Consider the following 522460-nt stretch of genomic DNA (forward strand, 5'->3'; position numbering starts at 1 on the left):
CTGCTGCCAATAAATAAATAAATAGAATACAAAATGTAGTCACCCAAAGCTGGAGGACACAAGTGGGAAAGGAGAGGAAGTCAAAGTGGAAAGAGACAATAGTCTTCAATCAATTGAGTAAAAACATATTTTACCTTTCCAAACTGTACAGAAACACATGACCTTCTAAACCAAGGTCCTCTATGGGGCCTGTGCAAGTGTGAGGCCACCCCTGTTGGAGTCGAGTGCAAGGCCTGCACAGGAGATGTGGGTATTCTGAAGCGGGAGCAGGATCCACCTCCCCAGAAGGACCTCTCCCCCAGACCCTCCAGCACTTGCAATCTGGAACTGAATCCTGACTCCCTGAACTTTTGTGTGGTCACATCCCGAGAGCTAAGAGTCTACGAATCACCCCACCAGATCTACTCAGGAATCCTCCATCCCACCCGGTCCACCCTCCACTGCTTTCCAGGTTTGGAGGCCCAAACTCTTAACCCTCAGGAAGACTGCTCTGCCTGGATGGCCTCCCTGGGCAGTGGTAGCATTGTGTGCCACCCACAGACCTTTAGCCAGTGCAGAGTTGTTGTCTGAGCCCCTAAAGTGCTGTCAGTCTGTTGTCACTCACCTGTGATCAGAACAGATGGATACATCTGAGCTCCTTCTCTTTTCTGTGCTAAGTACTGTGGAATGCCAGTACCACCCTTTGCTAACTTACAGTCTGGTGGTCAGGTGAGACATGGACTAAGACTTAACATTTTTAGGGCTAAAAGGAACTTAGATATCAATTTACACCAAGTGGTTGTCAAGCTTAACCACAGCAGTGCATTGGGGGAAGTGAGAGAAGCAGGAGGGAAGCAGCAGGAATGTGGGCATGCAGAGGTGGGTGGTGGAGATGCAGAGGTGGGTGGTGGAGAGGTCCATGTGCTTGGCTTCCCCCAGCCTCCCTAAGGAAGTATAAGTTGGATTAATTGCTCTGTTTCCAGTTGTTTGCTTTAGCAGATGAGAAAACTGAAGCCAGGCTAAGGTAAGAGACTGGGCTGTCTGGTGGTCTCTTTGCTCAGCTTCTGTACTGGATGATGGGAGCTGAACCATCCCTTCCCACCCCAGTCCACCTCTCCACAGATTCTCCATCACTCAGCAGAATTGGGTGGAGAAGAGAAGCTCAAAGCGGTTCCCAAAGCCCATGGCAGTGAGACAGAAAGGAAAAGGCCAAGCTGGAGCCCCACCCCACTGGGATGGGGACAGGGACCAGACCTTTGTTTTATTCACTGCTTACCTTCACTGTGAGCACAGAGCGTGGCACACTGCAAGCAATGAATGTAGTTGAGTTAATGAATTTGAGGCAGCTCCTCAGGAAATCATCATCCCCACCTCTGACACATCTCTGGGGAGGGGATTCCTGCAGGTCTCAGTGAAGAGTTTTAGCTTGGCTGCTTCTTCCTTCTCTTCCTCCTCTGAAGAAGCAGTTGTGTGACTGTGGACAAGTCACTTCCCCTCTCTGAGCCTCCATCTCATTTGTTAAAAAAAATACTTACTTTGGGTTAGAGATGTGACTCAAGCAGTAGAGCACCTGCATTGTAAGCATGAAGCTCTGATTTCAAACCCCAATATCACAAAAAACAAAACCCTCACTTTGGCATGCCAGTGGTCTAATGACAAGGGAAGTTGAGGCAGGAGGTTCCCTTGAGCCCAGGAGTGCCTCTGAGCTGGCCTGGACAACACATTGGGACTCTACCTCTTAAAAAAAAAAATATATATATATATATATACACACACACACACACTCACTTTAAAGTGCTTTGGGACTGAGGCTTAGGTCAGTGGTAGATTACCTACACTACCTAGTGTGCATGAGGTTCAATCCCCCAGCACCACACACAAAAAAGCTATATATATGTATGTATATATATATATATATATTTTTTTTTTTTTTGTGGTATCAGGGCTTGAACTCAGGGCCTACACTTTGAGCCACACCACCAGCCCACACCCCTCTTTTTTTGTGATGGTTTTTTTCAAGATAGGGTCTCGTGGAAATTTTTTAAATTAAAAGTAAAATGTTTTAAATTCAATTAAAATGGTTTATTAGCCAGTCACCTATAATCCTAGCTACTCAGGAGGCAGAGCTCAAGAGGATTGCAGTTCAAACCAGCCTGGGCAAATAGTTTGCAAGACGGTGTCTAGAAAAAACTCTTTATGAAAAAGGACTGGTGGAGGGGCTCAAGGTGTAGGCCCTGAGTTCAAAGCCCTGTACCATAAATAAAATTAAATTAAGATAGTTATTAGGACTTTTCATGTGCCACGAGGCATGAGGAATTGAGACAACAGCTCTAAAGAACAGTAGTGCCTAACACACTTAGTGAGTGACCATTTCCTGCCCTCCCTTCCCCTTCATTTGTGCCCCTCTTTCACGAACCAGTTCAGTGGACAACTCCAGAGATGGGGGTTGGGGAGCAGGTGGTTGATGTGTGACAGATTAGAAACTAAATAAGGGTGCTAGTGCAGCATATGGCCTGTAGGTGGCAGCATTGTCCGTGAAATTAGCCTGGAAACCTGGTCTAAATTTCTTTAGGCTGAGCTGTTTTGAGTTCTTGGATTCCAACACGGCTCGTGTTAAGTGAGCATGTGCCTACAAAATGCGTGTGCACACCTGTAGTATGGACAAATGTGTGCTGGTGTGTGTACAATATGTATCGGGGACCACGAATGAGTTTGCGTGTGAGAACAGAATGCACCCAAGGTGTGCGGTGCACGTGTGAATGTCCGTGTACCCAGTCAGGTGTGTGCATGCGGAGCCTCCAGGTTAAGGTGGGACCATTTGCAGGTTCATGATCCTGCAGAAAAGAAGCACTGTTCAGAGGGCACTGGGACCACCTGTGGGGCCCCCAAAGATCCTCTGGGGAAGGAAACACAGCAAGATGTTAGTAGAATGAGGACTATGGGTGCTATTTTACCCTCTTTTATTTGTTTATCAGGTTTTTCAAGTTTCTGTAATATGCACATATTCTGTTTTACGTATGTATTTATTTAGAGACAGTCTTGCTAAGAATCCTAGGCTCGCTTAGAACTTGGAACTTGCTCTGTAGCCCAGGCTGGTCTTGAATTTGTAATCATGCCTCAACTTCCCAAGTGCTGGGATTCCAGGCATGCATCACCACACAGGGCCCTAGCACATATTTCTTTCATGTGGGACCAAGAAACCCCACAAATGTTATGGAAAAAATTCAAAAGCTCTAATGTTCCTTTCCACTGGTCTTTCATTTTCCTTGGGAGCAGAGGGTCCATGTGCCTGGTGAGGTTCTCAGCAGCCTACTGAGAGTGAGCAGGTCTTCATCAGTTGTGGCACCCTGACAGCAGCTGTGGGACATCCAAGCAGGGATCCAAGAGTATGGCTGCAGCAATCGGGGAAGTCTTCCTACAGGCAGAGGGAATGCAGCTGACCTGGAAGGATGATGCTGGCCTATGACAAGTGTCAGCCCTGCCTGCTCCACTTCACCGGGGAGAGCTGCCATCCTGAGCTGGGCTTTCACAAACCTCTTCCTGTTGCAAGTCTCCTCATTCCTCCAGGGGAGCTTGAGGTTGCAGGCAGGCAAGTTTGAGCTTTGATCCCTAGACTCCCATTTGGAAGGACCCTGAGACGTCATCTAAAAAGCTATTGAAGGTTAAAGGCAGTGTGTCTTCCCTATTAATAACAGTGTGCCCTAGTTACCACACACAGCTGTTGACTCTCTGAGTCCTCAGAAGAGCCCTGGTTATAATCACCAGTCATTCTATTTCACAAAAGAAGAAAGTGAGGCCCAGAGGGATCATACAAACATGATTTTCCTCAGGGCACACACAAAGGTGAATTTTTAAAAATGTCCACTCAAGCCAGGCACTAGTGGTTCACGCCTGTAATCCTAACTACTTGGGAGGCAGAGATCAGGAGGATGGTGGTTCAAAGCCAGTTGGGGCAAATAGATTGCGAGACCCTATCTCAAAAATACCTAACACAAAAAGGGCTGGCAGAGTGGCTCAAGGTGTAGACCCTCAGTTCAAGCCCCAGTACTGCCAAAAAAAAATCTCCATTCTGCACATATATACAAACTTTCAGATTCTGTCTCTCACACACATACACACTCACCTTTAGAGCCATGCTTCTCAGCCTTGCTGGGGATTGGCTCTAGGAGAGCTAATGGGCCTGTGACATCTCTTTGACCTGAGTCCCTCTCTGAGCAGGGGCAGGCTAAGCAGTCCCCACCCCTGGACAGCTTGGTGGCCCTATCCACATAGTCTGCACTGCAATGTTCACATCCCTCTGGGTCAGGACTACCCTTATGCCTTGGTGCTCATCACCTTGGGGCAGGCAGGCCCCAGGGCAGGTAACCTGGGCTGGGATCCTTCCTGATGATGGCCTCAGGGGAGAAGTAGGGGCTTCAGGCCCTGGGGGGCCTCTTAAGAATGAGTCGGGTAGGGAGGCAGAACTGGGTCAGGAAGGGATTCCTTTCCTGAGAGATACTGTCAGGACCAGCCAGAATTGGAGAACACTAGGGCCTAGGGCGGGCTCTAGGGAGTGTCCTCTCTCCTATCAGACTGGGCTCCTAAGGAGATGTCGCATCTCTAGGAGGCCCCCAGGCCATGCTCCCCTCACTGTGAGTGGGAAGTCTTGTCACCCCCTGGTTGGGGCCCTCACAAGAGCAACATGGAAAGTGTGCAAAAGAAACAGCCAGAGATGTGGGTACACATGACAGTGCTCAATTTATTGGGGAAACAGGTTAGGACTTGGTCACATGTAGTCACATCTGGATCAAGAAGGGATTCCTTTCCAGAGTTACTTAGTAACTCTCAAGGCCAGCCAGTCTTGGAGGAGAATACTAAGTGGATAGAGCAGGTCTTTTGGGACCTGGGGACCTTCATACACCACAATCCAGGTGTGGAAAGCAAGCTTCATTTGTGACATGTCTGCCTCGCTTACCCCCAAAGTAGGGCAGTGTGGATTACAAACGCCAGACCCCCAGGCATGCCTTCCCTGTCTGGACAAATGCCTAGTGGATTTTACCAACAGATGTTGGTTTCAGGGATCAAGAACATGAAGGAAATATCCCAGCTCTCTTCCGGAATGGCAGAGCCTTCAGGCAGACCTCAGAGTGGGCAGCACGTCAACTCCTACCTCTGCCTGTCCTTTGTGCACAGGCCCAGAGAAGAACAGAAACCTGCCCATCACGGAGCAAGAAAGAGGAGGGCACAGAGTCAAAACCATATCCCCTGTCTCCTGTCAGAGAAAGTTCTAGACAGGTGAGTTCCATCAGATGGATGTCACCTGCCCCACCACCCACCAAGACTCTCCTCACTCAGATCACAAGACCCAGAGCAGGGCCACCAGGACCCTTCTTTCCCTTCCAGGTTGTCCTCCACTCTTGGGACCCTGGGAGGAAGGAGAGGCCAGACACGTGTGAAGTGGGAGAAGACACCCTCTTGAAAGTCTCCTTTTGATGCTCCTGACTCACCTATGGTGTAAGAAACCCACACTGGAGCAGGTGAGCAGGTGTAGCATAAAACAGGAGATAGTATTAGGAGGGTCCACTGCTTGAGCATTTGCTCTCTGTATCAGGTTCATTAGTCATCCACTGGGTAGAGTAACTCCTTTGTACCCGCTTGAATTTGCTGGAAACTTTTTTTCTGGTTTGAACTCAGTGCCTCATGCTTGCTAGGCAGGCACTCTACCATCTGAGCTACTCCACCAGCCCTGGAAACTTTCTTGACCAAAGTACACAAGGCCCTTCACTCATAGCTTCTTTCAAAATCACATAAATTTCTCACCAGCTAAGCACTGTCATCCACAATTGAGGAAATGAGCTTAGAGAGTGAAATGGTTTGCCCAGAGTTGCACAGCAAGATATGTCAGGTGGTCAATCACAGAACAAGAAAGCATTCCAAGGAAGGAAGGGAATAGATGGGGAGAGACCTGCCAAGGTCATAGCAGTTTTTTAGGTTGCTGGCATGTGTTGCTGAGGTGATGTGACAGAACCTGCTGCTAAGGTGACAAGGCACAGAACCTGGTACAGGGAATGCTTGGTCCATGGCTGAGCGCTAGGTGTGAGTTTCCTTGGGACCCTCTTTGTAATCAGAAAGCATTTCCTTCTGGGAGGCTGAAGGAGTAAAGTAGAGGAAGTGGACTTGACAAACCTAAGACTGATCCTAGCTGGGCCAACCAAGGACAAGCTATGTGGCCTTTGGCAAGCCACACCCTTCTCTGAGCCTCAGTTTCCTCATTGTAAGATGAGATAATAAACATGAATCTTTACTCCTATTTCCTGCATGGGGAACGGGAAATGTTTTTCTCTTTTTTTTCCCCATTTCTCCCTATTTGATCCTGCTATACTAAAAACCTTGCTAAAGCTCCCCTTCCCCCCCTCCAATCATAATACTCAGGGTGGGAAGACTACTGAGTTATTCTATGTAACTGGACACAGGTAAGTGCTGCCTGTCACCTACTGTCAGCATTACACCAGCCTCTCAAGGAGGTGGAGGTGAGGGGTGAAAGCACTTTGTGAACTGTGCACCTCTGGTGGTGGTACTGGAACTTCCCAGCCCTGCATCCTGCTGTATCAGTCCCTCCATCCTGTCAGCTTCAGTTTGAATTCTCAAGCTGTCTGCAGCCACAGCCTCACAGCCATGGTCCTGGTCTCCTGACCACACCATCACGGTAGGGGACCAGGTTCCAACTCCCCCCATCACTCCTCCCAGCTCCTGGCACTACCTACCTGATGCTCAGAAGTGAAGGAGTAAGAATAAGTTAGGATGAGGAAAGAAAATTGTGTGTACAAGTTTTGTGTGTGAGCCCCAGAGCCAGGACCTGGTGGGGGTCATGTTCTAGGGGCTCTAGAGTCTCTGGGGCTATTCCCAGTCCCCAGATCTGCATTCCCAAACTTAAGATCTGTCACTGATACAAAGAGGGGGGCTGGTCTTTGGACTGAGTTCTAGCAGGTGCCCGGCTGGACTCTTGATGCTCCTAGAACTGTCTAGATGCTAGTGACCCCTGTCCACTGTGAGAGGCATTTCAAATTCCAAGCTAAGCAAAACTCCTTACAACAGTCCCTAACCCCTATGTGATTATCAAAGAACCCTGTAGAGGGACCTACCATATGCCAGGCAGTTTGGTAGGTACTTGGCTTGCAATACCAACTTTCAGAATGGCTTATGGAGTTAAAGTGAATTTGCCTAAGACCCAACTACTAGCAAGAATCCAGCAAAACAGAGAATCTTATTAGACCTGACCACCTTATCAGAGATGGACACATGTCTGGTCTTAGATGTAGAAGGGATCAGAAGCTCAGGGAGGGCAAATCCCTTGCCTAGTTCATGCCCAGCCATTTAGCTTCGGAGCTGAGAACTGAAGCCAGCTTTGGGGGAAGCCAGGGCTATGTCAGAGACTGAACTGGAGGGCTCTGGTTTACTCCCATCACCCTCCTGCCCTCCCTACCCCCTCCTCTCTCATGACACTTGACATTATCCATCACTCCCTCCCCCTGGGAACGCCCTCCTCCTCTAGTTCCCATGGCAACACATTCTCCCCATCCTCCTCCTGCTTCTTCAGCGGCTTCTCCCTCTCCAAGGTGGTTCCTGAGCCTCTCAGGAAAGGGGATCCCCAGGTCAGTCCCCAGTCTCTTCTCTCTTCATTGCTACCCTTGAAAGCCCATCTGCTTTTCCCTGTGGCTCTCTAGCCTTGACCTTGCACTCCAGCTCCACTTTTAGTAACACCTGTTTACCATGTGCTAAAAGCCTCCTTATGAAATGGACCCTATACTGTGCATTCATTACCTAATTAAATTCTCACAAATACACCATGAAGGAAGTCCACTTTATAGATAAGGAAACCGAGAACTGAGGGGAAAGCCAAGATGTGATTCCAGTCTTTTTTTTTTTTTTTTCCAGTACTGTGGCTTGAAATTATGGCCTTGCTAGGCAGGCACTCTACCACTTGAGCCAGCCACTCCTCCAGCCCCTGATTCCAGCCTTAACCACTACTTCTATACATCAAGAATAGATGTGAACTGTAGGACATTTTTTAACCAGGGGCAAAAACTTCCCTCCCACCTCCTGAAGAGAATGGAATGGAAATTTTGGGGGAGAGAGACCTATTCTGCAGTTTTTAGAACCTGTGATAATCTAGAATTACTCTGTCAATTTGGAGCTTTAAAAATGCATCACGCACAGTTACATTTTGAAAAGCAAAGATTTGGAGAGCTTCAGGTGGAACAAAAGTTCATGGAAAATTGCCCTTTTCCTTTGGAATTTTAAGTCCTCAAAAACCTCATCCCAGAGTTTGAGCTACTAGTCTCCCTACTTCAATGGTGCCTGGAATTAACTGCAAACTTAGACTTTGGAATTTTCCCTGGAATTCCATTGACTTGAGTTCCACCACTACTGACAGGCTCTGTGACCCCGGGGCAAGTGGCTTGACCTCTCTGAGCCTCAGCTTTCTTGTCTGAAATGGCATTAGTACTTCCCCCGATGTCATGGGATCAGGTAGTATAATGTGCGTGAAACACTGGCACTGAGCCTGGCATAGCACAGTGCTCACATTGCTCATCCTGTCTTGGGTTTGCCAAACACTTGACCCTCCCCATGCTTTTGCATACACTGTTCCCTCTTTTTGGCGGCCAACTCCTATTCATCCTCTGAAGCCCACAGACCCCTTTCCATCTCTTATAGAATTGCTGCAAACATGCTTTTAGTAAAAAGCTAGAAAAGGCACGTCCCTGTGACACCCTCTCTGGGGCTTTGTCACTTGCCACACTGAGGTGGCAGTCATCTGTTTATGCTTTGTTCCCCAGCACTGGCTCAGGCTTTCTGAGGGCAGGCCATGTCTCACTTATTTCTGGGTCTCGGTACCCAGAGTGCACAGCCAAGTAGAAAGTAGATTTCAATATGTTTGCACTACCTTCAGTGCAAATGGTCTGGACCCAGGACAAATGTATGTATCAGGAGGAGCAGAAAGCCAGGTCCCTTGTACCCACAGAAGATGGTAGTGAGAGGGCTTGCAGCAGCTTTGAGACAGGCCTGTCCTGGGTGCAGGCAAAGACACAGTCTTAGCAAGGAAAATAAACAGGCTGGCTGCAATGTCACTACTTCCCTATTTTTTCTTTTCTTTTCTTGTTTTTGGCAGTGCTGGGCTTTGAACTCAAGGCCTCACACTTGCTAGGCAGGTGCTTTACCACCTGAGCCACGCCTCCAGTCCATGTGTCCCCTTCCTTGATGAACTCCCTCAAACAGAAATCTCACAGTCACAGAACCCATTTGGGAGGTAAGGGTGAGCCAGATGGATTGAGATCCCAGGTTAGCAGGCTGGGTTTCAGTGGTGGTCACTGTGCCACACTCCAGAGAAGCCATTTTTTATAGGAAAATACACCCAGGTCCAGGTCTACCTGGTGCATCACCCAGAAAAGGGGACCCTTACCCCTCACCCCCACTCCCTGAATGCTACTTCAGTCCCTGTTGGGAGTGACAGCCTTACAGCTTTTGTTCCAAAGAAATGGCTGTCAAGGGGGAAAAAGGTATATTGTTTCTTTCTTCTTCTTCTTTTTTTGTTTGAGACGAAGACGTCAATTTCTTCCCATCTGTCCCAAAAAGGGAAGAGAGTTAAATTTGTTTTTACAAGGATGTCAGCACAGCTGCTTCAATAGGGAGTCTGGGGTGCGTTTCTGAGGCAATGCGGAGTGGGGTGCAGGGAACAAGGACAGACTGATATTGGGGAAAGCAAGGGCCTGGGGGGGTGCCTGGATAAAAATCTTATGCCCAACTCTGGATGGACCCACCCTCAGCAGCATGAAGAGTAGAGGGTGGGTGAGTAGAGCAGGTGGGGGGCTGGGAGGCAAAGGGAGAGGGGAGCAGGAGCCCCGCTAGTATTGCAATAAATACCTTCTCCCAGTGCCTGCAGTCAGACCGCATGTGGGCAGTTCCGATTCAGTAGAGGAGATGCATGGGGTACAGCCAGGTGTCAGAAGGGGAGAGAATTCTTCCAGCTTATTAGGGGCCCAAGGGCCTGCACTGGCACTTTTGATATCCCCCGCCCAATTCCAGGTGCCTCTCAGCATACATGGGGTTCTAACTAGGTGGGATTCCATGCTCCAGTACCGGGGCATAGCTGCCAGGACCCTGCGGAGAGGCCACTCTCAGGCTCCAGGACCTAACCTCTAAGCGGAAGCCCCGCCCCTCTGCCTCGGCCCACCCCCCGCCAGCCCTTGGCACACAAGCCTCCTAAGCTTTGGAGCCCAGACTTAGTGGCGTGCCTGTCTCCAAGGACATAGTCCAAGGGAGGAACGGTACGTTTCTCTTTTTCGATATTTCTTTATAAAGAAGTGAAATTGGACCTAGACCTCAGCGGGTCCCACCCGCGCTAGAACTCGGGGCTGGGTCTCCACCTCAAAGTTGAGATCCCACCCCCGGCACACAGGTCCTCTATCTGGAAACCAAATCTTGAACCGCAGCTACCTGACCGTCTTGGTTCTCCGCCTCCCCCCAGAAGAGGCTCCTCGCCACAACACAGAGGACCAATTTTGCACCTCCATTTTCAAGCCACCGTCTCCACCACTGCTCCTGGGTCCTGAATCCTCAGGTCTCAGATTGGTCCCTGATGGTTTAGGGTAAAAACTCGAGGCTGTCCCAAGGTGGAGGTCAAGGCTGTCCTAAGGTGGCGGCTCCGCCCCACTGAAGAGACCCCATCAAGGGACCCAGCTCTAGATTAGCAGGTGCCACCTCCCCCTCCCCCCGGAGTCACTAGTCCCCACCCCCGCTTAACCTAAAACTTTCGACAGTGCAGCTCCAGTCGGAACCAGAGGCCACCCCTCTGGACGGGCCCCATTCCGGATCGTGGCCCACGGGGGTCGGTGTGGCCGCCGGGTCACTGCGGAGGGGTGCGCGCGGGGCCGAGCCGGCCTGGTCACGCGGCGGCGCCACCGCCAGGGCCGTCGGATGGGGTGCAGGCGGTGACGCGCTCGCGGGCCGTGGCTTCCCGCGCGCGGCTGAAGCTGCTGGGCTCCGGGCGGCCGCAGGGCGAGCGGCAGAGCTGGCGGAAGCAGCGCTTGAAGTTCTCGTCGAGGAAGGCGTAGAGCACGGGGTTGAGGCTGCTGTTGGCGTAGCCCAGCGCGATGCACAGGTGCAGCGCGGCCACCACGAGTGGGTCGCGTCGGTCGATGTCCACCAGTGTCCAGACGATGACGAAGATGTGGATGGGGGCCCAACACACCACAAAGGCGCCCACCACCACCAGCACCATGCGCGTGATGCGCCGCAGGCTGCGGTCCTTCTCCTTGGAGCCCGACAGCAGGCGCACACTGCGCAGGCGCAGCAGCATGAGGCCGTAGCACACGGTGATGATGAGGATGGGCACCACGAAGGCGAAGAGGAAAACGCAGATCTTGGTCACGGTGTCCCAGTACCAGCTGGGGCTGGGGAACTGGAGCATACATACCACTGCCCCATCTGGGTCAGAGAAACAAGGAAAGACAAAGGGGGTGAGGGGCCTGTGCAACTAAAGGGCCCTACCTGCTCATCCCCATTTTTTTTTTTTTTCCAGTACTGGAGTTTGAACTCAGGGCCTACACATTGAGCCACTCCACTAGCCCTTTTTTGTGATAGGCTTTTTGGGATAGGGTCTCTTGAACTATTTGCCTGTGCTGGCTTTGAACCTCGATCCTCCTGATCTCTGCCTCCTGAATAGCTAGGATTAGAGGCGTGACCCAGTGGCGACCAGCTTCATCTCCACTTCTTGGCTTGGTCAAATGCCATCACTTCCTCCTGGCCTTTCCTCAAGGTGATTCTTCTGCCTGGAATGTCACCCCACTACTGTGCTTGATAAACTCCTACTCATCCTTAAGAGCCCAGAGGATTGGCCCTCCTCTTCTGGGAGGTCTCATCTTTATGCCCTCTCCCAGGCCCATAATAAGCTATATCCATGGATAACAGTAATGAAACCATTTATTCCAGTCCCCTCAGTGCCAATCACTGTGGTAACTCAACACCTCACCACCCCCATTTCCAAACTTGCTCCAGTGGGATGGTTCTGAACACTGACTCAGATAGGAAGAGTGAGGAGAATTCAGGCCCTCAACCTCTTCAAGCTTCAGTAGAGTGGGACTAATAACAATATCTAAATCTATATGGAGGGTGAAATAGGTTAAGGTAGTGAGGCATTTAGCACAGTGGGGTTCAAGTGCTTAGTGCACCCACAGGGAAGAGGGGCACATAAATACGGCAGTCCAGAGTGGGATTAGATCTGAGCTAATGTCAAAAACAACATGCCAACACCACAGCTGCCCACAGATAGGACAGGCACCAGGAGGGAATACCCTCCCTATATTTGGGGTGAGGTCATGGGCTGGATAAGCACATCAGAGGATGTGAGGCTGGCTTCAGGGGACTCCTGAGATCTCTTGAAGCCACACAGTGGACTTAGAACCTTAGCGCTAAGAGACAGGGGCTGAGGGTCCACTGACAAAGTGGGTCCCAGGACACTGGGCTGGCAGGACCCCCAGGGACACTGAGTCCAAGATCTTCATCATACAGATGGCAGAACCAGGCCCAGAGAGGAACAGTGCTTGCTTATGTCACAGGGAATGACATACAGAACCAGCAAGTGCTGACGGCATACACGTGGAGAGTGTGTGTGAGAGAGATAGAGATAGAGATAGAGAGATAGAGATAGAGATAGAGATAGAGATAGAGATAGAGATAGAGATAGAGATAGAGATAGAGATAGAGATAGAGATAGAGATAGAGATAGAGATAGAGATAGAGATAGAGATAGAGATAGAGATAGAGATAGAGATAGAGATAGAGATAGAGATAGAGATAGAGATAGAGATAGAGATAGAGATAGAGATAGAGATAGAGATAGATAGAGATAGAGATAGAGATAGAGATAGAGAGAGAGAGAGAGAGAGAGAAGAAACAAGGAGGACCGTCTGGCCCAGCCCCAGCGGTGCTGCAGTTAATTGCTTGTAAACTGAAGGCTGACAATGAGGAATGGAGGCCTGTGCTGAGTCAGACCAATTACTTGGAGGTTGTCTAAGGGCACCAGGGGTTATGCCCTTGTAGGGGCCAAGAAGCCTCCCAGCAAGGCTGTTCCCCTCTTCCACCCACAGTGCTGAGCCTCTGCAAATCTCTACCCAAAGGGCTATATGAGCAACAGACCTGAGGGCAGAAACCTTGGGTTACAGGCCATTCCACCAAATTCCTGGCCATGTAGTCCTTAGTAAACTACCTGACCTCTCTGATCCTTTTTCTTACAGTCAAAGAGAGGCAGGAGTTCCTGCCTTGTCTATGGCATAGACCTAATCATTTAACAGCTACATTTATGAGGCCTTGGCAATGAGCCAGGCCTTTTCCCAAGCATTCTACACATATTACTTCATTTAACCTCCACACTCTGCCAGTTAGAGTGGCTCAGAGAGGTTAATTACTAACATTTTAGGCACCTATTTAGATTACATTTGCCACTTCCTTACATCAAGGTGAAGCCACGTGACCAGCTATCACTAGGAAGGGAAGGGCCGTGACATTGAAAAGCGGCTGTGCTTTCTCCCTACTCCCTCTCCATATTCATCCACTGACCAGATGCCAACAGTGGAAGATTCAGGAGCTTGGATCCACTCGTGACTGTATTCCTCCTACTCCCAGTGAATTGCGACGTGAGTGGGCTCTGGGGATGTTTGTTAGAGCAGCTACAGTCAAGAATACAGGTAGTGACTGTCACGATTACCCTTGTACTCTAGGAGGCACACCTGTCTTTTACAGTCTGCAAGTCATTCTCTAGGCCTTCCTTTGATCATCTGGTCAATGGTTTTCTTTTTTATGTGTTTTTTTTTTTCTTTTTTTAACTTATCCTTTTTGGCCAATGATTTTCAAAGTGGGGTAAAAGGAGTTTGGGACTGCAGATCATATGATGTCCATTGCTCATGGTCAGTGACACTCTCACCCCATTGGCCATCTGTCCATCTCCCTATGGGTTAGTCATCCACACAGTCCTGGCTGGCCATCTGTATGTGGAGACCAGCTATCTATAATCTCATTATAAATTCCTTTTGGCCAGCAACCCATCTGACCACTGACCAGTCATTCATCCTCACATGGTCCGCCACCCACCTTCCCCATTGGCCAACCACTCCCATTCCCATGGGCTGACCTTCCACACACCCACTGGCCAGCCCACACCTCCACTCGCCCTGTTAGGGACCCTCATGTGGCCTCCTGTGGCCAGGGGCCTGGACCACAACTCCCTCCCTCACTCACCCCGGGGTCGGGTCACAGCCATGACCATGATGGGGACCCCAACACCCGAGGCCAGGACCCAGATGCAGATGTTGATAAGCTTGGCCTTGGCAGGTGTGCGAAAGTCCAGAGCCTTGACAGGGTGGCAGACGGCGACGTAGCGGTCGACACTCATCATGGTGAGCGTGAAGATGCTGGTGAACATATTGTAGTAGTCAATGGAGAGCACGGCCTTGCAGAGCAGCTCCCCGAAGGGCCATGTCTCCATCAGGTACTTGGCGCTCTGGAAGGGCAGCGTGCTGGTGGCCAGCGCATCGGCCAAGGCCAGGTTGAAGATGTAGATGTTGGTGGCTGTCTTCAACTTAGTGTACCTTAGAAACAAGTACATGGAAAATTATCCCACTTCACAGACCTCAGGTTCCACTAAACGCAGGGAGATGAAGTGACTTGCCCCAGGTCACACAAACCGTCAGGGGCAGAGGCAGGACTAAAACCCAGAGCCATCTGGTTCAGTATCACTCCTTCTCACTACAGCAGATGTGAAAGGATTTCTCTGGTGGGTGACTTTGGCAGAGTATTTTAGGAAAAGCCCTTATCTTCCAAGAGGTACTATGAAAGATGGTTACAGAGAACAATAGCTCTAGAGGAAATCAGATAGGAGTTCTAATCTTCCCTCTACTATCTATTAGCTGAGTGACTCTGGGATAGTAGCTCGAACCCCGAGCCTCAACACCCTTAACTGTAAAATAGGAGATACACTTGTAGGGAAGGTTGTGAAAATTTAATGAGACAATCTAGAACTTAGCCCTGAGCCCAGTGATTTGTAAACATGTAGGAAAAGGGCTGGGGGTGTGACTCACTGGTAGAGCACTTTCCTAGCAAGTACAAGGCCCTGGGTTTGATCCCCAGCACCAAAAAAAGAAAGGGAGGAAGAGAGGGAGAGAAAGAGGGAGGAATGGAGGGAGGGAGGGAGGAAAGAAAAATCCCACACAGGATAGGAATGAGCTGGAGGCCAGACCTTCTACCACTGACCTAGTCTTTTGGGACATGGCTGAGGAAGAAACTCTGCCTGGACGTTGAGAGTCCTCTGAGGGAACACACAACTCTTGGTCATTTCTTGGCCCCATCACCCCTCTGTGGAAGCCATTGTACATCCCCCATGGTGTGGGGAAGGTAAGCCATTGATAGTGTCACACATCCAACCCAGGGCCTAAGCCCAGGTGTCAAGCCAGATGTGTGCAACCAAACTCCACACCTGACATCCTGCAGCTGCCTATCCCACAACTGGCCCCTTGTCTGGCTAACATTTATAGTCATGGGCTGAGCTGGACACTGGGTAGCCTGTGTATTTCAGAAACAGTTCCCCAAGACTTATGTCATGCCTAGACTGGTATGAGAGCCAGAAAAGGACTCCCAGCTTGAGTTTCTCCTCACAGATCAGAGCAGAAAGAGGCCTGAGAGATGGTCTGTGTGTGTGTGTGTGTGTGTGTTTGTGCTGGGGGGTGGTTATTAAAGACTCCCTTTGCAACTACTGTGAGAAATGCAGATTCCTGAACCCACCTCAGATCTGCTTTTATCCCTGAGAGCTGAGGATGGAACCCAGGGTGTAACGTATGCTAAGAAAGAACTCTACCACTGAGCTCCAACCCCAAGCCCAGATCTGTTCAATCTTAATGTCTGGAACTGGGGCTTGGGAATCTGCATCTTTAAAAGCACCCCCCACCCCCCCAACACACAATCCAATGATTCTTATGAACTCAAGTCTGACAATCATTATGCAGCCTAAAACTCTTATTTGGGAGACAGAGAGAGAGAGAGAGAGAAATTGAAGCATAGAGAGGCAGCACAACTCACCCAAGGTCACACAGCAATAGCAGCAGAACAAAGGTGAGAACTTAGACCTCCTGATTCCCTGTGCTCTCTCTCCACTCTACCCCAAGGGTGGCACCACACTGTGTGCCTCTCTACACCCTTTCAGTTTTACAGTCCTTCTGCTACCACCCAGGATGAGGGCACTCGGTTTTTGAAGGACTGAACCAACACATCTGCTGAAGTTGTTCCTTTATTATGTGATGGGGTTGGGTTTTTGGTTTTTGTTTTGTTTTCCTTTTTAAAAAGGACTCACTCATTGTCCTTCAGGATTTCTGTCCCACTCCTTCCCAAAATAGTTGCTATTTGCTCTGGGGCTGGAGAAACAAAAAGTTTTGCTGGGTGACAGCAGAATCACAGGTCTCAGAAAGTCTGTCTCCAGTGGGGTGCAGATCACAGCTGTGTGGGAGGCGGTCCCCAGCCCACAGCTGACTCGTCTAATTTCCCTGCTCTTAGGCAGAACAATTTAAGGCTGTTCTTCGCCTGCTATTTTGATTTGTGAAGGATCCTTCTATTCCCAGAGGGGGCTGGGGTGTTGGGAAGCCAGAGCTGAAGCTACTGGAGTTTGGAGCCCCTCCCCTCGCCACCCCTCTCTTGTCCCCCACAGCCACACCCTGTCCCAATGGCCTCCTAGGCTTCCTTCTCCAGCCCCAAGACAAATCATGTCCTACTCCTGTTCGCAGCCCCATTGACTCCCCAAAGTTCCCTTTCTGTTCCACAACCTGGCTCCAACCACCTCTAGGACCCCAGCTCCCCATGCCATTCTGTCATCTGATATGCCCCACCTGCCTACACTGTCTCCTTGCTGCTCCTTGGACATGCCAGGCTAAGCTCACCTCAGGCCTCTCCACTGGAACCCTCATCTCCCACACTGGGTCTGGCTTGCTCCTTCACTTAATTTAGGCTCTACTCAAATGTCACCTCCAAATAGAGGCCCTCCCTGACCACCATATCTAAAGGACCTCTCTGCCCCTATTTCCCTAATCTTTTTTTTTTTGCAGTACTAGAATTTGAACTCAGGGCCTCACGCTTGCTAGGCAGGTGCTCTAGCACTGGAGCCACTCTGCCAATCCTTTTTTGTATGGGGTTTTTTTAAGATAGGGTCTTGCAAATCATTTTCCCCAGGCTGGCTTTAAACAGTAATACTCATCTCTGCCTCCCAAGTAGCTAGGAAAACAGGTGCGCTCAGCTGCTGCTTTACTTTTTTTTATAGCACAAACCATCTCCTTGCATTATCACTAAATACTTGTCTCTGTGAGCTGGGCTCTTGCTCATGTGAGTTCCTTAAAAGTAGGGGACATTGTCTATTCTGTTCCCTATTAAAAGTGCAGACAGCAGGCTCCTGTAGACACACTTATGTTCCCCAAGTTAATTTCCCACACAAGTCAGGCTGCTTGCTCTGAAAGGCATATCTGCTCAGGATACAGTTCCCCACGGCCACTTTGGCAAACAGGCCACAGGGTGCCTCCTTCCTACCGCGCCTTCCTATGCCTGGTCACATCTATGCTTCCTCAGACCTTTCTAGCAGGCCCTCCTTCACCAGGGACAGCCACTGCAATGGTTTGGGGGATCTTTCCAAACTCCCTATATGAAAGTAGCTTTTGAGAAAATGTTATTCCTGTAATCCCACAAGAGTGTAAAATGTCAACTGTGGTCCTTCTTCTCACTCTCTTTTCTCGTCCTCTCTTCTCTGTCCTGATCCCCAGAGGCAAAAACTGTTACTGTTTTTAACTATTTTTGGTGATTAGTTCCATAATAAAGAATGTGCTAGAAGCTGGGTGCCAGTGGGTCACGCCTGTAATCCTAGCTACTCAGGAGGCAGAGTGGTGGCTCACACCTACTATCCCAGCTACTTGGAAGGCTGAGATCAGGAGGATCACAGTTCGAGGCAATCCCAGGCAAATAGTTCACAAAACCCTTCTAACTCCAAAATAATAAGATGGACTGAAGGTGTGGCTCGAGCCATAGAGCAACTGCTTTGCAAGTGTAAAGCCCTAAATTCAAACCCCAGTCTCATCAGAAAAAAAAACGTGTGCTTAGGTTATTTCTTGATTTGTCAAGTTTAGACAATACTTGCTAAAGTTTGTATTTGATTAAGCAAGGGTATGCAGCAGTAACAATCCCAAAAATCTCAATGGCTCAACACACTGAAGGTTGATTCTTCACTTTTGCAGAGTCCTTTCAATATCACCAGGATCTCATATTCCCCAAGGAAGTTCCAGGCTGCTTCACTTTCGTGGCTCTGCCATCTTAACTCACCACAGAGGAAGAAGACGCAGCTGCAGGGTCATCTAAGAATTTGTCAGGCAGCTGTATATTTCTTCCACCTGATGCCTAATGGTCAGCAGTAGCTTGGTCCTGCCCACCTGCTAGGGGCTGAGAAATAGTCTTCTCTGTGTCCCAAAGCAGGGAGAATGAGAAAAGCATTAAAAAACAGGGTTTACATTATTTTGTGTGTGTGTGTGTGGTACTGGGGTTTGAACTCAGGGCATACACCTTGAGCCACATCACCAGCCCTTTTTTTGTGATGGGTGGTTTTTTTTTTTTTTTTTTTTTTTTTTTTATCAGATACGGTCTCCTGAACTATTTGCCCAGGCTGACTTCAAACCTCGATCCTCCTGATCTCTTCCTCCTGAGTAGCTAGGTTTACGGGCGTGAGACACCAGCACCCAGTTTTTTTCTTTTTTCTTCCACCCCAGCCTCTTGAGCAACTGGGTGTACAGGTATGCACCACCATGTCCAGAGCTTTCTTTAGGGTTTATATTCTTATCACTTTGTTGTACATTGTCTACTTCTGAGTCAAAGAGTATACTATAATTACATTTTTTTTTTTGGCAGTAATGGGCCTCACTTGCAAGGTAAGCATGCTACCACTTGAGCCACTCCACTAGTCCTGTTTTTTTGTTGTGTATTTTTTGAGGTAGAGTCTCAAGAACTATTTGTCTTGGCTGGCTTTGAACCATGATCCTCTTGATCTCTACCTCCTGAGTAGCTAGGATTACAGGCGTGAGCCACTAGTGCCTGGCTACATTGGTTTTCTAGTACAGGGTTTTTGGGGGTTTTTTTCCCCTAGAATAATTGCCTCTTATTTCATTTGTTTAGTTCTATGTACATATTGCTAAGTCTCCTCAAACACATCAATAGACCTGTAAAATGCCTTTTCCATTTAGTCACATAATCTATCAGTGATCTACCTCCCAGACCCTTACTCCTCCCCTTTCACCCTGGAGTCTGGTTACTATCTTAGACCAACTGTACACCTATCCTCCTCTGTTAGAGCATTTGTTTCCTGACTCAAAAGTCTCTATGATGGTTTACACCCTCATTTTAGTGGAGCACATCCTCTAGTCACTTCTGGAGAAAGGGCACAAAGGAGGCAAAGTTTTGATTCCCTTGTTCGTCTGACAATGTTTTTATTCTATCCTCACTTCTGATTCCTTCAACTGTATACAGAATGATAGGGAAATAATTTTCCATCCACAACCTGAAGGCTCAGCTCTTTCATCTTCTAATTTCCAGCGTTGCCACTGAAGTGCCCAAAACCATTCTGATTCCTGATGCTTTGTATGTAATCTGTCCTCAAAACTCATAAGATCTTCTCCTTGTCCTGGGTAGCCTGCCATTTGGGGGTAATATGTGTTGAGGTGGCTCTTCTTCATTTGTCCTGGGCCCTCTCAGTCTGAAGAGTCATGGCCTTCAGAATGAAATGTTCTCACTTCATTTCTTTGATAATTTCCTCTGTCTGCTTTTCCTGGAGTCTCTGGAAAACCCATTAGTCAGATATTAGGCCTCCTGGATTGATCCTCCAATTTTCTTGTATTATTTTTTGTTACAGCCTCTGGGAAATTTCCTTTTCATTATTTCTGAACCCTTCTATTGACTTTTAAAAAATCATCTTGACTTGTGTTTTATTTTCTCAGTGTCCTTTCTTCTCTCATTGTTCCTTCTTTGTATTACATTTATAGCATCTTATTTCATGGACACGATATCTTCTCTTAACTCTCTGAGGGTCCTAGTAGTTTTTGTTTTATATTTTCTTCTGGTCTTTTCATTGTCTACTTGCTTCAAAAATCTTGGGTTATTTGTCTGTTCTTTGACCTTCCTTCAAATATCTGGTGAGAAATGACTAGAGGTTAATCTTTGAGTAAAACACTAAATAATGAATAGGCTGCTGAATTCTGTGTGTGTTGGGGGGGTGGCTGTCAGCCGGCAGGTATCACTATAGGGGGACTAAGTGATGCTTTCACACTAAGAACATATAAATATCAGTTCCTCTAGGTCTCTCTTCTCCATGTTGCACACTTCTGGCTGTCAGGATCCAGTTACAGAGCTGAAAAGGGACCTATGGGTCCCATTTTCCACTTAGTATTTTGCTATGATCCTTTCTGTGCTGGTCATGGGTTCAGACTTCTTCCAACTGAACTTCACTAAGGAAAAAACTTTGCTGTCTTGAAGAGAGGAGGGATAGACACCTAGCTGTGCCAGGTGCCTAAGGGTCCCACTTCCCCCTGTTGACAACCAAACCCCTGCCACTGTTTTCAGTCCATACTTCACCCTCCTCAGTTTGCTACTTTTCTACCAATCACTTCTCATCTTCCAAGATGTGTGTTAATCTCCTTTAGAGAAGATAAATTGAGGCATAAGAGGGGGAAGTGACACACCCATAATCCCAGATACTTGGGAGGCAGAGGCAGTAAGATCACAGTTCAAGTCCAGACAGGTCAAAGCCAGAGTGAAGTCCTATCCAAAAAACAAACTTGAACAAGCAGCTCATGCCTTTAATCCTAGCTACTTGAGAAGCTGAGATAGGAGGATCCAGGTTGAAAGTCAGCTCAGGCAAATAGTTCAAAAGACCCCATCTCCAAAATAACCAGCACAAAATGAACTGCAGGTGTGGATCAAGGTAGAGCACCTGCTTTGCAAGCACGAAGACCTGCGTTCAAACCCCATCTCTATACACATGAAAAAAAAAAACCCCAAAAACCTCAGGGCTGGGCATGGTGGTTCATGTTTATAATTCCAACTACTTGGGAGGCCGATCGAGATTAGAGGCCAGGTGGGCAAAATGTTAAGAGGCTCCATCTCAAATCAATAAGCAAGATGTAAGTGGTACACACCTGTGACCCCAGATACGTAGAAGGCTTAGGTAGGAGGACCCGGGTCTGAGACCCTACCAGGCAAAAAAATGTAGATCATACCTGAAAAATAACTAAAGCAAAAAAAGGGCCGGGTGTGTGTGTGGCCCAAGTGGTAGAGCACCTGCCTAGCCAAGCACACGGACCTAAATTCAAACCCCAGTACCACAAAAAAACCTCTAAAAACAAAAGAACTGAAATTGTACTCAAATGGTGGAACACTTCCCTAGCAAGCTCAAGACCCCGAGTTTAATCCTCAGTACCACAAAACAAACAAAAAAAAGGGAAACTTTTCCAGGTCAAGAAAGCAGCAGAGCTGGGCATTTCACTCTGGCAGTCAGTCTACTGCCAAGACCTGGTACCTGCTCATATAAGAATGACTTTTAGACTGGCAGAGTGACTCAAGCGGTAGAGCGCCTGCCTAGCAAGTGTGAGGCCCTGAGTTCAAACCCCAGTGCCATCAAAAAAATATATATATAAAAGTGGCTTAAAAAGTGTTCTTTTAGGTTCAGCACCTGTGGCTCACAGGAGCAGCCTGCAGTGCACAGTTTAAGACTTCCAGGTCCAGCCAGGCACCAGAGGCTCACAACTGTAATCCTAGCAACTCAGGAGCAGAGATCAGGAGGACTGTGCTTTGAAGCCAGCCAGGGCAAATAGTTCACAAGACCCTATCTTGAAAAAACCCATCACAGAAAAAGGCTTGTGGAGTGACTCAAAGTGTAAGCCCTGAGTTCAAACCCCAGTATCCCCCTTGCACTCCTCCACAAAAAAAAAAGTTTTGTTGAGCCAGGGTCTTGCTATGCTACCCAGGCTGGCCTTAAACTCCTAGGCTCAAGTGATCCTTCTGGGGTATGGGGACGATCTGGCTGCGACATCTGTCACCCCATTGAACGCCAGGGTTGATTTGGCTGATCTGGCTGGCTTAGGCGGGTGTCCCCTTCCTCCCTCACCGCTCCACGTACATCCCTCCCGAAGCTGCGCGCTCAGTCGAAAAGGACGACCATCCCTGATAGAGGAGGACCGTTCTTTGATCAAGAGTATAGGAGTACTGTGCTCCCCGGCTCGAACCTCCAAATGAGCTCTCAAGTGAACCTTGTCCTCAGCCTCCTGAGAAACTAGGACTACACGTGTGTCACCACACCATGCATAAAATGGCATTTTTTTAGTATTGTGTACATTTTGCCTATGTGTGCTGGATGAGGATCAAACTGAGCATCTCTCTTAATCTTCCATTCATTTTTATTGGCAATATACTAATAGTACCTAATACTGGCTCTCATTATGACACTTTCATACCTATCTATAGTGTACTTTGATCATATTTGTTCCCCCATTGCCCTCTCTTGTCCCCTCTTCCTCCTTCCCCCCACTGGTCCCTCTACTCTTCCCAAATAGCCCTTCTTCTCCTTTTTCCCTCTTAATCTTCCCTCCCTCCCTGCTTCAACTTTCACATGTCTTAAACTTATATTCCAGATCTGAGGGAAAACAAGTAGTTTCTATCTTTCTGAATCTGGCTGCTTCCACTTAACATGATCTCTGCTCCATTTCACACTGCACATGTTATTGGAAGAAAAGCCCTCTGTTGATATAGATACTGAAAGAATAATAAAGTCAGGAGACAAAAACCAGGTGTTGGGTTTGGGGCTGTCATATGTAAACTACAGAGTTAGGCAGAAGTTAGTTTAAAACTGAGTTTAACAAACTATAGAAATGATCACTGAAAGTACAGTCTTCTGAGTTTAAAACTATACTGAGGGTTAGGGCTTATGTTGAAGCCAAATTTGTTTGTATGTTGACAAATTAAGAGACACAAGTTGTAATCAAGAGCTATCATTGTCCAAGTGTGGTGGGGCACACCTGTAATCCCAGCAGCACTCAGGAGGATGGAGAGTTCAAGGTCAATCTGGGCTACATAGTGAGCCCCTATCTCACAAAGAAAGGAAAAACAACAATAACAACAAAAACCACAGATCTTGACTCTTAACATACGTAGCCAAGTGGTGATCCTAAACAAATGGCTGTGTAGGGCTAAGCTGTGAGAGCATCCAGCTTGCAGCCAGCTTCAAACTGTACTTCTGATTTCTGCCTCCTGAGTACCCCACCACGTAGAAGAGAGCTGGCAGTCCTTTTGCTCCCTTCCTCCCAACATTGTTCTGCTTTCTTCTCTTAGGGTTTAGTCATCTACTGGGGCTGGAGATGTAGCTTGGTGATAGAGCACCTGCCTAGCACACACAAGGCCTGGGTTCATCCTCTCGATGGCTTTGCAAAAGCAATCATCCCCCATTGGACCAGACCCAGGGGTGAGGCTGGGAAAGCTCTGGCTGAATGGCTGTTGACTACGATGCTTTTAGGAAGCCCGTGCTTTTCTCTTAGAATCCCCATTAGCTCATCTTGAATTATGAAGCTGCTAGGCACCTGCTCTCACCCCCAGCCAAGCCCTCACTTCACTCAGAACACCAAGGGACCAAGTATGTCCCTATTGGGGCCCTAAACCCATTCCACCTGCTGTCAGACCAGCCCCACAGCAGGAGGACCATCCCTACCTCTGCTGAGGGTGTGCTGTGAGTGAAGGGTCCCCCTCCCTGCACTCAGGGGCACAGCCTAGGCTCTGGGGCCAGCTTCTCAGCTGGACACCTGCACCTTCGTGCACACTGGCAATACGCATCTGGGAAGGGTTTTCTCCCCAGGCAAAGCCAGAGCACCCAGGTGGCTGGCATCCTAACACCCAGAGCCCAGAGGAAGGCCTTGGTACCCGGCATCAATGGGACTGCTCGGCCAGCTTGGGCAAACTGTTTTCTACTTTTTTAAATTTAATTTAAATTTCCAATTAGCCTACATTAGTTAATATGGCAGATTTCATTGTGATAATTCCATACATGCATACAGTGTACTCTGAACAAGCTCACCTCTCCATCATAGTCTCATTCTCTTCCCAAAATTTATTTTTGGAGGAACTGGGGTTTGAACTCAGGGCTTCATGCTTGCTAGGGAGGTAGCACTTGAGCCACACCTCCAGTTCTGGGTTGCTGGTTTTCTTTAAGCAATATTCTGAGTGTTTTTTTTCTTTCGAGAGCTGGGCACTATGCCAAAAGCTGTGGCTATGTCTCATTTCATCCTCACTTCAAGCTCGTGTTAATACCATCCTCCTGCCAGGCATGGTGATGCCTGTCTGCGGCAGGAGGATCACAGACTTAAGGTTATATAGCAAGACCCTACCTCGAAAATTAAAAAAAAAAAAAAAATCCACTCTCCTTTTACAGATGAGCTATGCAGATGGCTCACACTGAAAGCTACACACTAAGAAGGAACAGTGCCAGGATTCACTCTCAGATCCATCTGGTCTCCAGAGGGCAAGGTCAAAACCACTCAGGTCATTGCTGCAATGTTCACTTTCCCTGCTGTTCACCTTGCCACCTGCCCTGGTTTTCCTAATGCTGACCCTGATGAGGGGCCCGGGCTGGAGGGCAGGACCTGTGCCGTGAAAAGGACGTTTGCTCCATGACACTCAGCTATTCTTCACACATTCCTGGGCCTGCTGTGGCCCGGGGATTTTCAGATGGTCCACTCACAGCTTGAGAAGAGTGTCAAGGCCCAGTAAGGCTAGATCAGCAGAGAACAAAATGTCTACCTCTAACCAGTGTTCACGGCTGCTTTTCCTGGCAAGATTCATGTTCTCCTGCACCTGTGTTCTGTTTTGCTTTAAGCAGATAATAAACATGCATTGTACATATACTGTGTACCAGGCACTGGGGCAGCATCTTACATCATTTAATCCTCACAGCACCCCACGGGGTAGAAAGCATTTATTATCCTCAATTTGCAGTCAGTGGTAAAGAACGTGTTACGATTACAGAGTTGTGCAGTGGGCTAGGGTGCAGCTCAAGTGGTCTCACACTTGCCTTGCACATGTGAGGGCCTGGGTCCAATCCTCAGGATCTCAAAAAAGAAAGACGCAGAGTAGAGATTCAGACCCAGTGGTCTTTCCTGAGACCCGGGGTCTTCCCTGCTCTCGCTTTTTTTTTTTTTTTTTTGGCAGTACTGGACTTTGAACTCAGGACCTTGCACTTGGCTAGGCAAGAACTCTACCGTTTGAGCCACGCCCACAGCTCATTCCTTTGACTGTGGTTTTAGCTTCTATCCTGTGGGTTTGATGTGCTCTGTGTGCCCCTACGTACAGATAGGTCTTGCCTTCCTCATACCTGTGAGATGAGAGCTCACAGCAGTGTCCGGTGCAAGACAGGGGCACAAAACACCTGTGTGGAGTAAGCACAGGTTAAAATGTCTGTCTTCTGCCTTAGGCTGTGTCCTGCTTACACTGGATCCCAGCAGCAGGCTGATCCCTCCCCTGTCAATGAGCCCTGATCCCCACAGGTAATCAGCCACAGACCCAAAAGCCCAAATCAAGACATCTCTACCCCCCACTCCTCCTTCCTCACTTCTCCCATCCTCAACCTGGACCAACCCAGGTCCTCTGAAGGACGCCTGGGCCTATTTGCCCTAAGTCTGAGTGACTCAACCCTGCAGGTGTCAACAGAAATGTTCACTCAGACCAAGTATCCAAGGGAGCTAATTTGTTTTTAACTAAATGGAGATTTTTGTTTTGTTTGCTCCCCAAAGTTAGGGCAAGAGACCTCAAATCAACTAACAACATTAGCATTGATCTGATTGACCTTGTAGCACTGAATCCAGACTGAATAAAATGGAATCAGACCAGATCAAAACTCATTTGGGCCTCAACCACATCCAGTGGGGACTGCTGGAGTATTTGGAGTTGATTTTTTTTCTTTTTCCTAAATGCTTTTTAAACTCTCAAAAATAATATCTGCTCCCTAGGGCTGGTGGAGTGGTAGAGTGCCTGCCTAGCAAGTGTGATGCCCTGAGTTTAAACTCCAGTACGGCCAAAAAAAAAAAGAGAAAAAAATCTGCTCCCTATAAAATGTTCAAACAATATAGAATAATTTCATAAAGAAACTTGAAAAACCACTATTAAGGTTGGGCACAGTAGCTCACATCTGTAATCCCAGCTACTCCAGAGGTAGAAACTGAGAGGCTCATGGTTTGAGGCCAACCTGGGTAAAAAATTAGCAAGATCCCATCTGAATCAGTAAGCTGGGCATGCTGGCGCATGCCTGTGGTCCCAGCTACACAGGCTGGAGTAGGTAGGGGTATTGTGGTCTGAGGCCAGCAGCCCCAAGCAAATCACAAGTTCCCAAATTGAAAAATAACTAAAGCAAAAAAGGGCTGGAGGTGTGGCTCAAGTGGCAGAGCATCTGCCTAGCAAGTGTGAGGCTCTGAGTTCAAACTCCAGTACTGCCAAAAGTCCCCGCTGTTAATATTACAGACCATCATTACAGGCATCATACAAACACACAACTACCATTTTATGTAATTGGGCGCTTGCTCTAATACTGTTATATAACTATTTCTCTATCTCAAAACTATGTTAATCTTCCTATATTCATAGATGCGAATTAACTTAATTTTTAGCGATTGCCTTTTATTATAGCCTAAGGACCAATATCCTTTTTCTGCAAAGGGCCAGAGAGTAAGTATTAGAATTTGCAGGCCACGTAAGAGCTCTGTTGCATATTCTTCTTCATTGGTTTTTATAAGCCTACAATAATGTAAAAAGAAAATTTTAGCTCAAGGACCCTATGAAACCAGACTGTGGGCTGAATCTGGTCTTGTCTGTGGCCCTTGAATAAAGTCACCTAACAAATCCACTATGGTATGTTGTTTCAACTTTTTTGCTATTATAAATAATGGTAAGATAAACATCTCAGCACACAGCTCTCTGATGTCTCCTTGGGGGGAAAGTTCCTAGAATCTCAGAGCCAGAGGGCACATTCTACAGTGAGGGATTCCTTCTACAGTGTCCCAGACCAGTGGCGGCAGCTTCTGCTTGAGTGTCCAGGAACAGAGGCCTCATCCCCTGAACACACACTCCAAGTAAGCAAGTTCTTGCAAGTTCTTTCTCTCTTTTGAACTAAAGGCTGCCTGGCTGGGAACACAACTTAGTGACAGAGCACTTGCCTTGCATGCACAAGACCCTAGATTCTGCTGGGCACTGGTGGCTCACCCCTATAATTCTAGCTACTTGGGAGACAGAGACCAGGAGGATTGCAGTTCATGGCCAGCCTGGGCAAACAGTTCATGAGACCCTACCTTGAAAGTACCCAACACAGAGCCAGGCACCGGTGGCTCACACCTGTAATCCTAGCTACTCAGGAGGCAGAGATCAGGAGGATCGAGGTTCAAAGTCAGCCTGGGCAAATAGTTCTCGAGACCCAACAACAAAAAGTACCCAACAACAAAAAGGGCTGGCAGAGTGGCTCAAGTGGTAGAGCACCTGGCTAGCAAGTGTGAGGCCCTGAGTTCAAACCCCAGTAACCCTCCTCTCTCCTCCCCCCCAAAAAAAGACCCAGGGTTTTATCTCCAGCAATGAAAAAAAAAATCCAATAGAACTCCCCACAAACTACCTCCTTCTCACCTGCCAACATTTTTCCTGATTCTGCTCAGGAATCACAGAATGGAAACCTAATTCTTCTCCCTTCCACATAAGGGAAAATGGCTTCTGAAAAAAGTGATTATACAGTACATGCCTCTCTAGGTATGGTGACAGGGTGGACACATGGAGGTGCTCAGATGGAGCTGTGTGGCTGACCGCTGGGCTGCCTTCTCAGCTTGGAGTCACTCCTGGTTTGTTCTTGTTCACTCAGGGGAATATCTGAATCCAGATGAAGCTTCCCCCTGAGGCTACAGGGGCCCGAGGAGCTGCAGGTAACTCATTCGCAGGCTCACAGTTGGTGAGCAGGCCTTGGCCTCCCCTCATCTCCCCAGGAGAGTAAGAGAGGCCTAGTCCAATTTCCTTGGAGTCTATAATCTTAAATCCATGCAGGTGGACACAGGCCCTAGCCAGCAGGAGTGGTCCCCGGACAGAAGTCCAGGTTTCTGCCTGGTGGCTACTGCAGCCATTCAAACCCAGCTACAGTTTTCAGGGTTCCTGACCCCACTGGCCTCACTGCCAGTGGCTATGAGCTCAAGGGTGCCCATAACAAGCCCCCTCAGGTCAGTTTGGCCACCTCATCGCCACCATGGCCTAAGCCTCTCTATCTCACTTGTTTATTTCCTCTGCTTCTAAGCCACCCCAGAAATTCCCCGCTCCCTGCACTCCACAGTGTGGATCAGGGTCTCCACAGGCAACTGTCACCAAGGTTGGACTGACAAACCCACCTCCCAGCCCCTGTAAGCATGGCCTTATTTGGAAAAAGGGTCTTTGCAAACAAAATGAAGTTAAAGGGACTGAGGTAAAATCACCTGGGTTACTCATGTGGCCCCAACACCAATGACAAGTGTCCCTGTATGGGATCCACAAGGAAGCAGAGAGGTCACATGAGGAGGGAAGCAGAGACCAGAGTGATGCAGCTCTAAGCTGAAGAGGCAGGGAAGAGTTCACTCCAAGGGGCTTTGGGGGGAGTACAAGCCTGCTAATACCTTGACTTTGGACTTCCAGCATTGGAACTGTGACACAACTGTGGGACACAGAACCCTGGGTTGGATCTTCAGCACCAGTGAACAGGCTCTGATTTCAATGAAGACAAACCTCCCCTTCCACTGTACAGATGGGGAAACTGAGGCCTGGAGAGGTGAAGACAGTTGCACATGGTCAAACAGAGAATTGTTTCTCCTGACTTCTGGAAACCAAGTTCTAAGTGGTCTTCCCAAGAGCTAAGGCTTAAGGAGAGGCTCAAAGAGATTGAGGCCAAGGGGAAAGAGAGGTCCTGTGTAAGACCCAGGGCCTCAAGCATCTAAGCCAGTGCTTTACCACTTAAGCCACGGTTTTGTATGTATTTTATTCGGAGATAGGGTCTGTCTTCGAACTTGTGATCCTTCTGCCTCCACCTCCCAAGCAGCTGGGATTACAGGTGTGTACCTCCACACGAGGCCTCCCACAGGAGGTCTTTCTTCATCAGGAATACAGCATATTAGCACTAAAAGTTCAGGTGGATAATAACAGTATTTACAGGTTCTTACTGTGAGCCAGCTTCCTTTCGAAGTGGCAGAGCTGTGCTCATTCTCCCACTCACTCTGCACAGTCCCACAGGAGGCGAGGGTCATTATCCCCACTTTACAAGTGGGGAGTGTTGTGTCTCAGGGAGGTGATGTAACTTACCACAAAGCCACAGCGAGGCCTAGCAGGGCCTGGGGTGGGCCTCAGGTCTTTGGGGTTCTAGAACCCACACTGCTAACCACTACCCTATCTTCTCCCAGTATGTCAAGCTCAATGCTTTGTTTTATAAATGAAGGATCAGAAGCTGATTACTGCAGTGATCACAAAGTCTCTGCCCACTGCCAGGGAACAAATCGCTTAAACAAAGTGACTGCCAGTAGCCAGTCCAGCTGGGGCTCCCTCTATTTGCAGACAAAGGGTGATTGCTCTCCCAATGGGCAAAACAATCCCAGCTGGGCAGAAGGGCTGCAAGCTGTGTCCCTGCCCACCATTTAACAGGAGTGGCAGGTAGCCAGAGATTAATTAGCAAAGTTTTGGCAAAGCTTGAGGAAGGAAAGTGCTAATTATAACGAAGTCCACGGAGTCTGTCACAGGAGAAGATGAAGGGCTGGAAGGTGGAAATAAAGGGTCCCCGAGTGGAACTCCAGGTTTCACTCAGCAATAAACAGGCCAGCTCCATTCAGTTCCAGAGCACGGCACTCTCAATGAGCTCTTCTCCATGCCCGGGTCCTGCTTCTGGCTTCAGGATGGCTGGACCAGAGTGGACAGCCAGACACAATGGATGCTCCGAGAGCAGAATCCTTTCAATGTGGCAAGTCAGTGCCTAGGTCTCTGGAAGCAGGGCATGACCTTCCTATAAGCCACTTACTGACAGATCACCTGAGTGGCACACCCTCCGCCGGGGTCTCGCCCCCTGCCCCCAGCCACCTACACATGGAGGCAGAAAGATGAGTAATCAGGTGTTTGAAATAGTGCATGAGGGCTGGTGTAGGTCAGTGGTAGAGCTCTTGCCTAGCATGTATGAGGCCTTGGTTCCATCGCCAGTAGAAGAGAGGAAGTTACTTAGTAAGCTGAAAAGGAGTTACTCTCAGGTGACAGCAGCCTGAGGTCCCAGTACATACTATTTCCTGCTTGTCCAGTAGTTAGGGGACCAAAACAACTCCGCAGAGATTCCAATAACACAGTACCAATTTAAGAAATTCTTATGATGCCTCCTTAAGGTCCAGGATTGAGCTAGGAATACAATAGAAGATGAACGGAACCAGTTCCTGCCCTTCAGGAGCAACCAGAAAAAAGGGAGTGTACACACAGGCAGCAACAGCACCACAATTACAAAATATCACTGCGTGACCATCTCTTTTTGGTATGTCTCTGCTATGGTAGGATATGATTTGAGTGTGTCCCCCCAAGGCCTCCTGTGTTGAAAATTAACCTCCACCGTGAAGTATTAAGAGGGGGGAGATTTAATTCAAATATGGAGTTTACTGGTAGGACCTTTGGGAGGTGGATATGATTGGAGAAGGTACCCCAGTCAAACAAACAAAAAAGATTAGAGAAGGTCCTAGGGGAGCCCTTATGATGGAATCCTGATTGCTTTAGAAGAAAGCTGGACACAGTGGTGCTTGCCTATAGTTCTCAGCTAGTAGGGAGGTTGAGGTAGGAGAATCAATTGAGCCCAGGAGTTCAAGGCTACCCTAGGCAACATAGTGAGATCCTATCCATTTAAAAAAAAAAAGCAGGGGCGGGTAAGAAGAGGAACAGAGACACAGACACCATGTATGTCCCTCTTTCTTGCTATGTGATGCCCTGCACCTCAGAACTCCACCACCAAGAAGGCCATTACCAGCTGTGCCCTTTCAACCTTATGCCTCCAGAATGTGACCCAAAATAAACCTGTTTTCTTTATAACTTACCCAGCCTGTAGGATTGTGTTATTAGCACAAGAAATACACACTAATACTGTCTCCTTCTTCCTATGTGACAGGCACTGGACAGAGGCATTGCGGTGAGTACCACCCCAGCATTTGGCAGATGGAGGGACTGCGGCTCAGAGAGTAAAGTGCCCAAGGCCACCCGCATTATAGGCTGTGGACACTGACTTGAATCAGTGTCATATCCTGTCTGACGCTGTGATGATTAGTTGTACATGTGAGCGTGGCTAGACTCTAGTATACAATTACTTAATCAAATACCAATCCAGGTGTGGCTGCAAGGGTATTCTGTAGGTTTGGTTCACGTTACTTTAAGTAAAGGGTATTATCTTTAATAATTTGCATGGGCCTCATCCCATCAGTTGCAAGGCCTTCAGAACAACCCTGAAGCACCTGTGACTCACACCTACAACCCCAGCTACTTAGGAGGCTGAGATCAGGAGGATCATGGTTCAAGGTCAACATAACATAATAAATACAACATAATAAATACATTATCGGTAAAAAAAAAGGCAATGACAGCATCACCAGACTAGGCTGCTAGGAGAAGAGGTCAAGGTGATGAGAGGCAGGGGACAAAATGGCAAGAACACACACTGCCCATGTGTCTTGGGGCAATGGCTTTGCTCTTTCCCTTCTAGCTCTTCGCCTAGAAGCTGGGCACATGAACTCAGTGCTGCCTCACGGGAGGGTTGTGGAGATGAAAGGAGTTTGTGTGTGACAGGTCCACCATTTGGAGCCTTCTCATCTTGTCAAATGCATGCCCATTTTTGCCCTCACTATAGTGTCTGGGTTCTCAATGACTTTGAGTTAATGATTCAATCCCATAATTCCACATAAAAACAATGCCCAAAACGTATCATTCTTAGTGATTGATGTTTGAGTGTGACACAGTTTGCATAACCTGTCCCCGCTAAGGGGCACTTTTTGAGGCCCAAGGGCCAGGCAGGCCCTGTGCAGAGCACTGTCATCACATTCTCTCACTGAAGTCATGCTCACCCTGCCTGGGAAGTGGATCTCAGCAGAGCCCAATTTTGTCCACAGAAGGAAAACTGGGGCCCAGAGAGGTGAGGTGTGCACCCAGATGTGGAAAGCAGACAGAACTGGATCCAGAGTCAGGTGTTCTGTGAGGCCCAGGGAGGAGGAGTGTCTCATGGCTATCTGTCCTGCACCCCCCACCCCCAAGGAGGATGGAAAATCACCAGATGTGGGCCCTTCCCGGCACTGTGGGAGGATGAGCTTTGTAACCAAGGGAAGCAGATGAGATGACCTCCCTCTGCCCAGCAGGGGTATCTGGCCTGGTGGGGAGCAGCAGCTTCTGTCCCTGATTTAATCCCTGCTGGGCAAGAGCCCACAGGCACCTTTAGCACCTACAGCTTCCTACTGTGGGCAGGCCTGGGTCAAGGCCAGAGATGCCTCATCTCCCTTCATCTTTGCACTCACTGTTCCTCTGCCTAATACGCAATTCCTCCCAGCAACAGGCCTCTCTACATACAGCTGCAGCCTCGCTGACCCTTGCCCATGCCTGTCTGTTTCCTTCATCCCCCAGGCTGGTCTTGCATCAACAGTCGTCTGTCTTTTCTCCACTTACAGTAGTGGTTCCACAAGGGAGTAACTGTCTCCCTCACTGCTGTGTCCCCAGCTCCTGAAGCGGTGTGTGGTACTTAGGAGGGGCTGCAGAGTGGGTATTGCCACCACCTTGGGATGTAGGTGTTTTTCTATCATCCCATTTCATAGATGAGAAAACAGGCTTTGCTCACTGAGCCCAAGAGACTTAGACTTGAACCTCAGCAGTTGGGGCTGCCTCCCTAGCTGTTGGCCCTGCCCCAGGGAACTTGGGGTTCTGTGAGTATGGAAGGTGGTGTCAGTGACCCCCAGGCAGTGCCAACTGGGCCAGAACCCACTCCTCATGCTCCCATGCACTTTTTTGGCCAGTCTTTGGCTCTCCCTTATCTCAGATGATGCCAAGTGTACCAAGAGAGGCAAGGAGGGGGCGTGAGGTTAGGAAAAGTGAGCTCCCCACCTGCCCTGCTCACTAACTCGAAAGACACAGAACCTCTTCAGGCTTCAGATTCCTCATCTGTAACGATCTGCACATTTATAGATAAATCATCTTCCATGATTCAAAGCCCTAAGCTTGGTACCAAGGTTTCTTCTGCAGGGCAGGGGAGCGTCACCTCTCCCTGTGTGGGCTTCTTTGAACAGGGCTCTTTTTGGACATCCTAGGACTTTCAAGTTGAAGTTCTTCCCACTTATCAAGAAAGGCTAGGACAGTGATAGAGGACAGGGTTCTTTCTACACCAGATACCCTTCCCAGCCAGAGACAAAGCCACTGATTTCCGCAGCTGTGCTGGGAGCTATAAATCAGTAGAACACAGCCAGACGCCCCAATCCACCCCACACTCCACAAAGGGGGGCCGCCACAGCCTGCATGAGGGTAAATTGCTAATTTAAGCCAGGCTCACTGTTCTACCCTGCGATTATCCCGTTTCCTGTGCATGTTATGATATTCTGAGTATCCAATTTGATTTCGAGGTCCCAGGATTGTGAAGCTAATGAAATCATGCCTTGCCCTTGCACAGTCCCCTGGCTCTCAAAGTCCAGGCATCTGCTGGGGGAGGAACCCTGAGGTCACAGCATTGAGACTCATTCTTCTTTGCATCTCAGCTGCTCAGAGCGGCAAGAAACTGGGCTTGGCTTATCTTTTCTCCAGCACCAAACCTCTACGTGGTAGCTTTCTAGCATCTTCTTGCATTCCTTCAGGGACGGGAAGCTCCCTACATTACATAGCAGCCCATACCTTCTTGGAGAGTTCCTTCCTTCCTCCCTCCCTCCCTCCCTCCTTCCCTCTCTCCCTCCCTCTCTTCTTCTCTACCTCTCTCCCTCCCTCCCTTCCTCTCTACCTCCCTCTCTCCCTTCCTTCCTGGCAGTACTGGGGTTTGAACTCAGGGCCTTGCACTTGCTAGGCAAGTGCTCTACCATTTGCGCCATGCTCCAGCAGGAGAGCTCTGGCTGGGGGAATTCCTTGTAGAACAACACAAGGTGTGCCATACGCATGCATCTAAAATGACATTTAGATTGGCATATTACTGGAAGTCATGTATGTCTCCCTCCAAATAGAACTCACTCCTACATAGCAAGACCTGATCCCCCCCACCCCAAAAAATCACCTTATAAATACATATACTGTGATTCTGATTTCACTATGTGATCCTGGGTGTGTGTGTGGGGTGTGTGTGTGGTGTGTGTGTGTGTGTGTGTGTGTGTGTGTGTAGACAGAGCAGCAGAAAAAGAGAAGGGAAGAAAAGAAGGAAAAATGATAAAGCTTTTCTGTCATAGGATTATGGGTAATATCTGCATTGGCTTAAACTTCTCCATATGTTCTAAAATGACTACCTTGTTATTTTTATTGAAAAAGAACATTTCTAATATTGAGCTGATAGTTTCCCTGTAGCATCCATCCAATAATTCTAGTTCTTCTGGGGCTAAATAAATGTCACTCAAGTGAATAAAAAGCAAGTCTTGCGCCTCTTCTAAATAGTGATAATTATAGAAACTGTTTATGAAATATTTACTAAATGCCTGACTCTGTGCTGACTTCCTTTATGTCACATCTCATGACCTCCTCCTAACTACCCTGTGAGAATCTATAATATTTTCATCCATTTCACAGATGAGAAAACTGAGGCTGGGCTCTCCCAATATAAGGATTGCTCAAGCTCACTCTCCAGCTGGGTGAGGACTCCAGATCAGCCTGGCTCCAAAGCCCAGGCTCTCAATTGGCCTCAGAGATCTGCAGACAGTAACTGCCCTCATCCCTGCTGTCTGTCCTGATTCTCTGCTCAGACATCCTCACCTCCATTCTCCATGCATCTCATGACCAGCAGAGGCAGAGTGGAGGTGAATGAGTTTGAGTTTCCACTCCACCCCTCTCTCAGTGAGAGGCACTTGCTTGCTCTGAGACTCACGGGTGAATGAGAACAGGAAGCCCCCAATGCAGGCTTGGAGTGCAGCTTAGAGAAGCCCTGGCACAAAGCAGGGACTCAGGAAGAGGCTCAATGGTGTCTTTGGTGACTCCTCTGAGTCACACACACTCCTCAGGAAATGAACCCGAGACCTAGGAGTTTCCAGGAGCCTTGCAGTTTCCAGGCAAGACAAGGAGATTTGGTGGGAATGGCGACAGGGCTACTGCTTGCTCTCCCTCACCTGCAGCCATTGGCCAGCCCCTGTCCTCTTGTCAGGTCCAGCAGCACCGCATTTCAGAAACAGAATATGGAGGAGGAGCCCAATGATCTGTCCAAGGTCACAAGGCTCCTTCTTTTGCCCTAGCCATGCTCTCTCCTCATCTAATGCACCTACACAAAATTCGTCCTGCTGAACACCATTCTGCAGAGATGGCCCTCAAATCTTTATCCCCTGAATTGTGACCCAAAGCTCTCTCATTTCCCAGCATGGCTGGCCAAAGACCAGTCCAACCATAGCTCCCACATCCAGACTGACAGCTAGAAACTCTGCATAGCCCCTGGTCCCTCACACAGCCACGATGGCCTCAGTTCTGCTCCTCGCTGCCCACCAGAATGACTCCCTCATTACCTGGGGCTTGAGGCTGGTTCATGGAGTGCCTCCAACATTTGCACCTCCTGGGGATTTTTGGGAGGTGGGGCTAAGTCGGCAGACTTGTCAACTGGTTCCCAGGCCCCAGGCAGTTCAGCACACAGCAGGTGCTCTTGACAACCATGGGGAGGGGGACGGTGCTTGTTAGGCCTTTCTTGCCTTTGTCTCTGCAGTCACCCAGCCCTGGTACTCAGTTGGGTCCAATGAGCCTCCCAGCCTTGGTTCTCTGCAGCTCTCCATCGTCCCACTGCCTGGAATACCCTGCCCCACCTCTCCTTGTGACCTCTCCACAGCCGCTACTCCTTTACTACTCAGCCTGGCATCACCTCCTGGCTGGTCAGGTGCCTGCACTGGACCCCACAACCCCAGGAAGCAGCGCTTGTCCCTAGAGTTGTACCTCACCAGGGGACACTGGGGCGTGGCTGTGTTAGGAGCTGTATGAGGCTTACACCGAGAGTCTGGACAGTGGGAGCTGAGGCTAGACCAGCCTGGCTTGGCAAACATCAGCAATATGCAGAGGGTGCTGATGGGAACTCTGATTGGCCACTGGCTCTGCCTAGGTAGGGTGTCTAGATTTGGTCACCATGGCATCTGCAAGGGCAGCACAGAGTCCAGGAGCAGAGAGTGATGCTCTGCCTTGGGGACCAGGTATCCAGAGAAATCCGGCTCACAATTCATAGAAGCTGCGTTGCAGGGAAGCACGTGCTATCATAAAAGCACATTCCCAGAGGTCCCTCTGGCGCATCCAGGAGGATGAGTGCATGAGCAGTGGTCCTGGAGAGGGGAGAGGCCAGCTACACGGGCTGAGGGATGGAGGGCGCTTTGTGATCTGGCATTCGGAGACTCCTGCATCTCTCTCAGGCCCTCCTCCATGTCACACTTCTCTGACACAGTTCTCTCTCTGCCTTCAGCTGTCGACTTGGCTGCCCCTCTCCATCTCCACTGAGGCCATCTCTGATCTCTCCAACCACGTGAGACCCCACCACCACCACCACCAAGAGCCCCAGGCCCTTTGCACAGCTATACACATTTCAGCTTTTTGCGCACAGGACAACAGCAATTTTCCTTTTCCTCAATGCTGTACCTTAGCATCTAGCACAGGTCTCCACCAGGGTTCTGGTTTAAAAGACTCAGATCTCACACTTCATCTCCTCTGGGCCTCTCCCCAGCCCTGGATGCACTGTTGATATTCCCACTTTATAGATGGGGAAATGAGCTTCAAAGAGGTGAGGTGGCTAGCCCACTCCACAGCAAGAAAGTGGCTTTGAACTCACATACATGTGGCTCCAGAACCCCAGCTCTACCCACTTATACTACCCTGCTTTCCTTCCCCAAGGGTTCCCTGGATCTTCTTTTGCAAACCTTCTCCTACCCCCGCCCCAAACGGCCTAAGCTCAGAACTGACAGGCAGAATTCATCCACTCACTCATTCAACCAACCTAATGATTCATTTGTTGGTGGTGCCAGGTCCCACACAGGGCTGGGGAGTCACAGATAGACCAGAGTGTGAGGAGACTTTAAGGGGACCAGGGGCTTTTCTCCAGCCTGAGCTCCTCCAAGGACAGCAGCCTAACACTCGTGGGCTGAATAGCATATAGGGTCACAGTCCTCAGGTTCCATCCCGCTCTGAAGATCCTATGACAAGAGGAGGACAGGGTTCTGCCACCCTTCTTCCCCACCCCTGGCAGCTCCGGGAAGTTTTGGTGCTGGGTCACAATAGTGCTGGGTCTAATGCTGGCCGTGAACTGAGAACAAGTCACCTTATCTCTCTCTGAGCTGCAGATTTCTGGTTTTATCTGTCCCATGGGGGTGGGGTGGGGTGACTGTGTCTTTCACACTGGATTGTAGGTGAGGGTTAAATCCTTCGGCCCAGGGATAGCTATCACACAGAGGACTGGCAGGGGAAAGTCCTAGCGACATGGGCCCAGCTGTGGCCTTTACATACACCTGACAGTGCAATTTCAGGAAGGCTGGTTGGGAACACACGGGCACACTGAGCCCAAAGACTCTACAGAGTGGCACCTGAGAAGGGGAGGCCCTCCCCTTGCTCAAAATGGTAATGGGAAGCTGTGCTGTCAGCGCAGCAGCCAGAAGACCCTGGAGAAAAGGGAACACGAACGCTCAGCTTTTCCCAGACTGGAGCTCCCGACGCTCACCTAGAGAGAGCAGTGCCAGGACCCAGCAACTCTCAGGTCCTCCTTAGGACTGCCTCCCTCATGCTCCCTGCCTTAATCTCACAGGATCTACAAAATTCCTCCTCTTCGTTAGGTAGACAGCTTCCATTAATTGGGTTCAGGCACCAGGCCAGTTGTCTTATATATGCTGTCTCATTGACACCACCCAGCAACCCTCTGAAGAAGGTTCTAGCATGAACCCATTCTACAGATGAAAAAACAAAGAGGCTCAAAGAGGCTAAGGGATTTGTCCAAATCACAGAACCAGTGCGTGGCAGAACAGGGATTAATACTCAGGCTAGCCCAACTCTAAACCTAAAGATGGGGTGGGGACAATCGCTCACAAAACCACAAAGCACAGGTCCATCCTCCTAGCTCGGGAATTTTCCCACCATAGCTGGGGATGAGTCACTGGAAGCCTAGGGAACATGTGTATCCCCACTCTTTCTGGGGGAGCAGAGATTCCCAGAGGTCATCAGTGCCAAAGTCACCTGACACCCACACACTCCATCCTGTGTGCCAACACAACACATTCTGTACTGCAAACACTTTGCACTCCAACTCATACTTTCCAATTGAGGAGACTGGTTCTCTATTCTCTGACAGGGAAACTGAGGCAGGTGAGCGCTGAGTAGGGGGGCTGGGACTTGAGCCTCAGTAACTTTCCTGGGACCAAGTTCACAGTTCACAGCTCCAACCTGAGTCCATGATTGCCTTGTGCCCTGTCTGGTGACACCACAGCCCAGAGAAGTTTAGAACAAGTGACCTCAGTCAACCAGCATGGGAGACCATTTCCAACTAGTAGCAAATGCTAGTGCCACCTCAGGCTGGCCTCAAAGTCTTGGATGCTCCTGCCTTTGACTCCCTAGTGCCAGGATTACAAGTGTACACCACCATGCCCAGCTATCAGGGCATCTTGTTAAAGGATGACAGTTCCTTTCAACCCTCTTTGCCCATGTCTGAGCTGGTGGGGCTGATGAGGTTTTAGACTCAGATCCCAGCCCTGGACACAGATACCAAGAAGAGAACCTCACTCCCCAGGGAGAAAGCATACAGTCCGATCCTGCCCAGGCAATCACCACTGTCTTTGGTAGCAATAAAGACTTAGAAGGAAAGAGAATGGGAGGGGGTGTTTGTGAGGAGGATCTGAGGTGTCTCTGAATCATATCAAGTTCCTGACCAGATGGCCACCAGGAAGGGAGCAGAGAACCAGCTGCCAGTCTACTGTATCCAGGGACCACCATCACAGCCCAAGCACAGGTGCCAAAGCCATTCCGGAAGTCCACCTCCCCTTGGGGTTTCAGAGGTTTGACAAGAACAACAGTCACATCGTCATATGCACATACAGAAATACAAACTGACAGTCTGGGAAATGCACACACCAACACAGCAACCTCAAAAGCTGATCACCAAATGTGACTTGCCAAGTGTGCCCACCGCATGGTGCAGACACACAATCCTTCCCGTCCCCACTGCCTGCACAGTGCCCACACTCAGCTGTCTCCCAAAGGCCCAACGCTCTGTGAAGCATCTCCGCCCACCCCTAGGAGGCTTCAGAAGCCCAAACGCACACTTGTACTGTCACAAACAATCACCCACTCACAAACTGCGACAGACACACAAACTGTTGCCAAACTGTCCCACAGCCCTGGTGCCCAAGCAAGGGGGATGCCAACAGATGACTGACTGAATGTTACAATGTATATTAAATGTTAGTTGGGCAGGTTTAAGTGTGTACTCACACACACACACCCCTGAGATCGAGATGTACATTCCCTGTCCCCATCTGCATGGAAGTGGCCTCCCCGCTGGACCTGGGCGACCCTGAGGGAAGTGCCCAGGCCCGGGGCCCAGGTCCCCCGGGCCAAGCCCCGCGGCCCGGCGCGCAGCGGACTCACCGGACGATGCCAAACATGACGAGCACGTTGCCCAGCAGCCCTACGGCGCACACGGCTGAGTAGAGCGCGGTGATGGCGACAGCCAGGGCGAGGGACGAAGCGCTCCGGGCGCCCGGTGGCCCCGACGCGTTGGCACCCGTGCTGGGGAAGGCGTCCGAGACGTTGGCGAAGAGCGGGGGTTGTAGCTCCGCGCCGGCAGAGGGGGCCGGCTCCATGGCGGCCGGCGCCAAGTCCCGCGCCACCGTGCGCCCTGGGCGCAGCAACCTGGCGCGAGGGGCGCGCGGAGGGCCGAGGCTGCGGCCCCGACGCCGGGGGCTGCAGGGCCCGCGTCGCAGGCTCTGTGCGCGCCCTGCCGCTGCCTCCCCTCCCGGCCCTGCCCGGCCCGCAGCGTCCGCCCGAAAGCCGGGCCCCCAGCGCAGTGAACCCCCAGCCGCCGCGGGCTCCTCGGACGCACCCGCCGCGCACCACGTGGCCCGGAGGCGGCCGCCAGTCTGCGCCCGCGACCGGGGGCGGACGCTGCACCACCGGCCTGGAGCCCGGCCTCCGCCCCCGGGCCTATCCCCCCTGGCCAGCTCTGCTGCGCCGGCCGCTTGGGGCTTCAGGGCGCCTCCGCCCCAGCCCGGACGCGGCGCCCGCCCCCTCGCCACTGCAGTCTGCGTGCGAATCCCGCCTCCCGCCTGCGCCCGTCACCAACCAGCACAGTAACCTTGAGCAAGTCACTTAACCTCTCTCAAGTTCACTCTCCGCACCTGGTGGACGAGGAAAATCTCAAGATCTCTCTCAGGTGGTTGTTGGGCAGATGAAGATGGAGAGGGCTGGAGGTGTGGTTCAAATAGTAGAGCACCTGCCTAGCAAGTGCGAGACACTGAGTTCAAATCTGTTACCGCTAGAAAGAGGAGAGAAGTACCAGAGAAGGACACCTGTCTAGCATACGTGAGGCCTTGGGTTCCACCCCCGGAATCATACCAAAAACAAAACAAAATTAACTTAAAGATTTTTAATTTATTAAGAATTAAAGAATTTGTGTGTGTGTGTGTTGAGGCAGACTCCTGCTTCGTAGCCCAGGCTGGCCTAGAACTCATGATCCTCCTGCCCCAGCTTCCCAAGTGGTGGGACTGCAGATTGGCACCAACACTGCCACCTCACAGCAGCTGTGTGTGTGTGAGCGTGCGCCAATATTCTCATTGCTTTCATTTGACGTACTTTTTGATGATATCCTTGGCCTGAGATTCTTTGCCACAACCCTTAGCTACTCAGCAGCTGCAGCGAACCACTTTACAGAGTTTTCCCTCTCCATAAGTTTTTGAGTTCTCTCATCAGCCTTAATGAGGTAGATCTGTTGCTCAGCCCAGGCTCATCACTGTTGGATGCAGGCACACTCAGATAGACCTGGCCCTTGCCTAACGCTTGGCGAATTCCCCACGTGGGGCCATCATAGCTGAGGGCAGCGGCAGCATCACTTGCAAAGCAGCCCTGATGTCCACAGTGCCTCCTGCACAATGCCTCCCTCAGGGTAGCAGTGGGCACCAGTGACTGTGCCCCAGCTTTGCCTGGGTGGTGGGGAGCAGGGAAAGAGTCCACCACAGTTCCTGTGCATTGCGGCCCCCTACCTCGGTCCAGTCCCGGCACCCAGGTGCTCACTGTCTGTGGCTGACCTTGGGGAACTTGCATTTGTTGAGGGAGACGGGCCAGGTATAGCTTAACATGGACTGGAGAATTCTAAGCAACTGAAATCTTTTGTATGATAGACTCTGTGCTATGATTTGGATCTGGTGTTCCTCAGAAGCTCAAGTGTTAAAGCCTGGTCCCCTATGTGGCAGTGCTCAGAGATGGCACCTCTGAGAGGTGACTGGACCTTGAGGATTGTCACCTCATCGATGGGTCAATCTATTAATTAACTCATAGCTCAGTGGGCTAGTGGGAGGTGGTGGAAACTCCAGAAGGTGGGACCTAGCTGGAGGGAACAGGTCACTGGGGTGTGCTGTACCCCTCACTCCTGGCCACGATGCTCTGCCTCGCCACAGGTCCCAAAACAATACAGCCAGCTGACCATGGCCTGAACCTTCTGAAACTATGAGCCAAACAAATCTCCCTTCCTTTTTTCTTCCTTCCTTCCCTTCCCTCCCCTTCTCTCTCCTCCCTCCCTTCTTCCTTCCTTCTTTCCTTTTCTACTTTGGTAGTGCTGGGGATCAATCCCAGGGCCTCATACCTCTAAATCTTTCCTCCTTTAAGTTGTGTAACTCAGATATTTCGTCACAGCAATGGAAAATTAGCATACTTTTTTTGTTTGGTTTTTGGCAACACTGGGGTTTGAACTCAGGGCCTCATGCTTGCTAGACAGGCACTCTACCACTTGAGCCACCCTCTGTTCTGTGCGGTTTTCTTCGAGATAACGTTTCTCAAACTATTTGCCTGGGCTGGCTTTGAACCTTAATCCTCCTGATCCCGCCTCCCTAGTAGCCAGGATTACAGGCATGAGCCACTGGCACCTGCACCTTAGCCCTTTTTAAAAGTTTTTTTGAGACAGAGTCTTGCTAACTTGCTTGAGTCTCAAACTCAATCCTCCCACCTCAGTCTCTCAAATAGCTGAGATTACAGATGTGAACCACCACACCCAGCTGTTTTTAATTTTATTTTTATTTTTAATGGTGCTGGGGATGGGATCCAGGGCCTCACACAATGCCAAGCAAGCACTCTACCACTGAACACACCCCCAGCCTTCCTCTCTTTGAAGATCATTGTAGAAGCCCCATCCAGTTTCTGGGAATTTTTTTTTTTTTGTGGCACTGGGGCTTGAACTCAGGGCCTTCACCTTGAGCCACTCCACCAGCCCTTTTTCGTAAGGGGTTTTTCGAGATAGGATCTCTCAAACTATTTGCCTGGGCTGGCTTTGAACCGCAATCCTCCTGATCTCTGCCTCCTGAGTAGCCAGGATTACAGACGTGAGCCATGGTGCCCAGCTTGGGAACTCTTTTGATGTCCACTGTGGGGACAATGTGTGAACTTGGCAAGTTTGTTTTCTTAATGATTATTCTGTTCGTACTCTTGGTCACTTGCATGTCTTTCAAAAGTTCTTGATTTTGAGTTGTGTTACAAGACCCCCATCTCCAAAATAACCAGATCTGGTGGTGTGGCTCAAGTGGTAGAGTGCCTGCTTTGCAAGTGTGGAGCCCTGAGTTCAAATCCCAGTCCCACCAAAAAAAAAAAAAAAAAGATGTAGCTCACCAATAGGGCCCTTGCTTAGCACTTGCCCTGGGTTCAGCCCAGGGCAATCAACTCTCCACATCCCTGGGTTCTAAACCTTTCAATTCAACCATCTGTGGATGGGAAACCTTTTTAAAAAGAATGTATTTGTACTGACCACGCACTATCATCCCCTAAACAATACAATATAAGAACTCTTTATGTAGCACTCACATTGCAGCAGGTGTTACAAGTGATCTAGAGATGGTTTAAGATATGGGAGAGGGTGTGCACAGGTTCTATACAAATGCTACTCCATTTTCTATAAGGAATCTGGCATCAGTGGACTCTGGTATCCCAGGGGAATCCTGGAACCAATCTGCCCCATAAATACAGATGGAGGCCTGCACTCAAACTAATCAACTCTTCCATAGATGTGAACATTCTAGTCTGTTTGTCTTTAAAAGGGAGTCTCATCCCCAGCATGTGGGAGGCTGGGACAGGAGGATGGTGAGCTCAAGGCCAGCCTGGGCTACTTAGCAAGACCCTGTCTCAAAAAATAAGAATATAAAATAAACAAAAGGGAGTCTCATGTTTGTGGTCACAAACCTGTGTGTGATCCCACTGGCTGCCATTTAAGGAGTGCTTGCACTGGACCAGGTGCTTTGTGGATTATCTATGACATCATCCCTCCAGGAGCCCGTGGGCAGGCGTTTCTGTACTGCTATTGCATCTGGGGAAGGTAGGTCACCTGCCGAGCCAGGTTTCCCCAAAACCTTGCCTCTCTCACCCCCTGGTTTATCCGAGTGGCTAAGAGGAGGGCGTTGGCATCAGCTCATTCGGATTTGAGATTTCCGCTCACCTGGCTGAGGTGCCACGCCAGGTCTGTGTGACACAACACCCAGTCTCCAGATTACTAGGCTAGGTGCCTCCCAAGACGAAGACTAGGAAGTCACTCAAACATGCTCTGCCCACCTCTGTCCAGCAGTTTCCCCACCCTGGGGGTAACCGAGTCCCTCGGAGCACAGGAGATTCTTTACTTTTTCTTTTCTTTTCTTTCTTTTTTTTTTGGAATGGTACTGGAGTTTGATCTCAGGGCAAGCATTCTACCACTTCAGTCACACACCTAGGCCTTGGATTTTTAGTTTGTTTTTCAGATAGGATCTTAAGAGAAATGTTGCCAGGGCATCAAACTCCTGATCCTTCTCCTGAGTAGCTGGGATTATAGGTATGCACCACCACACCCAAATTCAGGAGATTCTTGAGTCCATCCCCATTCATGATAGAGCACAGAGTAGACAGAGCCCTCCACACCTGGTTACTGAAAACTTTGGGCTCTGACCAGGGTTTGTCCCATCCCTAACCTCAATAAAAGCAAAATCCAAACCAGAAATCCACCCCCCCCCCCCCGCCCCAGGAGCATCAGCAGGCGTCAGCAGCAGAGAAACAGAAATCACTGAGGAGTGAGAGCAGAAAGGAGCTCCCCGGGGAAGCTATTAGCAATTTAGTACGTGGGAATGTGGCTCCCATCAGCCAGAGACGGATCTGACTGATGAAAACTACAGTAGCGGCTGTGCTTCGGCAGCTCCTGGGGTTGCCTTTCCGTCTGGCTCCATCTGTAAGTCCCAGGAGGGAGGAGGACCGTAAAGATAACCATAAAATAATAACCACTTACATTTGCAAAGTACTTTTGACTTTCCAGAGCACTTCCAGATTGATGATTTCATCTTCTCTTGACACATGATGCATGCGGAGGTCAGGTTTCACCATCTTCATTTTAGAGCTAGGAAGATAGATAACTAGAAAGCCTGGGTGTCCCCAGGACACCCAGCAAATTGGTGGAAGAAACAGAACTGGATCCATCCATCTAGTTGATTGAGCTGGAACCTGAGCACAGAACTCCCAATTTCTTTCTCTTTCCCCATCTCTAAGCTTCAACCAAGCTCTGTCCATTCTCCCTTTAGGACCCTCATACTCCACCAGCATTCTTTATTCTTACTCCATCTTCTAATAGGACACACCAGCACTTCTTGCTGAAATGTCACGAAAGCGACCTCCAAGCATCCAGGCTTCCTACCTTCAGGCAAGTGACATGGCTAGAGGACAAGGGAGGTCCATGTTTTCTCCTCTCCCCACCTCACTGGCCTCTTGGACCACCTGCCCTCTCCCATACTATGTTCCGGCCCAAACAGCCTGCGTGTGGCTCTCTGAATAACTGGCTCCACTCACTTCCAGGCTTACCTGAGTGGTGAAGAGAAGAGCTCTCTCCTCACATTGGTCGGACTTGAACTCTCAGCTCATCCATTTGCTAACTGCATGACCCCGGGCGGGGTACCTACCTTCTGTAAGTTTCAGACATATGCCTTCACTCATAAAACGGGGGACCCGCGGTGTGCCAGGTGTCTAGGCAGTGCTCAGTTCGTGCTGGCTCTCACAGGGACAGCGGTTCTTCTGAATGGAACAGTCTGGCCCCTTCCCAGCCCCTTCATCTCCCAGCAGAGCTGCCACCTCCTTTCCTACCCCGCTAGATGCGTTTGTGTCACACTGTCTCCTCTCCTAGGGCACACATCCTTCCTGGGTGTGCAGTCAGGCCTCGGGTTCCCGGAAGACCACCTCATCCAAGTGTTTCTGGGGAGGCTTGAAGGGAATGGACTGGCAAGGAAAGGTGACCCAAGGCAGGACAGAGTTGAGCTGTCTGAGAGGGGAGAACAGAGAAGGCGGTTAAATCCCTACAGTGAAGATTCTGATGGATGGGAAGAGCCTGGGAAAATTCTACAAGAAGTTCCGATCCACAGTGAAGCAGAGACGGTCTCCTGCCTTTGTTCGTTGTTGTTTGTTTGTTTGTGTGTTTTGGCGGTACTGGGGATCAAAGAACCCAGGAACTCACACCTACTAAGCCCTACTTCACCACTGAGCTACATCCCCAGCCCAGCCGCTTGCTTTTGAATGGACCCTGAGGCTTGGGATCAAATGCCGAAGATCTGTGCTCTGTTTCCTGGATCGTGTAAACCTCGAAGGAGCAGAAGGACTTGACCGCCACCCCACTCTCCAGTTCCCACACCCCCGGTGGGTGGAGCAGAGACAGAGTTCATTGGATTTTCTCTTTTATTTGTTATGTAGTTATTTATTTTGACATAGGGTCTCGATAAATTGCCCAGGCTGGCCTCAAACTTTCGACCCTCTGACCCTCAAACTCCCAAGTGCTGGGATTACAGGCACGTGTCACTGCACCTGGCTCAATTTATTTTTAATTTGGTTTCGTGTCTGAATGTCATGAAGGAGCCATCACAAGGCCTAGACTAGGCATCGACAAAAGACAGACAAGAATCAGTCTTTTTAGAAGAAAGACAGTAATTTGGAGAAACTGAAGCTGCAAAATGGCCGTCACTTCCTGAGCCTGGGACCGTGGGATTGGCCCCCTGTCCACACACTTTCAGCTTCTGCCCAACAGAAGCCCCCACGTTAACTCATTTTGCATCACTATAATAAAATCCTGGAGGCAGGCTTCTTATGAAGAAAAAGGTTTATTTAGCTCATCGTTCTAGAAGATCAGGGCATGGCACCCACACTGGATTACTCTGCTGAGGACACGCTCAGCCACGTCACAGCATGGCAGATGGCAGTGGCAGGGTGTGTGTGGAAACAACCAATCATGTCTCAAAACAGAGCTCTTAATCCCTTCTTTTTTCTGTGGTTTATTTTTGGTGGGGGGTGGTACTGGGTTTGAACTCAGGGCCTTTTGCTTGGTAGGCAGGCACTCTACTGATCGAGCCACTCTTCTAGCCCTAGTTTGTTTTTGTTTAGTTTTGCTTTGATGATAGGGGGGGTCTCACTATGTAGCTCAGGCTGGTCTTGAACTCCAGATCCTCCTGCCTCAGTCTCCTGAGTGCTGGGATTCCTGGCAGGTGCCACCATGGCCCCGCTCCTTAATCCTTTTGAGGACAGTACCGCAATAAATGATCTAAGAACTCCCACTCGGCCCCACCTCTTAAAGAGTCCACGTCACATCTCAGTAGTGTCACCTGGGGACCATGACCTGTGGGGTCCACACTAAAAAACATATTCAAACCATAGCACGCCCCCATTCCCTACAACCGTATTCCCCTGCTCACGGGATAGGGTTGTTCCCTTGGCTTGGGGATGGGAGACCCTTCTCTACCTCTGGACACGAGACGGTCCAAATAGTCATGGAGACCTGGTGCCAGCTCCTCATTCCTCTCTGTATCTGTGCCCTTCACAAGGTGATTGTACAAAAAGTGGCACCATCTCTTTCTCATCCTTTGACCCTGCCGGCTTGTACTTGCTTTGGTCAATGAGATGGGATGGAAATGACAGTGCCACTTCAGGGCCTTGGTCCTCAGAGGCCTGGCCTTCTCCCACTCAGCCTCTTAGAACCCTACTATCACCATGGGAACAAGCCCAGGCTAACAAGTTAGACAAGAGGTCCAGTCGTCCAAGCACCCCAGTTGACAACCAGACATGAGTAGGGCACCCCTCGACAAGCCAACAACCAGCGGATCCGACAGACACAAGGGAGGTCAGCCGAGATCAGCCAGGCCTGCCTCACACCAGCAGAACTACCCGGCCATCCATGGACTTGTGCTGACAATAAATGGTGATTCTTTCAAGCAAGGAGGATGGGGGGGTTAGACAGGAGTCATGATAATATGTGTCTTCCACATTAGTGATCAGTCGGGAGGACATATATGACCAACAAAAGTAGAGAGAGAAATCTAACGGTTTTCTTCCAGGATGAAAATCAAAGCCCCATCATGAGAAAACTGCTTGTCCCTGCCCCTGGAATGGTGGAATGATGTCTGGAGCTGTAGAAGCCATCTTGCAGTCATGAGGCAGTAAGTGTGAAAATGAAAAGCCAGTATGGTGAGGTTGTAACCATGGAAAGACAGAACGAGCCTGGGTCTTTGGTGATGCTGTGGAACTCTAGGCGCACCACCTCTCATCCAGCTGCTTGGTTAAGTCAGCTCTTGTCATGTTTGGGACAGCATCCCAAAAGGATGACACAGGAATTAGTCTCTCTCTCTCTCTCATTCTCTCTCTCTCTCTCTCTCTCTCTCCCTCTTCTGGTGGTACTGGAGTTTCAACTCAGAGCCTGAAGCTTGCTAGGCAGGTGCTCTGCCACCTGAGCAGTCATAGTTTTTGTTAAGGTTTATTTTGGTTTGGTTTGGTTTTGGTGAGACTGGAGTTTGAACTCAGGGTTTCACGCTTACAAAACAGGTCCTCTACTGCTTGAACCACCGATCCATCCTATTTTGCTCTGGTTATTTTGGAGATGGGGTCTTGAGAACTATTTGCCTGGGCTGGCCTCAAACCTCGATCCTCCCAATCTCAGCCTCCCAAGTAGCTAGGATTACAAGTGTGAGCCACCGGTGCCCAGCTTTTAGTTATTTTTGAATAGGGTCTTATGTTTCTACCTGGGCTGGGCTGGATCATGATCCTCCTATTTCTGTTTCCCACTAGCTGGAATGACCACCGTGTGACACCATGCCCAGATTTGTGTTGGTTGAGCTGAGGTATCGCAAACTTTTTGCAGGGACTGGCCTCAAACCACCATCCTCCCACCTATTGAACAGCCGGATTACAAGCAGGAGGCATAGCACCTGGCCATGTCTGTTAGTAATATGACATCAGCCCTCCTTTCCTGATCTCAGGGGCCAAAGTGACCCCAGCCTTAGATCCCACCCAGGGACTTAGCTAGTGTTGGGCACAGGTCTTGCATAGGGCTGGTCTTGCGTGGGGTTCACTCACTGATGTCTATCAAATTGCAGGATTTGTTTGCTCATTTGTTTAGGATGGAGGGTGAACTGGGGAAGGTGAGAAGAGAAGGTGGGACAGACTCGGAGTTCCCCAGCCCAGCACCAACTGGAGCTCCAGGAATGGAGACCTAGGTGTTAGGGCCCAGGTCCCCCTGCCAGCCTCCTGAGAGCAGTGAGCAAACACTCTCTGAAAGCTTCCATCTGCCTCCTGGCTTTTCTAGCCAGCTGTCATTTTCCTGGACAAAAATCAGGTTTTCTTCCCTTTCTTGGCTCCTTCTCCTCTGCCCATCCCCTTCCACTTCCTGCCCCATGCCACCCTCCCCTTGGCCAAGGGTTCCCACCCCCTTCACTGACTGGCATCCTAGTGCCTCTCACTGCCCCCCCCCAACCCCGGTCCTCAGTGATAACCATCTGGGGCGTCGGATCTGCCCAGGCCTGACCCCCACACACTGATGCTTTCAGTGGATTTTGTCAGCAGTACTCCTGAGGGAATGTCCTCCCGAGGGAGCTGTCTCCCCAGACTCTCCCTGAAGAGCACAGCAGGGTCCTGTTCCAGAGGTGGCCCAGACCAGAGCTGATACCCAGCCACAAAGTGCGTCCCTGCCCTCAGAGTCACCTCTCCCTCAAAGGGCCCTCCGGCTCTGGTGCTGGTCTCCTGGTTGGGCCTGAGGGCCAGTTGGAGAAGGGGGGGGTGTGGTGAAAGAAACAACTGTGTCCCCACACTATGTCGGTGACCTTGGACAACTGCAAAGTCCCGGGCACTTGGTGAAACTCGTTATGACTATGGTTTCCTTTAATCCTTCATAGATTTCTTTCAGGGAAGGAGGGCTCCATTTACAGAGCTTGAAAATGGTTTCTGTGCTGCAGCACCACCCCAGGGCGGAAGGTTGTCCCCTCGTCCCCCGCCCCCCAGGTGTGCAGAGTCCTCACACACACGTGATAGTTGAATAGGGCACTCTCAGGGACTCTCCCCATGTCACCCAATAATGAGGCAGCTGGATCGGAACCCAGGTCTCTCTGGCTCCAGAGATGCCTCTGGCCAAAGCACAAACACTGTGTCTTCACTGGCAAAGGGAGGCATTGAGCTCCACGCTCCGAGACCTCCCGCAAGGCATCGAGAAGAATGTTGGGAACCACCTGTTCCATGCTGGCTGTCCACAGAAGTGGGAGAATTTCTGTTTTCCTTATTTGCTCCAAAACAGCTTCTCCCTAGGTTTACTGAGGAGCAGCCCAGGGAGATACCATGGCAACGCAGCAGCTCTGGGGAGCCGGAGTGGCAAAGCAAGTGACCAGAGGCCTCCCCTCTCCAAGGGAGAGGGGAGGCAGACCCAGAGTTGGCCCAAGGTTATGAACCAGACCCCTGGGGACCTGGGGGGAGGTTGAGCGGCCCACATTCCATGCCTCGATCCAGCAGAGACGAACAGAACACGGGTTACAGCCTGAAAATATGACTCGGTGGTCAGTTCTGTGCCATATAAAGTTGGGGACCTTGGACCAATCACTGTCTCTGAGCCTGAGGATGTTTTTCCCCCTCACCTAGCACATAAAGTATGCACAAAATAACAACAGCTGCTAATGCAATTCCTAACAGCCAAATTCTGAAGCGTTAGATGCCCCTGAGATAATAAACTTGAAGATACCCGGTGTAATTCCACCCAGCTGCACAGAGGACGAGGTTCGCATGACCCAGGAAGAACAGGTGTGCCCCACAGGTGCACAGAGCCCTTTTTGTGCATGTCATAATTCACCTGAGACCCCCTGGGGAGCAGTACAGTGAATCACACATGAATCCATCTGGAAGGTGACATCCAAGACCCAAGGGAGACAGCAGTGTGATGAGAGAGGTTGGTAAAGCTGCTGGGAGTTGAGAGGCAGAAACCATTAACCGAGTCAAACAGTGCTGGGGGGAATGGAGTCATTGGGTAGGCCACTGTTCCCCACCCCACGGCTACACCCCTGACTGCAGCCTCCTCCAGGAGGCAAACCCATCCTGACTCCCAGTTATTTACAGACATAGTCAGCTGGGGCCCTGTGAATGCAGGAACCAGAAACTGGCACAGCTAATTAAGCAGATGAGGTTTGTCAGGAGAGTGGGGACGTCTGAGACTCCCCGGCGGGGTACTGATGCGCTGGAAGAAGGAGGTGGGACCAGGAACAGCTTCGGGCAGACTCGCTCTCTGCCTCTCATTTCCCCCCACTCTGCTCCTTCTGCTGGGGCAGCCACATTGATGGGGCTGTGGTGTTGGGTTTCACATTCAGCCTGGCACACAGGACACAGGATGGATGACCAGCGCTGCTGGTTTTCCCACACAAACCTCTCAGGCCCTGGAAAACTGGGTCAGTTAGTCACCCCAACAGTATGTGCGTGAGAAATAATTATTAGATAAATAATCTTGTGCCAGCCACAAGCAAGGGTGGTATTTGAACCCCTGTTTGGTGGTTCTGAGTTCCAATCTAAGCTACATTCCACCACCACCCTACAGCAGCCTGTTCGCAGCCTGTCGCTACTGCCTGGTTTTCTTCCCAACACTTGTGACCACCTGAAAGTATCTTGCTCAATGACTGCCTTGAGTCCCATCTCTTTTCCCAATACTGGAATGTGAGCTCCAGAGGACAGGGACCATTTCTGTCTTGTTTATCACTTTGTTCCCAGTGTAAAGGGTGCCTGCCCTGTTGTGGGGACTTAAGAAATGTGTATTGATGTATAAAACAGATGAAATGTAGAAGAAAAGAGGTAACTTCCATGTGTGGGAATAGCACCAGGTAAAACACAGAGGAAGGAGGCAGGTATGGTGATTTATGCCTGTAATCCCAGTGCTAGGGAGGCTGAGGCAGGAGGATGGTGAGTGTGAAGCCACCCTAGGCTATATAGCAAGCTCCTGTCCCAAAAAACAAAAATGAGTGTGGCTCAAGCAGTACAGTGCGTGCCTCGCAAGCGCAAAGCCCTGAGTTCAACCTTAGTTCTACCTGAATGAATAAATTAATTACATTACATTAAATAAAAAAGGAGCAGAGGAGGGAATCCCTGCAGGCTCTGTACTGGGCACAGGGGCAGCTTGGTTGGCTGGAGGGTGGAAAGCACAGAGAAGAGGATTGGTGGTTAGGCTTCTTCTAGCCCGTAGGGGGTTGGTTTTAGATGAGCCCTATAAAAGAAACTCTTCTCAGCTGGGTGCTAGTGGCTCACACTTATAATCCTAGCTACTTGGGAGGCTGAGATCAGGATCATAGTTACAGGCAAGCCTGGGAAAATAGTTGGTGAAACCACCATCTCCAAAATAACCAGAGCAAAAAGCAAAATGGACTTGCTTGAGCCACACCTGCTTTGCAAGTGTGAAGCCCTGAATTCAAACATGAGAACTACCAGAAAATAAAAGTCTGCGATCCCACCTCACAGACTTTTGGACTTGGCCACCTCCATAATCACGTGAGCCAATTCCTTAAAATGAATATGTACACATGTCCTATTGGTTCTGTTTCCCTGGGGAACACTGCCTGATAGAGCCTACTGTGTGCTTAATTCTGAAGGCAAAGCATGAGCGTGACAGACAAGGTCTGTGGCCTCACTGTGCTCATATTCTAGTTGGCTTCTGGGTCAACAGGGGTGTACAGCGGAAGGCCTCACACAGTCGCTCGTAAAGCTGACCGGGGCTCTCATCTGGCCCATGGAGGGCTTGTGCTGTCTGACTCGTGATCATGACCTTTCCCCTCCATCCTCCATGCCTCCTGACACCGCCCAAGCCGCTGGCAATCTCGGTCATCATTAGGGTCCCAATGGCGTCCTCCTCGGGGAACTGGCCTTGAGTGTAGGTTTGGGCATTTAGAATGCCCACAGGGGCATGATCTTCCAGCCACTTTAGAGCCACCAGATACGGCGTCACTCCTCAGTATTAAATAAGATCAGAAGAAGCTATCGGTAGTCTGTCCAGGTGGGCTTATGAGTTTGGATGATGGACTGCATTAGATCAATCAGAGCCTGAAGCTTTTCCGTGAAGGAGTGGGTATGGTGCTTCCTATTTAGGAGGTCTGTGGTGGTCAAAGGCTGGTAGATGAATGTCCGCCTTCCTCCTTGTATCTGACTGTGCTGGTCATAATATATTTGGCCCTGGACCTCTCTCAGGGGCATCCGCAGGGTGTTGGGTTCTGGGGGAGAGGCTAGGCCCATAATGGGACTGTTCATATGTTCCTAGTTGAACCCAGGGGCCAGTCTTGCAGGGAGCTGTGGAGTGAAGACTGATGGGCTCAGAGTGAGGCCTGAGGAAGGTGGGGTTATTGCAGTTTCAAAGACTCCTGGGCCCAACCTTGTAGGCATATTTGCTGTGGGGCTTCCCCATCTGATGCTGCTTCCCCTTCTAAGGGTAGAGACAAAGGGGCAGAAGGTGGTGGGTACAGTAGCACATAAGGAGGCGGGGTCTCCTTGGGGTGGCCCCGCTAATATGGGTTTCTCTGGCATTTTACGTTTTTCCCTGCACTTGGAAGCTGCTGCCACCCTGGCTACTGTAACCCTACATGCTTAGGTAGGGCTTTAGCCATGTGGGCCGCCTGAAGACTGCATCCTGCCAGCAGTCAAAAGAAACTGATCTGGGTGTCGAGGCTCCCCTACAACAACTTCAAAACCTCTGTTGACTATGACCTTATCTAATGACCCCTCCCAAGGCCATCCTACTGGCCTGCTGTGACGCAGGCCAGTCTGTTTCACAGAAGGTCCTAAGCTTACAGGAGTCAGCTTGACCTTGGAATCTCCATGAATTCCCCCTTTAAAGTTCTTAAGCATGCACACTCTGGGGGGTGTTCTGACCTCCTCCCACTCTTGCCATTTGCCAGATGTCAAGACAGAGACAGAGATGGATGGATGAAGGCTGTTGAGAGGAGGTAAGGGGTCCTCCTCTCCGGAACACAGGGGAAAATAAATAACACCACTCAGTTTGTCCATCTCCAGACACTCCCTCATGAGGATTGTGGCATCTCTTAGCTGTAGTGAGTCCATATAAGACCCAGACCAGAGGCCCTGTTAGGACTCACCCTAGACCATATGAGTTCGCCATGGACCTATGGATCAGGACTCCACACTCACTTTGTAACCAGACTGTGTCTCAGGCTTGCACCTTCACATACTCTCACACAGCACAGTACTTCTGTCCCACTCTCTGAACCTGAAAGACATGGTTTCACCCCCAAAAAGGGGTTACTCAGGTGTCTTTGGGAGTTGATCAGACTCCCCTTCTGCCTCCTGAAGCAGGACTGAATAAGAATCTGAGTTCTTACCAGTCTGATGAGCAGGGCTCCCAAGTTGGTTCACGAGCCTTTCCAGGTTACTTTGTGCAACCGGAACTTACCTCCTTGGTAAGAGGCTCCCTCCCCTTGGATCAACACAATCCAGTGACACCTGGCAGGGGCGGTCCTCCTGGCAGGCACAAGGAGTGAAAACATGCCCTCTGAATCCTGGATGAGCCCATAGAAATGTTGCAGGAGAGCCCAGAAAGAGACAGAGAGGGTGCCAAAGCTTTCAAGAAACAAGTTTATTAAGCAAGCCAGCAGCAACTGCAGACTGAGTCCAAAGGCTGAGCCCCAAGAACAAAAGAGACCTTTCCTTATATACCATTTAGAACAGATTACAGAAATGGGTGTTACAGGTTGTCCTATACATAATCACGTTAATTCATTGGCCGCTTTTAACCTCTGGGGTAAGGTGACCCTTCTCTGGTCTCCAGGTAATGTTCCCCAATTCCAGTTTTTCTTTGTTTTACTGTAGCACTCATTATCTCCCTTCCCCCTCCCTGCCTTCCTGCCACAGAACTGTACTCACAAGATCTTGAAATCAGAAGCTGATGGGTTAAAATGTGGCCTGTCTAGCTGGGGGCCATGCTGGAAGTTTCCCTGAGAGATGGGGAGAGCCAAGGAGGAAAATCTGGCTCAGCACCTTGGGTCTCTCATCTCCCACTTCCAGGGGTCTCACACTGGGCAGTGAAGTGCCTTTGGGATGGGACTGAGGATCATAGAAGTCTGTGCCAGCATTGTTGGTAGGAGGCAGAGCCAGGGTGAGAGTCTTGGGCTCCTGCCCTGCCTGATGCAGCTTTCACCCCAGGCCCTAGAGCACCTTGTGCAGAGCTGGAAGAGACACCAAGGACAAGGCTTCAGGGCTCTGATAGGGTCCTCAGAAGACACCAATGAGGAATTGGTTTTATTGGTGGTACTGGAATTTGAACTCAGGGCCTTGCACTTGCAGTCACTTTATCATTTGAGCCACATCTCCAGCCGTTTTTGCTAATGTTATTTTTCAGATAGGGTCCCACATTTATGATCTGGTTGACCTGGAGTGGCAGTCCTCCTGTTTATACTCCCTGTGTAGCTGGGATGACAGGCATATGCCACCTTGTCCAGCTTTTATTGATTTAGATGGAGTCTGGGGAAGTTTTTGCCAGGGCTGATTCCTCAGATCTCAGCCTCCTGAGGAGCTAGTATTACAGACATGAGCCACCATGCCCACCCAGCTAAATGAAGAAATTCAAATCAGTTATTGGTGCTGGAGGTGCAGCTCAGTGGTAGAGTGCTTGCAATGTATGAGGCCCTAGGTTCAATCCACAGCATCATAAAAAAATAAAATCAATTAAGTACTATTTAGTACACAATACAATTCACACACCACAGGCTGTGAAATAAACCGATGGAGGAGCTTGGTAAGAGATGGGCTTGTCAGAAGAGACATCTACCCCAGTGTGGGAGAAAAGAGCCCTGAATAGGGAAGGGGATGATGGAGCTTTGCAACTGGCTCATGCCCTCCTGGCTGTGTCTCCTGGGCAAGTCCCTCTCCCCAAGCCTCTCTTACATTTAAGGCCCCTTCAAATGCTAGGACTTGGTGTCAGGCTGGAGGAGAGGTTGGAGAAGAGGGCTCCAGAGGCAAAGCTGAGCTCTGAGAAGGGGCAGCTATGGCAAGGGTGAGGAGCTCAGAGGAGCTGCTGCAGTGGCTGGGAGGGGTAGGCAGCAGTGGCTTGCATTTGACACCCTGGTGGCATGCACCTGAAGCTCCTATTCCTCCTTGTCTACTCAGTCTCTAGCACTTACGAATTGGTCTCAGTCCCAGAACCTCCCAAACTGCCTCCTCCATGGTTACCAACCACCAGGGAACCAAAGCCCCTTCTTGATCCCTCAGGGACAGCTGCCACTGCTGCTCACCTTGTTAGCTGGCCTGTGTCTAACTCTACCTGCTTCACACCAACCTCTGGTGGGTGTCAGCTTATTTTTCCTCGCTGCCCACAGGTTTAAGTGCAAACTCATCACAGAGGCAAGCAAAGCTCTTCAAACAGAGCCTCTACCTGCCCCCAGCTTTCTCTTTCATGACTCTGTCCTCCAGGTGTTGTCCCCCAGCCACACCCTCACCATCCTCTCCACTTCTGCTTTTGCTCATGCAAGGATTTCCCCCTGAAATCTCTTTCCTCTGCTAGTTAAACTACCTTCCATCATCCAGGTTCATGATACCTTGTCCTGAAAATTTGGTCTGTTACTGGGCGTGGTGGTATATGTCTGTAATCCTAGCACTTGGGGAGGCTAAAGCAGGAGGACTGACAGTTTGAGGAAAGTGTGAGCTACACAGCAAGACCCCGATACAAAATACATACATAAATAAGGGCTGGAGGTGTGGCTCAAGTGGTAGAGCACTGCCTAAGCAAGCACAAGGCCTTGAGTTCAAACTCCAGTACCATGCACAAATTAATTTAATGAATAAATATATAAAAAGTCAGCATCAATCGTTGCCAAACTTAACTGTTTAATAGATAAGCTAGGAAAGGTAGGGCTGGGGTATAGCTCAGTGGTAAAGCACCTGCCAAGCATGTGTAAGGCCCTCCATTCCATCCCCAGGACCACAAAACAAAACAAAACAAAACAGAAAAGCTATAAAAACAAAGCCTTAATAAAAGACACTCTACAATTAAATAAGCCTTCTGATTCCTGACTGTTTTTTGACCCTCATTCTCCAGTTTTCCTTTTGATTCGGTGATCTATTTGACAACCTCGCTTCTCTGCCCAAGTTCCCAGAACTGGTTTCTGTTGCTTGCAATCAGTAACTGTGACTGACAGTCCTGCCTCCCTCCTGGATTGCTATTGAGGGAGATGCTGTGCACACAGGTGTGCTGTGAACAGCAAAGTCCACCAGAAACGTGGTTATCATCCACTCTGCACCCCCGCATCCATCCCTCCCACCATCCAGCCACCTCCAACAGCTGAGAAAACAACTCCCAATCACATCAGCCAAAGGGAGTGGAAGGGCCAGAAGAGCTGCAATGAGGCCCAAAATAGAACACTCATGTTACACTTGATAATTACCTCCCTGACCATGATTTTTGTGATTACATAATCCTAAAGGGTTTTTTTTCTTTTTTTTGCATTGTAAACAAATAGCAAATAATCTCCAAAACCACTTACTGATGATTCCTGACTCCATTAAGAGAAGTTGAAATGCTTTGTTTAGCTTCCTCTGTTGTGAGCCACCAAGGGAGAGAAAGTAGCTATTACCCCCCTGCAGCTCTTCCTCCCTGGCTATCCTGCACTGTTTGTTTAGCTGGAAGAAGTAACTCCCTTCTAGAAACTCCTCTAGGGTTTGTTTTCCCCCAGACATAGTTTACATAAAACTTTTTTTTTTTTTAACTCAGGGCCTCATACTTGCAAGGCAGGCACTCTACCACTTGAGTCACATGTTCAGCCCCCACAAATCTTAAGAACACTGTTGGATAAATGTTTTTTTAGGTGCTGGAGATTGAACTCAGAGCCTTAAGCATGTGTCAGATGAAGTTTGATGTATTTTGTATAAACCTGGGCATTCTCTGTCAGATTAAGCCAGAGAACATTTCTAACACCCCAGAAACATCCCTCTGCCTCCCTCAGTTAATACCCTGCAGGAACCACTCTTTCCACAGCTTTTTTTTTAATTTCAGCACTGGGGTTTGAACTCAGGGTCTCCACCTTGAGCCATTCCACCAGCCCTTTTTTGTGAAGGGTTTTTTTTCCAGATAGGGTCTCATGAACTATTTGCCCGGGCTGACTTCGAACCATGATCCTCCTGATCTCTGCCTCCTGAGTAGCTAGGATTACAGGTGTGAGCCACTGGCACCGGCTTCCATCCCTGTCATGATACTGAGCACATCTACTGAGCAACTCATATGCTTACAGTGGTCCTATGATGCAGGTATGGCTTAGTCCTTGTTTTCCATGTGAAGAAGCAGAGACTTGGAAATATTAATTACTTCCCCCAAGTCAGCTTACCAAGAAGTGACAGGCTTAGACCCCAATCTGTCCATCTCAGAATCCAGACTGCTAACCACTACCCCATACTGCCTCACCATCAGAAAAGAAACTAACATGACTTGCCCCAGGTCCCTTTGAAATCTTGAACTCTTCCTCAGGCCCAGCAATGCACATAGTATAGACCTGTGACAGGTCGGAAGGCTGAGAATCAGAAATACTGGAGTGACCTGGCCCCACAACTAGCACATGAAAGACTGGAAGCCCAACTTCAATCTGTGCTCCTCCTGTGCCACCCTTGGGCCACCTTTCTGCAGGATGAGTGCCTGAAAGGGCACTACAGCAGATCTCTCTGTACAGCCTAGGTATTCACTTTCCCAAGTCAGGAAGACATCAGGGGTCACTGGTCTCTTGAGAGCAAGCATTGGAGAAGAGTGGACTTGATTGTTAAAGACTTTGGCTGGGGCAGCCATGCCTGTGGCAGTATTTAACACATTCCCCTCAGTGCTGGGAGGGTGTAGCTCAAAGGAAGAGTATTGCCTAGCATGCACAAGGCCATGGGTTCAATTCCCCAGTACCACAAAAAAAAAGGACAAAGAATATCCAAGTGAAAAATTCAAGCAGGCTATTGGATGTGATTGTCCAGAGAGAATGCTACAGAGAGAGCTTCTGTAGACATCTAGATGGTCACTGAAACCACAGGGAACAATGAGGGGACCAGGGGAGACAGGAAAGAGTGAGCGGAGGCCAGTGGCTGGAATTCAACCCAGAAGGGCTATATAAAAGAAGAGAAGCTGGTAAAGGAAAACAAGAAGAAAAGAGAGGTAGGAGACAGACTGGAGTGTACAGGGCCACACACAGAGGAGGGTGAATGTTTCGGGACAGAAATGATCTTGAATTATTTTAAGAATGAGGATTATAGGCGGGTGCTGGTGGCTCACGCATGTAATCCTAGTTACTCAGGATGCAGAGATCAGTAGGGTTGTGGTAGGAAGCCAGCCCCAGCAAATAGTTCTTGAGATCCTATCGTGAAAAAAAAGACATCATAAGACAAAGAGTTGGTAGACTGGCTCAAGTGGTAGAGTGCCTTGTCTAGCAAGCATGAGGTCTTGAGTTCAAAAAAAGAAAAAAAAAGTGAACTCTAGGCTAGTGGTGTAGCTCAGTGCATGCTTAGCATTTGTGAGGCGCTGGGTTTAATTCCCAGTACCTAAAAAAAAAAAAAGAAAAAGGAAACCCTCAGACAGCAGAAATTTTTTTTCCTCTCCCACCAAGCCAGGATAACCCAGCCATTCTTTTTTTTTTCTTGGCTATACTGTGGTTTGAACTCAGGGCTCACACTTGTTAGGCAAGCGCTCTACCACTTGAGCCACTCTGCCCACTCTGACAGCCCTGTTTTGTGTTAGATAATTTTTTTTTTTGGGTGGTACTGGGGCTTGAACTCAGGGTTTACACCCTGAGCACTTCACCAGCCCTTTTCTGTGATGAGTTTTCTCAAGATACGGTCTCTTGAACTATTTCCCTGGAGCTGGCTTCGAACCTCGATCTTCCTGATCTTTGCCTCCAGAGTACCAAGGATTACAGGCGTGAGCCACCGGCACCAGGCTATCTCAGACATTCTTGGTGGTTCACGCTTCCCCCTATTTAAGCACCATCAGTCTGTCCCTTCTACCTAGGGCCTCACTCCAACCAGACAAATCCTCCTCCTTTCTGGGCCCAACTCTGGTGTCATCTTTGCAAATTCCAAATTCCTTAAACTTAGCCCTCCTAAAGGTCAGAATAGCACTTGTCTTCCTTTACAGCGTTATTTCAGTGTGGGGCTACAGTATTCCTGGTTCAGCTTTGCCTCTTAAAATTCCTTATTAAATTTGTCAAAAATCACCTGAACTGGGCTGGCGGAGTGGCTCAAGTGCTAAGAGTGCCTGCCTAGAAGTGTGAGACTCTGATTTCAAACCCCAGTGCTGCCAAAAACAAACAAAAAACAAAAAAACAGTACTGTCAAAAAAAAGAAAATCATTTCACTCTTTACCCTGGTCAAAATAGGGCTGTGCACCTCAACCACAAGGCTCAAGCTGAGCAGTCACCTCAGAGATGTTCCTCTAGTGCCATCTGCTGTCTGGATGGGGAATGTCAGCTCCTGGTTCTGGCCTTTCTCTGTTCTGGAGTGTGTCAACTCTTCTTTCCATCCATCCAGCCTTTATTTCATACCAGGCTTCTGAGTATCCTAGTGGGCAAGACAGACCCAGTTCCCAGCCTTAGGGAGTTTGGAATTTTGAAATGCAATGTTACATGCCACAGGCAAGGGAGCTGCCCTGCCTGCCTCTAAAACTGCTTCCCTGAGAGGCCATGGGCTAAGGCATTGGTCTCAGCAGAATGTCACCTTTTGGCTATACAGGCTTTCATTTAGGGTGCCCATCTGTGGCTGGGCCCGTCCTCCACATTCACCATCTACACAGTCAATCCCTTGTCACTCTTAACTTTAAGCTTAATAATAACAACAAACTGAAACAGTATGTCACACTATGAAATAATTAGTGTCTCAGTTTCTCTGAATGGCTGGCAGTACTGGGAAGTGAACTCAGGGCCTCACACTTACTAGGCAGGCGCTCTATCACTGAAGCCCCAAGATTAGAACCACAATGTGAGAGCTGGAAGAGATCTTCCTTCAGTTAATTCATTTTGTAGACACCTACTGAGCACTAATTAGATGCCACATGTGTTTTAAATGCTAAGGACATTAACAGTGAACAAAAAGGATATGGTATGTGCTCTCAAACCTATTGTTCTTCCTAAGGAGATAGGAAACAAAGCAAGTATACAACTTTTAAATGTTTTTATTCATAGGTGGTACATTATATGATTCAAAATGCAAAAGGGTGCACAGTGAAAAGTCCCACTCTTGTCCCTAGCCCCCTGGTCCCCCAACCCCGAGGCAAGCAATTGATGTCTGTACCCATCTGGAGACAACATATGCACATACGAGTAATTATGTCTCCTCTCATACAAATGGTGCTATTCTATACACCCTGTACTGTACCTTGAGTTTTTTTCCACCATAGAGATCATAGAATTTAGATCAACACATAGATGTCTTTTTTACAGATGTATATTATTCCACTGTGTGAGCACTGATGGTTTAAAATAATGTTGCATTGTGATGTTATGACCAAAGAGAAAATAAATAGGGAGCTGAGTTTTATTTACCTTTATGGTGCTGGAGATCAAACCCAGGGTCTCTCACACACTAGGTAAGTGTTTCAACCACTGAGCTACATCCCCAACCTGGGAACTGGTTTTAAAATAACAGGTGAAATCTAACTTTAGGTAAAGTTGTCAGAAAATGAGATTGACTCTGAGTCCTGAAAGATAGAAGGAAAAGGAAGAATTTCTGAACAAGGTGGCCAAGGCAGAAACGAGAATCCTAGAAGGGCTGAGAAACCTAGAGGCAGGTGGTAAGGTGCACTGTAGGCCAAGTTACGGAGCACAAGGGTGAGTCTAAGTACAACAGGAAGCACCTGGAGGCCTCACAAGGGAAAGAGGCACGCATTGATTTATAGCTAAAAAAAATTCACATGGTAGCTGTGAGGCTAATGAAGAGAGAGACACCAGTGAAGAGGCCAGCAGAGTTGCCCAGGAGTGACAAGGGACAAAGGGATGGAGAAACTATACTAGTGTTGGGATTTATCGTGGAAGTGGAGCTGACAGGACACACTGGTGGAGGTGGAGGTGGGTTAGATGAGATTTCACCCAGGATTTTCACTTCCCACACAGACCAAGCCTAATGACTTGTCTGTGGCGGGTCACAAGAGCTCCACAGCGGTGAACTCAGGCCTACAATCCAAGGTTTCTGACTCCACCAGTGTGCTCTCACTCTAGTAAAGCAGGAACTGGGATTGGAGAATAGAAACTGTATTTTTAAAATTCTGCTAACTAGCAATTACTGGTATGTTCAATTTTTTTTAATTGCAGCTTTTTATTAGCTTTCTTGACACTCCACCTCAGAGTGAGAGAGACAGACCTGGAGTGGGTGGAACCTCAGGTCCATCACTACTTATGTCATCCTGCAGCAAGGGGAAGACAGAGTGGGAAGGTGAATGCAGATGCCGTAAGTGGAGACCTCTCTGACAAGGTAATGACCTTTGCCAAGAAACCTGGAGGAGGTAGAGGAGCGAGGGGTCCTGCAGATATATGGGGAAGATAGAGCTGGGCAGAAGACCCTCTAGCAGGGCCTAGCATGTCTGGAGTAGCAAGCAGGAAGGCCAAGGTGGGTAGAGCAGAAGGGAACAGTGGGAGGTGAGATAAGGGGTGGAAGTTGGGGTCAGATGGCTTAAGGCTTTGTGGCAGTTAAAGGAGAGGGTGCAAGCTGTGAAGAGGAAGGAGAGACTGTAGGAGGCAACAGTGAAGTAGACTGGCTGAGCAGCCTCCACAATCACTAGGTGAGACCACGGTGACTTAGTCCAGGGTGAGTATGATGCAACACAGCCAACCAGTATGACAGACTACTATGATGCAGAATGGCAGAGCCTAGCATTACTCCCCAAGTTTGGAGAAGAAATGGAAGGATTAGTCTGTTATTAAAAAGATGGAGCAGACCAGGAAGGATTTGGGTTTGGAAGTATTTGGCCAGAGAGACTGGTGACATCCAGTGGAGTTTGTGGTCCAATACAGAATTCAGGAGGCAGCTCTGGTCTATCTATATGTGGCTTGATACCTGAATTAAAGTCACAGGACTGGATGAAATCTAATGAGTATAAACAGAGTCAAAAACTAAGTCTTGGGTCACTCTGACAATGAGAAAGAGAAGAGGAACCAATCAAGGCCACTGAGGACAATGGGTGAAACAGGCAAACCAAGAGACGCGTCAACAATGTTGTATGCTGCTTGTAAGTCTAACGAGATGGGGACTGAGAGGCAGTAATCTGGAGTCATAATGACCTTGACAAAAGCAATCCCAGTGGAAGGAGATGAAAACCTAACTGGAGCGTGTTGGGGAGAAATAGTGCCAGTAACAGCTTCCCTTTGGGGAGAAATGGGTAAATAGGGCATATGGGCCCCCATACCTGTAGTTCTAGTTACATAGAGGGAGAGGGAGGGAGGGAGGGAAGGGGACATAAATGGTGGAAAAAATGGGAAAATTGATGGGGTCATGTTTTGTTTTGTGGTACTGAGGGTTGAACTCAGGGCCTCATGCTTACTAGGCAGATGCACTACCACTTGAGCCATTTTGCCAGGCTTTTGTTTTCTGAGACTGGATTTTGCTTTATATCTGGGCCAGCCTGGGCTTAATCCATTTTTTTTAACTTTCAGCTTTTAATAAGATTTTTTTCATGTAGCAAAACTTTACCCATCCTCGTGTGTGCTTCCCTGTGTAGCTGGGATGACAGGTATGAGCCACCATACCCAGCCATTGGTTGAAATGGGGTCTTGCAATCTTTTTGTTCAGGCCAACCTGAGCAAGTCCTCCAGATCTCCACCTCCCAAGTAGCTGGGATTACATGTGTGAGACACCTTGCTCAGTCCTGGAGCCATGTTATTGAGTTGAGAGATGGAGACCCAGTGCACAAGTGAAGGAATTTGTTCCAGGAAGAAATATGCAATCTGTGGGTACTGGTTCTCACAGGCAACTGGGCCTCACCCCCAGAATTTCCAATTTAGTACATTAAGGTTGAAGTCCAACAACTCAAATTTCTGTCAAGTTCCCCAGAGGTAGGGGTGTTGCTTGTCAGGAATACAGGCTTTGGGAAATACTGATCTGTAACAAGTGATAAGACAGCCTATGTGAGAGGAGATGTAGTGGAGACGTCTGTGATATTTTCTTCTGGTTGCTTCAGTTTTCATTAGTCAAGTAGGAGGTCATTAACTGAATAGGAGAGAAGGTGCTGGCAGTTTAAGGAAAGGGATATGGTATGAAATAATTGTTTTGAGATTAGGAGATTGAATAGATGGAAAATGATTTTCCTCCTGGGGTTGATGATTATGGGTTTAAAAGGAGACATTAGGAGCTAGGGGTGTAGCTCAGAAGCAGAGCCATGTGCTAAAGCATGCATAAGGCCCTGGGTTCAATCCTCTGCACCCCACAAAAATAAGAGACACTGGTTGGTTTTCTCCAGCCACTCTAAAATGCAAAAGTGCACGTGGACAGTTAGATGTAACTAGGATTGTAGTTTGTCAGTTAAAAATAACCAGGGCATGGTGGTTCAAGCCTGTAATCCCAGCTACTACAGAGGTGGAGGCAGGAGGATCCAGGGTGCAAGGCCAGCCTAGACAAAGTTATTGAGACTCTCAAAAACAGGCTGGGGGCATGCATAGTTCAAGTGGTAGTGTGCTTGCCTAACATGTGGCCCTGGGTTCAATTTCTAGTCTAAACACACATGTGCATGCACACACACAAACTCAAATCAATGAAGGTGTAGAGTGTGAATACAAAGTAGGAGGTAGGAGGGGAACTGTGAGGGGTCTGGAATTTAAGCTAGGGAAGGAAAAAGTACAAGTGATGAAAGGGAAACGAAATATGCTTTTCTCAAAAGTGGGTGCTTTCTTCTCAACACCTTACTCAACTAGTGTTTACCTCTCTGAGCTTCTGGTAGCATGGCTCTCCCTTCCAGTCTCATATTCTTGTGCTACTTCTCTTTATAGCGCTTTTCAGTACCTGACAAATGTTCATTTTCCACTGAAGGAAGAGGCTTTTAGCTCTCTGCCATAGCTCAGCACAATGCCTGGCGTGGAGCAGTCCTTCTCCACACTACCCTCCACTCTCAATTTACTTAATCCTGGTCCGATTACTCTTCAACCATTTCCTACACTTCTGCATCAAAATGCCTCCATGTGGATGGAGCAGCATTTACCTAAAACTCCAATGCCTAACTTTTCAGACTGAGAAGCTTCTGGGAGTAGAAATCTGGAAATGTTTGGGTTCAGTGCTCAAGAACAAGACTCAAAAGACAGGCTTCTGCAAAGTTGTTTTGGATAACCGAACCTCAAGCCATGGCTCAGGATCCTAGAAGGCTATCCAGATTAGGTTATCATGGTGGAAGCTCTGGATCCTTCTGGAGTAACCATAAGAGAATGCTCAAGGAGGGCTGGAGGAGCAACAGATGGTTTTTTATTACTCCATGTTTGAAAAGAATTTAAGATTGTGTGGTATGTGTATTAGGGACACACACATGCCAAGTATACTCATCTTACATGCCATAAAACATGACAGCAAACTTACACCAAAGTGTAGGCACTTTTCCTCTATGCAACTAAAGTTTTTAATTAGAGAAACATTACTAGTTAAAATTTAAATCCCTGTTTTCTTTTTTTTTTTTTAAAAATAATACATTAAGTGGCTTCAGAGGTCATTTTCTTTTTCCAGTGAGATGTATGCAGGTTTGCCCTGCCCCCACAGTTCGGCAAGAACTGAGCAGTATGCCTGAGTGAGAGCTGATACCGGCAAAGGATGACCAGTTAAAAAATTACCTACGAAGAAAAATCCAACGAAGCACAATTTTCTGCCCCTCAGTTCTTATAGCACTGTCTGCCTCCCACAACTGCAAACTGTGTTACAAAATTAACCTAAATTCTGTCAAGCTTTCCTTCTTCTACTGTCCAGTAACAGCACCAACGTAACACATACAGGTTAAATGACTAAATAGAAGGAAAAAAAAAAAGCAGATGGCACACAAAACTGGACAGAGCAGCAAAACAGGGAGTTTCCCCTGGTGCTGCCCCGAGGGCTTTTTCCTTTTTGCTTAGAACAGCCCTGGCCAGCAGGTGGGGCTAACAGAGTTCCAACCTGTAGTATTATTAAAAATGCTACAGAAAGCAATTAAGTACTTATGACATCAAGTATCCTCTTTGCCCGCTTGCAAGGTGGCACGAATTCCCATTTCCCATCTCACCTGGGAAGTAAGGCATCTGGCCAGGGAAAACGCTTTTGCGCGGGCACCATCTTCAGCCCAGCTATCTCTGAGGTTAAAGAGCAGCTGAGCTAAGGGAAAGGCAAGGGCTGGACAGAGCAGGACTGAGCTCCACGGAAGGGGATGCCTTCCCACATGCACACCAGCAGCTTTGATGTCCAGCTTCCACAGAGGCTTCTCAGGAGGAGGAGCTTCTTCATCGATGAGTGATAGTCCTAAGAAGGTGGCACTGCTTCCCAGTACAGGAAAGATTGATTGTAAAAGGACCTTTTACTTCTTTCATTTTCAGTGCATTCCTGATACACAAATCACAAGGCTTTTCAAATAGCAGCCAAAGTAAGTGTAATACTCATGCTCAATATATTAGCTGCATAATGAGAAATGAAATTAGTATATGACTGCTTTTTCTCATGGGAAAAGTTCTGAACCTCTAAGAGTTTCAGAACCAGGATTTTCAACATTTGGTGCTTCTATTTACAAGGCTAAAGATAAAAAGTTACAGGATACAAATCAATCCATGCTTGTGTGGAGCCCAATTCTGGAAATATTAGGTCAAATAAAAGTTCTCTCAAGCTCCAGAAGATTCATTCACATATATGTGTTTTCAAGGGAGATGAATATGCTAGATAATTCTTCACTCGGATCACTTAAAAAAAAAAAAAAAAAACTAAAAACTAAATAATCCTGGTTTTAAAAAACACCCATGGATAGTTTCTAAGTATTCTCCAATAAAAAGAACCATAGTTCCTTGGGAAAACGTGAAAGTAGCCTGGAAAACCTTGTGGTACTACAAAGAAAAAGCTCCAAAAATGCCATGCACAAAGCCGTTTGGTTGGATCCCCAGCACCATCAAAGAAACACAGGAGCTGAGTTGAAGGTGCTCCCATGGTCAAAGCTGGGACAAATTTGAGCAACAAAATAAATGATAGCACTGACATGAGTCCATATTGATATAATTGAATAAATAAATGGGGAGAAGTAACACATCCTCCTTACAGAATCCTAATTAGTAAGTGTAGAAGTAATAGAAATAGTGAATTAACACTTGGCAAACACCACAGTAATATTTGTTGCAGGCAACAGCAATCCATAGATGCCAAAATTAGGTCAAAGAATAAGAGTATCAAAATATATCCCCCCACAAATTACTTACTACAAAGAAAAGATTAATAATTTACAGTGGAGAAATCTGGCAGATATCACTTTAACCAAGTGACCAAAGTTATCAGTAGTTAAGTCATATCAACATCATGTAATATGATATAATGCACTGAGAAGGGCACATTACTTTTGTGACACTCTTACCAAAGACTAACTTCAATCTAATAATGAGAAAATATCAGATAAATACAATTCAAAGGGCATTCTATAAAATAACCAGCCAGTACTCTCCAAAAGTGTCAAGACTGAAGAAGCTGGTCATGGTGGTGCACACCTGTAATCCCGCTATTAGGGAGGCTGAGGCAGGATTGCAAATTCAAGTCCAACCTGGGCAACTGAGTTGAGAATCTGTCTCAAAATAAAAATAAATTTAAAAAGACATGCTGAACCCATGCCATTGTGCCACAATGTCGTAATTTCTATCATATTTTAAAAATAATAAAAGACTGAAGAACTGTTACGGGCCTAGAGGAACTAACTAAATGAAATGTGGGGTCCTGGATTGGATGCTGAACTATAAAAAGAGACAATGGATACAATTCAAGTAATGTGTGTACCTTAGTTAATAGTACAATATCTAGTCAATATTCACTGGTTTTGATAATTTTACTATGGTTATATAAGATATTAACATTGGTGGAAGCTGAGTCAAGGGTATATGAGAATTCTCCATATAATTTTTGCAAAAGTCTACAATTATTTCAAAATAAGTTTTAAAAAACAGAACATGTTGAGAAGATAGCCAATCAAATATAACTAAAATTAAAGTTAGTGGATGTGAGATTTATACATTTTGTTCATACAAGTTTGAAATTCATTGAATTATGACACTCATGTGGTGAGATTGCTCAGTTTTACCTCATCATCAACAAAAAAGTAAATAAACATAGCTATCCAAAGTTATGACACTCACAAATGACAAAACAGAACTAAATTTTGACAATAGTTAAAAGCGAAAAATTTCCAATGGCAAAGTTATCTTTAGTAAGTAAGAGAATTGGTTTAGCTGCATTTTGACGTCTCCACTAATTTTTGTACTACAGAAAGAGCCAATGTGGTTGTTTTTTTTGGGATTTGGGGGGAAGGGGGCAGGATTGGGGTTTGAACTCAGGACTTCACGCTTGCAAAACAGGTGCTCTACCACTTAAGACCTTTCAAGGCACACCTCCAGCATATTTTGCTCTGGTTATTTTGGAGAAGGAGGGCTCAAGAAACATTTGCCTGGGCAGATCTTGAAAGGCAAATTTTCCAATCTCAGTCTCCCACATAGCTAGGATTACAGCACAGGCATGAGCCAAAGCTCGTGGAGCTTTGTTTTGAATGCACAAGTCCAAGATCCTAAACCTGTCAACACTGGGGGGAGAGCAACCTCATTAGGAGTTCCAATTCTTTCAATCTATTCCCAAAGCTGTAAGAATACTTAATACGTGTAACATGAAAAGACCGAGAAGCACTGGCTTAAATTACTGAGGTGCTAACATTTCAAATTACAAAAATAAAAAAACTGAAATCATCTCATATCCAACTAGAATTCAACATGGGAAAACCTAGGTAAAATTGCCTTTGGATTTGTTTCTGTCTGGTTATTTTCCCTTCTGAAGGCAAAATATTATGCAATAATCCCAAGGGAATCCTGTGGAAGCCATGGGAAGTTAGGGCTCAAAGTAGAATCTGGCATATTCATACTAATGACAACACCAAGAACTCCCCAGTTTGGGGAAATATATTTCAAAGGGCTTGGCAAATAGAAATATTTAGGAATACTGTACTATACCTCTCATAAGCAAAGTTCTTCACTGAAAGTTGTCAACTATAATGCTAATCAGAAATCATTATTGACTCAACTCACTGTATTGGCTCTCGTGATTTAACAGCCTGGACTGTACAGAACAGTATGCATTACAGGACAAAACTGTCTGCCAATATTAAAACCAATACTCATAATCCTCCCCTACTACAGATGTTTCCCCAAATTTAATAAAAATTGGGACATCTTAAAAGCTAAAAATCCTTATCGCAGAGAAGCCCTTCAAATAAGTAAGAATAAATCAATGTCAGTATGGTTTTACGTTTCACAAAGACCCAAGCCCACTGGCATTTCATTTTTAGGGCCCTGCATCTATGTAGAACACTGTCTAAATAAACCACATTTTGGATTAAGCACTTATGTCCTTGGATACTGGGTGCTACCTCCTTTGTATTTAAGATAGCTGGTGAGATATCTATGGAGTTTGTGTGGCACCTTATTAATAAACACAAATATCTGTTGAATGAACGATTCAGCAATGTCTCTATCTTCTCTGGGAAGCATCCAGAAACTAAGCATTTTGAATACTGGCCCAACTTGCTTTGCAGAGGCCATGCTAATCCAGCCATGGGTACAAAGCAAGCCTGAACAATTTCAACACAAACTTTCTAAAATGATTTGCTATCTCAGAACTCCAAACCTCTCTCAAAACATAGCAGACTCAAATAATACTAAATGGTACTAAAAGTGATGCGCAACAGGATCTCACGTTTATTGAGAAGTGATTAATGGTAAAAAGAAAGGCAATGCCCTTTCCTCATTGGCTGAACAAGAAACTGAAGAAACATTCACTACACGCTTTACAATATTTTTCTCTTCCAAAATGCATTTCTGAAAACGAGTTTTTACCACTGTTCTTAGCTTTGAAATCAAATTAATCCTGACTTCATCAGTATAATGTACAAGAACAGAACATTTCTTAGGACGCCTAGTACTTTACTTTGAGTAACAAAGGGTCAGAGAAAATGAACCACCCTTATAGACACAACCTTGGGTAACACTGTTAAATTCTCCTAGACAAATATTCTTCATAAAAATGTTCTTCCAGTTCGGAAGGGAAAAATCAAATTCCCACTTTCTGGGGTGGACGCCCAAAACCTTCGAAACTCAAGTGTTCTCCAAGTGCAAATGTCAAATGGGAGGAAAGGGTTTAAAAATTAGAGAAAACTGTATGCACTTACGGACTGAAAAATCCGAAAAACATAGTAAAAAGACAAACAAACAAAGCATTATGCTCTGAAATCACAACCAAAGCCAAAATAAAAGGGACATTTCTCACCTAAACTACCTAGAGGGATTTTTTGTTTAGTTTTTTTCTTTTTCTTTTTTTTTTCCATTTTCCAGTTAAGTCCTATGTCTTTTGTGAAATTCCAATACTTAAACTGCAAGTTTGCAATCGTCTCTGAAGTCAATGAAATTAAGAAAAAGTCCTAATTATCTTGAAGGTCATTTTTTTCCTCTTAGGATATGCAGATGCAACCGTTGCTGCAGTCTGTGCAGAACTGCTTTTTATTTCCCACGACCTTGACGTTCCTACAAAGGTTAAAAAAAAAAAAAGTGAAAATGGTTAGTTATTAACTTATCTGGAAATGTTTCAGCATTAAAACTTCATAGAACAATACAAATTTACTTGTGCTAGATAATATTTCTACATATTGGCTTTTACTTCTCAGATTTTAAATCAAAGTAGCAACACACATCCCAATTAATACAAAATAACTTTTGTTTGACTGAAATCCATTACATGATTAAACAGACAGTTTCCTGTAATACCTGGTTTAAGATAATGCTTAACGGAAGTAACTTCAAACATACACCAGTGTCCAGAAAAAAGGAAGCAGCATACCTGGTACCAGAACAAAATCCCCAGAATACTAGAGTCATACCAACCTACATTCAAATACCACATAGTCTACAAGGCCTTCAACATATTCATGGGCCTCAAATTCTTTTTCTGTAAAGTAAAGATAATAAGTACCTCACAGGGCTGTGAAGAATTAGTGAGTAGTTTTACAGAAAGTTCTGAGTCCTTTGTTAGGCAAGAAAACCACCTACTTCCCCTAAGGAGAGTTTAAAATCCACTTAAGAGGTAGATTTTGAAAACTGACTATATTACTGAAATCTAAATGCTCATTTTCTTAGTAAGAGCCAAGTCTGAATCTTTCACAAATTTATGCTGAACAGCCACTCATTTCACACATTACCTCACATCCAGGAATTTTTAAACGTGAATGACTCAGGCTGGGGATGTGGATTAAGTGAGCTCTGGGTTCAATCTCTAGTACCACAAAGGAGGGAGGAGGAAGAGAAAGCTTTTAAAACAAAAAGCATAACATGAACAAGAGTATACAGTCCTAAACTTACACATCTGTTCCCATTCATCTGTACTAACCATGATTCTGATGACAGAATGATTCCTACCAAAAAAACCCAGCAACTACCACTTAGGGGCTTTCCATGTCCAGGTACTGTGTACACTATTAACAATCTTCATAGTCACTGTATAAGAACTACCTTTTATTCCCCCACGCCCCGTCCCCTTTTGAATAGGGACATATCCCAGGCAGGCCTCAACCTCACAATCTTTACCTGCCTCAGCCTCCTGAGTACTGGTATTATAGGAATGTACCACCACACCCAGACGTTATTTGTTTTAGAGATAAACTAAAGTTCAGAAGTTACTTGCCCAAAGTTACTAAGCGAAGACAAAAAGAACCAAGATTCATACCAAGTATCATGTGGCTACTACATCTGTGCCCTTTAAAAATATTATCAACATTCATGTAAAAATGAACAAAATCAGGCTTTGGAATCACCAAACTACCCTATCACTAAATTAGAAAACAGTAAACAGGAAGTTACTGGAGGAAAAGGGATAAGCAGGTAGTAAGGGACAGTAAATATGATCATATAACCTTATATACATGTATGAAAAAAACAAAGTCTATTGTTTTGTGCCCTTAATACATACTTTAAAAAATCCAGGGCTAGTGGAGTGGTTCAAGTGGTAGAGCACCTACCTAGCAAGCGTGAGGCCCTGAGTTCAGACCCCAAATTACTTATCCAGGGAGCTGTTTTTGTGATGACCAGGTTCATACATCTGGATTTCAGAGAAACCCACCAACATGCCAAGATCAGGAATATTATTTTTAAAATAAATGATTTTGAGGTCAGGCACTGGTTGCTCACGCCTGAAATCCCAGCAACTCAGGCGGCAAAGATCAGGAGGATTGTGGTTTGAAGCCAGCCCGGGGAAATAGTTCTCAAGACCCTATCTCAAAAAACCCTTCACAAAAAAGGGCTGGTGGAGTGGCTCAAGGTGTAGGCCCCGAGTTCATGCCCCAGTACCGCAAAAAAATCCCAAAAAACCCCAAAAAACCTTCTGAACACTAAACATCACAAAAGCCACAAGGTGGAATGTTACTTCAAGTCTTCATGTATGGAATCTCTGGCTATAAAACATGTAACTAGTCCCTCACCCTTGGTAGATATAGTCCAAGCCCTCCCAATGGATGCCTGAAACAATAGATTGTACCAACCCTATAAAGTTTTTAGATTCTACTCATACAGACTTATGAAAAAGTTTAATCTTTAAATTAGGTACATTAAGAGATTAAAATTGAACATCAGCACTATATCATTTAAATCAGCATTACATAATATAAATTATGTAAATGTGGTCTCTGAAATTTTTTGGATTGTAGCTGACCAGAAGGCTAGCCTCAAACTCAGTCTTGAGGTACTGGGATTACAGGTGTATGCCACATACCCAGCTCTGGATCCTTCCTTATTTCTTCTACCACCCCTCTTCCACTACTTTTTAAAACAAATATGTATCTACTTACTGATTTTTGTGGTGTTGCATTTGGAGCCCAGGATTTTGTGCATACTAGTTAAGCGCTTGGTCACTAAACTATACCCGCCCCCCCAGTCCTCCCTTCACTTTTTAAAGTGGACCATAAAGCACAAGAGGCATATTCACAATTATTTATTGAATATAATTTTATTAATTTAAAAATCTGATAATCTGCATGCTGGTGGCTCATACTTGGAATCCTAGCTACTTGAGACTGGGAGGTTCAAGGTTCAAACACCAGCCCAAGCAACCCATCTCCAAAATAACCAGAGTAAAAATGGACTGGAAGCTCAAGTGGTAGCATGGCTGCTTTTCCAAGCACAACGCCCTGAGTTCAAACCCCACTCCCACCAAAAAAGAAAAAAAAAAAACTGTTGATACCATTCCACATAAATTAATATAGTTCCCAACTAATCAATCTTTAGTCTTCAATGCTATGAATTAGTTGCTAACCAAGTCTAACAGCAGAAAGACTGAGTTATGTGTAATTAGTAGCTTCATGCCTGTATACATTTCATTGAAAGAGAAATAAACCCCAAAGCCTGAAAATACTCAATGCCTGGATAAATACAAGTAATTTCTCAAATTAGAACAAAGGGCAAGATAAATTAAGATTGTGTTTTACTGTAACTAAAAATAAAACTCAAAAACACTATTTCCAAATCAAATGAAATGGTTTGCCAGACTTGACTATTCTCAGAATAATTCCTTGGCTCCACTAACAAAGAGTTACATTTGAACTGAAACTAATTTCACAACCAGTTTCCCAAAAGTTTGGAAATACTGACTTTGAGTTGTATTATAATTATAGTAGACAAATATTTTTAATAGCTGGTCAATCCCACCTCCAACCCCAGCTCAACGATACTGGACAGGTAAATCTAGAAAGAACAAAGCAATCATTAGAGTGTTTCCCAACTAAGATGAAAAATATTTTCTCCAACTCTACCTTATTTTTGGAATCCAATCCTTTTCATTAACTTCATTAATACCATCTGGTCCAAGTTACTGTTTCCTCCAAAGCCCCTAGCCTTTCCACTACTATCCATATGTTAACAAGACCACAAAATCCGTAATTCACACTTGATCAGTAATATCCACCAGATAAGATACCTAAGTCGTTTTTGTTTTTGAAGATTTTTAAGGACCCATCATATGCAATATACTTCAAGAGTCCCTTCTCACTCTTTAAATATTAATTAGCTTTAAAAAAAAAAAAAAAAAAACCCACCTTTAGGGCTGGCAGAGAGGCTCAAGTGGTAGAGCACCTGCCTAGGAAGCATGGCACCCTGAGTTCAAACTCCAGTACCACCACCAAAAAAAAAAAAAAAAAAAAAAGTGTGGCACATGCCTGTAATCCTAGCTACTCAGGAGGCAGAGATCAGGAGGATGGAGGTTTGAGGCCAGCCCAGGTAAAAAGTGAAACCTTATCTCAAAAATACCCAACACACAAAAAAAGGGCTTGGTAGAGTGGCTCAAGTGGTAGAGCACTTGCCTAATAAGCATGAAACTGAATTCAAACCCCAGTACCATCAAAAACACCTTCAGAGTCAAGTATGGTGGCTCACACCTATCAGCACTCGAAGGGCTGAGATTAAGGGACCTCAAGTTCCAGGTCAGCCTGGATTACGTAGTGAGACCCTATCACAAACATACAAAATAAGAACAAACAAAAAATAGCTTTTAAGGCACAGTTTGGGTAACTTCAAAATGGCTAGTGGCCACTAATCTTCTGGTTTAAAATTACCTAACAAAGTAATGTGCTTAAAGATACAATAAAAGGAAGGGGGTGTAGCTTAGTGGCAAAGCACATCCTTAGCATGTGCAAGGCCCAGGATTGGAGCCCCAGAACAGAAAAGAAACAATAATGTAAGCCATTAAAGGCCATTAGAAGTAGCTATACACTTGGGGCTGAGAGCATAGCTCAGATGGTAGAGTGCCTGCCTACCATCATGAGACTATGGATTTGATTCCCAGCACTGAAAAAAAAGCAGCCATACAGCTGCACACTGGTAGCTCTTATCAGTAATCCTATCTACTTGGGTGGCTAAGATTGTGAGGATCAAGGTTCAATGTCAGACTGGGCAAATAGTTTGTGAGACCACCATCTCCAAAATAACCAGAGCAAAATGGACTGGAGGTGTGGCCCAAGTGGTAGAGCACCTGCCTAGTTAAGCACAAAGCTCTGGGTTCAAACCCCAGTATTGCTCTCCCCCTACTCCAAAAAGAGTAACACCACATGGAGGCAATAAAGACATCTGCTACATTTTAATGGACAAAATGTACAGTCAACTGATTAGAGGGTCATAATCTTCTAGCTGATTTTAAAAAATGATATTCATAGCACAGCTGGGCCTGGTGGCACAGACCTGTAATCTCAGTACTTAGAAGACAGAGGAAAGAGGATCGCTATGTTCAAGGCCAGAGTGGGCTGCATAGTGAATTCTAGGCCAGTCATGGTATAGTGAGACCCTGACTCCAAAAAAAAGATTTAGAACACAATATTCAGACACATGAATTCTAGCACTGTTTCTAATGATAAAGACTAGTAGGTAACAGAGGCTAAGGCCACTTACTATGGGAAGGACATAAAAAGAACCTACTTTCAAAGAAACATTAGAAACCAAATGTGCTAGAAAAAGAGGACACTGAGGCAGAAAAATGGATATGGAGTCAGGGGGGCCATCAGGGGACATAAGACATTAATTATACACAGAGTCAAGGTCTCAAACTTTTATATGCAGATTCCAAGCTCTCTCCTCCAATCATGTTCATTGAAGTACATGAAAGAGGAAAATAATAGCAATGTAAAAAACTCCAGAAGCAGAAATTGGGAGGATCAAGGTTTGAGGCTAGCAAGGGCAAAAAGATGTAAGACCCCCATCTAATCAATAGCTGGGTGTGCTGTTTGCTTTGGCAGCACCTATACTAAAAAACTGGAACAATAGAGAGAAGATTAGCATGGCCCCGGCACAAGGAAGACACGCAGAGTGAATTGTTCCATATTAAAAAAAAAAAAAGGGCAAAAAGCTGGGTGTGGGCAGTGCACACCTGTCATCCTAGCAACATGGAAAGCATAAATAGGATTGTAGTCTAAGCTGGCCCAGGTATAAACACGAAACCCTAGCCAGGCACAGGTGGCTCATGCCTGTAATCCTAACTACTCAGGAGGAAGAGATGAAGAGGATCCCAGTTCAAAGCCAACCCGAGGCAAATAGTTCGAAAGCCCCTTTCTCAAAAAAAAAAAAAAACAAAAAAAAAACAGCCCAATGCAAAAAAGGACTGGTGGAGTGACTCAAGGTGTAGGGGGGCTGGGAACATAGCTTAAACGGTAGAGCATTTGTCTAGCAAGCACAATGCCCCGAATTCAAACCCAGTAATGCCAAACAAAATCTCCAGATAATAATTTGTACAAACTGAGAAACTTCTCTTCAATCATTTCTTTTCTTTCTAAAGAATATTTTTATTTTGGTGGTACTGGGATCTGAACTCCAGGCCTCACGCTAAACAGGTGCTCTACCTCTTGAGCATGCCTCCAGTCCTTGTTTTTGGAGATTAATTCCAGTGGCACCCACCTGTAGTCTCAGCTACTCAGCAGGCTGAGGTGGGAGGATCAAGCTAGAGTTTTTGAGGGGTAATTCAACTATGATATACTGTGAGAATTACAAAAAGACTAGTTTCAGGTATCAGCAGACAACAAAACACCATTAGCTACTTTAAGTGATAAATGTGAAGGCCTCACATGGCAAAAGAAAAGAACTTTGGAACAAAAAAAATTTCAGTCCTACTTCCTAGGTAGGGGGTCTTGAGAAAGTTATTACTTTTGGATCTAAGTTCCCTAACTGTAAAAGAAAGGTAATCTTAACTATTCTGCAGGATCACTGCAGAGATTGAAAATATACAAAAAGAGACTATTATAGAGATTATCTAGCAAATGTCTAAACTTTTGCACTTGGGTCTCATACTGTAATATCAGCACTTTAATATACACAGCCCTATTCTATTTCATGTGGTATCATATCATAAGGAATCCTTGATACCTTCTCCTTATGGCTAACTGTAATTAAATTAGTTCAAGTAGAGATTATTTATTTAGGAGGGCTGAAAAACAAAGACAATATTTAAGCTACTTTCGTTGAAACTAGAATTTTGTCCAGAAGGTGGCAGCAGTATGCTTTGAAGGAGAAAGAATTATCTGAGCTGCCACTTGTTCTTGCTTATTTGCAGACTTACAGGGTTCTATGGTAAGGAAATGGAGAAGTAGATCCTGAGTGCCCTAATTGAGGAGAGAACCTTTTTCTTCTCTACATGAAAATCCTAGAGCTACAGCAAAGTCCCTTATCACACTCTTAAACCAAGATATTCAAAGTAAATGCCGTATTCTTCCACAACCATCCCCCACTAAATAATCCAACACACACAGAAGAGATACTGAACTTGCAGAATTTTTCCTCCCTCACATTTCCCCAATTTCAAAAGATTCCCTCAACTTCCATGTATCATTTCCCCACTTTCAAAACTCACATCACCTGGGCTAGAAGTGTGACTCAAGCAGTAGAGCGGCTGTTTTGCAAGCACAAAACACTGAGCTTAAACCCTAGTACTGTCAAAATTAGTTAATTAAAATAAAATAATAAAGGAACAAACGAGGGAATCCCTGCAGGCTCTGGTTGGTCTGGATCATGATCCTCCTACACAAGCCTCCTGAAAAGCTAGGATTACAGGCCACTGCGCTTGGCCCCGATCCCCATTTTCCAAATCCTAACCCTAAACTGTTGCTCCTCCCATATTCTCAAATTATTTAAGACCTAGTCAGAAAATTATACCTATCATATTCAAATCTAACTTCCCATTCCCACTATTTTTTGGTTCACTCAGGCTCTCCTGTCTTGTTCTCCCAGACTCATTTACTCTGAGCCACCTACCCACCTCTGTTCACTTACAGGTAAGTTTCAAACAGTTGCTACCTTGAGTTTCCATGTCTCTATAAATACAAGGTATTACCTCCAAGGTTGGTGAAGTGATTAAAGATAGACTATGAAAGTTCCTAGCCAGGTGCCAAAGTCAGTATTCAGAAACTGTTTCAAACTTCCCAGAGGTCAGGCATGATGGTCCACACCTGTAATCCTAGCACTGACAAGGCTGAAGCAAGAGGATCTTGAATTTGAGGCCGCTCTGGGCTGCATAGTGTGAGTTCATGGCCAGTCTGGGGAACACAGTGCCAGAGTGTGTCTCAAAGTAAATAAATAAATAAATAAAATTATCATAAGGTAAATTCTTCTACATCACTGAAGAGATGTTGAAAAGTCAACTCCAGTACTACTTATTAGCTTTGAGACCCTGGATAAATAACCTCTGTTGGGTCTCCTTCATGTGAAATCTAAGCATGACTGTATTCAATAAGAAAGCTGCAGTTTAGTTTGTTTTTGGTTTTTTTGGAGGGGCAGGGGGAGTGGGGTTGGGTGCTGGGCTTTATGCCATGTGCTTGCTCTACCAAAGCCACACACACTTCCAGTCCCAACACAGCTAAACTTTTATGTGCACTGCGCCACACACTGTACTACCATTTGAGTGCTTATTAGTTATCCTATTTACTATGGCTCAAATGTTATCTCTAAAGCCTTCCTTAATTTCCCTAAATTTCTCTCTCCTGCAGAAAAAGAAAAATCTCTTTATTCCTTTATTATAATTCTTTTTCTATATTTTATCCATTTTTTTGTCCTCGAAACTCTCTGATCTTAAAAGTTGTTGATCTTTCCTATCTCCACAATTAAAATAAATATTTGCTGAAAGATAAAATACAAAGGGCACAATTCAAAGAGATCCAAATTTAATGTCATCTATTCTTTTCTAGATCTCTTTTAAGAAAGCTGCATAAAGGCATTTTATCCACAAAACAAGGAAGTTGAGTAACAAACAGAATTTCCTCAATCCTTTGTCAGGAAAACAAGATTATCTGCAAGACAGCAGTAGTACACATAGCTGTGGGATTTTAAGAAATGTGCAGGTTTGCTGTCCTGATTAAAACAGGATGCGCCTCACAAATAATATAGTTATTATTATGTTTCCATTAAAAACAAAAACGTAAGAGAGGTGTAGTTCAGTGGTGGAGCACTGCAAAAAAACATATAAGCCAGATATGGTGGCTTATGCTTGCAATCCCTGAATTTGAGAGGCTGAAGTTAGAAGATGTCAAGTTTGAGAGCAGTATGGGCTATTTGCTGGGCTCATGCACGTTAAAATGAATAGGATGCCTTCATACTAGTTCTAAAGAGACAACTTAAAACAGTGGTAGGGCAAAGAAATGCTAGATAGGAACCAAAATACTCCCAGTTATTTACTTCCTAAACATTTAGTAACTTAAAAAAAAGTTGGCTAAAGCTGTTTTCTTCCTCTTGCATTTTTAAAACTTGAAAACACAGCCAAGGTGGATCACTTCAAATGGTTTAGCAAATGTCCAAATTAAAAAGTTTAGAGGAGAAAGATTATTCCCAAACTCAGGAGGCTGAGGCAGAAGGATCAGAAATTTGAGACTACATAGGAAGACCAGTCTCCACAAAAAGAGAGAACTAAGATGGTTTTAAGGGGAAAACAAACAAACCTCTTTATAAGGAGAAACTCTGCACACATGAAAGACTCCAAGTTCCATCCATCACCAATACTCAAACATCCACACACACACACACACACACACACAAAAACTTGAGTTACAAAACATTTCTCCTAAACAATCACCTCCAAATTTCTTTACTAAGCAAATCTTTAGTACAGTTTAGGTGAATTTTTTCATTATTAATAACAGCAAATACATTAAAAAAAAATCACCCACATGCCTAATTTATACCAAGATTGCCTGGGAATCAACCAATCCTTTCTGTCATCCATGTCCTTTAGCCTCAAAGTAATAAATACTTAGATCAGAAATTACTGAATTTGGGGTTTTTTTTAATACTTTTTTGTGGTACTAGGGATTGAATCCAGGGCTTCCAGCATGTTAGACAAGACCTTTACCACTGAGCCACACCTCCAGGTCAGAAATTATCAAATAGAAGCAATAACCTTCCAAAAAAGACCCATTTGGTAGTATTAATTTCCGTTTTTGGTCTATACTTCAGCCTCTCCTTGACTAAGACCACTCTCCACTGTTTCTTTTGCAGTGCTGGGGATCCAACCCAGAGCCTTGCACAGTGCTAGGTAAAGTATTCTATCACTGTGCTACATTATTTCCACGTGTTAGCCATTTTAGAAAGTTTTCCCTTTTATTTAGAAAAATCTCCCTCCTTACAGCTTCTATCCATTGGCTCTCGTGCTATTTTCTGGTATGGCGAATAAACCTATTTATCACCTTAAAAAGATTTGAAAATAGCTATCATGTTCCCTTTCTAAATCATCTCTTTTAATCTAAACAACTTGTTCTTCACACCAAAAGCATATTATAAGAGATAACATATCTATGAAACACAACATAAGAAGAGGCCCTTACTCTTTGTCACTTCATTTCTAGTTTTCTGCTTTGTTTTTTTTTTTGGGGGGGGGGGTGGAGGGGTATTGGGACTTGAACTCAGGGCCTCATGCTTGTTAGGAAGGCATTCTACCATGTGAGCCACTCTACCAGCCCTTTTGTTTTTCTAACCAGTTTTGTGCTTGTCAACAGATGCCTTCTATGTCAAACTAACTACATAAACCTTTCATTCAACACCCCCTTCTCTAAATCTACCCTCCCAACTTACTTTATGGTATACCCATTCCATAATTACAACTCTTTTTCGGTGGGGTAGAATGAGGAGTACTGGAATTAGAACTCAGGGCACTATGCTTGTTAGGTGCTCTACAGTTTGAGCCACACATTCCTTTTTGCTTTATTTTTTCAATAGGGTCATGAGTTTTTGCTCAGGCTCACTGGGACCATGATCAATCCCCCCCTATTTACACTATACCACTCTCACAGTTGGGAAGACAGGTATGTGCCATGCCCAGCTTACTGGTTGACATGGGGACCTTGCTAACTTTTTGCTCAGGCTGGTTGCAAACCATGATCCTTCTTACCTTCATTCCCTTCCTCCCAAGTAGCTGGTCCCTACAATTGTTCTTGACTTTATTACAGATCACAAACTATCAAGCCTGGCTTCTTCTATACATTCCTTAAGGCTCAGCTCAGAGCTCACTTCTTCCAAAATTCTATTAGGATCAATCCACTACACCCCAAAATGGATTAGGCAATCTCCTACAAGCTTACGTATCAGCATCTTGTACATATGAGAAAAACACTGTTCTCTGCCACTAATGCAACACAGTATCATGTTCCCTGACAATACACTCTTGATTTCTCTGTAGTGTCTAGCATAAAGAGGTCAAAGAAAAGATAAACAGCTTTACCTTTATTCTTAAGTAGTTTAATAAAGTTTTGAAAACACTTCCCAAGCACTGGGAATGTGGCTTAGAATGCTTGCCTAGAATGTACAAGACCCTGGGTTTGGTTTCTAGCACCACAAAAACAAATGGGGATGGGGATGGGGACGGGGATGGGGATGGGGACGGGGATGGATGGACACACACACACAAAGACAAACAAAAACTCAAAACTATAAACCTCTCAGATGAGTATGGCCCTTGTTTTTTGGTATATAGTAAAAGAGAATGACCAGACTTAACCTTGCTAAGCAAGTTTGATCATATACCAGCTTTTCATATTTTGTTTGTTTTTGGCAGCACTGGGGTTTGAACTTTGAACTCAGGGCCTCATGCTTTGCTAGGCAGGGGCTCTTACCACTTGAGCCACTCCCACAAACCAGCTTTTGATGCCTTCCTTTTACATGAATTACTAGAGTCATTTGGATGATCTCTTACCCCTTCCCTTCCCCTTTAAAATCACAAGATCACCAAAAAAAGAATGGAAGCCAGATTGGGTATGGATTCTTTTTAATACCTCTTCTAGCATCATGTATATACCCAAATGGTAGCTATTTTCTCAAGTTATCTAGAGCTAATTTACAGCTATTGTGAGAGACTTATGTAGCTCAAAAATGCATCCCAGATCTTTGAGATATAAGTACACATGAAAGTATAAATGAATTTACATACCAGGTTTGTAACTTTGTCTCTAATAAAAATTAAAAACTGGCCTCTTCCTAAGCATACTATTATTTCTTCATGGGTTTGTATGCCTCCCTAGAAACTAATAACTGAGTTGATAAAAATGGCTACATTTTATCCAGTAACTATTTTTTTGTTCTCAACTTTAACCTACCTCTTAAAATTTGTAGTTTAGACATGCATGGTAGTACACACCTGTAATTATTCCAGCACTTGGAGGCTGAGGCAAGAGGGTCTAGAGTTTTAGGTCAGCCTACTGGGCTACATGGTGAGAGTCCATCCCCATCCTAACCTCCCAAAAAAACCCAAATTTTAAATCACTGTAACTTAACATTTGCATAGTGAATGTATTCCACTCTAACCCTTTCACTATCATTCCCATTTTATCACAATTCTGTTTATGTTGAAAAACCATATAAAACATTTGTAGCAGTTTAAATATAAAATATCCAAAATTAAAAAAAGAAAAAACATACCCAAATGGCTATGGAGTTTATCACTAGTCAGGAGGTTTTAACAGAATTATAGTCCTTAGTCCTCTCTACTAAAGTACTTCCCTTATTCTTCCCTATAAAAGGCTAGAAATATAAAACAAATTAAATTAACTATTTTATGAGCTTTCTAAAAATTCATCACTAACTATCTCTTTCAGCCAAACTTTTCCAAAGCTGAGTCAAAAATGTTCAAATGCGGTCTGAAGCCAGCCCGGGAAAATAGTTTGAGACCCTATCTTAAAAATACCCAACACAAAAAAAAAAAAGATTGCTTGCCTGGCCTGGTGACATGCACCTGTAATCACAGCACTGGGGAGGCCTGCCTGGGCTACCTAATGAGATCCTGTCTCAAAAAAAAAAAAAAAAAAAAAAAAAAAATACCCAACACAAAAAAGGGCTGGCAGAGTGGCTCAAGTCCTCTTGAGCTCAAGAGGGCCTAAGTACTGAGTTCAAACCTCAATACCACCAAAAAAAAAAAAATTCTCAACTTAACTTCTTCTAGATAGTACTTTCACACTGATTCCCTCAACAACAAAAAATTTTAGGAAAAACAAAAAAGGTCCATATGCCAATATGTGACACAGCCAAGACCTTAAAAAAACATGCCCTCAAGCCCAGCTGAAACACTAGGAAAAATGTGAATTGATATTTATGTGAAAGGATGTTTAATGTTACTTTAATTGGAAAAAGTTATTTTAAAAAGTATGAAATGTTGGGCTGGAGGTGTGGCTCAAGCACTAGTACAGGGCCCAGCAAGTGTGAAGCCAAGTTCAAATCCCAGTAGTGTAAAAAAAAAAAAAAAAAGATAAACTCTGAATTGCTGACATTCAACAATTAGAGATTGGTAAATTGACAAAATCCTATTAGGCCATGAAGAGTGATGTTACAGGACAAAGTAGGGACAACTAGGGAAAAGGTTCTAAATAAATGCAGAAAGCAGTTTACAGAACAGGATCTGTACATACAATCAAATAAACAACCCTATCAAAGATGTTATTAAAATTTACTAGAAGTACCAAGCCAAGCAGATCCAATGTTTGAAGGTTCTATGATACTGAATGAGTTCACATGACAGAGTAAGTCAGTAGTAATACTAGACAAAAATGGCTGTGGCTCTGCCAAGACACATGCCTAATCATGGAACTTTAGAACAGCTGTGACATCATATTCAAGATGAAGTTTAAGTATTTTTGTACTTACAGAGTTACTACCCCTACTTGCCATGAAGGAGTTTTTGTGAATCTTGTAAATAATACAAAGGCACACAAACACCCCACCTAAGAAAGCCTAATGCCTCGATGAGCTATGCTTCCTTTTGGAAAACTAATAGAGACTACAAGAACAGTTTACAAACAGTTATGTAAGGATGTTAAGGGTAATAGTAACCAAGAAAGGAGTAAGGCAAAACTGACTGAAATAGCAACTGGGCCTAGAACCAATCATAGCAACCTTCCTGAAACCCCAGCAACTCTTCTTACAAAGTAAACTAAAAAGTAATCTGACACAAGTATAATCAAAGCTTTTATTTCTATTTTTTATCCGATGATTTATTAGCCAGTCTGAGAACAATTAGGATATTCTTTTACCAGGAATCATTATGGAATAGTTTTGAAAAACAACCATTAGTTATCTTTTTTTTTGTTTGTTTTTTCGGGGGGGGGGGAGCTAGAAAGAGCACAGGACCTGATGCATACTAGGCAACCACATTATCACTGAGGCCTAACAATTAGGATTTTTTTTCTGGCGGTACTGGGAGGTTGGAGGGATGGTCAGGGTTTAAACTCAAGGCCTCACACTTGCTAGGCAGGCAGTCTACTACTTGAGCCACTCCACTAGCCCTTTTCTGTGTTGAGTATTTTCAAGACAGGGTCTCCTGAACTACCTGCCCTGGGGCTGGCTTCAAACCTGATCCTCCTGATATCTGCCTCCCAAGTGATTAGGATTACAGGTGAGAGCCACTGTTGCCTGGCTAAAAATATGATATTTGTAATCTTTGTGTGTGTGTGTATGTGTATATTTTTGGTGGTACTGGTATTTGAACTCAGGACTCACACTTGTTAGGCAGGTACTCTTACCACCTGTGCCACTCTACCAGCCCTTTATTGTGTTGGGTATTTTCAAGATAGCATCCAGCTTGCAACAATGATCCTCCTGATCTCTGCCTCCTGAGTAGCTAGGATTACAGGCATGAACCACCAGTGCCTAGCCACCATTAATTATCTTAACAAAGACCTTCCAACATAGGAATTTTACTCCTGTTTATATAAAGTTCAATTATAACTCACTGAATCACTCTAGTGAATTTAATCCAAATAAATCCTTGATAAAAAGGGCTGGGGGCTTAGCTCAGTGGAAGAGCACATGTGCAAGACCCTAAGTTCTATCCCTAGCACCAAAAAATAGCAAAACAGCCAGGTGTAGTGGTTCATGCTATAATTCCAGAACTTGGAAGACTGAGGCAGAAGATTAAGTTTGACACAAACCTGGACTACACAGATTAAATAGATAAATAAAAGCATAAAGTAACTACCTAAATTTGTTACCTCATTTAAATTTTTTTTTCTACTTCATTTTTAAACCCAAGTTTCTCAACTGAGTCCTAACAAAGAAGTTTACCTGGATTAGTATCAATGATGCTGTGCTCTCCTTAAAAAAATTCATCTTTGCCTTCCTGTTTTTAATCACAATATGTAAGAAATTTGCAAGATGAAGGAAAACAGACTGATGAAATAGAAACTATAACTTTTAACTTTCCAATGTTAAACCAAGCATCTAGATGTTCCTTTAAGTTCATAAAGCTGTTTAAAAGGTCATGGCTTCCTTTCCTCTTCCTCTAGAAACAGTAGCCTGGGAGGGTATTTTTAAAGCCCTTCAGATAATTAGCAAAAAAAAATCAGCAGACTATCTTTTGCTACAAGATCATGGCAGTTTTGGGGTAAGGAAAAAAACTTAAGGAGTATTAATTCATTTTCAGTAATTTGGCACTTAGTTCCCAATGCTTTTTGCATCACTGGAAAGTGTTATCTCCATCTTTTTGTGTTTGGCTGTACTGGGGTTTCAACCTCCACCAGCTATTTCAGCTCTCCATTTCTATCTGTTGCACTAAAAGGCACCATGCATCTCCAAGTAGAATCCACTGAAGAGCCTACCTACTTCCTACTGCTCAAAGGAATTAAGTTTTCATAGAGAATTACTGAATGCCTCAGATTCTCAACCACATTCAAGATTCCTAAAAATTTACGACAAATTTAAGGAAAACATATTTATATAGTTATATAAGCTTGGTATGTTTCATTTTACATTTGAACCTAACCAGCTTGGAATTCTCTCAGACATTAAGAAAAATGCTCTCTTTATACATAATCTATTTATCTATTTCCTTCCTACATTTAAGAATGTCTAAGTTAAAATAGTTTCTGCCGGGTACCGAGGGGGTGGGGGGGAGAAGGAGGGGGTGGGGGAAGGGAGGAGAAATGACCCAAACATTGTATGCACTTATGAATTAAAAAAAAAAAGTCTAAATTAAAACAACAACAAAAGTCTTAAATCCTACATAATGTATGATGTACCCTAACTAGTTTTGTTTTGTTGTTTTATTTTGAGAGGGGTCTCTCTCTCTATCCCAGGCTGGGTTCAAATTTTCAATCCTCTTGCCTCAGCCTTCCAAGTGCTGGGATTAGTGTTGTCCCACCCTGCCTAGCTCAGTTCATTGTTCCCCCCCAAAATCATTGTCCTAAGTCACGTTAATACCCCAGAGTAAGCACTATCAACTCTTTCAGGTAAATTCAACACCCCTTTAGATCCATTCTCCATCACTCTGTTCAAGATTCCTACTTGTTACAGACAAATTAGAAAAAAGTGGCTCTTTAGTAGGAATGTTAAAGGCAAGAGATTAGCCTTTTTCTGATGATCTGTTTCCAAGATTTATATAATAAGCAAACTTTTCTGTGGTTAGGGATGTGACTCAGTGGTGGAATGCATTCACAAGGCCCTGGGTTCAATACTCAGTGATTAAGCTGAGTACCACATAGAAGGAGAGTCTGAAAAACTCAACACTGCCAACTATCATAGGAAAGATAAATTTCAGAGGCTGGTTAACACACCAGTGTCTTGAAAAATAACCACAAGACTCCACCAAAGTCAAAAATTAATTTTAACAGAGAACTTTCCACATTTTTCTGTGATAATACAGCATCCATCTTTTCATACTTTAGTCTCCATCACTCTATCATTTCAATTATTTTTCACTCATTCTACTTTTTTGTATTATATAACTTTAAACTTGTATTTCTATTCTCCACTAATGTTCTCACATTTCCTTCAGTATTAAAACCAATTATGTCTTCATAAAGCTTTGACTGTTAAACGATACTGTGTTATTTATCGAGCTTCAATTAACCATTCACCATAACACCTCTCCTGTTTCTCTAGTCCCACCTTCTTCCCTAAAAGTCTTAAGAATGGTAAGCTGGTTACCTTTTTAACACTTTCTTCTTCCTCCTGGCGTTTCTCATAGTGTGAGAAGTCATCAAAAATGGAAGTGGTGTGCTTGTAGCTGGCTATGATTTTCAACACTTGCTTAGCCTTTTCCAGAGGCACCTCCTGAGTGTCCCTAGAGTTGGTCACTGGTTTATTCTCATTATTCTCTAGGCGAATGTGTCGCAGTTGGCTATTGGGAACGTCCTTCACAAAAATCCATCTGACATCAAAACGACCCTTCCATTTGTCCTGGGACCACACGCCTGCACATGTGTTGTAGTCCACAGCAGATTTCATTTCTGCAACGCCACAGAAGTGTCCACTGCCGTTGACACTGAAAAGTAAGTAAACGGGGCCTTTCCCGTTCATGGAACGGTAAGCAGCATCCAGTCTCTTGTTACCATGCTCTGTGCTGCACCAGATATTATATTTAATGGAACGGTGGATATCGTCCTCAGAGTAGCTCTTAATGATGAAAACCCGGCCATGTTTCAGATTCCAGTCAAAATCCTTAGGGTTATAGTTATTAATGGACCGCAGTTTCTCCAACACCGGGTGAGGTTCTGAAGGAGCAGATCCAGAACCAGCCTGTGACTGTCCTACTCCATTACCATCCACCCCATTATGACCGAACCCACTGCCACGGTTCCGAGGTGCTACCCAACGGGTTGGCTGAGCTGCCTGTTGCTGGACTGAGAGCTGGGCAGGCTGAGGTGGAGGTGGAGGCAATGGTTGTGTCTGCTGCCCTACTGATGTCTGAGCCACTGGTGGGCTATTGTTGGCCTGCTGACCTACAGGCTGGGGAGACCCCTGGGCTGGCTGACCTATATTCTGAACCAAAGCCTGTGAGGGGGCCTTTGCAACAGGACCCTTATTATCCCAAGTTCCAATATCCATGTTATGCTTTATTGGGGGTGGTGGAAGACTTGACCCTGCAATGCCATTCTTCGTCTTCAACTTAGGTTGCTGTTTTGCAGGCTTGCTAGCAATATCAGCCCAAGATGCTGGTTTTGGAGGAGCAATGGTAGCTGGAGGCAAACTACTGGAAGCCACGATGTTACTAGTAATGGACCCACTACCAACAGCAGAACCTACAACTTTTGGAACACTGCTTGCAACTTCTGTGCTGCCCAGCTTCAGAGCTGCCATCCCTTGGTCTATAGTATTCATGCCAGGAGCCTTATTGAGGGTCTCGTTGGCAAAAGCTGACTGTCCATCAATCATGGCTCCACCTAAGGAGCTAGGTGCATAAGCGTAATTGCTACTATATCCAGAGCTCTGAGTAGACTGTCCCTGAGAACTGTTATTTCCCCATGCTGAGAAGTCAATCCCACTGGGAAAGAAATTAAAACCATGCTGGCCAAGAAATGGAGTGCTACCTAGGGCTCCTGGTTGCCCAAACATTGCATCTGGTAAAAAGTGGGGCTCTCCATTGCTGAGCTGTCCATAAGAAGTTAGATAGGGCATGGCTGTGTCACCCCCAGTAGACCAAGCAGCTTCACCCAAAGAATAGGAAAAGCCAATGGAGGGGCTATAGTAACTGGGTAAGTAGGAGTCTGACATGGCAGTATATGCATTATTCTGTGGAAGAAAAGAAAAAGACAAATAAATCAAGAGTAACATCAGGACATTTTCTTCCCCATTAATCACACAGTTCAAGTATTTCACCCATTTCTGCCAGGTGCTGGTGGCTCACAACTGTAATCCTAGCTACTCAGGAGGCAGAGTTCAGGAGAGTAGCAGTTCAAAGCCAGCCTGGGCAAACAGTTCAAGAGACCCTATCTGAAAAAAAAAAAAAAAAGCACAAAAAAAGGGCTGGTGGAATGGCTCAAGGTGCAGGCCCTGAGTTCAAACCCCAGTACAGCACCCCCCCCAAAAAAAAAATTCTACGTAAAGAGTTGCACTGCATATTCAAATGATTTCACTATAAACTCAATGGTACTTTAGTACTATATGAAATTTTGGTATAATAATTAAGATATTTAAAATTTTAAGGTTAGGGTAATACAGTAAATATGTATCTTTGTTTTTTGGTTGGGACTTGGATTTGAACTCAGGGATTCCCATTTGCAAAGCAGGTGCTCTACCACTTGAGCCACACCTCTAGTAATGTATCTTAATTGTAATACTACAATTCAGAAAAGTGAAAATGGAGCCTTTCACCCACAGCAGGTCTTGTCCTGTAAAAATGCTGAAATGATGCTTTTATTAAAACCAATTAGCTTTGGATTTAAAATGTGAGAATTTTGGAAGATGAGTGTTCAAAAGTATCCTACCAAAACTAGACAATAGATCCAACAAGAAAAAACGCAAGAAGAACCAGAAATTTCAAGATCTAGCCCAAACGTCTGTATAGCCATTTCTCACTTGTAAACCAAAAAGCAAGGTTCACTGCATACACCTTCCAGTGTTAGCTTAGCCTGTTGGCAAGCCATCTGCGAAACATCAATATATGCCACTTTTAAATTATAACCTGGAAAAGAAATACTCATTGGCTTCCAGAGAACTTAAAATGAGGAAAGAATATTGCTACCTGTTTTGCTTCACCCAAAAAACTAATGGCTGTGGGAAAATATAATTAAATTAAAAAAAAAGAACCCTAAATAATCAGAAATATAAATTTATGTACAACTAGCCTTCACATGAGAATACAGATTATATTGTGAAATGTTTAATCATGTGTGTATTGAGCACCTTAAAAAAATAAATCCTACAGCTCACAGAGTAATCCTTTAATTGAAAAGCCAGAGATATATAAAACTGGTCTCTCAAATTAGAGTAGTGTGCCCTAACTCCAATAGTTGTGGACTTTGTTCTTAAAGTTGGGTGAGCATTAAGTACCTTAGGCCCTGTATTTGTATTACCAGGTAATACAGTCCATAGTACTGTACTCTTTAGCCACCAAAATGTATCTCTTCAATATTAAAATATTCAACTAAAAGAATTTTATTATTATAATATAGGAATATTCAGCTAATGATAAAATGGCTTTGCTTTTCTTTATCAAATTTACATTTTTCCTTCAAAACAAAAGTGAAGTCTCTCCACAAACTTTCACCTCTCAAGTTCTCAAACATAGTGCTAAAATTTTAACAAACACTATGTCTAAGAAACTCAGTTTATCATCAAGGGATTAAATTTGAAATATTTTTCCAACATAGGGTAATAAAAAAATCGATTTCAAAGTACATGAATTGGGGCTGGTGGCATAGCTCAAGTAATAAGAGCACTTCCCTAGCAAGCTCAAGACCCTGGATTCAATGCCCAATCTAGTGCCACTAAAACAACATAAAGAACACATGAATTAGCAGGTGAGCCCCTGGGTTCACCAGCAACATACATAAGATCCCTTTTTCTTTGATGGTACTGGGATTTAAATACCAAGTTTCATCCTTGCTAGGCAGGCGTTCTACCACTTGAGCCACTACACCAGCCCTGTTATTTCCCATTTTTTAATAAACAGGCTTTTAAGCTTTGATTTACAAGACAAAGAAAAACAAAATGCACTTGATATTACAGATTATGCCAAGACATAGGTGAATATCTACACTTGAACTGGCAGGTTCCCACATGCCTCAGAACTTGAAAATCTGAATTACACAATGTTTTACAAGAACTACCTAAAATTATGTTTTGCTAAATGCTCTCACTCTCCCTATTATAATGATTATGTAATAAGTAAACTACTTCAAAATCAGAAACCTATTAATACTTCATTCCTCTATTTCCCTACTTTTTCTGATTAGAGGGTTGTCTTCTGTGGAAAACTTTTTTTTATAATCACTTGCTTAAGTAGTTTCCATACTTCCAATGTAGAAAATTTCTCCAAAGATTAAGTCGTCCAAATATGGGTATATGCACTAATACATCAAGTTACTCAAGACTATCAACTGTATTTGATACAGCCTATGATCAGACTTATGCAAATGTTCCCTGAACTTCTTGATCTTTTAAGCGATCTTGAAAGAGGTATTGTCAATTGTCTTTTTCATCTATCAATCTGCAGAGGTATCTTACTAAAACTTTGTTTCTATCTTTGGGAGCTGAGATGATAACATAAAAGAATTGCTGAAGCAAACAAGTTTCAACATGAACAGGTCATATGAGAAGTATCTGAAGCCAGACGCCTGTGGCTCTCACCTGTTATCCTAGCTACTCAGGAAGCAGAGAGCTGGAAGATCACGGTTTGAAGCCAGCCTGGGCAAATAGTTGAGACCCTATGTTGGAAAAAACCTGTGGAGTGGCTCAAGGTGTAGGCCCTGAATTCTAACCCAAGCACCTCCTCCTCCCCCCACCCCAAAAAAAGAAGTATCTAAATCTACATGCAAGTAATCTTCACATTAGAAGACATACTGCAGGGGCTGATGGAGTGGCTCAAGTGGTAGATCACCCGCCTAGGAAGCATGAGGCCCTGAGTTCAAACCCCAGTGCTGCCCAAACAAAAACAAAAAGACATACTCCAAATACCTCAATCTTCTTTTCTGAGTGATGCTGGGGATTGTACTTGCAGACTGACACAATGGCCCCACAAACCCTGTATCATTGAGCTACACTCCAAGCCCCTATCCTCAATTATCCCTGGTCTGATTTTAGTTTTTGCTAAACAGTATTTTAACCTTCTTTAACTCCATATTGTAAATCCTGAAGTTCACTTCAGTGGGAAGTCAAAGGTACACTAAGTTGGCATGTATAAATGTTAAATAAAATTCAACTCAAAATACCAAATATCCAACTCCAAAATAGTTCTGATAAATTAAAAGCTCATTAATTTGTGACCAGAGGGAAGGAAGACAGCCAGTTCTGTAGCACTGAATGAAGTTCAGGAGATTTTATACAAGAAAATTTCCCATCACATTAACTCAATTTTCACAAAAGAATACATTTTCTGGGGTAAAAATTCAGAACATTTAATATTTATGCTGAGTATTCTTAAGTTTTGCACTGCTATGCTATATGTCCTAGATAAGGAACAATTCAGACGTTACTGTAGGTGTACAGTAAAATGTCATAAACACTAAGGTCTTACTGTACATTATGTTTGCTGACAATACAGAGCTAGGAATCCTAACTAACGGCCTATAACATCTGTAATAACTGTTTTTATAACACATTCATAGGTATTAAGGAGGTAACAACCCCCCCCAAAAAAAGATTTACTGATAGGTCAGAGAAAGACTAATAGTACACTACACACTTCTATCAGATAAAAATGGTCAGCTACTCACGGGCCTTGCCTGTGGACTCAAGTAAGGTTCAAAGTCATCATCATTCAGCCCATCCTTTTGATGTACAGATCCATTTTGTACTAAAGAAAAAAAAATTCAAATTAGCAACGTACCAACCCTGACATCTCCCTCCCAAGTCAAGAGAACCACCCACCTCACTTACTTCAGAGCGCCACTAAGTTAGAACCCGCAAAGGCTTAAAGATGAGAGCAAGAGTTGCTAGTGAAAATGTCTCCCTCCACGCAGCACGAAGTCGATCCAAAAAGGTCATTTTATTGCCTCCTCTGGATTTCAATTCCCTCCCGCTCCCCCTCCCCCATCACGTGTAAGTTACTTCCAGAAAGTGATCCACGAGGATCAAAAACAAAGGCCTGCTCGGAACCGACCACAGAAAACGAAAAAACCCAACGGTGAGGGTCCCCCAAGCCTTCACCAACTCCTCCTAGTGGACCGAGGAGCTGCCGGCCAGCTGCGAGCGCTCCGGGGCCAAATCCCAGGCGCGAGGCACCTGCGGCACCGCGACCCGGCGGCTTCCGAAAGGTCCTCACCCCAGGAGCGTTCCCTGAGACCGAGACCCCGCCCCCGCGGCCCGGCGCCCCCCGCTCGACCCGGATCCCCCACCCGGACCCCCGCCCGAACCTCCTTACCTTTGTTTCCTTGACCTTTCGGTCTCTGCGGGCGAAGGGGACGTCGCCAAGCAGCAGGTCGTCCGGGAAAAAACGGAAAAAAAGGGAGAGACAAGTGAACGCAGGGCCCGACTAGGGAAGAAAAGGCGCAGGCCCGAGGGGAGGCGTCAGGAATGGAGGTTTGGGGGAGGCTGAAAACGGGAGGCGGGGAAAGGAAGGAGGCCAGCGGGGCCCGGGCAGAAAAACGCGGGGGACGCGCCAGCCGCGACGCCAGAGAGCAAGCGCTTCAAGGAAGGGGAAAGGAAACGAGGAAGGAAAGCCAGGCCCGCTGCTGGGAGGAAGAGAGGGAGGGAGGGAGCGCGGCGAGGAGCGGGAGGAGTGGAGCGGCGCGGCCGGTGGGCTGCCAGGCCCGGGAAGAAGCGGGAAGAGCGGGCCCGGCGCGAGGCGCTGGGCGCGGCCGGCCGGAGAGGCCCGAAACCCGGCCCGCGAGAGCGCCGCCACGACTCGGCCCGACCGGGGGCGGCTGGGCCCGGGCCTAGTCGGGCTCCGTCTCGCCTCACACAATGGCCGAGACATGCGGGCTTGGGCCTGTACCTGCTCCAAGAGGCTGCTGGCCGACATGGCTCTCGGATCCTCAAGGGTAACGACGGCGGCGGCTTCTTCTCAGGGCGGCGACAGCGAATGAGCCCCGGCGGCGGGAGCAGGCAACGCGGCGGCGGCTTTTGTCCCTGACACTCAGGAGCCTCGGCGGACGCAGCGGAGACACAGCGCGCGGCTCAGGCTCCGGCTCCGACTAGGCGACGCTCTAGCCCGACAGCTCAACGCCCGTCTCTATGCTTTTGCGCGCGCGCCCGGCCTTCACAGCCGGAATAAGTGCGCCGAGCAGTGGAGGCGGGAGGCGCGCGCGGCGCGAGCGCTGACTCTCACATTCACTCACCCACGCGGAAGGGGCCCGGCGCGAAGCACCCCGGGAAGGAAGGGGCGGGGACGCTGCGCCCTCTGGTGGGCTGGAGGAGCGGAAGCGACGCGCGCGGTCTCCCCGCCCCCACCGCCTCGGGATTGGGGCCTAGGAGGGTGGGGGGCGGCCTGGGTTGCTGCACGAGGTTTTGAGTAACACCTGGAGAAAGGACCTTTTAGCTTGAGAAAAGCTGCAAAAGCCAATTTGTCAATGAGAGAGCAGCCTCTGCAACCCGCAAGACCTTAAAATAACCCTGCTTCCCAGCTGCATGTGACACCCCACACAACGCTTAGATGGGAACCCGAGGAGAGGTCACAGAACCCATGGGAAAACTTCACGGGAGCCCTGCTCCGGTGAGACTCCCCCGCCTTTAGGAGCATGATCACCTTTCCCTATTAGGTGCTACAAAGAGGGGCCAGAGAGGAAGACAGACAGACAGACATAGAGACATACACAATCGAATACGGTCCCGGCCCTTCCTTTTCTCCCCTGCAAAAGAAATTCACCCCTTAATATTGGAGCGAAGATAAAATATAGTAGTCCTTTTTCAGGGAAATTGCTGACCCCAGAATAATGTGTTCAAATATAGGCTTTATTTCCAAGAGAAAAACACACCTACATGTGCACAAATCTTTGCAAGTACTTCCAAGGAATCCAGAGAACCTATAAATCTATGGACCTCAAGAGAAAATGTTTTTGATTGAGGAAGAAAATGAAAATTAACACTATTCCAATATCTGCTGTGAGCCAGGCTTTGTCTTTAAGTGCTTTCAAACACATTAAAGGCTTTCAGCAACTTCAAAGTAGCTATCAGCCACTCCATTTTACAACTGGAAAACAGAGGTTAAGTAACCTGGCCAAGGTTAGGACAGGTGTATCCGGCAGGAAAAGGAACATAATCCTCTCAGTCCACCCACTCCCAGGAGAGAAATCAGGTATTCAGGAACAAGAACCCAAAGGATGGACAAAAGCACTTTTAATCAGATGCAGGGACACTTGATACTAGGAACATCCATTTCCTAGTAGTAAACAGATAAGTAATGCACCATTAATTGTCAGCCTAATACCTTCCACTCACTGTATACATGAGGCTTTGGTGGACTAAGGAGTAAAATAAATGGTATCTTGGATTTTTACATCATAATTTGCTGAAAGTATTTTCTTCTGCCCATAATCACATTTATGGTTGGACTGAATAAGATCAGGCACCAAAGGTGAAGGACTTTGAATGGAGTTTGTAAAATGTCAAGCCTGAGTGGAGATCCCACCAAGAGAATCAAAGAAACCTAGCAATACTTCCTATTAAAGATAATCAGCCAGTTAACCACATGGACCAGATTTATATATAAACTGTGTAAGCAGTTGCCTACACTTACCCTCGGAGGCAGCATGGTATTGTAAAAAGAGAATTAGACCAGGAGTCATATAGTGGGAGGGGGAGAGAGTCTCAATATTACCCTCCCCATCAGATGTGTAACCTTAGGAAGATTACTAAATCTGTCTCACATTTCCTCATTTAATCAAAGAGATAACGACACCTACCTAACAGGTTTGAGGCAAAGATAATGTTAAAAAAAAAAAAAAGACCTTGAAATGTCTGGCACACTGTAGGTACTTTTCCCATAACCTCATTAAGGGATGTGAGTAAAAATTCTTTTCTTCCAATAATAGCTTCATGGTGCAAGGAGTTTTTCTGATTAGTTTCTTTGGGAATACCTTCCTTTCTCCAGGAATTCTCATTGGGGAAAGGGTAATCTCTAAACCTGAATTAGTTTGACAGATTGGATTTAACACCTCTTGAAGAAACAAAGCACATAAGACTAATGTATTTAATCACCGGGAGAGGGAAGGAAAGCCTGGAGAATAAGATATCATTTTATGACTTGGAGGAAAAAAACACTATCTGAATTGGATTTGAGTTCCAGTTTCAGCTCGCCACTGGGCAGGTGAAGCATTCAATCTCTTTCTTAACCAGCATTTATTGAGAGCCAGGCAATGTGCCATGCTGGGAAGAAACTTCACTTTCCCCTGAAGTTTATAGACTAGTTAAGAAAACTGAGACTATGCAAATAGTTATTCAAATAGTTATTCAATTATAGTTGTGCAAAGTGCAATGAGGAAGTAGAAACAGCCTCCTCAGTGGAGCAAGGGAGGTTTCCCTGGGGAAAGATCTTCCACTAAGGCCTAAAGGAGCATGAGGAATTGGCCAGGCAAGGAAGAAAGGAAGCAAGAAGACAATATGTACAAAGTCCCTAAAAGAGAAAGAAGGTTGGCATTGGTGAGGAACCGAAAGACCAGCATGACTGGCACAGAATGGCAGACTGGGTGGTACCTAATGAGACTGGAGAATTGGGTGGCAAAGAGAAATACATGGACTTTATTCTTTTGCTACAAACAGTGATCAGATAAAGGGTTAATAGCAGGTGGATCATAAGTTTAATTGCTGTCAGGGCTGAAGTGTTGGATTCCAAATTTTGAAGTATTTGGTACACAGATGTTTGTGAAGGGCAAAGGAGTCTGTGACATTTGCTCAGAGGAAACTGAGAAGAGCAAAAAGCCCAGACCCAGAAAGGAGGGAAACCAAGTGAACAAATCAGCTTCCTTGCTCTTTTTTTTTTTTTTTTAAGTGGCACTGTGGTTTGAACTCAAGTCCTCATGCTTGCTAGGCAGGTGCTACTCTACCACTTGAGCCATTCTACTAGCCCTGTTTTTTATTGGTTATATTTGAGATAGTCTCTTGAACTATTTGCCTGGGCTGGCTTCCAACTGAGCTCCTCCTGGTCTCTGCCTTCTGAGTAGCTAGGATTACAGGCATGAGCCACCAGTGCCTGGCTATCTTCCTCACTCTTGACTATATTTCCAAAACCGTCAAATGAGGAAGTTGGAGACATTAACATTAACTACTACTTCCACCATTTCCACCTCTGGTGGAATCCAAAGGGATCCTTCTGTATATATGGGGCAGAAATTGAGGGAAGAGGATAAGAGAAAGAAAAGAAACAGAAAGGGAAAGAGTAGATTTTAGATACTCTAGAATTTTGCCATGGGCTGGCCTGGGCCCTAGAACTCAGGTTACCATTTGAGCCATACCCCTATCCTTTGATTTTTTTTTAAGTTTTTTTGTTTGTTTGGTTTTGGTTTTTGGTGCTGGGGTTTAAACTCATGGCCTACACCTTGAGCTACTCCATCAGCCCTTTTTTGTGTTGGGTTTTTTCAAGATAGGATCTCACAAACTATTTGCCTAGAGCTGGCTTTGAATTGTGATCCTCCTGATCTCTGCCTCTTGAGTAGCTAGGATGACAGGCATGAGCCACTGGTACCCAGCTTATAGTTTGTTTTTTTTAGATAGGATTTCATTAACTTTGTCCAGACTGACCTCAGACCACTATCCTACTACCTCTACCTCCCAAGTAGCTGGGAGGTGTGTTTTTTTGTTTGTTTGTTTGGGGGATAGAGGGACTGGAGTTGAACTCAGATTTTCAAACTTGCAAAGCAGGTGCTCTGCTGCTTAAGCCACACCTCTGTCCATTTTGCTCTGGTTATTCTGGAGATGTGGTCTCATGAAGTATTTGTGCAGGTTGGCCTCAAACTGAGATCCTACCTATCTCTGCCTCCCAAGTAGCTAGGATTCCAGGCATGAGCAAGGGAGCCCACTCATCTCAGCCTGTTCAATAGCTGGGACCACAGGTGCAGGCCAGTGTGCCCAGCTTCATGCCATTCTCTAGCCCCATGTATGTCTCAAGCCTCAATTACCACCTCTCCCTACACACTCCATGCTCCAGTCCCACTTTTCGCCAAATACACATTTTTTCCCCAGAGCCCATGAGTTTTCGTATGCAGTTCTTTTTGCTTCAATTGACATTTTCTAAGGGCTGGAGGAGTGGCTTAAGCAATAGAGCGCCTGGCTTGCAAGTGGGAAGCACTGAGTTCAAAGCCAATTCCTACCAAAAAAATGAAAGTATAAATTGCCATCTTCCTGTCCCACTACTGTCTGTCCTTCAATATCTTGATCAATGAAACCTATTTCTTTCCTCAGGCAGAAAGAAAGTACTCTATTAACTCTTTTTTTTTTTTTGAGGGGGGTGGTACTGAGGTTTGAACTCGGGAACCAGGAATTCATTCTTGTGAGGCAGGTGCTTTAACACCTATGCAACTCCACCAGCCCTTTTTTGTTTTGGGTTTTTTCAAGATAGGGCCTCTCGAACTATGTGCCCAGGCTAGCTTCAAACTGATCCTCCTGATCTCTTGCCTCCTTAGTAGCTTGGATTACAGGTGTGAGCCACCAGCGCCCAGCTGTTAACTCTTAATATTGATCATATTTCCTTATGGTAATTTGTCTTAGTATATAAACACTATTTACATCAATATTTCTTTTTCTTTTGAAGTCTTAAACTCAGTTAAAAACCTAATGAGTCTAATGAACCTTCTCTCCAGAAAAATCCACATATACTCAAATTTCTGCCTATGACCTCCTCACTGGCCACCCCCTCCTCTAGGTACATCCCTCCTATGGACTCCACAAGGAGAGAATCCTTTGTTTACAAATTGCTTCTCCAATACTACAACTGTGCATAGGACAAAGGCCATTTTTATTATTAATCTTTATAATCCTAGGCAAATGTTGAATTCATCAATTTCATTCACTTTCAGTTTTCTCCCTAGGAATGTCAATCCCCATTTTGTAGATGAAAACCTGGTTGAGCCAACATTAATGTTAAAAAAAATTAAGGTGGTCATTTTTTTAATCTTTACACTCATTTCCTGCATGGGGATCCTGTGATACTTTCTTTTAAGAAATTCCTGCTTTAAAAAATTTAAAGTGGTTATGATGGCAGCATGTACCTGGGGTCCCAGCTACTTGGGAGGCTGAGGCAGGAAGATCTCTTGAAGGTAACCTAGGCAACATAGCAATGGAGACCCCATCTCTTTTTTTAGTTGCTGTTGTTTTTAGGTGTTGGTAATCAAACCCAGGGCTTTACTTCTGCTAGGCAAGCATTCTACCACTGAGCTATATCCCCAGTTCAAGATCCCCTGCCTCTTTATAAAAAAGACAGTATGAAAGAAAGAAAAGAAAAGAAAGGAGGAAGGAAGGAAGGAAAGAAAGAAAGATGAATGAAAAGAGAAAAGAAAAACAAAAGAGAAAAAGTTTACAGTCTTGCTGAGGGAGTGGGTACATCCCTGTAATCCCTGCACTTGAAGGCAGAGGACAGCCTGGTCTACATAGCAAGTTCAAGCCTCGCCTGGGGTTACATAGTAAGATATTGCCTTAAAAAAAATGATATAGTCAGGTACTGGTGGCTCACATCTGTAATCCTAGCCACTCAGGAGGCAGAGATCAGGTGTACAGGGGTTTGAAACCAGGCTAGGCAAATAGTTGTTCAGACTCTATCCTAAAAAAAACAACACAAAACAGGGCTGGTTAAGTGGCTCAAGTGATAGAGTACCTCCCTAGCAAGTGTGAGTTACTGAGTTCAAATCCAAGCATTCCCAAATATATACATAATTATAATATATATATACATAGTTACCAAATAAAATGTTGGGAACTGCATGTTGGTCCCCAGTTTTATTGATACATGGGATGTAAAAGTTCGAGTAGCACTATGCTAGGGACCAATTTACAGTTTCAATATAACCTAGTAGGCTGAGGTAAAAAATGGAGCACAAACAGGATTTCTGGAGATACTGCCAAAGGGAAGTGAAGCAAGAGAACCAAACGCCTGGAAGGAATGGTTCAATTTAAAATTTGTGCCAGCAAAAGTCTAGGTAAATCCAACACATGTGCCTCTAAACTATGTGTGACAATGTTTTCAGGGTTTTTTTTTTTTTTTTTTTTTTTTGTGGTACCGGGGCTTGAACTCAGGACCTATACCTTGAGCCACTCCACCAGTCCTTTTTGTGAAGGGTTTATTAGAGATAGGGTCTTAAGAACTATTTGCCCCGGCTGGCTTCAAACAGCAATCCTCCTGATCTCTGCTCCTGAGTCAGTACGATTACAGGCACCGGTAATCGTGCCGGCTATGTGTAGCAATGTTTTACAGACAAATCCTTCTGCTTTAATCCTTGGGTGGCAGCTACAGAGAGCTTAAACAGGGCAAAGACAGGGAGCCAGTGTCCAATTTGTTCAGAAAGGCTAACTAGATGAGTCAGTCAATGGAAGGGTAAATTTAGCATCTCTGGAGCAGAGGGGTCCCATTTTTGTTCCTGGAACGGAAATATTTGCTTTTTGCTCAGTTGGCAAAGACTTTACATAGCTATACATGTTCAACAAAGTAGGATCCACTGGCATGTGGGGTTAGGTTTTGTGCACAGCAGAAAGTTGGCAAAGAAGCCAAATTTTAGCCAGGGACCCTAGCTAGCATTAGTATCATCTCAAAGATGGCCTTAAAGGGGTGATAAATCAGCACTTCCTGTGACACACAGCTCTCTGGGTGTGTGTCATCAGATGCTCAAATTTTTTCTCCCTCTCTCTGGTATTTCCTCCCCAGAACTCTGAGAAAAGGTGAAGGGAACTTGTGTCACAGATAGCAACATCTTACTAGCTACCACTTCCCTGGCTTTCTGAAATTCCAGCCAAACTGCACCTCAATCTACCTAGTGTAGTCCACAACTAAAAATTATGACTTTACAGTGAACTCTACCTTGACGTACAGAAATTTGAATGCAAATAAGACTTGAGGAGTGACTACATGTTCTCTAGTAAATACAGCATTAAAAATGATTCATTGGGAGCTGGGAGTGGAGCTCTGTGGTAGAGGCCTAGGATGTGTAAGGCTCTGGGTTGGCCCAGCACCACCAACAAAGTAGCTATTGCTTAGAGTAAAATATATCTATATTATCCTCACTGTTAAAATGGGGCAAATAATGCTACCTACCACATAGAATTGTGAAGATCAAATGGATTCAGACATGTAAAATGCATAGAACCTTGGCACAGTTACTTACTCATGAGTATTGGCTCTTTTTTTTTTTTTTTTTTTTTTGTGTGGTACTGAGGTCTGAACTCAGTGCCTATACCTTAAGTCACTCTACCAGGCCTTTTTTGTTTTGGGTCTTTTCAAGATAAGGTCTCTCGAACTATTTGCCCAGGGCTGGCTTTGAACTGTGATCCTCCTGATTTCTGCCTCCTGAGGAGCTAGGATTACAGATGTGAGCCACCAGCACCTGGCATATTGGTTATTATTTATGTCTCAAAAATCTACCAAGCTTCTACTATATGCAGACATTATTCTAGGGATTGTGGAAACCACAGGGATTAAGAGACAGAAAGGTTCCTGCTCTCATGGAGCTTCCGTTCTAGAGGGAAAATTAATGGTGGATGATAAGTAAAGCAAAGAAAAAGAAAACAGAGTAAAAGGAAATAGGAAGCATGGTACAGGGGGAAGTTGTCATTTTTTTTCATAGGGTGAGTGGTTAGGAAAGTCCTCTCTGATAAGGTAACATGTGAACAGACTTGAAGGAAGTGAGGAAATAAGCTTTGCAGTTATCTGGAGGAAGAATGTCCTAAGAGATTATAAGAATGGGACTGGAGCTGGGTATTTGTGACTCACACCTGTAATCCTAGCTATTCAGGAGGCAGAGAGAGATCAGGAAGATTAGGGTTCAAAGACAGCTTGGGCAAATAGTTTGTGAGACCCTATCTTGAAAAAATTCATCACCCTTCCCCCGCCCCCCCCCCCAAAAAAAAAGGCTGGTGGAGTACCTCAAGGTGTAGGCCCTGAGTTCAAGCCCCACTACCACAAAAAAAAAAAAGGAATGGAACTAGATATGGCTCAAACCATATAGCACCTGCTTTGCAAGCGTGAAGCCCTGAGTTCAAACTCCAGTCCCACTCAAAAAAAGAAAATTCCCCATTTAAGACATGCCTCAGAGCAGGGCACCTTAGCTAGGATCACACCTGTAATCCTAGCTACTTGAGAAGCTGATATTGGAAGGATCGAGTTTTGAGGCCAGACCAGGTAAATAGTTCATAAGATCCCATCTCCAAAATAACCAGGGCAAAATGAAGTGGCTCAAGTGGTAGAGAACCCACTTTGCAAGCATGAAGCCCTGATTTCAAATCCTAGTCCCACCAAAAAAAAAAAAAATAGACATGTCTCAGTAACACTCAAGTAGCCTGTGAGATGTGGACCCACTGTTGGCAGATCTTCTGGTTGTTGGTGGGTTTTTTTTTTTGTTCTTGGTGGTACCAGGTTTGAACTCAGGGCTTGGGTTTGCCAGGCAGGCAAACTACCACTTAAGCCTCACCTTTAGCCCTTTTTGCTTTAGTTTATTTTTCAGATAGGGTCTTGCTTTTTGCCTTGAGCCAGCCTCAGACTACAATCCTCTTATCTATGCCTCCTGAGTAGATGGTAATACAGGTATGTACCACCACTGCCCAGTTTGTTGAGATAGGGTCTCACTAACTTTTTGCCCCAGCTGGCCTCAAACTGCAATTCTCACCATCTCAGCTTCCCAAATAGCTGGGATTTCAGGATGTGCCACTGTGCCCAGGTTGGGTTTTGTTTTGTTAAGAAAAAGTGTATTTTGAGTTTTTCATGTGAACTGTAGTAATGTTTGAAACTCTGCAGGCATATATGCAATACATCTATCTCTCAAAGACAGGTACAAGAATGTTCATAGAGGTATTACTCATTACTCCAAACTGGAAACTCCCTAAGTGCCCATCATTTGTAGAATGGATCAGTTGTGGCATAGTTACAGCTTCTATGGAGCAATGAGAAGGAACCAACAACTTCATACAACATTATGGATGAATGTCATAAACATAATGCTGAGTGAAAAAATCCACTCACAAAAAGACTTCAAGAAGAGGCAAAAGAAGGTATCATGTTAGAGAACTAGATTGTGGCCACCCTTGCAGGGTGAGATACTGATTTTTGTTTTCCTTGGTCTGGAACCTGGCTTCATGGGTGTGTGCAGCTTGTCAAATTTAACAAGTCGTGGCCTGGGAGTGGGGCTCAAATGGTAGAGCACCTGCCTAGAAACTGCTAGGCCTTTGAGTTCAACTACCAGTTCCACCTCCTAAAAAAAAAAAAAAATACAAAAAAAATGTATCAAGTTGTACATTCCTATATGCAGACTGAATGAAAACTGAAAAATAAGGAAGGTTGGGGGAGTGGCTCAAGTGGCAGAACTCCTGCCTAGCAAGTGCAAGGCCCTGAGTTCAAACCCCAATACTGCCAATAAATAAATAAATATATAAGTAAATAAAAGACAAAAATGTGGGTCAAAGTAAGTCTGCAGGCTGAACATGCTGTGGACTTTGAGTTTGCCAAAAAAAAAAAAAGGCAGTAAACTTGTGTGTGTGTGTGTGTTTGCCCAGTGGGGAACCCAGCTTTCTCTCTGGGTCCTCAACCCCACAGTTCCTGGTTTTTTAAAAATTTTATTTATTTTATTTTTTGGCAGTACTGGGGTTTGAAATCAGGGTCTCATGCTAGGCGGGCACTTTACCACTTAAGCCACTCCACCATTCTTTTTTTTGTGATGGGCTTTTCCGAGATAGGGTCTCATGAAGTATTTGCCAGGGGCTGGCTTTGAATTGTGATCCACCTGATCTCTGCCTCCTTAGTAGCTAGGATTACAGGTGTGAGCCACGAGCATTCAGCTTGCATTTTGTTTTTTGTTTTTGTAGACAGTCTATGTAGTCCAGGCTGGCCTCCAACTCGTGATTCTCTTGCTTCAGCCTTCCCGAAGCTAGGATTACAGGTGTTACCACCTGTAACTTTTCCTTTTTTCTTTTTTAGTACTGGGTTTGAACTCAGGACTTCTGGCTTGCTAGGCAGGCCCTCTAGCACTTGAGCCATCCCCCCCAGCCCTCACATTTATCTGTGATCCAGACATATAGTTCATTGTTGTTCTCAAACTATGAAAATTAATCCATATATACCATGTTCTAAACCTTGACTATCAGCAATTGTGCAGAATTGGAAACTAGACATGCATGAGAACCTAGACGCATTTCACAAGGCAGGGTGTGGGCTCTGTTTTGTTGAGCCTCACAAGATAATAGAAATTGCAGATGTCAACAGATGGGATTGCTACTGGGCCTAAGTAATTTATCGAGTAATTGAGGTATGTTTTAGTCTGAGCCATTCGATGTGGGTAGAGAGTCAGGTGTAAAAGATAGGCTTTAGCGTGAGGCCCTGAGTTCAAACCCCAGTACACCCTCCTCCACCCTCAAAAAAAAAAAAAAAAAAAAGTAGGCTTTTAGAGTCTGTTTACTCTGGAGAATTTACCATGTGACCATTACACAAATACATCAAAAAGGTGCTTCCGTTCAGTTGATGATGGTGTTAGAAAGGCTGTTTTAGTTATCGAGACTGCACGTCTATGACTGTATGCTCACATTTTAGTCCTGGGGGGTGCCTTGAGTTAGGAAGAGTGTCTCAAGATTTCAGTCACTGTACTGATAGAAAGGCAGAATGTTGGAACCTAACCATGGTTCCTAAAAGCAAGAGCTAGAGAGGAAGGATGAAGTAGGAGTGTGGATGGGGGAATTTGAAGGTCAAATCTTCTAGAGGAAGTCAAATTACATAATTGAGGGCTAAGAAAGGTGTTCCAGAATTGGGAAGGGAATCTGGAAAGAACTCAAATAGGGCTAAAAACAGAAATTTTAGGAGCAAAGAAAGTCAAAATCCAACAGAACTGATCCTCTGGGGTTCCTGACAAAATTTTTTTTTGAGTTGGAGTCTTGCTGTGTAGCCCAGGTTGGCCATGAATTTAAGTTCCTCCTGCCTCTGCCTCTTGAATGCTAAGATTACAGGTGAACATCACTATGCCTAGCCTACCTTGAATGTTACATAGCGCATTATTTTTCTCCAACGGTTTTATTGTTATTGTTCGGTTTTGATGCTGGGAATGGAACCAGGGCCCTGTACATGCTAGGCAAGCAATCTACCACCAAACTACACCAGTATTTCCATGGGAGAATTATTCCAGGTGTAAGGTATCTGCCCCATCACTAGGAAAGTGATGAACTGTACTAGAAAGTTGTCTGAAAGCTAAGGAACAAGGCTGCACTTATGCCTGGGTGAATTTTCAGAATTCAACTTTTGTCCTTTTCACCTCCTACATGGTTCTAAATCATGGGTCAGTTATAACTCAAGAACTAGTAATTTCATACTAAACTTTTTTATTTTTTGCAGTACTGGGGCTTGAATTCAGGGCCTTCTCCTTAAGCCACTCCACCAGCCCTTTTTTATGTTGGGTATTTTCAAGACAGGGTCTCTCAAACTATTTCCCTGGGCTGGCTTCAAACCTCGATACTTCTGATTTCTCCCTCCTGAGTAGCTAGGATTACAGATGTGAGCCACCAGTGCCTGGCATGTACTTAACTTCTGCTATCTTTATAATCGATACTCTCCACTATATACACTTACCCTCAGTATCTTTTGTGAAATGGGATAAAATGCCAACCTTAAAGGGTATCAGAATCATCAGAACTGAATATTAATTTCTAAGATATGTGGACTAACATTGGACCTCCTTTTCTAATGTGGCAAGAAGTGTGGGTTGGGGCGGGGCACATTCTGAAGTGGTTTTGAATCTTGAATATTCATAGCTATTGTCCATTTTTTACTTCAGAATGACAGTTTAGGGCTGAGGGATGTGACTCAGTGGTTAAAGCTCTGGCCTACCATGCATGAAGCCCTGATTTTATCCCCAGCACTGACAGAAAAAAGAAAAAAAAAAAAGAAAAAACCCAGAATTATGGTTTTTGTTTTGATTTGGGGGGCAGGAGCCTAGAAATTGAGAAGGGAATGGAATAAGACATGGATCAGAAATACAGCCAAGACAGGTGTACTGCTGCCTAAGGTCTTGGTGGAAACTATATGGCAGGAAGGTTTAGGCCATTTACCCTTCACCAGCTAGACTTTAGTCCTGCACTGGATTCAGCCCTGGGTGACAGCTGACGGCCACCCAGAGAAACCTATGCATGACTCAGCCTTCTCTAGTGGGGTGCTCTCAGGAGACTACCATACTGTTGACTTGCCTGGCACTGTTGGCAGAAGCAGCAAAAGGCTAAAGGGTTTTTTCCCTTGTATAAATAAGTCCAGTTACTTGGAAATGAAGAAGCATAATATCCAAAACCAGTCTCTCCTAAATCACCTTCTCCAAGAAGTGCTCCCTCATTTGCTGCTGGGTTAGGTGCTTCGTCCTTTGTTTGCTCAACTCCAGGCCAACAGTCCTGTAGCTGCACTTATCCCAAAACAATGACCTGTTTCAGTATCTCACCAGTGGCTTCTTTACCTTTGTGCCTTTGGCAATCTGCTAAAATCCATGGGCCATTCTCAGACTAATATTTTTCAATGTATAAAATAAAATACACAGGATTATGAAAGAAACTAATAATATTGAAATAGGCTTTTTCTTTTCTGTTTATGGAGACAGGGTCTCATTATGTAGCACAGACTAGCCTCAAACTTGTGATCCTCCTGCCTCAGCCTCCATACTGCTGGGATTATAGGCATGCCCCACCACACCCATCTTGGAATATAGTTTTTAACTGCAGAAAAGGTCTGGGTGGGAATTCCTTGAGTTCAGGGACTGTGTCTTCATCTCTACGCTTCCAGTACCTTTCTCAAAACCTGGCACACAGATGGTAAACAGCTACTGTCAAGTCAGCCTGAGGAATGATTCACTGTAACTGCTTATGCTGGTATCACTGGCGTGTATATGTCTCACCCCATCTGAGCAAGGCTGTGAGGGAACCCACCCTCAACAACAGGTACCATGGCAGCTAGCAAAGACAGGCAATTGGAAGACCAGGAAAACAACAAAGCTCATATATTTCACCAGCTAGAATATTCAGAGTGAAAGTAAATAGGCTTTGTCTTGAGAAGGAGATCATGATGCCCACACGACCTTAAAACACTACCACAGCTCTGATGGGGGAAAGAAAGAAAGGAACCTGAGCTACCTCATCTTTTTCTCTAGGGCTCCTCCCCTATCCTGAATTGGTCCTCTCATCTCTGGGAAAGAGAAAAGCGACCCGAAGACCACAATGGGGATGAGATACACCCTTCTATGTTGAAGTAGTAGTTTCAGTCTAAGATAAAAATTTAGTTTTTGTTCATGTACCAACAGAAAACCTATAGAAATAGGAAAGAAAATTCACTTCCCTCACGAAAGATACATAAAGGGCCAAAGGTTTGTTCTAAACTGAGGGCTAAGTGTATTAAATATTTTGAAAAGAAAAATAAAACCCAAGTTTTAAATTTGAAACCCACTATTATATGGAGTTGAGAAGTCTCACTATTAAGGAGTACAGCCGTCTGAGGGATGGAAGGACACAATTTTCAATTGCTAACTGCTTGACAGGGTTTCCAACATGTGATGGTAGAAACATGGCTTTTGGTAGGTACCCTCTTAAAAAAAAAAAAAAAAGAAACTACAGGTCAAAATTTTGCTTTTAATTTAAAAAAAAAAATCCCTCCCACAACTAAGGTATGTGTGCTTTTTGACCTATTTTTTTCTTTAAGTTGTGTGCAGTTTCCCTATATTTTTCCTAGTGCAGTAAACAATGTAATCAAAGAAATAAAAACCAGGATCCACTCTTGCCCCAAACATTGAAGAGGGTCAAAGAGAAGGAATCACAGCATGGAAAATGGCCTAGTTCTAAATATACAAACAACATTAAGAAAAAAAAAAGAAAAAACTCTGAAGACATTATTGACATTCCTGGTACATTTCCTATGATATAATGTCACAGACACTGTTTCTTTCCCAGGGAGTCCAGCTCACTCAGGAGGAGACATCTAGTCGATACCTCAGGAGAGGCTGGGGGTGTTACAAGTCTTCCCTGCCAAACCTAAGGCTTTTTATGAGCTCAGTATCTCACAAAAACATCTGTGGTATAAATGGTATAACTGAATCTAAAAGGGGATGAAGGCAGGCAGCATCTGTCACTGTTCTCCAAATCAGCCAAAAAGCTGAAGAGCGTAGGATCCAGGAGACAGATGCCCAAGAGTTAAGGGGTGCAGGGGAGAATAAGAGGAAGCACCAAATAAGTGGCTGCTTTTGGTTTCAATGCCAGAAAAGGAGGGGGGGACACCAAAAATTGTAGCTGGTCTGGATAAGGAACTCCCCTTCTCCTGGAATCATGCAATGAAAATGATGGCCTCGGAGTCCCACCCCCAGGACAGCCACAGTCCAAGAACCAGAGCAATTTATACCACATCACACCGTTTGTAAATGAATAGACTGATCCTAGGCTAGGAGAGCAAGTGCTTTGATGAAGTGAGGCAAGGCCAACTATCATCTTGGCCCCCAGAGCACAGGTGTGCTTTCTATTTCTACAAAGCCAGGGCCACTGTGGCTACCTGCTCTGTGGAAAGGTACCCTTCTACATGCCACTGACATCTTAAAATGGCATACATGGTAGCAACCCTCAGAAATCTCAAGAGGCTTTGGTTGCATCTCTGGAAGTAAGACAACTTCCTTGCCCCATCCTCACTGAAGCACTTCCTCTTTTTAGCTGCTGCCACCATGCTACTTTCCCGTCTAGGCATAGTCCAACTACCTTCTGACTCAGAGTTTTGCACTAATCTCTGAGGCCCTTTCCAGGATGCAGAAGAAAGAACACTTCTGTATCCACATGCAAGCAGGCTGCCTTCCAGTGTCAGATCTGTGTTCCAGAGTTTGGTCAATGCATCTGTACAAGAATAAAACCACACATACATACACAGAGTAGCCTGGAAAGTCCTGGTTATTCTCACCTATCCCCTGAAAGAAATCTTTCTTGGGTTAAGATGATCGGGATGTTGAACGACCTACTATCAGCTTCTGAAGGGCAGCTTATCTGTCCAATTTTCAATGAGGGGGAAGAAGGAACCCAACATTTTCACTTACAACAAGACTTTGTTTTGTTTTGTTTTGTTTTTTTTAAAAAAAAAATGATCCTATGTGGAAATGAATGGGACAATGATAAAAATAAACAAATAATTAAAATTTCAAACCAAAACATATCTCCTGGCCCCAAGATCCCAAGTTAATCCTCTAAGACCACAATCTCCACGTTGTGGACTTGATGCTGGTGTTCTTCCATCTCGGTCACCACTTTCTCCTCAGTCCTCAGCTCTGTCTCCAAGATGACTGCTTTGCCCTCAGTGTCTTCAGCCTCAGGGTCCGGGGCTGGGTCAATTTCAATGATGGTCTGCCCATCCTCTGAGGTGCTTTCAACAGCCTGGATTGCTGAGGTCAGGCCGGACTCCATGGCCACCAGCTCTACAGGGCTCACCATGGTGGCCATGTTGCCCAGGGTACTTCCATCCTGCATGGTGGTGGAGCTTAGCAGCGCCAAGCTAGATGAAGGGTGAATGGTCACTGTGTCTGGTGAGCTGCTCTTAGCAGAAGAGACCACCGTGGCATAGCGGAAGAGCTGAGGGCCAGAAGGCAGTGTGTGGACAGTCACAGGACTGGAGCCCTGGCTGAGGGTGGCCACTGGAATATTGCCCATGGAAAATGACTGACCCACTGGGGTGATGGTGATGGGTGAGATGACTGTGAACTGAGGCTGCTGGACAGGAGGGGAAGGGCTCAGGACAGTAGTGGAGGCTGGCCGCTGGAGCCGGGGTCTTTTTGGAGGCTTGGGAGTGCTCACAGGCATCAATACCACATTTTGAACCGTCTGGGATTTTAGCCTTGGATCCTGGGCTTGCTTCTTTTGCTCTTCCAACTGGCGTTCCAAGTCTTTGGAGGGGGGGAGAAAAGAGACTTTATGAGGAGGGAAGTGTAATGTCGGGAATATTAAATTGGGAGTTAGAATCTGGTCCTGATTTTGCCACTATGTAGCCTTAGGCAAATCACTCCAGAGCTTTCAAAATGACTAGACTGGAGGATTTTTCAAATTCCTTGAGTAATTACATTTCATTGTGTAATTACAGGCTTCAGAATCTTCTTCTTCTTCTTCTTTTTTTTTTTTTTTTTTTGGTCATGTCAGTACTAGGGTTTAAACTCAGGCCTCACCCTTGCTAGGCAGGTACTCTATCACTTGAGTCACTCCCCCACCCGGTTCAGAATCTCTTTTTATGTTGTGATTCTACTTTACCTAGCCGTAGAAGCTCCTCTGGCATTTTGTCACCCATCACTAAGAGGCAAAACAAAGAAGCTTCTTTTCACAAGTACATGGTTTAAGCTCAGGGCCTCAAGCATGCTAAGGACATGCTCTACCACTGAGCTACCTATCTAGCACTGATATGCATTTTTTTGGGGGGGTACTGGGGCTTGAATTTAGAGTCTACACCTTGAGCCACTAGCCCTTTTTTGTGATGGGTTTTTACAAGACAGGGTCTTGAGAACTATTTGCCTGGGCTAGATTATAGGCATGAGCCACCGGCGCCTGGCTTGCTATGTGTTTTTAATTGTACATATTTATGGGGTATTGTGTGCATTTTTTTTTCTTTGTTTTGAGATAGGGTCTCACTATGTAGCCCAAGTAGGCCTCAACTTGTGATTCCCAAATGCTGGAATTACAGCTTTGTGCCACCATGTCCTGCATAGTATGGCATTTCTCTCCCCGAATCCCTTTTTTGTGGTGTTGGGGATTGAATATAGGGCTTTGCTCATGTTAGTGAAGCACTCCACCACTGAGCTCCATCCCTAGCTCTTGTGCATTTCAATATACGAATATAATGTGTAATGATCAGATCAGGTAATTGGTATATCTATCACCTCATATCATCTTTCCCACATAACATTTCTTTGTGTTGGAAATATTCAAAACTCTCTCTGTTAGCTATTTTGAAATTTGAATTAATTGCTGTTAGTCATAGTTATCTACTGTATTATACAACATCAGCGTTGCTCCTCCTATCCAAATGCACTCCTGTGCCTTTCTCCATCCCTCCTTGCCCTGTATCCTTTCCAGACTTTGGTAACCATGATTCTATTCACTGCTTCTTTGAGATCATCAAGTTAATCTTATAGCTTAAATATGTCCTGCCTGGGTCTGCATATGAAATAGGGAATGTCTCCACAATAACTTTGGAAACAACATATATCTACAAAGGAGGTACAAAGGTCACTCCAAAACAAAACAATGGTTTTCGAACTGTCCTTCAAGGCAGGATTTACCTTGCTCCATTGGCAGGAAAATTTCTTTGCTGGTGGCCTAAATTACTACAGTCTACCATTAGCCCAGAGAAATCAACAGAAAGTTACAGAGGAAGTCCTTAAGAATTACAGAACGGAAAGAGGTCTTAGAGTTCTAACACATTTATTTTAACAGAGATTCAGAGAGGAAAAGTGACTTAATTGCCAGGCGCTGGTGGCTCACACCTGTAATCCTAGCTAATCAGGAGAACTGATGTTCAAAGTCAGCCCAGACCAATGGTTTGTGAGACCCTATTGAAAAAACCCATCACCAAAAAGGGCTGGTGGAGTGACTCAAGGTGTAGGCCCTTAGTTTAAACCCTAGCACCGCAAAAAAAAAAAAAAAAGACTTAATTAAGGTTACAGAGCTGGGACTAGAACAAAATTCTCCTGATGGTAAATTTAATGGCTTTTTTTTTTTTTTTTTAGCAGTAAGCAACATTCACTGTGCCAGCACAGACACAGTGGACTCATGTACAAAGGCTGATCCCCGAGAACAAAGGGGTCTCACCTTATATACCCTAGCAAACACATTACAGCGGCAATAAAATTAAAAGACAAGGTTTAACCCATACATGGTTACATGCAACTCCATAGGTTACTTCAGCCTAGTTGCTTAGTACCCTTCTACCCCTAGTGCTATGTGACCTTCTTCACCTTTGAATTCTTTAGGTTTTATCTCTCTGTTATGCCATCCCTTCCCCCCTGCTACTTTATCAGGACTCAGGCCTGTCTGTTTTCTTCTGATCCTCCTCCCTGCTACATTATTCCCCTCTTTGATGCTCACATCCACCCAGGGTCAAAATTAATGGCTTTTTCATTACAACAAACCTATCACTATCCTTCCAATGTTCAATCCAATCTTGGACACCAATGTGAGTCAGGCTCCATACCATAACTTCTCTATTTCTTATACCTGATAAGCAGATAGGAAATAATTGGTTACCACTAGTAGAGGACTTTCCTCCCTTCGTGTGACTTTGTGATACAAAAAGAAATACATAGGGTTCAGGGATATAGCTTAGTGGTAGAATAATTGCCAAGCAGGCATGAGGCCCTGAGTTCAATCCCTAGGAAATACACACATACACATGCATAAATGTATACATAGATATATTGTGTGTATATATATATATATATTATATATACGCACATGCACATGTGTGTATTTGTGTGTGTGTAGTCTCCTCCTGGTTCCTGGCATACAGCTCCTAAAATCCTTGGAATCTCTGGAATGATGAGTGTTTTTTGTATGCTGATGAGATGACTAGTGTCTAGGGGGCCCCTGAGTAGCTTAAGGATGGGTGCATCATTAGTGAGAAGGGAAAAGAGGCTAAAGGTTGAGTTAATCACCAATAGCCAATGAGGTTATCAGTCATTTCCAAATAATGAAGCATCTATAACCACCTAAAAGGACAGGAAAGGAAAGCCTTCAGGTTGTTGAACCCATGAGGTTCATGGAGGATGGCATATCTAGAGAAAGCATGGAAGCTCCATGTCCCTTCTCATATACCTTGCCCTATGCATCTCTTCCATCTGACTGTTCACCTGTAACCTTTGTAATATCCTTTATAATAAACCAGTAAAAGTAAGTTAGTATTTCCCTGTGTTCTCTGAGCTGTCTTAGCAAATTAATAGAATTCAAGGAAGGGGTAGTAAGAACTCCTGACTTACAACCAGCTGATCAGAGCACAAATTACAACCTGGGGCTTGTGACTGGCATCTGAAATGAGGGGTAGAATCTTGAGGGCCTGAGCCTTTAACCTGTGGGATCTGATACTATGTCCAGGTTGACAGTACCAGGAGTCAAATGAACTATGACACCCAGTTGATGTCCATTGGAAACCGACTGCTTAATGTGTAGGGGAAACTGCACAAACAACTAGATTTAGTCACAGATCTGCATTCTGTGCAGATCATCTAGTTTATTTTTTCCTTCCTCTTATACTATGGAACATCAAGAGAAAGTCAACTCCTTCCTTAGAATAAAAGAAACAGATAGGGATCAACAATACTTTTAAGGGCTGGTGAAGTGGCTCAAGTGATAGAGTGCCTGCCTAGCAAGCATGAGTCCCTGAGTTAAAACCCCAGTACTGCCAAAAAAGTTACTGCCAAAAAAAAGTTACAGTCAAACAAGTTCATTGCAGCTAGGGGTTTAGCTCAGTGGCATAAGACGCTGGGTTTGATCCCCAGCACCAAGAAAACCAGAAAAACAAAACAACAATCATTGTAAAAAACAAGCTACTGAAGACAATTGGGATTTTTTTTTTTTTTTGGAAATAGTATGTACCCCAGTCTGGTCCCAAACTCATAATCCTCTAGTTTCAAGTAGCTGTGATTTTAGGCATATACCACTACACCTGGCAGAAAATTCATAAAATTTAAATGTCATCCAGGCAAAGTACTAGGTAGCAACTTGGAAAAATATTAATTATGTCATGGTAAAAAAAAGCAGAAAACAAAACTTTATGTTATACTATAATTAAAATGAAACCATGGCTGGGCGTGGTGGTACATGCCTACAATCTCAGTACTTGGAAGGCTGAAATAGTAGGATCATGAGTTTTAGGCCAGCCTGGACTATACAATGAGACCCTATTTCAAAATATAAAAGTCTGGGGTTGGAAGAGTGGCTCCAGTGGTAAGAGTGCTTGCCTTGCAAATGTGAAGCCCTGAGTTCAAACCCTAGTACCACAAAAAAAAAAAAAAAAAAAAAAAAGCTTGGGGGAGAGAGGCTGGTCTGAAAGTAGTGTTCACAGTCAGTTACAAATTGAACTCCTTGTTCTATACTTTCTCAACTTTTCACTAATGTACTTATTAGTCTAAAAACAAAACAAACAAAAAAACAGAAAAATAAGGCAGCCACAATGGGGCACAACTGTCATTCCAGCTATTCACAAGGCTGAGGCAGATAGATCCTTTGAGCCTAGGAATTCAAGACCAACCTAGGCAACACAGTGAGAGCCCACTTCAAGAAAAAAGAAAAAAAAAGCTGGGCAAGGTGGCACACAGCTATGATCCTAACACCTGGGAGGCTGATTTAGGAGGATCATGAGTTCAAGGCCAACCTGGGCTATACAGCAAGACCTGTCTCAATGAAGTGTTGCTCCATGTATGAAACCCTGGATTCACCCCCAGCACTGAAAAAATGAATAAATTAATAATTAATAATGAATAATGTGGACAAGGAACCAGAGATTCACATTTCTACAAAAACCATTTCATTGTTACTCACTACTACACCTCACATGGGCTCATTTTCTTTCAAAATATAAAATTTTTTTTTTTTTCTTCAAAAAACAAAATCTGAAGCTGTGTGCTAGTGGTCCCTGAAATCTTAGCTACTTGGGAGGGATGAGATAGGGAAAAGGATATGGAGGCTTGAGGTCAGTCTGGGCAAATAGTTCTCGAGATCACGTCTCCAAATTAAAGTGGATTGGAGATGTGCCTCAAGCATCTCACTTGGAGTGGCTCAAGGTGTAAGCCCTGAATTCAAACCCCAGCACCACAAAAAAAAAAAAAAAAAAAAAAATCTGATACCATGTGAATTTAAAAATCAAAGTCAGCCTCAACAGACGTCAACAAGGATATTAGCATAATATCTCCTAAGAAGAAAGATAAGTTATACACACCTGTCAGAGTATAGAGAAACTGCTCTTCTCCCTGCTCTACTTGGTTTCTTCTATTGTCCAAAACCTTCTTGACTGTGTCCATTAGGCCAAATGTATGTGCCACGTTGTTGAGAACAGCAGCATCTATTTAAAACAAAATGCATGCCTGTAGAATTAAAACAGAAATGGGCCACAAGCTCTCTACTGTGCTGGTTGCAAATATGAAACAACCCAGAAATTATGGGACTTTCTTTAGTGTATTTTAATAAATTTTTTACAAAGATCTCTCTCTCTCATCCTATATATATATATATACATACACAAATACCATATTTTAGGCACCGGGTGGCTCACACCTGTAATCCTAGCTACTTGGGAGGCGGCGATCAGGAAGATCGAAGTTTGAAGCCAGCCTGAGGCAAGTAGTTCACAAGACCCTATCTTGAAAATACCCAATCCAAAACAGTGCTGGTGGAATGGCTCAAGTGATAGAGCACCTCCCTAGCAAGCGTGAAGTCCTAAGTTCAAACCCCAGTACCATCAAAAAATAAATAAAAAATTATAAATATCATATTTTAAGTTTCAAACATGGGGAATGCCATGCAATATTATTATTGATAGCATTATTTCTGTTGTCCTCTATACGAAATTTCTTGAAAGAGTTGTCAGTAGTTATAGATGATTCCTTAACTCAGACCACTTTACCTATACTTCTCCTCTAGTTCTATGAGGCTTTTTTGTTTGTTTTTGAGACAGGGTTTCATTGTGTACTTCAGGCTGGCCTCAAATGTACAATCCTCCTGGCTCTGCCTTCTGAGTGTTAGATTACAGGTCTGGCTTTCTTTCTTTCTTTTTTTTTTAAGATGAGGTCTTGCTATGTTGCCCAGGCTGGTCTTGTCATAGGTTTAAGCATTTTTTCTGCCTCAGTCTCCTAGGTAGCTGGGACTACAAGGCTAGTTTCACTATACCTAATTCTATGGTATTTATTTAATTTTAATTTTATATTATTTCAATACTAGAGTTTGAACTCAGGGCCCCACACTTGGTAGGCAGGCACTCTAGGCACTTGAGCCACTCTGTCAGCACCAACTTCTATGGTTTTAAACAACACATACATACTAACAATCCCCACATGTAGTTCTCTGGTCCTGACTTCTTTCCTATGTTGTATATTTATACTTCTGTCTAATATCTCCATTTAAAGATCTTATAGTTACCTCAATTTAACAGGTCAAAAACTAATTTGGGGCTGTTGGAATGAGCTCAGTGGTAGAGCACTTGCCTAGCTTGTGTAAGGCTCTGGGTACAATCCCCAGCACCACAAAATAAATAAATAAACAAGCTAACTAATTTTGATTTCCCCTCTAAATCTGTTCCTCTCTTGATGATCTTCATTTCAGTAAATAGCACCATGACTCACAGGTGAGGCCAAAAAATTGAGTCATCCTGGACTTTTTTTTTTTTTTTTGCAGTACTAGGGATTGACCTCAGAGCCCTCACCTTGAGCCACTCCACCAGCTCTATTTTTGTGAAGGGTTTTTTTGAGATAGGGTCTCTGGAACTATTTCCCCGGTCTGTCTTTGAACTTGGATCCTCCCGATTTCTACCTCTTCAGTAGCTAAGATCACAGGTGTGAGCCACTGGCACCCAGCCATCCTGGATATTTTTCCTTCTCTTTCACCCTAAATCCAATCAATTAGCAAGACTGGTCAGTTCCTTATTCAAAATACACCCCCCTGGGCTGGCAGAGTGGCTCAAGTGGTAGAGCGCCCACCTAGCTAGTGTGAGGCCCTGAGTTCAAATCCCAATACCACCAAAGGAAAAAAGATAACCAAGATACATCACCAATCTGATCACTTTCCAGGTCTACCACTACTGTTCTAAACCATGCCACACCATTTTTTCCTTAGACTAATTCCTTCACATCTCCTAACTTTCCTTTTTTTTTTTTTTTTTTTTGCAGTACTGGTGTTTGAACTCAGGGCCTATACCTTGAGCCAGTCCACCAACCCTTTTTTATGTTGAGTTTTTTCGAGATAGGGTCTTGTCAACTATTTGCCTGGGCTGGCTTTGAACTGTGATCCTCCTGATCTCTGCCTCCTGAGTAGCTGGATTATAGGCGTATAATCTCACCCATAAAGTCAATTCTCCACACAGCAACCAGAGCAATTTATTTATAAATCTGATCATTTCATTCTCCTCAAAATCACAATCACCTTAGAATAAGACCCAAATTTCTGTCTAAGACTTATTGTCCCTCTTATACATCTGTACACAACTTTATCTATCACCATACCTTAAGTTCACTGCAAATGCTCTAGCATTCCTATAATTCTTTGAACCCACCAGTGTCAATGACACTTCACGATTTTTTTTTTCTGTCTGGAATGTTCTTTCTCCCAGTTTATCACATGGCTAGCTCTTTCAATTTAGGTCTCTGTTCAAATGTCACCTACTTAGATAGATCAAGGCCTTCCTTAACCATTGCTAATATAATCACTTCCGCTTCCTATATAATTTGCCTTCTTTTACTCCAAGCACGTGCTGTTTTAAATTTAAAAAAAAAAGACTTCAGAGCCATGTACTGGTAGCTCACACCTGTAATCCTAGCTACTCAGGAGGCAGAGATCAGGAGGATAGTGGTTCAAAGCCAGCCTCAGGCAAATAGTTCAAGAGACCCTATCTCGAAAAAAAACTATCACAGAAAAGGGTTGGTGGAGTAGTTCAAAGTGTAGGCCCCGAGTTCAAACCCCAGCACCTCCCCTGCAAAAAAACAAAAACAGTTATAGGCTGAGGGCACGGCTCATGGCTCAGGTAGTAGAGAGCCTGCCTAGCAAACAAGAGGCCCTGAGTTCAAACCCCAGTACCACTTAAAAAAAAAAAGAAAGAAAAATTAATTAATTAGTAAATAAAAACCAGTTATAGGACTGGGGCATGACTCGAGCGGTAGAGCACTTGCATACCAGCTTGAGGCCCTAGTTTCAGACCTAGTACCCCCTCCCAAAAAAAAGTTATGAGCGGATACAACTGGAGATCATCATGTTAAGAACAGTAAGCCAGTCCCACAAAGACAAATACTATGTTTTCTCTCATTTGTGGAAGTTAGGGGAAAACAAACAAAAAAAAAACCAAGGTCGTGAAAATTGGGGCCACTAGGGAACTAGAAGGGAAAACAAAAAGTGGGAGGGAGAAAGGGGCATAAGGAGGAGTAACAGAGGGTAAATATGATAAAAGTACATTGTACGCAGGTATAGAAATGTCATTTTGAAACCCCTTACAGATGAGTAAAATATCCTTTCACATTCTACACAGCAGCAAGCACCCTGAAAATATTTTAAAATAGTTATAAGTGAACACAATAATCCACCCTATTTCAAAAATACCAAACACAAAAAAGGGCTGGCAGAGTACTCAAATGGTAGAACACCTGCTTAGCAAGTGTGAGGCCCTGAGTTCAAACCCCAACACGGACATTATGAAAATAAATAAATAATAAATAAAATAAAACCCAGTATGAACCTTGAACAAATGACGTAACTGTTATGAACCTTACTTTCCTTATTTGTAAAATGGAGATAATAATACCTGTATCTCAGAGCTGTTGTGAGCCTAATAGGATCTGCCTGCAATTGTGACTATTCAATAGATGATAGCTATTATTAGATTTAGTGCACTTACCTGTGACCTGGAAGGGAGCCTGGATGAGCCTTTGCTGAACTCCCCTGAGAAGCTCCTCTATTTCCTTCTGTATATTGCAGACAACCTCTTCCATCAGCCCTACATCAGCTATTCCTTTCCAGAACATCAACGTGTCCTCTGGCACAAGATGGAAAAGACAGAGAATAAAGAATGTTACCTAGATGCTTAGGCATGTGTCTACTATGTTAAATTCAAAATTACTGCCAATTCAAAAGGATTTCTTCTTAGGCCATTTCTAGGAAAATGGAAGGAACTTCTGGAACACTAGCTACCTCCCGGAGTTGGTACCTAATTATTTTGCCCTTTAAGCCACTTAGGGCCTTGGGATTATTGCCTCAATTTGTCATGCCCTCAAATTTATTATAATTTTGGCTATAAAAACAGACATCTTATTCCAATAAAGATATTAAGTTAAGGGCTGAGGATGTAGCTCAGACGTACAGCACTTGCCTAGCATGTGTAAGACTCGGTTCAATCCCCCAACATCATAAAAAAAGAGAGAGAGAAAGAGAGAGAGAGCGAGAGAGAGAGAGAGAGGTTAAGTTGAATATTAAACATTAACTATTTCACATTAAATACTATTTAATTAAATTCAAATTTAATTTAACTTTAAATGAAGTATCGTTTGACATTATAAAACTTTGCTAATAAAGATATTAAAGTAAATATTAATTATAAGATATACTCTTCCTAGTCTTAAGAAAACAAAATAAAGAAAATGGGTTGCTAGGACTTTAAGCTCCCTGAGGGTGTTCCTAGCAACAGTACCAACTAAAAATAGGAAATAATAAATAATATTTATCAAATGAATTAATAAATGAATATGAAGTCTTGCCTGGTTCCCTCTGCATGAGACATTAATCATCATCTTCTATACCTCCTGCTATTTGATTTTTCTAATACCTTGAAGCTTAATTTATCTAAGAAATACACCAGAGTTGGGGCAGTTTGATAGGAGGAGAACATGAATTACGGAGTCAAACAGGTGAATTCAGCTCTGACACTAATTGGTTGTGTGACTGGCAACCAATGAACCTTTCCAAATCCTAATTCCTTCATGTGTAAAATGAGACTTTGCATTCACAACTATAATTACTATTCATATACATGAGAAAAACCAGCAAAAGTAATTAAGAAGTCTTCTTTGTTTATAATCACAATGATGATAAGGCTCTCAGAGAGAGAGATCTTAGTTATACAGAAAAGTACCTGAAATTTCCTCTGAGTCTCTTTTCACACCCTCTTCTGTGGCCATGGTGACGGCAGCAGTGAGAGCTGAGTTCCATTCCAGTCCTGCCTCTTCCATGCTCTCTTCTGAGATGGCAATCTGTGTGATGCTACCTAAAAGGAGTCCATTAAATGGGAGGCCAGTGAATTTTATGAGAAAGTCATAGTTCATAGTTCTCCTCTATTTCATACAGCCACTTACACCTGTTAGGCAGGTGCTCTCACCACTTGAGCCACTCCACCAGCCCTTTTTTGTGATGGGTTTTTTTGAGATAAGGTCTCCCGAACTATTTTCTTGGGACTGGCTTTGAAACAGATCCTCCTGATCACTGCCTTCTGAGTAGCTAGGATTACAGGTGTGAGCTACCAGTGTCAGTAAGTCCTTGTAATTTTAATATGCTGGCCAAGTACATATTTTATTTGTTATCTTTTCTTTGCAGGTCCATATTTTAAGAACTAGACTTCTAGCTGGGTGTGGTTGTATACTCCTACAATCCCAGTACTCAGAAGGCAGAGACAAGAGGATTTTTGAGTTCAAGACCAGCCTGAGCCACACAGCAAGATCTTACCTCAAAACAAAATAAAAACAACGGAGCCAAGCATGGTGGTTCATGTCTGTAATACCAGGTAGTTGAGAGACAGAGGCATCTGAAGCAAGTCCAGGCAAAGTTAGGGAAACCCTAGCTCAAAAACAAAGTATAAAAAAAGGGCTGGGGCATGGCTCAAGTGGTAGAGTGCCTACCTAGCATAGCATAGACAAGGTCTTATGTTCAATCCCCAGCACCAACGAACAACAAAAACAAAAAACTAAACTCCTTAGTAAACCAAGATGAGTATAGGATTTACTAAAGAAAACATTTTCATATTACTCTGAATAGAAAGTGAAAGATAACTCATAAAGTCACAACAGGGCAATCTGCAGATGTTTTTGGTGATACTGGGGCTCAAACTCAGAGCTTCATGCTTGCTAGGTAAGCACCTTTATCACTTGAACCATTCTGCCAGGTCCTATGCAGATGTTTTTAAAAGAGACCAAATGTAGGCATGGTTGCCTGGCTGCCTGACCCAGACTTACTGAAGATTAAGGAAGAACTGAAATAATTTAAAAGTAGGGTGCTTTACCAGGAGCCCTACTACAAACACAGTTGATGCTAAGCATCTAGACTATGTGAAATTGCAAGATCTTCTAGCCTGTGAAGAGAAAGCAAGAAAACTAGAGACCAAAAAAATCAGGTAAGAGATCCATGAATAACAGATTCATGGAAGAAAAAAAAACCTTTTGCTATCAATTATATATGAAGATTTAAAACAGAGAATTGATAAGCCTCAACGTGATCCAGACAGCAATATAGACAACTGTGAACTCTATACACTGGAAGATATCAATACTCAAACAGGAATACCAATATGGATAATCAAGTAAAGGAGCTTTGACCAAATAAAGAGGAAATAAGTCATTTCAAGGCATTTTTTCATTTTTGAAGTAAAAGAGTCAAACATCCAATTTCAAACTGCTAGATATTTTATACTTTCCTGAAGGGGATTTAGGTTCCATAAAACTTGGCTTCTTCTCAACCAGTGGTTAAACACAGAATATTAGGGCTGACCAAAAGAAAACTGAAGCACAGTACTTCTCTATTCTTTCAGATCCTTGAGGGTTCTTGAGACTGTTGGGTGTATTTAAAGTTTTATGACAGTATTTGAGACACATTTTATACAACCTAGTAAGTCTCTAAGGGGATGACTAAATCCACTAGAATAATCTCACATGGTTACATCTTCCCTTAATGGTAAGGCAGAGCCTTAGATTCAAACTGAATAAGACTGAAAGTTCATCTGTGAGGAAGCCTCAGCTTGGTAATCGGGAGCCCACACAGACAGAGCTCTGTGACCCTCTTAGCAAGGTCACCACAGTCCAGCCTAGCCAATGACATACTATTAGTTGAAAACCACTGGTCATTCTAATCTGCCTTCCTGTCTTGACCATAAGTAGAGAAAAGGATTTTCAAAACAGTCTAATTTCAACCTTGATATGCTAAGTGCTATGAAAGGGAGACCTCTAAATAAGCATATTAAGTTCTGAACCATCTTTATTTTATTTTATTTATTTATTTTTTGGTGGTACTGGGTTTGAACTCAGAGCTTCACGCTTGCTAAACAGGCATTCTACCACTTATGACACTCCTCCAGCCCTGAACCATCTTTCTAATACTTAAACAGAAACAAGGAAGAAAGTCTGACCAATAAAAATCATCTAAGAGAAACAGGAAAAAAAAAGTCTGTTTCCAAGGCATAGAATCCCATCCAACCCACAGAGTGGGAGAATATATTTGCCAGCTACACATCAGACAAAGGACTGATAACCAGAATATATAGGGAACTTAAAAAACTAAATTCTCCCAAAATTAATGAACGAATAAAAAAATGGGCAAGTGAACTAAACAGAACTTTCTCAAAAGAAGAAATTCAAATGGCCAAAAAACACATGAAAAAATGCTCACCATCTCTAGCCATAAAGGAAATGCAAATTAAAACCACACTAAGATTCCACCTCACCCCTGTTAGAATAGCCATCATTAGCAACAGCACCAACAACAGGTGTTGGCGAGGATGCGGGGGGTGGGAAAAAGGAACCCTCTTACACTGCTGGTGGGAATGTAAACTAGTACAACCACTCTGGAAAAAAATTTGGAGGCTTCTTAAAAATCTAAACATAGATCTACCATATGATCCAGCAATACCACTCTTGGTGATATACCCAAAAGACTGTGACACAGGTTACTCCAGAGGCACTTGCACACCCATGTTTATTGCGGCACTATTCACAATAGCCAAGTTATGGAAACAGCCAAGATGCCCACTACTGAAAAATGGATTAAGAAAATGTATTTAAACACAATGGAATTTTATGCAGCCATGAAAAAGAATAAAATCTTATCATTCGCAAGTAAATAGATGGAACTGGAGAACATCATTCTGAGCAAGGTTAACCTGGCCCAAAAGACCAAAAATCGTATGTTCTCCCTCATTTGCAGACATTAGATCAAGGGTAAACACAAGGTGATTGAACTTTGATCACATGATAAAGTGAGAGCACACAAGGGAGGTATAAGGACAGGTGAGACACCCAAAAAACTAGATAGCATTTGTTGCCCTCAATGCAGAGAAACTAATGCAGATACTTTAAAGTGACAAAGGCCAATAGGAGAAGGGGAACAGGAACTAGAGAAAAGGTTAGTTCAAGAAGAATTAATTTAGAAGGTAACACACATGTACAGGAAAGCAATGTGAGTCAACTTCCTGTATAGCTATCCTTATCTCAACTAGCAAAAACCCTTGGTCCTTCCTATTATTGCTTATACTCTCTCTTCAACAAAATCAGAGATAAGGGCAAAATAGTTTTTGCCTGGTAGCGAGGGGGGAGGGAGGGAGAGGGAGGAGGAGGGGGGAAAGGGGGAGAAATTACCCCAAACATTGTATGCACATATGAATAAAAGAAAAAAAAAAAAAAGAATCCCATCCAAGATTACCATACTTTACAACAAGGTACATCACTGCTCCCAAGAACTGAAATTAAGAACCACAAAGGAAATAAATGAAAGGAAAAGTGGTGCTGAAAAACACAGTGGGTTTTCAGGTGGTTTCCTACCCCCTACCATCGGCCGAAGTGGGTGTCTGCACCACACTTGTCTGCTGTCCTGGCACTGGAGCTCTTGCACTGCTGATGAGAAGATCAAATTTGGTGCTTCTGCATGTATTGGAGCAAACTTTGTCATGCTGGTAAAAATCAATCTGTCCGGAGTCCATCATTTTCCTGTACACAGGGAGACAAGAAGTACCAGTTCAGCCTACACTACTTCTTCAGAGACCTGGGCCTCAGGGACAAATAGAGACAACATTGCTGAGGTGACTGTAGGTTAGTGAAACCTAATAATATCAGAAGTTATTAGCTGGCAAAAATTCTATTTGGGACTATAAAATGTTGAGTGGTTCTGCCCATATTTACCAGTGCTCCTCTTCTCTGTGTTTTCTTCTTGTAAGTAAGTACTCTCTTCTACATGTTGTTATCACTAAACTTCAGGTAAACATAAGAATGTCATTGAAACCAAACCTAAAAAAGTGAAAATGCTAGCTCATATCCCAGCACAACTGAGAAAAGCTCCAGGGGAATTAAAATTTTGTGATGAAATTCTCATGTATTAGTATTCCTAGACCAGCAAGATCTATTGCCACTTTTAGACATAAAGTTTCAGTAAACTTCTTTCATTTGAAAAAAAAGGGAAGAGGGCTGGAGGGGTGACTTAAGCAGTAGAGCACCTGTTCTGCAAGCACAAAGCCCTTAGTTCAAAAACCTCAGTCCACCAAAAGGGGGCGGAAAACGAAGAAAGGAAAGAAAAAGTAGGGGCTGAAGGTGTAGCTCAATGGTAGAACTAGCATATACTAGCATATGCAAGGCCCTCAGTTCAATCCCCAGCATCACAAAAAATAAAGATAAAATTGGCAAAAACACTCCTAGAAATACAGAGCAAAATTGATCATACTAAATCCCCTTTGAAAAATGTCCTTATAACTGGATTCACAAAACATTGTTTTTTGTTGCTGTTGTTTGGTTTGGTTTGTTTGTTTTTTTTTTTGATGAGACGGGGTTTGAACTCAGGACTTTGTATTTATAGAGCAGGCATTCTACCACTCGAGCCACACCTCCAGTCCATTTTGCTCTGGTTATTTTGGAGATGAGGTCTCATGAACTATTTGCTTGGGCTGCCCTTGAGCCATGATCCTCTGGATCTCAACCTTCCAAGTAGCTAGGATTATAGGTGTTGAGTCACCAGCAAAACCATGCACAAAACCATGGGGTATTTGAATTACAGTAAGTTCAATGATATAATGTTACTTGGCTTTCACTAAAGAATTTTTAGAGGCTGGGATATAGCTCAGTGGTAGAGTGCTTACCTGCCATGCAAGAGTCCCTGAGTTTGATCTCCAGTCCCAAAAAAGAAAAGGACACACACATACACACACAAATAATAATTAGGCATTCTGACTCTTTTTTACATTTGGGGGAAACTGGCATATGCTTGTCTTTCTAAGGAGATAAGGTCAGACCAGCATGTCTTGCAATCCTAGCTACGCAGGAGGCAGGTATCAGGGAGATGGTGGTTCAAAGCCAGTCCAGGCAAATAGTTTGAAAGACCCTGTTTCAAAAAACCTAACACAAAAAAAGGCTGATAGAGTGGTTCAAATGGTAGAGTGCCTACCTAGCAAACATGAGGCCCTGAGTTCAAACTCCAGTGCTGTCAAGAAAAAAAAAAAAAGAGGCCAAACACAAAAAAGTAAAAAGTAAAGATATTCCTCCCCAAATCATTCAACTCTGATTGAACCCAGGGCCTTGTGACACTAAGCATGTGCTCTATCACTAAGCTACATTCTCAGATCCTAGAATCAATTTTTTAAAGTTAATGTTTCTATGTCTGTGACTATAAAAATATGAAGGAAATATTTAACATATTTTGGTGGGAAATATAGAAAACTATAAAAAAAAAAACTGCCCTTTAAAAAATAAATTCCTCACACATGTCAACATTTTAGTATATTTTCTCCACTAAATTTTACTTTTTGTGTGTATGTGTGTATGTTTTAACACAGCTAAAATAGTAACACTGTTTAGTCAAGTTTTCTTTTTCTTATTTTTTCTAAAATTTTTGCAGTTTTGGAGATGAAACTCAGGGCCTTGTGTACGCTAGACAAGCATTCTACCTCTGAGCTACATCCCCAACCCCATTTAAGTCAAATTTATATTTGTTTTTCACATTACATCATAAACACTTTTCCACGTAAAAACTCTTCAAAAATATTTTAATGACGGCAAAATCACCCATTATATATCTTTAGACAAGCCATGATTTACTTTAGAAACCCCTTGACTATATACATTAAAGCAAACTATAGATAATATGCAATGAATACTTAAAACTCCACAAGCATTACATATTTTAGCTTTCTTTCTTTCTTTTTCTTTTCTTTTCTTTTTTTTTTTTGTGGTGTTGGGAACAGAATCCAGGGCCTCATGCACACTAGACAAGCATTCTACCACTGAGGTACATGCCCAACCCTGGATAGATTTCTTTAAAAAAAGAATTAAAAAGAAGAAGGTTAAAATATTTTTATATCAGGCATAGTGGCAAATGTTTATAATCCCAGCACTTGGGAGGCCATGGCAGGACTGCCAGTTAAGATGCCAGCATGGGCTACAGAGCAAGACCTTATCTCAATTATCTCAAAATTTAAATTTTTTTTTTTTTTTTTTTTTTTTGCTGGTACTGGGGTTTGAGCCACTCCACTAGCCCTTTTTTCTGAAGGGTTTTTGAGATAGGGTCTCGAGAACTATTTCCCTCGGCTGGCTTTGAACCGCAATCCTCCTAATCTCTGCCTCCTGAGTAGCTAGAATTACCAGTGTGAGCCACAGGTGCCTGGCTTTGAGAAGACTTTTGCGCCAATCCCAACTTAAGTGTGCTGGCATATGTGTGTCAAGTTGGTGCTTGCTGAGCACTGTATCAACCTTATTAAGGCTGATGACAGTACAAAACTAAAGGAATGGGTTGGCCTCTGCAAAATATATTGAGAGGGAAAACCCTGTAAAGTAGTTGGCTGCACTTATGGAGTGATTAAGAATTATGGCAAAGAATCTAGGCTAAGGATGTCATTGAAGACACTGAAGACTTCAAATAAATTTGGCTGATTTAAAAAAAAAAAAAAAAAAAGGAAAAGCAGCTCACCCTTGTAATTCTAATTGTAACTACTTGGGAGGCAGACATCAGGAGGATTGCTTGGACAAATAGTCCTCAAGACCCTATCTCGAAAAGACCTAACACAAAACAGGGCTGGCGGAATGGCTCAAGTGGTAGAGCACCTGCCTAATCAGTGTGAGGTCCTGGGTTCAAACTTCAGTATCACCAAACAAAAAAAGAATACCAACAAATATTAATCTTCAATGAGGAAAAACTACAAATAGTGCCAGGTGGTGGTGGCTTACACCTGTAATCCTAGCTACTCAGGAGGCAGAGATTGGAAGAATCAAGGTTCAAAGCCAGCTCAGGCAAATAGTTCTGGAGCCTCTATCTCAAAAATACCCTACATACAAAAAGGGCTGGTAGAGTGGCTCAGAGTGTAGGCCCTGAGGTCAAAGCAATAACACCCAGGAAGGTGGGGGGTGGGGTTGGAGTTTATGATAGTAAACTTGTTGCAAAAAAGGGGTTGGCTGGGGGATATTACATAGCAGATGTTTATTTCTGTGGTAGTGATGGCAAAGATTTCATTTGCTGTGTGTAACTGATTTCTCAGAAGCACCCTTCTACTTTACCAGATTATTCTAGGACTTTTCAGTCAGCCTACACTTCTCCATGATTGTTACATTTTGCACACACCAGGCTTCCCTGTCTCTGCCTGGTGATCTCAAGCAGGACTGTCAGCTACTCTGAGCTTCTCTGCCAAAACACAGGATCCTGTCTAGCATCTATTTTTTCGGTGGTACTGGGGTTTAAACTCAGGACTTCACACTTGCTAGGCAGGCAATCTACCACTTGAGCCACTCCGCCAGCCTCATTCAACATCTTGACATTGAAAAATTTACCATAGATTCTGGGAAAAGTTAACTTACCTCAATCTTCTTTCTCTCCCAGGGATTTTAATACAGGTTAGGGGCTGGGAGTGTAGCTCAATGATAGTCTGCCCTGGAATGCATGAGGCCCTGGGTTCCACCCCCAATCCCACAAAGAAGCTAAGAACAAATTGATAAAAGTGAAATAACGTATAATTTGCTCAAGTCAATCCTTTAGACAGATAGAAATGTCAAGTTAAAGAGAATGGATTCTGCCATAATTAAGTGCCCCAAAGATTGTGGAAGGCTATGTGATTGCCACTGAAGTTTACCTGAGCATGATTCCACCCAGACGAATGGCTCTCTTCCAGTCCTTCAGAGTAGACTTGCCAGCCAGATGAACAAAATGCTTGGGACTGATCAACTGATCATTGAACTAAAGTAAAAGAAAAGTTTAAAGCAGTCAATGTCAACTTAGGGAAAAGAAATAACTACTCCATTTGTCTGGGTAAAAAATACCCAGATTTAAAAAAAAAAAAAAACCCAGATAAGCTGGGCATGGTAGTAGACACTCGCAGTCCTAGCACTTGGGAGACTGAAATAGGAGGGTAGTCTGGGACACTGAGCACATATGGGGCCAGTCTGGGCAATACAGTGAGACCCTGCCTTAAAAACAAAACAAAACAAAAACAGATAACATTGCAAGTCATGTCCTATACTATATAACCTCCTATTCTATTGTATCAGAAATGATCCTTCTCTAAGCACAGTGACCATTCCTAGGACAAAGTTACAGAGGAGGATACAAGATCAATATATTAATTAGCATCTATAATCCACTTATATTTTGAATTAGGTGGTTGGGTTTGGTATTGCAAAGGCTGATCAAATAAACTGAAGTAATCTATCCATCCCTAATAAGATTCAGGATAGTGGAAAGAATAAGTACGATAGAAACCAATAATGATGCACAGCCTCAAAATTCTGTGATTCTCATTAATCTAGGATGATGTGACTAGGGTGACTACTATCTTTGGGTATAGTTGTGGCCACCAATAGGTTCAGAATGAACAATTATATCCACATTATGGTGTCATAAAGATTATTTTTATTGAGACATTGATGGTCTAGAACTCTCGAACCTCCAGCCTCAGTCTCCCAAATGCTGGGATTACAGGTTTGCGCCATGACACCCAGATGATTATTTTTATCATAATAATTTTAGGCCAGGTGCCCATGGGTAACACCTGCAATTCTAGCTAATCAGGAAGCATAGGTCAGGAGGATCTCAGTTTGAAGCCAGCCTGGGCAGATGGTTTATAAGACCCTATCTCGAAAAAACCCAATATAAAAATAGGGTTGGCAGAGTGGCTCAATTGGCAGAGTGCCTGCCACCAAAAAATAATTATAATAATTTTACATATATGACCTCATTTAATCTAGCAGCCTTACAGTATATGTATATTTTTTTGTTTATTTTTCTTTTTACATAAGTGCTTATATTGATAATGATGATTACTATTTTAACATGTTAGATTTTGAAACATTAAATAAACTGCATAAGGTCACTTACATAGTCAGTGACAGAGATGGGACTCCATGCATTCATTCATTCACTTACTGAACAAATATTTATTGATCACCCATTTTACAGCAGGCACCACTTAGTCTGGGGGTATAGCACATGGTGAAATATATGTTTAGCATGTACAAGATCTTGGGTTTGATCCCCAGCAACAATAACAAAAGAAAGCACCATTCTATGAGTTGGGTTTACACTGTTGGAAAAAAACAGACAAGTTCCCTACTTTAATAGGACTTGTATTCTAGTGGGACTTACACCCAGGTTAATTTTACTTCAAAATCTTTATGTTTTCTACTATGACATGATAAGACAGTATCTGTAAAATCTAAAACATTGATATGGGATGGGAGTGTAGCGCAATGGTTTCACTTGCCTAGCATGTTTAGGGCCCAGGGTTTGATCCTCAGACCCACACAAGAAAAAAAATTTTTTTTGATTTGGTGGAAGAGAGAGGGGAGGCACTGAAACAACCCCCTTAGGAAACAGAGTTCCAAAATAGGCCTCAGCAAGACAATTACCTTGACACACTTCACATTTATTCCTGGACATACGAACTTCTTCCAGAGGAGGATAGCTTTGCTTTCCCCACAAGTTATGGGGTAAGCAATCTCCATATCCTCATTTGCTTCTATAGTGCTTGCATCTGAAAATGGAAGAAAAAAAGTCAGTTATTTATTGAACAACTCTTCCCCAAAGCCTAAATTCCAAATTTATAGTCTCCTGCTTCCCTTGAGAGACTGAGCAGTCACTCTTATAGGTGTACAATATTGTTGGCATTGCTTAGGAATTCTCTTCAAGAAGTCTGGCATATAGGGCTGGTGGAATAGCTGAAGTGGAAGAGAATCTGCCGAGCAAGCCTAGGAAGCATGAGGCCCTGAGTTCAACCCGCAGTACTACCAAAAATTAATTTAAAAAAATAAAGTCTGGAAAATCTCAAGTGTAGAGCACCTGCCTAGCAAGTGTGAGGCCCTGAGTCCAAACCCCAGTGATGCCAAAAAAAACGAAGAAGTCTGGCATAAGTTATTTCTTACCAAATTCTCACTATGTGTAAACACTATACCATACTTTTTATGTGCTTATTTAATTTTTTATATTGATTTAAGACAGGGTTTTGCTCCAGAACCCATACTGGTTTCCTCCTGCCTCCACTTCCTGAGTACTGGCATTATATAGGCCTACACGTCATGCCCAGCTTGATTTTTTGTTTTTGATGGTACTAGGATTTGAACTCAGGGCCTCACACTTGCTGGGCAGGTACTCTACCACCTGAGCCACTCTGCCAGTTCTGTGTGTGTGTGTGTGTGTCTGTGTGTGTGTGTGTGTGTGTTGGATATTTTCAAAATAGAGTCTCAAAGCAGGTGCTCTACGGCTTCTGCCACATCTCCAGTTCATTTTGTTCTGGTTATTTTAGAGATGGGGTCTTATGACCTATTTACCTGAGCTGGCTTCAAACCTCAATCTTCCTGATTGCTGTCTCCTGAGTAGCTAGGTATAGGCATGACCCATCAGTGCCCAGCTTTTTGTGGGATTTTGAAAGATAAAAAGTCTTTTTAGCTACTGTTGCAGGTTGGTGTTAAATAATCAATTGACAGCCAGGCACAGTGGCAGAGCTTGAAATCTCAACACTCAGAAGGCAGAGTCAAGAGAATCTTTAGAACAACACCAGCCTGGGCAACACAGGAAGACCCTGTTTCAAAAAATTTGGTAGGCCAAATTTTTGAAACCCTGAGTTCAAACCCCAGTACCACACACACACACACACACAAATTCAAAACAAGAAAAACAAAAGAAAAATCAACTGATAGTCCTGGTATCTTAGTCTGCAGTGTCTCCAGATGTGTTACTATCAAACTGATAGCTGCAGTATCAGAGGGGAAAACATAGGGCACAGGAGGCAAAAATCTCAGCCTGAGGGCATAGCTCAGGGGTAGAGCAGTTGTCTTAGAATGTAAGAGGCCCTGGGTTAAATCCCCAGAACCAAAAGGAAGCTAACATGAAAGGTACTAGAATAAGAAAAAGACTTACCAATCCCTTCTTCAATTTTGTGTATCGTGTGAGTTTCTACTGCTACAACTGCTGTGTTGTTCTCCGACCCAGCTTCGTAAATCCTGTTGTAAAAGTGTCCATCGATAAACAAACTACATAAATCATGAAAAAATTAATATTCACAGCATGGGGTTACAAAATCTGTCTTAATCTATCTCAAAAGGAGTAAAAAATATATACTTTACAACTCTACTTTAGTACTTTGATCTGTTTTCCCTTGTATTTAAACTCAAAGTAGCCCATAACTGCTTAGCACCCACCACCATGGAAATTAATCAACTCTCCTTACCCCATAGGAAAGTAATTGTTGCTACTACACACCACGTGCTGCTATACTACACCAGACTTATCCCCTTCATAACTTTAAATGATCAAAATGTACTGTGCTTCAAGTATAAGACTAAGTCATATTATAAATTAACCTGAAAAAAATACTAGCAAATAGTTCAATACAAGAAGCAGCATGTTGACCCTAGAAGTTAATGCCCCTTGTTGAAATCTAGCCTTTTTATGTTTTGTTTATTTTTTTAAGAGAGAGAGAGATCCCAGGATTGCCTCCAACTCACGATCTGCCTACCTCTGCCTCTTAAGTGCTAGGATTACAGGCAGTTTTTCTGTTTGGTTGGTTGAGTTTTAGCACTTTAGTATCTTTTTTTTTTTTTTTTTTAACAGTACTGGGGTTTGAATTCAGGGCCTTTACCTTGAGCCAGTCCACCAGTCCTTTTTTGTGATGAGTTTTTTTGAGATAGGGTTTCACGAACTATTTGCCCAGGGTTGGCTTTGAGCTGAGATCCTCCTGTTCTCTGCCTCCTGAGTAGCTAGAATTACATGTGCCAGCCACCAGCACCTGACATTTAGCATCTTTTAATGTATCATAACCAAATTTTTTTTTTGGTGGTGCTAGAGTTTGAATTCAGAGCCTCACATTTGCTAGGCAGGCACACTGACCACTTGAGCTACTCTGCCAGCCCTATTTTTGGGATGGGTTTTTTCGAGATAGAGTCTCTCGAACTATTTGCCAGGGCTGGCTTGAACCGAAAGACTCCTGATCTCTACCTCCTGAATAGCTAGGATTACAGGTATGAGCCACCAGTGTCCAGATAGTTATTTTTTGAGACAGGCTCTTATCATTAACCCAGACTGGCCTTGAATTCATGATATTCCTTCTTTAGTCTCCAGAGGTTGGAATTATACACAAGAGCCACTATACCCATAATCATAAGGAAATTATTGACATAAGCAAAGCTTAGGGAAAAAAACTAAAGAGAAACTCTTCAACAAAACCCAGCAATAACTATAGGTACCACTTAATGGAAGGTTATGTAATACAGATCTCCTTAAAATACCTCTACATTTTAGGCTCAGATAATCTAACATGATACCTTGGAGTCCTTTGTTTAATTTCTTTTTTTGAGGCAGGGTCTCTTGGGTTTCTCTATATAGCCTAGGCCCTGAATTTGCAATCCTCCCGCCTCATCCTCTCAAGAGCTGGGATCACAGAAGTACCCCGCCACACTCAGCCCTGTCTGTTTAATTTCTATAATAAACGTAATGTGTTAATTCATGCACCTTGTTATGTGAAAGCACTGCCTGAACACTCTCCTGTTCTGGACGATCTACCTCCATGGTGACACCGCCAGTACAGACTTCCCTTTTGAATTTCACACCACAGCACAGTTAACTGCTAAGTGAACAAATACATTTGGACTTTGTTGTTCCAAAGGAGGTTGCTGAATTCGTTATGTCTAAAATAACCACGAAGGTCTCACTACTCTTCTTCCTATACTTTCCATCCTCATTACTGGCACCACCCAGCACTGTAGACAAAAATCTGGGCATTAGTCTAGATTCCTCCCTTTTCTTCCTTGTCAACTCCTACATAGTCATCAAATCTTACCAGATGTATCTCTTTAACACCAGCAGTTCTTCCTATCTCTGTCTCCATTGCTATGGCCTTAACTCAGGCCTCATTATCTCTATTATCTCTACGCTGGAGCAGTCTCTTTGCACCCAGCTGATCTTCTACACTTCCACCACACTGATCATGTAATTTCCCCCTAAAAACCTTTCAAGAACCCTCTTTTGGACTAGTACTGGGGGTGTGGCTTCAATGTCAGAGTGACTGTCTAGCAAGCATGAAGTCCCGAAAAACAAAAATACCAACTCTCTCTCTTCAATGTTAAAATAAATCCTCAAAACTTTAATATATTTAAGCCCCTCCAAGATCTGCCTGCTGGTTTCAACTCTTTCTAAACTCTGCTTTACAATCATGCTCCAGTCATAACAAACTGTAGGTGATTCCCAAAATTGCCACCTTCTTTGATACCTTCTATCTTTGCCCTTACTTCTCCCTCTTCCCAGAACCTCCTTCCCCATATGTCTCTTCATAAATAGCCTCTATTAAAGTAGCATCAGCTTTTCCTTCCATCCCAATTCCTCCAGTATAATCTACCCACTTCTTCCTTTGCAACATAACTCTACCTTGGGCTTCTGTCACAACATGTATGATGTTTAATAATACAAACTTGTTTATCTATCTCCCCTTGGGCATAGTTTAAGAAGTCCCCTGGGGCAGAATTTATGTCATGTATTCACTTTTGTAAGCCATGGCAAAGCACCTAATAAATGGCTTTTCAATAAATAAGGAATGAGCTAAAGAAAGAAACCATTGCTTCAAGAAAGGATTGAGAGGCTAAGCAGGAGAATCTCAAGTTTGAAGCCAATTTGGGTTATATAGTAAGAACTTATCATAAAATTTTAAAAAGGAGAGGGGAGGGGGACTCAGTGGTAGTGTTTGCCTAGCATGTGTGAGAGGCCCTGTGTTCAATCCCTAGGACTGAAAAAAAAAGAAAACAAAACTCATTGCAAATCAACCAATATGGACTGGGCATAGAGGTCAGAAGCAGACAGCTTGCCTAGCATGCACAAGGCTGACAGTTTGAGCAACCAAAATGTGAAATATCTCTTAAAAGAATAAAACCCAGCCGGGCACTGGTGGCTCACACCTGTATTTCTTGATACTCAGGAGGCAGAGATCAGGAGGATCAAGGCTCTAAGCCAGCCCAGGCAAAACAGTTTGAGAGAACCTATCTCAATAAAACTCATTACAAAAAAGGGCTGGCAGAGTGACTCAAGGTATAGGCCCTGAGTTCAAACCCTAGTACCTCAAAAAAAAAAGAGTAAAATCGTGTTTACTCATAATTTTAACAACTAGTATATTGCATTTGGAAGTGAAAAGTAGGGACGTAATCATCTACATGTATCTATCTATTTATCATTTTTATTTTTTATTTTTTGAGAATCTAACCTAGAACTTGCGATCTTCTTGCCCCAGCCTGCTGAGTGTTGGGATTATAAGAGTGTATAACCATTCCCAGCCTCAAAAATCTATATTTTTATGAGTAAAGAACATTTTATCAGGAAACAATTATCTAGAGTAACTCAGGGTAATGATGCATCTAGTCTACACTGCTATGGTCAAAAGTCATAAAACGCTAGTTGTGATGGATGGCTCAGGCCTGTAAATGCTTGCAATTCAGGAAGCAGAGATCAGGAAGATCACACAGTTCAGGGCAGCCTGAGCAAAGTTCCCAAGACCTAATTTCAACCAATAAAACCTGGGTGTGGTAGGAGTGTCTGTTATCCCAACTATGAAGGAAGCCTAAATAGGAGGGATTGCAGTCCATGGCTAGAGGCATGGCTCAATTAGTAGAGTACCTGCCTAGCAAGCACAAGGCCCTGAATACAAAAAAGAAAAATAAATCAGGATTTTTTTTTTTAAGATTTCAAACTATATATGCAGCAAGGGATTTTGAGTTTTGGGGTTTTCTGTTTTTTATTTTTGCCTCTTTTTTGTTTTTTGGTAGTTCTGGGATTTGAACTCAGGGCCTCACACTAGGCAGGTGCTCTTACCACCTTTCTATTGTTTATTTTTGAACTAGGGTCTCACTACCTGGCTGAAGCTGGCCTTGAACTCATGATCCTCTTGTCTCAGCCTTCCCAATGCTAGGATTACAGGTATCCCCACCATCCTTTGCTAATTTGAGAGCTTTAAAGTTAAGTCTATATTGCTGTATTTCTCTAAAAACTCAAAATCCATATATAGCTACGTTCTTTTTATCCAAGGAAGATATTCTGATGAACTGAATGTTAGATTAAGAATTTTTGTCAGGTGTAGTGGCTCACATCTGTAATCCTAGGTACTTGGGAGGTAGAGATTGAAAGAATCTCACAGTTCAGCGCCAGCATAGGCAAAAAGTTACAGAGCTCCTATCTCAACCAATAATGAGCATGATGGTACACATCTGTCATCCCAGCCACCGTGGGTATTAATGCAAATCCCTGTTGAAAAAATAACTAAAAGCAGCCTGTGGAGTAGCTCAAATGGTAAAGCGCCTGCCTAGCAAGCATGAGACCCTGAGTTCAAAGCCCAGTGCTGCCAAAAGAAAAAAAAAGCTTGTTTACAAAAAATAACTAAAAGTAAAAAGGACTAGGAAGGGATTTGACTGAAATGGTAGAGCACTTGCTTACCCAGAATGAGACCCTGAGTTCAAACCCCCAAACCAACAAAAAAAACAAGACATTAAAACAAAACAAAAAGAATTTTCAAAGGAGTTGTGCACGATGGCATACACTTGTAATCCCAGCACTCCAGAGACTGAGGCAGTAGGATCATGAGTTCATGTCCAGTCTAGGCAACTTAGCGGGATGCTATCGCAGTATAAAACTTTTTTTAAGCCGGGCACCAGTGACTCATAAGGCAGAGATCAGGAGGGTCGAGGTTCGAAGCCAGACCTGGGCAAATAGTCTGCAGGACTCTATCTTCAAAAACGCATCACAAAAAAGTACTGGTGGAGTGGCTCAAGGAGTACAAGTGCTTGCCTAGCATGCATTAGGCTCTGAGTTCAAACCCCAATGCTGCAAAAAAAAAAAAAAAAAAAAAAAATTTTTTTTTAAAAGGGATGGATGGAGAGAGGGGAGCTAAAGAGAATGATGGAGGGGGTGAATTCAACTATGATATGTATTGTAAGAACTTTTATATATGTCACAATGTACCCTCAGTACAACAATAGCAACATAAATAATAAAAAGGGGTAGAGGTTGGTGAAGTAACTCAAGCAGCAGAGTGCCTGCCTGGTGAGCATGAGGCCCTGAGTTCAAATCCTAGTACCACCAAAAAAAAAAAAAAAAGAGAGAGAGAGAGATTTTAAACAATTGTTTGGTTTGGGTTTTTTTTTTTTTTCAGTGCTGAGAATCAAACCCATACGTTGTGCGCACTAGACAAGTACTCTGCCACTGAGCTGGATCCCTAGCCCTTGGAGTTTTTTTTCTGTTTATTTGAGATAAGTTCACTATGTAGCTCAAACTAGCCTAGAACTCCCTATGTAACACAGGATGGCCTTGAATTTGAGATCCTCCTGCCTCAGCTGCTGATATTACAGGCATATACCACCACGCCTGGCTCCTATTCTTTCTTTGTTTAAAGAAAGCATATGATGGTTGGGGGGGTGTGTGGCTCAAGTGTTAAACACCTGCTTAGCCAGCATGAGGCCCTGAATACAAGCACTAATACCACTAAAAAAAAGTTAGGAAAAAAAAGAAAGAAAGAAAGAAAGAAAACATATGTGGAATAAGCCACCTAAGGCTCCTGGAAGTATTATTTTTTTGGGGGGGGTGGTACTGGGGATCAAACTCCATGCCTTGCCCATGCTAGGCAAGTGTCCTACCCCTGAGTTAACCCCCCAGGCCTTCCAAGATACCTTACTGTTATGAAAAGCCTTCCAGATACCTTACTGTGTATAGGGGAAAAAAAAGAAAGGTAGTACTTAGACATACTTTAAAGGCAATCTGCTGTTAACATGAAAGTAGTATCATCTTAGGGCTGGTGGAATGGCTCAGGTGGTAGATCCCCTGTCTAGCAAGCATGAGGCCCTGAGTCCAAATCCCAGTACCACCAAAAAATAGAGAAAAGGAAAAAAGAATTTTTTTTAAAGTATCATCTTACACAATGTGTCAGGTGCAATGCATATATACGGAGAGACTGTTATCAGCCTCCATTTTGGACTAATGTACTCCTGCAAACATGTATACAATGAATACCTAAAAAAGTACAAAATGACATATATATAAAAACTAGAAAGACATACAATAGGAGTTTTGCATATTGAAATCTAAAAATTTTTATATGAAATTTTTATTGATATATTCATCAATATGTTCCCAGAATCTGATATGTTCATTTTTTGTTTGTTTTGAGACAAGGTCTCACTATGTAGCCCTCAAATTTGAGATCTTCCTGCCTTTGCCTCCCAAGTGCTGAGATTACAGGCATGTACAGCCATGCCCATCTATGCATGTTTTTTGAGTATTTCCTTCTTTCCTACTTGTCCCTACAACCAATCAGATTAAGTGTGACCCCAGCTGAACACTGGTACCTGATGTTACTCATCTTTGTCTCAAGTAAAAACTTCTAAGACATGTACATCTAATTACTGGTAACAATTATTATGCTCCCCCACTCATTTTTATGAAGCTAAATATAATAAAATATTCAAATAATTGGATAATACAACTAAAGAAATCAATTTGGCATCAACTAGTAGGCATCTCAAAATTCAGTATCTAGCTTGGCACTGGTGCTCACGCTGTAATCCTAGCTACTCAGGAGGCAGAGATCAAAAGGATCACAGTTTGAAGCCAGTCTGGGCAAAAAGTCCCTGGAGACCCTATCTCAAAAAAGCCCATCACAAAAAAGGGCTGGTGGAGTGGCTCAAGGTGTAGGCCCTAAGTTTAAGCCTCAGTACAGGGAGAAAAAAAAAAGGGGTGGGGAGGGGAGGGGAAAGGAGGGAAAGGGACGGTGGGAAGAGAGATTGGCCAAGAGAAGTAGACTCTCCAAAAATGTTTAAATTACCTTACTTAGATTAGGACTGGATTATGTCTCTCCCCAGGAACACTGCTAATCCTATAAGGAATCCTCTATAGTTCCCAAGAGAGAAAAATTACTCCTCCTTCTCTTTGCAGATCTAATTCTTAGTTATTTTAAGATCCCCTTTTAAAGCTGAGGGCTAGAAGTGTGGCTCAAGTGGTAGAACATGGGCCTAGCAAGCAGAAAGCCCTGAGTGCAATCTCTAGTACCACCAAAAAAAAAATAATATAAAATAAAACTAGGCATGGTGGCACATGCTTGTAATCTTAGTACTCAGCAGGAGGGATAGTGACTTTGAGGCCAGTCTGAGGTACGTAGCACCAATGGTAAAGCATTTGCTTGGTGCTTGGTATGCAAGAAGCCCAGAATTTGATCCCAGTACCACAAAAACAAAGGAAAAAATTTTCTTCTTAACCATAACCATGTCACTTCACACTTCTCAGTTTTTGCATTTAAGTGATTTTTTTCCCCCAGAACTGGGAATTGAATCTGGGATCTCATGCTTGGTAGGCAAGCGCTCTACCTTTAAGCAATGCTTTAGACCCAATTTCTTTATTTACATATATGTATTTGGGGTTTTTACAACTGGACTGCAAGCCTAATGATGGTGAGAACTTTGTGCTATATTTATTCTAACACCTTCATAATACACTATATTATATATTATACTATATTATATGTTACAGCAGGTGGCTGACAGAGACTTTTTGATGGACTAAGCTTGACAATTTGCCTATGTTTGAAAGTTTAAAGAGCTTATGGTAGAGATACTTTTGTAGTTGCCTTATATAATTTCCTGACTCTACACTACCTTTGAGAAATATGTACCAAGGCCCTATGCTAAATAGAGTAGATTAATAAGATGAGGAGCCATACAACTTACCCTCAAGAAGCACACAGTACGGAGAAGAGAGAAATACAAGGAAATAGATAACTGTTATAATAAGTATTAAAATGACAAACACAGTGTACAATACATCGAGATAAAAACTCAGCCAGCTCTCATTGATGTTAAATGTTCTATTGTACTAAGCAATCACAAAGTTACAATTTTTCCAAAATTTTTCAGAATATCCAAATTTCTAGCCACTTACCCCTGCTGCACAGGTTGCAACTGCAAGATAACTTGGGTTTTAGTGTCTTCAGGGTTCTCCCCTTCAGTTCCTTCAGTGGGTACCACAACCACATCTCCCACTGGGACACTCACTTCTGCATTAGCCATTTTTCACATGAAGTCAGGTAGCTGGGGCTGCTGCCAAACAAGAAGCAGAAGTAATTTCATGTAGTTTAAAAGATGGCAATAGGTAAGAAATGTCAAAATAACGACCAACCATTCAAGGGTACCATGGATTCGTGGTCCTCTAAAAAGGATGGAAACTTTGACAGGAGGCTGACATGGACTCCAGTCTTACTAAGTATGTTTTCATACCCAGTGGTGTGCTGAGAAAACCTGTGTACATCTCTTCTTAGCTTTGACCTTAGTGACATCAAGTTGGTAGTTTGAGATCAGTGATTAGTGATGCTGGAAATACATACAACACAGAAATTTTTTTTTTTTTTTTTTGGAAAATGATGTGTTTTTATTGCTATGTTTGCAGTGGCTTTTTAGCACAGTAAGAACGTCCCCAGAGGCCCGCACCCTCACCCAGCCCCACCCCTGTAACCTAGGTCTCTGTCCCCATGTGAAAGCTTTTCTAGGGGCCACTCGGCTGTCTTGGGCTTGATGGGACACAGATGTGGGTTAAAGCTGCTACACAGAAGACTTAAGATGTGGAAAGTACATCAGCCTTAATTAAGCTTGGAGGTGGGAGCCATGCCCGGGATCCCTTCCCTGGCTTGTGCCCATGGATGATCCCTGCAGTTGAGCCCAGCCCAGGGAGCAGGTGTGGGCAAGCCAGGTGAGCAGCCCCAGATCCCTGGGACAGAATCCCCACCCTGTGAACTTGGGGGCAAAGGGTCAGTGTGGGGACACCCTCAAGGCCCCCACCATGTACTTTTCCACCCCAATCTGGGGATGGAGACCACGCACGCGTACACACACACACACACACACACACACACACACACACAATCCATACATCCACACAACAGACTCATACACTCAGCCTGAAGCTTTTGTTTTGCCTATGAAAATTAGATCTATAAATTCACACTCCTTGGCTAGGGGCAGAAGAGGAAGGAGGGACTTCGAGGAAGGGAGGGGTAAGGAGGGGATGGTTTGGGCTCTTCTCTGTTTAGAAATATACAAGCAGAAATCGCCTCAAGTTTTTATAAAATGTGCAAAATACAAGCCTCCTTGGCCCAGAGGCACCACTTATATCTGGTATTTGCCTTTGCTAAGAGAAAGAGATCTACACATCCTCTACACATTCACACACACGTGTACTCGTACCCAAGCTCACACAATTGATATTGGTAGCAATTGGCGCAGGAACCAAAAGGTTCCCTTGCTGGCTGGCTCTCTAAGCTTCTAGAATAGGGATGGGGGGGGGTCTAGTCCAACTGAAACTTTTCACCTTGGTTCTGCTGCCCCGCCCAACCCTCCCACCCCTCCCTACTCACCCTTCCCTCCTGTTCCCCAAGCTTCCACTGCTGCTTTTGGGGTGAAAGTGTACAACACAGAAATTGACAAGCACTACAAAACAGGAGTCTGAGTTTTTGTTTTTGTCCTGAGAACTGGTATAAACCAGCATAACACTAGTTCCATTTCAAACAGTAAGCTGTTGGAAAGTAGGATCCATACGTATTTTTTGTGCAACTAGCCATTATACCACATTAAGTGCTCTGTCCTTTACAAATACTTAACATCTGCTGACTAACTAAACTCAGCTGAGTGGGAAGGGGGAAGATGACTTGCATTACACAATTGTTTAATGATTTTTTTTCTTCTTTTGTGGTACCGGAGTTTGAACTCAGGGCCTCATGCTTGGTAGGCAGGCACTCTACCTCTTGAGCTACTCAGCCAACCCTGTTTTGTGTTGGATATTTTTGAGTTAGGGACTAACTATTTGCCTGGGCTGATCTCTGCCTCCCAAGTAGCTAGGATTACAGATGTGAGCCATCAGTGCCTGGCAATAAATGGTGAATTAGTTTGTATGACCTTTGTCTCTGATTGAATGTGCCTTTGTTATTCCCTAAACCTCAAACACCTTTCTCACTCATTTCTTTTCCCTTCAAGGTCCAATTCAAAGCCCACTCCTCTATGAAGCTACTATCAAAGCATTTTCTGTTCTGTATTCCCCCAACATTTGGCCTATAGCTCCCTCCTAGTGCTTATACACTATGCCCTGTATTGCAGTTAATTGAATAGACTTTTATCTCCATAATGGCACTATACCTTCTGCAAGGACAGGTGCTGCCCCATCTTCCACGCTTGGAATTAAACCCAAGTCCTTCTGCAAGGACAGGTGCTGCCCCATCTTCCACGCTTGGAATTAAACCCAAGTCCTCACACATAATGCTAGGCAAGTGCTCTACAAAAGCTACATCTCCAGCTCTTGGGTTTTTGAAACAAGATCTCCCTATGTAGCACAGACAGGCCTCCTCATGATCCTCCTGCCTCAGCCCTCCAAGTGCTAAGATTACAGGTGTATACCATCAGGCTTAGCATTTACAAGTCTTTGTGTCTCCTATAGGAGATCCCATAGATCTACTCATCTTAGGCACTGATGTATGTTGGTTTGATCAATTTTGCTTGTTACTTGACCTAGTCAAAATTCTTCATATCTGACCTTTAATTCTGTACTTTATGATTCTCACAATTTTTTTTCATGAATTATACATGCCTTCAACAGCCTCAACAGTGTCTTACAGGCTCATTAAACTAAATTCATCTCCCTCTCAAACCTGCTCCCATATTTCCTATCTTAGTAAGAGGTGCTACCCTCTACCTATTTTTGAAAGCAAGAAACTAAGGAGTTATTTTTGACTTCTCTCTTTTTAAACCCAATCAAGCACCAATCCAATCCATTCTACCCCATACATGTGTGTCTTTTAATCATCCTCCCATTCTCCATCTGTGCTGCCACCACCGTATCTGGGCCACCAGTCTGTTACCTGGGTTTTTCCAGCTGCTTCTCTTCAATGTTCTAATCTCTGGTCTTAATTTCCAATTCATTCTCCACATGGCAACCAAAGTGATCCCACTAAGGGCCACAGGCCATTTCTCCCTCAAAAATCTCACATTGTTGAAAGCACAATAGCATGGCTTACAAAATCCTCCAATTCAGCACCCAGCCTACTCTGTCTCACTTCTCATAGTTTTCACATCATGGTCTTCTGTCATTAAATTTTTTCTAATTTCTCAAATGTGCCATATTTCTTAAACTGAGTCTTCGAACTGTTTCCTCTATTCTAGCTTTCCCTTTCTTTCTGGCTAGCCCCTCATAATCTTTTTCTGATACTTTTCAGTGTCAGTTTCCTTGGGAAGGTCTTCTATGACTTCCTTGACTAGATTTAAGCTGGTGTTTTTGTTTGGTTTGGGTTTATTTTGGTGGTATTGGGGTTTGAACTCAGTACCTCACACTTGCTAAGCAGGCACTCCACCACTTCAGCCACTCTGCCAGCTCCTGAGCTTGTGTTCTTGCTCCCAATCAGGCTGTACATCCTAGGAGAGAACTGCATTTTTCTTCTTTCTTCCTTTTTTTGGGGGGAGGGGAGCTTGAGGTGAGGGGGAATGATGCACTGAGGATCCAACCCAGGACAGACCTCACACATACTAGGTGAGCATTTTACCACTAAGCTACACTGCCAGCTCCCTCCCCCTGCTTTTTTTTTTTTTTTTTTTGAGACAAAATCTTGCTGTGTTGCCCAGGCTGGTCTTCAACCCACAGACTCAAGAATCCTCCCACTTCAGCCTCTGGAGTCATGGGGACTACAAGTCTAAGCTATTACTTCTTTTAATTTGCAGCACTTTTTAGAGTAATAAATCCCCTAGGTTTGCTATATACTAAATACTAGCCTTTCAATAACTTAAAGCATGTTTAAAATTTAAATCCCAGGCAAGATTACTCCAAAAAGGTGCTTTAAATTTTTTTGGAGGGGGAAGTGGCCCAAATAATGTATACACATGTAAGTAAATGTAAAAACAATAAATTTTTTTAAAAATTCTAAAAAATTGTTTAGGTATATTAATGGGTTATAGAAGCAGAATTAGGATGCTTCTAATTTCAACCTCCTACCCTAAGGTTGAGTGCCCTCTATGACATTCTAAATAAGAGGTTAACTAAGTTCTTGATTAACACCTTCCTCAATAAGAACTCGTATTTTACTCCTGGTCCCTCCCACACCTTGGAATGTTCTGGCTTCTAACCTTCTGAGACTATCAGAAGAGATAATTATAATCATCCACAACATATCTTCAGTGTCAGTCAGGGAGAAGGGTCTGATTCAACATGGCAATTCATACATTCTTTAGAGAAATAAGTTTGTGTTGAGTATCTCTCATTACTCAAAATACTGTATTTCTAGTGAGTAACTCAAAATCAACTCTATAGAATATACTGGTCCAAATGCAAGGTCATGTCTTTGAGTTGAGTCTTAACTGAAAGTATTCCCTGTTTATAGCAACGAAAACTCCTGAGGCAAGATGAGTGAGTTGATCTCTTGGGTATTTTGTGGAAGAGGCCTTAGAGCATTCCTTGTGAAATCACACTACTCTTTCTGCAATCCTAGAGGAATGCACATAAAGAAAACATGTCAAATTTACATGGAAAACCAGGATTTATTTCAGGAGTTAAGGGTGTATTTCAGTGGTAGAGTGCAGGCTTAGTATGTGTGAAGTCCTGAGTTCAATCTCCAGCTTATAAAAAAAACTATTTTGTAGCTATTTTTCAAAGACAAAAAGACAATGAAAGTAAGCACATGACTGTTCACATGAACTGTAAGAAAACTAAACAAATAACATCTGACCTACTTTAAATTCTTTTTTTTTTTTTGGCAGTAGTACTGTGTTTGAACTCAGGACTTCATACTTACAGGCAGATGCTCTGCCACTTGAGCCACTCCACCAGCTCCCTAAACTCAATTTCGTGTGTCCTTGAAAAAAATATCTAGCTGGCAATGGTAGCTCACCCTATAATCCTAGCTGCTCAGGACGCAGAGATCAGGAGGACTGAGGTTCGAGGCCAGCTTAGGCAAGTAAGTTAGCAGGACCCTATCTCAAAAATGGCCAACACAAAAAAGGGCTGGTGGAGTGGCTGAAGTGGTATAGGCACCTGCCTGTAATCGTGAAGCCCTGAGTTCAAACCCCAGGACCACAAAAAAAAAAAAATCTAAAATATGACAAGGTACAATGTTTTAAGTAAGCACAAGTCACATGATTGTAGAAATACTGGAATTGGTAGCTGAAAAGGATTATCTGAAATATTCTGAAATTTTCTAACCCTGAAACTATTTATTTCACACTCTTAACATTTAGACTGCTTAGTCTATTCTTATGACATTTCCAAGTGGAAGCAGGGCACCAGTGGCTCACATACTATAATCCTAGCTACTTGGAAGGCAGAGATCACAAAAGCTGCAGTTCAAGGCCAGTCCAGGAAAAGTTAGGGAGACCCCATCTCCAAAATAACCAGAGCAACAGCGACAGGAAGTGTGGCTCAAGCAGTAGAGCACCTGCTTTGCAAGTGTGGTGCTTTGCAAGTGCCTGTTTTGCAAGTGTGAAGCCCAGAGTTCAAATCCCAGTTCCATCAAAAAAAAAAAAAAAAAAAAGAAAGAAATTTCCAAGTTGAAACTTTGTTACTTGAGGCCAAAACTCCTTGAATTCCTTCTCTCCTTTACTCCTCATGCATTTAGTAGGTGATCCAGAGTACTACTAAAGGTAGTAAAGCCAAGTAGATTACACAGAACCCCCCCAGGAGGGAAATATCCAGCGCAAATGAAGTCTGGATAAATCATAGATTGGAGACTACTTGGCAGGTGTTTAGAGAAGCAAAACGATAGAGGTTTTTTGAGTCATTCCACTAGAGTGAAGGAGACCAAAGTAGGCTCCAGACTAACCTAGAGAAACGGTTAGAAGTTAGCTATTCAATGTGCTTGCTGCAGTAAAGATGAATAAAATTCATCATTAACTCAGTGGACAGTAAAAATACAAAGGTGATATAAGACTGACAAGTTATAAAGCCACTTATGAAAATGTCCCACAAATGCACCTTGGTAAATATTAGCAGAGTAGAGGAGTGGGCAGGTGGAAAGAATCCCCCAGGCATGGAGGAAGACCCTACTTATTGGTTCTCCTGGACACCATGAGATTTTCTCTCATTTGAACAGAATTCTGGACTCCGCTGCTCCTTGGTCAGCCGAGCTTCCTCTATACCTAGGGTTGAGTCTGGTGGAGCCTCTCCAAGACCCTCAGGTAGGATTCTGCCCTAATCTCTCCTGCCCTTCAATTAGCTGACAGCTGACGAATTCCCGTCATCTCAGAAGGCAAGAGTACATGCATCTCCCCCTCAACTGTCTTCTCCCCAGCCCTCAAAAAGATAAGGCTTCGAGTCCCCTGGCCGTGCTCTCTACCTGTGCATCAAGAGGGACTCCGACCTTTTGGTGTTCCTCCCAGGTGGACTGTGCTCACTGCTACTTCCGGAGGCTCTAAGTGTCTTCCCACTGCCCCCTCACCTGGGGGAAGCCCCGGGCCCGCTTACTCTCCCTGAAAGCTCCTAGCCTGTCCCCAGGCCCTCGGGAAAAGGCCTGCCTCTCACTCTGCGGCTCCATGGCCGAGGCCTCTCACGCGCCCCTCTCGCGAAGGCTGGTCCCTGATTTTTCAGTAGAAGCCCCTCTCTGCTTTTACTGCCACAACGCTCCGAGGGGCCCCTGCCCCGGGCGGAACCCAGGCCTGTCGCAGCAAACATCAAAAGGCCGGAGCACCCAGACCCCGCCTTCCCGGGTACCCCCAGGCTTCCGGGACCCCTCGCCAGGGTTCTGGGCGCCCGGACGTTTCAGTCCGCAGTCGCTCCGGCCCCTCCTGGCCCCTCAGCCAAGGACTTCCGGGCCCCTTGGTCCGGGGGCGCCGGGGCCCCCCCAGTGCCGGGCTTGCTGGCCCCGCCGCCAGCGGCCAGGACCCGAGCCCAGGCGACGCGGCCAGCCGCGCTGGGGGCGGCCCGGCTGCTCGGGCGGACCCAGCGGCAGCGTCCCCCCACCCCCCCGCGGCGCCGCGACGTCCGCTCGCTCCCCGGCGGCGGCGGCGGCACGCACAGGGCGTGGGGAGGCGCCCGCGGAGGCAGCAGCCCCCCGCCCCCTGCGCGCCCGCCCGCCCGCCCTCGCCGGCCGCCGCGCGGCCCCCGCGCCCGCCCCCCCGCCCCCACCCCACCCCGCGCCCGCGCGCCCACCCCTCCCCCTCCTCACCGTCTCCGTCGGGCGGGCGGGCGGCGAGCGGCCAGGGCGGGCGGGCGACGGCGCATGCGCAGAGGCCGCCACGGCTGCTACCGCCACCGCCGCCGCCAGGCCGAGCTTCAACACTTCCGGCCGCCGCCGCCGGCCCGCTGGCGCCTTAAAGGGGACGCGTCCCTATTGCGGACCCCGCGGAGAATAAACCTCAGCTGACGGATTTGGGCCTTTCGGAAGCAGAGATATTTGGCCCTTGAATGGCTGTGTTGTAAAGGTAGCTGGGAACCCCAGTAATTCTTCTTTATAGATAAATAAGATCTAAAGAATCACCTTATTCATAATCACTGCCGAAGCAGGATTCTTCTGGAGAACTGTACCCCTTTCCCTACCCAAATCCTATTTGATGAGCTGATTATCAGCCGTTCAAGGTACCATCCAGTTACCAGTTGGGAATCAGATCGTCTGCCTAAGCATAGATCAGAAACTGGCCATCAGTCCTTGAGCAAGCCCCTTGCATCCTCTGACCCATATCTGTTTGCCCAGACTTTCCTACCTGTGAGGTTCTGGGTTCAAGTCTTGGTTTCAGTGTTGGACCTTTCACGACTCTGGGGAAGTGTCTTGACAACTCTTGAGTCTATTTCCTAGAAGGCACAATGTGCGCATTCAAAGAGGTGATACGTCGAAGTACTAAGGAAAATTCCTGCAGCCAACAACATTGACTAACAAGTATTAAAATTTTCAGTAGAAGGCCTTCAGGAAAATACTTTTCTTTTTGTTTTGTTTTGTTTGCGGTACTGGGCTTGAACTCAGGGCCTTCACCTTGAGCCACTCCACCAGCCCTTTTTTTTTTGGTGAAGGGTTTTTCATGATAACTGATCTCTGCCTCCTGAGTGGCTAGGATTATAGGCATGAGCCACTGGCGCCCGGCGATACTTTTGTTTTATCTAATTCTCACAGCAACCTTGCTAGTTCAATTCTTTTCACTCCCATTTTACAGACTTTAAAAATCATAGCTGGGCATGGTGGTGAACATCTGTAATCCCAGCATTGGAGAGGCAGAGGCAGGAGGACCGAGAGTTCAAGATCAGACTGGAGTACAGAAATGAGACCCTACCTCAAAAGAAAAAAAATCAGGAGGTCAAGAGAAGCTAAATAATCCCACAGAGTTATATAATCTGTAACTGGTATAGACAGGATTTAAACTCTGGCCACAGTCCATGGTTATAACCGCAAAAATGGTTGCTGCTGTTATTAAGAACACATGAGGTGGTGGTAGACCTGCTCTGCCATCTTGCCTCCTCCTGTGAGTTGTATCTTTCCTCTCCCCTTCATGTTTTTGTTTTTGGTGGTACTGGGGTTTGAACTCAGGGCCTTGCACTTACTAGGCAGGCACTCTACCTATTGAACCACATCGCCAAATAGTGCCCTTCTGAACAGACATGAAGAAAGGAGGGGATTTTATGGGTTCTTGTGTCAAGGCAGTCAGAAAAGTACAGGAGTCAAATAATAGAACTGGATTTGGGAGTGAGACAACCTGAATTCTAGGCTTGGCTTTAGCCACTCTGGGATCTTGGCCATGTCACACCTTTCTGAAGCTTTGCTTTTCTCATCTGTAAAACAGAGATGATTAGCTCACTGTGCTCACCCCATGGGCTATTAACAGGGTCTAATAAAGAGACTTTAGTACCCATAAGTCTGCTTATAAGTCTGCTCTTATAATCAGGAATTTACTCTTGCCTGGCATGCTGGCACATACCTATAATCACATAAACACAGCACTTAGAGGGCTGAGACAGGAAGATCCAGAGTTCAAAGCCAGCATGGGCTACATGCATAGTGAGACCTGTCTCCATAAATAAAAAACGAAAACAAAACAGGCACTGGTAACTCACGGCTGTAATCCTAGCTACTCAGGAGGCAGCAATCAGGAGGATCATGGTTCGAAGCCAGCCTGGGCAATAGTTCTTGAGATGCTATCTCAAAAAAACCCATAACAAAAAAAGGCCAGTGGGGTGGCTCAAGATGTAGGCTCTGAGTTCAAACCCCAGTACCACACAAAAAAAAGAAAAGGCCAAAGGCATGGCTCAAGCAGTAGAGCACCCTTCTAGCAAGTGTGAAGCCCTGAGTTCAAACCCTAGTACCGCCAAACACACATACATACGCACAAGAATTTACATTTTAGCAGATTATTCTGAATATAAAGGGTAGTAAGTCACTGATTCTAGTGAACTATTCCCTGGTGTGAACATCTATACCTTTTGCTTATGCATCACACACTCATTGAACATGTAGCAAAACCCTGTTCCTACCTTCCAAAAGTTATTGGTCCACCTTTGGAGACAGATTGTAAATGGGCACAGGGCTGTACCGTGTGACAGGTGTTACCCTAGAGGTACAAACAGCTCTGAAAAGGTACAAAGGACTCTCCCTAGAGGATTCCTGAAAGGCTCCACAGAGGAGACTTGGCATTTGAGCCAAGTCTCAGGAAATGAATGAAACTTCATCAAAGAGGAAAAAAAGTGTTCCAAAAAGAACAAACCATATGCAAAGACAAATAAGTAGGAAATAATGGGAAATGGGGCTGAAGAGGGAGGCTGGAACCAGATGGTTGCCATAGAGAGCTACCTTGTAGGAAGTCAGTACCCAAGGGTTTTTGTTGTTGTTGATTTGCTTCTCTTCGGTGCTGAGGATTGAAACTAGGTTTGAAGCTGAGTAAACACACACTCTACCACTAAACTACACCCCCACCACCTCAAGAGTTTATTTTGTTTTGTTTGAGAGTCTCCCTATGTTGCCTATTTTGCCCAAGTGGAACTCCTGATTTTCCTGCCCCAGCTTCCCCAGTATCTGGGACTATAGGCTTACACCCTGGCACCCAGCTCAGTGGGGGTTTTAAGGTCCTCTCCGTCTACCCTAACACTCTGTTCAAGTCCACAGGACTATCCTATACCACTGCAGATATTTCTTGTGCTCAGCACCCCTACCACCCCACCCTCAATTGTTATGTACCCTAGACACCCTAGGACAAGTAATCTTTTTTGGCGGCACAGGGGTTTGAACTCGACTTCATACTTGCTAGGCAGGTGCTTTTACCACTTGAGCCACTCTGCCAGTCCTATGACAGTTTTTTTTCAAGATTGGGGTCTCACAAACTTTTTCCAGTGTTAGCTTCAAACTCTGATCCTCCTGATCTCTGCCTCCTGAGTAGCTAGGATTACAGACAAGAGTCACTGGTACCTAGCCTAGAACAAATAATCTTTTAAAGAGATAGTCATTATATTTCCTCCCTGTTAAAAACCATTTATTTATTTATTTATTTTTATTTTAATTTTCACTTTTTTGATTGTAGTGGGGTTTGAACTCAGGGCCTCACGCTTACAGGCAGGTGCTCTACCACTTGAGCCACTTACCAGCCCTAAAAACCCTTTAATACCCCCCATTTACTTAGAATAACAGCAGACCCCTCACCAGGGTTGCCATGCATGATGCAAGACCTCCTTTCTACTCTCTGCTCCCCTGCCCTTCATCACTGTGCTCCAGACACCCTGGGCCTCAGTGGCTCTTTCTTTTCTGGAAAGCTCTCCTTCAGGTCTTCAGTGCTCATTCTATCCTTCATTCCTCACAGGCTTTCCCAAGCTCCCAGTCTCATGTTGAGTCCCAGCCACATTCTTCTCTATCATTGTCATCTCTGGTTCTATCAGGGCCCCTGACATGATCACTACAGAGAAATCTGAGAGAACTCCCACCCTATGACCTAGCTACCATCTCTCACATCCCTGTGCCTACCTGCATAGCTCCATAGCAGCCCTCAACTGGTTTCTTAGTGGTTTTTGTTTGTTTGTTTTTTGTAGTACTGGTGTTTGAACTCTGGGCCTCACACTTGCTACTTTAGCCACTCCAGCAGTCCTCTTGGTATTTTTTTGAGACAGAGTCTCTTTCTCTTATCCGGGCTGGTCTCCTAGGCTCAAGAAATCCTCTCTCCTCAGCTTCCAGGTTATCTGAGACTGCAGGTGTATGCCACCACATCTGACTAATCCTCACAATTTGAAATCCTCAGGGGGGGAGAAATGACCCAAGCCTTGTATGCACATATGAATTAAAAAAAAAAAAAAAAAAAGAAATCCTCAGGATTATGTATTGACCTATTGTATGTCAGTCTTTATCACCTGCCTCATTCAATATTTGGAGCAGAGTTCAATGCATAGCAAATATTTGTTGATGGAATGAATGGATGAATGATCAGATAAGTTGTAAGAAAATATGGACGGGGGTGGAGGAAACTGGGGATATTGCTCAATGGTAGAACTCATGTTTAGCATGCACGAGGAGGCCCTAGTTTCAGTCGTCCATTCCCATTTTAGAAAGTAAAGTGGAGGACTGGAGGTGCGGCTCAAGCTGTAGAGTGCCTGCATTGCAAATGCAAAGCCTTGAGTTCAAACCCCATCTCACAATAAATAAATACATAAATAAATAAAATATGGAGTGGAGAGGGGAAAAACCAAGTAAAGGAAGCTGGGAAAGATTGCTGTGTGTGGTCATCCAAGCAGGAAAGAGTGAGAGCCTTATGCAATGCAAATTCAGAGCATATCAACAATGAGGAGTTGTAGACTGGGATGAAAAAACGACACTGAGGGCCTTCATACTGGGTGCAAAAGTGGTTGTAAATTTTCTCCATAAGCACAATTTGTTTATGTGACTTTGTCACAAGTCCCAACTTTGGCAGCATCAAGGACATCAATGTCTGCTTGCTTTGCAATCATACCCCTTAGAGACCTTACAGGTCTCACAGCCTAAGATTCTTTTTCTCTACAGGCTTTGCTCCTGCCTGTAATCCTATCTATCTACTCAGGAGACAGAGATCAGTAGGATCATGGTTTGAAGCCAACCCTGGCAAAGGGTTGTGAGATCCTACCCAACACAAAAAAGGGCTGGTGGAATGGCTCAAGTGGTAAAGCACCTGCCTAGCAAGCCTAGAAAACCTGAGCCCTGAGTTCAACCCCCCAAAAAAAAATCTGAAAAGAACCCATCAGCCATAAATTGATATAATCCAGGTATATCAACTTCCAAATTGGACCGAAAGTATTAGTCATCAACCAGATGTGGGGAGGGTTGAGGGTCACAAAGAGACAAGGTTGATTCCAAGTTGAAGGAACAGAGCAGGAAGAGTTTATTTGACAAATTGGGAATGAAAGGAAACTAGAAAGAAATGAACTTGTGGAGTCTGGAGTCCTGCCAGGACATCCAGATGGAGGTGTCCAGAGGAAGTGGATTGACTGGTCTCAGGCAGGAAGCCAGGGTTGTATTTGGGACTTGTCATGTTGATGGGCCCACCAAAGCCAAGAGTAGATGGAGTCACCCAGGAAGAGAGTGCAGAGAGGGCAGGAGCCAGAAGCCCAAACCTGGGGAGCACCAATGTTTGAGGAGCCTGCATAGACCAACCAGAAATGTCTGGAATGCTTGGCTCTCTGGACATAGAAGAGAATGGAAGCCCACTGAGCATGCAAGGAGTTTCCGAAGGAGGGGTGCCTCCAGCAATATCAGATACTGCAGAGAGCGCTGTCAGGAAAAAGGAGAAGCCACTGGGTTTGGCAACTGAAAGGTCATTGATCATCCTGCAGATGGCGGGAAGTCCTCTCCATCTCCATCTCTGGGGAGAAGGTCAAATCGTAGAGGGTCAAGTAGTAAGTGAGAGTCAGGCACCAGTGGCTCACACCTGTAACCCTAGCTACTCAGGAGGCAGAGATCAGTAGGATCAGGGTTAAAAGAGAGCTCGGGCAAATAGCTTCATAGACCCTTATCTTGAAAAAACCCATCACAAAAAAAGGGCTGATGGGGTGGCTCAGGTATGGGTCCTGAGTTCAAACCCCAGAACCACAAAAAAAGAAAAGTAAGTGAGAGAAGTACAAAATCAGTAATCAGTGAGTGGTGCCAGATGTGGTGGCATACTCTGGAAATCCCAGCTACAGCTACTTGGGAGGCAGAGGCAGGAGGCAATGTTGGAGACCCCGTATGAAAAACAAAATAAAAAACAAAAGGAATGGGCTAGGGGTATAGCTGAAGTGTTCGAGTGCTTGCCTACCATGAGTGTGGCCCTGGGTTCAATCTCCAGTACTGAAAAAAAAAACACAGAGTGGAGACAGTTAAAAGATTTTTTGCTAAAAGGGAGGAATATAGCATAAGGCAATAAGATGATTATTTTTGTTGAAAGCTTTTTTTCTTTCACTTACTATTCTTCCTGTAATTACACACTGAGTACTGAAAATTGTGACGTTCATAAAAGGATGGAGAGGCACAGGGAAAAAAACATCTATTTATATCTGATATATTTCCTTCCAGTCTTTTTTCTATGTATTTTCCCCTTTACCTTGATGAATTATCACGAATACACAATTTCATGTTACACTTACTTTTTCTGTTTCCTAGGCATTGAAAAAAACCTTTTTTTCTTTTTCTTTTTTTTTTTTTTCTTTTTTTTTTTGTGGTGCTGGGGTTGGACCCAGGGCCTGGTGCATGCTAGGCAAGTGCTATACCCATGAGCTACATTCCCAGATTTCTTCCTTTTTTACTATGAAGGATTTTTGGGCACTGGAGGTGGATACCTCCTGGCTTTTTGAGAGGCAGAGGCAGGAGGATCAAGAGAGTTCAAGGGAAGCCCAGAGTTCACAGTTAGCCAGACCCTATCTCAGAAATAAAATACAAAAACAAAAGATGTGGCTCAAGAGGTAGAGTGCAACGTGCAAAGCTTTGAATTCAATCCCTAGTATCACAAAAAAAGGAAAAAAAAAATTGGGTGTCCAGTTTTATCCTCCAGTACTCTAGGGATTTCTCTGCTAAGCAATTTTATTTAGATCATTCTGTTCATTTATTTTTTGTTTTTTGTACATTACTGAGGTTTGAACTCAGGGCCTCCTCTTGCTAGGCAGGTACTCTACCACTTGAGCCACTCCACCATTCTGTTCATTTGGGTAAATTAAAAAACTGACGATAGAAGGACCAAAAATAACTTTGGGGAAAACCAGCAGGGTTAGGGGAAGTCTCAGTGTACAGTTTAAGACTTCCAGGTCCAGCTGGGCACCAGTGGCTCACTCCTATAATTCTAGCTATTCAGAGATCAGTAGGATAGAGGTTTGAAGCCAGCCCGGGCAAATAGTTCACAAGACCCAATCTCGAAAAAACCCATCACAAAAAAGGGCTGGTTGAGTGGTTCAAGGTGTAGGTTCTGAGTTCAAACCCCAGTACAAAAAAAAAAAAAAAGATTTCCAGGCTCCCTTGGGGAGATTGTAGCTGGACACAGGCCTTTCATGGCTGCCAGCCAGTTTGTCAAGAGTAGGAAGACTGTGGGGTGCTGTCCAGACTTGCTGAGAGCTTGCTACCCTCCAGGCACTACCCTAAACACTTTAGATCTATCTGATCCTACAGGTACTATTGTTAACTCTTTTTAGGGTGAGAAGTTAAGAGACTTTCCCAACATAGATGTTAAGCAAGGTCTATGTGGTGGGATGGGAACACAGACAGCTGCCCTCACAGCTCCTAATTCCCTCTACTGGGAGCACCTGTCCCTGGCTGCATGTGGACTCACTTGGGGAGACTGTATGAAATACTCAAACCAGGGAACAGCCCACATGAACTCAAGCCAGATCTCTGGGGTAGACTCACACATGATTTTTTTTTTTTTTGGGGGGGATGGGTTCTTGCCAAGTCGCCTCAACCTTCCAAGTGCTGGGATTACTTATGTGCACTGTACACACGTAGTTTTTTGAGTTTTTTAAGACAGGATCTCACTAGAGCTGGCCTAGAACTTTCAACATAACCCACACTGGCCTTGAAACCAGATATTCCTATCTAGGCCTCCTGAGTGCTGAGGTTATAGGTGCATACCACCACACCTGGTTATGAATTTTTTTTGGCGGGACTGGAGTCTGAATTTTTTCTTTTTTGGCAGTACTGGAGTTTGAACTCAGGGTCTCACGCTTGCTAGACAAACGCTCTGCCACTTAAGCCATTCTGACAGCCCTATTTCGTGTTGGGTATTTAATTTTTTTTATTGTTTGTTTATATTTTTATTTATTTTTATTTTTTGGTGGGACCAGGGTTTGAACTCAGGGCTTCACACTTGCAAAGCAGGAGCTCTACCTCTTGAGCCACATCTCCAGTCCCTATTGTTTGTTTATTTATTTTGCAATACTGGGGCTTGAACTCAGAGCCTATACCCTGAGTCACTCCATCAACCCTTTATAGGATCTTTTGAACTATTTGCCTAGGCTGGCTTTGAACCTTGATCCTCCTGATCTCTATCTCCTGAGTAGCTAGGATTACAGACATGATCCACCATAGCCTGGCTTTTGTTGGATATTTTCGAGATAGGGTCGCTTGAACAATATTTGCCTTGGCTGACTTTGGACAGTAATCCTCCTGATCGCTGCCTCCTGAGTAGCTAGGATTACAGGCATGAACCACTGGTGCCAGGCTGAATTTTTTTTTAATGCCCCTAGATGACCATCATGGCTAGTAGGTTAAGAATCATGGCTTGGCTGGTCATGAATTTGTTTGTTACAAGCCAGATGAGAACAGCAGCAGTGGCAGTAATAAGAATGTCTAATTCGAATGCCAGACCCTGCGTTAAGCATTTCATATGTATACATTTATTTAATCCCCAGAAGGTGATTGCCAGCAGGGCCCTATCTCATAGGTAGGAAAGCTGAGATTGCATAGGTGAGAAGTAGTACAGCCAGAGTCTGAGCTGCTTCCCTCAGTCCATGCTGTAGCCTCACCATTGTGATTTCCTGAGACCTGCCACAGATTAAGAGGAAAAATCAGCCAACATCTCTTGAGCCTTTTGTCTGTGCTGGTATAATGTGTGGAACTCTCCACAGACAGAATTCCACTAGGGCATTTCCCTTCTAGGTGGCCAATGTTATTCCAGAAGAGGTGAGACAGGCTCTGTGCAGTTAGGGGACAGATCCAGGTTGTAAAGCTGTGAAGCCACAGAGCTTCCCCTCTCTGTGAGTTCATATGAAGTCCAGGGTGTATTTTTCTCTTTCTGTGGTGTCACCTCCTTCCTGCCCAGGCCAGAGGTTAAGACTCCAGTGTCTCCAGGACCGGGCCTTGAGTGGAGTCTATAACAGGCCTGCTGGGGTTTGACCATCTGGAGAGTTTGAGCCCTTTTTGGACAGGCCACAGCTCCTCTATTGCTGTGTCCTTCCTGGCACATGGGCCCAGTGAGGCCAGAGCATGCAGTCTGGAAGAGGAGGCAGGTGTTATTTGGTATCTCTGAACTTGCAAATGTTGATAACTAAGCAAAACAAAACAAGCTTCAAGTACCATCTAACTTCTCAGTACTCATCTGTGAGGAGGTATAGCCTGGGGTCCTCTGATCTCTCCTCCCAGGTACGACTGCCAGTCTGGAGCAGTCTCCAGCTGCTCAGCCAGCCCCTGACCCTCCAAACCCAACATGTCCACACCTGAATTCATCTTTTGATGCCCTCCTACAAGGGATGACCTCAGGGAACGGCGCCTTTATCTCACAGTCACCTCACATAGATCCCCATACACACCTCTTCTCTGAACTCCACTGGGTCAAGGCCATCATCACCTGCCCCTGGTACACCAGAGCCTCCTAGCTGGTCTCCTGCTTCCTGTCCTGCTGCTTTGTCTGTCTTCCTTCTTCCAATGGCCTCCCCACCCCCTAAGAGCCAAATTTGAACTTGTCATTAATGTACACAAGGCTAAATGACCTGGCACTGACATCTTCCCTTGACTCTCTTTCTGTCCTGCTGCTGTTCCACACTGGTCTTCTCAGTGTTCCTGCAACACATGGACTTCACAGCCTTGGCACACATTGTTTCCCCAGCTTGCACACTGTTCCTCCAGGTCTTCAGCTGCCTCTTTTCCATCCCCCAGGCCTTCCTGTTCTCACGGTCTCAAGTAGTGCCCCCTCCCTGGTTACTCTCTGTCACATCTGTTTTAGTGCCTTATTCACACCTGACAGAGCTCCTTTCTCCTCTAACCCCTCTCTATAAGCCCTGTAATGGAATCTCTGTGACAGCAGTAAGGTTTCTTAGTCACAGAGGACCCAAATCCTAGAACACTGCCTGCAGCATGGAGAGCACTAAAAACCATTTGTCTGTTAAGGACTGCCTGCACTTTTGGGTCTGTCTCCCCATCCCCCACAGCTTGTCCTCTCTTTTGTATCATCCACATCTCAGAAGCCAGAAACCACCGACAGATGGGGAGTGAATCAGAAAAGGAGGCAGAGAGAGAGAGAGAAAGGGAGGAAGTTCTGCTAGTTGGTGGAAAAAAAAAAATCTGGGATGAATCAAGATGAAGAAGGTGAGTCACCTCCTCCCCATGCAGGTCCAACCTTCACCCACAGTCCAGCTCCAGGACCAAAGCAAAAGGCTGACTTCTGATTTAAGAGTCAGAGAGGATAAGACTCAAATCCTTCTGGCTTGGCTCCATGACCTTGAGCGAGATGAGGCCTCTGTCTTAGTATCCTTGTGACTGAAAGGGAAAGGTACCTTGCTCAAAGTGGGGCTGAGAAGAGAAAATGAAGTGATCCACGTACAGAATAGGTCTCACAACTGTGTCTGGGTTAGTAAGCAATCAATAAAGGCCAGCTGGGATTTAGTACTCCGCTAGCACTGACCACCCTCCTGTCTCACAGAACTCAGCCTCCGATGGCTAAGGACCTTAGTTAAGGCCTCTCTGAGCCTCAGTCTCCTCACCTGTGATGGGGACCATAGCAGCTACAGTTAGGAGTGTCTGCCCCATACTGGGCACTGTGTGAGCCTTGCCCCCTGGAATGTAAGTCCCAGCCCAATGCCAGGGATGTCATAGCCATAGGCACACCTAAAATCCTTCTTTGCCATCTTTTCAATTTTATTATTTTTGCTATTATTGTTATTATTATTAGTGCTGGGAATTGAACCCCAGGCCTTCATCACTGAACTCATAGACTTCTTTTCAATTTTTTATTTTATTCACTTCTAACATTAATTTTTTTATTTTGATAAAATATACATAAACATAAAATTCACATTTTAATCATTTTTTAAAATATAGTGCAGTGGCATCAGTACATTCAAATTATGCAGCCATCGCCACCCATCTCCAAAACTTTTTTGTTTTATTTATTATTTATCTTTTTTTGTGTGTGCAATGGGGTTTGAACTCAGGGTCTCATGCTTACTAGGCAGGCTCTGCCACTTGAGCCACTCTGCCAGCCCTTATTATTTATTTTGAGATAGGGTCTTGCTATGTAGCCCAGGCTTGTCTAGAACTCTTGATCCTCTGCCTCTTGAGTAGCTGGGATTACAGGTGTGCACCACCACCTGGTCTCCTTTGCTGTTTTTGTATTTAGTTTGTTTATTTGTTAGAGTTGTAGAACCTCCTTACATATTTTAGATATTAATCCCTTATCAGATGTATGATTTACAGATATGGTCTCCCATTCTGTAGGTGTCTTTTCATTCTCTCCATAGTCTCCTTCAATAAACAAGTTTTTAATTTTGATGAAGTCTAATTTCCTTTCTTTTTTCGGTGGTACTGGGGATTTGAACTCAGGGCCTCATACACTTGCTAGCCAAGTGCTCAACCACTTGAGCCACATCCCAGTGCCCAGTTTTTCCTTTGTCAGCTGTCTTTTGGTTGTCATACCCAAGAAGTCATTGCCAAATCCAATGTCATGGGGCTTTTGTTTTCTAAGAGTTTGATAGTTTTAGCTATTATGTTTAGGTCTTTGATCCATTCTGAAATAATCTTTTGTAAGTGGTATAATGTTCAGAAAGAGTTTGATACTTATGTAGGTCATTTTAACTTCTTTTGCTTTTTAAAAACAATGTAATGAACACTCATAGCCCTGGGACGGGGTCTCAACAGCCTCTTGAGGAGACAGTGTGGCTGCCTTGTCACCTCATGGTTGTTCTTTGGCCATGTTGGTCTTTCAGGTCCTGTAAGGAAGCATGTCTCCACCTTTATGGGTTTGCTTCTGCTTGCTTTGCCCTTCTCCCACCCTTCACCTAGTAGTTTTCTATTCATTCTGTAGATTTTAGCTTTGAGGTGACTGTCTCAGGAACACTTTCCTAGACACTAAATTCAGTGCTGTACTCTGCTGTTCTCCTCACAAAACTATAAGCAGTGAGAGGTTAAGTGCTAAATCTCCCCTTTGTGTGTGTGTGTGTGTGTGTGTGTGTGTGTGTGTGGTGTTTGCTAGGCAGTCCTTTTGTGCTTTTTTAAATAGGGCCATGTGTTTATGTTTTTGCCTGGACTGGCATGGACAGCAATCTTCCTATTTATGCTTCCAGCATAACTGAAGTTTTTTCCTTCTACCACTCTTTTTTTTTTTTCCTGGCAGTACTGGGGTTTGAACTCAGGGCCTTGCACTTGCTAGGCAAGTGCTCTATCCTCTGAGCCATGCCCCCAGCCCTTCTTCCAAGCATAGCTGGGGACAGGTGCATCCCACCACGCCCAGCTACAGTTGAAATGGGGCCTCTTCAACTTTTTGTCTGGACTGGCCTTGAGCTTCTAGTCTCCCAATTGCCATCTCCTAGTAGCTGGAATTAAAAGTGTGAGCACAGCAGCGAAATCTCCTCTGAAACAGTTTTAGGGCTGGCAGAGTGGATCAAGTGGTAGAGTACCTGCCAAGCAAGCAGGTAGGCCCTGAGTTGAAACCCCAGTACCAAAACAAGAAACAAAACCATAGTTTTACCTATAAGGATTCATACCTAGGAGATGAATTTTGTTAAGGTTTTAGGGTTTTCTTTTGTTTTGTTTCAGACAGGGTCTCACTATGTAATCCAGACCGGGGTTCTAACTAGCAATCCCCCTGTCTCCACCTCAGAAGTGCTAGAATTACCTTTGCCCCACAAAGGTTTTAAATTTGGTGCCTGTTGCTGAGTTGCTGTCCAGAAAAGTTGTTGCTATCAGAAGTGGGAGAGTGCTACTTAATTGTTTGGAACTATTGCTTTTTTCTCTTTAAAAGACAAAAGCTTTAGAAAGAGCATCCACTCTGCTTTAGAACATTAATATTGGTATATATAAAATATTATTCAAAATATGTTTTTATATATTAAACAAATATTTTACATGTGAAATACAACATTCTGATCCTCAGTGAGGGAATCAGTGAAGGCATCCGAAGGAGTAGGGATATTCCTTTTGGTGCAGAATATAGTGCCCTTTGTTAAACACTATAGTACTTAGCTTGCTTAAACCTCAATTTTCTTTTTTCTTTTTTGGCGGTACTAGGGTTTGAACTCAGGGATTACACTTGAACCATTCCCCCCGGCTGGCTTGGAACCGTGATTCTGCTGATCTCTGTCTCCTGGATAGTTACGATTACTACAGGCAGGAACCACCGACATTGTGAACAAAGACCCAGTGCTGGCGGTGCTTCTCTTAGCGTCTACCCGAGTTTGAAAGGAAAAACATCACAACCAGTGGAAATTAAAGCCCTTCTCTTGGCAAATACACAGCAAAAAAAAACTATAAGCGCTTTCAAACACTGGGGAGAAAAGAACTACAACACACAGAAGTTCCAAAAGAGATAGAAAAAAAAAAAAACAAACCTAACTATTATTAGCCAACTCTATAAAAGGGCGCCAGGACCAACGATCACCAGCTGCCCAAAAGTCGAAAAATTATGCTTCCGAAATCTCTTGATGTCGATTCCGCACGTAGAGCACTCAAGTTGCCCTACATGTGCCACTCACGACAGAAGCCCTTTTTGCCCAAGTACTGCCACAAACAGAGTGGCAGTGCTACTCAATCCATCTTTTGGTATAGGTGAAAACACAGCCAAAACAATTTCCGATTCTGTATTCCTTAATTTAAGGACGGAACTCCAGAATCTTCTGAGCAGGAGGGGAGCGTTCACAAAGAGTATCTATTATTTTCCTTTTGGTTTTTATTTGGAAGTAAAGGCCAGGACGGGCGTTTATATGCAAATTTGAGCAGTGCTTGCTGGGAAGGCGCTGGCGGGCGCTGGCGGGCGCCGAGGGCGGGGCGGGAGGAGCGGCTGCGGGAGCTGGCTGGGAATCTGCTGCCGGCCGCAGTGCTCCGCGGGTTCCTTCCGGGGGTTTTAACAGCTCCGCGCAGATCGCGCTGCGGGAAGGCGGCTGTGGGTTTCTGTCTGGGGCCGACACGAATCCCAACCTGTCAACATTGAAAATGCGTAGATTTGTGCCACTCAGCCATCCACCCTGGACCTGACCTGCCGCCTTCCAGAGGAAGAGCTAAAACTGGTAGCGGCCTGAACACCGACATCTAGGGATAAGCAGCGTGCCACATATGGTGTGCGCATATGGTGCCGAATGTGGTATAGCCCATCATTGATAGAGAGCACGTCGGCGTGCAGTATCAGTGCAAAAGCCAGTGCGTGTATATGTGTTTACATTTTAAAAGATCTGGAAGAACACCTATCCCATTACCTCTGGGAAGGGGGAGGAGATCAGGATGAGGGCAGTGACAGGAATTTTTAAAAAGAGAATAATGAATTCTCTTCTTATTGTGTTACTTATGTAATTAAAATATTTTAAAGTCCTTACCTTCTATAATTTCTCCACATAATAGGCTTATTAAGTTATAATTAATACACAGTAAATTCACCTTTCCCCCCCCCCCGTTATCTGTGAATTTTAACAAAATCATACATTCAAGTACCTATTACCATAACCAAAATATTTCTATCACCCTCAAAACTTCTTTTGGTTCTATTTCTAGTGCTATATTCCTAATCCTGGCAACCAGTGTTCTCTTGCCCTATAGTTTGCCTTTTCTGAAATGGCATAAAAATGGAATCATTCATACTCAGTTCAACTTTTTTTTTTTTGAGATGGGCTCTTCCTACGTTGCCCAGGCTGGTCTTGAACTTGTGGGTTCAAGTGATCTTTTAGCCTCAGTTTTCCAAAGAGCTGGGACTACCACCATGCCTGGCTTCCACTTTTAATATAAGCTAGGTGTGGTGGGGCACACCTGTAATCCCAGTACTTGAAAGGCTGAGTCAAGAGGATGACGAATTTGAGGCCACCCTGGAATACATAGTGAGACCCTGTCTTGAAAATTATAAATAGATAAACAAATGGATGTACCTCAGTGGGAAAGAGCCTGCCTAATATTCACAAGGCCCTGGGTTCAATCCTCTGTACTGAATATATATAATATATATAATTGTAAAGAAATTAAAGCAGTACAGAAATTATGTAAAATGTAAAAATGCTTTCCCAAAATTGCTATTAACTGTTCAACGTTTATTTTGTTAAGACTTTTTTGTATGTACATACATGTCATAAACGTACATATTTTTTAGACAAAAGTAAACTGTTAAGATACTTTATTTTAATGGTATATGGAGTTCTTTGTCCTTTACAAAGCAGAAATTAACAAGAGAAGGGAGATAAATAGCTCTTCCACTGCTGCAATAGGAAACAGATGTGTAGCAGAAACTGGTGGGAAGCTCAGAGATGGGTGCTGTCAATTGTTGGGGGCTCCTCCTATAATCCACCAGTGTTAACTCTTAAGTCATTTCACTCCTCTCACTAACCCTTAATGCCTTTTCTCCACACTGAATAAAATCACAAGTCCCCACCATAGTGTACAAGATCTGGCATGAAATGAACCCTTTCCTATCTGTTCCATCTCATTGCCTCTTCTTGTCATTAAACTCCAGCCACCTTGGCCATCTTGATCCTTGAGTAAGCTCTTCTCTAATGCAGAGTGCTGGTTCAGGCCGTCCATCACCCAAATAGATAAACCTAACATGTTCTAGTATTCTTACTCTTCTGTGCACTTACTATAGATGGTAATGTCTTAGCCACCAGTATGAACCCAGCACATAGCAAAAGGCTTGGCATGCAATGAAAGAAGGAACATTTCTTGAATGAATACATATTCAAACAGGGTCTTAAACTTAGAGGAGTCCAACAAAAACTGATATGCCAGGCTGGGGTGCATGGCTCAAGAGGTATGATATGCCAGGCTGGGGGCATTGCTCAAGAGGTAGAGAACCTGCTTAGAAGGCCCTGAGATCAAATCCCAGTACCACCAACTGCCCCCCCCCCCAAAAAAAAAAAGCCAAACTACAGAGAATGAACAGAACAGTGTCAGGTAAGTCTAGCAAGGCAGTTAGGCACCTAATGGTTATGAGGCCTGGGATCTGAGAATTTGGATGGGTGGACTGGAACGTAGTAAGATAAAGCTGGGAAGATAGTAAGATGGAAGGTTGCTTCACTAATCTGGGCAAAGCTTCTTCATTTTTGCTGGCAGCTTGCTCTGGGCTATTCCAGACCTTTATACATTCTTTTGATGTTTGTGGATTATCTATTTTACTGAGAACTCCACAGATCCCAAAACTGGTGTTACTTATATGCTTAGCATCTAGAATACGGTAAAAAGTACAGCAGTTGTCACCAAGCATTTGATGGATGAAAAAACTCAAGGATCAGAGTTTGTTACAGACAGGCTCAGGCTTTGGAGTAAGAATTCTCAGTTCTAATTGAGGCCCTGCAGTTATTAGCTAGCTAGTAATAAACTTGCTGAATTCTCAAAGGCTTTCTCTAAATGATCATATGACATATGGGGAGGGTTTAAGAGAGCTCCCAACACACAGTGAGCCCCCAATTGTTATCAAACTGCAAATTCGCAGGCACACCGGTCTCTTCCCCGAGGCTTTCGTACTGCGAAGTTCCCTGTTGAGAGTCAAACAGGATACCTATGGGGTACAGCAGTTCCAGGTGATATCCCCGTCCAGATAGCACGACAAAGGAACCAACCAAAAATGGCGACTTCGAAGCCATCTGACAGCGTCAGTTACCGGTCACGCTAGCGAAAGATACAAGATGAGTAGGGAAGAAACAGCTAGGGCAGGACTCGATGCTGAGGTAGAAAACGCAGAACTCGCCCACGCCACCATTCAGCCACAAGCAGGAAACGGCACGACGGGCAGAAACAAGCTACAGCTTAATACCGCAACCACGTGTTGTAGTGCAGTCTGCGCCTGCGCAAGCCAGGCGCGCGCCCGCCGGCCGGAAGAGCCGCGCGTTTCCGGGTTGGAGGCGGGGAGCGGTGCCGGAAGTACTCGGGGAGGGCCGCGCAGTCGGACCGGCTGCTGAGACGAAAGCTTCACTGGGGCAGTCTCCGCATATCATGGGGAGATAGACGCTGCTGCCTGTGAGTCTTGGGCCCTGGCAGTTGAGGAAGAAGAGCGGGAGGAGGGAGTCAGGACCCAGACCCACAGTGGGTCAGTGTTTGAAGAACCAGGTTGTGGAGGAGACTGGGCTGTGAGGAATCAGGCTCTTGGGACGGGACTTGAGGGGATCGGGCTCGGAGAAGACGCGGCTGTGGGGAGCCGGGCTCCGAATGAGACTTAGGGAACCGGGACGGATGTGAGTTCTTTGGCACCTGAGGGAAAGCCATCCGAGAGGGACAGGATTGTGAGGACTCGTACTTTTAGGAGGAGAGGGTCGGAACGAAGCGGGGCGTGAAGACACGGGCTCCAGAGAGGTAAAAGTGGAACAGCGAGGACTCGGGGCTCCTAAGAGACAGAAGCGGGACAGCGAAGACCCGGGCTCCTAAGGATTCAGAAACAGGGCAACGAAGACTTAGGTCCCGGAGAGGCAGAGAAGACGAGTTTGGGAGGGAACCGAAGCGGGCAGTGAAGACAGGGACTGCTGTGGGAAAGGGATCGGGACTTGGAGACTCCGAGTTCCTGAGAGCACAGGGCTGTGAGGTCCCGAGCTCCTAAAAGCAGAGGATGGAAGGGGCCGTGGCTGTGAGATCAGCCTTCAAGGCAAAGGGAGAGGAAGAGGATTTGGAAAAGAGTTAGCGATCAATTTTTTTTTTCTAGTATTCTCTGTACCCAGAGTGATAAAGGATGTATTCAGGGGAAGACAACTCCTCGCTGCCTGCTTGGCTTTTTGGCAGGCAGGCTTTTCTTGTGTCAGATACTTAATCTAGGAAGCCCACATGCAAGCATCTTCGTTTTTTGCTTCGTTATTTCGAATCGGATGTGAAGTTACAAGCAGTTTGAACTCAGTTTTATACTTGATAAGTCCATTCCACTCAACCGCGACTGAGCACAGTTCGCTGCATCTCAAATAGAATGTCAGAGATGGAAAGGCAGGACAAGATCATCTTTAAACTCCTGTTTTATTTTTAAGGAGATGAAGGTCCAAAGAAGGCTTAGGACCACAGTGAGACGACGAATAATCAGGTCCTCTGCTGTGTGTGGCAAATAAGAGATGTCTGGCTAATATTTTTTTTTTAAATAAATGCTTCTAGAATATCTACCTTCAAACTAAGGAAGGACATTTTTACCTTTTCTAAGACTTCATTTTGACTTTGGTTACTCTATTGACATAGATACAGTGAATGTCACTTAACCAGTAAGGAAACGTTTAATTGAAGCCCAATGTTATTTATTTTTTTAATAAGCTATTTAGAAAGTCACAAATAAGTAAGTCGTGCCCTATATTTTTAGAACAAGTGTTTACTAGAGGTGGCTGATTTTAGAAAAAGATGGTAAAGAGACTTAGACCAGTCACTTCCCTTCTCCAATAACATCTTTTACTGAAGCCTACTCAGATTAACCAGGCACAGCTTAAGCACTTTCAAGTATTATATCAATTATCACAGCCCCACAAGTTAGGTATCGTTAGTCCCATTGTACAGATAAACAAATAGGTTCAGAGAGATTAACACAGGACTGAATTTTAGTGTCTCCAGTTACATGTGCCTCTAAAACTTTTTCTGCTTCTTTTCCCTTATTTTTTCCAAAAACCAGACTCATATTTCACCCTATTCATGGCACAAGCAAACCATGATGTTATGATCACAGTCATGCTATTGAACTGTATCTGCACAAGTGAGCATGAAGTCTTGATATCTGCAAAAGTTTTTAGAACTTTGATGTTACAGCTTCCCCCTCCCTACTTTTCTGAGAGGACTTCTCTCCATCAGCTTGACCATAAGCAAAGTAGAAGTAATAGTTATACAAAGCATGTCATTGAATTGAAGCACTCCCACCCCCCTTCTTAGGACTCCTCCTAATGTAGAGGACTATAATTTATTTGGGTACTTATGTAGTGTGATATTTGAGGAGAACTAAATTCCTGTGTTTTCACAAAAACATAGATATTCAAGATGGAAAAGAGGAACATTTGTAGAGTTTTTCCTTGCAATAGAGTAAGATACATTTTAATTTTAAATTTAGAAGGCCAAGAAGAGGCAACTTGAAGACCAAGGGCTTAAATTGGATTAATTTTGCAATTAATTGTTAGCATGTACTAGATGTTTGGGCAACTGGGCTAACTTAGTTAAAACTGGTTTTTCCCCAGTGGCTTAGCCTGTACTAGCTTCAAGTTGCCTGTATACAAGTGACCAGAACTTACTTACACCTGGTTGTGAGAGAAAGCATGCCCATGTCACTATTTCAGTGATAGATTAATTAATGTAATTTATTCCTGAGCTAGAATCTGTATCTACATTTGTGAAATATAATCAGTTTCACTTATTTGTAACTATGGCATTAATTGAGTTATTATAATAGGATTTCATAGTACCTGATCAGAAAATTACTGTGTGAGAAATAGAGCAGGTATGTACATAAGACACTAGTTTTTTTTTTTTTTTTCAGTACTGGGGTTTGAACTTAGGGCCTACACACCTTGAGCCACTCCACCAGCCCTTTTTTTTTTTTTTTTTTTGGGATGGGTTTTTTTCAGATTTGGTCTGGTAGAACTATTTGCCTGCGCTGACTTCAAACCTGATCTTCCTCATCTCTGCCTCCTTAGTAGCTAGGATTACAGGTGTGAGCCACCAGCACCCAGCTAAGACACTACTTTTTTTTTTTTTTTTTTTTTTTAATGGGACTAGGGCTGGAACTCAGGGCTTCTTACAAAGAAGATACTTCACTGCTTGACCCACACCTAAGACATTACTTCTGACTGGAGGTCTTCATGGAAAGCCCCAAAATACACTGGAGGCAGTACATCTACAATGTTTAGTCCACAGTGTGAAATAGATGTATTGGAGGTGAACAAATTTTGAAATCTGCACATATTGACTTAATTTAAAATTTATACAGATTGTTAGAGCTGAAAGACACTAGAGTTTGCCTGGTCCAGCTCCTAATTATGAATGTAGAAACTCGTTCAAAGATGGCTCTCTTAATTGGGCATGTAATTGCCTATAATCTTAAGTACTTTGGAGGTAGAAATAGGAGGATGGAGGTTCAAGACAGCCCAGGCAAAGTTACTGAGACCCCATCTCAACCAATAATAAAAGCTGGGCATGGTAGTTGGTGAGCACCTGTCATCCCAGTTACTTGGGAAGTATAAACAGCAGGATTAAGGTTCAAGCCTGCCAGAGCAAGCCTGCCAGAGCATAAAATCCAGACCCTATTAGAAAAATAAAGTAAAAAAGGACTAGTGGCATGGCTGAAGTATTAGAGTGCCTACCTAGCAAGTTCAAGGCCCTGAGTTCAACCCCAGTACCACATATACACACAGAAAAATTCCTCTTACCAGTCTTCTACTGACCACTTACTGCTATCATTTTTTAATTCACTGTTCCATTTTTTAAAAATTTTTTGAGGTAGTATCTCACTATTGTTTCCTAAGCTGCCCTCAAACTCTTAGATTCAAGCCATCTTTCTGCCTCAGCCTCCCAAGTAGCTGGTGGCCCATGCCACCACATAAAACTTTATTTTTTTCTCTTTTTTTGCAGTTCAGAGGATCAAACCTATGGCTTCACATATTTGGGCAAGCACCCTACTACTGAGCTATACCTCCAGCCCTCCCTGTTCCTTTTTTAAAAAATCTCTTATAGAAGCCAGGTGTGGTGGTACACAGTGGTAATCTCAGCATTCAGGAAGCTGTTGTGTTCAAGGCCCTCATGGGCTACATACAGACACCTGTCTCAAAAAAATACACAAATAAAAGAATGATTTGGAGTGCTACCAACATATTGGTAGGTGTATTAGTTAAATAGCAGGATGAGTGAAACCTCTTCATACACTAACTATAACTAAGACTTAGAATAGAGGACATATATAATTTTAGCAAACATGTTTTTTACATTCTTCTAAGTGCTTTAGTTTCATGAGTTCAGTGAATTACCACAAAAATTCCACAAGATACACTTTATTCAGTAAAAGAAATTGAGGTACAAAGAGACTATTAGGTAACTTGCTCACCAACATATAACTAAGTGACGGTATGAGAACTTAAACTCAGACACTGCCACTAGAGTCCATTTCTTGACTACTGTACCGTATTCATTTTTGTTCAGTCAAAATTACCAGTATAGGATCAAACTAGACAAAATGAATATTAGTTTCAAACTGCAAAAAAGAATCCCTGTTTCTGTTGCTTTCTGGTCTTAGACTACAAATAATTGATTCTTGGCCAAGTGCTAGTGGCTCATACCTGTGATCCTAGCTGCTTGGGAAGCTGAGATTGAGAGGATCCCAGTTGGAAACCAACTTTGGCAAATAGTTGAAGGGATCCCATCTCCAAAATAACCACAGCAAAAAATGGCCTAGAGGCCTGGCTTAAGCGGTAAAGCACCTGCTTTGTAAAGCATGAAGCCCTGAATTCAGACCCCAGTCCCACAAAAAAAAAAAAAAGAGATTCTTTTTATTTTATTTAGACTGGGAAATAGGAATTCCTTTAGATACAGCAATAAGCCAGACAGAGAGGAGAGAAACAGCCAGATTGCCATTAGGCTGGTAGTCCCCTTGTCTCTTGTTTTTTGTTTTTTTGGCAGCAGTGAGGATTGAACTCAGGGCCTTAGGCCTGCTAGACAGGCACTCTTACCATTTGAGCCACTCTGCCAGTACTAGTATTGTGTTTAAATAGGTTTCTGGCAGGCCCCAGTAACTTACAGCTGTAATCCCTGCTTCTTGGGAGACAGAGATCAGGAAGATCAAGGTTCAAGGCCAGCCCAGGCCTTGAGTGAGTCCCCATCTTGACCAGTAGCTGAGCATGGTGGCATGCCCTTGTCATCCTACCCATGTTGGAAGCATATATAGGAGGCTTGAAGTCCAGGCCTGCTGGGGCAAAAATGCGAGAACATACTGGAAAAGCTGGGGCCATGGCTCCAGTGGTAGAGCATCTGCCTAGCAAGTGCCAGTCTCTGAGTTCAACCCCTGTTACTACAAAAATGATTAACAATAACTTCCTAAATATTTTTATTTTTTTAAAAAAAAGGTGATTAAAACAATTTGTTCTTTAATACCCTATTTCCATCACTTTTTTTCCCCCACCATACTGAAGATTGAACACAGGGCCTCATAAATGCTAAGCAATTACTCCACCACTGAGCTTCATCCTCAACTCTAAATATTTTCATTTGTAGCTCACTGAGGCATAGACTTTCTGGAGTTACTTGCAAATCTCATAGCATATAATTTCCACATAGGTGCCAGTAAAGGTTAGTTATATAACTTTTCTTTCACATGGCCCACAGTTAATGCCTGTTTTTTACCTATCACTTTTTTCTTTTTTTTTTCAGTGCTGGGGTTTGATCTCAGGGCATCACATTAGCTGGGGAAGAACTCTACCACTTCATCCTTATCCCCAGTCCTGTTTTGACATATCTCTTGACATTGTGAGGAAGTGAGAGTTAGAGATTTAGGTAACCCAAAGGTAACCATGGTACATTACATAATGGAATTCAAGTTATTTGCAGTCACTTCATATTCATATTTGCAGTGCTTGGTAAGTATCATCCACAGTTGGGTTTGATGAAAGTTGTCAGTCAACAGTAATCTGGAAATGGAGTCATTGACCTTTCTGATCAGGCTGTGTTTTCTTATACTTTTTAAAATTCACATATATATTTACATTTTATCTACTTTTTTTTTTTTTTGCTGTATTTATTTTGTAGTTCTGGGAACCAAATGCAAGACCTCAAGTATTCTAGGAAAGCACTTTATATTACTGGTTTTTTGTTTTTCGTTTTTTATTTTGAGAGATAGGGTTCTCACTATGTTACTTAGGCTGGCCCTAAACTCTGGACTCAATTGATTCTCTTGCCTCAGTCTCCCATGGAGCTGGGACTATAGTCATGCTTCACTGTGCAGGCTTAAATATTAACTTTTTCTCTTCTTTCTTTCTTTTTTTTTTTTGGCAGTACTGGGCTTTGTACTCAAGGCCTTGGCTTGCTAGACAGAAGTAGGCAGGAGATCCTAACACTTGAGCCACTCCCCCAGCAATTTTTCTTCTCTTCTCCCCTTCCCTCCTCCCTCCCTCCTCATCCCTTTCCTTTTCTTTTCTGAGACAAGGTTTCTCCTGTATAGCCCAGGCTGACCTCAACAGCAGCTCTTCACCAGGTCCCCATTTACACCAGTTGTTTTACTGAGGATATTGATCTTATCTTCTGTGAAGGACCTCATGGATGTGTGGTATGAGAACAGAGTAGATCCAGACTCTCAGGGAGATGGAGGCCATGGTGTGTGGGTGTGCTGGGCTGGTGCTGCCTGCCACTAGGCAGATGATGCTACTCACTGGATAAAGTGAGAGCCTCTTCACAACTTATCCTTAGCTTCCTCAGAAGGACTGAGCCCTTTGGTGGTAGCTGAGGGAGTTTTATAAGGCTTATTCTTAAAGTGGCTCTAGGAAAATTGTTTGCTTTTGTAACATTAGAAGGACTGTTACCATGTTAATCTTTTCCTGTCCTGACTCTTCTCTAAGTAACATCTGTGGGTAGGAGAGAGAGAGGCATAGGCCACATATAATTAAAAAACAAGTGATCCTATGCTCTGCTGTCCCCATTAGCTGATCTTGGCCAACAAGTCAGCCCAGTTTCTCTTGGTCATTTAACCAGTGCATAGTTAGTTGTTTTTATTAAGTGTAAATCAGAACATAATATCTTGTATTAGATAGTCAGCCAGGCGCCAGTGGCTCAGTAATCCTAGCTACTCAGAAGGCAGAGATCAGGAGGATTGCAGTTTAAAGCCAGCCATTGCAAATGGTTAACAAGACCCTATCTCAATAATACCTGGCACAAAAAAGGGCTGGCAAAATGGCTTCAAGCAGTAGAGTGCCTGTATAGCAAGCATGAGGCCTTGAGTTCAAATTCCAGTACCACCAAGAAATTTTTTAAAAAATTAAAAAAAGACAATGTGTTGGGATAGAACTCAGCAATAGGGACAAGAGTAGGGTAGATAGAGATACACATCCAGGAAGCTAAAGTAGGGCTGGGAATGTGACTCAGGCACCTGCCTATCAGTGCTAAGCCCTGAGTTCAGTCCCCAGTACTGCAAAAATAAATAAATAAAAATCACAGATTGCCAAACTTTGTCAGTCCTGAAAGCCATTGATGTGACATGATTCCTGCAGGTTCAAACCCCATAATTTTGTCAAATTATTTTACAAGCTGATCTTCATCCTTAACAATGGAACACTGTGTGTGTGTGTGTGTGTGTGTGTGTGTGTGTGTGTGTATGGTACGGGGGCTTGAACTCAGGGTCTACACCTGCCCAGCTCTGACTCTTTAATTTTTAATTTAATTTTTTTTAATTTGCTGGGTGTGGTGGTACATGCCTGTAGTCCCATCTACTCAGGAGGCAGAGGCTGGAGTATCACTTGAGCTCACAAATTCAAGACAACACTGGGCAACATAAACACTCTCCCCAAAAAAAGTTTTTAAAAATTGTTTTAAATATTCTTGATACTAGGGATTAAACCCCAGGGTCTTGTGCATACTAAGTTTGTGCTCTACCGCTGAGCTACACTCCCAGCCTCATCATTAATTTTTTGTTTTTTGTTTGTTTGTTTGTTTTGAGGCAGCATCTCACTGTGTAGCCCAGCCTGGCCTCAAACTCATGATCCTCCTGCTTCAGCCTCTTGAGTTCTGGGATTATAGACGTGTCCACAGTACCTGGCTATTTTCTTTTTCTTTTTTTTTTTTTTGAGACAGGATCTCACTCTGTTGTCTAGTGGTCTCAAACCTCTGGACTCAATTGATTCTTTCACCTCAAATTACCTATTACTAGGATTATAAGTATGTGCCACCATGCCTGACACCATCAATCTTTTTTCTTTTTATTTGTAGCAGTACTGGGGTTTGAACTTGGGTCTTCACATTTGCTAGGCAGGCACTCTACCACTTGAGGTACTCTATCAACCCTTTTTTGTGTTGGATATTTTTGAGATAGGATTTCATGAATTATTTTGCCCAGGCTGGCCTTAAACATCAGTCTTCCTGATCACTGCCTCCTGAGTATCTAGGATTACAGACATGAGCAATCAGCACCTGGCCTCCATCAATTTTTTTAATATTCATTTAAAAATTAGTTAAAAATATTCATTAAAATAAAAATATTCATTAAAATTTTAATATTTATTAATGTGTATGAGTCTGGTGTGGTAGCACAAGCCTGTAATTCCAGCACTAGGGAAACTGAGGCAAGTGGTTTGTGAGTTTGAGGCCAGCCTGGGCTACATTGCAAGACCCTAAACTGAAAAAAAGAAAGGAGGAAGGAAGGGAGGAAGGAAAATAGATACTTTTCTTGGTACCCAGTAGTGACAAGGAGATATGTTCCTATGACTCTAGTTTGCCTCAGTCCTGGTTGGTGAAGATGTGCCAAGCCACACATCTGGAATGCTTCTGTGGCAAGGGTGGTACTTGATGCTAGTTGTTCATTTACAGGTAGCTTTTGAAAATGGCTGCCTCTCAGTTCACCGGGCTCACAGCTGTTGCTGATGTAATTAAAGATCTAGACACTCAGATAGCTGTAAGTAAAGTCCTTGAGGCCACTGGGCAGAGCTTGGTAAATGTGCTTCTGATACTGATGACAAAGATGATGTCCACAGAGTCATCTTCATGACTCTTAAGATTTAGGCATCTCAGCTGCTTCAGAATAAGGTCTCTGCATGTACTTACAGATTGCTAACACTCAGAGAAAAATTGCTCTTTATGATAAAGAAGAGCTTGATTTTAACAGTTGCTAAAAATTGTGTTTACTGGGCAGAGCCCTGTGTAGACTCAGGTGTGTGTGTTTTGAAATGGGAAAATGAACTAATCTATTTTCTTAAGCTTTGAGACTGAGTTTTAAGTATATGATTGTGTCATGATTTATTTGAATTTAACATTATTTGATATTTCAAAAATAATGCATGTAATGCTTAAGTAAGTATTCTGTTTATACAGAATCCTCAAAAATGTCTTGCTTATTCTGGTTTATTTTTGTCCATAAGATTCCTCATTTCATTTATTTTCTTCCTTATTTTAATTTTATGGACTATTTCATGTAGCTTTTGGAGAAGAGATGGTTTCTAAATACCAGGTGAGAGCATTCCTTCCATTTTAATGCATAGGTATCAAATGGTTACCATCCCAGATATACTGAAGACCCCTCAAAGTCAAAGTCTGACAAATCTCATCTAAGCTTACTTTCAAAACTCACCCTTTATCATAGGTGTTTCTAGAGCTAATTCTCATGTTTTCCTTTTCTAGTCCATTGGCCTTGGTCCTCACAGCTCCAAAAAGAAACAGGATCTTGATAAGCTCTATGAGCTGAAGTCCAAAGCTCGACAGATTATGAACCAGTTTGGCCCCTCAGCCCTAATCAACCTCTCCAATTTCTCATCCATAAAACCGGAACCAGCCAGCACCCCTCCACAAGTCTCCATGGCCAATAGCACTACAGTGGTAAAGATACCAGGCACTCCTGGGACAGGGGGTCGTCTTAGCCCTGAAAACAATCAGGTATTTTCTTCCTACCCTTTCCTCTCCATAGGCACCTCTTTCTGTTCTTTGAACCAGTAATGCTTTCAGAAATGGCCATCTTAGGCACTGCCTCTTCCTCTCAGTTGAAATAGAAGGTCTTTTTCCCTGCTCTGGAGCTCTAACATTCTTTATCAAATTATACTAGTTTTTATTCTGTGTTGTATGTGGCTGTATATGCATATTTACATATATCCACACCCATATATATTAACACAATACCTTGCATATGGCAGGTGTTACATGTTAGCTATACCCTTGTCATGTAATATAATAAATGGGTTCTTCCTAAAATGAAAATGCTCTTGTCTCCAGTCATTTCTTTTAGTTCATCCAGTGGCTACCATTATTAATTTCTGCACTGATTCCAAAATTTGCTCCTCTCTCTCAACCCCTGATTCTAATTCTACCCTCCAGAGCCATAAAAAATAAGTATAATCCCTTTGCTTGGGTTTTATAGTTTGAGTAGTCATGGGTGGAGGGACTAGCAAAATTGAATGGGGGAAGGTTGGGCAGAGAGAATCAGGAGACCAGCCTATGTCAAATATGGAGTCTAATGAAGAAGAGCAAGAGGTAAAGCTGTAGATAGGATTACAACAGGACATAGTAGGTCTATACTAGAAAGTTTTCATTGGAACTTTTAGGAAGTAGACAATCTTGGCAGGTAGACAACAGGGAGTAACATTAACATAATAATAATTGTCTTAGAGGGATTATCTTGACAGTAAGGAGACAAAAGTGGTAGGAAAGGGTAGGAAAGAAGGTAGACTGGAAGAAGACCAATTCTAAGACTTGCAGTAAATCAAGACGTGGTAAAGGGTTGAATTAGGTAATAATGGTAGAATGGGGAAGAATGGATGGATGTGAGACATCATTAACAATTTTTTTGTGTGTCGGTGGTACTGGGGATCGAATCCAGGGCCTCCTGCATGCTAGAAAAACATTCAACCACTGAGCTACATTAACAAATATTCATTTATTTATCTATTTATTTTTGTGATGCTGAGGATCCAGTCAAGTCCTCATACATGGTAGGCAAGTGCTGCACCACTGAGCTACAACTCTGGCTCCTCTCCTGTAACACAACACTTCCTTTATGAAAGAGGGATGGTAACTATGCATACTCGTACAGTATTTAGTTATACAAAGATGAACACATGTTCACTGCCCTCACAGAATTTTTAGACTATTAAGTCAGACATGGCACGTTTATAAATATGGACAGTGATAGAAGGGTGCATAGTGCACAGAAGAGGTCAAAGAAGAAGTGCTTGCTTTACCTGGGTAGGCCAGTAAAGGCATTAGAAAGGAGTACCATGAGTTGAGCATGTGGGAAGAAGGGAGGAAGAACACGTCCATAGGCAACAGGTATGAAGGGTACAGTTTGTCAGAGAATTGCAAACTGCTTAATGTAGAGGGGGGTAAGAAAGCGATGAGGCTGAAATAAACTATCTAACTTTTGGATGCTGGTCTTTCTTCCAAACTACTGCTTTTGTCCTTCCCTGGGATACTTCTGTCTTGAGAGTATAGTTTTAGGACAATACCACCGAATAGGCCAGATTGTGAACTCTGGAAACTTGAAACTAACCCCAGCAATTTGATTACCTTTCTTTAGTATGGGGTGATGGTTGTTTTGCCTCCTTACTCACTGAAAAATCTTCCCCCAATTAACTTTAGGTATTGACCAAGAAGAAATTACAGGACTTAGTAAGAGAAGTGGACCCTAATGAGCAACTGGATGAAGATGTGGAGGAGGTAAGGTGGGTTTGGGTACCTCAGACACTGTGTGCTTTTTTTGGAGACAGGGTCTCATTATGTAGCCCAGGCTGGCCTTGAACTCAAAATATTTTTGCCTTAGTCACCTGAGTGCTGGGATTATAGGCACAAACTACCACACTGACTTCTATCTTTTTGGGCTTTTTCACTTCAGTTATTTCTTCAGTAAGGTCTTGTGTTTTTGCCTGGGTCTGGCCTCACACTGTACTCACTCCTACTTATGGCCTCCTGCATGACTGGGATGACAGACATAAACCACTGTGCTAGGCTTATTTATTGAGATAACATCTTGCTAACTTTTTGCCTGGACTGGCCTCAAACTGTGATCCTCTTGCTCTCTGCCTCCCAAGTAGCTGGAATTACAGGTGTGAGCCACTGTGCCTGCCTCATTCTATGTCTCTTTTGACATTTAAAAAAAGACATTTTATGCTATTTTGATTCCACCCTTTTATGATCTTTTTTCTCTTCTGGATTTTCATGTAATAAGTCTTTGTGTTTTTTTCATTCACTGTTCTGAGGTATTGGAGGCCTTTCTTTCTTTTCTTTTTTTTTTTTTTGGTTACAGTTTTTTTTTTTCCCCAGGAATGGGGTCTGAACTCAGGGCTTCATGTTTGCTAGGCAGGCACTCTACCACTTGAGTCACTATGCCAGCCTCAAGGCACTGGGGTTTGAACTCAGGGCCTCATGTTTGATAGACATTTTGGTTATTTCTTCTTTTTTTTGGCAGTACTTGCCTTTCACTTACTAGGCAGGCGCTCTGCCTCTTGAGCCACTCCACCAGCCCTGGTTTGTTGGGACAGGTCTTGATAACTTCTTGTCATAACTGGTCTTGACCTCCCCATCTCCTGAGTAGCTAGGATTATAGTTGTGGACCACTGGGCTGGGCCCTTGTTTTTCCTTCTTAGCTTTTATGAGTAATGTTACTGTAAACATTCACATACAAATCTGTTTTCCTTGTTTTAAAAATTTGTGTGCAAGTTTTTTTTTGTTTTTTTTTTTTTGCAGTACAGGTTTGAACTCAGGGCCTACACCTTGAGCCCACTCCACTAGCCTTTTTTTGTGAAGGGTTTTTATTTTTATTTTTATTTTTTTATTTTATCATTTTTACATTTACTCACATGTGTGTACATTGTTTGGGCCACCTTCCCCCCGATCCCATGAGTTTTTTCTAGATAGGATCTTGAGAACTGTTTGCCCAGGCTGCTTTCGAATCTCGATCCTCCTGATCTCTGCCTTCTGAGTAGCTAGGATTACAGGCTTGAGCCACTGGCACTGGGTTATTTTGGATTTTTTTGTTGTTGTTGTTTTTACAGTACTGGGGTTTGAACTCGGACTTATGCTTGGTAGGCAAGCATTCTACTACTTGGCCACACCTCTAGGCATCCATTCTTAAAAAATGAGCCACTAAACTGGTTGTGTTGGCATATATCTGTAATCTCAGAATTGCAGGGGTAAGGTAGGAAGAATGTGAATTCAAGACCAGCTTGCACAACAGTCAGATCCCATCTCAAAACAACAAAATAAACAAAAAAACCCCAGTTTATTGGAATCTCATATCCATTGAGTTTTTTTATCCTATTTATATTGCCCTGTGGATTTATATTTTTTTCTTTCACTATCATTTTATTGAGCTTAGGTTTTGATATTCTATGTTCAATCAGAAATCTTTTCTGTAGATGGTGTCCATTTGATTTCTATCAGGAAGATGACAAGGAATTAATGGTGCAGCAGAGCAAGCAATGCTTGTATCTATACAAACATCTATGTGGCTGTAAATTTAGCTGGTTTATTTCTGTTTTGATATGCTATGTTCAATCAGAAATCTTTTCTGTAGATGGCGTCCATTTGATTTCTATCAGGAAGATGACAAGGAATTAATGGTGCAGCAGAGCAAGCAATGCTTGTATCTATACAAACATCTATGTGGCTGTAAATTTAGCTGGTTTATTTCTGTTGGTCAGCAGAGAAAGCCACAGGAAATGTATTAACTCACCAAAATTTCCACTTTTTCATGTAGATTTTTATCTTCAGAGTTCTAATCTTGCTCCTCATATTCTGTCCAGTAATAATTGATAGTAAAGCGGAAAGCCCTCAGACAAGGTTTAGACTCAACCCTTGAGGTTGACGACTGTTTCTGCTGCTTTCTATGTACAGGGCTATGAGCAAATTGGTCTTCCTGATTTGTAGCATTTTCCTCTAGACACTGAAGATAAAAATCCATGTCCCAATTTCTTTGCAGGAGCATTATAATGACTAAGTAAGAGAATGAGAATGGAAATACAAGTTCTTTAAGTGACTGTGAGTGAAGAATTACATCAGTCCACTTTTGTTTTCCTGTCTAATTCAGAAAAAAAAGTATGGAAAGGAAGAATTGTGCAGTTGATCTCTACTGAGTAGAAAGAGCAGAAAATAATGCTCAGAATAGGTTGTGCTTAAGCTGGGTAATGAGGTTTTTTTTGTTTGTTTGTTTTGTTTTTGTTTTTGCAATACTGGCGTTTGAGCTCAGGACCTACACCTTGAGCTGCTCAACCAGCCCTTTTTTGCTATGGGTTTTTTCCAGATAGAGTCTCTTGAACTATTTGCCAGGGCAGGTTTTGAGCCACAGTCCTCCTGATCTTTGCCTCCTGAATAGCTAGGATTACAGGTGTGAGCCACCGGCTGGGTAATGTTTTGATTGTCCTCCTCATTCCTCATCCCTGCCATAACCCAAATGCTGATTCCAGGCCTACTAATAGAAGACCTAACTAAAAAGGGCTGGGGATACAATGTAGCTCAATGGAAGAGCACTTGCTTGGGTTCCATCCCCAGCACTGCAAGAAAAAAAAAAAAACCTGACTAAATATGTGATTCCGGCAGAAAAACAGTTGTCCCAGCAACAGGAGCCTAGCCTGCCAATGTCATGGTTACTCTCCCCCACTTTGCCTTCTGCAGATGCTGCTGCAGATTGCTGACGATTTTATTGAAAGCGTAGTGACAGCCGCCTGCCAGCTTGCTCGGCATCGCAAGTCCAGCACCCTGGAAGTGAAAGATGTCCAGCTACATCTAGGTATGTGGTCTTGTTTTTATGAAGTATCTCCATGATTGCTCCTTCAGGACTCAAGGAAAGCAGAGTCGGAGGAACCTTTGTGCCAGGACCAGACTTTTGGGTCCTGGGATTAATATATTCATTCAGGAGCAGCACTAAATAGAGGACAGAATCATTCTAGTACTGGATTTAAACCACATTCTTCCACTTTCCAGATGTATCACTTTACCCTTTCTACTTGATTTCTCTTAGAGCCTTTTTCTTCATTTGTAGAGTAGGGATCATAATATCACTCTTATCCAGTAATTGTGAGAATTACAGATTATGTTTGTAAAGTGACTGCCATAGGGCATGGCACAAAGTAAGTGCTTAGTAATTACTACCGTTATGTCTCTACCATTGAAATGAAACTGCTCCTCAGGGCTGGGACTGTCGCTCATTGGTAGAGCACTTGTTTAGCAAATTCAAGGCCTATATAACACTTTGTTTCTCAGTATTCCCTTGTGGTTTTGAACCTATTTATGCATTTTTTTCTAAGAAAATTACACTCACAGTTGGGCCTAGAGGCTTATGTCTGTAGTCTCAGCTCTGGGGAGACTGAGGTAAGAAAATTGTGAGTTTGAGGCCAGCCTGGGCTACAAAGTGAGTTCAAAGCCAGCCTGAGCTAGCTGTCTGGTGAGACCCTGCCTCAAAACACACACATGCACACAAAGAAAATTGTAATTATGATCTATAAACACTTTGAATTCTTCTGTCCCACTCAATGGACATTAAATTTGAGCTTGTTTTTTTCTGGGAGACACCTACCACTGATAACCATAATCATTTGAAAAGAGCAAGCCCACTTCTGCATGTGTTATAATGTAACCAAAACAAGGAGGAAAGTCTGTGACTACAAAGAGTGCCAGCCTAGTGAATGAGGCAGAAAATATTAGGAGATTTAGTGCAAATCAGCCCATGACAGAGTATTGACAAGTTTTCATCCCAATGTCAAGAAACCGTTGCTCTGATAGTCTAAGTAGAGTAAGTAACACACTTCTGGCTAGCACTGCTGGTACTGACAACAGAGAACAGATATTCCAGCTATCATATAACTACCCCAAAGCACTGGCTTGAAACAATAGCAGGAGTTAAGGGTGTAGTGCAGTGATAGGACATTACCTAGCATTTGGGAGGCCCTGGGTTCAATCCCCAGATCACACTAAAAGAAGCAAACAAACAAAACTGATAACAATTGTTAGCTGGGTGTGGTGGTGCATACTTGTATTCCTAGCTACTTGAGAGGCTAAGACAGGAAGATCACTTGAGTCTACAAGTGTGAGGCTAGCCTGGGCAACTAGCAAGACCCCAAGTCAAAAAACAAAGCCAGCTGGTCACTGGTGGCTCATGCCTGTAATCCTAGCTACTGGAGAGGCAGAGATCAGGAGGATTGCAGTTCGAAGCCAGCCCAGGCAAATAGTTCACAAGACCCTAGCTCGAAAAAACCCAACACAAAAAAGGGTTGGTATTGTGGCTTAAGATGTATGTCCTGAGTTCAAGTCCCAGTATCTCAAAAAAAAACAAAAACAAAGCCAGGTGCTGGTGGCTCAAGCCTATAATCCTAACTACTTGGGAGACTGACACTGGGTGGATCACAGTTTTGAGTTTTTTGGTAATTTTTTTATTAGGATATAGTCCTTATACTAGGGGATTCCTAGTGACAATTTCGATTAGACTTATATTGTACATTATTTACACTTCCCACATCGCCTCTCCCCCTCAGCCACCTCCCCACCCTGGATCATGGTTTGAGGCCAACCCAGGCAAAGAGTTTGTGAGACCCCCTCATCTCCAAAATAACAAAAGCAACATGGACTGGAGCCAGGTGCCGGCGGCTCACGTCTGTAATACTAGCTACTCAGGAGGCAGAGATCAGGAGGATCGTGGTTTGAAGCCAGCCCAAGCAAATAATTCTCGAGACCCTATCTTGAACAACCCATCACAACAAAAGGGCTGATGGAGTGGCTCAAGGTGTAGGCCCTGTGTTCAAGCCCCAGTACCGCCAAAAAAAAAAAAAAGAGAAGTGGAGTTGTGGTGCAAGAGGTAGTTTTGCAAGCCCAAAGCCTTGAGTTCAAATCCCATTCCCACCAAATAATAAATAAATTTTGTAAAACAAATTTTGTTTTCTGTGCTTTAGGGGTACTAATAAGGAGGGGGAAAGGGGTCCATATGTACATGATTTGGAATAAGTCAGGAACCATATTTTATGCCTGGGATCTCAATATCTGAGGGAGTCTTCAGTTGAAGTAAATCAATAATATGGTACTTAGTTCTTTTCTTCTTTAAATGTAATCTCATTTCCTTGTTATTAATCAGGAGATAGGGTAATATGCAAAAAGAAAAAGAGGGGTCCACAGGTAAATCCTTTTGAACAGAGACTTACTCCCTAATAATCCTGTGTAAGTTTGATTTTTTTGTATGTATGACTGGAGTTTGAACTTGTGCTCTACCATTTGAGCCATACTTCTAGTCCATTTTGCTCTGGTTATTTTGAAGATAGGGTCTTGCAGACTATTTGCCCAGCCTAGCCTTGAACTTCGATCCTCCCAGTAGCTAAGATTGCAGGCAAGAATCACCATTGCCCAGCAAATTGTGAAAATTGGATATGTTTAAAGTACATTGCACCTTTATTTGTGGGAGCACAATATTATGGAGCTGTAGAGTGGATTTACTCTACATTTATCCCAGACGCTGGTCTGGGATATACATATGTCATTGAATTCCTAGCCCCTCCGAGGTGGTTATTAGTATTGTTATTATCATGTAAAAGATGAAGAAATTGAGATTCAATGACATATAGCTGTACAGTAAAGCAGCAGAGCAAGGCTTTGGCTCTTTTGTTGGTGGTACTGGGGTTTGAACTCAGGACTTCACACTTGCTAGTCAAGCACTCTATCACTTGAGCCACACCACCAGCTTTTTTACTGTGGTTATTTTTAAGATGCAGTTTCATTTTTTGATCATGCTGGCCTAGACTGCCATCCTCCTATTCATGATTCTCCCAATACCTAGGATGACAGGTGCATACTGCCATGCCCAGCTTTTTCTGAGAGGTGTCACGAGAGGGGTCTAATGAACTTTTTGCACATGCTGTCCTGGAACCACAGTCCTACCAATCTCAGCCTCCCAAGTAGCTAGGCATGAGCCACAAATGCCCAGCTGGCTTTGGCTCTTAACTCCAGGATGCTAGGAATGCCTTTCTATCCCTCATCTTTGGGTTTTCGAGAGATTACTTTGAGTATAAGAAAGAAGTAAGACAGCTGAGCAAAGAAATGACTTTATTTACTGGGGACTGGTGGCTCAGCCCTGTAATCCTAGCTACTTGGGAGGCAGAGATCAGGAGGATCGCAGTTTGAAGCCAGCCCCAGGCAAATGGTTTGTGAGACCCTATCTCAAAAATACCCAACAGTAAAAAGGGCTGGAGGAGTGGCTCAAGTAACAGAGCAAGTATGAGGTACTGAGTTCAAATCACAGTACTGCCAAAAAAAAGAAGAAATCATTTTCTGTGGGTTAGATGAGCTGTTGAAATCCTTAGGGCTCAGCACTGACAGCTTCAACTAATTTACCCTATTTTTCTTTTCCTTCCTTCCTTTTTTTTTTTCGTTGTTGTTTTTGAGATGAGACCAGGCATGTTCAGGGTGGTATGGCTGTTAGACAGTTGTTTTTGAGACAGGATTGGACTATGTAGGCCAGGCTGGCTTGGAAGTCCAGTTCTCCTGCCTCAGCATCCCGAATGCTGGGATTATAGTTATGAACCACCACACCCTTGCTTTTACCCTTTTTTTGTTTGCAAGAGGCTCAGATTGTGTCTTTTAAAACCTTGGAGAAGTGACATGCAGTTTTCTCATTTGTATTCCATACAATCGCTCTGTAGGGTTAGTGTTAGTAGAGTTGATACCTAGATTCATCCTCCTTGATGCTTGCTTGCACTCCTGACGCTGCCTTCCTGGTACCCTTATCTCTGTGCTGGCTTCTTCCTTACAGAGCGACAGTGGAACATGTGGATTCCAGGATTCGGCTCTGAAGAAATCCGACCGTACAAAAAAGCTTGCACTACAGAAGCTCATAAACAGGTGAGGAGCCACCAGAGCCCTGGTGCTCTTGAACCTCACCTTAGACTGGATGCTCACAGCTTCCTTCTAGGAGGTCTCACTTCCCCCACACAGCAAGCTTCACTGTGGCCCAAAGGTCAGAGAAGACAGAGGCAGCAGCAATCAGATATTTCTTGGTGCTGTGCTGTTCCCACATGGGCTCTCAGTTTTTTCTCTTAAGCTCTGATGTGTCACTAAAGCTCTTGATTCTAGGCCCTTCTGATATGGATGGAGCTCATCCCTGCACACCTCCTTAAACAAATCTTCTTTGTTGCTGATTTGAACACCCTGTATGGCCCTAGGAATCCATAGGGCAGGTCGAGGAAAGCAGAAATATACTGTACTTGAGCATCCTGGCTTGTGTGCCAGCTTAACCTTTGTTCTCAGCCCCTCTTAACAAGGAACCTAGGGGAATTGTGAGAATACTGCTGCTGCTGTGGCACAAGTTGTTCCTGTCATTGATCTGTCCAGTAGCAGTGTTGACCTCTCTAACAAGGCTGCTATCTTTTTTTTTTTTTTCAGTACTGGGATTTGAACTCAGGGCCTACAACTTGAGCCACTCCAAGCCCTTTTTTTGTGATGGTTTTCTCAAGATAGGGTCTCAAAAACTATTTGCCCAGGCTGGCTTCAAATCCACACTCCTCCTGATCTCTGTCTTCTTAGTAGCTAGGATTACAGAAGTGAGCCACTGGTGCCCAACTTCTTTCTGTCTTAATTTAACTGGCTACTCTGATTTGAAAAGTGAGCTGTTTCCAAGCTTGATAGACTGGGCAGTCCTGGATGAGTGTCCCTTGTGTTTCCATGGCCTGGTATCTCTGCAGTGAGTGTTTACAAAGCTTACGGAGGAAGCTCTACCAGAATGCTGTCAGTAGGCTAAGTCAGAGGTTCACTGTTCTCCAGAAGGGAGTTTCTCTATACTGCCACTGTGACTCCCCTCCCAAATTACCCACTTTTCAGCCCTATTTATTTGGTCAACAAATAGCATAATGTTGGGACAATCTCTTGATAAGAAAGAGTGAGCAAAGCAAGTTAGTAATTTGGCAAGTGGCTGGGAATTTTTACTAAAATGGAAACACATGAACTGAAGGTGTCCATGATGGGCTGTGCTAGGTGTCTTGTTTCCCTCCACTGCAGGTCTTTGGGTGTGAAATATGTGGCGATGTGTCAGAAATTGAGGCCCTTTCTCTATTTTCTCTGTTTCCACAGAAAGAAGAGATTGGGGTGGGGAGAGCATAGAAAACACATGCTTGCTGGCCTGTCCCTTTTTGCCCCAAAAGACAAGATCTGTCCCCTTCTGCATTTAGCTTTTTTGCCATCCTCTATCCTAGAGTAGGTTGGGAGTTTTGGTTGGTGAAATAGGCCTACTGGCCTATCTGACATCTCTCAGAGCTCCGCAAAATTCTCTCTGTTTAGAAGGAGCCTGCTGAGCTGTCCTGTGACTGTATATAGGTCCTCAAGGTTCCAGCCTATAGTGTGGACCATGCTGCCAGCTAGCTGCATGTCGATGGTCCAGAAAGCTTCTTTTTTTTTTCTGTGGTAGTGGTATAGGAGTTTGAACTCAGGGCTTCACGCTTGTGAGGCAGACACTCTACCACTTGAGCCACGCCTCCAGCCCTCCAGAAAGTTCTTGACTCTAAGCTGTGTAACTGTTTATTTTTCTCTTCTTTCAGAGAATGGCATTGATCCGGAAAACAACCAAGAAATAACACACGGAAAGGTCAGGAAATGGACAACAATGTATTTGGAGATACTTGAGCTGAGACCTCAGCCATCTCATTCTTGGAATTTTTTTTTAAATGCTTTACAGAGAAGCATATATTTTTTATTAACAGTGCAGCAATATCTATAATGACTGAGATGATCTGCCAAAAGAATAAAGCCTCCTACCCTACTTCTGGTCCCTTTTCCCTGCCGTCTCAACGAGGAGCATTATATCTTCCAGAGAAGATTTTATTTGTGGTTTATTATAAGTGATTGAATATGGGACAAAGCATCATGGTCTTGGGTGAGACAGTATTAGCAGGATTTGTAGAGGGTTTTGTTTCCTCCTCTTTTCCCGTGTTCCCTGTACTTTGTAATGTCAGTGTTTATATGAACATGAATTTGATTTGCTTTTCCAGAATAAAGAAGTTATTAATTGAAAGACACAGGGTGCATGGCTTACAGCCTTCAAAATGCCAGAGGGAGTCAGAACAAGCAAGGCTGGACAGAGCTCTCTAGTCAGCAGGTGGCAGCACTGGCATTGATTTCTGCAGTTGAGAAACAGGGATTTTTCCATTGTTTTACTGCAAGGGAGGATACCAGCAGCAGGAGTTTGAGTCCAGGTTCTCCACCATAGGCAGGGTGATCTCTCACCAGTCCCAAGCTGAACAGGCATCCTGCTTTTGTCAATGTCATTGTACCTAAGATCCCTTTTTGACCTCTTCTGGAACACCTAGAGAAAGTTGTGTTCATCCTTGGCCCTGAGGAAGAATGGATGTATCTTTGGGAAAAGGCCTGTCTGTTCTTAGTTGTCGGTACCCCTGACCCTGGTATTTCCACCATTGTACAGAGAAAACCAGGGCCCATCCAGATCATATCCTTCCATGGCATCATCCTTCCCTGGACCCAGCACAGCCCTTGTGGATTTTGAGTGTTCTCTGGGCTTCAGGGAGGATAGCTGCCCAGTGAGGGGTCACCGCCAAGGTGCATCCACCTTGCCCTGCTTTGGTCCTTGGCCTCCTGAGGCTTGGCCCAAGATGGAACCCTGCTTTTCACTCCCTTGCACTCTTTTTTTTTTTACAGTACTGGGGTTTGAATTCAGGGCCTAAACCTTGAGCCACTCCACCAGCCCTTTTTTGTGAAGGAGTTTTTTGAAATAGGACCTCAAGAACTATTTGCCCTGGCTGGCTATGAACTATGATCTTTTTGATCTCTGCCTCCTGAGTAGCTAGGACTACAGGCATGAGCCACTGGTGGCTCCCTTGCACTCTTGAATTGAGCCCCACAGCTCATAGATCTGTGGGATGAGCAGCTGAAAGACTGTGCTGATGTTATTGTTGATCTTGACTGAGGTTTCAACATAGTGAGCCTGCAAAGGGGCAACCTCCTACTCCCCCTCCCCTGGCGTCACCTGATGCTTAGCCCACCAGGTCTCTCTTGTGACCTACCTCCAGGGTGAGGATGCTGAAGAGTTTTAGCTTTCTCCAGAACTTCCTGCTGCCATGGGCAATGCTGTCAAAGGATGTTCTGTTGGTGACATCAAAGCAAGAGGCTCCAGCTGAGTTCTGATAGCATGAGCAGGTTACTGACTCGGCAGCCAAGAAAGAATCCAGAATTACTTTTGAGTCCTGCATTGAGGACAGAAGGGAACGGGGAACTGGGGAAATGTGAATGAAAGAGCTGAGTAGTCAGAAGACTTCAGATCAGCCGTGTGACAGGTAGGTGGCTTCCTCTATCACAGTCATATTGTCCTATCTGCACATTGAGGGGTTTGTCCATTCATTCAGCCAGCCGTTATAAGCTGTGTCTATGCCTGTGCTAGGTAGGGGGCTACAATGATGAATAAAAACAGATTCAGGAGCAATCCTGCCTTTGGAGAAACAGATGAGCCACAAGGGAGATCTCAGGCTGGGGGCGGGATCTGGGAAAGTAGGGAGAAATGCTGGGTGAGCCTAGATTTGAGGGATCCAAGCGAAGGAGCTGGGGGTTTCTTCCAAGGAAAGACCTGCATGTTCACAATCCTGAGGCAGTGGAGAAAGGTAAGTTGGGCTAGGTCATGCAGTTCTTTGTATGCGCCAGCAGAGTGGTCTTTGTCCAGAAGTAACAGGGAGCCATTGACACATTTTAAACAGAGGCATGGCACGTGCCAAGGCCCAGAGGTCTACTGATGTCAGTGTGTTAGGAACTAGGGGTGTGGGTCAGTTCTGATGGCATGAGCTTTCATAGGTAGAGCCTGTGCTTAGCATTTGCAAGGCCTGGGGTTCAATCCCAGGCACTCAAAAAATAGCAAGGGGTGGAGAGTGTGACTCAAGTAGCAGAGTGCCTGCCTAGCAAATGTGAGGCCCTGAGTTCAAATGTCAGTACCACCAAAATAAATAGCAGCTGGGCACTGGTGGCTCACCCCTGGGAGGTTGAGATCAGGAGGATCCCAGTTCCAGGCCATGAGACCCCATCCCAACAGAAAAAAAAAACTGCATGTAACTGCATCTGCCTGTCATCCCTGCAACAACAGGAAGCTTAAAATAAGATTGTGGTCAAGGCCTGCCTAGGGAAAAGGCAAGACCCTATCCCCAAAATAACCAGAGCAAAAAAGGTTGGGGGTATGACTCAAGTGGTAGAGCACCCGCCAAGCAAGCATGAAGCTTTGCGTTCAAACCCCAGTACCACCAAAGTAACAACAACAAAGTCAGTACATCAATGTGGCTGAAGTACAAGGTGCAAGGTGAAAAGAGAGTGGCTAGAGATGAGCAGAAAGCTGGGGGAAGGGGTGGGCAGTCCTCTGGTTTGGTGTGGCGGCTTGTGTGGGTGCCCATGCTCAGAGGCTTTTGTGTTGCAGGGAACAGAAGGAATTGGAGGGTGTAGTGGGGAAGGCCCCACAGATTGGCTCTGGGTTTTTCATCCCTCTTTCGCCTGAGCAGCATCTTTCTTAACTGTTGGGCTATGGAAAAGCCCATTGGACAAAAGGATTCTGGCCCTTTCTGACTCCACTGCCACTGTGGTGCTTGTGACAAAGCTTGTGGTGAAGGAGACCAAAAACAAGCAGGTTCTGAAGTTCACCTTGATTCCATAGAAGATGGAATCATGATGCTGCCAGTTTCCAGCAGTCTCCAAGAGAAAGGGAATGGAAAGGCTGGAGTCCTGGTGGAGGGGCTGTAACCATCTAAAGGAGCAACAGCAACATCTCCGTAACTTCTGGGGGGATTTGTCCTGAAAGGTATTTGAAATAGCTCACTGAGAAATATTTGAAGAAGGGGTTGCAGAGTGGCTCACACAGCAAGATCACTGCCTAGCAAGTGTGAGGCCCTGAGTTCAAACCCTTTTTTGCTGCCAAAAAAGAAGTAAATGAAGAAATATTTGAAGAAAGGGCTAGAGATATGACTCGATTAAAAAACACCTACCTAGCAAGCACAAACCCCAGCACTGCCAAAAAAAATACATATATATATATATATATATATATATATATATATGTTCAATATTTTATTGAAGAATCTATGAATCCCATAGATTCTGTACTTGGTAACAGCAAAGAAAATTACAAATCATGGTACTTCCAGATTAACCATGATAAAGAGGAGGAAGATGAGGAATAAACTCATGTATCTGCCCTGGGTTTGATTCTCAGTCCTGCAAAAACAAATAAATCTAAAACTCATTTATCTGGAATATTTTGTTTGAGTTCTTCAATAAAACTTGGGAACCAAGAAAATAGAAGATTCCAGTGCTCAGGCCTAGCATATGGAACTAGGGTAGGGCTCATGGTGAAAAGCGCCTGCCTAGCATGCAAGCTGTACACTGCCAAAAGAGAAACTGGCCAGGCCATGGGAAGTCGGGAGGTCGAGGTGAAGGACCATTGGCTGTATTGTATGGTAAAGCCTGGCCAGGGAGTGTAGAGTGGGGAATTGCAAGCAGGCAGGAAATAGTTGTTATTATTAAGACTAAAAGTAGCCAGGTGCCGGTGGCTCACGCCTATAATCCTAGCTATTTAGGAGGATCGAGGTTTAAAGCCAACCCAGGCAAATAGTTCTTAAGACCCTATCTCGAAAAAAATCCTTCATAAAAAAAGGGCTGAGGCTGGTGAAGTGGCTCACATGGTAAAGTGCCTGCCTATCAAGCCCGAGGTCCTGAGTTCAAACTCCTGTGCTGCCAAAAAAAAAAAAATTAAAAAAAGAAAAAGAGCTGGTGGAGTGACTGGAGATGTAGGCCCTGAGTCCAAGCCTCAGTACCACAAAAAAAAAAAAAAAAAAAAAAACTAAAGGAATAAAGCAGTTTTCCTGAGGAAGGCTTAGCCAAATCAGGGTAGGGCTAGCTGTAACAACAGTTCTAAGGACAGAAGGAGCCACTTGGGACCAGGAAGCGACCATGAGAAGATGAAAGAAGGGCACAGCTGAACTAAGGTTTTACAGTTACCTGGAGTTAGGAGGGCTGGCAGAGTAGCTCAAGTGGCAGGGGCCTGCCTAGCAAGTACGTGACCCTGAGTTCAAATCCCAGTACTGCCAAAAAAAAAAAAGAATAAATATGGGTTCATACACTCTGTTTTGGAAGGCAGCTTAATTCTTTTGCCGGGCACTGGTGTTAGGCAGAAATCAGGAGAATCACAAAATGAAGCCAGCTGGGGCAAATAATTCACCAGATCCTATCTCAAAAAATCTCATCACATAAAAGGACTGGTGGAGTGGCTTAAAGTGTAGACCCTGAGTTCAAACCCCATTACCACAAAAAACAATAGAAAAAAACCAAAACAAAACAATTATCTGGGTTAGGAGAGAAAAGGCCTTCAAAATTCATTCCATTCAACTTGCTCACCCCTCTTTTTTTCTTTTTTTTTTTTTTTTTTTTGGCAGTACTAGGGTTTGACTCAGGGTCTTGCACTTAATAGGCACTCTACCATTTGAGCCACTTCCCAATCCTTTTTTGCTTATTTTTTGGATACAGTCTCATGTTTTTCCCCAGAGCCACTGCTGGATCACAGCCCTCCTACCTATGCCTCCTGTGTAGCTGAGATTATAGATGTGAAGCACCACACCCAGTTTATTTGTTGAGATGGTGTCTCGATAACTTTTTTGCACAGGCTGGCCTTAAACCACTGTCCTCCTGATCTCTGCCTCCTGCCTGAGTAGATGGGATTGCAGAAATGAATAACCACATCCAGCATTTCACTGGGCTTTTAAAAACTTATGGAACCTGGTTTAGTGATACATGTCTGTAATTTCAAAACAAAAAATTTATGGGAGTTTTCAAAATACTCAAAAATAAAGACAATATTATGAAGTAGTAAATAGTATAAATAATTTTTTATACCCATACCTCAGCTGCAACAAATAATCAGCAGGTATGGGAATTTTAATTTGGTTTTGTTTTTCGATGCTGGGAACAAACTCAGGGCCACATGTGCTAGCAACCGCTCTACCACTGAACGGCCCCCTGCCCCTGGCCAACCTTGCTTTACTATCTCCCTTCCTTTATGAATGTTTATCTTAGGCCCCTGGCCCTGGCACAGAGCACGTGCTCAGCTGTTGTCCATAGGTGTGGGAGCACCTTCCCTGGACTCCTGGCTAGAACATGTCCTCCCAGCTGTACTGCCAGTCCTAGTGTAGGACAGGCAACCCTTGTTCCTGTAGGTCCAGGCCCAGGGTGGATCTCAGACCTGTAGGGAGATAGCCACACTCTCAAGGCAGCACCAGGGGACTGCTCAGGATGGGTAAGGATCAGGTCTCTTGCAGGGAAGCCCTGCTTCTGTCTTGACAGGGCCCAGTTCTGTGAGGTGGTTTAAAATGGCCTGGGGGGGGTGGTAAGGGAGGGGGCAGGGGGAAGGGGGGAGAAATGACCCAAACATTGTATGCACATATGAATAAAATAAAAATTAAAAAATAATAATAAAAATAAAAAATAAAATGGCCTTCCATGGCATTTCCTTGCAGAGGTATGCTGGCAGCTTCTCTGAGCTGGGGTCTGGGAGCATCCTGGGGAGCCCTGGAAATCCTGATCACCTTCGGCTTCTGGCCCCACTTCTGCAAGACTGAAGCAGACCCAGGGCCACCTGGTATGTGCCTCAGCTCTGGCCTTGTTTTCCTTCCTGCCTGGCCTCAGTGTCTTGCTGGCTTGTGTACCATGGATACCATCTGCAGTGGTTTCCTGTCGTCCTTAGAATCTTCCTTTCTGAGGCACTGCTCAGAGGGACTCTAGTGGAGAGTGTCACCCAGCATCGGGTGGGCTTCTCCATGTCCTTTGTGGAGATGGAGCATGGGGCCCACGTGTAGCTCCAGTTCTGGGACACAGCTGGCCAGGAAAGGTTCTGGTGAGAACAGGGGGCAGCCCTGGGCTTGGCCCCCACTCCCTGCCTCCAATTCCAGGCCAACCATGGGGACCAGGAAGGGATCCCATTCCCCAGAAAGGGGAAGGCAAGAGAAGGGCACTGGAGGTCTTTCAGAAGCATGGACTCTGGAGGGAGGGAGGGAGTCTGAGGCCTGGCCCACTGGTGCCTGATCCACACCTCAGTATTCCCACTTGTACAATAGGGGCCATATCCGAGCACAGTGGCTCACACCCAGTGTTCCCCTGCCTGAGGCAGCCTCCCTAAGAGAGTCAATGACAGCTGTGGCCTTGAAGAGTGACAGTCTAGCAGGACGATAAGTTATAGACCATAGAGCCCAAAGCCTCCAATGAAGACAGCCAATCAGCACCCTGACAGCTCAGAGAAAGAGCTGGTCCATTAGGTAAGATGGCTTCTAGGCTGAGCCTGAAGGATGAACAGTTTGACAAGGGTACAGGACATTCTAGGCAAGCCAACAACACATGAAAGACACAAAGGGGACTTCTTAGCAGAAGGAATTTATTGGGCACTTACCACGTCATCCTCATTTATTCTCTCACAGTGGTGCCAGGTCATTGTCATTTTCCCATGAAGACACTGAGGCTCAGAGGTAGAGGGCAGAGGCTGGCCTAGACTGTCAGTTCCAGCCACACCTAGTGGACAAGTGATTCTCCTCTCTTCAACCACAAGGTTTCAGAAGCTCTGAGAGCAGAACAGGGTCCATGGGCAGCTAACCTTGATTTAGTACCTTCTCATGGGCAGAGGAGATACAGCCAAGTCTTCAACCTTGCAATGGTTGAAAAGAAGTGGTGGGAGGCCAGGGTGTTTCAGGTTGAGCAAGCAACTCGAGGAACGCTCTAGAGGCCAGAGAACCTGACTTCACCATAGCTGCTACAGATAGAGGGTCTGGCCAGGGTCCTATCTTGGACAAGGAGCTTTGCTTACACGGAATAGCATAGGGATAGACCCAAAGGGAAGATTCTGGAACATCACACTTAGTTAGAAAACAGAGCCCAGTCCACATCTCCAGATGGGGTCAGTCCTTTAAGAACTTTGTTAGAGCCGGGCTCACTTCTGTAATCCTAGCTACTCAGGAGGCAGAGTTCAGGAGGATCACAGTTCGAAGCCAGCCAGGCAAATAGTTTGCAAGACCCTATCTTGAAAAACACTTCACAAAAAGGGTTGGTGGAATGTCTCAAAAAAAAAAACAAAAAAAAAAAACTTTGTTACAGTCCAGAATCCTTATTTCTGCCCCATGTTTGCTTTGATAGTCTCTTCCCTTGCAGCGATTAATAATGACACTCTGGGGAAGGAGACAGGGACTTCCATTTTTTTAAATCTCTTTTATGTGGCAACACAGCCCTAGATTTCTCACTGAATCCTTTTTTTTTTTTTTTTTTTTTGGTGGGACTGGGGTTTGAACTCAGGGTTCACACTTGCAAAGAAGGCGCCCTACCACTTGAGCCACACCTCCAGTTCATTTTGCGCTGGTTATTTTGGAGATGGAGTCTCAAGAACTCTTTGCCTGGGCTGGTCTCCAACTGTGAGCCTGCTGATCTCAGCCTCCTAAGTAGCTAAGATTACAGATGTGAGCCACCAGTGCCTGGCTCTGAATCCTTTCTAAATCTCATTTTACACAAGAGTCCGCTGAGGCTTTGAATGACATCTACCTGAGTGTTGCAGGCAGGTGAGTGAGATGTGCAGCAAGAGGAGAGGACTGTGGCTGTCCAGATAAAGGCAGGGCACTGTAGAGCCCAGAGCTGCAAGCTCCGAATGTGGCCAGAGTGGGGTGGAGGGCCTGGCCTGGGGTGAAAGGATTTGGATTCATCCTGTAGGCTGTGAGGAGTCAGCAAAAGATCTGTAGAGAAAAGCCAGGACAGAGCTGTACTTTTTATTTTGTTTTTTGCTGGTACTGGGGTTTGAACTCAGGGCTTCATGTTTACATGCTGCTTCAGCCCAGATCTGTATTTGGAACCCTGCCCACAGAACCAAGGAGCTGTAGCCATCTGAGCACAGTAGTTTTTCCTTGTCTAGGACTTCACATGGCAGTTTTAGTTACCCATGGCCAACCATGGTCTGAAAATATTAAATGGAAAAATTCCAGAAAGAAACCATAAGTTTGTAGGTACACACCCATTCCAAGCAGTGTAACAAATCCTGTTTTATCCTACTCCATCCTGCCCAGGGTATGAATCATCCGTGCTGCCTACACCACTGCCCGTTACTCAGTAACTAGCTCAGTCATCTGAGTGCTCTATCGTAGTGTTCATGGTTGAGTAACCCTTGTGTCGCAACCTAACCCTTTTTTTTTTTGCAGTACTGGGGCTTGAACTCAGGGCCTCCACCTTGAGCCACTCCACCAGCCCTTTTTTGTGTTGGGTATTTTCGAGATAGGGTCTCACAAACTATTTGCCTGGGCTGGCCTTGAACCACAATCCTCCTGATCTCTGCCTCCTGAGTAGCTAGGATTACAGGCATGAGCCACTGGCGTCCATTGCAAACTAATGTTCTATGTCATTCATCTCCCTTCATCCCGGTCACATTGGCATTCATCATCTCACATGAAGAAGGGTGAGAACAGTACAATAATATATATTAAGAGAGAAAGACTACACCTATGTATATAACTTTTATTACAGCATTATTACTTTTTTATTGCTCATTCTTTTTTTTTTATTCATATGTGCATACAATGTTTGGGTCATTTCTCCCCCCTTCCCCGACCTCCTCCCTTACCCTCCTCTGCCCCCTCCCTCTTCCCTTATTGCTCATTCTTGCGCCTAATATATAAAGCAAACACTATCACAGGTATGTATGAATGGGAAAAAATCTACACAGGGCTTCAGAACCACCTGCACTTTCAGGTCTCCCTCAGGGAGACCTGCAAATAGGAAGGAACTGTTGTATTTTACAGGTCATCTAAGGGTAATCACTCACTGGATGCAATAATGTCCTCTAGGACCACACCTGATAAGTTCTCATCCACATTGGCTTAAACATTGCACATAACAAGAAATGTGCCTCTTCCCAAGATGGTCCAAACTATCTTCGGTTGCTCTGTCAGAAGCTTACATTTAGCCCAGACACAGCTCTCTATAGCTTCTACCACTTTCTTATTTTCCTAGCAGAGATCAGGAGAATTGCATTTTGAAGCCAGTCCCAGGCAAATAGTTTGGGAGACCCAATCTCGAAAAAAACGCATCACAAAAAAGGGCTGGTAGAGTGGCTCAAGGTGTAGGCCCTGAGTTCAAATCCACTGGCTTTGCTGCTGCCTTTCCTCCAGCCAAGCAGGGCTGCCTCCTGCTCCAGCAGGCCCACACAGACTTGGCCACACTTGAGGGCCTTCCAAGAGGGGCAGAGCCCTGAGGTGTGAGGAGAACCCACGCTGGGCCTGGTTGTGGGAATGCAGAGCTAGCTGGAGTTCCCACCTGGACAGGATAGCCATGTTGATGAACTTTTCAAGATCGCTGGACCTCACAGGCTTGCTGAGGGGTAGGGAAGCCCTTGTCTTGCAAAGCCCTTGGGTGGGGGCCCACAGTGTGAGAGGAGGAATTCACTTAACCTCAGAAGAGCCCTGTGACACCCAAACTGTTAGTATTCCCACCTGCATTCGGGAGCCAGGCTGAAAGAGGAACAGGCACGTGATGCCAGCTGGCTGAACCCAGTGGGAAGGCACTGGCACAACTGTATTCTCTCCCCAGGCCTTCTGGGACTGCTGCTCCCAATCCCCACCAGGGATCTAAGGCTTTGCTTTGAGCACCTGACAACTAACTTCATGCCGGTCATCAGGACCAGTGAGGTTCAGTGGAGACCTGGGCTCCTGAACAGAGAAGCTGTAGGGAACCAGAACCACACACAGCAATGGGCTGCTTCCTGTTTTCACAGCATCCCAGCTGTGCAGACCTCCTGTAGATTTCTAGAGAAAGCACCCTCCTTCCCAGCTGTGCTACCGTATGCAAGTCACCAGTCTCCTCATGGGTAAAGGGAACATCAGTATTGCCAGATCACTGTGAAGGTCAAGGTGACACATGTAGGCCACCTAGTACCCCTAGTACCTGGCACTCACTTAGTGCAGGCTTTGGTTATTGTTCCTCATGCATTGACCTCAGTTCTTAGCTCAGCTACTCCTGCTCCATCAGGACTCAATTCAGAGGCTCTCATCAGAGAGCCCCCTTCCCTCCACCAACTACCTGATCTACAGGAGCCCCCTCACTCAGCCCATCCCCCATTGGAGCTTATCAAAGCCTTTCCACAACTGGAAACCATTTTGTTCATCTATTTACTTGTTTTTTCTCCCATCCACTAGAATGCCAGTCCTGCTCTTTTTATCTTTTTCTTCCCTTCTTTTTTTTTTTTTTTGAGATAGGGCCTCACTATGTAGCCCAGGCTGGCCTTGAACTCCTGATCTATAGGTAGATGGGATTACAGGTTTGAGCCACCATCTCAGGCCTTTAGAGGAACCTTTATAGTCATAGAACAAAAGAAAGTCATGAGTCAACCCATTTGCCAATCACAAGAAGGGAGTATCATGCAGACCCGCTCAGCTTGGGAAAATCTCTTCCGTGGGTCTCAGATGGTGTTTAGGCTTTGTGATACATTCTCAGAGGTTTATCTGTTGGTCAGGAAAATGTTAAGTCACACACAGAAGGTGTGACTTAAGGGGTAGATAACCTGCCTAACAAGCACCAAGCCCTTAGTTCAAAACCCTAGTACCACCCAAAAACAACAAGAAGAAAAGGGTAAGGCACATATGAATAAAATAAAAATAAAAAAAAAAAAGGGTAAGATAATTTGGTGAAGGGCCAATTACCATCTCTGCCAGCAAGCCTTCCTTGATTACCCCCAGGACCTTCCCACCTAGCCACTCCTGTTGCAAGGCAGGATCCCCAGGAAGCAGACTGTGAATGGAGATCAGTGAGCAGACATTGATTAGGGGCATCTTGACACCCACACCTGGCCAGAGAAGGAAGGGAAGGAAGCAGGATTGGGCAGGGAGAGAACTTGGGTGGACGTCATATTGATGATGAGGCTGGGTTAGGCTTTCAGGGTTGGCCAGCACTGGGGCAAGAGAGCAAGGCCTTTAACACTGCCAAAGAGCGATGCTGGATGTGGGCTGCCCTGAGTGTGGGTAGTTCCCAGGAGCGCTGCAAGCTGAGGTCCTCCCCAGAAGCGCTGCAAGCTGACGTCCTCCCCAGCAGAACTTCCAGCAGCTGGCAGGTTTGTGGTGGCTCACCACAGGGTCCCCTGTGTGCCCAATATGTTTGCTGCTCATTTGTGTTCACCCCTGCCTCCCAGATCCACACACAGCCCCTGGGATTGGGGTGAGCCATTGGGCAGCAACCCTGGGTTGCAGGCCACCCCTCATTTCAAGCCCAGACAAATCCTGGCCTGAGGACATAAGGAGGCACCAAGCCAGGTGAAATCCCATACTCCTCCTTGGCCAGGGCAGATGCGTCTGGACGCTGACCACCTATCTGAGCGTCCAAGCCCAGGAATGCTGCCAGAAATGGCCACATCGCAGCCAATCAAGGGATAACAGCTTCCCCGGCACTTGGGGGCTATGTCTTGTCCCCCATTCATGAGCACACCTTCTTGTGCAGTGGGACCTTTTAGGAACCCCTTGCCAGTTGAGGAAACTGAGGTTCAAGGACAGAAGTGGGCTGAGCTGAGTCCCCAAAACCCAGGGGGCATGACCTGGGTTATACTGGGTCAATACTGTTGATATTAATCCTCTGTCATTTGTCATCCAGTGACCTAACACTTCCGTCCCACCAGGAGTTTGAGGTTGGTGCTCTTCTCACCCTTTCTCTCCCAGAGTCAACACTGGCATGGGCCTGGGTGCTGCCTCCCACTGGGGACCTGGGGGACATGGGCCTTGTGGATGAGCCGGACACCCCCCCAGCCCTCTTCCAGCTTGATGTGGCCCTGCTGCAGGGCCTGCTGGATGGCATCTGTGAGGGTGTCAAAGGCCAGGTCCACGTTCCAGTTTGTTTTGGCTGAGGTCTCCATGAACGCCATGCCCAGGGAGGTAGCCAGCTCCTCTGCCTCCTGGGTGGAGACACAGCGGGTGCTCTGCAGATCACTCTTGTGGCCTACCAGCAGGAAGATCACCTTGTTGGGTCCCTGAGTGGACATGACTTCCTCGTGCCAGTCTTGGATGTGTTCAAAGGATTCCCTGTTTGTCACATCAAAGACTAGCAGGACGCCCACCACATTTCGGTAGAAGGACCTAGTGATGCACCTATGGAGGGTGGGGGTAGGTAAGAGAGACTTAAGTCTTGGAGACACCCCAGACTACCAAGGAGACACCCCAAGATCTACCGCTGGGGTCCACAAAATGCCTCCACTTGTTCTAGCTTATTTCACCTGCCCCTGGCCTCTCTGCCTCCCTCACAGGAGAGACCCGGTTCTCCTGGATTAGAAGCAAGAATAAGTCACAAAATGGCGCATTCCTGCAAGGGCCCTGACATCCTCCTGATTGAGGCTTTGCCCTCCATCCTGCCTGGCAAACTCCTACCCATCCTTCAAGGCCTACACTAATCTCTGTTCCTTGGATATCCCCCACCCTTCCCCCTTGGGCTCTGTGGGCTGTCTTCAACCCCAGGCCGTCCATTCCTCCAAGTTCAATGTCTGGGTACAAAATCCCCCCCCCGGACAGGATGCTCCTCTTGGACTTGGGGGCTGGAGATGAGGCACAGCGCTGGCCCACCCCACAGCGATCACAGAACGAATGACAGAGAGGGGATGGCCCAGTGGACGGAAGGCCCAGGGCAGGGACCCCACACCAGGTGGGCTAGCATGGACCCCTCCCTCCTTCCCCGCCAGCCCCCTGCCGCACCTGAAGCGCTCGTGGCCCGCCGTGTCGCAGAGCTGCAGCTTGACGCGCGGCCCGGCCGGGAGCTGCAGCGCTCGGCTGTAGAATTCGACGCCCGCGGTGGGCTCGGGCGCCCCGGGCTCCGCGATCCCCGCGTAGCACCGCAGCAGCGACGTCTTGCCCACCGCCGCGTCCCCCAGCAGCGCGATGCGGAACTGGTAGCGGCAGCGCCCGGCGTCCATGGCTCCTCTGCCCTCGCCGGGTCCCTGCTCCCCGCGCAGAGCCAGAGCCCAGGGTCACCGCGCCAGGTCACCCGGCGCCTGCGACGTGTTCAGCACAGACCCCAGGGATGGGCCGGCGGGAAGTCACTGCCTCCGTGTTCTCCTCTGTAACATGGGACAATGACAAACCCCTTCTTCCCGGGCTAAAGGGAGGAAGCGGAAAGCGCGGGGAGGGGGCTCTGGGCCACCTTCCCATCCCTTTCCTGCCCCGCCCGCTGGCTGATGGCTCCTGGCTCCTTTCTCTCTGTCCTTACATTTCCTGCATATCTAGGATTCACCACAATGGCCACGAGATTGCATTTCACTAACTTTTTGCCAGGGTTGGCCTCAAACAGTGATTCTTCCCATCAACACAGATTCTTCCCATCTATGCCTTCCGAGTAGCTGGGATTAGAGGTGTGCGTCACCACGCCCGACATGCAAACAACTTTAGTCTCTTGGTTTGTTCCTTGATCAATCCCACTATGCCACTGTCTTCATGCAATCTTATGAGTGGGGCTATGATACTATTATACCCCGTTTTTTTGGTACTGAGGCTTGAACTCAGGGCCTCATGCTTGCTAGGCAAGTGCTCTACCACTTGAGCCACTCACCAACCCTATTATGCCCATTTTTATAGATGGAGTTAAATAATTAGCAGAAAGAAGGAAGGAAGGGAGGGAGGGAAGAAGAAAGGGAGGGAGGGAAGAAGGGAAGGAGGGAGGCAGGAAGACAGAGACCAGCTGCCAGGTCTACCCACTGCCAAAGCTTTGCTTACCATTTCTGTTTCTCACGGAACAGGTTGCAGAGCTGGAAAAACCCAGTTTCCTCCCTCTGATTCCAAATAAATCAACCAGAAGCTATTTTATTAGGTCTCCTAGTAAGCCTGGCCAGCTGAGGTAGCCCGGCAAAAACAGAAAGGCATAAAACAGCTGGAAATGCAGCTGGAGCTCAGGCTTCCCTGCAGACTTTCTGGTCAGTTCACGTGGCAAGTACGCTGTCAGCATCAGAACCTTTAACTTCCTCCGCTCCTGCTGGGACTGGAGCTGGGATCATGTGTCTGCCTTTGACTGCTTCTGGCACCAGAATCCAGATGTCAGCTGACCTCCGCCACAGATTCACTGTGTGACCCAGGGCAAGTCATTCCCCTTCCTTGAGGCCCGCTTCCTCTTCTGCTAAGCAAGGCGGATCTTGGCAGCCACAGTGCTCAGGGAGCTGGGGAGGAGCTGTGTAGACCAGCAGTGAAGCTCTGCACATTTCCACTAGACAGATCTGGGCTGTAGCTCCAATGGTCACTCAGTAATCATGTGATCTTGGCCAATTTCATTCACCCATTTATTCATTCATTCATTCACTTGGCAATTTTTTTTTTTTTGGTGGGAGTGGGATTTGAACTCAGAGATTCATACTTGCAAAACTTGAAACACATCTCCAGTCCATTTTGTTCTTTTATTTTGGAGATGGGATCTTGAGAACTATTTGCATTTAACAATTATTTCAATAAGTGCTGGTCATCTTTTATATCCAGGCAAATATACAGCAGTGGAAAGTACAAAAGAGAAAATACTTGCCTGGGGGAGTTCATATTCTGATGAAAAAAGACAGGAAACCTGGTATCTATATAAGGATTCAAGGAGCAACAAGAGCTGTCAAGTAACAATCAAACAGGACAGCGGCTTCAGGGTGTAGTGGGAGGCTGATTGAAGCAGGATGGTGCTTAGCACCGTTGGCTCATGCCTGTAATCCTAGCCACTCAGGAGGTTGAGATCAGGAGGATTGTGGTTCAAGGCCCTATCTTGAAAATACCCAACACAGAAAAAGGCTGGTGGAGTGGCTCAAGGTATAGGGCCTGAGTTCAAACTCCAGTACTCAAAAAAGAAAAAAATAAAACATAAGAAAAAAAATTTTTCTCTGGTGCTGGGGATTATCCCAGAGTCTGGCATCACTCCTACTGAGCTGTGCCTCCAGCCCAAAAGTAAATCCTTTTCTTTCTCCTTTTTCACCTTCCTTCCTCTTTCCCTTCTTCCCGCCCTCCTTCCCTTCTTTCCTGTCTGTTTTTTTTGGAGTCAGGATATGGTTATGGAGTCCAGATTCTCTTGACTCAGCCTCTAGAGTGCTGGGATTACAGCTGTGTGCCCACCACACCCAGCTTCCAGGAGAAAATCTTAATGTATTTTAGTTAGGTAGAGAGTTTTTTTTCGTTTTTTTCCTTTTTCTTTTCTTAGGTAGAGAATTTTAAAGAGGACAGAAAAAGCACAAACTACAACAACAACAAATCAGTATGTTAGATTTCTCAAATTAAAAACTGTTGCTAGGGCTAGTGGAATGGCTCAAGTGGTAGAGTGCCTACCTAAAAACTCCTGTTCTTGACATCTGGGCTGGTGTGTTGACAGCAGCCTGTAGGGGCAAAGGTCAAAGCTGAGAGACTAGCTAGGAGTCTGTTGCCATCATCAGGACCAACAGTACTCAGTTCTCCAGGCATCAGTAAAAGTTGTCAGGTTCTTGACACATTTTAAAGGCAGGGCACATTGGATTTGCTGGTGGATTGGACGAACAATGTTGCAGGGCACAGGTGATCTCCAAAGACTACTTAAGTGGGGAAGGCAGGTCTGGAGGGGAAGCTGCCTATGCGACACCCAGGTGGACATGGCAAGCCACCTGTAGGACATCAAGTCTGGTCCAGGAGAGGCTGGATCTACACATTCAAAAGCCATCAGTAGGGTTTTCTTTTGTTCTTTCGCAGTACTGGGGTTTGAACTCACGGCTTACATCCTGAGCCATTCACCAGCCCTTTTTTGTTGTTTTTGTTTTGTTTTTGAGATAGGGTCTCATAAGCCAGCTTGGAACTTTGATCCTCCTGCTCTCTGCCTCTTGAGTAGCTAGGATTACAGGTGTGAGCCACCAGCACCTGGCTGTTCAGTAGGTTTCTTATGCTATCAGAATCTTTCACCTTCTTCATAAAATGGGAATAGTAAAACCTGCCTTTTGTTTTGTTTTGTTATTTGGAAATGAAGTCTCCCTCTGTTACTGGTTTCAAACTCTTGCGCTTATGATCCTTGTGCCTCAGTCTCCCTAGGAGCTGGGCCTACAGCAGAGCACTACCCTGCCTGGCTAATCTAGCTAATTTTTAAAATGTATGTAAGAGAGAGCTCCATTTCCCTCAGGGTCAGCCCTGAATAAGCCTGTTTCCTTTCACCAAGGTCTGTCTCCTGGGTTTTGAGTAGAGTGGACCTCTGACTCAATAAAATATCCTTTGGTTTTCTTTCTTTGGTGGACAGTACAATATTCAGAAGTGACCATGTCAAAAATTTAGTTACTAAACAAATGGTTACTGAGTGCTTTTACTTCAACTTTTCTCAGAATTAAAAGTATTAAAAAAAAATCAATTAGGCTGGAGGTGTGGCTCAAGTGGTAGAGAGCTTGCCTACCAAATGTGGGGCCCTGAGTTCAAAACCCAGTACTGAAAAAAATTAAAAATCACTGCTTTATAAGGGCTGGGGAGGTGGCTCAAATGGCTGAGGCTAAGAGCCAGGTCCCATGTTCACACCACAGTACCTCCCCCAGCCCCAAAAAAAAATTCGGAGAAAAAATTAAAGTGTGTGTGTGTAAGAACAAAACTTAACACAGAAGCACCTGGCAGTCACTACATTTGTTTTTTTGGGGGGGTACTAAGTATCTTTATTTGAAGGAATGTTACAAATTAAAGAACTTAAATGGATTTTTGGTACAACTTATAGAGAAGGTAAAAGTAACCCCACAATATGCATGCTCTGCCTTGATGACCAGAAGCACTACATAGCTTTGGGGAAGTCAGCCTAAGGCTTAGTTCTGGTTATCACTGACTCCCAGCGTGTGCTTGTCAAAGAGATACTCTGCCATTCCAGATTCAGGGGCTCCCATCTTGCGCAAGTTGGTAACATGGTCACCCAATTCTTTGATGGATTTCACTTGCTCGTTTAGGTAATGAGTCTCAATGAAGTCACACAAGTGGGGGTCATTTTTATCAGTGGCCAGCTTGTGCAGTTCCAGTAGCGACTGATTCACGCTTTTTTCCAAGTGTAATGCACACTCCATTGCATTCAGTCCCCTCTCCCAGTCATCACGGTCTGGGTTCTTGATATCCTGCAGGAAGATTCTGCCACCTCGTTGGTTCTGCAGCTTCATCAGTTTCTCAGCATGTTCCCTGTCCTCATGAGATTGGTGAAGAAGATATTTGGCAAAGTTCTTCAACGCCACATCATCTCGGTCAAAGTAGTAAGACGTGGACAGGTACACGAAGGAGACGCAGAGCTCCAGGTTGATCCGGCGGTTGATGGCGGCCTCCGAGTCCTGCTGGTAGTTCTGGCGCACCTGCGGGGTGGACGTGGTAGTCATGGCGGCGCCTAGGAGAGGTGCGGTGCTGCACGGCGCTGGAGCGGTGGCGGTGGCCTTGGGGCGGTCCGAGGACGCTGCGAGGAGGTGGTGAGGGGCTTCTGGCTTTGAGCGGCCGGCCGGGGTCGGGGTCGAGCGCCGGGTTCCGTTCAAGCACTGTTGACGTAGGAAGCCGCGGCGACTCTTCCGCGAAGAACGTGTCAGTCACTGCATTTTTATGTTGATGCTCATTCATTCATTCTATGAGCCAAAAAATAGCACATGGCAGCGAATGAGAGACAAGGATTTGTCTATGTCGCTTACCTGCCGTGTCATTCATTCCTCAATTTCCCTATCGGTGAAACGGAAATAATTACGAAACCTCTCCACAGGCTATTATGAAAACGAGATGGGTGACGTGACTCGGCGCAGAGTAAACAGTAGACGCTCAGTAAAGTTGACATGCTAGCGGAGGAGACAGTTCCTGAACGCGTCCCCTAAGAAGCCTTCCCACGACCTCCTTCCCAACGTCTCTCGGGAAGCCCACGCGATCGCTGCTCCCTGCGTCCTCAGGCGCCTCGCGTGCCGAGGTGGATCCCAGCTCCAAGGCCGGATCCCGGGCCCGCTGCGGTACGAGCCTAGCGCCGCTTAACCGAGGTGCGGGGCGACTTCCCACCGAGGGAGCATCCGGCTCGCGGTGGCGCCTGTGGACTACAACTCCCAGTAGCTTCGCGCGCCGTGCGCATGCGCAGCAGCCGGACCGGGTGTATATAAGCTTTCTGCAGGCTTCCGCCTGTCCTTTCTGCCGGTCGCCGTGTTTGAGGCTTGTCAAATGGTGTGAAGCTTGGCCTCTCTCCCGTACCTTTTCCCCCCACCTCCCGCGCTCGCTGGTCGCCGCCCGTATCTGCGGGATGTGGAGGCCTCGCCACCTGTGCGGCCCAGGGCCAGAAAGCCACGACGGTCGCATGCGCGAAGAGAGAGGCCGGAGCCCGCCGCGGCCCGCGCCGTCCTGCGCTGGGGTCTGATCGGTGAGTGACCCGTGTCGCCGGCTGCGTGCGCGTTGCGGGCGGGAGCCGGTAACCATTCCTGGGCGTTGCAGCGATCGCGGCCTGCACGGTGCCTGATGTGACGTAGTTTGGGTGTGACACCAATTTAATGGCCTGGGAGCTTCCTGGTAGGTGAAGGTGACCTTGGGCAAGTGCTTCTGGTTTTCAGGAGGACCAGTTTTAGTCATTTAAACTTTTTGTTGCGGTGCCACGGCCCTAGCGCATGCTAGGCGAGCTATGCCACCGCTACATCTCCAAGCCCCAAAGCCTTCTGAATTCCAACTCTGCAGACTGTTACGCTGATAAGCAAGTGACTCCCTATTTTTCTTAGGTACTGAGGCTGGAACTTGGGGCCTTACACACGTTAGGCAAAGCTCTCTACCACTGAGCCACACCCTAGTCCTGAACGTCTTTTAAAATAGTAAGGCGAAGATTGAGATAATGCGCACAAAACACTAGCGCGTAGTACACCGTAGTGGTCCTTGGGACCTAATGGTCACAGGATTTGTGAGTCAGGTGGCTGAATAGCTATTGGGGTTTCACGTTGTGATGTCCATCGCCCTGTGGCCCTTATCGAAGCTGCAGTTGCTTCCACATAGCTGCTGTGGTCAAAGAGGAGCCCAGATTAACAGCTTTTTCCTTGACGGTCGCCGTTCTGTTTGCTGTAACTGATCTGCAACATTTTGGGAAAAGACAGAACTATTCTATCTACTTGGCTGAGATGGTTAGGATCCAGGTTCAAGGTCAACCCAGGAAAATAGCCAGAGCAAAAGTGGACTGGAGCTGTGGCTCACGCAGTAGAGTGCCTGCTTTGCAAGCAAGAATGAATCCCTGAGTTAAAACCGTAGTCCCAGCAAAAAAAAAAAAGTCACCGGTATAGAGAAGTAGCTTGCTGACCTAAGAACCAGTATGCAGGGGCGATTGAGCATCTTGGATGTAGGTCCTGGGAACATTCAGTGGCGCATAAGGCAATGCTCTGTCAAGACCAAAGGTCTTAGGGAGGGGGAGGGGGTGGGGGCAGGGGGAGAAATGACCCAAGCGTTGTATGCACATATGAATAATAAAACAATAAAAAAAAAGACCAAAGGTCTTGTTTTTGAGGACCAGGTGAAGGGAATAATGAGATTTAGGATAATTGTGTTCTCATTCACATTAGCTGTCCCCAATGAAGAGTCCATGAAGACTGGCGAATAAGGACTTCAGGAGACCCGACACTGATAGAATGCAACAGGACCTGGTAGGTTTCTTCCAAAGACTTATTTTTGGGAACTACCTGGTGGGCCTGTACAGCATGTTCCCAAGGGCTGTGGCTTCTTGTGGCCATGGGATCTCCAACTGCATGCAAGAGAAACCTGGAGAGACTTTGACAGCTCAGGTCACCCCAATATCTGCAGCTGCCACTCGCCTTTCCTATAATGTATTAGGACATGGTCTGGAAGTCTTCCACCTGAGTCCAGGTGACCCAGCTGCATGTACTACTGAACCAGCCTGGTTAAGTCGTCACACTAAGCTTTTATTCTTGCAGGTTGCCCTCAGGCTTTCTGGCAGTGTCTGATACTTACTGAGCAGACCATCTTGTTGTCTCTGGAGCTGTATTTTAGCCTCAGGTAAAGTTGATACTAAGGCTTTCTCAACCCTCTGGTTCCCTTTCCCATCAGATCTGAATGCTGGTCTTGGTGGTCGTAAAAGGAGGGAAAGTGATACTGAAGCTGCCTCACAGCATTGCAGCCTGGCATAGCATGTGGGCTAGTTTCAAACAGGACTGAATTTTCTTCCCAGGAAAATGGGGATAATCTGAAGACATGAGCATGCAGCTCTGGGTGGCTAATGCAGTGATTGGTGACTAATAACTATATTGGGGAATTTTCTTTTGATAAGTGTCTTTTTAATTTTATAGATCTATGTAACCAGTAAAGCAGTCACATCTGATACTGGTCTGCAGAGTCGGGTAAGTTAGTGATTGTGAACCCAGTCCTTAAGCTGTTTAACAGATAGAATTAGAAGGGTATTCAGATCTATATAAAAGGATTAGCATTTTAGTAATTTACATCTGGCTTTCCTTGTGTGCTGTATTTGTAAGCTTTTTGTGAAGGGGGCAGATAACTTGTTTTACAGTATGACTTGATCAATTAAACATTTGCCCACCCTAAAGAGGCCATGCTGGAAGTAGAACCGCCCTGTACCCCTGGCAGCAAGGACTGAGCTACAAGTACTGTACATGGCTGGAGCTCATGACAGAGTCTGATACGAACTCATCTCCCGCAATGCCAGGGGGAGTAGAGACAGATTGAGATTAGAAATGAGTATTAAAGATTTCCAGGCTCACTGGTCCAGGATGAAACCTAATCTGAGTGGACATCTTTGGATGAGGAATGCGGATATGGGACTGAGACCAGATTTTAGGAAAACGTCAGGGTGGGGACGAGTCGGTACAGAACTAACACACAGGCTTCCACTTCTTCTTCAGGAGCAGAGGAAGCAGACAAGGAAAACACAAGTGGAAGAATGAAGCTCTCCAAACAACCTTTTGCTAAAGCTGTTTCTGGTGTACACCTGTAAATATAGGTGATCAATAAAAGCCTTTGGAAGTGTTAGATCTTGCCTCTCAAATTGTTGGCTATTCCTGTTTCCATGTGTGGACCCAAATTAGTGTCAGTTCCTTCAGTGCATTTTATACAAAGTTCTTGTGCTGGTCCTGAGACTGGTTTAGGTCCTTAAGGGATACTTAAGCATTGTTTTTGGTGGTACTGGGGTTTGAGTGAAGGGACTTTTTTCAAGATAGGGTCTTGGAAACTATTTACCCAGGTTGGCTTTGCTAGGATTACAGGTGTGAGCTACCAGTGCCCATCAGAAATGTTTGAATTGTGTGATTAACAGGGAAGAAAATGCCTGGCCAAGTGTTCTTATGCCTTTTGACCTCAGGTAGCACCCTCCCTACCCCTACAGTGAAAAGTAGACAGATCTTTATCATAAACTACAGAATCTTTCAGGAAGGGCCAGCACATTATCACACAAATACGGAATTGTATAGCAGGTCAACTTTTGTCATGCTACCCTTTTTTAGGAGGGCACTGGGGTTTGAACTCAGGGCCTCAGGTTTGGTAGGCATGTGCTCTTCCACTTGTACCAGGCCTTTGTTGTGATGGGCTTTCTTAAGACAGGTTCTAAGAACTATTTGCCCAGAGGTGATCTCTGCCTCCTGAGTAGCTAGCATTATAGGTGAGCTACTGATGCTGAACTATTTTGCCCAGGCTGGCTTCAAACTCCTGGCTCATTCTACCATTTCTGAGCCACTGTTTCTCCTTCAAAATAACTATTTGTGGTGAAATTGATGTCAAATGGGATTCAAAGTCTCATCACACAGAAAAAAACACTTTAGCAGGCCTTGCAGTTAACTCTAGCTGAAGAGAACAGCCCAAGTCTTGAGCTTTTTGTTCTTGGTCCTGCAACCCTTACCACTTCCACCAGTGTTCAGCCATGCTCCTCTAATTCAAGCTGCTGGACTTAGAGCCAGGTTGTTGGTGTAGCAAGACTAAAATACCATAGACAGGTAACACTGCTGAAAATTCTGGCCCAGGGTCTTCTCGTGCCTGAGAAGGGCCTCTAAACCACAGGATTTAGAAAATTAGCGGGGGCTTGGCCAACACCTGTAATCTGAGCTTCGCAGGAGAGGAGAACCCACCATTTTGGCGCCCCCCCATTGACTTTGGGCTTCTGGCCTTGAAACTCAATACATGTGGTTGTGCCAGGCAGGTGTCTGTAATCATAGCAGAGATCAGGAGGATCACAGTTTGAAGCCAGGCAGGGCAAATGGTTCACTGGACCCTATCAAAAAACCCTGTAACAAAAAATTGGGCTGGTGGAGTGGCTCAAGGTAAAGGCCCAGATTTTAAGCCCCAGTACCACACACAAAAAAAGTTCCTGACCTCAACTCCACCAATAAGAAGCTAGGTGTGGTGGTGAATGCCTGTTAGCTACATTGGAACAAACAGGATTACAATACATGCTGGTACAAAAATGAGACCCTATTTTAAAAAATAAAGCAAAGGGCTGGCATGTGACCACAGTGCCTGCTAAGCAAGTGTGAGCAAGCCCCAGTACCACCAAAAAGAGATCTAGCAATTCACTGGTTAATCCCAAACTTGTCTCCATGTGGCTATCTGGGTGAAGGATGACTCAAGGAAATAATCTGTTTGAACCTTGCTCTACAGCTGGTTTCTTGGTTTTTGCGCTCATGGCTCTATCAAATGACAGCAATGGGGTTGCAGAAATACTCTTAGAAAACAGTTGTCATTAAAATCTTACAAATCATTTCCAAAAAGGTAAAAGTTTTCACAATTAAAAAAAAAATGAAGCCATCTTGACACAATCCGTCCTGGCTACATCATGGCAGGGATCTCTGAAGACACCGTGTCCAGGGGCTGCCAGTGACAGTCCATCAGCGCATCGTACAGCTCTTCGCTCTGTTCCATGAACTCCTTGTTTGCCTCCGTCACGTCCAGCTGTGGCGTGGGGTCTAGAGAGAAGCAAGGGTGGGGTGAAGGTTAAGGGAGGAGACAACAGCCACAAGGGACTGGCTCAGCTTTGCAAGCTCAGCCTCTTAGAGTAAGGTGCCTGAGAGGAGGAAAACTGGCTGACGTAGTTAGAGAATGTAAGAATGGCACTGTTTCCAAAAGCTGCACCTGTGCTGCTAGTCATTGCAAGCCCTGCATTTTCTGTTCTGGTTCACAGGTTCACATTTCGAAAATCTGATCAATGTTGCTGAGTCCGGGGCTGCAGGTGTGGCAGGCTGCTTTGCAATCTTGAAGCACTGAATTCAAACCCCAGTCTCACAAAAAAAAAAAGGTGGCTCACACCTGTAATCCTAGCTACTCAGGAGGCAGAGATCAGGAGGATCTTGCCAGTCCCAGGCAAATAGTTTGAGACCCTATCTTGAAAATACCCAACACAAAAAGGGCTGGTGGAGTGGCTAAAGGTGTAGGCCCTGAGTTCAAGCCCCAGTATCGCAAAAAAAAAAAAAAAAAAAGTTGCTGAGCCTAAATCATCACCTCAAGAACTGACAACCAATGTCTGGTGGAGAACCAGTCACATATACAGGGGCTGGGAAGACAAGTCTTTATTTTTCTGACAGCACTGAGGCTTGAACTCAGGGCCTTACGCTTTATGGATTGCAAAAAGAAACAGGCAGACAATACTAAACCACATTGCTTATGGATGCATTGCTAAGTGATAAACTATAGAGAAGAAAATAGTACAAAAATCAACACAGTAGCTTTTCCTAGCAGAGCTGCTGTGGCAGGAGGATGGCCTCTGGGCTGGCAGTTCAGTACTTGACGTGGATGAAGGGTTCACAGACAAACACTTCATGATTCCATGTTCCCCTGTGTGTTTGTGACATATACTACTACAGCTGTGTATGTAAACAAATTAAAAACAAAACAGCTGGGGACTAGCTCAAATGGTAGAGCACTTGCCTAGCATGGGTGAGGCCCTAGGCTCCATCTCTCAGCACCACAAGACAACACAAACATTTCTGTCAAAGGACATAATGAAGAAAGTAAAGCAGGGTGCAGTAGTGTCCTTCTGCAATCCCAGTTCTCAGGAGGCCCAGGCAGGAGAATCAAGAGTTGGAGGCCAGCCTTGGGCTACAGAGTAGGTTTGAAGCCAACCTGAGCTACAGAGTGAGACCTTATATATCAAAAGAAAAAAAAAAAATTGTGTCAATATTTTCTTGTGTCAATATTCATTAAAAAAAAAAAAAAAAAGCCATGATTTGTTTGATTTTGGTTTTCGGACTAATCTTGCCCTGTACCCCAGACTGGCCTAGAATTGCTATGTAGCCCAGGCAGCCCTGAAATGACAATCCTCCTGCCCCAGCCCCCAGACTCCTGAGAGTTGGGATTACAGGTGAACACTGCCATGCCTGGTTTTTTACAGAAACAGAGTATTTTAATTCATGTTTGGTTATTAATAGTAGTAGAGCGATGATTACATATTGTGTTAACTGGCTAGGCTATGGTGCCTAGTTGGTTGGTCAATACCAGTCTAGGTGTTTCTCTAAGGTCCTCTGTAGACAAGATCAGGAGAGGATCCTCAATGCTATCAGTTGAAGCCTTAAGGGCGAGAAATTGTGCCTGAAATTTGCCCTAAGCCTTACACTACAAATGATGACATCAAGGGCTCTTTGAGTTTTCAGAGTTCAGACTTGCCAGACTACACAGTACTTCAAGCCAATTTCTTTCTTTTTTTTTTGTGCTCTGGTTATTTTTTGAGATCTGGTCTCACTTTTTGTCTTGGCTGGCCTAGTCAACAATCCTTCTCCTTATGTTTCCCACAGCAGCCGGGATGACAGGCACAGACTACCACATCAGTTTTTTCTGTTGAGATGGGATTACAGTTGTGAATGGTGCCCAACTTGTGAGTCAATTTCTTAATAAAACATAACTAAAAACATTCTTTTTTGGTGGCGAAAATGATAATAAAGTTTATTAGGAAAGGAATACACTTTCAACAGACTGAAAGTGGGTCGTGTCTAGAGTGAGAACAAGAAAAATCAAGATTTACTTTTTTGGTGGTACTGGAGTTTGAACTCAGGGCCTTGCCCTTTCCAGGCAGGTACCACTCCATTAGTCCAAAAAAAAGAATTCAGAAAAGATTTTTTTTTGAGACAGGATCTCACTTTGTAATCCAAGCTGGCCTTAAACCTGGGCTCCTCCTGCCTTAGTCTTCTAATTTCTGGGATTACAGACATGGGCCCATTGTTTTTTTTTTTTTGGGAGACAAGGTCTTACTATATAGCCCAGGTTGGCCTTTCTCACTGGCACTGCAAAGAAACAAATGAAAACCTCAGTTATTATTATATGGTAACACTAGAGGTGATTTCTAGTTTCTTTATTATATTTTATTGTATTTTGTAAACTTTTAATACTCTTACTTCAAAATCAGAAAAACATGCAATTTAAAATATGTATAGGCCTGGGGGATTTAAGGCAGTGGTACAGCGCTTACCTAGCCTGCCTGAGGCCCTGGGGTCCATCCCCAGGACTAAAAAAATAAAAACAGGACTGGGGCATGGCTCAAGTGATATGGCACTGCCCAGAGTTCAATCCCCAGTACTTCAAACAAACAGACAAACAAAACCCTGAAAAACACAAAAAGTTACAATATAAAATAAAAAATGAATTTCTCAAACTGAGAAACAAAAGCTAACAGCATCATTTTTAGAGACCTACATCCTGGAATCAAGTGCCACACATCGAGGGAGTGATGGGCTCCCTGGGAGCTTGCTCACATGCTGGGTGACACATGGCGGTTGCTGTAATTATGTCTTTGTCTGTTCTCTCATTTGAACACAAGCTCCCTTACAGCAGAATTAACCTGGCATTCCTTAGTATCCAGCTGAAGGTACTGTGCCAGCCACAAATGTCACTTGCTGACGGTGACAGAGGAATGAATCAGTGAACAGACTCTTTCTTACCTTCCAATGCATCATCTCCGACTTCTTCATATGTCTGTCAAGAGACCAGAGAGGCAAATGAGGAGCCTGCTGAAATCCTGGCCCTTGGGAGCAATGGCTCTTTTGTTTTGTTTTGTTTTCTTTTGTTTGATATGGGGTGTTCCTATGTAGCCCAGGCTGGCCTCAAACTTGGGATTCCTCCTACTTTTGCCCCAAATGCTGGGATTACAGGCATGAGCCACCACACCCAGCCACAATGGCTTATTTTAACAAGAACTGGGTCACTTTAGCTTTCCTGTTTTTCTGAAACCCAAGCCCCTCTCACCAATCCTATTCTAGGGAAACATGACCCAAGAGGGCCAGAGCTGCCAAGAAGCAATTACCTGCATGGTGCTCTGGGTGTAGCCATACTGGGGGTAGCTGTAGCTGTAGCTCCCTGTGTTCTGGTCATAGCCCCACTGAGCATAGTAGTTCTGGTACTGCTGGTAATACTGGTTGTAGCTGTAACTGTACATCTGACTATATTCCACGGGCTTCACACGGCTCCTTGAGTGAAGAAATAAACAAATGTAAGCAGACATTTCCACATTCGATATGTGGCCAGACTGTTCTAAGTGTTTTACGCAGATTGACTCACTTAATTCTCACGCTAGCCTTGGCCAATCAGCATACCATTATTCCTACTTTAGAAATGAGGAAACTGAATAGACAGGTTAAGTAACTGGTCCAGAGTCACACAGCTAAGAGGAGATTCAATCAAACCCAGGAAGTCTGTCTCCAGAGACCATGTTTTTAAGGTGAAAGCTTTTACTTTTTTGGAGACAAGGTCTTACTACATAGTCCAGGTTGGCCTCAAACTGGTGTTTTGAACTCAGGGACTCATGCTTACTAGTCAGGCACTCCAGCACTTGAGCCACTTAGACAGTTGAGGACTGACTTTTTCTCCCTTGTCAAGATCTTGGAACTGTTTTCTCTGCCAGTTGCCAAAGCACATGAAATCACAGCAAGAATCTGGATTTAGGATGGTTCAAGAAGCATTTCAAACTACAGAATATCAGATCACTTTCCCCCCAGAAGAAGAAGACAGACACTCCAGTAATCTTTATCAACTTTGTGGTAACATTATTTTTGTTTTTGGTGCTGGGGATGGAAACAAGTTTCACACATGCTAGGCACGCTGTATCACTGAGTGACACCACCAGCCATGGCTACCATTTATTTGAGGGGTTAACTGAGATTTGTACCAATCACTTTTCATCTATGGTCAATTATTTTAAGTCCTGCATAGCCCTTCAATACAGGTATTATTTATAATTCCCATTACACAGATGAGAAAACTGAGTTTCTAAAAAGTTAAGTGATTTGCCCAACTCCATGCCTAGGACTGGAGTCAGATTTAATGCCAATACTCACTCTCCTAATACCACACTCACACCACCCAATACCTGTGCTGAAAAGCTCACATCTTACCAGTTTTCTACATCCTGCATTCGCCAATCAGGGCTGAGGTCCAGGGTTGGAGAAAGCTTTCTTCCAATGCACAGTGGGCATAGCCACTGGTAACACACACACACACACACACACACACACACACAAAAAATGGAGATACCATCCAGAGCAAAGCTGTCATATATCTGTGCAAGAAGCCTGCTTGGACTTGCAAGGAGGGATTTTCTACCTTCTAGGTAGAGAAGGTTCTACCTAGTATGAGAGACGTAATCGTGATGTATATTCTGTAAGGGTTCTGGAATTCTCCACCATTCCCATAGCAAAGGGCATTCGTAGGAGCTTTGTAGATATAAATAAGGACACATGTGGAAGTGGCTCAGTTCTTAGAAATGCCATGGATAAATTCCCAACAGCACTACTCCTGGGCAAAGAGCAGAGACTTTAGGTATAAATGGCCAAGCAGCTTCTCCACTGCTGCTACCAGCAATGTACCAGTCAGCACTCTAGCCCAACTAGAGACTTCTGGAGGAGTGAGGTTTTGCTAGTTCATCTCCCATTGCCCAGTTCCTGGCAAAAAGCAAACGGTCAGCATGTGAGACTGGAACTTAATCTCCTTCTAGCCTCCCAGCCAGCGTGCGGATTCCCTGATTCTCAGCAAACAGACAAGGAGGGTCCAGGTGGGATGAGTCCAGGGTCCTCCCTTCCTCTCTTCAGACTCACGCTTTTGGGATGGCCACGCTCAGTCGCACGGGTTTAGACCCCAGTCCTACTGCTCCCTGGCACTCTGTCAGGGCTCGCTTCTGTTCCAATTCGTCTGTGAATTTTACAAAACCATAACCCCTGCAGGAGAAAAAACCCAAAGCACCATTTAGATCACAAGCACGCTAGAGTCTGAGAATGGAAGAATGGGAAAACGGGGAGGATAAGAAGATGGACAGGAATATGGAAAGGAAAGGGGGCTGGGAGGGGAAGTCCATCAAACTACAGGAAAGGATGGGAATCCCATCACTGGAGGTGTCCACACAGCAGTGTCAGGGTTCACATGCTGTACAATCCTGAAATCTGTAGGAATTCCCACTTTTAGTTCACCACTCTCCACACCTTCACTTATGGGGCCCCTTCCCAAATAGTATTTTCCCTCCCAGTCTACTGCAAAGTAACAAGCTGTTATCATTGCCATGGTGTGGCAGCAACAGTAACAGTGGATCTGCACTCTGCACTACACACACTCTCCCAGCCACTGCCTGGCACTGACACAGGATGCAAAAGTCACAGTACGTTTGGTTACTGCTCTCCTCACGTCACAGTCTAGTCGGGAATAAACTAATGACAGTTAGCATTTAGTGAGCACTTATTATTTGCCAGGCATTGTCCTGACCATTTTCTCAGGGTCATCTCACCACACAGTACGACAACCACGTGAAGGCAGCATCCACATTTTACGGATGAGTAAAGTTCAGAGAGGTTTGACAACTTGCCCGAAGTCATACATAAAGCAGGATTAAAATCCACATCTGTTTGACTACCAAAGCCTGAACATATAACTACTATACTGACCAAGAATGAGCCTTGTGCCAGGTGCCAGTGGCTCATGTCTGTAATCCTAGCTACTTGGGAAACAGAGATCAGGAGGATCTTGGTTCAAAGACAGTCCAGGCAAATGGTTTGGTTTGGAGGATTGTATCTCGAAAATACCCAACACAAAAAACGGCTGGTGTGGCTCAAGTGGTAGAGTGCCTGCTTAGCAAGTTCGAGGTCCTGAGTACAAAACCCAGTACCACCAAAAAAAAATAAATACATAAATAAAAGAATGAGCCTGGCTACATGGTGCTGGTGAGTCACATCTTTAATCCTAGCTACTTAGGAGCCTAAGACCAGGAGGATTGTGGTTCAAAGCCAGCCTGGAAAATATATTGTTCACAAGATCCTACCGCAAAAACACCAAACACTAAAAAGGGCTAGCAGAGCCAGGTGCTGGCAGCTCACATCTTTAATTCTAGCTACTCAGGCAGCAGAGATCAGGAGGATCATGGTTTGAAGCTGGCCGTGGCAAATAGTTCTGCAAGACCCTATCTAGAAAAAACCCTTCACAAAAAAAAAAAAAAAAGGGCTGGTGAAGTGACTCAAAGGGTAGGCCCTGAGTTCAAGCCCCAGAACCACTGGAAAAAAAAAAAAGGGCTAGCAGAATGGTTCAAATGACTGTGAGAACCTGAGTTCAAACTCTAGTACCACAAAAACAAAAACAACAAAATAGTTGCTGGTGGAATGGCTCAAGTTGCAGAGCTCCCAGCACTATGAGGCTCCCCAAGTATGAGGCTCTGAGTTCAAACCCCAGCACCTCTGGATGCCCATGGCCCAAGTCTGTCATCCTAGCTACTTGGGAGGCAGAGATCAGGAGGATCACAGCTCAAAGCCAGTCCTGGCAAACAGTTCGTGAGACCCTATCTCCAAAATTCCCAACACAAAACAGGGCTGGTGGAGTGGCTCAAGTGGTAGAGTGCCTGTTTAGCAAGCATGAGGCCCTGAGTTCAAATCCCACACCACCAAAAAAAAAAAACCCACAGTACTACCATAAAAATATTAAATAAAAATAATAAATACAATTACAAGCATCTATAAAGCATTTCCTATATGACTCATTGATATTATATCCTTTAATCCTACAAGGATCCTATGAAAGATATTCTTAGTTAGATCCCTTTTACAGATGATGACGTTATCTATTGCATTGCCCCTCATCAGTACTGGAGTTGGGATTAAAACTAGCTGGCGTGGCTCCAGAGCCTAGCTCTGAGACACCACCCTCCTGGTCTCTTAACACCTCCCCACAGAAGACAAGACTGCTGAAGCTAACAGGGTAGAGGTCAGTAACAGGTGAGGCCTTACTTAGACACGCCTGTCTGGTCCAAAACCACCTTGCCTCCTCGACAGGAGGGATAGACTTTGACGAAGAACTCATACAGCATGCCATCATCCACATCTGGAGTCAGGTCCCCCACAAAGAGGGAGTACTCAGGGCTAAGAGGAAAGAACAAGAGTCAGTGACAAAGACCAAAACCCCACTCTGCAGAATTCTTTTGGCACATTCCAATTCCAGGTAAACTTCTCCAGGGCCTTCTTAGGGAATATCATGTCTGATGGTGAATCACTTAACCAGGTTCTTTTTTTGTGTGGTACTGGGATTTGAACTCAGGGCCTACACCTTGAACCACACTACAAGCCCTTTTTTGTTTTTTTCATTTTTCTTTTATTATTCATATGTGCATACAAGGCTTGGTTCACTTCTCCCCACTGCCCCCACCCCCTCCCTTACCACCCACTCCGCCCCCTCCCTCTCCCCCCCCCAATACCCAGCAGAAACTATTTTGCCCTTATTTCTAATTTTGTTGTAGAGAGTATAAGCAATAATAGGAAGGAACAAGGGTTTTTGCTGGTTGAGATAAGGATAGCTATACAGGGCATTGACTCACATTGATTTCCTGTGCGTGGGTGTTACCTTCTAGGTTAATTCTTTTTGATCTCACCTTTTCTCTAGTTCCTGTTCCCCTTTTCCTATTGGCCTCAGTTGCTTTAAGGTATCTGCTTTAGTTTCTCTGCGTTAAGGGCAACAAATGCTAGCTAGTTTTTTAGGTGTCTTACCTATCCTCACCCCTCCCTTGTGTGCTCTCGCTTTTATCATGTGCTCATAGTCCAATCCCCTTGTTGTGTTTGCCCTTGATCTAATGTCCACATATGAGGGAGAACATACGATTTTTGGTCTTTTGAGCCAGGCTAACCTCACTCAGAATGATGTTCTCCAATTCCATCCATTTACCAGCGAATGATAACATTTCGTTCTTCTTCATGGCTGCATAAAATTCCATTGTGTATAGATACCACATTTTCTTAATCCATTCGTCAGTGCTGGGGCATCTTGGCTGTTTCCATAACTTGGCTATTGTGAATAGTGCTGCAATAAACATGGATGTGCAGGTGCCTCTGGAGTAACAGTCTTTTGGGTATATCCCCAAGAGTGGTATTGCTGGATCAAATGGTAGATCGATGTCCAGCTTTTTAAGTAGCCTCCAAATTTTTTTCCAGAGTGGTTGTACTAGTCTACAGTCCCACCAACAGTGTAAGAGGGTTCCTTTTTCCCCTGCATCCTCGCCAACACCTGTTGTTGGTGGTGTTGCTGATGATGGCTATTCTAACAGGGGTGAGGTGGAATCTTAGCGTGGTTTTAATTTGCATTTCCTTTATTGCTAGAGATGGTGAGCATTTTTTCATGTGTTTTCTGGCCATTTGAATTTCTTCTTTTGAGAAAGCTCTGTTTAGTTCACGTGCCCATTTCTTTATTGGTTCATTAGTTTTGGGAGAATTTAGTTTTTTAAGTTCCCTATATATTCTGGTTATCAGTCCTTTGTCTGATGTATAGTTGGCAAATATTTTCTCCCACTCTGTGGGTGTTCTCTTCAGTTTAGAGACCATTTCTTTTGATGAACAGAAGCTTTTTAGTTTTATGAGGTCCCATTTATCTATGCTATCTCTTAGTTGCTGTGCTGCTGGGGTTTCATTGAGAAAGTTCTTACCTATATCTACTAACTCCAGAGTATTTCCTACTCTTTCTTGTATCACCTTAAGAGTTTGGGGTCTGATATTAAGATCCTTGATCCATTTTGAGTTAATCTTGGTATAGGGTGATATACATGGATCTAGTTTCAGTTTTTTGCAGACTGCTAACCAGTTTTCCCAGCAGTTTTTGTTGAAGAGGCTGCTATTTCTCCATCGTATATTTTTAGCTCCTTTGTCAAAGATAAGTTGCTTATAGTTGTGTGGCTTCATATCTGGATCCTCTATTCTGTTCCACTGGTCTTCATGTCTGTTTTTGTGCCAGTACCATGCTGTTTTTATTGCTATTGCTTTGTAATATAGTTTGAAGTCAGGTATTGTGATACCTCCTGCATTGTTCTTTTGACTGAGTATTGCCTTGGCTATTCGTGGCCTCTTGTGTTTCCATATAAATTTAACAGTAGATTTTTCAATCTCTTTAATGAATGTCATTGGAATTTTGATGGGAATTGCATTAAACATGTAGATTACTTTTGGGAGTATCGACATTTTTACTATGTTGATTCTACCAATCCATGAGCATGGGAGATCTCTCCACTTTCTATAGTCTTCCTCAATCTCTTTCTTCAGAAGTGTATAGTTTTCCTTGTAGAGGTCTTTCACATCTTTTGTTAGGTTTACACCTAGGTATTTGATTTTTTCCGTTTGCTCATTGTTAGTATATAGAAATCCTAGTGATTTTTCTATGTTGATTTTATATCCTGCTACCTTGCTATAGCTATTGATGATGTCTAGAAGCTTCTGAGTAGTTTTTTGGGTCTTTAAGGTATAGGATCATGTCGTCTGCAAATAGGGATATTTTGACAGTTTCTTTACCTATTTGTATTCCTTTTATTCCTTCTTCTTGCCTAATTGCTCTGGCTAGGAATTCCAGTACTATGTTGAATAGGAGTGGAGACAGTGGGCATCCTTGTCTGGTTCCTGATTTTAGAGGGAATGGTTTTAAATTTTCTCCGTTAAGTGTAATGCTGGCTGTAGGTTTGTCATATATAGCTTTTATAGTGTTGAGGAACTTTCCTTCTATTCCTAGTTTTCTTAGAGCTTTTATCATGAAATGATGTTGGATCTTATCAAAGGCTTTTTCTGCATCTATTGAGATGATCAAGTGGTTTTTGCCTTTGCTTCTGTTAATGTGGTTTATTATGTTTATTGATTTTCGTATGTTGAACCACCCCTGCATCCCTGGGATGAAGCCTACTTGGTCGTGGTGAATAATCTTTTTGATGTGTTGCTGAATTCGGTTTGCCATTATTTTGTTGAGGATTTTTGCATCAATGCTCATTAAGGAGATTGGCCTATAGTTCTCCTTTTTGGAGGTGTCTTTGCCTGGTTTTGGGATAAGTGTAATACTGGCTTCATAAAATGTGTTGGGCAGTTTTCCTTCCCTTTCTATTTCATGGAACAGTTTAAGGAGGGTTGGTATCAGTTCTTCTTTAAAGGTCTGATAGAATTCAGCAGAGAATCCATCAGGTCCTGGACTTTTCTTTTTGGGGAGACTCTTGATTGCTGCTTCAATTTCATTTTGTGTTATAGGTCTATTCAGGTGATTAATTTCCTCTTGGTTCAGTTTTGGATGATCATATGTATCTAGAAATCTGTCCATTTCTTTTAGATTTTCAAATTTATTTGAATATAGGTTCTCAAAGTAGTCTCTGATGATTTCCTGGACTTCCATGGTGTTTGTTGTTACCTCCCCTTTGCATTCCTAATTCTACTAATTTGGGCTTTTTTCTTTCCTCATTTTAGTCAGGTTTGCCAGGGGTCTATCGATCTTGTTTATTTTTTCAAAGAACCAACTTTTTGTTTCATTAATTCTTTGTATGGTTTTTTTGGTTTCTATTTTGTTGATTTCAGCTCTTATTTTTATTATTTCTCTCCTTCTATTTGTTTTGGGATTTGCTTGTTCTTCTTTTTCTAGGAGTTTGAGATGTATCATTAGGTCATTGATTTGGGATCTTTCAATCTTTTTAATATATGCACTCATGGCTATAAACTTTCCTCTCAAGACTGCCTTAGCTGTGTCCCATAGGTTCCGGTAGGTTGTGTTTTCATTTTCATTGACTTCCAGGAACTTTTTAATTTCCTCTTTTATTGCATCGATGATCCACTCTTCATTAAGTAATGTGTTATTTAGTTTCCAGCTGTTTGCATGTTTTTTGTCTTTACTTTTGTTGTTGAGTTCTACTTTTACTGCATTGTGGTCAGATAGTATGCACGGTATTATTTCTATTTTCTTATATTTGCTGAGGCTACAAGCCCTTTTTTGTGATGGGTTTTTTCAATATAGGTTCTCTGGAACTATTTGCCCAGGCTGACATTGAACTTTGATCCTCCTGATCTCTTGCCTCCTGAGCAGCTAGGATTATAGGTGTGAGCATGGGCTCCTGGCTAAACAGGTTTTTTCTTTTTCCTGTACTGGGGACAGAACCTAGGGCCTCATGCATCCTAAGGTATAATCACGTTCTAACTTACTTAGTTTTGTCAAAAGAATTATGACAATATTATGCCTTGAATTCCTAAGCCACTACAAAAGCCTGTCTGGCTTCTAATATTCAAGTATGAATACAGATGGAGGGATGGATCAGAAGTACATCCCTGAAGAGCTCAAAAGATAAAACTTGTTTTTGAAAGAAATTAAGACATTCTTCGTCCATTACATTTTTCTGTTATTCATTTATTTATTATTGTGCTGGATGTGGGTACACTGTCGCCTTTACAACATATCAAATATATTGTACTTGAATTCATCCCATTCACAATTCTCCTTTATCGCTCCCCAATCTGCTATTTTTTTTCATTTTTGTGGTACTGAGGTTTGAACTCAGCACCTCATGCTTGCTTGCTAGGCAAGTAAATACTCTACCACTTGAGCTACACCTTCAGTCCAACATATTTTCAATTTAAACATTGATAAAGAGAAAATGAAAGAGAAAGAGACAAACTGGCCCTTATCCCCTAAAGACCTAAAGCTTGCCTAAAATCCAATCTTCAAACTTTTAAAACATAAGTTAGCAAACTTTTTATTTTTGGCTGTACTGGGGTTTGAACTCAGGGACTCACAATTGTTAGGTAGGTGTTCTACTGGTTGAGCCATTCCACCAGCCCTGTTTTGTGGTGGGTATTTTCAAGATAGAGTCTCTTGAAGTATTTGCCTGGGTCAGGCTTCAAACCTCGATATTCCTGATCTCTGCCTCTTGAGTAGTTAGTTGGTGGCATGAGCCACAAGCACTCGATGAGGTTAGCAAACTTTTTGTGTACAGGACAGATAGCAAATATTTTAACCTACGGTCTCTTTCCCATTTTGTCTACCTATTTGTACAATCCTTTAAAAACATAAAAACCATGTTTAACTTGTGGATGATACAAAGCAGGCCACAGTTGCCCAATTCATGTTTTTTTTTTCCTTTTTCTTTTTTTTTTTTGGCGGGGGGGGGGGGGGGGGCGCGGGTTACTAGGGAATGAATTCAGGACTACACCTTGAGCCACTCCACCAGTCCTTTTTTTTTTGTGATAGGTTTTTTTCAAGATAGGATCTCATGAACTATTTGCCCAGGTGACTTCAAACCAAGATCCTCCTGATCTCTGCCTCCTGAGAAGCTAGGATTACAGATGTGAGCCACTGGCGCCTGGCTTTTTTCTGTTTGTTTGTAGTACTGGGCCTTGTGGTTGCTAGGCAAGCACTTTTACCACTTGAGCCACCCTGTTAGCCGAAGCTAATCCTGTTCTAGAAGATTAATTAAATGAGGGCTGGGGGGTGTGTTCAAGTGGTAGAGCTAAGTGCAGGGTTCTGATGTCAAACCCCAGGACAACAAAAAAATAAATAAAAACAAAGAAATACTAGCTAAGTAAATACATGAGCTGGGGATGTGGCTCAGTGATAGAATGCACGCTTAGCATGCAAAAGGGCCCGAGTTTAATTCCCAACATCAAAATAAGGAAATAAGCAAATTTTTGTCACTATTTTCTTATTTCAAGTATGATATATATTCCTTGTATAAAATGAGAATCTAAAAAAAGTACAGGCAGGGGGGAGAAATGAACCAAGCCTTGTATGCACATATGAATAATAAAAGAAAAAAAAAATTAAAAAAGTACAGGAAAGTCTCCAGTACCAAAAAAATAAAAGAATCTAGAAGCTAAAATAGCTTAGCCATTAGAGCAAACATAAGTTCCCTTATAAACTTTCATTACTATCAGTCTTACAGTAACAGTAACTTTACTAATTTTTGGTCTGGAGATGTGTCTCACATGGAGCCTCTGCCTAGCAAGCTTATAGCTCTGAGTGCAAACTACAGTTCCACCCAAAAAAAAGGACAAAGAAAACTGAACTTGCAGTCCTCCTGCTTCAGGCTCTTTACTGCTGAAAATACAGGTATGCACCACTATGCCCAGTTTTTTAACTCTCTTTTTTCTATGGCTTTTCTTCTGAATTCACAAAAATTGAATTTGAACCATCATGTTTTCTTTCTACCACTTTGTTTTAATATATCACCAATAGCCAGGTGCAGTGGCTCACATCTGTAAGTCTCAGTTACTACTCAGGATGCTGAGGCAGGAGATTGCTTGAGGCCATGAGGTCGAGGTCAGCCTGGGCAACATAGCTATACTGTCAACGTCTTGAAATATCAGTATTCTGCAACATGACTTGTTTAAAGGCACAAAGCATTCTAATTAATGAACATATTATAATTTGGCCAGTTCTCTATTAGATTATTTGGGTTTCACCCAGCTTTTCCCACTGTAAGCTTCAGTGAACATTTATCCTTCTATACTTCAGTGGCCACTTGTTTTTTGGTGGCACTTGAACTCAGGGTCTCACACTTTCTGGGCAGGCACTCTACCACTTGAGCCACTCCATCAGCCCTGTTTTGTGATGGGTATTTTCAAGACAGGATCATGAGAACTATTTGCCTGGGCTGGTCTCAAACCAAGATCCTTCTGATCTCTTCCTCTCCAATAGGTAGGATTACTGGAATGAACCACTGGCACCAAGCCACCGGTGAACTTTTCTTTTTTTTTTTTTTTTTTGCAGTACTGGAGCTTGAATTCAGAGCCTACACCTCAAACCACTCCACCAGTCCTTTTATGTGATTTTTCTTTTTGAGATAGGGTCTTATGAAGCCTGGCTGGCTTCCAACTGTGATCCTGCTGAGCTCTGCCTCCAGAGTAGCCAGAATTACAGGTGTGAGCCACCAGCACCCAGCCAGTGAACACTTTTCAGGCTACTCTTTACATACCTCCAACAAATCCTGAAATTTGTTTTTTGTTTTTTGAGACAGGGTCTCACTATGTAGCCCAGGCTGGCCTTAAATTAGGTAACCTTCCTGCCTCTGCCTCCCAAATGCTGGGATTATGAACATGCACCACACCCTGCCTTTTTTTTTTTTGAGCTAGTGATTGAGCTCAGGGCCTCGAGTACAGTGAAGTGCTCTACCACTTAGCTACATGCAAGCCCTTTTTATATTATTTCTTATTCATTTTGGTGGTAGGGGGGTTTGAACTCCAAGCTTTGTGCTTGCCAGGCAGATGCTCTATCACTTTAGCCATACCTCCAGTCCTTTTTACTTTAGGTTATTAATAGTGATGGGACTGGGGTTTGAACTTGTGTTTTTTTTAATTTATTTTATTTATTTATTTATTTTTTGCATAGCTGGGTGCACTGATACCAGTTTTTATGGACTGAGATGGAGTTTGTCAAGGCACAATCCTCCTGTGTGCTGCCTACTAAGTAGCTAGGATTATAAGCATGAACCACTGCACCTGGTCCTCTATTTTGAGACAGGATCTTGGTAAGATGTCTGGCCTGGAACTTGTGATCATTCTACTGCCTCAGCCTCCCAAGTAGCCGAGATTACACACACAGTGGATACAAAGGGTTTTTGCGTGTGTATCCAAACTGGGGTTTGAATTCAGGGCTTCATGCTGCAAAGCAGGTACTCTACAGCTTGAGCCACAACTCCAGCCCATTTTGCTCTGGTTATTTTGGAGGTGGGATGGGGAAGGCGGAGTCTCTCAAACTATTTGCCTAAGCTGAACTGGAACCAGGATCCTTCCAATCTCAGCCTCCAAATAGCTAGAATTTACAAAGGTTTTCAAAGCTTTTGATACACTGCCTTAAAACATTCAAATAGCAAGCTGAAATGCCACCAATCTTCTTTGCTACAACAGGTGGAAGGCTGGAGAAGGGACCACATATAGAAAAGACATGGCCTTGACACAACCCACCCAAGGAAGGAGCACCAATGTGGGAGTGGAAAGTATCTTTCTTTAGGAGGGGCAAAGTACAGCTAAGCTTGGCTCCCCACCATAGTTTTGGCAGTGGTTGGCACACAGTGACACATGTCTAGACATATCCTGGGGCTTATCTGCACTTACCTGTTATCTGGTTGTTTCCCATAAGTGGCATAGTTCAATTTAAATCGTTTGGCCTAAAAATTTAAAAACAAACAGACTAACACAGAGAAAGGTGTTTCAGGAGTCAAACAGTATTTGAAAAAAACTGAAATAAGTTACCTTGGGCAAAACATCTCCCCCTCTCTAAGCCTCAGCTTTTTCTCCTGCATAAAATGAGGGGTTGCACGGATGACCGTTAAGGGCACTGCCAGCTCCATGGTTCTATGAGCCCAGGTATGCCAGCTGGTGCAGCTGTAAGCTAAGTAACTGTGGGAAGAGCAGAATGTAACTCTCTTGAAATGTGTTCTCGCTGCTGCCAGCCTGTTCTAGTTCCTCAATCAGGCAAAAGACCTAGAGTTTCAAGTCTTCTGGTATGGGAGGCAGCACGCAGAGCACAAAGGGAAAGGGTTTAAAAGTAACCAATCTTCCGTCTGATTCCTGGCTCTGCCACTTACTACCTGTGTTGCCTTGAGCAAATTATTTCTCTTCCCTGTACTTCCGCTTCCTGGTCTGTCAAAGATAACAATAGCTACTGTACAGGTTGTTACACGACTAAATAAAATGATGAAAGTATACAGTAGGGAATCAATAGATGGTGGTAATCGGTGACAGTAAGAATGGCAACATCACCATTATCTAAATGTCCTTACAGGTGTGGCTCCTGGAAGGGGTTTCCCATTAATTTTATGCAAACACTTCTCTGCTGTGGCCAAATCTGCGAATTCCACAAAGCAGTAGCCAGCTGGGATCCTGAAAACAAACACAGAAAGAGAGTGGTTAAAGATACTGAGGTGAGCTGGGGCGAAGGCTCACCCCTCCAATCCTACCTACTCAGGAGGCAGAGATCAGGAGGATCAAGGTTCAAAACCAACCGAGGCAAACAGTTTGAGAGACCCTATCTTGAAAAAACCTATCATAAAGAAGGGCTGATGGAGTGGCTCAAGGTGTAGGCCCTGAGTTCAAATCCCAGTACTGCAAAAAAAAAAAAAGATATTCAGGTGAGGACAAGAGGCAAGGCTGAAGCATTAAGGCACCTATGTTCAAATCCCAGTACTGCAAAAAAAAAAAAAAAAAAAAGATACTGGAAGATACTCAGGTGAGTCTTGGCCCAAAGAGGGAGGAACCATTTTTGAGCAGAGTTCATGTTGTTCATTCTTTAACATATTCCAGGCAAGGTTGGGGGAGACCCTGTCTCAAAACAAGGGAAAAAAAAAAAAAACAGGAAAGAGGAAGAGAATGACAGGGAAGGAGGGAGATGGGAGAAGGAAAGGCCAACATGCCTTGGGTTTAATCCCCCTCCACTGCAAAAAAAAAAAAAAAAAGTTTTTGGGTTTTTTTGTTTTTGGTAGTACTGGGGTTTGAACTCTGGGCCTCTACCACTTAACTCACTCCACCAGTCCATGTTTTTGATGCTGGTGACTGAACCCAGATCAAGCATGGTAGGCAAGCCCTCGAACACTGACACACCCAGTCATAGTAAGTGTATTTGTGTGTGTGTGTGTGTGTGTGTGTGTGACCCAGTCATAGTAAGTGTATTTGTGTGTGTGTATTTGTGTGTGTGTGTGTGTGTGTGTGTGTGTGTGGTACTGGGGAATGAACCCAGGGCCTAAGCTTGCCAAGCAATTCTGCACCTCCTGAGCTATGCCCCCAGGCCTTTGTTTTAATTTTGGTTTTTGATATAGTGTCTCACTAATTGTACAGAGCTGGCCCCCTGGGTAGCAGGGAGTACAGAATGCACCACCATACCCAGCGTAGCGTAACGTTTTTGAGACTCACCCATGTTGCTTTATCAGTAGTTTGCTCCTTTCTATTGCTGAAAGGCAGTATGCCATGTGAGTTTGCTTCTCTAGTCCCTTATTCAAACACCTGGGCTGTTTGTAGATTTTAGTTATTGTCCAGCCAATTCCTACAAGCAATTTTTCCAAGTCCTTTTTGGTGTATAAAACACATACACATTATTGCTTCTCTTAGGGAAATAAATAGGCCTGGACTTGCCGGGTCTTAGGGAAGATGTGTATTTACTTTTATTTATTTATTTGGAGGTACTGGGGTTTGAACTCCAGGTCGTGTGCTTGCTGGGCAGGCAGAACAGGCACTTATGCCACTCTGCCAGCCCAATATATTTACTTTTCAACAAAATTTCAGGATACCTGCTCCCAGTTGTATCATTTACTCTCCCACCAACAATGAATGAGATATGGTTGCTCCTCATGGGAGTGCATTTTTTGAAATTTAAATTATGGCTAAACACCTAACATAAAAGTACGCACTCCTGTGGGATCAAATATATTACACTGTTGTGCAACCATGGACTGCATTCTTTTTTATTTTTTTTTTTCCTGGCAGTTTGAACTCAGAGACTCATACTTGCAAGGCAGGCGCTCTACCACTTGAGCCACTCACTCCACCAGCCCTTTTTTGGTAAGGGTTTTTTTGAGATTTGGTCTTGAGAACTATTTGCCTGGGCTGGCTTTGAACCACGATCCTCCTGATCTCTGCCCTCTGAATAGCTGGGATTACAGAGGTGAGCCACCAGCCCCCGGCTTGGACTGAATTCTTTCTTTTTTGTGTTTTTAGTTTTTTTATTTTCATATTATTGTTGTACAGAGGCAACATTGTGACATTTACAAAAGTTCCTACAATGTATCATAGCTGAATTCACCCCTTCTATCATTCTCCTTTACTCCCCCTTGGACTGCATTCTTAACCACTATAATCTATTGCATTGTATTTTTCCTTAGATCTTATCTTTTCACCTTATTTTCTCTGATTCTGATTTTTTAATCTTACATTTCTTTTTTCTGTTTTTTTTTTGTGAATGCTGGCCTCTGTGCTTGCTAGGCAGGCACTCTACCACTAGAACCACTCCTCCAGCCACATTTATTTCTTTTACAGTATTTTTGTAAGCTACTTTAAAAGCCTTAATCAAATTAAACAAAATATGTCCAAAGGCACCATCATAAGTAACAGATAAAGGTTAGCAGTCATGGGTAAGATAAGATAGTTCCAAATCTTGTTTCTTTTTCTTTCTTTTTTCTTTTCCTTTTTTTTGTCAGTACTGGAGTTTGAACTGAGGGCTTTGCACTTGCTAGGCAGGTGACAGACTGCTTGAGCCACGCCTCCAATCCCAAATCTTTATTTATTTATTTATTGTTTTTGTGGTACTGGGGATTGAACCCATGGCTTCATGCACGCTAGGCAAACACTAAACCACTGAGCTACATCCCCAGCCCCCAAATCTTATTTCAGTAAGATTAAAATGTGAGAACCTATACCAATGTTTTAAAAAGTTAAACGTAGTGTTACAGAATGAGTTTGCATGCTAATAGTTGATTATTTGGAGTTTTCTGTCTACAAGAGCAGGAAGAGAAATACTTAGGCAGGCCAGAAAATGTGTTTCTGGATAATAGTGTAGGGCCCCATTGCTCATCTTTTTTTTTTTTTTTGAGACAGAGTCTTGCTGTATAGCCCAGGCGGGCCTGGAGCTCCTAATCCTCCTGAGTGCCACCACACCAGGTCTTCATTTCTACTTTTAAATCATTTTAGGGGATCACCGGTTTCGGGTCCCCCTGCATTCTCCAATATGCAGTCTTTCTCTTCTCTTTTCTCCAACTAAATTCTCTACAAATAAAATCTTTTCGACCCCTAAAAAAAAAAAAAAAATTAAATCATTTTATGTTTTGGCAAGCTAACTGTACTTGGCAGAGAGCAGATGTTCAGTCAACACTGTCAAATTTAAAAAGGAATCCTCTTTTTTTGGAGGTACACTCTCTCACTTGAGCCACACCTCCAGAATTCTCTCCTATCTAACAGAACCCTAGGGAAAATGAAGACTGCAAAGAGAAACAAGCCTTCTGAAGAGCACGATCTAAAAATAATCTGCATTTTGTCTTGTTCCCCCACTAGGATGTAGTAAACTCCACGACAGCAAGGATGGTTTCTTATCCCGGGGATCCAGAACAGCAGCACACAGTGTCTCTATGAGCAATTTTTAAAAATGAATGAATAAGAATTAAGGGGCACTCAAGAGCTTTGAGCTGGGTGCTGGTGACTCACAGCTGCAATCCTAGCTCCTGGGGAGGCAGATATCAGGAGGATCGAGGTTGGTGGCCAGCCTGGATAAATAGGTCAAAAGACTCTATCGTGAAAATACCAGTGCTGGTGGAATGGCCCAAGAGGTAGAGCATCTGTATAGCAAGCACAAGGCCCTGCGTTAAAATCCCAGTCACACCAAAAAATAAATAAATAAATAAATAAATAAAAGGGAAATACCTAACACAAAACAGGGCTAGCAGAATAGTTCAAGTGGTAGAGCGCCAGCATGAGGCCCTGAATTCAAACTCCAGTACCACAAAAAAATAATGAATTTGGGCTGGGGGCATGGCTCAAGTCGTAGAGCACTTGCCTAGCAAGCATGAGGATATGAGTTCAATCCCCAGTACTGGCAAGAAAAGAAGAAGAAGAAAAAAGGACTGTGTAAAAAATAATGAATGTAAGGTGCTTATTACCTAGGAGATAATATCTGTTTATACTTACTAAGCATATGCCAGATACTGTTCTAAATACATGTGAATTGACTAATATAATCTCCACGTATAGGGTAGGCGCTATTACTCTCATTTTCACAGTCAAGGTGAATGAGATAGTGTAGTTAAATAACTTACTCAAGATCACACAGAAGAAATAGTTTTCAAACCCAGCCTGGCTCCAGCGTCCTGACCTTAACAATATGCTGTATTTCCACTCAAAAAGCCCACAAAATGTTGCTGTGATTTTTTTTTTTTTTTGGTGTGACTGGGGTTTGAACTCAGGGCTTCACACTTGCAAAGCTCTACCACTTGAGCCACTCCTCCAGTCCAAAATGTTAGTTTTTATAACACTAACTACTATTATTTGGGATGGTGACTAGCCTTGACTGACAGCAGCAGCACGATCTATTAAGCAGAACTGGAAAGATGAAAAGAAAGATGTACCCAGTGAGGCGGTTTCGGATGATTTTGACGCTCATCACGGTTTCCCCCATGGTGGCAAAGGCTCTGGAGATGAAGTTCTCATCCATGTAGGGTTCCAGCTGTGTAGAACCGAGAGGGAGCGGCTCAGGCCGGCGTCCAGACCCCGATTTGGGGCGCCAAGCCCCTCCCCCTAGGGGCAGGGTAGCCACAAGTTGTAGCGGGGACAAGGGGCAGGCTATCCTCCAGAGCGGTGTGAACTCCCGTCTTTCACCTCAAACCTGTTCCCCTTTAGGTCCTAGAACTACACAACGCTCCTCAATCCTGGGGTTCCCTTCATTCCGTCTCTCCAAAGAACCTTCTTTCTCTTCCATGCACCCAAGTGAGGCCCCAGGATCCCTAACCCGCAGACTCAACCCCTTCACTCTAATGCTGGGACGCGCTTTTCTGTGCCACCAAAAAGAATCCTCGCTTTCACTGCCACTCTTTTGGGATCCGAAATCCCCTCCCCCTCAGACCCTTTCTCCCTCGAGACACCGAGATTCCTCCTCCTCCTCCTCCTCCTCCTCCTCCGAGCCGGGGCGACCACCCTCACTCACGTCTCCCATCCACAGGCTGGCCGCCATCCCGCACCAGGGCAGGGACCTTGTGGGCCTCCGGGGCGCGCGCGGGCGCCAATCCGCGCTGCGAGATGGCCCCAGAGCCCGAGCCTGCGGCGCCTTCTGCGCACGCTCGAAACCTCGGCAGCCGGTCCGTCCGACGCTCCGCTCCGGGTTTTCCGGGCGGTCTGGGCGGAGCTTCCGGCGCGCAGCGGGCGGAGCGTTGATTGGGGTCCTCGGGAGGGGGCGCGCGCCGGTGCTGCTCTGGTGTATTTCCTACTTTGTGTATTTCACAAAACCACACGGGACCACTTTTACACATACGTATATAATTAGAAAAGTAACATATGCTCGTCGTAAGAAGTTGAAAATATAACCCCATAAAAAGAGGAAGCCTGGAGGTCCCGGTTCCACCAGCTGTGGCTCTGGAGAGGCCACTGAGCCGCTCAGCTGTCCCCTCCCCTGCACTACATGTTTCCCAGTTGACAGAACGTGAGATCTTTGAAGCTGGAATAGGATTCTCTCGTCATTCCCAATGGCCCTGCGGTGGAGGGAGAGGAGGGCCAGAGGGACTGTAAACCCGGATCCAATCAGCCCCAAATCTGTTCCCTTAGTCCCAGAGGCTCGAACCCGTCCCACAACGATGACCTGCCCACGAAGCCTCCAGTTAACAAGGGTTTGGACGGCTGGTTTAAATCTGAGGGCCCCTAGGCCCCAGCATAACGTTGGTATCCAAACTTCTGTTCCTGGAACCAGGCATCTGCCGGCGAAGCTCACCACGTACTTGAGGGGCATCAAGGTCCTTCCAGACCAGTCCGCCTATTCCGAGCTTAGGATGGGTCCCGAGGCTAGGAACTCATCAGTGAGAAATCCGGAGGCTCAACCACAGTTCCCACATTTCCAGTTTACCCTGTCACTTTGGTGGTCAGAGGCTGTGGCTACAGATTCAAACCATGGGAGCCTTGGTCCCAGCCCCACCTCTAATTATTTTGGCAAGTTATCCTAACTCCAGAGCCTAATGTGCTGAATAGCAGTGCTACCTCCTAGCATGAGTGGAAAAAATGAGACACTGGGAAGCACTGGGACCAATGCCTGGCATCCAGAAAATTCCCCAACATGCAGTTGGTGGCCTTCAAATTATAACTGGTAGCTATTTATTTTGCACCACTTGCCAGTCACTGTGCTGTGCTCTTTGCTTAGTATTTTTAAAATTTAATTTTAGATGTGGAGATTTTAGATACCTTTTACAAAATTAATTCATGAGACAGGACTCTGTCCTTTTGTTTTTTTGGGTGGGACCAGGTCTTGAACTCATGGCTTCACACTTGTAAAGCATGCGCTCTACCACACCTCCAGTACATTTTGCTCTGGCTATTTTTTGGAGATGGGGATCTGGTGATCTGGCCTCGAACAGTGATCCTCCTGATCTCAGCCTCCAAAGTAGCTAGGATTATGAGTATGAGCCACCAGCACTTGGCTCCATTCTGTTTTCTAATCAAATTACAATGTCTGGACATTGGAAATATCTGAATTTTATGACTTAAGACTTCAGTCCTTTGCCCCATCTACCCCTGCTGCCTTCCACTCCCTTTATTTAAGTGACTGTTTTGTCCTAGTCCATGTGCACACTTCTGTAGTGTGCACACTTTAAGATGGCACACAGTACCATCTTCATTTGTAGCATATGTATAGGTCCTTATACATTTTTCTCCATTTTCTAATTATAATTTTTGTTAAAGTATATTCAACATTTACATAGACTTTGTAAACATTTCTGAGTCATTTGTTATACTATGATTACATCTGTTCTGAGGTAACCAAGGCAGATTGGAGGAGGTTGGAGGAAAAGGTAAAACTGAAAGTACTTAATGTGTTTGAATGTACAAAGGGAGATTTACCCTTCTGATATACTGACATTCAACAACAGCACTTACACAAAACTAAGCACATGAAAATCAAGGTAGGGCTAGGATTTTAGCCTAGTAGTAGAGCACTTGCATATCATGTGCAAGACCCTGAGTTTCTTCCCCAGCACCAAAGAAAAACAAAAACAAGGTAAATATTACCTACAGAGAATAAAAATGGTACAATCTTGCTGTATAAGCCAGGATGGCATGGAACTCACAATCCTCCTACCTCAGGTTCTGGGATTACAGGTATGTATCACCTTGACCTGGCACTGTGACAAAGCACCTCGTAAGAGCTTTACAACTCTTAGATTAAATGAAGCAAAGAAACAGGTTCCTCCAGGGCCCAGGATAAGGCTGGCTGCAGGCTAGCTTATACTGGGCACCTGGTGCCTGGACCTCAAGCAAGTCACTCCAACTCTTTTAGAGGGATGGCAGTTACTTTCCTGAAGGGCTGGAAGGATGAAGCAAGCTTGCAGGTTAAGAGCCTGGCCCATGTTAAGTTCCAATGCTTCAGAACTGTTAAAACAAATGGGATAAGTCTGGGCTGGAGGCGTGGCTCGGTGGGAGAGCAAAGAGCAGGTGGCTAGCATTCATGAGAAAACAGGGTAATTCTCACCTCCAAAATCCCAAAGGGCAATGCCTGGTAAATACAACCCAAGTGGACTTTTTCTTGTGTGTGGAGGGTAACATACGTAATTTCCACAAGGAAAACATGAAAACAGAACTTGAATCAAAATTAAATTTCAGGGATGGGAAACATAGCTCAGATGGTAGAGTACCCAGGTGTGAGGCCCTAAGTTCAAACACCAGAACCACCAAAACAAACAAGCAACTAAAATTTCAAGCCAGGAAGGGTGATGCACACCTGTAATCCCAGCACCTGAGGTAGGCTGAGGTATGAGTTCCATGCCAGCCTGGCTTACACAGCAAGATCTTACCTCAATCAAAATCCTAAAATTTCAAGGGGGAAAAAAAAAAAAAATCAGACATAAATTTTTCTTTTTTTATATCATACTCATTTTCTCCAAGAATAAGTGACATCCAAGAGTCCTTCTAGGGTTAATAAAACTTTGTCACACAGACCTTTACTTTTGAGAGTCTCAGTACACACCCCTCTGGTTAGACATTCAAAATCCTCGTGCCTCAGCCTGGGATTACAGGCACGCACCAATACACCCGGCCTACACATTTTTTTTTTTTGAGGTACTGGGGCTTGAACTCAGAGCCTCACACCACCAGCCCTTTTTTTATCATGTTTTATTTCGAGATAGGATCTCTCAAACTATTTGCCCAGGCTGGCTTTGAATGGTGATCCTCCGACCTGTCTCCTGTGTAGCTAGGATTACAGGTGTGAGCCACAGGCACCTGGCTTACATACTCTTTACATAAGCAGCTGTAACTTTCCGCATGGACAGATAGGCATGAGTCACATGTAATTATCAAGTACTTGAAATGTAGTTTGTACAACAGAAAGTTTAAATTAAAAAAAAACTTAAGGCTGGTGGAGTTGCTAAAGTGGTAGAGCACCTGTTAGCAAGGGTGAGGCCCTGGATTCAAATCCCAATGCCACCAAAAAACCCCCAGAAACTTAAGTTGATTTAAATGTAAAAAGCCACATGTAGTTGAGCATTATATTGGGCAGGTTAGCACTGTGATTTGGTTGCTCAAATGAAAACCTACATTAATACATAAACTGTCATAAGGTATAGTTAATGTTTATTTATTTATTGGAGCTGGGGGATGAAACCTAGAGCTTCATGCATGCCAGGCAAGCATTCTACCACTGAGCCCCAGCCCCAGCCCTGTAATTAATGCTTAAATAAATTTATCAGCTTTGAAAACAGTAAGGCAGCTTGATAAGCATTTCTAGAGATATAATGTACTTACAAACCTTGATCTGGGATTAAGAAATTAAAAGATCCATCCCATTTTTCTTGTATTATGCAGCATGATTAAAAAAAAGAAAAAATCCAGTGATTCCCAAATAATGAACACCCAAGCACCTTTTTCTCCTTCTTGATGGATCTGAAGTCCTTAGAGCAGCCAATGGCATCTGGTTGGCTGGCAGGTACACAGAGCAGTGGGATATCTTGATATCCTTCACACTGTATCTGTGACACCAGGCTCACAGGCATGTGTTTATTCTTCCCTTTGCAACAGAACCCGCATCTGGCATGTGCTCCCTCAAGAAAACAGGGAGGGTGTAGAAAACAAGTGGCCTGTTTTACAAAACTCTAATTTATTCAAAGTTTTAAAAGATTTCACTCTCCCCTCCAAAATATCTTACAATTTAAAAAAAATCAAAACTATTTTCTCAGCCACTGTACAAGCCGCTGCTTCCTTTTCTTAGGACCAGCCTCTGTCCCTCCCTCAGTATTGCTGTATATTTATAAAATCCTCCCTCCTCTCTCCCCTACAACCCTGTCCACATAGCTTTCTGGTTCTTGGCTGTGGGCAAGCAAGCCTGAATGGCTGAGGGAAAACATGGCAGGTCTGAGGAACAAGATCTGCTTTGTGCTTCTGGGATAACAGCGAGATGGTTTGTCTCCTTCAACTGGATCACTTTCTTTTGCTCCATGGACACCTGCTTAGAGCCAAATATTTGGCTTGGGGTCACCCACGGCCCTATAGCCCTGCCTTTCTCCAGATTCCCCCAGCTGAGTCAGCCGTGACAGCTGAGTCTGGTGACCGCACCATCTGCTGTAGAAGGGCTGTATGTGGCCTGAGTAGGGCTTGACGGAACTCCAACTTCTCAGAGTGTGACCACCAAATCCCCAGGGGAGGAAGTTCTGGTTTTTCGGTAGGCAAAGCCAAGACCAGCCAGGACCATGGTAGGTAGGGAAGTGTGAGCAAAGGTCTGACCACGTAGGTCTGGAGGGAGCAGCGTTCCTTCCAACGACCCTCCCCCTCCCTCTTCATCCTGCAGGTCCCAGGATGACTCCAGAAAGGAGGAAGAAAATGAGGACAAGGATTCTGCTGTGTTGATGGGAAAAAGGCAGGAGGTGACAGTGTGCTCAGGGCTGGGGAGAGGCCTTCAGGAATCTGTAGTTGTCTTTGCTTCCCTATTCTGTGAGGGAGGGTGGGGGGGGACCAGAAGCCAGGCCCTCAGAAGCTTCATCAACTCTGTTCCTTGTCTTTGACTAATAAGACTGTGTGCTGGCCCCCGCTGGACACAGATAACACCACACGGTTCTCCAGTTGCTTGCCAGTCATCTCCACGGGGCTCCAGGCGTCCTCGTCCTGTCCTGTGCCCAGCTGGTAATTGGTGCCCATGCCCCAGGCAAAAACACGACCTGCAAGGGAGAGAAACAGGCACCTACCTTGAGGATCCCTAGGCCCACCTGTGAGAAGTCTGGCACATGGCGGGGGGTGAAGGGGAGTCTGGTTTTGGGCAACAGCAGCCTGACAACGTCCCAGCCCCTGGGAGCTCAGGGAAATTGGAAGAAGCCAAGGAAATGACGTCCTTACACAGTGCCAAAGACTTCTCCCTGCTCCTAGGTGTGGCAACTAAGGCCCTATTACTAGTCACTCCCTAGGCCCTCCACCAGCAGCTGGTCTCAGGACCAGCCACCTGTGATACTGCTATGAATGCTCCTCTGCCTGGGAACCTTCAGTGCAATGCAAGTCCCAGGACCTCAGGGCATCTCTCGGATCAAGCACCTCGGCCAGTCTGACTTCTAAAGGACACCCACGACTGTCCTCACCACTCAGGCTTTGGTAGCCACTGGCTCACACTCTTCTTTCTGGGCTGGCCAGGACCTTGACTACTAAGCCTTCTTTTCCCTAAAACTCTAAGTACAAGGCACTGGAAAACATAAGAGGTCACCTTGGTGGAAGGAAGCCTGAGTTAGGAGTCTGCAGACCCTGAGTTCAAGTCCACTGCCTCCCTGGGCCTCAGGGATAGCTCCTTCTTTGCTGTTTATCCCCTCTGCAAAATGAATCACCTATTACAGTAACTTCTTACTTATTTATGTTCAACAGGCTAGAACTTCTAAGAGTCAGGAGCTGTGTCACTGTGAACTCTCTGCCTCTCAGCTCCACCTGATGGTAGACGTCACAGTCTGCTAGGGAGTATGCTAAGAACCAGGACCCTCCCAGGCCCCAGCCAGACGTGTGGGCAGCTCCACTCACCATCCTTGGACACGGCATACCCCACAGAGGCTCCACAGGCTACTGAGGAGACAGTGGGCAGCCTGGAGATAAGGGTGGGTGTGCTCTTCTCCTCAGCACCCTCCCCGAGGCCCAGCCGCCCATACTCTGCCCGGCCAAGGCTGTATGCTTTTCCTGTGGGAGGAGGGAGAAAGATGAGCAGCTGGGCACCAGTGGCTCACACCTGTAATCCTAGCTCCTCGGGAGGCAGAGATCAGGAGGATTGTGGTTCAAAGCCAGCCCTAGCAAATAGTTTGCGAGACTCTATCTCAAAAATAGGTGGAATGGCTCAAATGGTAGCGTGTCTGCCTAGCAAGTGTGAGGCCGAGTTCAAATCCCAGTCCTCCCCACTCCCCTGCAAAAAAGAGAGAGATGAGTAATAGCAGAGATCATGCTCCAAACAAAATAAGTGGCAAGCCAGGTGCGTCCCCATGTCCTTGAGAGCTTATCTCCAGTCCCAGGGTGGTCAGGAGGAGGTCTGCAGTGTCTCTTCCTCATCTGAGGGATGAGGAGAACCTGCACAGAGATCCCCAATGCTTTGAAGTTTCAGGAATCTGGGGGACAAGGGTGGCACTCATGGATCCACATCTGGCTCAAGCCCTGGAATAGGCCCAGGTTTCAAGGCTATGATCCCAGGAGTCTGGCCAGGCACACGCCCAGGGAATATTCTGCCTCCAACATGGAGAGGGACTTGGAAGGCCTACCTTCTGAATCCATGCAGACTGTATGGTGCTGGCCACCAGAGAAGCCCACCCAGGACTTAGTGGAATTCTTGAAGGATGTCAAGTTCTGGGGTACGAAGCAAGATTCTGTGCCTGGTGTTCCTGCCATTAGGGAAGGAGGTGTTCTCAACCCCCTTCCATGACAAGACCACCCTCACCACAATACGGACATTCTTACTCTCAAGTAGCACACACTGCGGCTCTGAGGGGTTAGGTGGCTCCACAGTGGATACACACTGTTTGAGTGGTGGAGTCAGGATTGAAACCCAGGTCATTGGGTCACGCCTGACGCTGGGCTTGGGACTCACCAAGCTGATGGTAGTTGGAGAGCCCAAAGCCATACACATGGCCCTCGTGGGAGATAGCAAAAGTGAAATAGGCACCACAGAAAGCATCCTGGAACCTCACATGGCCCCGGCAACCCCTGGATTTCAAGAGCACACACTTGGGCACCAGTAGTCGCTCTGTAGGCAGAAAGGAAGCCAGGGTCAATGACAGACAGACACAGGGGGTCTTTCTTCTCTCTGACCCCGGGTCTGTTTCTCTTCCATTACAAAAGCCCTTACAGAGAGGCTAAGCAGAGATGCTTATCCCTAATTTACAGAAGAAAGTGAGCCCAAAAGAATTGCCTAGCTCAGATTCCCAGTCATGAGAGGTAACACTGACAGAACTTCCCAGACACCCTCCTCATTAACTCACTGATCCTCACAGCAACCCAATGAAGTAGCATTAGTTGGGGAGGTGACGAGAAAAGGAAACTATATCCAGTGTCCCAGAGTCAGTAGGTGGCAGAACAGGATTCAAAGCCAGGGCAGGAAGTCTCCAAAGTCTGAGTTCTCAGCTCACACTACAAGTTCATTTGAAGTATGTGTGAATGGAGAATCCCGAGCTCTTTCGCCTTCACCAGGCAATAGCTTGCCAAGTTGTCCCACTGGAGGTCCTAAAGCCACTTACCGAGGCCCTGCCGGCCACCACGGTTGGCAAATAACTCAGGCACACGACCCAGTTGGCCCTGCTCCCCGCAGCCCAAGGTATAGAGGTCACCATCAGCTGTGAGCATCACCAAGTGGTCGTTTCCTGTAGATAAGAGGAGGACAGAAGAAGAAGGGCTTTTCTGTGCAGCCTAACATTGAGCCAGCCTCAGAACAAGGTTCTCTAGCTCCAGCCTGCAGACAGTACCCCCAACTCACCTGAGGCCACCTTCACGACGGGCACGTCCAGCTGCACTTGCACAGGCACCATGCTCTTCTTCATGGGCTCCAAGAGCCCAATCACACCATTATTGTCCTGGAAGGGCAACAGGGACAAACACTTACCAGGCGGTCCTGCCCAGTCCAGCTTGCAAGAGACCACACAGCTACCTGGTGAAGGGTACTGAGTGGTAGCAGATAGGGATAAGGACATAGGCAGGAGCCTGGCCACTTACTGAAATACTTGTGAGTGAAATCACACATGGCCTGGCAATTGTGTTAAAGTAAGTGGAAGAGTAGATGTAAGTAGAGAAATAATAAGTTAGTAATTGTTGAAGCTGTGTAGCAAATGGATGGAGGTTCAATACATCATTCTGATTACTTTTATGTGTATTAGGAAATTTCCATAAAAATTTAAAATAATCTTGCCAGGCACCTATGATCCTAGCTACTCAGGAGGTAGAGATCAGGAGGATCATGGTTCAAAGCCAGCCAGGGCAAACAGCTGTGAGACCCTATCTCGAAAATACCTATCACAAAAAATGGCTTTAGTGGCTCAAGGTGCAGGCCCCAAGTTCAAACCTCAGTACTGCAAAAAAAAAAAAAAAAAAAAATCTTAATGAGGACACCATTGAGCCATTCTGCCAGCCCTGTTTTGTGATGGGTTTTTTTGAGATAGGGTCTTGAGAACTATTTGCCTGGCTTGTTTGGGGTGTGTGTGTGAGACAGACTTATTGTACAGCCAGGCTCGCCTTAAACTCTCAATCCTGTCTCAGCCTCACAAGTGTGGGGATTACAGCTGTGTACCACTATGCCAGCACGATTCCTTTCTTTTTATGACACTTCAAAACAGAAGAAGAACCAAAGCACCAAAAGAATTTTAATGCTGAACTGCTTTAAACATTGATACGTGACAATCCCCACCTCCATGACTTCCTCCCCGCAAGCCTCTGCAAAGTGTGGAAGGGGCTGGGAGAAAAGAGCAGCTTCCTGGATCAGCTCATCCAAAGGCATCCTTGACCCTCCCCCATTCCCAAGACATGCCCTTTCCATCAGATTTAAGGGACAGGCAGTGGTGCAGACAGGTGCAGATGAAGAAGCCAGATTTGGATCTGAGTCCCAGCTCTGCCCGTGGGCCTTCATCTTCCCACCAGGAAGCAAGCACAATGGGGGCAGGGAGGGGGACAATTTGGGGAAGCCCAGAGATTTACTTTGCCTGCCAGGTCCCATGCAGTCTTCCAGACCAGACTTACCCGGAAGGAGCCCCAGAGGAAGACGCGGCCATCCTCGGTGAGGGCTGCCGTGTGACTATCTCCTGCTGACACCTGTATCACCTTCTCTTGCAGTTCCACCTTTCCAGGGACCATCTCTGAGCCCTCCACTGATGTGTCCCTTCCCAGGGCACCCTCATCGTTGCAGCCGAAGGAGTAGACCTGTGGCCCGGACGCCTGCATTAGCGCAAGGTCTGGCCCCTCATGCTACTTCCTGCCTGGCTAGCCAGCTCCACCTCCAGTGGAATGTGCCTGGTGCAAACTCCTGCCCACTCCCCATTCCTGGCCCCCAGGCCCTGTCCAACCTGAGTCAACCCTCCAACCTACCTGGCCACTTTTGCTGAGACACACAGTGTGCATGCCCCCCGCCTCGGCCTGCACAACAGCCTCCAGAATGGGCACCAGGGCCGGCTTCTTCCTCTCCATGACGTTCTCACCCAGCCCCAGCTGGCCCACGTCGCCCTGGCCCAGTGTCAGCACCAAGCCTGGTTCTGTGTTGTGGGACCTGTGTGAGACTAAGGGGCAGAGAAGACAGCCCCTGAGTGTGCAGGATGACAGGAGAGGGGAGAGGTCACCTCACAGGCTCTGGGGTCACACAGACCTGGGTTCAAGCCCCTGCACTGCTACAGGGCACTAGGATGACCTTTCTCAGCCTCAGTTTCCTCATCTGTGGAACCCAGCTAAGAGAAGTACCTCTCCCACAGGGCAGTCTCAAGATCAAAACCTGAGCACATTATTAATGTGAGAAGGAAGAGCCACTCCACAGTGTGAGATGAAACTTAGCGGGGAGGGGATGAGGAAACGAGATCATTTTCCTGATTAGCTGACATTGGTCAGGAGCCGTGATGTCAACAGTCCCGCTCAGATGGTAATGTCTCCCCTTTATTACTGTCTGCTGTGCTACTTCTCGGTTGTTCTGCAAACCCTTCAGATTTAGGATGAACCTTCCAGAGGCCCCATAACTTTTCCAGCACTTCTCAGGGAGGCTACCTGGGCTGGAGCAGTCCCCACACTCCACCCTAACCACCCCCTCCCCAGGCTATGAATTTGTTGTGGTTTTGAGAGAAGGTCTTGCTATGTAGCCCAGTGAGTCCTTGAACTTGTGATCCTCCTGCCTCAGTCTCCTGAGTGCTGGGCTTATAGGCATCAGTCACCATACCCAGTGATCAGGCTGTGATTTTCAACTCCTGGACACATTCAGAGGACAGCTAAGTCCTTCTTCCTATTGAGCAGTGCAAGAGGAAGGGGAAGGAGTAAGGAGAGCTCATAGAAGCATTTGTGGATTAGTTTGGGTCAACCAGTGGGCAGTGTAAGGCCTCTGCTAGCCAATGGCGCCCAGCCCATCCCTCTGGGGTGTGGCCATGGCTGTCAGGGCCACTGCAGCTGCGCAGAGGGTGCACTGGACAGGGAGCCCTTGATTGGGTTTTCTGGTCAGGAGGGCTCCGCCCGCAGGCACCTTGGCAGGAGTGGGTGCTGGGATGGCAGCGGGTGGCAGTGGCCCTCACTGCCTGGTTACGACAGTCTGCAAAAGACAGACACTGTCTGAATGTGTGTCCACCTCCCCCCTCCTGGACTATGGTGGGGGGGGCTTTCTCTTGTCCCTACTCCACTCTGGGGTCATAAAAGAGAGGAAACCCATAGATGCCTGCCTCAACTGATACCAGAGAGAGGCTGGTGCTGTGTTCACATCATTTTTATGAAGTAGGCAATCCATGTTCAGCCAGGGAAAGTGACTGCCCATGGTCACATAGCTAGAAAGTGGCAGAGTCCCCTGCAATGCATTGTCACAAGCCAGTACTATGACCCTTCTCAGACTCAGTTTCCTCATCTGTGGAACCCAGATAACAAAAACTACTTATCCCACTGCCTGAGTGCTTTTAGCCAAGTCTGTCCCTTTTGTGATTCCCAAAGGGTGGGATTCAACAAGCTATCAGAGACCTCCCAGCTGGGGAAATCACCAGACATCCACATCCAGTCCCAGCTTCTCAAGGATCCAAGAGGCCACCTACTGCCAGAAAGAGGCAAAGACAACTTACCCTTCACCTTCTTGTTTTTGGGGATGGCATCTTCTGAGGGTGATCTTCTCTTGGCTATGCGTTTGGGTGGCATCTTCCTGTCCTGAAACCCCAGCCAAATATTACAGGTCAGAAACGGCAAACATTGTCCTGTGCCAATTAGGCAATATTTATCAAAAATCTTACAAAGGCAGGAGTTAGCGATTAGGAGGATGGCGGTTCAAAGCCAGCCCCAGGCAAATAGTTCACGAGAGCCAGCACTGGTGGCTCTTGCCCAATCTTAGCTATTCAACAGGCAGAGATCAGGAGGATCCCGGTTCAAAGCCAGACCGGGCAAATAGTTCAAGAGACCTTATCTCGAAAAAAACCCATCACTGGTGCTGCACTGGGTGCTGGTGGCGCACACCTGTAATCCTAGCTACCAAGGAGGCAGATCTCTGTTTGAAGCCAACCTGGGCAAATAAGTTCTCAAGACCCTCTCTTGAAAATTCCTAACACAAAAAGGGCTGGTGGAGTGGCTCAAGGTATAGGCCTTCAGTTCAAGCCCGCAAAAAAAAAAAAAAAAAAAAGAAAAAGTGTTCATGAGCCCCTACCTTGAAAATACCCAACAGAATAAAGGGCTGCTGGAGTGGCTCAAGTGGTAGAGTGCCTGTCTAGCAAGCATGAGAACCTGAATTCAAACCCCAGTACTAGAGGAAAAAAAAAAAAAACAAACAAACCATGAAAAGTCAAGAAGGAACTGCTCAGTAATTCCACCTCTCAAAATTTACTCTAAGAACTGAATATGAATGGATAAAGACTAAATTCCAAATATTCCCAATCATTAATAACAAAAGGTCAAACTTGGTGGCTCACCCCTATAATCCCAGCTACTTGGGAAGCACAGATCTGGAAGATCAAGATTTGAGGGTTAAGTCGGGCGCTGGTGGCTCACACCTGTACTCCTAGATACTCAGGAGGCAGAGATCAGGAAGACCAAGGTTCCAAGCCAGCCATAGTTTAAGAGGCCCTATCTGGAACATACCCACCACAAAACAAGGCTAGCAGAGTGGCTCAAGCGGTAGAGTGCCTGCTTAACAAGCATAAGGCCCTGAGTTCAAACCCCAGAACCACCAAAAAAATAAAGTACACAGGAGAATGCATAAGTTATTCGCAAATACAAGCGTATCATTCTATACAGTGCTTAAATACCCAAGGATTTTGGTATCCACAGGCTGTGTATGTCCTGAGTCCCCAAAGATTCCTGGGGAAACTCATAAATAATATTAACAACCACCTTTCCCCGACACTCATAATTTTGGTGACATGTTATCACTATCATCAGCCAAAAACAGTGCCAGGCAGGGTGGAGGCATGCACCTTATAATCCCAGCCTTTGGAAAGCTGAGGCAGGTCAGGAAGACCACAAGCAGCCAGGGGAAGTTAGCAAGACTCTGTCTCAAGATTTAAGAAGGGGCTGGAAAGGCAGCTCAGTGGTAGAGCGCTTGTTTGTAGCAAGTGGGACTGTGCATTCAATTCCCAGTAGCACACAAAGTTATTTTCAATAAAATCAAACCACACCACCTGTGCCTTTTGGTCCACAAGGGATTTTGGGACCACTTGAGCCACGCCTTTAGCCTTTGTTTTACATTTTGTTTTTGTGGCTGACCTAGAACTCTAGATCGTCCTGGCAGTGTCTCCCTACAGCTGGGATGAAGTGCCAATCTTGGGAGGAGCCTGGTTTTCCTAAACAGTCCAGTAAGAGACAAAAACTATATATAGATCCTCTCATTAACTCACAAGTAGCCTGTGTTACATGTGGGACAAGGAAATCACCTAAGGGTGACAGGGCAGGTTGGACCTAAGAAGATCCAGGATAGCTGACTGCTTCACCCTATCCCCTCTGTTCCCCGCCCCCCCGGCCTCCATGACTTCTCCATGCAGCTGCAGATTCCAATCCAGCCCAGACTGTGTCTAAAGCTCTTCTTCTTCCACATGTGCAGCTGTGGAAATAAATCTTTTTCTTTTCTTTTTCTTTCTTGCAGTGTTAAGAGTTTGAACTCTGGGCCTATGCCTTGAGTTGCCCCACCAGCCCTTTTTTGTGAAGGGTTTTTTCAAGACAGGGTCTCGAGAACTATTTGTCCTGGCTGGCTTTGAACCTCGATCCTCCTGATCTCTGCCTCCTGAGTAGCTAGGATTACAGGGATGAATCACCAGGCACCCAGTTTGGAAATAAATCTTTACTGAGCTCCAGTCTTTAAATGAAAGACAAGCTGAAGGAGTAAGGTTTGAAGCCAGCCCTGGGCAAATAGTTCTCAGGATCCTATCTCCAAAAAAAAAAAGAGCAACCCATTACAAGAGAGGGCTGATAGCCCTATCTTGAAAATACCCAACATAAAACAGGCTCAAGTTTTTGGTCGAATGGCTCAAGTGGTAGAGTGCCTGCCTAGCAAGCTCAAGGCCTGAGTTCAAATCCTAGTACTGCCCAAAAAACAAACAAATAAACAAAAAAAAACTGCAAGATCCCTTCCCAGTCTCGCTGGGGACCTGCCCAGCCTCTCCACTTCTTCCCTCCAGTAGGTTCTAAAGCCCCAGCCTTTCCAGCTGTCTGCTTCAGGTGCTGCAGACACGTGGTCAGGTACTTTGTGCTGATTATTCTAGAGAAGGTGACAGGAAGTAACCAGTGGCCTAGTATCTTGCTAAGCCTGGACAGGTTGTGCCAGGCCCAGTTCTGACTTTGATGAGGTGGCAGTTCTAAACGCCACCCAGTTTTTATTCTCCCAGCTTGCCTCTTTTTTTTTTTTTTCTGGCAGTACTGAGGTTTGAACTCAGAGCCTCATGCTTGCCAGCCAGTATCTCTCCATCTCGAATGCCTTTTGGATCCGTTATCCCATTGGAAGAACTTCTCCAGTCTCAAACTCACCTTCTCTGATTCCTGTCCCCAACCTGATCACTCTCTCCAAAGAAACTGGGATACACTTTGTGTAAGTATTTATTTGCAGCACTGGGGTTTGAACTCAGGGCCTCATGCTTGTTAAGCAGCACTCTCACTGCTTGAGCCACTCTGCCAGCTGGCATACACTTTGGATCATAATTACTCTACTTTACATGCCTGTCCATCATTCCAATCTACACCCCATATGAGTCTCACTGGGGATCTCAGCTGCTCACTTTATCTTCCTCCCTATGCATAAACCTTTACTTCTCAAAACAATAGCTGAAGACAGCACTAACATTCACTCCTATCTCAGAGTTGAAAGAACTGAAGCTCAGAGAGGAAAATTTAACTTGCTTAAATTCAAAAAGCAAATAAAAGAGAGCCAGAAAAAGAATCTAGGTATATCTAATTGTTAAGTCAGGTGTCAGTCAGGCTCACTCCTATAATCCTATCTACTTGGGAAGCTGGGAACTGGACGATCATGGTTGAAAGTCCCCCACCTGTAAAATAACCAGAACACAAAGTGGACTGGAAGTGTGGCTCAAGAGGTACAGTGTCTGCTTTGCAAGAGTCAAACCCTGAGTTCAAACCCCCCTGGTTCCACCAAAAAAAAAAAAAAAAAGAAAGAAAAAGAAAAAAAAGTGCAGGACTGGAGGTAAAACTCAAAGGTAAACTGCTTGCCTAGCAAGTGCCAGGCCCTGCGTTCAATTCCCAGCACCCCAAAAATTAAAAGTAAGTTGTATATGGTGGCAAATGCCTGTAAACCCAGCACTCCAGAGGCTGAAGAAGAAAATGGCAAATTCAAAACGAGTCTGGGGTACATGATGAGATCCTAAAATAAATAAATAAATAGATAGATAGATAGATAAATAAATAAATAAATAAAATAAAAGACATCAGGCACTGGTTGCTCACGCCTCTAATCCTAGCTACCCAAGAGGCAGAAATCAGGAGGATTCTGGTTTGAAGCCAAACCAAATAGTTTGCGAGACCCTGTCTCAGAAAAACCCATCACAGAAAAGAGCTGGTGGAGTGGCTCAAGTGGTAAAGCAACTGCCTAGCAAGCATGAAGCCCTGAGTTCAAACCCCAGAGCTGCCGAAAACAAAAAACAAACAAAACAAAGAAACATGACTGGAGGTGTGGCTCAAGATTCCAGCTACTCAGGAGGTGGAGGAGGTTTAGAGAACTGGGGTTCAAGGCCACCTTGGGCAAAAATTAACAAGATACCATCTCAGCCAATAAGCTGGGTGTGGTGGTTCACACCTGTCATCCTAGGTACATGTGATAAATAGGAAGATTATGGTCCAGGCCTGCCTGGGCAAACACACCCTATCTGGAAAAGTAGAAGAGGGACCAGGTGTCAGCGGCTCACACCTAGCCACTTTGGAAGGCTGAGAGTGGGGGGGCATCCATTGTGGCTTGAGACTAGCCTGGGCTAGGTGTGACTCAAGTGGTAGAGCACTTGCTACGCAACCACAAAGCCCTGAGCTCAAACCCCAGTCCCACCGAAAGAAAAGAAAAGGAAAAGGTGTGGGGCCTATCTAGCAAGAGTGAGGCCCTGAGTTCAAACCTCAGTGTCACCTCTGAAAAAAAGAAGGTCAGCTAAAGGTAGACCATGATCCAAGCAGTCTGAGCAGGATCCCCAATGACCCTGGCCAAACAGAAGGAGTGGAGCACAGAAGCAAACTGAAGGAGAGGAGGCAGAAAGGAAACACAGCCAGTTGGGACCCATGAGTGGGCCAGTGACAGGTGCAGACAATGGCACAGCTCCCTACTGTGCTGAGCACTGCCTTGAGACCTGACAGATCAGAGTTGTCTTTGAGCTCCATTCTTTATCTGTAAGACGGACACTCTAAGAGGACCATTGTGTACAACCCCAGAGGCAGGGCAGGGGGATAACATGGCACCTTCTTACCAGTTCCCCACCAGTATCTCCTCAAGCATAAAACTGAGTCTTTTCTGCAGATCAGACAACTCTGATCTGTCAGGTCTCAAGGAAGTGCTCAGCACAGTAGGGAGCTGTGCCATTGCCTGCTCTCTGTGTTCTGTTTCATTTATTTGGTTCTGGGGATCTGCCCATGCATGCACTCTACCACTGAACCACACCCCCAACTCCTGCATCTATTTTTTTAAGTAGTGTCTAGATTGAGAATAAGAACTTGACTTTTAGCTGGGCGCTAGTGGCTCACACCTGTAATCTTAGCTACTCAGGAGGCAGAAATCAGAAGGATCAAAGCCAGCCTCAGGCAAACAGTTCTTCCCAGGACCCTATCTCAAGAAAACCCATTAGGGTGATGGAGTGGCTCAAGTGGTAGAGCACCTGCCCAGCAGGTATGAGGCCCTGAGTTCAAACCACCCTTCACCCCTAGCATCTAGCTTTCAAGAGTTTATGATCTGGGTGAAGAGTGAGATACAATCACAAATAAAAGTCAGATAGGAGTCCACTTCCAGGCAGCCCTGGTATCAACCTGACCTGGAGAGCTCACACCTGCCCTGTGGGAAGTGTAACCACCCTGTTGATAGATAAGGGAGATGAGGCTCAGGGAAGGGGAAGGTGCTGCAGGCCATGCAGAGGTGGAATGAGATCCCAGGTCTCCAGGCCACTCTCCACAAAAGCAGGAGCTGTCCCCAACCTGTTGAATGAAAAGGGTAGGCAAACCAGACTATACAGTCTACCAGGAGCCTGGTGTTTCTGCCACGACCCCGTGACCTCCCCATAGCCTCCTTTCCAGAAAAAGGACAGGGAGCACTCTCGAGACCAGAGCAGCTGTCCCTTCCGTCCTCCCCACTAGGAGGCAGAACTTGCCTGCCAGACTCAGGGGCTGAAGAATGTCTTTGTGTGAAAGGTTCGAAGGAGGGAAGAGAGGATGGGGCTCTCCTGTCAACATTTGCTGAACAGCTGCTATGTTGTGCCAGCCATGCCAGGCACAGAACCGGCACACTTCACAGCAAGAGTTCCTTACTAGGGTCCCAAGTACAGAGGGCTGTGCCTGGGCCTCTGTGTTCATTTTTCCCTGGAGAAAGAGGCTACAGCTTCCACCAAATGTTAAAGCCACTGCTGTATGGAAATGATAGGATATTGGTAATCTCACCAAATGCCTCTTACTTTCATTTCACTGACAAGGAAACCAAGGCTCCCAGAGGTTGGGTGTGTGGCCCAAGAGCACTGGAGGAGGGACATGGTGAGCTAATTCAACTTTCCAAGCTCCACTGATGCCCTTCTTGGAGGAAGCCTTGCCTGCCTCCTCCACCCCCATCCACTGATCCTTGGTCCTGCATCCAACTCTCCACATCCAGCTCCTGCTGCATCATCAGTTCCCTTCCTCCAGACTCTGGTCTCCTGTGGGATCTCTAACCACAACATTCACCTATACCTTCCTGTCTTTGCACATGCTGTGCCCCCTTGCCTGGATCACCCTGACCCTGTTACAACCCCATAGCCATTCTGCCTCTGCACTTCCATGGAAACCAGATCTTCAAAAGTCACCTCACCTGGAAAGCTATCCCTGACCTTCTGGGGCAGGATTAGGGAGCGTCCCCCTTGGGGTTCCTGTAACACTCCATACACTCAACTTCGTATGGTAAGGCACACAAGTCACACGTGGTCGGAAATGTTCTTTAGTCTGATGAATGAGTAACTTGCCAGCAGCAGCGCCCAGACTCCAAGAGCATGCTTTAGTAATCGCACTGAACCAGAGCTGTGACCCCACAAGTCTCCCCAAGAAGACTAGACAAGGGCCACACGAAGCCCACCCTTGTCACCATCTTTCCCCAGCAGTTCAGGAGCCTCACGGGACGGCCAGCAAACAATTTATTGACACACTGAGTGGACACGGAGTTGAGGGCACACCTCTCCGTCCGGGAGAAGTCAACAACCAACTGGGTGCCTGTTGTCGCTGAGGTTTCTGTAGCTGCGGCGGACCCTCGCCACCCACCCTCGATCTCCAAAAGCAGACCTCTCGCGGGCAGAGACCAGCCCCCCGTCCCCCCTCCCCGCTCTGCAAACTGCTTTCTCCAAACGAAGGCGGGACAAGATCCCTTCCCGCGTCGGAGACGCAGCGGATTCCAGGCGGCCACCTGAGTCGGCGCGGCGCGTGGGACGGGGCCCCGCGGCTGGGGAGGTCACCGCGGCCGCGCGCATTCGGCCCCCCGCGCTCGGGCCGTTTGAATCTCCCGCCCGCGGGGCCGCCGCGGGGCGGGCTGGCGACAGAGGCACGGCGGCGGAGGGGCTGCGCGGCCCCTGCTAGCGCGAGGCGGGGCCGGGCCGGCCAGCCGCTCCGCAGGTCTTGGGCACGCGCGATCGCACCGCGCCTTCGCGCCGCCAGCTTCACGCAGGGTCGGCGCTGCGCGCCCCGGGGAGCGCGCGAGCAGCGACCCCGGCCCGCCGCGGATCCGCGATGCTCCGCCGGGCACCCGCGCGCCTCCCTCCTCCCGGCCTCTCCGCACGCCGACGCGCGACCCACCTCGGTGCAGAGCAGCCACAAGGAACTCCAGCGCTCGCCCGCCGGGCCGCGAACTGCCCCGGAGCATGCGCTCTGTAGGCCTCCGGCCCCGACCCTGGCCAGAAGGGAAAACAAAGAGCCCGGCGCCCCCTGGCGGCCACCCCTGGAAGTGCAAGTGGCTGCTCCTGGGTCGCGAGCTTTTGGCCAGGCTTTTGCTACTGGCCCAGCTGCAGTGGTTGTGTACTTTGGAAACCTCAAACCAGGCCAAGTGGACTGACAACTAGCCAGCCCGAAGAGTACTTGACTCAGGGTTTGTTCTGGAAAATCTGGTGAGGAAGGGTCTGTACGAAGCAAAAAGATACTGATCTTTCCTTGCCCTCTAGAGTATCTCCACACAGAAGGATGAGAAATCAGACCGTCAACCACATGGGGTCATAACAGAGGTACACACTGGGCCATCTGACTCAGCCTGCGCTTAAGAACGGCCGTCCAAGTTAAATCTAGGAGGAAAAGGCATCCTAGGAGGGCGGCACTTGGAATATCGGCTAGCGGGGAAAGCCGGGAAGGGTGCAGGAAACTGCCGTGAAGACTGGAACAGCGGTGCCCGGGGAATATCACAGGGTGCACGTGGCCCTGTGGTACGATGAAGTGCCGCCTCTGTCCTGAGCAACGGGGAACTGTGGAAGGGTTCTGCTCCACATGATCAGGGTTTTGTTTGAGAACAAAGTGGAGAAGGGTTTGGGGTAAAGAGGGACTAAGAATGGGGGAAGTAAAAGGAAAGAGACCAGAAGAAGATGGGGGGAGTGGGCTGAAGGCTGAAGGTGTGGCTTAAGCAGTGGAGCACCTGTCCAGTAAGCTCAATGCCTTGAATTCAAACCCCAGTATCGCCCCGAAATAAAAATAAATAAGAAAAGGCTGGGTCCTAAGTACTACATGCCTGTAATCCCAGTTACTTGGGAGGCTGAGGAAGGAAGATCACAGCTGTGGGCCAGCCTAGGCAATTTACTGAGACTCTGTCTCAGAATAAGCATTAAAGGGCTGGTGGAGGGGCTCAAGTGGCAGAGCAGCTGCCTAGCAGCATGAGGCCCTGACTTCAAACCCCAGAATGGGCAACAAATAAACATTTAAAAAGGAGAGGAGCACAGAAAGAAAAAGAAAGAGAAAGAGAAAAAAAGAGAGAGGAAGGAAGGAAGGAAGGAAAGGAGGAAGGGAGGAAGGGAGGGAGGATGGAGAAAAAAAAGAAGGGAAGAAGCTAAAAGCACAAATTGGGGTAGAGCTGAAGCTGGGAAGCAAGCATCAAGCAAAATCCTTCTTGCTGGCACACCCTCAGACGCACACAACCAGCTCTTCAAGATTTTGCCTATTCCTGAGGTGACTACTTAGGCCATTTGATTGTGTCACTTTTCCCACGAGGGCAGCAACCTCTGCAGAAGGGCATTTTTGTGTTTCACATTAATTCTGATTCCAGACATCATCCTACATGGATATTTTAATTTTTTTTTCTGAGACAGACTGTGTAGCCCAGACTGGCTATGAACTTGCCATCCTCCTGCCTCCACCTCTGGAGTAGTTGGGATGACAGTTGCACACCACAATATGCTTATTGGTTAAGGTGGGTCTCTCTAACTTTTTGCCCGGGCTGACCTCAGACCTCCATCCTCCTGATCTCCACCTCCCAAGTAGCTGGAATTACAGATGTGAGTCACTGCACCTGGCCAAGATGGTTTTTTGTTTTTTTTGGTACTGGAGATTGAACTCAGTGCTTCATGTTTGCTAGATAGTCACTCTACCACTTGAGCCACATTGCCAGCCCCACGATGGACATTTTTTCAATCATTTTTAATTAGGATATATTCATTATACAGGGGGGGATCCATAGTGACAATTCTGATTAGACTTATATTGTACATTAGTTACATCACCCCATCTTCTCTTCCCCTCAACCCCTTCCCTAAGAGTGACTTTTTTTTTTTTTTTTTTTGCAGTACTGGGGCTTGAACTCAGGGCCTACACCTTGAGCCACTCCACCAGCCCTTTTTTGTGTTCGGTATTTTTGAGATAGGGTCTCACAAACTCATTTGCCTGGGCTGGCTTCACACCTTGATCCTCCTGATTTCTGCCTCATGAGTAGCTAGGATTACAGGTGTGAGCACCAGTGCCTGGTACAAGATCTACATTTTTAAAAAATTTTTTATTTTATTCATATGTGCATACAATGTTTGGGTCATTTCTCCCCCCTTCCCCCCACCCCCTCTCTTACCCCCTGCCCCCCCAGCCCCCCTTACCCCTCGCTACATGAAGATCAACATTTTTGATGAGTGTTTTCCAATTGAATTTCTCCTACTATGTAGTGCCCACCCCAGTGCACTCACATATTTAGTCTCTTACCTCTTCAAGTTTACCTCTGCCTCCATTGTGGGTTCCTCTTCTGGATGATATACTTTGAGGTGTTTCCAAGTTTTAACCGTAGGACCTCTGATCTTTCTGGGTTGTCTTCCTCCAAGATCTTACTCACTCACATGGCTTAATGTAATTATAAAAATGATTATTATTACCTATTTTGTAAAAGGCATTTGTAACTACAGAACACATCCATATGCATAAACTCATTTGTTCCTTAGAGAAACCTCAGGAGAGTTAGAAAATGAGATTCAGCCAGGTGCCGGTGACTGGTTTTCCAGTAACATGAGTTCAAGCCCCAATACTGCCAAAAAATAAATAAAAATAACCACAGCAAAATGGATGGGAGGTGTGGTTCAAGAGGAAAGCCCTGAGTTCAAACCAGTTCCACCAAAACAAGGGTTGGTGGAGTGGCTCAAGAGGCATCTCACACAGGTGCTAGTGGCTTATGACTGTAATCCTACCTATTTAGGAGGCAGAGATCAAGAGGATCACAGTTCAAAGCCTGTCTGGGCAAATAGTGAGACCCTGTCTCGAAAATACCTAACACAAAAAGGGCGGGTGGAGTGGCTCAAGGTGTAGGCCTTGAGTTCAAGCCCCAGTACCACAAACCACAACAACAACAACAACAAAAAAGGGGAGGTATCACACCTGCTTAGCAAGCATAATGGAAGCCCTACGGTCAAACTCCAGTACCACCAAAAAACAATGACAAAAACACACACAAACAAAAGAAAAAAAAAAAAAAAGAAAGAACAAAAATAAAACAAAGGCTGGGCACAGTGGCTCACATCTATAATCCAAGTTACTCAAGAAGCAGAGGTCAGGACTATCAAGGTTCAAGTCCAGATTGGGCAAAAAGTTAGCAAGACCTCCATCTCAACAAGAAACCAATATCTGAAAAATAACTAAAGCAAAAAGGGGTGGGGATGTGGCTCAAGTGGTAGAGCACTTGCCTAGAAAGCTCAAGGTCACCCCCCCCATATACACACACAAATCAACTAAACAATTTTGGAAAACTTCCAAATGTTTAAAAACTAAATAACACACTCTTAGTCCATAGATCAAAGAAGAAATCAAAAAGGAATTTTTTTTTGGCAGCACCAGGGTTTGAACTCAGGGTCTCATGCTTGCTAGACAGGAGTCTCTAGTTTTTGCCCTAGTTAAAAAGTATCTGGAATCACAGGTGTGCTCACCACACCCAGCTCGTTCTTGAGATGGGATCTAAGATTTTGCCAGACTGGCCTTTAACTTTCTTATCTCACTGTTCTGAATAGCTGAGATTGCAGATTTAAGTCACCATGCCTGGCCCAAAAGAACTTTTAAGCCAGGCACTGGTGGCTCACACCTGTAATCCTAGCCTCTTGAGAGGCTGAAATTGGGAGGATTGTAACTAGCCTCAAAGTAAACAGAGAAAAGGAGTACCAAAATAGGAACTAATGAACCTGATCACAGTAAGACAATAAAGTCATCAATCAGTGCCTTCTCTATATGCCAAGTATGGTACAAACACAGCTCCTTTCTTTGAGAACCCTTCAAGTAGTAGGTCAGATGGACATTAATTAGAAAATAACCATACTGTCAGGCTTGGTGGTTTACATCTGTAATCCCAGCTACTGGCAAAGTGGAGATTGGGAAGATTGTGGTCTGAGGATAACCTCAAACCAAGCAAAAAGTTAGCCAGACCCTATCTCAAAAAATAGGTCAGTTATAGTGGCAGGTACTTGTAATCACAGCTTTGTGGGAGGCATAGGTTGGAGAATTGGAGGTCTGAGGCTTGCCCTGGTAAAAAATCCACCAGGCTCCCACCCTTCCCCCCTAAAAAGCCCCCAACAAACCCATCTGAAAAATAACTAAAAGGGGTGGGGCACTGTGGAGATGTGGTTTAAGCAGTAGAGCACCTGCCTAGCAAGTCCAAAGCTGACTTTAAACCCTAATATTGCCAAAAATATAAAACAGAAAAGTGCATGGCTCAAGTAGTGGGTAGAGAGCATGCCCACCAAGTGCAAGTTCCTGAGTTTTGAGGCCATTTTGATGCTTAAAGGGGAGATGAAGACAGTGATTCAGGGTTTAGGCTCTGGAGACCAGCAGTCCTTCAAACCCCTCTCTGCTGTGACTTGGACAAATAACCTAACCTTGTCTTCCTTACCTGTAAAACAGATTGAATAAAGTCCCTGTACCACAGAGGTGTTGCAAGAATTAGAGAATGCTATCACATAGTAAATCTCATCATGGGGGAAAAAAAAAACAACAAAAAAACATGCACAAAGACCAGAGAGTGAGGTGTTGCCCTCACTCCCCAGGAAATTGGACGTGTGTGTGTGTGTGTGTGTGTGTGTAAGAGAGAGAGAGAGAGAGGAGAGAGAGAGAGAGAGAGAGAGAGAGAGAGAGAGAGAGAGAGAGACTGGGATGTGAACTCAGGGCCTCCACCTTGAGCCACTCCACCCACCCTTTTTTTGCAATGGGTTTTTTAGATAGACTCTCTCAAACTATTTGCCCCAGCTGGCTTCCAACTGCCATCCTCTGATCTCTGCCTCCTGAGTAGCTAGGATTATAGGCATGAGCCACCAGCACCTGGCTTCAGTATTCTATTTCCAAGTCAAGTAAGGCTAGGCACATAGCACATTCATATTAGCTGACCCTCTATATCCATGTCTTCTGCATCTGTAGATCCAATAGCTGATCAAAAACACTGGGAAAAAGGTGCACCTGGGCAGAATATTGATTTCTCTTGTTATTAAGCAACTACAATTACATTAATAGTTATGAGCAAAACTATTCACATAGCATTTACATTGTATACTTGATTTCAAGCATATGGAAGTGCCTAGGTTCTATGTAAACACTGCACCAGCCAGACGCCTGTAATCCTAGCTACTCAGGAGAGGTATCAGGAGGACCCAGGTTCAAGCCACCCTGGGCAAATGGGTTTGCAAGACCCTATCTAGAAAACACCTATCACAAAAAGAGGCTGGCAACACATCAAAAAGATTATTCACCATGACCAAGTAGGCTTCATCCCAGGGATGCAGGGGTGGTTCAACATACGAAAATCAATAAACGTAATAAACCACTTGATCATCTCAATAGATGCAGAAAAAGCCTTTGATAAGATCCAACATCATTTATTGATAAAAGCTCTAAGAAAACTAGGAATAGAGGGAAAGTTCCTCAACATTATAAAAGCTATATATGACAAACCTACAGCCAGCATTATACTTAATGGAGAAAAACTAAAACCATTCCCTCTAAAATCAGGAACCAGACAAGGATGCCCACTATCTCCACTCCTATTCAACATAGTACTGGAATTCCTAGCCAGAGCAATTAGGCAAGAAGAAGGGATAAAAGGAATACAAATAGGTAAAGAAACTGTCAAAATATCCCTATTTGCAGACGACATGATCCTGTACCTTAAAGACCCAAAAAACTACTCAGAAGCTTCTAGACATCATCAATAGCTATAGCAAGGTAGCAGGATATAAAATCAACATAGAAAAATCATTAGCATTTCTATACACTAACAATGAGCAAACTGAAAAAGAATGTATGAAAACAATTCCATTTACAATAGCTTCAAAAAAAAATCAAATACCTAGGTATAAACCTAACAAAAGATGTGAAAGACCTCTACAAGGAAAACTATACACTTCTGAAGAAAGAGATTGAGGAAGACTATAGAAAGTGGAGAGATCTCCCATGCTCATGGATTGGTAGAATCAACATAGTAAAAATGTCGATACTCCCAAAAGTAATCTACATGTTTAATGCAATTCCCATCAAAATTCCAATGACATTCATTAAAGAGATTGAAAAATCTACCGTTAAATTTATATGGAAACACAAGAGGCCACGAATAGCCAAGGCAATACTCAGTCAAAAGAACAATGCAGGAGGTATCACGATACCCGACTTCAAACTATATTACAAAGCAATAACAATAAAAACAGCATGGTACTGGCACAAAAACAGGCATGAAGACCAGTGGAACAGAATAGAGGATCCAGATATGAAGCCACACAACTATAAGCAACTTATCTTTGACAAAGGAGCTAAAAATATACGATGGAGAAATAGCAGCCTCTTCAACAAAAACTGCTGGGAAAACTGGTTAGCAGTCTGCAAAAAACTGAAACTAGATCCATGTATATCACCTTATACCAAGATTAACTCAAAATGGATCAAGGATCTTAATATCAGACCCCAAACTCTTAAGTTGATACAAGAAAGAGTAGGAAATACTCTGGAGTTAGTAGATATAGGTAAGAACTTTCTCAATGAAACCCCAGCAGCACAGCAACTAAGAGATAGCATAGATAAATGGGACCTCATAAAACTAAAAAGCTTCTGTTCATCAAAAGAAATGGTCTCTAAACTGAAGAGAACACCCACAGAGTGGGAGAAAATATTTGCCAACTATACATCAGACAAAGGACTGATAACCAGAATATACAGGGAACTTAAAAAACTAAATTTCCCAAAACTAATGAACCAATAAAGAAATGGGCACGTGAACTAAACAGAGCTTTCTCAAAAGAAGAAATTCAAATGGCCAGAAAACACATGAAAAAATGCTCACCATCTCTAGCAATAAAGGAAATGCAAATTAAAACCACGCTAAGATTCCACCTCACCCCTGTTAGAATAGCCATCATCAGCAACACCACCACCAACAGGTGTTGGCGAGGATGCGGGGGAAAAAGGAACCCTCTTACACTGTTGGTGGGAATGTAGACTAGTACAACCACTCTGGAAAAAAATTTGGAGGCTACTTAAAAAGCTGGACATCAATCTACCATTTGATCCAGCAATACCACTCTTGGGGATATACCCAAAAGACTGTTACTCCAGAGGCACCTGCACATCCATGTTTATTGCGGCACTATTCACAATAGCCAAGTTATGGAAACAGCCAAGATGCCCTACCACTGACAAATGGATTAAGAAAATGTGGTATCTATACACAATGGAATTTTATGCAGCCATGAAGAACGAAATGTTATCATTCGCTGGTAAATGGATGGAATTGGAGAACATCATTCTGAGTGAAGTTAGCCTGGCCCAAAAGACCAAAAATCGTATGTTCTCCCTCATATGTGGACATTAGATCAAGGGCAAACACAACAAGGGGATTGGACTATGAGCACATGATAAAAGCGAGAGCACACAAGGGAGGGGTGAGGATAGGTAAGACACCTAAAAAACTAGCTAGCATTTGTTGCCCTTAACGCAGAGAAACTAAAGCAGATACCTTAAAGCAACTGAGGCCAATAGGAAAAGGGGAACAGGTACTAGAGAAAAGGTTAGATCAAAAAGAATTAACCTAGAAGGTAACACCCACACACAGGAAATCAATGTGAGTCAATGCCCTGTATAGCTATCCTTATCTCAACCAGCAAAAACCCTTGTTCCTTCCTATTATTGCTTATACTCTCTCTACAACAAAATTAGAAATAAGGGCAAAATAGTTTCTGCTGGGTATTGGGTGGGGGAGGGGGGGAGGAGGTGGTAAGGGAGGGGGTGGGGGCAGGGGGGAGAAATGAACCAAGCCTTGTATGCACATATGAATAATAAAAGAAAAATGAAAGAAAAAAAAAACCACTAATGTAATACCATAAAAAAAAATCTTGAAATACATAATATTGTTCTCAGTCATTTAAAAAAAAAAAAAAAAAAAAAAGAGGCTAAGTGGTTCAAGGTTTAGGACCTGAGTTCAAACCCCAGTACTGAAAAAAACAAAAAACAAAATAGTACATCATTTTATGAGACTTGAGCATACAGATTTTGTTATCTGCTGGGGGTGTCTTAGAACCAGTTTCTTGAGCATATTCAGAGATGACTTATTTCATCACACTGCAGTTGAGTTTTAGGTAGTTTGCTACACTTGACTACTATAAATTTGGTTTGTAGTCCTAGCTCAGTGGTAAAGCATTTGCCTAGCATTGGTGAGGTCTTGGGTACTTGGGGCAGGGTAGTTCTAAGGCTTAAACCAGTTGGAAACACTTTGAGGTGTGATATGTGGTGCATGTCACAGGTTGCACTGGACTACATGCTGTCATCTTATGGCAGAATTTGGGCATTTCTTCAGTCCTACTTCCTCACCTGCAGACACCCAGTTATACATGGAGATTAGATGAAACAATGTATCTATAACCTTATCACTGCAACTGGTTTTCACATGACTTTCTTAGGTAAATTAATTCCTGAACTACCTCCTTCTCTTCCCTGGAAAGGTAGGGTGTTTTCTGTGATCAAGCCTGGCTTGATAGTTGACTTTGTTAGAAGTCCATAATACTTATGTGCTAGACTGTAAAGATATTTTTATAAATTTGAGAAGACTGAAGTTGTAATTCCTCAAAGGTCCCATGGACAGCAAGTGGTGTTACCAGGATTCAAATCCAGTACTCCAAAGGTTGGCAAGTGAACCCAGCACCTGTGGCTTTTGCTTGTTCACACTGGCAAACACAGGAGAAACCTCATTTGCTCTAGGTAAACAGATCACAGAAGGGCAGGCAGAGTGACTTCCAATTGGGAAGTCCTACTTCACACCTCTGAATGACTGAGGTTCTCACTAATCACTAGCAGGCAGTGTACTTTCAGCCATGTGCAAAAGGGCACTTGCCACATATATCCCTACTTTCTCCTAACCAGACTATAAAGCTGGTTAGCCAACAGAGGAGCTACAATTCACCTGACTTTACCTTCTAAGTGGTTCCCATCCTTCAGGGCCTTGACTTTTCTACAATGCTGGCAGCCAGTGTGGAGGGTTGAAAATATCTATTATGACAGGTTTCCCACATCATGAGGCGTGCTGGTAATTTTAGGCTCAAGCCTCATCACATTAAAGGGCATAAGTAGCTGTGAAAGCAGACTGCCAGCTGCTCAGCTCAATTTCCCCATGTATTTTGATTGCATCAGTCAACTCCTCTGTGTTCCAAACTTAGTATCTATGATTAACACCCTATTGACAACTTGACCATTTTAAGTCAGTAAGGCAAGATGTCTCAATCCCCATCTTTGGTGTTACTCGTAAGCAAGTTACAGGCAGGTCCTACTTCATCATTTCCCAAGCAAGTTTTTATGAACCAATTCTAACTAGCACCATTTGCAGAAAACTGGTCAGGCATCCCCCAGTGTACATGATAAAAAAAAAAGTACCACATACTCATTATTTCAATTCTTATTTATTCAATCTCAGATGTTAGGTGTAACACAAAGAGTGAAAAACCCAAGCCAAAAGGATCTAAGGACATCTAGCTATGTGCATGTACAAGTCATTCAAATACAGGACTTTCAGAAATGTCATGGCTGAGATTGGCAGGAGGATCCAGAACTTAAAAGAAGCCTGTGCCACATAGGGAGACCCTGCCCCAAAAAGTAATGTGCCAATGTTTCTAAATCCTGCATCACTAAAAATTAAAATTACTTTACCCATTCCCCATTGTAATAATTAAAACGAGCACAAATCAGTAACTCAGTCAATTTCCAGTGTGGTTCCTCTTCTCTCCTGAATGAAAAACAGAACAAGATCAGACTCTCGAAGGTCTTAAATCTAAAAAACTCTTAACACAGCATACATTTGTTTCCTGCATGGTTTATCTCCCCAGTCATTGTCCAGAGGACTCTGAGAAGTTGTAGGAATATGCAGACGCAGACTCAAGGCCCGGCTTTTTCTACAACGTTGTGGAAAGGGACTGTACATCATGGGGCAGAGCCCTGTGCTCCCGTGTGCCACTAGGACAGAGCCCGGAAAGAGTGACCTCCCGGGGTGTCCACGTTGGAAACTAGTGCTAGATCAGACCGAGAACAAATGCAATATTCCCAAAACATCCCTCAAAGCATCTGCATGGGCTTAATGCCCCTCATCTTCTCTGCTTGTTACTCCAACTGTTCATTTGAAAGTAGCTTCTCTCTAAACCACGTGACAACAAGGAAAAAAATCACATATTAGGTAAGAAAAAAAAATAGAGGAATTTACTAACCTCAAACAAATCGTCATTTGGAATGTGAGTTCTGCAAAACAAGGCATTCATTAATGAATATGAAAGACAAATCTTTACATTTCTGGGTTTGAATTCAGGTTGTTTGTTAAGCCGTACCCAAACCAAGCAATCTCTCAAAACACATACTAGTGTTTCCTGCATGGTTTATCTCCCCAGTCATTGTCCAGAGGACTCTGAGAAGTCGTAGGAATATGCAGGCGCAGACTCAGGGCCCGGCTTTTTCTCCAACGTTGTGGAAAGGGACTATACATCCTGGGGCAGAGCCCTGTGCTCCCGTGTGCCACTAGGACAGAGCCCGGGGAGAGTGACCTCCCGGGGTGTCCACGTTGGGTGTAATTTATCTAACACGCAGACTATGCTAAAAAACAATTTCAACTGCAAAAAAGACATTTCTCTTCAAAACCAATGGGTAGTCATGGTCCATAATTAGCTTTCAGCAAATCTAGAAATTCAATATTGAAGCAGAATAACGGTCGTTAGCCTATTCCACTATTTTTACCACTATATTTCAAGAAATGGACTGCTGTGTGCTGATGGTTCACACACCCTAATCCTAGCTAATCAGGAAGATTGAAGTTTAAAATACAGCACCGGACAAATACTTCGAGACACTATCTTGAAAATGCACAACACAAAAAGTGCTGGTAGAGTGGCACAAGCCATAGAGCGGTGCCTAGCCAAGTGCGGAGCACTAGCATCACAAAAGAAAGGAAAATCTAAAGAACTGGAGGTGTGGCTTAGACGATAGAGTATAGAGTACCTGCTTTGCCAGCGGTAAGCCTTGCGTTCAAACTAGTCCCAACCGACTAAATCTATCTTCTGAGACTCATCATTTGCTCTTTTCGATTGGCATACTGCAAAGGGTGGCAGTAGTATTTTCACCCTAACAATGGGGCTACACTAGCACTAGCAGAGTTATAACATAAAAACCAAATGTTAGCGGAATGAGGAAAGTTTAATTAGTAAACGCGTATGGGAGCTGGGCGTGGCCATCTGAGCCTGTAATCCCAGCACTCGCGCCTTCATTTCGAGCTAAAACACTGTTTTAAGAAACACATACAAAAAAACCAAAACCGCACACGGGGTCGGAACGAAGCTTCTACACGTGTGTCCAGACACGTTGTGTCCAGTAGGCAGCTGTTTAGTACACTACGCCAACAATCATAGTGGCGGGCGGGGTGGGGAAGCAGCGCCGCCTGCTCCGGTCTCCGCGGCCCACATCTGACCCAGCACAGCGCAGACATCAAATATACCATATAGGGACGCCGTTCTAAAGGCGATCTTCCTAAATAATGTTACCGTCAAGAAAAGCGACTTGCCGAACTGAGATCCTAGACTCAAACTAAAGGAATCGAGCAAGAGTGGCTACTCACCAAAAACATCCAGAGAGCAGCAGAAACCTTACGCCGAAAGACCGAAGAGCGCCTATGCGTCCGTATTTATACTTTACGAAGAGTCCGGAAGTCTGTGGATGAATTCTGCGCCTGCGTAGGGGCATGCGCAATTACGGACTTGGAAATTCGCAAGGGCTGCTGGGATCTATGGGCGGTTCCGCACCACCCCTACTTGGATGAGAAGACTCTCGCGATACTAGCAACTTGGCGTGGGACTTTACCGGGGAAAGTAAATTGCAGTTTTGTAGGTGTGTTGCTGGTTACTTAGAACCAGATAGGAAGTTTTTTTTTTTTTCTCTACAATCGATTTACCCTTACATAAATTGGAAAAAAAAAATGGAATAAGTGCGCAAAATAGGAAAAGGCATCTAGAGAAATTTAAAAGATACAAAAAGAATTGATTCTGCTCTATACCGTGTGACAGAACCCCTCCACATACAGACTGGGAATCCGCCAGCACTGGGAATTAAACCCAGGACCTTGTGCATGCTTGGCAAGCTATATTCCCAGACCTTTTTTTTTTTTTTTTTTTTTGTAGACAGGGTCTCTAAATTGTTCAGGTTAGCCTCCTGAGTGCTGAGACTACATGTAAGGCATGCACCACCAAGCCGGGTTGAAAGAAACATTTGATAAATTCAGGACATAAGTTCTTCTAGATGAATTGAAATTTAAAACCTCCTCTGCACACCAATGAATATGTATATAATGCCACTTAACTGTAAACTTAAAACTGGTTAAAATGGGGACTAGGAGTGTAGCTCAGTGGTAGGGTATTAATTAGCCTAGTATGCAAGGGCCTGAGTTTGATCCCCAGCATCGCAAAAACCAAGAAAAACACCCACTCCAGAGCCTAAGGTAGAAGCATTGGAAGTTGGAGAGCAACCAGGACTACATAGAAAGACTATGTATCAAACCAACCAACCAATCAACAAGCAACAACAATAAAACCTTAACAAGGTTTTATGGTAGGTGTATTTTATCACACACAAACCCCAACAAATACAAAGACATAAGCAAGTAAAGAAGGTTGAAAAAAAGCTCACATCCGTAATCCTAGCTACTCAGGAGGCAGAGATCAGGAGGATCGTGGTTCGAAGCCAGACTGGGCAAATAGTTCAGAGACTCTATCTCATAAAAACACATCACAGAAAAAGGGCTGGTGAAATGGCTCAAGGTGAAGGCCCTGAATTCAAGCCCCAGTACCACAAAAAAAAAAAAAAAAAAAGTTGAAGCTACAAGATCAAAATGCTCTGGGGTGTAGCTCAGTGAGAGTCTTTTTCATAAGAGGTTCCGGGTTTGATCCCCAACACTGCAAAAACACCACCTCCACCAAGTGAAGTGCTGAGAATGTGATAGAATTTTAAGTATGAGGTTAGGCAAATTAAAAAAAAAAAAGCTATTTGGCTCAAGTGGTAGAGTACCTGCCTACCAAGCGTGAAGACATTGAGTTCAAAGAAAATAAGATTCACTAAAGATTAGGTGAATAAATGGTAAATAAATTGACATAGAACCATCAGAACTAGACTCTACCGAGTAGAAACATTTACCACAGTCCTCCTACTCCTGCAATTAGATTTTATGATTAATGCTTTACATACATTATTTGCTATCATAGCAATTCTAAGACACTGATATGATTACCTTTTTTTTTTGGTGGTACTGGGGTTTGAACTCAGGGCCTTACACTTGCTAGGCAGGTGATCTACCACTTGATCCACTCTACCAGCCCTGTTTTTTGTGAACAGTATTTTCGAGATAGGGTCTTGCCAAGGCTGGCTTCAAACCAAGGTCCACCTATCTCTGCCTCCTGAGTAGCTAGGATTACAGGTCTGAGCCACCAGCACCTGGCTGATTGCCCATTTTAAGATCTGAAACAGCCAAGTGTCAGTGGCTCATGCCTGTAATCCTAACTACTCAGGAGGTAGAGATGCGGTAGAGATCAGGAGGATCACAGTTCAAAGCCAGCCAGGCAAATAGTTTGCAAAACCCTATCTCAAAAAAAAGATGTGAAAATGTGAAACAGGTCACCAGATCAGTGCTCAAAAAGGTCAGCAGACCTCAGTGCTCAAAAAATTCTCAGAAGACTGAGAATTTTTTTTTTGAGGTGCCAGCAGTAGTATTTATTGTTATTCATGAGTGGTCAAAGACTTAGAGGTTCATTATCACTGGTACAACCACACGTATGAAATGTCAACACATGGACTGAAAGGGTAGTTGTATATTTATATTAAAAAACACAGACATACACGAATGTTCATGTATGCTGCTACAAAAGCAGGAAGCATCAAGCTGTAGGAATCCTGATATACACAGCATATGGAAGTATCTCAAGCATAAAAACTGTACTGTACTCAAGTTGCAAAAATAAAATTTCTTTAAACATTTTGATCTGAGTTTGAGCAAAGCAAATAAAGAACACCAATGATTTTCATATGATTTCATGTACTTTAAAATAATCAACAAGAGTTAACAGCTGCAAAAAACCAAATCAAATGAAAACAAAACAACAACAAAAAACCCTGAAAAAATGGAAGTTACAGGAACATACAATGCATTTCATCCAAAGTAAGTCTACAGCGTATCTGGCTTTCAGATACCTAAGAATCGTAATTTACATTATTACTCAGATGACAAGGTAAACCAGAACAAGCATTGTGATAAACAGAAGAATCATCACTGCAAACAAGGCAGCGCTGCGCCTCGGTTTCTTCAGTTTCACTAGTGCAAGAGCATCATTTACCTGAAAGATCATAAGTCACAATTAAAGAGAGCTCATGCAAAACTATTTCCTTTTTCCTTTAAAAAGTGCCACATACTATACTTTTCATTTAAAAAGAAAATCCAACACGTAAGCTAATGAAGGAATGTTTGTCTCCATCTCTTGTCGATGAGGAACGGCCAGAGTGACTCTTTGATTCCGACTCGAAATGGTGTCCGCTGGCCAATGCCCAGCGTCTCCAATTTGGAGCAGTCAAGCTGAGCATTTCTTGGACGTTGCGCGCCTATGACTGGGCTGTCAGTAATAGGTCTTAGGTGGCTGCTGGGGAGGTTGAAAGCATCTGCTGCCATTTCGTATTTGTCATCTGTTCATTGCTGGACCAGTGAAAGTTTCCCTTAATTGACAGATCCAGCATCCTCTTCTCTGCCAGCTGCCGGCACACGCTTGCCACATCCTTGATGTGGGTGGGGAACTTCTGCTGCCAGTGGTCCATGTTTGCTGACTTGTTGCTGAACTGCACTTTATCAAACATGGCAGTCACAGCACTTTCTTCAAGCTTTTCAACTTCCCCATACATAACAGGAATTCTCAAAACAGCAGCTCCTGTGTTATTCTCCAGGACCGCCTTTCCCCTTCTAATTTTGTTTTGCCATACAAGTTTAGGGGATTTGGTGTGTCTTCCTCTGTATATGGTGGATTTGTTCCATCAAAAACATAATCTGAGCTAATGTAGATGAGAAATGCTCCAACTGCAGCTGCTTCTGTTGCTAGATTTCCAGAAGCAGCCACATTAAGCTGAGAAGCAGCGTCTGGCTGACTCTCTACGACATCTGGTCTTCTCTCTGCTGCACAATGCACGACAACATGAGACTGAAAATCATGAATGATGTGGTGAACTGCTTCAGAATCCAACAGATTAGCTTGTTCAAATTGTGGTCTTGCTCTTCTAAAACCACAGCCGACAGCATGCCTGTTATTCTGCTGAAATTCTTTGTAAACGGTTCTGCCAAGAAGCCCAGTGGCACCAGTAACCAGAACTTGCCTAGTGGGGATGTTTACTTCCTCCTGTTACATGTCCTCTGGCATTTCAGGCATGATTCCACAAAAATTTCAGGGCCAGAGGATTGGAGGGATGGATCTCAACATCTGCCTCCTCTGGCTGGGTCTTTCTCTGCTCTGCCTGCAGAGAGCACAGGCAGCCAAAACGTGAGCACTGGCTTCACTTGACCTTTAAAATTCTGAGAATTTTTTTCTGCCATACTGGAATTTGAACTCAGGGCCTCCATTTGTTTTTGTTTAGTTACTTTTTGGATAGGGACTCAAGTTTTTGCCTTGGACTGGCCTCACACTGCAATCATCTCAGTTTCTACCTCCTTAGTAGCTAAAATTACAGGCTTGAGCCATCAAGGTTTTTTTTTTGGTGGTCCTGGGGATTGAACTCAGGGCCTCCCACTTGTTGGGAAGCCCTATACCACTTGAGCCACACTCTGACCCTTTGCTTTTTTAGTTTGTTTTTTCAAGCCTCAGACAACAGGTCTGGGACAGCAATCCTCCTACCTCAGATGCCCAAGTAGCTAGGATTACAGGCCTGTACCATGATGCATGGCCCTGAGATTTCAAGGGTCCATAGTGTCAAAACCATTTCATAATTATACTTAGATTTTATTTGCTTCCTTTGCTTCATTAACATTTATGCTGATGGTGCAAAAAAAAATCACTGTTTAAAACTGCTAGTGCCTAATGCAATTGAAGGGCTGGTCATCAACTGCAATAGTAATCATTGTAGTCTTCATCATCATCAAATCAAAGTTTAAAAAAAATCAAAGATAGTTGTGGGTAATGCACACCTGTAATCCCTGCAGCTAGGGGGGCTGAGGCACGAGGGCATCGAGTTTCAGGCCAGCTTGGACTACATAGCAAGATCCTGTCTCAAATAAATAAAAAGGATGGGCTCAGTGGCTCAAAAATGTAATCCTAGCTACTCTGGAGGCAGAGATTGGGAGGATCGAGGTTCAAGGCCAGCCTGGGCAAAAAGTTCTTTTCTTTTTTGCTAGGCATGCATTCTATAACTTGAGCCACTCCTCCAGCCCCCCAAAAGTTCTTGAGACCCTATCTCAACCAATAAAAAATGGGCATGGTTGTGTATCTGTCATTCCAGCTACACAGGAAGCATAAATAAGAGGATTATTGTCCAGCACAGCCTAGGCATCATTGTGATACTATTTCAACATAACTAAAGCAGAAAGGGCTAGAAGTGTGGCTCAAGCAGTCGAGTGCCTGCTTTACAAGCACAAAGCCCTGAGTTCAAACCCCAGTTGCACCAAAAAAACCCCCCAAAAAACATAAACCCAGAAAACAACCACAAAAAACAGCTGGAGGAGTGGCTCAAGTGGTAGAGCACCTGATTCACAAGCACAAGTTCCTGAGCTCAAACTACAATACCACCTAAAAAATCAAACGAAATTTGTTGGGCATGGTGTGCATACCTGCTATCCTAGCATTTAGTAGGCTAAGGCAGGAAGATCTTGATTTCTAGCCAGTCAGGGTAAAATAGTAGGACACTGTATCAAAAAAACACAAACAAAACAAATCTGTTGGCTTTGAACGTGGATGGTAGTCAAGGTGAGGAGACAAAGGAACTGTGAGATTTCTGAGATAGGGAATGCAGAGAATTTGCTGTCTCACTAGAACTCAGAGGAGAGAGAGGAACTAGAGAATGATACCCAAGTTTCAGCTTTGAGAGGCTGAACTATAAGGTGGTTAAGTCTGACTGAAAACAGGCAGGTGTGGGAGAGGTAGAGTAAGGCCCATATGGGGGCTGCATTGTTACCTGGCTAACATGGCAACTTCATATATGGAGTTGGAGCTCCAGCAAGAAATCTGAGTTAATAGCCAGGCACTATTACCACTGTAATCCTAGCTACTCTGGAGGCAAAGATCAGAAGGGTTACAGTTCAAAGCCAGTTCCAGGAAAATAATTCATGAGACCCTATTTTGAAAATACCCCACACAAAACAGGGCTGGAGGAGTGGCTGAAGTGGTTGACACCTACCTAGTCAGTTTGAGGCCTTGAGTTCAAACCCCTAGTACTGCCAAAAAAGAAATCTGAGTTTTAAGATGGATGTGGTGTCACTTGCCTGTGATCCCAATACTCTGAAAACTGAGGTAGAATTGAGAGTTCAATGCCAGCCTGGGATACAGGTCAGGACCCTGTCTGTAAAAAAGGAAAAGAAATATGAGTTATTGATAAAAGATTTAGATGTTGTCAGAATAAGGGTAGTAGAGAAATTACCTTGGGAGAGCAGAGAGTGTGATGAGAGGACCCGAGACCCCAGCATTTACATGGTGGTCAGGGAAAGTCATCAGGACAGAGAAAGCACTTGGAGAAGCACCACCAAGAAGTATTGAGAACTTGGACATTAGTCTACTGTGTCAAATCCTGTGACTAGTCAAGTGGATTAACTGAACAGAGGCCTTAGAATGTGGTAGTCAACTGAGATGTCACTGGTGACCTTAGGAAAAGCCATTTTAGTTTGAAGGTAATTTAGATTTAAAAACTTTTTATTAGCATATGTGGCTTGCACAAAGGGGTTTCATCGTGATATTTATAATATGCATAAAATGTACTTGGATCAAATTCATCCCATTTGTATTACCATTTCTTAACCCTGAGCACTATATTATTATTATTATTGTGTTGGGGGTACAATGTGACATTTACAAAAGTTCCCACAATATATCTTAGTTGAGTTCATCTCCATCAGTCTTTATCGGACATGATTTTAGACAAGGAAAATAGTGTGTATAGACCAGCCAGTCATAAAGTGATACCAGGAGACCTATCCATTACTTTTTTCACCTGTTAATAATTTAGCTTTAAGCTTAACTGTCTGGACTGCATAGAAAGTTTTTTATTTTTATTTTTTTGTAGTATTGAGGTTTGAACTCAGGCCCTACACCTTGAACCACTCTGCCAGTCCTTTTTTGTGAAGGGTTTTTCTGAGACAGGGTCTCTTGAACTATTTGCCTGGGATGGCTTTGAACTTCGATCTTCCTGATCTCTGCCTCCCGAGTAGCTAGGATTACAGGTGTGAGCCACTGGCACCTGGATTGGAAGTAAGTTGTTTAACTTTAGAATAGATATATGTGAGGGGAATTACAAAAAGCAAGAGATAGGGTAAGAGGTTGAAGAAAAAGGAGGGATTAGGGTAGAATTTTTTTTGGGTGGGGACAGAAGTGAACACTATTCATACTGAGACAAAGATAAAATAAAGAAAAACAAATACAAAAAAGAAAAAGAAAAAGAAAAAAAAGAGATAGTATAAGAGATCCAGGTTGCTGGTGGTTCATGGTTTTCTTTGCATTCCTCCCAGGGCTGGAATGAAACAGAACCTTGAAGCAGTGGGTTTGGCTGTTTTGTGGCTTTGGGACTATTATTTTCTTTGTTGTACATTCTCACCTTTTTTTTTTTTTTCTTGGCAGCATTGAGGTTTGAACTCAGGACCTCACGCTTGCTAGGCAGGCACTCTACCACTTGAGTGACTCCTTCATCTCTGTTTTGTGTTGGGTATTTCGAGATATGGTCTCGAGAACTATTTGCCTGGGCTGGCTTCCAAATGTGATTCTCCTGATCTCTACTGTGAACAGCCATTCTCATCCTTCATAAGATTTCCTGCCCATTTGGTGGTACTCACTGGGCCTTCTCTGATTGTGGTTCTTCTAAGCCTCCTTCATCGGGTGTAGTTACCTAAGTTCACAAAGACCCAACATTCATTCACTGATGCAGCAAACACTGGTCAATATGCACGATCAAAACAGCCTCTGGAGACATTTAATCCCAAAAGAGGAATAGAAACTTGAATCCTAGCAATTTCAGCAATAGGAATCTGGGAGCAGGGGAAATCCAATGACATGAGCAGTTCTGACTCATACCACACCTCCAGCCCCCATTTTTTTTTAGTGTACTGGGGCTTGAAATTTGAACTTAGGGCTTTCAAGCGCTCTACCACCTGAGCCATGCCCCAGTCCAGTATTTTGGGTATAATTTTAAACTGACTTTAATCTTCTGGAATGAAGCAGAACATAAAAAACAACAGAACAGAGTTGCTTGGTAGTTTAAACTTCTAAAATACTTTAATAATTAATATTGGTGAGAAAACAGATATACAACACAATTATTTATTTTACAAGGAGATTCTGTACACCAGGAAAGCATCTTGATGTACAATACACCAGGCTTTCATTTCTTTACACTATGATTGTGAGCATCCAACTTACACAAAGGGAACAAAAATCCATTTTTATACATAAAAACAAAACAACTGAATAGACTTCACCCTCTAAGTATGAATGAGATGAAAGACAAACCAGAATCCTTGATGGCACACAAAAGCAAGTAAGTAGCTCAGGAAGTCACATTCTATCTCAAGCTTGGCACAGTAAGGGACAAAAAGGCAGTGAAGAGTTTGAAAATGTCACCTTAGCCACCGAGAATAGGGCACAAGCCGAGCAGTCTCCAAAGCAAGAGCAAATGGTTTAAGTCAGCCTAGCAGTTCAGGTGTGGCTCAGACTAATAGGAGAAGCCTCACTGACCTTCTCTCAGCTACCCCAAGTGTTGATGAACTCTAGGGAGATGCAGACCCAGTATTCTTCCCATAGTTACAAAACATCTGACAATAATGGAGAAATCCAAATCTTCCTTCTCTACACAGAGAGGAAACACTACAGTCTTTTTTGTTTTTGTAGTGCTGGGGATTGAACCCAGAATTTTGAGCATGCCAGGCAAGTGCTCTACCAATAAGTTACATCCCCAGCCCTGAAAACACTACCTTTTAAAGTCACTTTAGCTGGGCATTGGTGGCTCACACCTGAATCCTACTGAAGAGGCAGAGATCAGGAGGATCACTGTTTGAAGCCAGCCTGGGCAAATAGTTCACAAGACCCTATCTCAAAAAAACTCATCAAAAAAAGGGCTGGTGGAGTGGCTCAAGGTGTAGGCTCTGAGTTCAAACCCCAGTACCCAAAACAAAACAAAAATAAAGTCACTTTAGCCTTTGTTTTGACCAGATATTCTGAAAGAAAAATATGCTAAAATATTATATATAGAAAAAAATGACAGAACCACAGAATAAATCAGAAGAGATGTATAAAACAGTCCTAAATACTAAAGTGAAGAAGAAAAGCCACATTCATCAGTTAAATAGGAATTGTTTTTCCCCACTTACAATGTAGGTAAGAATTAAAAGGGAAATAGTGAAGCTCTATGGTTTTCAACAGAGATTCAAGAAAAGTAACCAAACCTTCTGTTTTAAGAGTCTTTATCACAAATACAAAATGGGGCAGGAGCTGAGCCAATGCCTAGGCATTAACCACACTGGCTACAGATTAGAAATGGAAGGCAAATGAGGTGGGAGCTGCGAGGGTTGGCAAGCAGACCATGTGGGAGTGAAGAGGGAATGTGCAGCAGGGAAGGGCCAACAGCACTGAGGGACAAAAGCAGTGGGCCATGACTAGGCCCCTCCTTTGTGCTTTTCCAAAGATCTTTTCCTATACAGCACCCCACATCCCTTAGGACCTTGCTGTGATTCTGGCTGAAATGTGGGGTACTCCCACAGAGTACCTACAACTCTGCTTAATGGAGGAGAATACATCTATTGGTTGAAGTGATATACAAAATCATTTGGTACAAGAAAAGTATAACAGTCTAGCCGGATGTGTTGATGCACGTCTGTAATTCCAGCATCAAGAAGACTGAGGCAAGAAGATCATGAGTTTGAGGCCAGTCTGGGCTACATAGTGAGATTCTGTCTCAAAGAAAACAAACAAACAAAAAAACCAAAAAAGTACATGGCCTATAAAATTTAAGCCATAAGTCAGTTTTCTGCCAAGGTGGCATTGATATTAAGGCCTTTTTCTTATTTTTGTATACAGAAAATATACATGGCTTTCTGGTTTGAACAACTTAGATTCTGGTTGCAGCTCAGACTGTTTCTTCAAGATCATTTAAAAATTAAAACCAGGATGACAAGTGCATTGGAGGAACATGTCAGATCCTGAGCTTCCTCTCAGGCTCACATACCTGAGAGGACCATGTTGCTGTGTTACAAGAGGTGCAGTGCAATGCTTTCAAATGACATACAGTGTGGTTCAAAGGTTTCCTCTGCAAGAGGGGGACCTTTGCCAGAGACTGGGGACTCCAGAAGGCTTTCTCCACCGACAACTGGATTGGATGGCTGGAAATTAGTGTCCACACAGTGGAGTCAGGGCAGGTAAGGCTAACGGTGCAAACTGGGCCTCAGCACAGATAGTCATCTTAGGGCAGATGTGGTGCAGCCAGTAAAACTCAGAACCTGATAGTGGCTCAAAATTTTGGTGGCTGGCGAGGGAAAACCCCTCAAGAATGCTGCAATGTTAAAAAGTTCAAAAGCAGTGACAAAATACTCAGTTTTGCCCCAGGGGCAGCACAGGAGAAACCGTTCCAGTGAAAGGCTACATTCATAGAAGTGCTGTTCACCCCAAAACCACATCCCAGAGGATGCAATTCTGGCTGTGCTGGGAAGTGCTAAAGTTCCCTCCATATGTAGCTCTGAAGAAAAGCAGCAAAGCAGCCTGGTTTTTGGAGGAGTCGTTCCTCTCTCCAACTTGAGCATCATGGACGATGGTAACTAAAACAGACAATCAAAATAGAGATGTTACAAGATAATGCAGGTTTCTTTGCAATTCTTTAAAATAAAAATAACAGTACTTGATTATGTTTCATTTTTTTGAACATGGGGTCTCATGATTACGTGTATATTATATACATTATATTATGCTATATATATTATGTATATATTATTGTATGTGTGTGTAGACATATTGTACACATATAGCCATGGCAATTTTACTTTTATTTTTGGTGGTTACTGGGGTTTTGAACTCAGGGCCTTGTGTTTGCTAGGCAGGTGCTCTACCTACCACTTGAACCACTCCCCAACACACATAACTTTATATATCACTACATATTATAAACTCAGGTGGTACGAAGGATTGAACCCACCAGGGTCTTGCATATGCTAAACTCATTCTCTACCATACCCCCTACTATGCTATTTTTTTTTTTTTGGACAGTCTGGGGTTTGAACTTAGGGTCTCACGCTTGCTAGGCAGGTGCTCTGCCACTTGAGCCACTCTGCCAACCCTTTTACGTGTTGGGTATTTTCAAATAGGGTCTCAAAAACTATTTCCCCAAGGGCTGGCTTTTAACCCCAATCCTCCTGATCTCTGTCTCCCAACTACCTATGATTACAGGCATGAGCCACTGGTGCCCAGCTCTATCTGCTCTAATTTTAATTCCTTTCATTACATCTGATACTCCTGTTCTCACTGAACTCCTTTCCTTTTTTTAAATTTTTTTATCCTACTATTGTTGTACTGGGGTTACACTGTGACATTTACAAAGTTCTTACAATATATCATAGTCGAATTCACCCCCTCCATTCCCCCTTCCCCCGCCACTCTTCATTTTTTCTTGAACTCTCTTTGGTTAGTTTCAGTAACACTATCTCTTCCCTGGTTTTCATTCTTCTTCCATTGCTTTTCCTCAGTATGCTGACCTGGTTTATTTTCTTGTCTAGCCTTCAAACAAAAAACAACTTTCCCATTAAAGATGCATTTTTTTATGCCACATATGGTGGTGCATGCCTATAATCATGCCTATAATGCCAGCAGCACTCAGAGGCTGAGGTAGAAGGGCCTTGAGGCCAGACTGGGTTACACAGCAAGTCCAAGGTCAGCCTGGGTTACACAGCAAATCCAAGGTCAGCCTGGATTACATAGGGAGATTGTCTTTAAAAAAAAAAAAAAATCTTCTAATCTCTGCTTCCTGAGTAGCTAGGATTACAGGCGTTGAGACACTCACACCTGGCAAGTGTTTTCCTTTTAATGATGTTTATAGAGGTCTTCATATTTGAACAATTTGGTATGTTTGTTTGCTGGGGGAAATTTTACTTTGCTCACAGTATTTGGGTCTTTTGGATCTTACCGTGTAAAATGTTTGCTCTCTTCATGAACCTCCATCTCTGAGCTTTTAAATTCATTTAATTCTTTTCTTATGGCAGCCTGTAGCATAGAAATAAGATTTCACCATCTTTTATCTGCTGTACAGCAGTGTGATTTGCAGTCTATCTTTATTGTACTTCGTAAATGACCACAACCCTTGGCCAGCAACTCAGAAGTCAGAAGCCAGGTTAACACTGAGCCAAGATCTGAGCCCAATATATACCACTTTCCCTAACACCATTAACTTCAGAGGAAAGCTAAAATCTCAAGTAAATTCAAAATACTCAAAAAACTTAACAGCTATTATAGCTCTTACAGTTTCAAAGCATGTAACAGAAGTGTAGAATTAAGTATGTGTAAGTAGTGAAATATACCTCCCAAACTCCCTCTAACCAAATATCACTGCCATTAAAAATACGTAAGCTTTTGTTTTTTCTTTCAATGTTGATGGTGAAGTCAAATTTTGGTTGCATATCTTGGCATTTTGTATGTAGCTTTGAAGTTTAACATTATATCTAAACGAGAGGATGGGTGGAGAGAGGAGAGAAGACAGATGAGAGAGAAGAAAAGGACATGTTTTCCAATCACCTTGTCAGCAGGAGTCAGTTTGGTCCAAGGTTTGTCTGCTCGCCGGTCATAATCTTGGGCATCTGTTACCTCCACATATTCATTAAATCTCAGAATCTTCCTGGCAAGTAGTTCAGCCACAGTTGGCCTTTGACTGAGCTGAAAGAAATGTAAGTCTCTTTGTCCACTACACCAGGAATTAGCCATCATCCATTCAGATTGACTCTAACCTTCACCAAACATCAGAATCACCAGGATAGCCTTAACAATTACTAATCCTGTGTTCCACCTTCCCCAGAAATCCTGGTTATGAAAAGTGATTAACTGATTGACTGACTGCAGTACTGAAAAGTGTGAATTCAGGGTTTTGTATGGGCTAGGCAAGTGCTCTATTGCATGAACCACTCCACCAGCCCTTTTTTTCTTTGGTTATTTTTCTTTGTTTTTGTTTTTAGGGGGTGGTACTGGGATTTGAACTCAGGGCCTCACACTTGCTAGGCAAGCACTCTACCACTTGAGCCTCTCCACCAACCCTCTTTGGCTATTTTTGAGACTGGCCTGGACCATGACCCTCCTATTTTATGCTTCCCACTATTGCTGGGATGAGAGGCGTGTGCCACCACACCCAGCTTTTTTACATTGAGATGGAATTCCAAAAACATTTTTGCCCAGGCTGGCCCCAAATTGTGATCCTCCCAAATCAAATACTGAAGAATACTTGTATGAACCACTGGCACCAGGCTTATTTATTTTTTTAAAAAATCACTTCATTGCACAGCTATGATTGAGTACTACTGTTATAATCCAGTGCTTCTTAAACTTTATTGTGTGTACAAATCATCTGGTGATCTGGTTAAAATGTAGATTGTGGGCTGATGATATTGCTCCGTGGTAAAGCACGTTTAGCACAATGGAGGACCTGGGTTCAATCCCTAGCACTTCCCCCCAAAAAAGTGTAAATTCCGATTAAACTGGTGTGGGACAGAAACTGAGATTAAGCATATCTTGAAACTATCAAGTGTTATAAATGCTGTTGGTCTATGGATCACATTTTGGGTAGCAAGGTTGTTAATGTGCTCTATTTCAGCATCAATAATGTCTAAGATAGATTTTGTGACAAATTATGATTTACAGTTACCCAATCAGATAAGTTGCTCAGTTTGAAGGTATGGCTTCTAATCAGCAAAGACAAGTCCTCATTCCTTGGGAAGGGAAGATGCGGGATAAATCCAGAAAAGGGTATCTGGATCCTTTCCTCTCCTGGGAATTCTTCTTTCTTTCTTTTTTTTTTTTTTGTTGGTGTACTGGGACTTGAACTCAGGGCCTCAGGCTTACTAGGCTGGCTAGGCAGGCATGCTACCACTTGAGCCACTCCAACAGCTCTCCTGGGGGTTCTTAAAAAGAGTTTTAAGAACCATCTAGAGAACTTAGACCAAACAGAAATCTATAGCAGGCAATTCCAAATTTATAGTGAGATGGAAAAAAAAGGGGATTAATATCAGAGCTAACACAGGACTGGTTCTATCCTAACTGATCTGGGACCACAGAGAAAATCATGTTTTCCTCATACTTTTCTGGTGTTACTCAGGGCTAGTTCAATTACTTTCCTGATCAGAAAACAGTCTAGCTGGGCACAGTGGCTCATGTCATAATTCTAGCTACTTGGGAGGTGGAAGTCAGGAGGATTGTGGTTTGAGGGCAGCCCATGCAAAAACTTTGTGACATTTTCAATCAATAAAAGGTGGGTGTCATCTCAGCTATATAGGAAGCACAAATAAGAGGATTGAGGTTCAGGCTGGCCCAGGCATAAATGTGAGACCCTATTAGAAAAATACTCAAAGCAAAAAAGGCTGGGGGTATGGCTCAAATGGCAGAACACATACCTTGAGTTCAGACCCCAGTACCACCCTCCCCAAAAAAGAAAGAAAACAACCACTGCGCTTTTGCAAAATTGAATGTTACACATTTCTCCTGTTATTGTTTCTATCACAAATAGTTTTTTTTTTTTTTTTTTTTTGGCATTACTAGAGTTTGAACTCAGCCTCACACCTGAGCTACTCTGCCAGCCCTTTTTGTGCTGGGTATTTTTCGAGCTAGGGTCTCAAGAACTTTGCCCAGGACTGGTCTAGAACCGGGATCCTCCTGATCGCTGCCTCCTGAGTAGCTAGGATTACTGGTGTGAGTCTCTGGCACCCGGATACCAGTTTTAAGGGCTCAATAGTATAGCACTTGCCTAGAATGCAGAAGGTCCTGGGTTTGATCCCCAACACCTGCAAACCACCCCCCAGTGGAACAAAAAACCCAAACAAAAGGAACCAAGCAAAACAAACAAAACCCCACCAAGGTCTATCAAATAAAAGGCTAAATGTATCAAACACTTTCTTGTGCAGATCTTTTCAAATATTAAAAATGAAAGAAAAAAGCTCTGGATAATGTTCTATTATTTTCTACATATAGGTATTTATTTTCAGAGCAATCTATAGCACTACAAGTTAAATTCATTTATTTTTAACCAAATAGATCATCCAAATACAAGACATCTAGTCAACAGACAGGGTGAAATCAAGCATATGGGAAATAGTACCTTCCTAGTGAGCCGACGTTTAATCTCTCGTTTCTCTGCCTGGCGATCAGCTTCATTTTTAGCTATAGTGGCCAGAAAACAAAGGATATTACTTCAAAATGGCAATGTGCATAATATAAAATACTTCAGTAATTATGTCACAAATATTTCTTTCAGTTTTATTTTTGGTGGGACTGGGGTTTGAACACAGGGCTTTGTGCTTACAAAGCAGGTCCTCTACTTGAACAACAATCCTCCCAAATAGCTAGGATTACAGGTGTGAGCCAGGGGTGCCCCAATTATTATAGATACTTCTTATCGGATTAAACCAGAATACTACCTTTGGGAATGGCTAATCAAGATGATTTTTTTTTCTTTTCTTTTTTTGTTTGTTTGTTTTTTAGGATGATTTTCTTGTTAGCTGATATAGTTACTTAATAGCAAGGGTCAACAAAGTATGGCACCAAATTTGGCCAGCTGCCTGTGTTTATTCTGCCCATGAGCAGTTCTTTACATTCTTAAACAGTTTTCTAACTGCTTACATAATCTCCATTTGCTTACTGGCCTACAAAACCCAAAATATTTACCATGTATTCTTGAAGAAAAAGTTTGCAGATTCTTGATCAAGAGTAACCACTAAGAGCTGGGCAAAGTGGCTCAAGTTTGTAATCATAGTCATTTGGGAGGTGGAAATCAGGAAGATTGCAGTTCAAGGCCAGCCCAGGCAAAAAGTGGGATCCTATCTCAAAAATAACCAGAACAAAAGAACTTGGAGACATGGCTCAAGTGGTAGAGAGCCTGCCTAGCAAGATTAAAGCCCTGAGTTCAAATCTCAGTACAGAACATACACACACAAAAAGTAATCCCTAAGAATGGACAATGGATATCACACCAAGTTTCATGTAATGTGTTTATAAAGGTTCTCACACTTTAAAACTCACTAGATGACTAAGCTGAGTATATCCAAATAGTACAGAGAGCGCAGGTCATAATGGGTTAGTGAGAAGCATGCCCACAAGCAACCCTACGGAAGCTTAAACCTTTTCATGAGGAGATCCTTTTGCCATCTCTGCACTAATCCCCTTTGTCTGTTTTTGTTCTCACAGTTCCTTGCCCAGGAGCACACTCGGGGTGTCTTTCCACACCTACTGCCTCCATTTTCATCCTCTACTTCCTTCTCCCATTTTCTCCCTCTTGGTCTCTTCTCTTCATCCCAGGCCCCTCTTTAACATCCATGCTCCAGAAGAGCTAACTTCCCAGGGGTGGTGAGGAAGGAAAACACTAGCAAGTTCAGCCAGTGGGATGGGATTTAAGACACAAGGACGCTGGGAATGCCAAAACAGAGATGATCTCTCCTCCAGGGGCTCAGGGTTCTACCTGAGGAGGGTACCACAAAGGACAAAGACATGGAGGGGCCTCAGGGGAGTATTATAGTCTCAAGAATCCCAGGGGTGCTTTGAGTGGTTAAGAGGAGTGAGGCTAGGGTCAAAGGGAGAGAATTCATGCTAGTGGTAGGGACTGACACGGCATGGAGTGGAAAACCAAAGGTGAAGGTCTGGGGAGATGGTTTCTGGCAATGTTAACCGAAGCAGAAGCAGCTGTGTGTGTATGTAGGTCCTAGAGACACATGCTGGGGTGAGGGCTGACATCTGTGGGAGCCCCAGACCTGAAAGTTTTTTTTTATTTTTTTTTGGTGCAGTACTGGGGCTTGAACTCAGGGCCTACAACCTTGAGCCACTCCACCAGCCCCTCTTCTGTGAAGACTTTTTTCGAGATAGGGTCTCAAGGAACTATTTGCCTGGGCTGGCTTTGAACTGTGATCCTCCTATTCTCTACCTCCTGAGTAGCTAGGATTATAGGCTGTTAAAGGGTTTTTTTTTAAGTGTAAATTTCAGTGTCAATTCTGCAAAACATATCAGTAGTACATCAGAATGCTATTTCAGAAAGTTAGTTATGTACACAGAGAACAAATTCAATACATGGTCTTATTTAGTGGCTACAGAGGTAAGAAAGTCTTAAGGGATGAAAACAACAGGAAAAATAGGAACTTGGGGACTTGCTTTGGGCTCTAGCCCTCAGATTCCATCAGAACAGGACTGTCTTATGCATACCCACTACGTTGGGTCCCTGAATACTAAGAAAATTTGGGTTATGTCTCCCATACACTGTCAAATTCCCAAGATACTGCCAGGATACTGTGAGAATATTAAAACAAAAAGTTTCTAGACTATCACAGTATACTAAAAAATACCATGATGGTATATTCCAAAGGAAGCTTGGGTGAACTTTCCTTCAGGGAAGTTCCTAGTGAAACACTCTCTACTTGATCCTTAAAGCAAATTTTTCTTCCTTTAGGTATATTAAAATGATAAACATAAGAACATCTGGACTCACGTTGTAGAATATTCCGTTGTTCTAGTTCTTCCGGTGTTGGTCTTTGACTCAGTCGCCTAAAAAGAAGATGCACAAGGATATTTATTACCCATGTGAAAACCTCCCAATCTTGATTCTAAGTTTTTGTTTGTTTGTCTTGCCATAGTTGGTTTTAGGCCTTAAACAAGTAAAAAATAAATAAATTTTCCAATGGTTATATTTCATTCCCTCCATTGATTGTTTATGAGGCAATTTTCACACTGGAAGTATAAATATAGAAATCACATTATAAAGAGGAATTATATATGCAGGATTCTAGTTCTAGCTCTGACATCAATACAAGCTATCACCACCACAAAGTTCAGTTAGACCCGGAGTATCCATGGGGCTGGTAGAGTGGCTCAAGCATTAAGAGCTCCTGCTTAGACCCTGACTATCCTCATCTACAAAGTGAAGGTGTGGACTGCACTGGTGGTTCCCACATGGATCTGCCCTTCAAAAACACAGAAGATTTAGTTAAAAACACAGATTCCTGGGCTGGGGGTGTGGCTCAAGTCATACAGAGCCTGCCTAGCAAGCACGAGGTCTTGAGTTCAAATACCAGCACCACCAAAATTCCCAGAAACTTGGGCTGTGGACATGACTCAAGTGGTAGTTTGTGTCTAGCATGCACAAGGCCCTGGGTTATATCTCCAGCAGCAGCAGCACAACCACCACCACAAAAAAAGTCCCCAGAAATTTATTATCTCAGCTCTAGAGGCAAGAGGTCCAAAATCAAGATGCTGGTAATACTGGTCTCCTTCTGGAAAATCTGGTCTATTCCATGGCTCTCTGTGAGCTGCTCCTGGTGGCTGCCAACAATTTTGGATTCTCCTTGGCTTAAAGATACATTCCAATTTCTGCCAGTGTCATCACGTAGTGATGTTCCTATTTGTGTCTGTGCCCAATTTCCTCCTTATAAGGACACCAGTCATGGGATTAGAGCCCACTTTAATTCAGAATAATTCCATCTTGAGTACATCAGAAAAGACCCTACCTCCAAATGAGGTCCCATTAACAGGTACTGGGAGTTAGGACTGGAATATACGTTTGTGAAGGACACAATTCTACCAGTTATAAACTCTATCTCATTTCCTCATGGCCATTTAGAATCTCACCCTCTATAACCTAATGTGAACACTGGTCTGTTTTCTTAACTACGTATTCTATAAAATTTTACATAAACTAGGGTTGGCAGAATGGCTCAAGTGGTAGAGCTCCTGCCTAGCAAACATGAGGCCCTCAATTCAAACCCCAGTACCACCAAAAATAAAAAAGAAAAAAATATATACATATATAATATATTGCAAAAATATTATATAAAGTTTTTGTTTTTTAAATCTAAGTTCTTTCACTCAACATAATTATTGAAATCTACCAAGTTGTAACATTACAAATAGTTCATTCTGTACTGAGTACTATGTCACTGCATGAATATCCCACAAACTGTTAATCCATTTGCCTATCGATGAGTATTTGGGCTGTTTCCAGTTTTGGCTATTACAAATATCAGCGGATGGAGTAGCTGGATATTTACATCTACATTTAATTTTGAAAGAAACCATCAAATTGTTTTTCTAAAGTACTGTTTGACATTCCTATCAGTACTACATGAGAGTGTAGTGTCTCCTCATCCTCAGCAACTCTTGCTATTGCCAATCCTTAAACTTGGTTAGTTTTAGTCAGGTGTGGTAGTAAACGTCTGTAAACTTGCTTAAGAGGTTGAGGCAGGAATATGTCAGGTTTGAGGACAAATTCCACAATAGCCTGGGCTACATAGTGAGATCCTGTCTCAAAAACGAGATCCAAGGCCAGTCAGGCAAATAGTTTGAGAAAGCCCATCTCCAAAAAAACCAGAGCAAAAATGGAGTGGAGGTGTTGAGGAGGGGGAGAAAGAGGTTTATGCGTGATGACTAATTTCTACAGAGCTTTTGAACAACATTGTGTTTATACTTAACAATACTGTATTATATTCCTAAAAATCTGTTAAGAGTCTTGTGGAGTGACTCAAGTGGAAGGGAGCTTACCTAGCAAACATGAGGCCCTGAGTTAAAACCCTAGTACCACCAAAAACAGAAGAAAAAAAAAAATCTGTCAAGAAAGATAAGATCACATGTTAAGTATTCTTACCAAAACAGAATAGTCTTCCCTTATCCTCAAACCTCAGGTAGTACAAAATTCTATGTACTTGGAGACAGGGTCTCCGTATGTAGGTCCAGGCTGTGCTTGAATGTGTAATCCTGTGTCTGCTTCTGGAGTGCTAGAATTACAGGCATGAGTCAACATGTCAACTATTTTTAATTTTTTGAGGAGCTTGCATAGTTGTTTTGCATATGGGCTGTACAATTTTGCCTTCCTACCAACAGTTTATATGGGTTGCAATTTCTTCATATCCTTGCCAACACTTGGGCTTTTGTTTTGTAGGTAACAGCCATCCTAACAGGTGTGAGGTTGATTTTGTTTCCTTGATGACTAATGATGCTGAGCACATTTTCATAGATCTGCTGTCATATGCATGTGTGTGTTCTTCATGAGGTTTTAACTTGCATTTCCCTAATAGCTAAAGATGTTAAGTATCTTTCCATGTGGCTCATTCACCATTGTATGCCTTTTGGTGATGTGTCTGTTTGTATCTTCTGGCTTTCGTTTTTTTTTCTTTTTTATTGGTGGTGCTTAGGATTGAACACATGGCTTCATGCATGTTAGGTAAGATCTCTACCCATTGAGCTTGTTTCCAGCCCTGTTTGTTTGTTTTCAGATAGGATTTCACTATGTATATTCCAAGCGGACTTCCAATTCTTGATATTCCTACCTCAGCCTTCCTAGTGCTAGGATTACAGGTGTATATACTTCCATACCCAGTATTTTTGTGTGTGTGTGTGTGTGTGTGTGTGGTACTGGAGGTTGAATTCAGGATCATGTGCTTGCGAGGGAGGCGCTTTTCCGCTTGAGCCACTCCACCAGCCTTTTCTGTGATGAGCAATTTTTTTTTTTTAATTTGATGAGTACTTTTGAGATAGGGAGACTATTTGCTGGCTTGCTTTGAACCCTCCTGATCTCAGTCTCCTGAGTAGCTAGGATTACAGGTATGAGTCACCAGCACCCAGTTTGCTTTGATTATTTTTGAGATAGGGTCTCACTTTATGCCTGGGCTGGCCTGGTCCATGATCTTCCTATTTATGTTTTGTGTTTAACTGGAATGTCGGGTGCACACCACTGAATCCAGCTTTTATTAGTTGAGATGGGGGTCCTGCGATATTTTTTCTCCAGCTAACCTCCAACCTTAATCCTCCTGATCTCTCTCCCCAGTAGCTAGGATTATAAGCTTGAACCATTACACCTGGCCTTTTTTAAAATTCAGGTTTGAAAATTCTTCATATTCTAGATAGAGTATCTCTATCAGATATGTGATTTGCAAAATATCCCTCTATTCTGTGGTTTGTTTGTTTGTAGTACTTAGGGATTGAACTTGGCCTTAGGTAAGTGCTCTACCACTGAGATACCTACATTCCTAGCTCTAAGGTCTTCTTCATTCTTAACTAATTCCAAATCCTGATGTTTTCTTGCTGATACGTTGAGAAGGCCATAGTTCTGCACAACTGCCATCTTGGCTAATGATAGTTACAAATTCTTGGCAACTAGATTCCAAAGGAAGGGAAGAGGGTACAGTTCAGTTTGTTTCTCTAGACTTCTGGATCACCTATTCACAAAATCAAGGAATAAATTATCGGATTAATAACAAATGTAATTTGCCACTCCTAAGAAAGGTAAGAGGGTCAGGCTGGTGGCTCATGCCTGTAATCCTAGCTACTCAGGAGGATCAAGGTTCGAAGCCAGGCCAGGCAAATAATTCTCAAGATACTATCTCGAAAAAACCTAACACACACACACACACACACACACACACACACACACACACACACACACACACGGCTGGTGGAGTAGCTAAAGGTGTAGACTGAGTTCAAACCCCAGTATGGTGAAAAAAAGAAAAAAAAAAAAAAAAGCTGAAAAGACATGAGATCTGGCAGAAGCCATAGTAGTCACCCTTTTCCTGAGGCTGATTAGATTGAGCAAGGCCCTGTTGTTTCTGAACTCTCTAATAAAGGTATGTAATACTGGGAATCAAGCAATAACAACGCTGTCCTTCATACGAAGTGGATGATAGTCTTCCATTAGTTGGAGTAGTGGAGATAATTTTACCATGAAAAGCAATAATTTAGGAGGAATATATGTGACCACAAATACTGACTATTTAATAATTTACCACAAAAATGGAGATGGGGGCCAAGCACCAGTGGCTTACGCCTGCAATCCTAATTACTCGGATGCAGAGATCAGGAGGATTGGGGTTTGAAGCCAGCCTAGGCAAATAGTTTATGAGACCTTATCTTAAAAATACTCAACACAAAAAGGCTCGTAGAGTGGCTTGAGTGGTAGAGCACTTGCCTAGCAAACATGAGGCCCTGATTTCAAACCCCAGTACTGCCAAAAAAAAAAAAAAACAACAAAAAAACCCAACAAACAAACAAAAAAAGACTTTTACTTAGAACAATGGTTCTCAAAGTGGTCCCAAGACCAGCAAGAAACAGAAACTATAAGGCTCCACTTCAAGGCTAAAAAAATCTGGGTGTGGAAACCACTTTTTTTTTTTCTTTTGGTGGGGACTGGGGTTTGAACTTCGGGCTTCACACTTGCAAGGCAGGCACTCTACCACTTGAGCCAAGCCTCTAGTCCCCCTCCCCCTACCTTTTTTTTTTTTTTTTTTTTTTTTAAAGACTGCCTAAAGTGGTAGAGTGCCTCCCTAGCAAGCGTGAGGCTGGGAATTCAAATCCCAGTACAACCAAAAAGTAGTACCAAAAAGTAGAAGTCTGTCAGGTGATTCAGGTCTGCCATATGAATGCTAAAGCTTGAGGATGTCTAACTTAGAGTAGCCCAAAATTAAAGGCAAATATTCAATAATAGGGTTATGATTCAATTAATTATACAATATCAACTCTTGGATAACATCTCCCAGCCCTATTTTTACTTTTTATTTCTTTTGGTACTGGGAACAGAACCTAGGACTTCGTGGACATGCTAGGAAGTGTTCTACCATTTCAGTCCTACCACCAGGCTGCCCATTTTTACATTTTTAAAGGTTGTTCAAAAAACAATAAATGACAAGGGCTAGGAGTATAGCTTTGTGGTAGAGTGTTTGCCTAGTACGTCCAAGACCCTGGGTTCCATCCTCAGCACTGCAAAAAGAAAAGAGACTGTAACTGGCAGGCAAGTCATAAAGTATTTATAATTTGGCCCTTTACAGAAAAAGTCTGTTAAATCTTGGTTTATCAGTATGGGCTTATGAATGACTTTTTTTTTTTTTTTGGTGGTACTAAGGTTTGAGCTCAAAGCTTTGTGCCTGATAGGCAGATGATCTACCACTAATCACCCTGACAATTTTTAGCTGTAATTATCTAAATACAATATAATTAACATGTATTTATTTTTACTTAACCGTATACTAAATGCATTTGTAGGAACAGAAGAGATGCAACAGAATTAAAATTTATAGGTTAGACATTGATTAAAGAAGTTACTCCTACTTCTGTCTTTTCTATCTTCCTCAGAGCAATGAATAGCAGTTACTACTCTTATAAACTAGTTCTGTGTTCAACAGCAATTGTATCTTTAAGTTTCACATCATTATCAATTATACCGTTTCACAGTAAAGTTTACTCAATTCAGTAGAGCCCATAGATGTAGAGCAGGTAGCAGTCAAGTTCAGGTGAGCAAACGTTAGAGCTCCAAGAATTTAAAATACTAAGTAGACCCTTAGTACATTGCAAATTTTATTTTGATAAAAGAGAGGATTATTTTAGGTTTTTCTCGATAGTGACTAAAGCTATAGAAGTGTGTATTCCTGGAGTGGGGGCATGGTTCAAGTAGTAGAGCACCTGCCTAGCAAGTGCAAGACCCTGAGTACAAACCTGAGTACAGTTAAAAAAAAAAAAAAGCCTGTACTCAGGCATTGTGAATATTAATAGTGGACAAGACAGAAAAGTTCCCTGCTCTCATGGAGCAGAGGGAGGGGATGACATGGGATGAAGACAATTAAATGAGAATAGATGAAAATAAATAACCAAAATCCTATCATGAGGAAAAAATCAGACAAATTCAAATTTCAAAGTAAGTGGCCTACATTCTTTTATTTATTTATTTATTTATTGCAGTACTATGGCTTGAACTCAGGGCCTTCACCTTGAGCCACTCTACCAGCACTTTTTTGTGAAGAGTTTTTTGAGATAGGGTCTCATGAACTATTTGCTTGGGCTGGCTTCAAACTGTGATCCTCCTGATCTCTGCCTCCTGAATAGCAAGAATTATAGACATGAGCCACTGGCACCTGGCAAGTGGCCTACATTCTTAAAAAATGTCATAAAAGAAAACAAACAAATAAAACAGATTAAAGAAGACTGAAGAGATATGACAACTAAATATAACTTGTTATCTTAGACTGGAAGCCAGCTTTGGAGTAGTGATGGGGAACTTGCTATTAAAGATATTACTGGGAAATGGATGCAGTGATACACACCTGTAATACCAATGCTAGGGAGGCTGAGGCAGGAAGATTGTAAGTTGAAAGCCAACCTGGGCTATACTACATGAGCCTGTCTCAAAAAAACATACAAATTCCAAAACTGAAACTGACATGAGATGACTTGGTGAAATTAAATATGGAAGCATAGCAGAGAAAAGTATTATATTGATGTTAAATTTCTTTTTTTTTTTCCCCCTGGTACTGGGGTTTGAACTCAGGGCCTACACCTTGAGCCACTCCATCAGCCCTTTTTTTTGTGATCGATCCTCCTGATCTCTGCCTCCTGAGTAACTAAGATTACAGGTGTGAGCCACCGGCACCCACCCAGAGATGTTCAATTTCTTTAACTTGCTAAATTTGCTGTGGATATGATAAGAGAATGTTCTTCTTCACAGATTACACACTGAAGCACTTAGGAGTAAAGAATCACAATATCTTTAATTCTCATTCTCATTCTCTCTCTTTCTCCCGCTCTCTCTCTCCCTAAGGTCTTACTATATAGCCTGGGCTGGTCTCAAATTCACAATCTTCCTGCCTCACCTCTGAAGCACTGGCTTGTAATTTATTCTCAAATAGATCAGGAAAAAAAAAAAAAGGAATGTATATAGAGAGTGAGCACAATTATTAATAAAGCAAACATAGAAATGTTAGCACTCTACTAGGTGAAGGGAATATATTCTCACAACTCTTCTGAAATTTCAATTTAAGAATTTGTAATCTTAGCTACCTATGAGGCTGGTTTAAGGCCAGTTTGGGCAAATAGTTCACAAGACCCCATCTCCAAAAAATAACCAGAGCAAAAAGGACTGGAGGTGTGGCTTACGGGGTAGAATGCCTCTTTTGCAAGCATGGGTAAGTTCAAACCCCCAGCCCCACCAAAAAAAGAGAAAAAGGATAAATAGCCACGTGCCGGTGGTTCACACCTTAATCCTAGCTACTTGGGAGCCTGAGATCAGGAGGACCATGGTTCAAGGCTAGCCTGGGCAAATAGTTTTTGAGACCCGGTCCCCAAAATAACCAGTGCAAAATGAACTGCTGAGGCTCAAATAGTAGAGCACCTGCTTTGCAAGCATGAAACCCTGAGTTCAAACCCCAGCCCACCAAAACAAAAACAAAAAAAAGATAAATACTCAACCACAAGGTAAGCGTGTAACATACATACCAGCACAATCAAAGCAAATCCAGCTAATCTAAGCAAAGGCCTACCGGATCAGTGTGTTCCCAATCTGATGCCGTATTTCATTCCACTCCTCCTTGCTTTTATGAGGCCAAGAATTCAAGTTCAACTCTGGTTCACTGGATCTGTGGCTCAACTTCATTGCTAGTGTGTCCTTCCTCTTCACTTTGTTCGCCAAAGCACCTTTACACAACAGGAAGAAAAAAAATGTAGAAGCAAGAGCCAAAGGTTCAACCTCACATGGACCTAGGCAAGAGTCTGAGTGACTATAACTCTCAAGATTCTCACTTGGCTTCAAATGATTGAGCCAAAATTGTTGCTTAGCTCAAGTGGTGGAGCACTTATTCAGCAAACACTGAGGTCCTGGATTGAACCTTAGTGTTGGGGGAAAAAAAAATCTACTTAAAACACACAGGAAGGAGTAAAGCAGAAGATATCCAAAAATCTTTTCAGGCAGATGGGCTCAGATAGGCAAAAAGATACCTTCTCTTTTCTACCAGCCCTGTAATTTTCCTCCTTAATAAGAGTTGCTACAGGAGAGCTCAAGGTATGGAACAGTCCTCTGAATTAAAATGTAAAAGCGGTCATATTAACACAATTTGCCCTCCATCCAGCCCCTCTGCCCTCTCCCTTCCTTTCTTTGAGATGGTGACTTTCTATGCTACCAGGCTGGCCTTGAACTCCTGATCCTTTGCCTTAGTCTCCCTAGTAGCTGAGACAAGTTGCATGTACCACTGCACTTGGCTAATGTATGGGGTGTTTTCTTTTTGTTTTGTGGTATTGAGATTTGAACTCAGGGCCTCACACAGGCACTGTAACAATGAGCCACACCTCCAATCCAAGCTAACAAGTGATTTTAAAGCGGCTTTCCCACTTTAATGACACAGGATTCTATTATTCTGACATAAACATGTTTTATATTTCCCCTATAAGTTAATTATATTGGAGGAAAACACTACTTTCATCTGTTCCACTAAACTAATGTACCAGTTTTTCTCCACTCCATATTATTTGGTGCTGGAGACTGAATCTAGGGCCCTGTGCATTCTAAGCACATGCTCTGGGACTGAACTGGGTGAGCAGTTTTTCAAATAAAAAAATAAACAAAAATTTGAATGACCCAATCTTTGTGGCTCCCTCTTATGACTTACTTTAACATAGGGATAATAGCAGGGAGAAGGAGTCCTTTACAGTGGTTTCTAATAACAGCTAGATGACTTGATGGAAGAGGCTATCTATTTACATCCATCTTAAACTTGCTAAGACCAGAAAGTAGCTTTATCTTTAACAGACTTTTCTTTTGCTTTTCCCTTCCTTTCTTACTCTGATGGCTTTCATCTTCGTCCTCTTCATCTCGGTATTGAATGGGACCCTCTGAATCTGAGTCACTCTCCTTCTCTTCCTCTTCCTCTTGCAGACACTGTGGTAGTTTAGGAATGACTGAGGTAGATGTCACATCTTCAACAAATGCCAAAGGGCAGGTTTGCTCCTCTTCTTCTTCATCGTCTGGACTAACAAATTAACACAATTAATTATCTTTTCAGAGACAACAGGGATTTGCAAGACAAAGCACTGAAATATCTATGGAAAAGTCCACTAACAAAGTAATTTAAATTCCTCCCTTAACTTTTACAATCTTTTTAGCACCTATCAATCTAATGGGCTCTGGGTTCAAATCTAGAGCTGTTTTTTGGTACCTTCCAATATTTGTCTAATTTCATTCTCACAGATATAACTCTCATTTACAGATGACATAATTAAAACACAGAAAGGCTAAGTAAACCTCTACACAGGAGTGGTAAAGCTACGATTTGAATCCAGGAATATGTTACTACAAGGCAAAGGCTCTTAAGCATCACTGCTACTTTTGTATCATATAAAACTAGTGGTTTTAATTTTTATGTTCATAAGTGTGTGATTTTTATGTCATCATGGAAATCTTCATTTAAAAAAATAACTAGAAAGTTACAGAAATCGGTAGGGTAAATAGTCCGAACTCTAGAACTTCTCCTTTTGGCAGAATATTCTTTGTACTTTAAATTTACTAACATTTTCAAAGTATATTTTTCCAAATGGGAAACAGAGTAAAGAGAAAGAAACCAGAGGCAAGTTTTAAAGGCACTCACACTTTCAGCATTTCAATAGTGATGGGAAGTGACCTGGTCCGACCCAGGGTATTACTGTCCTCAGAAAAGTTGTCACTGTTCTCGAAGAGCAATGAATGAGCTCTATGAGAGCCCTCCAAGGGAGGAGTCATGGGAAGGGGACTAGTCAGGGCTTGCTGAATTCGAATATGCAATGGGACTGGGGGAAGCCTAGAGGGTATATGGGGCTCCCCAAAACTCTGGTCCAATATCTTCTTGGGGACTTCCTCTTTCTGATCTTCCTTCTGGGGAACCTCATGGAGTAGATCTGAAGAAGGTAAAAACTCAACCTCTGGCACAACTTGAAGAAAAGTCTTAGCAAGGAATGGAGGAGACTGAGGGGGCTCTGGAGGTCTGTGAGTAGGCAGTGGGGGTGATGGGGAGGAAGGTGGGATCATCAGCAGTGGTTCAGAGCCCACAGAGCACATGTTCCTCTCTCTTTGATCGCTCGGTGCTTTTGTGGTGATGGCAACAGCAGACTCTGAGGAGGGCACCAAGGTTGAAGGAATGCCTCTCTTAGGTGGTAAGGGTGGGGATGGCTTTGATAACAATGTGCCACTGTTTATTGCTTGAGACAGTTCAGCTGGAAAAGAGAGAGGAACACCTTAATTTAATATTGCTTTACAATGCATTGAGGGGCCAGTCCAGGACTAAAATCAGAGTTGAGTTCAGTCTTAATCTTTGAGGCAAATTATATAATTTCATGTCTTTGCCATTCCCTATATATCTCATCCTGAAATAAAGTTAATATTTAGTACAGAGAAGGACTAATGAATAGGTGTAGGAAAACTGATGAGTATCTTATTTCATCAGTACGATAACTTTATGTTGATATAGATAAAGTTAATATGAATAGACAGCAAAAAAGCTGAAAGTGGTCAGGTGTTGGGTAGCTCACACCTGTAGCTACTTGGGAGGCTGAGAATCGGAGGACTGCAGTTCCAGGCCATCCCAAGCAAAGTTTGTGAGACCTGATTTCCAAAACAACCAGACCAAAATGGACTGGAAGAGTGGCTCAAGAAGTAAAGTGCTTGCTTTCAAAGTGTGAAGCCCTGAGTTCAAACTCCAGTCCTACTAAAAATAGATAAATAAATAAATAAAAGCTGAAAGTTCTTCTGTACAAGAAATTTAAGACTGGGAGGGGGGTTGTGGCTCAAGTGGTAGAGCACTTGCTTGTTCGTTCAATCCCTAGAACCACAAGAAAAAAATAAATTAGGAAGAAAAAGAAAAATAAACATTCAGATTGTAATTTAAGAAAAAAATCAAGCATTTTTACCATATGCTGATAATGATGCCTAGATATATTAGCTTTGTATTATAAAACTGTCAATAAAATTGAGTAAAAATAGTCAATAAATCTTGAATATTTATAGCAAATGCAAAGCCCTTTGAAGAAATTAAAGTGCTTTTCTATCCTTCACGTCAGATTTTCCTAAGGTGACAGGAGAAATTTTTCAGAAAGAAAACTGGAGACCACAGACATTACGTAATTTGCCCAAAAGCCTACAACAAACTGGCAGAGACTCGGCTAGTATCCAGTTTTTGATTACTAGACTATTATTCCCATCTCTGGATCTCACTTCTCTGACCTTCATTTGTGCACATACCTCTTATGGTTCCTTTGTGCTCATGTTCACTTCCTGTTACAATATGGGCTCCTTGATGGCAGAGCAACCCTTACCTCCACAATCATATCCACAGGGCTGTGCAGATTGTTTGGTACATAGAATATCCCCAATATATGTTCTTAGATGAGATACCCTCACTTTGAATCACAACAGTATATATCCCTATTGATGTTCCCAAAGCCTATAATGACTCAGACATTGACACAGCAGTTACTTCTTTGGATTGCTCCAAATGATATTTAAGAAGTGGATCACAGGACTCAGAGCATGACTCAAGTGGTAGGAGGCTTACTTGGTATTTGTGAGGCCCTGGGTTCAATCTCCAGTACCACAAAAAATAAAATTAAAAAAAAAGTGATCATCACATAGAAACTAACCTTCAAAAATAATTAGAGAAGTTCTCTTGACCATCAACCTCTAACCATCTAATAAATCCTTTATTTTAGTCCACCTAGTGTTCTCAAATGGTCTCATAAGCTTCCCCAAAATAAAATTTTACTTGCCCCAAATCTTATTCCATCAGGGGACATCCAAAGTAAAAGGTTAGCTAATCTTGGGTTTTAATATCATCTGTCATAGGTAAATTTTAAAAGGACATACTAGAAAAACACTGCATACATACACACAAAAAAGATAAATTTCAGGATCAATGAAAAGAGACATTTTTGGGGAAGTCTGGATTTTTGCCACCTCTCTAAAAATAGCAGTTAGCTATCCCATCTACAAGAAAACTCAACCCTAATAAGACTAGTTGAGTATTTAACTTTTAAATTGACAAGGTAAGTTGCCTTTGGTAACCTAGGAAGGCATATACATCAAGCTCTCAAGAAAGTGAACACCAGGTATATACCCTGTACCCAATCAGCAGCATCAACTATTGGTTGTAGTTTTTTTTTTTTTTTTTTTGGTAGTACTGGGGTTTGAACTCAGGGCCTTGAGCATACTAGGCAGGCACATTACTATTTGAGAGTCTCACATGCCCAGCCCTGATTGTAGTTCTGTGACAAAGATTCCAGGTGTTCCTGGGATAGGTTGTGAATTCCCTTCACCTGCTCAACTATCGGTAGTGGTCCTTCCTTAGTCCTGGTACTTCATGGTATGTCTACGAGAAGATAGCAGTACTTCTCAAGCAGTGGTTTCCAAACTTTTGGAATTTAAGGACCAATATAATTCTTCTAAAAAATTCTTTTTTTGGCCAGGCACCGGTGGCTCTCGCCTGTAATCCTAGCTACTCAGAAGGCAGAGATTAGGAGGATCGTGGTTTGAAGCCAGCTTAGGCAAATAGTTTGAGAGACCCTATCTTGAAAATACCCTTCACATAAAAGGGCCGGTAGTGTGGCTCAAGGTGTAGGACCTGAGTTTAAGTACTACAAAAAAAAAAAAAAATTCTTGTTTTGGCAGTACTGGGGGATTGAATTCAGGGACTCCCTCATGCCTGCTAGGCAATCACATTATCACTTGGGGCTACTCTGCCAGCTCCCAACTAAAAAAAATTCTTGACCAACCTCAAGCTGTCATTTTTTTCCTTATTTTTATTTACTTATTTTTTGTTTCAAGTTGTCATTTTTAAAGATTTCCAAATGAGGACTGAAATTAAGTTAACCATTTATGATCGCAATCCGCTTGTGAAAGAACTGCCATTTTGGTGGAGTATGTGCCCGAGGGGAGGGTCCACAGTGGCAGTAGGGGCAGGAAAAAAAAAGAAATGTCATTTTTGCACCAAAGAATAAGAAAGGTCATAGTTTCAGAAGAAGATTTAGTCCTTCAAATGAAATCTGTTTAAGTTTAATAAAAATTCTGTGACTGTCCTATTTTTCTGTTGCTGAGTACCCATCATGGACTGATGTTGGTTCTTCAGTCTCAAATCCTGCTGCTGTGGGCTACTTAGCTAAGGCTGGGAGTGGCCGCTAAAGTTTAGCTCAAGCTACTGTTATAGCTACCTGTTGCTATAACCTGAAAAGGGCGGAAGAACCACTGGTGTAACAAACAGCCCTCAACATGTGGTCTCTGGTCTACATCCTCCTCCTCACCTGTGACTCCATTACAAATGTAGACTCTCAGGCCCTATCTTGGACTTACTGTAACCAGAAACTGGAGGGGGTTGGATTGTGGCTCAAGTGGAAGAGCACTTGCCTAGAAAGTGCAAAGCTCTAAATTCAAGCCCCAATACCAAAATCACCACCACCATCACCAAAAGCCCAGAACTCTAGGAACAGGGCACAGCCATCTGCATTTTGCTAAGCCTAATGGTGATCCTGATGAGCACATCAGTCTTGACACCAGTATAGATAACAGAGGTTTGGACCTGAGAGCAGAGCTTCTGTCTCTCACTGACTATAACCTTGTCATAACATCTTCATGTTATAATTGCCCTATCTATACAGATAAAATCGGTTTCCTACAGCAAAAGGTGGTTTTGAAAATAAGTACATGCAAGCTCCTCATGTTCCTCAGAGAGAAGTCAACATGACATTAACCACCCAAAGTAGTGATAACAATAATAATCTTCATCCTGTTATCAAGCTACTCCAACCTGTCATATAATATATTCTAAGCCTGTTTTTCAGGTTTAGTTACTCCACCCAACTTGGGGGTATTAGATTTTTAATGAGTGTATTTTTTATTCATTACTCACTCAATAACAAGAACTTTAAGCAGTAATAACCCGAAAAACTCCATTTTTCCTGAAAAACTCCATTTTATTGAATGCTGAAGCACTCATTAGCTTTCCCTCTTCTCTTCCTTTTCTTGAAAATTCCTCTAAGATGGCATCATTTATGTAAAGAAAATAGACCTAAATAAGACTTTAGGTAAATGCAAAAAATTTGCTAATGTATAAAAATGGACTGATCAACTTCCCTGCTTTCTTTACTACCACTTACTTTAATGTAAGAGTAGCATTCTTAACTCTCTCAAGATAAAACATGATTTTATCAGAACAATTTAAAGAATACCTTCTGCAGTTCTCATGAAAATACTATGTCAGGCACTGAGTCACGGTTATACAGGCATAAAATCATCTTTGTAATCTTCTAGACTTGTTTATGCTTAAGGAAGGCATTGGTAGATGAAAGTAGATTTTTTATTATAAACCCCAACTTTTTATTTGAGGTCTTGTCTGTCCCATTATAAGTTGTGGGATTTTTAAAATGTTCTCAGTAAGTGCCACAGATAATTCCATGCAAGTAAAATCTGTTATGGTTTTTACATATCCAATCCTCTAACTATATAGTGTATATAGTGTTCTGAAACACTACTACAGGAAAGTAGGCTTTAATCCTCCCAAATTGGATCTTAATTTTAGTGATGTTATATTCATTGTCATCTTTCTCATTTAAAAAACTTTTCTCTAAATGGAAGCTATTTAAAGGGACAAGATATGGAAAACTATTTCATAGATCAAGTCAATATTGAGTTACTTATTCAATAAAATAATCTTCTAAAACTAAAACAACCCCAAAACACAAAAGCCCGAAGACTTACCAATGACAGGTATGCTATTTCTGTGAGCTGGTTTAGGGGGAGGAACTGGGGGCTGCTTGGCAGGGACCATATGAGTAAGGCTCGGGGTAGCAGTAGTGTTAGTGCTGGCAGAAGCAGCAGGCACAGTCCTTGGTGCTGGGGAAGGGGTGACAAAGGAATTAACAGTCTTTGCTAGGTTTGTGGCAGCAGTGGTGGCAGCAGGTGCTATGGTGGTGGAGGAGGCGGAGGTGGAAGAGATGGACCTTGCCATGCTGCCAGAAGTAACATCCTTTGCTTGCCCTTCACTTGCTTCATGAGAAGAGGATAAGGGTCTTTTTGGGGGGAGTAAAGGTTGTTTGGGTACATTCTCAGAAACAGACTCTGCTTCAGAATTAGGCCAGCTTCCAGTTGAGCCTGTGTAATAGAAGATATGATTTAAAAGGGAAGACAGAATAACGAGAGACTGAAAAAGCTAATATAGCTATGAATTAATGGTCAACTGCACAGATTATTTAATTTATAGTTCAGGTTATTGACTATAATTCACAACATTTGCCACCCTCAAGATACTTAAAAGACTGTCAGTAAAAGAAGCTCAATGAAAGGCTCATTACAGTAGTGATCTTCATACAAGAGCCAGGCTACTGAGGAGGTGCACCAAAATTTCTTGGGGAGGGCTGGAGGCATAGCTCAAGTAGTAGATTATCTGTCTAACAAGTGTAGTGCAAGGTCCTGAATTCAAACCCCAGTGCTGCTGGGGAAGTACCTTGAGTGGTAGGTAAAGCAGCTGTCTAGCTGGTGGCTCAGACCTGTACTCTTAGCTACTTGGGAGTCAGAGATCAGGAGAATCATGGTTTGAAGCCAGCCCGGGCAAACAGTTCTCCAGACACTATCTTGAAAAGACCCAACACAAAAAAGGGTTGGTGGAATGGCTCACGTGGTAGAGTTCTTGCCTAGCAAATGTGAGGCCCAGAGTTCAAACCCCACTATAGATAAACTCCAGTATTGTCACCCAAAAAAAGAAAAAAAAAATTTTCACTTGGGTACAGCAAAAGGAGTATGGGAAGTCCTACAGTACCTACCTAGAAAACACAAGGCCCTGAAGTCAAACCAGAACCAAAAGAAAACAAAAAGAGAGTATCTTACAATAAAACACATTACCAAAAAAAAAATCCTACAGGAAGCGATATTTAACATTCTTTTCCTATTTAAGAATCACAAATTTAGCTGGAGGAGTGGTTTAAGAGGCAGAGTGACTGCCCAGCAAGTGTGAGGTCTTGAGTTCATACCCCATTGCTGGCCCCTCACCCCCAAAACAAGACCACAAGAATCACAAATTTAGAGTGCTGCTTTGCAAGCGTAAAGCCCAGAGTTCAAACCCCAGTCCAACCAAATAAAAAACAACAGCAACAAAAAACCCCCAAAACAACAAAAACTCCACAAATTTAGGTATTTTGTGAATGCAAAAATGAGAGGTTTGAGGATTCCACTTAAAGTTGCTAGTAGGTAATTAGTTTCTAAAGAACATAAATTTCCCTGGATTTTATTTCTTCCTATTCTCTTATAACCCTGAGGTAAATGAGAATGAATGGTCCATGGCTTTTAAACCCAAAAATCTAGTCTTAGCCAGGTATAGTGCAAATGCCTATCACCCCAGCACCAGGGAGGCTGAAGAAGAAAGATCATAAGTCTAAGATCAGCCTGGCTACGGAGTGAGACCTAGTCTCAAACAAACAAACAAACAAATATATAAATAAAAATTTAAAAAGTAAAAAGTAACAAACAAACCAGTATTACCTAGTTGTTTCTTTGGGTCCTCCTCATCTGTAATAGGATCCCTAAGACTTGATATTCTTACTGGCTCTTCTTCTATTGGGACTGGACTAGATGATCTGGTACTCCCTATGTGGGTGGTATGGCCATTCTTTAACATAGCATGGCTCAACTTCCCTGGATCCTCACCACCTGCAAAAAGAAAAAGGAAGAGGTAACTGATGGCACTGACATGGTCAGACAGGGAGAAGAGCTGGTGGTGTCTAACCTGTCCTATCCTTTTGCCTCCTTCTTCCTGTTTTAGCTTATTATTTAGATCTAGATTATCTGGATTCTTCCAGTAATAATGGAAATAAGTAATTTCTTTTTCCAATAAACAATGTTATTGCCTATCATATTCCAAATACCTTATTACATGAATAAGATGAATATCACAAACTTATTATATGTAAGTAATTACAATGTTAAATGTTAAGAGCTATACTGAGTGAAGGGCTATGGTAAGGAATGAAGAAAACAACTATGGAGTAGGAATTTGTTTGGTAAAGCTTCATAGAAAGTGGCATCTAAACTGGACTCTACAAGAAGTGCAGAAGCCTACCACACCAGCGTGGTAGTACCACTTATGTGGTAGGCTTCTTTAAAAGAAGCCTTCTTATATATAAGGGTGTGAAATCATATATAGAGGACTGGCAGTTAATGTGGTCTGGGAGGAGAATAGATGTACATAAGAAACAGTTACAGGTAGAATGAGGAAGCCAAGTAAGAACCAGGCTATGAGGGATCCAAGCATCATGTAAAGGAGCTGAAAATTAATTCTATAGGAATCAAGAATCCAAAGAATTGGAAGTAGTACAAGGGCATGATCTGTTTTTTTTTTTTTTTTTTTGCGGTATTAGGCCTACACCTTGAGCCACTCCACCCTTTATTTTTTATTTTTGTGAAGGGTTTTTTTGAGATAGGGTCTCTTGGAACTATCTGCCTGGGCTGCCTTCAAACCATAATTCTCCTGATCTCTGCCTCCTGAATAGCTAGGATTACAGGTGTGAGCCACCAGCACACAGCAATCTGATCTATCTTACTGAAGTTTAGCTCTGAAAGTTCTGAGGATGGATTGACAATAGACAGGAAGTGGTTGGGACAGGGAAAACAATAATAAGCTGATCCAATGTACATGACAGATAGCAATGGGTGACTGAGGGCAGTAGAAGTGGAGAGCAAAGAGTGGAACTAATGGACAGATCAAGGGTAAACATGACATACATGACAATTTCTTACAGACCAACTGAAAGAATGATCACTAGGCTGGAAGCTGTGGAAAAACCTGTAATGACCACCCACTGTTGTGAAAATTGTAGATGAAATTCCTTCACTTAGCAATTAGACAAACATTCCCAGTTCCTAGACTCTTTTGGAAGACAAAGCTGAAAATACTGAACTGAGAGACTAAAAGCACCGTCTCATCTCCTAGTGTCATGAGAACTGGAGCTAGTTATTTTTCTCTTCTTTACTTCCTATAGTGAGATACTTTCAGTAATATCATTATCAAATGTCTCTTGACATTTTATTGAGTTAGTCCATTGAGTTCTTACAGACAAGTCCTTCTCACCCTGACCAATCACCATTACCTCTTACTAGGAGATTAGAGAGTGTAATTCTTCAGGCAGTCTCAACAGGAGGTGGTGTTTAAGCTAAAAATACTAAAGCGTCTAAGGCAATAAGGAGTAAGTGCAAATGTACTTCTAATGCTAAACTGATTTAACAACCACTTTTTATTTTTAAAATGGAGGGAGCAAGATGACAAAAGCTATGCAAAAGTAGTAAGTTGCTACTTAATGAAATGAAATACAATCAATGTATGGTATTAGAGTTTTACAGTTACAATAAAACTGCTTCATAAAAGTCATAGACTGGACAAAGTCCTGACATTATTAAACCATCAATAAGTGTTGAAATATCAAAACAAGATCTTGGTGACAAAAAGAAGATCAGGGCAACAGTATGGACATAGAGACAAAGTTAATCAAACAAAGGAAGTAACAGCCACTACTGCAGCTGGCACAAAGCTGAGGATGTGCAGAGACACAGAAATGTTTGCCCAAGGATCCTTTACCAGACATTCTAGTTTAGGATTAAAAACCTAAGCCACACACCTGGAAAAGAAGAGTGAACTTACAGCATAACTTTAGAAATATCAAAACAGAGGAAAAAAAAATCAAAGGCCTAGTTAGACCCAATCAAAGCCAAGTGCACAGAGACAGGCATATGCTATTTATGTGAAACTCACCCTGCTCAGGGTCTTCCAACAGAACCCCTCTTTTAACCAGCTCTTCTCTTGGTTTTCGCATAGATATTTTTCGCTCTAAAACTAACATTGAATTGGAAAACAGCACTCAGAAATATGTCACTTGAAAGGTCAACATTATTCTTAGCATTTTAAATCCATAGGTAAAAATATAAAGTTGTTCAAATTTCTTGTATGCCTATGAAAGAAGAGAAACTAAAGGAAAACTAACTTCAGATATAAAAAGTTATTTTCTGAGACTGAGGATGTAGGTCAGGGGTAGAATGCTTACCTATCATATTTGAGGTCCTGGGCTCCATCCCCAGCAATGAAAACAAAAAACAAACAACAAACCCCTTAATTTCTTTTATAGCCTTTGCTATTTGGGAAAGTATTATTTCCAGAGGGAGGCATAACTGTAGTTTAGCTGAAATTTCAGTAATAAAGGTTTTATGAATAAACTTTGTGTTAATGGAAAGTGGGCAAAGTAGAAAAGAAGCATCTTATATCTGCTACATTGCAGAATTTGTTTTTTTGGCAGTATTATGAAGTCAGGGCCTTGTACTTGCTAGGCATGCACTCTACCACTTGAGCCACTCCACCAGCCCTTTTATTTTGTTGTTGGATATTTTTGAGATAGAGTCTTGTGAATTATTTGCCTTGGCTGGCTTTGAACCATGCTCCTCCAGATCTCTGCTCCTGAATAGCTTGGATTATAGATGTGACCACCGGTGCTCAGCACCATTAAATAGATTTTTGATGGAACTGAGGTTTGAATTCAGGGCTTTGCACTTGCAAAACAGGCATTCTACTGCTTCAGTCAACACCTCTGGTCCATTTTACTCTGGCTATTTTTGCAATGGGGTTTCAGGAATTATGTCCCCCCAGCTGGCCTATAATGCAATCCTCCTGATCTCAGTTTCCCAAGTACTAAGATTGGGAGCTGGGGGCATGGTTCAAGTGGTAGAGTGACTGTCTAGCAAGTGCAAGGCCCTGAGTTCAAGCCCCAGAACCACCAAAAAAAACCAAAAAAAAGCAACCAAGAAGCTAAGATTACAGGTGCGAGCCACCAACACCCAGCTTTAAAAAAAAAAAAAAAAAAAAATGAGACAGTCTCATGCTACATAACCCAGCCTACTGTTTAACCCAAGATTCTCCTGCTCTGCCTTCTGAGTGCTGGGATTAGAAGAGTGTACTGAGAGTACAACATATACCACTGTGCCCAGCTCAACCACTGAACAGATTTTAATCCCATCAAAATATAAACCTAGGAATGAGGCTATCAAATATAAGGCTCAGAGAATGACTATCTGTTTAAATTCTAAAATATTCAATTCTTCAAGTAGGGGGCTAGAGCTTGGGAAGAGATGAAAAAGGTGCTTCTAAAGTAGGGAATTCTGTAATTCGGAACCCATATTTAAATCTTAGTCTCTCACCTTCTGATGTCTCTTTGAATTTATCGCTACTTTTTTTTTTCCTCCATTTCCAGGGCTTGAAGATCTTGCCAAAGCCTGAGAACTTGCTCTTTCTTTTGGTGGGAGGTGTTGTGTCTCCCACTTCCACACTGTCCATGAGCATGCCTGGGTCTCCAGTAGGCTGGTCTGCTTCCTCTGTTACATAGAGAGAAGAAAGGGAAGGGAACAGCTCATTTATTTCAGCATAATCTCTAAAACTTCCCCTCTCTTCCTGTGGTAGTTAGACAGGAGCAGAGCAATGATAAACAATCATGCAGACAGTCAGACTCCTGATATCACATGGACTCCAAACATCAATATTCGTAACAGATACATTACTAAAAGGAACCAAACCAAGCTAACATCATTTTAGGGTAACATTCAGTGAAATGATCAGATTCAGGTCAAAAATCTTTCAAACACACACACATACACAATCTGGATGTCTTCTGAATGTGTATGAGTGCTTTGATCACTAAAGCAAGGAATTCCACTATTAGTGAGTGACTCATAAACATTATCCTCTTCCTGCCCTTTTCAGGATTTAGATAGTTCAGGGAGGGGTAACTCCTCAAGTGCTGATATCTTACTTGTGTCTATTTATCAGATTTACTGCCTTTGCAAAAAGGACTCAGGTAGTTTTGTTGTATTGTAAGGTGACTGAGGTGGGGGTAGGGACACAGTAGAAAGTAGGTATTTTAAAATGGAGGGAAATATTTGGGAGAGCAGAAGTGAGATTCTAGTCTGACTATTGTGCAATCCTGATTGACATGAAACATTAACTTGACATGAAACATTAACACAATACATGTATGTACAGGACTGAAATGAAAGGCCACAAGACCCTACTAATGACAACACATGCAGAGTTTAGTTAGTTAGCTAATGTTAATGGCAGAGAAAGGAGCAGCCAAGGAGACAGAAATTAAAAAAAAAAAAAGCAGGAAGGCAACAACAAAAAGCAGGAAGGCAACACAATACAGCTTTGCACTCCACCTACTGTCCCAGGGTTTTCTGGAGAAGTCTAGAGGGGAAGAAAAAAAGAGTTATGTGGAATAACTTCTGTAATTAAAGTGGAAATGCTATTTTAAAGAAATTCATCAAGGAATACATATTTTATTATATTAAAAGCAAATAAAGCCTTTTGAAGGAAAGGGGTATAATACACTAAAAAATTATCTCCTTTTAATACTGTAGAGTTTTGGTTTTTGTTTCAGATAGTGTCTCACTATATAGCCTAGGCTGGCCTTGAACTTATGATCTCTTTGTTTTAGCCTCTTGAGTGCTGATATTATAGGTGTTCGCCACCTATATCTGTTTATTATATATATATATTATTATATATATATATTCCCCCCCTCCCAGACTAGGGTTTGAACTTAGGGCCTCATGCTTGCTAGGAGCAAATGCTCTACCACATAAGCCATGCTTCTAGCCCTGCAGATTGTGTTTCATAAGAGAAAATATACACTCCAGTCCCATCAAAAAACAAAGAGAGCCAGGTGCTGGTGACTCACGCCCATAATCCTAGCTCAGGAGACAAGAGATCAGGAGAATAGAAGTTCGGAGCGATCCGGGCAAATAGTTCCGCAAGACCCTATCTCAAAAAACCCTTCACAAAAATAGGGCTGGTGGAGTGGCTCAAGGTAAAGCCCCCAAGTTTAAGCCCAAGCCCCAGGATGTCAAAAAAAAAAAGAGAGAGAGAGAAAGAGAGAAAGAGAGAGAGAGAGAGAGAGAGAGAGAGAGAGAGAGAGAGAGAAAGTATACAATCTGTAAGTACTAATGTTTTAATACTTTTTTTTTTGTAGAAAAAGAAAGATACAACAAAATGAGAACAAAAATCATGAAAATTCTTTCAAACATATTCCTGCTACCAGCTTATAAGCAGAAAACAAATTTGGCTTTTATTAAAAAGTCCAGCAGGACTGAGGAGGCTGAGGTAGGAACTAGTCTAGGTTACATAGCAACTCTACTTTTTTTTTTTTTTTTTGGTGGTACTGGGGCCTGAACTCAGGGCCTACACCTTGAGCTACTCCACCAGCTCTGTTTTGTGAAGGGTTTTTGAGACAGGGTTTCTCGAAACTATTTGCCTGGGTTGGCTTCAAACCACGATCCTCCTGTTCTCTGCCCCCTAAGTAGCTAGGATTACAGGCGTGAGCCACCACTGCCCAGCCATACAGCAACTTTTGAAAATAAAAGTTCAGTGTGTTACGTCTATTAGCACCTCCTCTTTACGTAAAGTAAATCACTGAATACTTAACCAACACATTTTTTGTTTCTCTATGAAAGTATATTTAATTTTCATGTTTACAAAACTATTAGAGGACACACCTCTCTCCTCATGCAGCCCTGTCCCAGTTATTTTTCCAACTCACTCATTTATATTTTTATATTCTTCCTCCCTTCTTCCCCTTCCCTCCCTACTCAATGGCAAACAAAGCATGTTATTTCATTGACTCTCAAATCTGTCCAAATACTTGGAATCAGCCCAATTCTTTTTTTTTTTTTGGCAGTACTGGGGTTTGAACTCAGAACCTCATCCTTGGTAGGCAGGCACTCCATCCCTAGAGCCCTTCTGCCAACCCTCCACCCACCCCCCCCCCAGTTGCCTTTTCACATTTAGAATCTCCAGGAGGTGGGACCTAGGAATATGCTTAAAATTCTCTCCAGGTGATTCTTATGTCAGCCAGTTTGTTAACCCAATCCAAGATTATAACCTGGAAACCTCATGAATGTTCAAGGAGATAGAGGCAGACATTTCCTGGTATTGACACGTTAAAGAGAATAGATTTGGAGTACCTAGCAACACTTTCTAGTCACACAAGAAAGTGTTCTTGTGGGGAAGAAGTTATAGACTTAGACCAATTTTAAGGAGATCTGAACACACCAGGTGGAAACATGTTAGCTACAGAATGAAGAGTTTTATAGTATGTATAAATCCTCGGCTGGAGAGGTGGCTCTGTGAGTGGAGCATCTGCCTAGCAAGCATGAAGCCCTATGCTGCCCCCCTCAAAAAAGTAAGTATAAAACTTTGAATAAGTGGCTAGCTAAATCTCATTAAGCCGTAAATCTCTGCAGAATTTTTAGATACATTACAATTGATTCAGTGATTGAAGCTTCTATTAATTTGTGTCAGACAGGAAGAAAACAACTGCATCACTTAAAAAACTAGAAAGAAACCTGAAGATGAACATATACAACAAATAGTATACTCAGGTAAATGTTCATTTTTTTCAAAATAGTATCATTATACCTCAAATTTGCCATATACTAATAAATAATGGCTGAAAAAGGAGAGCTTGAAACTCTTTGTAAGTAAATTTTCACACAAACTTTTGTTTTCAGCATCTCTGATTTTATGACCAATTTCAATTTGACTGAAGAAATAAAGGCTCAGAGTCATAGTTGGATATACCATTGTTTCTGTTTAAACTATTTATGGAATTTTAAAAGGTCTATGGCCTCATTCTGCTTTCTACTAGCAAGAGAAAAAAAAAAAAAAAGAAAAAGATAGTTTTCCCTCATTTGCCAGAAAATGGAGTGAAGAATGTTCCTATAGTTTTATGATTGTGTGTTCCAAAGAAAATGCCTTTTTCTTTGAATCATGCAGCTGTAGGCCACCAATAAAGCATGTCACAGAATTGGAAGTCTTGGTGTTTTTTGGAGGGGCAGAAGTTGGGAGAGGACGGTAGCTACCTAAATTACAGTTTGAGTTTCCTTTTTGTATAGTACCCTGAAAACCAGGCCCAGAATTTAAACTTCTTACATACTCACTCAGGTTTGCTGTAGCACCTCACATTTCACCATTTCAGAGCTTTCTTTATTTTTCTTCTCTTTTTTTTTTGAAAAAGAAAACATTTATTAAAATCTTCAGGTTTTTTGAAACAGTTAACTCTTTTTTAGAAACATGAATGAGAAATCTTGTTTGGAGAAAATAAACATTAAAATGTGAAAAACAGGCTGGCAGAGTGGCTCAAGTGGTAAGTAGAGCATTTGCCTAGCAAGTGCAAGGCACTGAGTTCAAACTCCAGTACCACCAAAGGGAAAAAAAAAAGTTCATTATTAAAAAAAGTGAAAAACAGGGGCACACAGAGTAGTTCAAATGGTAGAGCACCTGTTTAGCAAGCACAAGGCCCTGAATTCAATTCCCAGCAACACCAAAAAAAAAACCCCAAAAACCCCCCCAAAAAAAAGAAGAATATAAAATTCCATAAACAATGCCATTTCTTGCCTGGCTGGTTCACGCCTATAATCCTAGCTACTCAGGAGGCAGAGATCAAGAGGATCACAGTTCAAAGCCAGCCCGGGGAAATATTGCAGCAAGACCCTATCTCAAAAAAACCCTTCACAAAAACAGGGCTGGTGGAGTGGCTCAAGGTGAAGGCCCTGAGTTCAAGTTCCAGACTGGCAAAGAAAACAACAACAAAAACCACTTAACACTTTTCATCTTCAAATAAGACATCCATTAACTATTTTTAAGTTATATCTGCATAACTTGACTATAAAAAAAATACAGGGTCAAACAATATGCCCTAGGTCAAAGACTACGTTCATTTTAGATTCAAAATTACAACTAATTCTTAATTACTGATGTTGAAATGGCCAAGTATAGCACAGCAACTGAAATTCATAGAAAATTTAGTCTTTGACATCTTTCCCTACCTTCTTCCTTCACTAGATTTGGTGATAGGTGACAAAATTATACAGTATTCATAAATTCTACATCAATCTTTCATACCTTATCAGGTTTTTTAATTATTATTTTTACTTTTTAAAAATGGGTTACGAGAATTTGAACTCAAGACCCTGTGCTTTGCTTGACAGGCACTCTACCACTTCAGTCATACTGAAAAGCAGGCAGCCCTACCACTTGACCCACACGTCTGGTCAATTTTGCTCTGGTTATTTTGGAGATGGGATCCTGTAAACTATTTGCCTGGGCTAGCCTCGAACTTCAGTCTTTCCCATCTCAGCCTCCCAAATAGCTAGGATTATAAACGTAAGCTACCAGTGCCCAGCTTTTATTTATTTATTTATTTTTCTTTTTTGGGTGGTACTGGGGTGTGAACTCAGAGCCTTACAGTTGTTAGGGAGGCGCTCTACCACTTGAGCTACTCCTTGCCCTTTTTTGTTTGTTTGTTTGCTGTACTGGTGTTTGAACCCAAGGCCAAACCTGAGCCATTCCACCAGCCCTTTTTTGTGATGGGTTTTTTGATTGGTACCTGGCATGCCCATAAAAATTTTATATAATCAGTTATTTGTCTAAAATATATAGTTCAACTGGGTGCCGGTGGTTCAGGCCTGTAATCCTAGGTACTCAGGAGGCAGAGATCAGGAGGATAGAGGTTTGAAGCCAGCCTGGGCAAATAGTTCTCAAGATCCGATCTTGATAAAACCCATCACAAAAACTGGCTCAAGGTGTAAGGCCTGGAGTTCAAACCCCAGCACTGCAAAAAACAAAAACAAAACCAAAAACTACAGTTCAACACTATAAGTCAGTATCAACACGTGTCAAATATCTTGATAATCTAAGGATTTTGTCTGTTTAGTATGTATTATGCCGCCTAGTGTGAAACAGACCTCAGGGTAAACAGCACTTCACAGCATCAGACCTTTGTTAATGGCAGAACAGTAATTTATGGCACTTATACTATGTTGCACTTCTGTTCTCTAGAACAGGATTATTATAGGATTTAAGAAATTGCTTCAGAAAACTGCCACAAAATTACAAAATGAAATCTGTCACTAATGAACAAAAGCAGACTTTGTTCTGGGAAGGACTACAACTTCTCCTGGAAATCTTGCATACCTCTGACCCTTGAGAACTGGAAAGGATTGGCCAAAGCACTCAAGAGAAGATAGCCAGGGAGACAGTCTCTCTACACTTCAAGTACAGTTAGGTCTAAGATTACCCCCTGGAAAAATGTACTTTTCTGACCATCAAGAAGTGGTATTAGCTGGGGGGTAGCTCAGGGGTAGAGTGCTTGCCTGGCATGCATGAAGCCCGGTGCTGGTAAGTAAGTAAATAAATATCCATGCAAAATCGGATAAAAATTCCAGGCTAAGGATAAGTTTTTATAGTGAGGGTTCAAAGTGTAAGTTATAGGGTATTTGGAAAATCCCCTGGTCAGCAAGGAATCAATAATTTTTGGTTAATATTCTGAATTCAGTTAACAAGTGAAAATCTTTTAAGGAATCCACGCCAGAACCTTTTCATGTCACTTCGCCCTTAGTCACAGATCACATAGGAAAGTATCTGAACAGCAGATTACATAAGGAAAGAATGCTGTGCCCTCTTGTTCAGAAGAATTACTGTTAGCCCCAGATAGTATGAAAATGTCTCCGATAATTCTGATGGCCAATTATGAATTATTTTATTTTTAATTAAACCGTCTATTACTTGAAGGTTTTTTATTTTGTTTTGCTTTTTTGAGACAGGGTCTTGATATGTAAGCTCGAACTGGCCCTGGACTCATTATGTAGCCCAGATTGGCCTGGATACTTGTGGTTCACCTGCCTCAAACTCCTCAGTGCTGGGATTACAGCAGTATACCACTATGCCCAACTTTGTTTTGTTGTAATTTTTCTGTCTCTTTGTTTTGAGATGGGAGTCTCCCTGTGTTGCCCAGGCTGGCCTTGAATTCAGGCTCAAATGACCCTGCTGCTCAGCCTCTTGAGTATCTGGTACCACAGGCATGTACCACACTGGGTCTGAGACTTATTTCTGTTGTATTGTTGCTATGTAGCTATATTAAATTTTATTCATCCAGCAGTCTTATGATTTTGCCTCTAAATGATAATATATTTCTTTCACTTTCCCTTAAATTGCATTATTATGAAGGTGAGAACCAATAACCATAAATTTCAGAGCAAAATCAATCAAATGACAATGGGAAACGAGGGTTAAAAAGAAAATACTGTATCTTTTAGAGCAGTTTGTCCCTATGTAAAAGAAAAGCAGAACAAATTCAACTAATTAGTGAATGCAAAAGGGGGGGGGGAAGCTAGAAGAGGAAATGGAAAGCAGAGAAAAGGGAAAGTTCCAAACTAAATTGTTAGGAAGAACTTAACAAAACTGTTTGATTTTATACTGAACTTAAGGACATATACTAGCTGGGATTTTTTTTTTTTTTTTTTTTGGTGGGACTGGGGTTTGAACTCAGGGCTTCACACTTGCAAAGCAGGCACCCCACCGCTTGAGTCACACCTCTAACCCAACTAGCTGTTTTAATATATGGTAAAGGATTCTAGTGAAGACACAATCAGCTTTTATGTTAAGAACTACAAAATTTTTTTTTTTTCTGAGACAAAGTCTTGCTATCTAATTTAGCTGGCTTTGAACTTGCAATCTTCCTGCCTCAGCCAGACAGCTGTGATTACAGAAGTGTATAATAATTCCTGGAAATATTTGAAAGTTTTATCTGGGTAAATCTATAGGCCTCTCCTATGAACGCATTTCATTTAAGGATAATTTTTTTCCATAAACTGATGCATTATTCCTTTGAATGGACATCACAGCAGAAATTCCTACTCTGCATTCAATATTCAGTTCATCAGTTGTTTAAATATTCCATGGTAAAAACTGGTTAGATACTGATAATAACTCATAAATTTGCATTTGGTCCTCTTGTAAAGGTTATTCATTTGAAAACAGACTCCTGATGGGCTTGGTGGTGTATGCCTGTAATTCCAGCACTTGGGAGGCTAAGGCCACAGGATCATGAGTTCAAGGCCAGTATGGACTACATGAGTTATGACCTACAAAACAAGAACCTATCTCAAAAAAGAACAAACAAGAAAACAAATGAAAACAGACTCTTCTATGTGACTAGCTCTGACCTTCTATCACAAATCAAGGGAGTCAAGTAATTTAATAAAAGGACAATAAACCTGGTATGGTGGCATACATTTATAATCCCAGAACTCAGGAATTAGAGGCAGAAGGATCTTGAGTTTGACCTGGGCTAAGTATAAATTGGAGAGAAAGAGAGTACAGAGAGGGAGAAGAGGAAGGAGAGAGGGGGAAGGGGAGAGGGAGGGAGAGGAAGAAACTAGCCCTTATCTCCTGAGGACCTAAAGTTTACCTAAAACGAAATGTCAAATTCTGGGGCGGTGGGGGGGGGGGGAGAAAACACTAGATGGAAGATATCACAGTCCTTTGTAAACTTAGCTACTTTTCCTTTTTCTTTTTCTTTTTTTTAGCAGTAGTGAGGACTGAACTCAGGACCTTACACTTGCTAGGCAAGTGCTCTACCACTTGAGCCACACCCTCAGTCCTACTTTTTTTTTGGGGGGGTAGTACTGGGAGTTGAACTCAGGGCCTTAAGCTTGCAAGGCACTCTACCACCTGAACCATTCTGCCAACCCTCACTCCTTTTGTAATATTTTAATTTCTCAACTAGAAACCAAACTTCTTGAGGGCACAGATATAAATTATGTCTACACAGGAACCTCTATGTCATTCACAATGCCTTGAAAATAGTAAGAAACCAATTCAGGATGTTCAGTAATACATTTGCATCACTTGACTTGCCAAACCTAGTACTATTAATTTCAAACTTCAAAACAAAGTGCTACATTTTGGGCACAGAACATTCAATAAACAATTTAATTTTAATTTGCTTTATTTTTCCTTCCAAAGAATCTAGTAAGACTTTCCAAACAGCTATGCACTAAAACATTTTTAACATTTCATCAAGATGCTGCTAGGTTTGATAAAAGCCTTTAATGGAATGGTATAATTCTCAAAGTTGTCAAGGCTAAACCTCATAACCTAGTCCTGATCTGCTTATATAGAATACACCCTGAATTAGATATAATATAGTAACGTAGTCAAATGCATTAAAATTGCTTATAGTCACCTTTCAATTATTTAGGTAACAGAAAAATAAAACCAAAATATTAAATTCAGAGAAAACCTAAAAATCGTAGTTGGGTTCCTGAGAGTTGTCTTTCCCCTGTTGCACTAGGGATTAAATTCAGGGCCTTGTACATGCTGCGCAAAAATTCTACCATTGAGCTGCATCTCTACATCTCTAGTCCCTCAAAGGTCTTTTATTTGGACTCTCATTGGGTGAAAATTCACAAATTTGGTTTTTGCTTAAAAGCATATGAATACCATCAATATACTCAATGGATATCCTTCATAAATAACAACCACCCATAATTAAGCTGTACCTGCTTAACAATTTTGGGTTTTTGAAAGCCCTTTCATTTCTATCACAGAGATAAATGTCTAGCATTATTTGAGTTCTTACTATACTTGTTAACAAAGAACTAATCTTTGGAGCAGGAAAAATTAGTGGTCCATAAGTGAGTTATTTACTAAATATAGGAGAGGTTTGACTCTAGGAAGAAAGCAGCAAACTGTCATGAAAAGAGAATGCAGACACAGGAAGAGGGTGGAGTGGGGTATACCTCAGTCTTTTAAATTTTATTTCTTAAGCTAGAAAGTGGTACTGAAGGGTGCTTTATATTTTTCTGTATATCTTTTTCTACTTATGAAACTTTTTTTTTTTGATCCAGCTATTGAATTGATAAAGACCCAGCTCTGATGATCAAAGTAAAGTGAATCAATTGTTGACTTTGGTCCTAAAGCTCTGATTCTGAATAACTTGCTTTGGAAACCATGTGCCTCAGTTTCAGGAATACATAAAAAAAGACTTTTTGTAGATAGGTTTTTCTTTTTTCTTCCTTTTTTTGGGGGAAGGGGGAAAGGGTGGGCAGTGCTAGGGATCAAAGCCAGAGCCTTGCACATGCTAGGCAAGTGCTCTACCACCGAGCTATTATGTCCACAGCCCACTTTTTATAGATGTTTCACCTGGGAAGTTCTCAGTTGAAAACATTTCCTTTAGAAACTAAATCACATCACATTATGAGGCACATTATATGCATGTTGCCTATGTTCCCAGGCTTTTAGACTTTCCTTTAAAGTAATCAACATTTTTTATTTCCCCAACAAAAAGAAAGCAGCATAGGACTGAACATGTTTTAATAAATCAGTGAAGGTAAAATCCTTTTTAAGTAGTATAATGTGCAGAAATGATTTATAGGCTTTCTTCCACTGTGCTAATATTTATCCACTCCTCCACTTAAAAGTATTTTTCCCACTTTATGATTGGGAAAAATTTATGCCATCTTATTCATATATGCAATCCTAAAAAGTTAGGAGGATGTGCTCGTAGTGATGACAGACTGCCATTTCAATTTAAGTGCTGAGACTCTAAACTATGAACTCAGCCTGCTCTGTGGCTATCCCCTGGGACAACTCTTCAAATGTAAAACACTGACTTCAGGAAAGTTTGTGTGTCAAAGTGTTGTCTTATGACAAACGGAAACATTAGCACAATGGGAAAAGTCTGAGATTGACTTGGAAAATGTATAACCAAGTCTAAACACTTAATTTTAAAAAGTGGAGCTGTTTTTAGAAGTCAGCAATTTTATTTGTATACCACGTATTTAGCGATTGCCTAAGTCCTGCAAATAGTAAAATCACCTCTGAATTCTAAGTAACAGTTTGGACAGCACTTGTCTTCTACAAGAACAAGATCTAAACAGATAGGTAACTTCCTAGCAATATAATCTAAAAAGCTCTTAAGAGGATCAAGTAAAACAAAACTGTGAGTGGTAAATTAACATAACTGAGTGAAAATAACTTACACATTTTCATTCATTCCTCACAAACTTACAAACATTCCAAAGTTATCAACATCAAAATTCTTGCATTCAAATCCCTATGAAATACTCACTTCACCTGTAAATCTGCCTTGCCTCTGCCAAGATTTTCTGTTTCTTTGCCTTCTATTACTCACCAAGTGCATCTGGATTTACCGGTCTGGAGACATCAGCTTGCCCCATGATTATATTCTCTTAGATGTATCTCACGACAACAAACTGTCCCACACGAAAAGAAACTTCTCTTAAAAGATAAATCCACATAAGGAAGATACTAGCAGTTCTCTCTGTGTCACTGCCAAACATCAGGAAATGACATGAGGTCGGTTAATATGCTGGAGTTTTGTTTCTCTGTGTCCTGGCCTGAGCTCTTGTGACTCTTACAAATATGTCTTCACGCTGGCTCTCTTCAGACCGGAATGCCTGTCATTCCAGAATGCATACTGTGTAAAGCTAAAGTGCGGAAGGGGAGGAGACTAGCTGCTAAGCAGTACAGCCCCAAAGTCCACACCCCCTTTTCCTGACTTTAAACTTGGTTGAAACTCTCCAGGCTCAGAGTCCCAGAAGAAATGGAGCCTGCTCAAGAGTATGTCAAATAATTTGTAAACTTAATCATAAAAAACCCCATCAGGGTGGTTATGAGTAGCAGTGCAAGGGGTAGAAATCCATTCAAAAGATGTATTTCAGATACAGGCTTACCTTGAAAGCATGATTATTCTAGCATTTCACCGTGCTATGGACTGAATATTTGTTACCCCAACCACCACCCATATTGTATTTCCTGGGATGTACAACTGCTAAATTCATTGGAATCTCTGAAGTAGTAGTTTTTTTTGTATGTTAATAACTGATTGATAGGTGGCAGCCCCTAGGTAGCTTCAGGATGGGGGCTGGTCAGAAAGACTAAGGCATGATTATAAAGTTGGGACTTGTACCACACCCTCATCACATCGAGAAGAGAGGGGTTGAAGGTTACGTTGATCACTGATGGCCAATGAGTTAATCAATTATGCTTATGTAGTGAAGCCTTCATAAAATCCTAAAAGGTCTTCATTCAGAAGCTTCAGATAGGGGCTGGTGGAGTGGCTCAAGTGGTAGAGCACCTGCATAGCAAGTGTGAGGCCCTAAGTTCAAACCCCAGGGCCACAAAAAAAAAAAAAAAAGAAGCTTCAGGTAAGTGAACACCTGGAAGTTATGGGAAGCTGGCCTAGGGAAGGTGTGGAAGCTCTGCACTTCTTCTCCCAGACATTCATCTCATATTCTTTTTTTTTTTTTTTCATTTTTCTTTTATTATTCATATGTGGATACAAGGCTTGGTTTATTTCTCCCCCCTGCCCCCACCCCCTCCCTTACCACCCACTCCACCCCCTCCCGCTCCCCCAATCTCATATTCACTAATATCCTTTGCAATATCCTTTTCTGGGGGGAAGCTGGGGTGGGACTGGGCTTTGAACTAAGGGCTTCACACTTACAAAGTAGGTACCACCACTTAAGCCACACCTCCAGTCCATTTTTGCTCTGGTTGTTTTGGAGATGGGGGTCTTCTGAACTATTTGTTTGCCTAAGCTGGCCTCAAACTGCAATCCTCCTGATCTCAGTCTCTCCCAAGTAGCTAGGATTACAGGTATGAGCCACCGTATAATAAACCAGTAAACATGTTTTCCTGAGTTCTGTGAGCTGCTCCAGCAAATTAATGAAACCCTAGAAGGGATTGTAGGAACTGATTCATAGCCAGTGCAACAGAAGGTCAGGCAAAAGAACCTGAACTTTGTGATTGGCATCTGAAGGTGGGGGGACAGAGGGTGGTAAAGTGGCTCAAGTGGTAGAGTGCCTGCTTAGCAAGTGTGCAGCCCAAAGTTCAAACTCTAGCACTGCCAAAAAACACCAAAAAAAAAAAAGGGGGGGGGGTTGAGGACAGTCTTGGGGACTGAGCCCTTGACCTATGGGACTGAAGCTATTTCCAGGTAGACATATTAAATTGAATTTTATTAGAGGACACCTGGCTGCAGCATTTTCGGTTTGGTGGGTGAGGGACTCCCTATACCACATACACAGTGTCAGAAGCATCTTGTGAGAGAGTACATTAGGAGAAACTGAGTGTGGATTCTACCCCCTCCCATTCTCAGACTTCCAAATTCTTCTTATGTTGAAATCCTATCACCTAACATGGTATATGTAATATCCCGTAATTATTTACTTCAATAAACATTGTTTCTATAACAACAACAAAAAGAAATTCTACCACCTGCAGAGCATAGTGGCTCATACTTGTAATCTCAGTTACTTGTGAAGTGGAGATCAGTAGGATCACAATTTGAGGACAGATCCACAAAAAGTTAGTGAGAGGTCATCTCAACCAATAAAAAGCCTTGTATTATGTGGAAGGTTAAATAGGAGAATCGTGGTCCAGGCTTGCTGGTCAAAAACATGTGAGCCTATCTGGAAACCAACTAAGGGCTGGAGGTATGGCTTAAGCTGTAGAGCATGTGAATGCATGAGGCCCAGTAATATAGCTCAGTGATAGATTCTTGCATGTAAAAGGCCCTTTGCTCAATCCCCAGTACTTAAAAAAAAAGGGAAGAAGTCCTACTATCCAATGTGATAGTGACGGATGTGAGGGCGATCTGGCTGCGACATCTGTCACCCCATTGATCGCCAGGGTTGATTCGGCTGATCTGGCTGGCTAGGCGGGTGTCCCCTTCCTCCCTCACCGCTCCATGTGCGTCCCTCCCGAAGCTGCGCGCTCGGTCGAAGAGGACGACCATCCCCGATAGAGGAGGACCGTTCTTCGGTCAAGGGTATACGAGTAGCTGCGCTCCCCTGCTAGAACCTCCAAACAAGCTCTCAATGTGATAGTGACAGGACAGGGCCTTTGGAGATAATTAGAGCACCAGAGTGGAGCCATCATGAATGCTCCTTATACAAAAGGTCCCAAAAGCTAGACATAGTGGTACATGCCTATAATCCCAGCACTTGGGAGGTAGAATTCAAGTTACATGGGGAGACCCTGTAAAAAACAGGAACAGAACAAAACAAAAAAAACACCTCAGGGAACTCTCCAGGTCTTTCCACCCTGTGGAGGTTACATTGAGAAAACAGCTGTTCAGGAAGAGGGCCTTCAAAGACATAAATCTACAGACACCTTGATCTTAAGATCTGGATTTTTAAAAGCTACATATAAGCTAAAAAGCTAACAGTTTTTAGCCATATATTCTGGATTACTTCACTAATACCTGAAGGTAAAAGAGAGAACTAACAATTTGAGCACCGTATTAAGGAGTTTTATACTTTATATCACTTAATCATCACTGTAACTAATTCTGCATTATAAGGATGTATTATTTACCCTATTTTCAGATAAGAATTTTAGAGATTGTGAGGTCAAATTCTATGTCTTATATCACCAAGTTTGTAAGCATCAAAGTCCTATTATTCTCTCAAAAAAAGACAGCTTCCAAAAAAGTGGAGCTTTTAGTTTAAATTTTTGTTCTCTAAACATTTTAGCTCTCAGAAAGATTTCTAGTATTTGGACTTTCCTTTAGCTTTTACTTGGTACCTTCTCTTTTTTTCTCCATTATCTGATTACTATTACCAGTTTTTGATAGAGGAAAAAAAAAGCAATGGTAACAAATAAGAGAATTATAATGGGCTGGGAGAAGTGTCTCAGGCCTCTAACTCCAGCTACTTGGGAGGATTGTGGTTTGAAGCCAACACAGGGGAAAAAGATCTGGAGAATCCATTTCAACAATAAGCTGGGAGTGGTGACTCAGGTGCCTGTCATCCCAGCTACTCATGAGGCCAGAGGTAGGAGGATGGTGTTCGAGGTTGTCCCTGAGCAAAAATGTGAGACCCTGTTGGATAAATAACTAAAGCAAAAAAAGTGCTGCGGGCATGGTTCAAGTGATAGAGCACCTGCCTAGCAAGTGCAAGGCCCTGAGTTGAAATTTCAATACCACCAAAAAAAAATGATGCTAGACATTAGTCAGAGAAAAAGTATAGAAACACATAGACCAACATTCAATTATTAATACTGTAGCAGTTCAGAAAAAACATTATGCTACTGACCATTAACGCAGGAAAGAGAATAAAAGGTAATTCATTCTGAAAGAATGATCTAATTTAAGACTGTTCAATACTTTGAAACCTAGATGCTTACATTTACTAGCCTAAAGTCAAGTCATGAACAATAGGAGTTTCCTCTACTGTAAAATTGGGGTGAGAAAGGTAGAGAATGCATTGGTTAGCACCCAGGACATACTCAACATATTGTAATTATCAACGTCATTTAAAACCACCATCATCATGAGCAAACAAGCCTATTGCTTAAGAGGATCAGCTTTGTGGGCTGGGGTGTAGAATGCTTACCTAGCATGTGAGAGGCCCTAGGTCCAATGCCTAGTACTGCAAAGAAAAAGAACATGAGCCTTGAGGTGAGACTAAAGTTTTAACTCTAGCCCTATCACTTACTGGACACTAGTGTTAGGTATGCTATTTCTCTAATCCTCAGTTTTCTTCTTCTTCTCCTTTTTTTGGTAGTGGGGATCAAATCTGGGGCCTTGTGCTAGGCTGTATATGGCTGGGCCTGGTGCATTCACATGCTATACAACTCCAGTCTCTGAGCCTTGGTTTTATAACCTATAAAAAGAACATAGCAATAGTTACCCACACAAGACACTTGTAAAGATTAAAATATAAAGCTTTGGAGGCTGGGCCTGGTGGTTCACACCTGTAATCCTAGCTACTTTGGAGGGGAAAGCAGGAAGATCGTGGTCTTGGGCTAGCCTGGGGCATAAGTATGAGATCCTATTTGGGGCATGGCTCAAGTGTTAGAAGTTCTTGCTCAGCAAGTGAGAGGCCCTGAGTTCAAACTCTAGTACCACCACTCCCTCAAAAAAAAAATTTTTTTTAAAGAGCTTTGAAATGTGCCTGGTACTCTGAAAACTTATAGTAAGTGCAAGCAATAATTATCCCAGTTGTTATAGTAAAAAGGCAAATCAAAAATGAGAGGCCAATTCAAGTGCAGCAGGTAATGGCACACAGCAAAAATTACAGTCATTGCAAACACGTTAGTGAAAATGGGAAGAGACTGACATTTCTTTACTATGAATCCAGAAAGCAAATTGGAAGAAGCAGGCCAAAGCAAGTCTGAATACAACCATAGTTGGTATATAGCAAATGGAAGGACCTAAAAAAGTATTACCTTGACTATTTGGGGTAAGTTCAGACCAGGCACACTAGCAAACACACACAACAGAGGCCAGTTTACAGAGGCAGGACCATATAAGAGAAGAACAGATTTACCACCCCAATGTACCTACCACATCTTGGCTTGTCTCACTATTGTGAAGGTGGCAATAAAACTGAAAAGAATGAAAAGATTCTTAGTGATCATTAGTCTCATTCTCCTACTTATTACAGAGGAGGAAACTGAGGTTTAAAGAGGTTAAATGTTTTGCTCAGAGCCAGGATTAAAACCCAAGTCTCCTGATTCTGACTCAAGAACTAATTTCATTTCTTGTGTAATTGGCCAGGAAAATATTTAAACTTCTAAACTGGGCACAGTGTATCAGACCTATAATCCCAGCACCTGAGAGGCTGAGGCAGGATTGTGGGTTCAAGACCTATCTGGGTTACATTAAGCAAGTTCAAGGCCAGCCTGTGTTACATACTAAGACCGTGTCTCAAAACAGAAAAAGATTGCATGCATGAGGCCCTGAGTTCAAGCCCCAGTACCACTAAAAAAAAAAAAAATTATTTTTGAGCTTGTGAGATCTCTCTGTAGCCCTGAAGGGTCACTGTATTCTATATGAATGAATGGCATGAAACAACTAATTTAAAAGTCTTTTATAAATAAAGTTTGCATTAACTAAAAAAAAAATTTTTTTTTAAAAAGAGAGAAAAAGAAAAAAGAAAAGAAAGAAATGCAAAGGGAAGCCTTACTTTAACTTACTTTAACTAAGGTTTGAACTCAGGGCCTCATGCTTGTTAGCTAGGGCACTCCACCACTTGAGTCATTCCTCCAGCCCTTTTTGTGTTGAATATTTTCAAGACAGTCTCTGCAACTATTTCCCCAGTTCCCTCAAACCATGATCATCATGATCTCTGCCTACTGAGTGGCTAGGACTGAAGAAGTGTTTTTAAACACTGTGTATAGCCTATAAAGAGCTGAGCAAACAAACAATACTCTTTTCCTAAAGTCAGAACTTGGACAGTTCCATTGGTAGTGCTCAACTCAGAAGCTCAACTCAACTGAGACCAGAGGCTAACAGCACAAGCTGCTTCAAAGCAGGTCACATAAACATGAACTAAATTTCCTATCAGCAAGCCATGGATTGCTATATTCCTTCCTTCCATCAATCTAATCTTGATTTGCTAAAATTTTGATTTTTAAATTTTTTATTTGCTAACATTGTTTATAAGTAGGAAAGCACTGTGGAATATCTATGCCAGGTTCTATGTAGAAGATGGGGAAGACTTTACCCTCCTTTTCCTGAACAATGGTACAGTATGAATTACTACTTTTATATTTAGTCTTCGGGCTTCATTGTTGAGACACTAGGATTACAGTAGACTTTTACTTGTTTATGTCTCTGTCAGGCCTGTTTTTGGAACATGATCCTTGATGCTTTCAATTCACTATATTTTAGAGAATTAACTTGTAGTGAGAATCTGTATTTTCTCTTGTATGATCTGTATGTAATTTACAAGTTGAAACTTCAATCAGTTGTCAAGCCTACCATGTACCTACCATTACACACTGCAAAGAGATGCTAGGGATCGAGCCCAGGGCCTTACACATGCTAGGCAAGCACTCTACCACTAAGCTACAATCCAGTCCTTCTTAGTAAGAATTTTTTCATTAGATTTAACATTCAAAGACAACAATAAAAGTCCAAACAATGGAGAAAATTATGAATTTTCTTAACTTAAATTTCTTAGACTGTATTCTCTGTAAAAACAATTCTTTCAGATTCTAAGCTTCTAGTAACATTTATAACTCCCAAACATTTTGTGCAAATGTATTATATCATATACCAACATGACAGCATGCTTACATGCTTCATATTTTCATTAACATCTACAAGATCAATCTCAAAAGTATAATGCTTTCATTTAAATGTACTTTTAAGCTGAAATACCAATTTAAATTGGATTATCTAGGAGAGTAAGTGCTTAGCTATTTAATTACGTATCTTTCAGCTTAATTTAGCATGCCTCTTGCTTTAATATCTTAAGGAGGTAAGCTCTGGTGAGAGGTTAGGAAAAAAGTCATTTTTCTCTAGGAAAAGATGATCAAAAGAAATCATTAGCAAATCACATAAATACATATTCAAGTAAAAAACTAATTCTCAACTTCAGAATATATTATTGTGGAGAGAGCAGCTTCCTTTTCTTACACCTGTTCTACTCTATTCTAGTCTGGATAGTTATTGGCAGTAACATCCTACAATAAATTGTGTCTCAAAGTCCAATGTTAGAAAGCCTTCCTAGTCATTTGTAAATTACTTTACTATGTCATCTATTTGTGTAAATTGCTTTTTTGGCCTGGAATTTCTTTCCCAGATCTATCTGGGGAAGTCTTTTAAGAACTGCCTCAAAGCCGGGCACCACTAGCTCACGCCTGAAATCCTAGCCTCTCAGGAGGCAGAAATCAGGAGGATTGGGATTTGAAGTCAGCCTGCGCAAACAGTTCACAAGACCCTGTCTGGAAAATATCCAGTACGAAAAAAAAAACAAAACAGGGGTGGTGGAATGGCTCAAAAGTTGCTTCCTCTGTTATGATCCTTTCCTTAGTCATTCAAGAGAACTCCAAAAAAGACTTACCTCTAGTGCCCAAAACAAGTCTTTGTCCTTAAGGTTCTTATAGGTAAATAGGATCTACAAGAGAATATAAGGTACTGTGCAAACACATTGGTCTAGAGTCAATCATAAAAGGGATGACAGAAGTCAGAAAAGGGAATGATCATCAAGAGATACTAGTGAGGTTAAAAAAAAAAAGAAATTGATCATTGACTGAGTATTGTGGTGATGCCTGTAATCTCAGGACATGGGAGGTGAATTCAAGATTTTGAGTTCCAGGCCAGTCTGGGCTACACAGCAAAACTTTTATCTTAAAAAATTCCCCAAAAAGAAAGAGTTGGTCATGACTATGGTTTTGCTGGACACACACCCTGAATTATAATCTTTATAGTTCTCTATTAGAGTAGAAACTCCTTATGGGCAGGGATTATGATATATTTATCTTTAAACCTTCAATGTTTGCACACCTTGGTACACAGTGCACATGCAGCAAGTATTTATTATTCCAGAGTACAAGGAATAAAAAGTATTCTTTAATTTGAAGCTTTACTCATGGAATCATAACATACAGGCATGGTGGTGCATGCTGATAACCTCAACACTTGAGAGGCTGAAGGAGGAGGATGAGAGTTCTAGGCCAGCTAGCAAGACCCTGCCTCAAGCGAAACAAAACAAAGTAAGGCAATTAAGACAAAGAGTGGCAGTAACGCAGGCTAGAAGAAATATGGAGACCATGGACTATTCTATCATTCAAATAATCCTGAAAGTTGCTGTGGAAGTCACTTTTATGGCAAAAAAAAAAAAAAAAAGGCATGTTCATGACAATTTTGAATTTATTGCTTTGCAAGGAATAAGGAGGCAAGTTTTACATATGAATGTGCACATAAACCCTCATACAATCACTACTATAGGGCCCAAGATTCTCAACAGAAGGCATTTGTGTACTAGCCTCAAGAACAGGGTAAAGGAGACAAAGGTAGGGCCGCTGGAATCAGAAGATACTCGTGCCATTTACCCCAAATGATAATGGTTTCTTTCTGTGGCAAACTCACTGGATGCAAAATAGAAATGAAACTTGACCTCCATTTTACATCAAATTCTGTATACCCACTTTGAGAAGGTAGCATGGTTTACCAAAAAATAAAAAAAGACAGCAGAGTCATATTACAATTATGTAAAATTTCAGCTTGTCCATGTACTGATTAAATGACTAGATAACTTACTTAATTTATACAAGCCTCAGTTTACGCACTTGTAAGATGAAAATAATTACTCTTTGAGTGGTGTGAGGATTAAACTAAGAAAATAGCTCAAGATTCTGATGATTGAAGGTGCTTAATATATTTTGGCTCTCTCTCCATTTAAATTCTTTATACAAATGATTCTCATTTCCAAATGGTTTAAATTTAAACACTACAGTTCTTTAGGAAAAACTGGGAAAGTTCTGTTATGTCATACAAGCTATTTATTTATTCTGCCCTCAAAAATAGCAGTCATGAAGTAATGTACATGTTTACAAACATACAATATGTAGACAAGTTAACAGGAGAGAGAAACTGAAATTATGCCAGGAGGACTGCATTCAGGTTCACAAAATTAAAGATCTCAAGTCTAAGAAACTGGAGTTCTAGAGATTCTGACAGTTGCATTTTCTTAAAGTATTTGCTTTGATCCTAACAAGCTGTTAAGGTTCCCTAAGGTCAGGAGATGGTTGTAGAATTAAGGAAGGAGCTATAAAAAAATTATAGTAAACAGGAAAACTTTTGTCAAGAAAGGTGAAAAGCTGGGCGCCAGTGGCTCATGCCTGTAATCCTAGCTATTGAGAAGGCAGAGATCAGGAGGATCGTGGTTTGAAGCCAGCCTGGGCAAACAGTTTGAGAGACACTATCTCAAAAAATCCACCACAAAAAAAAGCTGGTGGAGTGGCACTCACGGTATAGACCCTGAGTTCAAACCCAGAACTGGAAAAAAAAAAAAGGAAGATGAAAGGGAGCTGAAAGTGTAACTCAAGTGGCAGAGCACTTGCTTAGGAAACGTGAAGCCCTGAGTTCAAAATCCAGTACTACAAAAAAAGAAAAAAAGAATGAAAGGATTGCTGGTTAAGGATTTGGGAATTTTTTTTTTTTTTTTCATTCTAAGCAAGCAGTCTATCACTGAGCTACATCTTAAGGCACTTTAAAATTAGTAAGAAAGTGAGGCCTAGCAGGAGATGAGAATGGAGAAGAAAGAATGTGGGGAGAAAATAGAGCAAAAAGATTCACAAGTTATAGGGATGAGGGAAAAAGGAAGCGAAAAGAGGGTATCAATGACACTGATAGAAGTTTAATTAACTGTTTTAAATCAGACAGTTGATTCAAATTATTGCCAAGGTCCCTCCTAGTTAAACCAATGATTTAACCAATTCAATATTCTGTGTCAAAAATGTTTCCAAGATATGTTTTATTATCAATAGGGCAGTGGACACAGCACTTTCTATAACTAACCTAACTCAATCTTGCCAAATAACTCAAAATAAATGTTACGTGAATTGGCTTATTATTGTTACTGGAAACCACAACCTTCATTTCTCCATACTACAAATATTTACTAAGCGCCTGGGAAGTATCAGGTACTGTTCTAGGTGTTGGGACATAGTAGTGAATACAAAGGGACTTGAAAAAAATTCCTGCCCTTTTTATAGTATGTTAGATGGTACAAGTGCTGTAGAGTAAAAAAGAAGGAAAGGGAGACAAGGTAAACTCAAATGGTGGAGGGGGTGCTAAATTATCTACTGGGTAAGCAGAAGGGACTCATTGGCAAGATGACGTATAAACAAAGGCCTGAAGGGAACACACAGTCCTCAGGTAACTTTCTCTGTCATCTTCCTAACACTATAGCCTCTTCAGTTCTAATGGAAGCAAAACAAAAAGCAACATTTCCGAGCATACAAAAATAAAATATTAATTATATCTGTCGTGTGTTTAATCACTGGTAGAGAAGTATTAGTTAGCAAATGTGCTGGTCAGTTCTCAAATGTGCACTTCTTTTTTTTTTTTTTGAGACAGGGTTTTGATATGTAGCCTGGCTGCCCTTAAACTCAAGATCCTCCTGCTTCAGTCTTCTAAATGTTGGGATTAGAGTAGTATACCACCGTGTCTGGCTTAACTTTATATTAGTTAAAATAAAGCACAATTTACAGTTTCTCAGTTGTACTGGCCAGATTTCAGGTGCTCAGTAGTTATACATGACTACTGCACTAGAGTGTAGATACAGAGCATTTCTGTCACTTCACAAAGTACTACTGAACACACTGAAATTAAAGAATTTTTAAAGCACATTTAGCAATTTTCCAGCAATAAGAAGAGTATCTCAAAGACCTAATACCACATTTCACCTGCACACAAGGTCTATCTCCCACTGAACCAACTATTGTTGATATTACATGCTGAAAGAATCTTGACAGTTTAAAACAGTTGTATTCAGGGGCTGAAGTGTGGCTAAAGTGGTAGAGTACCTGCCTACCCTGAGTTCAAACATACCACCTAAATAAATAAATAAAACAGCTGTATTCAGCTACAAACTACTCAGCTATTTGTAATTATAACAGTTATACCAATTCTGTGTGTGTGTGTGTGTGTGTGTGTGTGTGTGTGTGTGTGTGTGTGTGTGGTACTGGGGTTTGAACTCAGGGCTTTATACTTGCTAGGTAGGCACTCTACCACTTAAGCCATGCCTTCAGCCTGCTACACTCCTTCTTTAGCAACTGAATTATAACTTTTTTTTTTTTAATGAACACTCAAAGTCTCTGAATATTAGTAACATCTAAAGCCTAAGGAATCAAGCAAGAATGGCTTTGTTTCATCTAAGGACCTACTGAGAATGATACCCATTGGTTATCAGCTGAAAATTAACACCCTCCATCTCATAAGCCAGCCATTTAGTACTATTTCTAATCTAAACATTATTTTTTCATGAACAGAATATGGTTTTTGTTTAGTTACAATAAAAGACAGTAACAGCCTTAGTCTTAAAGGGGAAATTGCTTTATAAAACTCCATATGGTCATAATGCTAAGTCCCAAGTGACACCTACAAAGGAACCAAGAGGTATCAGTGATGTACAGAAACTAAACATTAAGGAGCACCCATCCCAGGGTTTTGAAATGTGTTGAATGTTTCCTGGTAAAGTGGCATTCATTGCTGATGACTCAAAAGACGTGACTATTAGCTTCTGCCACATAATCTTCCTTCTTTCTCTTTTCATAACTCAGCTGATTCTCAAATTCACTGCAAGTGAGGGAGGGAGAAAGCTAAATATTACCAACACTCAGTCACATATCTAGTGGGACTACAACTAACTGCCTGATGATAACTATGACATCCAAAAAAGTTGTTCAGAAATTTGTAAGGAATCACTTTAAACAACATTCTTTCCCAGAACAGGTGCAGAAAAATACAGCCTTCATCCTCTTATCAAATAAAAAGTCTGAGTAATGAACACCTGTTGACACCATGAGTCAAGAGTAATTCCTGCAAAAGAACTAAGGATGACTTTGTGAATGGTGTTTCTATCAAAAAACTTGCTCTAGCTAGTAACTCAAATGCATTTTGTTGTTTTCTTTTCTTGTAAGGACTGGCATTTGAACTCAGGACTTCATTCTTGCAAAGCAGGCACTCTACCACTTGAGCCACTTTCTCCAGTCCATTTTGCCCTGGTTATTTTGGAGATGGGATCTCAAGAACTATTTTCCCAGGCTGGCCTTGAACAGCAATCTTCCTTATCTCAGTCTCCCAAATAGGATTACAGGTGTGAAATTACTGTGCCTGGCCACTCTGCTGTTTGCTAAGTATGAAATATCCATTTATTTTATTACATTCCCTCATTAAAAATCTTCAATTTTTCACAACCACAGAAGTAAAGTGTCATGGAAAAAAAGGCTTATATAATTTTTAAAATCAAAGAGAAAAATTGTTTTGGATTTATCTTTGTTTTTAAACTAATTTAAAAAAATAAAAAGCCAGGTGTGGTAGTGTACACCTGTAAACAATCTCATCACTCTGGAGGCTGAAGCAGAAGGATCACAAATTCAAGGCCAGCCTGTGCTACATAGTAAGACCTTGTCTCAAAAAAGAAAAAAAGAAGATTAAAGAAAGAAAAGAGTGGTAGAATGCCTACTTAGTATGCACAAGGCCCTCGGTTCAATCCCCATTACCACCACAAAGAAAAGGAGGAGGAAAAAAAAAAAACAAAAAAAAACCAAACAAGAGTCAAATACATTCACACTTTAGGAAAACAAAGTAGTCTGACTGAGGAAAATATATACAACTTGCCTATGCTTAACTGTTTACGCTAATGCAGCTGTGGCCTAATCCTACTTTAACTTTTCTGAAAAGCATTATTAGTGCTGCTGAGTTGTTCAGCCACAAAACAATATGTTCCAGGGTGGTAGAGTGGTTCAAGAGGTAGAGCGCCTGCTTGTCAAGTGTGAAGTCCTGCATTCAAACCCATTCATCACTGCCCCCACCCCAAGAAAAGAAATACTTGAAAAAGAGCTGAGATATAGCTGAAGTGAGTACTTGCATGAGGCTGAATTTAATCCCCAGTACCAAAAAAAAAAAAAAGAACCTAAGTGACATTACCTTGTTACCTATGGGTTATGTGTTACTATAAATTCCCTTCCACAGATGCTTACAGTAACACATTCTTTTAATTGTAGTTGCTTTTATATTTATATAAAACTGATTAAAAAAAAAAACAGCTCTGCTTTCCTAGTGCCAGTGAGAAATACAAGGACTAAACTGTTAAAAAAAAAAAAAAGGGACTAAACTATAGCATTTTTTTCCTCTTTGGTGGTACTGGTAAACTCAGGGCCTCATGCTTGCCAGGCAGGTACTCTACTTCTTAAACCACTCCACCAGCCCTCTTTTGTGCTGGTTATTTTTGAGATAGGATTTTGCTTTATGCCCTGGCTGAACAGTGATCCTCCTATCTATGCTTCTGGAATGGTTGGGATGACAGGTCTGCCCCACTGTGTGCCCAGTGGGGTCTCGAGAACTTTGTCAGGACTGGTTTGAAACTGCAATCCTTCTGATCTCTGCTTTCCAAATAGCTAGGATTATAGACATTCGCCACCACACCAGCTGTACCACTTTGTAAAGTTGATTTCTAGTTTCTGTTTCTTCTCTGATTCATGATCATTTTTGATCACTTCATTAAATGTAAAAACTGCTGTAAGAAAAACCAGAACTTTAAGAAATAATACCAAATTTAAATTTGGTATTATTACTCTACTACACATGAACAACTCTAAAAAAAGATTTGGTTAAAAGAAAACTATAGAAAAAAAAGCTAAGACTTAGAAAAATAAACTAAATTCAACTTCCCATGCTTTCCTTCTCTCCATTCTCTATGGATAGTAATAGCTAACATGAATCAAGCATGCCATATAATGCCAGCTACTATTCTAAGTGTTTTACATATATTAACTTGTCTAAATACTTCCAACAAGCCTATTGGAAAGATACTACTTATTATTCCTATTTTGTAGATAAGAAAACTGAATCACACAGGGGTAAACCTGTGTTTAATAAGTGACAAAGCTAGAATTCGTATCTAAGTAATACAAATTCAAATCTCCATTCCTTTTGTATTATCTATAAACCTAGATATACTACAAAACTTAAGACTTGGTGTTTCATGAGAAACCTAAATGTCTTAAGCACATGTTTACACCACCTTTCACCCACATTTATGCTCCTTGGGCATTATTGCTAGTAATACACAGGCAGGTTTCATGTCAACATATTCGTTTTCTGTATCATCTTCTGTAGTTAAGAAGCCACCAGTTTTTCTTATTTCCCAACATGCACCAAATTTTCCTCTTAGCTACAAAACAAGAACAATAAAATAAAAAAACTCCCTAAAGATACCACCACTAAATTGTTTAAAGAATAAGTATAGCAAAAACATATGCTTAATAAGCAAGTTTTTAAAATAATTTCCGTAAGTATAACTCATGGTGAACAACATGGCACTGAATTCTAGTACTTATTTTTATCTGTATGGAAAAACCACTTCATTTTGCCTCACATTAATAGTTCCCAATCTCTTTGATATCTGAAACTGTACCTTATTCACTTTTTTCCCTTCATGTCGGCTAGTGAAGTAAGCCAACAAAAATTTATTGAATGACTTAATAAATCATTCAGTCAACCAATTATCCATCCATCCATCCACCATTCTCCTTTGGTTGGGGTTAGGATACTACCTGGCCTTCACTGTAACCAATATTAACCTGTCTACCATGGATGCATCACGAGATTATAACAGAACTAGACAAGCACACACCATAAGTACTGAAGTAAACAAACTCTTCATCCTTACAAGTATGTCCTTTTAGGTTGAGGGTGAAGCTCAGTAGAAACCACGAATGTCCTTTCTTTGGTCCCACTGTTTTTTTTTTTTACTGTTTAATGCATAATTCTTAAGCCTTGTTTCTATTCATGTCCTTTCATTACTGAGTCTTAAACTAAAGAAAATGACTGACTCTTGAATAGGGACAAGGGAGGTGGGGGAGAATAAAAATAATAAAGTAGCCAGATCCACCTGTTTTACAGAATCTAAATCCATTTGCAGGCTCAGTGGCAGAGCAAATGCTTTGGATAGGAAAGGACCTAGGTTCTATCTCCAGCACCACAAAAAAACAAAAGCAAAAAGCAAAGCTGAACAAAACAAAGACTTACTGTGGCCAAAATGGCATAATGAACCAATTAAAAAATTACAGTCTGTTAAATAATTTAAATTTTTTATTAATTTTTGGCAGTACTGGCTAAATTTAAAATGTTTAAACTTCAATGGGGGCAATGTAAATAGTGTACAATATAAGTCTAATCGGAATTGTCACTATGAGTCCCCCCTATACAATGAATATATCCTAATAAAAATTTATAAGCTATAGATTATAATAATTAATTTTCAAACATCAAGTAAATATAAATTCACCTTCATTAGTAAAATTATATTAAATGTATACAATCAATTTAGGAATAAATGACACTGATAATTTTTACTTGACACAATGCATTTATTTGCTTATCTACAGGAAATTTCTAGTTTTTCTTATATTGATTACATACTTGAAGATTACTCCTAGATATTTTACAATTTTAGTTTCAGTGCAAATGACTTTTAACCCCTTTCATTTTTCTACCCTCTCTTCCTCCTTCCTCTCTTTTGCAGTGCTGGGGATAAAACCCAGGGCCTTTCCCATGCTAGGCAAGTACTTCACCGCTGAGCTAAACCCCCAGCCTACAAGTTTTATTTCACAAAATGTGTTTTAATGTTATCCATTTTATTTAAGTATTTAAGGATAAAAATAAATTATCCTACTCCTAGGGAAATTAAAACTTTTAACTGGAATCGAGTGAATTGTATCGTCTACAAAGCTAAGTATATCACTTTCCTACTTTTTTTTTTTTTTTTTCTGGTGGGAATAAGGTTTGAAGTCAGAGCTTTGCACTTGCAAAGCAGGTGCTCTACCACTTGAGCTATGCCTCCGGTTTGTTTTGTTCTGGTTATTTTGGAGAAAGATCTTGTAAACTATTTGCCAGAGCTGGCCTCCAACTGCGATTCTCCCCATCTCAGTCTCCCAAGGAGCCAGGATTACAGATATGAGCTACCAGTGCCCAGTTTTCCTACTCATTTTTGACACATCAATATAATGTTTTATAATTTAAAGATTCCTTAAAATAATATCTTCAGAGACTGAGAGAAGTTTTTCTGGCCATATTCTTTTAATATACTTATAGATTTGACTTATCAAATGGGGGGAGGGAAGAAGTCAAAAGTCAGTATGCTAAAAACATATAACTTCCATTCATCAGTGGCTCACATCCTCAATTGTAGCTTCTTGGGGGGCTGAAATAGGGAGGATCATGGTTCAAGACCAGCTTGGGCAAATAGTTTGGAAGTCTCCATCTTCAAAATAACCAGAGCAAAATGAGCTAGAGGTGTGGTTCAAAAGTGGCAGACTACCTGCCTTGCAAGCAGGAAGTCCTGAGTTTAAACACCAGCCCCACCAAAATAAATAAATAAATAAATAAATAAAATATAACAATACAGACAACTACTTTGGGGGGGGTCATGAAAAGTAGGTATTTCTAAGTGTTATCAGCAATTACCACTAAGTAGAAATATAAAATTGAATTTAAAGCTTTCTTCTTTATGTCCATGTTTTCTAATTCTCCTGGAAGAAATATTATTTTTACAATGAGTAAAAAAACAAATAATGGATTTAATTTTCAAAATGGATTTAACAGCTGGATGCTGGTGGCTCAAGCCTATAATACTAGCTACTTGGGAGGCAGAGATCAGGAAGATCACAGTTGAAAGGAAGCCCAGGCAAATAGTTCACAAGACCGGATCTTCAAAATACCCAACACAAAACAGGCTGGTGGAGGGGCTCACATAGTAGAGTGCCTGCCTAGCAAGCATGAAGCCCTGACTTCAAACCCCAGTGCCATAAAAAAAATCATCTTGGAGTACTTTATACAGATGTTTCACAACTGTATTCATTAAATGGGACAGAACAAATGTATTTTTTTTTCATTTTTCTTTTATTATTCATATGTGCATACAAGGCTTGGTTCATTTCTCCCCCCTGCCCCCACCCCCTCCCTTACCACCCACTCCGCCCCCTCCCTCTCCCCCCCCAACACCCAGCAGAAACTATTTTGCCCATATTTCTAATTTTGTTGTAGAGAGAGTATAAGCAATAATAGGAAGGAACAAGGGTTTTTGCTGGTTGAGATAAGGATAGCTATACAGGGCACTGACTCACATTGATTTCCTGTGCGTGGGTGTTACCTTCTAGGTTAATTCTTTTTGATCTAACCTTTTCTCTAGTACCTGTTCCCCTTTTCCTATTGGCCTCAGTTGCTTTAAGGTATCTGCTTTAGTTTCTCTGCATTAAGGGCAACAAATGCTAGCTAGTTTTTTAGGTGTCTTACCTATCCTCACCCCTCCCTTGTGTGCTCTCGCTTTATCATGTGCTCATAGTCCAATCCCCTTGTTGTGTTTCCCTTGACCTAATGTCCACATATGAGGGAGAACATACGATTTTTGGTCTTTTGGGCCAGGCTAACCTCACTAACAAATGTATTTTTACACTATCTTTGTTGCCTTTGAGTTACCATGACTGCTGACTTCATAAAATGAGTGAATATAACGTTTGTCTTTTTCTCTCCCCTACTATGGTTGACCTGTTCTTTCAGTATAAATTAAATTATCCATAAAACCAACAAGGCATACATATATTTTAACATTAGTTTACACCAGATTTTTATTTCTTGATTGACTCTGGTAAGTATGTTTTCCTAGAAAATTACCCATTTTTTCAGAAATTCAACAAAGGTGCAAAAGTAATAAGTGGGAAAAGGAGAATATTTTCAATTTTGTATCACATCCAAAAATAACTGGAAATAAATCATTGACCTAAATATGAAACCTAAAACTACAAGCATGGTGAAGAAAAAATAGAAGAAAATTTTTGTGACCTTGGATTAAGCAAAGATTTCTTAGGGAGAACACAAAAAGCATAAATCATAAGTGAAAATACTGATTAAATTCGATTTTAATAAATTAAAAACTTCTGCTACTAGAAAAACAAAAGGCAAGCCACAGGCTGGAAGAAAACATTTGCATAACATATAGCATTGCCTACACAAAGTATATGACCCATTGAAAAGGGCATGGTAGGTAGGAGTAAATTCAGATAGAAACCAACCTATACATTTAATGAACCTGTTACACTGAACAATTATTTTCTAGGAATAAGTAGTATTAAGTGATAAAAAGCAGTGAGAGGATATAGGAGACAGACTAGAACGTCATCATTCCTTATTTTCCAGGTTTTCATCACTACTATGACTCATCCTTCTCTAGACAGAATCACCATGTGACATCTGTTATTCAAATTCACAGAAAGTGGTGTCTGTTTACTATATTTTCCTATAAGATTGCTAATTCTATCTTATGAAGAAATATTAAAGCCTCTGGAAGAAATGTGTGTGTGTGTGTGTATACACACACAAAAAGAACTGTGTGCTTACTGTTGGGCATTTGGATATAGCAGTGAAAAGACCTTGGACTCCAGAAGTTTATGCTCTTATCATGAAATAAGATGACAGTATATTTAATATATATTTTTTAATGCTATATTAAATTTCTAATCAAAACTACAGGATAAAATGGAACTAACATCATTTTTGGCCTCATTTAATTTCAGAGTAATTTATCTCCTACACCCTAAGGATCTCAACACTAATTAAGTTCACATTTTGTACCTCCCTGTTAAAGAGGGAGGGAATGACTGCTATTGACACAGTTTTAGCTTCAAGTGATAACAAGACAACACAAAATTTTTTTATCATAAACTTTGAAGTGAAGTGCATTAGCCTTGAACATGGCAAACTTAAATACTTTTTAACAGCTAGGAAAAAAAAAGCTTCATAGCCTAGTAATTACTTATAAATTTAGGTACAGAGTAAGGAAAAAAACAAATGACCTTTTTTATATAGAAAATAATAAATTCTATCTACTACCCTAACAAATGGCTTTTCATTACTCATAAGTAATAATGACTCTAATCAATATTACCTTATGAGCCTATTCTCAGAACACAATACACATATAAAGCCTTTGCATTTACCTTCAAGTTCAGAATTCACACCAATAAATCTCACTATTTTATCAGATACATATTCCCAAAAATATTTTTCAACAGTTTTTTTGTTTGTTTGTTTTTGGTGGAACTGGGGTTTGAACTCAGGGCTTCACGCTTGCAAAGCAGGTGTGTACTACTGCTTCAGTCATGCCTCCAATCCATTTTGCTCTGGTTATTTTGAAGACAGAGTCTCAAGAATTATTTGCCAGGGCTTGCCTGGAACCTCACTGATCTTGATCTCAGCCTCCTAAGTAGCTAAGGCTACAGGAGTAAGCCACCAGTGCCCAGCTCAAATTATGTTTACATGTGTACAGGGAGGGTATACAGAAACTTAATGAAATTAGTCAGATGATTTAAAACATTTTGGGAATGTAATTACTACACAGATCCTCCCCCACTCCAAAAATCTTTAGAAGCAGTAAGTCACAATTCAGCACTTTTCAAGAACAGATATGTCAGAATGTAAATTCTAATTTTAGCATATATGCTACAGAAGTGATCACAATTTCAGTCCCTTCTCCTCTGACATGCTGTGGAGAGCTGAGAAGGAAGAAAGCAGATTCAGGAATGAGACATTTTTCAAAACCACTGGGATGTAAAGTATCACCTTACCCTATCTTCACCCAGCCCTTGTATACAGTATAGTCATTCTTTTTCTTTTAACTCAGCATATACCAACATAGGTTAGCAGATAATAATTTCATTTTATTATTTTCAGGTTCCTTTGAAAAGGGATGAAAGGAGAGGACCAAAAACAAGGGAAATCAGAGTAAAAGCTGTTTGATTCCTTTACCATTACCTTCCCCACTCCATTACTTAGAAGTCTACTCTATACCAAATAGAGTAGACGTTCAGACTTCCAGAATTTGGAAGTCTGTTTTCTGGAAAAGGTAAAACAAGTGATTCTTGGATTGAGGGATGCAAAGGGCAGTTAGTAATGGGGTGAAAACAGAAGGATATAAGCCAGTACCAAACAAAAAGTGGAGGGTAATTAAGTGTGTGTGTGTGTGTGTGTGTGTGTGTGTGTGTGTGTGTGTAATTAACTGAATGCAGCAATCTGTTTACCCAGTCTTCTTTCCCCTTACCATTCAAACAAGGATAGAATGATTGCTCCTTGAACCCTGATTCTGATATGGGAACATCCCTCAACAATGGGTTAGACCCCTAGCAAGGGAAGGAACAAAGGAGGGAAGGAAGCAAGGAAGAAAAGAAGGAAGAAAGGAAAGAGGGAGGGAAAGAGGGAGGGAAGAAAGAAAGGAAGGAAGGAAAGAGGTAGGTAGGGAGGGAGGGAGGGAAGGAAGGAAGGAAGGAAGCAAGCAAGCAGAGAGAAAAAAAGAGAAAAAGAGCAAGAAAAGAAAAGAAAACTGAGGCAAGTATGGTCCATCAGCTCTTGGGAATCCATGAGACCCTTTCAGGAAGGAATCTGAGAAGTAAAACTAAATATGTAAGAATAACAAAAAATTACAGTTACATGTTGGGAATCACCTGGTTCCTCCCTTCCCACAGATTAGCATAAATTTTAAAAGCACCTGGGGAAAAGAAGCACACCCTCTCTGCCTCCATATTCCACCTGCACCCACTATGCTCCCCTTTTGTACTGCCCTTCCCTAACTTTTAATAAACTCCATTTACACCCACGTGTTCTGCGATGGATTCTTCCTCGTGGGACACAAAGGATTTGGAAGTCTTCTGATCACACCAGCAACAATGAAAGGTACTAGAGGCCTAAGTGCTGCTTCACTGGAACTTGATGGATAAAAATCTCTAACTAGGGGTGGGGGAATCTCTCGCAGAGGTAGAACACTTGCCTAGCATGCTGGAGGTCCTGAGTTCAATCCCCAATGCAGCAAGATAAACCCCAAACAGAATAAAACAAAACAAAAAAACCAGCTCTCATTACTTTTATTTTTAGAATACTACAAGTAATTCTTTCTCAATCTATCTACGTAATTGTTAGCTATTTTAGCCAGGCACAGTGGTGTACACCTACAATTCCAGAACGGGGTGTGGGGTGGTGGTGAAAGCAGGAGTATTAAGATTTTGATTACCAGGCTGGGTTACATAGTGAAACTCTGTCTCAGAAAAGAAAAACCACAGAGAAAATTCTTAGCTATCCTGACTATAACAAAATCCATACTCCATCTTATCGGGGCTCTACATTCTTAGAAATAAACTCATTTTACATTCACAATTCTTTTATTTGTCAAACAGCATTGATATATCAAGTACCTTATTTTTTGGAGACAGGGTCTCCTTATGTTGCCCAGGTTGGCCTTAAACTCACAATCCTCCCACCTTAGCTTCCCAAACTGCTGGGATTACATGTATATGTCACTGTGCCAGTTCATGTGAATGTTTTATATGCAGTTAAGAAGTAATCAGTTTAACATCTACAAAAAGAATGGAGACAGAGAACACTGTCATTTCTGTTTTCCTATAAAATGCACATTGTGAACAAGAATGTTAATTTACAAATTCTGAGGTTTAAATAAGTATAAGGGGAAAAATATCTCACTAGCACAGAACTGAAAATTTTGCCTATCAAAAGCACATTTTACTTTGTTTCAACTGAATACTAATCAATTTTAACTTCCACAGCAACTCTCATTTGATACTCACTAGTAAATTTAAATTAGCATTTAATTTTAAACTAGGCAAGTTGATGCACAGCTGTAATTCCAGCCTTCAGGAGGCAGAGGCAGGAGGATTGTGAGTTTGAGGCCCTTTTGGGCTAAACAGCCAGACCCTATATCAAAACAACACAAGGGCTGGGCATGGTGGCCATAAGTTTCGAGGCCAGTCCAGGTAAAAACTTCACAAGACCTCTACCTCAACAGAAAAAGCTGGGCGTAGCGGCATGCACTTGTCATCCTAGTTACAGCGGGGAGCATAAAACACTAGAATCATAATCACAGTCTAGGCCGGCCCAAGCAAAAAACGAGACCCTAGCTCAAAAATAAGCAGGGTAAAAATAGTTGAAGGCAAGGCTCAACCACTGCCTAGCAAGCACAAAGCCCTGAGTTCCAACTCCAAAAATAAAAATCGTTACCATGTTACTAAAATAAAGTCAATTTACTTTTTCTTTTTGGTCTTTTCTTTTTTGGTGCCAGGGCTTGAACCCAGGGCCTCACACATGCTAGGCAAGTGCTCTACCACTGATCTACATCCCAGCCCCAATTTAACAATTCTTCATAAACAATCTCCTTAATTATAAAAGCTATATATGACAAACCTACAGCCAGCATTATACTTAACGGAGAAAAACTGAAACCATTCCCTCTAAAATCAGGAACCAGACAAGGATGCCCACTATCTCCATTCCTATTCAACATAGTACTGGAATTCCTAGCCAGAGCAATTAGGCAAGAAGAAGGAATAAAAGGAATACAAATAGGTAAAGAAACTGTCAAAATATCCCTATTTGCAGACGACATAATCCTATACCTTAAAGACCTAAAAAACTCTACTCAGAAGCTTCTAGACATCATCAATAGCTATAGCAAGGTAGCAGGATATAAAATCAACATAGAAAAATCATTAGCATTTCTATACACTAATAATGAACAAACTGAGAAAGAATATATGAAAACAATTCCATTTACAATAGCCTCAAAAAAAATCAAATACCTAGGTGTAAACCTAACAAAAGATGTGAACGACGTCTACAAGGAAAACTATAAACTTCTGAAGAAAGAGACTAAGGAAGACTATAGAAAGTGGAGAGAGCTCCCATGCTCATGGATTGGTAGAATCAACATAGTAAAAATGTCTATACTCCCAAAAGTAATCTACATGTTTAATGCAATTCCCATCAAAATTCCAATGACATTCATTAAAGAGATTGAAAAATTTGCTGCTAAATTGATATGGAAACACAAGAGGCCACGAATAGCCAAGGCAATACTCAGTCAAAAGAACAATGCTGGAGGTATCACGATAGCTGACTTCAAACTGTATTACAAAGCAATAACAATAAAAACAGCATGGTACTGGCACAAAAACAGACATGAAGACCAGTGGAACAGAATAGAGGACCTGGATATGAAGCCACACAACTATAAGCAACTTGTCTTTGACAAAGGTGCTAAAAATATACGATGGAGAAATAGCAGCCTCTTCAACAAAAACTGCTGGGAAAACTGGTTAGCAGTCTGCAAAAAACTGAAACTAGATCCATGTATATCACCCTCTACCAATATTATCTCAAAATGGATCAAGGATCTTAATATCAGACCACAAACTCTAAAGTTGATACAGGAAAGAGTAGGAAATACTCTGGAGTTAGTAGGTATAGGAAAGAACTTTCTCAACGGAACCCCAGCAGCACAGCAATTAAAAGATAGCATAGATAAATGGGACTTCATAAAACTAAAAAGCTTCTGTTCATCAAAAGAAATGGTCTCTAAACTGAAGAGAACACCCACAGAGTGGGAGAAAATATTTGCCAGCTACACATCAGACAAAGGACTGATAACCAGAATATATAGGGAACTTAAAAAACTAAATTCTCCCAAAACTAATGAACCAATAAAGACATGGGCAAGTGAACTAAACAGAACTTTCTCAAAAGAAGAAATTCAAATGGCCAAAAAACACATGAAAAAATGTTCACTATCTCTAGGAATAAAGGAAATGCAAATTAAAACCACACTAAGATTCCACCTCACCCGTTAGAATAGCCATCATTAGCAACACCACCAACAACAGGTGTTGGCGAGGATGCGGGGAAAAAGAAACCCTCTTACACTGTTGGTGGGAATGTAAACTAGTATAACCACTCTGAAAAAAAATTTGGAGGCTACTTAAAAAGCTAAACATTGATCTACCATTTGATCCAGCAATACCACTCTTGGGGATATACCCAAAAGACTATGACACAGGTTACTCCAGGGGCACCTGTACAACCATGTTTATTGCAGCACTAGCCAAGTTATGGAAACAGCCAAGATGCCCCACTACTGACGAATGGATCAAGAAAATGTGGTATCTATACACAATGGAATTTTATGCAACCAGGAAGAAGAATGAAATGTCATCATTTGCTGGTAAATGGATGGAATTGGAGAACATCATTCTGAGTGAGGTTAGCCTGGCCCAAAAGACCAAAAATTGTATGTTCTCCCTCATATGCAGACATTAGATCAAGGGCAAACACAACAAGGGGATTGGACTTTGAGCACATGATAAAAGCAAGAGCACACAAGGGAGGGGTGAGGATAGGTAAGACACCTAAGAAATTAGCTAGCATTTGTTGCCTTCAACGCAGAGAAACTAAACCAGATACCTTAAAAGCAACTGAGGCCAACAGGAGAAGGCAACGAGGAACTAGAGAAAAGGTTAGATCAAAAAGAATTAACCTAGAAGGTAACACACATGCACAGGAAATTAATGTGAGTCAACTCCCTGTATAGCTATCCTTATCTCAACTAGCAAAAACCCTTGTTCCTTCCTATTATTGCTTATACTCTCTTTCAACAAAATTAGAGATAAGGGCAAAATAGTTTCTGCTGGGTATTGAGGGGGTGGGGGGGAGAGGGAGGGGGCGGAGTGGGTGGTAAGGGAGGGGGTGGGGGCAGGGGGGGAGAAATGACCCAAGCCTTGTATGCACATATGAATAATAAAAAAATAAAAGTTAAAAAAAAATCTCCTCAAAAATTAACTTGAAGAAAATACAAATTTATTAACAAAGTATTGACTGCCCTCTAGTGTTCAAACTAAAGATTTCATTATTGTAAACTAAAAGAGAAATCCTTACCTTGCAAGGTATTCCACAGACATCTTCTCAAAATAAGACTAAAACCACTAATGTAAGCTATCTGATTACCAGTACCAGTAGTCTAAAAGGCTTAACCTCAGTCACATCAATGGCAATTGGGCAAAAGGAGTACATTTCCTAGGGGCAGAGGTAGAGCACTCACATAGCATGTGTGAAGTCCTGGGTTTGAGTCCTACCACAAGAACAGAAAAACAAAGTTTTCTTAAGTATGCTTACTCAAGTTACACTGACATAAAAGGTGTTTAGTGATGGTGTGGTGGCTCACTTGGAAGGCTTGGCAGGAGTACATTGAGTTTAAGAGCAGCCTGAGCTATACAGTGAGAACCTGACTCAAAAACCAAGGGCTGGAGACATACAGTTCAGTGATAGCGTGCTTAGTTAGCATACTTGATCTCTAGCACTGCAAAAAAAAAAGGTGGGGGGAGGTTTATGCTTTTGCATATGATGAAGAAACAGACAATGCTTTAATCAAATGCTTCCCCTAGCATGCCAAAGTTAAATATCTCTCATTCTTTTTTTCTTTTTTTCCCCCTGGTAGATATTTTTTAAAGGAAATTACTTCCTAACTAGTCTTCCTATTCATAAATATAGTTTTAAAACTCTGGTACTCTACTCAGAAGGAGGATTGTGATTCAAGAACTGTCTTTCTCAATCAATAAGCCAGGTGTGGTAGTGCACACCTGTTGTCCCAGCTATGCAAAAGGTAAAGGTTGGAGGATTGAAGTCTGAATCCTACCCCAGACAAAAATATGAGACTGAAAAACAACTAAAGCAAAAAGCGCTGGGGGCATGGCTCAAGTGATTGCTTAGCAAGCGCAGGAACTGACTTGCCACATGATTCTTGATTTTGTGAGGGTAGAGCAATTTTTATAATAATACTAAGATGTTATTTGCCTTTTCACTCTCCTTATCTCCCAACTGTGCAGGAGATTTTCCAGAACCTACATATGTCATAATATAAAAAACTGAGTGTAGTAGCAGTTAAGTAAATCCATCTGTTTTTCATTAAACCAGTTAGTTTTGCAAAAATTTTTGGTATCTGCTATTTCTTTTTGTTATTTTGTTTTTCATAAAACATATCATAATGGGTTTGTTAAAACTGCTTTTAAAGTTTCTCAGGTTTAATTTATAAAACAGCAAATATCAATGGATATAAATAACTGGGACCCTCAATTATACTTGAGTATAAATGGATGCTGAGAGCAAAACCACTGTTCTATAGAGTAGCAGACAAAACATGAAAATAATGAATTTACTCTAAAGTTTTAGTGCAGATGAAGATAAAGCACAAATATTATTTACTAAGAAAAATTCAGGTGATACTCACCAAATAGATCTTCCATGCCACTGTTAACCCGTTTAGGAGAGGAAGTACAATTTCTAAAAAGAGAAAGAGGTAAATGATGTACTGGAAATGTAAAATCTACCACCTTGCTAATTTAGCAATGCTGTTTATAGTTTAAAATGAATATTATAGAAACAAGACAACTTACTAAAGGAAGAACACTTCCAACTGGAGTTATTTTAAGGGTATTGAGATACACATATAAACTACTACTAAAATATCATAAAATATTTAAGGCTAATTTTCATTTAAAAAATATCTCAGAAATGTGGTATCTATACACAATGGAATTTTATGCAACCAGGAAGAAGAATGAAATGTCATCATTCGCTGGTAAATGGATGGAATTGGAGAACATCATTCTGAGTGAGGTTAGCCTGGCCCAAAAGACCAAAAATCGTAAGTTCTCCCTCATATGCGGACATTAGATCAAGGGCAAACACAACAAGGGGATTGGACTTTGAGCACATGATAAAAGCAAGAGCACACAAGGGAGGGGTGAGGATAGGTAAGACACCTAAGAAATTAGCTAGCATTTGTTGCCCTCAACGCAGAGAAACTAAAGCAGATACCTTAAAAGCAACTGAGGCCAATAGGAAAAGGGGACCAGGAACTAGAGAAAAGGGTAAATCAAAAAGAATTAACCTAGAAGGCAACACACATGTACAGGAAATTAATGTGACTCAACTCCCTGTATAGCTATCCTTATCTCAACCAGGAACACTTGTTCCTTCCTATTATTGCCTATTCTCTCTCTTCAACAAAATTAGAGATAAGGGCAAAATAGTTTCTGCTGGGTATTGAGGGGGTGGGGGGGAAAGGGAGGGGGCGGAGTGGGTGGTAAGGGAGGGGGTAGGGGCAGGGGGGAGAAATGACCCAAGCCTTGTATGCACATATGAATAATAAAACAATAAAAAAAAAAATAAAAAAAATAAAAAATATCTCAGTTTCCTCAAATAAGTTCCCTTTCTAATTCCCATCTCAGATTTACTATAGTATAAGGAACAGGGTGAATTTGTTTTTGTTTTTTTTTTTTTTGGGGGGCCGAAGTCAGTTTTATTTTTTTTATTTATTTTTTATTGTTTATTATTCATATGTGCTTACAAGGCTTGGGTCATTTCTCCCCCCTGCCCCCACCCCCTCCCTTACCACCCACTCTGCCCCCTCCCTCTTGGGGTGAGTTTTATGTAAAATTAAAACAAACTTACATGAACACCTAAGAAAGAATATGAAAGATATCTTTCAAGAAGGGATCAGTTTTGTCCAAGGAAAGTGTAAGTCATTTTATTTTTTGGTGGGACTAGGGTTTGAACTCAAGGCTCCTCCATGCTTGCAAAGCAGGCACTCTACCACTTGAGTAGGATGGGTTTTTTTTAACTCCAATGAGGACCCTGTTGCTTGTCCAATTTTAAACTTTCATCAGTGGGTGAACAATGCTGGTCTATCTGTGGAAAAGAAGGCATTACTTGTCAGACTACTGGGGGTTTTATTTGTTTGTTTTTTGCAGTAGTGGGGCTTGAACTCAGGGCCTTCACCTTGAGCCACTCCACCAGTCCTATTTTTGTGAAAGGTTTTTCGAGATAGTGTCTTGCACAGTATTTGCTCAGGCTGGCTTTGAACTGTGATCCTCCTGATCTCTGCCTCTTGAGTAGCTAGAATTACAGGCATGAGCCACAGGCACCCTGATTGAATGACTACTGTTAAACTCAACTGGTGTCTAGTAAAAGACAACAAACAGGGCTCTAGGTGGCTCACGCCACTCATTATGCAGAGATCAGAAGGATCACGATTCGAAGAAAAAGAAAAAGACAACAAAAAGGTAAGAGTAACCAAGACACTGAAAATCAAATATGCAAGTCTCAAGGCATCCCTGGTAACTTACAGAAAGGCTCATTTCTCTCGCACCAGGACAGAAAATGCTAGAAGCCCAGGCCTAGTAGTTAATCATCAGAGTAGCCCACCTTCAAGGAAGGTTAATTCACCAAGAGAGGTTATACTAATGTCTGGTCCCTAAGTGAGAAAGAATGAGACCTTAATACATGGGACAGAGACATCTGAGTTGATGCCAGCTATGGTCTGGATGTGGTTTGTCTTCCCAAAGGTTCATGTGTTGGAAACCTGGTCCCCAGGCTGACAAGTGCTAGGAAATGGTGTAGAACCTTTAGGAACTGAGGCCTTCTAGAGAGTACCTAGCTAACCACCAACCTCCTTTAAGCCTCTAACAGCTTAACCCACCCCATATACACTGGGCTTAATAAGATTAGAAAGGAAATTAACTTAAGGAAACTACAAGTGTACGCTGGCAGGAGCCAGATTGTGTTTGAACATGAGAATCAGAACACAAAACTGAGAAGCAAGATGTTAAGTTATCAATCACTATCCAAAGACTCAGGATCTAACTCCCTGGCAAAAAACCCAAGATAGGTGTGAATTTACCACTGGATGGTTCCTAAAAAATGGAAAAATGATCACCCATGCTAAGTAAAGTTGCAATGCAAAATTGCAGGGGCAGGCAATGCAGGAAGGGATTAAAACTTTCAGGGAAGTAGATATAATATATCTGGTCAGACAATCTATCAAATTATATAGGAAGATGTCATAAGGAATATTCTGGTAAGGGGGTATCAGTATCCTCAAGAAATTTAATAGAAGTTTACCTCCAGATGACAAGCTATTAGAAAACTAAGCTCACCAATAGCAACGGCCATGACACAAACCTGAAACAGGGAGACTAGGTTCATGGTATATAACTATCAAAAGTCAGGCGGACACAGTTACCATAATGACCAGCAAAGTCAGAGAGCAAAGAGACCAGACTCACAGATTTATAGGGGATGGTTAGCAGAGCACGATTGTTACTAGACAAAATAGATTAAGCAGCCAACGAAAGTAGTACTCTAGACTTAAGAGTATAGCTTGGAAGTAGTTTAGCTTATACAAGGCCTCAGGTTTGAGCCCCAGTACCTGAGTTCAAACCCCAGTGTCGCCAAAAAAAAAAAAAAAAGAAGTGGTCTGAGATTAGAAAATAAGCAAACTCAACCAAAATGACCTGACATGCTGGCAAGGGGCATGAAAGGAAAAAGATCAGAAGTTGGGGCAAGGTCTTAAGAGTAGAGACATGTAGAATAGGGCTGGCGGGGTGGAAGTGTAGAGAGTCTGCACAGCAAGCATAAGGCCCTGAGTTCAAACCCAAAAAAAAGAAAGAGAGACCACCAAAAAAGAGAGAGAGAGAGAGAGAGAGAGAGAGAGAGACATGTAGGACACCAAAAAAGAGAAAGAGAGAGAGAGAGAGACATGTAGGACACAGGAATACAACCAAAATGTGAAGATCTTTGAATCACATGTAAATGCTCATCAGAGAACATCTACTGTGAAGAGACACTGAACAACCAAGTAGACAAAATGTCTCAGCCAATTCACATCAGCCATCATTTGTCATGGCCTCCTCAGTGCTGACAAAATGGGCACATGAAAAAAGATGACCATGGTGGCTCACTATGCATACACCCAACATCATGAACTCCCACTTACCAAGGATACTGTACCTACTTATGTCACCAAAAATCCAAACAGCCAGGAAAATAGACAAACATTAACTCCAAATATGGCCCCATCTTTGAAAGAAACTAATTGATCACTTAATAAACAAATTGATTGTATTTGGCCCTTTCTGCTCTGAAAAGGTAAACAAATAATTCTGACAGATATAAATAATATTCTGTATGTAATTTTGCCTTTCCTCCCCTCAGTGCTGCTGTGAACATCACACTACAGGAGAGTTTAGGAAACATCTGACCTACCATTAAACATTAGCCCCCATAACAGCAAGTCATGGAAGGAAATTCACTTGGTAGTAAACTGAGTGCAGGAAAGGACCCAGAACCATAGCCCCTTCTATGGTATTACATATAATATCATCTAAGAGCTGCTGATCAAGTTGGGCACCATCATGTGTGCAAAAAGTTCTAGCACTGGGGGGGGGGCTGAGGCAGGACTACTTGAGCCTAGAAGTTTGTGACAAGCCTGTGCAAAATAGCATAACTACATCTTGCAAAAAAAAAAAGCTAGGCATGGTGATGCATGCTTGTAATTTCAGCACTCCAGAGGCTGAGGCAGACGTCTGATCAGTCTGAAGCCAGCCTGAGCTACATAGTGAAGCCCTGCCTCAAAAACATGTTTGGGATACAGCTCAGTGGTATAGTGCTCAACTAGCATGCTCAAGGCTGTGGATTCAATCCTCAGCACCATCAGAAAAGGACTTACACTGACAATTTGCCAGACATCTGATACTTTCCAATTCTAATACCAAGCTATTGAAATCACAGCCACAATTTTTCAAAATCACAGTCCTTTCATATATTCCAAGGACTCTTTCAGGCCTCTAATTTATTCCAGAGTCTTCCAAATCCACAGTACTCTCATTCTTTTGACTGATGTCATTATAAACTGGCTCACTTACCCTACCTATCACAACCTTATATTTTTTTTTTAGCAACAGTTCCACAATATTGTCCCTAAGGATGTTTCAAAGTACTAAAAAGATGCTCTGTAGGCACCCATGGCTCATGCCTGTAATCCTAGCTACTCAGGAAATAAAAAGATGCTCTGTGAACCCAGAAACTGAACAGCTTTTTGCTATAAATTCTTGTGATAAATGTTAACCTTGAAGGAAGAACTCAGGTTTAATAAAGACAAGGAAAAAATGGAATTTCTCTCTTTTTTATGAGTATATTGTTTGGTTTGTCATTATTTTTTGTTTGTTTTTGAGACAGAGTCTCTCGCTATGTAGCCCAGGCTGGCCTTGATTCCAATCCTCCTGCCTCAATCTCTGTGTGCAACCATGCCTGGCCTAAGCATACTGTTTTACCCTTTTATCAAACATTTTATTGGATATCACTGGTAAATATCAACCAGCAGCCCTACTGGTTTCCTCACTAGTGTAACAACAGCATACGAGACCCAAAGCACTGTGCCATAAAATTGCCAGTTAGTCATCATCTTCAAAAGTCTTCACATTAACAAATGGCAAATTAAACCTGTCTCTTTGATGGTCAGAGCAAATTCAAATGCACTGAGTGATACCACTCAGTAAGTATTCTAGCGCTATTTACAATTTAAAAATGAAGTCCACTCTTTTGCAACAAAATTTAACCAGGTGGAAATTTTCAGTTTTACAGATCACCAATACACAAAAATGAATGAATCTGATGGTTTTAAAGTTACTTTTTGACAAGTGAATAATGAGTTACAGTTAAAGTGGTAAAGTTATACCTGTTTTTCAAAAGAACATAATCTAAGTGCTGTCTGTAACAGCAATATTAGGAATGTGCCATATAATCAATTACCACATTGAGAGTATCAGCTTTCCTTTCACACAATGTTTTTGTATTTGTTTTGTGAGACACAGTCTCTTTAAGTACACACAGTCTCTCCAGGTTGGCCTGAAAGCTACTGTGCGGACCAGGCTAGTCTTGAACTTGAAATCCGCCTGTATCAGCCTCCTGAGTGCTAGTATTACAAGCATGGGTCACCACAGCCAGCTCACACTATGGTTATTATCCATGGAAACGCACGTTAAATATGTACCCTCACCTCTGAGAAAACACTGGCACCTGCTTTTATTTTCTTAAACCTCCTAGATAGGTAAGAACTTATTCAGAATGCAGTAAGGAAATTCAAACATCATGTGGTACTACTATCCATGAGGAAGCTGAGGCAGGCAATTACTGGAGCCTAGGAGCTTGAGGCCAGTCTGAACAATATAGCAAGACCCTGTCTCAAAAAAAAAAGAGAGAGAGAAAGAGACCATGTACATAAAACCTTCAAAGGAACTATGTACATTCTCTTTTCAAGCCTATAGCATGTTTTTCTTAAACACTAGTAAAAAGCTTAAAATGCAGATAGTGAGGGGAGCACTTCTGGACTGGAAGAATAAAAACTTCCCAAAATCTATTCCATGAAAACCAATGAAATGAAGACCCAAAAAAAAAAAAAAAAATCAACATTTTCAGAACACTGAAAATTAACCAAATGCTTTCAACAATCCAAAGATGCTAAGTTTTTAAAAACTAATTGATCCTGTAGCAAAAAGAAAAAAAATTAATTAAAAATGGGCAAAAAATGTGAACAGACATTTCCCTAAGAAAGACAAATGGACCAATAAGCATATGAAAAATGTTCTGTCATTAACCATGACAGAAATGCAACCAAACTCACAGTGAGATACCACTTTATAAGTACTAGATTGGACATTATTAAAAAAGAGAAAATAAAGGCCAAGAACAGTAATTCAAGCCTATAATTCTAGGTACTCAGGAGGCAGACATCAGGAGCATCGTAGCTTGAGGCCAACCTGGGCAAGAAGGTCGCAACCCTATTTCAACCAATAAAAAGCTGGGCATGGTAGTGTGTACCTGTCATCTCAGCTACCCTAGAAGCACAAATATCATGGTCCAGGCCTTCCTGGGCATGAAGCAAGACCCTACCTCAAAAATAACGAAAAGCAAAAAGGGCTGGGAGCATGGTTCAAGTGGTAGAGCACCTGCCTAGTAGTGCAAAGCACTGAGTTCAAACTCTAGCACTGCCAGAAAAAAAAAAAAAGAGAGAGAGAGAGAGCTAGAAACAGAGTATTGTGAAGATGTGGAGAATTTAGAACCTTGGTGCATTGCTGATGAGAATGTGAAACAGTGTAGCTGCTATGCAAAACACTCTGGTCATTTTTCAAGGAACTTAAAACAAAATTACCATAAGATCTAACAATTCCACTTCTGAGTATATACCCAAAAGAATTTTAGAAAGGCAGGAACCCAAATGTGCACTGATGGATGAATTGGTAAACAAAATGTGGTACCCAGCTGATGTGCTGGCACATGCCTATAATTCCAGCACTGAGACAAGAGGATTGCAAGTTTGAGGCCCACCTGCACTACATAACAAGACCCCACATCAAAAACAAACACACACAACAAGAGCTGACAGAACAGCTCAAAAACACATGCTTACCAACACTGAAGCCCTGAGTTTAAATCCCAGTACTACAAAAAAAAAAAAAGCCAATGCACACACATACAATAGAATGCTATTTAGCAATAAAAAGGTATAAAATGATACTGTATGGATGAACCTTGCAGACATTATGATAAGCAAAATAAGCCAGACATGAGGACAAATACTTTACGGTTCCATTTACATGAGTTAAGAATAGTCACATTCATTAAGACAAAAAGAATGTTGGCTGCCAGGGGATGGGAGGAATGGAGGTAGAAGGTTACTGTTTAATGGGTACAGTTTTCATCCAGGAAGATGAAAAGGTTCTGGAGATGGATGGTGGCAATGATTGCACAACAATGTGAATGGACGTAATGCTGCTGAACTGCACAATTTAAAAATAGTTAAAATAGCAAACTTAAAAGTCGTTAACTCAGGAGGGAACTTGCCAAACATGGAAATTATTTTTCATCAATGAGTTAAGGTATAGTAGTAGTTTAGTGATAGCTCACAGCTTTGCCTTGAGACTGGAGTTTCACTGCAATGGTGCAAGCCAAAAAACCCATCCACTTTCAAAGAAAAAAAAATTTGGTCTAGATTTCTAAATGGGAATATTAAACTACATACATGCTTTTGTCTCTAGAATATTAAAAGCTTTTTAAAATTAAAAAAAAAAAAATAAAATAAAATAGCAAACTTTACATTAATGTATAGTTTACCGTAATTTAAAGAAAAAGAACAGTATCCAAACCTTGGTAAGAACTATGAGTTTTGGTCTGGCAGAGTGGCTCAAGTGGTAGAGGTGTCCGCATAGCAAGCGCAAAGACTGTAAGTTCAAGCCCCAGAACTGTAAAGTAATTAATTAAAAAAAAAAAAAAAACAGTAAGCTTTATGACATTCTAACTTGCCTTATTCCCATTTCTCTTTCCTAAGATTTGTGGTACCCTTGGAAACCAAGAACCTGGAAAGTTAAAAAAAAAAAAAAAAAAAGCCTTGCAGACACTACAGGGAGGGCAAGAGAAGTCTGAGTACCCTAAAACTCCATCCCTGGAGAAATGTCATGATTTGATCTGACAGTACCATGAGAAGCTCCATTTTCTTTACTTGAGTAGACTTAAGGCTGTTCTGTACGAAGTGTATTTTTCAAAAACAATCAGTGACAACTGTTTAACATTTCCAATGTTCAGCAATTAAGATATCTGAAAGGGAGTTTTGAAAAGTTATGGCATATTCCTGAAAATTTCAAAGGGCATATGCATTTGCAGACTGTGCATTTGCCCAGGAAAGGCCAGAAAAGGCCCTAATTACTCACCTCTGGTTTACCCTGACGTCCTGTCTAGGCAGAGATGGCTGAGGCAAAGCTGTAAGACACATGCCAGAATAAGGAAGGTATACTCCATATACACAAAGGACCTAAGTAAAAGCCGGGACACTTACAGGTTCAAGGCACTTAAACCTCTGGGTCAAGAGCAGTGGCTGACATCTGTAATACCAGCTATTCAGGAGGCAGAGGTCAGAGGATGGATGTTCCGGGCCAACCAGAGCAAAAGGTTCAAGAGATTCCATATCAATCAACAAACCAGGTGTGCTGGTGCATGCCTGTTATCTCAGCTACATGGGAGGCATAAATGGGAAAATCTAGAATCACAGTCCAAGTCCAGACTGGAAGAGGCAAAAAAAAAAAAAGTGGTAACTTATTATAAAAATAGTTAAAAGCAAAAAGGGCTGGGTGTGTGGATCAAGTGGTAGAGTGTTTCCCTAGCAAACCTGAGGGCCTGAGTTCAAACCCCAGTACTACTACCAAAAAGGAAAAACAGAATCTGTCTAGCACAGCATGGTAGTACACATCTGTAATCTCCACATTCACAAGGAGCACTGTGAGTTCAGGCCTGGGCTACACAGTGAGAAGGGGCTGGGGGAGTGGCTCAAGTGGTAGAACAGTACCTAAGTTCAAACTCCAATTCCAAAAAAAAGAAAAAAGAAAAGAAAGAAATCTTTGTCTAATCATTAGTCAACCACTAAGCCAATCAAGCAGACATGTCTGTGGCCACATACAACGAAGAATACAAGCTTTACAGGTTTAGTCCAGGAAAGTCACCAATGAACAAGAAACCCGAAGGAGGAGAAATCTTATTTTCAGGGTTGCTACGTTATGTTCATTTAAATGTCAAATTAAACAACAATAACAACAACAAATTAATGGACTCAAACAGGAAAGTATGACCAGTATTCTGGAGGAAGAAAAGCAGTCAATAAAACTATAGTGAAGAATCTGTGGTATTGGACTTAAAAGATTTTAAATAAACATCTATCGACACTTGAAAGAAGTAAAGCAGGGCTGCAGACGTGGCTAATTGGTAGTGTTTGTGCAAAGTCCTGGGTTTGATCCTTCACCATAAAAAAGAACCAAAGGAAACCATGTTGACACATTGTGGGGGGCGGCGAAGTACTGGGAGTTGAACTCAGGGTTTTGTGCTTGCTAGGCAGGTGCTCTATCACTTGAACCATGCCTCCAGCCCTCCAAGCTTGTTTTTGATAGTTTCCCTAAAGACCTCGAGCAAGACATTTACCTGGTTGTGCCTTATCTTTACACTTCTGAATGCCTTGCGAGCAGAGTGTAAGTGGTTTACTGTCCTTGATCTAAAAGACACATTCTGCTTGAAATCAAGTGACAATTACTTTTTGCCTCTGAATGGACAGACCCTCGGTCAAAAACCACTCTTCAGCCGGGAGCCAGTGGCTCAGACCTGTAATCCTAGCTACACTGGAGGCAGAGATCAGAAGAACTGTGTTTGGAAGCCAGCCCAAGACAAACGGGAGACCCTATCTCAAAAAAAACCAAATACAAAAACAGGGCTGGTACAGTTGCTCAAGTGAGAGTGTGTCTGCCTAGCAAAGCCTAGCAAGTGTGAGGCCCTGAGTTCAAGTCCCAGTATCAAAAAAAAAAAAAAAAACCTCTTAAATACAGTTTGGCAGTACTACCCCAGGGACCCAAAAACTTACTCAAGATCTTTTGGAAGATACTGACAAAAGAACTAAGAATGTTGCAATTAAATCAGGGAACCCTACTGCAATACGTAGATGACTTGTGACTGCCAGTACAAATTATGAGCTTTGCCTAGAAAACACCAGTAGGACTCAATCCCCTTGCTGAATAGGTACAGGATGTCGTCTTCTAAAGCATAAATTTGCGAAGAACAAATTTATGTTCTTTACCTGAGGTTTCAACTACATCAAGGGAAAAGAGACCTAATTGCTACCTGAGAAAGGCTACTGCCAGTGTTAAGGTCCCCAGGATCCCCAAACAACAAAGTTTTGCCGGGTGCTGGAGGCTCTCGCCTGTAATCCTAGCTACTCAGGAGGCAGAGATGAGGAGGACCAGCCTGGGCCAATACTTTCCAAGACCCTATCTCAAAAATAAAAGCCTTCATAAAAAGGGCTGGTGGAGTGGCTTGAGGTGTAGACCCTGAGTTCAAACCCCAGTACCGCAAAAAAAAAAAAATCACCTTTAAATTCAGCCACTCTGCTACCCATAAGACCTGAGACTCTAATCCTGTACCATGAACATGTAGGTCATGAAGCCCTTTTCTAGCTGACTGGACCTGACAGACTAACCATGTGACCACGCAGACTGGGAATTCTTCACAGATGTAAGTAACTTCATGGACCATGGAAAATGCCACACTGGCTGTGCGCACTGGGTATATACTACAAGAACTAGTTAACAGTCCTTACCAGTCAAGCTTTCAGAAGGGAAGAGGCTAACACTGATCATCCATGCCCATGGGGCTATAGAGAGAGAGGACTTCTAACCTCTAATAATAATGGCATAAAGCATCCTCAGGAAATATGCAAACTTCTAGAAACTGTCCTCATGCCAAAAGAAGTGGGTATCTTGCACTGCCCTGGCAATCAAAAGACTAACTCTATAACAGGCAAAAGGCAATCACCTGGCTGGTCAAATTGTCAAGTCAGTCCCTTACCGAAACATGCTTTTGGCACCTCTAATGCCTGAAAAAACTTGTTTTCTTTCTCTCCTCAATATTTGGAAAGAGATAAAAGGCAAGTCTGAAACTGGGGTTTTAAAGAATGGGACCTTTCCTGTCACTGGAAGGTAAACCCTCATGCAGTTCTCTTGTTACCCAAGAAGCTTGTGTTTGCTATGGCTAACTATATTCACCAAGGCTCTCATTATGGGCAAGGTACATTAACTGAATTTGTCAGGCCAGGATTATATCAAGCAATAAAAGAGGTAATCTGGGGCTTCCAACTTTGTGCCAAGAACAATCCAAAACCAGAAGTTACTAAGAGCTTCAGGAGACTGGTACTGTAGCCATATCCCTTTGAAGACTGGCAAGTGGACTTCATCAGATGCCTGAGGCTACTAGAAACTTCAAATCTCTACTAGTTTACTAGTTTTTGTTGTACCTTTTCCAGCTGGATTGAGGAACATCCCACTAGGATAGAAGAAACCTCAGAGGAGGTACAGGCTCTACTAAAGGACATCATTCCCAGGTATGGCACACCAGACCGCAAACAAAGCCACAACAGTCCTGCTGCTTTCTCAGAGGTAACTAATCAGGTGAGGAAAGCCCTGGGAATCCACTGGAATCTACATGGTACCTGGAGATCTCAGCTGACTGATAGATGGAGAAGATGAAACATACCCTAAGAAAGACTTTATCAAAATATGTCAAGAAAGTAGTCAAATATGGAAAAGGTATTGTCCACTGCCCTTCTCCACCATTAGGTGGACCCTAGAGGCAGGCTGCAATTTTGAGCCCCTATGAAATTATGCAAGGGAGACTCTTTCAGACTTCCATAAAGGAACACTGTTCCCACACTTACATATGAAAATAAAATCAAGTATTACATACAACAGTTTAACCAAGTTCTAACCTCTATGTATGAGTTTGCTTCCTCTAGGATAAGATTCTACCTTACCCGGAGGAAACCCTGCACCCCTTTCAAATCAGAGATCAAGTCCTTTTTATTTTTATGCTCAGTGGTACTGGGATATGAACATAGGGCCTCATGCTTGCTAGGCAGGTGCAACATCAGCCCTTTGTGTTGAATATTTTCAAGATAGGGTCTCATGAATCATTTGCCTGGGTTGTCAATCCTCTTGATCTCTGCCTCCCCAGTAGCTAGGTTTACAGGCAGGAGCCACAAGTGCCGGAAGAGATCAAGACCTTTTAAAGACATGGAAAAATCAAGGACCAGAAGACCAGCTAATAGAAAACATTCACATTGCCTTAAAACTTGTAGGTGTCACGTTGGGGATCTACCACACACAGTACCACCAGAAAATGACCCTCCTGAACCTGTATGGGATCCACAGTTGTCCCACTGGATGGCAACTCTCCTGGAAGACCACAAACATCTCTTCAAAAAATAAGCCTTAGAGCAGGGCTCCAGTGGCTCACACCTGTAGTCCTACCTACTTGGGAGGCTGAGATTAGGAGAATTTTGGTTCAAGGCTATCCTAGACAAATAGTTTTCAAGAACCCCACCCATCTCCAAAAATAAAGAGTAAAATGGGTTGGAAGTGTGGCTTATGTGGTACAGCACCTGCTTTCCATGCACAAAGTGCCAAGTTCAAATGCCAGTCCTACAAAAAAAGAAGAAAAGAAAAAATTAAATGATTCTTGCAGGACTCCCAGAATAATGGGTTAGACTCCCAGAGAGCTATGTAATATGACTGTCACTTTAATTGAATCCATGTAGCTTGGCTGGCAAAAAAAACCACTCCATGAAGTCAGGGGTACATTCTGTACCACGGGGACGGCTAAGGGCTTGCAGAAACAAAGGTGGCCTTATTTGCCCTATAAATGGATGGATCAATGCATCTGAGGGTGACCATACCTTCCAAGATGAACCATCTTTCATTTGTCAGCAGTGTCCCATAACTGGGGTATTACAAAAGGCAGACATCATATAAACAGACCTCTACGTGACTCTACCCACCCCTCTGGCTATATTTGCCCCAGGAGCAAATGATGAGACCAAAAAATTCACAAGGTGATCCTCCAAAATTGGATGGCCTTAAATATCTTGACTGCTGGCCAAGGGGCAACCTATGCTCTCATTTAAACAGTGTTGTGTTTATAGCTGCAATTATTTAAAAAAAGTGTAACTGAAGTGATTATGGTGTAAGACCTATACAATTTCCACTGCTGGTACCTTAGCAACAGATCCTTTCAAATACATAACCTTGAGTTCTATAAGCCATTCCAGCAAATTAACTGAACTTAACTGTCTTTAGCAGAGATTGGGCCACAATGTAGGAAAATGAGTCAAGTATATGCATCTTGAGCACTCGCAGTTCTTTCTCGTAATCATGTACTTGTGGATACAAAGGGTCTACTGTACATGTAGCCTAGGCTGGCCTGGAGCTCATGATTCTCCTGCCTCAGCATCCCAGAATGCTGCAATTATAGGTATGCACCACCATGCCCAGCTAGAAAAATAACTTTCTAGCCAGGCACAGGTGGTTCATGCCTATAATCCTAGATAGTTGGCAGGTAGAGATCAGGAGGATCAGAGTTCAAAGCCAGCCCTGGCAAAAAGTTCAAGAGACCCTATCCCGAAAATACTCAACAACAAAACAGGATTGGCAGAGTGGCTCAAGTGGGAGAGCACCTATCTAGCAAGTGTAAGGCCCTTAGTTCAAACCCCAGTACAGCTGATAAATAAATAAACTTTCAAAGGATGGAAAAAGTACATTAATTAAAAAAGAAGCTGGACCCGGGCTCAGGAGACAGAGATCAGGAGGATCGCATTTCAAAACCAGCCCCAGCAAATAGTTCGTGAGACCCTATCTCAAAAACCCATCACATAAAAGGGCTGGTGGAGTGGCTCAAGGTGTAGGCCCTGAGTTCAAACCCCAGCACTAAAAAAAAAAAAAAAAAAGCAGCAGCAGATGGGGATGTAGCTCAGTGGGTGTGTTTGCCTAGCATGCACAAGCTCTGGGTTTGAGCCCCCAGTACTGCAAATAAATACATAAATAAACAAACAAACAGTGACTAGTTATGACCTAAAAATATTTAGGTTTCTCCACAAAGCAAAATTCAAATGAAAACGAATACCACAAACTGGAGGAAACGTTTCTAAAACTAAAAATTAACATCCATTAAAAAAAGGTTTATGAAAGTATCAAAACCAGGAAACCCTACTTAGGATAAATAAGGAACAAGAACAGAATTTACACAGTCATATGAAAATGTTTGACTTTGGCTGTGGGTAAACAAATACTGTAAATTGTAATAACACTGCAAATTAGAATACTGATGTTGGGGGCTCCAGCACTGCCAAAAAAAAAGAAAAATACTGATGTTGGCAAACACAGATGTACATACCTTCTCATCCATTCACTTAAAAGTTACAGGTTCAAAGACCTATGAGGTAGCTGTATTTGTAATGGTTGAATAAATATAAACCAACAACATGTTGCTACAATAGCAAAGACATCTTTAATGCAGCTTATTTTCATAAACAAGTACTATTCAGTGGGAAGAATACAGACAGAAATTAACTACAGAAGAGAAAAGTCTCCTGAAGCAATATAGCCACTGTTCTCTGGGATCACATAAAATGCAGATGAATCTTTAATGCTTTATGTCAATTTATGACACTGTAGTGCCAACCAAAATGAAAGGAAGTAAGTAAGCAACTGGGTAAGGGAATCAGAGTAAGATTACCAACTAGAGATGACAAGTGCAGGGCAAACGTGGGCTAGGGGAGCTCTCTGTGAGAGATTAAATAGTCAAGTTCTATCCAAATCAACCATTATTGGAGGAAATAAACCAAGCAAAGTATTTACATTGTTACAGGCATCATAAAAGTATTAATTTACATTTGGATAGATTTGATTTCAAATGGATACCTGAAAAAACAGCTAGGAACATCATATGATACAATGTATTTCCAAAGTCAACTATGACAGGGTTCATACCCTGAGAGGTTTCCCTGACCACACAGTACCACTTTAAAACCAAGGGTTCCTCATATAACACTGATCACACTTATCCAACTTCCTTTTCCTTTGCCAGATATAATATTCTTTTCTTGTATATTAAAGACTATACAATGTTTAGTATATAATTTATAAAGACCTCTCATATCTTTGACACCTCTGAAGAAAGGTTTACCATCCCTATTTTTAAAATGATAAAACTGAAGTTTTAGGGCTGGAGGTGTGGCTCAAGTGGTAAAGTACTGCCCAGAAATCATGAAGCCCTGAGTTCTAACTCCAAGTCCATCAAAAAAAACCCTGAAGTTTTAGAGAGGTTAAGTGACTTGCCCATGAATACTCATAGCTAGGCAGTAATAAACATACACTATGAAACCTATGTCTTCAGACTATAATTTAATAAAGATGTCAGAACTTTCAGGTTATCAAAACAAACATAATATAAAAGTAAAAAGAAAAATATAATAGATAATATAAAAAAAAGTTAAAAATATATATATAACAGAGAAGTTAAACTGAAAATCAAGCTTGAACCTGAAAGCTACAGTTTCAACCACCTCTTCCCTAAAAATCAAACACACTTTCTCTTCTAAAAACTCCATGGAATACTGTAAGTTATAAATCATAAAATACTAGAATTTGAGCAATCAACTAACCCAGCCCTTTATGAGAAAATTAAGTCACAAGACTTGATACTTGCAGAGATGGTGGCACCAGAGGCTTCCATACAACACAAAGTGTCTTGTACTAAGGGCCACACCAAGAATAATGTTCAAGAAATGTTATCTTGGCTGGGTGCATTAGCTCACCCCTGTCATTCCAGCTACTCAGAAGGTAGAGTTTGGGAGGATCTCCATTCAAGGCTCAGGTAAAATGTTAGTGAGACACCCCCGCCCCCCAATCAATAACCTGGGCACAGTGGTGCTTGCCCATGATCTCAGCTACTCAGGAAGTCATAGACAGGAGGATCTGGATCCTGAGGCCAGCCCAAGGCAAAAACTCATTACCATGACTAGAGGTGTGGCTCAAGTGGCAGAGTGCTTGTCTAGTAAGCTCAAAGCCCTGTATTCAATCCCCAACACCACCAAAAGAAAAAAAGGGGGTTAAAAAAAATAAAAACAAAAAGAAACTTGAGAACCTACCTGAAAAATAACTAAAGCAAAAAAGGGTTAGGGGCATGGCTTAACTGGCAGAGTGCCTGTCTAGTAAGCACAAGGCCTGAGTTCAAATTCCAGTATGCTTAAAAAAAAGGAGGAAGGGAAAGAAGGAAGGTAGGTCTTGAGCCAAGCATGGTGTCGTTCACCTGCAAACCCAGGCTAAAACAGCAGGATGGCAAGTTTGAGGCCAGCCTAGGTAAGTGTGAGGCCAGCCTGGGCTACATAGTGGACTGTGTCTCGAAAAAGGAAAAAGGAAAAAAAAAAAAAAACCAGAAGAAAAAGAAATGTTGTCTTGGCTGGGGGTGTAGCTCAGCAGCAGAGCACAAGGCTGTGTTAGGTCAACAGCACAGAAAGAAGGGGGAAGAAAAAAAGATAAACAAATGTTGTTTAATGAGGTGTAGGAAACAGAATGGCTAGACTACTGGATACCTTGGTTCTGACTTCAGTTGTGCTCTACCTATATTATTCAGCAGCCCCTCTGCTCAGCCCTGGTCGGCTCCCTTAACTTCTCCACAACTGCTATTCCAAACTTTTGGCATTCTCTCATGTCAACTATTTCACCCCATCCTTCTATCACTGCAGATAATTCCTCTCAGTAAAGAAGATTTAAAAAAAGAAAAGAAAAGGAGTACCTAGACATGAATGGATCCTACAAGGCTGGAAACAATGAGTCTGGTCTTTGTAGTCAAAATAAATGGGGTTTCCAGAGTTCTATTACTTATACAGTGCCTTCCAAAAGTCAGTTAATCTCTTTAAAACAGAATTTCTTCAATTGCCAAGTGGGGAAACCCACTTACACTACAGAATTATTAAATAACTCATATAATTGCATCTGAGTGCAAAACAAGTGATTGGTAACAGCTACTCCCATTTCATCTTCCACCTCCACCATTTCCAAATATATTCTTCCATCCTTCATATTTTCTTTTCAAGGGTCACTTCTCCACAAGTTTTTTTGTTTGTTTTGTGGTACTGGGGATCAAACCCAGGGCCTCATTCATACTAGGCAAGTGCTCTAGCATTGAACTACATCTGCAGCTCTCCATGAGCTTTTCTTTTTTGTGGTACTGAGGTTTGAACTCATGAGGTTTGAACTCAGGGCTTCATGCTTGCTAGGCAAGTGCTTATCACTTGAGCCATTTTGCTAGCTCTCTGCGAGCTTTTGATTGTATTTCCTCCTAAAGCAAAATCATTATCTACCTTATCTCTTGTGCACATCAATTATCTGTCTTTCTGCTGTCTCCTTTCCCTTTCCTTTCAAAAATGACTCATGCCTGTAATGCTAGCTATTTGGGAGGCTGAGATTGGAACGAATGCAGTTCTAAGCAAGCCCTGGCGAACAGTTCATGAGACCCATCCCCCAAAAAATAACCAGAGCAACAAAATGGATTGTGTCAAGTGGTAGAGCACCTGCTTTACAAATATGAAGACCTGAGTTCAAACACCAGAACTAACAAAAAAAATTTTTAAAAGTCAAATCTGGGGGCTGAGTATGTAGCTATGTGATAGAACATTTGCCTAACATGCAAAAAAAAAAAAAAGCTGACATTAGTGGCTCACACCCATAATCCTAGCTACTCAGAAGCAGAGATTAGGAAGAATGAAGCCAGCCTGAGCAAATAGTACGTTATGTGCACAAGACCCTATCTTGAAAATACCCATCACAAAAACGGCTGGCAGAGTGGCTCAAGGTGAAGGCCCTGAGTTCAAACCCCAGTACCATCAAAAAAAAAAAAAAAAAAAAAAAAAAACCTCTCCCATCCTTTAAAAATCAAAACAAAACAGGCCCTCAATCCCACCTCATTTTAGTACTCTCTACTTCATAATAGCAATTATCTGTATAAACGGATGTGATTATGTCATTTAAAAACCTTTCATTGCTAGGCAATTTCCTAATCATAAAGCCTAAAATGCTTCAGCAAAGTCTGTTAAGTCCTTCTCAGCACCCAGTTCATCCAACTTTCCTTCGGCAGCCACAGTACCTTCAACCACTCAACACGGAGAGCCAGGGGCCCCTTAGCAGTCCGTAACATTCTAATATTAGATATATTTTAACATTATGTAGTTTACTAATATGGATTTCTCTGGAGTGAATATCCATTGCTTTTCCTCAAATTTTCCAGAGACAGAAGCTGGTGATATACCTTGGTGGTAGGGTAAAAGTGCAAAACCCTAGGTTTAATGCTTTTTTTTTTTTTCTTTTTGGAGGGAGAAGGTGGTACTGGAGATTGAACTCAAGGCCTCACGCTTGCTAGGCAGGTGTTCTACCACTTGAGCCACTGAGCCACTCCGCCAGCAGTTTTTAGGTTGAGACAGTCTCTCTTTATGCCCAGCCCAAGTCTAGACCATTATCCTGTTTGTACTTCCCTGTGTAGCTGGGTTGACAAGCGCACTACCATGCTTGTTGGTTAAGATGGGATTCTCTCAAGCTTTTTGCCCAGGCTGGCCTTGAACCAAGATCCTACTGATTTCCACCTCCTATGTAGCTAGGATTAAGTTTGAGTCATAGTGTTAGCCTAGACATACAAGCTTTACAAGGGGAGGGCTGGCAGAGTGGCTCAAGCAATAGAGTGCCTACCTAGCAAGTGTGAGGCCCTGAGTTCAAACCACAGTACCATAATAAAAAAAAAATTAATAGGTTTTACAAGGGGACATCAGACTCTCTTAAACCAGAGAACTCATCTATTCACTTTTTTCCTTATACCTCAGCTCTTTTTCCTTTTCTTTTTTTTTTTTTTTTTTGTACTGGGGCTTGAACTAAGGGCCTTCACCTTGAGCCACTCTACCAGCCCTATTTTTGCGGAGGGCTTTTCGAGATAGGGTCTCTTGAACTATTTGCCTGGCTGGCTTCAAACCTTGATCCTCCTTTTTTCTGCCTCCTGGCATGAGCTACCAGCACCAGGCCTCTTTTTCCTTTTCTAATAGCAATAGCAAAAATGATTTCACCAGGATTTTGAAGCATATAACAAGATACTTAATTTTACTTGGTTCGAGGCCAGCCTGAGGCAAATGGTGCCTGAGACTTTATCTCAAAAAACTTAGTACAAAACAGGACTGGTGGAGTGGCTTGAGTGGTAGAACATGTGCCTAGCAAGCCTAGCAAGCATGAGGCCCTGAGTTCAAGCCCCAGTAACCTTCCCAAAAAAAAAAAAAACAAAAAACAAAACCAATTCCAAAAATTAGGTAGAGGAGTCATTATACCCACATTAAAGATGAGAAAACTAAAGCTCAGAGAAGTTAAATGAATTATGTAAGGCTGCACAATTAATGAGAGAATTTTATTTATTTAGTGTTTGTTTACTGTCTGACTCCCTTCCCTTCTCACCCCAACTCTGTGAAACCCAAGAGAGAAAAGACTTTTAACTGTTTTGTTCCTGGGGTCTAGAACATAACAGGCTTTCATTCATGACTGAATGAATGGATGGGTTTGGAAATAAAGTAGACCAACAGAAAAAACATAAAGGAAAAAAGTTCTAGTCGAGCATGGTGGAACACACCTATAATCCCAGTTTCACAAAAGGTGGAGGTAGGAAGATCAAGGTTCGAGGCCAGGCAAGTCAAAGTTAGCTGGAGAACAATTATGAAAAACAAACTAAAAGGACTAGGGGTATGGCTCAAGTGGTAGAGTGCTTGTCTAGGAGGCACAAACTCTGAGTTCAATCCTCGGCACCACCAAAAAAAAAACTTCTTCCCAATTATGGTAGCATAATAAAAGAGGCTTCTACGAGTTAAAAAGACTAGACTAGCCTACCTAGCCTGTAATTCCAGCACTGGGAAGGGTAAGGCAGGAAGATGGCTAGCTTGAAGTCAGCCTGGGCTACATAGTGACAGTCTATCTCAAAAACCAAAAAAAGAAAAAGAAAAAAAAAAAGGCTAATTATAGCCACACACTGGTGGCTCACGCCTGTAATCCCAGCTCTCAAGAGCCAGAGATTAGGAGGATCTTGGTTCAAAATCAGCTCGGACAGACCCTATCTTGAGAAAGCCTTTCACAAAAAAAAAAAAAAAAAAAAGGCTAATTGTATTGACTCAATTCCATTGGCATGTTATGCATTTTACCTGAGGATTTAAGGAGGGGAATTGAGTAGGTTTTTTACTTCTGATGTCACACTCATGGCATGTACTGACATAAATCCAAGATTTACCTGCAGATTTGAAAACTGATTAAGTTTTTATTAAAGGCAGAAACTAAAGAAAGCATTCTCTTAAGTCTTGATGCTTTACTAAAAACATGTACATATTTGAGTGTCTTCAGTGTTCTATAGTAGGAGCCAAAGCTGCTATACCTATGTTCACCTACATCCTAATAAACCTGTTAACTACCTTTCTTGTTTCCCACACAGCTAGTAAGTGATGTTAACTACCTGTTAATAAAACTTTAAAAGCACAATTGAGTAACTCACCACCTTTCACCTCCAAAGCTCCAAAAAACTGCTGTTCTGCCTGGACACAAGATAATCAAAGCACATCCTAAGATAAATACGACTTACGGAAAAGACTGATTATTTATGGTTCTATCAATTGCAGCTCCTTAGAAACCAGTTTTCTCTGAGAGGAAAATATTCCCATTATTTTCTTCCAATATTCTGATCTCAGCAAAATGAAAGCTGTTTATGGAACTAGATTAGTAGCTGCATTAAATGTGAGGTGCTGGGAAAACTGTTCACTCTGCTATTTCCTATGTGGGTTAACTGTATACTCTTGGGCAAGTCTCTTAACATTTACAGAGTTGTAGTGAGAATTAAACTATACAATGTGTACAACTGTTGTTTTTAATAACATTAATAACATTATCATGTTTCAAACTAAGAACTAGTTAAGCTTCAACTGTTTGTTGAATTCTTTTTTTTTTTTTTTTTTTGGTGGTACCAGGGTTTAAACAAGGATTCCTGTCAGGCAGGTGCTCTACTGACCTTAAATTCTTTTTAAAACTTGTAGTTTAACCTGTTGAAACTATGCCAGGAATGGGGGAGAAGAGGTAAAGTAAAATGATGAAGGGGGTTAATTAAACTATGATATATTGTAAGAAGTTTTGTAAATATCACCACGTACCCCGAGTGCAATAACAACATGATAATAATAATTTTAAAAATGTAGTTTAAAACTACTTCTGTGTCTCCAAAGTTTAGCCAGGAAAATGTAAAAGACCCCACTCACTGATGGTTTAAAAACTGAAGAACAAAGCATGCACAAGGCCCTGGGTTCAAGAACAAAAGCTGGTGTGGTGGTGCATGCCTGTAATCCCAATCCTCAGGAGGCCGAGACAGGAAAATCAAAAGTTCCAGACCAGCCTGGGCTACGTACGGAGTTCTAGCCCAACACAGACTACATAGCAAGACCCTGTCTCAAAAAAATATAATTTTTTTTAAAGTAAAAAAATAAAAATTTAAGCTTTTCAGTGGTGAGAACCTCCTAATGAGACATACCTCTCACAAAGGATCTTCTTTATCCCCGGCTAGAGGGGAAGAGGAAACACAAGAAGTGCCTGGTGCAGAGCCCCCAATTCCTACTTCATACACAAACTGTAGTTTTGTATGTTGGTTGCTCCACTGTCCTCTGCCAGCCCACAGGAGGGAAAGCAAGGCTTACAGAAAGATGTTCCTTCAGTAGGAAACAGCATTAAAAGCACCCTGAATCAAGATGAGTGGGAAACCAAAACCATTCCATTAACATTTTGGATACAAAATAAATAAAATTAAAAATCTAAGAACAATAGCCAGGTTTGGTGGTGTATGCCTGTAATCCCAACATTCAGAAGGCTGAAGCAGGAGGATTTCAAGTTCTAGGCAAACCCATGCTACGCACAAGACCTTGCCCCCAAAATTAATTATTTTTTCTTTCATTAAACAACAACCGGGGCTGAAGAATGCAGCTCAGGCCAGGGCGGATACTTACGGGCAAGTTCCTGTGTTACATCCTCAGCACAGAAATCAAATTTTTGAAGCACAATTTTCATTTAAGGACCTGACATCCCTATACAGTATTACTAACACAATCTAGGATTCTCAAAGTAAGTCATTCTCATTATTCGATACCAAGGGAAGTAATAAAATAAAAAGGACTTTATCTGTCTCTTCGGCTTAGGTAGGAATTTAATCCATATGCCTTCAAAAACCTTCCCTGATTCATGCAAAGGGGTCCCAGCTGTCTTCATTCCAGGAACTTGAAATACTAATTAATGGATTTTTCAAAAGGGGTCTACGCAACGATCTTCATAAAGTTTTAATCTAAATCGAGTGGCTCAGTCTTCCAAGCGGACCACCACCCAACCGAAATTTGATCAAATCCACGCCCGGCCGTTTCCAAGAGGAATGCGGCACACCTCTCCTCCCCACAACCGCCTTCGTTCCTTTTACTTGGCGAAAAAGTACTTTCGAGAAACCACTAGGACTCTGGTTTCTCTCTAAAGCAGATCCTTCTATTAGTGGAGTTTTTCTTTCAACTTTCCGTTTTAAAACAGAAAAAAAAAAAAAGGGATGCCGCGTGGACGAGTCTCTGCAAGGAACGAATGACGCCCTACAAATCACTTACTGTCCCCCGAAACTCAGGATCGCTGCAAGCCCACGCCATTCGCAGGAGTTCTTGGGCCTCCCCCCCCCAAGTTGCCACAGACATCGCAGCGAACTCGGTCCCTTCCCGGTCTCCCGGGAATGGGGTTCGCGGGCTCGCTCCTTGTCCAGACTCATCCCCTAACCTGGAGAAACTCCCGGAGACCTGAGTCCCCGCCGCAGCCTGCGGCTGACATTTCAGAGCTGGACCAGAACCTTGAGTTTTCTACAGAAACTTTGCCTGGCTCGGAAGCCTCCACTCTGCCCAGTCGGGATGCAGAGATCTGGGGAAGGACAGTTTTGAAAAATGAACTTTGGCCCGATCCGGTTATCGTAACTGGATGCACGAGGAGCGGTCCCCGTGGGGACCTGCGGGCTCCCCCAAGAAGGCGACTCCACGCACGGGCACAAAGGGTTTCACGTGAAAGCAGGGCAGACAAAAGGGCCCGGCCAAGTCCGGGGGGCGGAGAGGGCGAGCCTGCGCGGGCCCAGCTACAGGCGGAGACACCGCTAACGCACGGTGGTGGGAGGGCCAAGGAGGGAGGAGGCGGCCGCGGCCCGCCACGCCCTGGCCGGACGGGACCGCCACTCGGGCCGTGACCCCCGCCCGCGCCGCGACCCCCTTCACGGAGCTCAGAACACGGCCCGGACGCGCGCGTGCCGCTCACTTCCCCTGTTCGCTTAACTCACCCAGGTTACCACCGCTGCCGCCTCCTCAGCCTCCACAGCCGTTTCCCCCGGAAATCCTACCTGGCCTCTGGCCGCTGGGCTGCAGCCCCAGCCTTCGGCCCGGGGGAGGGGGAGAGGTGGGGAAAGAGAGCGGGCCGGACAGTGAGAGTAGGCGGTGCAGCCGCGGAGGCTCACGGGATTTGTAGTCGCCTGCAGCTGCTGCGACGAGCAGGACAAAATGGCGGGAACTGTACGCGCTATGCTACAAACTGTTCGCCGTGCGCCTTCCGTCTGCGCATGCGCGGCCGGCGCCCTACGCGCCCCAGGACTGAGAGTGAGGAAGGCAAAAAGTCTTTGGGCTTAGGAAGACAGGTTGAATAACGAGTGGAGAAGAGAGCTGGTGCAAGTGTGTTGTTACAAGCTGTGTCCAGTCTCTAGCCAAATTTCAGTCCAGACCTCCTCCCCAAGAGAAAAACTATTCAGAGCCAATTTGAAGTGCAAAACACTTGCAACCAAGTTACCCTAAATTTTGTGTATAAATAAATCCAGGAATCAGGAGCCTGTGGCTCACCCCTATAATCCTAGCTACTCAGGAGGTGATCATGAGGATCGCAGTTCAAAGCCAGCCTGGGCAACTAGTGCACATGACCCTATCTCTAAAAAACCCGTCACAAAAAATAGGACTGGTGGAGTGGCTCAAGGTGTAGGCCCTGAGTTCAAACCCAGTACTGCACACACACACACAAAATCCAGGACTCACTCTTGACACCTCCAGCCCATTAAGTCTGCAGCAGTATTTTCTCCACTGCCATCACCTAGCTGGAGGCCACCACCCCTCTCCAAGTGACACTTTTCAGTCCTCAGACCTATCACCCTGTTGACACCTTCCTCCTGTTGACACCTTCCTCCTGCTGCTAGAGGAACTTTCTAAATGCCAAACCCATTGAGTCACCCCCAAATGAGCCCTAAAGGCAAAAATCTAAAGCTACAACACTTCTACAGAAAACCAGGAGGAAAATCTGTGACTTCCAAATACACAATCTATAAAATAGAAATAATTACATCACCAAGATTAAAATTTTGCTTCTTAAGACAGTTATGAAAATGAAAAAGGCAAGCCACACACCAGGATAAAATAGTTGCAACACATACAGCCAACAAAGGACTACCATCTTGAATATACAAAGAACTCTTCATTCGATAAAAAGACACTCTTTGTGGTGGTGCTGGGGTCACTTGTGAGATAGGTGCTCTACCACTTGAGCCACACCTCTAATCCAAACAACTCAATTTTTAAAAACACTTCAACACACACTTTACTAAAGGAGATAAAGGGACGGAAAATATGAAACATGAAAGTTGTTAAGTAAGTGAAAATTAAAACCACAATGAGATAAGTCTACACCCCCACTGGAATGTGTAACATGAAAGGACTGGCGGTAAGTGTTATCAAGAATGTACAACAGTCAGTGTGGTGGCTCACAGCTGTAATCCCAGCACTTCAGAGGGTTGAAAGTTTCAGGGCAGCCTGGGTGGAGACCTTCAAAACAAACATCCAAAAAATAAATAAATGAAAAGAACAATTTAAGAACAAAAGATCTTAAATTCTGGTGGTAGGGTTTTACAATGAGGTCACTACTTTTGGAAAACATTTTGGCAGTTTCTTTCTTCTTCTTTTTCTTTTTTTTTTTTTTTTTTGCTGGGGATCCAACCTAGGCCCTTGTGCACATTAGGCTCTACCACTGATCTCTACCCCCAGCTAGTTTGCAGTTCCTTTAAATATTAAATATACAGCTACTGTATAGCACAACCATTAGTCCACGAAGTATTTACCCAAGACAAATGAAATCATATATTCATACAAAGACTTGAACACAAATATTCATACCAGCTACGCTTGTAAGAGCCAAACACTGAGCCCAGCACTGGTGGCTCACACCTGTAATCCTAGCTACTCAGGAGACAGCAATCGGGAGGATCACGCTTCAAAGCCAGTAGGGGAAATACTTCGTTAGACCCTATCTCGAAAAACCCTATCACAAAAAATTGGGCTGTGGAGTGGCTCAAGCTGAAGGCCCTGAGTTCAAGTCATAGTACCACAAAAAAAATCCTAAAAATAGCTATAATGAAAGAAACCAGATCAAAAGGAAAAAAAAAAAAGAGTACATTTCTTTTTGTTTGTTTGTTTGTTTGTGACAGAATCTAGATGTATAGCCCAGGCTCTCTATCCTCCTGCATCAGCCTCCAAGTGCAGGGATTATAGAAGTGTACATACTAGCCCAGCAAGAGTACATTGCTGTATGATTCCTTTCATAAAAAGCTTTAAACATCACAAACTAACCGATAGAGACAGAAAGCAGATCATTGGTTGCCAATGATCTGAAAGCCCTGGCTTGGCAAGGAGGGTCTACAAAGGGAATGAAGAAACTTTTCAGGGTAGTGAGGATGTTAATTATCTTGATGTGGTTGAGGTTTCATGAGTGTATAAGAATGTCAAACTCATCAAGCTTTACTCTTCAATATGTGCAGATTACTGCTCTTCAATTATACTTCACTAAACTGAAAAATAGAAAAACTGTTTTAAAAGAAACAAAGTTCTTCAATAGTTCCAAGATCCTCAGGGGGGAAAGAGTTACCATAGAACAAGCTTTAATTGTAGAACTTTGATATCATCCATGATTTCAGGGAAGAAGACTAAAGGATGGCAACTTGACACTCCAAATAAGGAATAACAATGATAACATCAGTAGTAGTACTAGTAGTAATAAAACTATTTTTTCTAGAACATCTGCCATGTACCAGGTGTTTTACATTTGTCTTAAGATTCCCTCCAGAGCAGGGCATGCCAGAGCATACCTGTAGTGCCAGCCACTTGGGAGCCTGAAGTCAGAGGATCACTTGAACCCATAAGTTCAAGACCAGCCTGGCCCATACAGTGAACTCCACTCAAAAAAACTAAAAACAAACAAACAAACAAACAAAAAACAGAAAATAGAACCTGAGACAAATATTAACTGCCGATAATTTATTTGGAGGGTGATCCCAGTTTAAAGAGAAAGTCTAGGGTAGAGAAGGAGGAGAAGCCAACACAAGGATGCAACAGTTTGATGATACAAGGATGATACAGTTTGATGAGTTTAACATACTTTCCAAGGGCTGGTGGAGTGGCTCAAGTGGTACAGCACTTGCCTAGCAAGTGTGAAGACCTGGGTTCAAACCCCAGTACCACCAAAAATAAAAATCAGAGTATATTAACATACTTTCCACAATTTGTAAGGGGTGCAATGACAGAGGTGACCCCATTTTGTATGTGAGAAGTACTTTAAAAGCAGACATCTAGCCAGGTGCTGGAGGCTCACACCTGTAATCCTAGCTACTCAGGAGGAACAAGGTTCAAACCCAACCTGGGGAGATAGTGCTCAAGACCCTATCTGTAGAGAACATACAGCCTCACTGAACAAATTGCAAAGTTTGTCTGTACTTTGGGTGTATTGCAATTTAGAATCAGTGAGCTACCAGACCTCTGGACTATAGCTAAACAGCTGCCACCAACATCAGGACACCGACAATATAGACAGGACTGATAAGGCATGCAGCCAAGAAATGCCCAATATGTCGACACTCATGTTAAGGTGTGATGATGTCTAGAGCAGTCTGCCATGGACCCCAACCTAGGTTACACCCAAAGGTGTAAGCAATCAGCAGAGGAAACACCCTGGAGGAAAAAGACGTGTAAAAAGGGCACCTCCGATGCTTGCAAGCAACATACCCTAGCACCAAGGGACACTCTCCTGTATGTACCTCTCCTTGCCAGAGGATCTCTCTCCTGAGTAAGAGAGGTCTTGCCATCCAAGCAGATCAAGTTCCGGCACTCTCAGCCCGAATGAACTGACTGCTTGGTGGGGCACCCTTGTGGAGCACAAGCCTTACCTGTCACAGTGCCCTTTGAGGCCACCAACCGTGTGCCATGACTCCCTCTTGGACCTTGAAAGTGCATTTGAAGTGTGAATAAATGTTGTTGCATTGACCCAAGTGTCTGAGTGGTCTTTGAGGGACCTTGCCGTGGTTTTGTTTCCTCTACCCTAAGTCTGCCTTGGGCAATATCCCAATCCCACCGTAGGGATACTTACTGGGGTTCGGGACACAGCTAACTTCTCCCTTGTGAGAAGCAGGACGATGTCCTATTTAAGACACTATCTCAAAAATACCTATCGCAAAAAAGGACTGGGGGAGTGGCTCAAGGTGAAGGCCCTGAGTTCAAGCCCTGGTACTGCAAAAAATAAATAAATAAATAAAAGCAAACATCTAAAGAACAAGGGAAACAACAGGCTTCTCAGAGAAATAGCAACCCCCTTTCCAAAATCACAAGATGCAGCTGCACAACGTGGGAGTGGGCCCCAAGGCCAGGACGAGCTGAGAAGACCCTCCTGGAATGTCCAGTCTGATTAGGAGAGGGACGGACAGGTAATCGGATTTGATAAGAAGTTGACTAGGCACCAACCGATCACAAATATAGTTTCAAGGTAGAATATTCGACCTAAGTCAGTTAGTACCCTGTATCACCTCCTGGACACCAGCCTTTCTTTGGCTTAGCTCTTTCACTAAGTCCCACACATCAGGGAGCTTTGCTGTCCTTTCAATAAACATTGTGCTTGCTTTAACTAGTAACTCCTGGCCAGGTGTCTTCAATCATCGACTTCAACAATATAGTAGCAATTTCATAGCTGCAAGTGCCTGGGGCTATGCCCCACCAAAGCCATCCGAGGGTTTTCTAGAATCCTCTCACTCAGTCCTCCTAAGGACTGCATCTGAGAAGTATTTTCTCATGGCTCCCATCCCCATGGCTATGATTGCCCCAGGATGCACTGCTTTTCTGGGCAGGTGCCCACCAGGGTCCTTCACAATGGTTTAGGGTAAGCTCCAGGGCAGAGAGCAGAAAGATCCAGGATGAACTGAAGCCCTCTTGGAATTATTTTGTATGGCTTCAGATAAAATCTGAGAGAAGACCAAGGGAAAGTGAGGGAATGTAGGAGAAGTCCAACACCATCCCTGGCATTGCTCAGATGGTCCTCGCTCTGTGTTTGATCCAATCCATCAACTAATCTTCAGGTAATAGCTGAAGAAGACTCCGTGGTGGTCAAATTTTTTGCAAAGGGTATATTGCCTCACATGACTTCTGTGGTCTATAACAGGCTATACTCAGCCATGTGAATTATTCTCACCAATAATGTCAAGTGAAAGAAGCCAGACCAGTCAGGCACCAGTGGCTCACGCCTGTAATCCTAGCTACTCAGGAGGCAGAGATCAAGAAAATCGCAGTTTGAAGCCAGCCCAGGCAAATAGTTCGTGAGACCCTATCATGGAAATACCCAACACACACACACAGACACACACAGACACACACACAAAGAGCTGGCAGGAGTGCCTCAAGTGGAAGAACCTAGCAAATGTGAGTGAGGCCCTGAGTTCAAACCCTAGTACTACCCAAAAAAGAGAAAAGTTTGGTCATTGTAGCTTTGAACTTTGCAGAACACAGAGGCTGTCAATGTTGCTGCCACCTGCAGGCCACACATCTCCCAATATCATGGAACTCCCCCCCCAGGGGGTAGGGGAACTTCCTCCTCACCCAGCATTGGGGCTTGAACTCAGGACCTCACACTTGCTAGGTAGGCACTCTACCACTTGAGCCACTCCACAGCCCTTTTTGCTTTTATTTTTTTTATTTATTTATTTTTTTTGGTGGAGTTTTGGTTGGAGAAAGCTACTTGCAATTTCTCCTTTTCCCCTGTCAGTCCAGACTCTGTTACAAACCTAAATTGGCACTAGGGGTTCTTAAAAATGGGGACTGTGGCATCAGAGTGAGTGGGTTTGAAATGTGTTTTTGCCTTGGGTAATCCTGTTCTATACCTCACCCATAAAATGGTGGTAGAGATGCTGTGAGGATCTAATCAGGTCACATAAGGCCAAGGCCTGGCAAGTACTACGCAGCCAACACATATTTGGGGACTGGTGGGTATAGCAAGCAAAGGCCTTGAATTCAAACCCTAGCACCACAAAGAAGAGAAAACAAAACATAACAAACAAACAGAAAAACAAATACTAGTAGTTGTTTTGAAGCAGATCAGAGCCTACCCCATTCTAAGCTGACAAATTGTATCTTGAGACACGGTAGTCCACCAGAAAAACCTTTAGCACCTGGCTCTACCTGGCTCTCCCAGGTGCTAAAGGGCTTGTGACCTTCGGCAAGTGTCATAACCTCACTGAACCTTACTTGACCTCACAGGTGGTTTTGAGGATAACAGGAGATCATCTATGTGAAGCTCCAAGGCAGGGCTAATTAATGGGTAATTAATGGAGTGATGATTAACACAAAAATAGTCATCACTATAGTTACAGATGAATAGCACAGGGTGCAAATGGGCAGGCCCAGGCTGTCACTAACCTGCAGGCATTTTCACTCACCCCACAGTGTTTTACATTTTTTTTTTTAATTTCTTGCCAGTGTTAAAAGCCAACCTGTCTGAAACTCAGGGTGATTAGTGCCTCTGGGAGACTTCAGAGTAGTTGGGTGACTGAAGCCCATGAGAAGAAGGTAGGAAGAAGATGAGACTCTAGACTTAAGGATTCTGAACTGTATCATGAGGAAAGGAGAAAAGAAGGTCTCCTGACTTACAATGGTCAAACTTACAATCTAAAAAATATTTTTTACAGAACTAGAGTTTGAACTCAGGGCCTAGAGCTTACTAGGTAGACACTCTATCACTTGAACCATGTTCCCAGCTCTTTTTGCTTTTGTTATTTTGGGGATAGGGTCTCAAGTTTATCCCCATGCTGGCCTGGACTGCTATCCTCCTATTTGTACTTCCCAAATAGCTGGGGTGGTAGGTGTGAGCCAAGGAACCTGGCTTCAACTTACACGCTTTCAACTTGACAGTGGTGCAAAAGCAATATACCTTCAGTATGTAATGGCTGGTGATGTGGGTTTTTTGTCTTTGCTGGACTTAGAAATAAGCTCACTAAACATGGATAGTGCATACACAGGTAGATTTATTAGAGAAAGAAAAGCTACAGCTGGAGCAGTGCAGCAGAGCCCAGAAACCAGTGGCTCCCTGCTCAGGTGAAGGCTGGGGCTTTTTATGGACACTTTAACGCTGGGTTAGGGTAAGGGTTAGATGGGTTCTTACCATTGGCCACTCTTCAATGACCTGGTTTGTTTGCCCCTTATGCGGGGAACAACCTTGAGAGCATTCTATTTACTAGCCCGTGGCAGGTTTGAGACCCTGTATCTCCTTCTTGGGGTACAGGGCTCATAGTGCTGTCCATGGGGGATGGGATACTCACTCACTCATCTGTCCTTTTGTCTCCTGACCCAACAAGTAGAAACCATACTTTGTCTTTTATTTTTTTGGTTGGTTGTTTTTGGTGAAACTGGGGTTTGAACTCAGGGCTTTGTATTTAGCAAAATACTGGAGCCCCATCTCCAGTCCTGAAACCATACTTTGAATTTGATCTTTTCCTGACCTAGTGATATGAGGTATGATACTCACATGATTCTGGACAGCAACATCAAGCCTCAGATCACCCCTCAGCCACACAACAATGAGTGGAAACAATGAGTACTCTATGATGTTCTGTGTTGCCAGCATTTTGGGGATATAGGTATTAAAAAAATTACATAAGATATCCAACTACTCAATGCTCTTTATTATACAATACTCTATAGTTATTGTGTTAGATGATTTTGCAATCTATAGATCTCTATAGGATGATGTAAGTTCTAAACATGTTTAAGGACACATAAAATACAGAGCTAGGATTGGAGAAGTGGCTCATGTGGTAGAGTGCCTGCTCTGCAAGCATGAAGCCTTGAGTTCAAACTCCAGTACTACCAAAGAAAAACCCAAAAATACAGAGCTGAGAAATGACCCAAGCCTTGTATGCACATATGAATAATAAAACAATTTAAAAAATACAGAGCTAGATTCACAATACCCATCTCTAATTTGTTGCTCCTTCCCCTATACTAGTTGTTTCAAGGCATGAAAAATCAGTACCAATACTTTGTTGGTAATAATAGCTCTCACTTACTAAGAGCTTGTCAAATGTTAGGCTCTGTATTTATATGAATTGTTATCTAATTTATTTCACTCAGTCCACCAAAATATTGTGTACCAAGGGATTATTAGACACAAGAGTTACAGAAATGAGTAAAATAGATGCCGTCACTAATCTTTGGGAATTCACAATCCAGAAAGGAAGTTAAGAGGATCAAGAAGTGATTGCAAAGAGTAACTGGCAGATGCTACAAGGAGAGTGTAACAAGGAACCCAACCAACCATCAGCAACTCTTGCATCCCGCATGAGCTTGTCCTAGAAACCTAACTGGGGGCGATGGGAGATGTAGAAAGGACAACAGACGAAGATAAAACATGCAGAAAGCTGGGTCCAGGTAGACTGGGTGCTCAGATGGAGACACTCCACTGCCAGCGAGTTTATTGTATACAGTGGCAAAATGAGCAGTTCTTGGGGCGGGGGACCTGATACTGTAATTCTTGGGAACAGGAGGAACCTGTGACCACTTCTCCCTGAACATAAACATCTTAGGAAAAACAGCTGTACTACATCTTGCCCACTTCTGCAGCTGGGCTGTGCCAACTCAAGCTTGCAGTTTATTGGGCATAACTGTGCTTGCTCCTTCTGTGGCTGGGGCTGTGCCAAACTCAAGCCTGCAGTTTATTTGATACAGCTGTGCTTATGTACTCTGCTGTCCGCAAGCAACAGGCAACGCATTCTGGGAAGAGTGAGAGTCAAGCTGGAAAAGCAGGAGATAAGAAAGAAAGTGAAATATGGGGGAAGAATGTCCCAGGCCAACAGAACAGCAGATGGAAGGCACTGTTCTCACACTATCCTGATGAGACAGGTGCTATTATCACTTCCTCACAGAGGAGAAAACCAGACTCAGCGAGGTTAACTGACTCTCCTGACAGAGTAAGAGCCACAATGTAAGCCTGTAGCAACCTAAATCCAAGTGCTCCTTTTAGCTGCTATGATAGCTGTTTCTTAGTTTGCGCTTTCTTTCCAAGGGTCAAGTGAGTTTAATGGAGTATTCATTGACGTGTCTGCAATGCAGGAAGTTAAAATCATGGCTTAGGGACCATGCAAGCCTGTCTGTGTCATGATTGGCTGTCAACTTTGGAATGACAGCTATTTAGTGACACAGCTCTTGTGCTAACATCTGAATGGATGTTCAGTCCACTTGATGTGATTCAACATTTATGTACTGAATACCTACTGTGTGCTATGTATGCCGCCAGGCACTGCCAGAGTTACCGACATGATAAGACAGTTCCTAAGTACTAGGCTAAAGGATCATGCTAATCACTAACAAATTAAAAAACAAAGCCATAACCCTGGCAGGACTGTAACTTGTTCTAATAGCTAATCTGTTTTTAGCATCAATCATGAGCCAAACATTGCATGAGGTACTTTAAAGAAAAATCAAATCAGGAGCTGGTGGCTCACACCTGTCATCCTAGCTACTCAAGAGGCAGAGATCAGGAGGATCACAGTTTAAAGCCAGCCTGGCCAAATAGTTCCTGAGAACCTATTTTGAAAAAACCCAACACATACACAGAAAAAGAGCTGGCAAAATGTTTCAAGTGTTTAGCAAGTCTGAGGCCCTGAGTTCAAACCCCAGTAGCACCAAAAAAAGAAAGGAAGGAATGGAGGGAAAGAGGGAGAAAAGGAAGAAAGGAAGGAAGAGAAAGAAAGAAAGAAGGAAAATTCAAGCTGGCTCTGGTGGTACATGCCATAATCTAGCACTTAAAGATGAGACAGAGAATTGCTTAGTCAAGGAACTCAAGACCAGCCTGAGCAACACAGTGAGACACCCCCCCAAAATCTGGAAAAAAAAAAAAGAGAGAGAGAGAGGAAAAAAAAAAAAGAAAATGGAGGCATTCAGCGCTGGTGGCTCACGCCTGTAGTCCGACTTACTCAGGAGGCAGAGATCAGGAGGATCTAGGTTCAAAGCCAGTCCCTGGCAAACAGTTTTAGAGACCCTATCTAAAAAAAACCCATCACAAAAAAGGGCTGGTGGCATTACTCAAGGCATAGGCCCTGAGTTTAAGCTCCAGTACCTGGGGAAAAAAAAAGAAAGAAAAGGAGATGGAGGCAGAGTAACTCAAGTGGTAGAGTGCCTGTCTAGCAAGAATGAAGCTTTGAGTTCAAATCCTATACTGCCAAAAAAAGGAAGATGGAAATTATCGTGGTCATAACCAAAAACTAATACCCTAAAAACACAGTGTGAGTTCTGTATTAAGCAGTTAACATGCACTATCTCCTTTAATCCCCACGATCATCTGTAATGCAAATGTAGCAGTAGTTTTTCACTCTGTGATTAAATAATGTAACAGTATTAATGATACTAATATTTCCCACTTTACAAATGAGAAAACTGGGCTTCAAAGGTTTTTGTTAGAGTCCGAAATTGGTAAATAGAAGAACCTGAATTCAAACCCAGGTCTCTCTGAGTTTAAAACTTGTGCTCTAGACCATTGCACCACACTACCTCTACAAGGAGAGCCAACTTGTCAAAAATCCAGGAAATGCAGTGTGATCTATGTAGTCATGCACACATCCAGAAAAAAGTACTTCCAGGGAAGTAAACAAACAAATCAAGGCAATGTGTCTGGTAATTAGATTGTTTAATTCCTAAAACAAAGAGCCCACCCAAAACATTTATATTACTTTTTTTTTTTTGAGGTACTGGGACTTGAACTCAGGGCCTACACCTTGAACCACTCCACCAGCCCTTTTTTATGTTAGGTATTTTCGAGATAGGGTCTCATGGTATTAATTGCCCAGGGCTGGCTTTGAACTGCAATCCTCCTGATCTCTGCCTCCTGAGTAGCTAGAACTACAGGCGTGAGCCACCAGTGCCTGGCTCTATATTACTCTTTTCTATCATCTAATTCTGGTAAAATTTATCTATAAAATTATCTTTAAATTGAATTAGTAAACAAAAGTCAGAATTTTTTATGTCAAGGTACACTTCTTGCTTTATATACACGTGGGAAAGAAAAGAAACGATTTAAGCCAGGTCAGGTGGTACACACCCGTAATCCCAGTACTTAGGTGGCTAGGGCAGGAGGATCGACAGTGTGAGCCCAGCCTGGGTTACATAGTGAGACCAGGTCTAGGTCTAGGAAGGAAGGGAGAGAGGGAAGGAAGGTAGGAGGGAGAAAGAAGAAGGAAGGAGGGAGGGAGGGAAGAAGGGAGGGAGAAAGAGAGAGAAGAAGGGAAGGAGAGAGGGAGGGAGGAAGGAAGGAAGGAAGGAAGGAAGAAGACAAGTGATCCCATTAAGGAGTACAAGCTGTGCTATGCTATGTACACTAGGAGGAACAAAACCCCACAGCAGGCAGCAATAGCCCTGGGCCATATAGACACCTGTCTCACTGATTGCTTGTGGCTCTGAGGAGGAAGGTACACAGCCTGCTCCAGATGTTCAGATATGGCAGAAGTGAAATCTGTGTGGCTAAGGAAGTGACTAGAATTGGCTCTATGACACACTGACCAGGAAGATAGGTGTTGTGTGCAAACACACGAATGTTTACAGAGGGGTGTTCAAACAATAGATGTTTGTATTTCCTTCTGCTTATTGATCCCATAAAAATACAAAAAAAGGAAACTAGTATTTATCAGTGTCACTTTGTATATGCTATATTTCTGTCTCAACAATTCCTTTAATACTGTAGACAATGGAGTTCTGAGAACTTCTGTCTCACCAACTGTAACAAGCCACTTATAACGAAAATCCTATAACTAAGGTGATACTGACAGCTTCCATGGATGGAGGGTATACTATGTGCCAGGCATTTCATTTAATCTCTCTCTTTTTTTTTTTTTCCTTCTTTTGGTGCCACTGGTGTTTGGTGGTACTGCCTTGGTAGTACCACTTGATATGATTCAACATTTATGTACTGAATACCTACTGTGTGCTATGTATGCCGCCAGGCACTGCCAGAGTTACCGACATGATAAGACAGTTCCTAAGTACTAGGCTAAAGGATCATGCTAATCACTAACAAATTAAAAAACAAAGCCATAACCCTGGCAGGACTGTAACTTGTTCTAATAGCTAATCTGTTTTTAGCATCAATCATGAGCCAAACATTGCCCTAGTACCACCAAATAAATAAATAAATAAGATAAATCTCCTTATACAGTTGTAGAAGAATGACCACAGATTGATTTAAGTAGAACAAGCAAGCTTCAGAAGATTCGTGGATTGGTGTGCTTAAAAATAATCATGTCTTAGCCCAGCACCAGTGGCTCACGCCTGTAATCCCAGCTACTCAGGAGGCAGAGATCAGGAGGATCACTGTTCGAAGCCAGTCCGGGCAAATAAGTCCCAAAACCATATCTCGAAAAACCCTATCACAAAAAATGGGGCTGGTGGAGTGGCTCAAGGTGAAGGGTGAAGGCCCTGACTTCAAGCCCCAGTACCTCAAAAAAAAAAAAAAAATCATGTCTTCAACGCTTTTGTTTTGTTTTGTTTGTGGAGCTGGGGTTTGAACTGAGGACCTACATCTTGAGCCACTCCACCAGCCCTTTTTGGTGATAAGTTTTTCATTTGCCCAGGCTGCCTTCTAACTGAGGTCTTCCTGATCTCTGCCTCCTTTGTAGCTAGGATTACAGGTGTGAACCACTGGCACCCTGGCTCATGTCTTCAACATTTATTGCAAATCTTGTTCCAGGCATTCTTAAATATGCATGAAATGTATTACTACATTTCACTAAACCTATGACGCTGTATATTGAATACTTACAATATATTCGGACCTGTGCTAAACATTTTGATTTCAGAGTTGTAAAAAATGTGGATAAAACATATCTCTTAAAACAAATTAAATAATAATGGATAAAGAACATGGCTGAGATTTCTCGTGCATTTACTTTTCCTGTTTGCACCCCTCACAAATCTCAAGAAACCTTCCTTCAGTAAAGGGTTGTTTTCAAGCCTAAGAAAGCTGGTGGGGGAGGGGCAGTAATGCCAACAGAATAATGCAGGTGAGAAACCAGGTGAAGGCACAGGACAAGGGCTGGCTGATTCAAGAATGTCAGATTCAGCAGGGGCGCTGGTGGCTCACAAATTACAGAATACTACCTACTCAGGCAGAGATCAGGAGGATTGCTGTTTAAGCCAGCCTGGGCATATAGGTTGACAGACCCCACCTTGAAAATACCCAACACAAACAGGGCTGTCAGAGTGGATCAAGTGGTAAAAGCGCCTATCTAGCAAGTGTGAGGCCTGGAGTTCAAATTCTAATAAGTACCACCAAAAAAAAAAAAAAAAAAAGGAAAAAAAGAAAAGTATTAAAGACTAATGTCATACTTTTCTGAAGTTTTCTTCTTTAAAGAGGAATCTGAGGCTGGTGCCAGTGGTTCTCACCTGTAATCCTAGCTAAAGTACCAGGTATCATGATTTTAATACATTAAGGCTAGAAATATTTCATACATACTGATTTTGAAATTAATTGTTTGATTTTCTACCTTTTCCCAAAAAAACCACAAAAAATTATCCAAAGGAACTACTTATGTAGATGTTTGTCTTCTGTTATGTTTATTTGTTTTAAATTAGTCTCATCATTCACATCCACACTACGAAGGAAAAACACAGAAACGATTATCATCAACTTGATAAAAGACAGGTGTGGTGACTCACATCCTGTCGACCTCTAGAGTTCAAGGTTGGTTCTACACTATTGGGCACCATCACTGTTAGGAAACTCTCCCTGCCTGAGGGCTTCCTGAGGCTAAGAGCCTCTCTCATTTGAGAAGTGCTGGGGGAAGCTGACCTCCTCCTTCACACTTGTACACTGGCCAACCACCCTGCTCAACCACAGGGCATAGAGTGGAAAATCCCAGACATCTTTACTCCCTACTAACGCAGTACTCTTTTTTTTTCTTTTGGGTGCTGGCGTTTGAACTCGGGGCCTACAGCTCGAGCCACTCCACCAGCCCTTTTTTGTGATAGGTTTTTTTGAGATAGGGTCTCATAAGCTACTTGCCCAGGGTGGCTTTGAACCCCAATCATCCTGATCTCCGCCCCCTGAGTAGCTAGCTAGGTGTAAGCCACTAACACCCGGCCTAAAGCAGTAGTCATGTTCTGTTTTGTTTTTGCAGTACTGAGATTTGAACTCAGAGACTTATGCTTGCTAGCCAGGTACTCTACCACTTGAGCCATGTCCCCAGCCCTTTTTCTTTTAGTTATTTTTCAGATAGGGTCTTGTGTTTTTGCCAGGGCCAGCCTCAGACCATGATCCTCCTACTTCCACCTCCTGAATAGTTGGAGTAGCTGGGATGGCAGGTACACGCCTCCAAGCATTGAGATAGGTCTTACTGTCTTTTTGCTTGAACTGGCCTGGAACTGCAATCCTCCTGATGAGCTGAGATAACAGTTGTGGGCCACCTGCCTGGCCTTGTTCTGGTATTTTTGAAAGTTATTATTGTTTTTTAAGCTACACATTGTAAACGAATAAATAAGTAAGAGATGCAAAAGGGGAAAGGGGAGAAGCACTTGCTTAGCATCCTGGAGGTCCTGGTTTTCCTAGCACCACCACCAAAAAAATAAATAAAATAAAACCCTACAACATATTTCCAACACCAAGCAAAAACCATAAACATTTGGAAGTATTTGCTTTCATATGTTTTTCTCTCTGTATGTGTTTTACAAAAAATAGCTTACCTGCCCACAACTACAATCCAGCTACTGGGGAGGAAGAGATCAGGAGAATCACAGCTCCAGGCCAGCCCCAGCAAAGACATAGTAAGACCCCCATCTCAACAAATAAGCAGGGTGTGATGGGGTACACCTGTCATTACCCAAGATATGTGAGTAGGAGGATCATGGTACCAGGCTGGCCCTGGCAAAAACATGAGACCCTATCTGAAAAATGACTAACCAAAAAGGATTGGCAATGTGGTTCAAGAGGCACAGTGTGGGTCTAGCAACTGGAAGGTCCTGACTTCAAACAGCAGTACCCCCAAAAGAAAAATAAATATGTAAAAGAAAAAATAGCATACTAGGGTCAGGTGGGGTGGTGTACATTGTAATCCCAGCTACTTGGCAGGGAGAGACAGGAAGATACTGCTTCAAGGTCAGCTTGATAAAAAATGAGAGACCCTAGCTGGGTGCTGGTGGCTCAAGCCTGTAATCCTCCCTACTCAAGAGGGGAGATCGGGAGGATCACGGTTCAAAGTCAACCCAGGCAAATAGTTGGAGAGACTTTTATCTTGAAAAAACCCATCACAAAAACAGGGCTGGTGGAGTGGCTCAAGGTGAAAGCCCTGAGTTCAAACTCCAGTACCCCAAAAAACAAACAAACAAAAAAATCAAAACCCCTAAATCGTAAGGACTGGGAGCCTTGTTCAAGTGGCAGAGCTCTTGTAAGCTGGAGGCCCTAAATTCAAACTCCAGTACAACAAGAAAAAAAAAAATGGCATACCAGGACTTAGGGATGTGTCTCAGTGGGAGAGGACTTGCTTAGAATGTGCAAGGTCCTGGGTTTGATCTCCAGGAGTACAAAAAAAAAAAATTAATAAAATTAAAAATAAGGGCCAGTAGAGTAGCTTAAGTGGTAAGAGCTCTAACTAGCAAATGTGAGGTCCTGAGTTCAAACCTCACTGCCACCAAAAATAAATAAATAAATGAAATAAATATGAATAAGTAAAAAATAAAATAGCATTATATATTGTTTTAAAACTTTTTCATATTATACAATATATAATGCTTCTTCTACTGTGTAATGTTTACTATGAGCCAAGTACCAACTCAAACATTTTTACTCATAATAAACTCATTTAAAGCTACTGATACCCCTGTAAGGAAGGCAATATTGGTTTCCCACTTAATGATAAGGAGACTAAGGCAGAGGAGATAAATATTTGCCCAAGAGCACCTGGCTAATAACTTAACTATCAAGAATATTTTTCCACGTCGTTAAATCCATTTCTTTAAATTCTCATTGAATGACTAAAAGATGTGCATGAGGTATCATTTAATTCTTCCATCCTCTTTCACTTGACATCTGGATTACTTCCAGTCTTTACCCCCAGACAATCAGCCTTACCATAAACCTTTGGGAACAGCCTTCGTGACTTCCTTGAGTAATTGTTCCCAAGAGCAGTTGCTCTGGTCTTTATTTCCTCATGGGTGCTCCTTTCCCTATGTTTTCCATGAACATCCATGCTGTCAACTTTAACATTTTTGCCTAGTGCAACTTTTTATAATTGTTTTTTTCAGTTCTGAAAAATAAACTGGAGCACTAAAGGCTGAGTGCTTACTTTAGAGTAAAAAAAACACCAGGTTCTCAAGTCTCCTCTTTTCCATTATGTCTTTTGCTTTCTACAGAGGCTGAGAATGTGGCTTAGATACCAACTCACAACAGCTCATAGCAGAGGAATGAGGAGTGCTGACCTGGGACAAACCACTTTACACAGGCAAGATTCTTTTGGTCTGTAAGTCAGCATTCACTAATTCACTCACTCACTCGACAAATATTTGAAAGGCTATTAGATGAGTAGTGCTAAGCTAGGTTGGGGCTATGAGATTCACAGAAACAACATTTACATCACTAAGTGCTAAATAAAACATTCATTTAGAACAATAAGTCAATGTTTACACCAGACACAGTGGGGTCCTATGAGCATGCTCACCTTGCAGAAAAAGAAAGCTGAAGTTAGAGAGGTTTAACCGGCTTGAGCAACACACAACATCCAAGGCCTGCCAATGAAAGGATGGTTTGTGTGAAAAACAAAACAGAATCTGCACACATGCTATTGGAACTTTGTTTTGTTTTATGGTGCTGGGGATTGAACCCCGGGCCTTAAGCATGATGGGATGGGTGCTGTACCACCGAGCTATATACTCTTGCCCTGTATTGGAACTTTAAAAATTAATTAAGAAAGCTCTTGGTGTTTTGTTTGTTTGCTTTTTATGCAGGGTATGAAACCTAGGGCATTGCACAGGCTATGTTCATGCTCTACCATTAAGCTATCCCAGCCCCTGCAGTGGCGTTAGAATTTGAACTCAAAACTCCAGAATCTGTGATCATAACCATGATGCTATACTACAAAACACAGTGCCTCCCCTTGGAAGCACACCATACTGTTCACACTACTAAAATTTAAACCAGCTGACATGGGGCTGGAGGTGCAGCTCAAGTGGCAGAATCCCTGCCTAGCAAGCATGAAGCCCTACATTCAAACCCCAGTACCACCAAAAAAATCCACCCAAAAACAAAAGCAAAAAACCCCTAAGCTGGCCTGTATTAAGCACTTTGGCAAGCCTTCTGCTAGGTTTTTAAGCAAACTGCTCACTGATCAGTTAATTTATTTGACATACCTATGGAGACAGGCACTAGACTTTTGCTCTCTGAGAAAATAGACTTTGTGGAAGCTTAAGTAACTTGCTCAACATATGAACAGCTATGAAATGGTAGGGCTAGAAGCCAAAACACACACACGGAGTTACTGCCAGGGAACATGATGAAAGGTGAAATGAGTGGTGCTACTTAGCTGCTGGCAAAAGTCGGAGGTCAGAAGGGAGACTTCCATGACCTTCCTGCAGTCCAGAAACGATCCCAGGACAGAAATGGACATTCCTGGCAACCTGTCAGGCCTGTGTTGAAAGCATTCGTGCAGTTCAGTTCTCCGTGTCCTCTTGTAATAAACGCATTATTAGTCCATTTGACAGATGAGGAAATGGACTGTCTGGGAGGTGATGCATTACGTCCCAGACGTAGTGCCAACGGGTGGTGCGGCTAAAATCTGAATCCACATTTGTCTTTCAAGCCTCAGCCCTTTCCTTTGTTTTGTTTTTTTGGTTGTTCTTGTTGTTGTTTTTGAGACAGGGTCTTGCTGGCCTTGAACTCATGACCCTCCAGTCTTAACCTCCTGAGTGCTGAGTTATAGCACCACCATGCCTGAGCTCTTTTTTTTTTTTTTTGGCGGTACTGCGGTTTGAACTCAGGGCCTCAGTCTTGCTAGGCAGTTGCTCTACCACTTGAACTACTCCACCAGCCCTTTTTTGGTTGGACATTTGTTGAGACAGGGTCTCAGGAATTATTTGCTGGGGCTGGCTTTGAACCATGATCCTCCTGAACTCTGCCTCCTGAGTGTTAGGATTACAGGTGTGAGCCACTGGTGTCCCGAAAGCCTGAGCTATTAACCACTGTGTTTCAAGTTTCCATGGGTCGGTCTTGCTCCTTGAGTATGCAAGAATCATACAGGTAGAGATGAGGGGAAAAGGCAATGGTGACACAGAAACATCACAAGGAAACTCCCTGTATAGCTGTCTTAAACAAACAAAAATGTCACTTTTTTTTCTTTTACACAATTGGAGAATAGGAGGGCAGAACAGGTCCTGTCTGGGATGGGGGGTTGGTACCCGTGGGAGGAATGAGGAAGTAGGGAAAGGGTTAGGAGGGTGAATATGGTGCATGCTGTGTACACATGTATGTAAGTTGAAAAATGAGACCTGTTGAGACTATTCCAGGAATTGGGGGGGATAAAGGAGAATGATAGAGGGGGTGAATTCAACTATGATATAGTTGATATATTATAAGAAACTTGTAAATGCCACAATGTACCCCCAGCACAGCAATAAAATAGATAAATATTTTTTTTAAAGGCAATGGTGAAAGGGCATTATGAAACATAATCGCTAAGCTGAGGTGTGCCCAAGGAGAAGGAAGCTGACCTGCTTGATAGCAGTGAAGATCCAATCTCTGTGGAAAGAAGCCCTGTGCTCACGTAGCTGTAGTGACCATACAATTGTAAACATGTCTGTTTCTGTCATTACAGGGGGAATATTTTTAAAAGGGACTTGATCTTACCCATATGTTATACAGTAGCATCCAGCACAATGTTGATTGAGCCTGAAATTCAAAAGACTGGAAAAAATAGGGAGTAGTTGCATTGCATGACATTGGAATGGGATTAAGGACTCGAAATGTAAATATCCTAAATAAAATAATAGATAAAAATTTGACAGAATATTTAAAAAGATATATCCTGATGCATAGAAACTATCCCATGGGTAAAGCAATGGCTCAACAGTAGAAAATCTGTCAAAATTATTGACCACACTAATGGACCAAAGGATTAAAAAAATCATGACTTTTTTCTTTTAATTTTATTTTCTTTGGTAGTATGGGGTTTGAACTCAGAGCTCCATGGATGCTAGGGCAGGTGCTCTACCACTTGAGCCACTCTGCCAGCAACTTTTTTCTTTATACTTAATAGGCAAACATGATATAAGAGCATTAAGATCAAGACTAAGTCGTGAATGCTCATTACCTACCGGCACAAGTGTTTCCTAGAGTATGGAAGTCAGGTCAATTCTTTACGACCAGAAAGGGTGAGAGAAGTATGTGAGAATGGAAGAGTGAGAGGCCCACCAGTCACTGCTTGCCAGTGCTGTGATGGTCTCTATGGAAAACAAAACGATATCAGCAGGCAAGCTGTGGGAACTTTTAAGATTTTTGCTTTATTTTGTGGGGCTGCAGATTGAACTCAGGGTCTCAAGCATGATGGGCAAGTGCTCTACCACTGAGCTACACCCATGCCCACTAGTGGAAATTTTAAGAGTAATTAGGAATGTTTGCAAGAATAGAAAGCATCTCACAAAGATCAACAGTGTTCTAGGCCAACCACCTTCAAAATGTAATAAAAGACTGAGGATATGGTTTGCCTAGCATGTGTAAGTTTGATCCTCGACCCCCTCACCAAAAAAAAGTAATAAAAATATACTACCTACAATAGCAACTAAACTGTAGTAACTATTTTCCATTTTGCAGACCATATGGTCTTTGCTGTAGCTACTTAATCTGTCATCCTACAAAAGCAGCCATAGGCAATATTTAAATGAATGAATGCTGGCTTGTTCCCAATAAAGCCTCAATTACAAAAGCTGATAGCAGGCTGACATGCATGAGTCTAATTTGCTGACTACTTGTCTATAGTAATTAGCCTAAGCCTTAGCATTGCCTAAGAACTTTATTAAGAAAAAAAAAATCTGAACTCTCTTTTGCACATAAGACCTGAATGAAGCATCTACCTGGGATGACCTCAACAAAGTGAAGAGTTCGTTGATTTGTTTAACAAACACCCAGAGCACCTACCATGGGCCAGTCACTGCTGTGGGTGCTAGGGATAAAGTGAAGAGCAAAACAAAACACCTGCCCTCAAAAATCTCACGTTTTATTAGAGAAGCAGTAAATTAATAAAGACAGATAGTAATGAATGCTATGAAAAAATTTAGTATGATTCAGGGATGGAGAGCAGAGAATGGTCAGGGAAGATTCCTCTGACATTTCAGCAGAGAGCTGAAGGAGCCAGCCACGTTGAATTCTGGGAAGAGAGTGCTACAGGCAAAGGTGTCAGTTCTCTCCCAAAATAATCTATATGTCCTGTGAAATTCTGGTAAAACTTACTCTGAACTGAATGTGAAAGAATAAAGGTTTGTGAAAGCTAAGTCTATTTTGAGGGGAAAAGCAAAGCAGGGGGACCTGCCGGACTGGAAGAACTGGCTCTACCACAAAGTCACACTAATAACATCATGTTGATGGCATTTAAAAAAGAAAAGGCCAATGGAACAGAATGGAGGGCTAGGATAAAACATATACACAGGAACTTAGTCTTTGATAAAGGCGACACCACAAAGCACTAGGTTGTTTTTCAGACAGTGACAGAAATTCACTGTAGTGAGAAGAAAGCTGAACTTTTATTTAAGCCATCTTGTACATGGATTTAAGTAAAAGCTAAAATCTTACACTAATATAAGAAAATGTAGGAACACTCATGCTACCAAGGGGTAAATAAAGACTTCATAAACAAGATTCCAAGCCACCGTGGTGCACACCTGTAATCCCAGCTACTCCAGAGGTGGAAACAGAGGATCTCCAGTTCCAGGCCAATCCTGGCTACACATGGAGACTGGAGACCACCTCCAAAAACAAGATTCCAAAAATAAAGTCAAAATTTAGGACATCTGAAGGAGTGTGGCTCAGTGGTAGAGTACTTGGCTAGCATGTGTGAAGTCCTGGGTTTGATCCCAATATGCAAAACAAACCAAAACCCCAACAAAATTTAGGAAAGATACTTAAAACAAAGTATTAAGTCTCTAATGTATAAAAATACTGGAAATCACTAAGAAATCAAATAGAAAAATGGGAAAAAGAAATCAACAATCTAAATTCTAAAAAGACTCACATTCCTTTTTTTTTTTTTTTTTTTGTGGTACTGGGGTTTGAACTCAGGGCCTCACACTTGCTAGGTGTAGGCCCCAAAGTGACCACGCGGAGAGGAGTGATCTGGCCAAGAGATTATTGCCAGGTGGGAGGGGGGGGCGGCAGAGGCTTAAATACCCCTCAGTGAGACCCTGCATGATCTGCTTGGTTAGGATCTTATGGTTCATGCTGATTGGAGGTTGGGGCAGAAGGAGGATTCAAGCTAGACTTGAAGCAGGACAGTGACCCTGGGAAACAGAAGCTTAAGGGTGCAGTAAGAACCAAAACCTATTGGTGCCATTATTGCCAATACTAGGTAGGTGCTCTACTACTTGAACACTCCACCAGCAAGATTCACATTCTAAAAAGTCCATACATGGTCATATACAAAAAAAGCAAATAGTAAAAGGCTCAAATTTACCTATAGTCAGCGAAACGCAAATCAAAATAACCAAAAGGAAAGGTAGACGTTGTGGCACACATAAATAATACCAATACTGGGGAGACTGAGGCAGGAGGATCATAAGTTCCAGGCCAGTCTGGCAAAGACTAGAAAAATGAACTACACCGAGAACCGGTGAGAATGTGGAACGAGCTCTCTACACTGGCACCAGGAGCAACAGGAACAATAATGGCACAGCGATTCAGCAAAGTGATGTGGTAATATTGGGCAAAATCTTGCAAGCCTGTAGCTACATAGCCCAGAGGGATTTTCACACCAGCCTACAAATTTGCTTATTTTTATTCTTCATAGTAGTAAAGAGTTAAAGGCAATCTAGATTTCCATCATCAAGAGATTTGAATGAGTAATGTGGTCAACAAAGGGCTGAAAGTGTAGCTCAAATGGTAGAGTGCCTGCCGAGCAAGCACAAGACCTGAGTTCAAACCCCAGTGCTGCCAAAAATAATAATAACTTACTAGTGCTGACTTTGGACAACAGAAATAGAACATCTAAGTAACCCCTCTATTCCTCACTCTCATCTACAAAATTAGATCAGTAATATGAAGATCACGGGACGTGGTGAATGAGCTGAAACATTTAAATCAAAGTTAAACACTATTTAAACATTACTATTACTATCATTAATATGAAAGTAAATGCAAGCAGGAAGTTACGGCTAGACTTACTTAAAGTAATAAGAAGATATCACAAAGAACAATGCAAATTTTTAATAGAAATGGTGGGCTAGGGATGCAGCTCAGGGTAGGGCGCTTGCATGCGTGAGACCCCTGGGTTTGATCCCCAGCATCACACAAAAATAAGCGTAAGAAACAAAATGCATAGCATTTATGTGAATTTGACATACCCACTTTGCTACTTACTTTATGACAGTCATCACAAACATACATCAAACATATCAGAGTGGATGTCTATGGGAGAGAGGGAAGAAGAGTAGAATTGAGGAACACAGAGGAAGAACACAAAATGAAGAGCATTACCTGAATCATAATGGGAAAATGCTGAGAAAGGAGGATTAAGATTTATCTAGTTCTGCAAGCTACAGTTTTGAGGGATGCAGTGGGGGAAATTATCTTGCAAATATGCAAGGGAAAACCAGGATTATCCCACAGCTGGTGAGCCATTCCGTCTGGGAACTTAAGGAAAAATAATCCTTACTGTTTAATGCACTTTTGGAGGGTTCTTTGTTACTTGCAGCACAAAGCATCTCAACAAAGGATGCTTTATTTCTTAATTTTTTTTTTTTAAGACAGGGTCTTGCTGTGCTGCCCAAGCTGTCTCAAACTCCTGGACTCCAGTGATCCTCCCACCTCAGACTCCCTAGTAGCTGATGCTCCCGGTGTGGACAACTATGTCCAGCTTGATGCTTTGTTCATATTATCTTTTTTGTAGTGCTGGGTATTGAACACAGGCCCTTGTACATGCTAGTCGATCTACCATTGCACTTTCCCCAGTTCTCATGTGATCTGTGGGGTGACAAATTTAGATCTGAAGTGAATTATGAGTTGTTCAATGCAGCTTAACTGGAAAGATAATTAAGCTTAGGTTACAGAAAAAAATGAAAAATTTGAACAACTTACAAGCTTTAGCAAAACAAAATCTCTTCAGGATATTAAAAATTCTTAAATATTGGGCTGGCCAAGTGGCTCAAGCAGTAAGAGTGTCTGCCTAGCAAGCCTGAGGCCAAGTTCAAACCCAGTACCACCAAAAAAAAAAAACAACCAAGAATTGTCCATTTTTCCCCTTTTTTCTCCAATTGGCAATGAATCTATCCCAGGTTCACATGGTAAGAGAGTGAGGGTGAGAAAGTCTCTTTATAATTTTTATTACCATACAACACAAGCTCACAGACTCTTTGTTACAAACCTTATAAGCAAACAGTGGAACAATTATAAGACTGCCTTTTTTTAGAAAAAATTATTATTTTTTATTGTTGTTGTGCTGGGGGTACATTGTGACATTTACAAAAAGTTCTTACAATATATAAAATAGCTCATATTTGAATTCACCCCCTCCATCACTCTTTTATCTCCCCTCCCTCCATCTTTATTTACTTAATTTTTTTTAAACACAGGGTCTTACTATGTAGCCCAGGCTGACCTCAAACTCATGATCCTCCAGCCTCAGCCTCCTGAGTGCTGGGATTACAAGAATGCACACCATGCCTAGACAATTAGGAGACTTTTCTTTCCAAAAGCTAATTTATTCCAGTTCCACACTCTTTGCACAGAGGGATTACACAAATTCTCCATGTTAACTTGAGTGTTTAATTTAAAAAGGCTGTCACAAACATGAAATCACCATATGAAAAAAACAGTGCAAAGAACCAACTAAATTGTCACTGTCCTTCTTGAAGGAAGGCTGACTGGCTTTTTTTTTTTGGTGGGACTGGAGTTTGAACTCAGGGCCTCATGCTTGTTAAGCAGGTGCTCTACCAAGTGAGTCACTCTGCCAGCCCGAAATGGGGCATTTATAAAATCTTTTTGTAACAGGCTTAGACAGGTCTCAAAGATAGACCAACCCTCGTAGTCACATGAGTCTTTTGGGGTCTATTTTCTCTAGATGAACCAGAGGTTTCAGCTGCTCAGCAAAGTTCCTCATGTCGTCGGAGACCACGTCCTGTCCGCCTGGTGCAACGACACTTAATTCCACCAAATAGGACAGTGACAAGGCCTCAGTGCTGTCTGTGTTCCCTGGCACCAGAATTCGGAAAATCTTGTACACCATAATCTTCATAATGCCTTTACGGAACAAGTGTCCCTTGGCGACAAACTCATGGTCCATGCGGAAGCCCATTTCCATCAAGAAGTCGGTGAGGTTCTCAGATGTGGCAATGTCCACGCAGTTTCTCACGAGAGCATGGCGGTTCTTGTCTCCCATTTCAGGCTGTCCCAGGTAGCGCAGATGCCAGGGTGCTCCTGCCCTGTCCATAGAGCGCCGGGCCCTTAAAACAAATGGGCTGGCCTGCTGGCCTTTAAGGAGGAATACCATCTCATGGTCAAGGAAAGTCTCAGGTTCCATGTTGTCACATAAACCACGAAGGCGGTGGATAAGGCTTTCCAAACTGTGATCTAAAACACTTCCTGAAAAGAGGAAAAAAAACACCACTGAGTCCCAGCTTTCATTTTGTGTCACAGAATTAGCAAAAGATTAAAGAAAAGAGTTTAGTAAAGCATTTCGTAATATAGGACCAACATGTGGGATTTTAGCTATTGTATACCATTTGGAGAAAGTTCTTTCTCTTTTCAGATTTTTGCATTTTCAAGTCTCACACCTGTAATCCTAGCTACTCAGGGGGCAGAGATCAGCAGGATCATGGTTTGTAGCCAGCCTGGGCAAATAGTTCATGAGACCTTATTTCAAACAATCCTATCACAAAAAAGGGGTGGTAGAGTGGCTCAAGGTGTAGGCCCTGAGTTCAAACCCCTTCTGTAGTAATGATAATACAATATCCAGCAGGCCTTGGGCTCAGAACCTTTAACAAGCAACAGGATCTATCTAAAATGTAATAATATGGTTTTATTGGCATTTACCTTAACAATTGTTTTCGTCTTCTTTTTTTGAGGGGAGTGGGGCTTGCAGGGGACCAAACTCAGGGCTTCACATATGCTAAGCACATGCTTTACCCTTGAACTACACCTCCAGTCACAATTATCTTCTATTCCCAGCAAAAAAACAAAAACAACAACAAAAAAACCTTTCATGTATAGAAGAAATATAGCTTCCTTTTCATATATTTAAGAAAAAGAGAATGAACTGCTTCACAGAAGCATATTCTTAGTCCTCACTTTACTCATCTTCTTGGTTGAACTTGACATGGTTGTTAGAGAAGATAACAATTGCTTTGAAATCTATGCTTCTCTTGGCCTCCGAACACAATTTTTTTCTTTTTTTGGTGGTACTAGGGTTTGAACTTGGGACCTCATGCTTGCTAAGCAGGCACTCTACCACTTAAGCCATTCTGTTAATTCTGTTTTTGTTTTTTTGACACAGGGTCTCGATATACTGCCCAGTCTTGCCTGAAAAAAAAATTTTTTTTTTGGCAGTACTGAGGTATGAATTGAGTTTCCTAGGCAGATGCTCTACCATTTGAGCCACCCCTCCACCTGGCCTGAAACTCCTGATCCTCCTGCTTCAGCCTCCTGAGTGCTGGGATTACACATATGCACCTGTAATCACTCCAGCCAGAGTGACACACTTACTAATTCCCAAAAAATGCCATGTACCTGGCAATGTATTTCTCTTCAGAGACCCTTCCCTCATTCCCTATGCTTACAATGTTCTTCCCTCAGATATTTCCACGACAGGGCTGGGAACATGGCGCAAATGATAGAGCACCTGCCTACCAAGCATGAGGCTCGAGTTCACCCCAGTATCACCCAAAACAAAAACAAACAAAAAAAGTCAACAAAGATATTTGCAAAGTTTACCCCCATCACTTTCTTCAGGTCTCTGTTCAAAGGTCACTTTATGGCAAAAACTGATAGTGGAGCTCAAATGGCTGAATATTTGAGAACAAGCAGAGTTTTAAGGAAAGCAATGGACCAGTTCCCACAAAACACGGGACAGAAGATTTTAAAAGCAAGGAACGGCTCACCGTTGTACCCTCCATTCAGAATAGTGTCAGACATGTTTTGTTCCTAAAACTTTTTAGGTGCTTTTTAAGTGCTGGTTCATTCAACGTATGATTTTGATTGAATGTTGTGCCAGACACAAAGCTAGACCAAAGGAAGCCCTGCCTTTATGGAGATAACAGTTTAGAGGAGAAACAATAAAATAAGTCAGGGCTGAGGGTGTGCCTCATGTGGTGGAACACCTACCCAGCAAGTGTGAAGCCCTGAATTTAAACCCCAGTACCACACACACACAAAAAGCAGTAATAACAGTAAGTCAACAAGGAAATAAAAAAGGAGACAAGGGGTCACTCTGAGGGATTGAAGTAGTCAGAAAAGGTCTGAGAGGATGACAGCTGAGCTGAGAACAGAAGGATGAAAATGAGATGACTATGTGAAGATCTGGGAAGAAAGCTCTCAGGACAGAGCTCATCAAGTGCATAGACACCAAGGCAGGAGAGCACCTGGTGAATTCAAGGAAATGAAAAGGTATCAGTGTATACAGCAAGAAAGAAGACTGTAATGAGATGGAGATTTGACACAGGTCAACACATGCAGAGCTTGCATACTGTCCATGGTAAAGGAAGTACTGCTGCCCTTAAGTATCTATGTGGGGACTTGGTCCAGGTTACCAAGAACACTAAAATATGGAGATATTCAAGACTCTTATAATATAAAATGGTATAGTTTCTTGTAATTCTTTTTCCTTTTTTTTTTTTTGGTGGTACTAGGAATTAAACCTAGGGCTTCTGGCATGCTAGGCAAGCGTTCTACCACTGGAGCCGTGCCCCCATCCCTTTTGTTTGTATTTTACTTTTCAACAAGGTCTCTCTGCTATGTCTTCCGGCCTCTGTCTCTGAGTAGCTGGGATTACAGGTGTGTAACACAACACCACATCCAGGTAAACTGGTGTAGTTTTTTTGCATAAAACTCCTATACATTCTTCACTACACTTCAAATCACCTTCTTATTACTTATAATACCTAATGTAATGTAAGTACTATGTAAATAATTGCTCTAGTATATTATTGGGAATAACAAGAAAATCCTATATATACTCAGTATATATTTTTCCCCTAGTATTTTTAATCTACCCAGATTTGGAATCCCCAGATATACAGGGCTGATTATATTTTGTTCTAAGACCACTGGGCATCTATTAGCTCCATACTTCACTCTCCACACAGCAGAGAAAGACGTTATTGGATTTACATTTGTTTTGGGGGGGGGCAGGGGATACAGGAGTTTGAACACAGGGCTTCAGTGCTTGCTAGGCAGGTGCTCTATGGCCTGAGCCATACCTCCAGCCTCTGGATTAACATTTCAAAAAGATTAATCCAGAAGGATCACCTGAGTCCAGGAGCTCAGGGCCAGCCTGAGAGACCCTTTCTCAAAAAATAAATCAGTAAAGACATTTAAAAGAGGTTAATACAGGAAAATTCATATGAGATGTGTGTGTGGGGGAGACTGGCCCAAATTAAAAGACTTAAGAGTCACATCATCAAATGTAATGCAGTAAATTTAACTGGGTCCTGACTACAAAACACTTTTTGAAATATGTGAATAATGACTAAGTATTAGATGACACTGAAGATTATTTTTTGGCCAGGTGTCCGTGGCTCACGCCTATAATCCTAGCTACCCAGGAAGCAGAGACCAGAAGGGTCACAGTTCGAAGCCAGCCTGGAAAAAATAGTTTGAGAGACCCTATTTCAAAAATACCCAATACAACAAAAGGGTGATGGAATAGCTCAAGAGCCAGAGCCTGGAGAGGGTGCATAGTAAGGAAGACCCTGAATTGCAACCCTTGCACTGCCAGGAAAAAGGAGTAAGGAGTGTGGTGAGCAGGCGTTATGAAAGTGGCTCAGGCGGGGTGATAAAACAGGGAGCGGCGCTGCAGATGGGAGGCTCATGCCGGCTTGGTAGCGCCTGTCATCTCAGCACTAGGAGGCTCGAACTCACCCCAGGCCGGGCTACACAGGGTGTCTTACCTCAGACGCACAAAACAAATAAGTGAATAAAGTTAAATAAGTGAATTTCAACACAGGACTTAACACATGGGCTCAATGTAGGAGAAAAGGAAAGAACGGACTGACACCCAAATGCTCGGCTTGAGCAACTGGTGAATGAAAACTAGTGCCACTGGTGCCACTCACTGAGATGGAAAGGCTAAAGGAAGGGCAATTTGGTGAGTAAAAATTACTCCACTTTGTTCATACTTGAGTTGCAGGATGAATTGTCTAAATTAAAGTCTAAGTTCTCCCACTAAGCACATTGTATGACCTAAAAAACAAGAAGTGGTACTGCACTCTCTGCATCTCAGGTTTTCACATCTGCACAAGTTACTTTACATGTTTCCTGACCTGTAAAATAGAGCTAATAAAATCATCATCTCGGGGATGGGGGTGTGGCTCAAGTGGTAAGTGCCTGCCTAGCAAGCACAAGGCTCTAAGCCCCCAAAATAAATAAATGCTAGATAAAAAAAAAATGCTGGATAAACAAGTTGTGACCTATTCATTCCATGTATGTTAACTAGTAACCATTCAATGTGTAGTGAATGACATGATATTATTCTATGTAGCAAAGAGAAAGAATGAGCGATAACGGCCCTGCACATAACCAAAGGGATGAAAGTATCCTATAGATTGTTATGAGAATCAAGTAAGTACATAAAACACTTAAAGTACCTGGTTAAGAATATAGACGCAAAAACATTAACTATTATTACCAATTTTTTTTTTTTTGAGGTACTGTGGTTTGAACTCAGGGCCTCATGCTTGCTAGGCAGGCACTCAACTACTTGAACCATTCCGCCAATGCTGTTTCAGGTTGGGTATTTTTGAGATAGGATCTCATGAACTTTTTGCATTGGGTGAATTTGAACCTTGATCCTCCTGATCTATGCCTGAGTAGCTAGGATTACAGTGTGAGATGCCAGCACCTAGCTATTACCATTTTAAAATTACTATCTGAGTCATCTGTCTGAAATCACTAAATTTAACTCAAAAAACAGTTGTCTGACTCAGGAATTCTACCACCAAGAGAAATACTTGTAAGAAAGTTCATAGCAGAAGTTTTTTGCTGTACTGGGGTTTGAACTCAGGCCTGAAGCTTGGAGGCAGGTGCTCAACTACTTGAACCACGCCTCTAGGGCAGCTGTTTTCCTAACAGCCCAAAACCAGAACAGCCTAGGTGTCCAACGATAGCACTATGGATAAGCACATTGTGCTGCATTTACAACGGGACACTGCTGACCCATAAACAGACCACAAACTACTAATGTGAGGAGCATCAATAACTGCTGAAATAACTGTGCTCACTAAAAGAAACCTTAAGCAAAAGAATACATTCTACATGATGGCACGATAGGAAATTTTATACATAGGCAAAAGCAATCTATGGTGGAAAAAAGTCACAACAGCAGTTCTTTCCATAGGAGGAGGTACGACAGAGAAGGAAACTTCTGGATGACAGTAATATTTTATCTTAGAAAAAGTTTGGGCCAGGTACCGGTGGCTCACATCTGTCATTCTAGCTACTCAGAAGGCAGAGATGAGGAGGACTGCAGTTTGAAGTTAGCCTGGCAAATAGTTCAAGAAACCCTGTCTTGAAAAAACCAAATACAAAAAAGGGCTGGAGTGTCTCAAAGTATAAGCCCTGAATTCAAACCCCATTACTGCAAAAAAAAAAAAAGCCCAAAACAAAAAACTTTTGATATATATGCTTCACCAAAATTATTCATAATTCACCACATATCTAAATGTGAAACTCAAAACTGTAAAATCCCTAGAGGATACAAAGGAGAATTTTAGATGACCTTGGGTTTGGTAATAACTTGTTAGATCTTACTTCAAAGACACAAAGCATGAAAGAAGGAACTGGTAAACTGGACTTATTTAAAATTAAAAACTTATGCTCTGCAAAAATAGACAAAGTTACTACACCACTGTAAAAACTTCTGTGTACCAAAGCAATCAATAGAGTAAAAAGGCAACTTAGGGAATGGAAAATTTTTTTTCACATTACATGTATATCAAGAGGTTAGTATCCAAAACATATCACACCTCCTACAACTCAACTACAAAAAAACAACAGAATGTAAAAGAATGTAAAAGAATGAGACCTGTCAAAACTATTCCAGGAACAGGGAGAGGGGGAATAAAGGAGAATGATGGAGGGGGTAAATTCAACTGTGATATATGGTAATAACTTTTGTGGATGTAACAATAATTAAAAATTTAAAAAAGAATTTAAATCTTTAAAAGACCTATAAATGGCCAACAAGCATATGAAAATATGCTTATTATCACTAATCATTAGAAATGTGAAAATAAACACAGTAACATGTCACACACATTAAGATGGACACTATCAAATGGACAAAGAAGCATTGGTGACAATATGGAGAAAGTGGAATCTTGTGTTGGTTGCAATGTAATCATACAGCCCTTAAGGAAAACAGTATGGTGGTACCTCAAAAAGCTTGTGTCAGCTGGAAGTGTGGGTGAAATGATAGAACTTTTTTTTGTTTGTTTGTTTTGCACTACTGGGGTTTGAACTCAGGGCCTACACCTTGAGTCACTTCACCAGCCCTTTTTTGTGATGGGTTTTTTTGAGATAGGGTCTTGCCAACTATTTGTTCAGGCTGGCTTCCAACTATCTTCCTGATCTCTGCCTCCTGAGTAGCTAGGATTACAGGCATAAGCCACTGGCACCTGGCTAAGTGATAGAACTTTTGCCTAGCAAGCACAAGGCCCTAAATTCAAAACACTAATACCACCAGACACATAAAAGAATTGGTGACGTATGCATACAGTATACAGATCATGGTGGAGGTTTCAAGGGCAGCCTGGGATGAAAGAAGACTGTCTCAAAAACAAGCAAATAGGGCTGGAGGTATGGCTCAAGTGGTAGAATGCCTGCCTAGCAAGTGAAAGGCCCTCAGTTTAAACTCCAGTACCACCAAAAAATAAGTAAATAAAAATGTTCTAGAGATCTGACATCAAATGTTTGATAGCAAACTTAATGTTTTATATATTTAAAACCATAATTTAAAATAAAAATAAAACATTCATCTAAAAAATAGTTTGTCTATTAGGTGCCAGAAATTGTGCAGGTGCCAGTATGTCGCTCATCTCCAGGGAAGTTGAAGAGAAAAGAAAACAGAACAGGAAAGAAGAAAGCTGCTGAACCAAGCTGTCTGGTTCACTTACCCTGCAGCAGGTACTCCATCATGTTAATGGTGCCCCCAGTGACGGGCATCATGGTGACTGGAGGTGCCTCCATGATGTCGGATTAAGTTGAAGAAAACAAAACTGGACTCAGCTCCCAATCAGGTAAGGCACAGGATACACCTGCAAAAGTTACACTTGCTTATACCTCAGAGTGGTGGAGAGACAACAGATTTGCCTTGACATGAGCCCTGAAATTAAGATTCATTCATTCAAAACTTTTGGAAGCCAGGAGTGGTAGCTCATGCCAGTAGCTAGCTAGTAATCCTACTGCTCAGGAAGAGATCAGGAGGATGGCAGTTCCAGGCCAGTCTGGGCAAAAAGTTCACCAGACCCCATCTCAGTCAATAAAAAAAGTGGGCCTGGTGGTGCAGGTCTGTCATCCCAGCTACACAGGAAGTATAAATGGGAGGATCAGGTCCAGGTTGGCTGGACACAAATGCTAAATACAAGGCCCTATTCAAAAAATACTAAAGCAAAAAGGGCTGGGGGCATGGCTCAACAAGCACAAGGCCCTGAGTTCAAACCCCACTACTGCAAAAACAAAACAAAACTTTTGGAGTGTATGCTTATATGGCCATTTTCCAGATACTGATGATACAGATATAAAAAAAAATTTGACCTGCGTGCTGGTGGCTCACGCTTGTAATCCCAGCTACTTAGTGGGCTGAAATCAGGAGGATTATGGTTCGAGGACAGGCAGGACAAATGGTTCTGGAGAACCCCATCTCTAAAATAACCAGAGTAAAGTGGACTGGAAGTGTGGTTCAAGTGGTAGAGCTCCTGCTTTGCAAGTGTGAAGCCCTGAATACAAACCAGAGTCCAACCCCTCCCCCCAAAAAAATCTGGTCATAATCTTCTAGCCTCAAGTTCTGAAACCCCCAAAAGTTATCTGTGCATTCTTGAGAAAGTTGTGTAATCTCTCACCCTTAAATGCTGCTGGCATTTAAGAGGCCCCAAATGACAAAATGAACATGTAATTACATTCAAAAGAACTGAAAAGTCAAACTGGGCTACACGTGTTAGAAATGCCATTCCCAAACAGTGATCAAAGAAACAGGCGGGAGTGGCTCAGCAAGGCAAAAAGAAAACTTTTACTTCCGAAGAACGGTGCAGCCACAGGGCATAGTCTGATAGGCAGAACACACTGCATGGGGAGTCAGCTCAGTTTTTCTCTCTTTGCCCCTCGCCCTGATGGACTGGTTTGGGTTCACAATTTTCTCGATTGATTACTTAGAAAAGGGGGCACGTGGGGTAAAAGGGGACCTTGAAGCAGGGAGAACAAGAAAATTCTTTTGGGCAATATTCATCTTTAAACAAACAGTTTTAGAGTACATCTGGCGATAAACAGCTCTTTGACTGCAAGAATTTGCAAGGTCAAACAACATTTAACAAAACATGTAGGCAAGCAATTCAGGGAGGCTAGCTGGCATCTACACGATAGTTTTACATTAACTTCTTTGACAGGAAAGACCTAACTTCAGTTGACTCTCACAACAGTGAGACCCATATCAAAAAATTAAAAAATAAAAACGGCTGGAGGCGTGGCTCAAGAGGTAGAGCAAGCTCGAGGCCCTAAATTCAAACCCCAGAACCGCAAATACATAAATAAATAAATTTACTTATTTTTTGGTGGGACTGGGGCTTGAATGCAGGGTTTCATGCTTGCAACGCAGGTACTTTACATCTCCAGTCCGTTTTGCTCTGGTTATCTTGGAGATGGGTTCTCGCAAACTATTTGCCCGGGCTGGCCTCGTACTGAAATCCTCCTGCTATCAGCCTCCCAAGTAGCTAGGATTACAGGGGTGAGCTGCAGGCGCCCACCCCACACTTCATTTATAGAGGAGGACAAGAAGTCTCGGAGAGGAGCCCAAGAACACGCACAGCAAGTCAGTGGCACAACAGGAAGAAACACACTGAAAACACCTTTTAGAGCAAACCATGCCGAAGCGCGAAATGCTCATAGAATCGGCGTAGGTCCTCCTATGCTGACAGCCAGGACTCGTGTGTACTTACACTAGAAACGCACCTCCGTGCGCGCTCTCCCTTCCTCCCTTAAAGCGGGGATTAAATCCATGCACGCACCCCGGAACTTTCCAGGGACATCTACCCCCAGCCCTCAGAGTACGCAACCCATCCCAGGACCGTAAAAAGTACAACCGCTCTCCCGGCTCCCCTTCCCACTTCCGGCAGGAAGCGGAAGTCGCGCGAACCCCGACACTGCCGCCCGCGATGTAAGGGTGCCGAGAGGCTCAGAAAGTGCCGCTTTGCGGGCCGGCCATCAGAGGCGCATGCGCAAAACGCGGCGCAGCTGTGCGGCCCGAAGAGGGAGGGGAGGGGCTCTGAGGTCATGGGTCCACCTCTAGGAAAGTGTTTAGCAGGTGTTTCTCTGTAGGAAATCTCTTGGAAGTGATAGTACTGAAGAAAGATTCCTAAACTGTGACTTCAGCAACGTTGGGGGGGAGGCGGAGAGGAGGGAAGGAGTGAGTCTGGGGAAGGGAGCTGCAGGGAAAAAGGGGGAAAATGTTATAAAACAAACACCTTTTAGATATACTTAGCATAATGTTCGGAATAGTTCTTAGCAATACCCTAATATTTGTTCGACTGACTATATTATACCTCAATATATATACTTTGCTGTACTTATTTTGGAGATGGGACCTCCCGAACTATTTACCCGGGCTGGCCTTGATCTCTGCCTCCCAAGTAGCTGGGATTATAGGCGTGAGCCACTGGCGTCCAGCTCCAAGTAACTGTTTCTCTTTTCTTTTCTTTCTTTCTTTTTTTTTATTTCTTTGCAGTGCTGGCGGGTGGGTTGTGGTGGAACCCTGGGGCTCATGCATGCTAGGCAAGGACTCTACCACTAATTTATATTCTCGACCTCATGTATTTTCTTTATAGATACGCTTGAGATGTAGTAGAAGATCAAAAGTCATTTTGAACACATGGCAATAACTACTAATTGTTGACTAGGTGCTGCACACCAACTACTGCTGACAGGTACATATAACTGTCTGTACTTCACAGTGAAGGAAAAAGAGGTTCCGAAAAGTAAAGCCACTAGCCCAAGGCCACACAGCCAAGTAAATGTCAGAACTCACATTCGGATTCACTTCTCTTTTACAGCAAGCCTGTCTGTTCATGTACTTCCTTCTGAATTCGTGGGCCTTTTCCTCATAATGAATTTCCCCAACTTTTGTTCATACATTTAACATTTGTCAACCAATTACTAGGCTGGGCTCCAAGGAGTAGATGTGGTATTTGGCCAGTCTTCCTCAGCACATCAGACTACATAGATTGCAATGCAAACATACCCAAACGTCCTTCCTTCACCAGCTGTCTATACTGTCCCAAGAAGGACTATTCCCCTATTACACTCAGTGTTAGCTTCCCAGCACTAGTGTTATCAACTATTTCTCTAGGAATAAGCTGACATTTATTGGCTACCCCTATAGAAAATATATACCCATTGCTTTTCAACCCAATCATCTCCAGCATCCTCATCACTTTGTCTCTCTCAGAGTAAAGGCTGAAGTCTTTGTTATGCTAATATGATTTCCTCACATTCCCTGTGACTGCTCAGCCACCCCATCTGCACTACCTCTGCCCCATTCACTCGCTCCAGCCATACTTTTCTCATTCTGTAACTTGACCATATCAAGGATGCTCCCATCTGAAGTCTTCTGCAATTACACAGTGTGTCTGAGCTCTCCTTCCCCCACTGAATTGTAGGATTCACTCTCTTGCTTCTTTTTATCTTTCCTCAAATCTTCCTTTATTCCCTATTTAAAACTGCAATCCAAGCCTGGTGCAGTGGTGTACTCCTGTAGTCCCAGCTACTTGGAAGGCTGAAACAGGAGGATCAATTAGAACCAAGAGTTTGAGACCAGCCTGGGCAACATAGTCAAGATTCAATCTCAAAATATATAAATAAGATTACAGACCATTATTTGCCCTATGCCCCCCCATAACCTGTTGCACTTTTTCTTCATAGACCACATTTGACTAAGTGACACACTACCAATTTTCCAATTTATTTATCTTTGTCCTCCATTAAAATTATAAACTCCACGCCTAGGGACCAGTGGCTCATGCCTGTAAACCTAGATGCTCAGAAGGCAGAGATCAGGAGGATCCAGGTTTGAAGCCAGCCTGGGCAAATTATTCACGAGACTGTATCTTGACAATACCCAACACAATACAGGGCTATTGGAGTGGCTCAAGGTATAGGTCTGAGTTCAAACCCCAGAATGAAAAAAAAAAAAAGATATGGTATCTATATAGAATCTGCACTGGTTAATGAGGACTTAATGTGAAAAAAAATCAGTATCTTTATTATTTTCATATTGAGTATATGTTGAAATGATACTATGTTGGCTATTTGGGGGTAAATAAAAGTTAATTTCACTAGTTTCTTTTTAGTTTTTAAAAATCAGTTACTAGAATACTCAAAGGTATATATGTGACTCACATTATATTTGATTATATTTAAACAGTTTCACTGTTCAGTACAGCAATACTATATTGAAGGTGTGGCTTTCGAGTCACACAGATTTAGGTTTGAGTCCTGGCCGCTGCTATGTGGTCCTAGTCAAGTTATTCAAATTTTTAGGCCTTTGGTAGTACCTAGCATATCTGTGTACTGTAGGTATACAGTAAACTGGAGTTATTATCAGAAGAATGTTTAACTTGGAAAAGATTTGGACAGGATGGAGCATAACATCTGTGTTTTTTTTTTGAGGGGGGTTTGGCAGCACTGGGGTTTGAACTCAGGGCCTCACACTTGCTAGGCAGGTGCTCTACTACTTGAGCCACTCTTCCAGCCCACACCCAGCTTCTAATATATAAAATATGAAGTATGTGTGGGGGAGAAGGAGGGAGTGGGAGCAGAGGGGGAGCAATGACCCAAACAATGTATGCACATGTGAATAAATGAAATATAAATAAAATTTGACAAAGCCTGAGGGAGTTGAGGAGAAAGAGAACATCAGGTTCTTGATACTTTATACATTTTTTCATTTAACTCTCACAACGGTAGGTACTTTAACCCACTTTTTACAGATGAGGAAATATCTCTGAGAAATTAAGTACCTTGGTAATAAATTTCAGAGTCAGAACTAAAACCCAAATCTCATTGCTTCCAGAGATCCATTGTGTGTCAAGACTTTCTCTGCCTTAGTTAATTGGGTCTGCTAGAACAAATTACCATCGATTAGGTGGCTTAAACAACAAACTATTTCTCACAATTCTGGAAACTGGAAAATCTAAGGTAAACATACTGACAAATCCAGTGTCTGGTGAGGGCCTGTTCCTGAATTATAGATAGCTGTCTTCTTGTACCTACACGTGGCTGAGAGGAAAATAATCTCTTGTGTCTCCTATTTTTTTATTTTGGTGGGACTGGAACTTGAACTCAGGACACTCTACCACTTGAGCCACACCTCCAGCCCATTTTGCTCTCATTATTTTGGAGATGGGTTCTCTAGAACTATTTGCTGGCCTTAAACCATGATTCTCCCAATGTCAGCCTCCCAAATAGCTAGGATTACAGGCATGAGCCATCAGTGCCCAGTTCTTGTGTTTCTTTTTATAAGGGCACTAATCTTATTCATGAAGACTCCACCTTCTGAGCCCCATTTAGAGGCCCCACCATCACATTGGGGGTTAGGATTCAACCAATGAATTTTAGGGAGACAAACATTCAGTCTACAACAGTATCCTAAGAAATATTTGGTTAATTTTGTGTAGTTTCAGAGGATAGGAATAGAATTTCTGGGGGAAAATTACAAGGAGACAGAATTCAGCTTCATACAAGAAACAACTAATGCCAGGAGCTGGTGGCTCATGCCTGTAATCCTAGCTACTTAGGAAGCAGAGATCAGAGGATTGAGGTTCGAAGCCAGTCCAGGGCAAATAGTTCAAGAGACCCTATCTCAAAAAAACCCAACACAAAAAATGACTAGTGGAGAGGCTCAAGTGGTAGAGTACATGCCTGCCTAGCAAGGGTGAAGCCCTGAGTTCAAACCCTAGTACCACCAAAAAAAAAGAAAAAAGAAACACTGGTCAGATGATGGTGTCCAGAAATGAAAAGGATACTGTGTTAGAAGTAAACTCCCTCTTAGTGGAAATATTGAGGCAGAGAACATGTATAAAGAACTCTTAGCCAGTGTGGAAGGTTAACTATTACATTTCTTTGATTCTTAAACACTATCCACTCTAAATCTTCTTGCTTCCTTCCTACCTACCTTCTTCCATCACTCCCTCCCTCCCTCTCTCTGTCTTTCTTTCTCTCTCTCCTTCCTTCCTTCTCTTTCTTTTCTTTTCTTTATTTTTTGAGACAGGGTCTTACTATGTAAGCCCTCAAACAATTTACCTCAAACAATTCTCCTGCCTCCTTTTTAAATGCTGGGATTACAGCATGCACCATTACTCTGTGCAGCTCCTAAATCACAGCTTTTATTTAATAAAAGTCTTTCGGGGATGGAGAAATGTTTTTTGTGCGTGTACATGTGTATTGCATGGGGAAGATTGGTAAGCACTGATACACATGCATCTTCAAGTTGAGAAGACAAGGACTTGAACTTTATCACTGCATAATTCATAGAGACACTAGCCTTAGTCATTCTGCATCTTGGAATTTTTTCCTATTACTGATAACTACAGCATTATTATTAGTAACCACCAACAGTAAACACCCAGTGACAAATAATAAGTGCTACAATTGTTTTGTTGTTGTTATTTTGTTTTGTTTGTTTTTACAATTATTGTTCTTAAGGAATTTGGTTTGCTGGGAGACAGGTAAAATATACCAGGTCAAGCTGGGCATGGTGGGGCACCAAACCCACTACTTGGGAGGCAGAGGTAGGAGGATCCAGTTCAAGGCCACCCTGGACTGCATAATGAGTTTGAGGCTAGCCTGAGCTGCATAGTGAGAACTTGTCTCCAAAAAAAAGGTCTAGGTTATTTTGTACCTAATGCTCTTCACTGGGTGTTGACTTAAGGGTTCATCCTCTGTCCCCACACCCTGGATGACAGGCAGCATTAGCCATTTAATCTCCAGGCTGAGGCCTTAGAAAGACTGTTGAAGGATAATTGGCTTATTTACTTACATCCTTCCACTTAGCCTAGCCAACCCAGCCCAACCTCTGGTTGACCAGGTGTTGAGCTGCCTGGAGGGGATGGGCTATAATAGTTAATGTATTACACACATCTATAAAAGGTTAAAGATTAGCTTTGTTTTAGGTGAACTGTAACTGTCTGTTTGGGTTTCTTCTCCTCCAGGCTGTCTGGGGAAATCAGCATTGTTTTCTGTCTGAGGATAATTAACCTACTGGGTCTCAAATTTCCTGGATGGAAGCCCTTTGACAGCTTCCTTTAGTGAGCACTTGTTGGGTGCCAGGCTCTGGGGTAAGCAGTTTCTGTGCATCTGTATCACTTTTTTAACTCCTCCTCCCAGCCCTCTGAGGCAGGTGGTGTTTTCCTAGCCTTAGAGCTGAGAATGGGTGAGTCTGCTACTTTGCATGATGATTTGGAAGCAAAGGGGTTTATTTCTGGTCCCCTAAGATCTCATTGCCATTAATGCCTTCCTTGGGTAGAAGGTTCATTTTCATATCATCAATTCAAACATTTTGTGGGGAGGGGAGACTCTGTATGGCCCACAGATGATAGAGAAGCCCAAGAAAATTTAGAGAAGCAGAGGACAGAGATTAACACACTATTGTTTAGGGTTTAAGATGGGCCCTAGGGCAAGGCCAGGGTTCAATTAGTAGTTCTGCAAATAATAAATAAATTAAATTTAAAATAAAAAGATGGGGGCTGGTGGAGAGGCTCAAGCGTTGTAATAACTGCCTGCCTAGCAAGCGTGAGGCCCTGAGTTCAAACCCCACTGCTGGCCAAAAAATTAAATAAGTGGGCACCAGTGGCTCACGCCTGTAATCCCAGGTACTCAGGAGGCAGAGTTCAGGAGGATCGTCGTTTGAAGCCAGCCCAGGCAAATAGTTCATGAGATGCTCTCGAAAAACCCCATCACAAAAAAATTGGCCTGGTGGAGTAGCTCAAGGTGAAGGCCCTGAGTTCAAGCTCAGTACTGCAAAAAAAAAAAAAATTAAATTAAATTAAGTAAAAAAATAAAAATATGGGCCCTAGAGTCAGGCTAGTTAGAACTCAGGACCATGTGCTTGCTAGGCAAGCACTTTACCACTTGAGCCACATACCCCATCCCAGCTCATGGCCTTTTTGTTTGTATTTTACTGGGTTGGTGGCATGGCTCAAGTGGTAGAGCACCTGGCCAGCAAGCATGAGGTCCTGAGTTCAAACCCCAGTACTGCCAAAAAAGAAAAGAAGAATTTGTTTGTATTTGGTTTTTGCGACAGTTTCTTGCTAACTGCCCAAGTTGGCCTCAAACTCAAGATCCTCCTGCCTCCACCTACTTAGTAGCTGGGGTTACAGGCATTAGCCACCAACCTGGCAAAATTCCAGATTTCTACAGAAAATTAGTAGAAACCTTGCGAAAGGATAAGTAGGACAGGTGTATGACTTCTGTAAGACCCTGACAGAAGACCCTCTTCTGTGATAGAAATGAAAATGGCGGTCAGATAGATGGGCTGATAAGGAATTGAGTTTGATTGACTTTCTGCTTGGTTTTAGGGTTCTCTTCCCTCATTTCTTTGAGAGGAAAAGTAAGAATGTGGCATCGAAAAAAGTAACAATGTTAGAGAAAAGCTGAAAATAGATGAAGGATGTGGGAACAAGGTACTTGACAATGACCAAGCCAAGCAGGGAGCTAATTCCCAATATTGTTGTTCTTCCTCCTAGGCCAAAGTATTGTAGGCAGATTCCACCTGTTTGTCCTTAGTGAATAGAATTGTTACCTGTCATCACCCATGTACTAACTATGGGTTCCATAGAAGTACCCACATTGGTGTTATTTGTGGATGCAAAAACAGTTGAAGACTCAGGTCCCAGCTCCCACTATAGTGGAAAAAAAGGAGAGCCCATAGTAACTCCATGATAATTCACACGTGCACAGCATTCCTCGATACCCAAGTGCTCTCCATCCATCATTTCCGCTCATTCTCCCATTGTCATTCTCTTGCTAGAAGACAAGAGGAGGGGCAGTGTGGCAAAGGGCAAAGGCAAACACATCTACCTGGGATGCCAGCTCCACCTCCTATAAGCTGGGCAACCTCAAGCAGTGACATCCTCTCCCAGAGTCATTATTGAAGAGGAAAGGAAATGTAGGTGACATATACCTAGGGCAGTGCTACGTACTGTGACTGGGAGTCTGGGACTATGGCCATCCTAATTTTCTGTGTGTGGATGTGGCTAACTGGAAATCATAAAAACATTATAAGAAAGCAGTGACTTGCTGGGAAATCTCCAAATGGAAGAATTTGTCGCAGTGATCTGCTTTTCTCCTGGAGGAAGCTCAGGAACGGGCTGTGCAGAGAACAGAGACGATGCTCAGGATGTGATACAGGGAAAACCTGACCACGAATCACAGGCCCCTTGACTTACAAGTCCAGCTCCCTACCCCCACCCTACACAACATACTGGGAAACCAAGGCCCATGGAACAGGGGGACTTGCCTGAGGGCTCAGCATGGACTGGCAAGCCCCAAATGATCGACACACTTTTTTTGTGCCATTTCCTTCTGAACACAATTTCCTAAACAGACTGGAGTGGATTCCTGACCCTGCACTAACCCTTTGTGTGGCTTCAGTGAGGGGCATAACATCTCCGATCCTTGGTATCTGCATATGTCAAATGAAATAATAGCATCTACTCACTGGTTTGTTGTAAAGATTAAATTACATTTTGTGCAGAGTGCAACAAATTAAATATGTATAGCCAAGCGCCAGTTGCTCTCGCCTATAATCCTAGCTATTTAGGAGGCAGAGATGAGGAGGATTGTAGTTTGAAGCCAGCCCAGGCAAACAGTTCAAGAGACCCTATCTTGAAAAAACCTTTCACAAAAGGCCCTGAGTTCAAACCCTAGTACCACAAAAAAAAAAAATCGAAGATGTACATGGTTCCCATTTTACAGATGAGGAACTGAGGCTTGTTGCTGCGTCCCTCAGTTCAGGATTGTACCTCAGTCCAAAGAGCACAGAAGTTGAAGAACCCTCTGGGTGAGAGTTGATTGGGTGTCAGGGACACAATCTCTCTTTGATCTTGTCACCGGGAGCCATCTTTCTGTCCTAGAGCTTGAGACACACCTGCCATTGAGCGCCCTACCCAGCCTCTGCTGCCTGGTGGACAAATAGGTTGTGAAATAGTCTGGCATGACTCAGCCTGCGCCTGCTCTGCTGGTTACAGCCAGCAGGCTGGGGCTGTTTGGTTGAACCCTGAAAGGACATCATGTCTAACAAACATGTTGCTTGTCAAAGCTCTGACAGGGTTGCCAAGCACAGACGGTGAACTCTGGTCCTTGAGGTGTCATGGATGACTAAACTGGGGTGCCAAAGGTGTACACATCTCCTGGTTGTTACTCTGGTCTAATGAGTGTTAAGGGCTGTTGTCAGGAACAGAGGAGAGTGGACTGGAAGCTAGTGCTTCTCAGGAGGCAGTTTGGCATGGTGGCCAGGCTCTGGGCTTTGGCACCCACATTATGGAGACTGTGTGCAGAGCCCAGGCTCTGCTTCTTCCTGTCCTGTGACCCTGGGCCAAGGGCTTATCCCTCTAAGTCTGAATTTCCTTATTCTACCAAATGCCCACCTTGAAGATTTGGCTCTTAGTGATAAAAGATGTAAATTGCCTGAAGCATAGGAAATTCTCCCTAAATTACTATTAAAATCCTATGCCGGTCGGGAGAATTATGGTTCGAAGCCAGTGCCAGGCATATAGTTGGTGAAACCCTATCTCGAAAATACCCAACACTGAAAAGGACTGGCAGAATAGCTTAAATGATAGAGCGTCTGCCTAGCAAGCATGATGCCCTGAGTTTAAACCCCAATGCTGAGAAAAAAAAACAAAAACCTATGCCAGAATCTGCCCCTCCCCCACTCCAAAGGGAATTTGCCCCTTCTGCTAGTGAAAGGTTTCTGTTGTAGTGTTTGTAAACACAGGCCACAGGCCAGTTCCATTAATTTTACCTTTGATACTAAGTCCAGTTCCTAATATTAGAAGAGAAAGAAAGTATTTTTGAAGATAGGGTCTTCCTCTGCAGTCAAAGCTGGCCTGGAAATTGTAATCCTTTTGCCTCAGCTTCCCCAGTGCTCAGATTACAGGCATGTGTGACCATGCACAAATGAAAAAGAAACATTTTTAATCAAGAGGTGTGGTAGCTGAAATGTCCCAAAGATATCCAAGTCCTATCGCTGTATTTGTCAATGTTGATTTATTTATAAGTTAATCCTTTTATACATGTGATTAAATTAAGGGAAATGAGATGGGGATATTAGCCTCGAGGAGCTGAGTGGGCTTAAATGTAATCACATCTATCATTTTATAAGGGAGGTAGAGGAAGATTTGATTATAGAAGAGGAGGCAGGTTGGCTGAGTGGCTCAAGTGGTAGAGTGCCTGCCTAGCAAGTGTGAGACCCAAGTACCACTACCACCAAAAAAAGAAGAAGAAAAGGCAATGTGTTTTGCTTTAAATGAGTCCCTCAAAGGTCATGTGTTATGAATGGTCCCCAATACAAAGATGTTGAGAGGTGATACCTTTAAGAGGTGATTGGGGCAACAGCAGCTCAGGCCTGTAATCCTAGCTACTCAGGAGGCAGAGATCAGGAGGATAGCTGTTCAAAGCCAGCCTGGGCAAATAGTTCTTGAGCTCCTATCCTGAAAAAAAACCTTCACAAGAAAGGGCTGGTTGAGTGGCTCAAGGTGTAGGCCCTCAGTTCAAACCCCAGTACCACCAAAAAAAAAAAAAAAAGAGGTGATTAGGTAGTCCTTAAATCCTAGCTACTGAGATGGGAAGAATCAAAGTTTGAGGCCAGCCCAGGCAAATAGTTTGTGAGACCCTATCTTCAAAATAACAAGATAAAAATGGACTGGAAGTGTGCCTCAGGTGTAGAGTGCCTGCTTTGCAAGCATGAAATCCTGAGTTCAAACCACAGTACCACCAAAAAAACCAAATTAAAACAAACCCCCCCCAAAACAAACAAACAAAAAACTAGCTTATAGGGTTTATAAACCCTATAAGAAAAGAAAGTTCATTTAAAAGGAATAGCATATTGTGATTAAAATTCTGGGCCTGCACTCTGGAAAATAGTTGGCTAGTCTCTGAAAAAACCAAACACGAGCTGACAGCACAGCTCAGAGATAAAGCACTTACCTAGCATGCATGAGGCCCTGGGTTTGGCTGCCAGCTCTGCAAAACAAAACAAAAAACTGCATAGGCAACTGCAAAACACCCAGCAGTTGCAATTCTGTGCATTTATCCTAGAGAAATGAAGACAAAAATCAGTGGTAGAATGCCTGCCTAGCAAGTGTGAGGCCCCAAATTCAAACCCCAGTACCGCCAAATAATAATAATAATAAATTTAAAAAAGATAAAAAACCTGCACAGCAATGTTTAAAATAGCTTTACTGGTAGCAGGCAAAACCATGAAATGACTCAGACAGCATTCACTTGGTGGATGGTTAAAAAATGGTATCATTCAGCAAGGAATAATACTCAGAAATGAAGAGGATTGAAATATTGATGTTGCCACAATCTGTATGAATTTCCAGAAAATTTTAATGAGTGAAAAAAGCCAATCCCAAAAGGTTACACACTGTATGATTCATTTATATAAAATTCTTTTTATTTTTTGGTGGTACTGGGTTTTGAACTCAAGGCAGGCACTCTACCATGCCACTTGAACCATGCCACCAGTTGTTTTTTTTTTTTTTTGGTGGCACTGGCTTTACTCATGCTAGGCAAGTGCCCTTACCTCTTGAGCCACTCTGCTAGCCCCAGCTTTTTTTTTTTTTTTTAAGAATAGTTTTTGTTTTGTTTTTTGCAGTACTGAGGATTGAACCCAGGGCCTTGCCACATGTTAGGCAAGCATGTACCACTTGAGCCATGCCCCCAGTCTGTACATAAAATTCTTGAGATGACAAAATTATAGAAATGAAGAACAGATTACCAGTTGCTAGGGGCTAAGGAAGGGATGGAAGCAGGAGGGAAATGAGGGTGGAAATTGAAAGGTCTGTTTTTCTTTTTTCTTTTTTTTTTTTTTTGGTGGTGGTTCTGGGGTTTGAACTCAGGGCCTCACACTTGCTAGGCAGGCACTCTACCACTTGAGCCACTCCACCAACCCTTGTGTTGGGTATTTTTGAGATAGGGTCTCTCGAGCTATTTGCCTAGGGTGGCTTCAAACTTTGATCCTCCTGATCTCTGCCTCCCAAGTAATATTTTGCATCTTCACCAGAATATGTTTCTGGTGATACTGTATTATAGTTTTGCAAGTTGTTATCATTGGGGAAAACTCTATGAAAAGTACATAGGATGTGTTTGTATTGTTTCTGATAACTACATGTGAATTTATAATTACCTTAAAATAAAAACGTTCATTTAAGTGAGGCACAATGTCTCACGCCTATAATTCTACTACTCAGGAGCTGGAGGTCTGAAGGATCAATGTTTGAGGCCAGCACAGGCAAAAAGTTTGAGAGACACCATCTCAATCAATAGCTGGATGTGGTGTCAGTCGCCTGTCATCCCTGTTACTTGGAAAGTGTATATAGGAGTATCTTAGTTCAGTCAGGCCCAGGCATAAATACAAAACACTGTCTCAAACAACCAGCAAAAAAGGCTTGAAGGCATGAGTCAAATGGTAGAGTACCTGCCTAGCAAGCATGAAGCCCTAAGTTCAAACCCAGTACCACAAAAAACAAAAAGCAAAAAAACCTCCTGGTCATTGCGTTCATATTATGCTTCTAGTATATACTAGCTTAATAGTTTTCTGAAGCAAGTAACTTTTCTCCTCTATTTTACCCTCAATTTTAATTTTAATTTATTTATTTGATGGGACTGGGGTTTGAACTCAGGGCTTCACACTTACAAAGCAGATGCTTTATTGCTTGAGTCACACCTCTAGTCCATTTTGTTCTAGTTATTTCGGAGATGGAGTCTGGAGAACTATTTGCCTGGGCTAATCTTGAACCACAATCCTCCTGATCTCTGCCTCCCAAGTAGCTAGGATTTTAGGCATGAGTCACCAGCACCCCGTTAATATTGAGATTTTTTTTGTTTGTTTGTTTCTGATAATTTATTGGGATAAAATTCACATAACACTAAATCATCCATTTTAAAGCAAACAATTCAGCTGAGGCAGATGGTTTTAGAGACCCCCATCTCCAAAATAACCAGAGCAAAATGGATTGGAGGTGTGGCTCAAGTGGTAGAGCTCCTGCTTTGCAAGCACTAAGCCCTGAATTCAAACCTCAGTCTCACCAAAGGGGAAAAAAAAGCGGCACTAGAATTGGTAACTTCAGTAGGTCTGAGAATTTATCTAGGACAGATATTATTCCTATCTCTTTGTTTCTGGATTCTTATCATGTTAGTACTTTCCTCTCTTCCATGGTTCAAAGATGGTTGTACCACCTGCAACAGAGAGGGAGATACCTATTCCTGAAAATTTCTCTCTCCCTTTAAAAATATAGCTTTTTTTTTTTTTTTTAGCAGTACTGGGTGTGATTAAAAGAATAGTTATTTAAAAATATATAATTCACATATCATACTCCTCGCCCATTAAAAATATATAAGTGAGCTGGGGATGTAGCTTAGTAATAGAGAACTTACCTGCACGTGTGAGGCCCCGGGTTCAATTCCCAGGACCACAAAATGTAAAAATAAAAAAATAAGAGACAGGCATAGTGGTGCATGCCTGTGACCTCAACACTCAGGAAGTAAAAGTAGGAGGATCACAAGTGAAAACCTGTCTCAATATATACTAATGTATGTGTATGTGTGTGTGTGTGCACACACAACTTTTTTGCAATGATTTTACCTCCAGAACATAGGTGTTGTGGAAATCACCACTAAACTGAAGCCAAACTGGGAAAGGAAAAGATTCATAACAACACTCTTGGCTTTGAACGTATAGATTCAGGTAGGTGTGCCAGTACTGACCATGATCTATAAATGTAAGAGCAACAAAAGTACCATAGAGGGCTGGCAGAGTGGCTCAAGTGTAGAGCACCTTCCTAGGAAGTGCAAGGCCCTAACACACACACACACAAAAGTACCATGGAAAAGAGGCTCATATGGGGACTGGGTCATAATTTGCCTGGTCTTGTATAAACTGAAAGTTCAGTGTAACTATAGTATCACTAGTGACATCTCCCAGTGGAAATTTGAGACCAGCATGTATTACATGACTATCATTGATGCCCCAGGACATACAGACTTTATGAAAAATATGATTACAAGGGCTGGGGGTGTGGCTCAAGTGACAGCACCTGCCTAGCAAGTGTGAGGCCCTGAGTTCCTTAACCTGTATTGCCAGAACTCAGGGCCTACACCTTGAACCACTCCTCCAGCCTTCTTCTGTGATGAGTTTTTTCAAGATACGGTCTCTTGAACTATTTGCCCGGGTTGACTTGGAACTGTGATCCTCCTGATCTCTGCGTCCTGAGTAGCTAGGATTACAGGCATGAGCTACCAGTGGCCGACTGTTTTGTTTTGTTTTTGTTTTTGTTTGTTTGTTTGGTGGTACTGGGGCATAAACTCAGGGGTAGGCAGGCACTCTACCACTTGAACCACTCCTCCAGACTTTGTTTTGTTTTATTTTGAGATGGTGGCTTGCCATGTTTCACAGGCTGGTCTTGAAGTCTTGAGCTCACAATCATTTCACCTCAGCCTCCCTCCAAGTAGGTGGGACTACAGAGATATGCCACTGTGCCCAGCAGGACTGATGTTCTCAAACCTGGATTGTGGTCACCTTTGCTCAAGGCAATGTCACAACTGAAGTAAAGACTGATGAAACACCGTAAAGCTCTGAGCGAAGCTTTTCCTGGGACAGTGTGGGCTTCAGTGTCAAGAATGTGTCTGTCTTGGATGTTGGTGGGTTTTTTCAAGATAGTGTCTCTCAAACTATTTGCCTGGGCTGCCTTCGATCCTCTTGATCTCTGCCTTCTGAGTAGCTAGGATTACAGGCCTGAGCCACTGGAATCTGGCAATACATAGTGTTTTGTGACTGATTTCATTCACTTAGCATAATGTTTTCAAAATTTGCTCACTAATCTTGTCCAGGTAGTTCATGTTTTCTTTACACATTCATCAGTTGATGGGCATTTGAGTTGTTTTCATTTTTTGGCTATTATGCGTAATGCTCACAAGAACATCTTGTGTAATTTTTTTTTGTGCAGACAGATGTTTTCATTTCTCTTGGGTATGTATCTCAAAGTAGAATTGCTAGATCGTATGCCCGTTCTAAGCTTTACGCTTTGACAAACTGCCTGAGTGTTTTGTAAGGTGGCTGTCCGTTTTATATTCTCACCACCACTGTACTACATGAAGGCTCCAATTTCTTTACATCCTTTTTCTTTTTTGTGGGGGTGAAGTACTGGGGATCCAACTGAGGGTCTCACACATGCTAGGCAAGTGCTATAACTCAGTTATATCCCCAGCCTATTCTCCCTTCTCCTTTTTTTTTTTTTTTTTTGTGGTACTGGGGTTTGAACTCAGAGCTTCACGCTCTCTAGAGGGATGCTCTACCACTTGAGCTACTCCTGCAGCCTCTCCCTTCTTTTTTTTTAAACCTTGAAAGAAACTGGGCATGGTGGGTCAAGCCTGTATTCTTAGTTTGCAAGATCCAATCTTAATTGATGGCTGGGTGTGGTGGTGCCTGTCCTCACAGCTACAAAGAGAAGCACAAATAGAGAGAATGATGGAGGGTGTGAATTCAACTATATCATTGTAACAACTTTTGTAAATGTCACATGTATCCCCAGCACAACAATTTTTTAAAAAGCAGCACAAATAGAATTGCAGTTCAGGCTGGCTGGGGCATAAAGCAAGAGTTTATCTCCAAAAATATCCATGTAGAAATAGATGGCAGAATGGCTCAAGTGGTACAGTGCCTGCCTAGTAAGCCTTACACCCTGAGTTCTAACACCAGTGCCACCAAAAAAATAAAAGAAAGAAGGAAAAAGAAAAAAGAAACGTTTTCCCAGAACTAGATTGATTATATGACTGGAGAACCATGGTTAACTTCCAGTACTTTCTAGCCCCAGGGGGTTTGCTTTGTCTCCTTTTCCTTCTCTGGCTATTTCCCTGCCCTTTCATTCAAGAGCTTGTATAGAGCTTCTCAGGATGAGATTTTTGAGGTCCTCCATAATTGTATTAGTATGCTTTCATGCAAGAGACAAAAAAGCCAACCAAAGATGAGAAAAGTCTTCTCTCTTTCTCTCTCTCTCTCTCCTCTCCTGTGTCCTCTCATTTTTTTTTTCTCTTAGCTTTTCCTGGTGAAACAGCTCTCCAGTGTGTGTGGGAAGATTCTCACAGGCCACCTTTTCTTTGTATGTCCCTCCTGGTGCCAGTTAACTCAAGTAGGTTCTGTTGTGCACTGTCTAGAGATATCAGAGTGGGGCTAGGCTCACCAGAACTACAGAAACTGGGAACATGAATAAGAGGATCACAAAAGCCAAATCGGAGCACATTATTTTCTGAAGATGGAAAGGAGGCTGGGAGGGTAAATGCAGACACCCTTTCTAGGATGAGTAGGAGCCTGGGATTCAGTTCACCCTCTGCATGGCCTTGGGGAATCGTTCATAGCTCAGCATCCATTCTGCTCATGGCACCTATATCCCTGTGGTTGTTAACTATATTGAGCATCACCCTCATTAATTTCCAACAAAAAAATTGTTTTGCCCCAATTTATCATCTTTCCCAGCCAGACCTTTTTTAAAATCATTTTTGGCCATACTGGTATTTGAACTCAGTTCTTGGTGCTTGCTAGGTAGGCAATCTACCACTTGAGTCATACCTCCAACCTCAGAAATTCTGTTCCTGCACCTGCAAAGATATATCCTGGGTCCAAACCCAGTGGTACAACTTTACCAGACCTCAGTCTGTAAATGGTGTCTTGCTATCTACTTTCTACACATCAAAAACCATACCTGCTCCTCCATCTTATTCATCTTTCTCTCTCTCTCTCTTTCTGTACTGGGGTTTGAACTCAGGCCTGCCTGCACCTTGAACCACTCCACCAGCCCTTTTTTGTGATGGGTTTTTTCAAGATAGGGTCTCTCAAACTATTTGCCTGGGCTGGCTTCAAACTGTGATTTTCTGATCTCTGCCTCCTGAGTAGCTAGGATTATAGGTGTGAGCCTCTGGCGCCTGGTCTTACTCATCCTTCTGTTTCCCCAAAAGTTTGTCACAGTGATCCTCTGCCACTTAGTCATATGACATTGGCCAAAGTCCTCACTTCTTTAATCCTTGGTTTGTTTGTTTATGTATTTTTTAAAATTTATTTTTGTAGTATTAAGGATCTCATCCAGGGCCTGGCATATGCTAATACAAAAATTCTACCACTGAGCTGGGTGCCATTGGCTCAAGCCTATAATCCTAGCTACCTGGCAGGCTGAGATCAGCAAGATCACAGTTAGATGCCAGCTCAGTCAAATAGTTTGAGAGACCCCATCTTCAAAATAACCTGAGCAAAAATGGACTGGAGGTGTGGGTCAAGCGGTAGAGCACTAGCTTTGCAAGCATGAAGACCTGAGTTCAAATACCAGTCCCACCAAAAACAAACAAGCAATCAAACAAATAAACTTTACCATTGAGCTACATTCCCAGCTCAGTTTATTCTTTTATGAAATAGGGGTGATAATAGGCCTTGCCTCATAGCACACAGTTGGGGAAGTAATGAATGTTGCTAAATTCTTGATTCTGAAATCGAATCAGTTTCCGCTTTAGTGCACTTTGCCCTGGACTATGATCTGCCCCTCTCCAGTTCATCTTGGTTGTGTCATCAGATCACATGACACAGTTTTCCTGGGGGCCACACTTAATCCTTACTGACCTGGAATGTATCTTATGAGCATTCCTGGAAACTGGTAGGAGCCCAGGGGCTGTAAATCCTGGATCTGGGGCGGCCCAAAGGTCTCTGCACTGACCCAGACAACAGCTGGAACTGGCCAGGGGAGATGCTGCCTGATGGGGAAAGTGTGAGGCTTCCCAACCCCCACTTCCCGAGGAGTTCAAAGTGCAAGGCTGCAGGTCTGCTGTGAACAGATTGCTCACCCTTTGGTTTCCAAGGCACTTGTAGTGAAAAAAAAACCACTTCTTCTGTGTGAACCTCCTCACTTACTCTGTAACAGCCTTATGGCTAGAGGTTTGGGGAAAGGACCTTGCAGTTGGGATCCATGAAACTCATATCCCCTGTTCCTGGAAACCTTCACCCCCGAAGTCCGTTTTTCATTTACAAAGCAGCTGATTCATAGCAGGCGTTGTGCTGAACACACTGTGAGCATACTGAATTTGATTCTCACCTTGGGTCCATGGGCTGTTTGAACTGGATAATACTTTGTTCTAGGGGTCTGCCTGTGCATTGTAGGATATTAAGCACATCCTCCTAGCTTTCACCTATTAAATGCCAGTGGCATCCCCAGTTGTGACAACCACAAATGTCTCCATACTGTCATGTGCTCTGTAGAAGAAAATTAACTCTGGATGAAAATCGTGGATTTAATTGAATGGGCACCAATCAGATAAACCAGGTGCTGTTTTTATCCCATTCATAAGGTCTCTCGAACTATTTGCTGTGAACCTTGATCCTCTTGATTTCTACCTCCTGAGTAGCTAGGATTACAGGTGTGAGCCACCAGCGCCTGTTCACACATGCTTTTCAAATGCACAACCACTAAGCTACACCCCCTAACCCTATCACTTACTACTACTATTATTATTATTGTTATTGTTATTATTTTCTGGTACTGGGGATTGAACCCAAATCTTCACACATGCTAAGCAGGTACTTTACCACTTGAGCCATGCTCCCAGCCCTATTATTTTTGAGACAAGGGTAGAGGGGTAGAGAGGTGTCTTGCTATGTAGCCCAGGCTGGCCTGGTACTTGTGAGCCTCCTGCCTCTACCTTCTACTCCTTTTTAGAAAAGAAGAAACTGAGCCTAAAAAGATGAAGTCTAAGAAAATGACATGGAGGGATGGAATGTAGCTCAGTGGTAGAGGGTTCGCCTAGCATGCTCAAGGCCCTGGGTCCCATCCCCAGCACTGCAAAAAGAAAAAAAGAAAAGAAAATGACACAGGAGCAAATCCATGTCTTCTGTTGAAGGGAGGAGCTAAAAAATTAAACAGGCACTTGGTAAGCAATTCCTCATGTGATCCTTACATAACCAATTTTTTATGTAGACAGTAACATTCCCATTTTAGAGATGAGGAAATTAAAATAAGTTACTAAAGGTCATACAGGTACTTGCTTCTGTTTATTTATACTCCACCTTGTTCCAGATGGATTCACACACAGATTTGAGCCTCATCTGTCTGGTTCCAAAGTCCAGGCTCTTTCCCTGACACTAGACAGATGCTGAGTGTCTGAGAACTGGTCTTGAAGCAGATGACCAGGTCTGGAGAGGCAGCTGGGGCAGAACTGAGTCCACGGCCTGGGGAGGTGCTGCCAACCGGGCCCAGCCAGCTGGCGTAGAATTAGACCAGGCATTCTGGTGGATACAAACATATACTCCACACCTATTTGTTCTTGTTGTTTTGGAGTTTGAACCAGGGCTTTGTGTTTGCAAAGCAGGCGTTTTACTGCTTGAGGTACATACCTCCTGTCCTCTTTGCTCTGGTTATTTTGGAAGTGGGGGGGGGGTCTCACGAACTATTTGCCCACTCTGGCCTTGAACTGAGATTCTCCAGATCTCAGCCTGCCAAGTAGCTAGGATTACAGGGGTAAGCCATGGTGCCAGGCTTGTTGTTTGAGACAAGATATCACTGTGTAGCCTAGGGTGGCTTCAAAGTCTTGATTCTCCTGCCGCAGCCTTCTGAGTACTGTGATTACAGGCGTGTGCCTCATGCCCAGCTTCTCCACATTACTTACCAGCCCCTACTTCATGAATAAAAGCACCAGACAAAAATTCCTGCCAAAGGTTAGCAATCTGATGGGGAAATGAAGGAGTCACAGAGATAATTATCAATTTAGACAGAAAAAAAAGCTTTGGTGGACTGGGAGTTAGCTCTGTGGTATAGCGCCTTCCTACTATGAGCAAGGCCCTGAGTTCAATCCCCAGTACTGCAAAGAAAAAGAGATGTATTTTGTAAAGGCTGAAGAAGGAAGGTGTATATCCTCGGGGTGGTGATGGTGCCAAAGAAACCTTTTGGTATGAGGGACTCTTAAATTGAGGTTCAATTCGACCCATCTGTGAAATGGAACTAATAAAACTGGACCTGGTGACATATATCTATAGCCTCAGTACTTGGGAAGCTGAAGCAGGAAGCTTATGCAAGGTCAGCCTAGACTACAAAGCAATATCCTGCCTCAAAAAAACAAAACCCAAAACCCAACCTTTTCTTTATTCATGCCAACATTGAGCGCTTACTGTGTCCCAGACTCTGCCATATGTTGGTAGTACAGCCTGAATGAGAAAGACACAGTCCTGGTCCCCGTGGACCATGAAGTCCATGGGGGAAAAGATGAACATACGCAAATACTTGATAAGCCCTAGAGAAATCAAAAGCCCTAGGAGCTATGAGGGAGTACAACCTACCCCAGGCTGAAAGATAAGAAAGGATCAGCCAAGGATGGGAGGGGAGAGAAGTGTGGGGCAAAGATTTCTGGCAGAGGAAGCCCCGTGGGAGAGGAGTCTTGAACAGGAAGGCAGGCTTGCAGGGGTAGAGGGAGCAGAGAGCCTGTAAGGAAGGCTGAGGCTGGAGAAAGGCCTGGGCAGATCTGGTAGGACTTTGCAGGAGACGTCAGGAATTTTGGACTTCGGCCTGGAGATGTAGTTCAGTGGCAGAGGCTTGTCTAGCATGGAAGAGACCTTGAGTTCCACCCCCAACGCCACAAAAAGAAAGAAAAAATAGTATTTTGAACTTTATACTCTGGGCAATAGGGACTCTTTAAAGATTTTGTTTATTGCAAAATAGATAGTATTTATTAGAAAAAGGAGTGGATAAGATAATTAAGATTTGTTTAGCCCTCCTATGTGCAGTGCCTCACTAAATACATTGCACGATCTGATTCAATCCTCACCAGAATCCTCTATCTGGAGGCTGTTACTAGCAACTTTTTTTTGAGATAGGGTCTTGTTATGTAACCCAGGCTGGCCTCGAACTCAATCTTTCTGCAACTTCAATCTTGAAGTTGCTTCCTTCAAGCCAGGGCAGTTCTCAGAGAGGGACTCAGCTAAAACCCTTTCAGGGGAGTGGCTGGCACCAAAACATCCACTAGAGGAAAAGGAGATGAGCATTTTCTAACTGTTTCACAGAGACCTCAGGCTCCAAGGTGGCACTTCAGTGCGTGGGAAACCACTCTTCTCAAGTGTGGTGTAACTTCTGCAAGAGTCTAACCTATTTCCTCGGAAGAGAGGGCTCTGCTGGAAAGTTGTAAATGCCCTTGGAGCATCTGATTCTCCTTCGTGCTTAGGATCACAGTTGTAATGCAATTAGGTGCTAATCTAAATGTCTGCTCCAATTTTACCTGAAGGTAAAATTTCTAGAAAGAGAGAAACCTCTCTCCCTCATCGCTATATGTCCAGGGCACATTACAGATTAGGTGCTAAATGAAAAAACACCAGGGAAGCTGTTACAAATGCAGATTTCCCAGCTCAGCCTCCAACCACTGGTCTTAGCTTGTGATCCACTTCTCTATCTGCCAGACGGCTCTAGTAAATGTTGTTATTAGAGTTTGAACTCAGGGCCTCTGGCTTGCTAGGCAGGTGCTCTACCACTTGAGCCACTCCACCAGTCCTTTTTTATGTTAGGTATTTTCAAGATAGGTCTCACAAACTATTTCGCTGGGCTGACTTTGAACCTTGATCCTCCTGAGTAGCTAGGATTACAGGCGTGAGCCCCCAGCACCAGGTTAGCTGGTGGATGATTGAAACCTAACAGGCTCCTCTTTCTACTTACTCTCAGAAGGCTTCCAACAAAGTATGGCTTCAAAAGCCAAACAAACAAAAAAATCCAGCCACTAGCTACCTTCTGCAAATTCCAACCAAGGTAGATCTGTCCAGGTCCTGGATTGCCAGCTGCAGAAATTTAAGTTCATTAGATACTATCTGGAGCCAAGAGTTTTTCAATTTTGTGTGCAAATTGGACATGATTTTTAAAAAAATGCACATTGAGAGCACAGGCAGGGGGCAAAAGTAGTGAAATTCAGCCAGATGCCAGTGACTCATGCCTGTAACCCTAGCTACTCAGGAGGCAGAGATCAGGAGGATCGGGGTTCAAAGCCAACCCCAGCAAATAGTTCCTGAGACCCGATCTGGAAAAACCCATCACAAAAAAGGGCTGGTGGAGTGGCTCAAGCAGAAAGAGCACCTGCCTTGTAAGCATGAGGCTCTGAGTTCAAACTCCATTGCTGCCAAAAAAAAAAAAAAGTAATGAAATTCAAAGAACTCTAGAATAAGACTGTTCTACCTAAGATGCACTTGGGCACATTTCTGAATACTGAATAGCTTACTACTGCCAGGTGCCAAGTCTCTGAATTGAGCAAGGTGGTTTTCATGCATCCTCGAAGGCCTCCTATCACCCTAGGTATTAATTCCATTCCACTGATAAGGAAATTGAGGGTAAGAAAATCCAAGTAACTTGCACAGGTTAGACATTCAATGTTGAAGCTGGAATTTGATCCTGGATCTAACTCTAAGTTGGCCCTAGATTCTCACTTGTGGTAGAACACTTGCCTAGCATGCCAAAAACCAAGAGAGTATTTGAAGACTCTATTGACAATACCAATAGTCTTTCTGTACATGCTACCGGCATTTATATTTATATTATGACTGAGGAAACTTGAGGCACAGTGAAATTAACCAGTGCCCCCAAGGATAATGATTGGCTAAGTCTGGGCCAGAATCCAAGTTTCGTGGTCCAGATCTCAACTTTCTCTCACACCTTCTCAAAATAACTAGACAGAAAAGCAAGTGTACAAGACTACCACAAAAAATGGAGCAGTACTGGGCTGGTGGAGGGCTCAAGTGGTAGAGCACTTGCCTAGCAAGTGTGAGACCTTGAGTTCAAACCTCAGTACCACCACAGAAAAAGGAGTGGTACCTCAAGGGGAAAGGAAACATGGAGTCAATCATGGGAGGTTTCTGGTAGGTGACCCACTTTTTAGTTTATGATGGCAGAGCAAATGGGAAGGAAGCCGGAGAGGTCTTAGCTCTTAGTCACCATGTGGTTTTCCTGATGAGCTCACTAGTTCCTGGTGCCCAGAAAGTTTGACCAAGGTCACACAGCTATAAATGACACAGGCGCAACTCTGGGGTGCACGTAACTCCTTATGCCTGGTCCTGTCTTGTTGGTGCTGGTCAGGAAGGAATGAGCAGTAGACAGTCACGATGTGGTGGGGTGGGACACAGGGCCACAGGGACAGCCTCCCTCTGTCGTAAGAGAAGTTCAGTAGTGGAATATACACTAAGGCAGAGGGCCAAGGCCTCAGTCAAGCAGACTGCACTGGGATTCTGGCTATAGCAGTAACCAGCTATGTGGCCTCAGCAGTCATCTCACCTCGGTCTCAATTCTTTTGCAGGATTGCTGCAGCTTCAGAGAAAGGTCTCAGGGCACCCACCTCAGGGCCAGGCTTAGTGAGAAAAACAAGGCTATTAGTGTTCCACAGTGCCAGACTAGGCACTGATGGGTGGTAGAATCGAACACTCAAGGGACAGAAGTAGTCTTTCAATGCCAAAAATTCCCAACCTTTGAATCACTGGGCACAAGTACCCGGCAGGACAGGGGCTATCAGGTCATGCCCAGGAGGCAATCACAGCTTCTAGCTCGTGCTACGAGGCGAACCCTGACCTTCAGGAAAGGGAAAGACAGTCCATTACAAGGTTACAAAACAAAACCTCGGTGAGCTTTTATTTCTCACCATCTGGTAGCAAGGCCGAAGATTTCTGTGTTTTAACACTAGATCCCCTTCCCACCTACCCAGGGGACATTTACAGAGTACTCCAGAACTCAGACCCCCATGCCGGGGCCCCTTTCCCTCAAGCCCACCATCTGTGCAGGGAGGGCTTTCGGACATGAGGGGGTACTAACTGCTTCCCCGTGCCTGCACGGGTATGAAATGTGGTACACTGGCCGGGCTCCTCTCTTGCCCCACCCCAGGGAGGAAAGTCAGAAGCAGCAGCATTGTGTCCTTGCCTTTCTCAGGTACCTCTGAACTGGCCCAAGAGGAGGTACCTACTGCCAGAAGGGCAAGAAGTCAGAATTCACAGTTGTTTGCTACAGAAAGTGCCTGGGGTCAGTCCTTGGCTGCTTCTGCCTCCAAGCAATCCATCTAAAATACAGGAAAGGAGACAGCCGGGCCTGGGATGGGGTTGTGGTATAAGAAGGGGTGTATTTGGAAGGCAGCCATGAGAGGCTGCCTAGAAGTGAGGGTCCCCAGGGGCCTGCAAGATCTTGTAAGAAAACCAGTTTACTGTTGGCAGTTTGGCCTGAGATCCCAGAGCAAAGCACTGGACCTTGGGAAACTTAACTGAACCCCTCAGTCTGCAACTGTGGCCGTCAAAGAGGTGTGGCAATCTGCCATGGCTACCCAACCAGTGGCAGGGCCTCAACAAGAACCCTGGTATCTTTCTGGGTGGGCCTTGGCGCTATATCAGACACCTAGAAAGGCTCAACTTTTTGGCAAGCATTGAACAGAATCTCCCTCTCCTCCTTCCAGGCATCAACTTTGGCTCCAAGGATGAGGCCCTGAAGGTTTGACCTCACCTATAAATGACCCAAATACAGAGAATTTATCCCCGAATACTCCTTCCTCATTAGAAGACTGATGGACACTCCAACTCTCTAGAGATAGTCTGCTCTCTGGATATACTTGGCCCCTCTCCTGGGGCCTTACACCACTGGGCATGAGAGAAAGGGGTATGAGGGCAAAGGAAATAAAAGAACTGAGGAAAGAATCGGGCAACCCAGGAACAGAGGTCCTTTAGGTGGCCCAATAGAACAGGCTTTGGGAGAACTGGGCACACAGACCAGCTGTGGCCCTGACTTTCACATTGATGGGTGAATGGCAGGTAGGAGGTAATGAAATGTGAGAATGAGGGGAGAGGAAAGGCAAAGCTGCCTGGAGTGTTAGGCCCTTCTCCCACAGGGGCCATAGCACTTGGGGTATGAGGGGCTCAGCCTGCTGGCATGTAAGCCTGGGTTCAGCCCATTTCCCTTCCTATGTCCTCTGCTTCTGGGGACAGGGGAAGGAGGAAGGACACAGCCCCTCAGGATATCCTAGTCTTCTTCCAGCTCCCAGGGGCAGAGCTGAGATCCCACAGTCAGTGCAATGAACCTGTCCATTCCAGTGAGATTTAAAAGGAGAGTGTGGCCGGGGGGCTGCACATCACACATATGCCCATCCCCAGTATGGGGCAGACGGGCATGAGAGAGGAAGGGTCCTGGGTCTGTCTCCAGGTGAGAAGTCCCTGCGAGGAGGATGGTCCCCTCAGGGCCAGCTGCTCTGGGTGTGGATCCTGTGCAGGAGGGAGTCAGGTCATGTAGCGAGTGATGGCGCGAAGGGCATAGAGCAGGGCGGCTTGCATGCGGGCCTCCAGGAGCAGCAAGTTCACGTGGACCTGGGCACAGACCAGGGATTGATGACAAGCGATCCAGAGCCCTCCCAGAGTGCACTTCTCTGACCCTCTCCCTTCTCTTTCCCACAAGATGCCCTGATTCATGCTAAGGCAATGAGCAGTTTAGTGCAATGACTACTGAAGAATTTCCAGCACATTCTTCCCTATCGTTACTAATCTTTGTATCCCACTAGGCTAAACAGAATAAGAACTAAATCTAAGTACCTTTCCAGGATCAGGGGTTTACGTCCATTTCTCATTTTGTCTTCCTAACAACCTTGAAATCCACTGTAATGAGGAAAAGTGTGGCCAGGCAAAGCTACTTGCCCCAACTAAGTCACACAACTACTGAGTGAGTGTCATGATTTGAACCTAGGTCCGCCAGGCTGCCACTGAAGCCACTGTAAAGTGGGCACCCATCCTCCCATTTTTCGGGGGAGTAAATGGAGTCTGAAATCACACAGTGGAATAGGACTTGAACCCAGCACAACAGACCCAGGTGTCCCAATTGGCAGGACAGAGTAAAGCTGGATCCCTCATTGGCTTCTGTCCCCTGCCTCTGCCCCTGGCTGGGCCCATCTACTTCCATCTGGTTCCTCCCCCATGGTACCTTCTCTGAGTGGCGGAAATGCCTCCAGAAGAGGTTGTACATTCTTCGGGTGGTCTTCTCCGGGTAGCAGGCCACTGTCTTGATATAGACCTTGAGGTTCCGCTCCAGGAGCTGGTTCACCTCCCCATAATTGTAGTCATCATATCTGATGGAAAGACCCCAACAGCATTATTCACCCTCAGAAATAGCCTGTCTTCTCCACCCTACCCTACAGAAGAAGAACAAAGAGTGGCAAGAAAAGTCAGAAGGTAGGGAGCAACAAGGAGCATGCTTCCTCTTACAAAAGCAGTTTACTATAGTATATCCTAGGCCACCAGACTCACAGGAGATCCCTCCAAGAAATGCAGACATCAGGATGCTGCATGGAGTACCAAGTATATACATGTTCTCATGAAATCTTCAAAACCATATACTACTAATATACAGTGTCCATCAACTTCATTTTACAGATGACGAAACTGAAATTAAGAGAAATCACTTGCCTTAGATCTGACAGAAGAGAATGGATTTCACACCTAGCTCTGCCTGGCTCAAAGACCATATTCACTATCCTATAGTCTTAACTGTAGGAGGAGGTCATGTTGGAGAAGGAAGTAGGTAATCGCAAAAAGGAACTGGTACAGATGGGCAAACTAAGGCCTAAAGAAGGCAGTTAATTTGCTGAAAGTCAAAAAGGAAGTTGGTGAAAAGTCTAGAAGCCACTTTTCCTATTCCCCAGTCCAATAAGCTAGAGGCAGAGATCAGGAGGATTGCTGTTCAAAGCCAGCCTGGGCAAATCGTTCATGAGACCCTATCTTGAAAAAAACCCATCACAAAAAAGGGCTGGTGGAGTGGCTCAAGGTGAAGGCTCCGGGTTCAAACCCCAGCACTACCAAAAAAAAAAAAAAAGAAATGGGAAAGCAAGGACCACACTGGAGAATGAAGAAGCCTAAACTTGAGGGATGGGCAGGAACTGGTTTGTGCTGTATTCGCAGATGCCACCTTGCCATCCCAGGGTAGGAAACTTGCACTCTAGCAAAAAGGTGATCAATTAAGGACTGGGGGCATAACTCAAGTGATAGTGGTAGAGTACCGATCTAGCAAACATGAGCACAGGCCCTGAATTCAAACCCCAATAGCATCAAGAAAAAAAGAGATGGCCAGCTGGGCACTGGTGGCTCATGCCTGTAATCCTCTTAGGAACAGAGATCAGGAGAACTGCGGTTTGAAATCAGCCTAGGCCCTATCTCGAAAAAAACCCATGACAAAAAAGGGCTGGTGGAGTGGCTCAAGGTGTAGGCCCTGAGTTTAAACCCCAGTATTGCAAAAAAAAAAAAAAAGATGGCCAATTAAGTACAGCACAGTCTATTCAGTGCAGTAATTCATACCTAATATAGAAATATTGATTTTCTATAAGGAGTATGTACCTTTTTAAAAAATTTAGGACAACTTTTTGATACTTGGTATAAATTGCTAAATGAGAAAAAGTTACATGTTCACTAAAACATACTGTTTAAGTAAATGAGTAAAATAAGTAGGTAGGAAAATGGTGGCAACTCTTGTTTGTGTAAATTAATTTATGCTTTGGTTATTTGTGCACAGAAAAAGACAGGAAGGAAATAACTGGCAATAATAAGAGCAAGTGGACTCATCATTTTTATATTCTTTTTGTTATCTATGTTTTCTAAATATTCTTTTCCATTTTTTTATTAGCATGTAATAGTTGTACAACTGGAAGTGTGGTTCAAGTACTAGAGCACCTGTTTTGCAAGCATGAAGTCCTGCGTTCAAATCCCATCCCATTCACACACATAAAAATATTGGGCTGGTGGAATGGCTCAGGTGGTAGAGCACTTGCCTAATAAGTGTGAAGCCCTGAGTCCAAACCCCAGTACTGCCAAAGAAATAAATAAGTAAATAAAAAATCTACAGGGGACACACTGTGATATTTACAATGTATCTTAGATTTATCCCCTCTAAATTTTCCAAAAATCAAACTCTTTTTCTCTTTATACACTTCCAACATAGTTTTTTTTCCTAATAAAATGATCATTATAATTTCAGCTACATAAGAAAAGTAGTGGAGAAAAACAGGATGTGGATGTCATTACACCGGAGAAGAATTTTAAGAAATCTGCTTTTTTCCTTAATTCTATACATTTTCCAAAATGTTATCAGGGTAAGAATTTTATAAATAAAAAATAAGTACTTTATGTATATCCTTGACAAGTAATTTCACTTTTAGGTTTTATCTACAAGAACTTACGCATATGACTAGTCAGTATACATGGTGTTTGTTAAGAGTGAAAAACTCTAAACAGGGCTGGTGGAGTGGCTCAAGCCTAGCCAGCGTGAGGCCCTCTGAGTTCAAACCCCAGTACTGAAAAAAAAAAAAAAAGATTTCTTTTCTCTCAATGCATTTTGAACATTTTCCATTTTCCCACAGTAATATAAATAGACTTGTAAACTTCCTGTTGCAATTTTTTATTTTTTGGCAGTACTGGGGTTTGAACTCAGGGCCTCATGCTTGCTAGGCAGGTGTTCTACCACTTGAACCACTCCACCAGCCCTTTTTTGTGTTAGGTATTTTCGAAATAGAGTCTTGAAAACTATTTACCTGGGCTGGCCTCAAAGTTCGATCCTCCTGATCTCAGTCTCCCAAGTAGCTAGGATTATAGACATGAGCCACCAGCACCCAGCTTGCAATTTTTTTTTTCATATGGAACATTTCATGAATTTGTGTGTCATCCTTGCGCAGGGGCCATGTTAATTTTCTCTGTATCATTTCAATTTTTTTTTTAAGTATATGTGCTGCCGAAGCGAGCACTGCAATTTTTAATAGCTACATAATATCTCCCTGAATGGATGAATGGATCTGTCATTAATTGAAGTTCTATGAAAACCAGGCATGGTGAAACTACAGTAGTAATTCCAGCACTTATTAGACTGAGGCAAGTTCAAGACTAACCTGGGCTACAATAGTGAAATTGGGGACAGCCTCAGTTACTATTTGATAGGCAGGTGCTCTACCACTTCAGCCCATTCCAGTCCCTGGAACAGAAATATAACTATATATAGAAATATATGTATATAGTATATACATATATGTATATTATGTATGTGTACATATTTACCTATAGATATAGACAGATGTATGTAAACACACACACAGCCATAGTTATCTCTGGTGGTAAGATTAATGAGTTTCATTTACAAGGTTCAAACAATGAGTGTGCTTCTATTAGCGTTTCCTTTTTTTTTTTTCTTTTTTTTGGTGGTACTGGGGTTTGAACTCAGGGCCTCATGCTTGCCAGGCTTGTTTATCTTTTTTTGGTGGTATTGAGCATTGAACCTAGGGCCTTGTACATGTTAGACATGCACTCTACACTGAGCTCTATGTCCAGCCTTCCTATTAGCTTTTAAAACCAGGAAAGAAATAAATTTGCTTTAAAAAATAGTTCAGACTGGGTACCAGTGACCCATGCCTGTAATCCTAGCTACTCAGGAGGCAGAGATCAGGAGGATAGAGGTTCGAAGCTAGCCCAGGCAGATAGTTTGTGAGACCCTACCTTGAAAAACCCCATCACAAAAAAGGGCTGGCAGAGTGTTTCAAGGTATAGCCCCTGACTTCAAACCCTAGTACTGTAAAAAAGAAAAGTTCAGGAGTTGTGCACTGTGACTCACACCTGTAATCCTAGCTATTTGGGAGACTGAGATTGGAAGGATCGTGTTACGAGGCCAGTCAGGGCAAACAACTTGCGAGTCCCCCATCTCCAAATAACCAGAGCAAAATGGACTGGAGATGTGGCTCAGGTGGTAAGGTGCCTGCTTTGCAAACGTAAAGCCCTAAGTCCAAACCCTGGTCAACCAAAAGCAAAACAAAACAAAACAAAAATAGTACAGGAAAGAAGAAAGGTAAAGAAAAAACAAAAAGAAGTAACAGTGAGCTTAGAGTGAAGACTTGTGGTGTACATGTGCCCTGAACACGGGGCTGTGTACTCACCTGATGCCAAAAACGCAGTGGATATAATTCCAGATGGCTCTGCGGAGCACAGATGTGTCCACGCCACTGTGCATGGCCATGGTATTGTAGGTGAGGCTGTAGGCCGCCTGGAACTTCTCATCGAGCAGCTGTCCCCCTTCAGGGTAGAGCCGCTGGATCAGCGAGTAGCCATGTTCTTCCCAGGTATAATCCTCAGGGACGTGAGAAGAGGTCAGCACGTGAGACTTTGGAGCTCAAGGTTGGCCAGAAAGTCCACCCTCTGGACCTCTAGAACACACCTTAGCTCTCTGTACCCTCCCGCCCTACCCCACAAATGGAACATACTGCTGGCTCTGGGCCTGAGAAGCCAGGTCCCCTTCTCCCTGTGAGCAGGACTTCCTGAGCTTAGGGCACAGATGGGTCCCTTTAGGATTACTAGGCCCGCACATGGGATCCTGAGGGGAGATGGTACTTAACTCCATAACACTCTCCCCCTTCCTGGCCAAGACCACTGGGGAGAGCCCTACCTGGGCGCGGAAGGTGGGGGGTGCCTGAGTCCCTCGGCGGGTGAAGTCCTCATATCCGAAAGTGGGGTCTTCCACAAAGCACAGCATGTCTGGGTGTGGTGAGGGCTCCAGGATATCAGCTGAAGACCATGTGAGAAAGGGATCACAGTGAGTCTGAGGTATGAAGCACATGGGACAGGATCTTGACTAATCACTCAAGGGGGACAGGGAGGCGGAGTAGCGGGCCAGGCAGAGGCCCTGGCCATGGTATGTGGGAGCAGCACTTCACCGGGAGCCAGGCCTGAGGAGGAGGTGAATCAGGTCTATGAACCTAGGAGACAAGGCTGCTGGTGACAGGAATGGAGGCAGTTCTATGAAATGGCTCAAGCTGGGACAGGTTCTGTGCCAAACTCTGCTTCATTTACCCCACACCAATCCAGAAGCCCTGAGACCGGAAGTGGCTTGTCAGTGGTCACCCAACCAGAAAGGCTAACAGACCAGGATTCAAGCCAACCCTGAATCCAAGGCCTATTTTTAGAACGTCTTGGAAGGAAGATTGAGGGGTGGCTGCTTCTGGAGCACAGGAGGCGTGGTGCACAGGTGTGCAGAAGTGATGTAAGAGGGCTGTCCCTAGGACCAGGACGCCTGTGTTCCTGTACCTGACGGGGTCACAAGTAGACTCTCTGACTTCTCCAGCTCAAAACGGCTTTCCATCTCCTCCTGGGACGCTCCCTCATCCCGCAACAGGCTTTCCTGCAGCTGCCTCATGCGTTCCATCAGAGCCTCCACATCACGGGCAGCCTCAAAGCCCTGCAGGAGGGACCTAGTAGTCACCATCTGTTCCTCCTCCCTCGACCTCTGGAAGTCTCTACTCACCCTTCCCTCATACCAGGCCTTCTGGAATGACCACACAGGACTAGGGCAGCCTGTGATCCAGCTACTGTCCTGGGCATTCCCAAAGGGAAGCTTTTAATTTTTAATCTTTTAAAAAAAGGGCAGTACTGGGGTTTGAACCCAGAGCCTCAAGCCTGAGGGCTGGTGCTCTACCACTTGAACCACTCTGACACTGACAGCCTTTTTTTTAAGCAGCACTGGGGTTTGAATTCAGGGCCTCATGCTTGCTAGGCAGCGGGAAACTTTTGAAGGCAAGAAGAGACAAATGTCTTCCCTAGGCATTGCTTTCCCTCAAAGGTAATTTATAAGCTGGGCACCAGTGGCTCACACCTGTAATCCTAGCAACTCAGGAGGCAGAGATTAGGAGAATCTTGAGACCCTATCTCGAACATATCCATCACAAAAAAGGGCTGGTGGAATGGCTCAAGGTGTAGGCCCTAAGTTCAAGCCCTAGTACTGCAAAACAAAAAAAATTTATAAAATATCTGAATATTTCCCCCCTTTCAGTGCCAGGGATCAGATGCAGGACCTCACCCACACTAAGCAAGCACTGTACCAATCAACTACATCCCCAGTCCAAACTCTGTATTTTTAAAGTTGCTAAAAACTCAGACTTTGATCCTGTGAGGCTACATGCCTCACACGTGTGTGAGCACATCCTGTGATCATGTCACATGGTATTGCACTTACTGCTCAGCACCCACTGTGAGTAGGGGTCTTTGTCACCATTTAATACATGACGAATCTGAACAATAAAGTCTGATAACTTCTCTGTGGCCTCTTGGTTTGAGGAGATAGGGAAGTCATAGCTTCCACCCCAGGATCAGAGACTTTCCCAGCTTCCTCCCCAACCAAGACCCAGGAAGAGACTTACCCCAGAGCTGCTCAATGGGTCCCCACTGGGAGGGCTGCCTTGCTCACTAGGGGGTGATGGTGCTTGAGGGGCAGGGCTGCCCTCTGGGTCCCCTTCAGGAAGGATGCCACAGCCAAACACGAAGGAGGCCAGTGAGTGGCAGTGGGTGAGCAGGACCAGGGCTTGGATGAGTTCTGCCAGGGACCAGCTGTGCTCGCCTGTCTTCAACAAGGCCTGGAGAGGAGGGACAGCCCAATCTGTTCAATGCCTGTTCCTGGCCTGTCCACCATGCCCCAGCCCGTGCCCTGGGCTCCCTTGGGGAACCAGCCCTCTGCCCACTGCACCTGGATGTGTTCCTTGGTGATGAGCCATGGCCGATGCGCAAGCAACTTGTTGATTTCACTGAGTTTGCGCAGCTTCTCAGGGGCCCGGTGGAGGCCCAGAAGCCACTCGGGGTCACCACCAGTCTGCAGAAACTCAGCCATGTGGGAGCCCACCAGGTAAGAACACTGGTGGCGGGCAGCTGCCTGTGGAAGAGGATGAGCAGTATGGGTCACCCTCTTCCTTCTGTGCCCAAGTCAGAGTGTGTCCCGTTGTGAGGGAGATATCATAGGGCTTATTGTTGCCTAAGAAGTAGAAAACCTAGGTTCTCCTAACAGCACTCCAGCAGGCTGCATGTCACCCTCCCCCTCCCATACTTCAGTTTCCCAGTCTGCAAAGTAGGCACTAAAGATGCCTCTCTTCAAAACCTAAAATACTACGGCCAGTCAAGTAAAGCCACATCTTTGCTTTTCATCTATGAAGTCAACTCAGGAGGCCCTCAGCAAAAAGATCAGGGGACAGACCCCCATGTGGCCACCCCCGCAAACACCAGGCCCAGACAGGCTCACCATGATGGCAATGTAGTGGCGCCAGGAGCTGGCCAGGGGCCCATCCGTGTGCAGCAGCAGGTAGTGAAGGCGCCAAAAGCTGCTAAGGTAGTCAGGGTGCAGGCCCATCACCACTGCGAGGTTGTCTACCCGCCCTGAGGACATCAGCGCCTCCAACCCCAGGTGGTGCTCGAGGCTCTCAGCCCCTTCCCGAAGGACCTGCCAAGCAAAGAGGAGGAAGGCATGGGTTCCCTCCTGCCCTCCCCGCCACAGGCTGACACATTGTTTGCAATGGGTTTATGATAGCAGGAGACTGCAGCCCACCACCACGTACAAAACAGGGTGGAGAAGAAACATTACCTCTGATTAAGTACCTGCTGGCTACCTTACATGTGGCCTCTGCTCTAGTGCTTTCTACATGCCAAGCACTTTGCATGCATGAATTCATTTTATCCTCACAAAATATGAAACTGGAATTCTATTTACTCCATTTTTATTTTTTGTCTTTTTTTTTGACAGCACTGGGAATCGAACCCAGGGCTTCATACATGCTAGGTAAGCACTGTACCACTGAGCTACACCCCCAACCCGTTGGGCCATAGGAACTCTGTTCCTGAGTTTTCAGGAACAGAGATTGAAAGCACAGTTTCTAGGGTAGGGGTGAGGTTGTAGCTCAGTGATAGACTGCATGCTTAACAGTGGCACATGTCTGTAAAACCAGCAAGAGGAGGCTGGGTGCCGGTGGCAACTCAGGAGGCAGAGATAAGGAGGATTGCTGTTCGAAGCTTACCCGGGACAACAGTTTGAGAGACCTTATCTTGAAAAAACCCATCACAAAAAAGCGCTGGTGGAATGGCTCAAGGTGTAGGCCCTGAGTTCAAGCCCCAGAACCGCAAAAAAGAACCGCAAGAGGATCTTGAGTTCCAGGCTAGCCTGGGCTACATAGTGAGATCCTGTCTCAAAAACAAAATAAACAAAGCAAAGCAAAAAAAAAAAAAAAAAGAAAGAAAATGTAGTTTCTTCTGCCTTCAAGGGGCTTCTATTCCAATATGGCAAATGCACACAACCAAGGGGAGCAGGAGCAAAACAGTACAAATTTCCTGATGTTTGCTTATAAGTTGTTAATACTGTTTACAACTGTTTACAAGTTGCCTACACATGTTGGAGAATGGGATGGCAGAGTGGCTCAAGTGGTAGAGCACCTGCCTAGCAAGTGTGACGCCTTGAGTTCAAACTCCAGTATGACCAAAAAAAATGATGAAACAATTATGTCTCAACCAAACAGATGTAGAAGAGCAAGACAGGGAATGAAAAGATCAGCCCTATTCATTGAAGGCCAAAGAAAAATGAGCAATTTTAAAATTTGTCTGCGTGTGCATTATTTATTTTTGTATGTATATTTTGAAGGTACCCCATCACCCATACACACTTGAATGTATCTCCATGATGTCAAAGATTTTTGTCTGTCTTATGCATTCTCCCAAGTTCTTAGAACAGTGCCTGACACAAATTCATGATTCAATAGACATCTGTAAAATAAGTGAGTGGGGGTCAGGAATGTAGCTCAGTGGTAGACCCCTCACCTAGGCTGCATGAAGCCCTGAGTTCCATCCCCAGCACAGCAAAAAATAAGTAAATAAATAAAAATGAATTGAACTGACTCTGAAGACAAGAGAGGTCTCTGTTATATTAAGTGAAAAACAAACACGAAAACGAGCTGTAAACTATAACTTTAGTTTTGTACTGAAAATAATTATCTGTATGAGAAAAATACAGAAAACAGTGGCAAATGGTCAACAGTTGTGATCTTTGTTAGGAACACGGGTTGAATTAGAGTTTTCTTTTTTTTTTGCGGTAGTGGGGTTTGAACTCAGGGCCTACACCTTGAGCCACTCCACCAGCCCTTTTTTGTGTTAGGTATTTTCAAGATAGGGTCTTGAGGAATTAATTGCCTGGGCCTGGCTTTGAACAGCTGTCCTCCTGATCTCTGCCTCCTGAGTAGCTAGGATTACAGGTGTGAGCCACCAGTGCACAGCTGAAATACAGAATTTTCGACAACACTGGAAAATTTAAAATAATGTAAAGCCAATTTTTTTTTTTACAATATATGCACCTTATAAATTGTCAAGAATGAAAAGACACAGAGGGAGTTCTTTCTTTCTTCTTTTTCTTTATTTTTTTTATTGGAAGCTTTTTTGTTGTTGTTTGAATTCAGCTCTGCGTTTGAAAAGCAGGTGCTTTACTGCTTGAGCCACTCCTCCAGTCCATTTTGTTATGGTTATTTTTGAGATGAGACCTCTCAAACTATTTGTTCAGGCTGGCCTCAAACTGTGACCTCTCAATCTCAGCCTCCCAAGTAGCTAAGATCACAGGCGTCAGCCACTGATATGCAGGTAGAGTTCTATCTTACTAAGAAAAAACAAGCATTGACTTGGGAATCAAGAGTTTGACTACAATTATCACTTTATCTCTCTGAGCCCATTTCCTCCCAGGAAAACAAGGTTGATAGTGCCTGTTTCAAGAGCTGTTTTTGTGGATTAAATGAATCGGGAATAGGAAAGATTTTTTTCAAAGCTGCAAATTAAGGGATAGAAAAAGACCCTGGCCCACCAATGTCCAGGTCCTTTCTTCCCAAGGACCAAAGATTCCCAACCCCTTCCCAGCTTACCTCTTGCACAGGGATGAAGGCGCTGGGCCCTCGGGGGCCTCTCCGAGCCCGGCTCTCCCTGTGCTCCTAGGAGGAAACACAGGGAGGTTAGCTGTCAGAGGGTTGGAAGAAGAGAACAAGGTTCTCTCCAGTCTCCTCCTTTAACCCTGGGGGCTACACAGAGCTTCTAAAAGCTTCTTTCTGGTGCTCCCTGCCTGGAGGAGCCAGGGGAAAGATTTACACCTGTGTGGTGAGGGGCACATGGGTAACCAGAAGGGCTCATTCCAGGCTGAGCTGTACAAGAACTGGGCAGGGCCCCAGGAGCCCCAGTATTGCTGGGTGGAAGGGACACAGAGAAAGGAAATATACAGAGGCCATCTTCTGAGCAGCCCCGGAGAACCTGAAGGGAATCCCACCTCCGCCAGTATCCCAAGGCCAGTAACTAAGTACCCCATATGGCTGTGGAGTGGCTTCAGTCCCTCTTGAATTACTGTCTTTTGCAGGGCTGGAGCTGAACCCAGGCCTCACATCCAGCATGCTAGGCAGGCACTCTACCACTGAGCTCTCCCCTCAGCCATCAAATGATTGCTTCTCTCCCTCCCTCTGCATATGTCTCCTGCCCTCTTATATAAATCCTCTACCCACTAGCCAGATTAACTTCTTTTTGGGTGATGGGGATGGGGGTACTGGGGTTTGAACTTAGGGTCTCTGTGTGCTTGCCAGGCAAGCACTTTACCACTTGAGGTCCAGTCCAGCCAGATTACCTTTCTGAAGGGTAAATGGGTAAATCTGATCAACTGGTTCACATTCCCACACTGGTTCAGCCCCCCTCAGCACCAGCGCCTTCCAAACCACTACCCTCCCAATGCTCCCTCCTTTTGCAGAACTAACTCTACAGTCCTTCAGGGTCTGGGAACACTTATGACCCTCATCCATGACCCCACAATTCCCAGGGATTTTGCTTCTAAAACCCGTGTCCTCTAATGTCTGTTTTCAGTCGATCTACTCCCAGATCTCATTTTGGAGGGCAGGGCCAGGTCATTTACTGTGCTCTGTGAGTGAAAATGGAGGAAGCAGGGAGGCATGGAGGGAATGGAGTAGGTGTGAGGCCAGTGGCAGCAGCTATTCTGACAACAATCTACCTGAGCCTCTTTAGCAACCACCAGAACTGAGTACTCACTAAACCTGCTTCTCCCAGTCCTAGAGATGGGGTTCAGGAAGGGAGTTTTATTTACTCATTTATTTTGTTAATTGAGAAGCAGGCTCACCGGGCTGGTGGCTCATGCCTATAATTCTAGCTATTTGGGAGGCTGAGATAGGGAGGATCACAGTTTGAGGCCATCCTGGGAAAATAGTTCACCACAGCAAAATGGACTGGAGGTGTGGCTCAAGCAGTAGAGTGCCTGCTTTGTAAGTATGAAGCCCTGAGTTCAAACACATGTTCCACCAAAAACAAAAAGAGAGAGACTTTCTACACTAGCCTTGGAATAAATTTACCCAACTCAGAGTCACACCTTCACTGGAGTGGGCACAGTCCCCCAATCCTCCCTTCACCATTAAGAACCAGATTTAGGGGCTGGCAGAGTGGCTCAAGTGGTAGAGCACCTGCCTAACAAACAAGAGGCCCTGAGTTCAAATCCCAGCACCACCAAAAAAAAAAAAAACCCCATATGATCCAGACTTAGTGCCCCAGATGTCCAGGAACTAAAAAAACTATAATTAAACTTTCTTATTCCAGGTGGTCAAAGTTGCCTGAGAGAGACAGACCTTTGAGGGTCTGGTAGATTACAAAGGAAAGAACTATGGGACCTGGAAGTCACAGGTATAGGTACCAGTTCTGCCACTAACTTGTGTGGCTTTAGGAAAGTTACCTAGATTGTCTGGGCCTTACTCCTGATCAAAGAAGGGTACCAGGCTGACTGACTGCAAAGGCTCCTTTCAGTTCATACTTCTGGGAAGAACCAAGCCAGGCTGGTCCATGGCCAGTGTAGAAGTAACATCTTGATCTGAGCACTCCTTTTCCTTTGCAGCTCGCCTCCTCCCTCACCCAAGAGAGAGACAAAGCCCAACAGCCCTCCGGGGAGATAAGGACTGCTGACTCCACAGAATGGGCCCCCCTTCAGGGAACCTGAAAGCAGATAGAAAACCGCAGGAGGGCACGTGTGGTGGCTCAGGCCAGCAGGTCAATAATCCAAGCAGGAAGATAGAGTTCAAGGCCAGCCCAGGCTACATAGCAAATCCTGGTCTCCAAATAAAGGGTGGGGGACTGTGAATTGCAATATGTAATATTATTATTAAAACATGAAGATGAAAAATTAAGGGCTGTGGGTGTGGCTCAAGTGGTAGAACACTAGTTGAGTTCAAACCCCAGTAGCACCATAAAAACAAAACCACAGCAGGAAGGACAGAGTTGAGGTAGGGGCCAAGGAGGACCCTCCAGAGGTGCTGGGGGGGACAACACAGGGAATAACTTTGGAAATCATCGTACCCCAAAATCTGACCCAGGAGCTGTCAAAGGTTTTCAAGTGCTGGGTCTGGACCCATCAACGTTTTCCAGCAATAATGATGATGACGATGACAATGATAATTATTTGTGGCTCAAGTGGTAGAACACTTGATGAGCATGTGGAAGGCCCTGAGATCAAACCCTAATAACTAGTAATAAACAGTAACGTAGAACACAGTTAAAAAAGAGGCCTAGCTGGGTACCAGTGGCTCACGCCTGTAATCCTAGCTACTCAGGAGGCAGAGATCAGGAGGATTGTGGCTTGAAGCCAGCTCAGGCAAATAGTTCACAAGACCCTATCTCGAAAAAAATCCATCACAAAAAAGGGCTGGTAGACTGGTTCAAAGTGTAGGCCCTGAATTCAAGCCCCAGTACTGCAAAAAAAAAAAAAAAAAAAAAAATGGAGAGGCGTTGGGGGCTGGAGCTCAGTGGTAGAGCACTTACGTAGCACTCTCAAGGCCCTGGGTTCCATCTCTAGCATCACCAAAAAAAGCCAGGGGTGGGGGGTGGGTTGTGGCTTTTGACACAAACTGCCTAGAGTCAAAGGACAGCTCAACTATCTGCTATCTGTTAGCTATCTGAGCCTCAGTTTCCTCGCCAATTAATGGGACTAGTACCTACTTTCACTGGGTCATGATGATTTAATGAGATAATGCCACCCAGCTTACCCCAGCACCTCCATCAGGACAATCATTTAATAAAAGTCCCCTGTCATTAACCTCATTGTGGTTCCAAACAAGCAGTGCATTAGAATCCCTTGGAGAAGCTTTTTTAAAAATACAAGGAAAAGCAGGTGCCGGTGGCTCACACCTATAATCCTAGCTACTCAGGAGGCAGAGATCAAGAGGATTGTAGTTCAAGGTCAGCCAGGGGAAATAGTCCATGAGACCCTATCTTGAAAAAAGAACCTGAGTTTTTCACTTTATTGAATTTATCTGAATATTTATTTATTTTTGGGTTTTGTTTGTTTAATTTTTTTTTGTGTGTGTGTGGTGCTCAGGGCCTCATGCTTGCTAGACAGGTGCTCTACTGCTTGAGCCACTCCACTAGCCCTTAAATTTATTTTTGAAAAGAGATTTTGATGTCCCAATCCTCCTGCCTCAGCCTTTGGAGTAGCTGAGATTGCAGGTACAATCCACCACAGACTATAAATTTGTTTATTTATTTGGCAGTACTGGCGTTTGAACTCAGGGTTTCCTGCTCACTAGGCAGCAGGTGCTTTACCGCTTGAGGCACCTCCCAGCCCCAACTATAAATTTAAACAGCCACACATGGCTGGGGGCTACTTTTTTTTTTTTTTGGAGTGAAAGTGATAAAAGTTTATTAGGAAAGGAATACTCCTAATAGAACAAAAGTGGACTGGGGCTACTCATTCAAAAGAACAGGTTTGGCTGGTGGAGTAGCTTAAGCAGAGCGCCTGCCTAGCAAGCATGAGGCCCTGAGTTCAAGCCCCAGTGCCGCCAAAAAAAAGAACAAGAAAAAGAGTACAGGTTCACTACATTTTATAAAGGCATGATTCCACCTGTACTTTACATATGAAAAATGGGAGAACCAAAGGGGGAAGTCACTTGTCCAAGTAACACAGCTAACTACTGTGGAGCAGAGGGAGATCCAACAGTAGCTGTTCCTGAAATTCCAACTGAGAAGATCACATGGGGCAGCAGGAACAAAGAAGTCAGACAGCCCTCAGAAGGCACTCAACAGGAGGTCTTTAGACAACTGCAAGAATAGGCTAATGGCCTCCCAATTTAAGTCCTCACTAGACATTACTTTTGGATTAGCTCAAGTACTCTTGAGAGACTTCATGGAATCTTCAACAGTTTGGGGGTTATGGAGACTCTGTTTTACACACAAGGAAAGATTAAGGGTGTAGAAGTTAAACACCAACTAACAAGTGTAGCGGTTTGAACCCAGGAATGCCAGGGACCTAGGGGCCTTTCCATTCTACTATAACAGCTCTGGAAGGTGCTCTAGGCTTAGGGATTTGAACTCAGCTCAGTCTGACTTCCCAGGGATCCATCCACCGCCTGCACCAGCCCCGTAGAGGAGCCTTTGTTCTCAGCACGCAAAGCCTGCCGGCTGTTGGATTCAGCTATAGACACCTGCTAAGTCACTCTGACAGCTGGGAAGGGGCACACACTGCCACCCCACCCCCAGTCAGCTGAACTCAGATATGTGCCTGGGTTTACACCTGAGAGGAAGACAGCACAGGCCTGACATCTGTCCAGCCTTGGATGAGTGGTGCTATACCCTGCTTTCCCCATCAGGAGCTGGGAACCAGGTTCAGTGATTTCCATGTCTGATCTTACCACCACGCTGAGAAAAACAGGCCTTATCCTTTATAGACAGGTCAGTGAAGCGCAGAATGACCCTCTGCCAGCCATGCCAGCTCAGATCTGCTTTCAAGGCCCAAAGAGTTCACAAGGGCCAGCTAAGCCACCGAGGGGCAGATAATTTGCAAGCACTTATTAGATGCAAAGAACAATGCTGGGGATGGAGCTGCAGGGTACCTGAGTCCAATAAGGGAGACAAGAAAGCCTAATTCATGTATGTGAAAGGCATAGGTGTTTCACATAATTGAGCCAAAAGTTCCCATGAAGAAGGAGGGACAGAAGAGGTATGCAAAGGGATATATCTGTGGAGAAGGAAAAGCTTCCCTGAGGAAGTGATGTGATTCTAGAAGTTATTCTAGAATTCAGCTTTGAAAACATACTACCAGTACAAGAGTGAGGCCCTCAGAACTTTCTGGAAATAGGTGTATCTGAAGACCTTAACCCCTGAATGGATGGGGAACCCAGAGGACTGCACATTTGGCCCATCCCTTCCATGGCTCACATGACACAGACCCTGAGTTCAAATTCAGTACCATCAAAAAGAGGTGGGCACCTGTGGCTCATGCCTGTAATCCTCCCTACTCAGTTTGAAGCCAGCACAGGCAAATAGTTTGAGAGCTCCTATCTGGAAAAAACCCATCACAAAAAAGAGCTGGTGGAGTGGCTCAAAGTGTAGGCCTGGAGTTCAAGTGCCAGTACCACAAAAAAAAGAAAGAAAAAGAAAATGAAGGGGCTGGGGTGTGGCTCAAGGGGTAGAGCGCTTGCCTAGTGACAGTTAGGCCAAGTCAAACCCCAGTACCACCTCCCCCCCCAAAAAAAAAGAGAAGAAAGAAAATGAAAAGTGAAAAGTGACTTCCTCTAATGCCACTTCCTCTCCCTAAAGGACAATCCCAGACAACCTGAAGCACCTAAGGCCTGAGCACTTAGGGTTTTCTCACCTCATGCAGGAGGTTGGTTCAGGAAGCCCCTGAGAAGCACTCTAGGGGAAGGGAAATGTGTGCCATGACTGTGTGTCAGTAGCTAGCTAGAATTTTGGATGCAATTGCCATATTCCTTGTAGTAACTATGTTGCAGGCACTGAGCTTCAGGGCTTTGCTTGTATTCTGAGATAATTCTCCCAACAGTCCCTTGGAGATACCATCAGCTCTCCATGGGAAGAAACTGCAATCAGAGATGTGATCGGCCAAGATAACACAGCAAGCAAGTGGAGGGCTGAGACAGGAAACCAGCACTCACCCACTCTTGGTACCCAGGTGCTCTCCGTAATAACATTATTTCCATTTTTCATAAAGAAACAAAGCCACTCAGCTGAGAAGAGGCAGAATGAGGGGTCACTTCTCCACTTAAGGCTCTTCAATCATGGCCGAGAAGGGTAACAAACAGAAAACCCTGCAAACAAATCATCCACCACCGAAGGTAGAACCATATCGCTCAGACAAGAGCAGAGATTTTCCCCAGGTCACACACTTAAGGTCTAGCACTCCACCAATTTCCAACTCTGCCCCTCCAGGCTTCGACACTAAAGAAACAAGCAAAACTCCCTGTAGTGCCAAGCATTTTCCAAAACCCTAGAAACACCCAGGTCAAAGAAGGAGGTACTCGCTGGGGTTAGTGAAGAAGCCTCTCCCTAAATCCCTCTCAGGCCTCAATTTTCTCGTCCTGTAAAATGGGCACAATTTGTATTTGCTGGTTTAGTTTGAAAGACTCAGACAAAACCCGAACGCTGGCATCTAGTAGGTGCTTAATAAATAATATATTCATTACTGCTCCTGTGAGGGGGGTGTGTGGGGCTGATTTATTTAAGTCCAGCCCTATTCCTTGCAAGTAGGACCCTGGCAAGGTCCCTCCACCTCCAGGCTCTGCGGGAGCGAGAAGGCAATCCCTGTGAAACAAACTTGGAGGGCCCCAGACCATAGTTAGTAGGAGCAGCATAACTAGCACTGGTCTTTCCGAGCCAAGGCCAGGGTCGCCCATTTCACCCCCTCCCCCTCGCCCCAGCTTTGGCTTTATCTGCTGCCGCGTACCGCGCTGCCAACCAAACCTCCCAGAGTACCCGCGCCTCCTTCTATATCAGGGGGTGCAGGTGGGGGCAAGGGAAGGGGATCGACCTTCGTTGGCCTGTCCCAGGTGCCTCATTCCCCGCGCTGAGGGATCGGAACGGGGACGCATCCTAGAAAGAGTCCCCTGCTCGCCTGCCCCCGCCAAGAGGAAGGGAATCTGCGGAAGGGGGCGGGGAGGAGGAGTGGTCGGGCCGCTCTGGCCGGGATTTGCCTGGACTTGAAGACGCTCCCTCCACCAGAGCCCAAACCCAGGCGAGCCTGGAGAAGGCGTCCCTCTCATTGGCCAGGAGTCCGAGGGAGTCAGGGAAGGCTCCGCAGCCTGGGGGGGAGGTGAGGGAGGGGGAGTGGGGGGAGAGAGAGAGAGAGAGAGAGAGAGAGAGAGAGAGAGAGAGAGAGAGAGAGAGAGGGAGAGGGCAACCGGAGGAGAACAGAGGCCCGAGGCTGCCAGTTGATGCAACCCAAGTCCAGGCTTACACGCTCCACTCCCCCTGCGCTTCACTCCCCCTCCCCAAGCCCCGGGGGCGCACGGACTTAGCTCGGGACAGCCTGAGGCTCGGAACGCGGCTCGGGGAAGAGTGACGTCGCTCGGCTCCTGCTTACCTCTCCGGTCCCCGAGCCGCCGACGCCGCCCCGGGCGAACGGCAGGTAGCCCTTGAGCTCGGCGCGGCACTCGGAGTCCGCAACGATCATGGTGTGCGCCAGGATCCAGCCGCGGCTCGCTGTCGACTCGTGCACCGGAGGGGGTCTCGGACCGGCGCACGCAGGAAGCCGAGGCTGGGGGGCGCTGGGGAGGTTCGAGAATTCCGGGGTGTCTCTCGGGGTTCCAGAACGCCCCGGATCCGGAGAACGGCCGCCGCTGCGCTGGACTCCTCTCCCACTCTGGCTTCTCGATCAGTGAATGGCCTCGGAGGCCTGGGGTTGGCCGCGGCGCAGGGGTTTTCACGGCCCGGAGCGCTTCGGAAGTCCGCAGTGGCCAGCGCTGCTCGCGGACCCAGCGCTCCTTAGCATCCCCGCCGCGGAACTGCCAGCGCTCACCGGGCTCTGACACCAGCAGCTCAGCTCAGCCCGCTGCGGTCCCCAGGGGAGGGCGGGGACACAAAAGCCCCGCAGCTCAGCCAATCAGATGCCTGTTTCCCGGGGAGGCGGGGGCGACACCTCCCTCTGAAGCCAACCGTTCCTCCAATCGGTATCAGGAAGCTCCCGGGAACTCTGGGAGCTGTAGTCGGCTGCCAACGAATGCTGCAAACTTTTGCAAGAGGGGTTACTCAGATCATTTACAATACCAGACGAGAGTGACAGCCCGGAGAATCATTAGAATGCGTGATGAAACGGGATTTTACCGGGCTGGGCCAGAGAGCCGAGTGTGAAATCCCTCCCAAGTGAGTTCTTCCAGCTTTCCAGACCTGGAGGGACTGGTTAGGGTAGGGAGAGGTTTGGCTCCGTGGTATCCAATGGTGCTAATTATAGAGCTGAATACCAGATATTGGGGATTAGAGGATACCACCCCGTTTCCCCAGGCCTCAGGGAGCACTCCACTTCCAGAGTACCAGACGCAGGGAATCCACCTTATTTGTGGAGTCTCAGGAAAAGCCCTCATGCACTGAAATGACACAGGCACTGTGTAATAACACTCCTTACTGCTAGCCCCCCCTCCCTCCTTGGTACCTGCAGCCTCCTTCCTGAAACTTCGTAACAAGGTGTTCTGCTAGGTCTATTCTCACTTCTTTCTCTGGCCACTCCTTTTCTGACTCCTCTTTCTCCTCCCACTCCTAAAACGTGAGCGCTCCCCTAGTTTCTGTTTTTTATCCCTCACCTCTCCAGGCACACTCTGATCTCATCTACTTCCTGCCCTTCAGTTCTTTTGCATGGAAGTTGCCTTTCCAGCACCTCAAAGCTCAATTCATCTCTTGTTCACTTCCAACAGAGCCTCTTCTTTCACTATTTTTCTTCAGGCTCCTCTTTTTGTTTCAGTTTAAAAGTCTTTGTTTATTCTGGACAGGGAATCCTGGCAGGGGCCAGAACCAACTAGGCCTCCCAGGACCCTCCAAGACATTCTGATATATAGGTCTATAATTCTAAAGAGGAGCCTTTGGTCTCCTGCCTCTGGTTTCTTGGGAGAAGGGAATTTCATCCTCTTCTGAGCTCCCAAGGCACTTGGGCTGGGTCTCTTTTCAGCATTTTTCCACACTCCACCTTGTATTGTAATTTCCTGTGTATGTGTCTTATTTGACATTTTTTATTATGAACTCCTTGGGAGCAGGGTCCACATTTTGACATCTTTTTCTTCTGCCTGTGCCACCTAGCACAATGTCCTGCTAATAATATGTTTTTGGTCATTGAGTCTTCCTTTGAGCTAAATCCCTTCCTAAGCAGCCCTGTAGAAGATTCAGCTTTCATTTTAAACATTTACTCTGTGGCCTGGGGGGTATAGCTCAGTGTTCAGTGCTCTCTTAGGAGTGGGAGGCCCTGGGTTCCATCCCCAACACACACACATACACTTCACCAGAATTTCATCATCTCCAAAATAAGGATCAAACATCTAGAATGATATTCAACATCTGCCCAGTTGTATCTTACCTGCCACACCCCTGCTCCTTGTTTGGCCTTTCAAACCTGTCTTTCAGTTGTCCTGTTTGCAAATCTGTGCCCACTGAAAATGTATCTCAGCCTGGCACCGGTGGCTCACGCCTGCAATCCTAGCTACTTGGGAGGCAGAGATCAGGAGGCTCATGGTTCAAAGCCCAGGCAAATAGTTGGTGAGACCCTACCTTGAAAAAACCCTTTACACAAAAGGTCTGGTGGAGTGGCTCAAGGTGTAGGCCCTGAGTTCAAATGCCAAGACCACAAAAAAAAAAAAAAAAAGCAAGAAAGAAAATGTATCTGACATTCATTCCTGCTTGTGGACTGAATGAAGACTTCACAGGCCACTCCTCCAAGGGCCTACTTCAGCTCAGCTGAAAGTAATCCTGCCCATTCCTCAACAATTTCAACACATTCCTTCTACCTCTCTATATCACTGGCCTCCAAACCTGATTCAGCTTCATATCCTGTCTATATGTCTTAACCCTTCCCTGCAACTAACAATGGAATATGCTGTTGACCATTTGTACAAAAGAGGAAACATCAACTCAGAAAGGTAAAACTACTTGTCAAGGTCACACAGTATCTTCTTTTTACTACACCAGGCTGTGTCCTTTCAGGCAGGAACTTTGTCTAGTTATCTATGTATCCCTCACTAGCATATAGTGTGAGTCCTCAGTAATTTCATTTTGTGTGTGTGTGTGGTGCTGGGGATCAAACCAGCACCTCACACGTGCTGGGCAAGAACTCTATCACTTAGCTATACCCTGGCTATCCTTTCAAATGAATATGAGTTACTCTCCTTATGAGAAGTCCCCTTTGGAATCTTCAAAGAAGTGTCTAAATCATTCAAAAAGTTTCACTTACAAAGTCAGTGATTTTGTGAGAAGGAAAAGCAAATGATACTACCATTCTAAATAGGGTGAACTTTTGTGACTCAGCCTCCAAGGAAGGAAAGAGGAAGAGACACACAGACACTAACATTTATTTAGTTCCACTAAGAGTTCAGGCTATATCCATTGTCCCTTGTAACTCTCACTATGACCTGATGAAGTAGGCATTGTGTCTCCTTTTGACAGATGACAAAACTGAAGCTCAGGAGGTGCGTTGGCCGAGATCAAGTAGCTTAGTAATATGCTGAGTACCCAAACCCAGTATGACTACATGGCAGAAACTCCACCACCCCAGTGATGAGAAAAGGATGTGAATATGTATGAAGCAGGCTGGCACATGTAACTGATGCTTAAAGCAGATACATTAATTGAGAGTAACTGTCAAGTGGCCTATAATTGCTGGGCCAGCACATCCTCTTTGTGGGAGAGCTTCCATGAAAGCCAAGTTATCATTTGAAGATGGCGGCGGCTGGAATCTGAGCAGAAGAAACCAGTGAAAAGATGAATCACTGACCTGGTAGAGTTCAGAGTACTGAGTACAAAACTCAGAGCATCAGCTCCTTCCCTCTTTCTTTCCATTCACTAAACATTTATTGCCCATCTAGTGTGTATCAGGTGCTGAGCTGGGCTCTGGAAACCCAGAGGTGAGCGATCAGCTCAGTGGGGCAAGAAGGGAGTGGGGTGTGACACTGGCTAGGCACATTCTTCCCCTCCCCCATGCCTTGTATTTTTGGTTCTGACAAGATCTCCTCCTATTGCCATACTCTTGCATCAGCTATGTTGAGGCCACTGATTGGCCAAAGCTATTTTTACTCCTTAATCACATTCCAGTCCTGAAGAGATGTCTAGATTAGACTTGAGATGTTTTTGAGATTTCTTCAGCTTCAGATCCTCTCAGATTATGAATCTAATGGGAGTCTTATCTGTTTTGTATTTATTCTTCCTGAATTTTTTGATCTCCAGTTTTGAAATCACTTTGCTGTAATGACCTTGCATTCCAGGGGCTGTGATGACTTATCACCCCAGACGTCATCTTCTGAGCTCTTATTGTTTTCCTACCTTAGTCCCCAATCTCAGAATACAATTTCTGACTAGGTGAGCTTTCAGGAAAGTAGCCCTACTCCAACTGGTTTGATAAAGCCATAGGAAACACCCCCCCTCCCCCGCCAAGATGTATTTGCACTTTCATTCACTCACTCATTAAGCAGGCATTGTTGGAGGTGTTGAGCAAGGTTCTTCCTGCTCCCAAATGACAGTTCCTGAGCTGTCAAAAAACACAACCAACTTTGAAATTGTCTCCCCTATAGTTGTGCATTAGAGGGCAGGACAACCACAGAATGCGGAAACAGAGCCAACTCACTCCTAAAAGAACTTCCAAAGAGTCTAGTTTCTAACTTTGTCACCCAAAGAAATGTATCACCCTCCTCCAACACCTCAAACCCCCAGTTCTTAGACTCTGTTTCCTCATCTGCAAAAAAAAGGAATTGAAATGGGCTCTACCCGTCTAGAACTGTGGAGAGAACTGGTGTTGGCAATGTATATAGTTCGCTTTCCTCGGCTGCATATTGAGGGCAGAAATCATCGGGTTTGGAAAAATATGAAAGCTAATCCACCGCGTACTTTTGGGCAATTCTGCGGAGTTCAGTTTAGTTTTGTTGGCCGAGTGAGCCATCAGCGCCCCCTGCAGGCCGGACCCTACTACAACTCAGCCAGAACGTGGAAAAGGGTGTTCTGAAACCACCCCCACAAACGTTTTTAGCTTATAGGATAGTTAGGTCCCAGGTTATTGCCTCGAGACCTTGAAAAAAAGCAAGGCCATCATTAAGTGAAGATCACGTGGTTGCTGAAGAGTCTCCTGCTGCCAGCAAGGATCAGGCTCCCCAAAAGATTTCAGAGTCTGGCCGGGCACAAGTGGCTCACTCCTGTAATCCTAGCTACTTGGGAGGCAAAACAGGAGGATCTTGGTTCCAGGCGAGGCCGGGCAAATAATTCATGAGACCTCCACCTCCAAAATAACCAATAGCAAAAAATGGACTGGAGCGGGGTGCCAGTAGTTCATGCCTGTAGTCCTAGCTACTCAGCAGGCAAAAATCAGGAGGTTGAAGTTCGAAGCCAGCCTGGGCCAAATAGTTCGCGAGACCCTATCTCAAAAAACCCTTCACAAAAAAGGGCTGGTGGACTGGTTCAAGGTGTAGATCCTGAGTTCAAACCCCAGTACCACCACCAAAAAAAAAAAAAAAGTCCTGGCGGTGTGTCCTGTGTCATAAGCAGTAGGGTGCTTGCTTTGTAAAGGTCAAAGCCCTTAGTTAACACCCCAGTTCCACAAACAAACAAACAGACTTCACAACCTTTTTAATTATTTTTTGTGCTGATACTAGGGTTTGAACTAAGGGCCTCACACTTGCTAGGCAGGCGCTCTACCACTTAAGCCATTCTACCAGTCTCAAGACTTCACAACCTGAAATGCACTTCCTATTCGTTTGGTTTACTACCATATTTCACAGGCAGGAAGTCTCAAATCCAGAGAGAAGAAAGAATTTGCCGAACCCCGCACCCCAAATTGTTCTATATCCCAAGTTGTTCGCAGAGTGGAGACTAGAATCTGGAGGTCCGGCCCCCAGATCAGGGCCATTAATACTTTAAAAAGCTGTCCCATATTTCCAGAAAGAACAATTTTCCCTTTGCAATAATGTCCTTCCTCCCCCACCCCAGTTCTAGGGGCTCTATCTAGGGACTCTGAGAGCCACGTCCCTGGCTGTCCCTGGAGCAACGTCCCTGGCTTTTGCTACTATCCTGTCCCACCTCTCCCTCCCCTAAAAAGACTTCCGTACGCCCTCTTCCAGAGGCTGAACTTGGCATCAGGATTTCGGAGTTGAAGGATCCAGTTCTAACCCTTTCCAGCTATGTGAACTTGGGCAAGTCACTTCACCTCTCTGAACCTGTTTCCTGTTATATAAAGCGGGGCAATAAAATTGACTTCCACATGGCTGTTGTGAGGATGAGCGCTAAGGCGTGCAAACCCCTAACAAGCCTTGATGCAGATTAAGTGTTCAATAAGCCAGCTGTAGTTTATGCATCTATATATATATATAGCTATCTCTAGCTTGTTATTGTTCTTAGTGACTGGCAGACAGCAAGTATTCACGGAAAGTGGCTATAACTACGAATATTTAAAAGTTTAGAACACGGAGCCTGGCATCTACCAGAAGCTAAATAAATGGCGGCTGTTTTTTGGTTTGTTTGGTTTTTTTGACCTAAGGACGCCCAGTGTGTTTTCTTTTCTAACGTCTCACCAAAAGCTGCAGCATTTTTTTGCTCAGCAACAGGCTCTTCTTACGTAAACCGCGGCGGCCAGTGAGCAGAAAGATGGGCGGGATTTTCTGGTAGCCAATAGCAGCCCGCAGCGGCGCTCAGGATAGGCCCAGGCGGGTTTCCAGGCTGGCTACGGAGGCAAATCCCAGTGGCTGCTTGAGGGGCGGGGAATGTCTCCAAATTCTCCAGGCTCTGCCTATCAACCGGGCTCTGATTGGTGTGCACCATGGTGACCCGCCTCTCCCTCCTCCCTGCCCCGCCTCCTCAGGAGGGGGGTCGGGACTGCCCGTTGGCTTTTCAATTGTTTTCCTTTCCTCCTTTTAAATAAACGCTTGGTTTTAGTTTTATGTTTATCTCTGAAGTTATAAGTGATTTATAACTATCGCAGGAAATTTGGCAAGAACGACAACAGAAAATTTGAGAAATACATAAAAGCAAAAAAGATAAATAACCAGAAAATAACTTCTTTGTATTTTTTAAATGTTTTTTTTTTCAGGCTTTCTGTCCTTAGCTTGTATTTATTGCTGTTCGGTGCTCTGTTATTGTAAAAGTGTAGACGTGGAAGCGATCAGAATACCCATCAAAGGAGAAGGGCTATAGCAACAAACGGGTTCGTCTATACAAAGAGACAGGAGTATGCAGGATTCAAGATTAAGTTAAAAGAAAAAAGTAAGGGCTGGCGGAGTGGCTCATGCGGTAAGAGCACACTGCCTAGCAAGGGTGAGGCCTTGAGTTCAACCACAGTGCCGCCAAAAAAAAAAAAAAAAAAAAATTGCACAATGATAAAGTTAGGATGATTTCATAGTTACACAGAGGAAACAAAAGTCTAGAAAGATGAGCAGTTTGTAGATATTAACATCAGTTATCTAAGTTTGACGACTTTCAGTGGTTAAGGTACCAGGATCTTCCACATGGTAGGCAAGCCCTGCACTGAGCCCCTCCTCCCTCCCTTCAGTGATGCCCTTGATACCCTCCTACCTCAGCCTCTCAAGTTACAGGCCTGAGCCACCTAGCCCCATGTTTTAAGACTATACACTTCTTTATCATCATTATCATCATTATAATATGCATATACTTTTTGAGGGGGACAACTGGGATTTGAACACAAGGCTTCAGGGTTGTAAAGCAGGCGCTCTACCACTTGAGCCACACCTCCAGCCCATTTTGTTCTGGTTATTTGAAGATAGGGTTTCCAAACTAGTTGCCTTTGTGTATATGTATTACATATCACTTTTATATATTATCTCATCTTCAATTTTCTGCTTTTGATAACATATATATAATGTCTAGTTGTTTAGCTTGCTTTTTCCACTTAATACATTCATGATAATTTCTATATTAAATATTCCTTAGACGTATTTTTTTGAGAAAAAAGATGTGTAGTCCAGCTGGCCTTGAATTCAGGATCTTCTTGCTTCAGCCTCCCAGAGCTTGGATGACAGGTGTGCACCATTGGGGACTGAACCCAGGGTCTTGTGCATGCTAGGTAAGCACTTTACCACTTGACCCACGTACCTAGCCTCTTTAAGACTTTTTCTAGCCTGGCACTGGTGGCTCACGCCTGCTACTAAGGAGGCAGAGATCAGGAGGATCAAGGTTCAAAGCCAGCATGGGCAAATAGTTTGAGAGACCCTATCTCGGAAAAAAAACCCTTTACAAAAAAAGGCTGGTGGAGTGGCTCAAGGTGTAGACCCTGAGTTCAAACTCCAGTACCGCCAAAAAAAAAAAAAAAAAAAAATTGCTAAGATTTAAAAATTGGAAGATTTCAACACCAAGTGTAAATTCCAGGCACCATCGCCAGGCCTAGTAGCTGGGCTTGTCTTCTCCAGATCTGTTACCATAAAGCACAGGAACCACTGAACTCATCTACATTGCTTACCTGAGTATGAAACTCCTGGACAAGGTAAAGATTCCTTAGCAAGCCTTTCAAAGCTCCATGATAGTTTGTGCTTTCCTTCTTAGTACTTTTCACCATTACTTCCGCTACCTTTTCCCCCCCAGAGCTGGGGATGAAACCAGGTCCTTGAGCATACTAGGGTAGCCCTCCACCAATGCACTACATATTCAGCTCCCTACTTGCTTCTATTTTTGCTCATACTTGCTGACACACACCCTGGCTCAAGGTCAGAGTAGAAGGCAATGACAGAATGGAGATTAGAGCCAAGGTTTCTCACTTACCATTCAGGCTCTTTAACTGTGTTCTTTGGCAGTTAAACACTCATTAACTTTGCTTTTTTTTTTTTTTTTTTTTTTCCAGAAGAGACAGGCCTGGAACACCTGAGCTCTAGAGATCTTCCATCTTAGTTACCTATGTAGCTGGAACTATGGACATGTGCCAGGGCACCCAGCTCTAACTCTCATTAACTTGAGTGTTCATTTTTCTGGATAAATTCTTTTATCTAGATAGGTTCATTTTTTTCTGGATAAGTTAGATAATTTGCATAAAACTAATGGAATAGAATGTCCAGAAGCAGAAATTTTGTAATAGTTGTGAGGTGAAAATCAGGGAAAATGAGGTATGGGAAACAGCAGCCAGGAATTCAGAGGTAAACACTCTATTAATGAATGGCTTGATTAAAAATACACAGGCTCTATTTTCTTTGCTTTTATCCCTCAATAAGCTGCAACATTTAGTTTAAAAAAAAAAAAAAGGAGAAAGCAGTTCTTTCCCTCTGACCTTGTCTGATTGCCCAAATAATTAGTGTGCTCTGGGAACTGAGCAAGGATATCTTAAAGAAAGACATCCTGGGGGGAAAAAAACCACCTGGGATGATAACTCCTTTGAACACACAAAATGTTTACAATGAAGAATATTTATCTCAAGGATGGACACCTGTCTTGATGGGAGCATCCGGCAGAACTGATCCTTTGTTTAAAAGGATGCTCAAACATGAACGTGTATGTCATAGGGACCCAAATTTAATGAGTGGGCCAACAATGAACTCCTTGGACACTATAGATAAAGCAGTGTAACAGCAAGAGTGGCCAAATATACCAGCTGTCAGAACAAAGAAGAGCACTTATCTTATGGTGAATTTGAGCCAAATCCTCAATCTATTTTTTTGTTGTTGTTGTTTTGGTGGGACTGGGGTTTGAACTGAGTTTCCCGATTGCAAAGCAGGTAATCTACTGCTTAAGCCACACCTCCAGTCCATTTTGCTGTGGTTATTTTGTTGTTGTGGTGGTGCTGGTAATTGAACCCAGGGCCTCACATATGCTAGGCAAGTGCTCTATCACTGGGCCACAATCCCAAAATAACCCTGCTCTGGTTATTTGGAGGTGGAGGTTTTCGAGAACTATTTGCCCAGGCTGGCCTTGAACCTTGATCCTCCAGATCTCAGCCTCCCAGGTACCTAGGATTTATAGGTGTGAGCCACCAGTGCCTGGCTCCCAATCTACTTTTTTATCATAAATACCCTTGACGTTAGCGCACTCATTGCACCTGTTATCAGATATGCCTGCACCCACGTCTGGGTTTTGTATTATCTCTCTCTTTCCTTCCTTTGCTAAGAAACTTTCTTGGTCTCTATCAATGTTTTTTTGTGACATCACTGAACTGGGTATCCAAGGGCCAGACAGAGGCCTCCTCCCTTTTGGAGACCTCCCTGGAGCCTTGCCAGTTCTGGTAACAGTTGCACAACCTCAAAGACAGCGATTATTTTCTCCTACTATCCCTTTGGAAACAAAAAACATGGCAACACTAAGTTGCAAGGATCAGCTGTACTCAGCTACAGCTGTACTGGCCACCTTACTGTTCTTTGACTATGTCAAGCCCTGGCTCAGAGCCCCTGCTGCTAGACCTCAGCTTGCCACACTCTTCATCTTCACAGCTCATGCTCCTCCAGGCCTCTCTGATATCTGCTAACTCTGTAAAATGACAATCTTATCAGGTCACACAATATAAAATAGTTTGTTTCTTTCCTTCCCCTTTTCTGTTCACTTACCCTGCCATATTTGTTTTCCATCTGACATGAATTCTGACTGACTTATTTCCTCACATTCTGTAAGCTCCAGGAGGGCAGAACCTTGGTTTTCTGTTGTACCTTCTGCACCTAGCACAGTGCCAGGCACCTAGTAGATAAGGAGGTGTGGCTCAAGTGGTAAAGTGCCTTCCTAGCAAGCTCAAGGCCCTGAGTTCAAACCCCAGTACTGCCAAAAAACAAAAAACAAAAAAAGAATTTAAAAATTAAGTAAATAAATTAGTTATATATTTCTAGAAGAGTCATGTCTCTCACAGACCAGCTCTTCTCCCAAAAGCTAGCTAGCTTTTGCTTTCTTGGCCTATGAAAATAGAGAGCTGAATGAGGACCTTCAAAGCACCACAGAGCCACTGGTGGCAGCTCCAGAATCAATTTGCCTCAGTTTATAGGGAAGATGAGGGCTGGTGGAGTGCCTCAAGTGGTAGAGTACCTACCGTGCAAGTATGAAGCCCTGAGTTCAAACCCCAGTACCATTAAAACAAACAAACAAAAAGATGGAAGAAAACACACTATACCAATGAACTCTTTGATCTGAGATAAGAAGTGACATTTGGCTTTTCATCAGATATGAGAATATAGTGACAAGTGATGATAAGAAACCTTCAGCTGGGCACCCGTGGCTCATGTCTATAATCCTAGCTACTCAGGAGGCAGAGATCAGGAGGATCATGGTTCAAAGCCAGCCCTGGCAAATAGTTCTTGAGACCCTATCTCGAACAAACCCTTCACAAAAAAGGGCTGGTCAGGTGGTTCAAGGTGTAGACCCTGAGTTCAAACCCCAGTACTGAAAAAAAGAAAAAGAAACCTCAGAGCTAGGCATCAGGGGCCCATGCCTGGAGGGAGAGGCAAGAGAATCTTAAGTTCAGGCCAGCCTGGGCTGCATGGTGAGACCCTGTCTCAAAAAAACAAAACAAAGCTGGACATATAATCCTACCTACTTGGGAGGCTGAGATTGGGAGGATCATGGGTTCCAGGCCAATCTGGGCAAATATAGTTCTTCATCTCCAAAATAACCAGAGTAGGGCTGATGGAGTGGCTCAAGCAGTAGAGTGCCTGCCTAGCAAGCATGTAGCCCTGAATTCAAACCCCTGTACCACAAAAAAAAAAAAAACCCAAAAAACAAAACAGAGCAAAATGGAGGTGTAGCCCAAACAGTAAAGTGCCTGCTTTGCAAACATGAAGTCTTGTGTTTAAACCTAGGTCCTGTCAAAAATAAATAAAATAAAACAATAATAAAAATGCCAACAAGAGTTCCACAAGCTGAAATGAAAGAACATTAGAAAGCAATTCAAAGCCTTCCAAAGAAATAAACAATATTGGGAAAGATAACTACATAGGTAAATATAACATCTATAAAAATGTGAAAATACAGCTAGGCACCATGGCTCATGCCTGTAATCTTAGCTACTTAGGAGGCAGTCATCAGGAGGATTTCGGTTCAAATCCAGCCCTGGCAAATAGTTCACAAGACCCTATACCAAAAATACCCAACATGTACTGGTGGAAGGCTCAAGTGGTAGAGCGCCTGCCTAGCAAATGTGAGGCCCTGAGTTCAATCTTCCAATACTGCCAAAATTTTTTCTTAAAAATACAATATAAAATATAACATAATAAAATATATAAAAACATTGATGGCCTGAGTACAATGGTATCTATAACTAATTGATTACAATCAATTACAGACTTCTTTGTTCCTTCTTCATTCCACTTCTTCACTTGACTGGGAAAAAAAAAAGGCAGTATTATTGTAGCTTTTATTCTTTTTGTTTGTTTGTTTTTATGGTGCTGGGGGATCAAACCCAAGGCCTCACACATTAACAAGGCAAATGTTCTATCCCTGAGCCATAATCCCAGCCCCCTTGTTTTTTCTTTTTTTGTAGCACTGGGGTTTGAACTCAGAGCCTCATGCTTGGCAGGTAGGCACTCATATGGCTCAATCCATTCTACCAGCTCTTTTTTGAGATAGGGTCTCCTGAACTAGTTGCCTGGGGCTGACTTCGAACCATGGTCCTCCTGATCTCTGCCTCCTGAATATTTAGGATTATAGGCATGAGACACCAGTGCCCAGCTCTTTGATTTTTTTCCCCCTTCATGCAGGTAGTAAACGATGTTTGTTTTCTTCACACTAGTGATCTAACACCTGAAGCATGGCCACTGAGCAACACAGCCAGCCCTCATTTTTTTTTTTTTTTGGTACTGGATTTGAACTCAGGGTACCTTGAGCCACTCCACCGGCCCTTTTTTGTGAAGGGTTTTTTTGAGATAGGGTCTTGAGAACTATTTGCCTAGGCCAGCCTTGAACCTTGGTTCTCCTGATCTCTGCCTCCTGAGTAGCTAGGATTAAGGTGTGAGCCACTCTCACCTGGTCTAATTTTTGTTTTTACCTGCTCTTTATGATTCCTATGATTTAAAAGACAAATGCATAAAAATGATAATTATAAATGCATAACGGGCCCACAACATATACAGATTTAACTGGTGACAAGAAGGTGGGGGTAACAAGGTTGTATAGGAGTTTTTCTTTCCTTTCTTCCATCCTCCCACCTCTTCTACCTCTCTTTCTCCCTGTTCCTGTGTTCCTTTCAGGGCCAAATACACTCTACCACTGAACTACATCTACCCTCAATCTCTGAGATTTTTTTTTTAACTTCTGATATTTTTATATTTAAAGATCCTCAGGTATTTCGATGTGCAGACTGGGTTTCAAACCTATGACTTTAGATTTAACTGCTGTGAAAATCTCCAGCTAGGTTGTGTTGCAAACCTGAGTTTGCATTATGATGGCAGGCATAGACAGACATGTTGGTGGGTTCACATCACAACCAAAATGCAAATGGCAACACGGAATCTGTGCTGGGAATCTGTGCCTTCAAATCTGTGCCTTCCTTACTCTCCCCTCTAACCTCATCCACATGGAAGAGGGAGCTAACGGGCAAGCTATGCCACCACATGTCCTCTTTTATTGCAACCAAAGGCTCTGAGAACACAAGTTCTGAAGTAAAGAACTTCTTAGCACAAACCTGAGCGTAGGACCTTTAAAGTGAGTTCACAATTCCCTTTCACTTACTTTGACTATAAAATTAAACTCGGGCTGGGGTATAGCTCAGTTGCAGAGTGCATGCATGGTATGCTGGGTTTGATCCCCAGCACCACCAAAAAAAAGAAAAAACTAAGGAAAGTTAATGAAAAGAATCTACTTGCCAAAATGATCATGAGATTTAATTATAAATAATTGTAATGTGCTTTATATATAAATTGTACAATTGTTAAAGGACTCATTGTATAAAATTCCGTAGGACTCATTAAAAATCAGGAAGCACCCCAGTGATTGACACAGCTGCTTGAACAGATTTGCTCTTTTGGTTCATAGAGTTACTCTGGTCTCTGCCTGTCCTGAGTCTGGTTTGTTCAAGTCTCAAGCTTCCCTGAGACAATAGAGCCCCTAGTCCAACAAATTCCTCTTTTTTTCCCTCCTGAAGCCAGCCAGTACTGGTTTCTGTTACATGTAAATAAAAATGACTTTAACGAAATAACCAGTGTAACATTTCCTAAATTGTACTCTATGGAATGCTGCGTTCTAAAATGTTAATATATACTGGCACGTGCCTGTAGTCCCAGCACTTGGGAGGCTGAGGCAGGAAGATCCTGGGTTTGAGGCCAGCCTGGGCTACATGGGGAGACCTTGTCTCAAAAAAACAAACAAAAATTGATTGCTTATATGTGGCCTGAGAATCTGCATTTCTATTAAATTCCCTGGTGATGCAGCTGCTGCTGCTGGCTTGTGAAAGCACTTCCCTAGGAGTTTCCAAATATGTCTGATTTTAAGAACCACCTGTGATGGTTTCGGATCCTAAGTGAATCTTGTGACCTGTACGGTTTGTCTGTGGTTACTGGTCATGTCACGTAGATTATTTTAGGGCTTTAACTTACATTTATGATATTCAACATTTACATCTACTTTCATCACATTATGAAAGAAAAATTAAACACAATGTCAAAATAGAACTACTTTAGCTGGTCGCCTCTGGCTCCTGTCTGTAATCTTAGCTACTTGGGAGATTGATATCGGGAGGATCCCAGTTAGAGAACAGCCCAGGGAAATAGTTTGTGAGACTCCCCCCCCCCCTCCGCCGCCCCAGCCCTCCCCGAATCTCTAAAACAATAATCAGAGCAAAATGGACTGCAGATGTGGTTCAAGTGGTAGAGTGCCTGCTTTGCAAATGTGAAGACCTGAGTTTAAACCCCAGTTCCACCAAAAACAAAAGACCCCCAAATTTCCTTGAGGTACCATTTTCACAAAGTTGAGGAATATTTTTCTTCTTGTTTTCTTATGATGCTGGGGACTGAACTTGGGTTCCCACATACTGTACACTTGTACTACCCCTGTGGCATTTTGTACTTCATCTTTGAGGTCATTTTGTTTCTGGGCATTTGAATCATCTCAGTGCTCACACCGCCCATCAACAGCATTACAATTCAAAGTGTTCAAGAGTTAAATTTTGAAAAGAGCCATCTGGTGTCTTCTCTATCCAACTGAGGTCAACGACTTCTTTGAGCTTTTATCAATGTCCCTAAAGGCCTTTGTGTAATAGGGTCTTGGAATTGACTTAGAATTGTGGACAAATGTTGTGTTGAGCTGGCGAATTGAAAGTTTGGCTAAGGGGCCAAATGTTACCTTTTCTTTTTTTAATGTTATTTTTTGCCTTAGAGGAGTTACACTAGTTTGTGTAAGTTAGTTAAGCTAGGCCTTAAAATCTAACTTAAGGCTTAGGGATGTAGCTCAGTGAAGCTTGTTCTAGGGTTGGGATCCACAGGACGAGAAAACAAATGATTTGAATGCAAATCAAAAGACCTGGATGCAAGTCTCACCTCTGGTGTACTGAGTGGCTGTAGGCAATACTGTATATTATTTCCAGCAGTTTTGTTTTGTTTGCAGTCCTGGGGTTTAAACTCAGGGCTACTCCACCAGCCCTTTTTTGTGACAGATTTGTTTGAGATAGAGTCTCGAAAACTATTTGCCTGCACTGGCTTTGAATCATGATCCTCCTGAGTAGCTAGGATTACAGGCCTAAACCACAGGTACCCAGCAGGCAGGTTTTTTTTTTCCTTCAGTGCTGGGGATGAACCTTAGCCTTACACATGCAAGTGCGCTACCACTGACCTACACCCCCAGCTGGATGAATGTTTCTAATTCTAGTTGTCTCAATCTACAAAATTACAGCAAACATGACTAGTTCATATAGTTTTTTTTTTTTGGTGGGACTGGGTTTCAAACTCAAGGTTCCACACTTGCAAAGCAGGCATTCCACTGCCTGAGCCACACCTGCAGTCCACTCTGCTCTGGTTATTTTGGAGATGGAGTCTTTTGAACTATTTGCCTGGGTTGGCCTCAGACTGGAAGCCTCCTGATCTTGCTCCCAAGTAGCTAGGATTAAAGGTGTGAGCCACCAGCACCTGGCCTCAACATTTCTTACAAGTTTCTTTTTTTCATTCCTTGTTCTTATTCAACACTTATCTTTTTTTCTCCATTTGACACAAAATAAACTTTTCTGTTAGCCTATATTAATTATATGAAATACACATGCATACAAAATATACTTTGATTATATTCACTCTCCCAGTCACCGGTCTAGTTCATTTTAACAGACAACCACCCTGTAGTTACTAGAAGGCATCAGATTCATTTCTCTGATAACAATTTATTATGTTAGTAGCACACAGACCAAGTATTAATTGAACAGGAACTTTGTCTACACACAAGTGGCCAATGGTATGTGCCATTCTATGGGGAACTGCGTGCATTTAATCAATATATTTTAGGTTTTTGATCTTCTGCTTATGCCGCTCAATTTGTTTCTGCAGACGTTTGATCTCTTCCTCATGAACATCGATCTCATCTTCATGATGTTTCTTCAAGGCTAACAGTTGTTCTTTAGTCTTCTCTCTACAAGGACACAGTGGCTCAGGGTTTATTTCAATCCTTCACCCCCAAAGTGATCTCTAAGCCCAACATGAAACACCTAAGGCAAAGAACAGGTGTTCCAATCCCATAGGAGTCCAGCTCACCATCATCTTTCTGTCCCCAAGTCACACTAGTGAAATAATCCCCCATTTTTCTTTACTTTTTTTTTTTTTTGTGGGACTAGGGCTTGAACTCAGGGCCTTCACCAGAAGCCATTCTACTAGCTCTTTTTGCAACTGGTATTTTTTTTTTTTGAGCATTTATTTTTTATTTATTTTTTCTTTTATTATTCATATGTGCATACAAGGCTTGGTTCATTTCTCCCCCCTGCCCCCACCCCCTCCCTTACCACCCACTCCAGCCCCCTCCCTCTCCCCCCCACCCCCTCAATACCCAGCAGAAACTATTTTGCCCTTATCTCTAATTTTGTTGTAGAGAGAGTATAAGCAATAATAGGAAGGAACAAGGGGTTTTGCTGGTTGAGATAAGGATAGCTATACAGGGCATTGACTCACATTGATTTCCTGTGCGTGGGTGTTACCTTCTAGGTTAATTCTTTTTGATCTCACCTTTTCTCTAGTTCCTGGTCCCCTTTTCCTATTGGCCTCAGTTGCTTTAAAGTATCTGCTTTAGTTTCTCTGCATTAAGGGCAACAAATGCTAGCTAGTTTTTTAAGTGTCTTACCTATCCTCACCCCTCCCTTGTGTGCTCTCGCTTTTATCATGTGCTCATAGTCCAATCCCCTTGTTGTGTTTGCCCTTGATCTAATGTCCACATATGAGGGAGAACATACGATTTTTGGTCTTTTGGGCCAGGCTAACCTCACTCAGAATAATGTTCTCCAATTCCATCCATTTACCAGCGAATGATAACATTTCGTTCTTCTTCATGGCTGCATAAAATTCCATTGTGTATAGATACCACATTTTCTTAATCCATTCGTCAGTGCTGGGGCATCTTGGCTGTTTCCATAACTTGGCTATTGTGAATAGTGCCGCAATAAACATGGATGTGCAGGTGCCTCTGGAGTAACAGTCTTTTGGGTATATCCCCAAGAGTGGTATTGCTGGATCAAATGGTAGATTGATGTCCAGCTTTTTAAGTAGCCCCCAAATTTTTTTCCAGAGTGGCAACTGGTATTTCTGAGATAGGGTCTCAAGAACTGTTTCCCCGGGCTGGCTTTGAATTGTAATCCTCCTGATCTCTGCCTCCTGAGTAGCTAGGATTACAGGCGTGAGCCGTGGGTACTGGCCTCAGATTCCTCTCTAAAGTAGAAAACTCCAGAAAAGTATGACATTAGTCCTTGATTTTTTTTTTTTTTTTTTTGGTGGTACTGGGGTTTGAACTCCAGGCCTCTTTGCTAGACAGGCACTTTACCACTTGAGCCACTACACCAGCCATTTTGTGTTGGGCATATTTTTGAGATAGAGTCTAGGTTGGCTTTAAATGCAACCTTCTTGATCTCTGCCTCCTGAGTAGCTAGGATTACAGGCATGAGCCACTGGTGCCTGTCTTAGCCTTGATACTTTATCAGAGGAACAACTCAGAGAACCAGTTCCTTTTTGGGGAAAAAGTGAACAAAAAGAAGTAGACAAACAGACATGGTTAGGGTATAAGTATTCATCTCCTCTCCCAATCTGCATAAGGTTTTCTTTGTCTAGAGAAATGCATGGCCCAATGTAAAGGATAAAAATAGGGATTTCTTGCATGTGCAGTATTTGGTAGTTTACTTAAGTCTCAAGAAGGTACTAGACTGGGAGGAGTGGGGGAGAGGGAGAAAATGGAGGCGGCAAACCTAGCTAAGATATATTGTAAGCACACATGTAAATATTGCAATGTATCCCTTGTACAATTAACAAATTAAAAAAGGGACTAGATCAAAATGTTGGTTTGGCAACATTTAAGCCTCAGTTTCCTTAACTGTAAAACTTAAAGGCCCAATTAGATGGTATCTAATTGCCATACCCTGGCACTCTGGCATGACAGGAGTCAAGGTGACAGTTGTTTTGTTGTCCTGGGAATTGAACCTAGGGCCTCATGCACTTACTCCACCCATTGAGCTACACCCCAGTCTCATGATAATTCTTTTCTTTTTTTTTTGAGACAAGGTTTTGAGTTGTAGCCTAGGTCAGACTTGAACTGGAAATCCTCCTGCTTCAGCTTCCTTAACGCTGGGATTACATGCTTGCTCTGTCATGATGGGCACTGGATAATGAAAGTTTTGTTTTGTTTTCAGTACTGAGGATGGAACCCAGGGACTTGTGCAAACACTACCACAGAACAACAACATCCAGCTCCATGACAATTCTCTTTTGGCACAGACCAAAGGGAAAACAGATAAGATCAGTTCCTTGCTGCTCCCCAGTGTAGACGAGTGTCAATGTCAGCTGAAGATAATTCAGAGCTGGGAGAGAGAATTAGATAGGCCCAGTTCACTCCCTGCTTCAAAGCAGGAAGGAGAAATCTACAGCACAGAGTCAGAACCAAGCAGAGAAGGGCAAAAGTCTCCAGGAGGGGGTGGAGTTCAACCATGAGCAGGTACTACCAGCTCCTATGACCCACTCACGCTGGCAGGTGGGAGACACGTGTGTGTTTGAGGTGTCTACAAATGGCTGACGGGTCTGAAGGCTGTGGGAAATGACGCGTAGGAGAAAAAAAAGGGGGTAATTGGGTGAATGACGGCTGGGAAGTCAGGCTCAGAGGGTATGCAGGGATTGAACGGTTGCATCTAGACGTTGCGTGAAGAGTATGGGGGCGATTCGCACGACTCGGAGTGGGGGGAGGAGATGCAAAATGATAAGCAAGTAAAGCCGGGGAGTGAGAGCCCCGCTGGAAATGGTTTGGCTTGGGGGTTGTGTTACTGCTGGGCGGGGAAATAGGAACACCATTAAAGGTCGGGGCCCAAGTGTGGCCACCAAAGGGCTAAAAGGCTTGGGGCCTGGGAGTTCTTCCGGGGGATGGGCGTCCTAAGGCAGGTAGGGATGGGTGGGGCGACTGAAAACTTAAGAAGGATTGGAAGAGGGATCTAGGGCTGGACTTCGGACCATGTGGGCCTCACCGGAAGTACCGGTCCTCTTCTGCCTTGCTTCTCTTTCCGAAGGCCCCACCAGCTTCCCGGATGGAGCCCGCGCTCCGGTCAATATTATCCGCCTGCGTACAGAGAACCCGACATTGGTAAAGGTACAGAGGAGAAGATGGGATCCGCTTTCAGGGATGGGCAGCGCATGCTGCCGCAGCGTACCTGGTCCGAGCCGAAACTTCGGGTTTGCATGGCCCTCACGCTCCATACGCCGAGCCGCGCCCGGGCCACCAGCGCCGTCCCAGCCATTGCTACTAGCGCAGCACCTTCCGAGACGCTGCCGTACTTGCTTCTGTGCCTGCTAACCCAGGATGGCTGAGCAGCCAATCTGTTCGGCTCAAGGGCGGGATCACATGGGGGTAACGAATCAGGATAGAGAGGAGGCGGGTTTCCTGGAGTCCACAGCGAATCCGGAGAGGAAGGCGGGCCTACTCTTAGCCAACCGCTCCCAAGGGTTTAAGGTGCCACAGGACTGGAGAATCCTAATGCAGGAGGTTGGAGAAGAAGATGAGTGTTAGATCTTGCACCCGTCAGAATTAGGCGTGCCGTTCACCCCCACCTCGCGATTCCAATTCTAATGTCGACATTACTAAAAACGCAAAGGAAACCGTCCCTTTTCTGGTCTAGTAGCATCAATTGGGTGGGGAACATAAGGGTTGGGGGAGCCACGCCTTGGATCCTGACGTCCAGATACCGACCTTCAACACGCCCCGATTCATACTTACAAAGTTACGTTCATCTCTCAGGAGGTGTCTGCGTTCTTTTGTTGAATTGATATTTCAGTCTTAAGCCTTAGTTTAAATTTGACCTTAGAGACTTCTTCCCTGACCTTCTTAGTTATTCTATCACCAGTGATTCTATCATATCTCCCTGTTCTGTTCTCGTTCCACATTTCACCTTGTGAAGTCCTCAGGGCCTTGACTTAATCAGGTAGGTAATGAATTAATATTTGTGAACTGTACTAGTGTGTTGCTTAATGGACGTGATAACCGAATTTTTAGTAATGTGCGATGGAATGGAAAAGTGCATACCTGGGAGTCTCAGGAAGGCTTTGCCTTGACCTCCCTTCGTCCTAATAAATGTGAACATGGCAACAGTACCCTTTATCTTTATGAAATCTACAGCCCTTCCTTATGTCATTTTCTCTCTCTCTCGGCTGTTGTTGCTTTTCCTTTAAATTAGGAGAGGGTTGGTTCAAATTATCCATCTTAATCTTTACAAAAATACCTTCTCTATTTTCTATGAAATAGAACTGGTTTTGGTTGTTCATCTGTTGGTCGGGAAAATACCAGCCCTGGTTTGTATGACTTACATGGGAGGAATAGCAGGTGCTGATTGCAGAAAACTCAGAAAAACACAAAAGCAGAAGGATGGAAATGATCTCTCTTATGAGATCACTAGTTATACTTTGATGTGTTTCTAGATGTTCCTCGAGTGCAGTTTTTTTTTTTTTCTTTTTCTTTTTGATACTAGGGTTTGAATTCAGCCTACATCTTGAGTCATTCCACCAGCCCTTTTTTGTGAAGGGTTTTTTCGATATAGGGTCTCATGAACTATTTGCCTGGGCTGGCTTTGAACCTTGATCCTCCTGATCTCTGCCTTCTGAGTAGCTAGGGATTACAGATGTGGCCACCAGGCCCTGGCTTGAGTGCTGTTCCAGCTTCAGAAATTGTTTCCAGTCCTCAGATACTGCTGTTTCTTGATCATCTCTTAGGCTGGGAGTATCCAGTGGAAGATCTTGCTGAACTTGTACAAAAGATCCATGTAGGTACTAGAATGGAACATAGAAAAATAAAATAATTTTAAAAAGAGAAAAATAACTGTTGGTGGATGTGTTTCTTTCGGGGTTGGCGTTTGAACATGTTGGTTGTGGAGAAACTGGAATCAGCATACATTGCTAGTGGGGATTTAAAATGATTAGCTCCTGTGGAAAAGAGCTTGGTAGTGGTTCAAAAATTAAACATAGAATTATCATATGACTCAATAGTTTCACAGGCACTCACCTACATGTACATGCATGTTCACAAGCAAAAGGGAGAAATACACAAATGTTTAACTGATGAATGGATAAACAAATCATGGTATAAACATACCATAGTGGAATATGATCCAGCCATAAAATGGAATTAATTCTCATGCATGCTTCAGTTTGGATAAACCTCAAAAATATATGCTGTGAAAGGAACCAGACACAAAATGTCACATATTGTATGATTCCATCTGTGAAAAATACACAGAGTAGAAAATTCTGGATAGAACACATTAGCTGTTGTCAGGGACTGGGGAAGGGGGTAACTTCTTAATGGGGACCAGGTCTCCTTTTGAGGTGGTTATGTTGGAACCAGATAGAGGAAGTGGTTATTGTCAATGAACTAAAAGCCAATGGAATGACTTATTCCATGTTATGTATATTTCTTTTCTTCTTTTTTTTTTTGTGGTACTGGGGCTTGAACTCAGGGCCTACACCTTGAGTCACTCCACTAGACCTTTTTTGTGATGAGTTTTTTCGAGGTAGAGTGTAGCAAACTATTTGCTACGGCTGTGCTAATATTACAGGCGTGAGCCACCGTCGTCCGCCTCTAGTTATTTTTTTTAATAGAGTCTGTTGGTTTTTTGCCCCATCAGGCTGAGACAGCGATGACTGGCGCGGCGTCACATACCCAGCGTTATTGGTTGAGATAGGGTCTGGCGAACTTTTTGCCCCAGCAGGCCTCTAACTTCAATCTTCCCCAATTGTGCCTGCAGCCCTGCGACGGCCTCGATTTGACGCTGCTAGCACTTTAAGTGTGGCTGGACCGGGGAGGCGGGGCTCGAGAGGCGGGCTTGCTAGAGTCACGTGAGGCGGCGCATGCGCAGGAGGGTCACGTGGTGGCTGAGCCGGGGAAATGGCGGCTTCGGGAGACAGCGGGGCTTCGGGCGGCGGAGGCAGCACTGAGGAAGCGTTTATGACCTTCTACAGTGAGGTGAACACAGAATGAGGACTAGTGGCTCCGGGGCGACCCCGCCCAAGCCTCCTCTCCCATCGGGCGGAGGCAGTAGGTCGCCGGGCCCGGACCGTTGGCCAGTTCCTCCTGTCCGGCCTTCGGGGCAGCGGGGGCAGGGGGTGTGTGTTCGTGTCTCCCACTAATGGCTGCTGAGATGTCCCCGAGCATCGAAAGAGGGGCGGTTGTCCCAAGTGTGGAGCGAGACCGCGAGTGTGGCCAGAGAGTGTTCTGGACGGTGGAGTCGCGGACTGGTGAAGGCCGGGCCCTTCCTGGGGTTGACTTAGCCTTCTTGGCTCCGGTTCTCACTCTAAACAGAAGCATTCTCCTCTTTGACTTGTCTGTGATGATATGTTTTACTGACTTTTTCTGCGACTCACCAGCGCCAGGCAGTGTGCACCATGACAGATAGGTGTTATATGAACCACGTTTTACAGATAGCGAGCCCGAAGAGTAGGGAGGTGAAGTAAATTGTTTGGGTCTTAACAGCAGTTGACACTTTGGTGTCATGTTCAGACAGGAGTAAACAACTATTGCATCTCCAGCGCCTATTACATAGTGATGTTCAGTAAACATGCGTTGGATAAATGAATGAGTAAAAGAAAGAAAAGCACTGCATTCGGAGTCAGAGGCCCTCAGTTACCCTGACTTGAATCCTTCTGTGACAGTAATTTTGCGGATCATTCGTTTCCATGTCTGTGAAAGGAGGGAGTTAATATTAAAACAAACGTTTTCGTGAGGAGAAAGGATTTCACAGTATGCAGAACAAGAAGCATCTTTTCCAGAGTAAAAAGCAAGGCTGAAGATGGGATCTCTTTAATTGAACATGGACTTGAGGAATGGGTGTGACCTCACCAGGCTGTTAGCTACTTAGAATTAAGAACCATGTCACATTCATCTTTTATCTCTGGTATTTTTAACATAGTATTTTCATAGTGTTCAATTTAAATCTAGGGATAAGCACATCCTCTATAGTCTGTCCTTTTGAAATACTTCATTGGAAAGTGATGATGCCTTGGTACCAAACTTTATTGGCTTCTAATGACTCAGCAATTATAACAGAGCTTGTTTTACTTACCATCTCTTAATAGGACAAGGGGTTTCATTGCAATAATTGAGTGAATGCATATGGTGTACTTTGAACAAATTCACCTCTCCCCATCTCTTTCATTGTTAATTATTATTTTTGGTGGTACTGGGGTTTGAAGTCAGGGCCTGATGCTTGCTAGGCAGGTGCTCTTGTTTGAATTGGATGGGAGAAAGTACCTAAGGAAAGAGTTTTCAGTCATCACTTCACTACTGTTAAGTCTGTCCGTGTACTATTGTGCTATTTGGGTGTTCAGGGATATGGTGGTAAATCACAGAGGAAAACCTCTTGTCTTCAGAGAGCTTACATTCTATAGAGAAAGATAAATCATAAACATGTACCTGTAGCACTGGGAAGGGTATGTGTTAGGAGGAAAAATAAGTCTGGGAATCAATATCCACCTCTGTCTCTGTCTCTTTCTCTCTCCCTCCTTCCTTTCCTCTCTCCCTTCCCTCCTTGTCTCCCTTCCCTTTCACCCCTCTTCCCCTCTCCAGGCACTCTACCATTTGAGCCCTGCCCCCAGCCCTTTTTGCTTTAGTTATTTTTCCATTACTGTCTTGAGTTATGCCTTAGCCAGCCAGGACCACGATCCTCCTACGTTTGTTTCTAGTGTAGCAGGAATGACAGGAGTGTGCAGCCACACCCAGCTTTTTTGTTGGTTGAGATGGGGTCTTCAGACCCATTCCCCCATCCTTACCTCCCCACCCCCACTGTTCTCAAACCATGATCTTCCTGGGTGGCTAGGATGAAGGCTGTGAGCCATTGCACTCACTGTCTTTTTTTTTTTTTGTCTTTTCTGTGGTACTGGAGATTGAACCCAGGCCTTGCACATGCTGGGCAAGTGATCCACCAGTAAGCTACACTCCCCGAATCAGATAAATTCTCTAAGATTCTTTTTCTTATATGTAAAGTGGGGTCAATAGTAATACAACCAAATAGGATCATTGAGATTAATAAATACATGTGAAGGTTTTACATTATTAAAACAATGGTAGGTGTTTTAATTATGCCTTAAAGTGTTTAGCAAAATATGTCTTGCACATAGTAGGGCTGGAGGTGTGACTCAAGTGGTAGTAGGTCTCTCTAGCAAGTGTTTGACCCTGAATTCAATCTCCAGTACCACAGAAAAAGAAAAAAAGCATCTTCCTATCTTGCACATGATACACATAGGTAAGTATTGTTGAACATGTCAATGACTATTGTGTTAAGGTTGACATTCACTTTAGTATTGAACTTTACTAATGATGTTTTTAATTCTCTTAATTTTAGGTGAAACAAATAGAGAAGAGAGATTCGGTTCTAACTTCTAAAAATCAAATTGAAAGATTGACTCGTCCTGGTTCATCTTACTTCAATTTGAATCCATTTGAGGTGAGCTGATTTATGTTGGTAAAGTCTCTATAATGGGGAACTTTTCATATCTGTAGGCAAATTTATATTAGAACACATACTTAATTCCTATAAGTTGGAATTTAGAAAAGTGGTAGAGAAAAGTAATGGAATTTGTATAAGTAGATGTCTTTGAACATGGATGGTTTTGTTGTGAGCATTGTTGGAGGGGCAACATGTTAAAGAAATGGAGATGGTCTTTATCCTGTCAGAGATTCTTCATCTCTCTCTCTCTTTTTTGGTAGGACTGGGATTTGAACTCAGGGCTTTGTGCTTGCAGTATAGGTGCTCTATTGCTTGAACCATACCTCCAATCCACTTTGCTCTGGTTATATTGGAGATGGGGTCTTGAATTATTTGTGCAGGCCAGCTTCAAACTGGGATCTTCCCAATTTCAGCCTCCCAGGTAGCTAGGATTACAGGTGTGAGCTACCCGTGCCCAGCTCTCCATCACTTTTAAGCAACACAAATATATAAGGATTTATTTTCAAAAATTAAGGAATAGCTAGCCCCAATTTAGGATCTTTGATTCAATCAACTTTATAAAACTTTTCTGTTTCACTTAAACAAACAAAAAATACCATATAACCAACAAAACAAAAGGTCATAAGATTTTAGATAAACCTAATGCACTTTTTTTTGTGGTATTGGGGTTTGAACTCAGGGCTTACACCTTGAGTCACTCCACTGGCCCTTTTTCGTGAAGGGATTTTCAAGATAGGGTCTCCAGAACTGTTTCCCCAGGCTGGCTTCCAACTTCAGTCCTCCTGATATCTGCCTCCTGAGTAACTAGGATTACAGGTGTGAGCCACCAGCACCTGGTTCACTTTTTTTTTGAGATGGGATCTCATTATGTAGTGGAGAGTGGAGGCTAGCCTCAGAGAACTCTTTTTTTTGGCGGTACTGGGGTTTGAACTCAGCCTCACACTTGCTAGGCAGGCACTCTACCACTTGAGCCACTCCACCAGCCCTACTTTGTGATGGGTATTTTTGGGATAGGGTCTTGAGAACTGTTTGCCCAGGGTGGCTTCAAACGTCCATCCTCCTGATCTCTGCTTCCCTAGTAGCTAGTAGCTAGGATTATTAGCGGGCACCTGGCCTCAAGAGAATTCTTGATCCTTCTGCCTCAGCCTGGATTTGAAGAACTCTTCATTTTTTTTTTTGAGGACAGGGTTTGAACTCAGGGCTTTGTGTTTGCAAAGCAGGTGTTGTACCACTTGGGCCATTCCTCCAGTCCATTTTGTTCTGGTTAATTTTGGAGATGGGAGGGTCTCTTGAACTATTTGCCTTGGCTGGCCTTGAACAGCCCAGTCTGAACCTCCTAAGTAGTTAGGATTATAGGCATGAGCCATCAGTACTGGGCTCAGAGAACTCTTGATCCTCCTGCCTTAGCCTCAGGGAGCTGGGATTATAGGTATACACCACCATACCCAGCAAATAGACTTTTTGATTTCCTGAATTTTATGACTTTTTCTGATTATGAAAATAATGTTTATAAAAAAACTTGAAATATAGCGGAAACAAGAATAAATAATCACATATGATTGCACTTAAGAGAAATCATTACTGTTGTTTACACTCATAATATTTTATTTAAAAATAGGAAGGGGTGGGGCACCAGTGGTTCATGGCTGTAATCCCAGCTACTGAGGAGGCAAAGATCAGGAGGATCATGGTTTGAAGCTAGCCTCGGACAGATAGTTCCTGAAACCCTTTCTTTAAAAAAAACTGTCACAAAAAAGGGCTGGCAAATAGCTATCCTTATCTCAACCAGCAAAACCCCTTGTTCCTTCCTATTATTGCTTATACTCTCTTTACAACAAAATTAGAGATAAGGGCAAAATAGTTTCTGCTGGGTATTGAGGGGGGGAGCGGGAGGGGGTGGAGTGGGTGGTAAGGGAGGGGGTGGGGGCAGGGGGGAGAAATGAACCAAGCCTTGTATGCACATATGAATAATAAAAGAAAAATGAAAAAAAAAAAAAAAAAAAGGGCTGGCAAAAAGGCTGAAGCAGTAAGAGTGCCTGCTTAAGCAAGCATGAGTCCCTGAGTTCAAATCCCAGTACCAGTAAAAAAAAAAAAAATGATGGAACATACACTGATGTTTGTGGGGGCATTGTTGAAAATTGACCCAGGGCCTGACAAACACTAGACATGCATTCTAACACTGAGGTATACTCCCAGCCCCAACTTTATGCTATTCTCAATGCTGTATTGCTGCAGGAATATTTTCATACATTTTAAAAAGTCTATATATACAAAAGGAAAAAAAAACTAAATGTAAACAAAAAAAATCCTGTATGTTTATATTTACAATTTATACTATTAATTAGTTATTTTTGACAATAACCCCTTGGTGTCCACCAAAATCCAAGGTATAAAATGATGTGATATTTGCATATACCCTATACACATCCCTCTTGTAGACTGTAAATCTTCTTTAGAGCACTCACAATAATACAGTGTACATGGTATGTAAGTGGTTGTTACACTGAATTGTTTAAAGAATAATAAAAAAATCTATGTGTTCAAGACAAATGCAGTTTTTTTTTTTCTGGATATTTTTGATACATAGTTGGGTGACTCTGGATACAGAGTCTATAACTGTAATTAGTGTTTCCTGTGGAGTGACAGATTGGGGACCAACCAGTACAAAGGCTAAGATTTTAGTTCTACTAGTTAATGTAGTTCTGAAAGTGGAACTCACTGCCTCATAGCTCTTGTGTAGAGAAGGAAGTGTCTGAATTTGTAAAGATACCTTAAGGTTACATCCTCAGGAAGGTACAAGGTTGTGTTGAGTGGGCAGGACTCTGTGACTGTCCTTTAGAACTGTTGACTTTTTTGTTTCATATGAATGTGCCAGCTATTTAAAATGGATGTGTGCCAATGCCTTTTTAGGAGATTGCTCTTTTGTGTGTGTGTGTTTGTGTGTTGGTGGAGATCGAATGCAGGGTCTCATGAATGCTAGGCAAGCACCTTATAGCTGGGCTCAAACTACAGTCCTACAGTTGCTTTTGTTTTCTTTTTTTTCCCTGATGGAACCGGGGTTTAAACCTAGGGCCTCATGCTTGGTAGGTAGGTGCTCTACCACTTGAGCCCCTCTACCAGCCTCGTGTGTGTGTGTGTGTGTGTGTGTGTGTGTGTGTGTGTGTGTTTATGTGTTATTTTTGAGATAGGGTCTTGCTTTATGTCCAGGCTGGCCTTGAACCTCAATTCTCCTGATCTCTGCCCTCAATTCTCCTGATCTCTGCCTCCTGAGTAGCTAGGATTATAGATGTGAGCTACCAATGCCTGGCCCTAAAGTTGCTTTTTGTTTGTTTTTGTTTTGCAGTACTGGGGTTTGAACTCAGGGCCTCAGTCTTGCCAGGCAGGCACTCTACCACTTGAGCCATAAGGTCTCAGTCAGGATGAGTTGTTTCTAGTGTTTTATAAAATCAGTAATTTCGGTTTTTTATGAAGCAACTCTTGAGACACCTAATGAATCAGATTTTTCTTCAAAGGTAAGGAGACTGGACTGTTTCTAATAAAGAGAGACAATATACTAGTAGCTATATCTCAGCTATCAGTTAAAATTTGAATAGTCTTCCTATGTACCACCTTACTGAGCAGCAGGTAGAAAAAGGGAAAATTAGATGTGGCTGTTGGAATCTATTAAGGAATATACCCAGGGAACACTATGGTTGTGTTTTTCTTTCCTTCCTGCCATTTCTATAGCCCCCTGTTTGGGCACATTTCTGTCAGCTGTTATGCAAACATCATTTTAATGAATTCTATAATTTATAAGCTAAGGCCCTTTCCCCACTTCCTTAAGTGTCCTCTGCTCCGTTCTGCTCAGTTCACATTCCTTCTTTTGAACTTGAATGGTCCTATCATAACTCCACAGATCTTTTCTGTTTATCTTGTTCTACACCTTGTTTTCAAAGTGTTTATCTCACAGGACTCTGAAACTTACATAGTATTAACAGACCAGAGAGTTCAGTTGTGACTTAAGACTAGGTTTCTGTTTCAAGCAAGGAGAACCAAAGGATCTCAAAGAAACCATTATAATAGTTTGAGTTTAGGAACTTTTCTGAATGTCACAGTTAAACATTTTTTTCCCCCTATGTGGTGATTAGTTAGCTCTTTGAGGTCCAAGACTGTGCATCTGTCATTGCTATATTCTTAAAACCTGAGACACAATAGGAGACCCCATGGGTGTCTAAATAGTCCTGTATGGTTTCTTAGAGCCATTGTGGCAACATGGCATGGTTCATTTTTGTCAGAATTGTTACTGCTCTGTCCTTTGTCTCCTGTTATCTTACATTCCTGTGCACAGTAGTGAGCACAGTATCTAACAACCTTAGGTGCCCCAGAAGTTTGTACTGAATGTATAAACTTCAAAGAGGTTTGGGTGATGAGTGGAAGTCCATTGTCTTCACTGTTTCTTGGCTATATGTGGTACACATAGCTTTTCAAAATAAGAAAGGAGTTGGATTAGTTTTGAAGGCACTCAGTGAAATTTTGTTGGTCAGTATACATCTGATAAAAATAACCCTTGGAAAGAACATTTTTAGGTCTGTGTGTGTTGTACCTACTAGGTGCATGTATCTTTTTGCCAAATCATGTAACAGTAAGCTGCAGATATAATGCCTCATGCCTACATATCTTAGCATGTATCTCTCCCAACAAGAACACTGTTCCATGAAATTACAACACCATTACTACACAGGAACATATTGTTAATTTAATAACCGTACCCAACACCCAGCCCACACTCACATGACCCCACTTTGTCCCCTAAATCTCTCTATACTATTTTTTTTTTAAACTCGGGAAACACTATCATAGTCATTTTGCTAGCTCTGTGTATCCTGTAACATTCTGTGAACCTCAAATATACACAAAACTTTTTTTTTTTTTAATGGGGCTGGGTTTTCGCTGGTAAATGGATGGAATTGGAGAACATCATTCTGAGTGAGGTTAGCCTGGCCCAAAAGACCAAAAATCGTATGTTCTCCCTCATATGTGGACATTAGATCAAGGGCAAACACAACAAGGGGATTGGACTATGAGCACATGATAAAAGCGAGAGCACACAAGGGAGGGGTGAGGATAGGTAAGACACCTAAGAAATTAGCTAGCATTTGTTGCCCTTAATGCAGAGAAACTAAAGCAGATACCTTAAAGCAACTGAGGCCAATAGGAAAAGGGGACCAGGAACTAGAGAAAAGGTTAGATCAAAAAGGATTAACCTAGAAGGTAACACCCACGCACAGGAAATCAATGTGAGTCAATGCCCTGTATAGCTATCCTTATCTCAACCAGCAAAACCCCTTGTTCCTTCCTATTATTGCTTATACTCTCTCTACAACAAAATTAGAGATAAGGGCAAAATAGTTTCTGCTGGGTATTGAGGGGGGGGGAGCGGGATGGGGTGGAGTGGGTGGTAAGGGAGGGGGTGGGGGCAGGGGGGAGAAATGAACCAATCCTTGTATGCACATATGAATAATAAAAGAAAAATGAAAAAAAAAAATGGGGCTGGGTTTGAACTCAGGGTCTCATGCTTGCAAAGGGGTCTTGTAAACTGTTGGCCTGGCTGGCCTTGAACTTCTGTCTTCTTGATCTCAGCCTCCCAAGTAGCTAGTTTTACAGCTTTGAGCTACTTTTAAAAAAGGAATCAGTCAAGTCATATGAATTACTTTTGGCATGATTAGTTCTAAGCTGTAACTTTTTTTGGGGTTTTTTTTTTTTTTTATGAGGGTGTGAGGATTCTCATCCTTTTTCATTCATTTGGACACCTGGGGTTTGTTGCACCTTGTTTGGCCCCAATAGATTCCTTTTCTCCAGAACCAGTGCTTATCCTCTGAATATTTTTTGGTATTTACAGTTAACATCCCCTCATCTGTAATCTTCTATGGCTCACTCTTCCTATTGAGTGACTCTTTCTCCCTTGGGAAAGTATGATTGGGATGCTCCACTCTTGAAAATTGTTGTGAAGGGTGGTTCTTCTCCCTCACCCTTAGTTGTGCACCTAATATCTGAGAATGAATATGCAGCTATTATAACCTTAAAAAGTCTATTGAGGTGGGCCTGGTGGTACACATCTGTAATGCCAGCTCTTGGCAGGCTGAGACTGGGATACATAGCAAGTACCAGATCAACCTGGGCTACATAGAAGTGTGTCGAATGCATGAATAATTATTTTGCTGTATTACCTACCAGTAACTATGGCTTCAGGTGAGCGGTTTGAATGTTATGAAAGCTGTAGTTCTTTATATTATTTGTTCCCAGGTGTTTCTAAGGTCCTGTAAGCATCTAAACTTAGCATGACACATTGTTTTTCAGTTTTGATTTCTCTGGTTGTATTTTTCATTTCAAAACTTCTCATTTTTTTCTCTTTTCATTCCTTAATACCCAATCATTATTTTTACTAACTTTGATTTTTAACTATGCTGGGGATCAGAGCTGGTGATCAATCCCAGGGCCTTGCACATGCTAGGCAGGTGCTCTACCATGAGCTACATCCCCAGCTCTCTAATAACTTAGAATTCACTTGTAAGCTCTGTCATCATTTCTTTCAGTGAGTCTGAAACTCTAATGTGATAAAATCACTTTGGGCTCTTGTTTAAATGTTTGTTTTAATTTAGTCAGACTGAAGTAAGGCCTGATCATTTGTATTTCTAACAAAGCTTTTCACCCTCTGCCCTTTCAGTGCCTATCTCTGGCCTTGAATACAGAATAAAACAGTAGGTGCTATATGGAATCCATGGACTGTACTATGAAATCATCTGCTTCATTGAGTATCTTACAATGCTTTTCCTTCCCCCTCCCTCGCTTTTTTTTTTTTTTTTTAACTTTTCTTTTTGAGACAATGTCTTGCTACGTAGCTCAGGCTGTCCTCAAACTCAGATCCTCCAGTCTCAACCTTCCAAAGTGCTGGGATTCAGGTGTGCACTTTACTACCCAGCTCATTTCCTTCTTTAAAAAGTATTTACATGGCAATTTAAAAATAGGTGTTCCTTCTTATGTATTGTCACACTCTATTACATAGCAGTGTATCCAGTAGGTAGAAGTTACAAGAAATGCTTGAATGAATGAATGCATTTGTGGTGATGGGTTCAGAATCCTTGAAGAGGAGTGGCTACATTAAGATACTGAAAGTTGTAGAATAATGATGAAAATGTTTGAAGCAGATCTTCTTGCCATTTGTCCCTACCCTAACTTTATGGAGTTGGAATCAGATTTTCCTGAAGTGGGTCCTGGGCATTGCTTGCAGGTTTCCACAGTGATTCTGATGTTCACTCTGGGTCGAGAGTCACTGGGCCAGGAAAATTACAAACTGATCATTTCTGCATTGAGATGAAAATCTGGTAGCTGATCTAATTTTTTTTCCTTTGGGGTTGCTCTTCTTTTTCCACATTTGCAAAGATAAGGAGAAACGAACATTACTTTTCTTAGTGAATAAAGGAGAAGTGCAATGTTTTCTCTTGTCTCTAGGGCTAGAGGGGTAGCCCAGTGGTACAGCACTTACCTAACTCCTGAGGCCCTGGGTTTGATCCCTAGCACCAAAAAAAAAAAAAAAAAAAAAAAAATCAAAACAAAAAACATGTCTCTTGTATTTAAGCAAATTATTTCTTTCTTTTCTTTTCTTTTTTTTTTTTTTTTGTGGTCCTGGGGCTTGAACTCAGGGCCTTGAGCCACTCTGCCAGCCCTTTTTTGTGGTGGGTTGTTTTCGAGATAGGGTCTTGCATACTGTTTGTCAGGACTGGCTTCGAACCATGATCCTCCTGATCTCTGCCTCCTGAGTAGCTAAGATTACAGGCGTGAGCCACCGGTACCCAGCTAAGGTAAATTATTTCTGATGGAGAGAAAGTTACCATTGTATTAATTGAGAACTGTAAAGCAGTATAACTGTTAATTCTGTTACTGATCTGGTGTTTTTTTGTTTTTTGTTTTTGGTGGTACTGGGGTTTGAGTTCTGCCTCCTGATTGCTAGGCAAGCACTCTACCTTTGAGTCACTCCCACCACCCAGCCCTCTTTTCGAGGAGGGGGGCGATATTGCACTTTGAACTCATGGCCTTGTGCTTGTTACCACTTGAGTCACACCCCAGCTCTCTCTCTCCATTTTTTTTTTGAGACAGAGTCTCCCTGTGTACCAGGCTGGCTTTGAACTTGGGATCTTCCTGCCTCCACTTTCTGAGTGTTGGGATTATAGGTGTGTACCACTATGCCTGGCTGTGATTGTTTTATCTCTTTAGCAATTTTTAGAACTCTGTGCCAGCCAGTGTTGTAGAACACAGAGTACTCTTTTAAATGTTGATTATTAATATACCTATATGTCATTGTAGATATTTGTTTCTCTCTCTGAATATATATATGTATATGTATATTGCACTCAGGGTCTCTCACATGTTGAGTACTCTACAAATGAGCTATTTACCCATTCCTATATTTAATCATTGGGCATCTCTTAAATATAAATTATTTAATCTTTTTTACAGTTTTATCTTGATTCTTCCAGGTTCTTCAGATAGATCCTGAAGTGACAGATGAAGAAATAAAAAAGAGATTTCGACAGGTACAGTACTGCTTCCTTGTAATAAGAGTTTGAACCTGTTGAAAATTTGTGAAGCACATGATTCTTGTAGGACTTGTACATTGGGGCCAAAATTTAATCTTTTCTTTTTCCCCACAACTTTAAGCTAGATAACTAAAACTCTACTGACATAAAATGTCAAATAATGACTGTAGCTTTCCTATGAATAGAATGAATTTATATTCAAATAGAATATCTTCAGCCTTTTAATTGAGAGGAGAAAGTACAAGGTAGAATAGTAGAGTTTCTAATCTCTTGGCTTCTAGAAGAGAATATGCCAAAAAGAAATTCATTATGCTTTTTTTATTTTTAAGACTTCATTCCTTAATTATTTATTTTATTTTATTTGTTTGTTTTTAAGCAGCAGAATCTCTCTGTTGCCCAGGCTGTTCTCAAACTCTTGGTCCAGGTGAAATGAGTAGCTGGGACTACATCTGTGCACCAGAGTGCCCAGCTTCTTCTTCAATAGCTTTATCTCTTGTAAAGTTAAGTAAATACCCAAGAAATACCTGGTTTAATATAAACAGCACTTTTTTGAAAGTTCTCCAGAAAAGTGGATGTATAACCTCTGATTCTTGCACATTCTTGTTTAGTAACTTTAGCTACAAAACCTTACAATAACATTTTTTAAATCCTTCCAGTTTTGACAGCTTAATACCTCCTGGCCTTCTAGCAGTTGGGACAGCAATCATATTTCTATAATTTATCTTTCATATGGAATTTTCTATATATTTTATTTGTTTATTTTTTTAAACCTTTCTTAACTTCTTTGTACCTTTTTTTGTACTTTTTTTTTTTGCTCTACTTCCAGAGTGCTGGGATTATAAGCACGCTGGACTTTTTTGTGTTTTGTTTTGAGACAGAAGTCTCACAGACTGGCTTTGAACTGACCATCACCCTGCCTCTGCCTCCAGTGCTGGGGTTGTAGGCATGGTGCTGCCTCGCCCAGGTCTGTACGTCATATTTTAGTAGGGCCTGACTTCACTTCTTCCTGATATAATTATTAATAAACATTGTGATTGCTTCTTTTTTTATTGTTTTATTATTCATGTGTGCATATAAGGCTTGGGTCATTTCTCCCCCCTGCCCCCACCCCCTCCCTTTGTGATTGCTTCTTGAATGCAGTAATTTTCTCCATATTGCTGACTCATAATTGGCTTCTCGTCTGCTATTAAGCCAAGATATATTTACTTGGCCTGCTTAGTCATTTTTCATTATGTAATTTTGTAGCTTTTTTCTTCCTGAGCGTTATTCTGCACTTAAATTTAGCTTTTTTTCCTTTTCCTAAAAATTTTAAGTTTCCTAGTATAATGCATTAGCAATGTTTTCCAATTTAATAAATGAGCAAGCATTCGAATCCTTAGTCAAACTTTTATGTAGCTAAATAAAAAGGTCAGTAAGAGTCAAGAGTTTTCATTATGTCATTATATGGCCTTATAGTTAAAGAGTGTTGGTGTTGGAACTATATGACTATAGTTTAAATCTTGACTTTCTGACCCACATACAAGCAGTGTGAACTTGGGCAAGTTAATATGAACCGTTTGGTGCCTGTTACCTCAGTTAAATGAGGTATATTATATAAAGTACTTAGAATTTCTTGGTGCATCCTATATCCTCATTATATGCTAACTACTGTCAGTATGCTAGTATGCTAATTCCTGTACTTTCATTGTCTTATGTCTTCAGTATAACAACCCATTTTGACCTAGTTACCTAGTCCCATTTACAGAGCAGGAAACTGAAGTGGAGAGGAGTTGAATTGCTCAAGGTCTCATAGCTAGTATGGGATTATAGTTGGAATAAGAACCCAAGATTATGGCTCTGAGGAACACTGCATTTAGCATTAGATTCCCATTTGCTTTCATGCCCCAATACAGTTAGTTCTTTTTGTTCTAGCTAGTTGATTTTTTACCTGTAATGACAGTATGTTAGAGATTAATCATGGATGTCTGAAAGAATCAGGGATTTTTTTTTTAACTTTCTTATAAAAATTTTATCTGCTAAAAAGAAAGAACAAAATGAATGCTCATATCCATCATCCATATCCAAGTCACTTCATTAACTATTGACGAGACTAACTTTCTCTTATTGTAGTTATCTATATTGGTGCATCCTGACAAAAATCAAGATGATGCTGACAGAGCACAAAAGGCTTTTGAAGGTATTTGTGACTTTACCTGCTCTTGCATAACATTGTCAATGCTAGGGTCTAACTGTTCTGTTGTCCTAGATCAAGAGAAGAATGTTATAGTTTTGTCTTCTGGTCATGAGGAAGCTGTGAATTTCAGTAAACAGTTGGTTAAGCAGAATGTTGCTGTTTAAGAAGTAGAGCTTGGGGACTGGGGGTGTAGCTCAGTGGTAGAGCACTTGCCTAGCAAGCCCAAGGCCCTGGGTTTGATGCCCAGCACTGCAAGAAAAAAATGTAGATTGTAACTTTGCTTTATTTAAACTTTTATGTGCCAACAGACTGTTATTATGTAGGATCTTTTCTATGAACCTAAGGAAAATAGGAAATATTTTATCAGTGAATTAAATCTAGATCTGGTGGTGTATTAGCCTTGAGTGTATATTTAATTTTTTTCCAAGATTTTCAAGGTCATTGCTGTAGTTGTATGTTTTTTAAATTAGTTTAACAACAATAAATAAATTAAGAAAGTAGGGAATGCTTGTCAACAGCACAAGTCTATTTACACTGCCTGAGTATAGTTCAGACTTTCAGAGGGTGTTTGCAGAAACAGTTAATTTCAATGTTTTGCATTAGCTGTGGACAAAGCTTACAAGTTGCTACTGGATCAGGAACAAAAGAAGAGGGCCCTGGATGTAATTCAGGCAGGAAAAGAATACGTGGAACACACTGTAAGTATTTATAGTGCTGTTGTGTTTACAGGAAGTATCAGCAAGCCTTGGGCATCTTGTAGGAGGGTAAAGGTAACACTAGAACCTACCAACATAACTTGTACATGGTCTCTACCACATAGCTGTGGCCGTCATGAGTAGGGTGTGCCTAAAGCTAATGTTCACCCCTAAGAGAAGAGCTCAGGATGAGGAATGGCTAGGACACACTGCTCCTCTCTCTTTCCCTACTAGCCCTGTGTTGTGGACAGAGGGCCATTCTTACCTCTTAACTTATGTTGCCATGTTACCCCAGTGAGAGTGGAAAAGTGGAGTGACTGTGCTGAATGATGCTTGACTCTTGATTTTTATTGTCTCTGTGAAGGTGTGGAACATGGGCTTGAGAAAGGCTGGCAAGGGGATGAGTAAATTAAAAAAAATAGGTATATGTTCATATTAATAACAGGATTGGGAAGGATGCAATTGAAAGAAATTTAGTTACAGTTGAGTTTTTTTTTTATTTTAGGAGGTTATATATTTTAGGAGATTATGTAAATCTCCTAAATGGTGGGAAATAACGTGTGTGGGCAAAAAAAATCTTTTGGTTTGGTTTCTGAGAAAGGGTCTTGCTATATAATGCAGGCAGGTCTTGAACTCACAATTCTCCCGTAATCGTGCTGGGATTACAGGCATGTGCCAGCATGACCTGCTTTGTTTTAGTTTTTACTTGCTGGAGCAGGAGTCTCAAGGCCATTTATAAGAACTGTTTTAGTGGTGAGTGCTTGTGGATATAACCTTTCTTTTGAAGTGCTTTGGGATCTCAAACAATGTTATAACCAATAATAATGATGAATTCAATATAGATGAGGAAAATGAGTAAAAAGAGGAGAGAAAGGACCATAACCGTGCCCTGGTAATTGCATTGAAAATGGTCCTCCTAGGCCAAATCCTGGTGGAAATCAGAATAGTACATAACAGTTTTCTCCTGTCATCCTCCATGTTTTTCCTATAAGGAAGTCATCCTTAGACTTCTTGGCCACAAGGTGGCAGTAGGACTCTTCTAAATTTGGAAGGCACTTGGCTTTTTGATGGTGTAATAGGTTATTTAATGGAGTAGCTTCAATCTTTTGTGAATGGGTATATTTAATATTATCCTGGTGGTGGTCAAAGTGATAAAAATATCAGTTGACGTGATGTAAAAATGTTTGGTTTCTGGCGTTTCACAGTGAAAGATGATAAAGAACGCATTTGTAGAAACGCCAGAAACATACTGCTTGTGCTTAATGTCACACATTTTGTAACTTCTTCTAAAACTTGACAAGTATATTTTCTTTGCTGTAACTTTGTAACCCCAAGTGGAGAAAGATAAATGGGTAATCTGTTAATCACATCCAAGGCTATTTAGATCTGGCTTGATCTTATGAGTTGGGGACAGTCCCTCACTGCTTCCCCCTCCTCCTTTCTCATAGAGTGGATTTTGGGTGAGGTTAGAGAAAGGACCCATGGTTCTTAGTTCTCCTTGGTTGCATTCCTGGGTGTTTTAATTTTTGGGGGGCGAGGGGTGCTCATCTTTTCTTAATACAAACTTGTTAATACCTGTACCTACAGAAAAGTGCAAATCACAGGTGTAAAGCTTAGTGGATATTCTCAAAGTATGTGCTCATATTTTGATGACAAAAATTCTTTTTAGGTGAAAGAGCGAAAAAAACAATTAAAGAAGGAAGGAAAACCTACAAATGTAGAGGAGGATGATCCTGAGCTGGTGAGTTAAATATGGGAAAATCCACTTTTTTTGTGTAATTGGGTCCCTTGATTGATGGGTTAAAAAGAGAGAGGCCTAAAGAATGAAGAGTATGTTCTAGAAGCATTTCATTTTAACTTAAAGCATGTAAATGTGTGTTCATTCACTTTTTTTCTTTCTCATTTACCCTTTTTCTGTTGTAAACCATTTCTGTATGTGTATATCTGCTGACTGGAGTTCATAGTTGACTTTTTTTTTTTGAGTGGGACTGGAATTTGAACTCAGGGCTTCATGCTTGTACTCTACCACTTGAGCCACTTCACCAATTCTATAGACTTTTTATGCCTTGTAAGTTGCATAGCGGAAGCAGAGAGCAGCTTATTCAGTGGACATTGGTTAGGGGAATTTCTCCTTCAATTTGTGTTCAGTTGCTTCATTGTCTGGAAATTTACTCACTGTGAATCTTACCACTTATTTTGTTTTTTTACAAGACTTACAGAGGAGATGCTGTTTTGCTGGGGAAACTTTTTTGTAGCTTCTTTTTTTGGCAGTACTGAATTTTGAACTCAGCTTGGCAGGCACTTTACCACTTGAACCAGGTCATCAGCCCTCTGCCTACCTGCATTTTAGTTAGGTGTATCTGAGTCAAGATGTATTAGATCTGGGATCTAAGTCATAGCACCAAAAATGTTAATGGAAAGTGGGCATGGCCCAGGCTCAAGTGGTAGAGTGCCTGGCTAGCAAGCCCAAGGCCTTGAGTTCATACCCCAGGATTGGAAAAAAAAAAAAAAAAAAGTTACCAGAAAGTTTAACAGTGATATGTGCCTCCATTCTTATGTCTAGTGAGAGAAGAATTCAGGCAAGATGTGAAAATATAATGAGAATGATAGTAATTATTAGGAAAAGAGTACACTTTCAGTAGACTAAAAGTGGGTTGTCTCTGGAGTGAGAACATCATGTAGGATACTTTTTAAAAAGGCTCTTTCTGAGCTAGGGGTTTAGTTTAGTGGTAGAGTACTTGCCTAGCATGCTCGAGGCTCTAGGTTTAATCCCCAACACTACAAAAAGAAAAGGAAAAAAGCAGGCTCTTTGTCTTCATGCTTTCTACCTAAGGGTTCCTGTTATCTGTTCCTGTCAATGTATTGGATAGGATTTAAGTTCAGATGCATACAACTGAGAGTCAAAATGATGGGGGTTTGCACGAGATAGACTTGTTGTCTATCCCGTATAGTAGTGTTTAGGAAGGTGGTTATTCTGCCATGTGTTATCCAAGATGTTGGCCCACTTCTGTGGCTCTGTCGACAAGGATGATGCCCCATCCTTATAGTTCAGGATGTCTCCTGTGCCAAACAGCAGAATAGAGGATGGGGGAAGAAGGAATCCACCAATCCTACTAAGAGCATTTCAGAAGTTGTATATCATTTTCCCTTGCTGTCCCATTAACTAAAACTTAAATTATGTGGCCACACCTAGCTATGGGGAAGTCTGGAAAATAAAGGCTTTTATGTTGGGTGGTGGGTTCCTGTATACAGTAGGAGATTGTGGTGGCGGAACCAATTGCTGGTTTTGAAGACTAGATAGGAACCAGCAGGTAAAATATTTTGAATCAAAAGAATAAAAGTTATTGATCTTTGGAGTAAAGTACCCTCAGAAATCTCAGGTGGTGGTGATAAAAAGAGAGTAGAATTTTTTTTTCTTTTTTTTTGGTGGGACTGGGGTTTGAACTTTGGATTTCATGCTTGCAAAGCAGGCACTTTACCACTTTATCCATGCCTCCAGCCCAGAGAGGGTGCCCCTAGAATTTTTTCTTTTCTTTTTTTTTTTTTTTTTTTTTTTTTTTGTGGTACTGGGGCTTGAACTCAGGGCCTAGACTTTGAGCCACTCCACCAGCCCTTTTTTGTGAAGGATTATTTTTGAGATAGGGTCTGTTGAGCTATTTGCCTGGCTGGCTTTGAACCACGATCCTCCTCATCTCTGCCCCCTGAGTAGCTAGGATTACAGGCGTGAGCTACTGGCACCCAGCCCAGAATTTTTTTCTTAATGGTGCTTTTTATCAGAGCCAGGTTCCTGTGTACCATCAGTATGGTAGAAGAGGAAAGATCTCATAGGCAGGTGGGTTATTTGTATTTCAAGAAAGACAGTGTCATTAACTGGTTCTCTCTGAAAAATCTTTTCTTGGTGCGTTCTAACTGCTTTTGTCTTGGGTTTCAAAAGTAAGTAATTGTTTCAAAGTTGCTGGTAAAATACTTACTTTTATTTTCTTTTGTCCTCAATTTTCTTGTAGTTCAAACAAGCAGTATATAAACAGACCATGAAACTGTTTGCTGAGCTGGAAATTAAAAGGAAAGAGAGAGAAGCCAAAGAGATGCATGAAAGGTACACATCTGCATATTTACTTAAACCCTATCTAAATTCCAGCATTAACTGACATTGGCCTCTGAGGATTTTCCTAATGAAGGAATTACTAGCATGTCATTTAAAAGACATAAGTTATGTGAAACAGCCAAGCTTTTGAATCACCAGGTTAAAATGTTTTCTGGTTGACTTTGGGAAGTAGTGAAGACCCGTCCTTAAGTAGTTTATTTGCATTCAAGAATATCATGTATTTTCTTCTGACTTTTTGGAATGAAATAGGCAGAGTTATTGAGGCCATTGTTACTGAGGTTAGATCTGTTTTTGGTCTTCTAGCTGCAGCTTTGGTGAGTGTACAGTATTGTATGTGTAATCACTTACAACATGTTATTCTAAAGTATTTCCCTTGATCTTTAGTTTAGGGACTGGAGTGTGGCTCAAGTGATAGAGCGCTTATGTGAGGTCCTGAGTTCAATCCCTAATACTGCAAAAAAAAAAAGGGGGGGGGTGGGGGAGAAGGTGGCCCAAATAATACATACACATGTAAGTGAATGTAAAAACAATAAAATAAAAATAAATCCAAATTATATTGTAACTCACATATAGCAAATAAATATGTCCTTTGGGAAAAAAAATACTGTTTAGTTTGGTTTCTGTATTTTGTATTGCTGACTGGTATTCAGCAATAGCTATATTTTCCTAGTTGAGGTTGTATGAAATGTCCCTATTTTAGGGTTGTGTTTTGTCTAAAGACCCTCTTAATTAATAAGCTCTGCTTTTATAGCTAGTAGAGCCACTTGCCTAGCATGCATAAAGCTCTGGTTTAATCCCCAGATACCACAAAAACAATCAAAGAACCTCTGCCCTTACAGTGTTCATCCTGCTGAAATAAGATGGTCTATGTTTTTGGCATAGCTTTCTTGCTGACAGAGCCCCAAACTTCAAATTACTATTGCCTAAGATTACCTTATCTATCTGTGTAACAGGAATGTTTATATCATCTCCAAACTCCTACCCATGATCTTATCTGCATGTTTTAGAATGACACTTATATGAAAATGCTTTTTGTTTGTTTTTTGCTATGACTTCTTCCTACCTCAGCCTCCAAGTGCTGGGATTGCAGATGTGTATCACTAAGCTCAGCTATAAAAATGAATTGAATCCTTTCCAGACAACCATCTTTATAGACTTCTAGGGAATTGATTGACTTTACAGTTATTTTTATTTGGTGGTACTTGGATTTGACCTCAGGCCCTCGTTCTTGCTTAGGCAGGTGCTCTCCACTTGGGCCATGCCCCCAGCCCTGTTTGTGTTTTTTTTTTGAGACAGGATTACTGTGCAGCCTGGGCTGATGCTGAAGTAGTGATCCTCCTGCCTCTGCTTCAGAAGCCCTGGGGTTACTGTGCCCTTGATTAACTCTGAATGTTTGCTTCTGTGGGGCCTTAGCTTGTACGGCTATCACAATCTGTAACTATTACATAAATAACGAGGTCTGCATTTTCTCCTAGGAAACGACAGAGGGAAGAGGAAATTGAAGCTCAAGAAAAAGCCAAACGAGAAAGGGAATGGCAGAAAAACTTTGAGGTAAGTTGGCAAGGTGGCAAAGGATTCTTACTCCAGAATAAGGGAGCTTACTGGGCTTCTAGGACTGACTGGGGCAGAGGGAGGAAAACAGGATATATGGGGCAAAAGGGAACTGTGGAAGATGAAGCTGGGCCTGCTTCCCTTGTCCTGATAGGATTACTTAGGGTGCATACTGTCTATTCAGAGTGGATGACTTTGCTTCTGTCCCATGACACATATGAAAAGAGAGAAAATGAGTAACCCTCTTAATAACAAGGCAGAAATTCTTGTGAGCCTCTCAGCATGGCTGGCTTTGTGGCATCCATCCAAGTTTTGGGGGACAGTAGGAAGGTGTAGTGGAAAGAGTGGCTGTCCTGTTGACTAGGTGTATGTCTTTGAGAAAATGGTTTGCCCTCTCTGAGCCTCAGTGCTCTCATTTGTAAAATGCTGGTTGCAGTACATACACACCGTAGCTAGCTTTTTGTGAGGGTTAGAGGTAACATTCGAGGGGTAGGGGTGTAGCTCAGTGGTACAGCGCTTGCCTAGCATGTATGAGGCTGTGGGTTTGATCCCCAGCATGGCAAAAACAAACTAAAGAAGTAACATATGCTTTAGCACAGATGTTTACATCTAGCCCAGTGGTCTCCAATAAATGGGGGTGTTATCGTTGTGATAAGTATTACTCATCGTGTCCTCTTGCAAACTGCTTTGAGAGGTGGTATTGAACTTTTCTGGGCCCCTAGAGTGGGAGATAAGCTCTACTCTGTTTTACACTTGTATTATTTCATACAGCTTGACCTGGCTGGGACGGTGAGTGGATGGCGGTGTAGGTTCAGGCCCTTCCTCTGTTAACTTGACTTCTCACCTCAAACTTTTTTGTTTTCTTTCTTTAGGAAAGTCGAGATGGTCGAGTGGACAGCTGGCGAAACTTCCAAGCAAATACGAAGGGGAAGAAAGAGAAGAAAAATCGGACCTTCCTGAGACCACCTAAAGTAAAAATGGAGCAGCGTGAATGACCATGAATGGGTCACAGCCACAGAACCTTCCCAGCTGTCTCCTTCCTGCTCTGAAGGACTCATTCTTTTCTCTCACCTCCACCTGGACATAGAGTAGTATTTGCTTTTTAGTCCATTTTGTTTTCAATACAATTTAATATTGATCAGAGTAATTCTTTTGTACATTGAAATGAGGGGCTTGGTTTTAAAAGACCTTCCCCTACTCCTTACCCTAGAACAACAGGATTGGAAGGTACCACCTTTGGTGCCACCTTCTCTTCCCATGGCCTGTAACTTAATGTTTTGTACTTCACTGAATTGTGATGGTTAGAAACTTCATGTATAGTTTGTGGAAATCATCCAATTAAACATATTGCTTACAGTGGTGTTGCTGTGACTTCAGAGCCACCTTGGGAAGTCCCTTTGCTTCAGTTGCTTACTTCTGGATGTGCCAATCTTTGAAACCCCACATCAGACAGAAAAGGCTGTGTGGGCACACAGCGCAGACACTTCATGCTGTGAAGCCCTGTGGTGTCTAACATGTGCCTTGCTGTCTGTCTGACCAATCAGTAGGGCATGAGGCTCCGAGCCACCTAAACCTATCCACTTTCCAAAGAGCTAGCCATCTTCCATCCAGAACCATTGTGTCCTAGCCTATCTGCATTCGTTAGTGGTAATGTTCTTTATAATAATAAATTTTTATACCCAAACTATTGATGTATTCTCCCTCAGATATTATTCTAGGGGTGGGGCCTTTGTCTGGCATGGCCCAACTCTGAAATACTTTGCTGTTGGTCACACACAGCTTCTTACCACTTATTTGTTAAATCTTAATTTCTTTACCTGCAAAATGGGATGTAGCTAAGTGGTAGGGAACTTGCATAGCATGTGCTAGGCCCTGGGTTTGATCCCTAACACCACAAAAGAAAAAAATTTACTGTGGCAATTTTTAGGGAGGATTAGCCATGGCATATCTAAGATGGCTACCGTATTGCCAGTGTACGCTTCTGTGTAAAATGAAAATGCCTGTCACTTTAAGGATAAATGAAGTAATGTATGAAAACATGCAGCTTATAGTTTATGCTCAGAGGCTCTGCTTGCTATGAGAGACAGAATCAGTTTGTGGAAGGCACATAAAGGGAGAAGTAGAAAGGTTATGTGAACTGTGAAAGTTTGAGAAACTGGGTAACTCTCATGAGACTTTGTTTTTTGCAGTGTCTTGTGGATGAGTGAATAAGCATGGTGATTACACAAGGCACAATATCTGGTAGCATCAGAAGTACTGTGGCTTGGCTTTGCTTTCTCTGTGGAAGATAGAAGCTTGGGTGTCACACTGTCCTTCCAAGTACAGCCGAGCAAGTTCAAACCACGTATGATTTACTGTGCAACAGTGGGTGTGACTCTTACTACCATGGGACCAAGACAGAGGCAGGGAAATGTTCAGTAATCCTGCAGGGCTGAGATGTGTCCTGAGGTAAGGCAGACTTTCTTGTGCAGGGAGCAGCATCTGGTGTTTTCCGGGCAGGCAAAGTGACATGTCTGTCTTTAGCATGTGGGTGCTCTGGCTTAGCCATCTGTAAGCTAAGGAGGCTTACATCAGGAGGCTGTGCAGCAGTCAGCTACACAGGTGTGCTTGTTCGTTCAACAAATATGGTGGTATAGAAGTAAAGCAGTGAACACCTGGTGGCCCCCTGGTGCCTACCTCACAGCAGGGCACACAGAATGAACAGGTGTAAAGATAAGGAAAGCACAATGCACCCACTACTCTGAGGATAGGGCCTTTGATTTTGTCTTTAGCAACCAGGGAGTACTTCTTGGAGAAAGTGACCTGTTCAGAAGTTGAACCCAGAAGCTGCATCAGTTAGGAATGTTTTCAGCTTGAAGGGATAACTGGCAAAAATACATAAAGGAATATTTTGCTTAGGCAAGTGGAGGGTAGGCAGTTTCAGGTATTACTCATGATCTCAACAATACCACCAAGGAATCAGGCTCCTAACTGTGCAGCTCCTCCATCCTCTCTGTACAGCTTGTCATTTCAGTTGCAGGGAAGTTGTGGCAGCACCACAGCTTACATCTAAATGAAAGAAGTCATCTGGGAAGCAGTTTTCCCATGTCACTGGCCAGAAATTGGTCCCCTGGACACCTTAGTGAGTTTGGGAAGGGAGCAAAGGAGAATGGGCAAGCCATAGACTAAGCCTTGTTCCTTGAGGTTGGGCACCTACTGTTCCCAATGCGGGGGAAAAATATTTTTGTGGTTTGAGAGTGTCTTGCCCTGTAGAGTAGGTTGCCTTGGAACTTGCTGTGTAGACCAGCCTGACCTCAAACTTGAAATTCTCTTGTCTCAGCCTTCTGAGTGCTTGGATTACAGGTATGCATCATTACAACCAACCAGCTCTGGAATCAAGTTTTGTCAACAATGAAAAAACGAAGAATTCTGCTGGGAGCAGCTAACTGACACAGATGGAGAGAACTTGGGGGCAAGATGTTTCAGTCAGGAGCAGCATGTGTGAAGATCTGGTGGTAAGAGCATAGTCAGCTCGTGGAATTGAATATTCTTTGCTATGAATAGGAATGAGGGACATGAGACCAGGAGATCATAAAATCATATTAGGGAATTTGAGTTCCAGTAAGGACATCCCATTTTTCGTAAGGACCAAAGTCTTCCCATTTTCCTTCTGGCACGTTTGGGCCACAGACCCTCCTGGAAGAAAGTGGTGATCCCAGCTCTTCCTGGGCATAACCCTGCTCAGAGCAGTTTTTTTGGTGGTGAGCTGGCTAGGGAGTGTGTGTGTGTGTGTGTGTGTGTGTGTGTGTGTAATGAACTGAGGTACATAGTCAAGTGTGTGTGTGTGTGTGTGTGTGTAATGAACTGAGGTACATAGTCAAGGCTGGTATCCAGAACTGGGCTGTGGCCACCTCCGTAGCCCCTTCAACCTCAAGTTAAGGGGGGTCTGAGCAGGAAGGCTTTGCTGGAGGAACACCAAAGCCAGCGAGAACGAACCACTGGATGAGCCACTCCACTCCTCTCCCTGTAGCTTGCTGTGAGTAGTGGAGTAGGAAGCCTCACATGTCACTGTGTAGTCATCTGCGGCCAAGGCACCTCTGGGCTGAGGTGAAGTGGAAGGAGCCGTTCAGGTAGGGTGAGAATCTTGGCATTTGGACCAGAAATGATGTCAACTCAGCCTCAGCTTCCTTGTATGTAGAGAGGAAATTGTGTCTTTACAACCACTGAAAACATCAGTCAGTGCCTTTGGCAGTATAGTCACCCTCGCCGCTGCTACCTCTGCCACTTCTGTGCTGTGAACTCTGTTGCTTCCTGAGGCAGCCACAGCCAGGCTGACCTGTAACCATTCTTGCCTCCCTGGGCCTAGCAGAGATAAGAGGAAATGTGTGGGAGATTGTGGATGGGTTTGGGCCTGCTGGAGGGTAGAACCTCAGAAAAGCAGGACTTACCCACCTTCCATTTCCTTCCTCCTCCAAACCCCACCTTGATCATCTGTTTATCTGCCCCCTTGCTGAGGGTTATCAGCACTCCTCACTATTGGAGTTGGGGGCGCTCAGGGCCCTGCAAGAATATTGAGGGATGATAAGCACAGAAGGGCTTGGGGTCACCTTAAATATCTGCTCTGCACTCACTAGCTTGTGGCCCGGCAAGTTACTTCTTTCAGCAGCTTTCTCTTCGGCAAAATGAAGATAAAGATACCTGTGTTTCTGTTCCATGAACTCCAGTAAGGTTCTTTTTATTGGCAAAAGAATTAACCTCAGACAGACTGGAGGTGGTTTATTATTTTTTTTGTGGTGTTGGAGATTAAACCCAGCACCTCATGCATGCTAGGCAAGGGCTCTACCATTGCTGGTTACTAGTGTAATCCTAGCTATTTGGGAGGCTAAAATTGGGAGGATGGCAGTTTAAGGCTATTCCAGGAATAGTTCACAAGATCCCATTTCCAAAATAACCAGAGCAAAATGGACTGGAGGTGTGGCTCAAGCAGTAGACTGACTGCTTTACAAGTGCAAAGCCCTGAGTTCAAGCTCTAGTCCCACCAAAAAAAAAAAAAAAAAAAAAGAGCTCTAACCCTGGAAGCTGCTCCCCCAGCTCTGTTTTCATTTTTGAAATGTATCACTACATTCTAGAACGGTCTCAAACTCCTCCTGCCTCAGCCTCCCACGGAGCAGCCACACCTTAGACTTAAGTTTGAATCCTACTGTGCTACGAACTGAGAGACATTGTGCAAGTCTCAAAACTTCCCTGAGCTTCAGCTTCCTCACCTCTTACATGCGTTTTCATGAGGGCTGAGATTAGGGAAAGCAGGTGTCTGGCATAGCGGGTACCCAGTGGCTGCTCCTCCCAGTCCCACTCCCCCAGTGTGGTATCCCTCTCTGAGAATTGGATGAAAGAGCTGAGGATTGAGGACATCAGGCATTTTATTTTAGTTTTTTTTAGTGATGTTGGGATTTGAACTCAGGGCCTTATACTTGCTAGCTGGGTGCTCTGGCACTTGAGCCACTCTGCCAGCCCAAGGGTGCTGAGACTAACAGTTTTACTTGCTATTGCTTTTTTTGGTGAGACTAGAGTTTGAACTCAGGGCCTCATGCTCTACTGCTTGAGCCACACCTCCAGTCCATTTTGCTCTGGTTATTTTGGAGATGGGGTCTTGAGAATTATTTTCTTGGACTGGCCTCAAGCTGAGATCAGGAAGATCCCAAGTAGCTAGGATTACAGGTATCAGCCACTGATGCCTGGCCTGAACTTTTCTTATGGTTTTTTTTTTTTGGCGGCACTAGGGCTTGAATTCAAAGCCTCAAGCTTGCTAAGCAGGTGCTCTTACCACCTGAGCCCCTCCTCCAGCCCTGTTTTGTGTTGTGTACTTTTGAGATAGGGTCTTATGACAGAAGTAGCTTGGATTATAGGCCTAAGCCTCTGGCATCCGGCTTGAACCTTCTTTTATTTATTTTTTTTTGGTAGCACTGGGGTTTGAACTTGGCCTCATGCTTGCTAGGCAGGCGCTCTACCACTTGAGCTACTTTGCCAGCCCTGTTTTGTGTTGGGTTTGTTTTGAGATAAGGTCTCAAACTATTTGCCTGGGGCTGGCTTTGAACTGTGGTCCTCCTGATCTCTGCCTCCCAAGTAGCTAGAATTACAGGTGAGAGCCACAGCTTGAACCTTCATTTTTAACAAGTTCTCCTGAGTCTGATGTGGGGAAAGGAGTTGTCCTTTAATTCTGGCATGCCAGGCAGGAGCTTGGACAAATAAAAGATTCTCTCTCTCTCTCTCTCCACCCCCTTCCCCCTCTCTCCCCCCTCTCTCTCCTCTCTCTCTCCTCTCTCTTTCCTCTCTCTCTCCTCTCTCCTCCTTCTCTCTTCCACTTCTCTCCCCTTCCCTTTCTTTTTTTCTCCAGCACTGTGGTTTGAACTCAGGGCCTTGTGCTTTCTAAGCAGGTGCTGTACCATTTCAGCCACTCTGCCAGTCCTTTTCCTCCCTCCCTTCCCTTCTTTCTTTTCTTTCTCTCCCTTCTTCCTGTCTTTTAGTTTTGACAGGGTCTCATTATGTAACCCAGGTTGGCCTCAAACTAGAGATTCTTCTGCCTCAGCCTCCTCAGTGCTGGGATTGCAAGCGTGTGCTACCATGCCTGGCAATAAAGTGATTTTCATTTACTGAATCCCTGTCATGTGGCAAGCATCATACTAGGGCTGCCATAGGGAGTATGTGTATCTATTATAAATCCAGGCAACTGAGGCTCAGTCAGTCATTCATTGGAGGGCTCAGGCTAAGGACTAGAAGCAGTGGTCAAACTCCAATGTAGTGGGTTCTAGAGTTGGTATTTGAGAGTGTCCCTCTGTGCCATGGCCCAGTTTGTCTCCCTTTCCTTTCTATTAAGCCAGGTCAGATCTTTTGGTGAGGAGGTGGTAGAGGTAGAGATAGGGAATAACTTTCAGTGAAAAACAGGAAAACTTGCTGGAGACATGGCTCAAGTGGCAGAGCACCTGTCTAGCAAGTGTGAGGCCTTGAGTTCAAACCCTAGTTCTGCCAAACAAATGTACTGGAAAAGTTGAAGTTCCAGGCAAATCTTTGCCGCAACTAAGGTCTCTTGCCTTGGTCAGACTAGGGACTCCTCAGAGCATGGGCTATCTATCCACTTCCTGTGACTTGAGGATGGGAACGGCTTTGTCTCCCTCTCAGCTGAAAGGAACTTTGGAGGGCTGTATTTTCTCTTTCCCAATAGACTGGGGTCCCTGAAGGTAAGGCTCTCTCTTTCTTGATTGGGGATACCTATGGGCAGGGCTATGTCATATCTATTGGACTGTGATCCTCTGTGGACCCCGCTGTGATCCTCTCTATGTTCCCTCAGACATCTTTGGAAAGCAGCTTTGGGTCTTTTTTATCACAGGGCTCACCGATTCAGGATTGTGCTCATTAATGCTCAGGCTCCTGAGGAAGTGCTGGTAACTTATCTCCCCCAGACAAGAGGGCTAGCTCTTACCTTTTCTGCTACCCGGGCCCAGCCTTCCTCCCAGAGCGGCTCAGCATCAATGGCCTCAGTCCATTGTTATTAGCTGATTTGATGAGCAGGCTCCTGGTAACCTTGGGGTTGTAGCTCCACCCAAGGAACTGGCTTCCTGGCCTCCGGCTCTGCCACTCAGCAAAGCCCAGCTTCCCCTAATTCTTCAGCCTGCTGCCATCACTGAACAAACAGGATTGGAGGCTAGAATAAAGTGAGTCACGTACTTGGGCCTGGGCCTGCCTTCTGCCTCCTCCTTTTTCCCTATCCTCCTTCCTGAACTCCCTGAGAGACAGGCCAGGAGGCATGCTCTCCCCTGTCTTCTACACCTCAGGCTTTTTGTCACTTTGTTTTTTTTTTTTTTGTAAGACTAGGGTTTGAACTCAGGGCTTTGTGCTTGCAAAGCAGGAGCTCTACCAGTTGAGCCACACCTCTGGTCCTTGTCACTTTCTAGACCACCATCCTCACTGTTGCTAAGGTAAGAGATTGGTGAACTGGGTGAGAGGGTCAGATTGGCTGCTTTGTATGACTGCCTTGAAGAATCCTGGAGCCTGCTGAAGCTCTGGAGGAGTCTTCACATATGTCTAACATAGCCCCACCACACCCCCTTTGTGGGCACACACACACTCAGACACAGCACACAGCCTCTCAGCCCTCATACACATTTAACACACACTCACCAACAGACATAGCCTTCCCTCACATCACACCAAATATACCGTCGTGCACACACAGGCTTGTAATTCACAGATGTGCCCTCACTACACAGAACACAGTCACCACTCACACAATATCTCTACATGTAATGCATATTGCAACCCACATCCTTTAGACACACACATGTGTAGTTTCCCTGACAAACATCCTCCTCTGCCACATGGAAGACCCTCCACTCATTCACTGCAAACACACCTACTCCATGTGGTCACCATAAACATCTCTACTACTAACACACACACACACACACACACACACACACACACCCACCCACCCACCCACCCACCCACCACCTACACATATCAAAGCTCCATCCCTCATAGGTCCTCAAGATCCTTAGGTGCCTCTGCTCGGTTGGGGATGTAGAGGGTCCTGGTGAGCAACATCACTTCCACCCTCTCATAGGTTCCAGTCTCATGGACTGGCTCTCCGTTTCCAAGGTCTCTGTTCTGTTCTTTGGACTGTTAGTTTCTCTTCCCTTAAAGCTGTAACTTTGTAAGAAGACTTGATATATGAAAGGCAAAGCTCTATCATATAAACTTGTTATTCATTTATACTGTTCAGAAATTTGGTGACTATTCTTGGATCTTTGGAATCTCATTTGGAATTTAAGGGTCAGCTTATAAAGTTCCTTGGAAAATTCTCTTGGGATTTTAATTGGACTGGTCATTGAATTTACAGATTTGATTGGAAGGAATTTATATCTTTATAATATTGATAGTCTCATGCATAAATATGGTACATCTATCCATTTATTTAATTCCTAGTTAATTATTTCTCAACCAGTTTCATAATATACTCTATCAAGACCTTGCTCATCTTTGGCCAAAAAAGATAAAGAAAAGTAAGAAAGAATGCAAGAAAAAGAAAAGGCCAAGATAGTTTTCTTGCTATTGTAAATTGTATTGTCTTAAAAATAATAATTTAGCTTGCTATTGTGGGAGGTTGAGACAGAACAGTTCAGAGTTTGATGCCAGCTTGGGCTACATAGGGAGATTGTGTCTCACAAGAAAAAAAAAAAAAGACATTTTCTGGTGATTGCTCTTTTTTTTTTTTGGTGGGACTGGGGTTTAAACTCGGGGCATCATGTTTGCAAAGCAGGTATTCTACCACTTGAGCCACACCTCCAGTCCATTTTGCTGTGGTTATTTTGGAGATGGGGTTCTCATGAACTATTTGCCTGTATTGGCTTTGAACTGAAAGCCTCCTGATCTTAGCCTCCCAAGTAGCTAGGATTACAGGTGTGAGTCAGGTGCCTGGCATGATTTATATGTTGATTTTTCTATCTAGAAATCTTACCAAAGTTCTTTGTTGGTGCAAGTAATTTGTCCATGAAATTGCTTTAATTTTTCTATGTGAGCAATCACAGCATCTGCAAAAATGGCAGAAGTTTTGTTTCCAGTCTTTATAATCTTGGTCTTATATTCCACACAATAAAGAGGCTATGATTTTTCCTATTTTGCAGATTAGGAAACTGAGGTAAATAACTTTTCCAGGTTCACATGGTGGTAATCAAGATTTGAACTCAGGCTGGGTACAGGGAGGCACTCACTCCTGTAACCAGATATTCAGGACACCGAGGCAGGAAGATTGGAAGTTTGAAGCCAGCCTGGCTTCACACCTGTCCCAAAATAAAAATAAAAAGGGCTGGGGATATAGCTCCGTGGTAGAGCACCTTCCTAGGATGGATTTGATCTTCAGCACTGAAAACATTTTTTTTTAATTCAAGTCTCTTTGATTCTGAAACCCAAATTATTTTCCCTGTGTTATCATCCTCCTACACTTTCCTCCATTGTGGAGGAGAGCTGAGTGATGTAGCAAAGCTTTTATAACAGCTGCACAGGGCTCAGTGTATATGGGTCCTAATTCCAGCTGTGTTGCCTGCCAGCTACATTACCTTGGATAAGTTACTTCCTCTTTCTGACTTCACTCATTTGTTCAGTCAGTTTTTCTAGCACTTACAATATGATAGCAATATTGTAGACCTTGGGACACAGCAGTAACAAAACCCTCAAGGAGTTCCCAACCAGGTTGGGGAGACAGATAACGAGCCAAGTCAGTAAGTAAAGTAAGTGGTATGTCACATGCGCTATGTGGTGTGGAAAAACGCAGAGCAGCATAGAGGCCCAGGGTATGTGGGGGATGCTGCAATTTATCAGGGTGCCCAGGAGAGACCTCTCTGACAAAGTGGAGCTTGGGTAAAGACATGAATTTTGGATGTCTGGGGAAGCCCCAGGCAGTGAGAACAGCAGATGCAGAAGGTTGAGCTGGAGGTGGTCTGTATGATGAGAAGGAGGAGAGCCAGAGCATCAAGAGCGAGAATGAGGGGATGAGGTCAGTTCCCGGAGGGCCTTGCAGGCATTTGAAAGGGGTTTGGCCTTTCCTCTTAGTGAGACAAAGCCACCCAGGGGTTTTGAGCAGAGGACTGATGTGATTTCACTGGGTTTATGAGTTCAGTTGGTGACTGTGTGGAGAAAGAAGAGTAAGGTTAGGGGGTTTGAGAGTGGAAGCAGGGTGACCAGTAAGGAGGTGGCAATGCAGGTGTGAGGTGATGGGGCTTGAACACGGGCTGTGGCAGTAGAGTGGTAAGAAGTGGTCAGATTTTGGATGTGTCTGCCTGCCTACTGTCCATCCATCCATCTCTCATTTAATATAAAGGTAATTTAAAATAAGCTTATTTGAACATAGACCAACTTCTAAAATAAGCAATGATCTATGTTCTTGACAGTAAGGTCCCCAAAGAGATTTTGTAGGTCAACTTGAATACATGACCTCTTAGGAATGTAGGAAATACAGCCCAGGGCTTCTTAATGGAGGCACTATTAACATTTTGAGCCAAATCACTTTTTTGCTGTGGGGGCTCTACAGGATGTTTGGAGAATCCCTAGCCTCCACCCTACTTGCCAGCTGTGAGCACCAAAAATGACTTTGACAGATGTCCCCTGGGTGGCCCAGTCTCACTTGGTGGAGAATCACTGATGTGGTCAGATGTTTACTTAATTAATTCTTTTAGATAAATTCTTTTTTTTTTTTTGATACTGGGACTTGAACTCAGGGCTGTGTGCTTGCTAGGTAGGTACTCTACTGCTTGAGCCATACCTCCAGCCCTACGTGCATCTTTTGACCTGAGTCTTTTCATTGTTATTAAAACCCCTTGTCTGTTGTTTTGTAGTTTTCCAGGTGATGTCATTTTCACTCCTATCTACATTGAATGAGATACAGCACTTAATATCCAATATAATGCTGTTAGAGGAAAATTACAGCCCAACAAAATTAGCCATTATAATAACATTGGCATGTTTTCTTTTTCCCTGTTGTTCTGTTTCTTGGAATCCAAATAAATGCTAAAATATTTTTTAAAAAGTTTTTTAAAAAACTGGAAACAAGGCTGGGATGTGGCTCGGTGGTACAGCGCTTGCCTAGCATGTGTGAGGCCCTGGGTTCGATCCCAGCACCAAAAAAGAAAAAAAAAAAAAAAGACAAAAAAAATTGGAAACACATACAAGTACACAAATCAATCTATTAAAAAAAGAAAAAGAGTGCATGAAAACACATACACTTAATGGTAAATGGATCCCCATGGACAATCAGCTGGCTTCAACGACCATCAACCCACTTTATTCACCTCTTACAGCTGAAGTGTGCTCTGTACAATTTTGAAGCAAATCCAAAATACATAATTTCATCTATAAATATTTTGTGTATATCTTTAAAAGATTCTCTTAAAAAAATAATTTGGTGGTACCAGGGTTTGAACTCAGGGCTTCATGCTAGCTAGATTCTACTCCTTGAGCCAGGGTCTCTACATAGCCCAGGCTAGGCTTGAACTCAAGATCCTCCTGCCTCAGTATCCCAAGTGCTGGAATTGCAGCTGTGTTCCACCACACCCAGCTAAGAATTCTTTTTATTTTTATTTTTTATTTTTTGGCAGCACTGGGGTTTGAACTCAGGGCCTCATACTTGCTAGGCAGGTACTCCTACCACTTGAGCCAGTCTGCCAGCTCTTAAGAATTCTTTTTAAAAATGTAACTGTGAGAGCATGAATACACCTAATAGGTAACATTAATTCCCAAAATGATTGAATATCCAATAAGTGTTCAAATTTTTATTCTTTCATAAATTGTTTTTCTCCATTTGCCTGAATCAGGATCCAAAAAAGATTCACACACAGCATTATTTGCTATGTCTCTTAATTCTCATTTACTCTACAGTCTTTCCCTTTATCTTTTTCCCACTTAGATTTACTTGTTGACGAAATCAGGCTGTTTGTAGTGTGCCCTATTATCTGAATTTACTGAGTAGTGTCTCTCCCTACAATCTGTTCCTATTTTCCCTCTAAATTGGTGATTGAACTTGAAATATTTCTTTCCATAGTGTTGTGCATTAGGCACACACAAATACAACTTTTTAAGGAAATTGTCAAAAAACAGAGAAAGAAGAGCACAATAAATCTCTGTATACTTGTGTTAGTTTCTGTTGGCTGCTGTGACAAGCCACCACGCAGTTGATACTTTACAACCATACTTTTTTTTTTTCTTGTTTTTTTTTGGTTCTGGGGCTTGATCTCAGGGCCTTCACCTTGAGCCACTCCACCAGCCTTTTTTTGTGATGGGTTTTTTGAGATAGGGTCTCACTAACTATTTGCCCAGGCTGGGTTCAAACTGCGATCCTCCTGATCCCCGCCTCCTGAGTAGCTAGGATTGCAGGCATGAGCCACGGCACCCAGCACAACTACACATATTTATTGACAGTTCTGAGGCCAGAAGTCCAAAGTCACTGGGCCAAAATGAAGGTGGCCCAGCAAGGCCATGCTCCCTCCTGAAGCTCCAGGCTAGGGTCCATCCTTTGCCTCTTCTGATAGTTGCTGGCATTCCTGGCTTGGGGGCTCATCTCTCTGCCTTGGTGGCTACACAGCCTTCTGCTCACTGTGGTCAAATCTCCTGCAGCCTACTCTCACGTGGATACTTGTGACTATATTAAGGCCCACTGGGATAATCCAGGAGAATCTCTTCCATTCAAGACCATTGACTTAATCACATCTGCAGACTCTGACATACAAGGTAATGTTTATAGGTTCCAGGATTAGGACCTGATGTCTTTGAGGACCTTCTACAATGGCGTTCTCCAAATTCAATAATTATCAGCATTTGTCTACTCTCTATTGCTCTTCTCTGTTCCTCTTCCTCCCTTCCTCCTTTCCTTTCTTTCTCTTCCTACCTTTCTTTCTACAGTCCTCCCTCTCTTCCCTCCCAGACTGCCTTCTTTTCATTTCTTCTTCTTCGCCTCCTCTTCCTCCTCCTCCTTCTTCTTCCCTCTCCCTGCACACTTAATTGTTCTCTCTCTCTCTTTCTCTTCTTCCTTTCCTCTCTCTCTCTCTCTCTCTCTCTTTCTCTCTCTAGTGCTGTGCATTGAACCCAGAGCCTTGAGCATGCTAGGCAAGTGAAGTGAGCTACCCTCCAACCTTCTTCTTATTTTGCTGTAATATTTTATTTTTTGGTGGTACTGGGGTTTGAACTCAGGGCCTCATGTTTGCTAGGCAGGTACTCTATCACTTGAGCTACTCTGTCAGCTCTTGCTGTTATATTTTAAAGCAAATCTCTGTAATTTTATCCCTGAATATTTCCATACATGGAGACATTTTATTATATAACCTGATATCATTATCACCTAATAGAGTTAACAGCAATGCCTTAGAGTCATCTAAAATCCTGTCAATAGTCAGATTTCCTTGATTTTCTCAAATACGTGTGTCTTGAACATCTTCTGTTCGCCCCTGCAGACCCACTGACCCCCTTTCTGCCCCATGCTCCCCTGGAGGATAACAGTATGGGATACATGAATGCTCTCTTGCTTCTGGTTGGGCTCAGACAACCTGAGGCACTAGTAAGACACAACAGGATGGAAGGAGAGAGAGGTTGGGATATTTATTTCCTGGTTCCCTCCCTTTGGAGTGGTTGTGGCTTTTTACCCAAGGTCACAGCTCCAAGCAGGTGATACCCCCAATCAGCCATCCTATTCCTTTGAGTCTATGGCCTTGCCCACATCTTCCCATGCAGGTCCTCTGTCCCTGTCCAGGTGCATACCCAGTTTGGGTGTACTATGTGATACATATTCTAACTGATACACAATGTCTTTTGATGATCCAAGTTCAAACAAGAGCCATGAGTTAGATCTTTGTGACTCTTGAGTTCTGGAACAGTTGGGAACAGTTACTCCCTTTCTGCTGGTTGGTTGTTTTCATGTGATTGATTCGTTGAAATAACCAGGCTGGTTTTCCCATAGAATGTCCTGCATTCTGGATGTGGTAGATTGCTGTCTTGTAGGCCCCTTCAATTTATTCCTTTGTCCTCTGTATTTCCTGCAAACTGAGGGTAAATGTAAAGGAATGTAAAGGCCTAGTTAGATTTGAATTTGGATTTTTTTAGTTAATTTTTAAAAATTTATTTTATTTTATTTTTTGCAGTATTGGGGTTTGAACTTAGGGCCTTGCACTTGCTAGGCAGGCGTTCTACCACTTGGGGCAGGCCTGCAGCCTTCAAATCTGGATATATTTTAAAGGAGAGCTAACAGATTTTTCCAACAAAATGGATGTGGGATATGAGAGAAACAGTCACTCTCAGTTTCCTCTTTCTTTTTTTTTTTTTCCTGGTGGTACTGGGGTTTGAACTCAGGCCCTCACACTTGCTAAGCAAGTGCTCTACCACTTGAGCCACTCCAGCAGTCCTATTTTGTGCTGGATTTTTTTCAAGATAGGGTCTCTTGAACTGTTTGCCCAGGCTGGCTTCAAACTGCAATCCTCCTGATCTCTGCCTCCTGAGTAGCTAGGATTATAGGCGTGAGCCATGGGTACACAGCAGCCGTGTTTCTTCTTTTGTAAACTATTGATTATATCGTCTACCTGCTTATCTTGTTATTGATAATCTCAAGAGATGTACTGATATGCAGTTGTTCTGTGTGCACACATAAGGGACTACTGGAAAACATGCTGAACCAAACAGTCCTGAATCTTTTGCTTTTGTTTATTTGTGGTGCTGGGGATCAAAGCCAGGGTGTTGTGCATGCTAGGCAAGCACTGTGCTACTGAACTATACATCCAGCATGGATCATGAGCCAGGTGTCATGGAGACTTTGGTCAACAGAGGCTCCCTGATCCCTGAGGTCCCTCCCAGGTTTGATATCCCTCCTGGAGGGTAGTGGCTAGAGGAAGGCTGAGGAAATAAGGTCATTTTGGAAAGTAGTATCTTGGTTGGGGAGCAAACCTGGGGCCTTGCCTCTTGGTGAGGTAGTTTTCATGAAGGTTAGATGCAGTGGATAGCTGGGCATGGTGGTATACGTCCTTAGTGCCAGCTGCTTCCAGGCTCAAAAGGCCTAAAAGAGACAAGGGAGGGATGACCAAACGAAGCCCATTTTAAGGTCCCTTATGGGAGACCTATGTGTATCTTGGGATTGGGGAGAGCACGGGTGGTGGGTTGAGCGTGCATGGGTGGGTGAGGGAGGAAGGAGGTGCATCTGGGCAGGTGTGAGTGACGGAGGGTAGGTGGGCGCCGAGTGTGTGAGTGTGGAGTATGTCTGTCTGTGTGTGACAGGGGTGGAGATGGGGAGAGAGGGAAGATTTTGGGCTAGTTTTTTAGGACTGAAACGTGTTTAATGTGCTTTGACCTCTAAGGAGCCATTTTGGCTTTGAAAAGGGACATCTGTAGGGTCTGAACAGCAGGAGGGGTCTAACCCAGACACCCAGGGTGAAGCTGAGGCTGGACGCTGACTGGGGAGTCAGGATCCCTCACTACTGGTTCTGTTCTGCATCTCTCTTGATGAGAGACTCATTTTTCCTCTCTGTGTAGGAAGGTGTTGGTCTTTGGGGCTTTTTCCCTTAGACAGTGTCTGTCACAGTGCCTGGTGCCTAGAGCTGCTCAGTAAACTCTGGTTGATTGAATAAATGAGTGGTAAGTGGAGAGAAACCAAGGCAAGGACCCTTGTCTTACTCTTTACATGAATATATGGAAGTCCCTACCCATCTCCATCTCAACCTCTCTCTCTCTTTCTCTCTCTCTCTCTCTCTCTCTCTCTCACACACACACACACACACACACACATACACACACACACACACACACACACACACACACACACACACTTAAATTCACCTGTGTTCACCAACTGTCCACATCTTTCACCCTCACTTGCTGCCAGACTCTGGCCCAGGTCTTGGAACCTCCTGCCTTCGCTGAGCCCTGCAGCTCTCTGTCCCACCAGGTTCTCAGGCTCAGTGCTTCTTGGTCACCAGGGATGCCCTGCCCAGCCATGCTGCTGACCACAGCTGCCCTTCCCAGCCCTCTCTTCCCGTTCTCTTCATCTTCTAGTGGCCGCTCATTTTCTTGCCCCCATACAGAGACACACGGACCACATGTGGCACCATTGGCTGTCTGTGTCGCCTCCTTTGCTCTAGTAACTACCTCAGTCTTTGTCGCTGTCTCCTCATTCCTATCATGCTCTGTCCTCATGTTTACATCTGTCTGCATTTCTTTATCCATCTTTTCCTCCGCCCTCTCCTTTTCTTCACTCCCTCCTACCCTCCTCCCTTGCTCATTTCTCCTCTCCTCTTCCTCACTCTCTGAGCACACATCCTCATGCTTGCTTTTTCTCTCCCTTGCCTCTGTTCCTGGATCCCAGGGCTACTACCCACACCACACCCTGCCCCTTTCTCTTCCATGAGCCTCTGCCTGGTTCCCAGGGCCTGGGTGGCTTCAGCTTAGAGGTTTTTGAGGTGTTGGTTGGAGGGGCCCTAGGGTCACTGCATTTCCTCCCAGGGGTGACTTGGCAGAGATATGCCTTGTTTCCTCAGTTCTGCAATTGCCAGGCGACAGCACAGAGGCTAGGGCTGGGGCCCAGACCCAGAGGAACACCCAGAACCTGCGGCCGAGTCACTGCCCTGCTACAGGTAAGGGGTCCCAGCTGCAGCTGGGCAAGGGAGGGAAACCTATGTCTCCAGGAGGTCAAGATCATGCCCCCAGGCTGTACCTCGGCAAATAGGCGCTTCTGGTTTTAAGGGACTGTCCTGGCACCTTCCTCAGGCTCAGAGTCTTATGTTCAGAAAGAACTTCTTGTGAGGAAACTTTCCCAGCCAACTCAGCATTCCTTTTTAGTTCTCTGAGACCAAGGCAGCGCCGAAGTGACCTCAGATGCCTCCTGGGAGATAATGCTGGTGATGAGTGTCAGACACCCGAATGCCATCTGCTTTACAGCTGCAAGACCTTGGGGGGATTGGATTCCCTCTCTGTGCTGTTTCCTAACTTGTCAAAGGAGACAGTACTGTCTCCCCAGCAGGATTGTTGGGGGAGGTAGAGGGTCTGCATAGGAGTGGGTCTCCCTGGGGGATAACGAAGGCCATTTGGCACAAAGGACTGAGCCCTCAGCCAGCTTCACCATCAGGTCTAGGTGCTGGGGACAGAGTGAAGCTGGTATCCCCCCCCCGCCTTTGTTGGCAGGAAGTCTGTCTAGACGAGGGGCTGGTGAAGCTGACCTGCTGACTAGGTACTTGCTCACCCATTAAGAATGAATGTCCCATAGGCCCGGTCCAAACGTCAAGCAGCTCTCATTTTACTCCAGCTGAATATCTGGCTGTGCTTAAAGCCTGTGTGTGTGTCGGGGTTGGAGGAGGTGACTGCCAGAGAAGAGGCGTCCTTATCTCTGGGTACTGACAACCTAGCCAAAGAAAGACATCAGCCCTGGAGGCTGTGGACACTCAAGGTTTGTTTTTTTGAGACAAGTTCTTATTATATAGTGGTCCAGGCTGGCCTCAAATTTGAGATCTTCCTGCCTTAGTCTCCAGAGTACTGGACTTGCAGGTGTGCACCACAATGCTCGGCTCCCCAGGCACTTAATTTCAACTCTTACTTATAAGCTGGAACCTTGGGCAATTCAGGAGCTTCACTTTCCTCCTTTGCCAATTGCAGGTCAAAATACTGACTATGAGAGTTTGTGGGAAGGATGGAGTAAGAGGCTGGGTGGTAAGAGCTTTGTCGATCATAAAATGGTTTGTAAACGCAAGCAGTGTGCTACTAATTCCGATACCATAAATCTTACATTCTTACGTAGATGCCTTAGGGCTGAGGACCTTGTTTTGCTTGTTACTTTCTCCTTGCCCTCAGCAGTTTGACACGCAGTACGTGCTCAGGAATGTGTGGAGCAGATGATGATGGGCCACTGTCACAGCTGTAGTTGATAGAGAACCGGCAGTGAGCCACAGGCCAAGCTCCACCCCTGATCCTGGGCTCACCTTGGGCAGTCCCTTTTTTTTTTTTAAGTGGCACCGCCTCCTCTTCCATGCTGGGCCCTTTCCAGTGGGTGGAGGCATGGCCAGGAGGGGCAAGAGCTGAGTTCCAGGCTGGGAGCCCTGCTGGCTGGGCCCTGGGTGGGTCTGTGTGGGAGTGGAGTTGGTTCCTGAGAGCTGGGCCCTCGTGCAGCCACCTCTCTCAGTGGCCTCTCTTGGGTACTCAGTAGCACAGAGAGCACAGGCAGGGTGGGGGTCAGGAGGATGAGGGGGACCTCTGGTGTCTCTGTGTATGCATGTATGTCATGCTTGTGTGAGGTGGATGGGGGGCGTTGACTGTGCTGTGTCCACACGTGTCTGGAGTGGGTCCTGCAGGTGGCCCTGGTGTTGAACACCAGTTCCCAGAGAGAGGACCACCAACATAGCCAGCTGAGAGGTTGGTATGCCTCTGTGTGGCTTCAGCCAAGGGGAATGTAGAGCTAGAGAGAGAGAGAGAGAGAATTCCTTCCTGTGGGAGGACCACCACTCAGCTACCTCTCTCCATGGCCTTAGTTCCACAGTTGATAGAAGGGACATTCCTTCACAGCTTCTGAGGCCCATTTCCATTTACTGGGTGCTTCATTGTCCCCACCCTGTGATCTCACTTCCTTTTTACAACACTGATCAAGGCCAGCAGGGCACCCAACTTTGCAGATAAAAATCCCAAGGTTCAGAGCTGGAAAGTTCTCCTGCAAGGGGGGGGGGTAGCACTGTTGATGCCAGAGCCCTGGTCTCCTGATTCCAGTGCTTTCTCTCCAGCCACTGCCGGTGGCTTCTTCCAGAACAGATGTGGTTGGCTTGATGTATGGCTGATTCCTTTGCTTATTAACAAGTGTTTTCTGAAGACAGTGAAGAAGGAAACTCACAGCTCTAAGTAAATTGCTTCACTCATCTCTCATGACTACTGTCACTAGCTGGAACCCTGAAATTATTGATAGCTGTTGTCCTGTCAGATGCTCTTGCTTGCAAGTTTTAGTCTGGGTGCAGAGAATCAAGTGCTCTCAACCTCTGAGGGGACTCCAGACCAGCTGCATTTGGTCCAGATGCCATGTTGGCACTCCAGATGACCCTGGGCTCATTCTAATTTCATTATAATGATAAAAAATCATGGTGGCATGACAGATCCAACCATGCCCAAATCAGAGAGGAAAAGAGATGGCGCCCTGCAATAAACATGGGTGTGCAGGTGCCTCTGGAGTAACCTGTGTCACAGTCTTTTGGGTATATCCCCAAGAGTGGTATTGCTGGATCAAATTGTAGATCGATGTCTAGCTTTTTAAGTAGCCTCCAAATTTTTTTCCAGAGTGGTTGTACTAATCTACATTCCCACCAACAGTGTAAGAGGGTTCCTTTTTCCCCGCATCCTCGCCAACACCTGTTGTTGGTGGTATTGCTGATGATGGCTATTCTAACAGGGGTGAGGTGGAATCTTAGCGTGGTTTTAATTTGCATTTCCTTTATTGCTAGAGATGGTGAGCATTTTTTCATGTGTGTTTTGGCCATTTGAATTTCTTCTTTTGAGAAAGTTCTGTTTAGTTCACGTGCCCATTTCTTTATTGGTTCATTAGTTTTGGGAGAATTTAATTCCTGGAAAGCTCCTTCCCTTTCAGTGAAAAGCTCTGATGGCAGCAGGCTACCCCACCCCTTCAGAGTGCAGCCAGGCCCAGGGCCTGCTGGGAGACACTGTGCCCTTGGAGTCTGAGCAACCCTTCTCCATTCATTAGCCATTGCATAAGATGTCCTGCCTGCCCCTAGGGCTTTCTTGTTCTTGGTGACGGGATTAAGTAGGGACAGAACCTGCAGATACGGTACCACTACCCTGTGAGGAAGGATTTATAACCATTTTGCAGGAGAACAAAAGGAGGCTGGGGAGCCAAACATCAGGTAGCTAAGAAAGAGCAGAGTCAAGTCTGTGAGGCTCAGGGGCTGGGAGCCCGAACCCTGTGTCTTTCCTGGGCCTGGGCCCTTGACTGGCTTTGAGTCAGGACTCCCAAGCTGGGAAGAAGTCAGTGCCATTCCTGGTAGAAGGGAGGCTGAGCCCAGTGCTGGGGTGTGAATGCCCAGAGGGTGAGGGAGACACCTGCTCACTCCCTCTTCCCTGCCAGTCTCGCAGGAAGCTAGATGGGGGAGGGTGACTCACAGACACACCCAAGTCAGGTTTGGGGTGTCCCAACTCCACAGGGATTTCCTGGTCCAGCTGAAGTCAGGCTGAGTCACATCAGTGTAATATACATATTTGGACTCAAGGTAGAGTCTCCAGTGACGAGAAGAATTGGGTAACCCTGGCTCCAAGCTGCCCCGATTTCTGGGCCACTAGACTCTCTGTCCCCGGTCTCTTTCCAAAGAGCTCCATTCACCAACCAATGAATGTGGCCACCATGGCGCTGGACTCCTTGTTTGGCAACTTCAGAAGGCCTGGAGCAGAGCTCCCCAGAGTCCAGGATATTACTCCTTCCACTTGCCTCTCAATTCCTCCTGAATCTTGGAGAAATGGTAAGAAAGCCACTCCATAGGGGAATCCTAAGAGGGTACGGTCAACCACGGCCAGGCCAGGGCAACAGCAGGAGGTCAGAAGGGACAGGAACTCATTTATTGAGCAGCTAGTACAAGCCAAGGATTTTAGATTTATCTGTCTTCAACCTCAAGCCTATCCTCCAAGTCAATGTTGATATCATTCCCATTTTATAGTCAAGAAAGGTGGGACTGGCCCCAGGGACTTCAAGAGCTGCAGGAGGCTAATTTAGCTATTAAATATTTCTTGAGTATTTGCAGTGGAGGAAGACCTGTGATGGGTATTAGTGATTTGCCAGAAGCCTGGCCTCCCAGGAGTTCCCAGTACAGAGGAGGGAAAAATCAATAGTTATTAGAATTCAATGTGGCGTTGTGTCATGGTGGCACCTCTGATCTGCCTGTGGTAGAGAAGTAAGACCGAAAAGAGCCAATGCTCATTGAGCTCTCACTGCAGAGCAGGCATTGTTCTGTTGGTTGGTTTGTTTTTGTGTTTTTGAGATAAGGTCTCTCTATGTAGCCCATGCTGGCCTCGAACTTGAGATCCTCCTGCCTCCGCCTCCTGAGTGTTGGGATTTGGGTCTGCACCATCATACCTGGTTTGACAAGATAGTGTGTTTCTTTCTTTTGTGTGTGTGTGTGCTACTTGTGAACTCAGGGCCTTCACCTTGAGCCACTCCACAAGCCCTATTTTTGTGAAGGGTTTTTCGAGACAGGGTCTTGTGAACTATTTGCCCGGGATCGCTCTGAACTTCTATTCTCCTGATCTCTGTCTCCTGAGCAGCTAGGATTACAGGCGTGACTGTCTCCTGACTTCTACTTCTTTGCAATAGCCCTAGGACGTGGGCATTGTTACTATCTCCATTTTACAAGGAAACCCCTGGAAAGAGAAGCATATGGAAATTGAATTTTGGATAAGACTGGCTAGTGTCATTTTACTGATACTGATCCCAGCTGCCACCAGAAAATCTAAGTGGGTCCCAGGAGTTTGAATGGGTCATAATCTATCTGGAAGGCTGCTGTAGGTAGCTTAGAGTTGGGGTGAGTCTGATTGGAGAAACACCTGATTTGATCTTGATTTCCTGTACATACAGCTTTTCAGATTGATCGACTGTGAACACCTTGAATTGCGCTGAGCACTATGCACACATTATCTCATTGAATCTTCTTGCCACTTGGAGAGGGACCTGGGACTCAGAGAAATGACACACTTGGGCATAGTCATGTGGCTAGGAGGTGAGAGAGGCAGGATTTGAACCCAGCCTTTCCTGACTGCAAAGACTCTATTCTTTTTTTTTTTTTTTTGATGCAAGTTCTCATTGTGCATCCCGGACTGGCAATGAACTCTTGATCCTCCTGCCTCAGGCTCCTGAGTGCTGGGATTATAGGCGTGAACCACCATGCCCAGCCCTATGTGGTATAACATAAAAGTCCATTTTTGTTCTTTTGCAGGTAAATATCCAGTCCTCCCAATGCCACTTGCTGAGGAGATTATAATTTCTTCGTTATGTAGTCTTGGTGCCCTTGTCGAAGGTTATTTGGTCATATACATGAGAGTTTATTTAAGGGCTCTCTGTTCTAAGCTCTCTCTGTTTATTTTTATGTCAATACTATACTGTTTTGATTACTGTAGCTTTGTGATATGTTTTAAGATCAGAAAGTGTGAGGCTTCAGTTTGTTTTTCCTTCTCAAGCTCGTTGTACCTGTTTGTGGTCCTTTGAAATTCCACGTGAATTTTGAAAATTTTTTTCTGTATCTGTAAGAAACAACACTGGAATTTTAATACAAGTCTGTAGATTGCTTTGGGTGGTGTGGACATTTTAACACTAGTAAGTTGTCACTCCATGATCATGGTGTATCTTTCAGCTTAGTTGTCCAGTCTTTTGTTTCTTTCAGCAACCAGTGTTTTATAGTTTTTGATATATAAGGCTTTTACCTCCTTGGTTAAATTTATTTCTTAGCATTTTACTCTTTTTGATCCTATTGTAAATGTTATTGTTTTTTTAATCCCCTTTTCATTTAGGCTCATTTTTAAATCTTAAAATTTTTTTGGAGGGTGGTATTGGAGTTTGAGCTCAGGGCCTTGTGGCTTGCTAGACAGGCACTCTGCCACTTGAGTCAAGCCTCCTTTTTATGCTTCAGTTATTTTTTAGGTTGGATCTCATGTTTTTGCCTGGAATTGGCCTTACACTGTGATTTTCCTACCTATAACCTTCTGAGTAGCTGGGATCACAGACATCTACCACCATGCCTGGCTTATTAATTGAGATGGGGTCTTGGTAACTTTTTGCTAGGGCTGGTCTCAAATTGTGATCCTTCTAATCTCTACCTTCTAAGTAGCTGGGATTCCAGGCATGAGCCATTGCAGTTGGCTTAAATCTTAATTTTACCAAAGAGAAAATGGAGACTCTGGGTCACAGGGTGAGTTTGTTGGTTCAGTGAGGATTTGATCCCAGCTCTGGTGCTGCCAGGCAGGAGTCAGATGGATACAGAGCCCAATTTCTTTCTTGAATTCAGGAAGCAATGTAAAAAGCAAGCCCCAGGTCAAGGGCATTGCTTCCTGGGGCCTTTTAGCACTTGGAGCTCCTATTCCTAGGCCATAGGACACTCCTGGCCAAGGAGTGGTTGGCTCCTGGCAGGGCTCCACTTGGCGTAGGAGAGTCAGGATGGTTCTTGGAGTTCAAGATCCCCAGTCTGCCACTTCCTGCTGTGTGACTGTGGACAAGTGTTTTTTTTTTTTTTTCTTCTCTAACCACACTTACTTCCCTGGAAAAAAATAGCATCAAATCCCTGTTCCAAAGCTGATTTGAGCAGGAACTATGACCATAGGTGAGAAATGTCCATACTTTTCAGTAGTAAGTGATGGCCGGGGGCCTGAGGTTTGGGGGGCCGGCTCTGGCTGCCCTCCACCCACACACTCCCTAAGAGCAAGGAGTCCTGAATGTGGAATCCACATATGCTCCCTCCACCCCACTTCTAGGCCGGGCTCTGTTGTGGGGTGCACCCTCAGGCTTGGGGGCTGCAAGGAGATAGGTGTTGTGCACGGACATGGATGAACTTGGACTTCCAGCTTGTAAATATTTAGACATTTTGACTTTTGACCTCAACTAAGCCCACAAATATTGGGGGATGGCCTACTGATAACCCAACTTCCCAACCCACAGTCTACACTGGGGGATTAACCAGAGTGTGCTTTCTTCTGCGGTTCCTGATGGTCCTCCCCTCTGATGGCCAGCTCTGGATGGGAGCCTTCCTCGGCCCAGGCTCCCCAGGGACTGGGAACATTTCTGCCGTGATGCCAGGCAGAGGGTGTGAGCTGAAGATGGCAGAGTTCCCCAGTTCCACGAGTAATTTATGGCCGCCCTACCTTGCCCCCAGCTGAGGGCTGGGCCCTCATCAGGGAGCTGAGCCCATGTGTTAAACTGAGTGGCCTGAGCCACTGCCTCCGCCTCCAAATGCATTTGAAAGCTTCGTTGACATCAGCCTTGGGCTGTGCCCGAGCTGGTGGGGGAGGCCGCATGTGTTTGGAAGCCCAGCCAGTGGGCACCACAGCCGCTCCCCTGGCTCAAATAGCCGGGGCGACCAGGAGAAGGAGGCCTGGCTGCTAGTGGCTCAGGTCCTGTGCTTGCTACTTTGTACTCCTACCTTTGGAACTGTTCTTAGGATTGTAAGATTTTGTAAATGAGGCAACAGCGGTCGGAGGAGTGGTGACTTGCCCAAGGTCACACAGTAAATAAATGGCGATCCAGGTTTGAACCCAGTCTTTCTGACTTCAGAGACCTTGTTCTTCCTCCCCCCTCTCCTCCAGAGAGGTGCCACACATTTTCCTTTGTGCCAGGTTGTCAGGACTTAGTCACTCATGGAGTCATTCCCCCGTGCCTGAAACTGGAGTAAAGAGATGAAAAAGATTTGCACCATGCTTTTAAGAAGCTCCCAGCCTAAAGAAGAAGCAGCCACAGAAAGCAGTATTTAAAAGAAATTGTGGCTGGACACTGGTGGCTCATGACTGTAATCCTAGCTTCTTGGGAGGCTGAGATTGGGAGGATCGTGGTTTGAGGCCAGCCCAGGCAAATAGTTCATGTGAGATCCCATCTCCAAAATAACCAGAGCAAAATGGACTGGAGGTGTGGCCCAAGCAGTAGAGGACCTGCTTTGCAAGTGTGAGCCCCAGTCCCACTAAAAAAAAAAAAAAAAAAATTCGAGCCAGTAATCCCAGCACTTGAAAAGACTTGGGAGTTCAAGGTCAGCCTGGAACACATACATAGCAAGACCCTGTCTCAAAACAAACAGGTAAAACATATTGTTCAGGTGCTATACTATGGAACGTGCCAATGCCTCAGTGACTCAGAGGCTGCAACTCATTCTGCCTCTGGCGATTGGGGAAGGCATCCCAGAGGAAGCACTGTTTAGATGAGGGGTGAAAGACTTTTCTAGGTAAAGCAATGGGCAAAAGGCTCTCTCAGGGACCACGGCATGTGCAAAGGCACTGAGCTGTGAGCGTGGGGTATTCAGGGGAGCAGCAAGAGTTCAGCATGGGTAGGGGAGGTGAGGAGGGAAAGGGGCTTGGACTTGACCCTGGGCGATGCGGAGGTGGTGTGGGAGGTGTTAGACCAAGGAGAGTGCGGCTGGAGTGTGGAGCAGCACTTCTCCACCTCCATGCCGATTCGGATGCTATTATCTGGGGTGGGGCCTGGGAGTCTGATTCCTGGCCAGCTTGGAGGCCATGTGGCGCTGCAGGTACAAGGACCACAGCCTGTGCAATGAGGGGGCCAGGCCGTCCTGTCTGGTGCTAGGTCATTGTTTGACTGTACTTACCAAGCGCAGCTCTGCCAAGTTCACGAGGAGTGCTGGGGGTGAGAGAGGAGTCGGAAATGCGGCTCTCACCTAAGCAGTGGCCTGTTTCCACTCTTGCCTCATGGCCTCTGTTCTCTGCCTAGCAGCTAGAGCGGCCACATCGGCCATTTCCTGCTTGGTGCTCACAGAGCGAGAGGCACACCCCTTCCCTGGCTGAGGGGCATCTGTGGCCTGGTCCCCTCATTGCTCTTCAGTTCCCCAAATGTGACAACCATCCCTCTGGAGAACAGAATGGACTTATGCCCACCTCAGGCCTTTGCACACACCTTTTCTCTTCTAGTGCTCATCCTGACTCGTTCCTCCTCAGTCCTTAGATTTCAGCCTGAGACAGATACGGGTTTTTCAGATCCCTAAAGCTGGTACAACCTGAGGGGTCCTCTCTGAAGAAAAGATGCCAAATTAGCAATACACCTTTAGATACAGGACCTGGGAAGGGCTGGAAGCTTCAGTACCACTGACTTCATCGTAGATCTGCCTCTGTTTTCACTTATGTTGCCTCCTCCGAGAAGCCTCCTCTGATCACCCCCACCCAATCTTCATCAGGTGACCATTTAAAATTTTTCATTTATTGAATTCATCACAATGTGAAATTATTCTGTCTCTCTCTTTGTCTCTCTCTCTCTCTCTCATTTTCTCTCTCTGTCTCTCTCTCTCTCTCTCTCACACACACACACACACACACACACACACACACACACATGAAACAAAAGCCAGGGCCTGGTACATGCTAGGCATTTTTTTCCCCCACTAAACTACACCTGCATTATTTCTCTCTGCTTCTTATTATTGTTTTTCTTTTGCGGTACTGAGGCTTGAACTCAGGGCCTACACCTTGAGACACTCTGCCAGCCCTTTTTTGTGTTGGGTGCTTTCGAGACAGGGTCTCTTGAACTATTTGCCTGGCTGATCTCTGCCTCCTGAGTAGCTAGGATTACAGGCGTGAGCCACCAGTGCCTGCCTCTCTCTGCTTATTTTTGACTATTTTCCCCAACCAGAGATTAAGCCACTTCAGTGTCCCCAGTATGGGGCCCAGCTGTCAGGTGGATGCGTGGCTGGACTCTGCTCCTGGAGGGCGGTAAGTTTCCAGTGGATGAAAGCTGAAAGCTATGGAAGCCCAAGAGATGGGCACTCACCAGGCCCCAGGGGAGGAGGCAGGGAGGCCCAGGAAAAATAAGCTGCAGGAATCCAGGCCTGAATGATCAGAAGGAATGCTGGGTAGTTGGCAGTGGGCAGGGAGAGGAGGGCAGCACATTCTCAGCTTGAATAGAGGATCACAGGTATGAGCCCCGGGCCCAGGGGACATTTGGCTGGGGGATGTCAAAGGTCCTATTGATGCAAAGGTACAACCAAGCACTGAGTTTGGGATGATGGACAAGGGAAACGGGTCATATGGGGACCAGGAATCTGGCATTGAACAGAGGTGCAGAAGTATGAAGAGCCAGGGTGAAGGGTCTTGGAGGCACCAGAGGCAATGGCCTTGGGCATTGTTCCAGACAGGTGTCCCCCCACTGATCTTGCTCCTCTAATGGCAAGGAAGAAGTCTGTCCCCTGGGCCTCCCACAGGGCCTGAGGACTGGACGCTCTGGAGTGACATGCTCCTGGCAGCCCTCCTAGCTGGGGCTCCTGGGAAGCCCAGTCTGCACTGCAGATCAGCAGTGCTGGCCCACGGAGAACTTTCACAAATTCCAGGTCTTGTATGATTTCATCTGTAAATACTTCCTTATGTGGATGTCATGGGACGGAAGAGATACAGTCACAATGCCATTATTACACCTAATAAAATTAATGCCACTTTAGGTGGGGCTTAAGTACGATGACTTTAGTACTGGGATTTGAACTCAGGACCTTATGCTCCCTAGGCAAGGGCTTTACCATTTGAACCACACCTCCAGCCCTTTTTGCTTTAGGTTATTTTTTAGATAGGGTCTTACTTTCTTGCCAAGGGCTGGCCTTGCAATATGATCCTCCTACCTATACTTCCCATGTAGCTAGGATTACAGCTGTGACCACCAAATCAGATTTGTTTGTTGAGATAGGGTCTTGCTAACATTTTGCCTGGCTGGCCTAGAACTGTGATCTTCCAGATTTCTGCCTTTCTAGTAGCTGGGATTACAGGTGTGATCTACCATGCCTGGTCTTGCTCCCACTCTTGAAGCTTTCTTCCCTTATATGTCCAGTATGATAGACCTGAATCTCTTCCTACCCTCTGACTGTCCCGCCTGTGCTCCTGTCATTAGTTTCTCCTCCTTTGATTTCTTTGATGTTAGGCTATTCAGAGTGTAACCAGGATCCTCCTGGATGTTTCAAGGCACCCCAAGTGTGGTGTCCCCAGGTGAATTCATCTTTCCTACCTCATGCTGTTCCTCCTGAGTATCATTTCCACAAAGCCAGACCCCCACAGCCGAAGTCACCTGACCTGGGTGACAACCTGGCAGTTGTCCCTGGTTGGTCTGATTATCTAAACCATCCATCACCACTTTCTGTCCATCAAATCTGCAAAGTTGGGCTGGAGGAGTGGCTCAAGTGGTAGAGCGCCTGCTTTGCAAGCAGGAAGCCCTAAGTTCAAACCCCAGTTCCTCTAAAAAAAAAAAAAAAAAAGACTGGGCTAGGGGCTGGACATGGAGGCCCACACCTGTAATTCCAGCAACTCAGGAGGCAGAGATTGGGAGGATCACAGTTCGAAGCCAACCTGGACAAAAAGTTAGCAAGACCCTATCTCAACCAATAAGCTGTGTGGTGATGCATACCTGTCATTACACCTGTGTGAGTCACATAAATAGGAGGACCCATGTCCAGGCATAAACTTGAGCCCTACGTGAAAAATAAAGTCAAGTCGGGCACTGGGTTGACTCAGGCTCATGCTTGTAATCCTAGCTACTCGGGAGGCTGACATTGGGAGGCTCAAGGTTTAAGGCCAGGGTAGTTTGTGAGACCCCCATCTCCAAAAATAACCAGAGCAAAATACTAGAGGTGTGGCTGAAGCATTAGAGCTCCTGCTTTATAAGTGAGAAGTCCTAAGTTCAAACCCCAGTCCCACCAAATAAATAAACAAACAAATAAAGCCAAAAAGAGCTGGGGGTGTTGCCCAAGTGATCGTGCACTAAGTACAAGGCTCTGAGTTCAAATCCCGGTACCACACACACGCTGGGTTAAGGCAACTTCTCTAAATCCCCATGAGGCGTGTGATCTCTGTCATGGAGCACTTATCATTTGTCTATTTTAGAGTCTCTTGCAAAATGGGCTGTGAGTGGAACAAGATCAGGGCCTGGGTCTGTTCTCCAGGGCCTCAGTGCTCTGCTCAGGGCCTGGAGCTGAGTGCTTGTCTGAATGACTGACTGAGCAGGTCACACACAGGTTAGCCTGTGTGTGCTGCATTCAGGTGGTAGAATTAAAAAAAAAAATTAAAATTAACGCTAACATATCTGTGATGACTAAAATATCAAAATTTTAGATATGAGAGCCTGAGGCAAAAGAAGAGTCAGTAATACTCTTTTTGATTCTCAAAAGCATCACATTAACGTATTATTTATCTTGCCAGGCCTGTGGTGCACACCTGTAATCCCAGCTACATGGGGGGCATAGGCGTCGGTAGAAGCATCGCGGTCTGAGGCTGCCCCAGGCCAAAAGGTGAGACCCTACCTAAAAAATAGCAGAGCAAAAAAGAGTGCTGGGGACATTGCTGAAGTGGTAGAGCAACTGTTTGGCAATTGTGAGACCCCAGAATGGCAATAATTAATAAATAAATGTTATTTTCATTACTGACATTTTGGTGTCCCCTTCAACTTTGAACCCAAGTGAGTGTCTCACTTGCCTCACCCTGGCCCTGGCCCTGGTGGCAAGACTTTCTGACATGTCTGGGCAGGCATGACCCAGGATGTCCTGGGTGGGGCCCTCTGGCCAGAGCTTTTCTGGAAACAGTTGCCCTCGCCCCAGTGAGTGGGCCCCAAACCCAGAAGAGGAAGGCACTTCCTGTGTGGTGGGTAGGGACAGGACTTCCCCAAGAACCAGAGTGAGCACTGGGCCTTGCCCAGCTATGGGCTGCCGCTACCCCCTGCCTCCTTGGACAGGGCTAAGCCACATGTCTCTTCATCCCAGGAACAGGGTCCTGCAGGAGAGAGAAGCAAGGCCAGTCTCAGACGAGGGGCAGCCAGGCCTTAAGGGAAGGGAGTGGGGTGGGATTGTGGAGCAATGGCCAAACCTTCTGGCCTTCAGAATCTTTTATAACCTTCATAGTTATTGAGGGTCCCAAGGAGTTTTTGTTTATCTGCATGGTATCTATCAACATTTACCATACAAAAAATTAAAGGCCTGGGGACACTTAGTCTATGCACAAGGCCCTCAGTTAACCCCCGGCAGCACAAACACAAAAATTATAACTGGGCACCCTTGGTTTTTTTTTTTGGGATTTGAACTCAGGGCTTCATGCTTGCCAGGCAAGTGCTCTACTGCTTGATCCATGCCTCTGGCACAACTAAGCATTCTAAAAAAAAATTCTTTCTAAAATAAACCCAATAATAAACTCTTCCCATCTTAAATAACATATTTTTAGAGAAGAAAAAGAACTAGGTTTTGTAAAACATAAACAATTTAGGGAGAAGAGTGGCACTGATTTACACCATTTGCAAAGCTCTTTGATGCTGGGCTTAATAGAAAGCTGGAGTTTCTGCTCTGCTCTCAGGAAGCTGTGACGCCAGGCTTTGTTTGCAGTGTTCAAAAGAAATCCGCCCTCAGCTAGTGGAGGAGAAACTGGTTTACCAGTGCTGGGGTTTGAACCCAGGGCCTTGCTCATGATAGGCAAGTGCTCTACCACCGTAAGCATCGTGGGATGTTTTAATGGTCTTTTCAGATAATTTGTGATAGACTTCTTTGACAGAAAGTTCCTGAAATGGTAGTTTCTTAATGACGAGTTACACCGTGGGCAGGGAGCCATGTCCGTGAACTTTCTGTAACACTTTCAATGACAGTGTGTTGGTCTCTCTTGCCATTTGAATGGTCTTTTACTCGTGCATAATTCTGAAATAGCATGCCTTTCTCATTGGAAAATGACTCTCTGAGTTTTATAAAACTTCTACGTGCCAATCTTTCATTAATACCACATCTGAACTTGAATCTGGGGCTGGAATGGAGCTCAGTGGAAGAGCACTTACCTAGCATGTGTAAGGCCTTGGGTTTTATCCCCAGCATCAACCCCCCCCCAAAAAAAAACAACAACAGAAAACCCTCTGCAAAAAAACACTTGAATTTATTAATAACTCCATCAATCTTGAGTTGGGTGTGGGGGTGCCTTCCTGTAATCCTAGCATTCAGGAGGCTGAAACAGGAAGATCGAGAGTTCAAGGCCAGCCAGGCACTGGTGGCCCCATGCCTGCAATCCTAGCTACTTGGGAAGCAGAGATTAGGAAGATTGAGGTTTGAAGCCAGCTTGGGCAAATAGTTCATGAGACCCTATCTCAAAAAAACCCATAACAAAAAAGAGGCTGGCGGAGTGGCTCAGGTGGTAAAGCGCCTGCTAGCAAGTGTGAGGCCCTGAGTTCAAATCCCCGTACTGCCAAAAACCAAGAGTTTAAGGCCAGCCTGGGCTACATAATGAGACCCTGTCTCAAAAACCAAAAACCAAATAAACACTAAAAGCACCCCAAAACAAAATTCAAAGGAAAACAACAAAACCTCCATCAATCTCATCAGAAAATTCCTTTTATTGCTGGGATTAAACCCAGTGGCTGCTAAGTTCTACCATGGAACGCCACCCTCAGGTAGAAAGTTCTTTAAGTACTAGAAACCTGTCAAGATACAAGATGTCAAACGTTAGTTCAGAAATTCTAACTTTCTCTTGAATGCTTGAATTTTATCATCAGTGACAAGTCCCATCATTTATTTTCCTTGTGATGATAAGCTTGTATTTGAGAAAACATCTGCCTGCTGAACAAATCTGAAACACCATAGCTTGTCAGTCACAGGTGGTCCAAGCAAAAAGTTCAGTTCACAACTCAAATGAATGCACAGGTGCTTTTCCTGCAGGCCACTGTTGTACTTCACTTGCTGCAGAAGCCTTTCATGTGTATTTCCTGTTTTATACACAGAATATGAAAAAAGATGTGGACTGAGTTGGGAATGGTGGGGCACGCTTGTAAGCTCAGCTACTCAGGAGGTGTAGGGTAGGAGGACGGTGGTCCATGCAGCCCCAGGCAGAAGCACAAGACCATATCTGAAAAATAATTGAAGCAAAGAGACTAGGGGTGGGGCTCAGATGGCACAGCACCTGCCTAGTAAGCACCAGACCCTGAGATCGGTCCCCATACCACACACACACAAATGCATGCTCAAGGTTTACTGAAATGAATAATTTTCTTGCTTTATCGAGGACATTTAAAGTTAAATTGAGCGTTCGTGCTTAATTGCGTTTATACTTCAAGTGCATGCTGTAAAGAATACAGTGACGCCTTTCGTGTCATTGCCTAGATTGGTGCTGAGACTAACAGTTTTACTTACTATTGCTTTTTTTTTTTTTTTTTATGGTGGTACTGGGGTTTGAACTCAGGGCCTCATACTTGCTAGGCAGGCATTCTATCACTTGAGCCACTCCATCAGCCCCTGATTACTATTGCTTTTTTTAGTGGGACTAGAGTTTGAACTCAGGGCCTCATGCTGTACCGCTTGAGTCACCACTCCAGTCCATTTTGCTCTGGTTATTTTTGGAGATTGGGTCTCATGAACTATTTGCCCAGGCTGGCCTCAAACCAAGATCCTCCTGATCTCAGCCTCCCAAGTGGCTAGGATTACAGGTGTGAGCCACTGCACCTGGCTTGCCATTGCTTTTCAACATTAGTGCAAACATCAAAATGTGATAAAGGAAATTAAAGACTTGGTTTTATACTGAAAATAGTTTCTTCAATTTTTTTTGTTTTTTGGCAGCACTGGGGTTTGAACTCAGAGCCTACATGCTTGATAGGCAGGTGCACTTACTGCTTGAGACTATTTTCAGCCCTGAAAATAGCTTCCCCGTGGTCCCCATCTTACTGCCCGCAATTCCACGTCCTTCCTTTGGAACTATTGCCCCAGAGTTTGAGACCCAATGGCAGGACAGCTTTCAGGAATGGCAAAGAGCCCTGCAGAGCAGCAATTCTGATGTTGGGGAAGCACAATGAGTCCTCTGCCAGGCAAGGTGGCACTCGCCTCTTCCCATCTGTTAGGGAGGCGGATGATCTCTTGAGCCCAGGAGTTCAAGGCAAGCCTGGGCAATGCAGTGAGACCCTCATCCCCAAATCACTGGTTTTATTTATTTATTTTTTCTTTTATTCATATGTGCATACAATGTTTGGATCATTTCTCCCCCCTTCCTCCCAGCCCCTTCCTCTCCCTCCAAAACACTGGTTTTAAATGTGCCTTCAAACCAACAATGTCTTTTGTGGTGTGACTTGTGGGTGAATTTTTTGTTTTTAAAGGAATCTTTGTGATTTATTGGGAATAATGAAATCTACATTTATCAAATGTAACATAGATAAGCTGCCCTCACACTATTGGAGCAAAGCCTCCAAATGGCCTCAGTCAGCAGTTTGTCCAAGCAGGCATGCAAATGTGCACTGTGGGTCTCCCAGAGGGTGCGTGCAATCAGCAAGGCATGCCTCCCTCCTGCACTGGCTCTTGCTGCTGGGAATCCACTGTTGAACAGACAGGGAGGGAGTGAGGGAGGGACGAAGGGGAGGGAAAGAGAAAAGGAGGGATGGGGGATAGAGGGTAGGAAGGGAAGAGGTGTGTATTTTATGTGTTTTATTACTAGATATATATGTATGTATGTATATGATATATATATATATATATATATATATATATTATTTATTATTTTTTTTTTGCAGGGCTTGGGATTGAACCCAGCACCTTGTGAATGCTGGACGAGTGTCCTCCACTGAGCTCTATCCACAGCCTTTTGAAACAGATTTGTAAAAATACATCACTTTCTGTAGAAAGGAGGAAAAAAGCTGCCAATTCACTGGGAGAGCCAGGGATTTTAAATAAGGCTGGAGATTTAGCTCAGTGGCAGAGAGCTTACCTAGCATATGTGAGGTCCTAGGTGGTTTTAGCTCCAGCACTGCAAAAAGAAGAAAAAAAGAAAATAAGAAAAAAAACAGGCTAGGGATGTGCTCAAGTGGTAGAACACTGTACTGTCATGTGCAAAGTCCTGGGTTCAATCCCAGCATTGAGAGAGAGAGACAGACAGAAGAGCTGGGCATTATGGCACATGCCTGTATTCCTAGCACTTGTGAGTGGAGGCAGGAGGATGGTGACTTTGAGGCCAGCCTGGGCTACATAGTGAGACTGTCTTAAAAAAAAAATGCATAAAGGAAGTGTCTCAGCCTGTAAGTGCTGCTATAATAGGATATTTAAGAATGGGTAATTTATGAAAAACAGAAATTTATTTCCTACAATTCTGGGGCTGGGAGTTCATGATCAAGGTGCAGTGTCCGGTGAGGCCTGGTATCTGCTTCCAAGATGACATCTTGAATGCTGAATTCTCACATAGTAGAGAAAGGATGGGAAAGTCAAAAAGGTCAAGAGACAGTGCACCCTTTAACCCTGAGTCCTTTTATGAGGGTGTTAATCTCACTTCACTTATGAGGCCCCCCCCTTGTCACTTCCTGCAGGTCATACCTCTTAATGCTGTCACATTGGAACTTAAATTTCAATATGAAATCTGGAGGGTGACACCCTGATTCCAACCATAGCACAGAGTCTTGGAATTGGTGAAATCCACAGTCCCTCCTTTTTTATTTTTGGCTGTACTGGGGTTTGAACTCAGGAACTCATGCTGGCTAGGCAGGTGCTCCACCAGCCCTGTTTTGTGTTGGGTATTTTTGAGATAAGGTCTTGTGAACTATTTCCCTGGGATGGCTTCAAACTGCGATCCTCCTGATCTCTGCCTCCCCAGTAGCTAGGATTACAGGTGTGAGCCACTGGCACCCAGTTTGACAGTCCCTTTTTCCCTCTCTATTGACCAGAATCCTGTGTGGTCTTCCAGGCCCAGCCAGGATCCCATGAGCAGCATCCCGCCGCAGCCTAGCGCGATGGAGCAGAACGAGTCCTTGCGTGTGGACTCTGAGTTCCGGTACACTCTCTTCCCCATCGTTTACAGCATCATCTTTGTGCTGGGGGTGGTCTCCAATGGCTACGTGCTGTGGGTCTTTGCCCACCTGTACCCTGCCAAGAAGCTGAATGAGATCAAGATCTTCATGGTGAACCTGACCGTGGCCGACCTGCTCTTCTTGATCACCCTGCCGCTGTGGATCACTTACTACTACCACCAGGGCAACTGGATTCTGCCCAAGTTCCTGTGCAACGTGGCTGGCTGCTTCTTCTTCATTAACACCTACTGCTCCGTGGCCTTCCTGGGCGTCATCACTTACAACCGCTTCCAGGCTGTTACACATCCCATCAAGACGGCCCAGGCCACCACCCGTAAGCGGGGCATCTTTCTCTCCCTGGCCATCTGGGTGGCCACTGTGACTGCTGCATCCTATTTCCTTGTCCTGGACGAGACCAACTCAGTACCCAATAACAATGGCACGGGCAACATCACCCGCTGCTTTGAGCATTACGAACAGGGCAGCGTGTCTGTTCTTGTCATCCACATCTTCATCGTGTTGGGCTTCTTCCTCGTCTTCCTCATCATACTGTCCTGCAACCTGGTCATCATCCGGACGCTGCTCATGCAGCCGGTGCAGCAGCAACGCAACGCCGAAGTGAGGCGCCGGGCACTGTGGATGGTGTGCACCGTCCTGGGGGTCTTCGTCATTTGCTTTGTGCCTCACCATGTGGTGCAGTTGCCCTGGACCTTGGCCGAGCTGGGCTACCACACCAACTTCCACCAGGCCATCAACGATGCCCATCAGGTCACTCTCTGCCTCCTTAGCACCAACTGTGTTCTAGACCCCATTATCTATTGCTTCCTCACCAAGAAATTCCGCAAGCACCTCAGCGAGAAGCTGTTCTCCATGCGTGGCAGCCGCAAATGCTCCCGGGCCACTACAGACACAGGCACCGAGGTGGTGGTGCCACTAAACCAGATCCCGGTTGCTTCCCTTAAAAATTAGCCAGGCCAAGTCTTCTCTTCCAGGGACCCCACTCACTGAGCTGAGGGAAGAGGTTGTGGGCCGTGTTCACCTCTTTCTGGTCACTGATGCCCCATTACAGATGGAGGTGACCTCTCTCTTGAGCAGGGCTCAGGGCTGCACTGGACTGCTGGGAAATCCAGAAACTGAATGTCCCCTTCATCTGCTTTGGGTACACATAGCTAACCTTGACTGATGGTCTTGCCCGGAGCCCCTGAGGCTAGGAGGACCATCGAGGCCAGGTGCAAACCTTGGGAATGGACACTGAGCCACCCAGTTCACCCCATGGACAGCAGCTTGGGACAGTGAATCTCAAGTGCTATGGTGGGGGAGGGGCTCTCCCTGGCTGTGTGGAAGGACTTTTAGACGGAAGTTTGGTGTAGCCATCCTCTGTCCCCCACAGGCATAAGGTCCTTATGACATTTGGCAGTGATGGAATATTCTGGCTCACCCAGCAACCTTTTCCAAATGAGATGAGGACAAAGATACTGACCGAAGCCGGGGTATGGGTGGGAGCTTCTCTGCTGTCTCTGCTCGGGCTTCTCCTCGGTCCGGATCAGCTCTGAGGGAGCAGGAGGGAGATTTGTCCCTTGCCCAGCCTTTGGGCTCAATAGCAGACCCCACTTCAGAACCACTATGGGGGAGCAAAGGCCACTCAAAGCAAAAGTTGTGTTTGTCCAGGCTGGGGAACGTGGCTCTCCAGAGGTTTCTGTTGTAACAGGCGCTGGCCTCTTTCGGAGGCCCCTCAGCCAGCTTCCAGGAAGTGGGAGGGACAGCTGCTGTCCCAACAGCTGGCAGGTGTCAGCTTCTCCTGAGGATCTTGGCAGGATGTGATGTTTTCTCGTCTTGGTGGTCCTGGGTTTGAACTCAGAGGCTTCCACTTGCTAGGCAGGCCACTTGAGCCACATTTCTAGCCCTTTCTGCTTTAGTTATTTTTCAGGTAGAGTCTTACACTTTCTTGCCCAGGCCAGCTTCAGGCTACAGTTCTCCTATCTATACCTACTGGGAATGCAGTCAAGTTTCACCATACCCAGCTTGTTTGTTGAGATGGAGTCTCACTCACTTTTTTGCCTGGAATTGTGACCTTCCTGATTTTTGCCTGAGAGTAGCTGGGATTACAGGTATGTACCATCATACCTGGTCCTACCTTCTTGTGACTTTTGGCCAGTAAATTCAAATGGGATGCCTCTCTTGCCCTGAGACTGAGGCCTTGGCATCCTCGTACTTAGGGGACTTGGAGGAGCCTTCTTAGGTTTCCGGAGCACTGTGTTCCCTCTGAGAAATCTTCCTTCCAGCCAGTGTCTCCATGAAGTTGGGACATGTGTTTCCTGTCTCACAGGCAAGCACTAGATTGTCGATTTGATAAATGTCTCCTGATGGGCCAATAATTTGCTTGGGTCTATGATGATAGCTGATGGTGAGCAGGTGGCATACTTGAACTTTGGTGTCACATCCAGGTTCAAGTCCTTGTCACATCCTGCCAAGGGCCTGGGCATTCAGTTCTCTGCCTCTTAGTGTTGTCACCTGTGAAGTAGAACCTACCTTCTAGGGCTGTGTGAGAGCAAACACCAAGGCAGTTGCCTTGTGGTTGGGTGACTGCTCACCTCAGGTCCTCTTCTTTTCTGAGAATTTGACCCCTCAATCATCTCATAAGAGTTGAAAGGACATTGGCATAGTGGCTCAAATGGTAGAGCACCTGCCTAGCAAGTGTGACGACGTGAGTTCAAGTCACAGTGCTGTCCAAAAAAAAAGAGCTGAAAGGACAAGAGGTGGCCCTGTAGAGTCAGGGATGCCATTTTGGGGTCTGCAGGCCACTGACCTGCATACCTACAAACTGTAGAGATGTGACCATTTACCTGTGCGTTTGTGTGTGTATAAAGGGGGTGGGGAGGCCACCTGCATGAGTGTAGTGGAGAAAATGGCCCTGCTGGAGGATGTGCAGAGCCAAGGAGAAGCCTGGTTCCAGGAGCCTGGAGGGAAGAGGGGACAAGGCTTTCAGGGTGAGCCGGCTGTCCTGCACTCCTTCTTTTGGGTCCTGTAGGCTTCCGGACTTCTCTTGCTTAAGTTGATTTGAACAGGCGTCTATTACAACCCAAAAAGCTCTAAATGTTGCTATGCTAATGCAGTCTTTGGTGAATTTCAGTCATTTGCATGCACTTTGCAAGTTTTGCAGTCTCCATGTATCGCCTGTATATGTATCTAATAAAATTTGTTCTTTAAGTTGAATCAATTTTTAAAACTTATATTTAACAAAAAGGAAAACTTGTAAATGAAAGCTAATGCCATCTGCCCCAAGCAGGAGGTAAACATAAACACGAAACCCTACTTATTAAAAATGGTTCTCACAGGGTGAGGTGACTCACACTTGTAATCCCATGTATGCAGAGGGAGGACAGTGGCTCGAAGTCAGGCCAGGTAAAAAGTCAGGTCCCATCTCAACCATTAGCTGTGCATGGTGGTGCACACCTGTCATCCCAGCTACATAGAAAGCATAAATAGGAGGATGGCAGTCCAGGGCAGACCCAGGGCAAAAACCTACCCCAAAAATAAGTAAAGGAAAAAGAGCTGTTGAAGTGACTCAAGTGGTAGGGTGTCTGCCTAGCAAGCAAGAGGCCCTGAGTTCAAATCCCAGTAACGCCTCTCAGAAAGATCTCTGTGTTCTATGTGAAGTCCCTCATTTGCTGACGTCCATGGCACACCTCAGGAAGGCCTGTTGTCACATGCACGAAGTGCCCAGCGTCTGCATTCATTAAGCGCTCAATAAAGAATAACTGACACTTCCAGGATGGTGACTCATGATTACCCCTGCTTCTCCTAGGATGTCAGCCCAGCCCTTACTCCCACTCAGGTTCGTGTGTGTGGGTCTGAGTTGCTGCAGAGGCTTCCCTGCGTGGAGCAGAAGCAGCTGCAGGCCTGGCCGTTCCCTGCATCTCTGTTCTTGCAGCAGAGATGGGAGAGCTGAGCTGCCATTCTTCTCATGAAATGTCACTGATGAGGGTCCCAAGGCACCTTGTGCACCAGGAAGGCCATTGTTTCCTGTGACCATCACCTTTCTAAGATCTCTACCACGATCTCAGATGCAGAACTGTGGCTCCTGCCAGACCTGGCCTCATCGAGCTGAGTCACAGACACTGGTGTGATCACACTCCCCTGGAGCTGGGCGTGTTTGTACCTATTTTTACCCCCATGTTACCACGACATAAGGCCGCAAAGAGATAGAAGAGCGCCCTATTGGAAAGCACCTGGGCTTTGTGCCAAGTTGGTATTTCTGCAGAACAAACCATGTTCCTCCTGTCATCCTGCCAGCGGGCTGCCCTCCCACCCACTCACCCATGGATCCACCTGTCTGTCCATCCATCCTTCCATTCATCTATCCATTCAGATACCCAACAAACACCTATGGAATATTTATTTTGGTTCAGTAACTATAGTAAGCACACTTGTCATCTTTTATCTCACTGAACTTCATAGCCCCCTGAAGGTAGCTGGTTTTACCTCCACTTTAAAGAATGCAATACACAAGGACCCAAGCTGACTGAATAAGACACAGTGGCTGCCTCCCCAGGTACCTTGTGCCCAAGGAAGGGGATTGCTTTTTTGTTGCCATTGAGCCCCAGCTATTTGCTTGTTAATGTCACATATCTCACTGAGTACCCACCTCACAATCACCCTGCAGACTAGGGATTTTCTTGTCCATTTTACAGATGGGGAAAATGAGGCTTAGAGACATTCAGTGATGGTTAAAGGTAAAAGAGGTATAAGTGGCAGGGTGCCATTCAAACCTAGAGTTGCCTTTGTAATTGAGGGTCTCCTCCCTTCTCTCCTTACACCATGTGATTGGGCCTTCTTCAAGCTCTGCTAAGTCCCCTAGGCGTTGTCTGTCACATGCTGGGGCAGGAGTCTCCTGAGCAGAATGGTTGCTGGTGGGGACCTCCTCCTTGCTGTTTCTAGATTCCTCTTTGAGGTCTCTTGTGTTCCCCATGCAAGCCAAAGTCCCAGGGGGTCCTTTTTTTTTTTTTTTTGGCAGTACCAGGGGTTGAACTCAGGGCCTCATGCTTGCTAAGCAGGTGCTCTACCACTTGAGCCATACCTCCAGCCCTTTTTTGCGCTGGGTATTTTTTGAGATAACATCTCCATTTATGCCCAGGCTGGGCATAAATGGATTCTTCTATTTGTGATCCCTTGCATAGCTGGGATAACAGGTGGGTACCATTATATCTGCCATTGGTTGAGATGGATCTTGCAAACTATTTGCCTAGGCTAGCCTTGAACTGAGATCCTGATGATTTCCACCTTCCAAGTAGTTGGGATTATAGGCATGAGCCATGTGGACTCTTCCAGCTTAGGCCTGTTTGGTCAGCTAAGGTCACTTCTGAGGTGCTGTACAAAAGTTCTGTTTCAAAGAACCGCAGCAACCAGAGTGCACTGTCACTTGCTCAGAGGTGTTCTTAGTGTCTCACCCCTTGGTGACAGGAAGGACAGGGGTGACCACTCAACATTTGCTGGCTGCTTATTGTATGAAAACTTTCCATCATTTGTTCCTTCCTATAGGTACAACTGCCTCTTCCTTCTGATTTACTAATCCCCCATGACTCCCTTCTTTCCTCCTTCCAGGCTTTGCTCAAACGTCCCTTTCTCAGGAAGGCCTGACCTGACAACCTCATTTAAAGCAGAGCTTAGCGTGTGCAGTAATTGGCCAGGTTACCCAGTGATTGTTTGGTATAGCTTGCTCTGGTCTCAAAGGTCACAAATGTTCCATTCTACCCCACGGCTTTCCTTGACAGTCATCCTCAATGACACAGAGTGCCACCTTCCAGACAAGAAAGACAAGCATCGAGTTGGTGCAACAGTGTTCCTAGGTTTCCTAGGCACAACATGGCAGAGCTGGGTCCAGAGTCCTGTTCTTACCTCCACTGTGCAAGATGCCTCTCTTCCACATTGCTGTCTGGATGCCTTTAATGTTCTTACATCACCAGTTTCCAGTCTCTTTCCCCACAGCATTCTAGTGCATTCCATGTACACCCTTTGCTTTGTATGTAGTCTTGGGAAATGTAGCGCTTTTGTATAATGTACAGTGTGTGCATTCATTTTAAATTTACATAAAAGTTATGATTTACAGAGCTGGATGTGACTAGGCACCTCTGGTTCACACTTGTAATCCTAGCTATTCAGGAGGCAGAGATCAGAAAGATTGCAGTTCGAAGCCACCCCTGCAAATAATTCCAGAGATGCTATCTTGAAAATACCCAACACAAATAAAGGTTGAAGGTGTGGCTCAAGTGGTAGAGTGCCTGCCTAGCAAGTATGAGGCCTTGAGTTCAAACCTCAGTGCTGCCAAAAAAAAAAAAAAGGTTCTCTGGGATGTATGCCCAGAGTGACCTTGCTAGTTCATGGTAGTACGTTCACACTTAATTTGATAAAGGACTGCTAAATTGCATCTGAAATGAAGGCTCCCATCCAGTTTCTTTTTCTTTTTCTTTTCTTTTTGATGTTTTTCTTTTTCTTTTCTTTTCTTTTTTTTTTGTGGATTGGGGTTTGAACTCAGGTCTTCCTGCTGGCAAAGCAGGTGCTGTACTATTTGAATCACCCCTCCAGCCCACTTTGCTCTGGTTATTTTGGAGATGGGGATGGGGGATGTCTCAGGAACTATTTGTCTGGGCTGACTCGATCCTCCCTATCTCAGCCTCCCAATTATCTAGGATTACAGGCATGACCACTGGCGCCCGGCTCTGTCCACAGCTTGTTGGAGCATTCTGTTTAGCTGCACCCCACCCCGACTTGGCACTGTGCAACTTTCAGATTGTAGGCACACGTGAAGTCAAATCTTATTTTCAGTGAGAATTTGTTTCAGCTTATTGAGGGGTTCTCACTCATCATTTGAGTTTGAGTTCAAATAATTCAGACTAAAGGCCCACACAGTGTCACAGAAAGCCCAGCAAAGTGGCCTTTTGGGCCCATGGCCAGGGTTCCATTTCTGGCTTTACTGCTTGTTAGTCTGTGATTTGGGGCAGACTACTTAACTTCTCTGGGATGCTTCTTCATCTGTAGAGCAGGAGTTCTTACACTGGCAATGGTTTTGTGGGGTTTTAATCGCCTAGAATGGTGCCCGACACAGAATGTTGTCCCCATCCTGACAGGTCATGTCATTGTCATCTAGCCTTCCTTTACCCTCCAGTCCATCGCCTAATTCCCCTTGCCCTCCCCCCATTTGTTTTTAAGCCAAATTCATGTTGTGTAACCCTGGGTTTTCCTTAGAAATGTGGAACTGCAGAGGGGAACAGAGTGTGACTAGTCAAGTTTTCCTTTTATTTCACTTCCCTAGGCCATTCTACCAAACATTTAGGAGGTATTTTTAAGAATTCAGAACAGCTAGGTGCGGTGGTGCATGCCTATAATCTCAGAACTCAGGAGGTTGAGGCAGGAGGATCAAGAGTTTGAGGCCATCCTGGGTTACACAGGTCTGAGTTGAGAGTTTTGAGACTCAGTCTTTAAAAAAAAATCCAGAATTGCCACATGGATGAGTCAGGGAATTTTGTGTTTTGTATGGAAATAATGAATTAGTTCCTTAAAAGGCAGGGCAGGGTATCACATGACACTATCAACAGAGTGAAAAGGCAACCCACGGAATGGAGAAAATACTTGCAAATAATACATCTGATAAGGGATTAAGATCCAGAATATATACCTATAAAAGTTGCAACTCAATAACAGAAAACCAAACAACTTGGTTAAAATAGACAAAGGAGCTGGGCGCCAATGACTCACACCTGTCATCCTAGCTACTTTGGAGGCTAAGACCAGGAGGATCGTGGTTCGAGGCCAGGCTGGGCAAAAAGTTCTTGAGACCTCTACCTCAACAGAAAAAAGCTGAGCATGGTGGCACACGTCTGTCACCCCAGCTATGGAGAGCAGCTAAAACAGGAGGGTCCTGGTCCAAGCTGGCCTGGGCAAAAAGAGAGATTCTAGTTCCAAAATAACCAGGGCAAAAAAGGCTGGAGGTGTGGCTCAAGTGGTAGAGCACTGCCCCGAGTTCAAATCCTAGTATGTTAAAAGAAAAAGACAAAGGGCTTCAATGTATAGTTCTCCAAAGACGATATACAAATGACCAATGAGCACATGAAACGATGTTCAATATCACAGTCTTTAGGGAAAAGCAAACTAAAATCACAATGAGATAAAATAGAAAATACCAAGTATTGGCAAGGGTGTGGGGGATGGGTGGGGACCTTGCACATTGCGAGTGGGTGTAAGACAGTGTGGCTGCCCTGCAACACAGTATGGTGTTCCCCAAAAAGTTAAACAGAGAACCACCAAGGAAGAGGTGCTTAATCTGCTTTTCTGAAAAGCACTGGCTCCTTACTTGGGCCACTAAAAGCAGGAGAAAAGCTTGGCAGATATGCTGCCATTTTGTGCCTGTTGTCCTTTGCTCTGAGCCATTTTCTCTGCAGCCATCTTAGAATCAAGGAAGGACAGGAATGATAGGAAACATCTTTATGACAAGGGACCAAAACTACCCCTAAGGAAGAGTGGAGGCTTGCAGAACAGACCACCCCTCAAATGAGGACAATTACCTATAATGCTGAGGTTGCACCAGGGAGCAGGAGTGATCACGTCTTGGGATCAGATGACTCCCTACAAGTGATGGCAGCCATAACTTCTCTGGAACCCTTGAAGAACAAGGACTGAGATAATGACCAACCAGGCCTGTGACTGTGACTGCTTAACTATATATACCCTTTGTCCCTTGCTCTGATTCTTTGTCTATTTAAAGCTAAAGCTTGTGCCTGTACCCCAAAGATGGCTGAAGAAGGGCTGAGTGCTTTCTCTGCCTCTTCCAGTGGTGTGTCCTGGGCAGTGTAATAAACCTCTTTTCTCTGCCCTTCGCCATTACTGTCTCTTTTGTTGACATCCAGGGGGGAGTGGCCAGACTTGACATGTGGAAGCCCAGGATTTTGGGCCTGGTGTCCAAATCTCCAGTTTCTAAACAGAGTGGGTACAGAAAGCCTTCCCCTGGCAATTTAGGGCAACAGGACAAGGGTTATCATTCGTCCAGCTTGGTTGGTCTAGCGCTGAGAGGTATGTCCAAGTAGAGTTGATCAGCTCCTGCCTGCCCTGTGAAGGCTAAAGTCAGGAGTAAGTTGGGGGGGGTACCCTGAGATGTGGAGTGGGGTAGGGGTCCTTCTTTAAGGTCCTTCTAAGTGGGGAGGGGCTGGCTGCAAGGTAAGGTTCAGGCACAAGTGTAGGGCAGTCAGGGGCCTGGCCTCAGCAGACAGCAGTATTGGTGCCCCCACATCTTCCCTGGGTGATATTTATTGCTAAATTATTGTCCAGGAGGGGAAGTGCTAGACCTGGCCCCCAGGGTATTTTTACTATACATACTGTATGTTTGTGATACATAAGCTTTTCCTTATTTTGTATATGATCAACACATACCTTTTACAATGAAAAAAACAAAACAAAACCCTGGTTTCAACCATTTGATCTAATAAGTCCACTCCTGAGTATGTACCCCAAATAACTGAAAGTAGGGATGCAAACACATATTTGTACACCAACATTCATAGCATTATTCACAATTGCCAAAAGGTATAAATAACCAAATTGTTGCTGAATGCATACACAAAATGTGGTAGAGATACACAGTGGAATATTATTCAGCCTTAAAGGGAAGGAAATTCTGACATATGCTCCAAACAGGGATGAACCTTGAGGACACTACGCTGGTATAAACCAGAAACAAAAGGACGACTGTTGTATGATTTCACTTATTTGAGGTTCCTATGAGCAGGCTAGAATTAGGGAAAGTTCAGGACTCTTAGAACATACATGACTCAATATTGTATTTCAGACTGAACGTCCCTCTCTTTCTCTGAGCCTTCTTTTCAACTTCAAATGTGTGTAGGTTATTCACACCCTAACTCAGGGACAACTCAAACCACCATCCCCTGGCCCAGGGACACATGCCCTCCCCACTCATCCATTATTGGTTAAGAGTCACCAGGTTCTTCCCTTCCGGAAAGGAGAAAGACACACTCTGCTTTCAGCTTCCGCCTGGTCCCACCATGTCCCCTTTTATAATTCCCTTCTCTAGCTTTTAATAAACTTCATTTACCCCTGTGTGTCCTGCCATGGATTCTTCCACGCTGGACGCAAAGAATTTGGAAATCTTCTGACCATTAACATCTAGAGTAGCTAAGTTCATCGAGTAGAAGACAGAGTGGTAGTTCCCATGGGTCGGAAGAAGGAGAGAACAACGAGTTCATGTTCAGTGGGCTCAGAGCTTCGGTTTGGGAAGACACAAAGGTTCTGGCTGGATGCTGCAGTTGGGTGCATAACACAGGAAACTATTTGTTATCACTGTACGAGGGGCTTAAAAGCTACTTTTGATGAAAAGTGCAGACTCCTTACCTGGGCCGATGAATCAACTGAAGGCGGGAGAAAAGCTAGGCATCCCAGCCTTTTTGTATCTCTATTCTTTGCTCTGAGCCACTCTCTCCTGCAGTCACTTTGTAGCCATCTTGGAATCCAGGAAGGACTGGACACCCTGCCAGGCATCAAGGCCCCACCTGACTAATCCTGAGACCATGAGCTGCCAGACCATCTGTGCTACCTCTGACCACAGAACACTTCTATGACTGGGACTGTTTAATAATTGTGCCTGCCTGTCCCCCTGCCACCAGTTCTTCCTTTTTAAACCTAAGGCAAATGTCTGTTGAGGAAGATGGCTGAAGAAGGGCTGGATGCTCCCTTTCTTCCCACGCTGCCAGTGCAGTATAATAAACTCCCCTTCTCCACTCCTCACCATTGCTGTCTTTTGTATTTGGCAAGTTGGGGCAAGTGGTCAGACCTGACCTAAGAAACCTAGGAATTTGGGCCAGGGCCTAAAACATTCTATAACACCACAATAATTTAAAAAACTTAATAAGAAAGGGGAGGATAGGATAGGAAGGAGCAGGCTGAGTAGAGAAAAATTCTGTCTCCCTTAGAAACCTTTCTCACAGTGGGTTCTCAGGTTCAAGGCCGTGTTTCCTGCTGTTGAGGCAAAAACTATGAGTCACAGTGTGTGAAAGAGCTCAGCCAATAAAATCCTGTAGATACGTGACAGTTTTGGTGTGTGTGGCTGTGTGAGGTGAGGTGGCCCAGTGAAAAGGGTATGAGTGTCCTTTCATTCCACAATGGTTAGTGGTCTGCCATATGTGGTTGGGACAAGTTAAAAAAAAAAAGTTGAGGTCCCTGTCCTTGCTCTGTAGCATGTGGTGTTTTTACTCTTCAATGCTCCCGGGCCTGATGAGCCCCACTGTACAAGTCTCTCTCCAGCTTTCTGTTCAGAGATACCAGGTTGGCCGCCTGAAGTCAGCCAGGTTGGGAAACGAGCAAATGCCACATAGTTTTGAGGCAGGCTAAGTTAGGGAAAGTTCAGGACTCATAGGAAAATATTACATCTTAGATTAACCGTGCTTTGGCTCAGGAACCGCCCTTACCTGGGCGGGAACGCCCATGCCCCTCCCCACTCATTGATTATTGGGTGGGAATCACCTGGTTCTCCCCTTCCCTTAGGTTATCTAGGTTTTAAAGGCACCTGAAGAGCAGAAACACACTCTTTTGGCCGTCAGACTCCACGTGGGCCCTGCCATGCTCCCCTTTGTATTTTCCTTTTCTAACTTTTACTTAACTCCACTCACATCCATGTGTCTTGCAATGGATTCTTCCCCCACTGGACACGAAGAATTTGCCAGTCTTCAGATCACAGACTGCACTGGTGCCATTGAGTAATTAAGTAATTGTGGAGGCCTCTTCCCTCATCTTCCTAGCTAGCACCAACTGTTGCCCCAGGCTCACGGTCAGCCAGAAGGGCAGCAACCCAAAAGTAACTTAACACACATTTTTTTTTTTGGTGGTAGTGGTACTAGGGTTTGAACTTAGGAACTCACGCTTGCTAGGCAGGTGCTCTACCACTTAAGCTACTCCACTAACCCTTTTTAGTGTTGAGTATTTTGGAGATTGTGTCTCTGGAACTATTTGCCCTGGGTAGTTTCAAGCCATGATCCTCCTGATCTCTGTCTCCTAATAGCTAGAATTATAGCATCTGGCTTTTGTTCTTTTGTTTTGTTTTTCAAAGTTCAAGCAAATTTTTCAAAGGTCATCTAATTTCAATCCTTCCCACACACTTTTTATCCTCCCCATGGGCACAAGGGAGAAGGAGGAGAGGACTAGAAAGAAAGATGACTGAAGCTCTCCACAGTCCATTGTTCTGTTGTTTACACTTGACCTAAGACCTGAAAATGTCTCCTAACACTAGAGATGTTTTAGAAAGAGTGACTTTGAACTATAGCAGCAGTCAAAATTAGTTCAAGAAAGCAAGGCAGGAAAAAGGGAAGAATTTGGGCCTTAGGAGATAGGTCTGGATCTGTCCCCCAGATCTGCTGTTGCTAGCTGTTTGGCTTTAGGTAACTCATTGCCTGTCTCTGACCCTCACTTTCGCATTTTGTAAAAATAGAGATTATGACAACTTCTGCACAGATATGTTAGGAGGTTCCATGGAGGAAATCATTTTGTAATGTACGTTTACTGTCAAATGTAAGTAATGCACTTAGCAAGACTGCTGGTTGCCTAATCTATATTCTTTCCCTCTAACTGAACAGAAGAACACCTATTTTTGGTAGCAGTGCACTTAACCAAAGGACTCCTTGCAGCCCTGTGTCTAAGTTCTGGCATATGAGATAGAAGTTGTAGGGGAGGAAAAATTTCCCTCTACCCTTCACAGGTCTTAGCTAGAACAGATCCTTAAAGCAAAAAGACTGGTTAACAAGAGAACAAACACGTTTATGAACTGGTACAGCTCACCTCTACATGGAAGAAACTGTTCCTGGATTCCTAGGCCTGACTGTGGGAGTCCCAGCAGACTAGCTGGCCATCTGCTACCTGGAGAGTCCAATACAGACAAAAGAAGAGGTGGAGCAAGAGAGGAACTTGCTCAGGGGGGCCACCTGGGGAAGAAACAGAGGACCTGTGTTGTAAGCCCTGACAAGAACTTCAGTGGATAAAGATAAGAGACAAACAAAAGCAGGGGACAGGAAGGACACAGAGTCAAGCAGTGTTGGGTAAACTGTGGTCTGGTTGATCACTCAGGTCAGGTTCTGCCAGGGTCTTGCTGGAACTGGGGGGACTCTGGCCCCATCATGAGATGATTGCTCCTGTCAGAGAGGAGCAGCCTGGGTTCCATCACAGGGGACTTGCTCCTGCTGGGGGCAGCTTCGGTTCCCATCCTGGGGTGATCATACTGCCCTGCTGTTTTTTCTTTTGCTGGGGTTGGGAGCAATATTGGGTTTGAACTCAGGGCCTCACACTTGCTAGGTAGGTGCTTTACCACTTAGGTCATTCCACCATCCCTGTTTTGTTTTGGGTATTTTTGAGATAGGGTCTTGAGAACTATTTGCAGGCTTTGA

General features: G+C 43.7%; 13 protein-coding genes, 2 long non-coding RNA genes, 8 other non-coding genes and 3 pseudogenes across 76 annotated transcripts; 9 read left to right on the plus strand and 17 right to left on the minus strand.

Annotated features, from left to right (window-relative positions):
- Positions 1–4701: 4701 nt before the first annotated feature.
- Oprd1 (opioid receptor delta 1) lies at positions 4702–40097 on the minus strand. Its single transcript, XM_020158502.2, has 3 exons — positions 39862–40097; positions 14251–14600; positions 4702–11442 (listed from the first exon to the last, which is right to left on the minus strand). Exons 1-3 carry the CDS (start codon positions 40074–40076, stop codon positions 10901–10903), a joined length of 1107 nt encoding a protein of 368 aa, XP_020014091.1. The 5' UTR covers positions 40077–40097; the 3' UTR covers positions 4702–10900.
- A 29509-nt stretch (positions 40098–69606) lies between these two features.
- On the minus strand, positions 69607–93567 carry Ythdf2 (YTH N6-methyladenosine RNA binding protein F2). Of its 2 annotated transcripts, XM_020158493.2 has the most exons (5): positions 93286–93567; positions 92713–92737; positions 92066–92145; positions 86838–88421; positions 69607–70451 (listed from the first exon to the last, which is right to left on the minus strand). In XM_020158493.2, the coding sequence occupies exons 1-5, from the start codon at positions 93310–93312 to the stop codon at positions 70428–70430; spliced, it is 1740 nt and encodes a 579-aa protein (XP_020014082.1). In that variant the 5' UTR covers positions 93313–93567; the 3' UTR covers positions 69607–70427. The 2 variants fall into 2 exon arrangements, with proteins under 2 accessions (XP_020014082.1, XP_073936893.1); XM_074080792.1 differs by lacking the exons at positions 92066–92145; positions 92713–92737; positions 93286–93567 and adding an exon at positions 90981–91037.
- LOC141425219 (U6 spliceosomal RNA) lies at positions 75676–75784 on the plus strand. Its single transcript, XR_012450307.1, has one exon. It is a non-coding gene; the product is annotated as a U6 spliceosomal RNA (small nuclear RNA).
- An 8876-nt stretch (positions 93568–102443) lies between the features above and the next one.
- Positions 102444–146408, minus strand: Gmeb1 (glucocorticoid modulatory element binding protein 1). 12 transcript variants are annotated; one of them, XM_074080795.1, is made up of 11 exons: positions 141952–145502; positions 138863–138955; positions 138528–138685; positions 130488–130600; positions 128981–129105; positions 127210–127313; positions 122937–123094; positions 119263–119394; positions 118033–118170; positions 114376–114498; positions 102444–109342 (listed from the first exon to the last, which is right to left on the minus strand). In XM_074080795.1, the coding sequence occupies exons 3-11, from the start codon at positions 138653–138655 to the stop codon at positions 108642–108644; spliced, it is 1722 nt and encodes a 573-aa protein (XP_073936896.1). In that variant the 5' UTR covers positions 138656–138685; positions 138863–138955; positions 141952–145502; the 3' UTR covers positions 102444–108641. The 12 variants fall into 12 exon arrangements, with proteins under 12 accessions (XP_073936896.1, XP_073936895.1, XP_073936894.1 ...); XM_074080794.1 differs by having other exon boundaries at positions 138778–138955; XM_074080793.1 differs by having other exon boundaries at positions 138765–138955.
- Positions 146409–159346: 12938 nt separating this feature from the next.
- Positions 159347–159480, minus strand: LOC141425369 (U11 spliceosomal RNA). Its single transcript, XR_012450423.1, has one exon. It is a non-coding gene; the product is annotated as a U11 spliceosomal RNA (small nuclear RNA).
- Positions 159481–162792: 3312 nt separating this feature from the next.
- Positions 162793–183553, plus strand: Taf12 (TATA-box binding protein associated factor 12). Of its 2 annotated transcripts, XM_020158510.2 has the most exons (7): positions 162807–162918; positions 171403–171487; positions 172210–172461; positions 174157–174234; positions 177187–177301; positions 181304–181392; positions 183081–183553. In XM_020158510.2, the coding sequence occupies exons 2-7, from the start codon at positions 171416–171418 to the stop codon at positions 183114–183116; spliced, it is 642 nt and encodes a 213-aa protein (XP_020014099.1). In that variant the 5' UTR covers positions 162807–162918; positions 171403–171415; the 3' UTR covers positions 183117–183553. The 2 variants fall into 2 exon arrangements, with proteins under 2 accessions (XP_020014100.1, XP_020014099.1); XM_020158511.2 differs by lacking the exon at positions 171403–171487 and having other exon boundaries at positions 162793–162918.
- An 8594-nt stretch (positions 183554–192147) lies between these two features.
- Positions 192148–197637, minus strand: Rab42 (RAB42, member RAS oncogene family). Its single transcript, XM_020158513.2, has 3 exons — positions 197277–197637; positions 196263–196624; positions 192148–195665 (listed from the first exon to the last, which is right to left on the minus strand). Exons 2-3 carry the CDS (start codon positions 196478–196480, stop codon positions 195242–195244), a joined length of 642 nt encoding a protein of 213 aa, XP_020014102.1. The 5' UTR covers positions 196481–196624; positions 197277–197637; the 3' UTR covers positions 192148–195241.
- A 2515-nt stretch (positions 197638–200152) lies between these two features.
- Positions 200153–201537, minus strand: LOC109682913 (ferritin heavy chain pseudogene; annotated as a pseudogene).
- Positions 201538–201626: 89 nt separating this feature from the next.
- On the plus strand, positions 201627–204488 carry LOC109682926 (uncharacterized). The gene is made up of 5 exons (XR_002212043.2): positions 201627–201876; positions 203051–203131; positions 203420–203501; positions 203792–203842; positions 204362–204488. It is a non-coding gene; the product is annotated as an uncharacterized lncRNA (long non-coding RNA).
- On the plus strand, positions 202457–202593 carry LOC141425293 (small nucleolar RNA SNORA16B/SNORA16A family). The gene has a single exon (XR_012450363.1). It is a non-coding gene; the product is annotated as a small nucleolar RNA SNORA16B/SNORA16A family (small nucleolar RNA).
- LOC141425314 (small nucleolar RNA SNORA44) lies at positions 203182–203312 on the plus strand. Its single transcript, XR_012450381.1, has one exon. It is a non-coding gene; the product is annotated as a small nucleolar RNA SNORA44 (small nucleolar RNA).
- LOC141425325 (small nucleolar RNA SNORA61) lies at positions 203528–203656 on the plus strand. Its single transcript, XR_012450389.1, has one exon. It is a non-coding gene; the product is annotated as a small nucleolar RNA SNORA61 (small nucleolar RNA).
- On the plus strand, positions 204219–204292 carry LOC141425383 (small nucleolar RNA SNORD99). Its single transcript, XR_012450434.1, has one exon. It is a non-coding gene; the product is annotated as a small nucleolar RNA SNORD99 (small nucleolar RNA).
- Positions 204489–206181: 1693 nt separating the features above from the next.
- Trnau1ap (tRNA selenocysteine 1 associated protein 1) lies at positions 206182–227491 on the minus strand. Of its 2 annotated transcripts, XM_074080804.1 has the most exons (9): positions 227349–227491; positions 226774–226871; positions 222451–222550; positions 221783–221835; positions 213686–213817; positions 211520–211639; positions 209734–209896; positions 209372–209405; positions 206182–206410 (listed from the first exon to the last, which is right to left on the minus strand). In XM_074080804.1, exons 1-9 carry the CDS (start codon positions 227373–227375, stop codon positions 206274–206276), a joined length of 864 nt encoding a protein of 287 aa, XP_073936905.1. In that variant the 5' UTR covers positions 227376–227491; the 3' UTR covers positions 206182–206273. The 2 variants fall into 2 exon arrangements, with proteins under 2 accessions (XP_073936905.1, XP_073936906.1); XM_074080805.1 differs by lacking the exon at positions 211520–211639.
- A 3984-nt stretch (positions 227492–231475) lies between these two features.
- On the minus strand, positions 231476–248512 carry Rcc1 (regulator of chromosome condensation 1). 3 transcript variants are annotated; one of them, XM_020182261.2, is made up of 10 exons: positions 248354–248512; positions 238627–238708; positions 236918–237105; positions 236573–236752; positions 235320–235416; positions 235084–235206; positions 234438–234593; positions 234112–234231; positions 233390–233542; positions 231476–232551 (listed from the first exon to the last, which is right to left on the minus strand). In XM_020182261.2, the coding sequence occupies exons 2-10, from the start codon at positions 238697–238699 to the stop codon at positions 232376–232378; spliced, it is 1266 nt and encodes a 421-aa protein (XP_020037850.2). In that variant the 5' UTR covers positions 238700–238708; positions 248354–248512; the 3' UTR covers positions 231476–232375. The 3 variants fall into 3 exon arrangements, with proteins under 3 accessions (XP_020037850.2, XP_020037849.2, XP_073936908.1); XM_020182260.2 differs by lacking the exon at positions 248354–248512 and adding an exon at positions 245987–246103; XM_074080807.1 differs by lacking the exons at positions 234112–234231; positions 248354–248512 and adding an exon at positions 245987–246103.
- Positions 248513–255530: 7018 nt separating this feature from the next.
- On the minus strand, positions 255531–257867 carry LOC109698205 (uncharacterized). The gene is made up of 3 exons (XR_002213532.2): positions 257742–257867; positions 256348–256378; positions 255531–255872 (listed from the first exon to the last, which is right to left on the minus strand). It is a non-coding gene; the product is annotated as an uncharacterized lncRNA (long non-coding RNA).
- On the minus strand, positions 255943–256146 carry LOC141425272 (small nucleolar RNA SNORA73 family). The gene has a single exon (XR_012450344.1). It is a non-coding gene; the product is annotated as a small nucleolar RNA SNORA73 family (small nucleolar RNA).
- Positions 256495–256698, minus strand: LOC141425273 (small nucleolar RNA SNORA73 family). The gene has a single exon (XR_012450345.1). It is a non-coding gene; the product is annotated as a small nucleolar RNA SNORA73 family (small nucleolar RNA).
- Positions 257868–259869: 2002 nt separating the features above from the next.
- Positions 259870–261716, minus strand: LOC109698206 (methionine adenosyltransferase 2 subunit beta pseudogene; annotated as a pseudogene).
- Positions 261717–265588: 3872 nt separating this feature from the next.
- On the minus strand, positions 265589–356349 carry Phactr4 (phosphatase and actin regulator 4). 24 transcript variants are annotated; one of them, XM_074080819.1, is made up of 19 exons: positions 341160–345367; positions 340928–341046; positions 340599–340694; positions 339863–339894; positions 332843–332895; positions 299339–299397; positions 296565–296588; positions 295547–295720; positions 294114–294194; positions 291851–292018; positions 290075–290467; positions 284946–285546; positions 284143–284330; positions 282849–283002; positions 275045–275100; positions 272672–272733; positions 270109–270246; positions 269504–269580; positions 265589–268145 (listed from the first exon to the last, which is right to left on the minus strand). In XM_074080819.1, the coding sequence occupies exons 8-19, from the start codon at positions 295686–295688 to the stop codon at positions 268130–268132; spliced, it is 2076 nt and encodes a 691-aa protein (XP_073936920.1). In that variant the 5' UTR covers positions 295689–295720; positions 296565–296588; positions 299339–299397; positions 332843–332895; positions 339863–339894; positions 340599–340694; positions 340928–341046; positions 341160–345367; the 3' UTR covers positions 265589–268129. The 24 variants fall into 24 exon arrangements, with proteins under 24 accessions (XP_073936920.1, XP_073936918.1, XP_073936909.1 ...); XM_074080817.1 differs by having other exon boundaries at positions 296561–296588; XM_074080808.1 differs by lacking the exons at positions 299339–299397; positions 339863–339894 and adding an exon at positions 331658–331687 and having other exon boundaries at positions 296561–296588.
- Positions 356350–379845: 23496 nt separating this feature from the next.
- Positions 379846–389996, minus strand: Med18 (mediator complex subunit 18). 4 transcript variants are annotated; one of them, XM_074080836.1, is made up of 3 exons: positions 389817–389996; positions 387770–387910; positions 379846–381026 (listed from the first exon to the last, which is right to left on the minus strand). In XM_074080836.1, the coding sequence occupies exons 2-3, from the start codon at positions 387840–387842 to the stop codon at positions 380473–380475; spliced, it is 627 nt and encodes a 208-aa protein (XP_073936937.1). In that variant the 5' UTR covers positions 387843–387910; positions 389817–389996; the 3' UTR covers positions 379846–380472. The 4 variants fall into 4 exon arrangements, with proteins under 4 accessions (XP_073936937.1, XP_073936936.1, XP_073936935.1 ...); XM_074080835.1 differs by having other exon boundaries at positions 389714–389996; XM_074080834.1 differs by having other exon boundaries at positions 389804–389995.
- An 18150-nt stretch (positions 389997–408146) lies between these two features.
- Sesn2 (sestrin 2) lies at positions 408147–432546 on the minus strand. 3 transcript variants are annotated; one of them, XM_074080838.1, is made up of 11 exons: positions 432305–432437; positions 430881–431033; positions 424827–424892; positions 422180–422377; positions 421634–421816; positions 421311–421523; positions 420202–420352; positions 419564–419682; positions 419058–419248; positions 415076–415220; positions 408147–414468 (listed from the first exon to the last, which is right to left on the minus strand). In XM_074080838.1, exons 2-11 carry the CDS (start codon positions 430923–430925, stop codon positions 414382–414384), a joined length of 1398 nt encoding a protein of 465 aa, XP_073936939.1. In that variant the 5' UTR covers positions 430926–431033; positions 432305–432437; the 3' UTR covers positions 408147–414381. The 3 variants fall into 3 exon arrangements, with proteins under 3 accessions (XP_073936939.1, XP_020034243.1, XP_073936940.1); XM_020178654.2 differs by lacking the exon at positions 430881–431033 and having other exon boundaries at positions 432305–432546; XM_074080839.1 differs by lacking the exons at positions 430881–431033; positions 432305–432437 and adding an exon at positions 431753–432034.
- LOC141425193 (U6 spliceosomal RNA) lies at positions 417768–417881 on the minus strand (annotated as a pseudogene).
- A 15602-nt stretch (positions 432547–448148) lies between the features above and the next one.
- On the minus strand, positions 448149–451837 carry Atp5if1 (ATP synthase inhibitory factor subunit 1). The gene is made up of 3 exons (XM_020178621.2): positions 451673–451837; positions 451490–451581; positions 448149–448413 (listed from the first exon to the last, which is right to left on the minus strand). Exons 1-3 carry the CDS (start codon positions 451757–451759, stop codon positions 448272–448274), a joined length of 321 nt encoding a protein of 106 aa, XP_020034210.1. The 5' UTR covers positions 451760–451837; the 3' UTR covers positions 448149–448271.
- A 2485-nt stretch (positions 451838–454322) lies between these two features.
- Positions 454323–475405, plus strand: Dnajc8 (DnaJ heat shock protein family (Hsp40) member C8). The gene is made up of 9 exons (XM_020178666.2): positions 454323–454473; positions 456848–456949; positions 465466–465522; positions 467635–467701; positions 468302–468396; positions 470063–470134; positions 472398–472489; positions 473974–474049; positions 474922–475405. The coding sequence occupies exons 1-9, from the start codon at positions 454396–454398 to the stop codon at positions 475042–475044; spliced, it is 762 nt and encodes a 253-aa protein (XP_020034255.1). The 5' UTR covers positions 454323–454395; the 3' UTR covers positions 475045–475405.
- Positions 475406–481690: 6285 nt separating this feature from the next.
- Positions 481691–511417, plus strand: Ptafr (platelet activating factor receptor). 10 transcript variants are annotated; one of them, XM_074080843.1, is made up of 4 exons: positions 481753–482001; positions 500907–500986; positions 503450–503538; positions 508905–511417. In XM_074080843.1, exon 4 carries the CDS (start codon positions 508941–508943, stop codon positions 509994–509996), a length of 1056 nt encoding a protein of 351 aa, XP_073936944.1. In that variant the 5' UTR covers positions 481753–482001; positions 500907–500986; positions 503450–503538; positions 508905–508940; the 3' UTR covers positions 509997–511417. The 10 variants fall into 10 exon arrangements, with proteins under 10 accessions (XP_073936950.1, XP_073936946.1, XP_073936944.1 ...); XM_074080844.1 differs by lacking the exon at positions 481753–482001 and adding an exon at positions 490356–491178; XM_074080845.1 differs by lacking the exons at positions 481753–482001; positions 500907–500986 and adding an exon at positions 481704–481737.
- Positions 511418–522460: the final 11043 nt, after the last annotated feature.

The sequence above is a fragment of the Castor canadensis genome, chromosome 7 (genome assembly GCF_047511655.1).
Source record: "Castor canadensis chromosome 7, mCasCan1.hap1v2, whole genome shotgun sequence".
NCBI classification, from domain to species: Eukaryota; Metazoa; Chordata; class Mammalia; order Rodentia; family Castoridae; genus Castor; species Castor canadensis.

Excerpts from the sequence above, each read along its gene's own strand:
- Oprd1 (XM_020158502.2), bottom strand. The coding sequence starts at position 40,076 with ATGGAGCCGGCCCCCTCTGCCGGCGCGGAGCTACAACCCCCGCTCTTC. Across the intron at positions 14,601-39,861 it reads GTCATGTTTGGCATCGTCCG|GTACACTAAGTTGAAGACAG; the intron begins GTGAGTCCGCTG and ends CTTGTTTCTAAG. Across the intron at positions 11,443-14,250 it reads GGCTGTGACCCGACCCCGGG|ATGGGGCAGTGGTATGTATG; the intron begins GTGAGTGAGGGA and ends TCTCTGACCCAG.
- Ythdf2 (XM_020158493.2), bottom strand. The coding sequence starts at position 93,312 with ATGTCGGCCAGCAGCCTCTTGGAGCAG. Across the intron at positions 92,146-92,712 it reads GAAAGGTCAAGGAAACAAAG|TACAAAATGGATCTGTACAT; the intron begins GTAAGGAGGTTC and ends TTTTTTCTTTAG. Across the intron at positions 88,422-92,065 it reads TGAGTCCACAGGCAAGGCCC|AATAATGCATATACTGCCAT; the intron begins GTGAGTAGCTGA and ends TTTCTTCCACAG.
- Gmeb1 (XM_074080801.1), bottom strand. The coding sequence starts at position 138,655 with ATGGCTAATGCAGAAGTGAGTGTCCCAGTGGGAGATGTGGTTGTGGTA. Across the intron at positions 127,314-128,980 it reads TAAATGTGAAGTGTGTCAAG|TTCAATGATCAGTTGATCAG; the intron begins GTAATTGTCTTG and ends CTTTTACTTTAG. Across the intron at positions 109,343-114,375 it reads GTTTCTCTATACTCTGACAG|ACTTGGAACGCCAGTTGGAA; the intron begins GTGTGTATAACT and ends CCCCCTCCAAAG.
- Taf12 (XM_020158510.2), top strand. The coding sequence starts at position 171,416 with ATGGCTGCCTCTCAGTTCACCGGGCTCACAGCTGTTGCTGATGTAATT. Across the intron at positions 172,462-174,156 it reads TTAGCCCTGAAAACAATCAG|GTATTGACCAAGAAGAAATT; the intron begins GTATTTTCTTCC and ends AATTAACTTTAG. Across the intron at positions 181,393-183,080 it reads CTACAGAAGCTCATAAACAG|AGAATGGCATTGATCCGGAA; the intron begins GTGAGGAGCCAC and ends CTCTTCTTTCAG.
- Rab42 (XM_020158513.2), bottom strand. The coding sequence starts at position 196,480 with ATGGACGCCGGGCGCTGCCGCTACCAGTTCCGCATCGCGCTGCTGGGG. Across the intron at positions 195,666-196,262 it reads GCGGGCCACGAGCGCTTCAG|GTGCATCACTAGGTCCTTCT; the intron begins GTGCGGCAGGGG and ends CACCCTCCATAG.
- Trnau1ap (XM_074080804.1), bottom strand. The coding sequence starts at position 227,375 with ATGGCGGCCAGCCTGTGGATGGGAGAC. Across the intron at positions 213,818-221,782 it reads GGGAAACAACCAGATAACAG|CCCTGAGTACTCCCTCTTTG; the intron begins GTAAGTGCAGAT and ends CTTTCCTCTTAG. Across the intron at positions 206,411-209,371 it reads CGGAGATGATGCATTGGAAG|ACCCCACGCCACAGCTGGAC; the intron begins GTAAGAAAGAGT and ends GCTTCTCTCTAG.
- Rcc1 (XM_020182261.2), bottom strand. The coding sequence starts at position 238,699 with ATGCCACCCAAACGCATAGCCAAGAGAAGATCACCCTCAGAAGATGCC. Across the intron at positions 235,207-235,319 it reads CGTCGTGAAGGTGGCCTCAG|GAAACGACCACTTGGTGATG; the intron begins GTGAGTTGGGGG and ends TCTTATCTACAG. Across the intron at positions 234,594-235,083 it reads TGGTGGCCGGCAGGGCCTCG|AGCGACTACTGGTGCCCAAG; the intron begins GTAAGTGGCTTT and ends TTCTGCCTACAG.
- Phactr4 (XM_074080808.1), bottom strand. The coding sequence starts at position 340,659 with ATGCGGACACCTCTACCACTTGAGCCACTCTGCCAGACCAAAACTCAT. Across the intron at positions 292,019-294,113 it reads GTTGGAAGACCCTGAGCAGG|GTGGTGAGGATCCAGGGAAG; the intron begins GTGAGTTTCACA and ends TTCTTTTTGCAG. Across the intron at positions 269,581-270,108 it reads AACTGACTCCTGCTGACAAG|GCTGCCATAAGAAAAGAATT; the intron begins GTGATTGGAAAA and ends TCTATGCTACAG.
- Med18 (XM_074080836.1), bottom strand. The coding sequence starts at position 387,842 with ATGGAGGCACCTCCAGTCACCATGATGCCCGTCACTGGGGGCACCATT. Across the intron at positions 381,027-387,769 it reads GATGGAGTACCTGCTGCAGG|GAAGTGTTTTAGATCACAGT; the intron begins GTAAGTGAACCA and ends TCCTCTTTTCAG.
- Sesn2 (XM_020178654.2), bottom strand. The coding sequence starts at position 432,394 with ATGATCGTTGCGGACTCCGAGTGCCGCGCCGAGCTCAAGGGCTACCTG. Across the intron at positions 424,893-432,304 it reads GCGGCTCGGGGACCGGAGAG|GAGCACAGGGAGAGCCGGGC; the intron begins GTAAGCAGGAGC and ends GTTTCCTCCTAG. Across the intron at positions 414,469-415,075 it reads ATTTCCGCCACTCAGAGAAG|GTCCACGTGAACTTGCTGCT; the intron begins GTACCATGGGGG and ends GTCTGTGCCCAG.
- Atp5if1 (XM_020178621.2), bottom strand. The coding sequence starts at position 451,759 with ATGGCTGGGACGGCGCTGGTGGCCCGGGCGCGGCTCGGCGTATGGAGC. Across the intron at positions 451,582-451,672 it reads GAAGTTTCGGCTCGGACCAG|GCGGATAATATTGACCGGAG; the intron begins GTACGCTGCGGC and ends CTCTGTACGCAG. Across the intron at positions 448,414-451,489 it reads GAAGAGGACCGGTACTTCCG|AGAGAAGACTAAAGAACAAC; the intron begins GTGAGGCCCACA and ends GTGTCCTTGTAG.
- Dnajc8 (XM_020178666.2), top strand. The coding sequence starts at position 454,396 with ATGGCGGCTTCGGGAGACAGCGGGGCTTCGGGCGGCGGAGGCAGCACT. Across the intron at positions 456,950-465,465 it reads TCAATTTGAATCCATTTGAG|GTTCTTCAGATAGATCCTGA; the intron begins GTGAGCTGATTT and ends TGATTCTTCCAG. Across the intron at positions 472,490-473,973 it reads GCCAAAGAGATGCATGAAAG|GAAACGACAGAGGGAAGAGG; the intron begins GTACACATCTGC and ends ATTTTCTCCTAG.
- Ptafr (XM_074080849.1), top strand. The coding sequence starts at position 508,941 with ATGAGCAGCATCCCGCCGCAGCCTAGCGCGATGGAGCAGAACGAGTCC.